Below are 461,411 nucleotides of genomic sequence, written 5' to 3' on the forward strand. Positions count from 1 at the left end.
CAGATCAGTAGCAGTGGCAGCCCTCCACAGAAGAACACCTTCAGGGCAGCCATGCCCTGGCCTGGCATCACAGCTCAGCCACCATGACACAGCCGCACCGCCAGAGTCATGGACACTGGCAGTTAGTGATTCTAGCATCTTTTCACATACTCATTGGCAGTTTGTATGTCTCATTTGGGAAAATGTCTATTCAGGTCCAACCCATTTTAAAATCTGATTAGTTTTTTGCTACTGGGTTGTATGAGTTCCTTAACCCTTACCAGATGAAGTTTTCATATATTTTCCCCCTTTCTACAGGTTGCCTTTTCATTTTGTTAATGATTTCTTTTGCTATTTAGAATCTTTTTAATTTTATCTTGTCCCACTCATTTCTTTTTGCATTTGTTGGTTGTGCTTTTGTTGGCACATCCAAAAATTCACTGGAAGACCAATTTCAATGAGCATTTTTCTTATGTTTCCTACTAGGAGTTTTACAGTTTCAGGTCTTATGGATAAATCTAATCCACCCACTGCAAGTTAATTTTTGTGAGTGGTGAAAGACAGGAGTCCAATTTCATTCTTTTGTATGTGAATATCCAGTTTTCCCAATATCACTTATTGAAGGGAATATCCTTTCCCCACTGAGTATTCTAGGCCCTCTGTGAGGGTTTATTTCTGAGCTGTCTACTCTGTTCCATTGACTTATGTGTCTGTTTTGATGAAAATACCATATTGAATAGCTTACTAGAGCTTTGTAGTATAGTTTGAAATCAGGTAGTATGATATTTCCAGCTTTGTTCTTCTCAGGATTGCTTTTATTAGATTAAGTATAAGAAATGCAAATGCTATTTGTGTTCAAGTCCAAGCATGTACAATTTGCCTCGGAACAGGACAACAAATGGAGAGAAGAGTTGTTGGAGTAATGAATAGCAGCTTTATTCAGAGAGCCAACAGACCAAGAAAATGGTGGACTCATGCCACAAAGAACCATCTTGCCTGAGTTAGAATTCAGTTTTCTTTTATAGCAAAAAAGGAGGGAGTAAAGTCAAACATTTCCTGGCCCGCATCAGCCTTCAGGGGAATGTGTTCATTTCTTCCTTCCTGCGTCATCACAGTGGGCCTGGTCAGGATGTTTCTTGTGAGTAAGACAAAGCTATTTTAGCTTAATGGTCATTAGATGGGAAGCACTAACCCAAAGATAGGCTATTACGTATAATTTAAGCTTATAGGCAACATTCCTTCAGTGATTAACTTGTAACAGAACACAAAGGTTCTTCCCCATAACTACAATTGCCCAGTGTCAACATCCATTCCATAAAATTGTGGGGAAAGAAACAAAGACCACTCTAGCTACTTACAGAGGCAACAAATATGCCTTAGAATATTTATGTCGGTCCTTTATCTACAACTGTTTGAACCCGATGAACCCCCTTAGCACTTTGTTGCCTAATTGGTAATTCAACTTGGGGTTTGAGTTCCAATTCCCAATATATATATACTAAATTCCTGTGTTATTTATTTGGACAAAATTAAACTGATTGACCCTACAATGAAATTACCATCTACTTCAGTTAAATAGGCAGACCTGTTGGAGGCAAACACATGAACAGAGGTTGGTATAGTGCCCCAAACTTTAACATAATTGGCAACTGCTAGGTCAGCTGTAAAGAATCTGCCAGCAATGCAGGAGACCTGGGTTCAATCACTGGGTTGGGAAGATCCCGTGGAGAAGGGAAAGGCTACCCACTCCAGTATTCTGGCCTGGAGAATTCCAGGGACTGTAGTCCATGGGGTCGCAAAGAGTCGGACACGACTGAGCAACTTTCACTTTCAGGTCTTTTAGAGCATTTGTAGATTCTCTCACCTGGGCAGACACCTGGAATGGCCTGCCATGCAATATTTCAAAGGGGCTTAACTTAAGCCTGCCTCTGGGAGCCACTGATCCATAGCAAGACAACTAGCAAGGCTTTATCCCAAGTTGTGAGTGTTCATTTTCTCAGTTTTTCCTGTTGATTGTGCTCTCTAGAATGAATATGGTTCTAATGTCTTAATCCAAATCAAAGAATAATTTCCTTAAGAAGGACTTTAACCAATTAAAAAGCACTAATTTTAAAAAATAACTAGAAGATATATAATGGCCAAAAGGCACATGAAAAAATTCTCAACAAGGCTAATCATTAGAGAAATATAAATCAATACTACAATGAAGTATCACCTCACACTGGTCAGAATGGCCATCATCAAAAAGTCTACAAACAATAAATGCTGGAGTAGGTGTGGAGGAGGAGGAATCCTACATTGTTGGTGAGAATATAAACTGGTACTGCCACTATGAAAACAGTATGGAAGTTCCTTAAAACACTAAAAACAGAGCTACCGTATGATCCAGCAATCCCACTCCTGGGCATTTATGTAGAGAAAACTAATTTTCATATATATGAAAATATACCTGTATCCCCAATGTCAATACAGCACTGTTTACAATAGATAAGATATGGAAGCAACATAAATGTCTTATGACAGATAAAATGGATAAAGATGCGATACATATATACAATGGAATATTACTCAGCTATAAAGAATGATAATGCCATTTGCAGCATCATGGATGGACCTAGAGATTATCATACTAAGTGAAGTAAACCAGGCAGAGAATAACAAATATAATATTGCTTATATGTGGAATCTAAAAAAATGATACATATGAACTTATTTCCAAAACAGAAAGAAACCCACAGACATAGAAAAAACTTATGGTTAACAAAGGGGAAAGAGAGAGAGGGATAAATTAGAGGAGTTTAGGATTAACATATACACATCACTATATATAAAATAGATAAACAAGGACCTATTATATAGCATAGATAACAAAACTCAATATTTTGTAATAAAATTATGAGACAAGAATATATATAACTATATATATAATCTAATATATATATACACAACTGAGTCTCTTTGTACACCTGAAACATATTATCAACTTCAATTAAAACTTTTTAATAAATACAAATAACTTAAAACTGCCAAACACAGAACCAATGGCCCACAAAACATTCTCCTTTCCTTCTGAAGGTTTTATGACACATGGTTATCATTAACCCGTCTTTTACTATTAAACTTAAATGGCCAATTGAGACAAGCAGTTCTGAGACCTTCCACCACTGATCACGATCGCATGATTGCCAGAGCAGCTGGAGCACCTGGCTCAGAGGGAGGGTTAAGTTTTGAAGCAATGTACCCTCCCCGTCTCATTCCCTTCCTTTTCTGATTTTCCCTGATGTAATAGCCCAAATGCTTGCATGTAAACTATTTCATCATCCATCCCTGCTTTTTCACAAAATAGCTCAAGAGTCATTCAAAAGCCACTGTAAAACCATAAATAGCAATTGACCATCTAAACATCAAAAGGCCTTTTTGCTTTGGCATCAAACAACAGAATTAAAATGCAATTAAAAAGAAACTTGGTTACTGCTAAGACATACAATTTAAGATAATTACTAAAATTATCACTGATATTTATCAAATGTATTTGAATTTTAGGTGTTGCATGTGATTTCCAGAATGTGTACATTAATAATGTTTTCATACACAACAAATCACTCACTTATTTGATGATGCTTTTCACGTAACTTAACATAACAAATTAGCCTAATTAATCTTCCCCTCTCTGAGATGGAGAATAATTTGAGGTGTTGCAAGGACCCTTTGGAAAACTTCAAAGTTAGCCACAGATCAAATGAACTCCATTTAGAATTTGATCTTTGGAAAGTTTGTCAAAAATACCAAAAGGTTTTAACACACAACAATAAGAGCTCAATAGCAAGTACAGATCACTTAGAGAAACTCACGATTACCAAGAGTGGTTCAATATTTGAAGACAATTTTGTCCTTTCAGAGAACCAAATGCAGGTTTTGTGCCATTTTACCTTTAAAATTCATTTGCTTAAGTTCAATCTTAGCGAATCCTGATTGTGCACCAAACTCAGTGTTCCTCCTCCACAAACATTTCCACAACTTTCCGTATCCATATTACTATGTCCCTCCCTTTATTTCCCATTCAGAAACATTCTAGGACACATCCCCTCCTTATATATTGAAATGTTTCCCTTATAATTCTTAATCTTAAAACCTTATTCTAGTAAAAACCAAGAAGCAAGTACTTGTAAAACTGTCATACTAGCGTTTCCCGATTGACAAGCTTATGCTTCATTCTTCCTCTCCGGAGAAGGCAAAGGTAGGCAAACTTAGTCCTGCCCAGCAGTTAATGTTCTAATGTTTTATCTTATTTGAAATGACCCAGATAGTCTATGAATTCTTTTCATTTAACTTAGTTCAGTTTCAAGTTATGAAAATCTGGATATTTTAGACAGACATTCCCAAAACAATTATTGGGATAAAGTTTACCTAAAATGCTTAAAGTTTTACCATATTATTTTTCTTGCTGACAAGCTTTGTAACAGGAATAAGTTCTTATTTAATTTCTAGGAAACCTAGGTACAGTAAATTATATTTAACGTTGAAAAGTCTAAAGGTATGTCTGTATTAATCAAACCAACAAGCTTAAGTTAACTCGAATACCAGTTATTAATTCAATACTTCCTAGAATGAATATTTCCTAGATCACATGAGCCTGAAATTCATTCCGGCCAGTTTTTTTTATATTTTAGTATTTTACATAAGCACTTAATTTCCTTTGAGACAATTAAATAGAACTCTTTTTTACCAATTAATTTTGGCAGTGCCACGCATCTGTAACACACACAAAAACACAAGGACCTCAGTTTCCATTTCAAAATTTTAGCCATGAATCATGTTCAGTTCAGTTCATTCTCTCAGTCGTGTCCCACTCTTTGCAACCCCATGGACTGCAGCATGCCAGGCCTCCCTATCCATCACCAACTCCCGGAGTTTACTCAAACTCATGTCCATTGAGTCGCTGATGCCATCCAACAATCTCATCCTCTGTTGTCCCCTTCTCCTCCCACGTTCAATCTTTCCCAGCATCAAGGTATTTTCAAATGAGTCAGTTCTTTGTATCAGGTCGCCTCAGTATTGGAGTTTAGTTCTCTTTAGTTCTTCTTTATTTTTCTGCCATAAGGGTGGTGTCATCTGCATATCTGAGGTTATTGTTATTTCTCCCAGCAGTCTTGATTCCAGCTTGTGCTTCATCCAGCCTGGCATTTCTCATGATGTACTCTATATATGAGTTAAATAAGCAGGGTGACAATATACAACCTTGACATACTCCTTTCCCAATTTGGAACCAGTCTCTTGTTCCATGTCCATTTCTCACTGTTGCTTCTTGACCTGCATACAGATTTCTCAAGAGGCAGGTAAGAGAGTCTGGTATTCCCATATCTTGAAGAATTTTCCAGTTTGTTGTGATCCACACAGTCAAAGGCTTTGGCCTTTGAATCATGTACAACAAGGTAAAACCCATCAGTTACAGAAGAGATCAGATTCAAATCGAGTTTCAAGCAGATGGGACAAATCAAGGTCACCTGTCTAGACTGCTAAACCTTTTTAACTAATATTCAAAAAGTCCCTTGGACTGCAAGGAGATCCAACCAGTCCATCCTAAAGAAGATCAGTCCCGGGTGTTCATTGGAAGGACTGATGTTGAAGCTGAAACTCCAATACTTTGGCCACCTCATGCGAAGAGCTGACTCATTTGAAAAGACCCTGATGCTGGGAAAGATTGAGGGCAGGAGAAGGGGATAACAGAAGATGAGATGGTTGGATGGCATCATCGACTCGATGGACATGGGTTTGGGTGGACTCCGGGAGTTGGTGATGGACAGGAAGGCCTGGCGTGCTGCGGTTCATGGGGTTGCAAAGAGTCGGACACAACTGAGCGACTGAACTGAACTGATGAAAAAGACACTTCTATTTCTATTTGCAGCTTTTGGTGATTTTAAAAACCAAGCAGAACCATTCTCTTCTTCCTGGGAATGTCCCACTGTTGGATAAGGACAGGTTTTGCTTTTGTTTTTTTTTCACGTTCCTTTCCTCTATTTGATACCAGTAAAAGTTTTAAATATCACAAAGCTAATTTGGCTGTAAATGGAGAAACAGTACCAAACAAAGTGAAATAAAAAAAAGACAAACAGAAAATCTTAAACCGTCAAGTTTGGTCTTGGTGGTTTACATACACCTGCGACACAGGAGACCATAACTGTTGTAATTAATGCAGCAAGGGTAGCAGTTCATGGTTCCCCGGGATCCCAAGATAACCCTGCCTAAACCCTTTATGGAGAGCTTCACAGGTACTGTGGCCACACGTTTTTCCAACAAAATGCCCTCCTCTCACCCACGAGTTCAGAGCTGTAATCACTTATTCAAAATATGTGTCCGAGAACTTTCCTTAGGGATAGTTGAAACCTTCCCTCTTTTTAGAGACAAATTCAAAACAAAACACAAATGGCACATACAAATGCTAGCACCGAAAAAACAAACCAGTCCACAAGTCAGGTAAAATCCAACGACTCTTTCCTCTCTCCAGCAGGGTACCCCACTCAAATAGGAAACAAATTGGGCTTATTCTAGGAAGCGGAAAAAAAGCCCGAAACAGGAAGTAAATTCCCCCGGCTGTATACACACCGGAGTGACTTACCCTACTGTATGAAGCCCGTCAGCTCCTTGCTCCAACCGCCAAGTGCTGGGACAGCCAGAGCCACTTTGAAGAACTGTGAAGGGAGGATCCTCAGGATGGGCCCCGGGAGTTGCTTGGGCCCCGCGGGTCGGCTAACCAAGACAGCAAGACTCCTGGCTGGCTGGGCCAAAACCCGTTACTGAGTCCAAGCTCATACAACTTGCCTCATGACAGGCCCATAAATGGAGAGACGGGTTTCAGAGTGGCGGGGGAAGAATAACAACTTTATTCAGAAAGCCAGCAAACCAAGAAGACAACAGACTTGTATCCCAAAGAACCAGCTTGCCTGGGTTAAAATTCAGGCTTCTTTTATACTACAGGGGAGGAGTAAAGTCAAACACTTCCTGGTTCCCATGAGCCTCCCTGCTCTCAGTCACAGGTGAACCTGGTCAGGATGTTACTTGTGAAACTAGCAAAGGTGTTTTAGCTTAATGCTTATTAGCTGGGAGGCAGTGTTCTCAAAGATGGGCCATCACTTATCACTTAATCTTATAGGCAACATCTCTTTGTAATAGAATACAATGTTCCCTATTACATTTGGGGTCTTTTGCAGTTTCATATGAATTTTAGGATTTTTTTTTCTACTTCTATAAAAAATGGCATTGGAATTTTGATAAGGATTGCATTAGATTTATAGATGGCTTTGGGCAATATGGACATTTTAAACAGTACTAAATCTTCTGACCCATAAACATGTATCTTTCCATTTATTTGTGTTTTCAATTTCTTTTATCAGTCTTACAGCTTGCAGTGTACAAATCTTTCACCTCTTTGGTTAAATTTATTTCTAAATGTTTTATTGTTTTCGATGCTCTTGTAAGTGGGATTGTTTTCTTTGTTTCTCTTTCAGATATTTCACTGTTAATGTACAGAACTCTTCTACATGATTTCTGTAGTTAATATTATATCCTGCAACTTTACTGAGTTTGTTTGTCAGTTCCTTGGTAGTGTCTTTAGCATGTTCTACCCTATCATACAGGATCATATCATCTGAAACACAGACAACTTTACTTCTTCCTTTCCAATGTGTATGCCTTTTATTTCCTTCTCTTTCCTGATTGCTCTGGCTAAGACTTCTGATACTATGTTGAATAGGAGTGGCTAGAGAGGGCATCCTTGTTCCTGATATTAAAGAAAAAGCTTTCAACCTTTCACCACTGAGTATGATGTTAGCTGTGAACTTGTTATGCACGCATGCTAAGTTGCTTCAGCTGTGTCTGACTCCATGGGACCGCGTGGACCACAGCCCACCAGGCTCCTTGGTCCACAGGGTTCTCCAGGCAAGAATACCGGAGTGGGTTGCCTTGCTGTCCTTCAGGGAACCTTCCTGAGCTCACGGATCGAACCCGTGGCTCTTAAGTCTCCTGCATTAGTAGGCAGGTTCTTTACTATTAGCTCCACCTGGGAAACTCGTGGACTTGTTATATATAGCCTTTATAATGTTGAGGTCACTATTAATGAGACCTTAATTTTACTGCCCAGAACAGGGAAATATGTTTCATATGCTATTCTGTTTTTCTCCAGTTTTTCATATATTGTTTAATGTTTAAGCCTCTAAACAGTTTCAAATTCATTGCAGTATATAGAATAAGTATAAATCTAAATTAATTTTCCCAATCTTGCTATCCAGTTACCATAATAATATTATAATGACTTGAGAAGAATTTGGAGTGAGTTTATATTGTATTATAGTCATAGAAGCAGGATTCTCATATCCACCTCTGTCAACCATATCCATCCAAGCCTTCCCTTCAGTCTCCCCAAAAATTTGCCGTGAGAAACAAAGAAGAAAGTATCTCTTTGATAGAACTGAACAAGTGCCTAATATTCCCAATGTATTCCTGTGATAAAACTGGGCTGGAACATGCAACCTGGACCTCCCAACTAAAGCCTGCAACAGGACTTCCCTGGTTGTCCAGTGGTTAAGAATCTGCCTGCCAATGCAGGGACATGGGTTCAATCCCTGGTCCAGGAAGATTCCACATGCCGCAGGGCAACTGGGCCCATACACTGCAACTACAGAAGCCCCTGTGCCATAGAGCCTGTGCTCCACAACAGGAGAAGCCCCCACAATGAGAAGCCCCCACACAGCAACGAGAGAGTAACCAAAACTAGAGAAAGCTGGAGAAAAGCAACAAAGACCCAGTGCAGACAAATAATGATAATAATAAAAACCTGAGATAATACCAGATGCAGGGTACAGCAGCGTAGTGATCGCCACCTTTGGATGGGTACACAGAGAAGAGAGAAGCATGGCAGGCCCTGAGTCCACTTAGCCAAGTGCATGGAAGATGCTTGACCCTGGAAACAGGGAGGCGGAGAGGTGAGCTGAGGGCAGAATTGCCCACCGGCAGCTGCATGACTTGTTCTGTCATACATTAATTTTATAGTAGATGAGCAACAGAATAGAATCCCCTGGGCAATGTGTCTTCTTTTAACTCAGTACTATAATGTTTTGGTTTTCATTACCTTCTAAAATGTTTCAACTGTGATCAATTTTATGTAAATATGTACACATTTATAAATTCATATTGAGTCCTTTAGTGCTCCAGGTGACTATCAAATTGTAAAGTTCTATTTTTTATTCTGTTATAACTTCCCTTGATAAAATGCATCAGTGATGCATAAACCCATGTATTATACTTAGGATGATTGTCTCCTTTATTTAAAATTCTCAACTGGGAATGTTACATATCTGTCCATTTATTCTTGTCCTCTTATTTTTCATGTTAAGATTTGTATTTTAAATGTTATGTGTCCTGAGTTAATTCTCAGTAATTCAATATTTGCACAAACAACAACAAATAATCTTTCATTATCATTGTGTATTTTAGCATTATGGCACACACATACAATAATAAATCTTCTATATTTATGTTATATATTTTTATATATATACACATTTAGGAAAACTTATTACCTCTGGCAAATTTTTATAGATTCTTTTGAATTCTTTTGCAATAAGTGACTCATAAAACCTACAAAATTAAAATGTTTGTTTCTTTATTTCCATTATTTATGATTTTTTTCCTTCTTAACTATCATTAGAATTTTTAAATGGTAATGAGGCTTTTTTGTGTCTAATAAGACTATCCCTAGTGCTAAATTAAGCAGTTCTTTTTATTTCTACACATCTTAACATATGCAATTTTTAAAACTAAATGGAAAGAACATGTGATTAAACATAAAAAATTCAAATATTCAAATGGTAAGTGGCAGGCTTTGATTCCTTTTAATGAATTAGAAAATAGTTATCTACCTATCTCTAAAGAATAACTATTTGAGATGGATCTCATAATCACCAACTTTGGGGGGCCATTCACTACTTTCTTTTTCCTTGAAGTCTTTCAGAACAACGCAGCCTATGAATGGGGTTAGAGGGCAGGGGAGGAAGGCAGGACATGGTGAGAAGGGGTTCTGAGACCAGAGTGGATTGTATCCAGCAGAAGAGAGAGTAGAGGAAGTCACCCTCCCAGCTCCTCACAGTACCTATGTTTTTTGTCTTTTTTCTTTTTTTTAAGTGTATAATTTGATAAATTGTTAAGAGTCGCTTTCTTTTAACTATATATATAACATTCTATTGTTGACTTTCCTGGTGGCCCAGTGGTTAACACTTTGCCTTCCAATGATCCAACATGCCTTGAAGCCAAAAACTAAAACATAAAACAGAAGCAATATTGTAACAAATTCAATGAAGACTTTTTTTTTTAACTTCTATTAGTGGCTTTTAAAATAGAAAAGAGGGTAATTAATGAGACTAGTTTCATGATCAACTGGTTAAGGAATGAAATCTGGCCTGTAGCATAAAACACACCTTATCCTTTTTAAAATTTTTTTAAAAACGTTTTTGGTCATTCCAACATTAGTTACCTACAGAAGGCACAAAATAGAGTGGACATCCAATCGATGGTGATTTCCCAGCAGTCATGCTCTCTGGCTCCTTTTGCAACAAGGATATGCACTAAACCAGACTGGACCAAACAGGGCACCTTACCCCTGGCCACAAGAAACCAGCACATAGCCTAAGCCATGGCAATCAAAACCCTTCTCCATGATATTTCAGAATGGAGCTGGAGGCAACACCATGTCCTGTCTGGGACAGAGCTCTGAGGACTTGTGTCTGGCAGCACCAACACCACATCCCCTGCCGCAGACAAGTAGTTTGGCAGAACAAAGCCACCACGCGCTGAGAGGTGGAATGGGGATGGCCGAGGTTGAGACTTGGTGGCACACGTGTTCTAGATTCTGTTCATCCCTGGGACCAGCTCAAGCCCAGCCTCCCAAGGTCAGAATATGCAAGCCAATGAAGTCTCGTTTGCTTAAGCAAACTTGTCACCTCTTCACTTATAGCCAAGGAGTCCTGAATTCTACAACCAAAAGTCAAGTTTCAGCAAAGCTGTTTCTTGAATTTGTCTTTCTTACTTCTCTAGAATCCCACAGGGATGTCTGTGACTAAAGAACAGTAATGGTGCTTCCTTAAAGACAGCTACACTTTCTTTCTCCTTTCTCATCGACTTTGCCAGGGAGCCGTGGTGAAATGCCTGGGATCATGAGTCAGAAAGTCCTGGTCAAATTGTTACCTCAAAATTGGGTTTGCTTCTTGGTATGTGTCGAGCCAAAAGATGTAACCAAGATGAAGAGGAGAAGAAGGAAGAATAACTTGAAGCAAGTAGGAGGAACACCAGGGATCTTTCCCAGAGCGGTGTCTCCCCAAAGGGAAAAACTGAGGAAATTTCAAGCTATATGTATGTATGCATTTATGAAGGGTTTGGGTGGTGTATGCATATTCATAAAGGGACTTGAGCAGAAGAGAATGCAGCATAGAATTGGGGGAAATGTTACCAGAGTCCAAGGTGAAGTTGATTGAAGTCAGGAGGGTCAGAAAAGGTCAACATTATCATCCTTTAAGTTCCAACAAGTTTGGGGTCTCAGCATGTCACTACCATTCTCCACTTGGATGGGGGGACCTTAGCTCATGGAGAACTCAGATACGTATCAGATTGATGTCATATCCCATGAGGAGGAACAGGTACTTGTTTTATCACCGAACTAATGTTTCTTGGACCATAAAGTAGGCTGAGTGCCAAAGAATTGATGCTTTTGAACTATGGTGCTGGAGAAGACTCTTAAGAGTCCGTTGGACAGCAAGGAGATCAAACCAGTCAATCCTAAAGGAAATCAACCCTGAATATTCATTGAAAGGACTGGTGCTGAGGCTAAAGCTCCAATCAATACTTTGGCTACCTGATACAAAGAACCAACTCATTGGAAAAGACCCTCATGCTGGGAAAGATTGAAGGCAAAAGGAGAAGGGGCTGGCAGAAGATGAGATGGTTAGATAGTATCACCAACTCAATGGACATGAATTTGAGCAAACTCTGGGGGATAGTGGAGAACAGAGGAGACTGGCATGCTGCAGTCCATGGGATCGCAAAGAGTCAAATACAACTTAGCAACTGAACAACTGTTTCTTGATTGCTTTTCATTTGTTTCTGCATTCCCTCACTTCCCTTAAGATCATTCATTACTGAGACCTGTTCAACGGCAGGCATGCAAGTGGCCCAGCTTAGATCACCTTTGGCCTCAGGCCAAAAATGGTTTCTCTTCTGTCAAAAAAGCTATGACTGATTCTCTTTCTCCAGGGACCCCCTACCCTATCTGTTTATAAAATCTCAGCTCGAGGATTTACTAGCTGAGAGATCAAAGCGCAGAGGTGACTCCTGGAGGAAACGGTCTGTTGGACCGTTATGGATTCTATAATGGGGAGTCTTTCTTTAGCTATCCTTTCTCTACCCTATTCCAGCTTATATTGTTGCTATAAATGATCCAAGAAATTTTAACCAGAGGCAGCAGCAGCCAAGAGATGACACAAGTTTGAGGGATATTAAGAATAGAAAACAAAGTTTCTTGGGATTGTTAGAGCTTCCAAGAAGAGAAATGTATTCCATTCTTTTTTAAGTTTTTCTTTTTTTTTTTTTAATCTTTGTCTGGACTAGGTCTTGTTGCTGCACTCAGGCTTTTTCTAGTTCCGTTGAGGGAGGTTTACCTCCTCGTGGTGTGGGGGCTTCTCACTGCAGTGCCTTCTCTTGTTGCAGAGCATGGGCTCTAGGCTCATAGGTTCAGTAGTTGTGGCTCACAGGCTTAATCACCCCACAGCCTGTAGTATCTTCCCGGACCAGGGATCTAACCCACATCCCCTGCGTCAGCAGGTAGATTCTAACCACTGTACACCAGGAAAGCCCTATGTATTCAAGTCTTTTCTAAAATTAACTCTTTTTTTTTTAATAGCTACCTTAATATTAGCCTAGGAGTTTTCAGACTATGAAAATTAATCCATGAGATACTGATGAACTGTGGAAGTGGAGGACACCCTCGCAAGTAGGATGCTCCTCTGGCTAAGGTTTACAGATAAGCAAGGATGTTGTACATTGATGACACTGCAGCTGCCTTATCAGTTAATGCATTATCTCACCATCCTGACAACCCCACGTGTTCCTTACACGTGACAGTTCTCCAAGGCTCCATCTAAAAGGAAATATTGCATAATCCCTGCTGCTTTCGAGGGTACCAAATCATTCTCATTAAGATTTATGAAGAAGGAGTCACTCCCCAGAAAGGGGACACCTTTGATCTAAAGCTACTCATCCAGAAAGGAAGTTCTTAAGGACCTGGGGATGACTTTGGTTTTGTTCCTTAGATGGTTATCAGAGAATGATGATAAAAACTTAAATCTTTTTATTGTGACCATTAGTAAGCACATAAGTCAACCCAAAATAACATGTAATATTGGGAAATACTTGGAAAGGGCGGTGGGGAACCAGACAGTTAATTCAACACATTATCTGACATTAACTGTACACATTAACTATACACACTTGAGGTACTTACATGAAAAACATACAAATAAGATTCCTTTAAAAAAAAAAATCTCCTCACAGTGTAGATGTCCTAATATAGTGACTGGGAACCTATGGACAATTTAATCACTTCCAAAATTAAAAAGAAGAATATCTTACCTTTTTTCCTCTTTCTCCTGCTCCTGCCCACATATGCCTTCTCCAAGCCTCTGGGAGACCTATGTGGGGTCCACATGTGTGCCCGGAAAGGGAGCAGGAGAGGAGCTCTTGATATTCTTGGAATCTGTTATGGCCACCAGCTCACGAACAGAAAGACTTCCTGAGTGACAGTACCTGGAACCCAGGCCTTAGGTCTTTGGAAGCCCAAGAGCAGTTAAAAGCAGAGATGAGGGGGACTTCCCTATTGGTCCAGTGGTTAAGATGCTGCGTTTTCACTGCAGGGAGAGTGGGTTTGATTCCTGGTTGGGGAACTAAGATTCCTCATGCTTCATGGTGTACCCCAAAATTATAAAACACAAAACAGAGATGAGGAAAGACCTTAGGTCTGAGTCCTAGTCCTTGGACTGGCAGGTCAAACAGTAAATTTCTTGGTAAAGCAAACTCTACAGTTTGAGGAACTCCTTTGTAGTCTCAGTGAAACTGTGAGTTGGATTTTCCCTCCATGTCCCCATACGAAGGATTCTGCTCCCAATTCCAATGTCAGGAGTTGGGGAGGAGGCAGGAAGGGCAGGTGTTCCCCAGGCCACCAAGCCCTTCTCCTACACCAGTTGGGTGTCCTACAACTCAACTCAATTCTGACACTCTCTACCTGGAAATAGACTCAGACTCCATGGGTTAAAGACTTAGGCCTATTTCAGACGTCAGTTGCAAACTCAGGTCATCACTTATGCTTCTGATCCAATGACCCCCCTTGTTGGGTTTGATTAATTTGCTAGAGGAGCTCACAGAACTTAGAGAAACATTTTACTTACTAGATTACTGTCTTATTATAAAAGGAAATAACTCAGGAATAGCAGATGTAAGAGATGTGTCTGGAAAGGTATGGGGAAACAGTGTGGAGCTTCATGCTCTCTCAGCGGCCCACTCTGCCCACATCACCATGTGTTCACCAACCCCATCACCTTTTGGGGTTTAATGGAAGCTTCATTACATAGGCACAATTAATTAAATCACAATTGATTAAATCATTGACCATTGATTTTTGGCCATTGGCCATTGATTCCACCTCCAATCCCACCTTTCTCTGGAAATCAGGGGGTGGGATGAAAATTCCAACACTTTCACCTTGGTTGGTTCCCCTGGCAACCAGCCCCCATCCTTAGGTAAGTTTCAAAAGTCACCTCATTAACATAAGACTCCTTTACAGTTCTCATTGTTTAGGAAATTCCAAGGTTTTTAGGAGCTCTGTGGCAGGAACAGGAAGACCAAATACATGTTTCATACTAGAAATCACATTATCACACACACTTAGAATAATTTCTTTCTGTTTCTTCTGCAAGTAGGGGTTTCATTTAGTTGGGCTTTGCTGGATCATTACCACCTTAAAGGTTTAATGTAGGTTCTGCACAGTTTGCAGTTAAACGGCAGATCAGATGAACCATCTCCCTCTCCCGAGGTATATATAGCCTGCTCCTCAGTGGAGTGAGGAGACGGAAGGTCCCAAATGGAGTCACTTGTGCTCAACTTGCATTACCAAGCCAAAACTTAATACCTGACTTAATTGCAGTTTCAACCCCTCTGGGAAAGTAACCTTTAACCCAGTCAACCTGGAAATCACCTGGTTAGCACTGATGAGGTCATCTACCTCTTCCCATCCCCTTAGGAAGGTGGCCTTGCCTAAATTAATGCATTCTTTACTAATAATTTCCTTATTCTATTTCTTCAAGCCTTTAAAACCCTTCCCTGGAACTAACCTGGTTGTCTGGTGGCTAAGACTGTCAATGTAGGAGGCTCAGTTTCGATCTCTGATCAAGGAACTAGATCCCACATACTGCAACTAAAGATTCCACATGCTTCAACTAAGACCCAGTGTGGCTAAATAAATAGTTTTTGTCAAAGGTGCCTAAATTAAAATTAAAAAAAACCCTTCCCTTTTCTACAACTTGGTGGAACACCTTTCAAGTTGACAGATGGACAGTGACAGTGAAAGTCGCTCAGTCGTGTTGGACTCTGCGATTTCATGGGCTGTGTAGTCCATGGAATTCTCCAGGCCAGAATACTGGAGTGGGTAGCCTTTCCCTTCTCCAGGGGATCTTCCCAACCCAGGGATCAAACTCAGGTCTCCCGCATTGCAGGCAGATTCTTTACCAGCTGAGCCAAAAGAGAAGCCCCATTTATGAGTCATTTAATAAAGCCAATCTGAGCTTTAGGTTGACTCAGTTGAATTTTCTGTTGTCTAACAGGTGGACCACACTGCCTACAGCACCACATGGACGTGACAATGTCAGAGTAACCACAAGTTGAAAGTCAGGTTGACCTAACTGTAAACATAATATTTTTCACCTGTCAAATAAGGATAATATGCATCACAAAGGACTTTTGTGAGAATTAAACATATAAAATGCTCCACAGAGTCTAGAATTGAGTACAGTTAAACGTACCCGGAAATTTTAGTTCTCTTTTCCTGACCAAGAAGGTTAGTTCTCCTTCTGATCGTGCTGATCTCCAAAGTCCCAAAAGTTTATTTGAGTGTCCATTTCCAGTGGCCTGTTTTCACCTCCTATGTTGGTTTGAAATGGGTGTTTAACTGGCCAATGATTAATTGTTTCCATAACAGCATTTCCCAGTCATCTGAGAGCTCTGATGAAAATTTCCTATAATAGTTAACTCTTATGATGGCAAACACTGTGTCTCTGATGTAAACTACATCTGTGGACTGGAATCAATGTTCTAGAAGGCTACCAGGCTTTAACGGTCAGACTTGACTTCGGTGGTGAAATTTGGATTTATGGTAAAATTCTAGATGTCAAAGGATAATTATTTGTCCCCTCTGCAGTTCATGTTCTTATTTAAATATGATCTTTAAATATTAAAATAGTTAATTTTTAATTAAAATATTAAATAATTTAAATAGATATTTAAATTTAATTAAAATATTATTTAAATTAATTAAATTGAATTGAATTGAAATAAATGAATATTAAATTAAATATTTAATATTTATTTAATATCTTTAAATATTAAAGATAATCAATAAAGATTTTTTAAATAAAAAGTAAAATAATTTTAATACTATTTTTTTTTTAAAAGAGAAATTTCCTAGAAGGAAGCAATGCCACAAGCTCATCATGTCAAAGAATATTTGATCTGAGTTTATAATTTTTACAGAGATTTCTTGTCCTCAATATAGTCTTTCAGGGCTCAAGGCCAGAGCCTCACTTTTGAAGATCTCGGTTTCTAACTGGTCTGTGCCACAGATTGCTCTAGACCCCTGACTGGAATCAAGTTTCTATGAGCACAAGCTTGTTGACACGTGTGAGTGTCTGTTGGGTGGAAACATTTAATAGGAATGTTCTAAGACAAATAATAGGACAGTAGAAAAAACAAAATAAAAAATTATATACAGATACATGAACTTTAAAAAAAAAAAAAATTAAATTAACTAATAAAGATAATCTGAATGGAGCTCCATTCTTTCCAGGCCCAAAGCAGTGGTCTCCAGAGAAATACAGGGATTTAAGGTCATTTTGAATCCTAAAATTAAATACAGTTCACTCTCTCCCTGGAATTTCAAAGAACAGATGAACTCATCAATATAACCAGGTACCAAAATGTACAAAAGAGTGAGTGAAAGAGTGAATGTGCTTCCATGGGTGTTTAATGACAAGGGCGTGATTTTGCCTATGAAATAAGAGATAATTAAATTCTATGCAAAGTATGAAATTCTTTATTCGAAATAAAGAATCATTTGAAATAGCACAATATTAAACGTCTTAGTAGAAAATCTCTCATCTCTCTGTGCAAAATTAAAATAATGGGTAACATCTTAAATTTAAAATTCTTTTGGAATCTCTTAATTTTAAAACTAGTGGCCCACAAGAATTGAAAACTGTGATTATGCTCTAACCATAGGGCACTGCCACTTTAGCTGGTTTCCAAAAATACCCACTCTCCCTTGTCAGTCAAAACTAGTAGAAACAATTGACATCACAAACTTGCAATCATAGGCCTCACAAGTCTGACTTGACAACCATGCTGCATGGCAGGCCTGGAACCACAGAACGATGCTTCCACAGGAAAAGGTCTTTAGATGATCAAATTCAACCTCATTTTACAGGGTACAATATTCCATTAAAGGGACCTACTATCTTCCTTGAACTAATGCTGAAAATTCTAGAACTGCCCCCACTGGAGAAGTAGTTACTTAATACTTCAGTGCTTTTGGTTAGTCGCTCAGTCATGTACGACTCTTTGTGACCCTTTGGACTGTATCCTGCTAGGCTCCTCCGTCCATGGAATTTTTCAGGCAAGAATACTGGAGTGAGTGTCCATTTACTCCTCCAAGGGATCTTCCCGACCCAGATCAAACCTACATCTCCTGTGTCTCCTGAATTGTAGGTGGATTCTTTACCCACTGAACCATTGGGGAAGCCCTAATACCTCAGGCCACATGTCTTAACAATCACATGGGAAAAATGACTAAAGAAAAATACCCTGCTGTGAGGATCATGGCAGGTGCTGGATCACAACAGACTGAGATGGCTCCATTTCTCCTCTTACTTTAAAGAAAACTGAGTGTGAAATGGAAGTTTTTGTATAATTGAAAAAGAGGAGACATTTATGTAAACTGTTACATGCTCCAGTTAAACCTTTGCAACCAGTGTAAAAACAAAAATCCAAATACTATTAAAAAGGTTAAAGCCTGAGACTAACAGGTAACTCAAATTTGAACCCAGTATGGCCACATGATATTAATAAATGGCATTTTACCAAAGTGTATACATAACTGCAGGCTTCTCAGGTGGTGTTAGTAGTAAAGAACCTGCCTGCCAATGCAGGAGACATAAGAGACTCGGGTTCAATCCCTGGGTTGGGAAGATCCCCCAGAGGAGGCCATGGCAACCCACTCTAGTATTCTTGCCTGGAGAATCCCATGGGCAGAGGAGCCTGGCAGGCCACAGTCCATAGGGTCACAGAGAGTCAGACACACTGAAGTGACTTAGCATGCGTGCACGCCTACGTACCTGTTCATTCCCTTGTCTTTACAAAAGCTTCATATATACGTGAGTAATACGACTATACTCATGTATAAGAAATTGGAGAGGTTTTCCTCTATTGCTCCTAGAATTAAAAATACAAACTTCTCAAAAATGTATCTCAATCTCAATTCAGAAATTCCAGATTATGGAATAGTAACAGTTTGCCCAGGCTTCCCTAGTGGCTCAGTGGTAAAGAATCCGCCTGCCAAAGTAGCCATTGCAGGAGATGCAGGTTCAATCCCTGGTTTGGGAAGATCCCTTGGAGGAGGAAATAGCAACCCATTCCAGTATTCTTGCCTGGGAAATCCCATGGACAGAGGAGCCTGGCGGGCTACAGTTCATGGGGTCACAATGAGTTGAACACAACTGAGTAACTAAACTACATAACAGGACAGCTTGCGCATAATTTGGTGTGTTAATCATTCAAGAACCAAACAATAGGAGACTAATAACATTTGCAACACAAATAGTCATGACCTGCATAGAAAAAACAATGATGAGATCTGCTTTTGAAGGGCTGAACTCTCTTAATCAGGGTTTTGATTGTAAACTGCAATGGACATGTATTGTGAGGAGAGCCACATACACAATTATAAAAACTACTTTTAATTTGAAAAAATCACTGAGAAAAAGCCATTATCATCCAAGATACTTGCTTCTGCTTTCTTACCCTTCCATTCATCATCCTTTTGATTTCCTTTTCTAGCAATAGCAGCTCTTACTTACACGGTGGTTATGATGTGCCAGGCACTGTTCTAAGCACTTTGCAAATATTATGTAGTTTATTGTTGCAACAACATTGTAAGCTGGGAATTATTACTACTCAGTGTAGAGATGAGGAAATGAAGGCACAGATTATGTAACTCTCCCAGGTCATACCACAAGTGTGTGGTAAGATTTGAACGATGGCAGTCTGGCTTCAGAGTCTTAACCACCAGCATGTGAGCAACAATGTCTCTTTTGTGCTAAAACGACTCCCTACAACTCCCTTTGACTAGTGGTATATTCATCCAGTAAAATATTATTCAGCTGTGAAAAGGAATGATGTACTGATATATGCTACAATATGAACCTTGAAAATCTTATGCTAAATGAAAGAAGCCCCACATAAAAGGTCACATATTATGTGATTCTAGTTACACAAAATGTCCAGAATAGGCAAATCCATAAAGACAGAAAGCAAATTAGTGGTTGCTAAGGACTGCAGTGGGGTTGTGGATGTTGGAGCAAGGAGGAAGAGAAATAAGTGTTTAATGGATATACAATGTTCTTTGGGGTGATGAAAATGATCTACCACTGGATACTAATGGTCATAATATAACATTATGATGTTCTAAATGTCCCTTTAAAATGGTTAAAATGGTGGATTTTGTTGTTTTGAAATTTTTATCACAATAAAAAAATCGGAAAAAAAAAAAAGAAAGAAAGCAATGATGGATAGAATTGCTGGTATCTTAGCACAAATCAAGACAATGTACCAAACTGTACTAATAGTCATTGCAATCTTCACTGTGACACATTGCGTTAAAAAATCAATAAATGAGTAATTTTAAAGCCAATCTTACTCAAAAATATCCTTAATGAAGCAGTAAATATGATTAACTTTACAAAATCTCAACCCTTGAGCATACATAGTTTTTCTATTCTGTCTGATAAAATGGAATGTACTAATAAAGGCACTTTTGTTTCATAATGAAGTATGGTTAAGTTAAGGAAAAGAACCAGTAAGATTTTGAGTTGTGAGATGAATTAGCCACTTTTCTCATAGAACATCGCTTTTACTTTAAAAGAAAAAAAAAACACTTGAAGGACAAACAATGGTTATTTAAACTTAGTTCAGTTCAGTTCAGTTCAGTTGCTCAGTCGTGTCCGACTCTTTGCAACCCCTTAGTTACTGTACAGATTTTTTTCAAAATTGAAAGAAGGCTATGATTTTATATACATATATAATGTAATCTATATGAAGTTTAATGCATTATACGTGATTTTTAGTGTCTATGGCTTTTATAGTGGTTGCTTTAGGTATTGCATTAGATATATAATTATAAATCTAATAATTCAAAATGTTCAAATTGGATTTAGAAAAAGCAGAGGAACCAGAGAGCAGATTACCAACATCCGGTGGATCACAGAAAAAGCAAGAGAATTCTAGAAAAACGTCTACTTCTGCTTCATTGACTACACTAAAGCCTTTGACTGTATAGAAAACAAACTGTGGAAAATTCTTAGAGATGGGATTACCAGACCGCCTTACCTGCCTCCTGAGAAATATATATGCAGGTCAAGAAGCAACAGTTAGATCCGGACATGGAACAACAGACTGGTTCCAAATCGGGAAAGGAGTACATCAAGGATGTATATTGTCACTCTGCTTATTTATATAATTTATATGCAGATTACATCAAGCGAAATGCCAGGCTGAATGAAGCACAAGCTGGAATCAAGTTTGCTGGGAGAAATATCAATAACCTCAGATAACACCTTCATGACAGAAAATGAAGAGGAACTAAAGAGGCTTTTTTATTAAAGTGAAAGAGGAGAGTGAAAAAGATGGCTTAAAACTCAACATTCTAAAAACGAAGATCATGGCAAATAGATGGGGAAACAATGGAAACAGTGACAGACTTTCTTTTCTTGGGCTCCAAAATCACTGCAGATGGTGACTGAAGCCATGAAATTAAAAGACACTTGCTCCTTGGAAGAAAAGCTATGACCAACCTAGACAGCATATTTAAAAGTAGACATCATTTTTCCGACAAAGGTCTGTATAGTCAAAGCTATGGTTTTTCCATTAGTCACATATGGTTGGACCATAAAGAAAGCTGAGTGCCCAAGAATTGATGCTTTTGAATTGTGGTGTTGGAGAAGACTCTTGTGAGTCATTTGGACTGCAAGGAGATCCAATCAGTCAATCCTAAAGGAAATCAGTCCTGAATATTCATTGGAAGGACTGATGCTGAAGCTGAAACTCCAATACTCTGGCCACCTGATGTGAAGAGCTGACTCATTAGAAAAGATTCTGATGCCGGGAGATTGAAGCCAGGAGGAGAAGGGGACAACAGAGGATGAGATGGTTGGATGGCATCACTGACTCAATGGACGTGAGTTTGAGCAAGCTCCGGGAGTTGGTGATGGACAGGGAAGCCCAGTGTGCTGCAGTTCATGGGGTTGCAAAGTCAGACATAACTGAGTGACTGAACTGAACTGAATTATAAATCAATAAGATGTAACATTATGTGTAAATTATTTATAAATATATATATAAAACATGTAATACAATTCAACAGAGAAAATAATGCCAAAAAATTAACTTCAACCTAAACCTTACACCTTTTACAAAAATTAACTCAAAATGTCTTATTGAGTTAAATATAAAACAAAAATACACAAAACATTTTTTAAATAGGAAAAAATATTCAGGATCTAGGAGTAGACAAAGATTTCTTAGATTTGACACTAAAACCACAATCCACTAAAAAAAAATGATCAACTGAACTTTATCAAAATTAAAAACTGCTCTGCAAAATATTATTTTAAGTGAATAAGAGAAGTGGCAGAGCGGGAAAATATGTTTCCAAACCACATATTTGACAATGAAATAGATAGATCTAGAATATATTAAAAGTTCTCAAAACACCGCTGCTGCTGCTAAGTCGCTTCAGTCGTGTCCGACTCTGTGCGACCACATAGACGGCAGCCCACCAGGCTCCACCATCCCTGGGATTCTTCAGGCAAGAATACTGGAGTGGGTTGCCATTTCCTTCTCCAGTGCATGAAAGGGAAAAGTGAAAGTGAAGTCGCTCAGTCGTGTCCGACTCTTAGCGACCCCATGGACTGTAGCCTACCAGGCTCCTCCATCCATGGGATTTTCCAGGCAAGAGTACTGGAGTGGGGTGCCATTGCCTTCTCCGATCAAAACACTGTAAGAGCAAAAATCTCATTCAGAGTGTGAGGGAAAGATGTGAAGAGATAGTCCACTGAAGATGCTGTAGAGACAGCAAATAAGCACATGAAAAGAGGTTCAGTATCATGAGTCACTAGGGACCTGCAGACTAAAACCACAATGAGCTATCACTTAACAGGAATGGCTAAAATAAAAGATAGTGACAAGGGAATTCCCTAGCAGTCTAGTAGTCAGGACGCCGCTGTCTCACTGCTGAGGGCCTGGGTTTGATTCCTGGCTGGGGAATTAAAATTCTACAAGCCTTAAGCGTGATTAAATAATAATAATAATAAAGAAAACAAGGAAGTAGCCAGTTTCAGTTGGAGGGGCAGAGGTCCCCAGGGAGAACGGAGCTGCCCTCTGCCCCTCTGTTCATCGGGACAGGACAACATGGCAATGGGGAGATTCTACATGGAAGATCATTCCCATTGGGCAATTTCTAGGGATTCACCTGTGAGGCCATGGCACTTGGCCCCCGAAGAGAAGGATCAGTCACTTGGAAAGCTATTCCCAGTTCTTGCTCTCCGGATTATAAACAATATTTTTCTCCCACAACAGCCTGAATTGCTTCTGCACTTTATCTACTTTCATTTTTCATTTTTTTTACTCCCTTCCTTTAAAAACAAAAACCCAAGGAACATCTCACCAATCAGACTTTTACCAAAATAATGATTTATAGTGTACCCAGCTATTTACAGAGAAGATCCATTTACAGAAGGAAGAAGTGGTTGTAATATATTGTAGGTGAATCCATGATGAAGAATCTTTCATTTCATTTGCTGGCTGTATTGCGGAGTTAATCTTCAAAGTGCATATTGCTAAAAGGGGGAAGAACAATTGATGACTTAATTTCTAAATTTAAAATTTTTCATTGAAATGCATCACAATGAAACAGTCTAATGTTTCAATGAAGTGTCCTCTGCAGTCTCCTGGCTTCCCTCCCAGCTGGCATCCTTTCCAGGCTTGGGCTGCAGGAAAATGCACAGGCATCTCCCACTTTATTCAGATGCTCAAACATCAGGGTGAGCACACACTTCAGACTCGGAAAAAAAGGTCATTTCAATTTAAGATTTAAACTGGAGGGAGAAGGAAATGGCAACCCAGTCCAGTATTCTTGCCTGGAGAATCCCAGGGACAGAGGAGCCTGGTGGGCTGCCGTCTATGGGGTCGCACAGAGTTAGACACGACTGAAGTGACTTAGCAGCAGCAGCAGCAGAGGTTCTGCTATCAGTGAATTAACTGTAGAAATGCCTTGTGACCCCATGGACTGTAACCCACCAAGCTCCTCTGCCCATGGAATTCTCCACGCAAGACTACTGGAGCAGGTTGCCATTTCCTTCTCCAGGGGAAATTTCCCACCCAGGGATCCAACATCTCCTGCATTGCAGGCAGATTCTTTACGATTTGAGCCACCAGGGAAGCCCCAGAAATGGCTAGACTAAGTTGATTCCCCACTCTTGGGCATGTGTTTAAATGACCCAGAGGCAAAACACTTGTGTTGTTATATTACGGTGGTTGTGTGTGTGTGTGTGTGTTTCCACTTAATGGCCCTAATAGTTCCTTTATTGGATTAACTTCCTTCTTTTTCCCCTCTTTGCTTTATCATTTTACTTCCAACTTTAGCTTGATAAATCAACCTTTATAATAGTGCTTACATCTTTCAGTTTCTAGAGGAATATCTTAGTAGTCTCACCCTTCAGCTAACCAGTCCTCTCCTCTCTAATCACTCCCCCAACCCCCAAGTACTTCGCTACTGGCCCCAGGGTTTCCACCAGGCTGACCTACTGGATCACTGGTTGATCTGTCCCTTTTAAGTCATAAGATAAGCTGGAAATATCTGTTTAAAAAAAAAAACACCTATTAATACATACATTTTAAGTACTATTCTAATGAGCTTGTGAAGGAAGAGATCCCCTGCCTTATGACTAGCTTTAAATATCTTCCTGAGGTTCAGGAAACATGACAGCTGTATATGAGAATAAAACTGTTTGCTTTCTGTTCATTATCATTGTCCATCTTTTGAATAACTTCACAAAAAATTTTAGTGTCTTTAACGAACAAGGGTCTTCAACAAATAAGTCTGTCCACTTAAAAAAAAATCATAACTTTAAAATAGAGCTGCCTGGTCCAGCTTCCCTCACTCCATCACTGGTGTCCCTGGTAAACATCCTTTATGCCAACACCCATCTCACAGTCTCTGTTTCCCCATGGTAATTTCATGAGTCTGTTGCCATTCTGGAGACCATCTGAGGCAAGGCTTTAAAATTTCTACTTGAAAACCTTGCCTTAGAGTTATCACACCTGAAGCCAGAATTAGTTGGAATCTTCTTTAATGCAAATGCCCCAAATGTGCCTAGCGCCCCCTTCCAACAAGCCTGAGCTCAGCCTTTAGAACAAAGACACATGGTTCATCTTTCCACTTAACCAGGTAGACTGAAATGTATAGGCAAAAATCAGCCGTGCCTTTCTGGAGAGTCACAGACTCCCACCCCAGAAAACTGCAGAACCATACACAATTCTGGGTACAGTTTCAAGGGGATAATAAACCTCTCCTCCAAAAGTTTTCATGGATTCCAATTTAACAATTGTTGATTTATAGTGAAGGTAACAAGAACTCATAGTCTCAAAGCCTTTTTCCCCAGCACAGGGAATAGAAAAAAATTTTTTAAGATATTAAAAAAGTCCTAATTTTTCTTTATATGATTCCATCAGTGGGTTTTGAATAACCAAATATCAGAGTCAACTTACATTTTCCAGAGTAGTGTTGACTGTCTTTGAACTTGGCTCTTTACGATACTTCTTCCTGGTACAGTAGATGCTGACGAGAGTGATGATCAGCATCAGGGCAAACACAGCAGCAGTGGAAGATGTGGCAATGACAATAGTGTCTCGTGTTGAGCCTCTCTTTTCACACCGTTCTCCCATGTACCACCAATCATCCCCCGACCGACACCTACACATTTGGAACATGACTAAGTTATGAGCTGATATTTAAATCTGAAAATCTTCACCATTGAAGGTGTGGGTCAACACTGAGGTCATTGACAGATGGAACCATTGGTCACCCACTTGGACTGAAAGGATTGGTTAGACTAGCCCAGGAAGCCAGGCAGGGCCAACAGCAAGGAGCAATGAAATTATTCCTAATCTGGGATTTAAAACAGCAGCTCCCAGCTGGGGAAGAAAGGCAGCACAGGTAGTGGAGAAAATTTAGTTCTCAGTGTCCCAGTCTGGAACATCCCAGCTGTGACTATGGCCAGGTTCTTTTCAGAATTTAGGTATCTCCATCTACGGAATGCAGACAGTCACATTGACCACAACTGACTGTTGTGAGGCCTTATCACTCATGAGGACTGTTTCAGGCAATTAAAAAAGAATGTGCGGGCTTCCCTGGTGGCTCAGTAGCAAAGAATCAACGTGCCAAAGCAGGAGACGCAGGTTCCATCCCTGATGGGGAGGATCCCACGTGCCTCAGAGCAACTAAAGCTGTAAGCCTGTGCTCTAGAGCCCAGGAACCACAAATACTGAAGCCCACGCATCCTAGAGCCCGTGCTCCCCAACAAGAGAAGCCACCACAGTGAGAAGCCCAAGCACCACAACTAGAGAGAAGCGTCCACTCTCTGCAATTACAGAAAAACCCACAAAGCAAGGAGAAGGAAATGGCAACCCACTCCAGTACTCTTGCCTGGAAAATCCCACAGACAGAGGAGCCTGATAAGCTACAGTCCATGGAGGTGCAAAGAGTTGGACATGACTGAGCAACTTCACTTCACTCACTTCACTCACTTCACTCACTTCATACTTTATCACTGGAGAAGGAAATGGCAACCCACTCCAGTATTCTTGCCTAGAGAATCCCATGGACAGAGGAGCCTGGCAGGCCACAGTCCATGGGGTTGCAGAAAGTCGGACACGACTGAAGTGACTAAGCATGCACGCATGCCACATAGCAACAAAGACCCAGCAGAGCCATAAATAAATAAAATTAAATATATATATAATGTACTCACTTTACATTAATAATTTCATTGTTCTACTGGCAACCCAAACTCCCAAATGGAGAGCAAACAATAAATACCCTATGAACAGTTTTGAGATGAGAATCAACGATTTCACTCATATGAAATATCACATGAATCGTACATTGTGGGAATGAAACAAATAGCTAACAAAAGGATGGGGAGTTGGCACCCTTACCTGCACTCAGCTTTGCCATTCTGGAGAATGCAGATCCCATCATTCTCACACCTGAAACTTGTGCAAAGGTCATTGACATCCAAGGTTGGAAGTGGGTCATCTTGTGTCGTATTAAGGTGGGATATGTCTAAGGAGGATGGGAGGAGAGCAGGGAGGGAAGTCAGTTGGGGGTTTAATGAGCGTTTGATCTTTAAGATCAAAATCAAACGTTCAGTTTGTAATATATTCAGGTAATCTTGAAGCACTGTCCAGTAACATTCACAGGCAGTGAAAAAAACACAGGTGGGTTGAGAGCTAGACACAAAGGGAAGCTGGGCCAGCCTGTGGGGCTACAACTGAACATGTGTTTGCCTGGGCCTGGGCTCACCTGAGCTCGAAGGGGAGCCTGTGTTCCCAACCCCAAGGGACCAACAAGGAAACGAAAGCTCAGAAAGCTCAGAAATGCAAAGAAATGCAAAGAGTGGCTTGCCCAAGATCACAGGTCTCTTGCTTGGCAGAGCAAGTAGATGGATATTCAGCACAAGATACCAGGTCCCCTGACAACCAAGAATCTGTTCTTTTTGGTGTTTTCCGGTCCAAACAGGGTCAAACAGACATGATGAACATGTGAATTTGTCTCTGCTACCTAAAATGTTTTCTCCCTCAATGAAAGTTATTTCTGAATAGTTTTTCCCCTGAAGTATCATCTAGATTTACTCTCACTGACACTGAAATCAAAATTTCATGGGTTTTAATCACACCACCTTTAGTCAGAAAAAATAACTGTGACTTACTGAGATGCAAGTGGGTCTTTAATAGCAAATGAGTTAAAATCCTATCACATAAAACATGGAAACCACGTTATTCCTGGAAAATATTATTGTTGGCTGCCATGACTAAGAAACTTTAGAAGACAAGAGATTAATGCTGTTACTGACAAGACATATGTGTGTGTGCACACATGTGTATACATATTTAAAAGAGACAACAAAGTCCATTTCCACTTTCATTTTATGTTTTGTGTGACATTTTTACTTCTAGAATCCAAGAATTAAATTCTAGGGTATAATGGATATACTTTAGCTTATTTCTAAAGAAATCTTTTGGACTAAAGCTTTCCACTGTTGTTCCATGCAGTGGTAATTAATTTGTCCTGGCACTATCCCTGTTTCCATCTAAATTATTTTTATATTGTTAATGATTCATACAAAAAAAAATCCCACTCATGCCCACTTCTTCCCACATCTCTATCTAATATATCTGAAAATAGAACCCAGAAGAACACAGTAAATAATCAATGACCACAATAAAAAAAAAAAATAGCTTAGAGAAAACTATTTTTATTGACATACCTTCCATTGTCAGTAGGATATAAACATCATCTCCTTTGATAAAATCTCTGCTTTTCAGCATTTCTTCGGTTATAAAGTTATGGAATCCACGGCCCCTACCTCTTTGAAACTGAGTTCCATTAGGGAAAATAACTTGTGCTCCCACTTTGGAAGGCTTGTCCCAAAAATAGGTTCCATTATCTGAAAAAGCAATTTATATTAATGGATTATGTTTAGCATCATCATAGCTTTTGGTGGCAGGAAAATGCAGGCAATGTGAAGCACAATTAAGATAGAGCTCAAAATAATTAAATGATGCTATTGACCTGTGTCGTAGTCCCTGGCAAATCACTGGAGTTTTTCATTTATATTGTCCTGATGGAAACGAGATGGCGCAGCAGGGAGGACCACACTCAGGGTTACTGAAAGTTTCCTGGGTAGGAGGCCTGGGCAGTAAAGTTCTACACTTTCACTGACTGACTAGTGTAGAAATTCAGCTACCCATTAGAACCATTCTGTAGTGGCCTTCTGAGTTACAGACAGCCCTTTAAACCAAGTTAAATCAATGCATTACTGAGAGAGTTATTAATTTTAGCATAGAACAATTCATCTTATTAACTGAATTATTCACCTAACATAGCAAAGTGCTTCAGGAGTAGAAGACAGTGAGAAGCACTGTTTCTGAAAAAACAGGTGATGACCCATCCAACCTTGAGCCATTTTCAACATCATTCAGGGAAAAATGTTTTGAAAAAAGGTAAAGAAATTGTGAACATCAAATTCCCACACCTCTTTGTGAATGCTATTTTTTTTTTCCTATCAGACTAGATTTTTCTCCCCCAGATCACTTAGGTCCATTCTTTTCATATACAGAATTCAGATTTGACAATAATATTGACCTTGTCATAATTCCATGTTTTACTTTGTTAGGTTCCAGAAGGCAAAGGATTACTACAATTAGAAATGTGATCACTGCTTTCTGGGCACTGCTTCTTTCAGTCTAGAAAGATGGGGAATGATGTCACCACTGGCAAGTCCCCCAGAACCCTTCAGTAAGAAGTTACAATCCATTCCCACACCCTTCCCAACACTAAGAACATCTACTTAACATCTTCCTTCTGATCAAAAACCACCCCCATTTCAAAAGCTGAGCTGTTTTTGACAATATCAGTGACAAGACAAGGACAGCATGGGTTAGGAGAACTCAGCATCTGAGACTCTGTCCCTGCCAGCCCCTTCCACAAGCTTCCCGCCTTGAACTGTAGAGACACTGTTAATAGAATTGTGGGGTTATTATTACTGTCCCGGTTTTACTGCTGTGGACACTGAGGTTTCAAGAGATTATCAGTGCAAATTCACAGTGCTAATGAGGAGCAAACCCTGGATTTGAACCTAGGCTCATCAGACTCTAAAGCCAACAACATACCTCGTCCCAGGTGCTGCTAGTGGTAAAAAAAAAAAAAAAGGACCCGCCTGCTAGTGCAGGAGACATAAGAGACAGGGCTTGATCTCTGGGTCGAGAAGATCCCCTAGAGGAGGAAATGGCAACCCATTCCAGTATCTTTGCCTGGAGAATCCCATGGACAGAGGAGCCTGGCAGGCTATAGTCCATAGGGTCACAAAGAGTTGGTCATGATTGAAGTGACTTAGCAAGCACACTCCTCATACAACCTTGAGAATTCAGGCATTGTCATCAAATTCCAAGAATACAGCCAATATCTTCTCAATTTGTTGGCATCTCTGCTGATATTCCTGACAGTCTCCTGCCTGGGAGACTGTGTCCAGAATTGCTGAAGCCCTTCCCCTACATTGAAGAAGGAAATGGCAACCCAATCCAGTATTCTTTCCTGGAGAATTCCATGGACAAAGAAGCCTGTCCATGGGGTCGCAAAGAGTCAGACATGACTGAGAGACTATCAGACTTCCCCTACATATCTTCTGATCCTAAGATTTGGGGCTCAAAAATTCCCTAGGTGCTTGGTTGTGCATTCTCCCATTCCCAAATCATCCATCACTCCTAGAGCAATGATCGTGTATTAACAATAAAGAAGATGAGCCACGAACCGATGGTCAGAAATGGGTCTGTCGTTAGACTCTGCTGGTTGGACATACGCTGTCGAATGTCAGGAGTTTGATCCAAGATTGTTATCGTGACTTGTTGCCAAGGACACGGCCACTCTAACTGGTCGTCATTGGCTCCAGAGATCAGGTGGAAATACATTCCTATTTTAGGCAAACTATACAGAGTCAAGTAAATCTGAAAGGCATATCCCTTAGAAGAATAAAATGGAGGGCTGAAGAAAGACCCATTAGGGCTGCCAATGAGCTGTGTGAAATTCCTTATATGCCAGACATGATGAGGGCACCGTGTTTCTGAGAGATTGATGTCGTCAATAGACAGGCCACCCAATGAGGTACCAGCGCCTCTGACCCCTTCAAACACCACTCGAAATTTATTGGTCACACTCAGTGTTACGTGGTAAAGTTGCCAGCTTCCAGAAGATATATCTGCAAAAGAGGTATTATTATTATTTCAAAGAGGATAAAGGACTATGTGGGTCACATACAAATTGACATTAGAGTCCTAATCTTCATGGCCAAAGGATCTTTCTAGAGCTGCTGCCTCCTGCAGGTGTGAGGTATTGCTTTCTTCTTCCAGCCTAGGTCCAGTTACTCCAAGGCACTTCTGTAGGGCTGGGTGGCTCTCTGGAATATTTGAATGCTTATCTAGCTCATTTTTATTCTTGGATAGATCACCATTTCCCAGACACAGGTGAGCAAACAATAGCATCTAACTCATGAGTACTCCATACCCAACTTATAAGTCACCTTCCCCTCAGCTGGTTAAACAGACAAGCAAGCCCAAGACTTTACATTTGTACCCCAGATTCCTGTGGTCCTCAGCCAAAGCCTCCTTTAATCTATGTAAACTTTGACTGGAATATTTCCTTCACATGCAAAATTCTCAATTAATTTTTGGCAGTATTAGACAGGAATTCATCAGACCCTAGAAGGCCCACAACCTACAACTGGCTCCTTAGATCGTTTACCAGGGACTCAGTGTTACAAGCTTCCCAGGTGGTGCAGTGGTAAAGAATCCACCTGTCAATGCAGGAGACACAGATTTGATCCCTGGGTTGGGAAGATCCCCTGGTGTGGGAAATGGCAACCCACTCCAGTATTCTTGCTTGGAGAATTCCATGGACAGAGGAGTCCGGTCTGGTGGGCTACACTCCATGGGGTTACAAAGAGTCGGACATGACTGAGCAATTGAGCACGCAAAGTCATAAGTATTTATCTGATACCTGGTACCATCTCCTTTCTTCCCAAATGCACATCCCCCTCCACTATTACTCCCTACCCTAGAGAACAGTGCACCATAGGACATCTTGTGTTATTTTCTTACATCATACACTCAAATAAGAAGCAGTACATTAAACAATTTCAGAAGCTCCCCCCACCCAGGGAAAGAATAGCTCAGGAATTCATGTCAAATAGTAGTTAACACAGTGCCTTAAAACTTAAATGTATTAGCACCTAATGAGAGACACGTTGCTCGAAAATCAGTTAGAAAGATCCAAATTACAGGAAACGCTGTTGTCCATGGAAAGACCCTGGATTGAATAAAAATCTTTCATGAAAGCTTCCCCTTGATTTTTATCAGTACTTTCAGCTTAAATTCTGGACTTCTAGGCAGGTTTCTTAAGTACATTTTGTGCTATTATCTATCAGTAATAACACCCACAGATTGCTAATGCAAAGGATTATATATGTATAGTCATGTATGCATTCAATAATTTTATTTATAACCTTTTACATATACATTAAATACATATTATATACATGTATAATGTATGGTGTATATATATATATTTATGTATAATATAAGATTAAGAACCTCAGCTTAAAGTGGTCTTGAAGGGAAATATCATCTATGATTCAGATTGTTTCTCCTTGTTAAACGGGGGGAAATGGCATGATATATGGCATAACGTGGATAAATTTTTATAATAGGTTTTAGTTAATTCATTCAAATCAAGAAGTCAATATGTGAAGCAAACAGTAATATAGTCACCAGCCTACAACCCCTCCCTCCCTCCTTCAGGGAACCTTCTAAACCAACTACATTAATAGGTGGTCAACGTGACCCAACTCCCAGACACATGATTGGAAGGAAGGGTGGCTACCCCATCGGTGTTGCCCTCTCTCCACTCCAAATTGCTCCAGAAGATACATTTAACCCAAGTCATAACAATTAGAATCCTGCATTGGAATTTTTTTTTTTTTAGGCTACATATTAGAGGAAGAGATCCTTCTCTAGTCTGGTGGCACATTTGTAATGTAACTGTAAAATATAAAAATGCAAGCTGGGAAGTGAAACAGCCAAAGCACCAGTTTTATGGACAAAGCCCCTCTGAGATAACAGGGAAGGTCCCCAGCCATGTTCAGAGACAGGTCCCATCCTACCTGCAGCCAGTTTCTCTCTTCTCCATCCTATAATTTAGTTATGTTGAACCAGTAACTCTTCCCGATTTGCCTAAGCTAGTTTCCATTCTATTTTATTACTTGCCAAGAACTGACTTTGCCAACACCAGAGACCAATCTACAGTTTCTTAAGTGAGTGTCACATATTCTATAGCACAGAAAGCACTTTCATTTCAGCTTCCTAACCACAGCATAAAACAAGGAGGATCAGGTTCTAGGTTCTAGGTTCTAGTTTCATAACCCCTACCTTGTTGTAAGTGGTTGCATTAAATAAAACGTTAAGATTGTCTCGCTCTGTTTGGGTTGGACTTGTACACACTGCTATATTTAAAATGGATAACCAACAAGGACCTACTGTACAGCACAGGGAACTCTGCTCAATGTTATGTGGCAGCCTGGATGGGAGGGGAGTTTGGGGAAGAATGCATGCATATGTATGACTGAGTCCCTTCGCTGTTCACCTGAAAGTATACTATTACAACATTGTTAATCAGCTATACCCCAACACAAGATAAAAATTGAAAAAATAAAAACGTTGCCTCACTTTGAATGCAAGAATAAAAATGTTGATACCGTACCTTTTATTTGTTCCACAAGGGTTAGAGTACTCCTCACATGAGCCGCAGAATACTCCCTGATATAGATGTTCAGCTGGTCATCTTCACTTCCACTGTTGTACAAAAAAAATTGCAAGCACTGAAATCCTCGTTTAGGGTAGAGTATTCTACTTTCCAGTATTGCTGTGGCCCCCTCGTTTACAGAGCTACTGTTGAAATGCATGAAGAAGCCAGAACCTGTTAAGAGGATAAGAGCAGAACTGAGAAAACAGGTACTGGATACAGGAATGTGTATCTTGTGGGCACTCTGTTTCCACTTAGCTCCCACTGTATGCAGGGCACTGTTTTGAGCAGTGAAACGCAGATCTTAGAGCAGGCAGACTATGAAAATAGCAACATTAGATCACTTTTTTCTTACTACAGTCATTAGTTTTCAGAAATGAAAAAAGAAGGGACTCCCCTGGGTCCAATGGTTGAGACTTCACCTTCCAATGCAGGAAGTGCAGGTCCAAACCCTGTTCAGGGAGTTAAGATCCCGCATGTCTCGGGCCAAAAAACTAAAACATAAAACAGAAGCAGTATTGTAACAAATTCAATAAAGACTTTAAAAATGGTCCACATCGGAAAAACCTTTAAAAAATGGAAAAAAGTGTTACCTGCTTAGTCTAGTCCCTCTCTTTCTCCATCCCTTCCTCTGTCCTACAGTAGTATCTATGGAGGGCCACTATCCACTATTCAAATCTACATTTAAAAAATATTTTTTATTGGAAATATGTGACATGTACCATTGTGTAAATTTAAGGCACACATGTTCATTTGACAGATTTATATATTGGCTTCTGATTGCCATCATAGTAATAATTTGGTAATTCTATTTGATACATAGCATCATTTTTTTGGTGCTGGAAATAGTGAAGTCTAGTCTCAGCAGATTTGATGATTATAATACAGTATCGTTGCCTATATTCATGATGCTGTACATTCCATCTCTAGGACTAATTTACTACTTGTTACAAGTTTGTGCCTTTAAACAATATCTGTCCTGTCCTCACCAACCCCCATTAAAGAAAAAGGAAAAGCACCTCCGTGCTCTTAGAGACCCCAAGCCTTGCCCAGACCATCTGAGCTGTCAAGCAACAGTCCTGGGTTCTGAAGTTTCATTTTAACTATTTGCTGCCAGAAATTAGCAAATAAATAAAAATGTGGTACCTATAGCTAAAAAATGATTATTTGATTCAAAACAAAATTTCAGTATAAAACGATACTCATCTGAGTAAAATTAAATACATTGTACTTTCTACCTTCATTTTAAGTATGTTTGTAACAGAAATGTGTAACCTCAACCAGCTGAAGTTCTGCAATGGATTAATTCTCAGTCTGGTGCTGTTCAGTGGAAGATCTCTTGGATTCTGAAAGCTTCAAGGAAACAAAACCCCACTGCTCCAGAGGTAAGAGTCCTTTCAGAGAGGGGGAGCCCCCCTGCAGTGGGTATGTACTATATAGGTAAAGGCTTCACAGAGCCCAGTGCTGACCCATGGGGAAAAAAGCAAACTCAGACAGTAAAAGCAAAGAAATTAACCATATCCTTATAACGTACAGAACCAATTCCTGAGTAGCACTAGTGGGCTATCATTAGTAATTCTAATAGAAATAAGAATTCAAATCCCAGTATTTCACAGCAAAGAAAAAGGCTACCTAGAGCCTGTTATACAGAGTGAAGCAAGTCAGAGAAAAGTAAATATTGTATATTAATGCATATCTATGAAATCTAGACAAATGGAACTGATGAACTTATTTGCAGGGCAGCAATGGGGACACAGACATAGAAAACAGACTTTGGACACAGCAGAGGATGAAGACGGTGGGACAAATTGGTCGAGTAGTATGGAGACATGTACACTACCATATATAAAATAGATAGCTAGTGGGAAGTTGCAAGTTGCAGTATAAAACAGAGAGCTCAGCCTGGTGCTCTGTGATGACCTAGAGGGGTGGGGGGTGGAAGGGGGGTTCAAGAGGGAGGGGACATATGTATACCTATAGCTGATTCATGTTGATGTATGGCAGAAACTAGCACAATATTGTAAAGCCATTATCCTCCAATTAAAACTAAATTTAAAAAGAAGAAAGGAAGAAAAAGGCTAGAAGCGCTGAGAATAAAACCCAGAAGGATCTCATTCCTGTTACCTCTGCACTGGCCCATGTTGGAGTGATCGCTCTCCGGCCCCTCAGAGACCTGGGAGAGCCGCTGCCAGTCAGCGCTGTCTGCTGAACTCTGAATCATCCCACACACATTGCCCAGCTCAAAATCGCACGACTCCATAAAGCTCAAGGAGGAGGCTACCAAAGCAACAGAAACAATTACTGACATGCAGATCTAACGCGATAAGCTAAGTAGTAAAAACAGCTCATCCAGAAGAACTGGGAATTCTAGGGTGATATTAAAGGGGACTCGTCGCTGAGTCAGGGTGATAGTGGCTTGAAGATCTCTTGATATCTGCAAAACCAAGACAATCGATCAGCTGTGAGTTCTGTATAAGCTGCCTCCCTGAGTCTTGTTTATCAGATTAGCTAACTGTGTTCGAAACCTGAATCTAGTGACTTCCCTGGTAGTCCAGTGGCTAAGACTCTGTGCTCTCAATGCAGAAGGCCCAGGTTCCATCCTTGGTCAAGGGACTAGATCTCACATGCCACAGCTGAGTTTGCATGCCACAACTAAGAGTTTGCATGCTGCAACTAAAGAGTTTTTTTGCATGCCACAACTAAAAAGATCATGCATGCTGTGATGAAGATCAAAGATTTCAAGTGCTACAACTAAGACCTGGAGCAGTCAAATAAATATTTTAAAAAGAAAGAAATCTGAGTCTACACTCCTCTAGCTATTCAGATTAATTAACCACAACTCAAATTATTTGAACCCATTTATATTATGATTGTACACTTCATTTGAACTGAAAAGAGTTTTGAATATAATTGGTCTATACATTTGAGTTAGCAACAGCTTCAGGAACTTGAAGGGGGCATGCTATGACAGGACTCAGTTGGTTTTTAAATCTGAAGCCCAGAACACATGAGAAGAAAAATGCTATTTCCATGTGGCCATTTGGGATCTGGGTGCTAATCTTTTTTGCTTTTTTTTCCTTTCTGAACATCAAACATCAACTATCAACCTATAATTAACTAACTATAATTTCAGAAAACCCAGCACAGCGTAGAATGTTTTCCTATAGAGCAGAGAGAAAGAGAAATCATGTCAAAGAATCTGTCACATACAACAGTTATACAGTTGATTCAACTTTAAGACATCAGAATCACTGAAATCCATTCGCTGGCCAATCACATCCATGAAATCCGGGACCCTTGTTACAATTGTAGGTTCTGATCCATTTCCGAATGCAGTTTTACTGTAGTGCATCACTGAGCTGTAATCATAGGGAACGTTCATGGAGTCTATTACTTGATCATCATAGAAGTCAAAATTTCTCTCTTTGCCTAAATGATAAACAAAAATTTTAATTACAAAATTTAGTTTATCTTACTCCAAAGACTATTAAGTTAGAAATAAAGACTATAATAAACATTGTGCAACCTTGGTTACAGCTGACACTTGATGGTATTTCAAGAGTGCTTCAAATATTCCTGTATTGGAATAGACTATTCAAACTTAGAATTATGATATCACCTGTCATGCTGAACTTGTCTAAGGTTTCATTGCAGCCCAAAGTTGGACTTGAACATTTGGCCTAAGGTTCTAAGAACTGCTAATGGAAAGCTATGGCTTTTCCAGTAGTCACAAATGGATGTGAGAATTGGACCATAAAGAAGGCTGAGAGCCGAAGAACTGATGCTTTAGAACTGTGGTGTTGGAGAAGACTCTTGAGAGTCCCTTGGACTGTAAGGAGATCAAACCAGTCAAAGGAAATCAAGACAGGGAAGCCTGGCGTGCTGCAGTCCATGGGGTCGAAAAGAGTCAGACATGACTTAGCAACTGAATAACAACAACAACGGATAGAAAGGGTCTAAAAGGTATTGTTGAAACACTCAGTGTCATTGACTGCAATGACGAGATGTAGGTATTCTCACTGGATAGAGATGAAAACAAGAGGACTTGGGAGGCGTGGTGGGATGGGATGGGGATGATAATGCAGGAAGGATTGACATCATCAGTGATTTCTCAGTTACTGGAATATGTGTAGATGTATGTAAATAAATACATTTAGAGAAGATTCCTGACCACTTAGCGTCACTACAAACGGGTCTGATCATCAACGCATAAAGATGCATTATCAAATCAAGGCAGAAGCTTTTAACAAAAATAAAACATTGGGAATCCTGAAGAACGAGGCCATGGGTTGAAGCTAAGCACTTCTCTTGCTCTAGAAATCTTTTAGACTCAGCTGTAGTGTCTTCCCCCAGACTCTGGGTGGGGGCAAAGGCAGGGGCAAGTAATGTGATGTTGGGATTGTGGTGTCAGGGGCCCTCAGCACAGAGCAGCCCTCACTGGCCTCATTTGATAGCCATGTCATCCCTCCCCTCTAACTTCTCTGCCTCCCCACCCCCCTCACTATACCCTATGGAGGCAAGACAGATGGGGAAACAAAATGTCACTGCGGAAAACATGAGTTCTAGATGGACATGGCTATTAAAACCTTTCTGGGGATTTCCCTGATGATCCAGTGGCTAAGACTCCATGCTCCCAATGCAAGAGGCTGAGGTTTGATCCCTGGTCTGGGAAATAGATCCCACACACTGCAACAAAGACCCCTTGTGACACAGCTAAGACCAAGAGCAGCCAAATAAACACATTTTTGGGGGAAAAAAATCTTTCTGACTTTGAGCCCTAAGTCACAAAAAGTTCCAGCTGTTCAACTACTGCAGTGTTTCCCAATATGGGCTCTGAAGGATTATACAACCAAATACTCCACACACACACACACACAAGAAAAAGACCATGATCAAGTCACTTTGGAAAACGCTCCTGCTGGAGTTTTGCAGTTCATGTTAGTCAAGCAAAGACTCTGAACGGTACAACGGTGTAAATAGCTAAGTTTAATTTCTTTTAATCTAGGATTTCCCAAATTAATTTGACCACAGATTCCTTTCTACAAAACACCTGTGAAAAAATTGTGGGCCAGTGCTCCATAAAATACTCTTTAGGAAACATTGGTTCCTAACATCACATCCAGCTCAAACTGGGGTTCTGGAAAACTATTTCCCAATGGCCTTCAGGCACTTCAACTCTTACTGAATTAGAGCCAAATGTGCTCAGCCATGTCCGACTCTTGGCGACCCCATGGACTATAGCTCACCAGGCTCCTCGTCCATGGGATTCTCCAGGCAAGAATACTAGAGTAGGTAGCCATTCCCTTCTCCAGGGGATCTTTCCGACCCAGGGATCAAATCTGTGTCTCTTGCATCTCCTGCATTGGCGGGCAGATTCTTTACTACTAGCGCCACTTGGGAAGCCCAGAGCCAAATGAAGTAAGATCAAAACATTAGAGTTTTCCCATTATTAATAGACAACACCAATGGCAGAAGAAAGCACATGTTTAGAAATTCAGTATTTAAGTTTAAAACAACGTAAGACAACAAGATAAACGTACCTGAAATAATTCTGTTCCAAATTATGCTGACATAGTCATTCCGATCGGACCGTGACTGTTCATGCCAGAACCCAAGGGCATGGAGAAACTCATGTTGAACGGTTGCTATTTTGTCACAGCCCTCTCCAATGGACAGTTGTTGCATCCCAGTAAGTGTCTTCCCCACTGAAGACCAGCAACTGACAGGGGAGTTTACAGTACAAGGAGGAGAGGCTTTTATATTGATGCAGGTTAAGGTCTTAGAGCAAAATCCCTAATGCCTAATCTACCTGGTTACCTAAGATCCTAGATCTTTCACTTGTGTCTAAATACCGTGCATTTCTCCCAAAACCCCAGTGAGGTGTGAAAAGCCTTCCAGACCAGATGATCTTTGGAGAATTTCGGCTGATACCAAATGTTAAGGAGTAAATCACCCTCCACTCAGTCTGGCATGATTTTTTCTGAATATCCCAAAATTTTTCAGATGGTCCTTGAATAAGGGTTTTATACAGGTAGAGCAACCACTCAGAATTGCTGACCTTGAGTCAAATAACTGTCATCTTCTTAAGCAAAGTAGTAAGAGTTCTCGACAGCAAGGAGATCAAACCAGTCAATCCTAAAGTAATCAACCCTGAATATTAATTGAAAGAACTGATGCTGAAACTGAAGTTCCAATACTTTGGCCACCTGATGCAAAGAGCTGACTCACTGGAAAAGACCCTAATGCTGGGAAAGATTGGAGACAGAAGGAGAAGAGGGCAACAGAGGATGAGATGGTTGGATAATATCACAGATTCAATGGACATAAACTTGGGCAAATTCTGGGAGATGGTGAGGGACAGGGAGGCCTAGTGTGCTGCAGTCCATGGGGTCACAAAGAGTCAGACGTGACTGAGAGACTGAACAACAACAACAAGAGTTCTTGGGTTAAAATAAATTTAAATACACATGCTCGCATGCGTTCAGATGGGTTTTACTTGAAGGCAGAAATAAGGAGCATATTGGAACTTCCCTGGTGATCTAGTGGCTAAGATTCCAAGCTTCCAATGTAAGGGGCCTGGATTCAATCCCTGGTCAGGGAACTAGATCCCACATGCCCCAACTAAGACCTCATGTAGCCAAATAAGTAAATATTAAAAAAAAAGAAAGAGGGGCTTCCTTGGTGCCTCAGTGGTGAAGAATCTGCGTGCCAATGCAGGAGACATGGGTTTGATCTCTAGTCTGGGAAGATCCCACATACCATGGAGCAACCAGGTGCGTGCACCACAGCTATTGAGCCTGTACTCTAGAGCCCATGTGCCATAACTACTGATGCCTGAGTGCCTTAGAGCCCGCGCTATGCAACAAGAGAAGTCACCGCAATGCGAAACCCACACACCAAAACTAGAGAGTAGCCCCCGCTCACCAGAACTAAAGAAAAGCCCATGCAGCAACAAAGACCCAACGCTGCTAAACTAAATAAATAAAAGAAATAAGGAGTACAGAAACTACAAACAGGCTGAAGGTCAGAGTCTTAGGGTGGATGGCATGTGACACCACCCTCCTTGTCTTTACAAGATTGAGACACTGCAGTCTGGTTTTATGGCTAGAGGGAAACTACATCCAGCAAATAGCAATGGAAGCCCCAGCCTCCCTCAAGGTTAGGGTCCAGGGCAATCTCTATGATGCAATGTCCCAGCCACAACAATTCTCCTCAGAACACTTAGAAGACAAACTCTTCAATTTACCCATTGCCCTTGAACACTGATATATAGTTGGGTTCTCCAGACCAAGGCTTGAAGTCAATGCATGATTTTAGGCGATAGCGTTCAAATGCCTTGAGGATAACCCCCCTGGCATTCATCTCTGAAGGAAGAAAACAAACAAAAATAAACTTATTAAAATTATCACCATTGAACAATTCACCATGGAAACAGGGCCTGCAATATATTGTTTATCATGAGTTAGTCCCTCTGTGAAAATTTAGCGTTTTATTTTTACAAAACTTAGTATACAGTATCAAGTAAGTATCACATTTAAGTATTTGGTTGTTCTTCAGATTATCTTATTTTGCCCCATGTATATTTCTCTGGAGCCAGTATAGTGCAGATAGCAAAAAAAAAAAAAAAAGGGCATTTCCTTAACACAGAGAACACATACACTCATTCACAGGCAATCAAAATGAACCATCACTGTCACATGCTTCATCTAAGAAGCTATAATATATATTTAAAGGCTCGCAGCAGTTTTTAATCTGAGGACCTTGAGATGAGAGGGACCATGAATATGTTGAGATAGTATTCAAAGAATTATGTCTATACCTCTATTCATATCTATCTCAGCAAAGTGCAATTTCTGGGGAGAGCATTCATAACATTCTCAAATGAGTTCAGGGTCTAAAATACGAATAAGAGCCATTGCTTCCAAGTTGACTGATGCTAACAGTTTAGATAGAATAGTGCTCAAAGGCAGGGGCAAGAAACCAACAACGGTATGCAGGAAAAGAAGCTCAGAGGGCAATCTGGGGGAAGGGGCCGTATCAGGTGCATATGAAGAGATGGTCACAAATCAGAGCAGGTACTGGTGAAGTGAAGGATGGTGGCAGCAGTGGGTGACTGTATGGCAGAGAAGATGGTGTGTCGACTGGTTCCAACCAGACACACCTAAGTTCTCTCCTATCCTCACTACTTACTTTTTTTCTAAATCAGAGTCAGACGTGACTGAGCAGCTAACTTTATGCTTCTTATACAATTAAAACAATGAACAACTGTTAAGTTAGAAATTTAACAATTATAAAAACAACCATTCAAAAATGAACATGCTGCTGCTACTGCTGCTGCTGCTGCTAAGTTGCTTCAGTCGTGTCCGACTCTTTGCGACCCCATAGACGGCAGCCCACCAGGCTCTGCCATCCCTGGGATTCTCCAGGCAAGAATACTGGAGTGGGTTGCCATTTCCTTCTCCAGTGCATGAAAGGGAAAAGTGAAAGTGAAGTCGCTCAGTCGTGTCCGACTCTTAGCGACCCCATGGACTGTAGCCTACCAGGCTCCTCCGTCCATGGGATTTTCCAGGCAAGAGTACTGGAGTGGGGTGCCATTGCCTTCTCCGAAAAATGAACATTGCAGGGGCAATTTCGTACATGCAAAATGTTCAGCAACACCTTGTCTGTCTAGTTCCGAAACACCTTCATCACCCCCAGAGGACACTTTGTACCCATTAAACCATTGCATTCTCTCTGTATGGATTTTCCTATTCTGTGAAAAGTGAAAAGTGTTAGTCGCTTAATCGTGCCCGACTCTTTGCAACGCCATGGACTGAGACCTACCAGGTTCCTCTGTCCGTGGAATTCTCCAGGCAAGAATACTGGAGTGGGTTGTCATTCCCTTCTCCAGGGGATCTTCCCAACCCAAGGACTGAACCCAGGTCTCCCGAATTGCAGGCAGATTCTTTACGGTCTGAACCACCAGGGAAGCCCCATTCCTATTTTAGTCCTTCCTATTTTTTTTAATTGGAGGACAATTGCTTTACAATATTGTGTTGGTTCCTGCCATTCAACAACGTGAATCAGCCATCAGCATACCTATGTCCCCTCCGTCTAGAGCCTCCTTCCCACCACCTCATCCCATCCCTCTAGGTCATCACACCACGAGACTGAGCCCCTTGTATTATATAACAACTTCCCACTAGCTTTCTATCCATTTATTTTTGATGCATAATCTTTGCCAATTTAATTCACCTTTGGAGTTTTGGTATTATCACAAGATCAGCTAAATGGGGAAATAAAATCAACTTTGAAGGAATATTGTAAGGCTAGCACAGAAAGAAGAGGTGAAGTTCCAAGCACAGCAGTCCCCACGGATCTGTGGTTTCACTTTCTGTGGCTTTGGTTACCTGCCATCAACCAAAGTCCAAAAATATTAAACGGAAAACTGCAGACATAAGAGTTCATGATCATGAAACTGCATGCCTCTCTGAGCAGCCTGAGGAAATCTTGTGCCCTGCCACTCCATTCCACCAGGGATTCCCCAATCTTGGATGTCCATCATCTGCTCTCAATATCCACTCATCGACCTCATCAAGGCTCAATGACCCAGCACCGCCCAAAGCAGATAGTCCTCCTTCTGATGTGTCATCAGAAGTTCAGTAGTAGCCTAATGATACATCACAACACCTACGTCATTCACCTCATTTCATTTCATGATGTAGGCATTTCATCATCTCGCATCATCATAAGAAGGATAACACAGTTCAGTGAAATATTTGGAGAGACCACATTCACGTAACTTTTATTATAGGTTATTATAATTGTTCTATTTTCTTATTAGTTACTCTCTCTTACTGTGCCTGATTTATCAGTTTAACTTTATCATACGTACATAGATTAGGAGAAAACATAGTATATATAGGGTTTGGTGCTACCCACAGTTTCAGTCATCCACTGGAAGTCTTGGAACATATGCCCCAAGGATAAGGGGGCACTACTGTAAAATGAGCATTTGTCAAATGTTTATTTTCTTCTACCTTCTTACATGTCCATTTCACAGACAATTTAAAGACATTATTCAGAATGCTTCAGTCTAGGTGAAGGTAAAGAACAGGACACACATAGGACCTAAAATCCATGAATCTCTAACAGGCACTCAGAATTCAACCATTTACAATATCACACCATTGATACATGCTCAGGGACTTCCCTCATGGTCCAGTGGTTGAGAATTCATCTTCCAATGCTGAGGATTTGGGTTCAGTCCCTGGTGGGGACTGAGATCTCACACGCCAAAGAGCAACTAAGCTCACACGCTGCAACTAAGACCCAATGTAGCTAAATAAATATTTTTAAAATAATAATAAACATTTTTTAAATAATAAGTTTTCTAAAAGTAGCTATGAAAAAATAATACATGCTTATTATAAATAAGTTAGAAATTATAAACAAAAAGAAAGAAATTATAAAATCTTACACAGAAATCACCAAGCATGTTTATCATACTTTTCTTATGAATACATACATGTGCAATACACATATTTTTATAAACAATAAAGTCACAGCCTGCATAATATTTTATAAACTAGTTTCTCACTAAATGCTCAGTCATAAAGTCATATCTGATTCTTTGCAAGCCCATGGACTGTAGCCCACCAGGCTCCTCTGTCATGGAATTTCTCAGGCAAGAATACTGGAGTGGGTAGCCATTTCCTTCTCCATTTCTCTAAATAATACATCTTAAATCTTGTTTCATCATGAAATACTATTTTTACCATTTTAATAGCCACCTTATATGACTGTAACATATAAGTAACTTCCTGTTATCAAATATTTAAATTGTTTCTAAATTTTCTGTATTGTAAATATCACATTTGGATCACTGTTTCATATCTAACACGTCCTTAAAATAAGGGATGATGACACCGACCACCCCATGACTGTTTTTGAATTGAAGGTCCAAGGAGCTTGCTTGTCTAGGCCTATTAGCAAAACTTAATGAGGATAGTGCCTATCCTGCAAATTGTTTGGAGATTCAAATAAGGGAATAAATGTGGAAGTTTTGTAAAAAGTATAGCTTTCTACCAAGATAAGACCCTTATTTACCCTGTAAATGGGCTTTAATTCACTTTGCATCACAGATTCAGAAAAGCTCCACCAGGGATCCTGCTGCCTAAATCCTAGGAGCTAAGTAAACAGTTGTTCAGGATTATTTTCCCCTTGTTAAGCCCCTTCCTGCTTCTGGACCTTGATCTTCATTTCTAGCCCCACCTTTAACCCTTTTCCTCCACTTCTTACTTGCCACCACTCACCTCAAATCTGGCACTCAGGCATGCAACTCACTCACGGGAAGCTACACATGGTTGCTTTGTTACCCCTTTCAGGTGAGTTGCCACCAACAGCCAGATGATACCCAAAGTTTAAGCTAAAAGACTAAAGCCCTGCTGGCAGAATTTCATATGGAAAACAGTATGGAGGTTTCTCAAAAAAACTAAAAATAGAACTGCCATATGACCACTCCTGTGTATATACCTGAAAAAAAAAAACACCACCATCTGAAAAGACACACACACCCCAAATGTTGATAGCAGCACTATTAACAATTGCCAGGATATGAAAGCAACCTAAGTGCCCATCAAGAGAAGAATGGAGGGACCTCCCTGGTGGTCCAGTAGCTAAGACTCCATGCTCCAAATGCAGGAGGCCCAGGTTCAATCCTTGGTCAGGGAACTAGATCCTACATGCTGCAGCTAAGAGTTGGCATCCCGTAACTAAAGATCCAGCATACTGCAGCTGAGACCCAGAAAGGCCAAATAAGTAAATAAATATTTCTTTTAAAAAAGGTCCTTAACTTTGTAAAATAAAAAAAAGAACACAGATAAATGAATTAAGAAGATTAAGTACATGATAGAGCACTACTCAGTCATGAAAACAAATTTTTGCCCTTTGCAGAAACATGAACGGACTTGGAGGCAATTACACAAGTGAAATAAGTCAGAGAGAGAAAGGTAAATACTGTAGATGTCACTTATATGTGGAATTTTAAAAGTACAACAAACTAGTTAATATAACAAAAAAGAAGCAGACTCACAGATATAGAGAACAAATTGGTGGTTACCAGTGGAGAGATAGAAGGGGGCTGGGGTAATATAAGGGTAGGGGATTAAGAGGTACAAACTATTAGGTATAAAATAAGCTACAAGGATATATTGTACAAATGAGGAATATAGCCAATATTTTATAATGAGCAAAAATGTAGTATAACCTGTAAAAATTTTAAATCACTATATTGTATACATGTAACTTATGTAATATTAAACATCAACTGCACTTCAATTAAAAAGCAAAAATTAAAAAAAAAAGAAACAGGTACATAAAGCTTATAAGGTTAGGATAGCTTTAGGTAAAATGTATGGCAAAAATAACCTAAGAGGTACAGTCAAATTAAAGCTCCCTGGGGACTTCCCTGGTGGTCCAGTGGCTAAGACTCCATGCTCCCAATGCAGGAGCTCGGGTTCAACCTTTGGTCAGGGAACTAGACCCTACATGCCACAACTAAGAATTTGCATGCCGCAACTTAAAAAAAGATCCTACACACCCCTATGAAGATAGAAGATGCCATGTGCTGAAACTAAGACCTGGTACAGCCAAATAAATAAATATTAAAAAAAAAAAAACAACTCACTGGTCTTTCATGGAACACAGGAGAATACAGTTTTATATATATAAAGTTTTAATCATACATATATATATGATTTTGAAACAAAGTATTTTTAAACTTTTAATCAAAAGATTAAAACCAAAAATAAATGTTTAAATAAGGAGAGGTTAGTAAAAGTACAAACTTTCAGCTATAAGATAAATAAGGCCCAAGGATTAAATGTAAAACATGGTGATATAGTTGATAGCACTGTATTGCATAATTGAAATTTGTTAAGAGAGTAGAACATAAATGTTCTCACACACACACACAAGAAAAATACGTGAGGTGATGGATGTGTTAGCTAACTCAATGGGGGAATCCTTTCACAATGTATACACATGTCAAATCACCACAATGTACACCAAGTATCTAACAATTTCATGTCAATTATACCTCAATAAAGCTGAAAAAAATTTTATATTTTAATAAAATGTTTCAGGTCCCCTCAATTCCGAGAGTCAATGGACATCATTCTCTCCTCATGTTACACAACTCTTTATAGCTTCTAATTCTATGAATTACTGTTGCTTTGGCTTTTTCTACCCTACTCTTGGTTTTTCATCTGTTTATGGACAATCTTGCCTTCTCAAAAATTTCTATCAGATCTTCCATCTATATCAATTCCAAAAAGTTGCTCTCCTAGGCTGAATTCCACTGTGTGCCATCTAACTCAATACAATCTTCCTGGGTCATCCAGAAAGATGCGTATGTGCAATATGCAAGATACCAGTGAAAAGCTCATCCATTTCCATGGCTTCAACCATCTTCCATACCCTTAGTAACTCCCTGTTAGATTTCTCTATCTTGAATAACCAGACCAGACACCAAGACATCATATGATGTCTCCACCACAGTGAACCTGAGGCATTTCAAATTCTGCATGCCAAAAAGCAATTTCCACCATACTTCTCTATCCCACCCTCTTCAAGACATATTCCCTATTCTTGTTAAAGTCATTGCCATCCACCCAGTCACCTAGGAACAAATCCTGGGCACCAGACCCTCTTTCCCTAGACCCACCTTCTTTTTGATCTCTCACAGTCAATCACCAAATCTAACTGCTTCCTAAGCCTGTCTTAGAATGATTCACTCTTGTCTATCATTGCTGAGAGCGTCTTGGTTTAGAAATGCTTTAATCCTTCTCTGAATTTCTTCAACAGTCTAACTGATCTCCCTACTCTTTTTCTGCCCCACTGATAATACATCTTCTGGACTGCAACCATAGTGATAATGATCTCATTTCTGCACTAAAACCTTTGGTGGTTCCACATGACCCTTGGTATACACACCAAGTTCTTTAACACAGGAAAGACTCAAGGCTGGATTCTGCCTACCCGTTCAACTTCATTATCACCCGCTTCTCAACCTAATTCTAACCCGTGGTTTTCTCCATTCCCCATGCCTTTGCACATAGTGATCTGTCTACTTAGAGCATCCCTCCCTTGCTGTCAGAGGCTGCACTAGCCCACACAGTGCCTTAGAAAGAAGCACCTTGCTGTACACCAGAAATTAACACAATATTATAAATCAAACATACTTTAATTAAGAAAGGAAGGAAGGAAGAATGGAAAGAAGGAAGGAAGAAATGGGCACCACATCTGAGCAGATGCTGCCAGTACTGTCTTGGTAGGTGGATGAATAGCACTTCATTCAAAGAGATGAATGCCTCTTGATGAATATGATGCAAACTTAATTTCAGTCCCACTTGCCCCCCTCCCCAAGCACCTATGTGTGGAGTACAACTTGCCCAAGCTTCACGGCAGCCCTACTGCACAGTGTCACTTGCTCCCTGTTGTATATGCCTTTATGTCTAGTTTGAGTTAAATGTCCTCCAATGGGCTCCCATAGCTCTTTGAACATATCATCAATCATAATATTTATTCCATTTGATTATAATTATCTCTACCAAAATGAGGCTTCCTAGGTTGCACTAATGAAAAAGAATCTGCCTGCCAATGCAAGAGACACAAAAGACACGAGTTCAATCTCTGGGTCAGAAAGATTCTCTGGAGTAGGAAAGAGCAACCCACTCCAGTATCTTGCCTCGAGAATTCCATGGACAGAGGAGCCTGTGGGCTACAGTGCATGGGGTTGCAAAGAGTTGGACATGACTGAGCATGCATACTGCAATATATGTTGTTAGTTGTTCAGTCATGTCCAACTCATTGTGACTCCATGGACTGTATAGCCCACCAGGCTCCTCTGTCCATGGGATTTTCCCAGCAAGAATACTGGAGTGGGTTGCCATTTCCTCCTCCAAGGGATCTTCTAGACCCAAGGATCCAACCCATGTCTCTGGCATCTCCTGTATTACAGGTAGATTCTTTACCTATAAGCCACTGGGGAAGCCCAAATAAATGATACTTAAGCGAAAATTTCCCAAATGGCAGTTCCTAAACTGATGCTGGTCAGTGATATCGTTTTTACTAATCCATGGGTAAAATGAGAATTTTGTTCAGTGTTTTCCATGGCAATAAATTTCTAATACAGAAAACTTGCCCTTTCTTTTGGATTAGATTCTTCCGACTTTTTAGTATTAAAACATTATTTATTTTATAAAAAGAGGATGATAAAAAGGAAGTGGGTTCTTGTTAAGTTCCTGACTTGGCAAAAAAAAAATGTTAGTAAAATAATGACAGTTCCTAGAGTTTTGTTTGTTTGGTGCTTGTTTTTCAGTCATATGTGAAATCTGAACATAGATGAAGCCTCTGCTTTAAAATAAAGACTAGCTTCCGAATCTTTATGTTCCAACTGTCCAATACAGAGTAGGCTTCTCCGTAAATCTTTGTTGAATTAATCCCTTTAATGGTCAAAGTGAAAGTCTCTCAGTCCTGTCCAACTCTTTGTGACCTCATGGACTCTACAGTCCATGGAATTCTCCAGGCCAGAATACTGGAGTGGGTAGCTGTTCCTTTGTCCAGGGGATCTTCCCAACCCAGGGATCAAACCAAGGTCTCCTTCATTGAAGGCAAGTTATTTACCAGCTGAGCCACAAGGGAAACCCTTTACTGGTCAAAACTCAACAAATATTTCATACAGAATCATTTAGGTTCTGTTCATTCTTCATTTTGCTTATTTTTTTTTTTTTTACATAAGTGTATTTAGGCAGGCTACAATTCCATGGGGTCACAAAGAGTCAGACACAACTGATAATGCACACAAACACACACACTTAGCCACACAAAGCAACAAACAAAGCCCTTAATGGCCATGTGAGTCTTCTCTTGGAAATACCGTCATCCTATTTTGTTAGGAACATACTTTATTTGTGGACACTCCAAATGTCATACTAACCCAAGCTATCATCTAGAACATATGGAATAGTATGAGGCCACCTATATCTTTCTCCAACGATGGCATTTCTTTCTTGTATCTGTCAAAAATAAGTGGGAAAGGATTCATTGAGGGTATCAGTCAAAAATTATGAAACAAGCAATAGTTAATCCAGAAATAAAGGAAGTTTTAAGCTTTCCCAAGCAACCTAAGGGCTTTCCTGTAGCTCAATGGTAAAGAATCTGCCTACCAATGCAGGAGACTCAGGTTCAATCCCTGAGTCGGGAAGATCTCCTGGAGAAGGGAATGGCTACCCACTCCAGCATTCTTGCCTGGAGAATTCCACAGACAGTGGAGGCTGGCGGGCTATAGTCATGAGATCACAAAAGAATCTAGACAGGACTTAGGGACTAAATAACAACAAAGCAACCTAAACAAATTGTCCATGTGTGTATGCATGTACACATGTGTGTGTACACCTACTTTTATCATATCATAACAAAGGTTTTAGGAGGAAATCACTAACTTCTCTTTTTTAATAAGGAGATTGGCAAGCATTAATATTTCCTTTAATCTTATTTCACTTCAATTATTCATATTTTTACATCTCCTTTTAAGTGTTAGTGTAAGTTTGTATGCCCCAAACATCAGAGTTTGGAGCAGAGAAAGATTTACTGCAGGGCCATACAAGGAGACGGCTGGCTCAGGCCCCTCAAAACCCTTAACTCCCTGAAGGGTTTTGGCAAAGCATGTGTAAAGGTCAGATGAGTGAGAGGGAGGCACAGGAAATGTGATCAGTTCATATACAATTCTCTGATTGCCTGATGGGAAATCATTAATTACTATCATTAACTTTGTTGATAAATTTGAAGAAGGAACTATGCAAAATCATGTAAATAATGATTGATGTAAAACTGGACTATAAATATGGTAGATTCATAACTACTTTCCTGTACTAAAGATTTAAAAACACATAAGAAGGAAGGGACAGCAAAAATTCAATCATCTTGATCTCGCAATATGAGAAAAAGTTCCACATGAGCTCTGCCAAAGTTTTCAAAAAACTTTAAAATATTGAAATTTTTGGAATAGAAAACATAATATTTCATTAATGTATTCATCCAGCCAATGAAATGAACACTGTTCAAGAGAAAAGAGATCCATTGGTAACAAAAGTACCAATGTCTCTACATTTCTCAGGCTCTAGTGGAGGAGACAAACAGCATGTAAGAAAAAAGTTTAAACAGGATCTATTTAATAGTAGCAGGGGAAATAAAAAGGGAGATGAGAACAAGAATAAAGGAATTGGGGGGAGTGCATTAGATAAAGTGGTCAGGACAGGACTCTTTGAAAGGATGACATTGAAGGTGAAATGAGAGTGATAAGAAAGAGCCAGATTTGAACCGGTCCTTGGACATCACCTGAAGAACTATGGACGGAGGTTCGTGACATTGTACAGGAGGCAGGCATCAAGACCATCCCCAAGAAAAAAAAATGCAAGAAGGCAAAATGGTGGTCTGAAGAGGCCTTACAAACAGCTATGAAAAGAAGAGAAGCAAAAGGCAAAGGAGAAAAAGAAAGATATATCCATTGAATGCAGAGTTCCAAAGAATAGCAAGGAGAGATAAGAAAGCCTTCCTCAGTGATCAAGGCAAAGAAATAGAGGAAAACAATAGAATGGGAAAGACTAGAGATCTCTTCAAGAAAATTAGAGATACCAAGGGAACATTTCATGCAAAGATGGGCTCGACAAAGGACAGAAATGGTATGGACCTAACAGAAGCAGAAGGTACTAAGAAGGAGTGAAAAGAATACACAGAAGAACTATACAAAAAAGATCTTCACAACACAGATAATCATGATGGTGTGATCACTCACCTAAAGTCAGACATCCTGGAAAGTGAAGTCCAGTGGGCCTTAGGAAGCATCATGACAAACAAAGCTAGTGGAGGTGATGGAATTCCAGTTGAGCTATTTCAAATCCTAAAAGATGAAGCTGTGAAAGTGCTGCACTCAATATGCCAGCAAATTTGGAAAACTCAGCAGTGGCCACAGGACTGGAAAAGGTCCGTTTTCATGCCAGTCCCAAAGAAAGGCAATGCCAAAGAATGCTCAAACTACTGCACAAAAGCACTCATCTCACAAGCTAACAAAGTAATGCTCAAAATTCTCCAAGCCAGGCTTCAACAGTACATGAACAAAGAACTTCCAGATGTTCAAGCTGGATTTAGAAAACACAGAGGAACCAGAGATCAAATTGCCACATCTACTGGATCATCGAAAAAGTGAGAAAGTTCCAGAAAAAACATCTATTTCTGCTTTATTGACTATGCCAAAGCCTTTGGCTGTGTGGATCACAACAAACTATGGAGAATTCTTCAAGAAATGGGAATACCAGACCACTTGACCTACCTCCTGAGAAATCTGTATGCAGGTCAAGAAGTATCCGTTAGAACTGGACATGTAACAACAGACTGGTTCCAAATAGGAAAAGGAGTATGTCAAGGCTGTCTGTTGTCATCCTGCTTATTTAACTTATATGCAGAGCACATCATGAGAAATGCTAGGCTGGATGAAGCACAAGCTGGAATCAAGATTGCTGGGAGAAATATCAATAACCTCAGATATGCAGATAACCCCACCCTATGGCAGAAAGAGAAGAAGAACTAAAGAGCCTCTTGATGAAAGTGAGAGAGGAGAGTGAAAAAGTTGGCTTAAAACTCAACATTAAGAAAACTAAGATCATGGCATCTGGTCCCATCACTTCATGGCAAATGGATGGGGAAACAATGGATGACTTTATTTTTGGGGGCTCCAAAATCACTACAGATGGTGACTGCAGCCATGAAATTAAAAGACGCTTGATCCTTGGAAGAAAAGCTTTGGCCAACCTAGATAGCATATTAAAAAGCAGAGACATTACTTTGCCAACAAAGGTCCATCTAGTCAAGGCTATGGTTTTTCCAGTAGTCATGTATGGATATGAGAGTTGGACTATAAAGAAAACTGAGCGCAGAAGAATTGATACTTTTGAACTGTGGTGTTGGAGAAGACTCTTGAGAGTCCCTTGAACTGCAAGGAGATCCAACCAGTCCATTCTAAAGGAAGTCAGTCCTGAATATTCATTGGAAGGACTGATGCTGAAGCTGATACTCCAATACTTTGGCCACCTGATGCGAAGAGCTGACTCATTTGAAAAGACCCTGATGCTGGGAAAGATTGAAGGCGGGAGGAGAAGGGGTTGACAGAGGATGAGGTGGTTGGATGGCATCACCGACTCAGTGGAGATGAGTTTGAGTAAACTCCGAGAGTTGATGTTGGACAGGGAGGCCTGGCGAGCTGTAGTCCATGGGGTCGCAAAAAGTTGGACATGACTGAGCAACTGAACTGAACTGAACTTGGAAAGATCATTCTAGACAAAGGAGACAGTCATTGTTCTACTCCGAGGTGAGAATATGCTTGGTATCTTTTGCATGTTTGAGGCCAGTGGCTTAATGAGATGAGATTAAAGAAGAGAGGAAATGGGAGGAGAGGTAGGCAGCAGCTAAATCATGCAAGGTCCTGGAGGCTGTGGGTCAATCTGGATATTATTCTAAATACAAGAGGAAGCCACTGAAGAGTTTCAAGGTGGGAAGTAAAAAAGTGGCATTGCTAATTTAAAAGATCACTTTGTGGAGGACAGGGGACAGGGACAGAGTGGAAACGATTCTAGGAGATCGGCATTTAAAGTAGACAAACAGAAGAAAAGTGGATTCTTAGGAGTATAGTTGCACTGGAGATAGAAATGTTGGAACTTACTGATGGAAAGGAAAGCAAGGTGAAGAAAAGGGAAGAAGCAAAGGTGATTCCTGGATTTTTTACTTATTATTCAGTGCAGTGGGGAGAGGGAGTGGTGATGACCTTACTAAGAGGGAAAACTGGAGAGGGACAGCTTGTGTGGGAAATCAGAGTTGAATTGAGGACCCATTATGTTTGAGGCATCTCGTAAATATTCCAGTGGAACTGATGGATTAGCATCAGGATAGAGCAGTTGGGAACTCAGGGAAAGGAATGAACCAGAGTTATGTATTTAGAGTCATCAGCATAGAGGTGACATTTAAAGCCCTGACACAGGATCAGATCAAGGAGGGAAGAGCAGACCAAAGACTAAACCTCAGACACTGTAGCTCCGTTTCTTGAGTTTAAGTTCACATGGGGTTGAGCGATGTTTAAACCTGATACCTGTGTTCATCTGTGTGCTATAATGGCGAGGTAAGAACCAGTACTCTTTATGAATATTTTAGGAGGATCTTTACATGGCAAAACTATTCTCAGCTGTCGGAGTAGAAAAAAAAATCTCTCTCCTTATGATAAAAAGCCAGATTCATTAAATTTACCAATTCAATTTAATTTTGCTTCAACTAGCTTTCATCAGTGAGGTTCTATTTAAAAACAAAAATATCATGTGTGCTTAGTTATTCAGTCATGTCCGACTCTTTGTGACCCCATGAACTATAGCCCACCAGGCTCCCCTGTCCATGGGATTTCCCAGGCAAGAACACTGCAGTGGGTTGCCATGCCCTCTTCCAGGGTGTCTTCCCAACCCAGGGACTGAACCCAGGTCTCCCACATTGCGGGCAGTTTCTTTACCATCTGAGCCACCGGGGAATCTCATGAATACTGGAGTGGGTAGCCTATTCCTTCTGTAGGGGATCTTCCTGACCCACGAATCGAACTGGGGTCTCCCGCATTGCAGACAGATTCTTTACCAGCTGAGCTACCAGGGAAGCATTGCAATAATGAAAATCAATTAGATCAGTAAGAGCAAAGCATGCAAGATGAGTGACAGTCTTCAACCACACAGAAATCTGAGTAATGAATGATGAAGATACAATTATGTGAATCCCTTAGCACATAATGTATTCATTGACTAAATGTGTCAACTGTGATCCTACATCCTTAGAGACAGTTGGGTTTAACAAAGCCCACACTGTCCCATCATTGTCAGGTACTTGATTTCAGCTTGCAGTGATTAATTGGAAGTTCTTCCTTGCATTGTTTCAACTCACCTCATCAAGTACGATGTCTCCCTCAAAAAGATCCAGTCCCAGATCTAAGAAGGAAGATAAAAATTTTTGTTAGCAAATTGGATTCAAAATCCCCACTTAATAAAGAATGTAAAATTAAAAATCCACAAACCTTCATTTATATCAAATATATCCCGGTCGAGTCCATTATCTACATCTTTAACAAAAATAACAAAAACACATTGAATGTTGTGTTTATGAAAGAAGAAAATCTTTATCAACTACTGATTAGAAATAAGCAAGTTTCTTTTGTCTCAGATAAGAGAGTACCATGCTCTGATTCAATATACATTGATTGATTGATTGATTGATTGAGAACCTCCCTTGAGTTAGGCTTGGGGCTATGGAGTTTTGCATATATATGCTCTTGTTGTATCCATGTCCCTTGAATGACAAATAACTTCTGGAATAAGAAATTGGTAACTCCATATAATATTAATTTGAAAGACTAGATTAGATGACTAGATAGGAAGCAGATGTTTACACGAGGTAAAATCAGTTCAATCAATCCATATATCTATATTCCTTGCTAATAGTGTACCTTGGAACTCTCAAGCAAAATTCCTAATCTATATTTGAATTATTCTTAAGTTGCAAAAGGTAGATAATATGGCCAAGTCTCTAAGTGTACAACTGAATAGGAAGAACATCAGGTCCATCTGATTTGGCACAAAGACAGCAAAAATAACAATAGTAGTTATTTATGGGATGCCAATGTGTCAGTCACTGTGTTTGGACTTTCTTTTTTTTTTTTTTGCTGAGTATGTGGAACCCCTGAGCAGAAACAATAAAATGTCCCTCAATAAATCAAAAGAAGCCAGTGCTTGATCAAAGTTCAATGCAAGTATGCACTGTGCTTAGTATTCAATGTGTCCTAAGTTCTTCTGTTCTGTTGTTCTATTATTCACATGGCCTTCTTTTACTATGTGTGCTGTGCCGTGCTCAGTCACATAGGGCAAAACTCAAAAGAGACTCACCAAAGATTTCTGGAGTTGGCTGGGAAACAAACACATAAAAAAAATGATATTATTATGATGTCTGTGACATAAATATTCTTATTGATTCCAATTTCCATCTAGCCATCTGTGGGATTTTGTTTTTCCCTTAATATTATGGATTAGTTTCTGGCATGTATTCAAGAGGACTAAATCAGAGTCTAAGATAACTTTTTGACCCGAGGGTCTTCTCATTTCACATAAAAAATGAAACAGTCTGTTGTATGAATTTGAAGGGGTGAAGCAAGAAGCCAAGTTTTCAGATTCAAAAGAAGGCAGAACATGAGTCCTGCCCTCCAGTAAGTGTTCACTTTGAACATGATTTTCTAAAGAATTCATGGAGCTTCATTTGAAAAATCTAATAACTTATTCTTGGCATTAAAATATTATAATTTATAATGATGCTTTAAAAGGAAAATTTTATTGAAGACCTCCTTAACCATGGTTTAATTTCACATTTCACTCAAGATTCTGTCTTCAAAGTCAATACCAAATACTTTAGAAAAAAATAATCTATGGCTATACTTTGCAAATAAAAAAAGAAACAAACTGATAATAGATTCTCTACAGGTGGCCAAATGAAGGACTCCTCAGTGGCTCAATGGTAAAGAATTCACCTACAAATGCAGGAGACACAGAAGACGTGGGTTTGATCCCTGGGTCGGGAAGATTCCTGGAGGAGGAAATGACAACCCACTCCAGTATTCTTGCCTGGAAAATCCCATAGACAGAGGAACGTGGTGGGCTATGGTCCATGGGGTCACAAAGAGTCAGGCACAACTGAAGCAAGTGGGCAGCAGCAGACCAAATGAAACCCAGACCACATACCCAGTGGAAAAAACTAAGCAAACCTGAGATTTCTTAATGAAGTCTAGTTTAAAAAGCTCATGGACTTGTAGTCAGTAGGTCTGGGTTTTATACCTGCTTCTACCAATTACCAGCAAGTCAGTTCACCTTCCTGGTACTCGGATACTCGGAATATCTGTACAATGTGGTCAGTGCTGGCTTTCTGGGTATTATGACAGTTATATGATGTAATGTGAAAGAATGTGGCAAACTATAATAAAATGTCATATAAATGTAAGGGACAATTTTATTTAAATATAGATTACCTGTGGGTACTAGAATCTCCATGCTAGAATCAATTGGGGTATCTAGCAAGCAGTGAGGATAAATTGGTTGGATGGTGACCACCCTTTTTTTTATTAATTACTGTCTTGATTGTCTCACACATTGGCCACACACAGGCACATCTTCACAGAGGAATGCCAACATACCTCCCGAAAAACATTATCAAGCCTTCATTCATAATTACAGTTTTAATGAGTCTTCCATGGTATCTCTTGTTCTCACTGCTATAGTTCTGTTCACAGAATATTAGCTCAACATAATAATTGTTATTTAAAAATCACAACTAAAGATTCTCCCCAGGCATTTGAAACTTCATTTAAAACCTCAATTATGGTTACCAGGGGATGTTGGAGGGAGAGATAAGTTGGGAGATTGGGATTGACATATACAAACCACTTACATAAAATAGGTAACTAATTAGGACCTACTGTATAGCACAGGGAACTCTACTCAATACTTTGTAAAGGCCTATATGGAAAAAGAATCTTAAAAAAAAAAAGAAAGAAGAAGAGTAGATTATATGTATATGTATAACTGATTAAACTTTGCTGCATGCCTGAAACTAACACAACATTGTAAATCAACTACACTCCAATAAAAATAATAAATAAAACCACAAGTTGGTTTGTGGTACCAACTACCTGTCACTGTAGAAAGATTAGTCTAACCTGATGAAGAAGAAGAGAGATTCCACACTACAAAACTTAAGTATTGGCTGTGCCCATGACATTCATTATCCACTGTCACGTCTCACATTCCTATGACAGCAATACATATCACATTCCTTAGTGAAAACGGAATGATTTTCAAATTTCCATCTTATCGTAAGAAAACTTGCTACACAACAATGAAACTGCAGAGAAAACATAATTTTATCTCCTGTCCCTGACTTTTCCTCTGGTGCATCTTCTTACTCCCAGTACTCCGCCTGCCCCTGCTCACCAAAAAAAAAAAAAATCAATTTCATTAACATTTTGAAATTTCTTAAAAAACAAAAAACAAACAGGTTGTCCTTTAGTAATCATTATCAACTATCCCCAATTTTTCTAATTTTTTTCCCTACATTGTTTCCTTACCAAGCCAGAGACCAAGAGGAGGGCAGCAGAGCACAGAGACCAAGGCAGATACCAAGAATTCATGCTGTCCCTTCCAGCTGAAAGCTGCAAACTATGAAATTCAGAGTAGCATTTACTTTTTAAAAGGCAAACATCATAACATATAGCCTTTGATCTTAATGATCCCTCTGGTAGGTCAGCCAACTGCAGTAGTAATACCTCCAATCAAAAAGTTAAAGTCCAATATCCTTAGCACAGCTCTGCAGAGCTCATTGGTTGTCATTTGTAGATTTTTCTTTCCCCTGTGTCAACATTTAATAGCCAAGCGCCTGACTGAGAACTGTTAACGAAATAAGTTCTCTAATGTGTAATACTGTGCCCCAAGATTATTAAGTGCCACTTGAGAACAATACTATCAAGTTAATTTCTAATCTCAATCTTTCAAATGCAAACATTTGTGAAGTTCTTTCTGCTCTTCTAGCCCTGAGCTGCCTTAATATACCTAGTTATGTCCATCACTGTTTGTTGTTCATTCATTTAATAAAAATGAATTGATTTATAACACAAAATCCATTAATGTCCTAGAAATTTGGCATACTTGATATTCACATTTAAAGTAGCAAAACAGCAACACCTGTCCCTCCTGAATATTCCCATCAAGCAAAGTCAAGAGAACACTGAAAAACCAGTGTTCTCAACCCATCTCTCAGTTCTGGCTCACTTTTTCTTCTTGGGGTTAATTTCTCTTTAGAGACAATCTACTCTCTCCTTTCCCAGAGTTTCACTCTCAACTTAAGTGTGATGTAGGATAATACTTTTGAAATGTGAATTTTTTTTCCCCCTCAGTATTTCCTTCACTCAAGACCCATCTTTGCTGCAATCTGCACTAATAAAAAAAAGATTGGAGGACTTCCCTGGTGGCTTAGTGGTAAAGAATCCACCTGCCAATGCAGGTGACATGGGTTCAATCCCTAGTCCAGGAAGATTCCATGTGCCACTGGGCAACTAAGCCCATGTGCCACAACTACTGAGTCCGAGGCCCTAGAGCCTGTGCTCTGCAACAAGAGAAGCTACCACACGAGAAGCCCTTGCATCACAACTAGAGAGAAGCCTCCCTCGCTGTAACTAGAGAAAAGCCTGTCAGCAATGAAGACCTAGCACAGCCATAAATAAATAAAGGATATGAAAAGACATGATGCACAGACAAAAGACTTACTTTGTGAAGGGAGGATTCTTTGTGAATACAAGCAAGTCAGCCCACCCTCTGAGAATAGGAGAAGAGTTAAAAGGGAAAGTTAAAGATGGGTCAGTTCAGTCGCTCAGTTGTATCCGACTCTTTGCGACCCCATGAACCGCAGCACGCCAGGCCTCTCTGTCCATCACCAACTCCCGGAGTCTACCCAAACCCATGTCCATCGAGTCAGTGATGCCATCCAAACATCTCATCCTCTGTCGTCCCCTTCTCCTCCCGCCCCCAGTCCGACCCAGCATTAGGGTCTTTTCCAATGAGTCAACCCTTCGCAAGAGGTGGCCAAAGTATTGGAGTTTCAGCTTCAACATCAGACCTTCCAATGAACACCCAGGATTGATCTCTTTTAGGATGGATTGATTGGATCTCCTTGCAGTCCAAGGGACTCTCAAGAGTCTTCTCCAACACCACAGTTCAAAAGCATCAATTCTTCGGAGCTCAGCTTTCTTCACCGTCCAACTCTCACATCCATACATGCCCACTGGAAAAACCATAGCCTTGACTAGACGGACTTTTGTTGGCAAAGTAATGTCTCTGCTTTTAAACATGCTATCTAGGTTGGTCATAACCTTCCTTCCAAGGAGTAAGCGTCTTTTAATTTCATGGCTGCAGTCACCATCAGCAGTGATTCTGGAGCCCAAAAAAATAAAGTCTGACACTGTTTCCACTGTTTCCCCATCTATTTCCCATGGAGTGATGGGACCAGATGCCATGATCTTAGTTTTCTGAACGTTGAGCTTTAAGCCAACTTTTTCACTCTCCTCCTTCACGTTCATCAAGAGGCTCTTTAGTTCTTCACTCTCTGCCATAAGGGTGGTGTCATCCGCATATCTGAGGTTATTGATATTTCTCCCAGCAATCTTGATTCCAGCTTGTGTTTCTTCCAGCCCAGCGTTTCTCATGATGTACTCTGCATAGAAGTTAAATAAGCAGGGTGACAATATACAGCCTTGACATACTCCTTTTCCTATTTGGAACCAGTCTGTTGTTCCATGTCCAGTTCTAACTGTTGCTTCCTGACCTGCATACAGGTTTTTCAAGAGACAGGTCAGATGGTCTGGTATTCCCATCTCTTTCAGAATTTTCCACAGTTTATTGTGATACACACAGTCAAAGGCTTTGGCATAATCAATAAAGCAGAAATAGATGTTTTTCTGGAACTCTCTTGTTTTTTCGATGATCCAGTGGATATTGGCAATTGGATCTCTGGTTCCTCTGCCTTTTCTAAAACCAGCTTGAACATCTGGAAGTTCACGGTTCACGTATTGCTGAAGCCTGGCTTGGAGAATTTTGAGCATTACTTTACTAGCATGTGAGATGAGTGCAATTGTGCGGTAGTTTGAGCATTCTTTGGCATTGCCTTTCTTTGGGATTGGAACGAAAACTGACCTTTTCCAGTCCTGTGGCCACTGCTGAGTTTTCCAAATTTGCTGGCATATCGAGTGCAGCACTTTCACAGCATCACCTTTGAGGATTTGAAATAGCTCAACTGGAATTCCATCACCACCACTAGCTTTGTTCGTAGTGATGCTTTCTAAGGCCCACTTGACTTCACATTCCAGAATGTCTGGCTCTAGGTGAGTGATCACACCATCGTGATTATCTGGGTCGTGAAGATCTTTTTTATACAGTTCTTCTGTGTATTCTTGCCACCTCTTCTTAATATCTTCTGCTTCTGTTAGGTCCATACCATTTTGAGCCCATCTTTGCATGAAATGTTCCTTTGGTATCTCTAATTTTCTTGAAGAGATCTCTAGTCTTTCCCAATCTGTTGTTTTCCTCTATTTCTTTGCACTGATCACTGAGGAAGGCTTTCTTATCTCTCCTTGCTATTCTTTGGAACTCTGCATTCAGATGGGAATATCTTTCCTTTTCTCCTTTGCTTTTCGCTTCTCTTCTCTTCCGAGCTATCTGTAAGGCCTCCTCCGACAGCCATCTTGCTTTTTTGCATTTCTTTTCCCTGTGGATTTTCTTGATCCCTGTCTCTTGTACAATGTCACGAACCTCTGTCCATAGTTCATCAGGCACTCTGTCTATCAGGTCTAGTCCCTTAAATCTATTTCTCACTTCCACTGTATACTCATAAGGGATTTGATCTAGGTCATACCTGAATGGTCTAGTGGTTTTCCCTACTTTCTTCAATTTAAGTCTGAATTTGGCAATAAGCAGTTCATGATCTGAGCCACAGTCTGCTCCTGGTCTTGTTTTTGCTGACTGTATAGAGCTTCTCCATCTTTGGCTGCAAAGAATATAATCAATCTGATTTCGGTGTTGACCATCTGGTGATGTCCACGTGTAGAGTCTTCTCTTGTGTTGTTGAAATAGGGTGTTTGCTATTACCAGTGCGTTCTCGTGGCAAAACTCTATTAGCCTTTGCCCTGCTTCATTCTGTACTCCAAGGCCAAACTTGCCTGTTATGCCAGGTGTTTCTTGACTTCCTACTTTTGCATTCCAGTCCCCTATAATGAAAAGGACATCTTTTTTGGGTATTAGTTCTAGAAGGTCTTGTAGCTCTTCATAGTAGGGATGATCAATTTCTCACTTGTTCCTGGGGAACATGCAGATAGTTTGTGGGATCCAAAATCAAACACACCTATTTCCTGGTAAGAGATCCAAGGAAACAACAATGTTCTACAAAAGAAGTCATGTCTTCAGTGTGTGTGTCTGTTTGTCTCAGTCGTGTCCGACTCTTTACAACCCCATGAACCATAGCCTGCCAGGCTCCTCTGTCCTTGGAATTCTCTAGGCAAGAATTCTGGGGGGGGTTGCTATTCCCTTTTCCAGGATATCTTCTCGACCCAAGGATAGAATTCGGGTCTCCTGCATTGTGGGCAGACTCCTTACTGTCTGAGCCACCAATGGAGGAGAAAAAATCCTCTGAGGCCAAGAGTGCCCAGAAGTAATAAAGAAAAGGACCAGGTCTGACGGGCCACGTGAATAGGAATGTCTCCACAGCAGACTGTACAGAATGACAGCCAGTCCAGACAGAGGGATGGAAGTTTCAGAGAATGCCTGTGATGATAGAGGACATCAGGAGCAGATGGGGCCTTGGCTGTTAAGTTTAGGCACAAGCCTAGGGGTAAAAGAAATGTTGAATTTGCTGCAATTAAATGTCTCCACCTGTGTGGATAGGGACCCAAAATGATAACTTTGGTTACAAAAAACTAAAGGTATTTATTACACGTGTCTGTTTTGTGAGCTGAGATGTGAAGCTGAGACTCCTGACTGCATTCCGTATGTGTCGGGACAAGCAGTTCACATTTGAAGTAGGGAACTGGAAGCAGGAAGAGAGGAGGCAGCATCCTAGGACTGATGGAGTCTGTTTTGAACCCTAATTATTAATACAACAAATGGACATAGCCTTGCTACAAATTTCACAGAGTCGTGGAGGCACAGCTGAAATCCAACTGTAATGTGTTTTGACGACAATTAATGGATAGCTTTTACATTTCCTTCTTTCTAGGGTTGTCAGTGGCACTCTTTAATGCAGAAATTATACTTGGCCTGGTCTAACACACCTCCAGTTTTATCCCGCCCCCTAGGAAAATTTTTCAAGCTCATCTCAGAACCTGAAGTCGGATCCCGGGAAAACATCTCTGTCTCTGGTTCTTGGTCCTCCCCTGGTCTTCCTTTCTCCCAGGTAGTATGGAAGGAACAGGGATTCATAAACAGAAAACCCAATGCTGGAGATTCTTGGCCTTATGAATTGTTCTGAAAGCATCTTAAACCATTGGGAAATCATATTTCTCTTAGGAATGTAGTTCTATGGATCCTCAGGGAATATGAGTTCATTCTAGACCTGAGAGTAGCAGACCATGAGTAAAGAACTTCCTAACAAGAAATATGCGAGACAGAATAAGAGACACAGATGCATAGAACAATTTTATGGACTCTGAGGGAGAAGGTGAGGGTGGGACGTTCTGGGAGAATAGCATTGAAACATGTATATTATCATATGTGAAACAGAACACCATTCCATGTTCGATGCATGAGACAAGGGCTCAGGGCCGGGGCAACGGGATGACCCAGAGGGATGGGATGGGGAGGGAGGTGGGTGGGGGGTCCAGGAAGGGGAACACATGTAAACCCATGGCTGATTCATGTCAATGTATGGCAAAAACTATTACAATATTGTAAAGTAATTAGCCCCCAACTAAAATAAATAAATTTATAAAAAAAGAAAAAAGAAAAAGAAATAGCAGAGACATTGCAACAAAGATCCAAAAGACTTTGTATCTTTCTTCTGGTAATACCGGTTTCCTTCACTTGATTCTCCTTCCAGAAAAAAAAAATATTTTTTTCAAAACAGACTCATAGATACAGAGAACAAACACCAGAGGAGACAGGGTAAGGGGAGTAAAGAAACAGATGAGAGAGATTAAGAGATACAAACTTCCACTTGCAAAATAAATGAGTCATTTGTATGAAGTGTGCAGTTCAGGGAATATAGTCAGTAACTATGTCATATCTTTGTCTGGTGACAGATGGTAACTAGACATGTAGTGGTGAACATTTCGAAATGTATAGAAATACTGAATCACTATGTTGTACAACAGGAACTAACATAGTGTTGCAGGTCACGTATGCTTCAAAAACAAACAAACACATTCATAGACAATGAGATCAGATTTTCAGTTCCTAGAGGCAGGAGTGGAGAAGGCAATGGCACCCCACTCCAGTACTCTTGCCTGGAAAATCCCATGGACAGAGGAGCCTGGTGGGCTGCAGTCCACGTGGTTGCTGAGTCGGGCACAACTGAGCGACTTCACTTTCACTTTTCCCTTTCATGCATTGGAGAAGGGAATGGCAACCCACTCCAGTGTTCTTGCCTGGAGAATCCCAGGGACGGGGGAGCCTGGTGGGCTGCCATCTATGGGGTCGCACAGAGTTGGACACGACTGAAGCGACTTAGCAGCAGCAGCAGCAGCAGAGGCAGGAGTGGGGGAGGGGAGGGAACTGGATGAATACAGTAACAAGGCACAGACTTCCAGTCATAAGATAATAAGATCCACTCACTTTCTGAGACGGTCCACATCCTGTCCATGGAATATGTATCTCCTTAGATAAACTTTCACTTAAAGAGAGATAATAAGTACTAGGGATATAATGTACAAATGGTAAATATAATTAACACTGCTGTATGTTATATATGAAAGTTAGTAAGAGTAAATTCTAAGAGTTCTCATCACAAGGAAACCACTTTTTTCCTACTTCTTTAATTTTGTATTTACATGAGATGATGGATGCTCAGTAAACTTAATGTGATCATCGTTTCATGTTGTAGGTAAGTCAAATGATTATATATGTCATCAAGTCATATTAAATTTACACAGTCCTGTATGTCAATTATATCTCAATAAAACTGGGTGAATAAAAGTTTTTTAAGTTATTTTATTAGTTTCCCAATATAAGACTTTTATGAAATTTTATAAGCACTTGTATAATGTATTGGGGAGGTACACAAATTTAAATTTAACTAAATGGATCTAGGAAAAAGTAAAAGAATGGGGAATGTGGTGATGCTAGAAGTCCCTGGGCAGCTAGGGGGACACAAATTCAATAGTGTCCCAGCCAAGTGAAGGGCAGAAAAGCTCCTAAGACATCTGCATCCCCATGTGTTGAGCAGACAAAATCACATTCTTCACATAGATCTTCTAAACCCCTCCCCAAAATTACCATCTCTTACCCCATTTTCCAAAATCGTGGTATGTTTCTGTATTATTCAGGATTTTCCAGAGAAGCAGAACCGATAGGATATATATATAGATAGAGAAATTTATTTTAAGGAATTGGCTCATGTCATTGCAGAGGCTTGCCAGTCCAAAATCTGCAGAGTGGGCCAGCATGTTGGAGACCTAGAGAAAAGTTGATGCTGCAGATTTAAAAAAAGAAAAAAAGTTCAAAGGCAGTCTGCAGGCAGAATTTCCTCTTCTTCTGGGGACCTCTGTCTCTCATTGCTTCAATCCTTCAATGGATTAGATGAGGCCCACCCACAGTAGGGACAAGTCATCTGCTACTCAAAGTCTACTAATTTAAATGTTAATATCACCTAAAATACTTTCACAGGGACATTTATATCTGTGCTTGACAAATAGCTAGACACTGTGGCCTAGCCAGGTTGACACATGAAATGAACCATCACAGTTTTGGTGCTCTTCTTTTATTTGCTGGACTCTTGATGATTACCTGTTTATGGGATGGCTACTGGTCACACTAGAGGTGACTACTGTTGCCACTTAATACAAGTGTCTTGACTGTCAGCTATAACCCTGGCTGAAGACAAAGATGTTATTTATTACAGTTCATGAGGAGCACCTAGGACAATACAGTCACATCTTTGATGCTAGAGAAATATCAAAGAACAAAGAGTAATATTTTAGATTTCAAGAAGCCAGTAGGCTGAGACCCCGAGGAACAATTCTATTCTTATACCAGATGATCCTACTTTAAATCTCTGTACTTGTTGTATACTAAGAGGCAGCCCACAAAGAAAGAGTGGGGGGTGGGGGTTGGAAATTTGCTGTGGCACAATGAAATAGACAGCTTCCTCCCACCACTACAAGAGGAGCACCAGGTAGCTTGTAAAGTTCTGCAACCCTAGTCTAGCTCAGTTGCCTTGGTGTCATTAAGAATTCACTCCAAGCTCGAACAGGTCCGCAGGAGGCATCCATTGACCCTGTGATGGAAATGGTCCCATCTGAGATGGCTCCTAAGCTAGTACCCGTACATCTACTTTCTGGGACTGTTCAAGAGGTTTAATGGCCTCAGGGACTTCCCTGGCAGTCCAATGGTTAAGAACTCCGCCTCCCAGGGAGAAGGGCAGGGGAAAGGATAATTAGGGAGCTTGAGATGGACATGTACACGCTGCTATATTTAAAGTAGATAACCAACAAGGACCGACATGTTCCCAACAGGGAACTCTGCTCAATGTTATGTGGCAACCTGGATGGGAAGGGAGTTTGGGGGAGAAGGGATACACATATATTATGACTGAGTTGCTCTGCTGTGAACCTAAGACTGTCAGCTATACTCCAATATTAAATAAAAAGCTAAAAAAAAAAAAAGTTTTAAAAAAACACTCAGCCTTCCAATGCAGGGGGCACAGATTCAGTCTCTGAATGGGAAAGTAAGATCTCACAAGTCACACAGTGCAGCCCAAAAAAAGAGTTATGTCCTCAAACTCCAATCCAGTTTACTACTCCTGATTCTCAAGCCTGCAAAGACTTGGAAGAAGGAATTAATCACTCCTTCTTTGTATTCTGGTTGCTCTTATGTATGACAGTCATTACCCAAAGTTATAATTATTATATATATTATATAGTTACTATTTATATATACTATATATAAACCAGTCTCACTGAAATTTGTAAGTGCCAGTGTTTGGCACTTAATAGGTGTTTGGTAAACACTTATTGGAAGAAATGAGAATGAACTCTTGAAAATCAGTATCTAGAAACTGTTTTTGTTATAGATCTACCCCAATGGCATTAGTCACGTAACGTGTTTTTCATGGGCACAGAGGCCAATAAAACCACATGCTTTTGTCCTGTATGTTTTTGTCCAATAAGAACTAACATTTCCCACTGGGAAGAAAAGTAAGGCTTTGTTGTGACCTATTGTTCTGGGTTGCCTGTGCACAGATCAAGTTTTCACAGTTTCCTTGGGCCAAATCAGACTTACGTGCAAAGTGACATAAGAGTCCTTCCCAGGGGTGGGGTTATGCGTGTCCAACACAAACAGGGTGTATAAAGCTATTCATCAATATGGCAGTATTCATGTGTAAACTCACTCTATTTATTTTCAAGGAAATTTCTGCCAAATATCCAATTACCATAGTTCATCAGTTGTTCTTTAAGTAAATATGGTTTTTTTTATGTAATAAGAAAAGCAGCTAGTTTAGTTCATGACTCAAAAAACACAGAAGTGTTTTTCCTCAAAACTGTGTATGTTGAGCTCATGGATCAGTGGCTATTTGGGTCAGCTAAGGTGACACTCTTAGGCCCTTAGATACAATCACTAAAGTGCAATTAATCTGATTTAACAATGAGCAGGTGACCCCTTCCATGTGCCCATGCATCATCCAGCTTGTTTTTCCCTGCACTGGCTTTTTGTTTCATTTTGTTTTACAGTGTCCTGCAAAGGTAAGCCACCCAGACATGTGCTAAAATGACAACTACTTTGCAAGGACTACATAAATGACACTATCTGCCAAGCGACAACAGAAACAGAGCAGGAGGTAAACAGGGTTCCACGCAGCCCGCAAGCCTGGACTGGTGCCATGGGGGAGGAACTGGACTCAGCTACATTGGGTCTAAGCATCAGTGGCACTGCTCAAGGCTTCACTCCCTCTGGAGGGAGAAAACTTGCTGGACAGAAGCAAAGAAAATTTGAGAGGTTAGTCCTCTTTCTTCCGTTTTCTGGGCTCCAGCTTTGAACGCGCAGTAACATTCAGCCTGAGCCACTTAAACCACAAAAACTGTGGCTGCTGCTGCTGCTGCTAAGTCGCTTCAGTCGTGTCCGACTCTGTGTGACCCCATAGACGACAGCCCACCAGGCTCCCCAGTCCCTGGGATTCTCCAGGCAAGAACACTGGAGTGGGTTGCCATTTCCTTCTCCAATGCATGAAAGGGAAAAGTGAAAGTGAAGTCGCTCAGTCGTGTCCGACTCTTAGCGACCCCATGGACTGTAGCCTACCAGGCTCCTCCGTCCATGGGATTTTCCAGGCAAGAGTACTGGAGTGGGGTGCCATTGCCTTCTCTGCCACAAAAACTACTGAGAAAGAAAAGCTTGATTGTATGATTCACTTCATTGTCATCAGCTGTGAATAGAAGAGATCCCTGAAGCACTCAGCCATATGTCTGGCTCCTGGTCCTTCTTGTCACGTGTGCAGTACTCTACAGCTGTCCACCAACGTTTTCTCTTTTTTTTTTTCATTAATTAATTTTTATTGGAGTGTAGTTGCTTTACAATGTTGTGTCGGCTTCTACTGCACAGCAAAATGAATAAGCCATATATCCCCTCTTTTGGACTTCCTTCCCGTTTAGGTCATTACAGTGCATTAAGCAGGGTTCTCTGTGCTATACAGTATGTTCACATCGGTTGTCCATTTTATACATTGGTGTCAATAGTGTATAATGTCAATCCCAATCTCCCAATTCCTCCCACCCTATCTCTTCCCCTTTGGTATCCATCCCTAACTTTTTCTCCTGAAACCCATTTTCATTCTGAAAAATGACTGAGGAAACCCTGAAGAAATTTTATTGTTCTGAGTAATCACACAACACTGACCTTATTAAAAATTAAAAACTGAGGAAAAATTTAAATGAGCATAATTTATTTTAAAATAACAATTTAAGGGGCTTCCCTGGTGGCTCAGTGGTAAAGAATCTGCCTGCCAAATCAGGCAACATGGGTTCGATGTCTGGTCCGGGAAGATCCCACATGCCATGGAGCAACTAAGCCTGTGTACCACAGCTACTGAACCTGGGCAATAGGGCCCCAGAGCCACAACTACTGAAGCCTGTGTGCCCCAACAAAAGGCACAGCAATGAGAAGCCTGCTCGCCGCAACCAGATAAAGTCCGTGCAGCAACAAAGACCAGCACAGCCAGAAATAAATAATTTTTAAAAATAACAGTTTAAAACCTAGTGTATATTAACACAAATAATATACTTTAATAAAAAATAAGTACATATTAAAAGACAAAAATTGGTGAGAAAAGTTGCATTGCTTTCTATTTCTTCAAATCTCTTAATGTATGGCTGAATAGAAGACAGCTGGATTCTCAGATGTGTTTCTGTGCTCAATTCCTTGCAATGTATTGGTATGATTAAAGTATTTGAAGAAAATCTGGCCTCAAATAGAAATGCTGTTGAAAAAAGGAGTGTTTTAATAGCTTTTTTGGATAATTTTGGCTGTTCTTCTCAAATACTACACCCAAATTAGACAAGCTGTAGTTTCTTAAACCACATCAATGAACTTTTCGTACTCTGTTGTATCAAAATCCATTGGTTTACCTTGCATTTTGAAAGGACTTCACTCAGGCATGATTTGTAACATCACTCATCTTTTAGAAAATCTAGACCTCCCAAACATGAACACATTTAGTTGTACCTTGTTAGATAAATCTCTCTGTTAACATCACTATCCAGCTCATCAGAAACATTTTAAATAACTGAGAAGGTGTCAAATCCATGATGGTATATACACATTTCCACAATTTTAACTTTCTCTTGAAAGCTCCATTTCTATCATTGACAATAAACACTGTTGGTTGGTTTCCTGGACCTTTTAGACTCATTCATCTGCCAAAAAATTTCTGTCAAATACTTAATAACTATAGTTTGTCTGTCAGTTATTCTTTAAGTAAATATGGTGTTTCAGGGAAAAAACAACTAGTTCAGCTCACACCCCAGCAATCAGACCAGTGCTTTTCCTCAAGATAAAGATGGTATTTTGGAATGCAGCAGAGGTTCTGTGTGAACTTTCCATTTTGTCACACATAATACTAAAAAGGTGTGCATTCAAGGGTCTAGGTCTAATAAAATTATTTTTATAGCTTCATCAGGACATTTTAAAGGGAGACCGTCTTGTTTTTTTTACTGCAAGCACCTGGCAGTAAAGAATACAATGACCACTGTGCCACTGCCTTTGCGTCAAGGTGCATTGTCAACATAATCGGGAAAAAAAGGTCAAAAGTTCAGGATTTTACAAAAATAGTTTGGCCTGTGGAGCCCTAAAAGGGTCTCAGGGACACTCAGGGGTCTGTGGATCACATTTTGAGAGCTGTTGCCTTATAGTGAGGGGAAAATAGAACCAGACTCAAAATGACTGGGGTTTAAGCCTTTAGCTAAGAACTTCACCTAATTATTAGCTACCTGAGCATGGGAAAGAAACTCTCTGAGTCTCAACATTTTTCATGTATGAAATGGAAATAATAAAACAAATGGGCATTTTCAGTATGTTTTTAAAATTATATTCATAAAGTTAGTGCCTGAAATCCCAGTGGGCGTTAGTGTTAAAGAACTCACCTGCCAATGCAGGAGATATAAGAGATGTGGGTTTGATCCCTGGGTTGGGAAGATCCCCTGGAAGAGGGCATGGAAACCCACTCTAGTATTCTTGGCTGCAGAATCCCATGGAAAGAGGAACGTGGTGGGCTACAGCCCACCGAGTCACAAAGAATCGGACATGACTGAAGCACGCATGCACGCAGTGCCTGGAATATAGATCAAACTAGGATATGAACCAGAGATTTATAAATTATGGCTGAATCCCTTGGCTGTTCACCTGAAATGATCACAGCAATGTCAATCAGCTATACCCCAATACAAATAAAAAGTTCAAAAAAATATATTCATGCATTTGTTCCAAAATATTTATACGGAGCCACAGTCAGACAATGTGCTAAATGATGGAGATGTAGAAACAAATGATATGAGCCTTACTCTGAAACAGTTTACAGGGACATTTAAATCAGCTGTAAGAACTCAATCTGATGAGTGTCATCAAAAAAAAAAGAAACAGGTATGCTCTAAGCACCAAGGTCAAGCAGTGAAATACTTGCTTGGAGTCTATATTTGGATTTAGAAAGTCAGTTTAAAAGGAGAGATGGGCTCCTGAGCCAATATGAGGGGAGAAGACTACCGACAGCCTGACTTTGACAAAGTTTACAGGTCACCAAAGTGCCCAGTGAGCTAAGAAGGAGAGCGGGAGCCCCATCATCCTGAACTACAAACTCTGCCCTCGGATGGGGAAGAGAGTCACAACAAAAGCGCCATGAGCACCTGACTTTCAGGCCCCCACCATGCCAGTGAGAAGCAGCAGCAGTTGATCCTCATACATATATCATGGGAACCTGCAGCCACAGACAAATAATGCTCAGCTGTTCTGTGACTGGGGCTTCCCAGGTCTCAGTGGTAAAGAATCCACCTGCCAATGCAAGAGGTGTGAATTTGATCCCTGCATCAGAAAGATCCCCTGGAGAAGGAAACAGCAACCCACTCCAGTACTCTTGCCTGGGAAATCCCATGGACAGAGAAGCCTGGAAGGCTACAGTCCATACGGTTGCAAAAGAGTCAGACATGACTTAGTGACGTAAACAACAACACCACTGTGGGTTCTGGATCCTCAAGTTTTGGACTTTGTGTGGCCAGAAGGGGGAAGGGTGTGCATGGAGGAAGCAAGATGTGATTCATTGCAGGTTTGGGTAAGAATAGAAGGGAAAGAAAAGCATTTGCTTCAATTGTCATAATTTAAGCCACTGGTCAGTGTTTCCATGGAGCTGGCTCCCCAGATGAGAGTTCTGAAGGGTTATGAATGGGCCTGGGACACAAAAGCATGACACCTCACAGATACAGCTGACTAAGTCATCATTGTTTTCAGACAAAGCAGGCAGGACATACAGGCTACTGTTTCATCTTCATCTGATAAAGGAGAGAGGATAGAGGTAATGAGCTATCGTGGAAATAAGTGTCATCTTACATGTGGGCTTAGGAAATTTACTACCAGCACTAGACATTTCAGGTCTGAGGACTAGGAGCCAAGAATAACCTGCATATCTCACCAACCGGCCCTCAAACCAGTCCTGTAGAGTGAAGTGACTTTAGAAACTTCTGAGAATAACTCTATCATAGATTATCTTTTGCACTTACATAGGTATTTTCCAGTATGAGTTTATGAACAAGGAAGAATTTGGAAAGAGAGATAAGTTCTCATTTGTACCTTTATATCATGGTATCCTTATGAAATGTATGGTTAAATGTTTGGATGGGTGGATAGGTGGGTTCGGGGTGGTTTGGTGTGAAATGTGAACTTGAGAGCTAAAGACAAAATACATTTTGGAAGAAATTAAAGTCTTCTAAGGAAGGGTACATCAGGAGAGCTGTCTGGGGGTCATTTGCCCAGAGAATGGAAAGCACAATTCCAAGTCATAGTCCTGGCCTTGATCTGGAGATTGGAAATCACTGTGAACATCTCAAATACTCCAGGGAACTTACTTTCTAACTGATATGGTATCAGAAGATTTAGGGAACTTAGAGATCAGAGGGGCCTTCCCAGGTAGCTTGGCTGGTAAAGAATCTGCCTGCAATGCAGGAGACTCCAGTTCGATTCCTGGGTCTGGAAGTTCCCCTGGTGAAGGTATAAGCTACCCACTCCAGAATTCTTGGGATTCCCTAATGGCTCAGACAGTAAAGAATCCGCCTGCAGTGTAGGAGACCTGGATTTGATCCCTGGGTTAGGAAGATCCCCTGGAGAATGGCATGGCCACCCCCTCCAGTATTCTTGCCTGGAGAATTCCCATGAATGGGGTTACAAAGAGTTGGACATTTCTGAGCAACTAAGAACAGCAGAGTACAGTGCAGAAATCAGAGACAGCCTCAGAATCTCTCAGGTTTTAGAGTTATTTGGTGTCTATAATCCTCCCACATAATAATTCATGACGGGAGGGTATCCCTCACTATCCACTGAGCTTAACTTGAGATCCATAGCCATCAATAGAATTCAGGGGTTCTAATTGAATTAAACAGAGAAAATAATTACATCTTAATATCATTCACTTCTAGTTAAAATGTAACATTTCCCTCCATCACAAAAATAGGCTACAAACCCTAGTGGTACCGGTAACTTTGTCATCAATAAAAATAACAAATATTTTCAAAGAGGTATGGGGCAGGAGTGAAGTGGATGTGGCTATAAAAGGGTGATACATGGTAATAATAATGTTTGCATTTCCCTTATATCAATGTCAATATTCTGGTTGTCATACTGTTCTTTAGTTTTGCAAGGCATTACCAGAGAGGACACTGGATAAAGAGTATGTGGAATATCTCTGTATTATTTCTTACATTTAATATGACTCTAGTTCTCCCAAAATAAAGTTTAATTTTAAAGACCAAAAAAACCACAATATTTTCATATCAGGTCAGTGTGTTGATATCTCAAAATATTCTTTATACTCATTGCTGATTTGAATTATGGTAGTTACAAGGACTGCAGCTAGATCTTGTCATTTAATACATTAATAAACATTTGTATTACTGTCACAAATGTATTTGCTTTGATAACTATATTTTAACATAATTGGTTTTCTTTGTAATTCTATGTATTTTATTTTGTGCATTTGAAAACTTTATTCTGAGAAGGGATCTGGCTTTATCAGACTAACAAAGGGGTTTGTGGCCCAAAAATGTTAGGATGGAAGCTGCTTCCTTCCACAGTGTCCCATCTTCCCAAGATGGACACTGCACTGAATTCTCTTGAAAGAATAGGCAGTTTTTTCATGACAGTTCCAGGAAGCAGCCCAAACCATCAAGTCAGAGGACTGTAAGCAAGCTGTTTTATCCATTAGGCACCATAGAAACAGGGCCTAGAGCCAATGAGCTTGAACAATGAGCTGTCCACATAAATGCCTGAGACAGATCTAGGGTGAAAAAATTTCCTCTCAGCTAACAACAAAGCTATAGATGTGAAATTAATAAGCGTCTAGTTAAATGTTGTACCAAATCTCCTGTGTCAAACTCATTTGTCATCTCATTTAATATTCATAACTATTTTTGCATTTGAAAAAAATTTACAGATCAGACTTTCTCACTTTGTAAAGACTCTCAAAAAAACATGATTATTAAGAAAGGCAATGGGGAGCAAGGGATAAATAGGGAGTTTGGGATTAACATACACACAGTACTATATTTAAAATAGATAACCAATAAGGACCTACTGAATAGCACAGCAAATGCTGCTCAATCTCAATATTCTTTAATAACCTAAATGGGAAAAGAATTTGAAAAGGAATGACTATATGTATAACTGAATCATTTTGCTGTATACCTGAAACTGATACAACATTGTAAATCAACTATAATCCAATATAAAATTAAAAAATTTTTTAAGGCAATAAAAAATTAAAGGTTACAAACAAATACATTCAGAAGCAGAGCTACACCCAATATTTTATGGGGAAACTATATTTGCACAATGTGGAATGTCAGTACTTTTTAGCATATTTTAGTATGTTTGAAGAAATGTAAAGTGGGGCCTCAATTAAGGGAGAAGGCACAGGCTTTCAGAAGTCTTAAAACTGCACTGACCTGAAGTTGTAGCTTGTTCTCTTGACTCCTAGAAAGTTCAGAGTTTATGCTCTGGAAGATTCCCAATCACAGCATCATTTTTCCCTCCCTCTCACCAGCTTCTCAATCCCCTCACCACGCTCCCTCAGCCCTCATTTACAGCCTCACTCTCCTTCCCCTAGCACTTCACTTCCTGAGTCTCAGTATTAACGTTCCTTTGGTGACGAAGGTGGGCTTGTCTGAAGGTCTTTGAGGAAACCAGATACAGCGTTTCTGGTATAGAGAGGAAAAGCCAAGTGAGAGGACATGGTAGAATTCTGACACTAGAGGACCAGGCACCCTCCCTTAGAGGTTTACAAATGTGGACAGAGGAAAATACAGTTAACATCCCACCCAAGCCAAATACAGATTTCTTTTCAATTGCACTCCAGGATAGATCACACACTAGGCCACAAAACAAACCTCAGTAAGATTGAAATCATATCAAATATCTTTAATAACCACAACAGTATGAGGCATCTGCCATAAAAAGTCCATCTGCCAATGCAGGAGACACGGGTTTGATCCCTGGTTTGGGAAGACGCCACATGCTTTGGGGCCACTAAGTCACTGCACCTCAACTGCTGAGTCTGTGTTCTAGAGCCCATGTGTCACAACTGCTGAAGGCCACACACCCTAGAGCCCATGTTCGAAAACAAGAGAAACCACCACAACGAGAGGCCCACACTCACTATAACTAAAGAGTGTCCCCTGCTCACCACAACTAGAGAAAGCCATGTGCAGCAACAAAGACCTAGCACAGCCATAAATAAATTAAAAAGAAAAATTAAAAAAAAATACCTATGGCATTTTTCACAGAACTAGAACAAATAATTCTGAAATTTATATGAAAACACAAAAGACCCCCAAATACCAAAAGCAATCTCAAGAAAGAACAAAGCTGGAGGTAGTATCATTCCTGATTTCAAACTGTACTACAATAATCAAAAGAGTATGGCACTATCACACAAACAGATATATAGATCAATGGGTAAGAATAGAGAGCCTAGAAATGAACCCATATATATATTGTCAATTAATCTATGGCAAAGGAGGCAAGAATATACAGTGGGGAAAAAGACAGCCTCTTCAATAAATGGTGTTGGGAAAACTAGACAACTATATGGAAAAGAAACAAACTGGACTACTTTCTCACACCATATACAAAAACAAATTCAAAACAGATTAAAAACTTAAATGTAAGACCCAAACCATAAAAATTCTAGAATAAAACATAGACAGTGTGCTCTTTGACACTGGCCTTATTTTTTGGATATGTTTCCTCAGACAAGGGAAACAAAAGCAAAAATAAACAAATGGGACCACATAAACTAAAAAGCTTTGCACAGCAAAGGGAACTATCAATGAAGCAAACAGGCAGCCTAATGAATGGGAGATGATAATTACAAAAGATATATCTGATAACAGGTTAATATTCAAAATAGACAAACAACTTACACAACTCAACATCAAAACAGACAACTCGATTGAAAAATGGGCAGAAGACCGACAGATGGCCAACAGGCACATGAAAAGATGCTCAGCATCACTAATCATCAGGGAAATACAAATCAAAACCACAGTGAGATATCACCTCACACCTGTCAGAATGGCAACTGTCAAAAAAACAAGAAATAACAAGTGTTCACAAGCATATGGAGAAAAAAGAACCCTAATACACTGTTGGTAGAAACATACATTGGTGCAGCCACTATGGAAAACAGTATGGAGATTCCTCAAAAATTAAAAATAGAATTACCACATGATCCAGCAACTCTATTCTTGGGTATTTTTTTGAAGAAAACTACTGCAACATAATATACAATAGTCAAGATATGGAAACAACTTGTGTCCATCAGTAGAGGAACAAATAAAGAAGATGTGGTATGATACTTACAATGAAGTATTACTCAGCCATAAAGAAGAACGAGATTTTGCCATCTGCCACAACATGGATGGACCTGGAGCGTATTATCCTAAGTGAACATACTTATATACAAAGTGAACATACAGAGAATGACAAATACTAAATGGTTTCGCTTATATGTGGAATCTAAAACACAAAACAAATGAGCAAACATAAAACCACCACAGACTCTATGACACTGAGAAAGAACATGTGTTTTCCAGAGGGGAGGAGTGTGGGAAATATGTGAAATATGGGAGGGAAATAGAGGTGTAAAATTCCAGCTCCATAATAAATGAGTCATGGGAATGAAATGTACAGAGTGGGGAATATAGTCAATAATACTGTAATAATTTTGTATAGTGACAGATGGTAACTCTAGCTTATGGTGATCATTTTGTCATATACAGAAAGATTGAGTTACTATGTTGTATACCTGGAACTAACATAGTCTTATAGATAAATTATACTTCAATAAAAAAAATATTTGTCAATATTTTTATATATTTTAAAAAATCCCTACTGAGAATAAATCTTTAAATTAGCTTCTATAAGGCCTTTCTCTTGGTTGTGAGAATGTCATAAAACTTTGATATCTGCTCATGACTAAATTGTCTGAAAGTTTTCTTTAACATTACTATTGTTTCTATTTGAAAGTAAAGGTGTTGGTCACCATGATCTTTCCAGGGTTAAAGATCTCTAATTCTGCTGGCTTCTGTACAGCTAAATTACTTTATAAGCAAATATTACTTGTATAGATTGTAGGCAAAGGAATTTTGCTTTAATCACATTTCCCACATAGTCTGTAACGCACCATACTGGTAAAGTAGTATTTTCAAAAAAGTAGAATTATGACTCTCATACAAACTTTAAATTTACACATACCAAAGGTTTTATTTAATTAGTTGACAACAACAACAACAAAAACAATGAGATGTAGGAATCAGTTTCAAGAAGAATTTAAAGGACACTCATATTTAGGCAATCAGGAGTATTGAAATACATGTGCTAATAGTTGCAAAACTGACTAACGTTATATAGGAAAATGAAGTGTCATAATGAGGTTATTTTTCTCTAGGGCAACAGTCATTGCACAGTACCTCTACTGGACAACAGCATTTGCATGTTTGCTGATAAAGGTCATTTGCATGACTACCAGTGTTCTGCAACTTCAATTTTGTCCTAGTCAACAGGGAACAATTGGAATCAGTGTTGGGACTTTCCTGGCAATCCAGTAGTTAAGGCTTTGACCTTCCAGTGCAGGAGCTACAGATTTGAGCCCTGACAGGGGATCCCACATACTGTGTGGTATGTCCAGAAAAAAAAAAAACAGACATTGTCCTCTTGGCAGTGCATAACACTCCACTGAAAGACAACCCAATAATCTCTTTAGCCAGTTTCTAGTTTTGGACAATTTTCCTGACAATAAGCCATTTTATTAACAATTGTGAAAGTAGTGTTAGTCGCTCAGTCATGTCCAACTCTTTGTGACCCCATGGACTATAGCCCACCAGGCTTCTCTGTCCATGGAATTCTACAGGCAAGAACACTGGAGTGGGTTGCTATTTCCACTCCAGGGGATCTTCCCAACCCAGGGATCAAACCCAGTCTCCTGCAATACAGGCAGATTCTTTACCATCTGAGCCACCAGAGTACATCAACAAATGTACTGTATCAAAAACAAAAGCATACAATAAATGAATAGTGAATAGGAACCATGCAAATTACAGTTGAACAACTGCTGGCTCCTCTATTTTCTTATTTCTGAACTTTTAGTAACAAAGTATCATAATAGTTTCTAAAATTCTTTATAAACTATACAATTTCAATCCAAATTCTTTCTTCTGAAGAGGGATAAACCTGGGGGAAAAAAAGATTCCAGAGCTCACCTGAAAAAATAAACATTTAAAATAATCAAGAAAATTTTGAGAAAATTGGGAGAAGGAGTGGGCATAAGTGTTTCTGTAGGAAGAAAAGTGGAGAGATTTGTCTTGCCTATTACAAGGTATTAGAAGTCATTTGGAATTTATAATAATAAAAACAGTAACAACCAGGAATAGATTGATTAATAAAATGACATAAAGCCCCAAACCAGAGCCAATGTAAAGATCTACTATATGCTAGAGCTGATATTTAAAAACAGTAGACAAATGATGGGTTATTATTAATGATGTTGAGAACACTAGATACATAGTTGTTTTTTAAAAATTTGAAGACTAAAAGTATCAGGCGGAATTAGCTGGATAGGGGTGGGGAAGAAGCTGGGACATTTTAGACAGAAGGCAGCCAGACCAAAGCCATCACAGTAAAGAAAGGAATATAGTGCAAGCAAGGATAAAACAGAGGCTCTAGATGGAAAGCCAAATACCCATCAGAAAATGATAAGAGCTGACTGAGGAAGAGCAGTCAGGAACCAGCCACATCGGCCCTGGGATGCCATGCTAAGCAGACTTGAACTTGATCCTAAAAGCAATGGGAAGACAAGGAAGTTTTCAAGCAGGAAGTTGTCATGATCAGATTTTCATTTTAGGTAGATTATTCTGCTGATTAAAGGATAGATTCAAGATTAACAGAGACCATTCAGGATATAGGTGCATAAAAAGAAGGCTGCAGAAATGCTTAGGAATATGAGCCAGATTCTAAAGAAGGAACAGATGAGATGAGCAAGAGATAGGTATTGTCAACACTGTCCTTGGCTTGAGAATCACATCTGGGTGGTGAGAGAGAGAAGAAAGGTAGGATGATAGTAACTTAAGGGAGGTTCTAACAGGTTCTAATAGAGATAAGAAGAGACTTGGCCTGTTGGCAGCAATGCCAGAGTCAGGAAAGACTGGGGGGAGAGAGTGGGGGTGGAGGAAGGCCACAAGGGAAGTCCTGGCAGAGGACTGTGGAGGAGCCATCTCCCCGTTTCTATAGAAAAGGAGACGGCAGATGCTGTGGACCACACAGTTTTACTATCAGCCCCCATGATCCCACCTTTATCAGTTTCTGAAAACTTTCTGAAAAGAAAACGTGCTTCTTGCAACTAGTAGATAAATAAGTCCTTGGAGAGCTAATGCACCATATAGAGATAGTAGACAACAAAAACCATACTAGAAACCTCAAACTTGCTAAGAAACTGGATCTTAATTATTCCCACAACCACAAAAAAAAAGAAAGAAAGAAAGAAAGAAATAGTATGGAACGTGATAGAGGTGTTAGCTAATCACACTGCAATATATAAAATCACATTGTATCAGGTCAACAAATTGTACACCTGAATCATACAAAATATCACATGCTAATTATGTATCATTTTTCTTTTTGGCCATCCAGATATGTACCATTTTTCTTTTTGGCCATGCAGGGTAGCTTGTGGAATCTTAGTTCCCCAACCAGGAATTGTACCTGGTTCCACAGCAGTGAAAGCCCCAAGTCTTAACCACAGGACCACCAGGAAATTCCCTATCCATCACTTTTAATCCACATATTGCTCTAGAAGGCTCATAACCATCCAGTCAACAGATTTCCATCCTATTTTATGCTGATGTTGTTCTCAGTGTCTGGAATAAGGCAGTGAACCAAACAGGTGAAATCCTGCCCTCATGGAGCTTATGTTCTCACGGAATAGAAGACAACTCTCAAATCTGTTACTTAAAACAGCACTTGTGGAAGTGATGTGTGCCCTGAAGGAATGCAATTCAAGCTAAGGAGATCCAGAGTAACTGAGGGCATTATTTACAGGAGGCAGTCAGCAGTTGGGGATGATAGCGGGCAGATCTCTCAACAGATGACATTTTCTGAGACCAGAAGGACAGAATTTAGTGAGTGGTAGGTATGAAGTTTCAGGCTTAGGGATCCTGCAAAATAATACCTTTTAAGAAAATGGATAAACAAAAGTAACCTGGGGACTTCCCTGGCAGTCCAGCGGTGAGGACTCTGCACTTTCACTGATGAGGGTGCCAGTTCAGTCCCTGGTGGGGGAACTAAGATCCTGTAAGTTTCACTGCACAGTCGAAAAAAACCAGTGGCCTCACCAGTTACTAGTTATACAAATAGTGGCATTTCCCAATAAAAACTTGGGCTGCAAATCAACTCTCTATTAATCCCAAATGGGACCTAAAATGCTATTTAATACTTATTTTTGATCCACCAAACAGGCTTAAATTTTGGAGAACTGAAGGATAAAATTACTATTATAATAATCCAATTTCTGTTAAGTTAGCATGGAAAATGCTTAGAGAAAGTAACACTTAGAAAAGCCTGAGACAAATAGCTGAGATGTCTAAAATATCTTAAAATCTCCTTGTAATTTAAATATTCATCAAACATGTGCTCTACACCCACAAGTGCTAAACACTGGCTTGAGCACCACGGGTCAAGATTTTGAGCCACAGCCCTGTCCTCTGAGATTCTGCTACTGAAAGGGATGGCAGACTGGAAACTACTAATAACTAGTTACGTTGCATGGCTACAAAAGAATGTGGCCAAGGTGCTTTGGGAATATAATACCCAGAGAAAGAAGATACCAAGAGCTTCTCAGAGAAAGCTCTGTATCTTTCCTTATGGGCTTCTCTGGTGGCTCAGACGGTAAAGAATCTGCCTTCAATGCAGGACACCTGGGTTTGATCCCTGGGTCAGGAAGATCCCCTGAAGAAGTGAATGGCTACCCACTCCAGTATTCTTGCCTGGAGTATCCCATGGACAGAGGAGCCTGGTGGGCTACGGTCCATGGGGTCACAGAGCCAGACATGACTAAGTGACTAGCACTTTCCTTATTACCTTACCAAAACTTATTCTTTTTATGTGCCCCAGCAGCTAGCAAACTACCTGGCAGACAAGAGGTACTCCACAAATATTTGCCAAATTGAACCAAACCAGGCGACACCTTGGTAAACTCTAATTCAGGTTCTTCCTCTGCCACACCCAGAGTTGTATTCCTGTCTTGCCCCAGCCCTCCCCCTACGCTATATTCCTTCGTCCCTTCATTCAATAAACACATATGTGACAGCTCTTAGTGCCAGGACCTGTTCTGACAGCCAGTGATATACCAGGGAATAAAACAAGCAAAAATCCCTGCCCTGGTTAGGGTTAACATCCCAAGACAGGAGACGTGACTAACATCTATAGCATCATACAAGATACTTAGATCTATGGAAAAATTAAACTGATCTGTTAGATAGGGTACAGTCAGAGAAGCAAGACCTCTAAAGGATACTCCCAGTGATGTGCAGGAGTTGATAAGTACTGGCCTGAGAAATGGAATTGTTAGCATCTCTCTCCCACCACTTCTCCATTTAGTGATGTCACACATGCATACATGTTAAGTCGCTTCAGTCGTGTCCAACTCTTTGCCACCCCATGGACTGTAGCCTGCCAGTTTTCTCTGTCCATGGGATTCTCCAAGGAAGAATATTGGAGTAGGTTGCCATGCCCTCTTCCAGAGGATCTTCTTGACCCAAGGAATGAACCTACATCTCTTAGGTCTCCTGCTTTGGCAGGAGAGATCTTTACCACTAGTGCCACCTGGGAATCCAAGTAATGTCACATGAGTAGTTTAAAATTGCCTTGGAGCAGCTAAAGCCCATGTGCCACAACTACTGAAGCCCGCATGTTCTAGGGCTGGCGAGCCACAACCACTGAGCCTGTGCGCTGCAACTGCTGAGCCCAAGAGCTGCAACAACTAAAGCCCAAGTGCCTAGAGCCTGGGCTCTACAACAGGAGAAGCTGCCAGAATGAGAAGTCCTTGCACCGCAACTAGAGAGTAGCTACCCTGTTTGCTGCAATGAGATGGCAAGTGCTATGAATCAGGACTTCTCTTTTTTGGAAAGCTAGTTGTTCAACATTTCCCAGAATAACACACAGACACACACATACACACATTTATTATGGAGATTTGACTTTATACAATGTGAGGGCTGGTTGAACAGTCTATATGGGGCTATTTCTTCTATGTCTGGGGCTGGTGCCTGAAGTCACCAGGGTAGGTAGCCAGGAAGGGGAGATGGATATGAAGTAATCCAAACAAAATGGAACCTGCACAGCTGAGCTAGAAACCAAGAGGATGGACTAGAACTCTCATAGCTCTCCCATCATCTTCTAAGCCTCAAACTTCAGTGATGGGGAGAGTAGGTTAGGGAGGTTTTACTGGAGAAGCTGGTGCCCTTCCTCATGGAGCTAAACACATCTCTGATCTCAGAGTCTCAGACACTAAAGGAGGATCCAGTTAGAGGTAGAGAGTTGTGGATTCAGCCACTTCCCCTTGCCAACCGGGTGAGTCAGCCAGGTGAGCCAGCCAGGTGAGGCAGCAGGTAAATGACACCAGATGTGACTACACCAGTAGACTTTGTAACTATGTCAGTCCTCTGAGTGTAAAAACAATATGGCTGTGCCTTCACTTCTATCTTCCAAATGTTGTGCAAAATGTTTCTTTGACCCGTATGACCTGGGAACTCTGTAGGAAAGAGAACCTGAGGAACGAAGTTCCAGCTCAGCTAAGTTGACAATATAAAACCACCATGATTAGGAAAGGGAATAAGGAGTATTGGTAGCAATTTTCAATAGGATTTTCATGGAAGTGAGACAGGAAGGGGGCAGGGCACAACCTTTAAAAGAATGACATAGCTGCTGAGGATACAACATAAACTGGTTAGAACTGATTAGGCCTAAGATGGCAGATGATTCTTCAACTTTCAATAGAACTTGATCCTCGTTATATGCTCATGGTAATATACCAGCATATGCTAAATGACACACCCACAGGTGCCATGAGTTCCAAGGTTGACCATAAAAGGCCAAAAAATGGGCAGTGACCCAATTCCTGGAAATCCTTGCCCCTTTACCAAAATAGTTGAAATAATCCTCCCTCTTATTAGCCCAAGAAGTTACCCAGCCCATAAAAACTAACCACCTCATAATTTAGGACCACTCTCACCTTCTGAGATGGATCACATTCTATCTATGGAATATGTATCTCTCTCAGTAAACCTGCTTTCACTTTACTGTGGCTCACTCTCGAATTCTTTCCTGTGCAAAGCCAAGGACTCTCTCTTTGAGGCCCTGTCCCAGGAACTTGCCTGAGATCCAGGACTTGACCATCCTCTCCCACTCCATTTTCCTGCAACATCTTTACAAAGGAGGAGGAAGAAGGTGGTCTTCTCTCCCTCCCCACTCTTCCTTTGATTATGAAAACGTAGCCCACGTAGTTCTCAGGGTAGAGCCCTCTGACTGCCCACTGGTATCCTTCACAAGCATTAATAAATCTACTTCTTACCTTTCACTTTGCCTCTTGCTTGAATTCCTTCTGCACTGAGACATAAAGAACCTAAGTTTCCTTAAGTCCTGAGATGAGTTGTGTGGTTTCACTTGGAAGATTGTGGGTCTGAGTCCCACCTGATGTCCCGTTTCACAAGGACTTACTAATAAAGTGAGATTTGAATAATAAATTGAAGGAAGTGAGGGAGTAAAACTTGGAGGATTTTTATGAGAAGGAAGTTGCAGGCAGAGGGGACAATAAATGAAAGACCCCAAGTTGGAGGCATACTTCACATGTTAAAAGAACTAAAGGGGTGACTTGTGACTGGAGTGGGTACATGAGAGAGAGAGTATCTACAGTGAAGTCAAAAGGGTAATGGCCAGGTGTGTGTGTGTGTGTGTGTCCTGGGGGGAGGGCATGTAGGATTTTGCCAAAAACTTGGCTTCTACTCTTGTGCAGGATAAGCATCCACTGGATGATTCTGAACAGGGGAATAACAACACCAAACAAGTCTCATCGGTTTCATTCTGGCTGCTATCTCAGGAACAGACTGAAAGGTCAGCAAATGCAGATGGTAAGGTTGCTGCAAAAATCCACAGGAAAGCTGATGACAGCCTGTAGATCAGGGAAGCAGCAAGGTGGATGATGCTAAGAGGCTGGATTCCTGAACATCTTTTGAAGGTAGAATCAATAGAAATGGGACTGGATATGGGACATGGGAGAAACAGAGTAATCAAAGATGAGTCCAGGTTTGAGGGCTGAGAAACTAGAATAGAGTTGCTATCAACAAAAAGTGGAAAAACTGAAGGACAACCAAGCTTGGATGGGAATGGGTAATCAGGGTTCAGTTTGAACAAATTAAGCTTGACTTTTTCTTTAAATCAAATTGAAGATGACAGATCTATGAACTGGAAGTTTAGAGGGCAAGTACAGGTTGAAGGCACTAGTGGTAAAGAATCCACCTGCCAATGCAGGAGATATAAGAGACATGGATTCGATCCCTGGGTCGGGAAAATACCCTGGAGGAGGACACGGCAACCCACTCCAGTATTCTTGCCTGGAAAATTCCATGGACAGAGGAGCATGGTGGGCTACAGTCCATGGGGTTGCAAAGAGTCAGACACGTATGAGTGTCTGAGCACAGCACCACAGAGGTTAAAGTTATAAAGTTAGGATTAACAGCAAAGAGTATTTAACACCATGAAATCGGATGAGACCACCAAGGTGCAAAATAAGCTGCAAGGACTAGACCCTGAGGTCCTGCCCACTAAAAGCTCAGGGACGCGAGGAGGAATAAGCAAAACAAACTAAGAGGGAGTAACCAGAGAGGGTCACAGAAGAACTGAGAGAACATGGTAGCCACCGAGCAAGAGACAAAAAGACGGAGGGGGGTGATTAATTAATATGCAGATGAGTCAAAAAGGATTAAAACTGAAGGTAGATCAATGGTTTAGCAAAATGGCATCTTTGGCCACCTTGTTATATAGTTTGGGGAGACTTGAAGCAATAACAACCACTCTGGAGTAAGTCAAGTAAGAATGAAATACAGAAGTTAGTGACGATGAGTATAGACAACTCTTTAGAGGTGTGAGAGGAAGAACAAAAATGGAACATGAGTGAGAGGCAGAATGGGGCCAAGAGTTTGGGTTTCCATTGTTTGAACCAGGAGAAATAATAGTGCATTGATAGCCACTTAAGAGTGAGCCAATAGAGAAATTGGGAAATTTTTATGATGGACAGAGAGCGGAATAATTGCTAGAGCAACATCCTTCAGTAGATGAGCAAGAATGACACCTAGTACACAAGCGGTGGGACTGCTCTCTGAGTAAGTGAACTTGGTCTCTGCAGCAGATCAAGCATGTGAGGTGAGTAGACTAGCACCAGAGGCAGGCGGGCAGGTGGGGGTGAGGAGGAGGTTGTGGAAGTTCTCTTATTGTTATTCTCTCTTATTATTATTAATCTCTCTTTCTATATGAATGGAGTAAAAGTATCAACTGAATAGATTTGTTTGGAGTATTAAAAGAAGCTAATACATATGAACACATAAGAGGGTGTGTGTGTGTGTGTGTGTGTGTATGCTTAGTCACTCAGTCATGTCTGACGCTTTGCAACCTCATGGACTGTAGCCCACCAAGCTCTTCTGTCCATGGAATTCTCCAGGCAAGAATATTGGAGTGGGTTGCCACTCCCTTCTGCAGGGGATCTTCCTGACCCAAGGATCGAACCCAGATCTCCCACATTGCAGGCAGACTCTTTACCATCTGAGCTACCAGGGAAGCCCATAAGAGAGTGTAATAAGTGTGAAATATTAAAATAGTACTACATATTAGTCTCAGTGATCTCATCTATTCTTGTGGTATTGAAACCACAACCTCCTATCCTTAACTTCAGATTTAAGATCCCTCTCCTACGGGACTCCCCTGGTGGCTCAGAGGTTAAAAGCGTCTGCCTGCAATGCAGGAGACCTGGGTTCGATCCCTGGGTTGGGAAGATCCCCTGGAGAAGGAAATGGCAACCCACTACAGTATTCTTGCCTAGAGAATCCCATGGACAGAGGAGCCTGGTAGGCTACAGTCCACGGGGTCACAAAGAGTCGGACACGATTGAATGACTTCACTCACTCACTCACTCACTCACTCCTGCAGGACAGTTCTCAAAATCAACAGGTCTAGAACTCAACTCACTTTGTTCCTCTCAGGGCAACTCCATCTCCTCCAAGCTCATCACAGCGAATGGCTCCTCCTTCTCCAGGGGGACATCAACCAGGATACCTGTTTTCTGAATCTCTTCCTTTCCCTCTGACTCATGCCTGAGCCATCTGGTAAGCAGATGGGGCAGGAGAAGGGGATTCCCTGGAGAAAGAGAAGTAGGCATGGCTTTCTTGACATAAGAGAAGCCATTTTGGCCTAAGCCATTTCGTGATCTAAGCCTGGCCACAATACTTGTTCTTGAACAGGTCTCAGTAATGATGACCTTAAACGAACAAAAGAACGAACTGTTATCAGGCAAGAGAAATAACAATAGCAAAGAAAATGAATCAGTTGTAAAGATTCCCAATTCTGTTTCAACAGTAAAGATTAGCCTGAAGAACTTTCTTGAGCTGTTTTGCAGAATTGAAACCCGCCTTGGGCCCTCAACCACCAGATCAAGTAGAACTTAAGGCATGATGATGCTGTCCTTTTGTGACCCTCCTGACTTCAATCAACTAAAGCTTGGAGTCTAGCAACTTGGCCCCAATACAAATACAAAAATGCATTTGTCATCCAATAGCAATTGTGTAATAAATCTACTGGCTGTAATGTCTGAACATTTATATATGCATAGTAGCTATGGGTTGTATTTTATGGTATTTGGATGATTTTTTAAAAAAAACAACACAAAATAAAACACCATTGAAATCTCACTAGAGCCAAACCAATATACACTGCATAATCTTTCAAAAGTTCAGCCTTCACCAGTTATTACCCTCCTCAAAGACCTTGCGTGTCCCTGGGGTAAAGAACAGACCGTTTGCTGGGCATATACCCAGAGAAAACCAGAATTCAAAAAGACACATGTACCCCAATGTTCACTGCAGCACTGTTTACAATAGCCAGGGCATGGAAGCAACCTAAATGTCCATCAACAGAGGAATGGATAAAGAAGATGTGGTACATATATACAATGGAATATTACTCAGCCATAAAAAAGAATGAAATAATGCCATTTGTAGCAACATGGATGGACCTATAGATTGTCTTACTGAGTAAAATAAGTCAAACATAGACAAATATCATATGATAATGCTTATATGCGGAATCTAAAAAAAGGGGATACAAATGAACATATTTACAAAAACAGAAATAGAGTTATAGATGTAGAAAACAAATTTATGGCTACCAGATGGGGGATAAATTGGGGGATTAGGATTGACATATACATTCATATATAAAATAACTAATAAGAACCTGCTATATAGTACAGAGAACTCTACTTCATACTCTGTAAAGGCTTATAGAGAAAAAGAATATTAAGAAAAAAAGTGACTATATATATATAACTGATTTACTTTGCTGTACACCTGAAACACAGCACTGTAAATCAACTATACTCCAATTTAACAATAAAAAAAAGAACAAAGCTTTTGAGCTTGGCTCCCAGGAGTCCTCATGCTCTGCCCATCAGTCTGTCTTATCTCCCACCACACCCTCCAGGAACTGCTCTATCCACATTGCTTCCCTCCTCCTCTCCTAAACACATCTTCCAGAGTCTATTCCTGGCACTCTGCCCCTCCTATTCTTATCTAGGTATGACTCACCTTCCAAAGTCCAAGTCAAGGTAGGTCTCCTCTTCCTTGACATCAACAAAGTGATCTCTCCCTCCTCTGAGATTCTACAGAAATTGTCATACTCATTGGAGATCTTTTTATGGGCATGTTGTCTTTTCCCACAAAGTTATCATATAAATTCCTTGAAGGCAGGGCGATATAGTACCCTTTGCCCTATATCCATAGTTTTGAGCCTAGTGTGAGTCTGAGGAAAGATGATTTTGCTAAAATGTAATTTCCATCTGTTAGATACATAAAAACTATGTTTTAAGAGGTATACTGACACTGAAGCTCTAATACTTTGACCACCTGAAGTGAAGAGGCGACTCGCTGGAAAAGACCCTGAAGCTGGGAAAGACTGAGGACAAAAAGAGAAGGGGGCAGCAGAAGATGAGATAGTATAGTATAGTATCACCTGCATAGTATCACCAACTCAGCAGATATGAGTTTGAGCAAATTCCGAGAGATAGTGAAGGACAGGGAAGCCTGGCGTATTGCAGTCCATGGGGTCGCAAAGAGTTGGACACGACTTAGTGATTGAACAACAACTAGTCTGTGTAAGGAACTGGAAATATGAGAGTTCAAACAGCATGCTTGCCCTCGGAAAATCTCCCTTCTAGCAATCACCTTCATGATAATCTTATTTTTCCTAAATAATCACAATCATACTAGAGGAACTGGTGTTCAAATCTTTAGAAGGACAAGCGGACATGTTGACAGTCTGAATGAAAACCGGGGGTGTGAACTCCAAGTTTTACGGACCCCTGGATCCAGCAGATTTGCTCTGCAGCATAGCGTAGCATACGTGTGCTGTCGTGTCCGATTCTTTGCAACCCCATGGACTGTAGCCCTCCAGGCTCCTCCTCTGCCCGTGGAATTTTCCAGGCAAGAAATACTGGAGTGGTCTACCATTTCCTTCTCCAGGATATCTTCCCAACCCAGGGATCAAACCCGCGTCTTTTGCATCTCTTGCATTGGCAGGCAGATTCTTTGCCACTTGCACCACCAAGGAAGCCCATGGCCCTGGAAAAAGGCTTGTGCTGAGAAAACTGAAATAGACATTCTCTTCCCCTCTTGTTGCCTTCTGCCTGTCTATACTGTGTGCCTCTGGGACCCTCTGCACCATGTGGAATAGTGCATGGGCCTCTACACTATGACCATCTACACTGTGCTGACTGCTGCTAAGTCCATCCCTGCCTTTTCCTGGACATTTTATCTCTGTTTCCCTTCAGTTCAGTTCACCAAACATATACTGAGCACCTACTGTATTCAAGGCATGGCTCCCTGCCTTACCGGTATGTGCTTTATGCTTTATATAATATAATGTAATATAATATATATGCTTTATATAATTTATATAATATATATTATATAGAATATATATAAATTTATATTACATAAATGTGTTTTTATAATCAAAGTAGAGTAAAATTTATTAAGAGGATTAGGTTCAAAAGTAAATACGTCAGGTAAAAACCATAGAAAATTACCCGTGGGAAGTGCTTAAACACTTTATAAACCCTACATTTAGGGGTACAGAGGAATGAGGCCCCCCTGAGGGAACAGCCAACTCTTGCTTGAAACACCTCAAGCTCACTGTGGGGCAGCTTGAGAGTGACACGTTAAGTGTGTACAAGATGAGAATTTGCTGTGTATGAGTGTGTACATGTGTGCCTTTTTTCGAGGAAAAGGAAAATCATAAAAATACGTGCAGTAAGCACTACAAATCACCGTCTTTCTCTTTTCCAGGTTCTGATGGCCCCAATACGGGACAATTCTCCACTTCCACCATATTCCAAGCAACTTGTCTTTCAAGGTTCTAACCGTAATGTAGTGGTTCTAGGCTGCCACCTCGTGGCTGTTACACGTATATGTTTTAACCAGCCTCTTGCGCTGCTCGTAATTTGATGCCATTCCTAACAGCTTCTGTATTTTCATCATCACTGACTCCACCTGGCGTTGAGGAACAGTGTGTTCCTTACATGACAGATGAAGAGTAAAAATATGTGCTTTCTTATGAAAATAAATTACAATCTTTTACATCTTTCGGGATAACAAGTGTCCCAAGAACTTATTAAATTATAATAAATTATAATAAAATCTTGGCAGGGTTGCACATTACAATCTAGACCTCATTATGGTTTTCTCCCAAATTACGTGTAATCTTTATTTTAAAACCCCAATATCCCACAAGCAACAACAAATTCCTTTCACGAGCATTTATTGAGTGCCTATTAGCCACCATGTGAAGGAGCCCCCAGCCTTGTAAGGAGGGAGACATGACAGACAACTGCTGTGTTGCAATCTTCTTACCCTGAGGATTTTTGTCCACTGGGGGCCTGGAAAGAGCACTCAAGTCCCCCCGCTGAAGGAGTCAGTGATGGCTTCACAGGAGAGTTTAGGCTGAGGTTTAAGTCAGAGGCCAAGGGGCCAAAGGCAGGAGGGTGAAGGGGAGGTTGAACATTTCAGGGGGAGGGGAGAGCAGCACCATCAGGTGGGAAAGCACACAAGCCACCATCCTGGGACTCGGATTCCCAGTTTCACTAGCCAAGGCAGCACTCCAGGATCTAGCTTTTAAAGAGACGTCTTTAAACATTCTTAGGAGAACCAACACCAAGCTGGATCCCGTGGGGCCCTCCAAGATACAAAAGTCTTTGTGTGTCCTGTTTGATTTTGTAGAGAAAACGCTTCAGCCTCTGAGACCGTCCCTGAGTTCCAAAGGGCAGATTCCAACAGTTACTAATTAGTGGAGTGAGGAAATGCAGAAACAAAGGAAAGGCAGTCAAGAAACTGTGTGTGTGTGTGTGTGTGTGTGCGCGCGCGCGCACTGTCATGTCCAACTCTGTGTGACCCTATGGACAGCCAAGCAAGTGGGCCTCATCCCAAACCAAACAAATCAAAATCTCAGGATGATTGGATAAGGGCATAGTTGTTTTTCCAGTTTCCCAGTGATTCTGTTGGTCAGACAGTGTTGAAAACCACTGGTCTAGTTGGGAAAGACTCTTATACAAATTAGCATAATGCTCTGATAACAAATCTCTATTGACGTAATAAATGCTGCTCGGGGAATAAGCAGAATATAAGCTTCATGAAGGCAGAGATCTTTGATTTGTGTATTGATATATATGCTTCCTTGGTGACTCAGATGGTAAAGAATCTGTCTGCAATGCAGGAGATCTGGGTTCGATCCCTGGATCAGGAAGATCCCCTGGAGAAGGAATGGCAACCCACTCCAGTATTCTCACTTGGAGAATTTCATGGACAGAGGAGCCTGGCAGGCTGCACTCCATGTAATCACAAAGAGTCGGACACAACTGAATGACTAACAACAACAAAGATCTCAAGCACTAGAAAATATGTAACATAGCAAATCAACTCATACTGCTGAACTATAACTTTTAAAATGAATAAGTAGAATTTCACCAAGATAAGGTATGGGAAATGTATTCAAAGCAGAAATACTAAGAGACATGTGAATAAGTGTAGAGTAAGTGGAAAGACTTTTGTATTGGAGATATTGTATGTGACATTGTACAGGAGACAAGGATCAAGACATCCCCATGGAAAAGAAATGCAAAAAAGCAAAATGGCTGTCTGAGGAGGCCTTACAAATAGCTGGGAAAAGAAGAGAAGTGAAAAGCAAAGGAGAAAAGGAAAGATATTGCCATTTGGAAAAGTTCCAAAGAATAGCAAGGAGAGATAAGAAAGCCTTCCTCAGCGATCAATGCAAAGAAATAGAGGAAAACCACAGAATGGGAAAGACTAGAGATCTCTTCAAGAAAATCAGAGATACCAAGAGAACATTTCATGCAAAGATGGGCTCGATAAAGGACAGAAATGGTATGAACCTAACAGAGGCAGAAGATATTAAGAAGAGGTGGCAAGAATACACAGAAGAACTGTACAAAACAGATCTACATGACCCAGATAATCATGATGGTATGATCACTCACCTAGAGCCAGACATCCTGGAATATGAAGTCAAGTGGGCCTTAGAAAGCATCACTATGAACAAAGCTAGTGGAGGTGATGGAATTCCAGTTGAGCTATTTCAAATCCTGAAAGATGATGCTGTGAAAGTGCTGCACTTGATATGCCAGCAAATTTGGAAAACTCAGCAGTGGCCACAGGACTGGAAAAGGTCGGTTTTCATTCCATTCCCAAAGAAAGGCAATGCCAAAGACTGTTCAAACTACCGCACAATTGCACTCATCTCACATGCTAATATGGAGAAGGCAATGGCAACACACTACAGTATCCTTGCCTGGAAAATCGACAGAGGAGCCTGGTAGGCTGCAGTCCATGGGGTCACTAAGAGTTGGACATGACTGAATGACTTCACTTTCACTTTTCACTTTCATGCATTGGAGAAGGAAATGGCAACCCACTCCAGTGTTCTTGCCTGGAGAATCCCAGGGACGGGGGAGCCTGGTGGGCTGCCGTCTATGGGATTGCACAGAGTCGGACACGACTGAGCCAACTTAGCAGCAGCAGCAGCAGCAGCAGCACACACTAGTAAAGTAATGCTCAAAATTCTCCAAGCCAGGCTTCAGCAATACGTGAACCGTGAACTTCTAGATGTTCAAGCTGGTTTTAGAAAAGGCAGAGGAATCAGAGATCAAATTGCCAATATCCGCTGGATCATCGAAAAAGCAAGAGAGTTCCAGAAAAACATCTATTTCTGCTTTATTGACTATGCCAAAGCCTTTGACTGTGTGGATCACAATAAACTGTGGAAAATTCTGAAAGAGATGGGAATACCAGACCATCTGACCTGCCTCTTGAGAAACCCGTATGCAGGTCCGGAAGCAACAGTTAGAACTGGACATGGAACAACAGACTGGTTCCAAATAGGAAAAGGAGTACGTCAAAGCTGTCTATTGTCACCCTGCTTATTTAACTTATATGCAGTTAAATCATGAGAAACGCTGGGCTGGAAGAAGCACAAGCTGGAATCAAGATTGCTGGGAGAAATATCAATAACCTCAGATATGCAGATGACACCACCCTTATGGCAGAAAGTGAAGAGGGACTAAAAAGCCTCTTGATGAAAGTGAGAGAGGAGAGTGAAAAAGTTGGCTTAAAGCTCAACATTCAGAAAACTAAGATCATGGCATCTGGTCCCATCACTTCATGAGAAATGGATGGGGAAACAGTGGAAACAATGGCTGACTTTATTTTGGGGGGCTCCAAAATCACTACAGATGATTTCAGGTGATTGCAGCCATGAAATTAAAAGACGCTTACTCCTTGGAAGGAAAGTTATAACCAACCTAGATAGCATATTAAAAAGCAGAGATATTACTTTGCCAACAAAGGTCCATCTAGTCAAGGCTATGGTTTTTCCAGTAGTCATGTATGGATGTGAGAGTTGGACTGTGAAGAAAACTGAGCACCGAAGAATGATGCTTTTAAACTGTGGTGTTGGAGAAGACTCTTGAGAGTCCCTTGGACTGCAAGGAGATCCAACCAGTGCATCCTAAAGGAGATCAGTCCTGGGTGTTCAGTGGAAGGACTGATGTTGAAGCTGAAACTCCAATACTTTGGCCACTTCATGCAAAGAATTGACTCATTGGAAAAGACCCTGATGCTGGGAAGGATTGGGGGCAGGAAGAGAATGGGACAACAGAGGATGAGATGGCTGGATGGCATCACCGACTTGATGGACATGAGTTTGGGTAAACTCCAGGAGTTGGTGATAGATAGGGAGGCATGACGTGCTGTGATTCACAGAGTCGCAAAGAGTCGGACACGACTGAGTGACTGAACTGAACTGAAGTGGAAAGAATTTCAGTTGACTAAAACTAGGGTGTAGATTACAAAATGGACACTAGTGGAAAACTGTATTGATCTCTAGGCTAAGGAAGTTGCTCTATCTATTGTGTGCAGAAATTGGTAAACAAGAGCAAAACACTACTAAGTTTGCAATTTTCAAAAATAACCCTTAGTTTCTAGGGTTATCAAAAATTTCTATTTATGTACCAGCATTCCTATAAAAAATATACCTGCATTCATTTTTATTGTGGACGAAAGATGATAAGGTTAATCATCTTGTGTTCAAAACTCAGTTAAGAGTTGGACAAAAGAAGCAATACTGGTAAGTTGCCTGTATTTTACTACAGAAACACAAGATACAAAGAAAGATTCGGTTAGAGATTTAACATTAGAAGATGGTAAGAATATATAACATTGTTAGGAGTAAATATCTCTTAGAGCAGATCATCAAATTATTAATAATAATTAGTAGTAGTAGTAGTAAGAATTCTGAATTGAATGTCTTTAACGGATTGGAAAGAAATTCTTTAAAGGAAAATTTTTCTTTGGAGGAAGACTCACGAATTAGTGGAGAAAAAATTCAAATTTCAACAAGTTTAAAGGAAGGTAGTGTGATCCCCAGGGCAGAGACTTTAAAAAGAAAATGGCGGTTCCTGGAAAGGGTATTCTATTAATAATAATGTAAACATAAACTGATCCCAATGAGGAAGGGAAGGTAGAAATACTTAAAATCAAACTACATGTTAGAGAGACACCAAAATTTTTTAATGGAATCATTCTTGTAACTGGGACGTGTGTGCATGTGTGCATGCTCAACTCTCCATGTCATGTTCAACTCTTTGAGATTCCACAGACTGTAGTCTGCCAGGCTCCTCTGTTCATGGGATTCTCCAGGCAAGAATACTGGAGTGTGTAGCCATTTTCTCCTCCAGGGGCTCTTCCCAACCCAGGGATCAAACCTGCATCTCCTGTGTCCCTTGCATTGGCAGGAGGGTTCTTTACCACTGAGCCATCTGGAAAGTCCAGGTTAGTAACTGCTTTCCTTCAAATGCCTTTATATACAGAATAAATAGCAGTGATGGCCTAAACCTGTCAAGGACCATTTCAAGGTTACTGCACAGGATATCTAGAACTCTTGAAAAATTCTGAAGATTTAAAAAAAAACTTTTTTGAGAGATATGTTTTTAAAAAGAGGGGAAAAAAAACAGAGATAGGTTTTATTTGGGGGAGAAGGTACAATTTATTCCAATGGTTCTTAAACTTTGGGTATATGAGAATTGGGCTTCCATGGTGGCTCAGACGGTAAAGAATCTGCCTGCAATGCAGGAGAACGGGGTTCGATACCTGCGGCTGACAGATTGTTGACCCCATTCGAAGAGTTCTGGACCAAAGGTCTGGGGCATGGCCTATGAATTTTTTTTCTAACAGATTCCCAAGTAATCCCTATGCCTCTAGTCAGGCACCTCACTCTTGAGACACTCTCCGGCTTAGTACATGTCTTGCTTTGGCTTCCACAAGAAGTAGATCCTGAGAAAAGGATTCAGTGTAAGTTGTGTAACTGGAGGTACTTGTGTAGGGAAAAGAGGCAATGAGTGTTCTGGGAGCTTTTAGCAAAACCTGACCAGTATGGGACCCCCAGGACTGCCTTGAACAAATAAGGTGAGAAGTGAACTCTCAGATGAATAGATCACACATATCTAGATGGGGAAGGGCACATATCTAGATGAGGGTAGGGGTGCCCTCTGTTGAAAAGACAGTAAGTATGAAGACTCTCTGGTGATAAAACTGGAGGGAAGGAGGCAGGGATCAAACTAAAAAAAACAACATAGCCCGAGGACATGATATAAACTGATTAGAATCAAATAAGTCCAAGATGGCAGAACAGTCATCTTCCACTAGACCTTGAGCCTCAGTAGATGCTCATCGTAATGTATCAGCAAGCTAAATGACACATCCACCAGTGCCATGACAGTTCTGAGACCAACCATCAAAGGCCAAAAAGTGGGAGGTGGCCTAATTCCTGGAAATCTCCAAAACAGCTGGAATAATTCTCCCACTTATTAGCCTATGAAATTAGCCCGTAAAAACTAACCATGCCGTATTTCAAGGTTGCTCTCACATTCTGAGATGGCCTACACTCTGTCTGTGGAGTGTTTGTCTCTAAATAAATCCACTTCTTATCTATCACTTTGCCTCTCATTGAATTCTTTCTGCAATGAGACATCCAGAAACTGAGCTTCATTAAGTCCTGAAACCGGATGTGTGATCTCAAAACACCATGGGTTCGAGTCCCAATCTGAGTCACATGGTTTCAGTGGGAATGTGTTTGGCAACCCTGAAGGAACGGAATCTATGACTACAATGCCCTGGTCTCTAGTAAGGAGAGTGGTATAGGTGCAGCTGGGAAGGTTAAGCAAGAAGGAAACCATGTAGGTTTGTAGGCCAACTTAAAAACTTATACTTTGTTTCCTTCTTGTGTGAGAACAATGGAAGTTATTGGATGATTTTAACCAAAAAGAGATGGGAATACAAGACCACCTGACCTGCCTCTTGAGAAACCTGTATGCAGGTCAGGAAGCAACAGTTAGAACTGGACATGGAACAACAGACTGGTTCCAAACAGGTAAAGGAGTACGTCAAGGCTGTCTATTGTCACCCTGCTCATTTAACTTATACGCAGAGTGCATCATGAGAAACGCTGGGCTGGAAGAAGCACAAGCTGGAATCAAGATTGCCGGGAGAAATATCAATAACCTCAGATATGCAGATGACACCACCCTTATGGCAGAAAGTGAAGAACTAAAGAGCCTCTTGATGAAAGTGAAGGAGACTGAAAAAGTTGGCTTAAAGCTCAACATTCAGAAAGCTAAGATCATGGCATTCGGTTCCATCACTTCATGGGAAATAGATGGGGAAACAGTGGAAACAGTGTCAGACTTTATTTTTTGGGGCTCCAAAATCACTGCTGATGGTGATTGCAGCCATGAAATAAAAAGACGCTTACTCCTTGGAAGGAAGGTTATGGCCAACCTAGATAGCATATTTAAAAGCAGAGACATCACTTTGCCAACAAAGGTCCGTCTAGTCAAAGCTATGGTTTTTCCAGTGGTCATGTATGGATGTGAGAGTTGGACGGTGAAGAAAGCTGAGCGCCGCAGAATTGATGCTTTTGAACTATGGTGTTGGAGAAGACTCGAGAGTCCCTTGGACTGCAAGGAGATCCAATCAGTCCATTCTAAAGGAGATAAGTCCTGGGTGTTCATTGGAAGGACTGATGCTGAAGCTGAAACTCCAATACTTTGGCCAGCTGATACGAAGAGCTGACTCATTTGAAAAGACCCTGATGCTGGGAAAGATTGAGGGCGGGAGGAGAAGGGGATGACAGAGGATGAGATGGTTGGATGGCATCACTGACTCAATGGACATGAGTTTGGGTAAATTCCGGGGGTTGGTGATGAACAGGGAGGCCTGGCGTGCTGCGGTTCATGGGGTCACAAAGAGTCGGACACGACTGAGCGACTGAACTGAACTGAACCAGAAAATGATGAGAAGTTCAAGGATATACACTAAGGGGAACAAAAGCAGATGCAGGAAGTCTGGTAGCACCCCTCAAGTAGGGGTGAAATCTTTGGGTAGTGGGATGACAGTGAATAGGAAGAAATGTAAAGACATTTGAGAGCTATTTTGCTGTTGCTGTTCAGTCACTAAATCATGTTTGACTCTTTTCGACCTGATGGACTACAGCACGCCAGGCTTTCCTGTCCTTCACTTTCTCCCAGAGTTTACTCAAACTCATGTCCATTGATTTGGTGATGCCATCCAACCATCTCATTCTTTGTCACTACATTCTCTTTTTCCCCTTAATCTTTTGATCAGGGTGATTTCCAGTGAGTCAGTCCTTTGCATCAGGTGACCAAAGTACTGGAGCTTCAGTATCAGTCCTTCCAGTGAGTATTCGGGGTTGATTTCCTTTAGGACTGACTGGTTTGATCTCCTTGCTATCCAAGGGACTCTCAAGAGAATTCATCAGCACCACAGTTCAGAAGCATCAATTCTTTGGTGCTCAGCTTCTTTATGGTCCAACTCTCACATCGGTACATGACTACTGGAAAAATCATAGCTTTGACTATACAGACCTTTGTTGGCAAAGTGATATCTCTGCTTTTTAGGAAATAAAACAGGATTTGATAAGACTTGGCTATGCAAGGTAAGGGAAGAGAAGTGCCAAGAACGACTCCTGGGCTTAAGAAGTTCCGGAAGCTACTATGATTCTGAGTTTTGGAACACAGAGAACTAGGAATGAGGAGAAGGTAAGTGTGATCTATCACAAATTAGAGATGCCTGGGAGACCATCAGAGATGCTGAGGAAATAGCTGGATACACAGGTCTGATACTCAGAGGAGAGGTGCAGATGAAAACTTGAGATTGGTTTACATGAAGATGGTACTTTAAACCTGTATGAATGTGACCACCAATGTAGATAAAGGATGAAAATCCTCGATTAGGGACAAAGAACACTATGAGAAAGAGGAAGGGTTAGGACTGAGCCCTGAAAAATTCTATTCAAATGCCTGGTCAAAGATGGTCAACCCACAAGGAGTGTAATCTAAGGAGAACCAGGAAAGTAGAGTGCCATATATATATATGCCTAGAAAAACAAGTATCTCAATACAATAAAATAAAACAAGTACTAACTAGCTATGAGACTTCCATCAAGGAAACAAGGGAGTTCTCAGCACTAAGGTTCTAGAGATATAAACCCTGACTTCCATCTTTTCTACTGAGGAAAATATTAGGAAGAGTGGCAGAAACAAAATTAGTAGAGGTTAAAGCTCAATATACATGAATAAGAGTAAACAGCTGCTTCAGATGAATTCACACCTTTAGGTCTAGATTAATAGCATCCCAGAATGATAAAGAGTGACAACTCCATGACAGTGGTGATAATGACAGCTGTTTGCTGAGCACCTTTCACATTACAACTTCATATTCAATCTGCAGGTTAACATGAAAAGAACATAAAGGATGCATATCTTCCATGGATCTACTTCTGCTGGGGATTGCCTGAACCCAACACACACCGTAGAATATTCATATCTGACCTCTTCTCTTCCTGCTGGTCACTGCAGTTTCTCTCTTCCTTCTTGACCTAGTGATTTTGAACTGGTCACACATTAACTGACCTGTAGTTTTACCTCAGGATTCTGATTTTGGGGCCCAGACTCAGATAACTCAAGACATACAGCCCAGGGGGACCCAGCCTTATCATGTTCTCAAGGTGGGTTGAGTATCAATCTCTTGATAATTATGACAATAATCTATTTACATTTTTTGATGTTATAAATAATCTTCAAGTAATGATAAGGGTTAAAGAAGAGCAGATATATATTTATGTATAACTGATTCACTTTGTGGAGAAGGCAATGGCACCCCACTCCAGTACTCTTGCCTGGAAAATCCCATGGACAGAGAAGCCTGGTAGGCTGCAGTCCATGGGGTCACTAAGAGTCGGACACGACTGAGCGACTTCACTTTCACTTTTCCCGTTCATGCACTGGAGAAGGAAATGGCAACCCACTCCAGTGTTCTTGCCTGGAGAATCCCAAGGACGGCAGAGCCTGGTGGGCTGCCGTCTATGGGGTCGCACAGAGTCGGACACGACTGAAGCGACTTAGCAGCAGCAGCAGCAGAATCACTTTGCTGTACAGCAGAAACCAACACTGAGAATCAACTATACTCCAATAAAAATTAATTTTAAAAAATAAAGATTAATTTAAAAAAGGCAAGACAAGAGACAAGTAAACCAAGAAGTCCCAGGTTTAGAATAAAAAGGACATGGTCTACAGTGGCTTCATGTGTACATTTCCATCTTTGGATTAAATGATGCAATGGCTCAAACCAACTCAAAATTTGTTATACAATTAACATGCCCTTTCCAGTATTATAATTTTCACAAACTTCAGATCTACTTGCCTCATTATTACCCTATTTTCCGACATCACATAATAAGCAACGGAGCCCGAAAACAGAATCTCCATTTCAATTTATTAACAGACATGTTTGTACTGAGGAACCTCATACTCACAGTATCATAGACCTCTATCTGGATCAACTCCTGATATTTGGTACAAGAAACACTTGTTTAGAACCAGAATGTCCTCTCCAATATCCATGGCCTAAACAAACAATGGAGGAAACAAAAACTTCTAACTTGACTGAAATAATCACACCTTTCGCCAGTGAAGACAATACAACATCTCACATATAGTCCCCCTTTAAGCAACCCTAAGAGAACTTATGTTCCAAGGACATGTCATGGAAAGTGTACTCTGGAAATTACCAATGAGAATCATGTTACTTTACAAAATTCTAGAACTGCTGGCTTGTAAGTAATTAGAAAATAGTAATTAGAGAATGCATTGTATATTCAGTAAGTCACACTGAACTAAAAATATTTCATATTTTAATGCATTTAATAGACCATGGAAACTTACATTACCATATGTAAAATAGATAGCCAACGGGAATTTGCTGTATGTTTCAGGAAACTCAAACAGGGTCTCTGTATCAACCTAGAGGGGTGGGATGGGGAGGGTGATGGGAGGGAGGTTCAAGAGCCAGGGGATGTATGTATACCCATGGCTGATTCATGTTGGGGTTTCACAGAAAACAACAAAATTCTGTAAAGTAATTATCCTTCAATTTAAAAATACATAAATAAATAAAGAGTTGTTAGCCTCGTGAACAAAATGCAAGAGCTGGAGACTAGGATATTTAGGCATATTTGCAAGTGGTTTAATAACCATACTCAAAGATTACTGTTTAGTAAATGGAGCCTGTCTAAAGCAGTCTTTAGTGGTTTGCTCCTGAGTTAGCCTTGGTCCTAAATAGTAAGGCCAAAGTCTTGCTTACAATATTAGCAAATGAATCTTGGAGTGATTAATATGAATGCCAAAATCAAAATTCAAAACATGTAAGTGGCAATAAGGGCAAAACAAAAAGGTAAAATCCAATAGATATAAATGGAAGGTCCTAAATTATAAAAAATATTTTATAGGTTATAATTGACATAGACTGCCATCAACGCTCATGCACACTTCAACAATTATGATAAAAATGTGGTTTCTAAAACAATGTACATAGTAGTACCAAATTATCCTGCAATGATCAGAAGAAATTTTAAAGCACTGTATTGTGATCAGGAAACCAGCAATTGAAAGCATTAACAAAATTAAACTGGGATAAGACAATGAAGATCCTAAAACCAGGCCATGAGAAATGATCAAAAAAAAAAAAAAAGAGGAAGTTTAAACTGAAATTTTAAAAATTCCTGATATTACAAGAATGTCTTATGTACTCAAAAACAGAGGTTATAACTTTTTTATTTTTGATCAGACTAAAGTACAGAATGATGAAACTATCTTTTTTTTTTTTTTATAAATTTATTTATTTTAGTTGGGGGCTAATTACTTTACAATATTGTAATAGTTTTTGCCATACATTGACATGAATCAGCCATGGGTTTACATGTGTTCCCCTTCCTGGACCCCCCACCCACCTCCCTCCCCATCCCATCCCTCTGGGTCATCCCATTGCCCCGGCCCTGAGCCCTTGTCTCACGCATCGAACATGGAATGGTGAAACTATCTTATGGAAGATAACTTCAATGGGATACCATCATGTCTTACAGTCTGAAAATATTCTGGAAAAGCTCAGCACCTTGGAAAGTACACCTCTCAGCTCCATGACACTAGAATCACAGACTTAATCACTTCTTGTTAAGCCATCATCTCTGCTCAGCTTAATCTCCTCCATAAACTGTTGGAGTTCTGCAGCTTGTCAACTTGAAGACACAGCTTGAAATTTCAAAAGGCAAGTCACAAATTATGTTTTTCTTCCCATTAAAAAACTTTAACTGCTATATTTAAAATGAATAACCAACAAGGACCTACTGTATAGCACATGGAACTCTGCTAAATGTTATGTGGCAGCCTGGATTGGGAGGGGAGTTTGGGGAAGAATGGCTACATGCATATGTATGGCATGGTTCCTTCACGATTCACCTAAAAATGTCATAACACTGTTAATCAGTTATACCACAACATAAAATAAAAAGTTAAAATAAATACTCTGTTTAAAAAAAAAGAATACACATTTTTTGGTTTATTTTGAAAAAAGTTAAAACTTACAGGAAATTTACAAGACTATTACAGTAAGTTCTCATATATCTTTCTTCTATTGTCTTTAGGTGTTAATGTGGTGGTTTAGTCAATAAGTCATGTCTGATTCTTGTGACCCCATGGACTGTAGCCTGCCAGGCTCCTCTGTTAGGTGTTAGTATTTTTCACATTTATCTATGTGTCTTTCCTTTTAGCCTAACCATTCAAGAGCAAATTGCAGCTATCATGACCTAATAGTTCTGATGTATCTTTTAGAACAAAGACAGTCTCTTACGTATCTACTTTACATACTGGTGAAGGGATAAACACAGAGACCAACGGAACAGAAGAGAGAACCCCCAAAAAGACCCACACAAGAACATTCAAGTGATTTTTGTTTTTTCCAAAAAAACGATGAAAAAGCAAACTCCATGCAGGAGGCAGTCTTTTCAACAAATGGTGCCGAAGCAACTGGACATCCATAAGCAAATAACAAATAAACAAAAAGGAACCTCAGCTTAAACCTCACACTTTACACAACAATTAATGGATTATAGGTTTAAAGGTGAAACAAAATTATAAAACTTTTGGAAGAAAACATAGGAAAAACTTGCTAGGACATAGGGCTAGTAAAGAGTTCTTATGTGTGTAGTATAATTCATAAAAGAAAAATCAATAAATTGTACTTCATCAAAATTTAAAGGGTCTTCCCTGGTGGCTCAGTGGTAAAGAATCCATCTACCAACCTGGAGACATGGGTTTGATCCCTGGGTCAGGAAGATCCCCTAGAGAAGGAAATGGCAACCCACTCCAGTCTTCTTGCCTAGCCTGCCCATGGGGGTGGCAAAGAGTCAAACACAACTTAGCAACTAAACGACAACAAAATGTAGAACTTTAAACCTTTTTAAGAAGAAAGAAAGAGAAGCCAAGACTGGGATAAAATATCTGCAAACCATATATGTGACAAAAGACTTGGACATAGACTATATAAAGAATTTTCTAAACTCAAACGCAGAGAAACAAATAATCCAGTTGGAAAATGGGCAAAAGATATGAACAGATGTTTCACTAAAGAGGACATACAGATGGCAAATAAACACATTAAAAGATGCAACATCATTAGCCATTAGGAAAATATGAATTAAAACCACAATGAGATATCATCATATACCTATTTGAATGGCTAAAATTAAAAAAAATATTCAAACTACCAAATGCTGGTGATGATGTGTAGAAACTGAATCCCTCATACATGGTTGGTAAAAAGGTATAGCTGAACAACTTGGCAATTTCTCATAAAACTATGTATACATATCCACAATACAACACCAAACTCAGGAAATGTTAAAATATCATATTACCTAATACATGGTCAATATACAAATTTCACCAGTTGTCCCAGTTACTATTCTTTATAAAGGCAATTTTTCCCATGGTGGATCCATCATGCATTCTTAACCATTTAGAAACAAGTGGTTATTATCATGTACACAGGGTACATTTTAAGTTGTATTTTATTTTGTTTTTAGATATTTTCATAACTATACCACAAAAATGAATAATAGGTAAATGTATTTGTAAAAGCTGAAATATTGAGCCTAAACTTTTCAACTTCTCAGGAGAAAAGAAATAAAAGTACATTAAAAAGGGCTGAAATAGAGTGCTTACCACATATCAAGCACTGTCTTAATCTTCACCATGACTCTCTGAGGCAGGGCACTGCTATTTCACAGATAGGAAACTGAGATTGTATTATACAGATTAAATGACTTACCCAAGATGACAGTTAATATATGATGGGACTTAGTTTCAAACCCAAGGTTTTCTCAGGAGTATAGGCTTCTAGGTCATTCATTCACTATTAGGCTGGCTTCTTCTGTTTAAAAGGATCATGAGAAAGATTTTCTGAAGCACACTTCAGGTTCTAAAGGTGAATCTTTTAGAGGAAGATGGCAGTTGCCTGGGAAGTTAACTGGGTTGTAAAGCAAGGCAAGGTCGGTCATTCATTAAAGAGGAAATAAAACTAGAAGAAATAATTATTGAGCACAGAAAGTCAATCAAGTTTTCCTTTAAACTAAATTATTATTAATTTCTTTAGTATTTGGGGGAAGGGGATGAATATCTTATCTTTTGGAGTAAAAACTACAAAAGGTAAATTAATGAGTAAATGATCAAAAATAGATTAGATCATAAAATTTATAAGAAATCACACTCAATGCAAGATGTACATATATTTATTTTTAAAAAATAGGCACAAATGGGGCATAATTACTTAGTGATATTAAAAATAAGGAAAAATATGAGGAATCAGGTAAGAAAATAGAATTGATTAAAAAAATGCAAAATTCAAACCTATACTGGTGCAAATGCACACCACAAGATTGGGGGGGTGGGTTCACTCAGATGTTCATCCCACCAAGTGAATTAACTTGGAAATCTTCAGGAAGTCTTTATTTTACCAAGAAGGAACAAGCTAAAAGCAAGCTAATTTTAAAAAGCATATTGATTAACATAACAATGTTCAAATGTTGTAAAAAGTATTACATTTTCAAGGCAAACATTATGCCAACACACAGAAGCAAAAAATGGATTTACTGCAAACTTAAATCTGACTAATGTTGTATAAAATACTTGCTTTTTTGCAGAATCCTGAAAGCAAATTTTTGAAGTAAATTTTTAAAAACCACCAGCTAGCACACAAAAATGTAGTTTCCGACAACAAACAAGTAGGTAGACAGAGGACTGATATACTTATGGATGAACAACCAACAGAAAGAAAGCCTTCTACTTTAAACACACAACTTTTTAAAAGAAATTGCATATGATGTTGCTTAAGGATGTTATCTTTGTAGGATGGTAGTTTTTTTTAAGGAATAAATTTATGTTAGGAAACAGTACAGTATCTTACTTATACTCTAGGTAAGCAATAAGCAATCGTAAGTAGAAAGTGCATCAGTTCTCCAACAGTACTTTCTATGAATATTTTTGTTAATAAAATCCAACTATGTAAGTATTCAGAAAACTAGTGTTTTCTTATATTCAAGATTATATACTATGACAAAAAATTTTTTTACACCATACTACATTCATTATGGGTTCATTAAATATGTAAGATTGATTTTTAAGGGAGTGTCTACATTTAAGAATGAACCACATTTTTGAAGGGTAAAAGTAGTATTACCATCTCAATTAGATGCAGAGAAGCATTTGACAAAATTCAATATCTATTAATGATAAAAACTCTCAACAAAGTGGGTATAGAGGGGACATACCTTAACAAAATCAAAGACATTTATCACAAACTCACAGCTAACATACTCAACAGTGAAAAGCTGAAAGCTTTTCCCCTACAATTAGGAACAAGACAAGGATGCCTACTCTTCTCACTTGTATTCAACACAGAATTGGAGAGAATTCTCTGGCAGTTCAGTGGTTAGGACTCTGTATTTTCACTGCTAAGGACACAGGTTCAATCCCTGGTCAGGGGCAAGCTGCACAATGCAGCCAAAAAGAAACAATATAGTGTTAGAAGTTCTAGCACAGCAATTAAGCAAGAAAGAGAAAAGGTATTCAAATTGTAAAGAAAGAAGTAAAACTGCCACAGTTTGCAGATGACATGATATTACTTGCAGAAAACCCTAAAAACTACCAAAAAACTGTTAGAAATACACAAAATCAGTAAACTTGAAGGATATAAAATATATAGAAATGTGATATTTCTATATATTAGTGACAAAGTTTCAGAAAGAGAAATTAAGAAAAATCCCATTTACAATTGTATAGAAAAGAACAAAGTACTTAGGAATAAAGTTAACCAAGAAGATAAAAAAGACTTGTACATTGAACACTGTATGACAAGACTTCCCCGGCAGTCCAATGGTTAAGACTCTGTGCTTCCACTGCAGGGGATGTGAGTTCAATCCCTAGTTGCGGAACTAAGATCCCTCATGTCATGTTATGCTTGTGCAGTATGCCACCCTCCCCAAAAAAGTGTAAGACATGATTAAAGAAATTAAAGAAGACAGAAACAGAAAGATATTCTGAGGTCATGGATTAGAAGAATATTGTTAAAGTGTCCAGACTACCTAAGGCAGTTTACAGATTCAGTGCAATTCTTATAAAAATTTCAGTGAATTTTTAACAGAATTAGAACAAATTCTAAAATTTGTATGGAACCACAAAGACCCTGAATAGCCAAAGCAATCTTGAGAAAGTAGAACAGAGCTGGAAGGATCATGATCCTTAATTTCAAACTATACTACAAAACCATAGTAATCAAGACAACATGGGATGAGTATAAAAAGACACATTAATCAATGGGAGTGAATAGAGTACAGAAACAAACCCATACATATATGGACAACTGATTTATGACAAAGAAGCCAAGAACATACAATGGGAGAAAGGTCAGTCTGTTCAATAAATGGTGTTGAAAAACTGGGCAGCCATATGCAAAAGAATGAAACTAGACCACTATCTTACACCATACACAAAAGTTAACACAAAATGGAGTTAAAGATTTGAAGATAAGACCTGAAACCATAAAATTCCTAAAAGAAAGAGGCAGTAACCTCCTTGGCATCTGTTTTAGCAATTTTTTTTTTTTTAGATCTGACTCCAACGGCAAAGGAAACAAGCAAAATAAATAATAATACGTCAAACTACAGGCTTCTTCACAGAAAAGGAAACTATCAACAAAATGATAAGGTAATCTATGGAATGAGAAAAGATATTAACAATTCATATATCTGATAAGAGGTTAATATCAAAAATATACAAATAACTTATACTACAACTCAACAACAACAAAGCAAGTACTTAAAAAATAGGTAGAGAATCTGAATAGATATTTCCAAAGAAAGATATACGGATGGCCAAGAGGTACATTAAAAGATGCTCAACATCACTATCAGGAAAATGAAAATAAAGTCATAATGAGGTATCATCTCAAAATTGTTAGACTGGCTATAATCAAAAAGACAAGAAATAACATGTGTTGGAGAGAACGTGGAGAAAAGGATATCCCTGTAGACTACTGGTAGTAATGTTAAATTGGTACAGCCACCATGGAAGACAGTATGGAGGTTCCTCAAAAAATAACACTGCCATATAATCCAGTTATTCCACTTCTGGGTATTTATCTGAAGAATATGAAAACAAACTAGAAAAGATATATGCACTCCTATATCCATGGCAGCTTTATTTATTTAAGCCAAGATATCCAAGTGTCCATCAAGAAGTAAACAGATAAAGAAGATGTGTTGCATATATGCAATGCATGTAAAGATTTGAAGTAAATGTTTACAATGTAATATTGTAGCAATGGAATACTGAAGCAAATCTAGCAATGAAATACTGGCCATAAAAGACATGACATCTAAGACACAGGTGGACTTTGAGGGTATTTTGTGAACTGAAACACAAATACCCTGTGATTCACTTATATGTGGAATCTAAAAAAAAAATCACGTGAAACAAAACATATACAAACTCATTGGCAGAAAACATACTGGTGCTCACCAGAAGACAAGGAAAATGGCAGGGAGGGTGAAATGGGTGAAGGGGATCAAGTCCATGGTGATAAATGATAATTAGACTTATGGTGGTGATTACTTTTGTAGCATATACAAATACCAATTTACAAAATGTTGTATATCTGGAACTTATATGGTGTCATATACCAATCTTACCTCAATAAATAAAAAAGAATGTACCATACTTCTTGCAGACGCCAACAAGTAGATCCTAAAATCTACATGGAAATGCAAAAGACCCGTAACAAACAAAACAGCTTTGACAAAGAACAAAGTTGGAGGACATTCTTATGGATTCCAATACTCACCATAAAGTTACAATTATCAAGACAGTGTAGTACTGGCAAAACGACAGATACAGATGAATAGAAAAGAACGCAGAGTCCTAAAATAAATCCTGTTACTATGGTCAATAGATTGTTATCAAAGGTGCCAAGGGAATTCTTTGGTGAAAAGGAAAGTCATGTACTGGCTATCTACATGCAAGAACTATACTTCACACCATACACAAATCAACCTTAAAGAGACTACAGACTTAAATGGAAGAGAAAAAACAATAAAACTTAAAAAGAAAACATTAAAAAATCCAACACCCTGGGTTAGGCAAAGATTTCTTATAAAGACAGCAAAGACACAGAACCATGAAAGCAAGAAAAAACTGATCAAATTGAACTCACCAAAATTCAAAATTTTGTACTTCACACCATTAAGAAAATGAAAAGAATGTGCTAATGCATCTTAACTTACAAAACAAAACATGTTCTCTATCAAAAGGGTGGTGCATGAACCCTTGGGAAAGAGAAATGGTTTCTGAACATGAACACCTCCAAGGGTCTGTAAGATCAAAAATATTTTCATAAAAATACTGACATTTTTAATTGCCTTAGTGTGTTATTGGCGGTGTTAGTGCCTTATATGAATCAAGGCAGTGACACCAAACATACTAGTTTTTACATCATGCATGCAAGTGCAGGGACTTCCCTGGTGGCTCAGACAGTAAAGAATCTGCCTGCAATGCAGCAGACCCAGGTTTGATCCCTAGGTATGGAAGATCCTCTGGAGAAGGGAATGGCTACTCACTCCAGTATTCTTGCCTGGAGATTCCAAGGACAGAGGTGCTTAATTGGCTGCAGTCCATGGGGTCACAAAGAGTCGGACATGACTGAGCAACTAACACCCAAGTGCAGAGTCTTTCATTAAGTAAGATATTAAAAGACATCTGTAAAGATGCCAAACAATGCCACTAGTCTCAATGAAACATTTCTTAAGTTATTTTCCACTAAAAATATTAATGTTAATGTAGTGAGCTTAATATTCTATCTGGAAACAGAAAACTGTTGGTATAAAGTAATACTAAATAAACATTCATGAACTTTTCAAAAACGTCAGAAAAACAATTTAAAACCTTAAAGGTTAGGGATTTCCTTGGCAGTCTAGTGGCCAAGACATGGCCTTTCAATGCAGGGGTTATGGGTTCAATGTCTGGTCAGGGAGCCTAAGATGCCTCCCAGCCAAAAAACCAAAACATAAAACAGGAGCAATACTGCAACAAATTCAGTCAAGACTTTAAAAATGGTCCACATCAAAAAAACTTACAAAAAAAAAAAAGGGCCGGGGGGGGGTCTTAAAGAGACAACCGAATAACCTAGGCAATCATATAAAAGCTATTCAAGTCATCTGCTAATACTACAAATATTGTTACTTTTTTCTTCTCAACAGGATGACAATCAGCTGATTATTCTTTATAAAGATTATTTTTAAAGATATTTTTTATTTAAAATTTCTTTTTCTGGATTATTTGTACTTCTTGGAGACAAAGATCAACCCTCAGAATGGGAGAAAATAACAGCAAATAAAACAACTGACAAAGGATTAATTTCCAAAATATATAAGCAGCTCATACAACTCAATACCAGAAAAACAAACAACCCAATCAAAAAGTGGGAAAAAGACCTAAACAGACATTTCTCCAAAGAAAACATACAGATGGTTAAAAAACACATGAAAAGATGCTCAACATTGCTCATTATTAGAGAAATGCAAATCAAAACTACAATGAGACACCACCTCACACTGGTCAGAATGGTCATCATCAAAAAGTCTACAAAGAATAAGTGCTGGAGAGGGTGTGGAGAAAAGGGAACACTCTTGCACTGTTGCTGAGAATGTAAACTGATACAGCCACTATAGAAAATGGTATGGAGATTCCCTAAAAAACTAGGAATAAAACCACCATATGACCCAGCAATCCCACTCCTAGGCATATACCCTGAGGAAACCAAAATTGAAAAAGACACATGTATCCCATTGTTCACTGCAGCACTATTTATAATAGCTAGAACATGGAAGCAACCTAGATGTCCATCAACAGATAAATGGATAAAGAAGTTGTGGTACATACACACAATGGGATATTACTCAGCCATAAAAAGGAATGTCTTGGAGTCAGTTCTAATGAGGTGGGTGAACCTAGAACCTATTACACAGAGTGAAGTAAGTCAGAAAGAGAAAGATAAATATCGTATTCTAACGCATATATACGGAATTTAGAAAAACAGTACTGAAGAATTTGCTTACAGGGCAGCAATGGAGAAACAGACATAGAGAATAGACTTGTGAACATGGGGAGAGGGGAGGAGAGGGTGAGATGTATGGAAAGAGTAACATGGAAACTTACATTACCATGTGTAAAATAGATAGCCAACAGGAATTTCTATATGGCTGAGGAAACTCAAACAGGGGCTCTGTATCGACCTAGAGGGGTAAGATGGGGAGGGAGATGGGAGGGAAGCTCAAAAGGGAGGGGATATATGTATACCTATGGCTGATTCATGTTGAGGTTTGACAGAAAACAACAAAATTCTGTAAAGCAATTATCCTTCAATAAAAAAAAAAAAATCTTTAAAAAATTGTAAAAAAAACACACAAAAAAATCCAGATTTTCTAAACAAAATTTTATAGAAATTGAAGAGACCTGCCAGATGTCAACGTAACTGTTAAATTTGTACTGAATACACAGTAATAGTAAAGACAACAGGCTCTATTTCAAGAACTCTGCATATTAACTCTTAATCTCCACAGTCCATAGGTGAGAGACTACACAATTTGTTCCAAACCACAGGAAGTGTATCAGCTTGCAGAACCATCAAAACCGGCTATCTAGTTCAAGAAGCTAGGCTTCACTACTGCCAGAAAATATATTCCTGACATATTTATTAAAATCTTGTTCCTACAAAATGCCCTTGAAAACAGTATGATAAAGGTCAGGTTCTTACCTGGTTTCAGTGGAAAACCATTTGGTTACACTCTTCACCTGTTTTTCCAGTTATTACAAAAGGAAGACCAGTCAGTTTTCAGGTTTTATCTAGACGTGGAACCACTAGGAGTCAACATACATGAAAAAAGAACCACTTGTAATTCACTTAATTTTCACACACAAATATTTAAAAGTAGCTTTAGAAGTAACTTTTTTGTTCTGGACAAAAGACAAGTTATTGTAGGCAGCTGTAGACTAAAAACTGATCTAGAAATTTCAAAACAATAATGAACAAAAGTAGCCAGATATAATCTTTACTGAGTGCTTCCACCTATGAGTATAAAAACAGGCAAAACAATTTGTGATATTAGTGGCGAGTTGGCACTCAAATAAGAGGACTTATGGGATTCTCTGTATCCTCTTTTAATCTCTTGATAAAACTCATTTCTATTTCCCATCTTTTTCAGAACTGCACTGCCTAATTAGAAAATTACATCGCATACTAAGTGGTATCACAGAATGAGTTTTTAATTCATATTTCTATTAGAAGTTTTATACTATATGTATTCACATGTATTCTGGGCCACACCTTTTCTACAAATATCACCACCTCCAGCGAGGGTTTATTCTTTGAGTAGCAGCCCTAAGGAGTTCCTATCAAGTTATGATTCACTGAAGACTGTAATACTAAGCATGCAACAGGTATATGACATTGTGTTTGGCAATACATTCTTATAACCCTGATACCTTATTTAACGGTAACTTTTCCACTTAAAAATGTCTGTTAACCAGTTAACTAGCTTTCTGCCTGGTTGCTATTAAATTGCAGGGCTTGAAAATCCTGCTGTGTGAACACTTAATAAAATAGCTTTATAAGTTGATTAACATTTGAAATAAAGATAAAATAGGTTTGTAAAGTTACTCCCAACATACAGTATCAGCATGTGGTAGCTTTCTCCTATCCATGTATTTAAATGTAAAATAATGGGTTATCTCCTATATGTCTTCCAGGGTGAGTTATGAGAGTTAAATGTTATCATGTTTGCCTCTAGACAAAATTTTAATTAGACACACAAGTAGGAGAAAACCATGTTTAATTGAAAAATAAAGCAATACATCTCAAATAAGACTCTGCTTAACAACATGAACTTTGAGGCCTGTTAACTGGTACTGTGAAATTTAGGTGTAAAGTATAAACAGTTACCTCCCTATTCCTAAACCACTGATCAAAGGATGGGAGGTTTTCAACAAATATTTCCATACTGAGGAGTTCCCAGATAACAGCAAGTAAAAGTTGGCATTTTCCTTATGAAAAAACTTTTATGAAAGACACACAAGACAATAAAGTGATATTTAACTAATCCACAAACTTCAAAACACAATTTCATCAAGACTATCTCTACAATTTTCCTTTAAAGAAGTTCTCAAATTTCAGAATGGTTTTGCTTGACATACTGGAAGTACTAAATTCTGAAAGAAAGTACTAAAGTTATTGCTTTAAACTGGAAAAATCTATGGTCAAAAGTCTTTTAAAAAAAGAGTTCATTAAACAGCTATTCTTATAATTACACTCATGTAACCGCAGAGAAACGTTCAAGCACATAGTAAACATCACTCTTTAGGATGACAGAAACAAGGCGTATGTTAAGATGTATGGCTTTTTTGGTGATTGCTATTACTACCCATAAATAAAGTCATTACTGTTTGACTGAAAAAGGTTTTTACAAAACTCCATTTCCAAAATTAACATTTTTATTAAATCAAGTTAAAAAAACATTCACTGTAGAAAAGTCAACAAGGGTTTTAACAAAACCAAAATATACCTTTTTATACAACATATGTATATATTAGCAGCAAACTACTTCTGAGATTTTATGTTATTTATTTTAAAGAAAGCATAAACAATTATATTAGTATGGAATGTCAGCTAATCCACTCTTCAGCTTTATTTTGTGATTTGGGCCTTCTAGTACAAGTTATTTTACGACTTTCATTAATGAATACTAAGAAGGAACTCAATTTTGACTAAAATGTAGTGAAACAGAGTGGCTGGTAGGATCCATCTCACTACTATAGTCCCACATTATCTTTAAGATAACAAATGAGCACCATATAAACATATAATTGTGTAGGTATGTAAACTCAATTTTTAAGGTGTCATAGTAGCCAAGTAGACAACTTAGCATTTGACAGTTACTTTAAAAATTTGGTTAACATACAAAATTTTAATCAACTCAGATAAACACATTACCCCCATATTACTTGTCCCTTTTAAAAATCTTAATAGAAATTCTGCATATAACCAGACAAACTGCATGCTTACATGTGTATATACACATACAAAAGTGCATGTATATATACATACACATCTTTAGCTTTGAACAAATTTCTAAATTGAGATGAAGTCAAATCTCTCATTTAAATATATAGAGAGAATGTAATATCACCAACTGCAAGTTTCTAATAAAAGTTTCATCATAGCTAACCAGCAATTCTGTTATTGAAAATTCTGAGGCCAAAGAGCTGTAATTCAGCTTACTGTACTTTAGGCTTACAAATTAGTCAGCCAAACAAACAAGATTTGACATTACCAACTGTCCACCAAAGAAATCAATTTTTTCTCTTGATATTTCCTTCTAACAGCAAAAAGGAAATATCTATACAATGAGCTTTTGCTTTTTAAAGAGTTAAAATTATTAAAGAAATCTCACTAGTCTTCAAAAATACTAAACATTATATAAATACAATTTTCTTACAGTTGAATTCTTCAGCTAGAATCTGTATTTAAAAAAGTTTCCTTTGGATTGTTTCATTTAGCACTTCAAGTCTCCATTTCCAACTCAAATAACTGGCTCAGTTTTGTTAGGTTTATATCAATCACATCCTTCAGAATTTGGTACTGTGTTACCTATGTACAATAATGTCAACGGGAGGAACTGCACCAAATTTCAAAAGCAAGGAAAAATTCAAAAATATGTAATGCAAAAAAGATAAGTACAATAGGAATGCTCTTTTCACCATTAATGAAATATAATCCTTTTAATGTTTATAAAGATAATGTCCTAAGCTTTATCTTTTAACTTAACAAAAGAATTAAGTTTTTACATGGCCCACCTTTATTTTTCAATTAAAAAACTAAAACAATAGACTGAATTACTTTTATTAATATACACATCAAGTTATTGAAATGATGACTTCATGTAGTTTTCTCCTTAAAAGATGGCACTTGCAGGTACAAAGATGCAGAGGTGACTACAGCCTTCAGATGTTTACATGAAAAGATTCTTCAACAGCAGTTTGATACTGGGTTTCCTCATCTAGCTGAAGATTCTAAAAATGTAACATTAACATGTCAGTAGGAAAAACATACTCAATTACTCAGTATTTTGCCCAATACATTACACATCTTGATACCCATTATATATACTTGAAACCGTTTATGTTACAACATAAACTTAAAATATAAGAACTAAAATTTAAAAATTCAGTTATAACTATTTATAAATAACTGATAAACAAAAGAGAGGATCAGCAGAGAATGAAATTTGAGAGTTACAATGCCTGATGCTAACTTGAATTAACAGCATCTTAATCATAATATAAAGATAACAACTAAAGTCCCCTCAATCTGATTATACTATTACTTCTTAACTTAAAAATCTCTATTTCCTTTCAATTATGGTCCATGGATTTGCTTTAAAATAGGCCTCCTCTTTTACCATCTTGAATAATTAAAATTAAATGTTCTTCTGTGGCAAGGTAAAACAATCTGACAATCCGATCAAAAGTGGTTCACAAAATATATTTTTGTTTTTCCAAACATAATTCTCCAGATGCAGTAACCTTTCTTACATTGAGAATTCAGAATAATCTATAATTACACCTTAAAAATGCTAAAATTATCAGACTACACCTGAATTCTACATATATTTGACTACTTTTAATACAGTATCACTAAAAAGCACAAATTACACAAAATGAAAATATATATCAAGAATGATATAATTTCAACACTGGAGGGGCAGAGGAAATGTAAATTCTGTTCCCGCCTATCTCAGAATTGCCCATGCCTGTGCTCACCTAAACAGAAAAACAAGTATGAACCATTTTTTGTCAGGTTGAATCTTAATGAGACTTTTAATTCACTGAAGATGAATAAAATGCAAATTCATAATTAATAAAATAAAAGTCGTTTAATTTTTTTTTTTTAACTATCAAGACACATTTGGGAAATAAAAATTAAATTCATGCTTTGCTCTGGAGATCCATTTTTATATAACTTCCCTCATGTACTCTGTTAAAGCAATGAACTAAGGCCAGAATCTACTATTCAGCCTGGCTTTACCCTGGGTCAGGAAGATCCCCTAGAGAAGGGACCCACTTCAGTATTCTTGCCTGGACAATTCCATGGACAGAGGAGTCTGGTGGGCTACAGTCCATGGGGTTGCAAAGAGTTGGACACAACTGAGTGACTAACACTCTCACTTTCATTACTTAATAAATAAGCTCCACATTTTTAAAAAGAATGTCTCTCACATGTAGATATAATTATGAGTTTAACAAGCTACTTATACTACACAAGAAATACATCCTCTGTCATACCAACTTTACTTTTCTAGCAGGTATAATTTTTCTTAAATCTAGATAATTTTCATATAAATCAGCATCTTGTTAATCCAGGAGTTTGCTCATCCTCTATTAATAATCTCTCGAGTATAAGAGGTGGACAATAAATTCACCACTTATACAAACCAAAGTTCATCTATGTTATTATAAAATCAACAGAACTTGCTCTACATCCAACATGATACAGTATTTCACCTCAAAACTCATGCAGACTGAAAGGTTAATGTGACTTCAATATTTAGAAAGTATTTTCTTAATATTGAAAAATTCACTTACCACAAATTCTCCATAATCAAACTGATGTCTTTGATTTAGATGACTAACAAAATTTCTAGTAACCTGGCTAGGATCTCCCCAAGGAAGAGACACACAAATAGGACACGTCTATAAGAAACAGAATATTTCAAATAAAAAATAATGAAAATAACTAAACATTATTATTGAAAGTATTAAAACAACACGTTACCAAAAAATTTTACACAAAGCATTTCTAAGGGCCAAATTTCATGACTAGATTATTTCTAGACCAAATTGCCTTAAATTATACTAATCTGACGCAACACAATAAACAGAGAGATATTATATATTCTATTACTTAAATCCAATTATTCTACTTTTTAACAAAAACACCACATCCAGCCTTAACCAACTGTAATGACAATTATCGTTAACCAGTATGTAATCTCTGTTCAAGGGACTCTCAAAGCAAGAACACTGAAGTAGTTTGCCATTCCCATCAGGGACCACATTTTGTCAGAACTCACTACCATGACCCATCTGTCTTGGATGGCCCTGCACTGCATGGCTCATAATTTCACTGAGTTACACAAGGCTGTGATCCATGTGATCATTTTGGTTAGCTTTCTGTGACTGTGGTTTAAGAAATGCAAAAAGGCAAAATAGCTATCTAAGGAGGCCTTACAAACAGCTGAGAAAAGGAGAGAAGTGAAAGGCAATGGAGAAACGGAAAGATATACCAACTGAATGCAGAGTTCCAAGAAACAGCAAAGAGACATAAGAAAGCTTTCTTAGGTGAACAATGCAAAGAAACAGAGGGAAACAACAGAATGGGAAAGACTAGAGATCTCTTCAAGAAAATCAGAGATACCAAGGGAACATTTCATACAAAGATGGGCACAATAAAGGACAGAAAAGGCAAGGGCCTAACAGAAGCAGAAGAGATTAAGAAGAGGTGGCAAGAATACTCAGAACTGTACAAAAGAGACCTTAATGATCTGGATAACCATTATGGAATGGTCATTCACCTAAAGCCAGACATCCTGGAGTGTGAAGTCAAGTGGGCCTTAGGAAGAATTACTATGAACAAAGCTAGTGGAGGTGACAGAACTCCAGCTGAGCTATTTCAAATCCTAAAAGATGATGCTGTTAAAAAGCACTGCATTTAATATGCTAGCAAATTTGGAAAACTCAGCAATAGTCACAGGACTGGAAAAGGTCAGTTTTCATTCCAGTCCCAAAGAAGGGCAATGCCAAAGAATGCTCAAACTACTGTACTACTGTGCTCATCTGACATGCTAGCAAGGTAATGCTCAAAATCCTTCAAGCTAGGCTTTATCAGCATATGAACCGAGAACTTGCAGATGTTCAAGCTGAATTAGAAAAGGCAGAGGAACCAGAGATCAAATTGTCAACATCTGCTGGATCACAGAAAAAGCAAGAGAATTCCAGAAAAGTATCTACTTCTGCTTCATTGATTACACTAAGCCTTTGACTTTGTGGATCACAACAAACTGGGAAATTCTTAAGAAGATGGGAATACCAGACCACCTTACCTGCCTCCTGAGAAACCTATATGCAGGTCAAGAAGCAAAAATTAGAACCAGACATGGAACAATGTACTGGTTCAAAATTGAGAAAGGAGTATATGTCAAGGCTGTATATTGTCACCCTGCTTATTTAATTTCTATGCAGAGTACATCATGCAAAATGCCAAGCTTGATGAATCACAAGCTAGAATCAAGACTGCCAGGAGACATATCAGCAACCTCAGATAAGCAGATGATACCACTCTAATGGCAGAAAGTGAAGAACTAAAGAGCCTCTTCTTGATAAAGGTGAAAGAGTAAAAAAGCTGGCTTAAAACTCAACATTCAAAAAACTAAGATTATGGTATCCAGTCCCAAAACTTGACGGCAAACAAATGGAAAAAATGCAAACAGTGGGAGGTTTTATTTTCTTGGGCTCCAAAATCACTGCAGATGGTGACTGTAGCCATAAAATTAAAAGACTCTTGCTCCTTGGAAGAAAAGCTATGACAAACCGTATTAAAAAGCAGAGACATCACTTTGCCAACAAAGGTCTCTATAGTCAAAGCTATGGTTTTTCCAACAGTCGTGTACAGATGTTCTCACATCTGTTGGGCCATAAAGAAGGCTGAGCACCGAAGAATTGATGCTTTTGAACTGTGGTATGGGAGAAGACTCTTGAGAGTTCCTTGCACTTCAAGGAGATCAAACCAGTCAATCCTAAAGGAAATCAATCCTGAATATTCTTTGGAAGGACTGATGCTGAAGCTGAAGCTGAAGCTCCAATACTTGGCCACCTGATGCAAAGAGCCAACTCATTGGAAAAGACCTTGATGCTGGGAAAGAATGAAGGGAAAAGGAGAAAGGGGCTGCAAAGGATGAGATGGTTAGACAGCATCGCCGACTCAAAAGGATGAGCAAACTCCAGGAGATAATGAAGGACAGGGAAGGCTGGCATGCTGCAGTACAAGGCAAAGAGTCGGACATAACTTAGTGACTGAACAACAGAATGTAATCTCATTAGAGCCACACAAAAACTGTGATATAATAATTATTATTAGTTCAACATCATTTATAAGATGAAAGGAAAGGAAGCTTTAAATTGTATCCTTAAGGTTTGAAAGTGAAAGTGAACGTTGCTTAGTTGTGCCTGACTCTTTGCAACCTCATGGTCGATACAGTTCATGGAATTCTCCACGCCAGAGTACTGGAGTGGGTAGCCTTTCCCTTCTCCAGGAGATCCTCCCAACTCAAGGATCGAACCCAGGTCTCCCACGTTGCAGGTGGATTCTTTTACCAACTGAGCCACAGGGGAAGCCCCTAAAGGTTTGAAGTACATCTTAAAAAGTGAATGAAGTAGACAGAAATGAAACAAAACAGAACTTTAGTAACCGGACTATAGACAAAGTTTGTGCTATACTGAATATAATGCAGCAACAAAAAAATCACTAATGCAATATAAAACAAATGAAATGAAATCTCTTAAATATGTGATATTTCCCTAGAGATGTCTTTTTGCACCCTCTCCTAATGAGGAAAGTAGATGGGGTATCTCCATGACAACACATGGGACTTCGAGGGCATACTGAGGCATACTCTTCCACAACTTTTTTCTAGTATAGTCACTAAAATTGCTTAGATGTATCCACAATCCTTATTTTATCTATATTTTCCTTCTAACGAAAATATTTACGTATCAAAATGGGAAGTAGTTCTTCCAGCTCAGTTTCTCCTGTTCCATCCACAGCTGAAACTGAAACTCATGTTGGAGTTGGAGACCCATGAACACAATGGTGGAATCCTGCACTCCCCTCTACCTCATTCCATCATCAGAAAGGTCCCACCACTTCCCATACATCCTCAAAAGGGCATCAAAAAGATATGAATGCATCAAAAAGAAAGTATGATTCTTTTCCTTCCTTGCTTAATGCACTCATGTACTACATTCTGTGTGTGCTTATGTGCTAAGTCACTTCAGTCATGTCTGACTGCGACCCTATGGACTGTACCCCACCAGGCTCCTCTGACCATGGGATTCTCTAGGCAAGAATACCGGAGTGGGTTGCCATCTCCTTCTCCAGGGGATCTTCCTGACCAAGGGATCAAACATGTCTCCTGCACCGGCAGGTGGGTTCTTTACCACTAGCGCCACCATTCTGCAAAGATACAATTTGCAAAGCTACCCCTCGGTAATGAGTCCTCAGTTCACCTTTCCTTACTTTGCTCTTTTCCAAGCTCTTCTCTACTTTACCCTCACAATAAGCCTCTCTCTTCTTATAAGTTAGTTACTGGGATTTTTTTTTAAGAATTTTTCTTTTTTTATGTGAACGATTTTTTAAAGTCTTTACTGAATTTACTACAGTGTGCTTCTGTTTTATGTTTTGGTTTCTTGGCCACAAGGTATGTGGGATTCTCAGAGATCCTGGACCAGGGATCGAACCCCTACCCCTTGCACTGGAAGGTGAGTCTTAACCACTGGACTGCCAGGGAAGTTCCTAGTTACTAGAATTTTATGTATCTCATTTTGCTTCATAGTTATCAGTCTTCTGATGACAAAATATACCTTACTGATAATTCCCCATCCAAATTTAAATTAACCACTGTCCCTTGTACACATGAAGGGAAATAAACAGAATAGCATACCTTAAACAGAAGACTGTCGTAAACAGACATACTCACCACAGGAACTATCTGAAATAGGTGATTACTGTTACAATGATCCAGTAAACGCTGTCTGGTAAAATTTGATTCTTGACACAAGGGACACTTAAAGGTAGGATGCCCAGAAGAACTATAAAACAATTTTAAATGAAGCATACTGAATTTGAAATTGTAATATAAGAATGATACACTCCTATTTTTTGATCAATTGCTGTTTTTCTTTCTTTAAAAGTTACAATTATTAAACTAATCAAAGATTCTCTCATTTTTTGAAAACTATGTTTTCAATAAATAATCTACAAGAGATATTCCCAAACAATTTCAGTTTACACTTCTCTTACTGTCTAGGAAACTTTTTCATGGTGCCTCTAAAATAGGCCTTAACAAAAAGAAAAACAAACCCAGCTGTCCCATTTATTAAGTATTTTTGAACAACTTAATTCAGTCATTAATGTAACCAATAGGTATCACTGTATATCCCTTGAAAATTTAAAATATCCCATGGTATCCCAGTATGGAAACACCATATCTAGGAAATTAAAATTTTTAAAAGACTTCCATAAATATGGTATATAACTTTAATTTATCCTAGTTTCTAAGAATATACACACAAAATTCACAGAAAAATGAAAATACCAATTATCAGAATGATCAACATTTCAAAATATTTTGAGGATCATACATCACTGGTTTTTAGTACCTCAATTTCAGCAAGGGACAGTTCAGTATTGACAACTCTGCATAAATCATGCATGGAAGAAACCTGGCCACAGCGACACACAGAAGCCAACCACTTCAGATTTAACGTGATCCGTAAAGCAACCGATTCCTTTCTAAACTGCTAACGTCCAGCACTATGTCTGACGACTTAATTGAATTTAAAAATTTTAATTTAAAAATTCATCATTGGAGAAATGTCTGTTTAGTTCTTTGGCCCATTTTTTGGTTGGGTCATTCATTTTTCTGGAATTGAGCTGCAGGAGTTGCTTGTATATTTTTGAGATTAATTCTTTGTCCGTTGCTTCATTTGCTATTATTTTCTCCCATTCTGAAGGCTGTCTTTTCACCTTGCTTATAGTTTCCTTCGTTGTGCAAAAGCTTTTAAGTTTAATTAGGTCCCGTTTATTTTTGTTTTTATTTCCATTACTCTGGGAGGTGGGTCATAGAGGATCCTGCTATGGTTTATGTCAGACAGTGTTTTGCCTATGTTTTCCTCTAGGAGTTTTATGGTTTCTGGCCTTACATTTAGATCTTTAATCCATTTTGAGTTTATTTTTGTGTATGGTGTTATTCTAGTTTCATTCTTGTACAAGTGGTTGACCAGTTTTCCCAGCACCACTTATTAAAGAAACTGTCTTTTCTCCATTGTATATTCTTGCCTCCTTTGTCAAAGATAAGGTGTCCATACATGTGCGGAATTATCTCTGGGCTTTCTATTTTGTTCCACTGATCTATATTTCTGTCTTTGTGGTAGTACCATACTGTCTTGATGGCTGTTCAGTTCAGTTGCTTAGTTGTGTCCGACTCTTTGCGACTCCATGAATCACAGCACACCAGGCCTCCCTGTCCATCACCAACTCCCGGAGTCTACCCAAACTCATGTCCATCGAGTCGGTGATGCCATCCAGCCATCTCATCCTCTTTCCTCCCCTTCTCCTCCTGCCCCCAATCCTTCCCAGCATCAAGATCTTTTCCAATGAGTCAACTCGTCGCATGAGGTGGCCAAAGTATTGGAGTTTCAGCTTCAACATCAGTCTTTCCAATGAACACCCAGGACTGATGTCCTTTAGGATGGACTGGTTGGATCTCCTTGCAGTCCAAGGGACTCTCAAGAGTCTTCTCCAACTCCACAGTTCAAAAGCATCAATTCCTCGGCACTCAGCTTTCTTCACAGTCCAACTTTCACATCCATACATGACTACTGGAAAAACCATAGCCTTTGACTAGACGGACCTTTGCTGGCAAAGTAATGTCTCTGCTTTTTAATATGCTATCTAGGAGGGATGGGATGGGGAGGGAGGTGGGAGGGGGGTCCAGGAAGGGGAACAAATGTAAACCCATGGCTGATTCATGTCAATGTATGGCAAAAACTACTACAATATTGTAAAGTAATTAGCCCCCAACTAAAATAAATAAATTTATTTTTAAAAAAATGCTATCTAGGTTGGTCATAACTTTCTTTCCAAGGAGTATGCGTCTTTTAATTTCATGGCTGCAATCACCATCTGCAGTGATACTGGAGCCCCAAAAAATAAAGTCTGACACTGTTTCCACTGTTTCCCCATCTATTTCCCATGAAGTGACACCACCCTTATGGCAGAAAGTGAAGAGGAACTAAAAAGCTTCTTGATGAAAGTGAAAGAGGAGAGTGAAAAAGTTCACTTAAAGCTCAACATTCAGAAAACTAAGATCATGGCATCTGGTCCCATCACTTGATGGCTGTAGCTTTGTAGTATAGTCTGAAGTTAGGCAGGTTGATTCCTCCAGTTCCATTCTTCTTTCTCAAGATTGCTTTGGCTATTCAAGGTTTTTTTTTATTTCCATACAAATTGTGAAATTATTTGTTCCAGTTCTCTGAAAAATATCGTTGGTAGCTTGATAGGGATTGCATTGAATCTATAGATTGCTTTGGGTAGTATACTCATTTTCACTATATTGATTCTTCCAATCCATGAACATGGTATATTTCTCCATCTATTTGTGTCATCTTTGATTTCCTTCATCAGTGTTTTATAGTTTTCTATATATAGGTCTTTTGTTTCCTTAGGTCGATTTATTCCTAAGTATTTTATTCTTTTCATTGCAATGGAGAATGGAATTGTTTCCTTAATTTCTCTGTTTTCTCATTGTTAGTGTATAGGAATGCAAGGGATTTCTGTGTGTTAATTTTATATCCTGCAACTTTACTATATTCATTGATTAGCTCTAGTAATTTTCTGGTGGAGTCTTTAGGGTTTTCTAAGTAGAAGATCATGTCATCTGCAAACAGTGAGAGTTTTACTTCTTTTCCAATCTGGATTCCTTTTATTTTTCTTCTCTGATTGCTGTGGCTAAAACTTCCAAAACTGTGTTGAATGGTAGTGGTGAGAGTGGGCATCCTTGTCTTGTTCCTGACTTTAGGGGAAATGCTTTCAAGACAAATGGATAAGAAAGCTGTGGTACATATACACAATGGAATATACTCAGCTATTAAAAAGAATGCATTTGAATCAGTTCTAATGAGGTGGATGAAACTGGAGCCTACTATACAGAACAAAGTAAGTCAGGAAGAAAAACATCAATACAGTGTATTAACATATACATATGGAATTTAGAAAGATGGTAACGATGACCCTATATGCGAGACAGCAAGAGACACAGATGTAAAGAGCACCTTTTTGGACTCTGTGGGAGAAGGCGAGGGTGGGATGATTTGAGAGAATAGCATTGAAACATGTATATTATCATATGTGAAATAGACCGTCAGTCCAGGTTTGATGCATGAGACAGGGTGCTCAGGGCTGGTGCACTGGGATGACCCTGAGGGATGGAATGAGGAGGGAGGTGGGAGACGGGGTTCAGGATGGGGGACACATGTACACCCATGGCTGATTCACATGAATGTATGGCAAAAATCACCACAATATTGTAAAGTAATTAGCCTCCAATTAAAATAAATAAATTTTTTAAAAAAATTAAAATAAAAATAAAAAATAAATAAATCAAAAAAAAAAAAATCCATCATTACAAAGTGATAGGTATTATTTACTAAAGTAATAGAAATTTCCAAAGCTTACCTTGTATTCTCTTGGTAAGTTTCTGTGTTATCAGATGCAGATGTTTCACTCCTGTTACTGAAGAATCATTGGCAGGGGGGTGGGGGAGGGAAGAGAAGTTAATACCTTAAGTAATAAAGCATGATATAGATCATTACCTGCTAATGAAGACAACTAGTCTGAATTTGTTTGAAAAGCCTGAACTTCAAATAGTTCTGAACTAAGATATAATTAAGGCATTAATTATTTTTAAATAAATTCTGGTAAGAAGACTGCTTATGATGTCCTTATCATATCCTCTAAAACTTAACTTAGACATAGTTACAAAAGTATAGAGAATACAGAATTCTGCAGAATTATCTTAAATCCACAGCATGAATATTTCCCCAGGTCCTTTAGACTTTCAAATTAAAAGACTCTCTACCTCTACCTGGACTAGTAAGTTTTTGAATGCTGGGGCAGGATCAAGAATCTGTGAACTTTCTGGCCTGTAACTAGGACATAGCTTAAGGTTGCAGCATCCAAAATGGAGTAGGTTAAGAAAATATTTGAATGTTCACTATGTTCATATTTTCCAAAAAGGAACTAGGCTTTCTGACATTTAACATACAGAATAACTTGATGTCCTCACTTGGACCCCATGCCAGTGTCGTGTGTCACTTGCAGTATTAGAGAAATCCTGAGAATGGTGGGCATGATATGGGGATTGTCACCTATGCATTACAGAATTTCATCAATGTAGTCAATTTTATAAAAGCAAGACCTTTCAACAGCAGAAACATTAAAGTGAGATAGGCAGTGGACCAAAAAACTATACCACACAAGAGCTTTGCTTACATATCAGTACCAGAGTTAAAGAGTTGTAAAGCTTAGAAAACTGATTATTCATTTTTCTTTTAACAGAATGACAAGCAATACTTTATCATCTACCTAACAGATGTTCTCCAATGACAATCATTTCCCTTCTGGGAAAATATTGGTGTTGTGTCTCCACACATATTCTCTGCAAGGAAGCTTCCCTGATTTCATACTCAGATAGAAGACTATTAACCATTATTTTGTATCTTTTTAGCAGTTATTAATCTGTTTCTGCAGGTAAAGTTGGAAACTAAAAACTGCTTTTAAAATAAATTTAAACTATAGAGATTACATTCATTAAAAGGATGTTATGACTTTACCAAAAAACAGTATGTCACTTGTTTTTTTAAAGTCTCATATCTATACTTGGTAACAGATTTTTAAACTGTTTTCAAATCTTCCAAATAAATATAACCATTTGGTTTTGAACATGCCCTTATAAAACATTATAAAAACTTCCACATGGTTTGTAAGAACAACGATAACATCGAAGATAAAAATTTCAACAAAAACTCTTCTGATATTTATTAAACGGGACTGAAAAATATACAAATCTCAACCTATGACATATTTCTTCCATTTGGATCTATTATTTTGTGTGTTGTAGGTATCTTTTTCAGCCATGATAGTCATCAAGACCAAGTATCAATAATTATTATTGACAAAAAATTACTGTCACTGTATTAAATCAAGATTTTAAGAAATTTTAGAAATCAGTCAGCAATATTATTTTCAATAAAAACAGTATTAAAACTTTAAGAATGAAAATATTTTATACCATTAAATAAAGCAATCTTATTTTTTAATTGGTAGAAAATTGCTTAAAAATTTTGTGTTGGTTTCTGCTGTGCAAACTTCTCTTTAAAGTAACTTTTTTATCTTAACTATTTGCATGTTTTATAAAATAAAGTATCAATCAGTACTATAAAATACATGCTTAATTTTAAAGTAAACACACATATACTGGGAGTATATTCCCAATTTTTTTCACTGGTAGGATACACAATCATAAAACTTCCAATTTAAAGCATTTTAATATCAAAGTTAATGCCCTTTTAAAATGCTTTTCCCCTCCACCTCCTCTTACACTTCTCTACTTTCCATTATTAGTTAGTTATCATCATCATTCTAGCCCTTCCTGACTATCCTGTATCATGCCTACACTACTACTGGTAGCCTACTCATATATTCTAGAAACGTATGAATGAGCTCAACAATAGAATATCTATTATTGGCAACCATATTATCAATTTTTAAAAAACAATCATTTTATCTGATACAGAAAAACCATTCAATAAAATTCAACCTCCATAAATGGAAACAAAAACAAAAAACCCTCTGATCACCCACAATGCTTTTAAAAATACAAATGCCTAAACTTTAGATAGCAGACTATCTGGGAATGGAGCCAGATATATACACTTTTATAACCGCATAAAAGATTCTAATTTGAGTAAGAACTAGTCAATGGAGAAATCTTAAAATTCAGGATGACAGAATCACAGAACAGATGAAGAATATCTATTCTAAAAAACTGTAGTAAACAACTATACTTAATAATAAAATTTTAGACACATTCCCACTAAATCAAGAATTTTTAAAAGGTACCTGTTATTTAATACTGATAGAGATCCTATTTAATGCAATAAATCAAGTATGAAATAAAGCAGTAAGAAACAAAATTGCACTGACAAACCAAATAAGTTTCTATGTAATAAATCCAAAAGAATACATAGGAAAATTATTTAGAACTATTAGAACTAGTCACCAAGGTTTCTAAACACAAAATTACATAAAAATCCTTAATATTCTTACTCACTAGTAATAACCATTTAGATTACAAAACAAGAAAAAAAAGATCTATTTGTACAGCAACAAAAACTAAAGGCTTTCCTAGCAACTAACACTTTCACTGTCACTACTACTAGGAAAAGATGTGTGTGTGTGTGTGTGTCTGTGTGTGTGTGTGTGCACTCAGTCGTGTCTGACTCTTTGCCACCCCTCAAGGACTGCAGCGCACCAAGCTCCTCTGTCCATGGGATTCTCCAGGAGAGAATACTGGAGTGGGCTGGCATTTCCTTCTCCAGGGGATATTCCCAACACAGGGATTGAACCCACATCTCTTGAGTCTCCTGCATTGGTAGGCAGGTTCTTTACCACTAGCACCACCTGGGAAGCCAGGAAAGGATATACTAGAACATATTCAATGTGTGCTCTAAATGGACTTCTTTTAGTGCATTTTTTTAATGGAGAGACAAATAGTTGGGAAACTGTGGGAAAAATAAGTATCATATGATGCCAATTCTCTCCAAATTAATATATGATTTCAGTAAATTCAAACAATGCTGCCAATTAAAATCTCTACAGGAATTTTTGGGAAGCTCAAAAGTCTGATCCTAAAATTCATGTGGAATACCAAAGAACTAAAAATAAGAGAAACAATTTAATACGTACAACAAGAAGGAGAACTTTCCCTAGCAGATCTGATATTAAAACCTATTGTTAAAGCCACAATAATTAATGTAACATGGTTCTTGAGGAAGAAATGAAGCAACACAACAGAATAGAGATGTATAGGACCAAAATGGTATCATAAATCAGTGGGAAAGAATGGACTCCTCAATGAATGGTATTAGGACAAATGGTTATCACCTGGGGAAAACTTTTCCTACCTCACATTATATATCCAAAACAAATGCACAGGATATAAACATCATGAATAAGACTAGGAAGCCCATTCTATTAATACTAGATAAAAAAAGACAGACAAGTAAACAAGAAAGACTTCAGAGTGATTAACACTTGGTCTAAGTTTTCTAAGAGAAGAAAAAGTCCACTAGCTGGCAAAGTGTATGGGTTAGAATGGTGGTGAAAGTGTGGAGGTGAGGGAATGATGATGATTATGATGATGATGATAATTAAAAACTAACATTTAGGGAATTTCCTGGAGGTCTAGTGGTTAGGGGGCTTCCCTGGTGGCTCAGCTGGTAAAGAATCTGTCTGCAATGTAGGAGACCTAGGTTCCATTCCTGGGTTGGGAAGATCCCCTGGGGAAGGGAAAGGATACCCACTCCAGTATTCTGGCCTGGAGAATTCCACGGACTAAGTCCATGGGATCGCAAAGAGTCGAACATGACTGAGCAACTTTCACAACTAGTGGTTAGGACTCTGGGACTTTCACTGCTGAGACTGCAGGTTCAATCCCTGGTCAAGGAACTAAGATTCCACAAGTTGCATGGTGTGACCAAAACAGAAAACAATAAAGAAAAAAAAAGCTTAACATTCATTGTTTTACTTGTATTAACCTATTTATTGACTCCCAATTCAATAAGGTGTTTAATAGTATCATCACTACTCCTTTCTCTTTCAAACAAATGAGAAAACTGAGGTACACTTTCTTGCCAAACTCATACAATTAGTAAAGAGCCTGGTACCCAGGCAGTCTGGCTTCAAGACTTCATGTTTATCAACTAAGTTATTCTGTTTCTCAAGAATGGAAAGGATATGGTGGGAATAATTCAACATAGCTAAGGCATATAATACAGTAATGAGTAACCAAGAAAGACAAAGGCTAAAAAAGAAAGGTGAGTGCAGATAAGAAAAGGATTTAGAATAAGGGATTTTGTCTTATTAAGCTAGCTGCTGAATTAGATCATGGAACCCCTTAAGAATTTTGATATTCTCTCTCCAGAAAAATGCACACACAGTACATACACACAAAATGGCAGTTTAGGTAGTTCCCAGAGCTGTTACTGGTCCATGGAATTCAGGATGAGAAACACTGCTATGGGGCCATGGGAAGTCATTGACAAGGTATAGAGGGAAGGTACAAAAACAAAGAGAAAAAGGTCAGTGCTACACTTCTGAAATACACTTTTACAATAGCATGCAGGACAGACTAAAGGAGGACTACCAACTAAAAGAATACTCCAACAGTTCAAGTGAGAGATGATGGAGATTTGATGGAGAAGTGACAACAGGGTAGAAGAATACAGATAAGGAATACTGCTGTTACCTATGACCAGCTGGATCTGGGGAGTAAGAGGGAAGAAGGCATGTCTCATGAGAAGAAAACTGAGTTATTTAACAAGCCATGACTGCCCAAATCATATACTTTGCTAAGAGACAGACATGATTGTTCAACAAAACAAAGACAATCCCTGCACTTAAGAATAATCTACTGAGTTAATAAAAAATTGTTGAGTTAATTCCAAAACAGCAGAAGTACAACTTAAAAAAAAAAACAGAAGGAATGAACTTAAGGGGATTAAAAAAAAATCACAAAATAGGAGTAACCAATTTCATCCAATGACACTGAGCCAAATAAAATGAGAAGACTAGTAACCTAAAAAACAAGTAATCAAAAAATTATTTAAAACCTTTACCAGAACAGTTTTAACTAAGGAGTTGAGAAGTAGCTTTATTATAGTATGAGTGCTTAAGAGTGGTTAAATTACTGAAAATTAGCAACATGTGAAATGAAATGCTACTAAAATCAAATCTTAAAGACTTTGCTTAACATATCATCTCCTGGGAGCCTTTCTATAATACTGCCAATACTGCCTTTCTTTACACAATTGTGTGTGCTTGCTGTTGAGTTTTTAAAAATTCAACATCTCATTGTTTACAGATACATGCATAGGTGGTAATACCATAAAGAAAACAAAAGAATGAATAACCCAAAAAAGAGGATAGTGGTTATCTCTGGGAGTATGGGGTTCAAATAGAGCATGGACATACAAGGAGACTCTAAGGGGCTGGAAAATGCTATCTAATTTTTGATTTGGGTTAGTGAATAACCAGGGATTTGCTTTGCGACTAATTTTTAAACCACACATGTGCATTCTGGCCATTCTTATGCATAAAATACATTTCATAAAAATGTTTAATATACATAAACCTGAGACAATAAGATATATATCAAACCAAAACTTAGCTTTAAAAGAATTGAGACTAAAATAGAACTAATAATAGTACCAAGTCTCACTTTTACATGACATATTTTTTATCAAAATAAAAATTTCAAACAACTCTATTCTTAGAGAGTAAAAAGATTCTAGTTTGTAAAGACATTACTGAAAAGGGATTTCCTCTAGTTTTCAAGTAGTTTCAGCTGCAAAAGAAAATACCTTCAATTCACAAACCTATTTTTTACTCAGACATGTAAATTTTCTTAAAATAATTTTTACATAAGCTTAAGTTGAGCACAATTTCCCAGATTCAATTTAACATGTGTCAAACTTATGAAGACAGGCAATTTAAAAACATAAACACACATAAATAAAACAAAAAATCCCTTATATAGCCTCCCCCAAATTTCCATTTTAACTATAAAAATAAATATTGCTTACCTGTTCCCTACTGAATCTTGAGAGATCTGAAAGTTTGGAATGATAGAAGGAACACCATATTCATCTTGATACTTCTTACAAGATTTGTAATGATGTCTCATGCGATAGAATTTAATCTGTAAATTATTGATTTAAAAAGCAATGTGACTTTCAAAAGAACAAACGTTATATGATTCCATTTATATAAGGCAGAAGAGAATTCAGAGAGATAATGTAGAACATAGATTACTAGATGGGGTGAGGAAGATGGCGGGGCGGGGGGAACAGCAAGTTACAAATTAATAGGTACAGATTTTCTGTTTGGGATGATGAAAAAAGTCTGGAAATAGTGATGACTGCTAGACAATGCAGTGAATGTACTTAATACCACTGTATTGTACACTTAAAAATGGTATGTTTTCTACCTTATCATTCATAATTCTGCACTCTAATTGTTCACTTGATGCCTCATTAAATTGTGTATATATGTGTGTACATATATATAACACATATATATCATATACATATCATCTTTTCTTAGCAAATGGAAATATATGTAGATGTTTATTATATAAAAAAATAAGGTTTACCATGATCTTTCACTTATTAAAAAAACACTAAGAAAAGGCTATTTTACATTATGTATTTTCACCATATTAAAAAATAAATTTAAAAAATCTTTAATGTATTGTGACTTTTAGTTTAAAGGGGAACTCATTAAGATTTGAGACACTGCCAACAAGAGGAAAAAAACAAGACAAAAACAGGTAAGTAACTATTCCATTTAAACAAGAGTTGTTTTTTTTTTAAGTAAATGATTTAATTCTAAAAATAAAAAGTAAGTTTCTGTCCATTAGATGCAGAGAAAATGGACATGAGTCCAACTGTCCATAAACTCACCCTATAAATTAATAAATAATTTTACACTTGAAAAAAATACTATTAAGAGACACAAAATAATATTAAAAGTATTAAGAAGTTGCCTCATGGCACTGGGCATATTTTTCTTTAACTACTGTAACCTGGCAGAGTTAGAAAATGCTTTAAAAAACCGAGTTCCCAAATTAACACTTGGAACATCTTCCAGTTTCTCTCTAAGGAGCAGAGCCAGAAATCTCAAGGATATTTTCCAACTTCACTTCATTGCCTTGTCAGTTAACACCTCCCTCAAAGAGATGGAAAATCAGGTATGCCTTGTGTGAATGCATAAAACATCAACTGGTTTTGCTCAATGACTTTATTAGCTGTTTGAGAAAGTGGCTGTGATAAATCTATAAATAAACCAATATACTCAAAGCCTAACTACCTCTTACCATTTCACTCCCTCTCTAAATGACAAAATAAAATCCAGATTGGAGAATTAATGTCGGTTATTTGCCAATACCTGATTTTTCCCATCTGTTCCTTAAAAAGGAGTTTTCTGCCAAATACTTTGTGATTTTTTTTAGATAAACACATAAATATCCAAGTAGAGTGGGCAGTCAGAGAGTTCCCCTTGACCAGATAATCCATTTGGCCCATTTCTACAGGCAAAATTACAATAATAATGCTACCAGAAAAACTACTTAAGAACTGAAAGTGTTCCAGAACGGGGTTTAAGGGAGTTAAATGCCAGTTTGTTCGTTTAGTTCATTTAGCAGGTAAATCAAGAGTGATTATTTTGAAAAAATGCCATGCTAAATATTATGGCAAATTCAAGCACGTATCTTTTGGTCTCTGTTCTCAGTAAGTTTATTATCTAGTAAGAGCTACAGCCACAGCTTTTCTGGCCTTTTTTACCCTATTCCCAACCTAAATAATTCCTCTTCAAAACAGTACACACCAAGACAATTCAAACAGAAATTTCAGAACAGAAGCTTGACTTTCAAAGAACCATGTCGCATTTACTCTACCTGTTTTGCACAGCATCTGCAGCTACCAGAAAATTTCCTCATGATAGTTTCAAGGTCTAAGGCCCGTTCAGGACATGCTCTCTCTCTTCTAGTCACATTTCCACGACAGAGGGGACAATGTATTCCGCTTTCTCTCATTGCAGTCAGGAAACACTTTCTACAGAAACTAAACCAAACATATGTGACACGTTACTACAGGAAAAAGTACTCTTTCCATTTTGATGATTAAACACAGCAGTTATGAATACGTAATAATGCTAAGGTATTTGTATGTGAATAAATCTAGAATTTTAAAAGCTATATATTAATTTCTCAGTGTAAGACACTAGTCTTATACTAGTCTTATACTGGACTAGATGGAAATATAAAAGAAACTACACCTAAGTCTTTTAACTTTTAACATAATACAGGAAAAATAGATATTATATAGCATTATCAGAGAGAGCATGGTACAAAAGAATGACTGGATCTTATCCTGTGTTGCTTAGCAGCTGTGTGATTTTTAGGCGACACAATTAACCACAATGGGCCTCCATTTCCTCCCCTAACAAAATAAGAGAATGGACCACACATGAGCTTTTGTCTCAAACTGATGTACTTCAAGATGTTGTTCTACATGATATGAATATGTCTCCTACAGAAACTTATTTCAGAAACTGAAGTATTCAAAGCTATTAAGGTTTCTCTGCTACAGAAACCAAATGTTGCCCCAACTTCTGTGGTCAGGATATATGAAAATTCCCACAATTTGCAATGGAACATGATTTGAGAAATACTTGCGAATCCATCCAGTTCTAAATATCTATAACCAACATTCTAATTGCAACCAAATTCACCAAAATCTTCTCCCCTAACCTAAACAAATACAAAAATTGAACCTCCTGCTTTTAGGAAAAACAGGTAAAAATCACAGCCATCTCTATCTGGGATCCAGAATCATTTAATCCAAACCCTTATAAATACAAATACAAATCTTTCACATCTATACTATATATCAATATACTATATCAAAAGTTGAAAGGTAAAAGTAGGATAACATATCACTCTGAGTTTCTCAACTATGTAGCATCAAACAAGTGACTTGTGTAGCATCAAACAAGTGACTGGTCTTTAAAATCAGTTTCCTCACACATACAATAATGTTACTATGTATTCTTGACAGGCTTGTTCAGAGGATTAAGACAGGTCATGTAGTAAAATACTTACAACAGTATTTTTGACAGTGAGGAAAGTGCTCAATAAATAGTTACCTTCTATTTAACATCACTAAGGTAGCATCAGAAGAGATCACAATACATTAAAACATTAAGGAGAGAAAAATTTATAAGTGCTCTGTATTTCTGAACTGCAACTTGCCAATAAGTAACAAAATCCTTACTGAAGGTGTTCCAAAGCTCTGAATGCCATTTTCAGCTTTAATAACTACAGTTACAAAAACCATCATCTTTAAGTTTAATTGTTTAAATTAAAAACTGAAATTTTGTTTACATTTTTTGTAAATTTTTAGTACAATATATTTTAGTTCTTTATTTTAATGTTAAAAAGAAAAAAGGAGAGGAGGAGTCAGACTAAAAAAAAAGCCAGTAAGACTAACTGGAACAATAGTCTAGATCATGATACGGTCTACATTAAGGGAGAGGTAGGAAGGAGGAATAGAGGACCACTATTTTAGAGACATAGTTATCAATGTCTATGATCCTGTATGAAGGCAATGTCCTAAGTTAAAAAATAAAATATAACTTTTTAACAATTACTTGTGGGAGAATGAGAAAGAAAAGCATCTCTGATTTAGAAGACTGAGTAAAAAGTAACTGTATTAACCAAGTTAAGAAACACTGGAAGAGAAGAGTGAGTAAAAGGTGACGGTATTAACCAAGTTGAGAAATACTGGAAAAGTTGGTTTGACAGAAAAGTACAAATTTAAAGCACCTACAAAAACCTCAAGGCACGATATCCAGTAAACAAGTAGAAAGATGGATATGAAAATTAGGGGGAATATATGGAGAGCAGACAAGGTGAGACAAACTAGGGGGAATATATGGAGAGCAGACAAGGTGAGACAAACAGTAAAGAAACAATCTAGAGAAATACAAACATTTAAAGGAAGGTTCAAAGAAACAGAAGAACTAAGACTAAATAATGTTATAGAAGCCCAGTCTAGTAAACTAACAAAGAAAAATAGTAATTAAAGAAATAAAGGTAAAGCCATCACCCAACTATTAAGCTTAAGAGTTCTCTTTAAATAAAAATTGAAACTGCCAGGCTTCCCTAATGGCTCAGTGCTAAAGAATCCACCTGCCAATGTGGATCCATCCCTGATCCAAGAAGATACCACCTGCCACAGAGCAACTAAGCCCACATTCTGGAGCCCAGGAGCCACAACTACTGATCCCATGTGCTGCAACTACGGAGTCAATGTGCAGCAACTACCAAAGAACAGGCATGGCTTCTCATGCTTCACAATAACAGAAGCCACAGCAATGAGAAGCCTGCACACTGCAACTAGAGAGTAGCTCCCACTCACCACGATTAGGAAAAAAACGCCTACGCAGCAACAAAGCCCCAGTACAGCCATCAATAGATATACATAAAAAATTATTTTTTTGAAAAATTGAAACTAAGTTCGTACCAACAAAATTCATTACAAAAAAGATAATCATGCATAAAATTGATGAGCATGAGTGAACAAAATGAAGCAGGTTATAATAACTATCAGCAGGAAAATTAGTCAATATGCTGGCTAACTTAGCAATTAACTACAAATAAAATATAAACACAGAATATTAAAAGATTTTTTGAAACCTGATGTACAAACAAAAGTTGTATTGGGGGAGTGGATAAAATAAAGCACAATTTCAAAGTACACTTACTCAATACCTAAAATGGTATCAATCTGATGAAACTATATACCCGCCAAAATGACCAAAATGAAAAAAGTGGAAAATACCAAGTGTTGAGGGTAATGTGAAACCAACCTAAATTTGCATTCGATGCTATAAAAGTATAAACTGATGTGAATATTTTGAAGATTAATACAACCATTTGGCAGAATCTAATATAGACCAGTGGGCTTCCCCTGTAGCTCAGCAGTAAAGAATCTGGCTGCCATGCAGAAGCCTCAGAAAGATTAGAGTTTAATCCCTACATCAGGAAGATCCCCTGGGGAAGGGGATGGCAACCTACTCCAGTATTCTTGCCTGGAGAATCCCATGGACAGAGGAGCCCAGTGGCAGTCCATGGGATCGCAAAGAGTCAGACATGACCGAAGCAACTTAGCACACACAATTACAGACCAGTAATTTCACCCCAAAGTATATACCCAACTGACTTGCATGTATGATCAGAAGAAATGTCGTAGGAAGTTCACTGCCACACTGTATGTAACAGCCAACAACACAAATGTCCATCAACAGAATAATGCATAAGCAATTACAGCATATCCACAAAATGGAAACTCTCTAATATACTGCAATGAGTATCAATTAAGATGAACAATGTTGAGCTTTGGAAGCCAGATGCGAAAGACTACAAACCGCATGATTCTACTCACATAAAGATCAAAGAGCAGGTAAGACTATGCTGTTAAAAGTCAAAACCATGGTGTCCTCAAGAAATGGGATATACAGCTCGGAGAAGTGAGGAGTTTCTAAAGTGCTGGTGATGGAGTTCTGGAGTTCTGTTGTTTGACATGGATGTTGAATACACAGATGTGCTCAGTATGGAAAAAATTCACTGAGCTGGACTTAAATTTTCTCAAATAGGAGTAAAAACAGTGGTATATATGTTTAAACTTATAAAAACAACCAAATTATCTTCTAACGGGACCTAAAATAAAACAAACCAAAAGCCCATCTGGGCTCTCTACTGTATACTCGACTGAGCATTTCTATCTTCCCAACCCAGGGATCGAACCCAGGTCTCTGCATTGCAAGCAGATGATTTACCACTGAGCCACCTGGGAACCAAATGGATACAAAAACAAAACCCCTATATAAGCTGTCTACAAGAGACCCACCCCAAACCTAGGGACACATACAAAGTGAAGGGCTGGAAAAAGATATTTCATGCAAATGGAGACCAAAAGAAAGTAGGATTAGCAATACTCATATCAGATAAAGTAGACTTTAAAATAAAGACCATGACAAGAGACAAAGAAGGACACTACATAATGATCAAGGGATCAATCCAGGAAGATAATATAATAATTATAAACATATGCACCCAACATAGGGAGCACCTCAATATGTAAGGCAAATGCTAACAAGTATGAAAGGGGAAATTAACTAGCATAGTAATAGTGGGGGACTTTAATACCCCACTCACACCAACGGATAGAACAACCAAACAGAAAATTAGCAAGGAAACACAAGCTCTAAATGATACAATGGACCAATTAGATCTAGTTGATATCTACAGGGCATTTCACCCAAAAACAATGGATTTCACCTTTCTCTCAAGTGAACACAGAACATTCTCCAGGAGAGATCACATCCTGGGCCACAAATCTAGCCATGGTAAATTTTAAAAATTGAAATGATTTCAAGCATCTTTCCCAATCACAATGCGGTAAGATTAGATATCAACTACAGAAAGGAAAAAAAAAATATATATATATATATAAAAAACACAAACATATGGAGGCTAAACAACACGCTCCTGAATAACCAACTGATCACAGAAGAAATCAAAAAGGAAATCAAAATATGCATAGAAACAAATGAAAATGAAAACACAACACCTATGGGATTCAGTAAAAGCAGTGCTAAGAGGGAGGTTCACAGCAATACAAGCTTACCTCAGGAAACAAGAGAAACATCAAATAAACAACCTAACTTCACACCTAAAGCAACTAGAAAAAGAAGAAAAGAAGAACCCCAAAGTTAACAGAAGGAAAGAAATCACAAAAATCAGAGCAGAAGTATATGCAAAAGAAACGAAGGAGACTATAGCAAAGATCAACAAAACTAAAGGCTCTTTGAGAAGATGAATAAAATAGACAAACCGTTAGCCAGACTCATCAAGAAAAAAAAGGAGAAGAATCAAATCAATAAAGTTAGAAATGAAAATGGAGAAATCACAACAGACAACACAGAAATACAAAAGATCATAAGAGACTACTATGAGCAATTATATGCCAAAAAATGGGCAACTTGGAAGAAATGGACAAATTCTTAGAAAAGTATAACCTTCCAAAACTGAGCCAGGAAGAAATAGAAAATCTGAACAGACCAATCACAAGTGCGATCAAAACTGTAATCAAAAATCTTCCAACAAACAAAAGCCCAGGACCAAATAGGATCACAGGTGAATTCTATTAAAAATTTAGAGAAGCGCCAACACCTATTCTAATCAAACTCTTCCAGAAAACTGCAGAGAAAGGCAAACTCTCAAATTCATTCTATGAGGCCACCATCATCACCCTGATACCAAAACCAGACAAAGATGCCACAAAAAAAGAAAACTACAGGCCATTATCACTGATGAACAAAGATGCAAAAATCCTCAACAAAATTCTAGCAAACAGAATCCAGCAACATATTAAAAAGATCATACATCATGATCAAGTGGGCCTTATTCCAGGGATGCAAGGATTCTTCAATATTCGCAAATCAATCATTGTGATACACCATATTAACAAACTGAAAAATAAAAACCATATGATTAACTCAATAGATGCAGAGAAAGCCTTTGACAAAATTCAATACCCATTTATGATAAAAACTCTCCAGAAGGCAGGCATAGAAGGAACATGGTGGTGGTCTAGTCACTAAGTCATGTCCAACTCTTGTGACCCCATGGACTGTAGCCCGCCAGGCTCCTCTGTCCATGGGATTCTCAAGGCAAGAATACTGGAGTGGGTTGCCATTTTCTCCTCCACGTGATCTTCCCAACCCAGGAATCAAACCCAGGTCTCCTGCACTGCAGGCAGATTCTTTAACAACTGTGCTATGAGGGAAGCCCCCACCTCAACATAATAAAAGCCATACACGACAAACCCAGAGCAAACATTATCCTCAATGGCAAAAAATTGAAAGCATTTCCTCTAAAATTAGGAATAAGACAAGGGTGCCCACTTTCACCACTACTATTCAACATAGTTTTGGAAGTCCTAGCCACAGCAATCTGAGAAGAAAGAGAAATAAAAGGAATCCAGATTGGAAAAGAAGCAGCAAAACTCTCAGTGTTTGCAGAGGACATGATCCTCTACAAAGAAAACCCTAAAGACTCCACCAGAAAATTACTAGAGCTAATCAATGAATATAGTAAAGTTGCAGGATATAAAATTAACACACAGAAATCCCTCGCATTCCTATACACTAACAATGAAAAAATAGAGAAATTAAGAAAACAAACCCATTCACCACTGCAATGAAAAGAATAAAATACTTAGGAATAAACCTACGTAAGGAAACAAAAGACCTATATATAGAAAACTATAAAACACTGATGAAAGAAATCAAAAATGACACAAATAGATGGAGAAATACACCATGATTGTGAATTGGAACAATCAATATACTGAAAGTAAGTATATTACCCAAAGCAATCTATAAATTCAATGCAATGCCTATCAAGCTACCAATGGTATTTTTCAGAGAACTGGAACAAATAATTTCACAATTTGTATGGAAACACAAAAAACCTTGAATAGCCAAAGCAATCTTGAGAAAGAAGAATGGAACAAGAAGAATCAACTTTCCTGACTTCAGACTATACTACAAAGCTACAGCCATCAAGACAGTAAGGTACTGGCACAAAGACAGAAATATAGATCAATGGAACAAAATAGAAAGCCCAGAGATAAATTTACACACCTATGGACACCTTATTACCTTTGACAAAGGAGGCATAAATATGCAATGGAGAAAAGACAATCTCTTTAACAAGTGGTGCTGGGAAAACTGGTCAACCACATGTAAAAGAATAAAACTAGAACACTTTCTAACACCGTACATAAAAATAAACTCAAAATGGATTAAAAATCTAAATATAAGACTAGAAACTATAAAACTTTAAGAGGAAAACATAGGCAGAACATTCTCTGACATAAATTGCAGCAAGATCCTCTATGACCAACCTCCCAGAGTAATGGAAATAAAAACAAAAATAAACAAATGGGACCTAATTAAACTTAAAAGCTTTTGCACAACAAAGGAAACTATAAGCAAGGTAAAAATGCAGCCTTCAGAATGGGAGAAAAGAATAGCAAATGAAACACCCAACAAAGAATTAATCTCCAAAGTATACAAGCAGCTCATGCAACTCAACACCAGAAAAACGAACCCCATCAAAAAGTGGGCCAAAGAATGAAACAGATATTTCTCCAAAGAAGACATACAGATGGCTAATCAACACATGAAAAGATGCTTAACATCAATCAGTATTAGAGAAATGCAAATGAAAACCAGAATGAGGTATCATCTCACAACGGTCAGAATGGCTGCCATCAAAAAGTCTATTGATTCTTGTCAATGTATGGCAAAAACTATTACAATATTGTAAAGTAATTAGCCCCCAAGTAAAATAAATAAATTTATAAAAAAAAAAAAAAAAAAAAAAAAAAAAAGTCTACAAACAATAAATGCTGGAGAGGGTGTGGAGAAAAGTGAACCCTCTTACACCATTGCTGGGAATGCAAACTGGTACAGACACCATGGAAAACAGTGTGGAGATTCCTCAAAAAACTGGACATAGAACTGCCATATAACCCAGCAATCCCACTGCTGGGCATACACACCAAGGAAATCAGAACTGAAAGACAAATGTACCCCAATGTTCACTGAGCACTGTTTACAACAGCTAAGACATGGAAGCAACCTAGATATCCATCGGCAGATGAATGGCTAAGGAAGTTGGGGTACATATACACAATGGAATATTCAGTTCAGTTCAGTCGCTCAGTCATGTCCGACTCTTTGCGACCCCATGAATTGCAGCACGCCAGGCCTCTCTGTCCATCACCAACTCCCGGAGTCTACCCAAACCCATGTCCATCAAGTCAGTGATGCCATCCAACCATCTCATCCTCTGTCGTCCCCTTCTCCTCCTGCCCCCAATCTGACCCAGCATCAAGGTCTTTTCCAATGAGTCAACTCTTCGCATGAGGTGGCCAAAGTACTGGAGTTTCAGCTTCAACATCAGACCTTCCAATGAACACCCAGGATTGATCTCTTTTAGGATGGATTGATTGGATCTCCTTGCAGTCCAAGAGACTCTCAAGAGCCTTCTCCAACACCACAGTTCAAAAGCATCAATTCTGCGGTGCTCAGCTTTCTTCACCGTCCAACTCTCACATCCATACATGACCACTGGAAAAACCATAGCCTTGACTAGACGGACTTGTGTTGGCAAAGTAATGTCTCTGCTTTTAAATATGCTATCTAGGTTGGCCATAACCTTCCTTCCAAGGAGTAAGCGTCTTTTAATTTCATGGCTGCAGTCACCATCTGCAGTGATTTTGGAGCCCAAAAAATAAAGTCTGACACTGTTTCCACTGTTTCCCCATCTATTTCCCATGAAGTGATGGGACCAGATGCCATGATCTTAGTTTTCTGAACGTTGAGCTTTAAGCCAACTTTTTCACTCTCCTCTTTCACTTTCATCAAGAGGCTCCTTAGTTCTTCTTCACTTTCTGCCATAAGGGTGGTGTCATCCGCATATCTGAGGTTACTGATATGTCTCCCGGCAATCTTGATTTCAGCTTGTGTTTCTTCCAGCAGAATATTACTCAGCTACAAAAAGGAATGCATTTGAATCATTTCTAATGAGGTAGATGAAACTGGAGCCTATTGTACGGCGTGAAGTAAGTCAGAAAGAGAAACACCAATACAGTATATTAACACATATATATGGAATTAAGAAAGATGGTAACGACGATCTTATACGCAAGGCAGCAAAAGAGACACAGATGTAAAGAACAGACTTTTGGACTTTGGGATAAGGCAAGGGTGGAATGATTTGAGAGCATATCACTGAAACATGTATATTGCCATATGTAAAAGAGATGACCAGGGCAAGTTCTATGCATGAAGCAGGGTACTCAAAGCTAGTGCTCTGGGGCAACCTAGAGGAATTGGGTGGAGAAGGAGGTGGGAGGGGGATTCAGAATATGGGGTCACATGTGCACCGGTGGCTGATTCATGTCAATATATGGCAAAAACATACCACAATATTGTAATGTAATTATCCTCAGTCATATCTGACTCTTTGCAACCCCACAGACGCAGCATGCCAGGCTTCCCTGTCTGTCATCATCAACCAGAGCTTGCTCAAACTCATGTCCATCGAGTCGGTGATGCCATCCAACCATCTCATTCTCCATTATCCCCTTCTCCTCCTGCCTTCAATTTTTCCCAGAATCAGGGTCTTCTCCAATGAGTCAGTTCTTCGCATCAGGTGGCCAAAGTATTAGAGTTTCAGCTTCAACATCAGTCCTTCCAATGAACACCCAGGATTGATCTCTTTTAGGATGGATTGATTGGATCTCCTTGCAGTCCAAGGGACTCTCAAGAGTCTTCTCCAACACTACAGTTCAAAAGCATCAATCTTTGGTCCTCAGCTTTCTTTATAGTCCAACTGTCACATCCACACATGACTACTGGAAAAACCACAGATTTGACTATACAGACCTTTGTCAGCTAAGCAATCTCTCTGCTTTTTAATATGCTGTGTAGGTTAGTCATAGCTTTTCTTCCAAGGAGCAAGCATCTTATTATTTCATGGCTGCAGTCACCATCTGCAGTGATTTTGGGGACCAAAAAAATAAAGTCTATCACTGTTTCCATTGTTTCCCCATCTATCTGCCATGAACTGATGGGACTAGATTTCATAATATTAGTTTTCTGAATGTTGAGTTTTAAGCCAACTCTTTTACTCTCCTCTTTCATTTTCAACAAGAGGCTCTTTGGTTTTTCTTCACTTTCTGCCATAAGGGTGGTGTCATCTGTGCATCCGAGGTTATTGATATTTCTCCCAGCAATCTTGATTCCAGCTTGTGCTTCATCCAGCCTGGCATTTCACATGATGTACTCTGCATATAAGTTAAATGAGCAGGATAACAATACACAGCCTTGATGTACCCCTTTCCCAATTTGGAACCAGTCTGTTGTTCCATGTCTGGTTCTAACTGTTGCTTCTTGACCTAAATATAGATTTCTCAGGAGGCAGGTCAGGTGGTCTGGTATTCCCATCTCTTGAAGAATTTTCCACAGTTTGTTGTGATCCACACAGTCAAAAGCTTTGGCATAGTTAATAAAGCAGATGTTTTTCTGGAACTCACTTGCTTATTTTATGATCCAACAGATGTTAGTAATTTGATCTCTGGTTCCTCTGCCTTTTCTAAATCCAGCTTGAACATCTAGAAGTTCCTGGTTCACATACTGTTGAAGCCTGGGTTGGAGATTTTTGAGCATTACTTTGCTAGCGTGTGAGATGAGTACAATTGTGTGTTAGTTTGAACATTCTTTGGCATTGCCTTTCTTTGGGACTGGAAGGAAAACTGACCTTTTCCAGTCCTATGGCCACTGCTGAGTTTTCCAAATTTGCTAGCCTACTGAGTGCAGCACTTTCACAGCATCATCTTTTAGGATTTGAAATAGCTCAACTGGAATTCCATCACCTCCACTAGCTTTGTTCATAGTGATGCTTCCTAAGGCCCACTTGACTTCCTGAGGCCCAGTGAAAACTGGTTCCATTTAAAAGGATGAAAAATTGGAGGTCTGTCAATTCTTCCCAACAATTGTCAGCTCTCATCTAAAGTTATGCTGGTGACTGCAAAAAAGTTCATTATTTCTTTTATCCAACTGAAATGACCTTTCTTATCATGCTATCTGAATTATACTGTCTGATATTAATATTTCTATACCAGCATTCTTTGGGCTGACACACAAATACACTCAGAAAAGTTAGCACTTTTACTCTCTGAAAGACTCAATTCTGGTAAAATTACACATGCATTCCTAGAAATTACCGCACTATGCAAAGTCATCCAGTAAAAATCAAAGACCTTATGGGAAAAATGAGACTGGGGCACAACTCAAATGTGAACATCCAAAAGAATACTCTATGTAAAGTTTTAATTTAGCCTGAAAAAAGTAAACACTACTCATTACAATAACCATGAAAGAGTATTTTAGCTTTATTTATGTTTCATATTCCCTAAGGGAAATGTTGTTAGCAAGTATGAATACAATTTTTATGTACACTATGTGGCCATTTGTGTAAAAAAAGGTAGGGGAAAGAATATATGTTCAGATTTGCTTGCTGTTGCTGCTGCTGCTAAGTCATTTCAGTCGTGTCCGACTCTGTGCGACCCCATAGATGGCAGCCCACCAGGCTCCGCGGTCCCTGGGATTTTCCAGGCAAGAGTACTGGAGTGGGGTGCCATTGCCTTCTCTGTCAGATTTGCTTATGTATACGTAAAACTTCTGAAAAGATACCAAAGAAATAGTGATATATACTGGGGAACTGTGGGGCAGAGGTGGATGCAACTAGTGACAACAGGAATAAGATTTGGGGGAGTTCTCTGCTGGCCTAGTGGTTAGGATTTCAAGCCTTCATTTCTGTGGCCTGGGTTCAATTCCTGGTCGAGGACCTGAGATCCTCCAAACCGTGTGGCTTGGCCCCCCCCAAAAAACAACCCTAAGTTAAATGTTAGTAACTAAGCACAACTATCCTTTAAATAGATATTAAAACTACTTCTTAAAGACTGGCAAAAATATATCTTAGAAAGCAAAACTGATTTACAAAGGTGCAAAAACAGTTTAATAGAGGAAAGATAGACTTTTTAATAAATGATGCTAGAGCAACTGGAAATCCATAGACCAAAACAATAAACTCCATTCAAATTGCCCCTTTATATAAAGTTAACTCAAAACAGATTACAGGCTTTAGTAAACTGGGTAATGGCCATCCAAAGATATGTTCACTTTCTAATTCCCAGGACAAGATAATATCACTTTATATTATAAGAGAGCTGATTACTGTTAAGGATTGGGGATGAAGAAATTAGCTGGGATTATCCAAGTGGGTCCCAAATGCTACAAGTCTTTGTAAAAGAGGAAGAGGGAGATCTGACACAAACACACAGAAGAAAGCCATACTAAGATGGAGGCCAAGACTGGAGTGATGTGGCCCCCAGCTTCTCAAGGCCCTGCCAACACCTTGATTTTGGCCCACTGAAATTGATTTCAAACTTGTATCCTACAGAACTGTGAAAAAATTCATTTCTGTTGTTTTTAAGTCACCATGTTTGTGGTAATTTGTCATAGGAGTCCTAGGAGACCAATTCACAGAGCAAAATGTAAAACATAAACCTTTTAGAAAAAGGTAGAAAATATTTAGAATACAGAGCTAGACAGAGTTCTTAGACATAATGTTGAAAACACATTTCACAAGAGGAAAAATTGATAAAGTGGACATTATAGAAATCCTAAATGTTTGCTGTGCAAAGACTGTTAAAAAGACGAAAAGACAATCCAAAGACTGGAAAAACAAAAACTGTAAATCGTGTATCTAACAAAGGAGTAGTGTCTAGAATATATAAAGAAGTCTCAAAGCTCAAAAGGAAAAGCAAATAATCCAATTAGAAACTGAAGAGACATGATGCTAATTTTACCTAAGAAGATACAGATACTAAACAAGCACATGAAAAGATGTTTAACATCATCATCCATTAGTAAAATGCAAATTAAAGTCATCAGATATCACTGCACACATTGAAATGGCTTAAATTTTTAAAAACTGACAACATGAAATGCTGGTCAGGATACAAAGACACTGGATCACTCATACATTGCTGGTGGAAATGTAAAATGGTACAGATACCGTAGGAAATAATCTGGTATTTTCTTAAAAGATAAAACATGCAACCACCATATGATCCACTAATTGCGTTCTTGGGCATTTATCCTAGAGGAATGAAAGCTTATGTTCACACAAAAATCTGTACATGAATATTTATAGCAGCTCTATTTGAAATAGTCAAAAACTGACTATTCCAGACTGCTTTCAGTGGATCAATGTTTAATCGAAATGCGGTACCTCCATACCATGTATGCATGCATATTCACCAATAAGAGGAACTAATGATAACACACAACAACCTGAATCTCTAGAGAATTATGCTGAGGGAAAAAAGAAATCCCAAAATGTTATATATTGTTTGATTCCATTTATTTAACATTACATAACATTCTCTCTTTGGTAACAGCTCTATTGAAATATGAGGATGAGATGGCTGGATATGGCATCACCAATGCAATGGACATGAACTTGGGCAAACTTCGGGAGATGGTGAAGGACAGGGAGGCCTGGAGTGCTGCAGTCCATGGGGTCACAGAGTCAGACACGACTGGGCGACTGAACAACAACTATTGAGATAAAACTCATATATCATAACCATTCAACCATTTAAAGCGTACATTTCAGTGGGTTTTTATTTTTTTATTGTATTTTACAGAGTTGCACAATATTTAAGATTCTTGAAATGACAAAATTATGGAGACAGAGACCATGAGAACATTAGTGCTTGCCAAGGGTGAAGGAGGGACAGAGTGGAATCAAGAGGAAAATGGGTGTGACAATACAAGAAATCTAGGAAAAATTTTTGTGGTGATGGAAATGTTCTTTATCTTTATCAATGAGATATCCTGGTTTTATTTACAAGACATTGCAATTAAGGGAAACTGGGTCAGGGTACACAATTTGTATATTATTTCTTACAACTACAGGTGAATCTACAATAATCTCAAAATAAATAACTTATCCATATATTATAATGCATATTCACCTAATAGTATGTATTAAGTACTTACTACATAACAGACCCTAGGGATACAGCAGGGAACAAAAGCGATGAAAATCCCTACCTTGATGGGACTTACAGCATAGGTGCTTGCACCAAGTTTGTGTATATACTACATCCAGAAACAGTTAACAAGTCATATGCTGCTAAGTCACTTCAGTCGTGTCCGACTCTGTGCGACCCCATAGACGGAAGCCCACCAGGCTCCCCCGTCCCTGGGATTCTCCAGGCAAGAACACTGGAGTGGGTTGCCATTTCCATCTCCAGTGTATGAAAGGGAAAAGTGAAAGTGAAGTCACTCAGTCGTGTCCGACCCTTAGCGACCCCATGGACTGCAGCCTACCAGGCTCCTCTGTCCATAGGATTTTCCAGACAAGAGTACTGGAGTGGGTTGCCATTTCCTTCTCCGTATGATACTGTGGTAAAAATTAGCAAAAGTAACTAATGAAAGTGAAAAATCCCCAAAGAATCAAATTATAAGAATTCAAATATACTAAAGAGATTTTACAAACAATAGAAAAGGAAAGCCCTCTAAGAAATACTAAGGTCAACTAAATAAGATAGGCAAATTAATAAAGATTCAAAACCATATATCTTAGTAGATTCCAAGTAAGTCTGAAAATGGACAATTTTCTTTAAAAGAGTCAACAAACAGGAAAAATAGAACAGCAGTATAACTTAGATAAAGAGAATCAAGTATCTCAAATCTGAATGTATAATAAGATACAATAATCTACCAAAACAAACAAAAGGCAGGAAAATAAAGTAAAATAAGTAATAAATTACAATGGATTAGGACGGCGGAGCCTGGTGGGCTGCCGTCTATGGGGTCGCACAGAGTCAGACACGACTGAAGCGACTTAGCAGCAGCAGCAGCAGCATTGCTGAATCAGTCATAGAAATGACCACAAATGTACCTAAAACACACTCTGAACAATAAAATTATAAGTTAGGATATAAATATTTAATATGGAAAAATGCATATAGCTTACTAGCAACTAAAGAAACAAATTTTAAAGTGACTTCTAGACACCATTATTAATTGTATTAAACTAACAAAATACTGGTTTACAAAAAAAGCTGGCAAGATACAGATATACTTTAACAGTATTGATGGCATTGTGTAAACTCAGTTTTGTAGAAAGCAACATGACATCTATACAAACAGCAGAAACTATTTTTTGAGCATTTAACATGTGCTAGGCAGGGTTCCAGAAACTTTACATAATCTTAAATTCTTAACAATAAATAAATGCTTTAAAAGTTCCTTTATTTTACAGATAAGGAAACCAAGACTTTAAAAAAATAAGTAAACTGGGCTTCCCTGGTGTTCCAATGGCTAAGACTGAGCTCCCAAGGCAGAGGCCTGGGTCAAGCCCTGGTCAGGGAACTAGATCCCACTTGCCACAACTAAGAGTTTGCATGCCACAACAAAAAGATTCCACATGTTGCAATGAAGACCCAGCACGGCCAAACAAATAAATATCTTTATAAATAAACCTGTAAGAGACTAAGGCAAGGTGTTTCTTCATTGAAAAACAAGGCCCTGAATGTTCCCTCACCCCAAAATACTCTATATATAAACACAGTACTCCACAAATTAACACCTACATATCACTTAAACCTCAGCAACAATTTCACTTCCTCAAGAAAAGTCTTTGACTACTGAGTCATCCACTCACCAACCCACCTAGATCTGCTCCCCTTCTTATACTTGCTCTGTCAACCTATGAGTTTGCAACTACACATTTATCTGAGTGTTTATTTGAACTAAAATGTGTCTCATCAATGTCAATTCTGAGGGCAGGGATCATATCTAACTGTACACCACTGTATGATCAGCACTGTAACACAGAGCTGGGCACTTAGTTGCTGCTCAGTTGATAAGTCACATCTGACTCTTTGTGACCCCATGGACTGCAGCAAGCCAGGCTCCTTTGTCCTCCACTATCTCCTAGAGTTTGCTCAAATTCATGTCCATTGAATCAGTGATACTATGTAACCATTTCATCCTCTGCCACCCACTTCTCCTTTTGCCTTCAATCTGCTGCTGCTGCTAAGCCGCTTCAGTCGTGTCCGACTCTGTGCGACCCCATAGACGGCAGCCCACCAGGCTCCGCCGTCCCTGGGATTCTCCAGGCAAGAACACTGGAGTGGGTTGCCATTTCCTTCTCCAGTGCATGAAAGGGAAAAGTGACACTGAAGTCGCTCAGTCGTGTCCGACTCTTAGCGACCCCATGGACTGTAGCCTACCAGGCTCCTCCGTCCGTGGGATTTTCCAGGCGAGAGTACTGGAGTGGGGTGCCATTGCCTTCTCCGTGCCTTCAATCTAGTAGGCACTGAATGCTAACCTACCTTAATCTAATCCAAAAATTCACTTAACCCAAAATATAATCCACAGTCCTCAAATCAAAACCATGAGCACCTTGCATGTACAAAACACTTCGATAGAGCTATAATCATTCTTGTGTGACACAGCTGACAAATTCCCTTGTATTTACCCTCTGACCCAGCAATTCCACGTGTGAGAATTATCTTACAGGAAAAACTCTCACATGTGAAATGGTATTCATACAAGTTTAATCACTGTGGCACTATCTGTAACAGCAAAAAGATTGGAAGCAACCCCTGTCCATCAGGTAAGAGATTAGATAAATAAATAATGATACATCAAACAATGGAATACTGCTGCTGCTGCTGCTACTGCTAAGTTGCTTCAGTTGGGTCCGACTCTGTGCGACCTCATAGAGGGCAGCCCACCAGGCTCCTCCATCCCTGGGATTCTCCAGGCAAGAATACTGGAGTAGGTTGCCATTTCCTTCTCTAATGCATGCATGCATGCTAAGTCGCTTCAGTCGTGTCTGACTCTGTGCAACCCTATGGACAGCAGCCCACCAGGCTCCTCTGTCCACAGGATCCTCTAGGCAAGAATACTGGAGTGGGTTGCCATTTCCTTCTTCAAATGGAATACTAGAACACTCAATATGTTCCAATGGGGTCAGGAATTTCTGTCTGGTTTGTTGAACCCCTAGAGCCCTAGAATATACAATAGTACTGTCAGCACATAATGGACACTCAGAGTTGGCTGAATGAATTAATGAAAACTCTACAATCAGAAAAAAAAGAGAAAGAAAGAATCTTCAGGCAGCAGTATTCCATTGTTTGATGTATCATTATTTATTTATCTAATCTCTTACCTGATGGACAGGGGTTGCTTCCAATCTTTATGTACTGATACAGAATAACCTCTGATACACTAAAACATGAAAATAGCAATGTACAAAAGAGTGCATACAGTATGCACTCTGGAAGAATATATAAGGTAACAGTGACTGTGGGAGACAGTCATATTATTTCCTTTTGTACCTTTAAAATTGTGAATTACAATATTTTACATTCACAATAATACTTTGGTATTAAACATATGGACCAAAACACTAGAAATAAGATTCCTTTTTGTTTACAAAAATAATCTAGCTTTTCATGTTAGATGCTATAGGTACTAAATTAAAAATATTTTTATATTTTGATGGGTTTTGAAAACTATAAAATACACATACAAGATTATTACTATCATTCACAAACATTACCTCATTTGGTCTTTGCAATAACGCTGAGAAACAGGCTGCTTCTACCCCTGTTTTTGGAGAAGAAAACAGGCTAAAAGGAGATAAATTGCTTGACCAAGTGATACAGCTAGTAAGCTGTGGGCTCCAAACACAAACCCACTCATACAATTATTCAGTACCAAATGCATTTACTAGGCTCAGATAAGTAAAAGTAGATCTGGGTTTACTGCCTTTTAAGAGCTTACAGTCTAACTGCAGAGAATGGCATCCAACAAATCAACTGATTCCAAAAATATTATGATTATAAACTGTGGTAAGTGGTACACAAAGAAAGTTATTCAGGTCTTTTATCTCCATTCTACTGTTTCTGCCTCTGTACCATCAAGCACATTTCTTCAGATACAAAACTGCTTATTCCTCATCTCTCTGTCACTAGACTATCTGAATTTGCTAGACAAAGTTTATTTCAAATCAAACTGGAAGGGAGATGGAAAAAAGGTGCAAGTCAAGATTACTAGAACTATTTTGATATATCAAAGGAGCCTGTATCTTTAGGATAGTGAAACAATTTAAAAGGTTATCTTTATACTTCTCCTAACTTTAAGCAAATGCCAGATGAATTTTCCTTATCCATTCTTCAAACAACAGGTTGATCAGACACTGGGAGAGAAAAGCAACTTTCCCATCTATCAAGCTCCTGCTTTACTATTAATTTAAAACTGTGTATCTTTTATCTTCCTAGTGTATAATCAAAATCATTTCCCAATATAACTGAAAACTTTTTCAAAAATCAGATATTTCAACTTAGTCTTCAAGACTAAATCAAATCAATCTTTTGTTATATAAATAGCATAGTTTTTTAAATTATACCACTTTATAAATATTTTTCAAAAACATTTAGATAAAGTCTTAAAAACTTTAAGAAAAAGATGGCTTAGAGCAGTATTTACTAAATCAGCAGAAACCATATGAGCCCAGCTTTCAGAATTATAATTAGTATGTAGGAAAGAAGAAATTTTAAAAATATGTATTTAGAGCATGAATGCCCAAACAGGATATTTATAAAGTTGCTCAAATTATAAAAAACATTAAGTGAAAATTCAGGGACTGGATAATCCAAGGCAGGTCAACAAAGAATCATAAACACATACAAAAATCATACAAATCTGTGCTTAATGAGAACTAGAAGCTGATCTATTTCAGCTCATTTTAAAAGATGCTTCCTGGGACTTCCCTGGTTATCCAGTGGTTGAGACTCTATGCTCCCAATTTAAGGGAGCACAGGTTGGATTCTTGGCCAGGGAACTGAGGTCCTGCATGCAGCCTGGCGCCGCAAAAATAAATAAATAAAAGATGCTTCCTTACATATATGCCCCAAAGCAAATCGATTAGACTTCCATTTTTAAGAGTCTGGCAAGGCATTAACTGGTCATTATATGTAATTTTCACTGTGATAGAGCTTAGATCTAACAGCATACAGAGTTATTTTCTTAACCATTCAAAACAGACAAAGGTTTGGTTCACTACTATGCAGCACAGGGAGCTCAGCTTGGTGCTCTGTGGTGACCTAAATGGGCGGGATAGGTGTGTGTGGAGACAGTTGGCGGGGGAGGGTAGGTTTCAAGAGGGAGAGAACATATGTATACATATAGTTGCTTTCCCTTTGTTGTACAGCAAAAATTAGCACAACACTCTAAGGCCACTATACCCCAATAAAAAAAAAAAAAAACACCTGGAAAAGGAAAGTAAAGTGAAGTCGCTCAGTCGTGTCCAACTCTTTGCGACCTCATGGACTGTAGCCTCCCAGGCTCCTCTGTCCATGGGATTTTCCAGGCAAGAGTACTGGAGTGGGTTGCCATTTCCTTCTCCAGGGGATCTTCCTGACTCAGGGATTGAACCCAGGTCTCCCGCATTGCAGGCAGATGCTTTACCCTTTAAGCCGCCAGAGAAACACCTGAATTCCTACACTAAAAAAAAAAAAAAGAAAATTCACTCAGAGTAAAAGCCAAAGTTCTTACAATGTTCTGTAAAGCCCTGCTCATGGTACTTAACACTTTCTAACAAACTGTATGACTTACTTATTTGTCATGCTGTCTATTGCCTACCTCCCCAACTAGAATGTAAGTTCAGCAAAGAGAAAAATTTTGTTTTGTTTCTGCCTGGTACATAGTAACTATTCAATAAAGATTTTTTGAATGAATGGGAAAAAAAGGGAGGTTTGGTTCAAACAGCCTTTGAAGATTACAAAGGATAAAAGCAAGAGAGATAAATACTTTACCACTATGCCAGTCTGTACCTTCTGAAACATACCTGCTCAACTTTAATACTGTTAATTCATCTTTACATGTTTTTCAAAACATCTGACCACTCTAAGGCATCTGACACTCCTGACTACCTTTCCCTTAAAATTCTTCTTGGTTGCTTGTCACACTCTATCCTGGTTTTCTTCCTATTCTGTCTTATCCTTCTCAGGCTGCACTTTTCTCCACTCCACATTTAAATATATGTTCTCCAGCACTTTGTTCCATCTCAATCTCTGCTATCTTTCAGTTTATACACCTCCCCAGTGGCTACATCCATACTCACAGCTTTAGTTCCATGTATTCCAGATCTTTGTACATACACTTAACTACTGGACAATCATCAAATCTTAACACATTCTCCTTAAAATGTCAGGAACCTTTTCTCTCCAGTCCCTCGACTGTTACCTTGGTTCAAGTTCTAATCATTTCTCTCTCTGACAGAGTAATGAATGATCTCTTCACTAATCTCACCAGTACCAAGCTAGATCAGGCTAGTAACTATAAGTATTCTAAAATTTAAATGTGACCATGCTGCTCCCCTGACAAAATTATTCAGTAGATCTTTCTGGCTTTCAGCAAGAAGCTCAAATTGGCTTACACAGTAAATTCCTGCCAACATCCCTACGCTCCATCTCACTACTCTCATCTCTGGCTCCAGCCAAACTTTGTAACCTGGAAACAGTCATCTGTGGTAACTCCTCCCTGTCTCTGCATGTGCTATACACCTAATCAGGGTATTCCCCAACAAACCTTGAATACCAATTCTGACCTAAACTATTACTTCATCCAGGAACTCTCTCCTCTACTCATAGGTTAATTTAGATACCTGCTTTCAAAGCTCACATAAATTTTCCTCCTCAATTTCTTCCATACCAATCACATTCAGATACAGATCTTCTCCATTAAACTGTTAACATTCTCCAGAAAAAGAGCACTTCGTATTCTCTGTACCTGACACCCAGAAGGCATCCAACAACAGCTGTTTGAAGGAATGTTACTCTTGCATTAGTCACTCAATCGTGTCTGACTCTTTTGAGACCCCACGGACTGTAGCTCGCCAGGGTCCTCTGTTCACGGAATTCTCCAGGCAAGAATACTGCAGTGGGTAGCCATTCCCTTTTCCAGGGGATCTCCCTGACCCAGGGATTGAATCCCGGTCTCCTGCATTGCACGCGGATTCTTTACCATCTCAGCTACCAGGGGATGAATGAGGATTAAACGGGAATCTATTTTTTTGGTAAAGTTATTCCAGTGATAATGAATCTGCTCCTTTACCAGAATGGGCAAATCCTTCACTGCTGTTGAAATGGCATAGGGGCCCAAAGCTCTCATCACCTCAGCTCTCACTACCCATGAACAAAAAATTCCTTTTGTAGCTAAATATAAATTTGTGTGAGGCTCAGGTTTATTCTCTGTGAAAGGGGAAGAGCAAATGACATTCTAAACTAGGTTATTTACAATAGAATTTTATTTCCCCACTAAACTCCTTCTAATAATACCCTGTTCTACCATTATCACTCTTAGCAAAGAAATGTTTTCTCCTTCCACCTTAATTTATTGTTCAGTCAGAACCTTAGAGCAACTGTGTATGTGTTTGATGGAGGACAGTGTGGGTAAAGGAGGGAGGTAATGGAGGAGGGTGAGTAGAACGTGTCCACTCCTCTTACCAAAATCTAGTCCCTATTTTATTTCTACATCCCAGCTCAAAGAAGATGACTTGAGAAAAACCCTCAACAAATCATCTCCACACTCATTTCCACAGCCTTGAGGTCAAGCCAAACAATAGTCTGATTTAACAAAATGTCTCACAAGGGAAGTGAACCAGAGCAAACTGCATGGAATTTTGAGGGGAACTAGAGCTTACCATGAGCTCCATGAGGTCAACGACCCACCCAATGGGTACTAGAAATGATTCTGTCCAAAAAAGACCTACTTCCTTACTTTGCCCTCCTTCCCTCGCTTTCTTTTATCCACTGCCAGCCCAAGCGCAGACAATGAATCAAGTTAAAATAAACACTTGTAGATTAAAAGCCAAAAGGCATACACTGTGCCCTAAACATCTCAAGATATTTAACTATCTGCATTTGTTGCAACAAATAATAAAGGAATAAAGACTGTCATTCATCTCCTATAAGCGGAAAAACTATAACTGGTCTAACTTCTATCAAGAAAAGTCACATATTCTTGGGCTCATACAAGCACTACAGAAGAGGAGTAAGGTAGACAACAGATTGGGAATCGGAGTGATAAGAGTGGGTATCAAGAAACAGCTGTAAGGAAATTTGAGACTAACCCCAAATTCAACAACCCATTCTTTACAAAATTATAGAACCCAGCGGAAAGAGAAATCGATTTAGAAAATGGTTCGACTCCTTTTAGCTATTTGCAGGCACACAGAACTTTCAAGACTGGGTGTATTTTTTTCAAAACGAGATTTCCAAGCCTCACCTGCCAGAAATTCTTTCTAAGTTTGGAATGGAGCCTGGGAATTGCTGTGTTTACTTAAAAAGTTCCCCCAGAGACCCCGATCAGCAGTCAGGTTTGTCATAAGTGCTATATACCTTTGTAAGAAGGGCTCCTTCTAATTCTTACTGACATCCCAGTAGCCTCTATTAATTATCGAAGTGCTTCCTTTAAATATGCCAAATTGAACAGCACCAGGCCACTTCAACCAACCAACCTCTCACTGTACTCCATCACCCTCCCTACGGTTGCAGCCTTCATTTCAGTTCATTCCTCACAAGGGCGGTCTTTCTCATTTCCATCGTTGAAGCAATCAAGTAATAAGCAGAATGGTAAAACAAAGGGAAACTATCACTTCAATACCCGGAAATCCTGTCAGTTCTAACATATGAGGGAAGCCAACCCATATTAGAGCATTCCAACCAGCACTGAATTTTGAACCGATTAAAACACTCTCAAGGGTGGTCTGTGAAGTGGGACTGAAAGGTTAAGTTAGATCAGAGCTCTAGATCTGGAAACGATGGGCGGCCAAAGTCCTGAAAGGAAAAAGGAGACCTGAGAGCCGGGGGTGGGGGGTGGGGCGGTCGCGGAGCGCTGCGAGCGGGCAACTCAGGCCGGTTTTGACACTCGACACCCCAGCCTTCACTCGGGTTGCTAGGAAACAAAAAGGCTCCACGTTCTCTGCAGTTCTTCCCGGGCCTTCACCAGAGGAGGGGCCTCGAGGAGCTAGGACGCCACGGGGACTGGCCTGGGCACTGCCCCGGGGGCGCGACGACGAGGGAGCCCCGGAGCCAGGGGGCTCGGGCTGAGGGGGCCGGGCGCAGCGAGCGGGCCGCGAGTTCGGAGGCAGGGCGGCCCGGCCTCCGACTGACCGGGAATGGGCCCTCAGCGCCGAGCTGAGGAGAGGGGAGGCCGCGGCGGGCTCGGCTCCCACCAGGCCGCGTCCCAGGGTCCGGGGCGGGGTGCGGGGCCTAAACCACCACCCGGCTCCGCGCGGGGGAGGAGGCGTCTACTCACACGTGCTGACAGGCCGCAGTCCGTACGGGCGTTTTGAGCACCTCCTGACAGACGGGGCAGTAGAAATCATCTTCGGTGTAGGACGTGGCCGCGGAGAGCTCCTCGGCCATGGTGGGGGTCGAAGGATGAAGGCGATGGCGGCGGCAGCGGCCAAAGTGGCGGTGGCGGCCAGGGGCCCGACTCCCTGCAGGAACCCGAAGGGGGCGGGGAATCACGTCAGGAAGCCGCTCGCGCCAGGAAGCAGGCGGGGCCCGGGGGCGGGGCCCTGGGGGCGGGGCCGAACGAGGAGACGCTACGGCCGCACGCGCCGGGCGAGGGTCGTGCCCCGGGGTGCTGCTCCCACAGGGGCAGGACGGGAAGGCGGCGCCTAGCGAGAGGCGGCAGCCGAGAGCCCGGCGATTGGCTTCACTGTCACTTCCGCTCGAGCCGGGAGCCTCCCCTCTCACCTGGGAAGGGCGTTCCTAGCCCTTCCCCCGCCCAGGGCCACTCCCTTACCTGGCTCCGCAGGGCTCCGCGACCCCGCCCTCAGCCCTCTGCTGCGCTTCTAGCCTCCCTTTCCCCCGGCTTTTCGGCTCCTTTCTCCCACCCGCTCCCCGAAACCCCACTCCAACCCGCGCGGCCGTCGGTCTCCGGGCGGCAACCTACCCAGCGCCGCGGCTCCCCGCCCCACACCGCCCCGACCCCGCCCTGTCCCCGCCTCACGCTCCGCCCCCCGCACTCCGCTGGAGTACTCTCACTTAGCCCCAGATACCCGAGGCTGGTGAACCCGCTTCTCCGGCGAGTGTTCGTGGAGAAGCCCGGCGCCGTAGTCTGGCTTCTTGTCCAGCCGTTGCCGCCTTCGCAGCCGAGGCCAGGAGGGGAGAGGCGTGCGGAATACGTGGTGCACATCGGCCCGAAACGGGGCCGGGCCTGAGGCTCATGGTGCACCGGGATCCCGCCGCCCTCTCCAGCTGCTCTCCCGGATCATCGCTCTGCCCGAGTGGGTGGCGAGCCTGGAGTGGAGGAGAGGCGGGAACGCGGCCTCCATAGCAACCGGCGCTTGTAGCCCGCAGCAGCTTGTGACATCACCAGCTGGGTGCTCACCTGTACCCCCTAGCCTCCCTCCAGCAAGGATCCCATCTCTCACAACTCCTATCAAATATATTGGGGTTTTCAGGAATTTTTCCATAAAAAAAAATAGCCTTGCCTAATAGTGTTAACGATTTGGTCCTTGTCAGAATGTTTTGATCTTGCCAAGATGTGTTCTGTAATAATCCGTTATAGGGTTTTAATCCTTTGGAGAAGAAAAATTAAAGATAAGCCTCCTTGAGAGGCTTTAGACCTCATCTTTAGACCTTAACACAGTGAGTTACAGTCACAAATACAGTTTTCCACCAACATCATTGTTTTGTTGTTTGATAGCTTCGAAGAAAAATGATGTAGAAGCATGGATCTAGGCATTTTACCGTTATCAACTAAATGTTTTTTTAATGAGCCCTTAATTCCCAGATATATCCACACAATTGATAAGTGTATTAGCTGAGGTCACAATTACATGAACAGAGCTAAAGAAATCTAGAACATCATAAAGCATCCTCAATTCACTTGAGGAAGAAAAAGTTTCATTACCATGCTTTGTTAAAGCTTTCCACTATGGACTAAATGAATCATAACTTGGAGCCATTGAAAGACTTAGTTAATTCAATTCTGTCATTTATTGACTGCATTGTTCTTGGCACTGTGTTAAATGTCATGCAGGTGTCATGAACTTTTTAAAAATATTTATTTATTTGTCCTGGGCCTTAGTTGTGGCACTTGAGGTCTTGGATCTTCATCTGGGCATGTTGTTGTTCAGTCGCCCAGTTGGGTCCAACCCTTCGCAGCCCCCTGGACTGCACGCAGCAAGCCAAGCCTCCCTGTGCCTCACCATCTCCTGGAATTTGCCCAAGTTCACGTCCATTGCATCGATGACACCATCCAGCCATCTCATCCTCTGATACCCTTGTCACCTTCTGCCTTCAGTCTTTCCCAGCATCAGGATCTTTTCCAATGAGTGAGGTGTTTGCATCAGATGACCAAAGTATTGGAGCTTCAGTTTCAGCATGAGTCCTTCCAATGAATATTCAGGGTTGACTGGTTTGATCTCCTTGCTGTCCAAGGAACTCTCAAGAGTCTTCTCCAACACTACAGTTTGAAACCATCAATTCTCAGCGCCCTGCCTTCTTTACGGTCCAGCTCTCAAAACCATAAATGACTACTGGAAGACCATAGCCATGACCATATGGACCTTTGTCAGCATGGTTATCAAGAGGTTCTTTAGTTCTTCACTTTCTGCTATTAGGGTGGTATCATCTGGGCATGGAGGATCTTTAGTTGCAGCATGTGGGATCTAGTTCCCTGGGGCTTCCCAGATGGTGCTAGTGGTAAAGAACCCGCCTCCCAGTGCAGGAGACATAAGAGACACGCGTTGGATCCCTGGCTCAGGAAGATCCCCTAGAGGAAGGCATGGCAACCCACTGATCAGGGATCAAACTTCGCCTCCTTGCAATGAGTCCAGGTGGTCCAGTCTTAGCCACTGGACCACGGGGGAAGTTATAGGTATCATGACCTTTGCTCCCAATTCATTTATACTGTTGGTTGTCTGTCAAAATAATAGAACAAAAAAATGATATTTGCCAAAGTATCAATATTAAATTTTTCATTAACGGTGACTATGATGCAGAATATGAATGATTGGATTTGTATGGACTTGAAATGGGTCTTAATGTACATTTTTAAATAGCAATTCCTAGAATAATGCTGAATTATTTGTCCAGTAAACAACAAATTCCCTCCACCACCAGTCTACAGTGTTAGGCATTATTTTCTTCCTTTCATCCATAGCAAAAACAGTAGAAGTGGGAGCAGACAGGCTAATTTTAGCTTCAGATTTCTTAGGAGGGGGAAAAGCATCTGATGGGAGGGATACCTAATAGCAATAGTCCCCAAGTGCTTTTTAAATTCTCTCATAAAATGGTTCTTGGGTTCCAAATTTCACATTTTTTATACTATATTCCCAATCATATTTTACTTATTTTGATCACTTTAGGAAGTAAAATGCATTTTCTACTTAGAATGTTTCCCTTTACTCATTGAGAATTGTTAATTAGAACATTAATTTTGTGACTTTTTATTTCATTCTTTCTCAGTAATGGCAACCTTCTTCAATGCGCTAATCCAAACACGTTTGTATTACTTTTCATATACTCTATGACTCAGGTAAGTCATTTGGCTTACATGTATGTGTACAGTTGGCCATATGTGGAAATCCATCAAAAATGTGGGTATAAGGAAAATGTAGTCACCCTCTGGGAGTTAAGCTTAGAAAAACAAAGCATAAATGCCAAAAGACATAACCTTCTGTCTTGGCAGCTTTTTATATGAAAAGCTACTTGATATTTTTTTGGCAATGTCACAGATTTACTCAAAATCCATTCAGCTGTGTAAATAAAATGTCCTCAGGTTTGGGGAGCAGTAGGGGAAAAACTCCAAATTTTAGACCAATTTATAAACTTAATCTGTTGAAATAATTTAAACATTTCCTCTAAGTTTAGGTTAAAACACTCAATCTCTTAATAGTCCATCTCTCTCAGTTGGCTATCTTCAAAATGACACCTGGGAGGATAAAAAGAAAGACAAAGGGTAGCTGACAGGAACTTGAGACACTACTCTGGAATCTTAGTCCTAAGATCTACAAAGTCTCCTTAAATTCTTGCTGGACTTTTCTACAGAGAGGATAATTTTGACTGCTCTCTGAGATGCAAGTCTTGGGCATTCTGTTGCTGGTAACCTGCTGGTGAGGGCTACTCTGGACTGTCTCAGCTGGGTCATGGCCCTGCTCTGTGCCCTGGTTGATTCCATCTCACCAATACTGTAGAACCTTCTAGATCTCTGCCACTGTCATCTGGTTTCTTGATCCTCAATGCAGCAGGTCTCTCATGTTCTCAAGACAACTATAGTCCAACGCATCTCTGGGGTCCCTCCCCTCTGTCTCTGGGAGGAAGACTCATTGTATGTCATTTGATTTGCCTGAAGTACTGATCTATAGGTTGGTTCTGCCCAGCCTATGAGGCAATGTGCTTTCAGCTCCCCAGCGCTCAGCTCTCCTCCCAACCTATCTAACACATCTTTCTTCTCTCTTTTCCAACTATAATTCTGTCAGTAAAAATTAATCAATCAATCTAAGAAAGAAATGGAAATTTTTATTCAAGCTAAATTTGAGAATTATAACCTGGGAACAGCTTCTCAGAAAGCTCTGAGATATACAATTGAATATTACTCAGCCATAAACAAAGAACGAAAATTGGGTCATTTGTACAGATGTGGATGGACCTAGAGTCTGTCACACAGTGAAGTAAGTCAGAAAAACAAATTTCGTATATTAATTCATATATGTGGAATCTAGAAAAATGGTAATGATGAACATCGTTCCAGGGCAGGAATTAAGATGCAGACACAGAGAACCAATGTGTGGACATGGTAGGGAAGGTAGAGGGAAGGTGGGATGAAATGGGAGATTAGATTTGACATAAATGCACTACCATGGGCTTCCCAGGTAGCTCAGTGGTAAAGAATCCACCTGCCAATGCAGTAGACACGTGTTGGATCCCTAGGTCCAGAAGATCCTCTGGAAGAGGAAATGGAAACCCACTCCAGTATTCTTGCCAGGAAGTATTCATGGACAGAGGAGCCTGCTGGGCTACAGTCTATAGGATCGCAAAGAGGCAGACGTGACTGAGCAACTGAGCACACACACAAATACACTGTGCTGTGCTGTGCTGAGTCACTCAGTCATGTCTGACTCTTTGCCACCCCATGGACTGCAGCCCGCCAGGTTCCTCTGTCCATGGGGATTCTCCAGGCAAGAATAATAGCATGGGTTGCCATGCCCCCTTCAGGGGATCTTCTCAACCCAGGGATCAAACCCAGCTCTCCTGCAACGCAGGCGGATTCTTTACTGTCTGACCTATCAGGGAAACCCATTAAGTACACTACCAGGTGTAGAATAGATAGCTAGTGGGAACTTGCCATATCACACAGGGAGCTCAGCTCAGTGCTCTGGGATCACCTAGCAGGTGGAATGGAGGGGCCGGAGGGAGGTTGGAGAGGGAGGGGATATCCATACACATATAGCTAATTCACTTTGTTATACAGCAGAAACTATTGCGACATTGTAAAGCAATTATACCTCAATAAAAATAAACAAATTAGTAAATAAAGAAAGCTCTGAGAACTGTTCCACCTGTTAGAAATTAAGGCACAGTTATGAAGTTTTCTGAGACAGAGGGCAGTACATCAAATGATGTGTTATTGACAGTTTGCATAACCCAGATCTAAGCATCCTCGTGGTGGGTCATGTGAGCCCTTACAAGATCAAGGAGGAATGTTATCTTTTAAGGAGTTGTCTTGATGATGCTAGGAGAATGTTGCTTTTTATGGTTGAACAAGTGTTTCCTACTAATGGGGGAGCTTTTGTTGATGCATGATGCAAATACACAATGCACAGTGGTAGGAGAGAGGAGGCCAAAGGGCAGAGAAAACTTTTTTATGTTTAAATTTCTGTCTTGCCAAAATATATGAATTATATTTCACAATCCCCTGGACTGGAAAGAAAGGACCTTTCCCCTTGCCATTTGTGGCTGATGGGCTGACTGGGGTGCTCCTTTATGTAAAGCTCTTCAGTCAAGTCTACTAGGCCAGGTAATTAACATACTACAGGGGGAAACAAATACATTTATAAAATTAATTTCTCTCTTGATAAAGCCTAGCTTTGTCTTATTACAAAATCTTCAAAGCTCGTTTTGTGGTAAAAGTAATTGCCTTAGAAGAGGTGAGTGGGGAAGCTGGGAGACGGAATAGGAGGGAGGTTTACTTTTCGCTGTCAACCTTTCAGTATCTGTTTAAATTGGTATCATGTGGAGTCATGATGTTCAGCTGGTTGGCACCAGTGCAGCTCTGCAAGTCCTTTCCAGCCTGGCCCATTCTGACTGGTCACTAGTCTGTCCTGAATGGCCATTTGATCCCGGTTGTTAAATATTTTCAATACTACTCCTGACAATGTACATAAATAACCTATTCACTGAACGCATATAATTTATTTAAGCTTTTTTTTTTTTTAAGTTAAGTTCTTTTCATTCCTGTTGAATTAATACTAATCAGCAGTAGCCACATGACTGGAAAAGGTTAGTTTTCATTCCAATCCCAAAGAAAGGTAATGCCAAAGAATGTTCAAACTACCACACAATTGCACTCATCTCACACACTAGCAAAGTAATGCTCAAAATTCTCCAAGCCAGTCTTCAACAGTACATGAACCATGAACTTCCAGATGTTCAAGCTGGATTTAGATAACACAGAGGAACCAGAGATCAAATTGCCAACATCTACTGGATCATCCCAAAAGCAAGAGACTTCCAGAAAAACATCTACTTCTGCTTTATTGACTACACCAAAGCCTTTTACTGTGTGGATCACAACAAACTGTGGAAAATTCTTCAAGAGATGGGAATACCAGACCACCTGACCTGCCTCCTGAGAAATCTGTATGCAGGTCAAGAAGCAGCAGTTAAAATTGGACATGGAACAACACACTGGTTCCAAATTGGGAAAGGAGTACATCAAGACTGTGTATTGTCACCCTGCTTATTTAGCTTATATGCAAAGTACATCACTCAAAATGCCAGGCTGGATGAAGCACAAGCTGGAAGCAAGATTTCCGGAGGAAACATCAATAACCTCAGATATACAGATGACACCAACATTATGGCAGAAAGCAAAGAAGAACTAAAAGGCTTCTTGATGAAAGTGAAAGAGGAGAGTGAAAAAGTTGGCTTAAAACTCAACATTCAGAAAATGAAGATCATGGCATCCGGTCCTATCACTTCATGGCAAATAGATGGGGAAACAATGGAAACAGTGACAGACTTTCTTTTTTTTGGCTCCAAAATCACTGCAGATGGTGACTGCAGCCACGAAATTAAAAGATCCTTGCTCCTTGGAAGAAAAGCTATGAGCAACCTAGACAGTATATTAAAAAGCAGAGACATTACTTTGCAGACAAAGGTCAGTTTATTCAAAGCTATGGTTTTTCCAGTAGTCATGTATGGATGTGAGAGTTGGACTATAAAGAAAGCTGAGTGCCAAAGAATTGATGCTTTTGAAGTGTGGTGTTGCAGAAGACTCTTGAGAGTCCCTTGGACTGAAAAGAGATCCAACCTGTTAAACCTAAAGGAAATCAGTCTTGAATATTCATTGGAAGGACTGATGCTGAAGCTGAAATTCCAATACTTTGGCCACCTGATGCAAAGAACTGACTCACTGGGAAAGACCCTGATGCTGGGAAAGATTGAAGGCAGGAGGAGAAAGGGCCGTCAGAGGATGAGATGGTTAGATGGCATCACCGACTCGACGGACATGAGTCTGAGCAAGCTTCAGGAGTTGATGATGGACAGGGAAGCCTGGCATGCTGCAGTCCATGGGGTCACAAAGAGTCGGACACAACTGAGCAACTGAACTGAACCGAACTGAATTAATACTTATTATTTCTTTTTCCCACTTCACTCCAACATTTTCGCACACATGTGCACTCGTGCGTGTGTGTGTGCGCGCGCGCGCACACACACACACACACACACACACACACACACACACACACACACAGACAGGAGGATGCCTCAGGCTGGGTTATCAGAGTCAGGGGTACTGGCAGCAGCAGTCCTGGAAGATGCTCCCTAGCATAAGTCCTCCGAATTTACCTTTTTATTCTACCACAGTTTGGGACAGTTGAATTTCAACTCCTTCATAAATGCCATTATAAATATGCATTTCCATTCTATTTACCTGAATTTAACTTCATATCAACAGCATTTCTACACACTATTATGTGCTTGTGTACTTAGTCGCCCAACTGTGTCTGACTCTTTGTGACCCCATGGACTGTAGCCCGCCAGACCCCTCTGTCCATAAGGATTGTCCAGGCAAGAATACTGGAGTGGATAGCCATTCTCTTCTCCAAGAGATCTTCCCAACCCAGGGACTGAACCCAGGTCTCTCACATTGCAGGCAGATTCTTTACCATCTGAGTCACCAGGGAAACCCATACACCTCAAGCCCCTTCATGAATATGCCTGTACCCTTAGCTTAAAACGTCCCCAGTTTAGCTGTTTAGAGGGACACTACTATGGGAAAGATCCCCTGTGTTCTCCCTACTTGATGCAAATAATAAACTCTTTCTTCTCCCCATCTTTGGCTTGGTTGTGTCTATTGGCTCAGTACCCACCAAGAGGTGAACTCAGTTTTCAGATGACATGAATGTACTTATCAGAGAGATCTCAATTTCATATTCTTGAAGTGTGACAGTCACAAGTTGGGACTATACACACAATCAATTGTAATGTGAAGGCTATAGAGCTGTCATTTTAAATAATAGTCCTATTAGTAGCCCCATTGGGCCTATATATATTGTGAAATAAAGCCTCCATGTTGCAACTGATTAACATAGAGGTATGTATAGTCCCAACTTGTGACTGTCACACTTTCAATAATATGGAATTGAGATCCTTATATTCTAGTCACTTTCCATTAAGTGCATTCATGTTATCTGAAAACTGAGTTCATCTCTTGGTGGGTATTGAGCCAAAAGACACAATCAAGCCAAAGATGGGGAGGAGAAAGAGTTTATTAGTGTCAGCAAGTAGGGAGAACACAGGGGATCTTTCCCATCCTAGCGGCCCTCTGGACAGCCAAACTGGGGAAGTTTTAAGCTAAGGGTACATACATATTCATGAAGGAGCTTGAGCAGAGGAGAGTTCAGCCTAGAATTCAGACAAAGGTTGACAGAGTCCAAGATTTAGTTAATTGAAGTCAGGAAGGTCAGCCTCACCTTTCCATCCTGCACTTGGTTGGGGGCCTTGATTATGGTCGCACTGAAAGATACATCTTTATGTGTACCCCGTGAGGAGGGACTAGGGCTCCACTTTATCACCGCACTTTTCTCTGTTCCTGCCTTCCTTTGTTCCCTTAAGATCGTTATTACTGAGACCTGTCCAAGGGCAATCATTGTGGCCAGACTCAGATCACAAAATATCTTAGGCCAAAATGGCTTCTCTTAAGTCAAGAAAGCCATTCCTGGTTCTCTTTCTCTGGGGACTCCCTTATTTATCTGCTTAGATTAACTTGGAAGGTATGTTAACAGGAACTAACAACCAGCCACCTCCTTCCTTCCCCAAGCAGAGGAAGCCAATCCATAGAGAGCAAACAGGCAGCAAAACAGACATTCTGAATGCAGCTCAATTTGTCCCACTGGATAAGCTGTGTTGTCCTCAGAGGCAGAGCAATAGAGTAAACCAGAAATGGCAATAAATGTCAATAAATCAACTCACATTCCAAATTTTCTTTGATGTTGTTTTACTAATGTTTGAGAAAAAGATACGAATTTGGAGAAAAAGATACCTGTCCCTGTCCTTCCTTCTCAACCACCTTCTCCCTTCCTCCTCTCTTTTTCTTTCATTTACTTCACACATTTATTGACATCTTCTGGGCATTGTTCTGTCTTGAGCTTACAGCCAGGACAAAGGCAACTATTACAAAAAGACCAGTTCCAGTATAAAGTTGAAGTCAAAAGCTTGACACCAGTTTTTAAAAGAAAACAAAGGCTAATTTTTAAGATATGGAAGAAACCTCCAGAACATAAATACTCTCTGTTCATAAAGTTAATGATTCCAGTCATTTTCCCTTCAATACATATACATTTGTACTTCCTCAAAAGGAGATCCTGGGAGTATGAAATGGCAACCCATTCCAGTATTCTTGCCTGGAAAATCCCATGGACAGAGGAGCCTGGCAGGCTACAATACAGTCCTTGGGGTTGCAAAGAGTAGGACATGACTGAGCACCTAAACACACACACTAAAGGATACAATCCAAAGCCCCTTCCAGCTATGCTTCTAGAGGCAATGTCGTAAGTCTACTCTTTTTTCCAGTGCAATATCTCTTACTTCTTCCTTTAGTTGAGTTTTAATCTAGTCCAGTTTTTTGTCTGTTTGGCTGGCTACATCCTGTGGCTTGTGGGATCTTAGTTCCCTGGCCAAGGATTGAACCCGTGTCCTTGGCAGTGAGAGTGCAGAGCCCCAACCACTGGACTGTCAGGGAATTCCCCTGGGTCAATTTTCATATCTCATCATCCTGCTGTCTTTTTTAAAAAACACGTTTTATTTATTTTTAAATTTTTGGCCACACTCTGCAGCATGTGGGATCTTAGGTCCCTGACCAGGGATCCAACTTGCACCCCCTGCACTGGAAAGTGGAGACTTAACCACTGGACCACCAAGGAAGTCCCCAACCTGAAGTCTTAGACAAAATCATAAATGTAGTCCCTATCCACCACCTCTTCAGTACCACAATGCAGAACAAAAACAACTACAATAAGAACTTCCATTTAGAACGTGGAGAGAGGAGAAGAAACCATAGACTGTGTAGTGTCTGCTGTTGTACAGAGTTAATGAAGCAAAGCAGGGAACCGCTGAGTCCTGTGAGCATCATTTGGTTGACTTGACAGCGGTGAGAATCCTATTGTCAATGAGGACCTCAGAGCAGACTATCCTGTATAAGGAGAAGGGAGGGGTCTATTTCATTTGCAATTACATTTTGTTAAAAGCATTGGATGTAAAAATGAGACTCTTCTTGATGAGGGGAAGGGATGGTTAGGGAGTTTGGGATCGACATGTGCACATTGCTCTATTTAAAATGGATAATCAACAAGGAACTACTGGATAGCACAGGGAACTCTGCTCAATGTTATCTGACATCCTGGATGGGAGGGAAGTTTGGGGAAGAATGGATACATGTCTATGTATAGCTGAGTCCCTTTGCTGTCCATCTGAAACTGTCACAACATTGTTAATTGACTATACTCCAATACAAAATAGTTAAGGGAATTCCCTGGTAGTTCAATGGCCTGGACTCTAAGCTCCCAATGCAGGGGGCCTGGGTTCAATCCCTGGTTGGGGAGCATGGATCCTGCATGCTGCAACTAACACTTTGTGCAGCGAAATAAATAATTTTTAAGTTAAAAAAATATATAACACCCTTCTTGAGATCCTAGGAATTAGGATATTCTGCCTGGTTGATTTTATTTATTTATTTTTAAAAATCAACTTTATTGAGGTATTATTTAAATACAATAAAATGCATCTACTTTGACCATCTTTGATGAATTTTCATAAACTCTGCCCCATTGATTTTAATGAACCACAGGCCCGTTATACAGATTAGGTTTCTGCTGGTGCTACAGTTCTGATAAAACTTTAGTCTTCTGTTTATCAGTTTCATTTTCAGGGAACTTCCTGAAAGTAAACATCAAAAAAATGTGTCAGGTCACAGGCTGCTAAATTAGAGACATGTCTGGGCTGGCCTCACAGATTTCCTATTTGTTAGCAGCAGCTCTGAGGATAACACATACGGGGCACTGTTTGACAAACTTTGTCTCAGAGTGAATGAAGAAACAGACTGGGCTGACAGAAAACTGTTCTCTATCTTCTAGAACTGGGCTCCTCAGCCTGTTAGAAACTGGGATGCAGAGCAGGAGATGAGCAGTGGGCAAACAATTGAAGCTTCATCTGCCATTCCCCATCGCTCTCCATTGCTCCCATTACTGCCTGAACCATCTCCACCCCCTACCATGAAAAAATTCTTTTATGAAACTGGTTCCTGATGCCAAAGGTTGGGGACTGCTGTTCTAGAACATCACCCTGACCCCACACTGAATTCCAGTCCAGTGTACTTTGCCATGCCCCTCCTCCCATCCTGTTTGTCAGGAGGGGAGCCAGCGTGGGGCCCTGTGGTGCAGCCCAGGGAGTCAGCTACCCCAAATCTGCCATTAATCCCTCCCCAGTGGCCAAGATCTCACACTTTCTCAGTCAATATTTTAGTCTAATACAGAGAAAGGAAAGTGAATCAGGGAACTTGACTTCTTCACTTCAGTCCAGCAAATGATTCCTTTCTTCTTCTTTTTTAAAAATTTTATTTATTTATTTGGCTGGCTCTAATCATTCTGGAGGCTTCCCTGGTGGCTCAGTGATAAAGAATCTGCAAGGCAGGAGATGCGGGTTCAACCCCTGGGTGGGGAAGATCCTCTGGAGGAGGAAATGGCAACCCACTTCAGTATTCTTGCTTGGGAAATTCCACGGACAGAGGACTCTGATGGGCTACAGTCCCTGGGATCGCAAAAGGGTTGGACACAACTCACTGAGTAAACAATCAGTCTGGGGTCCACCTGCTTGTATCCAACCTGAAGTTACCATCCTCCACACTGAATTGGGACAAGGAGGGTGGGTCTTAGTTGCTGAGAAGTGTATCAGGTTGCTCTGTACACCCTTCCCCATCGCTACGCCTTTCCTTTATTCCTGTACTCCCTCATTTTCTTGACAGGTGACTGTTTGAGCCTGCCCTTTGGGACTCAAAGAAAGTCAAAGAAGCTGAAGCCTTTTTCTTACAAATAAGAAATGAGGGGACATAGAAAGACTATTGTACCTGGGAGGGCCATAGGATCTAGCTCAGTTTCAACAGCGTATGTGTGTGCTCAGTCATGTCCGACTCTTTGCTACCCCATGGAGCCCACCAGGCTCCTCTGTCCATGGGATTTTCCAGGTCAGAATACTGAAGTGGGTTGCTATTTCCTTCTCTATGGGATCTTCCTGACCCAGGAATCCAGGAATCCAACCTGCCTCTCCTGCACTGGTAGGCAGATTCTTTACCACTGAGCCACCTGGGAAGCTCAGACCAGTTTCAACAGTACCCATAATGAAAACAAGAACTGCCTTCTCTTCCCAAGCATCCCATCAAAAATCTTATAAATAAGTGATGTTAACTTAGACTGGCGACTCAAATCAGCAAATATCTAAGAGAACATACAGCCGATGCAAATTGGGGAAAAAACAAGCAAACAAAGCTGTGTACCCTAAGTTTCACCTTAAGTCTGGAGAGAGATCTGTGGGTGGAAAAAATAGTAACAGGGAGGAGCATTGTTCAGTCTCTATATTTAAACCTTTTATTTTGGATCCTCAAGGGCTTCGCCGGTGACATGACAGTTCTTTCCTAAATTTCAGCAATGATTATAATTTCCCAAACTGGGTATCATAAAACTATATATTTGGTATATAAATTGGTATGTGGGTAAACCACATACCACATACCAATTTTGTTTGTTTGTTTACTGTGTAAAAAAAAATGTAACATAAAATTTTCCATTTTAACCATTTTTAACTGTGTGGTGCAGTAATGTTAACTCTATGTACCTTGTTATGCAGTAGGTCTCCAGAACTTTTTCATCTTGCAAAACTGAAATTCTATATCCATTGAACAACAACTCCTATTTTCCCCTTCCCTCTGCCCACTGACAACCACCATCCTATTTTCTGTTTCTAAGGGTTTGACTACTCTATAAATAAAATAATAATAAAAAAATCTTTATTAGAAATTTTTGGCTGCATTGTGCAGCTTGCAGGATCTTAGTTCCCCAATCAGGGTTCAAACTCATGCTCCCTGCAGGGGAAGGGAGGAGTCCTAACTACTGGACTACCAGAGAATTCCCCTAAAGTAGTTTTTGCTTTTGTTTTAATATTTATATATTTATACAGCTGTGTTGGGTCTTAGTTGTGGCGCGCGGGATCTTTGATCTTCACTGAGGCATGCAAACTCTTAGTTGTGGTATGTGGGAACTACTTCCCTGACCAGGGATTGAACCTGGCCCCATGTTGGGAGTGAGGAGCCTTAGCCACTGGACCATTAGGGAAGTCTCCACTAAGGTAATTTTAAAACCAAAACATCTCAAGACTGAATTTTCTGGAAAACACACTCTTGAAATACTGTCAAAGATAGTAAGGTTTCACAATAAGACTTTGATCTTCTTGCATGCATTATTAAGCATGTGTCAAGGGGACAAGGTGTAATACACTTAGAGGCATATAAAAATATAGTAGATATTAGATCTAATATTTCCTTTATTTTATCTGATTACCTGGGTTTTGTTTAGTTGCCTAGGTTAGCTGTACAGCAAATTAGTACACTGTATACTCTGGAGCAAGTTAAACTCAGCAACTGTAATATATAATGTACAGCTGTCCTTCAGAATTAGCAAGATATGAATGAAGGTGACATAATACTACTTGTCGTTTAGGAACTATATTTCTGGACTGAATGGCTGCTTTAGAACTCTCTCTAGAAGAAAAGCGGTGTAGTAGTTTGGCCCACTTGACAAATGTATCTCTAAAGAGAAGAGCTGCATCTGGCCTGAAGATCTTATTCATTAAGAACATCTTCTTATGCTTCTCAAACTGTAATTTGTTCACTAATTTATCATCAGATATTTGAAAAGTGTTAGTTTCTCTGTCATGTCTGACTCTACACAACGCCATCGACTGCAGCCCACCAGGCTACTCTGTCCATGGAATTCTTCAGGCAAGAATACTGGAGTGGATAGCCATTCCTTTCTTCAGGGGATCTTCCCAACTCATGGACTGAACCTGGGTCTCCTGCATTGCAGGCAGGTTCTTTACCATCTGAGCCACCAGGGAAGCCCCTCATCAGATATTTATCGAGTGCCTATAGATGCATCGCACTGTACTAAGTTCTGGGGAAACAGTAATGAGTAAATTCAGCATAAAGTTGCTCTTTTTATTATAATTTTGCCCCCTCCCCCTGCCACAAAGACTTTATTAGAGAAAAATATATATACTGAGGAGCTAACAAGAGTATTCTGATCATTTGTCAGCCACTCATTTTTCCACTCAACAAACAAGATATTGTGGTCTGATTTTGTGCTCCCTCAAATGCCTATGTTGAAACCCCTAAGCTCCAATGTAATGGTTTGGAGACAGGGTCTTTGGGAGGTAATGAGGGTAAGATGAGGTACCCTCGTGATGGGATTAGTACCCTTATAAGAAGAGACACCAGAATGCTCGATCACTTGCTCCCTCTCTATGCCATTCGAGAATAAAGTGGGAATGTGGCTGTCCGTAAGCCATGAAGAGAGCCCTCACCAGAAACTAAACTCTAAAGATCTTCGATGATGGAATTTCTGTCCCCAGAATTGTGAGAAAATAAATTTCTGCTTAAGTCACACAGTATATGGTGTTATGCTGTGACAGCCCTAGCAAATTAACACACGTTTTGAGCTGAAGGACTGATGTTGAGGCTCCAATACTTTGGATACTGATTCAAAGAACCGACACATTAGAAAAGACCCTGATGCTGGGAAAGATTGAAGGCAGGAGAAGGGAACGACAGAGAACGAGGTGGTTGGATGGCGTTACTGACTCAATGGACATGAGTTTGAGCAAGCTCTGGGAGATGGTGAAGGACAAGGAAGCCTGGTGTGCTGCAGTCCATGGGGTTGCAAAGAGTCGGACATGACTGAGCAACTGAACAACGACTACTGAGCTTATAGTAAGGCCCTGTGAATGTAACCCTCGCCCGTAAGGAACTCCAAATCTCATGAGTATCTGAAATATAAACAAAGGAATACAACATGGTAGCTGTAGCAATTGGAGGTGTGGTCTAGAGATAGTGTGGTCTAGTGATATAAAGGGTGGTGTGGTTGACTCTACTTGGATGGCTCAAAGAAGTCTTCTCAGAGAAATTATGAAATTTATTGTAAGTGGAGGTAAAGTGTCACTACCAGGTTGCTCTGGAATGTGTACATTATACCACTAACACCAGCACAATTTGCCAGTTCCTCCACAATCTTCTCTGCATGGGGCACCATCAGTTGAGAAATTTTGATTGATTTCAATCAAAATAGACTGATTCACAAAATATTTACTGAAAGCTTACATTATATCAGTCATTGCGTTAAGACAGAAAAATAAAACATCATTATAGAGTTCAAATGAATGTTTTTAATTACTATATTTGCACATGTTTTATATGTGGGCTTTATTAGTTATTTCTCTTGATTCTTAGTTCAGTTCAGTTCAGTCACTCAGTCGTGTCCGGCTCTTCGTGACTCCATGGACCACAGCACACCAGGCCTCCCCGTCCATATTTACATTATTGCGTACTTACTGTTATGGGCTTAATGTTTGTGGCCCCTGTGAAATGGAGTGTTTCCTGCCATATAGATAAACAAGGATGTCACAGCCATCAGCGATTCCAAATGTGAATTTCTGAGCCTAAGGGCATCCAGGAAAAATAGTGTCTGCTATCTGGCAGCCATCAACCACTCCCCACGGTTAGCACTGGCCCCAGATAGCTGAGATGCATATAAAAGGAATGATTTCAGTAAGACCAGACTTTTGAATCTTTCTATACACAGAAAAGTGCTAAATTCCTTAACTTGAAATATCTGCTGCTACTGCTAAATCACTTCAGTCGTGTCCGACTCTGCAACCCCATAGACGGCTGCCCACCAGGCTCCCCCATCCCTGGGATTCTCCAGGCAAGAACACTGGAGTGGGTTGCCATTTCCTTCTCCGATGCATGAAAGTCAAAAGGGAAAGTAAAGTCACTCAGTCATTTCCAACTCTTAGCGACCCCGTGGTCTGCAGCCTACCAGGCTCCTCCGTCCATGGGATTTTCCAGGCAAGAGTACTGGAGTGGGGTGCCATTGCCTTCTCCTTGAAATATCTGGTTTTCCTCAATTAACTGTAACCTTTTGATATTTAGACCACCTGCCCCTTGTTGCAAACTTCTATGTAACCTGACTCCCCACTGCCAACAGTTCTCTCAGGGTCATTTGAGGTGCTATCTCTGGGGCTTGAAGTCCTAAAAATTTCCACCAAATAAAACAACACTCAACTTCTAGGTTGTGACTATTTTTTTAGTCTGCACCCCCAAAATTCATGTTGCAGTCCTAACCCTGTATGTGATGGTACTTGAAGGTGAATCTTTGCAGGTAATGAGGTTTAGATGAGGTCATGAGCAGATTAGTACTCTTATGAGGAGAGGAAGAGACCAGAGCTCATTGTCTCTGCCATGTGAGGATACAGCAAGAAGGGGCCATCAACAAGCCAGAAAGACGGCCCTCACCCAGAACCGAATCTGCTGACACCTATGTTTGGACTTCCTAGCCTCCAGAACTGTAAGAAATAGATGTCTGTTATTTAAGCCACCCAGCCTATATGGTTTGTGGCTTCCCTGGTGGCTCAGATGGTAAGGAATCTGTCTGTAATGCAGGAGGCCTGGGTTCAATCCCTGGGTCGGGAAGATCCCTTGGAGAAGGAAATGGCAACCCACTCTGATATACTTGCCTGGAGAATTCCATGGACAGAGAAGCCTGATGGGCTACAGTCCATGGGGTCTCAAAGAGTCAGACACAATTGAAGTGACTTAGCGCGCGTGCGCGCACACACAGACACACACACACACACACACACACACACACACACACATATTCTTTTCCATTATGGTCTATTATAAGATATTGAATGTAGTTCCCTGTGCTATACAGTAGGACCTTGTTGTTTTTCTATTTTATATATAATCGTTTGTATCTGTTGATCCCAAACTCCAAATTTATCCTTCCCCCACCCAATCTCTCCTTTGGCATATTTAAGTGTGTTTTCTACATTTCTGAGTCTGTTTCTGCTTTCTAAATAAGTTCCTTTGTATCATGTTTTAGATTTCACATAAGTGATAATCATATGGTATAAGTGATATCACATGTAAGTGATACCATTTTTCCTTTTCTCTGATTTACTTCATTTAGTATGATAATCTCTTGGTCCATCCATGTTGTTGCAAATGGCATTCTTTCATTCTTTTTTTTTATTAGCCTATGGTATTTTCTTATAGTCAGCTAAGTTGACAAAGGCACTTATCTACTGAGGTATTCTTACTAACAAACTAACTTACACTTCTGCTTAGTTTCATAAAGACTTAGCCAGATTACAGGGTTTTAATGTTTTTATCACTCTTATTAACTTTATGTGATAAAAACATTATGTTTTTACATGTATTTATATTATCAATATGGAGAAGGCAATGGCACCCCACTCCAGTACTCTTGCCTGGAAAAGCCCATGGATGGAGGAGCCTGGTAGGCTGCAGTCCCTGGGGTCGCTAAAAGTCAGACACAACTGAGCGACTTCACTTTCACTTTTCACTTTCCTGCATTGGAGAAGGCAATGGCAACCCACTCCAGTGTTCTTGCCTGGAGAATCCCAGCAACGGGGGAGCCTGGTGGGCTGCCGTCTATGGGGTCACACAGAGTTGGACATGACTGAAGCGACTTAGCAGCAGCAGCAGAAGCATATTATCAATAACTATGATAGTATAGACAGCAGAAATATCTACCAAGTACGTAATCACCATGTGCCACTGTTTTGGATGTTGTCTTAAGATGCACATTAAGATGTTGGTAAGTTAGTGGTGTGTACCTGCACTCAAATAATTTATATTCTGGAGAAGGGACACACTAAAAAAAAGAAATGAAAATAAACATATACACCAATTTCAAATTCTAATAGCAGTTAAGAAGAAACTATTGAGGGAGGAAACAGAACAGGCTCTATCTTGAAAGCAGGACTCCATCTTGGGCCGGACTGTGGACTTTGAGCTATATGCCCAGTATCTATGGAAACGACATACCAACTGGAAAACCAGGCCCCTGGAAGGAAGAGCCCCAGGGCTCTCCATTGCCTAAAAGAATACCCTAATTATCTGTGTAACCAAATAGAATCATACATTCTATTATGCTTATTGGGGTATGACCATAGGCCTGTTGATAACTGTCTACTGTTAACTACCTAGGCTTAAGGCATATGAATCACAGGTTAACTTTGATTGTATCTTTCTTTTTCCTTTGTTCAGACTAGTTTCAGGGAAACTTATACACTTAGGGTATATAAGGTTTTCACAAAAACTGGTCGGGGTCCTTGGCTAAGAGGAGACTCTGCCTTGGGCCCGCTGGTGTAGTAAACTGCACTCCACTATCTGCATTGTCCTTCTTAGTGAGGTTGTTTCCCGGAACGCATGGCTACAACACTATAATAGGATAATAGACAAAGAGGGAAATGACTTTGGCTAGAATTATGAGGGAAATCCTTTATGAGAAGATGACAGTTGAGCTGGGAGTTTAATGACTAGAAGGCAGCCATGTCAAATCCTGGAAAGGGCTTTTCAAACAGAAGGAATAGGAAGTACCGAGGTACAGGAACCTCTAATCCTGGTTTGCTTAATTAACCTGAAGACCAGTGTAGCTGAAATGTAAGGATTAAGGAAGTGAGTATAGATGAAATTGGAGAAATAGGCAGGGGCCAGATCACAAGGGAATGGAAAGCCATTTAGATTTTATTCAAGTAACAGTGAGAAGCCCTTGGAGCATTTTAAGCTGTGGGGAGAGAAAGGGGCATGATTAGATTTATGTTTTTGAAGATTTCTCTGTCTGTTCTTTGGATAATGGTCCAACAATGTAAGTAGAGAGAGGCTTTAGATATTTACTATAGGGATCCAGGAAAGATATGATAGTTTAGACTAAAAATGTAATAATCATAGAGATGGTGAGAAATTGATAGGTTTGAATACATTTTGATGACTTGCTGATGAATCCATCAGAATTTCAGACTTTCTAATTCTGTACATCTGGGGAGGGCCAAGAAAAATGCTATTATACCAAGTAACCCAGGTGGTTCTGATGAATATACATTAGAAGTATACTGAGAAAATAGTGGTAAAGGACTGAGAATATACTTGATGTTTCTTTCAATGAACAAGAAAAATGATTCAAAAAAAGGAAATTATTGTCTTATGTTTGAGAAAATGAACAGGCTTTTCATTTGGTAACCTGATTACAAATTTTGAGGAAAGTTAATGAAAAACACTGCCATGGCAAAAATGAATATCACTTCATGTTTCTAAAAGGCCAGTCTCATTTTGACTTTCCATCCCTCTTTTTCACAGATATTTTTAAAATCTTTGCCCTGTAGACCTCAGCTTCTCTATCAACTTTTCTTGGCTAGTGCCTCCGTGGTTGGCATTAATATTATATCCCAAAATCCAGTTCTTTTCTACTTGAAATCACCCTTTTCCAATGTCTTGAAATTGTTGTTGTTGTTGTTCAGTTGCTAAGTCCTATCTGCCTCTTTGCAACTCTGTGGACTGCAGCGCACCAGCCTCTTATGTCCTTCACTGTGGTCTCCCAGAATTTGCTCAGATTCATGTCTGTTGAGTTGATGATGTTGTCTAACCATCTCAGCCTTTGCTGCCCCCTTCTCCTTTTGCCTTCAGTCTTGCCCAGCATCAGGGTCTTTTGACTCATGATGAGTTGACTCATCAAGTGGCCTAAGTATTGGAGCTTCAGCATCAGTCTTTCCAATGAATTTTCAGAGTTGATTTCCTTTAGGATTGACTGGTTTGATCTCCTTGCTGTCCAAGGGGGTGGCCATGACTTGCTGCAGCAAATGAGATGAGTGGAAATGACCTGTGTGATACAGTCTCCCGTCCCTTGTGGTGAGGGGTGTCTGGGGAGGCACGTGGTGATTTACAAGTACCGTGAGATCAAAGCAAGCTGGAATTCTGAGGCTGGAGAACTGCCAAGATTCAGTTCTTGCCAAGGTCAAGAACTGCCAAGATTCAGCTGCAAGGTCAGTAGAGCTTGGGTGAACACAGATTAGGGGTTCTTTGTAATCCAAGGATGGAAGCATGCCCTAATCTATCTTGACCAATCTCTATTTCAACTTCATTGTGCCTTTCTTTTTGACTGCATCAAGCAGGATCTTAGTTCCCTAACCAGGGATCAAATCTGTGTCCTCTGCAGTGGAAACAGAACCGTCAGAGAATTCCCCATTTTACCTTTTAAATGGCTGCTTTGGGACAATAATTAGCCCCAATCAAGACACATGCATGGCCTTCTCTGAAGCCTGCAGGATTAAAATATCAGATGATTTTCTAAACATAAGGTAAAAACTTAAGTATTTCTTAGGTTTAGGATCTCAGGCATAGGTGTGTCCCTTTGTCACAGTGAAAAGGGAAAAAAGAGGAATGAGTTTTCTTTTCTTTTCTGAGAACAAAAAAGATAAAGAGAACAGTGAGCAGACCTGGTCACTCCTAGTTTTTACTGTAACAGTTCCTAATCTGTAGTCTGTAACTAAGTTTGCTTTTCTCAAAATTAACCTGCTACTATGTAAATTACATCCTGCACCTATGCTCCCTAACTCTGCATGAGCTACATTCTGTGCCTATTATTAACTCTATGCTAATTACATCCTGTACCTGGTGCTTACCTTTACCACAGACCAGCCTTTGTAGTTTTCTTTCTTTTTCCATTTCAGAAAAAAGGCCATAGTACTATAAACCAGGACAAATGGACCCAATGACTGGGCTACCGGACAGCCAGGCCCAATTACCAGAATACCTGATGCTAGCTATGACTGTTTTGAAACAAAGCAAGAAGAATGCAAGACCTTTATTAGGCTGAGCCTTATAATTTACTCTAAGACTATGAGACTTAGGTTATATAAAGTCTCTCGGTTCCCCTAGCCGGGGGTTGGAGATGGGGGAGTGGGGGAGGGACTTGAGCACTAGCCTGCTGTTTTCCCCTCAGGCTGGCTGAGGATTGTAGTCATTCTATTTCCTCTAAACTGTCTCCATATTTTTTATTCAGCTTCAGTGTACAGAGAAAACCAATATTTTCGTGGTAACACTTCTGTTATATTTTACCTTATTTACTTCAATAACTATAACCTAAGTGATAAAGGTTAAGTCTTACCAAACCATTCTGGGTTCCCGATATCTTTAAGGATGTCACTCAGAACACAGTCAATCAGAGGTCATGCCCTTAAGACCTGTGCTCTGGCCTGTGCCTCTTGTGAATCCAAAAAACTTTCCTATATTTTAGCATATTCTGAACTGGAGCTACGGTCACCCAAAGCTTAGTATGTATTTAGCAGGGAGGAAGATACACAACATTCATCTTCATCTGGCTTTTTAAATTTTAGTGGAGCCCCTTGGAAGCAGAACCAGTAATAATTCCCATGGTGCTTAGCATTACCTTGACTTAGACCAGGATTTCTCAGCCTCACTACTACTGACATTTTGGGCAGGGAAATTCTTGTTGTGAGGGATTGTCCCGTGTATCGTGGAATGTTGAGTAGCATCCGTGGTCTTGACCCACATCCTGGGCAATAGCACATCCCTGTTATAATAACACCAAATGCCTTTAGACGTTGTCAAATGTTCCGAGAGGCACAATTGCCTCTGACCAAGAACTACTGGCCTAAACGAAGGTGTATTTCTGATAGATATTGCTGAATGATGACAATTTAAAAATACCAGGTTTAAAAGCATGAAAAGCGTATTAAATGTAAAACATTATCAAGATCCATATTTAAGAACAGACACAGTAGTGGGCTTTCCTGGTGGCTCAGTGGTAAAGAATCTGCTTGCCCATGCAGGAGACATAGGTTCAATCCCTGATCAAGGAAGATCCCACAAGCAGTGGAGCAACAAAACTCGTGTGCAACTATTAAGCTTGTGCTCTAAGAGAAGCCAACACAATGAGAAGAAGCCTGTGCACTGCAACCAGATAGACCTACGGACTGTAGCCCGCCAGGTTCTTTTGTCCATGAGATTTTCCAGACAAGAATACTGGAGTGGGCTGCCATTTCCTTCTCCAGAGAATATTCCCAACCCAGGTCTCCTGCACTGCAGGGAGATTCTTTACCAACTGAGCTATCAGAGAAGCCCATAGAGTAGCTTGGCTCCCAGTAACCAGAGAAAAGTCCTTGAAGCAGTGAAGTCCCAGCATAGCCAAAAAAAGAAAACACACACTGTAGATATTTTAATGAAAGCAATGGTCCTGCCATTCTTTATTTCTCACAATAATACATATTTACAGAAGAAAAAGAATTGTACGTTTTAAATTCTGATCATTATACAGATTTTTTGCAGTTGAATAAAAGGATGAATCTCTTAGTGACCTTTAAAAGTAACTTCAATGCTAATCGAAGGTACTAATTATATGTTAAACACATTTAATAACTCTTGTTAAGCTCACTTGAAAACACAAGACATTTAGCACCCAGTAAAAGTAATAAAGCAATATCATTTGAGCTAAGACCTTTTAAGAGATCAGACTTAGAAGTATCTTCATCATAGACTTGCAATCCACTTTCTCAACATACATTTTAGAAACTTGGGAGAAAAAACACGTTAAAGGAAAATCTCCATAGCTTTTTGTAGGATTTGAAGACTTTAGCCTTTTAATAATCATATGTGAATCAGTTTTTCCCTCAAAAGGCCTTGAAACATTCGCATCTTGAGATGCTATTAAAAAAAAAAAAAGGAACAAGATTTTTGTTATTAATCAAAAGCTTCAAATACTGGTTTTCATTTTTTAAAACAATGAATTATAAACTCTTTTTTTTTATAAAAGGTTAAAGGCACAGTGAAACAATGAATAAGAGTTGCACTTCACTATTTTAGAACTCAAAATAATGCAAAAGACAAAATAATTCCGGCGGCCAGCACCTCATTTGTCCTGTAGGGGGCAAACTTTGGAAGATAGTGAAGGACAGGGAAGCCTGGAGAGCTGCACTCCATGGGGTGGCAGTCAGACGTGATCCAGCGGCTGAATAAGGGGGTAAAATTATCATAAGCGGAACCGAGAGACAGGATGCAGAATTGTTGTACTGAGGTTTAACAGTGGCAGGTGACTTAAAGCTTTACTCAAAGTTTCTAAGTTTGGAAGTTTTTTCATGTTTTACAGATTTAAGGATACCTTTGTATTGCTCAGAATTAACCAAAATTTATTTTCTGGATAGTAAGTACTAATACTCAGAAATATATTCTTTTATTTTGGGGGGATGAGATTTTTCAATCTAATGATTATCTCTGGGAAGTCCCTCTCCTTTTGTCTTTGTTGCCTAATAGGTTTCACTTTATTGGATGACCCATCCAAACCGCAGGAAGAGAGGTCGTGAAACTTCATATCGGTTGTCAGTTGTTAGCAGCTGTGAAAAGCAAGCTTGAAGCCCGAATTTAAAACAAGAGGAAGTGACTTCCCTGGAGGTGGCTAACACTCTGTGCCCTCAATGTAGAGGGCCCAGGTTTGATCCTTCGTCAGGGAACTAGATCCCACATTCTGCAACTAAGAGTTCAAACGCTGCAACTAGACAGTCTATGTGCTGCAGCTAAGACCCAGTGCAGCCAAATAAGTTAAAAGAAAAAGAGTAAAAGGAAGGAAATAAGGCCTCTAGATTTCATCCAGGTTCATGCTTTTCTCATCACCTTGTTGTGGATGGCCGAACGGTAAACAAGGTTTTGAAGAAGTAATGGAAAATTTACTACAGAAAATTTAGGGGAACGTGACTATGACTACATTTATGCATAAGGAACAAAGAAGTTTATAAACAATTACAATTAAGAAACTAACTATAATCAAATAATGTTTTATCCTCAGGAGTTGAAATCACTAGTCTTTATAACTTCTTTGCTTGCTTTCAAGATGGAAATATTCCATATCCGGCTGCTAAGTTGCTTCAGTCGTGTCTGACTCTGTGCGACCCCATAGACGGCTCCGCCGTCCCTGGGATTCTCCAGGCAAGAATACTGGAGTGGGTTGCCATTTCTTTCTCCAGTGCGTGAAAGGGAAAAGTGAAAGTGAAGTCGCTCAGTCGTGTCCGACTCTTAGCAACCCCATGGACTGTAGCCTACCAGGCTCCTCCGTCCATGGGATTTTCCAGGCAAGAGTACTGGAGTGGGGTGCCATTGGACCTGTTGTTAAAGAGCCAAATATGAAAACTGGAACCATCAAAGAAGGAGTGGTGGCAAGCACTAAACATACAGTTACTTGAAGAACTAAAGACTAGATGGAGGGTAGAAGGGAGAGTGTATTGTAAATTACACCAGTATATTCTGAATTTTTTTTTTTTGGCTATGCCATGTGGCTTATGGGATTTTAGTTTCCCAAACAGGAATTGAACAAGGGTCCCTTGTGGAAGCACAGAATCCTAAGCACTGGACCACCAGGGAATTGCCTGAAAACATTGATATAGTACAACTTTATTTATTTTTTAGTACAACTTTAAAAAATAGGAGATTGGGGAGAACAAATGAAAAACATTTTTAATTGTTCCAGCTATCATAATGGTGGTGGTTTATTAGTACTATTATTCTGAGACGTTGCATTTGTTAGGCAGTTGAAGAAAACAAATAAATGTGGGATATTCCTATGTCCTTGAAAATCTGGACTCTCAGTACAGAAAAATAAGACACAACTGTAATAGAAAGGATTAGGCAAAAACCTTGCAGTACTTAATTTGATTTGGAAATATCAAAATAACTCATGAAGTGTTCTATCTTAGAGAAAAAAAGGTATTTCTTAGCTCTCTCCTAGAAACAATAACCAATCTAGCCACAACAAATCTGACAGTCCCAAATATGGTTTTGAAGCACTATTTCTCACTGAAAGGAACCAGGCTTCTTAAGAGAAATGGCCGATTCCAGATCTGGTGCAGAAAACATACAAGTTGAGCCTAGAATATCTTGTCACAGGAGACTACAAGGAAGCCATTAAAGACTGCTCGAGTAGTGTCAAAAGGACTCAGAGTCAACTTGATAAGGCTCCCAATGACCAAAGACAGGACAATTTGAGCTTTAATAGGGCAATACTCAAAATGGATTAAAGCCCATCAAGTATGTTTGAATCCATGAGTTCACTTCACTTAAAAAAGTGATGTACAGAAGATGATAGAAAACAAGTTTATTAGCTTGAAAATTGATAAATCAAGGGGAAGATTCAAGTATTTATTTTCCTTTTCCTCTATGAACTTGACTACTGGTTAACCAAACAGTAGACAGGGGGAACATCTCTTTATATATAAAAATGTTCCAACTAATCAATGAAAAAGAAATGACAGAAACTCTAACCCACAACAAATCAGTGGATCTAGGCATATCCATTTCAGCTGACATCACAAAAAGAGCAAACCAGACATTCTCTGCCCTCTGTTGAAAGAATACACCATGATCTATATAGTCTGGTCAAAAGGTTGAACCTGAGTCTGCTCAAACGTCTGGATCCATATATCATATCCACATGACAGAAGAACATGATGAATTGAGCCATGAGTATGCTATTAACAAAATACAGATTTTTGGATATGTATAAGACCAGGTTCTTCAACAGATAAATTTTAAGGGAAAGAAAGAAGGGGGAACCCATAGATTAAAAAGAGACAATAAGAGATATAGCTAACAAAGCAATTTTAAATGAGTAAGATTAAAAGCTAGTATAGAGATACAGACTTGGAGGATAAACTAAGAAATACAAGTAAGTACTGTTAAAATCAATGTAGTGGTTACTTCTGCAGGACTGGGGAAGAGAGTTGTTTTTGACAGGACACACAGAGGACATCCAAGGTGACTGGCAGAGTTCTAAAAGACTGTTTCCTTACAATAATGTAACAAGCTATACATCTTCTGTTTGGTTTCCAGTATTTGTTTATTTTATAATTTTTCTAAAAGATAAAACTAAAAAAAAAAAAATCAAAGCCCTTAGGATTTTCCACTAAAAATTATGGATAGGAATACTTCTACTATAAATCTTGGCTGATGGTTCTTAAGAAGTTCTTAAGAAGTTGCCTATATTACAGAAATATTTCTAAATAATAAGCTACAAATATTTGAAAAATATAACATTAAATTCTTATATGTGCATAGTTATAAAAAGTCAGAGCACTAAGTATACATTCCTAACATGAAATTACAGTATTGTTACAGTATTATGTTATAGATTTGGTTAAATGGTTGTTGTTGACTTCCAAAATTTTCCTTTCCTACTCCCATACAAGGTTATTGGTGTTATTCTATTAGTTGTTAGAACATGAGCAGTGGAACAGATCTCACATTTTCTTGAGTGTCCACACTTTGTTTCACTCTCCACAGAACAAAGATTAGTTATCTTGTCCAATCCTAAGAGGAGTTATCAGTATGTAGCATTACACACCACGTCATCTGATTTGCAAATAAAGATCCTTCACCTACATACTCAGCCTTATATTCTCTTTCATGTATTAATGGCAGATGGAGACTTTTTTGCTGTTAAGTGTCTAAGAAACTCAAGAATGTAAAACAGACCTAATTCATCAAAGTGAAAGCAGTTTTAAAATGCAATACAACAATAAACATGGACAAACATATAATGTGTTGTACACTTTTCTGCCCATCAGACATTGACAGCTTCCCTACGATTTCTCAAGCAGCATCTTAAAAAAAAAAAAAAGAAAGAATGGTGCAATTGTACGGTCTCCTTCTCTTTTCTTTTAATACAGTTATGCAGTGTTCGAGTGATTCACGTATTCCAGAAGTGACCGGTCTAAGACCCTTTGGATAAGAGCTTCCTCAATTATATTGAAATCCTACAATAAAGAAAAAGAATTGGAAACATACAGTCAGACCTGACAGTCTTCAGCAACTGGAGGATGAATGTTAAGACATTGCCTCATTTTGCCAAGTAAAGCCCTGAATTTAGTCACCAAGTTTCCACACACATGAAAAAAAACCCTCATAGAACCTAGGACTTTTGCTTTAGGGCTTGTGCATTTTCTATTTCATTTTTACTGTCTATCAATTAACTGCTGCTGCTGCTGCTAAGTCGCTTCAGTCGTGTCCAACTCTGTGCAACTCCATAGACGGCAGCCCACCAGGCTCCCCTGTCCCTGGGATTCTCCAGGCAAGAACACTGGAGTGGGTTGCCATTTCCTTCTCCAATGCATGAAAGTGAAAAGTGAAAGTGAAGTCACTCAGTCGTGTCCAACTCCCAGTGATCCCATGGACTGCAGCCCACCAGGCTCCTCCGTCCATGGGATTTTCCAGGCAAGAGTACTGGAGTGGGTTGCCATTGCCTTCTCCAATCAATTAATTAGCTATCATTATTAATAAAATAGTCTTGATCTGGAATTTAAAGTTTTTTATCTGATCTAACTATAATAGTTTTTAGTCAGTATTACAAATCCAGGTCAGAGTGTTATGCTCCACATAAACATTTAATATGGAGTGAAGTTAAGACAATCCCATAGGATTCACCATTCCCAGCAGTACTACTGAATATCTAGTTGTGAAGAAAAAAAAATGTTGGAAACAAAACGCTCTTTCTCCTTGCCTCCTTATGGTCAAAACTGAATTCAAAACTTTAGGTTAGCACATTCTGTAAATAAAACAAAAACTAAGAGCCCCATCTTCTGCAACCCATCTCTGCTTCACCAATAAACTAAGAAAATAAAATCTTTATTGGAAGTTCACTCTAAAACATAAAAGCAAATAAATAAAATCTACAATAAAGTCATAAAACAGAGCAGAGCACAATATTTGGACTTAATGCCAGGTTGTTGTTCAGTAAGTCACGTCCAGCTCTTTGCAACCCCATGGACAACAGCACGCCTGGCTTCCCTGTCCTTCACTATCTCCTGGAGTCTGCTCAAACTCATGTCCGTTGAGTTGGTGATGCCATCCAACCATTTCATCCTCTGTCGCCCTTTCTCCTCCTGCCTTCCATCTTTCCCAGCATCAGGGTCTTTTTCAATGCCAGGTTGTTCTGAGGCAATTTATTAACCTTTGGGCATCAGACACTTCATAGCTAAGTAAGGATAATCATACAGTATGCACTTTACAGAAGTTGCTACAAGGAATGAAATGAGACAACTTGCACAAAATACCTAGCATAGTACTGGGTAGTTGAGGAAACAAAAAATTCAAAAGAACACTGTTTTGACCTCACTTCCACATCCAAGAATGTGATTTTGAAGGGGTGGAGAGTATTCTCACCAAAGTGACCTCTTCCTGGCCAGCCCCGGGTCATACTGTGAATGATCTTGAAAAGAATGGACTGAACAATGAAGAGTCAGAACAGGTATGGAATCAACCTGGCTTTTAGAACATCTCATGGAGCTACGATAAAGAGGAACCCCTACGTGTTATGAAAAATGAGGACACGTGGCTCTCTTGAGGGCTTGTGTGCCTTAGTGGCCAGAAAAGACATTATCTGAGAGATGGAGGAGAGATTATGATGCCTCTGTGGTGTGGTCTGTTTATTCTTCAGGTGGTCCTAATATTTCCGTTTACTCTCTCCCCATCTCCAGTTTGCCTAACATCCATGCCCAAACTGAGTAAATCGCTTGACATGCATCATCTCATTTAATCCCCACGAGAGCGTTTGGAAACAGTATGTACTTGGCTTAGTCCTCACTTTAACAAATGAACAAACAGAGGCTCCAAAGTTAAATACCTTGCCTAAGGTCACAAGTTGTGACAGGACTGTTACTGAAACCCAGCTTCCTTGTGTTGAATCTGGATAATCATCCTGGACACATCAGAATGCATGGAGAAAATTTTCAAATTATAGTCTTCAACAATCATTAAATTCCATTTGAAATTGCATAAAAAAGAAAATAGTCAAAAATCATGTGAAAATTATATGCAAATTCAAATTTAACTCTTAACATTTCATGTATTTTGATAGACGTAAGAATAAAAGGTATCATTTCAGAATATGGCTATGAATGTCCCCATGATAAGCAGTCCTCTTTGCTGAAAGGGACTCATGGGATAATGCATCACTCTCATAGGGAAATGCATGGACCAAAGCAGAACAAAAGCTATGCTACCTTTAGCTTGTTTTATAATTGCTGATAATGGGAAATTGAGTCATAAGTATCAGAACTATTCATACTATATCGGATTTTTCTTTCATCTTAAAAAAAATTCTGACTATAATGAGAATGGCTATGAGTTGGCCATTATTGATGGGTAGCTGGTCAGTATACAGAGGTTCATTATACAATTCTGTCTACTTCTGTATATGTCTAAAATTTGTTCATAATAATTTAAGTTGAAAAATGTTAAATAAACATGAGTTTTGTATTTTATAAAATTTTAATTAAAAATAGAGCCCATGTGTCTCACGACATTGATAATGTTGTATCTGTTATTGGCCATTCAATGTATCATAAAATGAGTGCAAATTCTCTAAGCCATTTCATTACTGATATGATCTTCTCTCAGTTAATATGTTTTTAACTTCATAAAAATTATAACTATTTAGTGGGAGGCATTAAAGTAGAAATTAAAATAACTGGAAAGTGAAATCTGGGTCTTATACAAGGCTAATTATTTACATCACAAAGAAAATGATTTTGTCTAAAGCAGGTAACTACTCTTAGAGTAGTTATGTAAAATATATATATTTATAATATATATATTTATAAAACACTGTGTTTTTATGTTTCCTCCTTAATACTAATACTTAACATTGCAGCTATATATGCATTTTTCCTCTATAATCTTATAGTAAGACTTCTTATATTAAGAAAGGTAAGCTTAATCAGCATAAAAACATAATGTAGAAGTAAGAAAATATACTTACTAAGAAATCATCATAAAACAAAGTGTGACTGACTTGCAAATGTCTTATTAAGCTGCCATTGAAGCTGCTTCGATTCTCATTAGGTACTAAACGGCAAAGCGGACAGAACTGGAAATAAGATCAAGAGTTCACGAAAGATTTTAAATAATCATTAGTGTCAGAGATAAAAAATTAAATAACCATTCAACAAAGTTAATTTTAATTTTATGAATCTATTGGCCATACCTTGGTATTATGTTTTAGAATTATATAAATACTAAAGCAATGTAAACAAATAAAATTGCACTTATTTCTTCCTACACATTTCTTGTATATAAAGAGTATAACTATTTGTTTCATACTTACCACTTTATTATTCAAATAATATTACAGTCAGTAGGTGTGCCATAATTTAATTAGTTACCTACCTCTTGCAATACTAAAGTTTTCTTAGGTATGTGGATATTTTGTTATTATAAATTATATTATCTACATTGCTATTGTTATTACAAACTATATTATCTATAATTATATATGAAATTACATTTTTCAGGGGATTATTTTCTTAGGATAAATGACTATAAATGGAGATTAGGAGGTCACTTATGAACATTCATGGTTCATAATATACACTATATATGATACATGCTTATAGTTTTATATTACCACCAGCAATATAGGTTATAATACACCAGCATCAGATATTAGTATTTACACATATTTTCCTAAGTTAATAGCCATGAATGGCCATCTAAAAAACTTCCTTCTCATTTTGAAATATTTATAAGCTCAAAAGAAACTGCAAAATAATGCAAAGAGGTACCATGTCATCATCACCCAGCTTACCCAAAACGTTACTTCTTACATAACTATGGCATATTATCAAAACCAGGAAATTGGCAATTAACTAGACAACATCTGACTTAGATTTTACCAGTTTTTGCATGAACTCATTTTCTGGGGTGTTATATATTCTATGAAATTTTATCACACATATAGTCATATAACTAGCAACACAATCAAGAAACAGAATTGCTCTCACTACAAAAAACTTCCTTGTACTATCCCTTAACTTCTCTCCTGAACCCTGGCAACCCTGGATTTGTCCTCTAGATTGGCCTTTTTTTTTTTCTCTTTGCCTCACTGCCTGGCATGCAGGATCTTAGCTCTCTACCAGTATCCAGAGCGTGCCCCTTGCAGTAAGCAGAGTCTTAACCACTGGACCCCCAGGGAAGTCCCCCAAATGGCTACTATTCTTATCACCTACGCAGATACTTGCAATACAGCATAGCAAGTGCTGTAATCAAGATCTGAACAGACAGCTGTTCAAGACTGATAAGGGAATCATTACTTTTTTTCTGAGAAGTCAGGAAAGGATTCAGCCAAGTTGCATGCAGCTGATGTGAGTCTTGAAGAACAAGTCAGCCATAGCAGAGGAGGAGCACCACAGGCGGGGAAAGCAAAGTGGAAAAAGGCAGGAAACCCTCAAGGCACCCGGCCTGCTTAGGCAACGGGAAAATGCTCAGTGAAGCTGGAGACAGGGCATGTTGGGGGCAGCCGGGGGAGGAGAGTTTGGAACAGTAAGCTGGAACTAGTACTAATCAATATACACTCTCCTGAGCAGCTCATGTGATTTCTGTTGGCCCCATATCAAGAGTCAGAGGAACAGAGATGACTAAGCCTTGGTCCCATGATTAAGGAGCTTTGAGCCCAGTGGACGGGAAATCTACAGAAAACCTGGAATTTCAAGCAAAGTAGTTTTTGTTTTCAGTCTGATGTTAAAAGAGGATTAGTGGAGGCATCCGACTTCAGATGTATAGACAATTTAGTTGTGTTACTGAAGAGACTTTCAACAGAAAGACACTACAAAACAATGGGTGACAAGTCTATACTACTTCAAAAATTTCTTCTGTTTCTTGAATTGGGGAATTTGACATAAGGAAGGAAAGGGTAAGAATAGGAAAGGGAAAGAAATGGTAAAGTGAGAGACTGATCATGACCTAAGTACCTAAGTGTTCACCTACAGTCTCCCTAAGGTTGTTGTTGTTCAGTCGCTCAATTGTGTCTGACTCTTTTCGACCCCATGGACCGCAGCACTCCACGTTTCCTGTCCTTCACCATCAGCTGGAGCTTGCTCAAACTCATGTCCACTGAGTCGGTGATACCATCCAACCATCTCATCCCCTGTTGTCCCCTTCTCCTCCTGCCGTCAATCTTGCCCAGCATCAGAGTCTTTTCTAATGAGTCAGCTCTTCGCATCAGGTAATCGAAGTATTGGAGCTCCAGCTTCAGCATCAGTCCTTCCAATGAATATTCAGAACTGATTTTCTTTAGGATTGATTGGTTTGATCTCCTTGCAGTCCAAGGGACTCTCAAGAGTCTTATCCAACACCACAGTTCGAAAGCATCAATCCTTCGGTGCTCAGCCTTCTTTATGGACCAATTCTCACATCCATACATGACTACTGGAAAAACCATAGCTTTGATTGTACAGACCTTTGTTGGCAAAGTAATCTCTCTGCTTTTTAATATGCTGTCTAGATTTGTCATAGCTTGTCTTCCAAGGAGCAAACATCTCTTAATTTCATGGCTGCAGTCAACATCTGCAGTGATTTTGGAGCCCAAGAAAATAAAGTCTGTCACTGTTTCCATTGTTTCCTTGCCATGAAGTGATAGGACCGGATGCCATGATCTTCATTTTCCGAATGTTGAATTTTAAGCCAACTTTTTCACTCTCCTCTTTCACTTTCATCAAGAGGCTCTTTAGTTCCTCTTCGCTTTCTGCCATATCTGAGGTTATTGATATTTCTCCCGGCAATCTTGATTCCAGCCTGTGCTTCATCCAGCCCAGCATTTCACATGATGTACTCTTCATATAAGTTAAATAAGCAGAGTGACAATAGACAGCTTTGATGTACTCCTTTCCCAATTTGGAACCAATCTGTTGTTCCATGTCCGGTTCTAACTGTCGCTTCTTGACCTGCATACAGATTTCTCAGGAGGCAGGTTAGGTGGTCTGGTATTCTCATCTCTTTCAGAATTTTCCACAGTTTGTTGTGATCCACACAGTCCAAGGCTTTGGCATAGTCAATAAAGCAGAAGTAGATGCTTTTCTGGAACTCTCTTTCTTCTTCGATGATCCAATGAATGTTGGCAATTTGATCTCTGCTTCCTCTGCCTTTTCTAAATCCAGCTTGAACATCTGGAAGTTCACGGTGCATGTACTGTCGAAGCCTGGCTTGGAGAATTTTGAGCATTACTTTGCTAGCATGTGAGATGAGTACAATTGTGTGGTAGTTTGAGCATTCTTTGGCATTGCCTTTCTTTGGGATTGGAATTAAAACTGACCTTTTCCAGTCCTGTGGCCACTGCTGAGTTTTCCAAATTTGCTGACATACTGGGTGCAGCACTTTCACAGCATCATCTTTGAGGATTTCAAATAGCTCAACTGGAATTCCATCACCTCCACTAGCTTTGTTCATAGTGAGGCTTCCTAAGGCCCACTTGACTTGGCATTCCAGGATGTCTGGCTCTAGGTGAGTGATCATACCATTGTGGTTATCTGGGTCATGAAGTTCTTCTTTGTATAGTTCTTCTGTGTATTCTTGCCACCTCTTCTTAATATCTTCTGCTTCTGGTAGGTCCATAGCTTTTCTGTCCTTTATTGTGCCCATCTTTGCATGAAATGTTCCCTTTGTATCTCTAATTTTCTTGAAGAGATCTCTAGTCTTTCCCATTCTGTTATTTTCCTCTATTCTTTGCCTTGATCACCGAGGAAGGCTTTCTTATCTCTCCTTGCTATTCTTTGGAACTCTGCATTCATATGGGTATATCTTTCCTTTTCTCCCTTGCCTTTCACTTCTCTTCTTTTCTCTGCTATTTGTAAGTCCTCCTCAGACAACCATTTTACCTTTTTGCATTTCTCTTTCTTGGGGATGGTCTTGATCAATGCCTCCTGTACAATGTTACAAACTTCTGTCCATAGTTCTTCAGGCACTCTGTCTATCAGATCTAATCCCGTGAATCTATTGTCACTCCCACTGAATAATCATAGGGGATCTGATTTAGGTCATACCTGAATGGCCTAGTGGTTTTCCCTACTTTCTTCAATTTCAGCCTGAATTTAACAATAAGGTGTTCATGATCTGAGCCACAGTCAGCTTCTGGTCTTGTTTTTTTTTCACTGTATACAGCTTCTCCATCTTTGGCTGCAAAGAATACAATCAATCTAATTCTGGTATTGACCATCTGGTGATGTCCATGTGTAGAATCTTCTCTTGTGTTGTTGGAGAGTGTGTTTGCTATGACCAGTGTGTTCTCTTGGCAAAACTCTGTTAGCCTTTGCCCTGCTTCATTTTGTGCTTCAAGGCCAAATTTGCCTGTTACTCCAGGTATCTCTTGACTTCCTACTTTTGCATTCCAGTCTCCTATAATGAAAAAGATATCTTTTTGGGGGTGTTAGTTCTAGAAGGTCTTGTAGGTCTTCACAGAACCGTTCAACTTCAGCTTCTTCAGCATTACTGGTTGGGGCATAGACTTGGATTACTGTAATATTGAATGGTTTGCCTTGGAAACGAACAGAGATTATTCTGTTGTTTTTGAGCTGGCATCGAAGTACTGCATTTCAGACTCTTTTGTTGACTATCAGGGCTACTCCATTTCTTCTAAGGGATTGTTGCCCACAGTGGTAGATATAACAGTCATCTGAGTTAAATTTCACTGAGTTCAGGAGGCAACCAGAATTCAGTATATCGGGAATTCCCGTGCAGTCCAGTGGTTATGACTCGACACTTTCACTGCAGGGTCCGGGGTTTGTTCCCTGGTTGGAGAACTAAGATCCCGCAAGCTGTGCACGTGACCAAAACAAACCAAAAGACAAACCAAGGAAACTCAGTATGTGGTAGTCATTATTATGCCATCTTAATGTTTTCTTTCTTCTTCTTTTTTAAATATTTACTTATTTATTTGGCTGTGCTAGATCTTAGTTGTGGCATGTGGGACCTAGTTCACTGACTAGGGATTGAACGCAGGCCCCCTACATTGGGAGCTCAGAGTCTTAGCCACTGAACCACCAGGGAAGTCCCCCAATGCGTTCTTCAAGCTTCTTCTAGGAAGGTTCCCCAGGGACCAATAGGAAAACACCTCCTTAGCTCAGTTCCTCCAAGGGCAACTTAAACAGGAAAAGCCCATGACAATCTCCCCTGCTCCCCCAACACATATCAAGCTCCTAGCTAGCCATTCCAAGAATCAAGCCTCTGGATCATTAGGGTGAATAAAAAAAGACCTTTGACTGTGCTGTGGGGCTTTTCTCTTGAACTTGCTAGTAGAGCACTGGTGTTTATGCCCCAGAGCTAGACACTGGGCTTCAAACTGTAGCTCTGCTTACTTACCAGCTTAAGACTTATCTTGTAAGACTTAACCTCTCTGAGTCTGAGTCTACCATTGGTAAAATGGAAATAATAATCATATCTATCTCATAGTATTGTTGTAAGTGCTATCTATCAGTCATCTAATGAACTTACATTTCAACCTCATCCACCTTCCAAAAGGATTTTATGAAAAAAAAAAAACTTTAAAACTCAAATTAAAAAAACCCCTAACATATATATATGAAACACACACACACATATATATACATATACAACACAGAACTAAAATAAAATTCAAAATAATCTTCAAGGTATCATTTTACATCTGTTAATTTAAAAATAAATGTAACCCAATTTTGGCCAGGTTAAGGGGAAAGCAGTTTACTCATCAATTGCTGACACAAATAAAAACTGACTCAAACTTTTTAGAATATGTTTTGAGTGTTAATTAAAACTTGCACTCTTGGGCCCAAAAATATTAATCTATGGAATTTCCTCTTAAGAGAAAAATGATATACAAAGAACAGTTTAAACGCACAAGAACGTGAATTCAAATTCTAAAACTTGGCAGCAATCCAAATGTTCAAAACTAGTAAAATGGCCAAATAAATGATGATAATCCATCATCACCCTGCCTTACCTCTCAACTATACAAAAATGAAAATTATAAGAGCCACACTACAAGGCAGAACTAAAGTACCAGGTTGAAAAGAAAAAAGGCAGCATTCACAATAGATCAAGGAAATGATAAGCAATATGCATGTTTAATGTGTGAGCCTATTGATGAATATTCGACTCTGAAATAAAATAATGAATTGATTAATAAAGGTGAATGACTTTCTACTTTTCATGTCTAGTGTATTATTGCCATGATAACCCTATTTGCATTATTAAAAAATGTTTCTCACTGAGCACAGTTAGCATACTAACATTAAATCTTAACTACGCATTTTAGATCTGCTTAGTTGATTCTGCCCATGATTATCTGTAAGAGACAATGTTGTCTAATTTCGTAAAGGAAAGAGTAATTGCACACTGGTAATTCTTGTCGGTTTCAACTCGACACTTTCACATGGTGTTCATAGTCATAGAATCACTGTAACCTTGACATAAATTATCCTTTATGATATATCCAGAAATAGAAGCCCATAAATGGATTTTCTAATGTGTATCAAATTTAGACACTGCAGAAATATATAGTAACACAATTTCTCACCACAGGTCTCCTTTCTGATCTGTGATGAGTAATGCAATGATCCAGCAAACTGTCTTCATCCAATTCCTTCTGACAAAAAGGACATACACACCTGGAAATTGCATAGAACACAAATATTACTGAAATTATTGATAACTAGACAGTAGTCACTTAACTAGAGGTAAAAAACAGAATGCAGGTGGATCTAGTTTCTAGTGCTCATTCTTTCTATTTCATATTCATTTTCCTGATAATAATCTTGGTGCCTAAATTTTTTCTCATGAGCAATGCAAATGTGTAACCCCACAGGGGCGGGACAGAGACACAGTTATAGTGCACTCGAGGCACTTTCTTTTCTTTGGAAGGAAAGTACAATCTGACCGCTCCATTAACTGAGAAACAGAGGATCATACCACCCAGCTGTATCTACGTTACTTTTTCTGTCTCTTTTACTTCTTTTTCTAATTCAGGTAACATCTGAATTGGGTGTTACTTGTTCTCCAACCAGAATATCTGACGACACTGGCAAATATAACCACAGATGTCAACTCACAGTATCAGCATCCAGTGAAGAATGAAAAACAGCCCACAACTACCTTGTTATATCTTTATGCACATCTAGGAGTACCTGTCCTTCACATCTGTGTTATCCAGTGGAGTAGCTATTAGGTATGTGTCTACCAGGCACTTTAAATATCAGTGCAAACTGAGATACGCTAGAAATTTGAAATACACTCTGAAGTTTGCAGGCTTTATATATACATAAAAAGTAAAATGTCTCAATAATTTATATATTGATTACTTGTTCAAAGGAGAATATTTTGGCTATAACCAGTTGAATAAAATACATGAAAAATTAATTTTACTTGTTTTTACTTTTTGAGTATTGCTACTAGAGAATTTAAAATTACATGTGTTCTGCATTATATTTCCATTGAATAGCGCTGTCTTAAATTCTTAGGAACAATATGGAGGCTTGGAATTTTTCGGTCATTTTCCATTATAGATATAACTTCCTGTTCCCCAAGACATGTGTTCTGGATAGTTTCCTTGCATAAGAACTTAAAAAATTTCAACTATGTTGTAAGTTTTATAAAGCAAAGATTTCTATATTAAATGCAAATATTAATCTATCTTGTAAGACTGATTAATCAACAACCCTTCTCATTTTGGTTATTTTAACTCTTTGTTATTTAATTCTAACTAGGATAAATTAGTATTCATATACTTTAAAATTTTTGTATCGACTTTCCAATCAAACCACATGCTTGTTCAACTCATTTGTTAGCCTTCCTTCCTACTGGTCCCTGGGGCCAGTCTAACAGAATTCATACTCTTCTTAGGGCTAAAATACTCACAATTTATAGCAGTATGGAAAAAATCTAATCCTATAATAAAAGGTGGGGCTTCCTTGGTGGCTCTGATGGTAAAGCGTCTGCCTGCAATGCGGGAGACCTGGGTTCAATCCCTGGGCTGGGAAGATCCCCTGGAGAAGGAAATGGCAACCCACTCCAGTATTCTTGCTTGGAAAATTCATGCACTGAGGAGCCTGGTAGGCTATAGTCCATGGGGTTGCAAAGAGTCGGACACTACTGAACGACTTCACTTTCACTCTCACTTTGCAAAGTAATCTCTAGAAAAACATTTAGACTTCTGGCTTAGGAAATTTAAGCTATATTTGAGTAGTATTTCTTTTTCAAAAATTTTTTTGACTGCACTGCACAGCTTATAGGATTTTAGCTCCCCAGCCAGGGATCAAACCTGGGCCCTTGGCTGTGAAAGTGTAGAGTCCTAACCACTGGAGTACTAGGGCATTCCCCTTTTTTATCTTTAAAAAAATTTTTTTTATTGAAATAGAGTTGATTTACACTGTTGTGTTAGTTTCAGGCGTATAGCACAGTAATTCAGTTATATATACATGTATATACATTCTTTTTCAGATTCTTTTCCTTGATAGATTATTACAAAATATTAAGTATTTTGTCCCGTGTTATACATATAATTTCTTAAAATAAGCATAACTAACATTTACCTCAGGAGAATAAAAGAAATTATACTGAATACCTCTACTGGATAGCTGAATTCATAGGAAGACTTAATGGCTTCAAAGCCATTATCTCCATTCAGGAGTACACAAAGCGTTTCTCCATTTCTTCGGCAGAGGCAAATGCCAAGCTTTGTAATTCCTCTGCCATTCAGAATAGTTGTTGTTCAGTTGCTAAGCTGTGTCCAACTCTTTGCGACCCTCTGAACTGCAGCACGCCAGGCTCCCCCATCCTCTCTATCTCCCGGAGTTTTAATGACCTAGATTTGTTTCCTTCTATTTTTTTCTTTTTTAAGAAAAAATAGTTAATGATCAATATCTTCCATTGCACCCACTAGCTGTCTCCATCCTTTCTCCAGCCCCATATAAGATTACCCAGCAAACAGGTTGCAGGATTCAGAATGCCTGCCCCATGCATGTTCTTTCATGTTAGAATATATACTGAGATGTCACTTTGTCCCTTCTAAAGAGTAAGCAGGAACATGAGAGGGAACAAGCTGGGAGACTGAGTAGTTGTGATGGAAAACTAAAGACATAAGCATCATCTACTTCAGGACTCTTAGTCACAACACAGAGCCTAGCAGAAACTGAACAGTTCTGCTTTCTATTTTTGGATCTTCCTCCATATAAACTTGTCTGAGGAAGCTTCCCCAATCTCTCTAGTGTCCAGCTGGTTCTCCTCAAACAAAGTTTTTAAAGCAGAGAGAGCAAAATTCTTTTGTAATTACTGCTATTAATCATCGAAAACAAACAATTACCAATAAGAGGTATTATGATTAGGAGCCAAAACATAACCATATACATATTTTCATAATAAAAATGTTAAGCTTTCCAGCCCATTAAATTCTTTATAAGCATGTCAAATTTAGCATTAAACCAAAGTGTATAGAAACAAACCTTGTTGTTGTCTCTCCAAGCTCTTGCAGTGGTCCATACTTATCTATGTACTTCTGGCATGTTCTTATGTGTGCCCTCATTTCACTGAGGCAAACCTACATGAAAGCAGATCAAAATAAGCTCACTGTTGAAAAGAGTCTCACTTTAGTCAACGAAGTCTTTTGTGACTCAACTTCACTGCTTTCTTTATTTCAAATAAGGTCATAGTGTGGGGTCAGTTGATTAAAAGGATGCAGTCAAGGTAATAGTTCAATCAATTTAAGGCATTATCAAGAATAACACTAATTTAAAATTTCTTTATAGTTAGAAGATCCAGAAGCTTAGTTCTTGAATTTGGTTCTTTTAGAAAGCATATGTTTTTCAAAGTGAAAAGATATATATTAAATCAAATTTACTTTTTTTGGATACTATTACCTAAATTAGTGATGGAAAGAAGGAAGAAAGAAAGAGAGGAAAAAGAGCAAAAGGAAGGAAAGGGGGAAAAAAGTAAAAAGAGAAAGAAAGAAAAACAGAGAGAGATAAAAAGAATAAATAGATGGATTTTAGAGATGTCCAGAGTAAGTAAAAAGAAATCCTGTGCTTCAGGGAAAGATATAAATACCATGGCTTTATAATACATCCAGTAGCATTACATGAATTCACAATACACAGTATACTTAATGGCCCCATTAAGAGCAAATATAAAGGACAGCTCTTGCAGTCCATTTTTATGAAGGCAGAATAAAGAGCCCTTGTCCTTCCAGATATACATTCAGAGATCCTAACCATGAGGGATCTGTTGCTGCATAGCACATATTCTACTAAATGTGTCATTAGAAACTCTGATAAGATCTTGTGCTAAAGGAAGCTTTGTTAGACTTGTGGTAAGGTGGCCGACCCACCCTGCTTCATTTTGCCTAAGCTACGGAAGTTCAACCTCAAACATGAAATCTACCATCTCAAGGAAGCAGTCGTAACTGCTTCACAAAAGACAAAAATAAAAGCAAATGGAAACGTTAACAACAAATCCTTGCTTTATCCATCTAAAAAGATGTAAAAGCTAGGACAGATCTAGGCAGCTGTCTTAAAACAGACTGCTTTACAACATTTAACATCCAACTTTGCACGTCAGTGCTCTCTCCTCTCCCTGTGACTTTTGTTAAAAGTCTCTTTCTTCTTTATAGTCCTTGGTCAACATTCCTCATATAAATGTAGCAATCTGGGGACTGTATCCTGACAAGTGAATTGATAAATTCATAGGGTGTCTACCCCAGACACAAAACTGAAAGCGGTTGTCAGTGGCGGCAGAAGGAGTATAAGCCACGGCACTTGCATTAAAGGTGCTTATAATCTAATAGAGGAAAAACAAATGAACAAAAGATGTGAAGACAAGTAGATAGGAAACCGTTCAATATTGGGGACTGGGATACTAAAGCCAGGCTCATGGACTGGAGATCCGGCCAGGACTCACAGGAAGCAGAGTTGAGAATGCCTAACATTCCAGCAAGAAGAGACAGATACAAAGAATTCTCCCAAAAGAAAGATCAAAATACTTGTGAATAATCAGAAATGGGAAGTGAAAAGAAGGAAGCAGATTTTGACCCAGGATAATAGAGACTCTTGTTTCTGACAGGTACCAAATGTGGGAAAAAGAACTGGATAACAGAATAATATGCTGAGTTTGATTTTTTGCATGTTGAATTTTAAATGATGGCAAAATATCAAAATAAAAATAAGCAATAATGATTACTAAGAATGTGAAAAGCTATTGATTTTGAGCTATTGATTTGAGCATTCATTTCCATAGTGCTAAAATGAATCCTGTCCTGTGACATAGTGGTAAAGAATCTGCCTGCCAATGCAGGAGATGAAAGAGATGAGATTCAATCCCTGGGTCAGGAAGATTCCCTGGAGAAGGGAATGGCACCCCACTCCACTATTCTTGCCTGTAAAATCCCATGGACAGAGGAGCCTGGTGGGCTACCGTCGATGGGGTTTTAAGAACCCGACACGATTGAGCACACAGTGCTAAAAGCCACTTGTGGTTTGTCTTTAATCTTTACAACCACCCTGTGACACGAACATTATCTTTTCCCTCAATTTATAAAGACTCAAACAAAAACTCAGATTAATAATTTGCCCCAAATCACAAACAGTAAGTGAGAGAATTAGTGCTCAACCCTAAGATGTCTGACTCCAAAGACCATGCATAGATTCCATAGTCACACAGCCATGAACAGATTTAGGTCTTAGATAAATATTCAAAAAATACATTTGAGCATTTACTATGTTCCAGCCACTATTCAAAGGTCTTGATACACAACCCAGTAAAACAGACACAATCCTTACCCTCATGAAATCTGGTGGAGATAATGGATAATGGACATTAAATGTAAAAAAAGTCACAAAAGCATAATTACAAATGGTGATAAGTGCTATAAAGAGAAAGCACAGAGTGCTAAGGGAAAGTGTTTAAGAGATTATAATTTAGATGAACAATCAAGAAAGGGTCTCTAAGAAATTGAGATCTTCAGTACACGATCTCCCTTTTGGTCTCTAGACTGGTAATATCTAGATATATTCCTCTTAGCAGTTCACATGTAATGTATGTAAAACTTAAAACTTAACTCTGTAGATTCTTCTTCAAATTTGCTTCCCACATTAGTACTTTCACCTACTCATCTCAGAAACTTGGGAAGCATCTTTGACACCTCACTCTTATGCACCCCCACATCCAGTTACTTACCAATTTTCTTCAATCCCTCTCTTAAATACACCCTGAAACAACCTCTTATTCCATACCTAATGCTCTTACTCTAACCCAGCTTCCTAACGGCCACTAAAGGCTGTTAAACTATCCTAACGGCCACTAAACTGGCTCCACCAGTTCTGCTTTTGCTCCTTCCAAACCATTCTCCACGCACATGCCTGAGTGAGAGCTTAAAAATATAAACTTGATCAAAAGCTCACACTTTTTCTATGACTCCCTATGGCATTTAAGATAAAATCTAGAATCTTTGACACAACTTCTAAGACCTCACGTGATCTAACCAGACTAGTATAGTATCAACGGAGGAAAACGGTAACAGGGAGGCAGGGGTCAACAGAGATAAATACTGCAAAGCCCAGAACAGTAGAGATGGAATTACGCCACTGGGCTTGAAAATAAAGCTATTCACTCGGTGGGCTACGATAACATAATAGAGGCCACATAATTAGGGGTGAGGGGAGTAATGGGAAGGGAGGAAACAGAGGTGGTTGATGAAAGCATTTGTTTGAAAAATTAGGTGACGGTGGGCATCAGGTGACGGCTCTCCTGAAGCCCATACTTATGAAACTGGAGGAAAGGAAGAGGAGAGACTGAGACAATAAACTTTGAAATCCGAGCAGGATGAGGTCAAATGCAGAGGTGAAATGACTGGCCATCTAACAATTTTCTTGGCAGTCTAAGCTGGTAACTGTGAGCAAAGGCAGGGTGACATACCAGAGTGTCACATTCGGTACAATTCCGGAACTCGGCTTTCATTCTCTTAGCGACATCAGCTGCTGGGACTCCTTCGGAAGGGAGATAGGCCCGGCAGTAAGGACAGGTCCACTTATTGTTCTTTAGGCTGGTAGCGATGCAAGAACGGCAGAATCTACAGGACACAAACCAAGAACACGTCACTCTCCTTGAAAGGAATTCAGGAGCCACCACTGGGGGTGCATGTGTGTAAACTGTATTTTAATGACACCTCGGATACTAAGAGCAGTTCTGCCAAGTGAAAGCTCCATCTACACTATTATAATATAGATAACAGATGAGAACCTACTGAACAGCACTGGAACTCTACTCAGCGCTCTGTGGTGAGCTAAATGGGAAGGAAATCCAAAAAAGAGGGGATACATGCATACAGATAGCTGATTCACTTTGCTGTATAGCAGAAACTAACATAACATTGTCTGTCAACTATACGCTAATAAAAATTAATTATTAGAAAAAAAAAGAGAGCTCCATTTGCATCCTACACTTGCTGGAGAGTCTCTTTATCTTCCCTGTGGGTCACAGGTTCTCACCACATGTGCTAGACACACAAAAGGTGACAGGCAAGGTGGTGAAACAGCCTCTCTATAAACAGAATTCAAACGATAACTCAAATATCACTCAGCCACATTCTTCAAAAAAGAATGAAATAATGCCATTTACAGCAACATGGATAGATCTAGAGGTGATCATACCAAGTCAGACAGAGAAAGACAAATATCATATACCATTTATATGTGGAATCTAAAAAAAAAGGATACAGATAACTTATTTACCAAGCAGGCATACAAACATAGAAAAAAATTTATGGTTACCAAAGGGGAAAGGGAGAGGGAGGGACAAATTAGGAGTTTGGGATTAACAGATAAAAACTACTACACACAAAATAGATAAGCAACAAGGATCTATTGTATAGCACAGGGAATTATATTCAATATCTTATAATAACCTATTGATATAATAGAAAATAATCTGAAAAAGAATCTACATATCTGCACGTATCTATGTACAAATGAATCACTTTGCTTACACCTGCCATTTCCCTCTTCAAAAGTGAAAGTCACTCAGTTGTGTCCAACTCTTTGCTACCCCATGGACTATACAGTCCGTGGAATTCTCCAGGCCAGAATACTGGAGTGGGCAGCTGTTCCCTTCTCCAGGGGATCTTCCCAACCCAGGGATTGAACCCAGGTCTCCTTCATTGCAGGCAGATTCTTTACCAGCAGAGCCACAAGGGAAGCCCCCCTGAAACTAACACAACATTATAAATCAACTACACTTCAAAAAAAAAACAAACCTATAACTCAAAGGATATCTAACATACTCTTTCTTTTCTTTAATCTTATTTTATCTTAAAATTTGTGTGTCAGGGGAGGCGGGTAATATGTCTTTTTTCTGTGGGTTTTTGTGTGTTAGATAAGAAAATAACAAGTTGAGGAGGTAAAAATACCAGACACATTATAAGTGTTCATAATTTTAAACTCATCCTCAGATATAGAAAATTACCTAATGAAAATTACCACTATTAGGAATGTCCTCCATGTCAAGAAATACATTCTCTGGTTTTCTCAAAGATAATCTTGACAAAATATTAACATAATCAACAGAATTTACACAACATCTTGACCTATTTACGGGAACTGTTGAAGCTTAAGTACACACGAGTAAAAGTGAGCATTTCAATAGGTTGTACACATTAGCATGATTGATAGCTCTTAACTCAGCATGTAATATCTAATTGGGAATATGAATATATGGCAGACATTAAGCTCTTCAAGGTTTAAGTAAACTATCATAGGTACACAATTCAAGGAAATTTCACAAACAAAATTCGCAGACATATTAGCCATTGTGTGTGTGTGTGCTTAGTCGTGTCCGACTCTTTGCGACCCCATGGACTGTAGCCCACAAGTTCTTCTGTCCACGGGATTTCCCAGGCAAGGATGCTGGAGTTGGCTGCCATTTCCTTTTCCAGGAGATCTTCCTGATCCAGGGAGTGAACCTACGTCTCCTGTATTGGCAGGTGGATTCTGTGCCACCTGGGAAGTCCCATTATTAGTCATTGTGATTAGCCATTACTGATTCTTGAAAGTATTCTCTTCTCCCTCTGTGATAAAACCCTTACATACACACAGAGGATACTTATGTCTGCACTGTTCCTGAGGCATTTGCTTGATGCTTATGCCTGCCCAGCACCCATTTCCTCTTACTCTGCCACAGCATCCTGATTTTGCTCTGTAGGACCCACACCTCTTATATGAGACACAAACTGGTAGGACCTCAATCCAGTGCTCACAATCCCTTGCTGAAGGCAGAGCACCTGATGTCGACCAGACTAAGTAAGTAAACCCTCTCCCTGGGAGATGAATGCTAAACAGTGACATATGAACTGATTTAGCAATAACTTGATGGGACTGCCCTGCTCTTTATATACAACCCTGAATCTGCCTGGGTTCCTACACTTTTCTTCTTGGATGCTTTCTGTTACTAATGTTGCTTGGAAACTTTATGTTTTGATATAATTTCAAACAAAACTTTTAATGTTGTGCTGTGAGGCATACAGGATGTTAGTTCCCCAACCAGGTATTGAACCAGTGACCCCTGCATTGGGAATGTGGAGTCTTAACCACTGGACCACCAGGGAAGTCCTCATAATTTCAAATTTGATACAGTTTTTTACTTACAAAATTTATAACATAGCTTAACTCATTTAACCTTAACAACCCCCTAAGAAAGATCATTATTTCATTTACAGATGAGCAAACTGTGGTACATATTGGTTGTTCTGCAAAGTCACAGCTACAGAAAGTGCCTGAACTTGGTTCGTCTTAAGCTGGGTTTTCTTTTTCTTTTTTCTATTAAGTGGTAGTGTTCAGTGCTATAGAATTCTATTATTTTCTGCTGATCAATTATAATATGATGGTATTAAATGAATAATAGTTACATAATCACAACAGTAAAAGATGTTTAGGTATTTATCAGTTTTCACAACCAACAGTCAGACAAAAAAATAAAAGATAATTACAATTGGGAGCCATAAGGGAAACATGGTTAACCTAACAATATAAAATAATTGCATACAATTTGGGGGGTGAAGTAGAATGATGTGGTAAGTGGAAGTGCATACATGCACTGTTTTCACCCACTGAGCCAGTCTGTCTTTTGGTTGGTGCATTTAATCCATTTACATTTAACGTAATTACTGATATGTATGATCCTATTACCATTTTCTCGATTGTTTTGGGTTTATTTTTTGTAGGTATTTTCCTTGGTTTTCTGACTCAAAAATTCAGTAACCTATCTTTCCACAACCACAGCTGCCCTTGTTGGAAAGAGCAATACTTTCAGAATCAAAAGACCTAAGTCCTCTGCTGTCTTTTACTTCTGTCTGCCTCAGGTGATTAACTGTAAGTTCTATGGCACAATGTTCTTACGGTTCCTTGTGTCCCTAAGGATTGGTTCTCAAAGTGTAAGAGTACTTATTACAAACAATAGTCCAAATGCTCAACTCATAATTAACATTTCTAACTAACACTTAAGGTTCGGGCAGGAATTCTTTGTTTACATGATTTAGGAGCAAACAGGTAACACTGTGTTTCTTGTCAACTAAAAGTCACCCCCTCTTTGCTCACACTTATTTGAGTTTTGCACAAACAGAAGACAAACAGAAGATGAATATTGGTGTCAAGCTCCATGGTGGGCACTGGTCACAATACCTCACTTCACTCTCGCAGTAATGCTAAATGCTCCTCTTTCTCTCTACCCTGACTGATGGCAAACTGAGGTTCAGAGAGGTGTAACAACTTGCTGAGGTCACACAGCCGTGAAGACAGTAGTGAGTTGTTTTTTGGGGTTTTTTTGCTAGTACCTCACACCTTGTGGGATCTTAGTTCCCTGACCAGGGATAGAACCAGAGCCCCTGGCAGTGAAAACGCAGAGTCCTAACCACCAAACCACCAGGGAATTCCTAAGACAGTAATGTTTTTCATCCTCAAGCAGTTTTGGTTGGGAGAGGCTCAAAGTTTGCAGTCTTTTTAAAGACCCTTGGGCTTCCCAGGTGGCGCTGGTGGTAAAGAACCTGCCTGCCACTGTAGGAGACATAAGACATGTGGGTTCGATTCCTGGGTCGAGAAGATCCCCTGGAGAAGGAAATGGCAACTTACTCCAGTATTCTGGCCTGGAGAATCCCATGGACAGAGGAGCCTGGTGGGCTACAGACCAGTCAGACACAACTGAAGCGACTTAGCATGCATGACAAGTAGAAGCAGCAAAGCTATGAAGCTATGAGATCACTTATTGCTGTACCTGCATAAGCTGGGTGGGCTTTACCTAGAGTATATTTCTGCTGTTATTTTGTAAATATTTCATACATGTTTTTGTAACTATGATCAATAACCACAATAATAGAAATTCCTAGTAGATATTCATGAAAAGGAGCACATTTGAGGCATGTTTTAAACCAAGTCTCTCCCTATAACCCACTCAAGTCTGTACAGTGGTGTTACCTGTGGCACGAAACTCTCACATGAGCCTGATACACATGCTGTTGCATTATATGAGAATATTAGCAGCAAATCTGGTAGATGAGGCAATTAACTGTACTCCTTTTAATAGAAGTGTTTATCAAGTGGAGAAAACACATCAAGATCAAGGTGTTTTGGAACAGATTGAATTTACTGATTATGAGTACATAAAAACCACAACATTGTCACCAGGCAAAAGTGCTAGATGCTGCTGCAGCTCAAGTCTCACTTTCTGGGCTGCAGAAGCAAGACTGCAGAACTGCTGAGTTCAAAAGATCTGAGGGAAACATTCTCTCCTTACAGGTATAGCTATCAAATTCAAGTCATGAGTGCTGGAGTTTCTACCATCCCTACCCTGGTATCTTGGCATGAAAAGTATTCAAGTGACTGGGACTTCCCTGCTGGTCCAGTAGTTAAGAATCTGCCGACCAATGCAAAGGACACAGGTTCAACCCCTGCTTGGGGAACTAAGATCCCACATGCCACAGAGTAACAAAGCCCATATCACAGAGCCTGCGAATCACAACTAGTGTCCCTGCGGGCCACAAAAGATCCCACACGACACAATAAAGGTCCCTCATACTGCAGCAAAGACCCAACGCAGCCAAATACAGAAATATTTGTAAAAAGTATACAGTGATCAAACATTTTCTGAAGGGCCTAATCAGAAACCATAGAGGGCTATTCAGCTTTATGTAATATATACTACATAACAGGGAATACAGACAGAAAGTGTTAGTCGCTCAGTCATGTCCTACTCTTTGCAACCCCATGGACTTGCCAGGCTCCTCCATCCATGGGATTGTCCAGGCAAGAATACTGGAGTGGGCTGCCATTTCCTTCTCCAAGGGATCTTCCTGATCCAGGGATCAAACCTGGATCTTCCTCATTGCAGGCAGACTCTGCCATCTGAGCCACCAAGGAATAGAGACAAGATAATTCAAAACTAAAATGTCTCAGAAAGCAAAGTGTAGAACTGTATACACACCGTGTGAGCCTCCTGCAGGCTTGTAGATGTATAAGAATATCTGGGGTAAAGAAAATAAGAACATTTACTTACCCATTGCAAAGATGGCAACTGGAAAGGAAGGGTGTGTGGTAGAAGAAGGGTATTTTTTTTTTTTTGAAGAAGGATTTTCATTGTCAAATTTTAAGTGTGAACCACATCAACTTATTACCAACATTAACAAACAATTCTTTTAAAAAGTAAATCATCTGCAACCGCTTGGGATCAATGGTCTGGTAATGTCTGATAACACAAAACTTGCAGGCACCTGTTGACTCTGCAATACCAAGCCCAGGTATTCCCTCAAAAGAAATTTTTAAAAATGTCCATTTGTACAAGAATATTCAGAAGGAATGTTTTCATAATAGCCCCAAACTGGAAATAACCCAGACATATATCAACAAAAAAGTGAAGAAACAACCTGTGGCACAGTCATACGATGAAATACTACATAGCAATACAAAAAGAACAAGTTTCTGATATAAGCAATAATATGGATAAAATTCAAAGAAAATACTGTGTGAGGAAACCAGACACAAGTGACCATATTTCACTTTAGATGAAGTTCTTAAGCAGGCAAAACTGATCTATGATAGGAAAAAAAAAAGTTTCAACAATGACTGTCTACAAGGGTATATGGACAGGAATGGCTGCGAAGGGGCATGAGAGAACCATATGGGGGCAATGAGACTATTGTATATTTTAATAGGGGTTTGGGCCAAACATAGGTCTAAGGGCAAATGTTATACCTAGAATGGATGCATTTCACTATGTGTAATTTACTTTAAAAAATCCTATAAATAAATATTGAACTCTGGTTAATATTAATATAATGCATGCTCATATGAGAAGGGGTAGAGTGTGCTAATGTTTGTAACCCATTCTGAAATGCATTAAAAAATCAGATGGATTGATGGATAAGTATGTGATAGAGAGATAAGAGCAAATACGGCAAAATGAATAACTGAATACAGATAGTGGATCTATGGATATTCACTATACAATTCTTTCAACTTAGCTGTATGCTTGACATTTTTGATAATAAAATGTTAGGGGAAATTAATCATCTTACTATGATGATTTACTTCAATTACTTAAATTTACTTAAATTTTTTTTACTCCTGAGAATAGTTTAGTTGGAAAATTAAGACGGGAAATGTTCAGAGGATGAGAGGTCTGAATTATTTTTTGAATTTTTTTTTTAACAATGTGATTTGAAGAGAAAAATATTTTTTAAAGTACATTTTTAAGAGCACTGAAATTCAGAGTGAGGAAAAGATTAGCTTGCATTTATGATTATTCAAATAAATTTAAAGAGAGCGGGAACAATTGGAAAGATAATAAAAGGCTGAAGCGAGAAAATACAAACTGTAAAAAAAAAAAAAATTTGTATGGCTTTCAGCAAGAACAGTTATTCTATGGTTTATAATGAAGACTTTACAAAACCTGCACAAATCTCCCCAGAGCCAACCACATAAGCACTGACTCACTAACGAAATTTTTAATAACAGCTTATGATTGCCAGACAGTGTTTGACATGCCAGGGGTGAAACCATGGCAGTACCTGAGGTCCCTGCTCTCAGAATTCCAGGATGAAGAGAGAGGAAATAAGCAGGTAAACAAAAGGACGGGCAAAAGATGAACGCTCTGAGAAGAAAACAGTTGGCAATAAAAATAGAGTGGGTGGGGCAGAGGGAGCAGTGAGACGGGTGTTCCCTGGGATGACATTTGAAGACACCAGACTTCAGAAGACCCAGGAATAGTTTTCTAAACTGAACACAAAAGGTACAAAAAATAGGGACCATTTTGCTGAGATACAGAAAGCCAGTGTGGCTGAAATGCAGGGGGCCCAGGATCTACCTGTGTAGGATACAGATCATAAAGCCAGAGCTAAGAGTGATGGGCAGGCATTGGAGGGGTTTAAGTGGGAGTGATATGACCTGATTTACATTACAGAGATCACTGGGGTTCCTCTGTGAAGAATGGATTAGAGGTATGAGAGCCATAGCTCAGAGTCCAGTATTAAGTCCACCGTAAGAGTTGGTACAAGAGAGAGTGGTGGGGGCTTCCCTGGTGGCTCAGTGGTAAAAGAATCCACCTCCCTGATCCAGGAAGATCCCATATGCCACAGAGCAACTAAGCCCAAACTGCCACAACTACTGAGACCATGCTTTAGAGCCTGGGAGCTGCAACTATTGAGCCCGTGTGCCACAACTACTGAAGTCCGTGCGCCCTAGAGCCTGTGCTCCCCAACAAGAGAAGCCACTGCAATAAGAAGCCTGAGCACCGTAACTAGAAAGTAGCACCTGTTCATCACAACTAGAGAAAAGTCCACACAGCAACGAAGACTCCGGCAGAGCCAAAAATAAATAAACACAATTATTTTAAAAAAGAGAGAGGGTGGAGGCTCAGACCAGCCAAGTAGCAATTGACAGTGTTAGCAGACAGACAGATTTAGCATTGATTTGGAAAGCAGAGGCAAAGGGTTAAGGACTGACCAAATGACAATAAATATATGCCCTGTTACTAAGTGAAAGAAGTCAAATACAAATGTCTATTTACTGTGTGATTCCAGAACTCAGTGACAGAAAGCAGATGGTGTTACCTGGGGAGTGGATTGACTGCAAAGGATTCAAGGGGACTTTTTTTTTCTGACGTTTTTAGGTCTTTTCACTTAGTCTTTTTTTTTTTTTTTTTGTAATTGAAATATAGTTGATTTACAATGTTGTGTTAGCTTCAAGTGTACAGCAAAGTGATTCAGTCATACTCATATATTTATATATTAATATATATATTGTTTTTCAGATTCTTTTCCATTATATTACAAGATACTGAATATAGTTCCTTGTCATACAGTAGATCCTTGTGGTTTGTCTATTTTATATATAGCAGTGTGTACCTGTTCGAGGGAAGTTTTAAGGTAAAGGAACTAACCGTCCTAGATCTTGCTGGAGGTGGTGGTTATAGAATTGTATACAATTATGTACCGTATTACCTCAATAAAGCTGAAAAACAGAACCCCACAAAACAAAAAATGCCTCAGTAACAACACTGCATGAAAACCACAGAAATATATGCTGCACAGAACCATTCAGAGTCCTGTAAGCGTCCCTCCCACACAGCCCCAGGCACATAGTAGCTACTCAGTAAACGGTCAGCAGATTGAAACAACTGAATCGGTTATGAGGAATGGGCCAAAGGAGAATTTTCAGGGTGGGGCCAATGTTCTTGCTAATAACTAAGTGTTCTACCCCTTCTGGGAAAACCCATGGGGTAAAAATGAACACAAGCCCAAGGAGATAAGGAATTTCCATGTCTGTCCTCCTTCTCCCCTCCGTAAGACTGTATGATGAATCACAACAGACATGATCAGAATGAGGAGAATGTAGGTGAAAGCTGAGGATGGACGTCAACTGCATTTTTTTTAAAAGGCTAATGTTTTCAAAAATTCTAAATGAGTTGTCATTGCCTCTCTCTCTTTTTTTTTTTTTGCCACCCCTTGCGGCACATGTGATCTTAGACCAAGGATGGAACCTGTGCCCCCTGCAGTAGAAGCGTGGAGTTTTAACCACTGGACCGCCAGGGAAGTCCCAAGTTGTCATTGTTTTAAAATCAGATTTCACACATGAAATCAAAGTTCTGGCTTCTCTTGAAAAGCTAAGTCTCCTGCAGCTCTGGACTCAGTTCCCAAGTGGCCACATGGGTTGGTGCCCATTCCTGCAGGCGTCCACCCTCCTCTCTCTCACATCACTTGCCTCCCCTCTGTTGAGCTTGTAGCTCCTGATGACATCAATCAGGAACTAGATAATGACTGGAAGAACTTTAAAACCAGCTGGAAACTTAATTATCCCACCTCCATTGTGTATTTTATTAACCCCTTTGCTAATCTGTTTCTCTAATTAAGTGATTAGCAATAAAACTCAAACGACCGAAAAGTCGGCAAGGTATCGGAGGAAAATGGGAAAAGGGTTGCTGAGGACCTTAGGTAATTAAAGTTATGTCCACAATCTTAGGAGGGAAAACTGCACCCTTAGTAGAATTAAGGATGTGTTAAGGACTCCATGGGACCCAGGGCTAGACAGGCAGAATAAGGAGCCAGAGGTGATTCCCAAATGCAGTTCTGGAAGAAGCCCTTGGCAACATGTGGTTGGTCTAACATTTTCTTTATGTTCTCAGCACTGGGGTGCTTCACTGTGGGAAGGCCAATATGAAGCTGAATGAAAATCTTGGGTCCCTTGGGGAACATATAAATAGAATAAGGGGAGTTTCTATTGTTATTCAAAGGGAGGATGAAGACTTCCCTGGTGGCTCAGTGGAAAAGAATCTGCCTGCCAATGCAGATGTGGGTTGATCCCTAGATCAGGAAGATCCCAGGGAGGAGGAAATGGCAACCCACTCCAGTATTCTTGCCTGGGAAATCCCGTGGACAGAGGAGCCTGGCAGGCTACAGTCCATGGGGTCACAAAAGAGTCGGACATGACTTAGCAACTAAACAACAACTCCAATATAAGGCAATAAATACACACACAACCAGTCTCCCTTTTCCCACTGATGGATGGATCAGCCTGGACAGGCCCAAGTGCAGTTCTTCTCAGAGCACAAGCCCCCAGCCACTGTCCCTTGAAATTATCTTCAATGTTTTTATGTAGTCAATGAGGTTACTCCATCCTGGAAATCATTTGGCCTCCAAAAATTGACTCTGCCTTTGGAAAATTGAATCTACACTCCATTATGTGTTGATTTTTATATTTAACCCCCTAAGAAAAATTTTACTTCCTTTCATCTACAGTCTTAGAGGGGTGCCGCTCTATAACCCTCAAACACTGTCCTCAACTTGTTGCATCTTACTGTCAGTTAAATAGGGTTATCTGAGGCTGTACTTCTCAAACTCAAAAATGGATAAGAATCACATGGGCCTCTTGTGAAAATGCAGATTGAGATTCAGCAGACCTGAGTTGGGGGCTGAGATTCTGTAGTGCTGCTGGTCCTAGGACCAGTGTTATTCGCTCAGTCATGTCCAACTCCCCATGGGCCCACCAGGATCCTCTGCCCATGGAATTCTCCAGGCAAGAACACTGGAGTGAGCAGCCATTCCCTTCTCCAGGGGATCTTCCTGATCCAGGGATCAAAACCTAGGACCAGTAGTCACGTTCTATGGAGAATCTTGTGCAGCATAAAAACTCAACCTGCATCATTATTTAGGTTCTGTTTGTTGGAAAATGTGTAATTTAATAGATCACTAATATTTAACATGCCTATGACTACACTAATGTTGCTAGGTAAACACCAAGCAGTCCAACCATCAAATGAGGCAAATTTCAGGCCAGGTTAATCACATCTTTCTAAAATTCTCAGTAATATAGGCACAAATGAGTAACCTTGTAAAAGGAAGGGAGTTCAGTAACTATCATGGGACTCCTATCTATGACTCAAACTCCATAGCATCAGTTGGCTGGCACTATGAAGTGGTTGTCCAAAGTGGTGCTCAAAGAAGCATCCAAACTTTGTCTTAGAGTCACTCATTAATTCAAAATACTTAACAATTTGCTAAGCCGGGAACTTAAAGCAGTGGCAATGTAGAAAGTGGCATTCCTTTATTAGAACAACGGCTCTGAAGAGTTATGGGTCTAGATGGTATAAAAGACTCCAATCATCCTATTCTCCCCCCACCCTTACTTTTTTTTGGTCATGCTGCTCAGCATATGGGATCTTAGTTCCCCAACCAGGGATCAAACCCAAGCCTTTTGCATTGGAAGCACAGAGTCTGCACTGGGTTGCCAGAGCATTCCCAATTGTATTTTGAGTGATGCTTACCCAAGTACATTAGTAGGAGGAGGCATTCTATATGCATTTGTTTTAGCATCAGGGGCCTAGAAAGCTCATGTTTAAACTGCAAAGTTTCATCTTAAAATCAAATCACAGGTCAAGAAGCACATGAAAGGATGCTCAAGATTGCTAATCATCAAGGGAATACAGATCAAAATTACGATATCACCTCACATCTATCAGAATGGCATCTCCAAAAAGCACAAATGACAAATGTTGGTGAGGATGTGGAGAAAAAGGAAGCCTCATACACTGTTGGTGGGAATGTAGATTGGTGCAGGCACTGTGGAAAACAGTATGGAAGCTTCTCAAAAAATTAAAAATAGTTACCATATGATCTAGTAATTCCACTCTTGGGTATATATCTGAAAAAAATGAAAAAGCAAATTCAAAAAGATACATGCAACCCCAATGTTCATATCAGCATTATTTACAATAGTCAAGATACGGAAGCAAACTAAGTGTTCATCAACAGATGAATGGATGAAGAAGATGAATGAAATACTACTCAGTCATAAAAAGGAATGGAATTTTGCCATTTACAGCAACATGGGTGGACTTAGAGGTCATTATGCTAAGTGAAATAAGTCAGAGGAAGACAAATACTATATGATACAACTTACATGTGGAATCTAAAAAATACAACTAGAGAATAAAAAAGAAGCAGACTCAGATATAGAAAACAAACTAGTGGTTACTACTGGAGAGAGGGAAGGGGGAGGGGCAATTTAGGATTAGGGGATTAAGAGGTACAAACTATTAGATATAAAATAAGCTACAAAGATGTATAATACAACATGGGGAATATAGCCAATATTTTGTAATAACTATAAATGGAGTATAACCTTTAAAAATTATGAATGACTATATTGTACATCTGTAACACAGAATATTGTACAGCAACTACACTCCAATAAAAAAAATCAAATCACAGTCAAATATTACATCAGTGATAATTTGCAATCACATGGGAAACTTCCACGACCTCCCACCACTTCAATTCAACCACTTGCATCTGTGCCCATTTAATATTCTACATCCTCTTATACTGATGAACTGTCCATTCCCCTACCTAAGGCCAGCCCCCACACTGAAAATCATAGCTCTGCAATTCTCTCTTTTCTCCTGTGCATCAAAATTTCCCTCACCATTTGTTCATTTCCATCAGCAGACAAAACATTACATTCTTTTTTTTAAAAGAAGATGCTCTTGAGCCCACATCTTTTTCCAGTGATTGCCCCAATCTCTCTCTTCCCTTTGCCTCCCAACTCCATGAAAGGGCTTTTGATACTCCCCATCTCTCACTTGCTTCTCTGATCCCTTGTGAACCCACTCCAACCAGGCTTTGGAGCCCACATGCCACTTAAACTACTCTTCACAAGGCCACCCATAGCCTCCACATTTACTAAACCCAGTGGTCAATTCTCAGCCTTCATGCAATTGCCCTTTAAAGCAGCATGGATTACGTGGGTCCCTCTTCCCTGGAAAATACTTCTATTCTAAAATAATTTTTAGTAATTTTTAAAAAATATTTATTTATTTGGCTGCATGGAGTCATAGCTGCCCGCATGTGGGATCTTTGTCGTGGCGCATGGATTCTCTAGTTGGGGTGCACAGGCTCAGTAGTTGCCCTGGGCAGGCTTTTAGTTGCTCTGCGGCATGTGGGATCTTAGTTACCCGACCAGGGATCCAACGGGTGCCTCCTGCAGTGAAAGCGCCAAGTCTTAAACTCTGGATGATCAAGGAAGTCCAAAAGGTACAAACTTTGAGCTATAAAATAAGTAAGTCATAGGAGAGAATATAGAACATGGTGACTACAGTTAATGATACTGGATTGCTGAAAGATGCCCAGAGTAGATCTTAAAAGTTAATCATCATGAGAAAGACAAATTTTGTTAAGCATATATTCTGACAGATGTTAATTAGACTTTGGGTGGTGATCAATTTGCAGTATTTATAAAAATCAAATCATGTTATACACTTGAAACTAATGTTATATATCAATTATGCTGTGCTGCGTGCTATGCTTAGTCACTCAGTCATGTCTGACTCTTTGTGACCCCATTGACTGCAGCATGCCAGGCTCCTCTGTCCTCCACTATCTCCTGGATAGTTTGCTCTAATTCATGTCCACTGAGTCACTGATGCCATCCAACCATCTCATCCTGTCGCCCCCTTCTCCCCCTGCCCTCAATCTTTCCCAGTTAGGGTCTTTTCCAATGAGTCGGCTCTTCACATCAGGTGGCCAAAGTGTTGGAGCTTCAGTATTCAGCATCAGTCCTTCCAATGAATAGTCAGGACTGATTTCCTTTAGGATTGACTGGTTTGATCTCCTTGCAGTCCAAGGGAATCTCAAGAGTTTTCTCCAACACCACAGTTCAAAAGCATCTTGTATTTATTTACTTATTTGCCTGCGCCAGGTCTTGGTTGCAGCATACAAAATCTTATATTTACAGCATGCAAACTCTTAGCTGGGGTATTAGTTCTCCGACCAGGGATCGAATTTGGGTCCCTTGCATTGGGAGCTGGGAGTCTTAGCCACTGGACCACCAGGGAAGTCCCAGGACACTTCTGTTTAGATGTCTCCCTATGAGACTACTATACATTCAACAGGCTTAATCATGAGGTCATTAACTTCCTCCTAAGCTAAACTCTGGCCCCCTTCATCTATCTTCCACTTTTGTCTCCCTCTGTATCTACCATACCAAATTTCTCTGAATATTTCTTTTAAACGTTTAATCAGATTTCTTTTTAGTTTCACGTATACAGTTTCAACTCATCTACTCATTCTTTCCCTAGCTCACTGACAACAGAAGATAAGGCAGAGATAGGAAGTCTCAGCCTCCAAATCTATTTTTACAACTGATAGGTCAATACAAATGACGTCAGAACATTACAATGACAGAACATTTGGAAAATGGAATTTCTTAAAGTCCACCAAAGGAAGAAAGAACTAAGCTAAGAATAAGACTATCTGGGACATCTTGGAAACATCACAGATTTATCTTCTTGTGGCCCAGTTTGATTCCGAAAGAAATCCAGAGATGAGAAAATCCATAACTGGGTTTTTGCTTGCTTTATGGAGTGACTTTGATGGAAACAGAAACGTTTTGACACCTGAAACTAACACAACTAAATCAACTACACTCCAATTAAAAAAAACAACTATGTTTTGAGTATTACGGGCTACTTTTACATTTTTAATAATCCTAGAAATTTCATGACTCACCTCATTTTACAAACGAAGAAACTAAGATCCAAAAAGATTAAGCAGAGTGCTGAATACACAGCTGTTACTGGCAAGATAGAATTTCAAATTCTGCTTTCTATCAAGCTCACCATTTTACTGCATCACAGTACATACATACATATTCATTCAAGGTTTTGTTGCCATATTATATTTGCTCAACTTGAAACTGGTTTATAAACCGAAATTAGCATAAACAACCTAGTTTAAAAAGTTTGGAAATTAGCTTAAGTCTGGGATAATATAGCGGTTTCATTTCATTTCCTCATTTTCCAATTTAAGTTCAATGGAAGAGAGTAATTCATTTAGGAAGCACAAATGGCGTTAGGCGGACTCACCATCTCCAGAGCAGAAGGGACTCTAGTTAACACTGACAAAGTGGAAGAGGCCCAAGTAAATTTGCCAGAAGTAGGAATATGGAAATTGTGCCCACGGCCAGAACAATAGACATAGCTTTGTCAAAACAAAGAACAGTAAAGTGAGGGAAGACGATTTGTCCAGCCCTTGTGCTACTTCATGGCTTTTTTTTTTTTTCCAGTTGCTGGTTTCCTATTCACTCTAACAAAGAAAAAGATTAAACACAGAATTTAACATTTCACAAGTTTTTATTACACTTTAGCAGAAGCAAAACACTGCACATGCTAAGCTGCAGCTTTCAAAAATCCAAACTAGGGAAAGACATCAGATAACAATCGCCAAGAGCAATGCTGCCCAGTTCAGTCCTACAGAAGAAAATCGTCCAGACTTTATGCCCACGGTGTGTGTTCAGCGCAACGGAAAAGCTTTAACTCTGATATAGACTAGGGATCGAACCCGCGTCTCTTAGATTTTCTGCATTGGCAGGCAGGTTCTTTACCGCTGAGCCACCAGGGAAGCCCTATACAGACTAAATTTAAATGTAATTATCCTGAGGGTTATTACTGCTCTGAACTAATCAATATATTTCATACATGACACAATAACATCTTGGCTTCCCAATGTGGACGGCTAGGAAACTACATCAGGTATCAGACAGGAGGTAAATTAGCCTTTAATTTAAAGTACAAAGCTGAAACGACAGGCCCTGAAAATACAGCCACAAAATAATGCCCAGGGGCACTCTTTCTTTGAACATTGTGTGAGCTGCAGATTTTTCTCCCTGGCTCTCTGCTGGGCTTTTTGGAGTTGAAAACTGTTTCTCAGATGCTAGGCTATAGGTGTCAAGGACCACCCAAGTCCTTTTAAAGACGTTTTGTGCACTTGCATTCATAATTTATGACACTCCTTTTTTCCCTGGTAAGCCAAAAAAGCACTTACTGCCTCGGAGCTTCATCAAACTAGTCGGTGATCCAAAGAAGACATTAAGAGGGTTTTCACTCCGGCTGTATGAAATCTCCTGCCCCGTCCTCCCCTCCCCCCCCACCCCCGCCAATCTCACCCACACGCCCAGTCACATACCCAATGCATCCACCGAAGAAAGCTTTTTAAACGAACAGAACAACAAACTCACAGACCCAACCCCCAACTACTAGTTACTCGGGCACACGTTAAGGAGGTGCCAATTTTATACAGGGATTTTGTTTTTGAACTCTTCCTAGAAACGACCACAGCTGTGCGCTCCCAGAGCGTTTTCGTTACAAAGCGTGTATGTGGCTTTTAAGACAGTTATTTTTATCTCTACTTCCTACTGTGTGAGGGGGCGGTGCGCAACGCAGGTAGTCAGCAACCTCCGTCACTCGGGTGACTGGGCTTTAAAAGGCTGCATTCACAGGCTTGGGGGTAATATTCCAGCCCCAGACCCCACCCTGGCTGCTGGTTAAACTCTAACGGCCACAGAAAGTCACTTGGACGGTCCAATCTGATGGCTCTTTGAGGGCCCTGGGCATCTGTGTTGGGAAAGGGAAGTTGGGGTGGAAGGACACTTTGCACAGATCCTTGACTGCTCAACAGACCAGCCTCGGCAGGCGTTCTGGACCACACGTGCACAGAGCGAGCAAAACAAAACCAACTCGGACTCCGGGCGGAGAGGGAAGCGCCGCGCGGTTAACCGAGGGGAGCGGTCACTGCGCTCCGCCGAGCCCCCGCCTCGGGCCCCGGCGCGTGCCGCGCCTCCAGCCCTGCGCACCCTCCTCAGCTCGCCAGCTCTGGATCCGCATCCCGGGGGCTCCGCACCTGGGCTGCGGGAGGAGGCGGCTCTCGCGGGCGCTGCAGGGCCCGCTGGTTGGTGTTTCTCCCCTCCTGCAATCCTGTGTCACTTTCCGACTGGGCACTTCCCCAGTGGTTCGCCCTCGACGGGTCCAGGTCTCTCCCCGCATCAGTCTCCTCCAAGCGCTGTCTTCTCAATCCCCCATCCCCACGGCTCCCCAAGCATCACCACCACCGCCACCCCCCGACCCAGGGCGGGGTGGGCTCACAAACCCGGCTCCCCTGGCACTTACACGTGGCCACAGCGGGTCCGAACGGGGTGGTGCAACACCTCTAGGCACACGGAACAGTCGAAGGACGTGACGGGCAGCTCGGGGTCCCCCCGGCGCTCCAGGGCCCGCGGGGTGGCCGAGGCGGGAGCGGATTTCCCGCTATCGCTGCTCAGCACGGAGCCCATCCCTGCGCCTCCGGCCTCAGACGGTAGCCAAGAGCTCGGTGCCTGCCGCCGGCTTGTTTTGTAGTCCTGTGGTGGAGGAAGGAAGTCCCGGCCCAGCTGCGATCGCCGCCTCGCCGCGCGCCCAGCCCGCGCAGCCGGGGAGCAGCCTCGGTCGTGGCGCCCAGCCTGGGTCTAAGGCAGGCCGAGTGCGCGGCCGCGTCCTGAGTGAACCTCCCTCCGCTCGCTGCCGGAGTCTAGGCTGGGAGGCGGCGGCGGCGGGGCGCACGGTGCACGCCAGACGTCCCTGGGCCCTGGAGGATTGAAACCTGACACCTCAACTGCAGAGTTGAGGACCTGGGCTGGCTGTGAGCCTCACCAGCAATCGCACTCCTCCTCCTTCCGAACCACTAGAGCGGGTGAATGAAAGTGCGGGCGTGGTCTTGCCTGAACGCTATCGGAGAACACCCACTTGTAAGGTGATGGTCCTCTCGGTCTTGCAATGTGATGATTACTGCTGTAGCCACAGAGAGGATCTACGAGCGTCCCCTAAGAAAGTGCTAATCACTACTTCCGTCATCTAATCAACACTCCATAAATGGAGAGGTAGCAAGCAGTCGTGGGAAGAGTTCTTGGAGTTGAATTGAGTCCCAACTCTAGGACAGGGATTCCAGTGCTAAGTTCTAGGAGCGTCCCCCTCCCCCTCCAACCGTCCCTCCCCCCAACCTCCGCTGCTCGCTCCCCGCCCAATTTCCTCACCGTAGGATCTCCTGCTGTTGTTTGTACGCCCCTCTCCATCCTCTTTTGAATATTTGTGACCAAATATATCAGTTATTAATTCACGCATTTAATAAAACTTATTTAGTGCCCACTGCGTGACAGACTCCGTTCTGGTAATGGGGACACAGTTTCCAACAAGCAAACAAAAATCCCAGTTCTCACAGAACGTACTTAAAAAACATTTTGGGGGAAGATAATCATCGATTCGGGGATTCCTAGGTGGCGCAGTTGGTAAAGAATCCTCCTGCCAATGTAGGAGAGGCAAGAGATGCCCGGTTCCATCCCTGGGTCGGGAAGATCCCCTGGAATAGGAAATAGCAACCCACTCCAGTATTCTTGCCAGGAAAAATCCCATGGACAGAGAAGCCAGGTGAGCTACAGTGCATAGGGTTGCAAAGAGTCGGACACAACTGAGCAGGCACGCAACTGCAACAATTATAGATTCATGTTCTTATTAAAAGAGAATCCATAGTAATACATAGTATGCATATGCAAATACACACATACAATAATAAACAATAATCCTATACACTTCACCCAGTTTTGCCCATATTTTACTTTTAATGAGACGATATAAGGAATCAACAAGCAAATAAATAAATGAACTTGTTCATTTCAGATAATAAGAGCCAAGAGGAAGATAGAACTGGGAGTGAAGATTGGGTTAGTGAGCATAAGGTGGTCAGGGAAGACACTTTTTGGTTTCGGTGATATTTGAGTAGAGTCATCAATAATGAAAAGAAGTCAAACACTCCAAGATTTAGGGAGAAACTTGCTAAGCTCTGAGAATGGTGAACCAGGCAAGAACAACAACAACCAGCCCAGAAAGAAGGGTGTAGAGCTGGAGCATGGGGGCTAGGAGTGTAAATGGGATGAGATGAGATGGGAGACAGGCCTGATCATACTCAGTCTTTCAGGCCAGGACCGAGAATCTGGGTTTTATTCCAGGTGCCATGTTTGATATACTCTGACTGCTGTGTGGTTTGGAAAAGACAAAAGCAAAGTAAGAATGGAAGCAGAGAAACCAATTAGGAGGTTACTGAATGAGTCCAAGTGAGGATAATAATGGCAGAACCAGGGGCTTCTCTGGGTAGTGGTGAGAGATGGACAAGTTTGGAATATATTTTGACAGAAACCTAAAAGTGCTTGCTGAGAAAATGGGTACAGGAGTGAAGGAAAGATAACTATTGTTTTCTGTAAAAGAAAAAAACCCTCCTTTGATTCCCACATGTCCCTCAGCTCCTGTCCTATGTCTTGTTGACTGGATTCTCTACTTTTTATGTCTTCCTTTCTTAGTTACCTGCTAATGCAGTCCAATCTGGGTTCTGAACTGATCGCCACTCTACCTTCATCTGTCTGAAAACTACTTCATTACTAACATCACCAGTGGGTGGCCTGTATGTGGCTCATTTTAGTCCCTTTCTTGCTTCACCTCTCACTCATATTTGTCAGTGTTGACCTCTGCCTCCTTGGAGAAACATGTTTTGGCTTTCCTTCTCTCTTTCTGGCTGTTCTCTCTCAGTCTTCTTCTCTGGCCTCCCCTGCTCCATGGAAAACCTAAGTGTTAGAGATGGTAGGATTCTGTCTTGGGATCTTTCCCCTTCTGATCATTTATTCTCTACGTAAGAATCTCAAAAATCACACCCATTCTGCTACCATGTAGGTGGCAAAGTCTTTACCTTTACTCTAGGCACTCAAATGCCCAACTGCTTACGCGATATAATCAGCCCATTGCTTCAGACACCTTCAGCTCAACTTGGGCAGTAATGAACTCACCTCCAGCTGTTTATTCCTCTCTTAGTAAATGGCACCATAATCTACCTAGTAGCTCAGTCCAAATACCTGGGAGCCACCTTTGACTGCTTCCTCTTCTTCATTCACATTGAATCAATCCCAACCATGATTCTGCTTCCAGTAAATCTCTCAACAGTTCTTGAATTGTTTCATTTTTTTCTCTATTCCCATGGCCAGCCACCACTTACTTTAAATCATTGCATTCTCTTGTGTGACCTGATGCAGTAGTTCCTATATGCTCCGGGCTTCCCTGGTGGCTCAGACGGTAAAAAATCCACCTGCGATGCGAGAGACCTGGGTTTGATCCCTGGGTTGGGAAGATCCCCTGGAGAAGTGGATCCACCTGCATCCTCTATTGCCACTGTCCAATCTCTTATCCATATCTCAATTTAAGTGATCTTCTGGAAAGCAAGTATCTTACGTCACTCCATGCTCAAAAGACTTAAATGGCTCTCCATAATCCTTAGGATTACATTTCAAATCCTTAGCATGATCTTCAAAGCTCTCCATGATCTTACTCCTTCAATAACTATAATCAGTAGAATACCTCCACAGCAGGGAATAGAAATTCAACAGAAGGCCCCTTAATCAATAAAGGTATTTATTAGCTAATATATAAATTAGTCCAGAGAGAAGCAGTTCCAGAGCTGGCTCAGCAGTTGAAAGATGTCCTCAAGTTCTCGGCCCTTTGCCATCCCCAGAGTGTCAGTAGTGTCTTCCTCATGCTGCAAGACGGCAGGAAGTGCTCCAATAACCGCATCTACACACAACAATCTCTAAAAACAGAAAAGAAAGATAGAGTTTCCTTCTTCTAGCTCCTTCTCCTTTTAAGTGGGAGGAAAACATTTCCTAGGGGCCTTCTTCTATAGACTTCCCCTTATATGTTATTGGTCAAAACTGGGCCCCATTACCATTCTTAAACCAGTCACTAGCAGAGGACCATGAGGGTATTCTAACTGGCTTAAACTCATAATATACTCCATAGGGCTTGGCACTTCAGTTATCTGAGCAATAAAATTAGGGGATCCTTATCAGGAAAGAAGATTAAGAAATTGGGTAGGCCCACAATAGGGCCTCCCAAAATAACCATTTTGGTTCTCATCTCCTTTCACTCTCTCCCTTATTCTGTATGGTCCTAAATTTCTCTACTTCTTTCTATTCCTTGACTGGGATGGTCAGAAAGCTGTTTCTGATCTCAGGGACTTTATATATGACTTTTTGCTCTGTTTGAACACTTTCTACCAACACCCACTACTTTCAACTCCCTCTAACTCAAACCTCACGTCTTAGTTTGGTGCCTGTAATTCAATACTAATATCATAAGGTAGATATTATTTGTTCCCATTTTATAGGCTCCGAGAATTTAATTTAGCAAAGGGTACACAGCAAATATGCGGCAGATCAATATTTTAATCCTAGATCTTTTATTTGTGTTTTTCACTAAGGCACTTATGTAGAGATGAGAAACACTGAGAATCTTAGAAAAGAATAAGACAAACATTAGATAAATTAAGGCAGGAAACTGGGACCTGGGAGGATAGATGAAAATTAAACAGCTGGTATTACTTATAAGGCTCTTAATAAACATAAAATTGACAGTAATGATGATGATGGAATTAGGCAGAGAATAAATTTATAATCTAGACGCTAGGCCCTGAAAGGGATCAGAAGCATACATTAGTAGAAAAGAAATTTGAAAGCCCTATAATCAAAATCTCTGGTATCAAAAAGTCTGAGAATCTTTTAGTAAACCTAAATGAGAATACAATTGCCAGGAAAAATACATGCTTTACTTACCTATTTTTTTTGTAGGAGTGATGAAAAGAAATGAATTTACAATTTCAAGTGGTGTTGAAGATATGAGAAAGACATGTCTATACTCATTTTTTTTTTGGTAAAATTTTCGTTATAGATTTTATTTATTTGATACTGGAGTATAGGCAATTAGCAATGTTGTTGTGATAGTTTTAGGTGGACAGCAAAGGGACTCAACCATACATATACATGTATCCATTCTTCCCCAAACTCCTTTCCCATCCAGACTGCCACATAACACTGAACAGAGATCCCTGTGCTCTATGGTAGGTTCCTGTTGGTTATCCATTTCAAACACAGCAGTGTGTGACATGTATATATTCTTTGCAGTTTGTTGTTAGTACCAAAACTTAGAGGAAACATAAATGTCCATAATAGGAAAATATTTCCATAAAGTATGGTACATTTACTTAGCAAACAGATAAAACAACATTTAAAAATGTGGAGCTTGCTATTTTTAGGTCTGTTTGCAGTATTTAATTTAAAAAATGCATGTAGGTGAAATGACATGGATGTTTATTACAGTATTATTTGTAACAGCAAACTACAAGAAATACTTTGAACGTTCACCAATAAATGACTGAGTAAATACATTACAGTACATTTTACAATGGAATACTATGCAGTCATTGAAAAAGAACAACAGGACTTCCCTGGTGGTCCAGAAGTTAGGACTTGGTGCTTTCACTGTGATGACCAATCCGTGGTTGGGGAACGAAGATCCTACAAGTAGCATGGTGTGGCCAAAAAAGAAAAGAAAAAGAAAAGGAAAAGCACTTCTGTAACTCTCCTCACAGGAAGTCTCCAACATGTATTACTGTGTGAAAAAGACTTTGGGAGCACAATTATATGTACTGAATACTATCATTTATATATTTTAAATGTCTTTACGCATACACACACATACATATGTACACATATATGGACTGATATAAACATATTGATTTTTAAAAAATATACACAAGAAATGAATAAGTGTGGATGCCTTAAGTTCAGTTCAGTCGCTCAGTCGTGTCCGACTCTTTGCGACCCCATGAATCACAGCACGCCAGGCCTCCCTGTTCATCACCAACTCGCAGAGTTTACCCAAACCCATGTCCATCGAGTTGGTGATGCCATCCAACCATCTCATCCTCTGTCGTCCCCTTCTCCTCCTGCCCCCAATCCTTCCTAGCATTAGGGTCTTTTCCAATGAGTCAACTCTTCGCATGAGGTGGCCAAAGTATTGGAGTTTCAACTTCAACATCAGTCCTTCTAATGAACACCCAGGACTGATATCCTTTAGGATGGACTGGTTGGATCTTCTTCCAGTCCAAGGGACACTCAAGAGTCTTCTCCAACACCACAGTTCAAAAGCATCAATTCTTTGGCGCTCAGCTTTCTTCACGGTCCAACTCTCACATCCATACATGACCACTGGAAAAACCATAGCCTTGACTAGACGGACCTTTGTTGGCAAAGTAATGTCTCTGCTTTTTAATATGCTGTCTAGGTTGGCCATAACCTTCCTTCCAAGGAGTAAGCGTCTTTTAATTTCATGGCTGCAATCACCATCAGCAGTGATTTTGGAGCCCTAAAAAATAAAGTCAGCCACTGTTTCCACTGGTTCCCCATCTATTTGCCATGAAGTGATGGGACCGGATGCCATGATCTTAGTTTTCTGAATGTTGAGCTTTAAGCCAACTTTTTCACTCTCCTCTTTCACTTTCATCAAGAGGCTCTTTAGTCCCTCTTCACTTTCTGCCATAAGGGTGGTGTCATCTGCATATCTGAGGTTATTGATATTTCTCCTGGCAATCTTGATTCCAGCCTGTGCTTCTTCCAGCCCATCATTTCTCATGATGTACTCTGCATATAAGTTAAATAGGCAGGGTGACAACAGACAGCCTTAACACACTCCTTTTCCTATTTGGAACCAGTCTGTTGTCCCATGTCCAGTTCTAACTGTTGCTTCCTGACCTGCATACAGGTTTCTCAAGAGACAGGTCAGGTGGTCTGGTATTCCCATCTCTTTCAAAATTTTCCACAGTTTATTGTGATCCACACAGTCAAAGGCTCTGGCATAGTCAATAAAGCAGAAATAGATGCTTTTCTGGAACTCTCTTGCTTTTTCGCTGATTCAGCGGATGTTGGCAATTTGATCTCTGGTTCCTCTGCCTTTTCTAAAACCAGCTTGAACATCTGGAAGTTCACGGTTCACGTACTGCTGAAGCCTGGCTTGGAGAATTTTGAGCATTACTTTACTAGCGTGTGAGATGAGTGCAAGTAGTTGGAGCATTCTTTGGTATTGCCTTTCTTTGGGATTGGAATGAAAACTGACCTTTTCCCGTCCTGTGGCCACTGCTGAGTTTTCCAGATTTGCTGGCATATCAAGTGCAGCACTTTCACAGCATCATCTTTGAGGATTTGAAATAGCTCAACTGGAATTCCATCATCTCCACTAGCTTTGTTCCTAGTGATGCTTTCTAAGGCCCACTTGACTTCACATTCCAGGATGTCGAGCTCTAGGTGAGTGATCACACCATTGTGATTATCTCAGCAATTCAAATCCTTGAACCAACATGTGGACAAACGTGCACAAGAAGGCACAAACAGGAATGTTTCCTGAAGCATTGTCTATAATACCAAAAAATGCAGGCACAAAATTTCCATAGGGAATGATGGAATATATTATGGTACATACATACTGTGGAAGGCAATGCAGTAATAAGGAGACAAAGCAAAAATTTTTAGCCTATAGCTATGTATCAGGTATTAATCTAAGTGATTTGTGTATGTTACCTAATTTAATCTTCATAATAATACTACAACATAGTTGACTTATTTTATCATCCTGATGTTCTGCAGAAATAGAGGTGCAAATAGGCTAAAAACTTGCATCAGATCACACTGATGGCAAAAAGCAGAGTGTGGAGTCCAATCCAGGAAATCTGACTCTCAATACCCATGAACTTAACCACTATACCATACTGGCCTTCCATGGGATAACATGAAGGCATCTCTGAGACACTGTTAACTAAACAAGGATATTATTGGGACAAGGCATGGCCCTTAATACTTCTTATGGAGAAAAAGCATTATATATTTCTCACTGGGGGAAGGCAGTACAGGACATGTTCAAGGTCCTAGATTTTTGTCTTGCTAACTGAGTGATCTTGGCAAGTCACTTCTTTGGTTTTCATTTCCTCATCTGAAAAACACAGATAATGTTTACTTGTAGAACTGTCCTGAGAGGTGGAATGCAATGACACTGAAACTCTTGCTCATTGCCTGGAAGGTAGCGTAAATAAATGTTAGTTGTCCCTGGCTTCATTCACCCAGCAAACATCCAAGGAGAGCCTACCATGTGTCTAGCTCCTCAAGAGACACTGAGGACACAATCAGGAGCAAGACTCAGTGCAGTGGGAGCTATTGTTTTTGTCTGTCAAGCATCTCCTCACCTCGTTCAGTGACAGTACCACATCCTCTTCCTTTGGAGGAACTGACTTTTCATTATCTCACGTGACTTTGGTGGGGCCACCAGTCATGTGTCTACTTTTCAGCCCTGATTGCCCTCCCTTGGCCTGAGCAGGAGTTCCTGTGACTGGGATCTGCAGCTTCTCTGGTGTCTGTCCTTCCTAAATGTAGTGGACAAACCTCTCTTTTATCTTCTAGCCATGCAGTATCTTACCAATGCTTCCTTTTTCACTTGACTCATTTATTCAGAGTTGAGTTTTGTGGCTTGCAGCCAAACTCACTCACATATTCATCCTGTGTTCTGAAGGCATGTCACGGTCAAGTAGGTTAAGTTGGACAGAAAAAGAACATTACATTTATAATTCAATATAAGACCAATCTATTCAGAGAAAGAGCATTACTGGTGATAACTTAACCCAGGTGGAAAGTAATGAAGGGGAGGAGTAAGAAAGAGCATTCCAAATAGAGGGAATCTGAAATGAAAGAAAGATGGGCAGAACATTCTAGATAGACAATCTAGTGGGCACAGATAAGAAGCTGAGAAGTGGCATGTTCTGTCCTTTGTTGCTGCAATTTTAAGCACACAGCAGATGTTAAAGAGAGAAAAACCCAGAGACCTACGCAGAGGTGATATCATGAAAGCTGTATTTGACAGGTGAAAAAAATTTCCACTTGCTTCTGTGCCTTGGTGGAGCCAATTAAGAATTTAGGTAGAAGAGTGACATGGCCATACCATGACTTTGACAAGTCACTCTGTCCATGTCAAGGGTTCTCAAACTTTATGTATCATCAGAATCACCTGAGGAGTTTATTCAAATAGCCTCATTCCAAGACATTTCAAGTCAGGGAACCAGGAGTTAGTTATGGAAGCTGCGTTTTTAACAGTCCCCCCTTGGTTCGGATGCAGGGCTCGATGGACCATTCATTCCTTGTGCAATGTGGTTCCGCATAATGGGCAAGCAGCAGAACCTTCGGGTTACTGTGACAACAACAGGGGCGTCAGTTTCCAGGACAGAGTTACTTACATGAATCCCTAACATTATCTGTTCATCACCCTGATTGTGCCTCCTCAACACTGGATGAGAGTACACTGGTTAATACCCTGGCACCGAAACATACATATCTCTGTATTTACAAAGACAGTTTACAAATTCCTATCTATAAACCTATCAAAAGTAATAAAGATTCTTAGTGTTCAACAGAAATATGAGCATCTGACATGCGATCCAGAATGGTGTTAGCACACCTCCACAATCTGGTGTCATTTGATGATAAAATAGGCACTATTCCCTTTTTAAAGGGAGAAGAACATTATCAGAAATGAAGCTCTGCTGAATGAAAGACTTAGGAGTTCCCTCCAGGTAAGGAGCTGAATCTTTGGCTCCGGTTTCAGCATAATTGGTTTTTCACACCTGAATATTGTCCTCGGTTTTCCTGCTAAGCAGTCACATTGCTGTTTGTTGCTAGGTTTCCCAAGTAGCATGTTAGGGGCAGCTGTCCCCGTGCCATTCTAACCATCGTCACTTTCTGCAACCACAGACAGTCACATTACGGCCTATCCTCAAAACATGCTGTTTGACTCCAGGAATAACTCAGTGAAATATGTCTATAATTTTCAGTGGGCAGCACAACTGGCTAATGTTTGGAGCAAATCCACATTGAGGTTTTCTACCTCAGTGCACACGAAATCATGGTATGCCTAGAGTGGGAAAAAAAGAAAGCTGAGTGCCAAAGAATTGATGCTTTTGAACTGTGGTGTTGGAGAAGACTCCAACATGCCTAGAGAGGGTATCTGACCCTGTTCTCTCATTCTGCAGGTTAGTAAACCGATTTCCACTGAAGTGAAAGCAGTCACACTACATTTTTCAGCATTTCAAATGGACATATTTAAAGGAAAAATTAAGTCATTAAGTACCTGGAAAGCACTGGCCAACCTAATACAGGTGACATAATCTGTTTTGGGAGGCAAGATCACACATGATGAAGATAAGTGACAATCAGTTCAGTTCAGTCGCTCAGTCATGTCCGACTCTTTGTGACTCCATGAACTGCAGCACGCCAGGCCTCCCTATCCATCACCAACTCCCGGAGACCACCCAAACCCATGTCCATTGAGTCAATGATGCCATCCAACCATCTTATCCTCTGTCGTCCCCTTCTCCTCCTGCCCCCAATCTTTCCCAGCACCAGGGTCTTTTCAAATGAGTCAGTTCTTCACAACACTAAAGTATTGGAGTTTCAGCTTCAACATCAGTCCTTCCAATGAACACCCAGGACTGATCTCCTTTAGGGTGGACTGGTTGGATCTCCTTGCAGTCCAAGGGACTCTCAAGAGTCTTCTCCAACACCACAGTTCAAAAGCATCAATTCTTTGGCACTCAGCTTTCTTTTTTTTTTTTCGTTTATGAAACAGAGACTCCATTTAAGACTGTTCTCACAGAAAGCAGTAGAAGAGCAGTCACTTGGACGGGGAGGAGGCTAGTGGACCTGTGACTCGCAGGAACCTTCCTGCAGTGGCCACAGCTGGGGGACGGGTGGTGTCTACCCATTGGCTCTGTCTCCATCTTGGGTGTCTGCTCAAGGATCATCCTCTCGTGGTTCTGACCTCTCTGACCTTGGCCCTTAGGGGAACCTCTTGACTTGGCTGTTGTCATTCCAGATTCATGTATCCTGCCTCTTCCTTGAGAAACCTGAGAATTTCTCAGACTGGAAGCTTCAGATTCTCCAAGAGCAAATCAGTTAGTGCTTTGAATTCACATGTTAACAAACAGGTTATTTAGCATCACTCCAAAAGAGTAACACAAATTACCTCTAACAGGTGGGACTATGGATGGATGGTTGTTGTTTAGTGGCTAAGTCATGTCCAACTCTTTTGAGACCCCATGGACTATAGCCTGCCAGGCTCCTCTGTCCATGGGATTTCCCAGGCAAGAATAATGGAGTGGGTTGCCATTTCCTTCTCCATCAGCTTTCTTTATAGTCCAACTCTCACATCCATACATGACCACTGGAAAAACCATAGCCTTGACTAGATGGACCTTTGTTGGCAAAGTAATGTCTCTGCTTTTTAATATGCTGTCTAGGTTGGCCATAACCTTCCTTCCAAGGAGTAAGCGTCTTTTAATTTCATGGCTGCAATCACCATCAGCAGTGATTTTGGAGCCCCCCAAAATAAAGTCAGCCACTCTTTCCACTGTTTCCCCATCTATTTGCCATGAAGTGATGGGACCGGATGCCATGATCTTAGTTTTCTGAATGTTGAGCTTTAAGCCAACTTTTTCACTCTCCTCTTTCACTTTCATCAAGAGGCTCTTTAGTTCTTCTTCACTTTCTGCAATAAGGGGGGTGTCATCAGCATATCTGAGGTTATTGATATTTCTCCCGACAATCTTGATTCCAGCCTGTGCTTCCTCCAGCCCAGCGTTTCTCATGATGTACTCTGCATATAAGTTAAATAGGCAGGGTGACAATAGACAGCCTTGACATACTCCTTTTCCTATTTGGAACCAGTCTGTTGTTCCACATCCAGTTCTAACTGTTGCTTCCTGACATGCATACAGGTTTCTCAAGAGGCAGGTCAGGTGGTCTGGTATTACCATCTCTTTCAAAATTTTCCACAGTTTATTGTGATCCACACAGTCAAAGGCTCTGGCATAGTCAACAAAGCAGAGGTAGATGTTTTTCTGGAACTCTCTTGCTTTTTCGATGATCCAGTGGATGTTGGCAATTTGATCTCTGGTTCCTCTGCTTTTCTAAAACCAGCTTGAACATCTGGAAGTTCATGGTTCACGTACTGCTGAAGCCTGGCTTGGAGAATTTTGAGCATTACTTTACTAGCATGTGAGATGAGTGCAACTGTGTGGTAGTTTGAGCATTCTTTGGCATTGCCTTTCTTTGGGATTGGAATGAAAACTGACCTTTTCCAGTCCTGTGGCATAATGATTTAAATAGTAGTTTAAAACAAAATTAGAAACACTATTGAGAAAGTAGTCTATGATTAATTGCACACAAATACAAGATCTTTTTGTGATTTTGTGCAACACTAACCATCGTATAAATAGTTTACCGTTGAACATTCTTCTACTACCTATACAACTAGCCATCTTTATCACAGCACAATATCAATGCTTCAGGGTTTAATTTCAAAAATTGTCATTGCTTTCTGTGCTGCCGTTATAAGCAAATATTGGATTGGCCAAAAAGATTATTTGGTTTTTCCTTCAGATGTTACAGAAAACCCTAACAAACTTTTTGACCAACACAATACTATAGCTAAATTATGTCTTTTCGTCTGGGGAAGGTGAAAATATAGTTTGCTGTTATGTATGAGTATATATAAAGGTGCTCCCATTATGGAAGTCTTTAAGCTGGCAGATAATAAAAATAACAACAGATACTATTTTGATTGATTACTGTGAATCATGCACAATGTTTAATGCCAAGTATTGATAGATATGGGCTTTCCTGATAGCTCAGTTGGTAAAGAATCTGCCTGCAGTGCAGGAGACCTTGGTTCGATTCCTGGGTTGGGAAGATCTGCTGGAGAAGGGATAGGCTAACCATTCCAATATACTTGGGTTTTCTTTGTGGCTCAGCTGGTAAAGAATCTGCCTGCAAAGTGGGAGAACTGGGTTCAATCTCCGGGTTTGGAAGATCCCCTGGAGAAGGGAAAGGATACCCACTCGAGTATTTTGGCCTAGAGAATTCCATGGACTGTATAGTCCATGGGGTCTCAAAGAGTCGGACTTTCACTTTCATTGATACATTTAAGAATGTGTGTGTCAGTATTATAACAAAAAGTCATGAATATATTCATATACATTGCTGTTGTTTAGTCCTTGAGTTGTGTGTGACTCTTTTGCAACCCCATGGACTGCAGCTCACCAGGCTTCTCTGTCCACGGGATTCTCCAGGCAAGAATACTGGAATGGATTGCCATTTCCTTCTCCAGGGGATCTTCCGGACCCAGGGATTATACCAATGTCTGCTGTGTCTCCTGCATTGGCAGGAGGATTCTTTATCACTGGGCCACCAGGGAAGTCCATATTCCTATATATACACGTATATTTATACACACGTATGTGTATAGTTGAATGTTTACAATGACACATTTCTTTGGATCCCCTTTTACAAATTTAGACTAAGAGAGTAACTTGCCCAAAGTCGAACAATCCCCATGTGGCAGAGCCAGAATTTGGCACGACCTAGTTTAGCCTCCTAAATCTGTGTTTCTGGCCACTATACAAGTATATATGTCCACAGTACCATTTTCCCCCATTATACCATCAGATACATAGGTAGGACTGAGTCTGTTCTGTTTATGCTACTTATTTCCTCTAATGCGTTAAAAGGTTAGCACTCTGAGTTGCCAAATCCAGAAAGTAATACAGGATATGGCGAAAACAGGCAGACTTGATTTTTTGAAGGCATAACATAGGTTATTCAAAGTATTTTATAGTATTAAAGATATCCCTAGAATAAAGCAGATGTAAACTTTATTACTCCAGTTTTATTCAATACAAATGGAAAACTCAAGCATACAAATAGGCCTATAACACCATTTATTTCTAGGCTTTGTTGTTGTTTAGTCGCTAAGCCATGTCCGACTGTTTGTGATCCCATGGACTGCAGCTTGCTAGGCTCCTCTGTCCATGGAATTTCCCAGGCAAGAATACTGGAATGGGTTGCCACTCCCTTCTCCAGGGGATCTTCCTCACCCAGTGATGGAACCTGTGTCTCCTGGGTTGGCAGGCAGGTTCTTTACCACTGAGCCACCTAGAAAGCCCGTTCCTGGGTTATCCCGTCACAATTTGGAAGGTAAGTCAGTTGAAAAATATATACACACAAAAATTAAGGGAGAGGTTAAATTCCAGTGATGGCACCCACAGCAAGTACATGGATTTTATGCAGAAATTTCTGGGGAAATCAATGGTAAGAGTTCTTGCTCTGTGCCTCAAAAAATAGGCACTTTCTCCTTTTAAAACGTAGCATAGCAGTGAGGGTTGTGGTGTCATTTTTTGACAGTACACCCAGATCCATGTCAGTTGTGACATGCAAAAGAGCCATGGTGTCCTCAGGTGTTGAAGTAAACAACTACCGTCTATAAGAAAGAGCCAGAATAAATACGTTGCGTTCAGTGTTTGTGTTCCTCTTTCCCCTCCTCTGTTTGTTTTTGGTCTTATGACCTTTTGTACAAGCAACAAGAAAAGTGGGACAGTGTGGAGAGACACAGTCCACCTGGGAAGTAGGTGCATGCCCTTGGGCCAGGATGACAATGTGCTCTGAAGTAACTCTCCAGATGCCATACTAAATATACAGAGCTTTTTTCCAGCTGGTGCCTGACCAAGTTAGGTGAGGTGCTGGCTGGGTGGAGTCACTCTGTGTCCCTTTACGATGAGCGGTGGCTGTTGAAAGAAGAGATGCTGTGGATCAGTGGACACTGGAGTACGTTTATTAATTTTAAGACTGCAGCTGGGATTACTGACAGTGTAGCAGTTCTCCAACTTCAGTAGACGTCTACCAAAATAACGTCTTCACTGGGAAAGGAAAGTTTATTAAAAACACAAGATCCAAGATTTGTATAACAGATCATACAAAGAGAATGTTAAGTATGTGCCATATTATAAGTACGTGCCATAATTTTTTGTAGTGCAGGTACAGAATATACTGCTAATGAATTATATTGGCCTATTTACTTCTTTTCTTGGTCCCAATATAAAATTGGCTTCCCTTCCAATATATTAAACCAGTTACTATTAAAATGTCAACAAGGGTCTTGTAAGCAATTTTTTTTGTAGTAAGTAATTTTGTGATCAGAAACACATCAATCATATGATATCGCTTATATGTGGAATTTAAAAAAATGGTACAAATGAACCTTTTTATATAACAGAAGTAGAGTCACAGATGTAGAAAACAAACCTATGGTTACCAAGATGGGAAGGAGGAGGGAGGGATAAATTGGGAGACTGAGATCGACAAATACACACTACTATATATAAAATAGACAACTAATAAAGACCTACTGTCAGAGAACTCTACTCAACACTCTGTACTGACCTGTATGGGAATAGAATCTAAAAAAGAGTGGCTATATGTATAACTGGTTCACTGTGCTGTACAGCGGAAACTAACACAACATTGTAAATCAACTATACTCCAATAAAAATTAATTTTAAAAAGAAACACATCCGTATGGTTTGTTGATTTTTTAGATTAATTTTTAAATTTACATGTGAGTCTAATCAAAGATGATTCCACTCAAAAGAAACAACTCTAAGTTTGCCTTATATTTAACCTTTGTATTTACAATTGTTAACCATAATACATTAGCACACTCAAAAGATTTCATGGAAATACTGCTTTATTAGATTTGCTTCAGAGAATCATCTGGAACTCTATTGCCAAATGAGAATGAATAGCCAAAAGGTTGGTCAAAAACTGAAGTTACCAATAGTGATGGTAGAGTAGCAGTAATACAAACGGCAAGCAAACTTTAAATGGAAAATTTTTAGGTTAGGGCTTTCCTGGTGGCATAGCTCAGGTGGTAATGAATCTGCCTGCAATGAAGGAGACCCGGGTTCGATCCTAGCGTTGGGAAGATCCCCTGGAGAAGGGAATGGCAACCCACACCAGTATCCTTCCCTGGAGAATTCCATGGACAGAGGGCCCTGGCCAGCACAGTCCATGGGGTCGCAAAGAGTCAGACACACACACACAGTATAAAATTAACACTAATTATGAGATAACTCTATCCTCAACATAAAACTTATAGGAATCAGAACTAAACACAAACTGTAAACAGAAACACGGCGCCCCTGGCCTAACTCAGAAATAATGGCCTTCTCTGTGGAAGAGCAGTAGCTTCTTCCTAGCTTGTCTCTGTGTCAGAGTGAATAGAGAAAAGTCAGACTGCTCCATGTCAGCAGCTGCAAAGGCAAGAGAAGGATCAGTGTCTCCTTCATGCTCAGGCTCTGGAGAGTCCTCCTTCAGGAAACAGTGGAAAAATCAATGCCAGATGGCTCTCAAGGAGATACTGTTAATGGTTCTGCTATTGTCAACTCCCCCGTGGAAACGTTCCCACACAGCAGGGCAGAGCTGCAGACTTCATATCTCATCAACCACCGACCTCCAAGGTAGAGGTGTGGTCTCACCCACAGGTCCTATCAAAGACCTTTCTCCCAGTACCAGTGAGTTATGACTTGGCTTTCAGACAAGCAGCAGAAATCTCCTCCCTTTTCTACCTTTGATTTGTGTTGAAATAGTATTTTAATCAGTTACAGAAAATTCATAACATTAGCTACCACTTATAGGGCACTTACAAGTGACAGATTTTTATTTTCTTGGGCTCCAAAATCACTGTGGATGGTGACTGCAGCTATGAAATTTAAAGATGCTTGCTCCTTGGCAGGAAAACTGTAACAACATATTGAAAAGCAGAGACATCACTTTACTGACAAAGGCCCATATTGTCAAAGCTATGGTTTTTGTAGTAATCATGTACAGATGCAAGAGTTGGACCATAAAGGAGGCTGAGAACTGAAGAATTGATGCTTTTGAATTATGGTGCTGGAGAAGACCCTTGAGAGTCACTTGGACTGCAAGGAGACCAAATCAGTCAATCCTAAAGGAAATCAACCCTGAATATTTGGAAGGACTGATGCTGAAGCTGAAGCTCAATACTTTGGCCACCTGACACAAAGAGCCAACTCATTTGAAAAGACCCTGATGCTAGGAAAGACTGAGGGCAGGAGGAGAAGAGGGCAACAGGGGATGATATGGTTGGATGGCATCACCGGCTCAATGGACATGAGCTTCAGCAAACTCTGGGAGATAATGAAGGACAGGGAAGCCCAGCGCGCTGCAGTCCATGGGGTTGCAAAGAGTCGGACATGACTTAGAGACTGAATAACAACAAAAATAAGGCACTTATTATGTGCTGTGAAAGTGTGAAGTGCATTACACAGGTTAATTCATTTCACCCTTAACTCTTAAACCGGTATTATTACCTCCATTCAAAGTTAAATAACTGGCATACAGCCACGAAGCTTGTAAGTGGTAGAGCTGGAATGTAGCCATGGGTCTGGATAACAAAGAAGTTTCAGTTTTAATTACTGCTCTGTTTTCTATTCTAAAGTAAAGAATTTAAAAGAATGACTTCATAAGTAATCCCATAACCCTGATAAAACTGCTTTCATTTCCTTGTATTCCCTTTCATTATTCATAGGAATATTACTGGGAACTTCTTTTTCCGTTCATTGTTCCCTTTATCCTTTCAATTTAGCAAAAATAACCACTTTCCTAGAAATGACCTTGCACTCAACACCTCACTCCCTGCCACCTGCCTCTGTTTGTTAGTTCAGGATGGCTACCTGACCCAAGCTGGGCTGAGAAGTCTGTTTCATACACATTTCGAAATTCAGGCAGAGAGATTTCAAAATATAGATAAGGGAGGGAGGAGGGAGGGAGGGAAGGAAAAATGAATCAATTTATCTCTGCATTGGCACTAAGCTGTAAAATTCTGAAGCTACATGCCATTATGTTCTTCATCGTGGACTGCAAAATAGAGAGTCTTTAGTGATAAGAAAAAGGCAAAAGCACTGGAGAGAGATGGAGAATGAAGAAGACATTGGACTCTCTATAGTGCTTCAGGCTTTAATTTATTCCAGTGGGGACTCAGTCCTTGGATTCTGGGACATGTCCTGATTGTCCAGAAAGTTCTTTCTTTTGCATAAGATAGCTAAAGTTTGTCCTTGTCACTTGCAACCAAAAGAGTCTGCACTATTAACAATACTTTATAAAAAATAAATGCTTTTTTAATAATAAAAAATAAAAACAGTTTCCCAATAATCTGATAAGAACATTGATAGATCTGAAGGAGAGGCGGTGTGAGTGAAGGCTGGAGACGCCCCTGCTGTCAGCTGCAGGCAAAGGCAGTTTAACTCACACCTACCAGCAAGGAGGGCTTACTGGCTTCTGCAGCTACAAGCCCAGTGGAAACGTAGGCTTCTGGGCTGACCTAATTCAAGGCCATCAGCACTATTTCCTTTTATCTTGCCATTTTCATGCCCACCTCCCACTTAGGCAAGTGGTGAGATAACCACCTGTGAGTTCAAGCAAGCTTTCCTAATGTCCTTAATACATTTCACATTAATTCTTGCTATAACCCTTATGACCAGGGCAATATTATATGCTGAGGTGAGGCCCAAGTTCTTGAACTAGCACCTGGAAAGCAGGATGGTGATTCATCAAGGTTACTTTCCTGAAGAACATGATTGCATACCACCCAGCAATCCCATTCCTGGGTATATATCCAGAGAAAATCATGGTTCAAAACTATACTTGCACCCCAGTGTTCATTGCAGTACTCTTTACAATAGCCAGGAAATGGAAGCAACCTAAAAGTTCATTGACAGATGAATGGATAAAGAAGATGTGGGACATATATGTTGTTGTTGTTTAGTCACTAGGGTCGTATCTGACTCTTTTGGAACCTCCTGGACCATAGCCCACCAGGCTCCTCTGTCCATGGGATTTCCTAGCCAAGAATACTAGACTGGGATTTCATTTCTTTCTCCAGGGGATATTCCTGACTCAGGGTTCGAAACTACATCTTCTGCATTGGCAGATGGATTCTTTACCACTGAACCACCAAGGAAGCCTGTGGTACATATATACAATGGAATATTGCCGCTGCTGCTAAGTCGTGTCAGTCGTGTCCGACTCTTTGCGACCCCATAGACGGCAGCCCACCAGGCTCCCCCGTCCCTGGGATTCTCCAGGCAAGAGTACTGGAGTGGGTTGCCATTTCCTTCTCCAGGGCATGAAAGTGAAAAGTGAAAGTGGAGTCGCTCAGTCGTGTCCGACTCAGTGACCCCATGGACTGCAGCCCGCCAGGCTCCTCCGTTCATAGGATTTTCCAGGCAAGAGTACTGGAGTGGGGTGCCATTGCCTTCTCCAATGGAATATTACTCAGCCATAAAAAAGAATGAAATAATGCCATTTTCAGCAACATAGATGGACCTGGAGATTATCATACCAAGTGAAGTAAGTCAGACAGAGAAAAACAAATATCATATGTTATCACTATATGTGGAATTTAAAAAATGATACAAGTAAACTTATTTATAAGCTTGTATGGGTATAACTGAATCACTTTGCTTTACACCTGCAACTAACCATCACTGTTGATCAACTATACTCCAATATAAAATAAAAACCAAAAAGAAAGAACCTGGTTGCTACTGCAGGGCGGAATAGAGGATGATGGAGTTCACTCTAGACACTCTTTGGGCTTGCTAGCATCCTTGCTGAGAGACAATGGGTAGAGTGTGAACATCACTGAATGTGGAGCCAGGCTGTCTGAGATTTTTCAGGTTCTTGGCTTCCCTCTGAGTCTTCTTCTCGTCCCCAGCAGCCACTGGTGCTGTCATATTCTTTGCTTAAAGGAGGCAATGGAGTCTTTAGTCTGCACCGAGGAGTCTTTGTTCTCTGGTGTCTTTGATATGGCTGATGACTGCTCCTTGTGAGACTGCCTGTGGGGCTAGAGATGATCCAGAGATCGCCAAAAGTGGGTGAGCCCACCACTAAACTTATCTGGACTGCAGCTGCTTCTTGTGACAACTTAATATTTTTCTTGGCCTTGAATTGATCAGCAGTGGTACTGGGTGTGGAAGTGGTCAGCACATGGTAAGCACTATCCCAAGTGTATAAGAGGCAGCACAGTTAAGAGCACAGAATTCTCAAAATGAAAGGCCTAAGCTTAGACCCTAGCTTTGGCACTTAACAGCTGTGTGATCTTGGATAACTTGCTTAACCTCTCTGTGCTTCATTATGTTTCATCTGTAAAACAAGGTTAGTAATGGCACCTACCATGGAGGGTGGTGAGAATTGAGTTTATAACATGTGAAATGCTTTGAAGAGTGGCTGGTATGTAATAAGTTGCTTCTAAGTATTTCCTAATGTTATTATCATTATTTATTATCTTAGGTTGAATTTCCAGGAAATAGAGTCTGAGATAGGAATTTTGGTGCAGGAAGGTTTTTGATAGTACTCTTGGGATCAACCACTCTGAGTGAGATTAGGACTGGGCAGAGGAAGAAGCTGAACTGCGATACCATTGTAACAGAGCTTGTGGGGTGAGGTGGGCAGGGAGCTGCCCTACATTGAGGCCTTTGTACCATCGCTCATTCCACACCCCTGCCTCCCTGTGAGTAATGTTGGAGGTAGGCTCCCCCTGAGGACAGGTCTAATTCAGAGGTAGGACAATCTCTATGGTGGGACTTGGTCATGAGGTACTAACAGACAACACTTGGGGAGGTTGGTTGGGGAAGAGTACCTCGGTCATGGAGGGGAGTCTGAGTGGTACCCTGCGACATCCAGTACATACACCTTCATGCACAACCCCTTTTCATGAGATATATTCACTCAGGAGTCGTGCCAAGTTCAGCAATCTGGGCGTTGTCATCTTTATCAATTCTAGCTATAGCTCTCCAGGAGGCCTATGTCTGAATGATAAGTAACTCCAATACCCCAGTATAATCAGAGAAGAAGAAAACTGATTAAAGGGTTGGAAAATGAGAGGCTGGGCAACAACATACAGTTTCAAACACACATCATATCCTGTTGCACAGGAATGTTGGGCTCTCAATGCAATGCGGAGAGTTGAGGACTTGGTTAACCACACTGGCAGTCTGCACCCTTTCTCTTGCCCTGATTGAGCCCTAGTTCCATCCTCTGGGATGATCACTTTTATCCAATGTCCTCTTTGGCTGTATGTGGGGTGAGCATTAGCACAGAATCCTCTCCTAAGGGTTATATTTAATATTACACAACCAATTTCCTGATGGTAGGCTTTCCAGGTCATGGGGATTGCATAGTCATCACATGTTCAAAGTGAGGACATTTCCAAAAAGTCCTGAACAAACTTCCCTTATTGGCCTGAATTAGGTCATGTCCATTCTCAAAACAAGAATGGTTTCAATAACTTAGGTCTGAGATCCTGAAGTAATAATTGGGGAATGGGGTGACTTTATCAGGCTGGGGAATACCTCTATTGCTGTCATCAGTTTCTCAACCATTTGGCTGCTACTTGATGAGAAATGAAGTCACTGATGTTTGGGAGTGATCCATTCATTGCCCTATCAGTAGTTCAATTGGATCCACTGGTTGAGTAGGCAAGATATATAAAGCACTAATGAATTTTGAAAATTTTGCAAGTTAATCTCCTCCAATCAAACTCAAGAATCCCAAACTTTACTTTTAGCCTATGGAATTGCCTAAGGGGATGATCTATTCTAGCATATAATGGAGGTTAACAACTTAACAGGGGGTTGTGTCTGCAACAGAGACGAACAAGGAGCAAATTATTTGACCTTACTTGTATTGCTATTATAAGGGTGGCTCATTGTTGATTTACATTAGATGTTCTGGTTTTGAAATCATAACGTCAAGGGTTACCTAAAAAGGCAGTAATCAATTGTCTTATCTGCCTCCCCAATTAGGGATCTCATTCAACCTTAGACTTAGCATATGAGGTCTTAAACATGGTAGGAACATCATGAAAGTTTGTTAAATGCCAAGTGAAATTCCTTGTAACTAGTCATTTACAGTTACTCCATATTTACTGATAATTTCAAAATGAGCTCTGCTTGGAATGAAACTTTTACTTCTTTCATCTATCTGCATGCCTAGCATAAAATATAGGAATATAGGGAGTTCTTAAGAAATTGAACTATTGTTATTAATGTCAACATAACTTTATAAGCAAGCAAAGTCTTCCAAATTAGTTGAAAGTAGTTGAAAACAATTTGCTTAAGGTGTATAAATATGTCATTTATATTTATGTAGTGAAAACTATTCTTTATGGGAAAAAAATGAGCCACTTTTTCAAGGCTTTGTCCATGTGTAGAACACACAGAAATATAATAGCAAGCATCATTTACATGTCAGTGATTTTCTGCGCCACAGTCACTGAAGCAGGACTTCTACTTTCTTCCAGTTCGACCACAGCTATTTCTGGGAGTTATCATGAGGTACCCCACACATGCCTGCAAAAGAGTCCTTTCCCATTGGGCACTGTCATGGCTCTACAGTAACACCTTCATCAAATTCTATTACCCTTTCTCGGGTGCTGCTGCAGACCTTTGCAAGGGTGCCTTGATTCTCTGCCTGACACAGGGTTATTTGCCTGCTTCCCCTACAAATAAAAAAACTATTTTTATTTATGTATTCATTTGGCTGCTCTGGGTCTTAGTTGCAGCATGCAGTATCTTTAGCTGCGGCATGTGGGATCTAGTTACCTGACCAGAGATCGAACCCTGACCCCCTGAATCGGGAACATAGAGTCTTAGCCACTGGACCACCAGGGAAGTCCCTCCCCTACAATTTAGATAGGCACCACTGTCTCTATTGGTTATTACCACTGGTAGGAGTATTTTTCCATATTAATAAATAAAATTATATCAAGTATTGTTGAATTATATTATAATTTATTGGTATACATAAAAATTTATATAATTTACCATATATTTTAATATCATTTTATGCATTGTACCATAACTGATTAAGTTCAGTTCAGTTCAGTCACTCAGTCCTGTCAGACTCTTTGCGATCCCATGGACTGCAGCACGCCAAGCCTCTCTGTCCATCACCAACTCCTGGAGTTTACTCAAACTCATGTCCATTAAGTCAGTGATGCCATCCAACCATCTCATCCTCTGTCATCCCCTTCTCCTCCTGTCTTCAATTTTTCCAGTATCAGGGTCTTTTCAAATGAGTCAGCTCTTTGCATCAGGTGGCCAAAGTATTGGAGTTTCAGCTTCAACATCAGTCCTTCCAATAAACACCCAGGACTGATTTCCTTTAGGATTGACTGGTTGGATCTCCTTGCAGTCCAAGGGACTCTCAAGAGTCTTCTCCAACACCACAGTTCAAAAGCATCAATTCTTCTGTGCTCAGCTTTCTTTATAGTCCAGCTCTCACATCCATACATGACTACTGGAAAAACCATAGCCTTGACTAGACGGACCTTTGTTGGCAAAGTAATGTCTCTGCTTTTCAATATGCTGTCTAGGTTGGTCATAACTTTTCTTCCAAGTAAGCGTCTTTTAACTTCATGGCTGCAATCACCATCTGCAGTGATTTTGGAGCCCTAAAAAATAGTCTGCCACTGTTTCCACTGTTTCTGCATCTATTTGCCATGAAGTGATGGGACCAGATGCCATGATCTTTGTTTTCTAAATGTTGAGCTTTAAGCCAACTTTTTCACTCTCCTCTTTCACTTTCATCAAGAGGCTCTTTAGTTCTTCTTCACTTTCTGCCATAAGGGGGGTGTCATCTGCATATCCGAGGTTATTGATATTTCTCCCAGCAATCTTGATTCCAGCTTGTGCTTCCTCCAGCCCAGCATGTCTCATGATGTACTCTGCATATAAGTTAAATAAGCAGGGTGACAATAGACAGCCTTGACGCACTCCTTTTCCTATTTGGAACCAGTCTGCTGTTCCATGTCCAGTTCTAACTGTTGCTTCCTGACCTGCATACAGATTTCTCAAGAGGCAGGTCAGGTGGTCTGGTATTACCATCTCTTTCAGAATTTTCCACAGTTTGTTGTGATCCACACAGTCAAAGGCTTTGGCATAGTCAATGAAGCAAAAATAGATGTTTTTCTGGAACTCTCTTGCTTTTTCGATGATCCAGCGGATGTTGGCAATGGATCTCTGGTTCCTCTGCCTTTTCTAAAACCAGTTTGAACATCTGGAAGTTCACAGTTCACATATTGTTGAAGCCTGGCTTGGAGAATTTTGAGCAATACTTTACTAGCGTGTGATATAACTGATTAAACCAATCCCCAATTATTGGACTTTGGTTATTTTGTTTTTTATTATTACAAATAATGCTGTCATGAACATCCTTGTAGTCAAAACCTGCACATTTCTTTAATTTTTGTTTTAGGATCATAATAGCTAATTTGATATTTTGCCCTATGTGCTCAGCTGCTCAGTTGTGTCCTGCCCTTTGTGACCCCATGGACTGTAGCTCGCCAGGCTCCTCTGTCCATGGAATTTTCCAGGCAAGAATACTGGAGTGGGTTGCCGTTTTCTCCTCCAGGGGATCTTCCTGACCCAGGGATCGAACCCAAGTCTCCTGCACTGTCAGGTGGATTCTTTACCACTGAGCCACCTGGGAAGCCTGCTTCTCGAAAACAAGGAAATGATTTCATAAGTAGTTCAAGGACTGAAGAGTTTTCAGAACTTAGAAGAACTACTGATAAAAATAGAAAACTCTAACAATCATACCATGTATACCAGCTTAATTACCAGCTACAACAATTCAAGGAAGAGCTGTCCAGTGGCTTAGAGCAGCCTTCCTGGCTACGTTGGTTTTGTTTAGAAACTGCTCACCATCAAGTAAACAATGTGGTTTTGGAATAATTTTCAGACATTTTTATTGTTTTGCTTTAAATATGCAACTAAGTCATTTGAATCCAAAGAACAGTACTGCAAAATGAGAACTAAATGAACTCCTTTAATTTGACTGTTTTTTTTTAACCTGTTTAAGTAGTATAAGCACTTAAACAGGAGTAGTAGGGTTTACGTAAGAGCACATTCCAGAGAAATTAATAATGGGACCGCAAATGCGGGTGAGGAAAGGATCTACGGAAGTGCCTAAAGCAGAGCCGACTGTTTGATAAGCCAGGACCATAGGAAAACTTGTAGCTGAAAAATGGAAATTAGGAAGGAGACTGCAGTTCCTAACATTTACGTCAGTTCTGCTTTGTTTCTTCTGCTGGTTTCTTCACTGTCAGCCAGAATCTAAATCTGGTTTGCCAGGGGCAAATTCCAGGTCAATTCTCTACCTTTTATTCTAGTCTTCTCTCTTTTCTCAGAGACTGGTTCTCTTCATTATAATCCTTATTCACTGATAGTAGATTTCTCTATATCCAGGTAGATCACTCAGTCATGATGATTGTATTGAGTGACTCACAAATCAGCTGCTTGCCTGAAATAATAATAGCTATCATTTACATATGCCACCTTACTTTCATTATTTGATTTTGTCCTCCAGTAACTCTGTGTGCATGCGTGCTAAATTGCTTTAGTCATGTCGGACTCTGTGCAACCCTATGGACTGCAGCCCTCCAGGCTCCTTTGTCCACGAGATTCTCCAGGCAAGAATACTGGAGTGGTTGCCATGCCCTCCTTCAGGGAATCTTCCAGACCCAGGGATGGAACCCATGTCTCTTAGGTCTACCTGCACTGTCAGGTGGGTTCTTTACCACTAGGGCCACCTAGGAAGCCCTCTGATAACCCTAAATTGCAGTAATCTTCAAGGAATAGAAACTGGACTCAAGACTGCTTAAAGTAAGAACCTGCATTGGCTTATAGAAAAGCACACAGAATGTTGGCTTCCAGGCAACGTTTCATCCTGATTCTGACTCCATTTTCTTACAATTCTGTCCAATTCTATGTATCAACTGTGTTCTGAAGCTGATTCCCTGGTGGTGTGGAATGGGTTCCTTATGTGCTTTTGAGGGTTCCTGGTGTGCTTTTTGATGTATGCAGTGAGCAAAAGATTTCCTTGAGACTTCCCTGATGGTCCAGTGGTTAAGAATCTGCCTTCCATTGCAGGGGATGCAGGTTCAATCCCTGGTTTGGGAACTAAGATCCCACATGACTTGAGGTAACCAGAGAGTCTGTGCACCACAACTAGAGAAAGCCCACATGCCACAACAAAGACCCAGCGCAGCCAAAAATAAAAATGAATAAATCATTTTTTTTTAAAAAAGAGAGAGATTTCTTGTCCTTCCACTAGCAGAGAAATGAAAAACTTTCCCAGAATCCTCCACTAAGTCCTTTGTATTACAGTGGGCTGGTATAACTAAATATCATAGACTGAATGGCTTTAAAGAAATTTGTTTTCTCACAGTCTGGAGGCTGGAAGTCTAAGATCAGAGTGCTGCTATATTCAGGTTCTGGTGAGTACTTTCTTCCTGGCTTATAGACTGCTGTTTTTTCTCTGTGTCCTCACATGACAGAGACAGAGAGAAAGAGATTACAAGAGTGCTAGCTGTCTGGTGTTTCTACTAATAAAGGCATTAATTCCATCTTGAGGCCCCACCCTCATGATCTCATCTAACCCTACCTACCTTCCAAAGGCCCCATCTCCAAATACAAATATCATAGCACTCAGAGTTAGGGCTTCACCAAATGAATTTTGTGGGGACAAAATTCAGTCCACAGTGTCCTTCTTCGTATTTCCCTAGCCATTCTGGCCTAATAATTTGCATGAAGAATGAGATCTCATGATTGGCTTGGATGGATCAGTTGAAGTGAAAGGAATTTGGGGGAGTTGATCGCAAAGTCTGTGGTTGTGCATTGTGCTCAGTTGCTCGGTTGTGTCCAACTCTTTGCGACTCCATGGTCTGTAGCCTGCTAGGTTTTTCTATTCATCCGATTTCCCAGGCAAGAATACTGGAGTGCGTTGCCATTTCCTTCAAACCTGAGTCTCCTGCATTAGCAGGCGGGTTGTTTACCACTGAGCCACCTGGGAAGTCTAAGTCTATATTTAAGTAGGTACACTTCACAAATCAGAAGACTGAATCTGAGAGAAGTTAAGCCAAGGTCATGCATATAATGAGTGGGAGAGTCAAGACTTAAACTCAACTGACTCCAAAGCTCTTGTTTTTTGTACTATATGATGTTAGCATCACTTGTTTGCTTTTCTAGTTTGTAGCTTACCTGTCCCTTCTAGTTTTAGACTGTTTTCTCTCTGTCTTTTTTTTTTGTGACATGGACCAATTTTTAAGTCTTTATTGAATTGGTTACAATATTGTTTCTGTTGTATGCTTTAGATTTTTGGCCCCAAAGCATGTGGGATCTTAGCTCCCGGACCAGGGCTCGAACTCACACTCTCTGCATGAGAAGGTGAAGCCTTAACCACTGGACCACAGGGAAGTTCCTGATTGCTCTTTTGATAGCAGACACCTTGCGCTGGCCCTTGCAGCCTGTATGGACAATCCAGGACCCTGAGCTCCATGCTGAATCTCAGGTGTGGAAGACCAGGCCCTAAATTAAATAGTTTTGCATTACTCTCTGGACTTTGACTTAAGGCCTTTTTAAATAAAGTCCTTACTTTTTAAAGGTCATGTCCTCCTTACTTAACTTCTTTGGTGGAATGCTGCCCTTCTACTTCCTGAAATCTCCACTCCTTTCAAATCCAGCTGCTTGCAGAGCTCAGAGACCTTCCATCATTAGGTCTCCCTGCACTTGATCCCACTGTTCAACCTGACTGGAGGCCTCTGATCGGATTTTGTGACCCTCCTGGTGGAAAAAAATAGAAACTTTGAAGTTAGACACTATGATTTATAATAAGAAACATATATTTGGCCTTTTACCCCAGTGTCTCTGTTTCACAGAACTCCAAAACCTCTTGGAATTTCCTAAGTGATAAGAGCGCTGGGAGCATCTTTTGTTATAGAATTTGATCTTTTATCTTTGGTTCCTAAAATAGCTCCAGAGCCATAAAGGTGAAAGAAATGTCTTATTATTCATAACCTTTCAACCACACCTGAATGTATTACTTTTGGAGAGCCTCTCAAGATGGGGGCTGGTTGCCAGGGGAACCAGCCATGAATAGAGGGTTGGAACTTTGAGTCTCATTCCCGCGACATTTTGGAAGGGAAGAGGGGGTGGAGGTTGAATCAGTCACCAGTCGGCAATCATTTAATCAATTGTGGCTACGGAACAGTCTCCACAAAACCCCTAAACAATGGGATTCAGAAAGCCTCCAGGTTGGTCAACATGAGGGGTTGCTAAGAGTGACTCACTCAGAATGGGCATGGACACATGGGCCCCCTCTCACACACTTTGCCTTATGAATCTCTTCCATTTGGCTGTTTTTGAGTTGCATCCTTTTATTAATATAATAAACTGGTAATTTAGTAAGTGAACTGTTTTCCTGAGTTCTGTGAGCCACTCTGGCAAGTGAATCAAAGCTGAGGAGGGGGCTGAAGGAACCTCCAATTCATAGTTGGTCAGTCAGCAGCACAGGTGACAACTGGACTCTCCATTGGTGCATGAAGTATGTATGAAGGGGGTGGGGGTGGGGCAGTCTTGTGGGACTGGGCCCTGTTGAAATAAATTTCTAGGTCCAAGATAGAGCTGCTCCTGCCCCATCAGCAAACCAATACTTTAACTTTGGTGTACTGGTAAATTCTCCACTTGCTCAGAATTGCAGGATATCCAGCCAGCCACTCTCCACCTGCCAAGAATCTGTACCAACTTCATTAATCTAAATAAGGTCAGATATGCAATCTCAGCCAATCAATTTAAGCCAGATAGTTTTTCCTTATTCCCTGATTGACCTGTTAGCCTTCAGAGGAAATCCCCACGTTCTAAGCCAATCATGTGCTGTTTCCATGTTGCCTCTTCTAACATTCTATAAAACTCGCTCTGGCCCAAACATCTCTTGGGAGGACTGCTCTTCCACTTGTGAGGCGCTGTACTCTCATCCATGTATTATTTTCTCTTGAGTAAAGGATACACTAATTACTCAATTGTCATTTGACAATTTAACTTGTGGGATCCAATGCTACTTCCAGATAGACAGTGTCAGAATTGGGTAAAATTGTAGGACACCCAGTTGGTGTCCCAGAACTCACTGATGTGTAGAAAACCCACACATCTTGTGTCAGAAATGAAGTGTGTTGTCGTAGAGTATTGAGAACAGGGGAGACCCATACCGGGAGTGTGTATTTTCCTTTATAGATCCATATTTGAATTTAAGCTCTCTCTACTATTTTGTGGCTGAGGACTTAAAACAAGCTGCTAAAATTGTCTGAACTCAGTCTCCTCCTTAACGGACCATGGATACTAATAACTATTTGATAGGTTTATTCTAAGAGATCAGAGTCCGCATGTGCAAAATCCTGACAAGTAACAAGCACTTAATAAATGGGAAGTCCTTCAAGACTGGAAGGTCTACTTGCCTTATGCATTTCCTTTCATCTTCCCAACCTGAAGTTCTTACTGTTTCTCTAAACTCTCATAAAAATCACAGCTAACACAACTGGTTTGACTATTAACCAGGCCTATGTTGTGATAACTCTTCTGTTGCTGTCTTGGATCACTATTTAAAACGTATAACTATTTAACTTTCTGTTCAGATGATAAGTAACTTGCAGTTTCTGCTTAATATAGCACAGTGTCTTCCCCATGTATTTGGAAAGAATATTGAGTACAGAGCCTTCTCTTCTCCAAGCATAGTTAACACCACTTTAACGTGTTCAGTAAATAGCAGTCTTCTCAAGTAGGAGGTTGACAATAGAAATAGGACATAGGAAGACTATTTCCCCCCTGCATTTGGAAGGATTGCAAGCACTTCTGTGAATAAGGACATGGTCCCTAATTGCTATTCTTTTTTTTTAATAATTAAATTTATTTATTTTTAATTGAAGGATAATTGCTTTACAATATTGTGTTGGTTTCTGCCAAACATCAACATGAATCAGCCATAGGTATACCTATGTCCCCTCTCTCCTGAACCTCCCTCTGACCTCCCTCCACATTCCACCCCTCAAGGTTGTTACAGAGCCCCCGTTTGAGTTCCCTGAGTCATACAGCAAATTTCTATCGGCTCTTTATTTTATATATGGTAATACATGTTTCCATGTTACTTTCTCCATACAACCCTCCCTCTCCTTCCCATGCCTCCCCTGTCCATAAGTCTGTTCTCTATGTTTGTGTCTCCATTGCTGCCCTGCAAATAAGTTCATCAGTATCATCTTTCTAGATTCCATATATATGCGTTAGTACACAGTATTTGTTTTTCTTTTTCTGACTTACTACACTCTGAGTAATAGGCTTTAGGTTCATCCACCTCATTAGAACTAACTCAAATGAGTTCCTTTTTATAGCTGAGTAACATTTTATTGTATATATGTACCACAGTTTTTCTCCCATTTATCTGTTGATGGGACATCTAGGTTGCTTCCATGTTCTAGCTATTGTAAATAGTGCTGCAATGAACAATGGAATACATGTGTCTTTTTCAGTTTTGGTTTCTTCAGGGTATATGCCTAGGAGCGGGATTGCTGGGTCATATGGTGGTTTTATTCCTAGTTTTTAAGGAATCTCTATACTGCCTTCCATAGTGGCTGTATCAATTTACATTCCCACCAACAGTGCAAGAGGGTTCCCTTTTCTCCACACTCTCTCCAGCATTTATTGTTTGTAGATTTTTTTGATGGTGGCCATTCTGATCATGTGAGGTGATATCTCATTGAAGTTTCGATTTGCATTTCTCTAATAATGAGCAGTGTTGAGCATCTTTTCATGTATGGTTTATTAGATATCTGTATGTCTTCTTTGGAGAGAATTTACTGCTGTTCTGATATGGATGGGGCTGGTACTTTACGACTCTGAGATCCCCAGTAACTGCAAGGACAACCTATCTATGGTTCTCCTGCCCCAACTGGCCTGGCTCCCAGTTCCTATTTCAAGCCCCTCTTGCCCCAGTTTATAAAGATGGCGTCTGCCTTGGTTCCTAGTGCAAAAGTTGTTTTTCTGGTATTCCAAGCATCCCATACCAAGAGTGATCTAATTGTTCATCCTAAATAGGATCCTGCTGAGGATGCTATTTATACTTTCTGTCAAGACAACAGCATCACTCCGTACTGTCCAGGTCGCTTATCCCTACTTCTCCTGGTATTGGATCTTTGCCTTGCATTTTCTTGTTCTCTCCTTGAGGACCAAGAGCCTGTCCCTGTAACACAGGCAGGTTGGTAGTGGAGGCCGCCGGGAAGCAACAGATCTCCCAGACATGGATTGCGTTAAGCAGAGGACACTGTCCTTTGCCCTCTTGGCTGGACTTCTGTTGTCAGCTGAGTCAGACCCTCCCAACCTTCTTCCTAAGGGAGTGAGTTTGGCTGAGTCCCAAGATTAGTGCCCATTTTACTCTGCGAAACGAGCCATGCTTCCTGTGATTGGGCAACTGCTGCTGTTAATCTAATTATATGGTTAAAGTACAAACAGTCCTCAAGTAGGGGCACACAGACACAGGGAGCTTGGCACTGACAGGCCTCTGCCAATCTCACTTGTGCTGGCATCTACAGGACTCCCAGCCCCTCCTAAAGTAGGTCACTGGGTCAGAGTGCTTTGGGGAGTTCCAGTAGACCTCAGTGTCACCCTGGCTGTGGTTCCCAAGCTGCTTCCCTTCACCCCAGCTTTCCTCCTGGTGTGGGGGGGTCCTCTCTGTTTCTCTGCCAAGTCACAGACTTGGATTTCTCTGACTGCTAGTTTTAGGCACCACTTGACACTAAAATACTTCCTAAGACACTTCTATCACTGTAATTTCTCCTTTAATTAAAAGCACTTTCCTTGGATGGCCATGTTAAAAATGCACATTGACTTGAAGGGAAAGAATGCCAATTATGAAACACAGGATGTCACTGCTTTTGGGTTACTAGAATACTGATACTTCAAAAGACAGTTTTTAAGGTGGTGGTGGTGGTGGTGGTGGGGTCTCTAGACATCATTTGCCAAAGAGTTATCAGTATAATTTCATCTCCTTGAGGGATGGAAGGACAAGATTATAAAAGTCCAGTTAAAAAATCTTCCTTGAAGTAATGTCAGTCCTGTTTTACTTGTCTGTATCTCTCTTTGGTGATCTCTCCACTTCTGGAAATTCAGGTAAATTCAACTCAGCAAGTATTAATAAGGCCAACTCTGTGCATGGTATTATATTAGACACTGGTGATATCAAAAAGAATAAAAGAGTTCTGCCCTTTAAGAAACTCAAGAAAGAATAGCATATTCCATATTCCATGGAATTTATCTGCCCCAAAATTTTCAGCCCTACCTGCTGTTTTATTTCAAAATTGAATACACATAGATTGCGAGAAAAGCAAAACAATCACATTAAGATCACTCACCACCCAAGTATACCAACTGAAAAAGAACAAACTACACCTGCCTCTGTCAAGGAAAATTCCCTGGTATGCTGCAAGCGCATTCTAATTTCCAATGTCTTCTAGAGAATTTTTTTTTTTTTTTTGGTTGTTGAGTCTCTATGTACACAGTAAGCTTAAATACAACTAGATTCACATTTATAGTAAATCCCAGTGCATAATTCCCTCCCACTTCTTTCAGGAGCCAAAGAAAAGATCAAGAGAACAGGAAAGACTATCACAGCTGTTTTGGTAAAGCTGAAAAAGCTGCCACTTGCATGAAAGATGAAGTCATTCCACTTTTTTTCAAAAGGCTCATGAGTCTGGGTAAACACCAATGGGCGTATTTAGAAGAAACAGAAGCAGAAGACTTCTAATTATCAAATTTCTTAAAAATAAAATGGGCTGCCTTGACAGGTAGTGAGTTCTTGACTAGCTTTAAACACAGCCAAAGCTAGACAACCTCTAGAAAGTGTTGCTGTAAAGATGAAGATGTCTATATGTTTTCACAAGGCATCTATGGCCCAGACTCAAGAAAAGGAGGGACCCCTGAAAGATGCTGGGCCTGTTGAATGGCACTGAACATTTTAAAGACCTCCTTTTTTTGCTGGCCTCTAAAAATACCAAGTATGGAAAATTTATTGAATGAACCTTGTTCTCTTGGGGAGTGGAGGGAACTTGATAAGACATGACGCTATTTACATGATTACCTAGGTTTGGAAACTCCCAAGGAGGTGTTAACACTGGGATTGCAGATGAGGTTCACTGGCTGTGCTAACAGGAAAACTCACATCTGTTTGAGGAGTGACTCACGGCAGGCTGAAAGGCTGTTGCTTTAAAAAAGGAGACAGAATCTGGGACATTATTCAAGCATTTAGAACAAAGTTTAAACCCACGCTGGGACTGGTGCCTGGGTATTCATCAACTTTGCAAAGGAAAACAAAATAAAACTGAAAACAATCTGGGGAGATGAAGTAAGGAAAAGAGTCAAAGGTACATTTACATGTTTGTGATGTTGTGCTTTTAATAATGTTGTTGCTTGCAATGTGCCACTGGTGACAGCCTAGATACAATTTTTAAACCAACTGCACCGGACTGTATCATTAGTTTCAAACACTGTTTGCATACTGTATAGACTCTTAAGTATTTACTTGACTCATTTTCTGGAGAACTAACATTCTCAGACCCAGAACTCGAAATTATAGAGAAATACTTCTCATAATATGAGGTCCCTGAAATCGCCTGGAGAGTGGGTTCATCTATATAACAACTGTATTCATACATATCCTTTAAAAATCATAGTAGCTCATACTTCAAACTCATAATCTGTGCCAGGTATTGTTCTTTACATGTACCTATAACTCTCTTAAGGAAACCTGCTTTAGAGGTTAAAGGAAAGTGAAAGTAGCTCAGTCGTGTCCAATTCCTTGAAACCCCACGGACTATACAGTCCATGGAATTCTACAGGCCAGAATACTGGAGTGGGTAGCCATTCCCTTCTCCAGGGGATCTTCCCAATCCAGGGATCAAACCCAGGTCTCCCACATTGCAGGTGGATTCTTTACCATCTGAGCCACAAGCAAAGCCCTTAAAAGCAGACTTTTTTCTTATATAAGTCATCCTCGTGTCAGTATATGCATAGTAGCTCCCCAACCAGGGATGGAGCCCATGCCCCCTGAAGTGGGAGGGTGGAGTCTTAACCACCAGATCACCAGGGAAGTCCCAATCTCTTGTTTTGTATTTTTGTTGTGTCCTGTTTTATGTGCCTGTGTTTGTTTCTCACAGGATGTTTGTGCTTCACTTTATGTAAGCCTTCTCCCAGAAGCTTCAGAAAAGAGAATTTATCTATTCCAAGAGTCCCAAGACCCCCTGTACCAGAAGGGAGGTTAATTTTTAATAAGCATCCTCCTGATTCTTGTGGATATTAAAGTTTGAAAACCACTGCTGTTATCCTTCTTGAATTACCCAAAGTGCTAGCAGCCCCTCTTCGTTTTTTCCTCTTGGAGACCTGCCCCTCAGGACATGCCTCTTGTTCAGTTTCTCCTTTTTCTCCTGTCTTTGTCACTTCTACCCCATTGCAGGTAAAGCAGAAGAACTTGCAACATACTGAGAAAGCATATTTGGACTCATCTTCCTGTATTTACAAAACCCTGGTGGGACTTCTCTGGTGGTCCAGTGGCTAAGACTGTGCTCCCAATGCAGGGGACCTGGGTTGGATCTTTGGTCAGGGAAACAGATCCATGCATGCTAAGTCACTTCAGCGCTGTCCGACTCTTTGTGACCCTATGGACTATAACCTGCCAGGCTCCTCTGCCCATGGGATTTCCCAGGCAAGAATACTGGGGTGGGCTGCCATTTCCTTCTCCAGGGGATCTTCTGGACCCAGGCATGGAACCCACATGGCTTGTGTCTCCTGCATTAGCAGGCGGGTTCTTTACCACTATCACCACCTGGGAAGCCCAATTCGCTCCTGCATGCCACAAATAAGGATCCCGCATGCCGCAACTAACACCAGGCACAGCCAAACAAATTTAAAAAACGAAAAAAAGAACGTACATTAGGGAAAAGGTGGAATAAAGAACACACACCCTAGACAGAGGTGGTTGTTGTTATAAGGTTAAGAGTATAGTAAATGAAGTGGAATGTCTAAGTCACTATAGCACATTCACAGATGTCTTCAAGACTTGGACCTAGAGCTTTCCTTTTATTTCTCAGGGTTATCATCACTAGCAGTGACTCAACAAAAGGAAACACTGGAAGTCCTTTCATTTTTCAGATTTTCCTGCCTCTCATAAAGTGTGCTTATTTATCCATCTAATAATATATTATTACTTTTGAAAGATTAATGCATATGTAAAAAATATAAAAGGAAATACAGTGGAAAAAAATGACCCTCCCACAGTCATCCAACCAATGACACACCAGTGTGGCCACTTTATCCTCCAGAGATACTCCATGCATACCAAACCCACAAATATATACATACCCCCTGGTGGACACAAATAAAGCATACTGTATACACCATTGTATGTCTTGCTTTATTTACTAAACAAAACTTCTCAATGCTTATTGCAAATCACTACCTCATTCTTTTTAAAAGTATATCCACTATGTTAGAATATGATGTAGTTGTGATTCCCCTTCTTTCACTATGTGGGTCTTGCAAGGATACAGATGTGTCTTTGATGACCATAATCATTATTTTCAGGCTTTTCCCACTTTTTTCACTGCCTTCAAAGTATGCTCCAATATAAATGCAATGAAAATAACTGAGGATTATTTAACCCTTATTATTTGGATTCATCCTAGGCAGATCTTGTATGCATGCTAAGTTGCTTAAGTCACGTTCGACTCTTTGTGACCCTATGGACTGTAGCCCACCAGGCTCCTCTGTCCATGGGATTCACCAGGCAAGAATACTGGAGTGGGTTGCCATGCCCTCTGTTCTCCAACCAGGGACAGAACTCTCATCTCCTATGTTTCCTTCATTGGCAGGAGTATTCTTTACCACTAGCGCCACCTGGGAAGCCCCAGGTAGATCTCAGGTTCAGTCAATAATACTGCACAGCTCACAGGTAAAAGGAAGACTAAAGGGTACAGAGGAGGAGAAATTGCTAAATCACATCCCAGTATTTGCTAATGCAGTGTTGCTTTCAACTGCAGGCTGTGACCCGTGGGTAGATTGTGAAATCTTTTTAGTGGGGTTAAATATACAGCACACATTAGAAAGAAAGAAAAGTAGAAAAAATATGCAGCATATGAGAAAGGTAAGTATTGCTTTATGAAACATTTGTTTCAGTTTTACGTTTATAAGTTTGTGTCTATTGGTTTCTGATATGAAATATATCCCCACCTGTGCATGTGTGCTAAGCTCAGTCATGTCTGACTCTTTGAGACCCCATGGACTGTAGCCCACCAGGCTCCTCTATCCATGGGATTCTCCAGGCAAGAATACTGGAGTGGGTTGCCATGCCCTCCTCCAGGGGGTCTTTCCCACCCAGGGATTAAACCTGAGTCTCCTGCATTGGCAGGCAGATTCTTTACCACTGAGCCTCCTGGTAAGCCCCTCAGTCAGGTACTCAGGATCAAACTGCTCTACCATGTCTTGCTTTTGCTTACTCATTTAAATCCCAGGACTTCCTCCACATCTGTGGCTAAGACCTTTTCTTAAGCTTTCTGCAATCCAGGCCTGCTTAGGGAACTAATCTTGGGCCAGAGTGGGAGATGCCAGGGCCTACCCTTGGTAATTCCTCTGCAGCTCCACTACTGCTACATAAGGAGCTCTGCATTAAGTGTGAGAAGTCCCATTGGGGAGTGACTCAGTACCTAACTGGACTCAGATATTGTAATCTTGGACAAGCTACTTAACTTTTCTGTGTGTCTCCGGGTGCCATACATAATACGAGGAGACTGGACATTAATTTCAGATATCCCATCCTGCACCAATATTTGGGGTTTAATCTGGTGTGTTTGATCTTTACAGTAATCCTGAAACTTCTTCCTTCCAGCATTCTCCTCCTCTTCCTAATTTTTTGACTGACCTTCAAAGTGTTTTGGAGGGTCTGCTTTTCACCAAACATTGTATCAAAGGCTGGAGACAAGAAAGTGAAAATGATGGTGAATAATTTTTACATTCCTGTTCCCAGCAATCACCTGCTTGGATAAAACAGTGCTTCCTAAATCTGCTCTCAACCCAAGTGCACCTTGATCAGTTCAGTTCACTTCAGTCGCTCAGTCATGTCCAACTCTTTGCGACCCGATGGACTGCAGCATGACAGGCTTCCCTGTCCACCACCAACTCCCGGAGCTTACTCAAACTCATGTCTGTTGAGTCGGTGATGCCATCCAACCATCTCATCCTCTGTCGCCCCTTTCTCCTCCTGCCTTCAAACCTTCCCAGCATCGGGGTCTGTTCTAGTGAGTCATTTCTTCACATCAGGTGGCCAAAGTATTGGAGTTTCAGCTTCAGCATCAGTCCTTCCAATGAATATTCAGAACTGATTTCCTTCAGGATGGACTGGTTGGTTCTCCTTGTTGTCCAAGGGACTCTCAAGAGTCTTCTCCAACACCACAGTTCAAAAGCATCAATTCTTGGTGCTCATCTTTCTTTATAGTCCAACTCTCACATACATACATGACTACTGGAAAAACCATAGCTTTGACTAGACAGACCTTTGTTAGCAAAGTAATGTCTCTGCTTTTTAATATGCTGTCTAGGTTGGTTATACTTTTTCTTCCAAGGAGCAAGCATCTTTTAATTTCATGGCTGCAGTCACCATCTGCAGTGATTTTGGAGTCCCAAAAAATAAAAAAAAATTTTTTAATTTTTTTGAGCACCTTGATGAGGGCATTCTTTTACCTGAATGCTACACCATTACTACAGAAAACTTTTTTTTTCATTTCATGGAAACATCTACTCTGCTCAAACAAATAAATCCATGACTTACATTTACACTAGAAAACAGATCATGCCAGTGTCTTGTTTAGGAGGCTTCCCCACAAAACACTCCCCTTGTTCCCTCGGAGAAGAACCATAGTAAGAGTAAGTGCTGCCACCTGATAGCAACAGCAGACCGAGTGCCACATTCATGCTCCAAGTCCCAGCCAGCGGAATTCTGTTCCGGTTAAGACTCATCGTCTGAGCAGCAGATACACTGGTTTAAAAATGAGTTAAGGACTTCCTGGCTATCCAGTGGTTAAGATTCAGAGTTTCCACTGCAGGGCACACAGGTTCGATCCCTGGTCAGGGAACTAAGAACCCACACATCACAGGGCACAGCCCTCCCCAGAAAAGTTAAAATTGAATTAAAGGAAAGTGGTTACTGATGCTAATGCAACTTCTCCTTTAAAAGGGTATAACGTCCATGTGATGCCTAAATATCAAATATACTGAGAAGGTTGATACAAAAGTAAATGTCTCATAAACCTTCAACGACCTCCCAAGTGACATTAGTAGTAAATAACCTGTTGGCCAATGCAGGAGAAAAAAGAGATGTGGGCTCAATCCCTGAGTCGGGAAGATCCCCTGGAGGAGGGCAAGGCAACCCACTCCAGTATTCTTGCCCGGAGAATCCCCATGGACAGAGAAGCTTAGCTGGCTACAGTCCATGGGGTCGCAAAGAGTCAGACACTCTTTGCGACTGAAGCAATTAAGCATGCAAACCTTCAATTCTATAAGTTTTCTTAAAAACACACAAAAACAGAAACAAACAAAGAAGGGAATTCCCTGGTGGTCCAGTGGTTAGGACTCTGTGCTTTCACTGCTGAGGAAAGGCCCGAGTTCAATGCCTGGTTGGGGAACCAAGATCCCACAAGCCATGGGGCACAGCTAAAAAAGCCAGACCAAAACAAAAGAAAAAACCAACCAAGCAAAACATGCTGGCTTTTCATTAAGAACATTCAGACACACTTTTGGATTGCCTGCTGCATACATGGCCAGCACTGTAAAACTTTTCTTTCTTAAAATTCCTATTTGTTATATGACCTTTAAAAAAGTATACTTTCTTGATGATGGAATATAATAGTTGCATTGTACCTTGTACTGGTCAAGTCACATCTGGGACACTGTGTTCAACTCTAAGCACTCCACTGTTAGAGAAACACAGACGAGTGAAAGTATTCTCACTTTCACTTGTGAGGGAGAATACTCAGAAGTGAGGGAACTTAAATCATCAATAAATGGAATTGCTAAAGAGGGTATATATTTTGGGACAAGAGAAGTGTAGATTATAAGGGCGCATAATAGCTAGCCTTGTGGCTCAGACGGTAAGGAATCTGCCTGCAATGTGGGAGATCCAGGTTCGATCAGGAAGATCTCCTGGAGAAGGGAATGGCTATTCAGTCCAGTATTCTTGTCTGGAGAATCCCATGGACAGAGGAGCCTGGCAGGTCACAGTTTATAGGGTCACAAAAGTGGGACATGACTGAAGTAACTTAGCACACACGTAAGATATAGATTAGAATTTTGCTTTGGTATTTGATCATCAGGAGCAACCAAACAGAGGCTAGACTATCCCCTGGCTGGAATATTGTCGCTTTTAACTCTTTTTTGAATATGAGATTTTATGTTCCTTCTTGCCCTTCAGTCAGTGTGAAACACTGAATCTGATGAAGGAATTAGGCCACATCTTACAACTCTATGTTACATTCAAAAAGTTTACCTGGTACAGTTTGATACAGAATCTAGATTTCCTTTGGAAGTATGTTTCTCATAGCTCTAAACTCACTGCAAATGTGTGCTTGACATAATTCATATTCCTGGTGTGTATTTCCAAGTCGTACAAAATATCTCACATTATGACCTCAAGGACGTAATTGGAATAGATGTATAAAATGCAGTGCCAGAAATGTAACCTTTCAGGTTTTTAAAAATTGAAACTTCAAGGGCATTGTCTTGAAATAGATTGAGCTCAACTTGCCTGGCAATTTTCTAGAAGAAAACCTGTTATCAGTTTTCAAAGAACATCCCAGAAAGTGCTCTCTGACTTTCAGAAGTCGGATGAAAATCACACCCTGTAGGCGTCACATCCTGTGTGTGGGCAGAGTGCCTCTATGAAGCCTCAGTCATGGACGCACTGCTCTGAGCAAGCGTTGGGGGTGTGAGTGACCAGACAGAGTCAATGAGTATGTGTTGGGTGAGGAGTGGGTGGGGAGAGGGACACGATGGGAGGGTGGGGCTCCGCAGAAGCAGGGAAGAAGGACCAGCAATGCCACTGCAAGCAGTGCTTACAGCCTTCAGCAGAGCAGCTGAGATTATGCACAGATGTCTGCAAGGAGATTGCGAAAAGATTGAGTTGTCTTTTCTTTCTGGAAGGGCATTTAGATGGATGAAAGCAGAAATGCATATTCAGATTTTAATTCATTGGTGTTGAAGAATAGAGACACCTACAGATTATGAGGATGGTAAAAAAACTCTACTTTATATTTGAATATTGTATCTTTCAAAGTTCTTTCACATTTTATGGGGCCAAATGTAGCACTGTAGCAACTTTAAAATATTCTTGAAATTTTTGGACTCCCAAACCTGCATAATAGCAACCAAATTTAGTGTATCAAATGTCTGTGTAAGGCCAGTGAATTTAGTGGGTATCAGTGATGATCTCAGTATTTTATTTTCTTAGTGACTAATACGGAGACTGGGCTTTTCTCGTGGCTCAGAGATAAGGAATCTGCCTGCCAATGCAAGAGACACGGGTTTGATCCCTAAATCAGGAAGATCCCCTGGAGAACCCACTCCAGTATTCTTGCCTGGAGAATCCCATGGACAGAGGAGCCTGGCGGACTATAGTTCATGGGGTCACAGAAGAGTCAGACACGACTGAAAGACTAAACAACAATAACAACACAAAGACTATGTCTCCAACTTCATATTCTGGCCCACTGTGTAGTTTGGAAGTTAGTGCTATTTTTGTGGTGCAGAGTAATGTCCAGAAGGAAATTTGGACAGGATACTGACTTGATTGCTTGAAAGCATGAACAAATGGTCCAGGATGCATTTTATGTTTGTTCCAGTTTATTCTAAGAAACCTTACAGTCATATGGTTTTAAGACTTGTGCCAGTGATTCCTCAAACTAAAGCAGAAATGTTATGTATTATTTTTCAAACGAATATTCTTTATACTTTGTGGTTTTTCTCAGAAAACAAACTCTATTATTTCGCAAACATGATATTAAAGATTCTATTCAGATCCATGTATTTATCAAGTAGAAAGTCAAAACACAAGTTATGACATTATAAAGAGTCAAGGCAATAGGAGGGGTATGGAGCATATAATAGGTAAAAGAGTATGGAGTCAAAGTCTGACTGTGAGTTTAGATTCTAACTCTACCACCTACTACATGAGATTTCTTGGGTGAATCAATAAATTTCTCTGTGCCTTGTTATCTTCAGGTTGTGCACTGGACATAATAATGGGAGATACTTCCTAGAACTGAATTTTCAATGAATACACATTTAGAACCCTCTGAACAGGGCTGAGCCTTTGGTAAAATTCTCTGTAAGTGGCAGCTATCAGCATTCAAGGATTTCTACTTGAATTTTAAGAATTCAAGCCAAAGTTTCCTTAACTTTAACCATATGTTTTGAAGCAGATTGAAAGCATTTTAGATCTTTTTAGAAATTATGCTTAATTTCTATATTTCAGAATTTCAAATCAGTGGATAAATATAATAATGTTTAGACATGTACAGTGAAGTAATGTCATTTTAAAAAGTGAGAGATTTTAGGTATGTGTAAAAATGAGAGACTATAGGTATAGGTACATTAAGGGACTTGCCCAAGACATGAAAGACAAGGACTGTATCAGGGATTCTGCCTTCTGATAATCTTTGAAGCACTGCTTAAGCATGTAAACTATTATCTGCAAGCAAAAGTAAATATATACCCTGAGTCAACTGTGGATCACAGATACTATTAGCACTTTTGTACCTACTGGTGTGTTTATAAACGTGGCTTTAAACGCAAGGTGAGTTAAAGTCCAATGTGAGTTTGAGTTGAGTCATCTTAGCTTCTGCAAAATGTACTCAACTGCTTTTGCATGACAGCAACCTCAAGACGGTATCTATACATAGGCAAGGTAGAATGATTATCTGGGGAAAGCAAACCATGTAATTCAAACCAAATGACACCCTTTGGTCTGAACTTTCCAAATAACTGTGACTAAATTGGTTGTTCTTTGTTTTATTTTGTGTCATTTTGGAAACTGGGGAATTAGTAGGAAAAGTGGATGAGGGAAGAACTAAATTACCCAAACAGTGGTCTCAATTTTCTACCCAAGGACAGTCAGTGTTGACCCTTAAAATAGATAACAGAAAGTGCTGTGAAAGTGTTCTGCCTCAGAAAAGGAATCCTAGCTTCAGTCATTTCATTGTTATAGAATAACTTCTATTTAAATTTTGTTTTAAAACTATTGTCATTATTAAAGATGTTTATTTTAAGCTGCTATCAGCCAAAACCTATATTTGCAGTGTCACTACTGCCTGTCAGCAGAAAGAAAGGCTAGCACATTGATTTCTAAATGCATGTCTAGGAGGAGAAAAAGTGCTCAGACCTAAGATGTGAGAGGATTCAATTTTCCAATGGGCGTGACTTGGATTCAGTCTAAAATGTCAACCCAAGAATCACCAGGCAATATAAAACTCAGTTCTTATACATACATATGAAATAACTAGAGCAAAATCAATTACTTTTTGTCACCACTTAAGAATATTTGTTGTTTAGTCACTATGTCGTTACTGACTCTTTTGTGATCCACCAGGCTCTCTGTCCAAGGAATTTCCCAGGCAAGAATACTAGAGTGGGTTGCAGTTTCCTTCTGCAGGGGAACTTCCCCACGCCAAGGATCAAACTCAAGTCTCCTGCTTGGCAGGTGGATTCTTTACTACTGAGCCACTTGGGAAGCCCCACCTAAAAATAATAGAAGCCTTTTAAGAGTATTGAGAGACTTTGGAAGATGATGGAGGAATAGGTGGACGAGGAATACATCTCTCTCCACAGATACATCAGGAATACACCTTCAGACACAGAAGTGCATGCAGAACACCAGCTGAGAGCAGACAGGAGTGCCTGCCCAGCAGAAAAGAGTATGTAGACCCATACAAAACTCGGTAGGATGAAGGAACTAGGGGGGGAAACAGGAGCGTTAGTAGGACTGGACCTGCCCTTGGCAGCTGGGGGAACTGAAGCAGGGGTCCAATCCCCACATCCGGGCAATTGTCTGAGTCAGAGGAGAAACATTTAAGGCTGAGAGGGAAACAGCTGATCTGTGGCAGTCTAAATGGGATGAGAATCAGTCCTTGCTGCAGCCATACATACCCTAGATGGCACAATGGCTGGGAGCTGGAGTTTAGGGATTGTGGAGCAATCCCAGGGCAAGAGCTGCTGTTGACTGTGGAGAGACAGATAGAGAGGGGATGTGAGGGAGGAGATTGTGGTGGGAAATGCCTGTGGAGGAAAGCCAGGCAGCCATGGAAGCAAGGCGATACTGCTGAGTCATGCGGAGGGGGTGGAGCCATCACCATAGCCTCTCTCTCCCTACATGCCAGCATTGGCAGCTGAACAATAGAGACGCTGGCCCATCAAACGCCTGATGCACTAAACTACAGTGTAGGACCCCACCCAAGGTGCCCCTTTAAGTGCCTGACGCACCAATTCTACAGAACAGGACCCCAGTTCGGGGTGGGGAGGGGAGCAGGGGCACCTCATTGTGCCTGATGCACTGAGCTACAGAGAAGGATCTCAGACAACGGAGCCCTTTAAGTGCCTGAAAGGGCATAGCTATGGAGAAAGACTGGCCAAAGAGGCCTTCTGATCGCCAGCTACAAGAGGCTTGAAAAAAAACTCTGATAGGGCCATAACTCCTGCGGCGGAGGCAGTCCGTGTCCCTTCACACTTGGAGCCACCACGGTCCCTGAAAGACAAGCAGCTGCGCCACCTTCACACTCAACTCTCACTGGGGCAGAGCTGCCACAGGCAAACATTCTTGCATCAATGTGCGCAGGGTCCCTTCAGTAGTGTCTGACTCTGTGATCCTGGGGACTGTGGCCTGCCAGGCTTCTCTGTCAGGGAGGAGGGGATTCTCCAGGCAAGAATACTGGAGTGTATTGGCTTATACTGGTTGCCATACCCTTTTAGAGCACTATATTTCCTACTGCCCTAGCCGCCAACTCCCCTGAGTACCTGGTGCTGCCAGAACCCCTACAACCCAATCAGCTGCACCACCTCCACACCTGCCCTCTCAGGGGGAAACCCAAGTCCTCCAGAGCAACCTCAGGAGCAAACCCCAGTGGACGACCCATATCCAGAGGTGAAAATAAAACCATAATTGAAGCCCAGGGACCGTGTGACTAAGGAAGAAGACCCAAAATCCTCCCTTCCGCTGTACAAGCTGCAGATTAAATCCACAGGATCAACTAGGCAGACTCTGTGTCTGTGGAATATATAAAAGGTCATTGAGAGCTCTCACAAAAGAAAATGCACTAGTTCTAATAGCTGTGGACATTGGAGGCTAGAACACAGAGGAGTAGGAGCAGATTAGAATCTGAGCTGCCCTCACAGCAAGTCCAGAGATCAGCACAGTGTTAGAGGGCATCCTAGGGTGGTGAAGTGGACTGTGACTCCCAGCAAGGGAAAGGACTCTGACAGCAGTGATTCAAGAAAAGCATTTATTATGCTTATGTTTTGACTTGTTCTGTAGATTCTTTTGGATTTTTTTCCTTCTTTTTCCTCCCCACCTCCCATTGTAGTTGTCGATTTTATTGGCACTATGAAATCTAACTAAACTTTTGAGCTTTTTTTTTTCTCAGTCACAATTTTATTGTTGTTATAAACCTCCGCCTCTATATTGGGATTTTGCAGTTCTGGGGAGGTTTTTTATTTTTTCCCCTCTTTTTTTAATTTTTTAAACCTATTATTACTTTTTTCTACATTTATTCCTTTGTTTGCTTTTCCTACTGTTCTTTTCCCCTTGCAGTTAATCTTCAATGTATATAAATCTTCTTCATATGCCTCTATTTAACTTTGCATAGCTATTCTTTTTTCTTTTCTTTCTTTCCTCTCAACATATTTGTTACTTTTATTTTCATTGTTTTACTCCCCAATTGGCACCTTGCTTTAGTTTTGTTTTCTAGTTTGTGCTTTAGTTAGTTTTGTTCTTAACTGGTAAATATAACTTTTGATTTCCTTTGTTTGCTGGGTCAGTCTATTGTACTTTATTTTTGTTGGACTGTTTTGACTTTGTTCATGGGTGTATATATATATGTGTGTATATTCCATTATTTTAATTATTATTTGCCTGATTTTGTAACTGCCATTTGCCTGGGGTTCATCTTTGGTTTCTAGTTTTTGGATATTTGTTTTAATCTCACTTAATGCCATAACAAACCACTTGTGCAATCTTTGTTCCTGACCAGAGATCAAGCCCTGAGCCTTTGGAGTGGAAGCACTGACTCCAAGACCCTAAACTACCAGAAAACTAGCCCGAGGGGGTATCAAATAGTGAGAACTCACACAAAGGAAACCACTGTAATACAAGACCCAGCATCACCCAACCACCAATAGCACCCTGTGGGGGATGCCTCATCTAAACAACAAACAAAACAAAAATACAAACCCGATCATCAGCAGACAGGATTACCACTTCACTCAGCCTTGGCCATCACAGGAAAACAAACAAAAACTCAGCACAAATCTCACCCTACAAGAAGCTTACACAAACCACTGGACCAACCTTAGCGGGCAGAAACCAAAAGGAAGAAAGAATTCAACCGTGAAGCCTGGGAAAAGGAGACCTCACACATAATAAGTTAAAAAAAAAAAAAGAAAGAAAGAAAAAGCAGTGAAAATACTACACAAATGAAGGAACAAACTAGAAACACAGAAGTCCAAATAAATGAAGAGGAAATAGGCAAACTACCTGAAAAAGAATTCAGAATAATGATAATAAAGATGATCAAAAACCTTGAAAGCAAAATGGAAAACTGCAAGAATCAATTAACAAAGACCTAGAAGAATTAAAGAATAAACATGAAGAGACAAACAACAAATTACTGAAATTAAAAATACTCTAGAAGGAATCAATAGCAGAATATCTGAAGCAGAAGAATGAATCAGTGAGCTGGAAGAAAAAAAGATGGAAATAACTTCTGAAGAGCAGAATAAAGTAAAAAGAATGAAAAGAACTGAGGACAGTCTCAGAGACCTCTGGGACAATATCAAACACTCCAACATTTGAACAATAGGGGTCCCAGAAGAAGAAGAGAAAAAGAAAGTGTATGAGAAAATTTTTGAAGAGATTATAGTTGAAAATTTCCCCAACGTGGAAAAGGAAATAATCAATCAAGTCCAAGAGGCACAAATAGTCCCATACAGGATAAACCCAAGGAGAAACGTGCCAAGACACATATTAATCAAACTAACAAAGACTAACCACAAAGAAAGAATATTAAAAGCAGCAAGGGAGAAGCAACAAGTAACATACAAGGGAAACCCCATACACTTAAGAGCTGATCTTAACAGTCAGCAGAAACTCTGCAGGCCAGAAGGGAAAGGCAGGATATATTTAAAGTACTGAAAAGGAAAAATCTACAACCAAGATTACTGTATCCAGCAAGGATTTCATTCAGAATTGATGGAGAAATCAAAAGCTTTTCAGACAAGCAAAAGTTAAAAGAATTCAATACCACCAAACCAGCTTTACAACAAATATTAAATGGACTTATATAGTCAAGAAATACAAGAGAAGAAAAAAGATCTACAAAAGCAACTCCAAACAATTAAGAAAACAGCAATAGGAACATATATATCAACAATTACTTTAAATGTAAATGGATTAAATGCTCCAACCAAAAGACACAGACTGGCTGAATGGATACAAAAACATGACCCATATATATGCTGTCTACAAGAAACCCACTTTAGACCTCAAGACACATATAGACTGAAAGTGAGAGGATGGAAAAATATATTCCATGCAAAAAGGAAGCAAAAGAAAGCTGGAGTAGCAATCCTCATATCAGACAAAACAGACCTTAAAATAAAGATTACAAGAGATAAGGAAGGACACTACATAACGATCAAGGGATCAATCCAAGAGGAAGACATAACAATTGTAAGTATCTATGGACTCAACGTACAAGCAGCTCAATACATAACACAAACACTAACAGACATAGAAGGAGAAATTGACAGTAACATAATAATAGTAGGAGACTTTTAACACCCCACTCACAACAATGGACAGATCATCAAAACAGAAAATTAATAAGGAAACACAAGTACTAAATGATACATTAGATGAGATGGATCTCATTGATATCTCCAGGACATTCCATCCAAATGCAGAAGAATACACCTTCTTCTCAAGTGCACATGGAATAGTCTCCATGTGGATAGACCACATCTTGGGTCACAAATCAAACTTCAGTAAATTTAAGAAAACTGAAATTGTATCAAGCATCTTCTCTGACCACAATGCTATGAGACTAGACATCAATTACAAGAAAAAAACTGTAAGAAACACAAACACATGGAGATTAAACAGCACATTTCTAAATAACCAACAGGTTACTGAAGAAATCAAAAGGGAAATCAAAAATTTGTAGAAACAAATAACAATGAAAACATAACAACTCAAAACCTATGGGATGCAGCAAAAGCAGTCCTAAGAGGGAAGTTTATAGCACTACAATCCTACCTCAAGAAACAAGAAAAACATCAAACAGACAGCCTAACTTTACACCTAAAACAACTGGAAAAAGAACAAAAAAACCCCAAAATTAGTAGAAGGAAAGAAATCACAAAGATCCAAGCAGAAATAAATGGAAAAGAAAAGAAAGAAACAATAGTAAAGATTAATATAACTAAAAGCTGGTTCTTTGAGAAGATAAACAAAACTGACAAGCCTTTAGCCAGACTCATCAAGAAAAAAAGAGAAAAGAATCAAATCAACAAAATTAGAAATGGAAAAGGAGAAATACAAAGAATTATAAGAAACTATTTTGAACAACTATATGGAAATAAAATGGATAACCTAGAAGAAATGGACAGATTCTTAGAAAACTTCAATCTTCCAAGACTGAACCATGAAGAAATAGAAATTATGAGCAACCCAATTAAAAGCACTGAAATTGAAGCTGTGATCAAAAATCTCCCAAAAAACAAAAGCCCAGGACCAGATAGCTTCACAGAATTCTATCAAACATTTAGAGAAGAGCTAATGCCTATCCTTCTAAAGGTCTTTAAAAAAATTGCAGAGGAAGGAACACTTCCAAACTCAATCTATGAAAAAATCTATGATGGTGGCTATGAGGCCACCATCACCCTGATACCAAAAGCAGACAAAGACAACACAAAAAAAGAAAACTACAGGCCAATATCACTGATGAACATAAATGCAAAATCCTCAACAAAATTTTAGCAAACAGAATTCAGCAACACATCAAAAAGCTCATACAGCATGATCAAGTTGGGTTTATTCCAGGAATGCAAGGATTCTTCAATATACGCAAATCAATCAATGTAATACACAATATTAACAAACTGAAAGATAAAAACCATACGATAATCTCAGTAGATGCAAAAAAAGCCTTTGACAAAATTCAGCACCCATTTATGATTAAAACTCTTAAAAAAATGGGCATAGAAGGAACCTACCTCAACATAGTAAAGGCCATTTATGATAGGCCTACAGCAAAACATTATCCTCAATAATGAGAAACTGAAAGCATTCCCCCTAAGATCAGGAACAAGACAGGGGTGTCCACTTTTATCACTGTTATTCAACATAGTTCTGGAAGGCCTAGCTATAGCAATCAGAGAAGAAAAAGAAATAAAAGGCATCCAGATTAGAAAAGAAAAAGTAAAGCTCTCACTCTTTGCAGATGACATGATACTGTACATAGAAAACCCTAAAGATAGTATCAGAAAATGACTAGAGCTATTCAGTGAATTTAGCAAAGTTGCAGGAGACAAAATTAATACACAAAAATCACTTGCATTTCTACATGCTAACAATGAAAAATCAGAAAGAGCAATTAAGGAATCCATCCCACTCACCACTGCAACAAAAAGAATTAAATATCTAGGAATAAACTTACCTAAGGAAACAAAAGAACTGTACACAGAAAATTATAAGACACTGATGAAAGAAATCAAAGGCAATATAAACAGATGTAGAGATATTCCATGTTTCTGGTCAGGAAGAAGCGATAGTGTGAAAATGACTATACTACCAAACACAATCTACAGATTCAATGCAATTCCTATCAAATTACCAATGGCATATTTCACAGAACTAGAACAAAAAATTTCACAATCCATATGGAAACAGAAAAGACCCCGAACAGCCAAAGCAGTCTTGAGAAAGAAGAATGGAGGGGAAGCATCAACCTTCCTGACTTGAGATTATACTAAAAAGCTACTGTCATCAAGACAGTATAGTACTGGCACAAAAACAGAAATATAGACCAATGGAACCAGATAGAAAGCCCAGAAATAAACCCATGCAACTATGGGTACCTTAATTTTGACAAAGGAGGCAAGAATATACAATGGGACAAAGACAGCCTTTTCAATAAATGGTGCTGGGAAAACTGGACAGCTACATGTAAAAGAAAGAAATTAGAACACTTCCTAACACCACACACAAAGATAAACTCAAAATGGATTAAAGACCTAAATGTGAGACCAGAAACTATAAAACTCTTAGAGGAAAACATAGGCAGAACACTTGATGACATAAATCAAAGCAAGATCCTTTATGACCCACCTCCTAGAGTAACAGAAATAAAAACAAAAGTAAACAAGTGGGACCTGATTAAACTTAAAAGCCTTTGCATAGCAAAGGAAACTATAAGCAAGGTGAAAAGACAACTCTTGTAATGGGAGAAAATAATAGCAAATGAAGCAACTGACAAAGGATTAATTTCTAAAATATACAAGCAGCTCACATAACTCAATACCAGGAAAACAAACAACCCAATCAAAAAGTGGGAAAAAGACCTAAACAGACATTTCTCCAAAGAAGACATACAGATGGCTAACAAACACATGAAAAGATGTGCAACATTGCTCATTATTAGAGAAATGCAAATCAAAACCACAGTGAGATATCACCTTACACCGGTCAGAATGGCCATCATCAAAAAGTCTACAAAGAATAAATGCTGGAGAGGGTGTGGAGAAAAAGGAATGCTCTTGCACTGTTGGTGGCAATGTAAATTGATACAGCCACTATGGAAAATGGTATAGCGATTCCTTAAAAAACTAGGAATAAAACCACCATATGACCCAGCAATCCCACTCCTAGGCATATACCCTGAGGAAACCAAAATTGGAAAAGACACATGTATCCCATTGTTCACTGCAGCACTATTTATAATAGCTAGAACATGGAAGCAACCTAGATGTCCATCAACAGATAAACGGATAAAGAAGCTGTGGTACATATACACTATGGAATATTACTCAGTCATAAAAGGGAATGCATTTGAGTCAGTTCTGATGAGGTGGATGAACCTAGAACCTATTATATAGAGTGAAGTGAGTCAGAAAGAGAAAGATAAATATCATATTCTAACGTACATATACGGAATCTAGAAAAATGGTTCTGAAGAATTTATATACAGGGCAGCAATGGAGAAACATACATAGAGAATAAACTTATGGACATGGGGAGAGGGAGGAGAGGGTGAGAAGTATGGAAAGAGTAACATGGAAACTTACATTACCATGTGTAAAATACATAGCCAATGGGAATTTGCTGTATGGCTAAGGAAACTCAAACAGGGGCTCTGTATCAACCTAGAGGGGTTGGATGGGGAGGGAGATGGAGGGAGGTTCAAAAGGGAGGGGATATATGTATACCTATGGCTGATTCATGTTGAGGTTTGAAAGAAAACAACAAAATTCTGTAAAGCAATTATCCTTCAATAAAAAAATAAATAAATAAAAGAGTATTTGTTACCAAGGTTGTGAACTAAGCCATCAACCATCTTAACTGACATTGATAGAACACAACACCTCATAAATACAGATTTCTTCTCTCCAACTGTATCTTTTTAAAATTAAGTAATTAATTTATTTTTGCCTGTGCTGGGTCTTTGTTGCTGTGTGGGCTTTCTCTAGTTGGGGCAAGTGGGGATACCCTTCAATGTGGTATGTGGGCTTCACATTGCCATGGTTTCTCTTGTTGCAGAGCACAGGCTCTAGTGTGCACGGGCTGCAGTAGTTGCAGCTCCATGCTCTAGAGCACAGGCTCAGTAATTGTGGTGCATGGGCCTAGTTGCTCTGCAGCATGTGGGATCTTCCCAGATCAGGGATGGAACCCAGGTCTCCTGCATTGGCAGGTAGATTCTTTACCACTGAGTCACCAGGGAAGTCCCCCAATTGTACATTTTAAATTTTCAAATTTCCTTTAAAATTCATGTTGACTAATGGATATTGACTCAAAGATGTGGACTACTTTTAAAAAATCTAATGAAAAAAGCCCACAATCATGTAGAATATGTTATTTCACTACAACAGGATTAAATCAGGAATCATGAAACAGGCATCTTGGTGTAATAGGCTGCTACAACAAAATGCCACAGCCTGTATACTAAAAGTGCTGAAGGGGGAAAAAACAGTCTGGAAAAACTGTCCTACAAAAATGAGGGGAAATTGAAATATTCTTAGAAAACTAAAAACTGAGGGAGTTAATTGCCATTATACCTGTCATGCAAGAAGTCCTTCAAGTTGAAATGAAACTAAACAGTAAGTTAAAGCTGCATGAAGAAATAGAGACATTTAGTAGAGGAAAGCATATGAACAATCATAAAAACTAGCATTACTATAAATTAAAAAAAAACAAAACACAACATAGGTGGCTTAGGCAACATAAATTAATTGTTTCCCAGTTCTGGACGCTGGAAGTCTCAGATCAAGGCATTGAATTGGTTTCTCGTGAGTGCTTACTTTGTGGCTTGAAGACAGCCACTTTCATGTCACCATGTTTTCTCATGGTCTTTTCATTGTGAGTGCATGAGAGGAGAGAGAGAGAGAGAACGAACTCTGATGTTACCGTTTATAAGGACACTAATCCCCATTTGTTGTTCAGTCGCTAAGTTGTGTCTGACTCTCTGTGACCCCACAGACTGCAGCACACCAGGCTTCCCTGTCCTTCACTATCTCCCAGAGTTGGCTCAAACTCATGTCCATTGAGTCGGTGATGCCATCCAACCATCTCATCCTCTGCCATCTCCTTCTCCTCCTGCCTTCAATCTTTCCCAGCATCAGAGTCTTTTCCAGTGAGTTGGTTCTTAGCATCAGGTGGCCAAAGTACTGGAGCTTCAGCTTCAGCATCAGTCCTTTCAGTGAATACTCAGAGTTGATTTCCTATGATCTTATTTAAACTTAATTACTTCCTTAGAGACTCCAACTTCAAATACAGGCACGCTGGCGTGTAGGGTCTTCAACATATGAATTTTGGTGGGGCACAATCAGTTCATAACATGTGGAAAACTTCAAATATTTAGAAGTTAAACAAAAAACTTCTAAGTATCCATAGGTCAAATGAGGAATAACAAGGGAAATTGGAAAAATATTTCAAATTAATGACAACAAAAATACAAGATATCCATTTTATGATGGATGCAACCAAGGCAGTGCTCAGATAAAAATTTATAGCTTTAAATTCTTAATAAATTAAATAGAAGAAAGTTTTAAGATCAGTGATCAGAGATTCCACCTTAATAAACTTTAAAAATGAGCAAGGTAAACCTCTAAATGTAGAAGCCAGGAAATAAAGCTAAGAGCAGAAATCAACATAATAGAAAACATCAAACACTAGAGAAAATTAATAAATATAAGAGCTGATTTTTATATTATTTACAAATTATGCTATAAAGATTAGCACAATTAGTCAAACTTTAGAAAAACTAATCAAGGGGAAAAAACCCCCCACATACTACCAAGGAGTTAAAACCATAAATCCTAGAAATATTAAAATAATAATAAAAGATATTATTAAAACATTTCACTAGTCAATTTGATACATTACATAAAGTAGAAAACTTCCTAGAAAAATGTAACATATTAAAATTGGCAAAGATGAAACAAAATCTGAATAGCCCTGTATCTATTCGAGAAACTGATTTTTAAAGTTTTTTTTTGGCTGCATGGTGAGATCTTAGTTCCCTCCCCAGGGATCAAACTTGCATCCCCTGCATTGGAAGGGGAAGTCTTAATCACTGAACCACCAGGGAAGTCCCAGAAATTCATTTTTAAATCAGAAACATTCTGATGAAGAAAAACCTAGTTTCAATGCTAAATAATCCAATATTTTAGCTAGAAATAGCACCAACCTTGCATAAACTCTTTCAGAAATAGAGACAAGAAAAGTGCCAGCTATGTGACCAACATAGCTACAAACCAGAAAAATATATTAAATACAAATAATTTAAATTACAGACACTAGTATGGCTCATGAGCATAGACTCAAAAATTAATAAAATATTAGTAAATACATCATGATAAAGTAGGATTTTACCCTGGAATGCAAAGCTGATGAAACATTTGAAAATCAATCAGTATTCACCATAATAACTGAATAGAAAATAAAAGAAACATGCCATTTTAATAGATGCAGAAAAAGTGTTAGACAAATCTCAGTACTCACTCATGATTCAGTTAACACCTGAATCATGAGCAAAATCAATGGTGAAATGTTGAATGCTTTCCTTCTAAAGTTCAGGTCCAAGTAAAAGATACTCTTGAACAATTTTTTAAAAGTATAGTTGAGTTAAAATGTTGGGTTAGTTTCAGGTGTACAGCAAAGTGATTTAGTTATACACCTATATATATATATATTTTCAGATTACTTTCTGTTATAAGTTATTATAAGCTATTGAATATTACCTGTGCTATACAGTAGGTCCTTGTTGTTTAAGATACCCATGGTAATACTTTTATTCAACCTTGTAAATAGTCATTACAATAAAAAAGAAAAATAAATGCAAAGCATAAAAATAAAAAAGGGATAATCCTATGTATTTACAGATGATGTATAAAAATGCTGTGCCGTGCTATGCTTAGTCATTCAGTCATGTCCGACTCTTTGCGACCCCATGGACTGTAGCTCACCAGGCTCCTCTGTTCATGGGGATTCTCTACGTAAGAATACTGGAGTGGGTTGCCATGCCCTCCTCCAGGGGAATCTTCCCAACCCAGGGATCGAACTCAGATCTCCTGCATTGCAGGGGGATTCTTTACTGTCTGAGCCACCAGGGAGCTTTTAACCCCTTTCCAGGAAATCAGGCAGGATTTGTCCTTGAGCCTAAACTTTATTAATATGACCTCTGATCATGTAACCCAGCATATATTTCTGACTACAAATAAAAATATTAGAGTGAAGTCTAATAAAATGCTAGAATGATTATAAAATGCTAGAAATCAACTGCTAGAAATAATGAATTTAAGCAAGATCAAAAGGTACAAGGTCAATATACAAGTCAGTTATATTTTTATATGCTGGAATGGTAGCAAACAATTGGAAATAAAAAAAGATTCCATTTATAATATTACACAAAATGTTAAACACCTAGGAATAAATTTAACAAAATATATGCTACATTTCTTTTTTGAAAGTACAAAACATTGCTGAGAGAAATGAAAGGACTAAGTACATGGTGAAATATACTATGTTCATAGGTTAGAACATTCAATATTGCTATTATCTCAGTTCTCCCCAAATTGTATTATAGATGCAGCACAATCCCAATGATCATTTTAATGGGGTTATTTTTGTAGAAATTGATGAGATCATTCTAAAGTTTATTTTAGATGTGACCTAGAGTAGCCAGGTAATATTTGAAAAGTTGCTCATTCAAGAAATATTTATTGGTAGATGATATAAGATGATTTAAAATAATTTTAAAGCAAGAACAAATTTGGAGGACTTGACCTGATTTCAAGACCTACTGTAAAGCTATAGTGATCAAGACGGTGCAGTGCTGGCAGAAGGATAGACATAGATCACTGGAGCAGAATAAAAAATACAGAAATAGACCTTCAGCTATGGGGTAAATTTTCTAAAAAAGTGCCAAGGCAATTCAATGGGAGTGAAAGTTCTTTTAATAAATGATGCTATGATAACTTGTTATCTGTATAAAAAAATTAATGTCAACTGAGTCTCAAATCACTTACAAAACTAACTTGAAATGGATAATAAATCTAAGTCCTAAAGCTAAAAACTATAAAACTTCAAGGGGAAACAGAAAAAAAAATCTATGGCACCTTGAGGTTTTCTGAGGGGAGGCAAATTTTAAAAATTAAGGCATAAAATATTAATATAAGTATACAAATGTAAAATTTACAGATCACTGAACTTTTATCCTCCTGATGAAATGAAAGAGGAGAGTGAAAAAGTTGGCTTAAAGCTCAACATTCAGAAAACTAAGATCATGGTATCTGGTCCCATCACTTCATGGCAAATAGATGGGGAAACAGTGGGAACAGTGGCTGACTTTATTTTTCTGGGCTCCAAAATCACTGCAGATGGTGACTGCAGCCATGAAATTAAAAGACGCTTACTCCTTGGTAGGAAAGTTATGACCAACCTAGACAGCATATTAAAAAGCAGAGACATTACTTTGTCAACAAAGGTCCATTTAGTCAAGGCTATGGTTTTTCCTGTAGTCATGTATGGATGTGAAAGGGACTATAAAGAAAGCTGAGCACCAAAGAATTGATGCTTTTGAACTGTGGTGTTGGAGAAGACTCTTGAGAGTCCCTTGGACTGCAAGGAGATCTAACCAGTCCATCCTAAAGATCAGTCCTGGGTGTTCATTGGAAGGACTGATGTTGAAGCTGAAATTCCGATACTGTGGCCACCTGCTGCGAAGAGCTGACTCATTTGAAAAGACCCTGATGCTGGGAAAGATTGAGGGTGGGAGGAGAAAGGGACAACAGAGGATGAGATGGTTGGATGGCATCACCAACTCAATGGACATGGGTTTGGGTAAACTCAGGGAGTTGGTGATGGACAGGGAGGCCTGGCGTGCTGTGGTACATGGGGTTGCAAAGAGTTGGACACGACTGAGCGACTGAACTGAACTGAACTTTTATAAATGAATACATCTATGCAACCACTCCCAAGATCAAGGTCTAGAGTGTTACCAGTGCCACAGGAGTCTATTTCATGCTCTTTTCCAGTCAATATTCCTCCACCAAAGTTAACACTATCTTGGCATGCCACTATAGCTTAACTTGCTTGTTTTATTTTGCTACTTGGAATCATATAGTATATCTTTCCACATGTAGCACTGGCTTAGTCTCTTTGAACAGTATCCTATGAATATACCCTAATTTATCCACTCTATTGTCAATACACATTCTGAGTTTTTCTAGTTTCGAGCTATTGTCAATAAACTGCTACGAACTTTCTTGTACAAATCTTTTGGGGCATATATAGTATATGTGTTAAGTGTGTATTTGAGTGGAGTTGCTGGGTCCATAAAAGTATGTTTGGCTTTATTAGATAACTGAGATGTGACTTATTTGTATTTCTGAGAGGGTCCTAGTGTAGGTAAGGAAGCCAGTAATGGATTTATTTAGTTCCCAGGATTCCAGTGTAAAGAGCAGCTGAAGCCAATTGGACTGAATCATTTTAAACTTCCACCAGCAGAGTATGAGAATTTCAGCTGCTCCATATTTTTGCCAACACTAAGTATCAGCAGTGCCATAAATTTAGCCATTATGTTGGGGGATAAATGATGTGGAACACACTTACATATGCTTATTAGGCATCTGGATGTTTCCTTTCATGAAGTACTACTACACATCATTTGCCTATTTAAAAATTGCAGTTTGTCTTTTTCTTATTGATTTGTAGAAGTTATAAATATATTCTGGATACAGTTTTTATCATATATGTATCTTGCAAATATCATCTCTTATTCTGTGACTTACTTTTTCATTGTCTTAAGAGTATATTTGTTATATAGAAATTTAAATGTTAGTCAAGGCCAATTCAGCAATCTCTTTCATATGTATCTTGTGTTATGTTCAGAAAGTCTTTACATATTCTAAAGTCTTTGACATATTCTCCTATGTTATATTTTTAAAGTCTCTCTTTTTTTTTTTCCTTTCACATTTAAGTCTATGAGCATCTGGCATAGAATTTTGGTGTCTGTCTTTGAAATTTGTATTCTGTTCCACTGATCCATTTGTCTGCACTTGAATCAAATGCACATTGTTTTTGTACTTTATTTAGAAATGTTTTGGTATCTGATAGTGTAAATTCGGGCTTCCCGGTCTCAGTGGTAAAGAATCCGCCTGCCAAGCAGGAGACGCAGGTTTGGTCCCTGGGTTGGGAAGATCCCCAGGAGAAGGAAATGACAACTAAGGGAATCCCTTAGACAGAGGAGCCTGGTGGACTACAGCTCATGGGGTCACAAAAGAGCTGGACACGACTAGTGACTAAACAACAACAACAGTGTAAATCTCAGCTTTGTCCTTTTTCTTCAATGTTGAATTTGTTATTCTTATTTATTTACATTTTGACATAAATTTTAGATGTTTCACGAAATTCTCAATTTCCACAAAAGTTTCTTCAATATGGGAAGACTCATTATCTTTAAAACGCTGAGTCCTCAAGACTTCTCTGGTGGTCCACTGGTTGAGAATGCCACAGGTCGGATCTCTGGTCCAGGAGGATTCCACATGCCTCAGAGCAACTAATCCTGTGTGCCACAATTATTGAGCCCGAGTGCCCTAAAGCTCATTGCTGTTGTTCAGTCACTCAGTGTCCAAATCTTTGCAACCCCATGGACTGCAGCACACTAGGTTTCCCTGTCACTTACCATCGCCTGGAGCTTGCTCAAACTCATGTCCATTAAGTCGGTGATGCCATCCAACCATCTCATCCTCTGTCACCTCCTTATCCTCCTGCCTTCAATCTATCCCAGCATCAGGGGCTTTTTCAATGAGTCAGTTCTTCGCATCAGGGCTAAAGTATTGGAGCTTCAGCTTCAGCATCAGTCCCTCCAAAGGACACTCAGGGTTGATTTCCCTTTAGGATTGCTGGTTTGATCCCCTTGCTGTCCAAGGGACTCTCAAGAGTCTTCTCCAACATCACAATTCGAAAGCATCCAATCTTTGGCGCTCAGCTTTATGGTCCAACTCTCACATCCATACATAACTACTGGAAAAACCATAGCTTTGACTATATGGACCTTTGCCAGCAAAGTAATGTTTCTGCTTTTTAATATGCTGTCTAGATTGGTCATGGCTGTCCTTCCAAGGAGCAAGCATCTTTTAATTTCATGGTCACCATCTGGAGTGATTTTGGAGCCCATGAAAATAAAGCCTGTCACTTCTTCCATTGTTTCCCCATCTATTTGCCATAAGCTTGTACTCCAAAACAAGAGAAGCCACTGCAATGAGAAGCCTATATACCACAACAAAGAGCAGCCTCCCTCACTGCAACTAGAGAAAGGTCACACAGCAATGAACACTAAGTGCAGCCAAAAATAAAGACATAAAACTTTAAAAAGCCCCACTGAATCCTCAAATCCATGAACACGGCATACACCTTGATTTACTTGGGTCTTCTCTAATTTTTCTCAGTAATGTATTGCTGCTTTCTGAGTATAGATCTTACATATCTTTTATTAATTTTTTCCTTAGGTATTTGATGTCTTTCAATGTTGTTATAAGATTTATTGTTTTAACATTTTATTCTCTATTTTTTCTAGTGATTTTTAAAAATATGCTGATTTTATATGCACTGATGTTACTAAATTCACTTACTGATCCTAGTGGTTGATCCAGACTCTCAAAATGGCTATACCTTTGTAATGATCTCCATTCCTCTGTCTTCTACATTTCTTTCTGAAGAGTCTGTCTTCCCTACTCTGTTTCACAACTCTGGTGTAAGCTTACACAGGAGATATTAGTGAACTAGACTTATGTCTTGGTGGGCAAGAATCATTCAGAACCATGGAGAGCAGCCCACATGGTTCAGACTTTTCTTAGTCTTGCTTGATATGATTATGACAGGTCTTTGTGGGCTTTGCTCTAAACCCTAGAGTTTAGAGTATTGTCTAGTCTATATAAAGTAGTCAATAAGTATTCATTGAATGAAATGAATCCTCCATGGTGAAATCAAATTCATGTAGGACTATAAACATTTTCATAGCTCTTGATGTGCTGTGCTAAGTCACTTCAGTCACGTCCAACTCTTTGTGACCTTGTGGACTGTAGCTGGCCAGGCTCCTTTGTCCATGGGATTCTCCAGGCAAGAATACTGGAGTGGGCTGCCATGCCCTCTTTCAGGGCATCTTCCCAATCCAGGGATCAAACCTGCATCTCTTTTGTCTTCTGCATACTTCCCTGGTGGTTCAGATGGTAAATAATGAGAGATTTATTTTTCTTTCTGATCTATAAACCATGTATATCTTTTTCTTGTCTTATTATGTTATTTAGGACTCTAGTAAGATGCTGAATAAGACTAGTAATTGACATTCTTAAGTAAAAGAGTTCATTCATCAAGAGAATTTAGCAATACTAAATTTAATGTACTTAATGAGGAACCTCAAATTACATGAAGCAAAAATTGATAAGAGCTGAACTGAGAAATAAGACAAATCCCCAGATATTTCTATACTTCTCTGTCAATAATTAATAGTAGTACACCAAAAATCTTAGTCAAAATTTTAATCTAAACATATAGAGGGAAATCCTTCTATGAGGAGAGATATAAGGATATAAAGCTAGATATCAGAATGGTATTGTAGGGGAGTTCCCTAGGATTCCAGGCTTTCACTACCATGGCCTGGAGAGAGTTCAATCCCAGGTCAGGGATCTGAGGTCCTGCAAGGTTCAAGACATGGACAAGAAAAAAAAGAATAGTATTGTAGGTTGAATCGTCCCCCTCAAAAAATATATGTCGAATTCCTAATCCCTGTGACTATGAATGTGACCTTATTTGAAAACAGGGCATTTGGAGAAGTGATCAAGTTAAGTAAGATGAGATTCTACAGGATTAGAGTGGGCCCTAAACCCAAAGATTGGTGTCCTTCTAAGGACACAGAGAGAGATTTGAAGATACAGACACATAGGGAAGCAAGCCAAACGACAACAAGCAGACACTGGAGCTTCCACAAGCCAAGGAATGCCAAGATTTGTCAGTATCCACCACAAGGTGGAAGGGAAGAGGATTCTTCCCTAGAGCCTTCTAAGGAAGATAGTTTGATAGTTTGCTGATATTTTTATTTGGGGCTTCTAGAATCCAAAACGATGAGAAAAGAATTTTCTGTTGTTTTAAGCTCCTCAACTTGTCGCCATTTTGTTAGAGTAGCCCTACCTAAGAAACCAATGCCTCAGCAGCAAAGAATCCGCCTGCCAACGCAGGAGATGCAGGTTTGATCCCTGGCATTATATAATCCATCACTGTTTTTTCAATTGTGCAAAGAACATTTACCAAGAGAGACCATATTCTTAAGCCAACTCTCAATAAACTTAAAATAATCCAGTCATACCAAGTACCTTCTGATCACAGTGGAATTATAAATCAATAACAGAAACATATTTGAAAAATCCCAAATGTTTGAGAAATGAAAACAAGCTTCTAAACAATCCATAGGTACAAAAAGAAATAGCAAAGGGAATTTGGAAAGTATTTTGAACCAAACAAAAATGAAAAAACATACATATCAAGTTTTGTGGGATGCATTTAAAGTAGTGCTTATTAGCAATTTAACTTATTGTAGCATCTTTACAGGAGCATCTAAGGGATTCTGCTTTTGTCATCTCTGGCTGTTAAAATTTTCATGGGTTGAGATAATCTACTAATTCAGGAGTATGGATTAGAATGTATACCTTTAAAAACATTTTCTAATTGAATTATTCTTGTTCATTGCTACTGACTTTATGAATTTAGAATCCTTTATTGAGTACTTTTATTAATTCTCATGATTTTTTTCAGCAAATTTGTCTGGCCTTTCTGAGTACATAATAATCTCCTTTTCTTTTCCAATACTTAATTTTATATCATTAGCCCCAAATTTCAGAATTAGTATGAAATAGTAATAGCAATTATTAATAACAATGCCTTATTTATGATTTTCACCAGAGTGCTTCTGATGTTTATCAACTTCTCAAAGAGATCTGTAATTCTGAAAATTAAGAACCATTGTTTAGAATCCTGAGTTATTAGCATTCATACAATCTTTATTCTATAGGTGATGATTCTTGAGATCAGAAAGTTTAAATGACTAGTTCCAAGGTCTTAAAAGTAGGCAGTGGAAGAACCATGACTAGAATTCCCTTTCAATTATGGTTTTGTTATCAAACCTTGCAACACAAATTCTAATAGTTTTCCTCATCTCTGATTTTTTAAAAATTGAAAACATTGCGTTTGTATCTTTTTTGGTAACAAGTTTACTGAGATATAATTCACATACAATTCACACATTTAAATGATACAGTTCATGGCTTTTAGTTCATTCACCAAGCTATGCATCATCATCACAATCATTACTAGGATATCTTCATTACTCCAAAAGAAACCTGGCATCGCTTAGCCATAACCTTCCAACTCTTCCATTCCTCCTGTCTCCCTCATTACCTCCAGGCCTAGGCAAGCACTCATCTGTTTTCTGTCACTATGGATGTACCTACTCTTAATATTTTTATACAAATGGAATCATATGTGGTCCTTTGTGACTGGCTTCTTTCACCACCTGGCATGTTTTCATTGTTTATTCATGTTGTGGAATGTATCAGTACTTCATTTCTTGTTACCGCCAAATACTATTCTATTACACACCTATAAAATGAAAGTGAAGTTGCTCAGTCATGTCCGACTCTTTGCGACCCCATGAACTGTAAGCCTACCAGGCTCCTCCATCCATGGGATTTTCCAGGCAAGAACACTGGAGTGGGTCACCATTTCCTTCTCCAGGAGACTTTCCCAACCTAGGGATTGAACCTGGGTCTACAGCATTATAGGCAGACACTTTACCGTCTGAGCCACCAGGAAGTCCATTGCACGCCTATAGCACTTATTTATCAGTTGATGAATATTTGGATTGTTTCCACATTTGGCTATTATGAATCTACTGTTATGAACATTCAGAGCAAGTTTTTGTGTGGACACATGTTTTCATTTCTCTTAGGAGTGAAACTGCTGAATCATATGGTAACTCTATGTTAAACATAGAGTTAAACGTAGGAAAACAGCTTGCCTTCCAAACCAGCTGTACCACTTTACATGCCCACCAGTGGTACATGAAGCTTCAAATTTCTCTACATTCTTGTCACATTTGTCATTATCTTTTGGATTATAGCCATTTAGTGGGTGTGAAGTGCTATTTTATTATGGCTTTGATTATCATTTCCATGTTGGTTAATAATGGTGAACACCTTTTCATGTGCTTACTGCCTATTTGTATATCTTTTTTTTTTTGAGAACCATCTATATCCTTTGCTCATTTTTTAAAACTTTGAGAATACTTAAATGTATATTGGTCATTCAAATTTCCGCTTTTGTGAATTTCTGTCACTTGCATAGTATTGTGTTGCAGTCTGGCACTTATATAGTATCAATCGTATTATTGCCTTTTTCCTTATTAACTACAGGAGCTCTTTAGGGTAGATATGTATCTTTGTACATTTGTAGCTTGAATTTTCACTACTTTGTGATCTCCTGATAAAAGAAGACCTTAAATTTAATATTTTCTGTTCAACTATCAATCTCTTCTGTTATGGTTTACAGTTTTTGAATCTTGTTTAAGAAATATGTCCTTATATCCTTCATGAAAGGCAGGCAGTGCAGTGTAGTGTACTGGTTAAAAGGGAGACTCAGGATTTCCCTGGTAGTCCAGTGGCTAAGACTCCCACCTCCCAATACAGGGGCCCAGGTTTGATCCCTGGTCAGGAAACTAGATCCCACATGCTATAACTAAGACCTGGCACAGCCAAATAATTAATTAATTAAAAATAAATAAGTAAATAAAACAGGAACTCAAGATGCAGTTTACCAGAGTACAAATCATAGCTCTTCTACTTGATGGTACCATGGCCTGGGGAAATTTAGTTAACCTCTTTTGCCTGAGTTTCCTTATCTATAAAATGGAAACAATATTAGTAGTACTTACTTCACAGGGTTGTTATGAGGACTAAATTGGGATATGTAAAATGCTTAAAATTATACCAGCACGTAATAAACATCAAGTAGTGTTATTATTGTTTGCATCTTTATTTCACCTGACCTGATTAATGTTGTTGTGATGTAGAAAACTAATTGGACTTTTGTTCCATATAGATAACCAATTCTTGAAGCACTGTTTATTGAATAATCTGTCCTTTCTTCATTTTTTTGTTCATGTTTCAAGTTGGTCTGTCCCACACCTCTCCATTCTATTCCATTGGCCTATCTATCTCCTCCTGACTCTTAAAAACTTGAATATACCTTGCTTGCTGTTCAGGCAAACTCCTCTACCTTTTAATTCATCTTCAAAATTATCAATTATTCTTACACCTTTGCTCTTAAGTATGACTTTTAGGTTTACTTTGTCAAATTCCATAAAATCTCTGTGGGTATTTTGATTGGAACTGCACTGGATCTCTGGTTAAATTCTGGTGGAATTGATAGGTTTATGGTGCCTCTGTCACTACCAATGGGAGCATAACTGAAAGCTCCCCAAAATGTGTTTCCTCACATAATTGACTATCAGATAGGATTCTTGCACAATATATGTCTAGCTGACAAAACCCACATCAAACGATGATGTCTTAGCTATAAGAGAAGGTGAAAACATGAGTTCTGCCTCCTATTTTGGGGAGGGCAACTGAAGAGGAAATGGAGAGTTGCACAGATATGATAAAAGTGTGCTATATATTTAGCCCACTACAGAATTTCTAAAGAAGTAGTTTTGTTCTGTTTGAAATCTTAAAAATTTATTTTTCTTCTCCAGCTGCTTTTGTAAGGAAGCTAGAAAATTATTGAATAGAAACAGTGATAATGAAACAATTCTTGTCTCATTCTGATTTTAAAGGGAATGATTCTTACATTTAACTATTAAGTGTAGTATTATGAATTGTTGTTACATAACCTTTAACTGATTAAGAGTTTCCTTTTATTTAGCTATAATTGACATGTAATAGTATATTACTTCTAGGTGTATATGGTAATGATTCAGTATATATTGTGAAATGGTCACCACAAAAAGTCTAAAAAATGTCTATACATTTAAAAGTTGTTAAGAAAAATGTGAAAAGTTCTCATCACAGGAAGAAACAATTTTTGTAACTATGTTATGGTGATAGATGTTACCTAGACGTTGCACATTTTTGATTGGATAATTTTTTCTTTTTATTGAGTTATAGTAGTTCTTTACATATCCTAGTTTTTCCCCTTGTATCTCTACACATTGGGTATCCAAATCCCATTTTTAGCCATATTTACATTTATCATATTTTCACCAAATCATTTTAGATATGTGATTTGCAAAAAACTTCTCCCATACTGTCAGTTGTCTTTTCACTTTCTTAACAGTGTCCTTTGAAGCACAGTTTTTAAAAATTGGTTATATTCAGTTACTCTCTTTTTATAGTTGTTTCTTCTGCTTTGGCTGTTATATCTAAGTAACCAGTGCCTAATTCCAGGTTATGAAGATTCACACCTATGTTTTCTTCTATGGGTTTTATCATTTTAGATCTTACATTTAGGTCTTTGAGGTAATTTTTGTATATATGGTGTGAGGTGAGGGTCCAACTTCATTCTTTTGTATGTAGATAACCAGTTGACCCAGCACCATTTGTTGAAAAGACTATTTTATTTTCCTTTAATTGTCTTGGAGAAGCTCTATACAGTCAGCAAAAACAAGACCGGGAGCAGACTGTGGCTCAGATCATGAACTGCTTATTGCCAAATTCAGACTTAAATTGAAGAAAGTAGGGAAAACCACTAGTCCATTCAGGTATGACCTAGATCAAATCCCTTATGAGTATACAGTGGAAGTGACAAATAGATTTAAGGGACTAGACCTGATAGACAGAGTGCCTGATGAACTATGGACAGAGGTTTGTGACATTGTACGGGAGACAGGGATCAAGACAATCCCCGTGGAAAAGAAATGCAAAAAAGCAAAATGGCTGTCTGAGGAGGCCTTACAGATAGCTGGGAAGAGAAGAGAAGCGAAAAGCAAAGGAGAAAAGGAAAGATATTCCCATCTGAATGCAGAGTTCCAAAGAATAGCAAGGAGAGATAAGAAAGCCTTCCTCAGCAATCAGTGCAAACAAATAGAGGAAAACAACAGATTGGGAAAGACTAGAGACCTCTTCAAGAAAATTAGAGATACCAAAGGAACATTTCATGCAAAGATAGGCTCGATAAAGGACAGAAATGGTATGGACCTAACAGAAGCAGAAGATATTAAGAAGAGGTGGCAAGAATACACAGAAGAACTGTACAAAAAAGATCTTCACGACCCAGATAATCACGATGGTGTGATCACTCACCTAGAGCCAGACATCCTGGAATGTGAAGTCAAGTGGGCCTTAGAAAGCATCACTACGAACAAAGCTAGTGGAGGTGATGGAATTCCAGTTGAGCTATTTCAAATCCTCAAAGGTGATGCTGTGAAAGTGCTGCACTCGATATGCCAGCAAATTTGGAAAACTCAGCAGTGGCCACAGGACTGGAAGAGTTCAGTCTTCGTTCCAATCCCAAAGAAAGGCAATGCCAAAGAATGCTCAAACTACCACACAATTGTACCCATCTCACATGCTAGTAAAGTAATGCTCAAAATTCTCCAAGCCAGGCTTCAGCAATACGTGAACCGTGAACTTACAGATGTTCAAGCTTGTTTTAGAAAAGGCAGAGGAACCAGAGATCCAATTGCCAATATCCACTGGATCATCGAAAAAACAAGAGAGTTCCAGAAAAACATCTATTTCTGCTTTATTAACTATGCCAAAGTCTTTGACTGTGTGGATCACGATAAACTGTGGAAAATTCTGAAAGAGATGGGAATACCAGACCATCTGACCTGTCTTTTGAGAAACCTGTATGCAGATCAGGAAGCAACAGTTAGAACTGGACATGAAACAACAGACTGGTTCCAAATAGGAAAAGGAGTATGCCAAGGCTGTATATTGTCACCCTGCTTTTTTTTTTTTCTTTTTTTCTTGTCACCCTGCTTTTTTAACTTATATGCAGAGTACATCATGAGAAACGCTGGGCTGGAAGAAACACAAGCTGGAATCAAGATTGCCGGGAGAAATATCAATAACCTCAGATATGCGGATGACACCACCCTTATGGCAGAAAGTGAAGAAGAACTAAAGAGCCTCTTGATGAAGGTGAAAGAGGAGAATGAAAAAGTTGGCTTAAAGCTCAACGTTCAGAAAACTAAGATCATGGCATCTGGTCCTATCACTTCATGGCAAATAGATGGGGAAACACTGGAAACAGTGTCAGACTTTATTTTTTTGGGCTCCAGAATCACTGCTGATGGTGACTAGAGTCATGAAATTAAAAGACGCTTACTCATTGGAAGGAAGGTTATGGCCAACCTAGATGGCATATTTAAAAGCAGAGACATTACTTTACCAACAAAAGTCTGTCTAGTCAAGGCTATGGTTTTTCCAGTGGTCACGTATGGATGTGCGAGTTGGACAGTGAAGAAAGCTGAGCGCCGAAGAATTGATGCTTTTGAACTGTGGTGTTGGAGAAGACTCTTGAGAGTCCCTTGGACTGCAAGGAGATCCAATCAATCCATCCTAAAAGAGATCAATCCTGGGTGTTCATTGGAAGGTCTGATGTTGAAGCTGAAACTCCAATACTTTGGCCACCTCATGCGAAGGATTGACTCATTGGAAAAGACCCTAATGCTGGGTAGGATTGGGGGCGGGATGAGAAGGGGATGACAGAGGATGAGATGGTTGGATGGCATCACCGACTCGATGGACATGGGTTTGGGTAGACTCTGGGAGTTGGTGATGGACAGAGAGGCCTGGCATGCTGCAATTCATGGGGTCACAAAGAGTCGGACACAACTGAGCTACTGAACTGAACTGAACTGAATTGTCTTGGTACCCTTCAAGAAAATCAATTGCCCTTAAACATGAGGGCTTATCCTGGGACTCTCATTTCTATTCCATTGATCTATATGTCTATTCTTATGCCCATTATCACACAGTCTTGGTTACTGTAGCTTTGCAGTAAGTTTGTATTTAGCTGGTTTGAGTCCTTCAATTTTGTTTTTTAAAGATTATTTTGGCTATTCTGGCTCCCTTGAATTTTGACATACTTTACCATCAGCTTGCCAATTCCTACAAAGAGGTCAGTTGGTAATTTGATATGAATCTATAGAACAATTTGAGGAGTGTTGACATCTTAATACTAAGTCTTTTGATCCATGAACATGTCATTTCATGTGTTCAGGTCTTTAATATCTTTCAAACTGCAAATATTTTTTTTTAACATGAAAGTTAGCTAACAAGTATTCATACATGGCTTTTGGGGACTGCTTAGCAGCTGTAACTATTTCTTTTATTTTTATGTAAAATCATTTTAATGTGTTGAAATTAAAAGCGCTTACAAAGATGTATTAAAACAATATCTGTTGCATTAAATAATTTCTGAAATAAGGAAGGGCAAATAAGTAAAATCTTTTAGTTAATATATAAACTGGGGAAGTATAATGAAACATGTTTGAGACTGAAAGTCAGGAAACTGGGAAGCTTTTTCCAGCTCTGTGCTTAACTAAGCATATGACCTTGGGGAAATTATATCTCTAAGATTGTTTCTTCACATTTAAAATGATATTGTGATTTTTCCTAAATGGAAAGTCACGGGTCTATGCAACCAATCTACAACATAGCATGCAAATTATTTTTAGCCTAAATCTTGAGGATTAATGTTTATAGCATTGTTTGGAGTTGAGATTTTCAACATTCCCACCCACTGCTTCCCCCATCTATATTTTTCTTATCCAAATCCAGTTGTTTTCGGAAGTATTTACACTTGATTTAAAACCAAGTACTAATATTATTCCCTATCTTAGAAGCCTAAAGGAGAAAATATGTATAAAAGATTTTTACTTGCTGCAGATTAAATTAAAAGAGGATTTATATGGGGCTTAAATACCTATAATAAGTATAAAATAGAATTATGAGCAATATTGTGGCTATGATTCATCATTAAAATAACCAGGAAATGGATGCCATCTGTTTTAGTCAGAATTTTAATAATAAACCTATTTAAAACATCCAGTACAGTAAATAAGATAACAAGTGTGGGCCAATATGAGGATTATATATTTAAACCTTTCTCTTTTTAGTGTTTGAAAGTATCCTAGCATAAAAATCTTTAAGAAACTTTTTAAAAAAGTAAAGGATCTTTAATACTGTGTTAGTTTCAGGTATACAACATAGTGATTCAGGATTCTGCAGGATATATTTCTTTATAAGTTATTACAAAATATTGGGCATAACTCCTTATGTATACAGTAAATCCTTATTGCTTATCTGTTTTACATAGAGCAGTTTATATCTGTTAGTCCCATACTCCTAATATGTCCCTCCTTCTCCCCACTTTGATAGCCATAAGTTTGTTTTTTATGTCTGTCTGTTTTTGTTTTGTATATATATCCATTTTTTTTAGACTCCACATAAGCCTAGGAAACTTTTAATGCGCCACTTTTCTCAGCATCCTTGGACCTCCAGTTATCTTCCATGTGAGATCCATGCACTCAGGAATTGTTGTTTTAGTGGTTAATTAGAACCAGTTTTTTAACTGGCTTTTGAAGCCAATACTCAATAGCACCATCTACTGTTAACACAGTGAAATTTAATAACAGTGAAAACATCTTCACATTGGAATGAATACAAGAAATCATCTAGTCCCAATTTCATAGGCTCACAGATAAAGAATGTGAGGCTCCGAAAAGACACGTAATTTGTTAAAAGTCACAGATTTATTGCTAAAACTGTATTGCAAGCTATTGCAAGTTAAAATTTCTGTAGGTGCTTTCAAAGTAAGGAAACACGTGGAAAAGCAATTTATTCTAGTGATCAAGTCTCTAGGGTTAAGAACCGAGCTGGTTCTGCTCCAGTGTTATCTTGGGGCAAGTTAATTAACTTCTCTGTGCTTTAGGTGCTATATCTGGTAACTGGCTACACATGTGCTTCTCAGGGTTTGTATAAGAAGCAGAAGTAGCATTCAGTATACGTAAAGTGCCATGCTTGATGTATGGTGATCAACAATGGTGATATGACTTTTATGCACAAGTGGTGGAGCTACTTTTGAGTCTAGGCCTCTCTGATTTCAGTGTCCATGTTTTTGACCACAGCAGGTATCAGAAGAGACTGGCACTATTTTACATGAAAAATAATTCATGGGCATTTGATAACACAATATTTCAAAATATAAGCCTACTGGCATAGCATATGTTTTATGGGATTCTTTGATTTTGGGAGTCTAGGAAGTTGCGTCTCATCTTCAATACTTGGCAAAAAGATCCTTAGTTGTTTGTGTTATTATCATTTGGTCCAGCAAGCTTCCTCTCTTTTAGTGATAGATCTTATCCTCTTGGCCTTGAGGTTTCTGCAGAGAGTAAATGGTTCAGAGGACAAGTGATGTAAAAAGAGTCAATGTCCAGAGGAGTCAGAGAAATGAGAGACATGTGGTATCTTAGAATTCAGGCAAATACATCCTGCAGGGTACCTCATTCCTAATAAAGTGGGGAGGAGAAGCTTGCCCTGTCATTCCACTTTCATTCTCTTCATTTAGCAACAGAACTCTCAAGCCTATACTTTCTAGTCTCCTTTGGAGACACTAAAGCCAGTGATATGAGAGTGAAATTGCTGGATGCCATTTTTAAATTTGATCTGAAACCATTAGTCATTTACTTTTCCATTCTCCTCTCCCCATTCCTGTAGGCTGAAATGCAAACATGGCAGTGACTCAGCTTTAATCTATAGGGAAAGAAAATACCTTAGAAGATGAACATGTGAGGTAGTTTAGGATAGACTAGGAAATAGATTTTAACAGTGCAGTCACTCACTGGAAACTGTGTGCATGTGGTGTTAGATAGTAAAGTCAATGCAGAAGCTAAAAATCCATTTACGCTTAGACATAAAGAGGAATGACGTACTGACTTATGCTACGATATGGATGAGCCTTGAACATTATTCCAAATGAAAGAAATCAGACACCGAAGGCCATATATTGTATGATTCCATTTATGTGAAATGTCCAGAACAGGTAAATCCATAGAGACAGAAAGTAGATGAGTGATTGCCAGGGACTAGAGGGGTGCTCTAGGGACTTCTCTGGTAGCTCAGACCCTAAGCAGTCAGCCTGCAATGTGGGAGACTCAGGTTTCATCCCTGGGTTGGGAAGATCCCCTGTAGAAGGAAATGGCAACCCACTCCAGTATTCTCGCCTGGAAAAATCCCATGGCTGGAGGAGTCTGGAGGGCTACCGTCCGCAGAATCGCAAAGAGTCGCACACGACTGAGCGACTTCAACTTTAGAGGGGTGTTGGGGTACAGAGTGACTATTAGTGGGCAACAGGCATCTTCGGGAGGTGATGAAAGTGTTCCAGGATTACTAGTAATGATTGTGTAACTTTCTGAATACAGCAAAAACCACTGAACTGTACACTTCAAAGGAGTGAATTTTTATATATGAAGTCTATCTCCAAACATCCATTTAGAGTAAATTACACTTGAGAGTCCTTCTCCCAGAGTCTAAAACAGTTAGTTTACCTCCAATGTAAAAAACAAGTTGCCTTTTTAACTTCTGAGTTGAGAACTGAAGTAGTTGCTTGCAGTGAGGCGCCCTGTTACAAAAAATGTATCTTATAACTTGAGTCACCCGCAGTTACTTAAGATTCTCACATTATAAAGCGTAAGGGACATATCAAAGGTATTCAAAAGGAAATATGTATACTCCAGGGGATAAAAGACGACTTTCCAAGAGGTTCTCAGGCACAGATGGTTCTAAGGAAATGAATTTCCAGATCCTCAGCTTGCACGTGTTATCGTTTCTATCCCGATGTGTGGCTAAGTTGCCATATCATTAAGTCCTATTGCCCTTTCCTACCTCCCATTTTTCAATTTATAGGAGAAAGGCATACTCACCTGTCATGAATTCTTACCATGGTGGAAACTTCAGGGTGCCAAACAATCCGACAGTTTGAGACACTCTTGTTTGGGGAATGTGCTTGTCATGTCTGACTCTTTGCGACCCCACGGACTGTAGCCTGCCAGCAGCATCTGTCCAACCCATCTCCTGTGTCTCCTGCATTGCAGATGGATTCTTTACCCACTAAGCCATCAGGGAAGCCCCCTTGCTTGGAGAAGCCTTCTTTAAACCAAGGACCATAAAGCCACGATATGGCGTTGTATTTTTCCCTGTCTTGTATTTTTGACATACAATTCTGAGTAAGTTCAATTAGTTGAATGTTTTAGTAAAATTCCTTTCATTCACTTCTACACGTTTAGAAGAAATATCTATTAAAATGAAAGCTAGAAGAGAAGAAGCCAGTTCAGGTCTCCATTTGGTACATGATTATTGCTTTCCACACCCCCATCCCTAGGAAGTAATTTCTCCAGCAGAGTGTGAAAAGGAAGCGCCCGCGGATGACGGGGTCGGATGTTTGCAAGGGTCTCCCTGAGACCAACGAAAACGCAGGAGTTTCTCTTACACTCGGGTTAACTGCAGCGCTCACAACGGCACACATTTATGCCCGCTGGTTGAGTCCACCTTCGTAGCAGCCCTTTCTAAAAGCATGGCTGTGTTCAAACGGTACGTGGGCGGTTTAATCCGGCTCCAGAGAAACCTCCAAGAACTTGGCCGGCAGCTAGTTCTCTACAGTGAGCAGGTGCCCCTAGTCATTCCACCAGAAGCGTGGGAAGGGCGGGGCGAGCCGGCCGGAAGCTGCGAGAACAGCCACACAAGGTTTGTCCACTGTTTCCAGGGAGGACCAAGTCGGCGTGGAAGGCGAATGCGCGTCTCCCCCACTGTGACAGCACCGACCACGAGCGTCATCCTATCTACGCCCTCGTCACACCTCGCTCGTCTTCTAGGTACGCGCTGAAAGAACCAGGCCGAACGTCGCGTGCTTCCCCGCCTGGATCCGCCCACCACGCTCGTAGCCCCGCCCCAGGCCCGCCCAACAGGAGGTCCACCTATCGCACTTCCGGCATCAGTCGGCCGACCAGCCTCCTTCTCTCCTCCAGGCTCTCTTCTCCCGCCCCTATCGACTTTAGCACTGTCACGTGAGGGGTGAGCGCGGGGGCTGCCGGGATAAGTACGCCGGTGGGTCAGGGTTCGGCCTCAATATGGCGGTTCCAGTCCGGCAGTGACCAAGGCTTTGCCGTCGAGAGGACTAACTGGCGACTGCCGGCGTCTCCACCTATTAGGGTGGAATGCGAGGACGCCGGGGCGAGCGCTGAGGAGCGGCGGTGACGGGGAGGGGTCGGTGGCGGGTGCTCCGGGAGCCAAGTCGGCGGCGTCTGTTCGTTCTATTGGTCTCAAGGCTTCAGCGCCCGGCCCCGCCCGGCCGGGCCAGGCCGGCGGGCGGCGGCGGTAGCTGCTGCAGCCGCAGGATCAGCCTCCGAGAGTGGGCCGGAGGGCGGACGTCGCCGCTGCCTCTGCCGCGGTGATGGCCCAGTGTGTACAATCAGTTCAGGAGCTTATCCCGGATTCCTTCGTCCCCTGTGTGGCCGCGCTGTGTAGCGACGAAGCCGAGCGGCTTACTCGTCTCAATCACCTTAGCTTCGCGGAGTTGCTTAAGCCCTTCTCTCGCCTCACTTCCGAGGGTATGTGGTCTCTCCTTTGCACTGAGCTCCCGCAAAGCCGGGACCGGGAGAGGGAAGTCGGGGGCGGGCGGGGAAGAGAAGGGTGGTGTTTACATCTCGGAGACGGGAGAGTGGCGTCGGGCTGGGGCCCCGCGGTGTGTTTAGTGGCCGCAGGAGGAGCCTCCGTGAGAGAGATGGTCAAGACAGCAGCGTGGTTCTGACCTCCAGTTTTTCGGGCACTTCCCGGACAAACCAGACAGTTGGGTAATTAAAGAAAAATGTGAGCCGCAGAGAAGGGCATTGAGCCTGTTCTCAGGGACCGAAGGGAGGAATTAGGAAGTTGCAAGGCAGGTCAGGCTAAGAAGATGCTGGCTGTTAGACCAATGAGGTCCTAGTAAAGAAGACGACTCGTCTTCCCCTGGGAGTTAAACTGGGTTTGCAAAGTTGCCTTAGTGTTATATTCTTTAGCTGTGAGGCTTATCCCTTTCAAGACTTCGTTTACTTTACTTTTTTCTTTTGAAAACATTTCTCAAGGCGTCCAGAATTTTACTTTACCTCTCAAGCAAATGAAAGTATTATGAAAGTAGTGAAACTTGCAACAGCCTTTTTTTTGCCTGATGGATGAGGAAATAAGGACAAGTTGTAGTTATAATAATTTAATCGAATTAGTTGCAGTTATCTAGATTTATAGGGATGGAAAAGTCCTGAAATTTGTGTTTTTTTTCCAGATAAAAGTTTAATCAACAGGAGAAATATCTTTTATTGAAGAATTGTCTGTTTTCTCCAGCTTTAGATTCTTTATTAGGGAAAAGTAAGGGTAATAATAGTCTGCTGCTGCTAAGTCGCTTGACTCGTGTCCGACTCTGTGCGACCCCATAGACGGCAGCCCAGCAGGCTCCTTCGTCTCTGGGATTCTCCAGGCAAGAATATTGGAGTGGGTTGCCATTTCTTTCTCCAGTGCATTAAAGTGAAAAGTGAAAGTGAAGTCGCTCAGTCGTGTCTGACTCTTCGCGACCCCATGGCTAGTTTGGTTTAATCAATATCTTTACCTGTACTTTGCAAACAGAACATTGCAAAATATGGGTAAGATTTTTTGTTAAAGACTTTTAAAAGGTTCTATAATAAAGGTTGTCAAGACAACGACCATGATGTTTATTTGGTTATGATGACTGCTTCACACACACAAATGCTATGCCATAAGTTTTAATGTATTTACAGGCCACACGTGTATTCTTTGGGAAAATACCTCCATTATAAGTTCACTTTTGTACTTAAAGGAGACAAGGAGCTATCCAAAATAAACAGGTTGAGACCTCTTGAATTTCCTTCAGCCTGTACCCTAGCCATCCATCTCATCTCCTGCAGTATTTTTTACTAACTCAACGAAAACGACAAAGTGCTCTACATTCTTAAATTCTTAAAAAACAAAACAGGGGAGCAAGTTTGCCTATGGTTGGAGTGCTCTTTCCTGCTCTGTTAATAAAGAATAATAACACTAACTGATGTATATACTTAGTGTTTCTCTTTTAGTCTATCTTGAGTCCTATGAGAAAGGTACTGTTAACACCGTTTTAAATTTGAGGAGGACATCCAGGCATGGAGATACTAACTTGGTCAGTCTTAAGCAGGTGGGAAAGATTTAAAAACAGGCAGTGTGATTCAAGACAAGGTGTTCTTAGTCAAATCATCTTATCTCCTGGCAATACTTAGAATCACTTATTCACAGGCAGGAGCAGTGCCGTCCAGTAGTAACAATGTGACTCACATGCATAACTTGAATTTAAGACTTTGTAGGCACATTTTAAAAAGATAAAAAGAAATTGGTGAAAGTAGATTAAATAATATTTAATCCAATATTCCAAACTTGTCATCTCAACAGATAATAAGTATAAGAAAACTTAATGAGATATTTTGCGTTCTTTTTTTATTGCTAAGTCTTTGAAAGTTGGTGTGCATCTTACACATATCAACACATAAGTTTGGACTAGATATATTTGAAGTGCTCAGTAGGCATATGTGCCTGGTGTCTCCTATATTGAACAGTGCAGTGAATAGAGGCTGAAATCTTTACTCTTTTCCTTGTGTAGACTGCAAACGATTTAGGGATGGAGTATAATGAGATGGACTTGAATAGGTAGATGTTGGTGGAACAGAAGAGGATGAGCATTCCCTTTTGAGAACAGAGATGAGGTTAGAATGGTATGGACTAAGGTAGAAATGATAATTGAGTGGTTGAGGAACAGTGGGAAAACTCCCTTTTGAGTACAGGATAGTAAGGGAAAAGGCCTAGATAAAGAAGGATCTTGAATTCTGGGAAAGGAATTTTTGATTTCCTATCATGAATACGTGATAGTCAAAAGATTTCTTGAGCAAGGGCATGGAATTTGGGGAAAGTTGGGTGGTTTGTAAGCAACTGAGGTTTTCTTTTTTAATACAGTAAAGTTTTGTGTGTTGCGTAAAGATAAAAGATGCCATTATTTTTCAAAATATATTCTGTAGAACCCCAGTTATGTATGTTTCCTGAAAAAATTTTGTGGTCAAGTAAGTTTGCTTAATACAGCATGTATTTGAGAGAATTAGTGTCAACCCCGGAGAAGGCGATGGCACCCCACTCCAGTACTCTTGCCTGGAAAATCCCGTGGACAGAGAAGCCTGGTAGGCTACAGTCCATGGGGTCGCTAAGAGTCGGACACGACTGAGCGACTTCACTTTCACTTTTCCCTTTCATGCACTGGAGAAGGAAATGGCAACCCACTCCAGTGTTCTTGCCTGGAGAATCCCAGGGACTGCGGAGCCTGGTGGGCTGCCATCTATGGGGTTGCACAGAGTCGGACACGACTGAGGTGACTTAGCAGTAGCAGTAATAGCAGCAGTGTATTAAGAGCTCTGGGAACATATACCATCAAGAGACCTTTTAAAAGTGTAATCCAGTTTCCCAAATTTATTTGAACATGAAATTGAGTTTTCAGAAACAGTTGTCTTGAGCAGCCAGTAATCTGTGGGCAGCACATACTGGGGAATGTTGCTTCAAGGAGCTATATGTGGCAGTCTATAAAAGTAAGGCAGTGGTGGAGCCGAATTTCACCCTTAAATTGAGATGTTATATGCTATATAAAGTCACCTTTTATGACGTTATAATCTTAATAAAGCCTTAATATAATTATTTAATTTTGAAGCTTTTGGACTTTTTTTGTGCGTGATTTAAGAACTTTTGTCAATCTTTCTTAATTCTTGCCTTTCTCTTAAGTTGATTTTGTGCTACTCCAGTGTATTACTTATCAATTGTTATGTAATAAATTGCCCCGAAACTTAGCACCTTAAAACAAAAGCGTTTTTAAAAATGAATTTTATTTACTTATTTTTGGCTGTGATGGGTCTTGGTTGCTGTGCGGGCTTTTCTCTAGTTGTGGCAGGGGGCTACTGCTGTTACAGGCTTCAATAGTCGTGGCTTCTGGGCTCTAGGGCACACACTCCACAGTTGTGGCACACCAGCCCAGCTGCTCTGTGGCATGTGAGATCTTCCTGGATTAGGGATCGAACCCGTGTCTCCTGCACTGGCAGGCAGATTCTTTACCACTGAGCCACCAGGGAAGCCTCCAAAGCATCTTGTATCTCTCGGTTTCTCAGGGATCGCGGAGTGACTTGGACTGTTGTCTCTTGAGGTTGCCCTGGAGCTGTCAGCAGGGGCTGTGGTCATCTAGGGCTGGAGGATCCACTTGCAAGCTCACTCCTACAGTTGTTTCACTTCTTCACTGAGTGTTGGCCTGAGACCCCAGTTCTCTGTCATATGGGCCTCTCCAGAGGTTCCTTGAGTGTCCCTATAACCTAGCAGTAAGTTTCTCCTAGAGGGAGTGATCAGAGAGAGAACCCAAGATGGAAGCCATACTCTATAACCTTATCTCAGTAACCTTATCTCTTATAACCTTATCACAGTAGTTTTTGCTGTGTTCTAGTGGTCACACATGGGCTTCCCAGGTGGCTCTAGTAACATATCCACCTGCAATGCAGGAAACATGGATTCGATTCCTGGGTCAGGAAGATCCCCTGGAGAAGGAAATGGCAACCCACTCTAGTATTCTTGCCTGAAAAATCCCATGGACCGCAGAGCCTGGTGGGCTACAGTCCATGGGGTCCCAAAAGAGTCAGACATGACTTAGCAACTGAACAACAAGAACATTGGTCACACATACCCATTCTGGAATGTGGGAGAGCGTATACTGAGAAATATCAGGATCATCAGGTGCTATTTCAGAGGCCGGCTGCCACACATGGACTCACTTCTGGATTATTCATAAGATTACCCAATAGCTAATCACCCATTCCAAATACAGGACACAACTCTTAACTAACTTTTTTGTGTTAACACTTAATACCAGAGTCAATTTAAAATTTTGAGAGAGGTTTAATATACATAATGGTTGCTTATGTTATTTGACAATTATAGATCAAGGAACTGCTTGTATCCTAAAAATATCAGAAATGTATCATAGTATTTTGATGTTTTTTGGTTTCTCTGTTTCGTAGACCAGCTGAGAAGTTTAATTAGGGAGCTTGAGTATGTTTATTTAAATCATTTAGAAAACGAGCAATTACAATTGAATGCAGAGAAAGCAAGAAGCATCCAGCTCCCCACTACCTAGAGCCAGTGAATCTTGTCATATTTGCTTTCTATCTTTCCTTTAAGAAGAAATGGAGTTGAATTCACCTTTTTACGCTTCCTTAGTCCCATTTCTTTCCTTCTTTTGCCCTAACCCTAACCCTAATGGGACTTGTGTGTATACTTTCTGTACATATATTTAGTTTTACAAGTACACATATTCATGTCATATGTAGTATTTTTAAAAGCTTTTTGTCTTATATTTTTTAATTGAAAATTTAGATATCAGCTGAGAGAACACACTGGAAATTTAGGAAGACAGTTTTTAATGGATGTAACTTTATTTAAAACATAGGTGGACCTGAACTTAAAAGTTTATTATAAAGCATTTCCCATTAGGGGAAATTGTCATTTTTTAGTGGGTAGGTACGCAAAGTCAGTTTTCTAAGAATTTCCTTGTTTTGGTATATGATGATTCATGACATACTTGAAATAGAGGATGTTATATGTGCTGCCACCATCCTAATTACCTACTCGTGTGCCAGGCCTGTGCTGAGTGCTTTATACTTACTATGTCTTCTGACGATATCTCATCTAAATTCTTAAAATAACCCTGTGAAGTAAGTTATTTCCTTCATATGTTATAGGTGAAGAAAAAATGAAGCATGGAGAAGTTTAAAAGTTGTTTAGGATAACCCAGATAAAAGTAGTGGGTTAGTATTTCAAGAAAATCTGACTCCGGGATTTGGGTCCTTAATCTGTACAAAGGACTGCTTCTAGTGCTACCATGGAAGCTAATCATCTTGTCTGATTATAAGAAAAAAATATACTCACATTTCCTATTGTGCATCATAGGCCGTATCTTAACTACAGTTGCCTGAGAACCTGTTGCCTGGCCTTGAAGCTCTGAGCCCTGGTTATAAATCACCTAGACTGAAACAAGGCCTCTAGCAGGGAGGAGACCAGAGGTATTTATTAGGTTAGGAGAAGGAATATGGGCATTGATTTGTGTTTTCTTCCTTTTTACTAGACTTTGTTTTTTTAGAGAAGTATTAGATTCACAGCAGAATTGAGCGGAAAATACAGAGAGTTCTCATATACCTCCTGTTACGATATGTGTACAGCATCACCTACTATTGGCATCCCACACCAGAGTGGGCATTGATCTTTATGATAGTAGAACAGGGGCTGGGGATTCAGGCATCACTATCAGGGAACCAGAGGAACCCTGCCTGCAGCATTTAATGCCTTTTCTTCACTTTACTATTTTCAGTTTTGATACCATAGATCTCACACTGTCCTGAACCAGCCTTAGGGTAAAGTGAGAATCAGAGATTTGGTATGGATGGTGGTTGGGCTTCCCAGGTGGCTCAGGATCTGCCTGCCAGGAAGGAGATGGGGGTTTGATCTCTGGATTGGAAAGATCCCCTGGAGAAGGAAATAGCCACCCACTCCAGTATTCTTGCCTGGAAAATCCCATGGACAGAGGAGCCTGGCCGGCTACAGTCCAGGGGGTCACAAAGAGTCGGACACAACTTAGTGACTGAACCACCACCTCCGCATGGATGGTGGTTATGTGCTGCATGGTCAGTCGCTTCAGTCGTGTCCAACTATGACCCTATGGACTGTTGCCCGCCAGGCTCCTCTGTCTGTGGAGATTCTCCAGGCATGAATAGTGGAGTGGGTTGCCATGCCCTCCTCCAGGGGATCTTCTCAACCCAGGATTGAACCCCTATCTCTTATGTCTCCTGCATTGGCAGGAGTTCTTTACCTGCTAGTGGGTTCTTTACCACTAGCCACCTGAGAAGCCCTCCCTGGCAATTCCAAAGGTAAGAGGAAGGAAAAGACCTATGGTAGAGTAGCTGTGAGGAGTAGCATTACCAGAGAGGAAGGTTAGACTGTCTACCTAGCCCTTTGGTGTGTAATGGAATGTTGTTGTTCAGTTGCTAAGTCGTCTCCAACTCTCCCTGTGGACTGCAGCACACTATAAGTCAGTTGTATTTTGGAAGACTGTTACACTTGGAATTTCTGGTTTCCAAATTGAGCATCCTTTGTAAATCATTAACCCAGTTTTTTTTTTAATTGTTATTATAATCGTTGGCTTGTGATACTTTCTGTAGAATTAATTTCAAGTTCTTCTTTTTTCTTTTTTTAAGTTCATATGAGAGATCCCAATAATCAGCTTCACGTAATTAAAAACTTGAAGATAGCTGTAAGCAACATTACCACCCAACCACCTCAGCCTGGAGCCATTCGGAAACTCTTGAATGATGTGGTTTCTGGCAGTCAGCCTGCAGAAGGATTAGTAGCTAATGTGATAACAGCAGGAGATTATGACCTCAACCTCAGTGGTATGTAATAAGGTTTATTATTATTTTTTAAATGATATTTCTTTTGTTAGAAAAGGTAATTCTGTAACTTGGAAATCATCCAACACACACTTAAGTACTTGCTGAGTGCTCGAGCCTGGGAATGCAATGTGGAAGACAAGTCCTTGCTTTTTAGGAGATTACAATCAAGTAAGCAGGCAGCCATTCAAATAACTATGAAATACGTGATTTCACTTTTTCATAATGAAAAATTTTTTTGTAGTTCTACTTGTAAAGTTAATGCCTAGAACATGGGCATAACATTTCTTGAATGAAAGAACCAACAGGAGACAAAAAAAACTATTTTGTGACATTAGTACTACAATGATTATGTAAAAGCATTAAATTTATTGTGTGTTTTATCTTGCTTAGTGTTAAATGGAGGAAATGTTTACAGTATATAAATACTTATTCTAATCTGATGTGACTGGTAAATGTTTTCATAATAAAATTGGTAGGTGAAACTGTGTAATAATATGTAAAATGAGTTAGCAGTTTTTGGTGTGACTCTTTGCCAGTGTGGAAAAGACTTGATGGGGGGACACGGGATAGATTTTTAGAGGGGAAGGATTAGAAGTACATCATCTAGGAATTTTCTGGTGGTCCAGTGGTTAGGACTCCAAGCTTCCACTGCAGAAAGGCATGAGTTTGATCCTTGGGCAGGGAACTTAGCTCCCGCATGCTCCATACATCATCTAATTAGGATATTTTAGCTACCTAATAATCATCTTAGATCAGTATAACTTATAATCTATTATATTAATGCCTCCTAATTGCATAGTTAAAGATTCTCCCAAACATACAAAGAGAAATTAAGAGGTATGTTTTAGATCACGAAGTTACTTGGTTGCACTTGTTTAGTTAGAAATATTTGTAGATTTATTTTGTTTAAAAATTAATAATTTCTTCTTTCTGTGTCATTTTAATTCCAACAAGATAAGTTACCTTGATAAGATTAAGTTTAGAAAATTTTAGTAATCTTTACAAATCAAAGGAATCCATTTCAGGATATGTACTTTAAGCAGTTCCTGGCATAACTTGTTTTCATGAGGCAAGATTTGCGTTTTTTGGGAGAAAGTGATGGAATTTGAATTATTTCTCTCATCAGTGGAAAATTTGAAGTGTGAAAGGCACTGAATCTAATGCCAGAGTGTCCAGGTTTTTATATTACCATTGCCAGGGTTAGTTATAGTTAGTTGGATAATCTGAATCAGTTACTTATTCACAATCAATTCTGTTCTCTGAAGATGAGAGAATTTGACTATATTACTTCTTAAGGCCTATTCTAGAACTTTACTCCTGTGATTCTGTTTTATAGGGACTTTAACATTTTTATTACTCATGCAACAAATATTTATTGATGTCTTACTATATGCTTTGCACTGAGATAAGAGCTATATGTAACTTCATAAGCTGATCAATAATTAGGAGACATTCTAATTTATAGTATCTTAAAATACATTATAATAGAGATATAGCATATCTAATATGCCAGAGTGCTGAGGGGCACAGAGAGAGGAACTATCTTATTTTTTAAAATTATCTTTTTTTATACTGCAGATACCTCCCTGACCTCCAAAGCTCATATACCTTTTACTTTAAAAAAATTTATTAAAGTGATACATGCATAGAAAGCAAAAGTGTTAGTGAGTCAGTTGTGTCTGACTCTGTATGACCCCATAGACTGTAGCAAGCCAGGCTCCTCTGTCCGTGGAATTTTCCGGGCAAGAATACTGGAGTGGCTTGCCATTTCTTTCTCCAGGGGATCTTCACAACCCAGGGATTGAACTCATCACTTTTGTCTGCTGCATTGCAGGCGGAATCTTTACTGTCTGAGGCACCAGGGAAGCCCAATACAAACAGAGAGATAATGCTGAAAAGAGTTAAGAGAAACAAGCAACAGGAATCTGCTCTCTGTACCCCTGCCCCACCAACTTTTAGTGGTTTTCTCTGGTATTCATTTTGTGTTTCTAATTTTTTATATGGTGGTCTATGGCTTAATTAAAATTTTTATTTATTGATTTCTCATTATAATTGATGAAGATTTAGCTTAAGTACACCCCTTCTTCCATCTCCCTAATGTGGTTTTCTATAATTTTTGGTTAATACTCACTGTTGACAATACTTAGTATTCACTTCTTCACTGCTGAGCCGATTATTGGGCTTTCATGTTCGTTTTTATACAGCATTTTGTTTTTTTCAGGATTTAGTTAATCACCTTTTAAAAAACAACTTGCCCAGAGTTCTTCGTATTTTTTGCTAGTTTCTCAAACTTCCAGTAGCCTCTCAGTAAGATTTTCCCCTTGATAGGTTAATTTATGAGATAATCCATTTATTAAGATCTCCTTCCTAATGTCTTCTGTCTTTCTACTCCACACAATCTCAATAGGGAATGATAAGCATCCCTCAAGGGGGTGAAAATTTGGTAGTCTGGGGACAAAAAATATATACTACAGTGATTTGTGGCTCTCCAAAGGACCACAGTACATTAATGGATACATAGTATATCTGTGGTATTACTTAAAAGTATTCTGTGGGGAGAAGGAACAATTAGAAAAATATTTTACAAAGCTCACCAGGTGGGGTTGGGGGGTTGGAGGAGAGAGGGAATATAATGAAGTGGAAGTTTCAAACACTGTTCTACTCCGTCATGGTTTGGCTGCATTCCAAGACCTGCTCCACAACTGCCATCCCGCAGATTTCCTTCCCTTCTCTGTAGCCTCTCATTCATATCTTTAGGTATATTTCATTGATTTGGTAAAGGACATCTCCAGTATCTTCCTAAAAAAGATCTATGTTTTGCAAGGTAAAATTTTTGAGGAATGAATGTCTGAAACTCCTTAGGCAGACTTTAAAAAAGAATCTCAAGTAGTTAGGACAAGCTTCAGAAGAAAACGGTTTCTTTAGCTTCTTTCTCTGCTACTTAAGACACTTCCCTTTAGCTTTATTGTTATGTTGGTCTTGAAGACTGAGAATGTGAGATGCTGAAGTACTGAATTTATTTTAATAAAACTCTGTTAGAATAATACTCTGGAGATTTGAGAATGTAAGATGATGAAGTACTGAATTCATTTTAATAAAATTCTGTTAGAATAATACTCTTTGGAGATTTGAGTGATTTTATCCATTTTAACGGAGAAGGCAATGGCACCCCACTCCAGTACTCTTGCCTGGAAAATCCCATGGACGGAGGAGCCTGGTAGGCTGCAGTCCATGGGGTCGCTAAGAGTTGGACACGACTGAGCGACTTCACTTTCACTTTTCACTTTCATGCACTGGAGAAGGAAACGGCAACCCACTCCCGTGTTCTTGCCTGGAGAATCCCAGGGATGGCGGAGTCTGGTGGGCTGCCGTCTATGGGGTCGCACAGAGTTGGACACGACTGATGCGACTCAGCAGCAGCAGCAGCAGCAGCATCCATTTTAAGTAAGATTAATTCTTTGTCTAGAAATGCTCTAGTTTTACCATTAATGTGAGTCATACTTTTTACCCATTCTGTTTATGAAATACGTGTTAGATACTTAACCTCTTAAGCCTAGCTTCACAGTGCCATTTCTTCATCAGATTGGTCAATTAAAGCTAGTGTTCCTTGGTACAGTAATTGGAGAGACATAATGATGGAATTGAAAGAATCCTTATTATATATGGAATTTCCTCTGGTGGTCTCAGTTTTCCAGATTGTTCACAATCTACTCCTTGTCTATTACTTTTTTTTCCACTCAGCTACTACTTTTTTGTATTTGTTTCAGTTAACATGTCTGTTTAATTTTTCTAAAATGGAGATAACTTTTGTTATCTCTTATCTATTACCTATTGTATTTACTCTTGATTTACAGTATTATCTGCTAAACTCAGGCATTGACCTTGAAAAGTATAATTTGGACTGCACCTTGTTTTGGTAAGAAGGAAGAACATATTTTTCACCCTTTTTCAGTATGTAGTGTACTTTTTCTGATTGCCTTTGCGTTAACTACTATTACTCTGTAAGATACCATGAGACTTCAGTGAATAGTCATGTGTAAACGGTGTTTTAGGAGATTGTTTAAATATTCTTTAATGTCTTTCCAAAGATTTTTACTTAAAAGCATAAAGAACCCTATAAAAAAGTGGTTATTATTTAAAATGTGGGTAGTGCAAAATAGGAAATTATTGTTCTTATTTTTTTTTAGTATCTTGAAGTATTTTTCTGTTTTTCGTCCTGGGAATTGTTTATCCGTACCAGTTACTTTGAACTATAAGAAAGTCCAGGAATAATGAAATTCCCTAGGATGATGCAATAGTGAGCAAAATCACTGTTATATTATCCTTCAGTTTGAAATTTTGTATTGCCCACAGTTCTACATCTTCTTTCAGAAAGTTATGAAAGAAGTTTGGAGACAACATCTTTATAGTCATCATCTTTATCTTTTTTTTTTCTCCATTGAACACAGTTGAGACTTGGGGATTTTTAGTCCATATTGACAAAGAAAAAATTAACAGTGGAATACACAATTTTTCACAGTTACTAGACAAATCAGAACATGAGTGCAGTGACATATGGCAGTTTAGACGCATGCTATCTAGTAGAAATAAATGAGCCACTTATATTATTTTCAGTGTTCTGTAGCTACAATAAAGAATGTAAGAACAGGGAATTCCTTGGTGGTCCAGTGGTTAGGACTCTGTGCTTTCACTGTCAGGGGGCCCAAGTTCAATCCTTGGTCAGGGAACTAGATCTCACAAACCTTGTCGCTTTGCCAAGAAGGGGGGAGAAAAGAATGTAAGAAGAAATGAGTGAAATTAATTTTAATAATATATTTAATTTTAACCCAAATATCATTTCAAATGTAATCAATGGAAATTTTTTTTGTATTATCTTCAAATTTTTATGTGTATTTTCTTTTTTTAAAAAATTTTAATAAATTCTAAAAAAAATTGACATGAATCAGCCATCGATGTACATATGTTCCACATCCTGAACCCCCCTCCCACCTCCCTCCCCATCCCATCCCTCAGGGTCATCTTATACTTACAGCACACCTCAATTCAGACAAGCTACATTTCAAGTGCCCAAGAGCCACATGTGGCTAGTGGTTACTTACCTTATTGGACTTTGATGACAGTGGTGAAATTGATCATATATAGAAATCCCAGTCTTTGAGTCTTCAGATGACAGTATCTAGGACAGTTGTCTTCAAGCTCAGGAGTTGATGAGTGAGCAATATATTTCTAAAAACAAAAAGAAAATATATTATTTTCACCCAATTTAACAGTAAGGACTTAATTTAACAGGAAGGACTTCATATAATATTTTGAAATGCTAACCTAGACCATCCATTTTGTTAAAGGACATGTGACCATATTCTTTCATCTTTTATGATGTTTGTGTAACAGAATTTACTTGATACAGTTTGTAAGTGTCAGGCATGTGTGTGAAGGTAATTGGAAGCAATCAGGTGATGTAGAAATGAAAATTTGTTAACTTAATTATTGTGTTTGCTGTTTAGAAGTCTGAAGAATGAAAGTGCTTCACAGTGATGGAGCAAAATAAAATAACCTTTTTGTTTTCAGCAAAATTTTGAGCCATCACGTTTTTCCAAAATGTTGCACCTTGGCTGTGCAAGAAAAAACAGAAATAATGGTAAACTAGAAGTTGTTAGACATGTGTTTAAATCTGAAATCAGTATTTACACGGTGAATGTGTTCTAGGTTTGTGCATAATAGTTGATGGACATTCAAAAAACATTGCCTAATTGAGGCATATATCTTTGAAACTAGGAATAGATGGAATACAATTTGAGATTGCTTTATTAAAATGTATAAAAAGCTTGTTTTGGTTTTATTCTTAATTCTGTGAATAATTTATAAAATGAATTAGAAATACAATATCAAGTGTTGGTTAAATCCAGATAGTAAATGCAATGACTATTTTTCTTGATATACTGAGGGTTAAAAGGAATATAGTTTCAAAAAAGAATGATCTGTTTTTTAAAAAAAATCTATGGTGTGAGAAATTTAATTATTGGGCATAAGTAATCATGGCTTTCATTTCTTTAGAATACTTTGATTTTTGCTGATTTTTCTTTTAGAAAACACTTGATTAGAAATAGTCTTTTCAAGGATAGTTCTCAAGGGTGTTGTTAAAATACAGAGTTAGTATTTCTTAGCTCTTCATATTATTTAAGATTTGATTTGCAAAGTGCTCATAAATTTTATATAAAAGTTCTGGTTTTAGTTTTTTGTAGCTTTTGTAGTCTGAGATCTTCTGAATTAAACCATAGATTCTGATAATCACTGTTATAAGTGTCAAGTATTTTTGACTTGAGACTCTTATTGAATTAAATAATTATACATCTAACTATCATGTTTCTTTCCCTTACTTGAATATTTTCATTCGGAAAGATATTATTTTGCTACTACTGTTTATCAAAAGTTAAAGTCTTAAGTGCCAACATTATGTGGAATTTGTAATATTTCTTAGTGCTTTTTTGTTTAGTCTGAATGGTGGTTTTCTGGTACTTTGAACATTTGTGAATGATCAGAGAGGGAAAATATGTGATTTATGGGTGATGTTTATGTCTGGGTAGCCAGTCTTTTTCACTTGCAGGTTTGGGATCACTGATGATAGTATTTGGTTTCAATAGAAAGAAAACCAGAGTTGCTGTAGGTCTATCTCACTGCCTGCAGCCCTTGTTAGATATGTATTTGAACACTAATAACTTTGGCTTCCCAGGTGGCACTTTAGTAAGGAATCCACCTGCCAGTGCAGGAGATGGAAGAGATGGGTTCAATTCCTGGATCCGGAAGATCCCCTGGAGTAGAAAATGGCAACTCACTTCAGTATTCTTGCCTGGGAAATTCCGTGGACAGAGGAGCCTGGTGGGCTACAGTCCATGGGGTCACAAAGAGTTGGACACGACTAAGCATGCACACACAACTCTGTTTGCCAAGTTACTGGCACTAAGAAGGGAACACAGAATAAATGAGGAGAGAGAGAGGGCTGCCTTTTGTATGAGTGGAGGGTAGAACATTACATTTTTTTTTCCCCACTTCTTGGCTTCCTTCTTTACCTTTCTTCCCGGGGGAAGCGTACATTCTACATAGAGAAACTAACTGGTAGGATATCATGGTTGCTGTTTCAGTTCCAAGCAAAGAACATGTAGAGAGGGAAAGGCATATGAGCAAAAGACTGATTTCATCCCAAAATATGTACAAGAGAATTTTTAAGGGATGAGAAGTGTCACTAAATGTTAGTCTTTTGTTAACATTAAAAAAAAAAAAACACCTTTTTTCCCCTACGTTCTGCAAAAATGTCGCTTGAAAAAGCACAAAGATAAAGATGCCCTAATCTTCCTGGCATGTGAGAAAAATGGAGGAGGACTTCTTAATTAGCCTTCCAAGGAAACATGTGGCTGAAGTAAAAAGTTACCTCATCAACCTGAATGTGATCGACTTGAAGGATAAAACCCACTTCTGCCATATATATTTAGAAAATTTTCCTTTGTTCCTATATTCTTTGTTGAGTACCCAGTGTTTTCTTGTACCAGTATTTAGAAAGTATTATTTCAGTTTAAGCGCTCCTACATGTGTATGTGTGCTTTTTTTCTTTCTGATTCATTTTTTTGTTAGGTTTTGTTATCTGGAACTTACGTTGCAGAGTCAAAACTATAAAAGAAGGTATATTCACAGAGGCCTAGCTTCTGTTCAGGCCCTTCCCCTTTCTCATCTCTTCTTTCTCTTACACATGGTGGCATTTGTTAGATTCACCCTGTCATTTCTCTTTGACAGAGTAAACTAATACATGTGTGACTCTCTTTCTTTTTCCCTTTCTTTCACAAAATTGCATACTTTTCTGCTGTTGTCCTGGGGGCACTTCATAGTAATCATGTGGAGATTTCCCCCTTTCTCTTAAAACTCCATAGCACATCCAGTGTGTGTACCATAGTTTACTTAACCAGTCCCCTCCTGGTAGACACATGCATTTTCTAGTCTTTTATTTCAGGAAATGTTGCAATGAATAGCTATTTTGGAAGACCTAGTTTGTTTATTCAGAACTCCCCAACCCACTGTGAAACAGATCCCTTGTCATATATCTACAACTTACCTGTTACTTGTTAAATATAAGCATTGTTGAAGCAACAAAGAAAACAGAAAAATAAAGTTGATAAGGTCATTTCCTCCATCTGTGGCCATTTCTTCTTATCTAACCAAATTTTTCATTATTTATTTATATTTTATTTTCTCTTCATTGATACTTAGTGAAAATAAAAACTAATTTTCAAGATAGAGACTCATTTTGGGGAAAGATACATTTACTGGTTAGTAAGAAAATTGGTTTACTGTTGTAACAGACTAGTCTGTGTCATTCTCCAATTATGCCACTTTTCGTATAGCAGTCAGTTCAGTCGCTCAGTCGTGTCGGACTCTTTGCGACCCCATGAATCGCAGCACGTCAGGCCTCCCTGTCCATCACCAACTCCCGGAGTTTACCCAAACCCATGTCCATCGAGTCGGTGATGCCATCCAACCATCTCATCCTCTGTCATCCCGTTCTCCTCCTGCCCCCAATCCTTCCCAGCATTAGGGTCTTTTCCAATGAGACAACTCTTCGCATGAGGTGGCCAAAGTATTGGAGTTTCAGCTTCAACATCAGTCCTTCCAAGGAACACCCAGGACTGATCTCCTTTAGGATGGACTGGTTGGATCTCCTTGCAGTCCAAGGGACTCTCAAGAGTCTTCTCCAACACCACAGTTATATATATATATATATATATATATATATATATATATATATAGTACTATTTCTGGGAATGTTTTTCCCCTTCTGTAGCAGGAAAACATGAAATTTTTGTAGTACTAATTCTCCTAAACAATATGTGGGTTATTCTCATAATCCGTTTGTTGGAATTAAAGTTTTTTTGTATATATGATACCGGGTTGGATATGCTACTTGGTTAAGATGAATAGCTTTATTATTTCAACCTTCCCAGTTTAATGTAGTATTACAGTGTAAACAGAAAGTATACTTGCTATGCTTTCAGTGATTCTAAGAATAAAACAAACAGTACGTAAGATTTTATAGTCAGCTTAAGTAACTAGGAATAGAGTGTCCTTTTAGTAAAACTGATTTAGATAATCCGCTTAAACCTAATGAAATGACCAAGTTTAACAAAATTCAAGTTTTTAACAAGTTAGAATAGTTGTAATGTAAAATGCTTAGCATGGAGCGAGAGAGATTTGACATTTTAAGAATCACATCACATACATGTATACAAAAAGTAAAAATACACATCTTTGTATTTGATTGTGAGGTAAGCATGTTTTGAAATTCCATTTGAAGAGGTTTAGCTGCTATCGTACTCAAGTAATCAAATTATGAAGTAAGGTTTGTCATCCTCACCACTACTGACATTTTGAGTGAGATAATTCTTTGCTAGGGTTGGAGTGGGGTGTGTGTGGGGTATTACCCTGTTTTCCTCAGTGTAGGATGTTCTCATTATTCCATCGTTCCTGACCTGTTTCCCTAGATGCCAGTAGCACCCCTCCTTGTCCCTATTTGTGACAACTCACAGTATCTCCAGACATTGTCAGATGTTTCCTGGGGGGTCACAATTGCTCTTGGTTGAGGACCACTGTTCAGAAATAATGCTATTTATGAGAAAGAGCTACTTAAAACAGCGTGACTAGTGGAAGGGAAAACTTTAGTTCTAAAATTTGGTTGTTCACATAGGTAATATTGAAAGCATTAATAAACTGTGGTATCATTGTGTAGGTTTGGGAATAGGTCAGTTTTATTTTTGCAAGTACATGTACTGCCATGTATGAATGTATTTGTGTGTATGGCTTATGTATGTATATCAATATATGTATATAATTAAAGCTCATGTAAAAAAATGCTTGTTTATTGCTAGAAATGATGTTTTATGCCTTTTAGGAATATGAACTTGAAATGTAGTCTGTTGTAAACTGATTCTACTGAACAGTTTTAACTTTTTCTTTATTAATTTTAGCTACTACTCCATGGTTTGAGTCTTACAGAGAGACCTTTCTTCAGTCGATGCCAGCATCAGATCATGAATTTCTGAACCACTATTTAGCATGTATCCTTTGACTTTTATGTTCTCTTAAAATATTTGGAAGTTACTAATCTCAAAAAGAGTTACATAAATGCAAAATTGTTGAGAGGATGGAAAAATTATTTTTTATTGATATGCCTCAGGTTTTCTTGTTGTCCTTGTTAAATGGCATCCTAGATTCAAGACTGGTAGAGCTAAGTTTTGATTAAAAAATAAGAATAGTAAGAGCCTGCTTATTTTTTGTCATCCAGCTTGCATATTTCATGCTTAATATGTTTTTAAGCTATTTTAGAAAGAAAAAATGTAAACTGTCAGTGTTAACTGCTTTTGTTGATTGTCTCAAAATTCCCTGGTGGTTCAGACAGTAAAGAATCTGCCTGCAATGCAGGAGACCCAGGTTTGATCCCTGGATCAGGAAAATCCCCTGGAGAAGGGAATGGCTACCCACTCCAGTATTCTTGCCTGGAGAATTCTGTGGACAGAGGAGCCTGGCGAGCTACAGTCTATGGGATCTCAAAAGAGTCGGACACAACTGAGCAACTAACCCTTTTACTTTCAAAATTAACTGCTTATGCAAAAGCTCAGATTTAGAAACAGCTTTCCATCCTTTAGTAACATGTTTTATAGCTCTTAACCTCCTTTCACAGTTATGACTTTCATTTTTTTTAACGTGGTTACAGAGAAAAGTTGAGAAGGGACAGAGTATGAAATTGCACCGAGATGGAATGGAGAGGATCAAGACTCAGCAGAAGTTTTCATTATGTTGATAGTTGGACAGTTCTCATATTGTCCATTTTTATTTTCATGGATTTCCTTATTGTAAATATGTGATCTAAACAACTGTCAGCAAGATATTTTTAGTACTTAGAACCTTGAATTACTTAGAAATGTCGAAGAAATTATTTTATGCTTGCAGGAAAACCTGTAAAAATCAGATTTTATTTGTTTTAGCTCGTAAAATACCTCCCTAAATTTTATTTTTAAAGAATAATAATAATTATTGGACTTCCTAGATGGCACAGTGGTAAAGAATCCGCCTGCCAGTTCAGGAGATACAAGAGACACGGGTTCGATCTTTGAGTCGGAAAGATTACCCTGGAGAAGGAAATGGCATCCCACTCCAGTATTCTTGCCTGGGAAGTCTCATGGACAGAGGAACCTGGCTGGCTGCAGTCCATTGGGTTGCAAAGAATTGGACATGACTGAGTATGCACACATGCATGCAGTTTATTTTAATAGGATAATAGTTACTATTAAGTGATAAGTGATAATTACCTTAATGTGGTTTACAAGGTATGTTGGTGGCATCCTCTGGTGAAGCTGAACCTGTGGAACAGTTTTCAAAATTATCACAAGAACAGCATCGAATTCAGCACAATAATGACTATTCCTACCCCAAGTGGTTTATACCAAATACACTTAAATATTATGTACTTTTACATGATGTAAGTGCAGGAGATGAACAGAGGTAAGCTTTATTTTTTTAAATTTTAAAATATTTGGACATGGGTTAAGTTTTTGATATATTTTTCATCTAAGAAAGTAAAAATTTATTAATAAATTAGCTAGATCTTTTATTTGAAGTTATATTCAGCAGCTACGTCATTTTACTTCATATGCTTATCCAAACTTTTCCTTCAATGTATTTGTCTATTAATCTTTGTTCACAAGTGCTTGCCATTTTATATCTATAGATCTTAGCTGTTATTTCTTACTTTGTATACTATTATTGCTCATTTTTTTCTCTTGTCCCTTTCCCAGTTTTCCTGTAACTTTTCATTTCCTGGTTTGTAGGCACTTCTTTTTTCACTCTTCACTCTCATCACTTTATATTTTTAAACTTGATGTTCTTCACAGTCTCAAAAAAACATCCAAACACTTCTTTCTTATGTCCCCTTTAATATTCGTTGTTAGTGATTTGCCATAGTCCTTTTATGTTTGGGATAAGAGAATAGCTTATCTTTAAAGATGAGTTTTTAGAAAAATAAGATAATATTAAAACAGTTTTACCTTTTTGGCTTTTTCTGGCCGGTGGGGATGGGGGAGAAGATGGGACACTCAATACTTTTTTGTTGAGAGGGAAACTTAAATGTCCAAAAAAAGTTAAAAATAAACGCATTAAGACTTTTTGCTGCTTTGCAGTTTATTTTGATTTTTGGTTCAAGATATGGATCAAAATTAATCTTTCGTTTCAAACTGTTATTCTGTTATGTCAATGATGTTTAGAATATGAAGTTAAATAATTGTTTTTTGTCCTTGTTCTGAGCACAAGCCATCATTTTAAAATAAAGTTTTCTCGATAAAACCAAAGAATTGTTCTGAAGATTACTAACCTTTATAATTTTTTTTGACATCATAAATAATCTGTAGCCTCTTGGATAAAGTGTATTATATAAATAGGAATGATTTGAACTGGCTCTTATTAGTTTCAATCGTTTGGATATCTTCCATATTAAATGGTTATGATGTGGGTATTTAAGTGGTAATTAAAATATTAGATCAGTGGTCCTTATGCTTAACAGTGTCATTGGTAAAGCAAGTAGATGTTTAGTTTATTGTACGTGAGTAAATATACATGCACATATACTTTATGTGTTTATACAAATTTATAACTGGTTTACTTAACCAGCCTTAATTTTACAGTATGTAATAGGATTTAATTATTCATTAGGTTTGCTATTTGTATAGTATCAGTATCTGCATTCGAATGGGATATATCCACATGTTTTTTGTCACCAGATAGCTGATGAGTTTAGGGATAAAAACTAATTAGGTTAGCCGTATGTACCAAAATTTCATTTCCGTTAGAATGTACTATTTAATTCTTAGGCTGACTTATTTGAATTACCTTATCTCTTACCAAGTAGCAAGTCTAGTTAACTAAAAGTAAGGAAATCAAATGCTTTTTGTTGCATCTGAGATTAGCTCATGGGTCCAGCTAATATAAACTTAGCAAAAAAGTTGGATTTTTATATAATAAGTATTTTGACTGCTTTTCTTTTTTTTTTTCCTCTTCTAAACTAGGTTTTCTTTGGAGACTGCTTAGGGAAGGGTAAACTGTAGCAGTTAAAGGTGATTTTTTTGGGAGGGATGCTATAATTATCTATTTTAGCACTTATATTTTTTGGTCAATATCTGCTATCTAAGGCAGAATTTCCCAAAGTTGTATTTCCTGAAGGCTAGTCCACATAGTTGAGTTTCTGATTTATGAGTTTGAAGCCATTCTTTGGAAATTCACTGTACAGAGTAGCAAATGGAAGACTCTGAGGTGATCTGCTGCAAAGAAACTGGTTGGCTTGATTACTGTAGTTCCCCAAACTAGTTTGACCACTGAAACTTTCTTTTTTAATAACATGAGTATTTTTGCAAAATTTATTCCATGAGACATACTTTGATAACTGTACTTTAAGGTGATAACCAAGCTAGCTAAACTTCAGTTAGAATCATGAACTTTGTTTTACTTTTTAAAATTGTGCTACTTCTAATGTCTTTTTGGGAAACTATTTTTTTTCATGGTTTTTGTATTATTTTAATATCTATTATTGCCTAAGATCCTCTCCTCGTTGGCTACAAACTTTTCCATTTTTTATTTTAGAGCTGAGTCAATTTATGAAGAAATGAAACAGAAATATGGAACTCAGGGTTGCTATCTACTTAAAATTAATTCTCGAACATCTAATCGAGCATCAGATGAACAGATACCAGATCCTTGGAGTCAGTATCTCCAGAAAAATAGTATTCAAAACCAGGTATATGTAAAAAACAATGAAGCAAACCACAAAAGCTGTATTTCAGTTTTATGACTAATGGCATCACTGTAGAATTACTAACAGTTATTTTATGGAATCTGGCTAGTTTTGATTCATCAGTATGTGAACTCTTAATGTTTCAAAAGCTGTTTTTAACTGCAGTAATCCCTTCTGTGTATACCTTTCAGGTATAAATATCAGTGTTAATTGTTTTCTTGAAAGATGAAAAGTGGAGACTTCCCTGACAGTCCAGAGGTTAAGACTCTGCGCCTCCACTGAGGGGGGAACTAAGATCCCACAAGGCACATGGTGTGGCAAAAAAAAAAAGATGAAAAGTGAATTATACATTAAGAATTGAATTAGATTGCCTAAACACGAAGATAATAGAATTTTTGGCTTGCACATTAAGTTCATTATGAATGCTTACAGTCAATTCTTTATTATCCACATGTTCTGGGGGTTGCCTTCCTTCATTTTCAACATGCTGTTCTTATGGCCACCTTTTGGAGCTCATACTTTTTAGGTGGGTGGGCTTTTTTCCCTAACTTTCCTTTGATTTCCTTTTCTTTTGAATTTCCAGGAAGTTTTGTTTCTTCCTAATCTGCTCTTCTAATGTTGATTTCTAGACTAATGTTAATTGCTCTCTGTTGGCTGGTGTGTGGTGGGTGTAAAGTTTCACTTTCTGTCCAACTTTTAAGATAGAATTTTATGCCACTTGGTACTAGTCAAATGCCAAGTTCTATGCTTAGTTCAGATAATCAAGAGTTGACTGTTTTTTGTTTAGAAGGAAGATTTCCGAAGTAAATGGAAAATGTATTTGTATTTTGTATAATTAAGCTACATTATGTACTTTATGTGATACTGTTTTAAGAAATATGAATTAGAAAGTATGTACATTTTGATGTTCTAATAGAAATATTGTTTAATAATCTGTTTATTTGCCTTTTTTGTCTTATATATGAAATTTTAAATCCAATTTTACTCACTTTAATATTGAGATGATTGTTGACCTTATTTAAGATAATGCTGGGGAAAAATGTCTGAGAGAAAAAGAACCAGTTGGAGGTAGAAGAGCTTTAAATGGTGTTTCAGGGCCATACTCAGAATAGGAATAGTATTGAAATACTCAGTTTAGAATCTAACCGTCTAAGGTTGGGAAGGGGAACATAATAAGTCAGATTGTGCAGTTGGAGAACTTTTAATAGAAGACAGAGCTATAGATACTATACAGCTTAGAATCCTAGAACTCCAGGATTGGAGGATAGTCTAAAGGTTGTCAGATCCAGTCGTCGTTCTGATGCTTTTATTTCCTTTAAATCTATGAGTGACCTCATCTATTGAAAGTACTGTCTCTTTATGTGACCTGCTCCATGTTTAAGCAGCTTGAGGATCAACCAAAATTTTTCTTCCTTTGCTTGTACTCAATCCTATAGGGACCATGTCAGTTTTTCATTAAGATGACTTTCAGAATATAGAACATAACTCTCATGTCTTTTAAAATATTTTTATAGGCTAAATATACCATTTTTTCAACTCTTTCTTAAATGTTATTTTTAGACAATTTCTTGTCCTGATCACCTTCCCCTTATTAAGTTCTAGGTTATATATTTTTCTCAAAGTCTGGCACTCAGAATAATACCTCATATTAGTGGGCTCATGGAGTAGTCTGGACATTTTTGAAGTTTTTTGGTGGCTGAAACCAATACCCTTTGTACAAGTAAACATTGCATTGGATATTTTTCCAAAACTTTTGTGTATTCAAAATGCACTCCAGCCTATTAGTACTGTGTCCATGACCCAGGGGATTCCATACCTTCCTTTTTTACCCCTGCTGACTCCAATAGTCCATCTGTCTTGCCATTATTCCTTACATAGTTGCATATATGGATTCATATAGGCATGTGCATATCACATATAAACAGATAAGCTGAGATAGAAGTAACTTGAATTTAGAAGAATTAAGGTAGTTTGCATGTGGAACAATATAAGGATATAGTAGGTGTGTATTTAAGTGATAGAATATGATACATGGAAGAAGTTAAGAGTTTGGAGTATTAGAAATTTTTTGCTGTAGCAAAAAAAATGAGGTTTACTATAGTTGATAAATTCGGTGACATCTTAAACATGATTAAGTATAACTGTTAACATTTTTTATATTTTATTTTGATAGGAATCATATGAAGATGGTCCTTGTACTATAACTTCAAATAAGAATTCTGATAGTAACTTGCTTTCATTGGATGGATTAGATAACGAAGTCAAAGGTCTTGATATACTTTCTCTTAAGATTGTCTTTTGATTGAAAATAGCACTCTTGTTAAAGCATGCTAACCTTTATATGTAAAAGATGGAGAAATTTTCATAGTGAAAAGAGATAATGGACAGATTAGCTTTTCCTTTGAAGATTTTATTGAGTTATTTGAGTTTGATGTTTTTTGACATTTAAAAATTTGTTTTATAAGAGTAATAAGTCAAACTTCATAAAAATTTTTTTGGTAGAAAGCAAGGGACGGTATGATATGTAGCATTAATTATTCCCTCATTCACGTGATTTTGAGAGTTTTATTTTTGTATTTTAAATTACAGCTTAGATAGTGATAGCTTTAAAATTTTTTTGTTATAATTTTTCTCATTGGTTAGTTGTGCTATTTAAAAATAATTTTTGTATTTTAACACTATTTTTCTTCATTTATTTACATGAATTAAAAATTTTCTATTACATGTAATAGGTATTAACGCAAGTCCTGATTTTAGGGGGGAAACTTGAATGCTTCTAAGACATACAGTAAGAGAAAGGGTTCCAGCACTGTTTCTTTTCTTTAGCAGTATGGTAGTAATGCTGCAATTTTCTGTTGCTTTCTGAGAGTAAAACAAAGATCTGTTTTTCAGTAGATGGCTTACCAAATAACTTTAGAGCTCACCCACTTCAATTGGACCCCTCCAGTGACTCTTCTAATAGCATTGATGGCCCAGATCATGTAAAATCCGCTTCATCATTACACGAAACAAAGAAAGCAAATGCTGGAATTATTCATGGTGCATGTTTAACCCTTACTGATCATGATAGAATTCGACAGTTTATACAAGAGTTCACATTTCGGGGCCTTTTGCCACATATAGAGAAAACGATTCGGCAATTAAATGATCAGGTAAGATTTAATTATTTGCATTAGTATTTTTTAAAATTTCGGTAAATAGTAAACTTGAGAATATAATAGTATAAGTTAAAGAGTTCATATTTTTATTTTAAAAATAGACAAATATTAGAATTTATTAACTTATTATCAGTGATGAAATTCTAGTAAATCCTAGAAAAGGCTTATTTATTTTTACTAGGGATTTTGTCGGGATTTTGGATAATTTTCTTTAAATCATTGTTATTAAAGTGCACATTTGCTCACTCTTAAAACTTTTTAGTTATTTAGTATTTTTTCTTTTCTATGTAAATAACACTAAACTCATGTTTCTCAACATATTTCATTTGTTTTCTTAGCTAATATCAAGAAAAGGTTTGAGTCGATCTCTATTTTCTGCAACTAAAAAATGGTTTAGCGGCAGTAAAGTTCCAGAAAAGAGCATTAATGAGCTAAAAAATACATCTGGATTGCTGTGAGTAAAATATTAATGATTTTTAGTTTTCCTGGATTTAACTCTGATTAGTGTTTAACTAATGATGTTCTGCAAAAAATGACTATGTCTCTAGTTTCTTAGTTTCATTTTGGTCAAAACTCTGGTAGATAAGAATTCTGCTGCTGCTAAGTCGCTTCAATCGTGTCTGACTCTGTGCGACCCCACAGAAGGCAGCCCAGCAGGCTCCCCCGTCCCTGGGATTCTCCAGGCAAGAATACTGGAGTGGGTTGCCATTTCCTTCTCCAATGCATGAAAGTGAAAAGTGAAATTGAAGTCGCTCAGTCGTGTCTGACTCCTAGTGACCCCATGGACTGCAGCCTACCAGGCTCCTCTGTCCATGAGATTTTCCAGGCAAGAGTACTAGAGTGGGGTGCCATTGCCTTCTCCAGTAGATAAGAATAGTGACCATAAATAAGTTATATTAAATTAAAAAAAAAAACTCTTAAGTAATTGGGTATCTAAAAATAAACAAGATCACAGGGAGGTCACATTATTTTGGGCCTGTTTTCCTTAAAAAGATAAGAGTTGGATTAGGTATTCATTGACAACTCTTCTTTATTAAAGTACCGAAGCCTAGTAATTCTAAGACAGCATGTATTTGGAAATTTTGTCCAAAATCTGGTTTTAAGGGAAAATAAAATTCATTTTAGATTTTTTTGACTGTATATAAAGGTGAGTCACCTGGATAGAATTGATCATTTGCTTCCTAATTTGACCATGGAGAACATACTTGCCTTCTGCTAAGAAGTTCTCAATATAGGGACATAAATTATATAGATACAGATGTAACAGTCTGTTTCCAAATATCTTTGAGCAATTCTGCCTCCTTGGAGGTAGAATTTTTGTAAGATAGGATCAGGTTTTCATATGTTTTGGACAGTTGGGCATCTTTTTAGACATTTTGTAATATTTAATGGCTTACAGGTCACAGATTCTGAATTCCTTTCTTATTTTGCATCTATAGGTATCCACCAGAAGCGCCAGAACTTCAGATCAGGAAAATGGCTGACCTGTGCTTTTTGGTGCAGCACTATGATTTGGCGTACAGTTGCTATCATACTGCAAAGAAAGATTTTCTTAATGATCAAGCAATGCTTTATGCAGCTGGTGCCTTGGTTGGTATTCTGTAGTACTGTAATTTCTTGTTCCTGCTACCATGAATGACTTAGAAATTTTTCTTTATGAAATGGCAAGCAGAATTTTCCCTAGGGATAAAGTTGTACTCAAAGAGCTCATAATGCTTTATAGATTTTGAATTAATTGAAGATAACTTGATGGATTTCTGTTAAATTAGTATCTTCAAACATGGTCATACATGAGGGTTGGTTTCTTACATTTGATTAGTACTTTCTATGTAATTTGAATTACAGTTTGTACTGTATTCCCAGTATAAGAACTTCTCTTTTTTAGAGGATTCTTTTTTATCTCTTGAAAAATGTTTTAAAATTGTTAGAAATGTTTTTTCTGACCTAAGACTGTTTATTGGTTAAGAACATGTACTTTGGTGTGTGACAAACTTTCATCTTAGGCAAGTTACTGAATATCTCTAAGCCTTAGTTTTCTCATCTGTAAAATGTGAATCCTAAATATGGTTAGATAAGGTACAAGGTTTGTAAAGTGCCTGGCACACTACCTTGTATTTAGGCTGTCAGTAAGCATTGGCAATGTTGGTTTTGTAATTGATATAAAACCTAGGTGTTTCAGAAAGAATTTTCTATGTTGCCCTATAAACTTCTAATGTATTTGAAAAGTTGTCATAAATATGTTTGTAAGGTGCTTTCTGTGCTTAGAAAAGAGTAAACTAGCATTGTTACTTTCTACATAATCTTATTTATTTAAACAACAGGACCTGTGACTTAAAGGGAAACCTATCTGGGATTCATTTAGGGTGATTTATCCTACATAAGGACAGATTGCCCTACATGTAACAGCTACATACAGAAAAGTTATAAAATTGTTCTTAGTTTTAAATGATCAATGAAAAACATTAAAATTTTCCAATTGGATAAGGTATGCAAGGATTTTTATGTTCTTTTTTTATTAGAACAAAATGAGTTGCTGGAATATAAAAATAAAGAGCTGGAAGAGCATGCCACTAATGGAGAAAAGGGAAAGGGATATTTTCAGAGAACCAGTATTTTTCCCCATCTCATCTCCATTCGATGTTGAACAAAGCATACCATTGGCCATTTGGTTTAAAAAAAAAGCAGTGTGCTTGTGCACATACACCATGTACTTTATGTTCAGTTAAATGATGGGGAAGGGGAAAAGGAAAGAACAGAGAAACTGTACTGTAGTAGTCAGGATGTCGTGGAACCAAATTGCAGATTTGTAACTGAGAATGTCGTCTTGGTCTGGAGGAACAGAATTCTGGGGTTAAGTAGCAGGTTCCCTTTTTAGTAGAAACCTCTTGTCTGCCACTGGAACACATCAGTTGTATCTTCAGCCTTCATTTCCAACTGTGCAGGTGTGTCTGTTTCATTAATTGGCATCCAGACAAATGGGAAACTGGCCTGCCTCGTTGACAAAGCCTGTCATTCACAGTAGGCTTCCATTAGTTTACTAAGTGGTGTGTGCCTCTTGATCTTAAACTGTGCCACAGAACCCTTCTGCCCTGCCCCCTTCAAATTAATAGGATCATCATTCTCAGTCTTGACTCCTCCCTTGGGCTTTTCATTGCCCATGGCATGTGCAGGAGTCTCCTCAGCTGTTGCTTCAAAAAAGAGGTACCAGGTCCACACCAAAGGGGCATACGAGCAAGTGGCAGAAGGAGGCGGAGGCAGAGGGCACACATCGTGTGCTCCCTTTCCCACTCTGCGTGCCTGTGTAGTCTTTTTAAAAATATTAAGCTATAAACAACAGTGTGAAGAAGAAAAATACATAAGAACTCTACTTCATTGATAATTATCATGTAATAACTGCCATCTATTTTGCATTTATTTTAATACTGTATATATAAAAATAAGGTAGTAATTTTAAAAAGTAAAGCTAAAATAGCAAAAAGTCACCTAACTTTTAAAAAACCTTCAGGAACTGAAAATGTTGATGAATAAAAGTATTTGAAAAAGTATATGAATTGTTCTTGGTTAGACAGCTTCTGGTCTATGGTTAACTAACAGAAGCTAATAGAAAATCACAAACACTTAAATGTTATTTCATCAATACTTTATAACGTAAGTTCATAATTACAAAATTATGCATAATGTATCTGCAAATTGAAAGTTTGGAAAAATCTTATGGCAGAAAATTTGTATGATTTTTATGGTATTTAAGGCTTTTCATTTCTGTCTACAATCTCATTAATACTGCATTTAAACCTTTAGATGGAGACATATTAGTGGCATATTGGGCATATTAGTAGAGGCATATGAAGGAAAAATAATTGAACACTGGAAAGTAAAAGCATAGCTACTATAACATATGTACACCTAAAAATCATTGTAGTCTGTAATTACCCTAAAAATAATAAGCCTTAGAGAAAAATTGGTCTGGTAGAGTCCTCATAAAAGCTATGTATCTTTGTAACCAGAGCATAAGGTGATGTGTGAGGCAACTTAGCATGGTGGAGGTTATCCCAAGAAATAAAAAAGTACGCAAAACCAGTTTGTGAACCCTGGGGTGGGGAAAAGAACTCGTACCCAGTGGAATTGCTGTGAAGGTAAGCATGGAAAGAAGTGCAGCCTGCCTTGAGCAAGAGCTGTGCAAAGCTGGGAGTATACATCTCTAGAGAGACGCCCCCTACCCCTCAGTCACACACACATACAGAGTAGGCATTCATTTTTTATTTTCTTAAAGCACAGATTAAAAAAGCTCCTGCTTGGGCAACAGCTAAGTTCAGAGCTTTTTCCTTTCCTGCCGAAGGTTATAATTCTATATTTGCTATTTTTGATCCCCTTGCCTAAGAAAAACTTTTTGAATGAATAAAAATTCTGTTCGTACTAATACCACTTTCCTCTTTACCATTCACATAGTAGATAATTGATCACAGACTATACTGCCTGCTTTTTTTGATGAAAACTAAGATTCTTAATTATTTTAACTATAAAGTTAAAAGGTACATCACGGCAAAACGAATAAAAAAATTCTTGGAGAAATTTTGTAGTTTAATTTGTCATAACTAGCTGAAGGTTAAGTAGGTCACTCCAGTTCTTGATGAAAGTCTTTGTAAAATATGTTAACCTGTTACTGTATGTTGTAAGAAATGATTTAATGGTTGATTATTGAAGATCATGCAGTTACTTGGGGTGATCATTCTGAATGTTCTCACTGTATTCTTAGAAATTGCTAGCTTGTATGTATATTGATTTGTAATTTCTTGTAGAATTAAATTAGAAAATGACTTGGAATTCGAAGCCTATTTTTCTTACAAGATTTTTTCCTTAGTACACTTCTGTTGATGTGTGTATGTATGTATGTGTGTGTGTGTGTTTGTATATATGTGCAGTATATATAGTGCATATGTAGCAAATATAATGTATTTTTATATAGTATTATACAATACATATGGGGCTTCCCTGGTGGCTCAAATGGTTAAGAATCTGCCTGCAATGCAGAAGACATGGGTTCAAGGTTAGGAAGATCCCCTAGAGAAGGTAAAGGCTACACAGTCCAGTATTCCTGCCTCAAGAATTCCATGGACAGAGAAGTCTGGTGGGCTGAAGTCCATGGGATCTAAAGAGTCAGGCATGACTGAGTGACTAACATTTCCACTTGCATGCTATATATGTAATGTATTTTAGTTTTTGAAACCTATGTATATTCATTATATTTATTAATTAAAATATAAGCTAGTTAAGAAAACATGATGTTTCAGAGCCATAGAAAATTTTGTCACATGGAGATCACATATTTTCATTCAGTTTCTTCAATAAATTTTTGCGCTGAATGCTGAGGAGACAGATGTTCTGAAACAGGTAGGGTTCATACTGTCATGGAACTTAAATAGTCTGTCAGGCTAAAGGCTTTAGTCATATCCCAATTTTTACATAAATTATTTTTGTGTTTTTTCCTCTATTTTAAAAACTGTTGCAGAAAAGTGTTTATTCATCCTAAAAGTAGGTTGGCATTAGGAAATTTCTGCCCAATTTATGGAAGTTTCATTTATTTCTAGTTTAATTTTTATTAAAAGTTGGTCTATATGAGACTACAAGTATGAATGTAATACAGTATTTTACTAAGAGTCCAAAGCCTTGATTTTTCTCTTCATTTCTTTCTCTTTTTTGGCTGCACAGTGAGGCATGCTGGATCCCAGTTCCACACTAGGGATGGAACCCATGCCTCCTGCATTGGGAGCACGGAGTCTTTAACCACTGGACTGCCAGGGAAGCCCCTCATCTTCATTTCTAAATCCTTTAGCACCATTGTATATTATTTGAATTATTAACAATGGAATGGGTCTTTGAAGTGAGAAGTCCTAAAAAGTTGACAGATTGGTTTCAGAAATGGCTTTTGTGCCTTTTGATAAAGAAGATGAACCACAGAGTTTGTAAGAGGTGAAAGGTTGTGAGCTCTGTTTTCAAATATCGAAACCAGTTAATTGGAATCGGATGCACTTTGTTTCTCTCTCTGTGGCTCTATCCTATCATTGGTCTGTTCTCTACTCTCTAAGGAATAGGCAATAATGAGGAGGTGGCAGCAGAAACCTTACTTGATAGCTGCAGACCATGACCAAAAGTGTTTACTAGGTCTTCTTGAAAAAAACTCATTTAAATAATGAATGCCAGACTTTGGAATGTGATTGGAGAACTTTAAAACTGAAAGCATATAAACGTAATTATTTCCAAGTCTGCATTAGGCTATCAAATTTATATATGTGGCTACATAAAAAAACTCAGTGAACTGCATTCCAATTTTTAGACTATGAATGCTAAACTGACTACAAGAATTTTCTCGTTTTGAAATACTATAATGTCTTTTTCTCTAGGAAATGGCAGCTGTGTCAGCTTTTCTTCAGCCAGGAGCACCCAGGCCATACCCTGCACATTATATGGATACAGCAATTCAGACATACAGGGATATCTGCAAGTAGGTGACTAGAATATTTATGTTCTATCTCTTTAGAGATAAACTTGACATTTATATTGTTATTAGATATAAGTGGTTCTTGGTTTTTTTATGTTTTAAACTTAAGCACCCAAATCAAGTTAATACATAGATGAGATGATCATTTAAAACTAGTGTTTTACTACATTTTCCTTTCCTGGAAGGATTTGTAAGGAATTAGTTATATGTAATGTTGAACTTACTTGTTTCATTGAGGGCGATTTGTGTTTTGAGAACATTTCTCACTTTAACTACTATTAGGCCAGGAGTTAGCTAGTTTGAACTTTCTTTGTTAGGCAAATACAGAGAGGTAGATAATGGTCTCGGGAAGAAAATGAGAAATATTTTGTACATGTAGTGAGTTATGTTGAAACTCCATGGAAGTTAGAACTCACTACCTGTAAAGGAGACTATGAAAGTTGGTCCAGAGATGGTTTCATGGTATGTTTGAGGAATAGACCTTGAAAGAAAGGTGGTTGGGATTTGAGAACCATAAAGATATTTCAGGAATTTTGGTTGGCAGGAACAGTATTTTGGATATAACATTACTGTAGAAAAGGAAGAGAGCCCGGGCTAGATTAGAGGGTTTTGTGTATATGGAAAGGTGTTTTGAGAGAAGTCAGTGTGGGAGAGCATTAACTCTCATTTATTACTATTTTTAAGCTGTAGTTAAGATTTATGTTTAATAAATGGGGAGTTACTGAATATTTGAGTAGAGCTTTGACATGGTTATTTTTCAGAAAGATTAATGGTAGCCTTTTCTATGTAGAATGGGAAAATTAAAAGACAGGAACACAAAGGCAGTTTTGTCTGCTGTAGTGTTGAGGTAGTAGTAGTAGTAGTCATAATAGTGTGTTTAGAATACAGCACGAGTAATAAAGATTAACACTGATTTAGCACTCAGCATTTACCACTGTGCCAAAGTAATTTATATGCTCATTTAATCTTTACAACAAATGTATGAAATGGTGGATACTATTATTACTGCATTCTATAGGCAAGGAGATTGAAACAAAAGAGTTTAACTTGCTGGAATAGGTGAATTTAACTCAGATGACCATTATATCTATTACTGTGGGCAAGAAGCCCTTCAAAGAAATGGAGTAGCCATTATAGTCAACAAAAGAGTCTGAAATTCAGTATTTGGATGCAGTCTCAAAAGCGACAGAATGATCTCTGTTCGTTTCCAAGGCAAACCATTCAATATCACAGTAATCCAAATCTATGCCCTAACCAGTAATGCTGAAGAAGCTGAAGTTGAACGTTTCTATGAAGACCTATAAGACTTTCTAGAACTAACACCCAAAAAAGATGTCCTTTTCATTATAGGGGACTGGAATGCAAAAGTAGGACGTCAAGAAACACCTGGAGTAACAGGCAAATTTGGCCTTGGAATACAAAATGAAGCAGGGCAAAGGCTAATAGAGTTTTGCCAAGAGAACGCACTGGTCATAGCAAACACCCTTTTCCAACACACAAGAGAAGACTCTACACATGGACATCACAAGATGGTCAACACCGAAATCAGATTGATTATATTCTTTGCAGCCAAAGATGGAGAAGCTCTGTACAGTCAACACAAACAAGACCGGGAGCTGACTATGGCTCAGATCATGAACTCTTTATTGCCAAATTCAGAGTTAAATTGAAGAAAGTAGGGAAAACCACTAGACTATTCGAGGATGACCTAAATCAAATCCCTTACAATTATACAGTGGAAGTGACAAATAGATTCAAAGGATTAGATCTGATAGACAGAGTGCCTGAAGAACTATGGATGGAGGTTCGAGACATTATACAGGAGACAGGGATCAAGACCATCTCCAAGAAAAAGAAATGCAAAAAAGCAAAATGATTGTCTGAGGAGGCCTTACAAATAGCTGTGAAAAGAAGAGAAGTGAAAAACAGAGGAGAAAAGGAAAGATATACCCATTTGAATGCAGAGTTCCAAAGAATAGCAAGGAGAGATAAGAAAGCCTTCCTCAGTGATCAGTGCAAAGGAACAGAGGAAAACAGTAAAGTGGGAAAGACTAGAGATTTCTTCAAAAAAATTAGAAATACCAAGGGAACATTTCATGCAAAGATGAGCTCAATAAAGGACAGAAATGGTATGCACCTAACAGAAGCAGAAGATATTAAGAAGAGGAGCCAAGAATATACAGAAGAACTGTACAAAAATCTTTACGACCCAGATAATCACAGTGGTGGCGTGCTGTGGTTCATGGGGTCGCAAAGAGTCGGACACGACTGAGCAACTGAACTGAACTGATGATCACTCACCTAGAGCCAGACATCCTGGAATGCAAAGTCAAGTGGGCCTTAGGAAGCATCACTATGAACAAAGCTAGTGGAGGTAATGAAATTCCAGTTGAGCTATTTCAAATCCTAAAACATGATGCTGTGAAAGTGCTGTATTCAATATGCCAGCAAATTTGGAAAACTCAACAGTGGCCACAGGACAGGAAAAGGTCAGTTTTCTTGGCAGTGCCAAAGAATGCTCAAACTACTGCACAGTTGCACTCATCTCACATGCTAGTAAAGTATTGCACAAAATTCTCCAAGCCAGGCTTCAACAGTATTTGAACCATGAACTTCCAGATGTTCAAGCTGATTTTAGAAAAGTCAGAGGAACCAGAGATCGAATTGCCGACATCCGTTGGATTATTGAAAAAGCAAAAAGCAAGAGAGTTCCAGAAAAACGTCTATATCTGCTTTACTGACTACACCAAAGCCTTTGACTGTGTGGATCACCACAAACTGGAAAGTTCTGAAAGAGATGGGAATACCAGACCACCTGACCTGCCTCTTGAGAAATCTGTATGCAGGTCAGGAAGCAGCAGTTAGAACTGGACATGGAACAACAGACTGATTCCAAATAGGAAAAGGAGTACATCAAGGCTGTATATTGTCACCCTACCTATTTAACTTATATATGCAGAGTACATTGTGAGAAATGCTGGGCTGGATGAAGCGCAAGCTGGAATCAAGGTTGCCGGGAAAAATATCAGTAACCTCAGATATGCAGATGACACCACCCTTATGGCAGAAAGCGAAAAAGAACTTAAGAGCCTTTTGATGAAAGTGAAAGAGAAGAGTAAAAAAGTTGGCTTAAAGCTCAACATTTAGAAAACTAAGATCATGGCATCCGGTCCCATCACTTCATGGCAAATAGATGGGGAAACAGTGGAAACAGTGGCTGACTTTATTTTTATGAGCTCCAAAATCACTGCAGATGGTGATTGCAGCCATGAAATTAAAAGACACTTACTCCTTGGAAGAAAAGTTATGACCAACCTAGACAGCATATTAAAAAGCAGAGACATTACTTTGCCAACAAAGGTCCATCTAGTCAAGGCTATTGTTTTTCCAGTAGTCCTGTATAGATGTGAGAGTTGGACTATAAAGAAAGTTGAGCACCAAAGAATTGATGCTTTTGAACTGTGGTGTTGGAGAAGACTCTTGAGAGTCCCTTGGACTGCAACGAGATCCAATCAGTCCATCCTAAAGGAAATCAGTCCTGAATATTCATTGGAAGGACTGATGCTGAAGCTGAAACTCCAGTACTTTGGCCACCTGATGTGAAGAACTGACTCATTTGAAAACACCCTGATGCTGGGAAGGATTGAAGGCGGGAGGAGAAGGTGACGATAGAAGATGATATGGTTGGATGGCATCACTGACTCAATGGACATAAGTTTGAATAAGCTCTGGGAGTTGGTGATGTACAGGGAGGCCTGGCGTGCTGCAGTCCATGGGGTCACAAAGAGTTGGAGACGACTGAGCAACTGAACTGAACTGAAGGGCGTGCAGTTAATAAATCGTTAAGCCAGTATCAAATCCTGCCCTTTGTATAATTGTTTGAGAATATATTGGAAGTTTCTGGCAGAAGAAACAGCCTTCTGTCAAAGAGGAACCTTTGGAGAATTCTGAAAAAGAGTTTCAGAAGGTAGAAGCACTATGAGAGGGAGGCAGTAAGGAACCCAGAAGTCCTTTAAAGTCTTTTCTCCACAAAGGGCTAAAGTTCTCATAAAGTCCCGTAAAGTCCTTTCTCTGAAAAGATTTTCCTTGTGTTCATAAAGCCCAGAGCTTTTGGAGAGGTTCACGTGGAATGATGCAAGACAAAAGTGAAACTATCCATTGACCCAGTTAGCTATATGGCAGTCTGGTTTTGTCCTCATGTTCACAACAGATTGTATGCTTTTTCTGAATACATTCTTAACTGTCATGCATTTACCGTATAATCTTCCTTCTAAGTTACCATGATTGGTAAGGTTTATCATAAATGTAATAGATATTTGGTGATAAATTAGAAACACTGCATTAGTTATACATAAAAATTTTTAAGAATCTCCCCGATCAGAGAAATATTAAAATATAAATAAATTTTCTTAAAATACAGGAAATAACACTATACTTTAGCAGTGCCCTTAGAATGCCATGCCCCTCTTTTTAACTGATGCAGTCCTGTTTATCCAGATAGATTTCTCATGAAGCTTTCCCTTCCCTCCTTTATCTCTCATATCATAATAAAAGTCAGTTGTACTCTATTCATTATCTGTTTTATGTCATTTCTGCTTTTAGATAGGGATTGTGTTTTAGAAAAGCTTGACTCTATAGCACTTCCACTGCTTGACACAATGAGTTAAAATGTTGCTTAAAGAAACAATAAAGTCCTAGGCTTGTGGTAGCCTTGTGACTTCATAACTGACCATATGGGGGACTATATGAAGACAAAAGTAAAACAATTGCATTAAGATTTATAAAGTTTACTAAAGATTCTTTAAGAACTGAGCATATTTGAGCATGTTGTAGTACATGTAAGCTGTTGTTGTTTAGTTGCTAAATCATGTCCGACTCTTTGTGACCCCGTGGACTGTAGCCCATCAGCCATCTCTGTCCATGGGATTTCCCAAGAAAGAATACTTGAGTGGGTTGCCATTTCCTTCTCCAGGGAGTCTTCCCAGCCCAGGGATTGAACCCATGTCTCCTATGTCTTCTGTATTGGCAGATGGATTTTTTACCACTGAGCCACTTGGGAAGCTCAAAACATTCTCAGATAGTCATAAATACCAACCCTCTAAGAAAAATCATGGTTTGTAGAAAGTTTATGGCAGATCACTACAGTAATTTTGGAAGCAATGAATTGTATTTTAAAAGTATAACTGTTCAGAATGGCCTTCAAGTTAGTGATCTTTGGTTGTAATTTTAAGGTCAAGTGGTATTTTCATATAAGAATTAGAAAGTAAAATGAGAAGAACTTTGCTGCTTCAGTTGACCCTTGAACAAAATGGGTTTGAACTCTGCAGGTCCAACTTATACATGAATTTTTGCACAAAATATGTACTACAGTACTACACAATCCTAGGTTGGTTGAATCCATGGATATGTAACTGTGGGTACTGAGGGCTAACCGCATATTTTTGACTACACTGAGCGGTCAGCAACCCCACCCCTTGAGTTGTTCTAGAGTCAACTCTATTTCTGAACCAAAGGATTCCATCTTGAAATTTCTCAGTTTTCATTTATTTTTATTCAAGAATAAATAATCCAGTTCTAGATTTTTGATGGTAGAAGTCCATGAGAAAAATCAACTGATTTCATATTTTCAAAAAGAAGATTTTGGTCAAGAACAGCTAGACAGCACTAGCTCCTGGATATCTCCAGGTGAAACATCTCAATAGTACTACCAGAGAGAAAATGTCTCATTATTCCTAAAAGTAGTCAGTAAAATGAAATATACATAACCAGCGTTTACAGTAAGGAAAGAGAAGAAATCTGGGTGAAATGTTTACCTTCGTTTATGTCTGAAAGCAGATTTTGTTTACTAACTGCTGGTTCCAGTTATGTTCTAGCATTTTTCATACAGGAAATGTGACTTTGTATTGTGGTTTTTTTTCTTTAAACATGTGTTTATTTATTTGACTGTGCCAGGTTTTGCTTGTGGCACATGGCATCTTTAGTTGAGACATGTGAGGTCTAGTTCCCTGACCAAGGATCAAGCCTGGGCCCCCTGCATTGGGAGTGCAGTATCTTAGCCACTGGACCACCAGGGAAGTCTCCTTATATTGTATTCTTACTGCAAAATTATACAATGATAAAAAGTTTTGATGAGTTAAGAGAATTCTTTGAAGTTGTTTTATTTAACCGTTTTTGGTAAGTGGAAAGCAAGAATATGGATTTCTTTTAGGATTGGAAATTTTTGTTGAACTCATGGTTACTGTGATGTACTAAAATATTATTGTAGTGCTAATTATGTTTTTCTTGACTTTTTTTCTTTAGGAATATGGTATTGGCTGAAAGATGTGTATTGCTTAGTGCTGAAATCTTAAAAAGCCAAGGCAAATATTCAGAGGCTGCAGCTCTCCTAATACGGTTGACCAGTGAGGTACTAAAACTGTATAGTACTTGTTTTAATTAGTATTGTTTCATATTTTTTTAAAAGTATTTTCTTTTTTCTTGAGAAGGTATGCAGAACGAAATTAAAGGGGGGGTCTCTTTTTTGGAATTTATAACCAGGCTACTTTAATGTGTAGAATTAATTTTAAATGCAGTGTTTTGTAAACAGGATTTATTTTATTTACACATTTTAAGTCTACATGATTATTAACTACAACCATGCATTGTATGTCTTCTGTGAATTAGGTTTTGACTTATGGATAACAGTATTTAAAGCAACATGCATATACATCATTCCTGATGTAAAATCGATACTTAAAAATATTCAGGAATTTTTACTTTTGTTTTCATTCATATGAACTTGTTAAATCATCCTAAGCATTTTAAAGATTCTATATTATGAATATTTCGAAAGCAGGAAAAACTGGCTCATAGCTGCTATTTAAGGTTTCCAACAGACATTAAGTTGCATTGACTATAGGCTTGTAAAGAATGGCAGTAATATGATTAAAGACATGTTTTTTTTAGATGAGTGCTCAAGAACAGAAAAAACAAACACCTTTGTTTGCCCCTTAAATATTAACTTACCCTAGGGTTTAATCCTTGGACCATTGTACCTTTTTACTTTTGTGTAATCTATTTACAGTTAACGATTTTCACTCTCAAATCTCTCCATCCCTGGAGCTGTAGATTTGAATGGCCTGGAGCTTTAGATTTGAATGACCAACTGCCTTTTAGACTCACCTACTTGAGTGTTTCCAATGCACCTTTGAGTCCATATATCAATAACTAAACTTAATACTTTGTAAATCATGATCTTAAATTATAGCTAACCAGCTCCTAATTTGCTCAAGGCAGAAAATATTTGAGATGCTCCTATAGTCTTCTATACTGTTGGTGACACAGTTAGAGGATTTTTTAACTTCTTAAATGTGTCCTTTTTATAACCTTCAAATATTTCACTTATCTTTCTTTTTTTAAAATCCCTCCTGTTACTATCCTGGTTCATGTCCTTAATGTCCTTCTGGACTTCGTCCCATTTCATCTTTTCTTCACCTCAATTCATTGGTTCCGATATCAGTCAGATCTTTCATATAGAACCCAGGTTGTCTTCAATGTGTCTGTCCTGCCCTCTTATATGCTGTGAGACGTGACATATCATATATTGAAAATTTATGTTTAAGCTGTTAGCTTCTTGAGGATAGGAAACTGTTGCTTTCACCTTTGTTTTTCCCTAGTGCCTAGCACTGGGCTTGACACATGGTATATGATTTACAGAGCTGAACCGTTCATTCTGAAAAGGTTTCTTCAGGATACAACTAAGTAGGCTAAAGGATAATATTAAAAATATTTTATAATTGATACTGTGTGGACATTGACCAATACGAACAGTTGTCAGACATTAAACTATTGATAGAGCTGAGTATAGGCTCTTGAGTGTGTTGATGTTGTCTTTTGATAAATAATCTTAACTTAGGTTTGAATATGTTGGCCATGTTTTTCAGCCTAGGAATTACCAGTGACTGTAAAAGGAGATTATGGTTTAGAAGCTTGGAATAAAATTTCTTTTATTAGAGCAGATTCTTGTGTCTCATTGTAACATTATTTTCTTTCACTATTCTTTCTTCCTAACTTTTTTTTTTTTAACCCTTTTTCAAACCTGGATGATTTATTTTGTCATGAAATTCTAGAAAATTTATCATTGTCTTTTACTGCTTTGGGGTGAAAGATAGGGGTGAATGTGTGTATTTCCCTGGAAGTTGTGATTTTTAGTGGCCTTTTCTACTGTGCTTTTCAGATATTTCTTTGAAGTAACTTGAAAGTAGAGACTGCTAGGCATAATGTGTTTAAGATTATTAAATTTTAGCTAATAATTTATATTTATTGTAATTTTGTTTACTGGAAAAGCTGTATAAAATAACAAATGCGGTTATCCTGAGGGTAGAGAACTGAGTCCCATAGACTTGACACTCAGGAATTGTTTTTCCTAGTTTTTGTTAATATCATTATAGTACTTGACAGCTGTGAGGCCTGGATGAAAAGAGTTGAGCTTTGAGTTTGTTGTTTGCACTGTAAGTTTATGGGCAAGTGTATCTTATTCTTGTGTTGTGCCCTCGGATTTTCAGCATGGCAGAGCAAATGCAGCTTAATGATAAAACATGTCACGTTTATCAGCACATAGGTAGTATGTCTAAATTTGGTGCTTTAAAGCATGATGCTCTCCCCCTACTTGTGTCTGTATTTCTGTCTAGTCATATAATGCCTTTTGTGTGTTAACTCCATTTAAATACAAATAAATCAGCTTAAGTTTCTCTAGCTTGGGAGGAACTGTTCTCTTCCTGTGGTAAGTTGGTCAGCTGTTAGCACCTTTCCTATTAATTTCACAGTTATGCAAAGGAAAAAAAATCTTAGTACCATGCCATCCTTGAGATCTGATTCAGTGAAGTTTGTACAACTGTTGTCTTTATCAGCTGTGTTTTTATGAAAGTTTTTACTGAAGCCTCTACTCCAAGTAATTTTATAACTGTTTGTGGGCAATTCACAGACTGGAGCTCTTGCTGAAGTGGCAGCATGGGGTTTTTCTTTTCTCAGTTCCTTATAGAGCATGCGTGATGGCCTTGCCATAGCATGGTTGTGAACTGCCACTGAAGTAAAATTGTATACTTCAAGTGTCCAAAGCCTCTGCTTTCTTGATAAAACTATCCCTCTGTGACATTCTGACATTTTTCTTCCATCAACACTGATGACAGTTACCATTCTTTTCAGGGCCATTTTTTGGTTTCAAAGCAATGTCTTCCTACTTTAGGTGTCTCTGTAAGACAGGAACTAAACAAAGAACAAAGCTGCAGTGTTTATCTCTACAAATCGACTCTCAAAAAGCAGCTTTACTGAACGCGGGAGGCACATTTTGCTTCAGCTAAGTTAATATATACTGTGGACTTCCAGGTCTTTCTTGCATTGAACAATCCAGTTAAAGTGGAGACGGTGGAGGGTTTACTGTCCTGGTTCTCAATTGATGTACATTAGAATTGTTTATACACCACCAAAATTATCTAGTGTAGATTCCTTATTTTAATCAGAATGTCCAGGGTTGCTGCCCACCAAGTTTTGCAGGATAATGAAGCTTTGTAGAAAATTAAAGATGTTTTTATGCTCTGTGTGTGCATGTGTGTGTGCATGTGTGGATGTGTGTGCATTGCTGGGAATAAACTTGAGAAGTTTATTGGACTTAAACTGACTCCATTGAGAAACCTAAATTCCAAAATAGAGGGAATCTACCTGTTCTAGATGTTAATGATAAAGTAATAGAATAGCATGAGAATTTAAATGCTACATATGATTGGCTGTCATTGTGTCATATTAGTGGGAAATGTTAGATTATTCACTGAATGGTGTTGTGACACCTGATTAGCTGATTCCTATCTTATTCATTGCATAATATAATTATAGCTTGATTAAGTTATAATATGAAAAAATGAAACAACCTTGAAGAAAATATGGAGCTTCCCAGGTGGCACAGTGGTAAAGAATCTGCCTGCCACTGTAAAAAATGCAAGAGACATGGGTTTGTTCCCTGGGTCAGGAAGATCCCCTGGAATAGGAAATGGCAACCATTCTTTGCCTGGAAAATTCCATGAACAGAGGAGCCTGGCGGGCTGCAGTCCATAGGGTCACAAAGAATCGGATATGACTGAGTGACTGAACATACACATGCACACACACAGAAGAAAATATGGAAGAGCATTTTTTTTTAAATTTAGAAATGATAACATTCTTTCTTAGTTTGGTGCAATATTTTGAAGCCATGAAAGTGAAGATAGTATGTTTGACTACTAAAGAATAGACTCTTTTATAGAAAAACTGGGAAATAACTATTTACAAATGTATGACAAAGGCTTAATATTGATTAAGTGTACAAAGGGCTCTTACAAACTAGATAATCACAAAAACCCATTTACAAATGGGCATAACAGGCAGTTTGCAGAAAAAGTACAAAGGCCCTTAAACATATGGTAGATGAACAGCCTTGCTATTAAAGAAGTCTAAGTTGAGGAACTAAATATTATTTTTCTTTTATGAAAAAGGTAAAAAATCTTTAAAACTTATTTTTCAGCTGAGTAGAATAGAAAGTAAACTCTTACTCTCTGGGAGTTTTTACTGGTATGACCTTTTTTATACCGATATACATATATATTGATTGGAATTTGAAATATATGCATAGCTTTCATTAACTCAGCACTTCTATTTCCAAAACTTGTCTAATAAAAATATTTGTATAGTTATTAAAAATATTTTTAAAAGATGTTTATGGAAGAGTTTTTTTGTAGTAGTAAAAGTTTGTGACAATATTAAATCAAGTGGAGACTATATTAATAAATTATACATTTATATAATGGAATACAATGTGGCTTTAAAAGAAATGAGAGATGTAGATGTTTTGGAAAGATGTTGATGATACTAAGGTAAAAAACGAGATAATTCTCTGTGTAATACCATTTCTGTATAAGAAAGTATGAGTATCAAAACTGTGGCATTTAACATATAAGTACATACATCTGTTTAGAGAGAATGAGAGAAATGACACAGGCCAGCAGCATTTTAGTAATGGTAGTTATCCCTGAGTCAGTCAGATGAGGCATGAAGTGAGGAAGAAAGATACTTCCTTTTTATCTTCAAACATTTATTCTTAAAGGAAAAAGAGGCTATATTTAAAAATTTTTTAGGAAGAAAGCATTTTCCTAAAAAAGAAAAGTAAGCACCCTACCTTCCCCAAGTAATTCTGATGCCTTGGTTAACAACTTCTCGTTAACTGTACATTCCTAATTTTCCTACTCACTAGCTTTTGGATCTAATTAACTAAGAAAATCATCTGATGATTTAGTTTTTGTTATGAGGGGGTCTGAAATAGGTAATAATTTCTACCATTTACTGAATGCTTTTCCTCAGATGTTTCCGCTCTAATATAATTTTATAATTGCTATGGAGATAGTTGCAGTGATCAATAGTCTTATGAACACTTTTTGATGTGACTATAATTTGTTGAAATTATTGCATTTAAAGTCAATGTTTTCTGTTTTCAACTTTCCCTGGGGAAATAATGGCAGCAGAACACATGGAAGGGCATGGTAAGTTCAGCTTGAGAATAGCTGAAAAGCTAGAGAAAGTTTGGTGAAAATGTTGTTGATGCTTGATCAGCAACCTTCAGTACTTTCTCAGTTATTTGTCAAGTGATGATGGCTCTGTCAGTTGAAAGATTGTCCTTATGGGTGAGGCTATAAATGTACAATGTGGTTTTTGTAGACTCTGTTGGTTGTAAGTCACTTGTAGTGGAAACTAATTTGAGTTGTACCGTTTACTAATACACTAATAGTAGGTGATAATCTTTGAAGGGGAAACCTTCTGGATGTTTTAATGAAAAGCAGTTATTTTGGCTGTTTTAAGCTAGAGCAAAACTGAGAATTCCTTTTAAGTATAGTAAACCTTTATAGAGGATGAAGTAACAGATTTGATTATTTAATCTACACACATTCTGTTTTAGCTTTCCTCTTTTATTGGATGAATAGAAATAGGCTATTGTATGTCACAGATAAGTTTCCAGAAGAAATTAGATATGAATCTGTTTTTTTGCACTCTGTTTTAAGTCAGTGTACCTGTATTAAATTCTCAGTTTATAATTTTTTTTTTGCCATTTGAAAAGGGATTGCTGGAGAAGGAAATGGCAACCCACTCCAGTGTTCTTGCCTGGAGAATCCCAGGGACGGCGGAGCCTGGTGGGCTGCTGTCTATGGGGTCGCACAGAGTCGGACACGACTGAAGCGACTTAGCAGTAGCAGCTGATTTTTTAAACCATGTAAATAAATAACTGTGATTATTGAAACCGTTAAAAAAAAAAAAGACTACTTCTACTGTGACAAGGCAAGTTAATGTATTAGAAGGAAAAATCTTACATCAAAATATATTGAATCATTTTCCTTCTCCCCTTATCACCCATCAAGGGTGTCATAGAAAGAATTATAGCCCCCACGAAAATCCCACGGCCTAATTTCCAGGACTATGAATACAATGAAATATCACATCCATGAATACATTATTTTAAGTGACAGAAGGAACTTTGCAGACAGTATGAGCTTACTTTACAATAGAGAGATTGTCCTGGATTATTTGAATGGGTTCAGTGTAATCACAGGACATCTTAAAAGCAGTAGTAGAAATTTGAGAAGGACGTGAGAAACCACTGCTGGCTTGAAGGTGGGAGGAGCCACATGAGAAGAAATGCAAGTGCCTTTCAGGAGCAGAGCGGCCCCTGGCGGACAGACAGCAAGGAAACGGGGGCTCATGCCTACAGCTGCGAGTCACTGGTTTCTTCCAACGATAAATGAGCTTGGAAGAAAAGCCTAAGCCTCAGAACCACAGATCTGGCCAGTGCTCTGATTTTAGCTGCTGGAGACCCTGAGCTGTTCTCCAGTCGCTAGGCCGTGTCCGACTCTTTGCCACCCCGTGGACAGCAGCACGCCGGGCTCCTCTGTCCTACTCTGTCTCCCAGAATTTGCTCAGATTCGTGTTGATAGAGTCGATGATGCTCTCTAAGCTCATCCTCTGCTGCTGCCTTCTCCTCCTGCCTTCCATCTTTCCCATTATCAGAGTCTTTTCCAATGAATCGGCTCTTTGCACCAGATGGCCAAAGTATTGGAGTAAGTAGTATAACCTGACTTCTGACCTATGGAAACTAAGAGAGAATAAATTTGTATTGTTTCAAAAAAAAAAAAAAAAAGAAAAGGGATTGCATTTCTTCACAGATTTATTACATGGTGCATATCACAACCAGACTTTTGGCTTTATGTAAAGTGAAAGAAAGTATTTCATGGTAGAGGCTTTTTTGACCTTTTTTTTAAATTTGTGCTTATTGGTAGAAAGAATCATCATGACTGGATTGTCTCTTGATCTCTGCCCTCAGATACTACTAAGTTAAATATTGAATATGCTCTATATTATTTTAAGAAAGAAAATGTTTTTTCACTAATTAACTCTGTAATTTTGTGAAATTAACCTTCTTTTTCTTTAAACATTCATTAGGATTCTGATCTTCGAAGTGCACTTCTTTTGGAACAGGCGGCACATTGCTTTATAAACATGAAGAGTCCCATGGTTAGAAAATATGCGTTTCATATGATATTGGCAGGCCACCGGTTCAGTAAAGCAGGGCAGGTGAGTGCGGTTGCTTTAAAAAGAAGATAATTTCTTATTTATTTTTATTTTTATTTGTTGTAACTTGTTTATTTTATAAATATGTTATTTGTCAATTTTTTTATTTTAAATTCTTAAGATAAACTAAATTTTGTTCTGAGGTAATGTGTTACATTGGTAAGGACATGAGATTTGGATTTAAACAAATCTGAGTTTAAATCTTGACCTTGTGCTCACAACTTGACTTTTTAAAGTTATGTCTTTGAACCTTTTTTTTTTAATTTATAAAATTTGTGATTTTGCCCAAATTTCTGTGAGGCTAAATGATATATGTGAAGGCCAGATATACTATACTTAAGTAACTTTAATTCTTCTTAAAGGTGATTGAACCTTCCCTACTTCAACTCTGGTCTTCTGTTGTCGCTTAGAGTATCCCTTAATGGTATTTGCTAAATATTTAATGGGTAGAAGTCATCTATCTCTTCTCCCTGGGAGCAGCTGGGTTGGAAGAGATCTTTATTAATTTGGAGCGATTCTCTGGCCCCCGATAGTCCTTTTAAACATTAGCTGGAGGGAGCTTTCTTGAGCCGAGAATGGTAATAGCACCTGAGATATGGTCATTTGAGTCTACGTGTGCTCAGTTGTGTCTGACTCTCTGCAACCCCATGGACTGCATGACTCTGACCCCTGCCAGGCTTCTCTGTCCATGGTGGTTTATTATAAGTATACCTATAATGTGGGCTGAGTAATCATCTGTATATTCCAAGCAGTCTGCTAGGAGCTGAGCTTACACTTTGTAAAACTAACATGGTCTTGTCTTTTAAGGAATTTTTTAATCTAGTCAGGGAGTATGAGGATTTTTTTGAACTTAACTAATATGAATTTTTATGAGCATTCCTTTTTCAAAGTCTGTGATAACCAAAACATGCCAGTATTAATTCAAAGGTGCAAAGAAGGAAAGGTATTCAAAATTACTCTCAACTTCATGGAAGAATGTCATGATTTTTAAAAATCAACTTTTCAAGATTGAGTTCCTCTACTTTTGGAAAATGGGAAGTTAGAAAATACGTGAACTTGCTTTATATTAAATACAAAATTGTAAAAATAGTTGTGAAATTAAAAGTCTTTATAATAATTTTATGTACTTTATGATTAGAATTTCTCAGGTTCTGAAGTGAGGAAAAAAATTAAAAAACTCTAATTTTTCATAGCCCATTTTCCATAGTTAGTACAAATGCATCTGAAACATACTATCCCATTGTTTATCTTTGCTTAAAAGTGTTCTATTAAAGAAATCTACAAAATGTGTTAAGCAGAAGAAAAATTATATACCCCACTAGGAATGGTTCTGTGTCATTTACTAAAAATAAGTCATAATTTTTCCACATCTTTGTCCACTTTTGTGAATGGTTCCATTTGTGGTTATGATGTCATTGGATCTTGTATTTACCTTCTAAAGGTACAGGACATATTGCCTCTAGGAAGTGCATAGCAGGTTAAAAATGCTACATCCTGGTAGGTTGAGATACATTTGCTTTCTGGCCTAATAATCATCTTTAACTGTAGTTATCTTGAGGAGTTAATGATTCCAGAGTAGCTGGTTTGCTATTTTGTGACTTATATACCTTGAACCCAGGGGATTGCTTTCTCAAATAGTAGAAATCTGAAATATGCAGACCTGTTAGAAAAGCAAATATATATCCCATTGAAGTTGGTCAAGAAGAGTATCTTCCTTGGAAGATAAGGTGCTCATTGTGCACATAATTCTGACTCAGGCCAAGTTGTTTCTGAGAAGCTTCAAAACTTTTCATGACATTTTCATTAAAAACAGATGTGGCTATTGACAGAGATGAGTGCGGAGCATAGAGGAGATTATATGTATATAGTGATGTCATTTTTCAGTCCTCTGTGATTGCAAGTTCATGCTGAATTGCTTATGTTGTCCCCAGAAATTGTGTATAGTTCAGTTTTTTTCCATTAAGAATATTAACAAGTAAAAGGTATGTAGAAAGAGCCAACATTATAATCAGTATTAAAAAAAATTAAAGTGCTGAAGAAAGTGTTTCTGTTTATGCCCAGTATGCCCTGGACGATCTTTCTTACTTTAAAAGGCAGACTTTAAATCCCTGTTACCTCTTAAATCTCTTTAGATGCTTTTCCAAGAGATCCTAAAAAATGCACTTGAACTTGACACTTTTAGACACACTTTATTGTTTCTCTCTATCTCTCAGTTTTTACAATTCAGTATTTGTGTTAATTTTTTAAATGCAATATGGAGATTGGGGTTTTTGTTTTGTTTTGTTTTTAAGAAACATCACTTAAAAATTATTTTGAAATGATCTCAAACCTATAAAACAGTTTCAAGTACAGTTCAGAAACTTTTGTTTACCTGAGCCATTTGGGAATTAAGTTGTCTACCTGGTGCCCCAGTACCCTCCCAATACTTTACGATATGTTTCCTCTTTCTTAGAAACAAAATTCTTTTCTCCTGTACAACAGTAAAACAACAATGCCAATCGAGAACTTAGCACTTAATAGAGTATTACTGTCTAATCCTCAGACCCTATTCAAGTTTTGATAGTTGTATAGTGAAGGATCCTGTGAGAAGGGTACTTTGACTTTTATGATGTTGACACTTCCGATGACTATAGGCCAGCTATTTTGTAGATATGTGCCTCCATTTAGGCTTGTTGGATGTTTCCTCGTCCTGAGGTTCAAATCGGGTATATTTGTAGGAGTATCACAAAGGAGAGACTGTGTTCTCACTGCATGCTATCAAGTGGCAGATGATTTGCCTTTATTACCTCTTGATCAAGAAAACATTTCCTAAGAAAAATTGACCAATTCTGGTTGAAGATGATACACATTTTGTTAATCTACCCTGGAAGTGGGGTCGGTATAAGAATTTACTCTGAAGCAAAAGGTTTAGTGGAGAGAAACCTTTTTCTTGGTGAAAAAGTGAAAAGAAGTTAGTCGCTCAGTCAGGTCCGACTTTTTGTGATCCCGTGGACGTAGCCCTCCAGGCTCCTCTGTCCATGGGATTCTTCAGGCAAGAATACTGGAGTACAGTGTAGCCATTTCCTTCTCTAGGGGATCGTCCCGACCCAGGGATTGAACCCAGATCTCCTGCGTTGCAGGCAGGGTCTTGAGCTGCCAGGAATACCAAATCCCATTTTTAGAATGGAGGTTGTCTGAGTTCAGAGGGTGGCATTGATATGTAATTAAAACCTAACACCTACTCATGGATGTGGCAGGATGCTGCCTTAGGCAGAAGAAAAGAATGCCAAACTCTGTCACTATCAAAGACCAACAAATACATGTACACACATATATCTTCATACTCATATATGTAGAATTAGAACACACTTTACTGTTCAGTCCAGGGCAGTGGTATAGAGAGCTGACTAACCAAATTTAAACTTCACAAGATAGCTCTCAGCTACAAGCTAACAGCAAGTCTTTTACTGATCTATGACTCCACGTGCTGCTGCTCTGGAAATTCCCAGATGGTTTTTCACAAAGTCAGTATTATCCCTGACTCCTCAGACTTCTTACCCTTGGACAGAGCAGCTGCTTGTCTGCTTTAGGACCTCTTGGTTTTTAGTGATCATTGCAAAGTTTAGTTTCATTTTCTTCATCATCCCAGTCTCTGTTAGAAGAACTCATTACTAGTTACTTGATTTTGTGTGTATGTGTGTGTGTGTGTTCAGTGCCAGAGAAATTTGGATTGTAATACTTTGCTTTATATATTTTCTTACAGAAAAAACATGCTTTACGCTGCTATTGTCAAGCCATGCAAGTTTACAAAGGAAAAGGCTGGTCTCTTGCAGAGGATCATATTAACTTCACCATTGGGCGACAGTCCTACACTCTCAGGCAACTGGACAATGCTGTGTCTGCTTTCAGGCATATTTTAATCAATGAAAGTAAACAATCTGCTGCTCAACAAGGGGCCTTCCTCAGAGAATATCTTTATGTTTACAAGGTGAATACTTATTTTCAGGAGTGGATATTAAAATTATATTTGTCATTATTTTCAGCAAAACTCATTTTCAGTGCTATCTAGTAAGAGTCTTATAAGTGGTTTTATTAGACTACATATAATTATCTTTCATAATAAAGTACAGCAGACTAGGCTTTTTGGTCATAAATCTGAGTTACATTGCACTTCTACAGTTCTCATAAAAGAGAATTTTAATATTATAGTAAACATTTGATTTGTGGCTGTATTTGGAATCTTAAAAAATACCACGAGCTTTCGGGACTGTTTTCTTCATTATGTATTTTTGAATTATAACTGGTTTTACAGCATTTGGGTTATCGTCCTCTTCTTTGGAAAAGTACATTCCTCTTTGTTTCCTATGAAAGATGAGATATGGATCTGTGAGAGGTAGACATTACTTTGATGTAATACAGAAAAATTAATAGGAAGAAAAAATATTTCACTGAGACAGGAGGATAGCAAATTTAAAGCATTATTTTGTGGACAAAATGGAAAGTTGTAATTTTTTCCTCAAGGTCCATGAATAGTAAATATTTTATCTGTCCTGCAGAATATAATTACCCTTTTTTACTTTATTAATTTGAAATCATAGGGGTAAGAATTTTGGCAGATAGAATGCTATAATGAGTCCAGGAAGTAAAATACATATAAAAATAATATTTGGAGCTTCAGCATCCAGAGAGAACTAACTTGCTGAGTAACCTTAAAGAGATTCTCTTTGACCAAAATAAATATATCTAAAGGTCTTCCTCGTAAAATTGTATGACTCATATATTAAGTAAAACTAGTGATTCTTAATATTCTTTCTTAACATGCCTTTAATACCTTGTGTATTAAAAATGAGGACGGCTAAGAGTTTTCTCAAAAATTCTTTTCATCTTTTGTATTTCTCTTAGAATGTAAGTCAGCTCTCACCAGATGGCCCTTTACCGCAGCTTCCTTTACCATATATTAACAGTTCAGCAACCCGGGTTTTCTTTGGCCATGACAGACGACCAGCAGATGGTTAGTAAAGTTTAATTTGGCTTTGTTACCTAGTGACTTTTTCTTTGAAGTTATTTCATCTTTTTCCACTAAAAAATAATGTGTAATTGTTAAAGAATATTTGAAAGTAAACAACTTTACCATATCATCTGTCATCCTGCCACTTGAACCTACTACCTTGGTGCTTTCCCTTCCAGCTTTAAAAACTGAAAACAGTAACAACAAAATAGCTGTACGTATAATGACTTTTCTCACTTAATATAAAGAAATTCTCATAAAGATTACATAATATTGATAAACATTTTTAATGGTTGTAAGGAATTCTATTCAGTGCATATAAAGTATTTTAATATTTGCTATATGGTGTCCATCTTTTTTGATTATATGAAATCTAAGTTGTAATGGACATCTTTGTGGATGAATCTTGTCTTAACATTTTATTATGGAAAATTTCAAATGTACACAGATGCAACGAACAGTTGCCAATATAATTGCTATTCTTGTTGTGAGACTTTTTTAAAATACAGGATTATTTCCTTAGCATTGAGCTTTAGAATGGCAATACTGGGCCAAAAGTTTAAATATATTAAAGGTCTTTATGCATGTTAAACTAAACTTTGTAATTCTAAGCCTTTTTAATTGGAGCTTATTATGTTTCTTTTTGAGAGCTAATTTAGTATTTTATTTAAAATATTTATCAGGGTACTTGTAGCAGCATTGTTTTTAGTAGCAAAAAAAAAAATGAAACAGAATGAATTGATAGATTTTGGTACCTTCATGTATTGGTTTCGTAATGTAGGACATGAGTGAATGAATTCTATATATTTCAATGTGGATAATACCCACAACATAAAGTTGAGTGAAAAAAGTTGCAGAAGGAAGGATCAAATGTTATTCCATTTATATAAACTTCAAACATATAAGCTAGTTCTATGAGTTATTTATATATACACTCATATTTGATAAAGTAAAAACAAAAATTATGAATGTGCATGCTATACTTCAACTTTGGAATAGCTCTGGGAAGAATTGGTACCAGTGGAAGAGATGAAGGAGAGAGAATTGGAGAAGGTGAGATAGAGGAAATCAGCTCCATCTGTAACATTTATTGTGTTTTTTTAATAAAATTTGGTTTCTTATAACAAAGTTGACATTTCTTAAATTTTGATACACAAGTATTTGTTATAATATTTTCCATATTTTGTCTGTATGTTTGAAGTATTTCATATAAAATTGTGGACACTAAGAAAATATATTCTGTCAGAGTCAGAAGGAAAAGAGCATTAGTATTACAAGTTGAGTTCCAATTAGGCTAAAATTAATAAGAGAATATTTTTCTCTCAGATAAAATTGAAAATAGGCAAGAATGGTATATATGTTTATTTGGATACCTTAGATTTTTATTTAAAATATATTTCATTTGTGGGCAGGTGTTAATAAATATGTGTATTTAATAGTGACACTTTTCTTTCTTTTTGTTTTAAGGTGAAAAGCAAGCAGCTACTCATGTAAGTCTTGATCAAGAATATGACTCTGAATCCTCTCAGCAGTGGCGAGAACTTGAGGAACAAGTGGTGTCTGTGGTCAACAGAGGAGTCCTTCCATCCAGCTTCCATCCCACACAATATTGTTTGAACAGTTATTCAGATAACTCAAGGTTTCCCCTTGCAGTTGTGGAAGGTGATACACTTGAATTTTTATTCATGGTTTTTTACTTGTTTGTTTTGCTTACAGCATATTCAAGGTAATTTTTTGCATGCCAGATATGACTGGAGGCTGAGGATACAAAAGTAAATTGAGTACTTTACCTAGTGAGTTGCATTTATAAAACCAAGCATTGGGGACTTTAATACAGGAATATTCAATGTGCTTTTGGAATGTAGAAGAGAGAATAAGAGTACAGAAAAATTATGGGGGAAATCTTCTAAGGAAGGTAATTTTAAAACTGTATCCTAAATAAATACACATTTACAAAGTGATAAAGGACAGTCTAGGCAGAAATGCAGAGCTTTGAAAGCAGGGTATATTCAGAGAATTGAAGCATACGGTGATGTGTGGGGTTTATTAAAATTACTAATTTAGGCCTTTCTTTTACAGAACCAATAACAGTGGAAGTGGCTTTTAGAAACCCTTTGAAAGTTCCACTTTTGTTGACTGATTTGTCATTGCTCTGGAAGTTTCAACCTAAATATGTCAGTGGAAAGGATAATGAAGAAATTAAAGAACTAGTAAGTTGTTAAAAGGTATTTGTAATAAGCATGTTTCAGTAATAGTCTAACAGATGCTGTAATAACATTTCAGCAGTTTCTGTTTAGGGAGCTGAACTTACTCTTTTTTTATGCTTATTTTCCCTCATTACAAAATGTATGATAATATGCTTATTGTTGAAAATTAAGAGTATAGAATTTTTCCTTGTGATGAGAACACTTAGGATTTTCTCTCAACAACTTTCTTATATAACATGCAGCCACTCCAGTACTCTTGCCTGGAAAATCCCATGGACGCAGGAGCCTGGTGGGCTGCAGTCCATGGGGTCGCTAAGAGTCAGACACGACTGAGCAGCTTCACTTGCACTTTTCACTTTCCTGCATTGAAGAAGGAAATGGCAACCCACTCCAGTGTTCTTGCCTGGAGCATCCCGGGGCCGGGGGAGCCTGGTGGGCTGCCGTCTATGGGGTCGCACAGAGTTGGACACGACTGAAGCGACTTAGCAGCAGCAGCAGCAGCAGCAGCATTAATTATATTTATTATGCTTTACATTGTTTCTTATATGTTATAACTGGAAGTGTATACCTTTTGATTGCTTTTATCCAGTTGCCCCCTCCCCACCTCCTGCCTCTGATAACCACACATCAGTCTCTTTTTCCATGAGGTTGTTCATTTGTTCTGTATTTTTGAAGTATAGGTGACTTAAAACACTACATTAGTACCTGATATACAACCCAGTGATTCGCTATTTCTGTCAAAAGGATCACCATAAGTCTAGGTGTCATGTGTCACCATTCAAAGATGTTAGAGTTATTGACTATATTCCCCACTTTGTACACTTCTTTTGACTCATTTACTTTGTAAGTGGAAGTTTGTACTCTTAAATCTCATTCACCTATTGCTTTCTTCCCCCCAGCACCTCCCCTCTGGCAACTATCTGTTTCTTCCCTGTATCTGTAACTGTTTCTGTTTTGTTATGTTGTTCACTTGGTATATTGCTTAGCACATAGTAAAAGCCTAATAAATGCTAACTATAGCTATTGTCATTGTTGCTAAGTATTGATATGTAGCAGTGTTAATAATCTGATACTTTATTCATTGGAATGTGTATTTTACATAATTTGCTTTTCAGGTAAAAGGTGAACCTGAAATGATTGGAATGGAAGTTATTTCAGAATTCTTAATTAATAGTGAAGAATCTAAAGTGGTAATTACTTTATTACTTTTCTGTCACGCCTTTCTAAAAGTAAGATGACAACAGATTTTAAAAGCCTGTTTATTCAGTTTGTTTTCCAGTTTTCTTAAAAATTAAAATTTATCATCTTAGGAAACTGGAATTACACAGAAGGAAATAGATTGGGAAAGTAGGTTTGCAGTGGTTTTTAGTTTGTTAATTTCCTAAGAAGCCTGGTGAAAAAAGGTTTTGCTTGCTTCTTGGGTTGAGTGTTGTAATTTCATATGATATTTGGTTGGCCAGAATATCTTGGTTTTTATTAAAAGTTGTAATGCCTATATACTGAGTTTAGAAAGTTTCTTTTGAAGAAAATGCTTTCCAGTAGGAGAAATCAATTGAGAATTAAAGTAAATACAGGTCTGAGCTTTTATTTCTGTAACATTACAGAATTTAGGTGTTGCACTATTTAAGATATTGTGAAAACAGATAATAAGAGTGACTTAAATATCTCCACAGGCAAGGCTAAAGCTCTTTCCCCATCACATAGGGGAGCTGCATATTCTGGGAGTTGTGTATAATCTTGGCACCATTCAGGGCTCCGTGACAGTAGATGGCATTGGTGCTCTTCCTGGATGTCACACAGGTAAAGCTATAGCATTGCTGAACAGTTAGAAGCTAATAAGTAAATCTCCTTAGAATAAATTGAAAAATGAGATATTTTAAAATTAGGTTTAAAATACCTTTAATAAAGACATTTAATCAGATGAAAGAATGAATAATTTGGATTGTTAACTCTGCCATCGCTTAAAAAAAACAACTTTATTCCCTTCTGATGTATTTTTGATAATTCTATGGTTCTACCCTATGTATTTTTCTTTTTTGTTACTGATCCACATTTAGTAAATTCTAAATTAATGTATTCTAACCATTGGTTGAGATGTCTACTGCCAGTATAAAGGTTGACTTAGGATATTCTTTTTTTTGAATATTTATAAAAACATAAAGTGAACTAAGGACCAGTGTTTTCACATCATTGAATGTGAAATGACATAAAATTCTGTCATCTGTTGTGTAAAAAGAGAAAGATTTAGAGTTAAGCTGGTATTTTTGGTGCCCCAGAATTGATAAGTTTTACAAATTTTTGAAGAGTAAAACTACCAGATATATGTTTAACACAGCTTGCCTTTTTTTTTTTCCTTTAATTTCAGGAAACCATTCTCATATTATTTTGTAATATGTTGCTTTTTGAGTTTAAGTTGACAAGACTAGAGAGAGAGTTTACTATAAAATTCCTTTCTTCTGTCTCTTCATTTTAATAGTTGTCTATTTTTAACAAATTAATAGTCAGCAGACTTGAATTTAGCATTTATAAAAGCTGATTATTAATATTGAGAAATCTTTTGGGACCACTTGGAAAATTTGTTGGTTCTTTTAAAGTTCAGTTTGAAATTTCTCCTTGCTTGCGTATCTAGGGTAATTTAGTAAAACATTTTTATGGAATGTATACCGAAATTGAATGAATCTATAAGAATTCAAAAATTATAAAACAAAAAATCGCCACTAAAAGTATAGTATTCTGCATTTTAGTACTACATGTATAATTCTTGGTTGACAAACACCAGAGAAAATTCTTTTACAAATAATATTTCCAATTTTTAAATAAGTAAGTTAACTGAGTGTTAAAAACTTTTTGAAACGTCTTTCCTTTCCCACTAAACTATGATTTTAATTTTGTACCACAAAGTTATGATTGTCAATAAATTATAGCTAATTACTTCATTCAAGGTACCAAATATATGCATTAATAAATAATTTATAAATTTTTTATGATGTTAGTGGGAGAAGACCCTGAATTAACTATTAAAATAAATGGTACCTTATAGTAGAATTTGAATGAGGTTTTAGTGTAAAATACTAGTAGGGATCTGGGTCAAATGAGGTAATGGCAATGCTACCTTATGCATCTGGTCTGGGCATATCACAGTGATCTTCAGCATATTAAAGGCTCTAAGTATTCCTGCTCAGAGGGAAATGGCAACCCACTCCAGTACGCTTGCCTGGAAAATCCCATGGATGGAGGAGCCTGGTACGCTACAGTCCATGGGGTCACAAAGAGTTGGACACGACTGAGCGATAGATTCTAAGTATTCCTGCAGGAAATGCAGTTGTCTGCCTTCACTATTTTCACACCTATGTGCAGTGTGGAAGCTTTTGGGGAAAAGCTCATATGCATATTAAATGAGTTTAATTTTGAGAAAGCTATGTATATTATAATTTTCTTTGTGTGGTCTATTGAGAAGGTACAGTTAAGTCTGTTGAGAAAGTAGTTATTTATAATCTAGAAATAATTCAAATTAGTATATATATTTGAATATGAGTAGCTATTCTGTCAGATAGATCTTTTTGGTTAATTATACGTTTCAGAAACTTCCCATTTGATGATGTGCAGTCCTTCTGCAAAGTAAGTAAATCCTAAGAAAATGAGAAATTAAGCAGCATGCAATAGTAGATGTGGTTAAACATGCACATAAAATACACTTAGTTCTTTGCTTAACCATGTTAATTGGTAATTGTCTAGAGTTCTTCTAGAAATCATCTGAAACATACAGTACTTATATATTCAGGCTAACTTGATGTCAGTTAACCTATCAAATTATTTTAGGGCATTGATTGTTTTTTATTTCAGGAAAACATTCCTTGAGTATGTCAGTCCGAGGGAGACAGGATTTAGAAATTCAAGGTCCTCGACTTAACAACACAAAAGAAGAGAAAACGTCTATTAAATATGGTCCTGATCGACGTCTAGATCCCATAATCACTGAGGAAATGCCACTATTGGAGGTATTTCACTTTTAAAAATTTCATGGGCTTAATAATTTATCTCTAAGGTGAGGATGATATTTTGGATAGATTAATTTTAGACTTTGAGATTGTTGATATATTGAAGTGCAATTTTAAACTCTTGGCAAGGAGTTGCGGCGGGAAGCTCAGGGTTCTTCTCGAGTTGCGACGGTGAAAAAAAATAAATTCTTGGTAAGCTAATGTTAAATAGATATAATTCACAAAGACAAGATAATCATGCAAATTGGCATTAAGTCACAGCCAGGTTATAAGATATAATCCTCAAAATATTAATAGAAGTTGGGAAAAAGCTTCTAAAAGAACACTTTGTTATTAAAATCAGTGGCTCTTTCTGGGTAAGATATAAAAATAACACAGGAGTTAATTTTTATAAAATATTTAAGCAATATAGATAGATGTATGAATAAAAGCAACATTCACTTCACTTTCTTTGTGTCCCACACTGTCATGCCTTCATGCAGTCTTTTAGCTGCAAAAGATAGAAAGTGATGCTAGGTAGTATTAACGCCCCCCTCCACCTATTATTTAGTTCAAAGGATTTTGAAATAACCTCGTGGAAACTATAAAGCATCATAGAATAGTAAGCTCAAGGAAGAATAAGGACTCAGCAGCTCTGGGAAATTTGTAAAACCTTTAGAAAGCATTACTTTATAAATAACTTTTTATTTTATATTGGATTATAGCCAATTAACAATGTTGTGATAGTTTCATGTGGTCAGTAAAGGGACTCAGCCATACACATACATGTATCCGTTCTCTTCCAAATCCCCCCCCCAACAGCCTACTACATAACATTGAGCAGAGTTCCACGTGCTATATAGTAGGACCTTGTTGGTTATCCGTTTTAAATATAGCAGTGTGTACATGTCCATCCCAAACTCCTATTTTGATACAACTTTATTAGTCTGACAACTTCTGGGTCTTTGTGCCACTTCATTACAAATATCAAGTGTCTAGGAGAGAACTGTGACCCACCTTGAATCAGATGTCTACCTGAGAGGCAGGCCACTGGCACGGCCATGAAGTGTAAGTGTGAACCTTGTAAGGAAGTTCTTCCTTCTACATCTTCAGATTTCCCTGAAAGGGGAGTTAGAAGCTTAGTCATTCACCTTCACAAAGCGCCAGTGATACCAAACTGATGTTTCTCTTTTCAGACCTTTCCTTGTATATGTGTATATATTTTTAGTAGTCATACTGCACATTTTATTCTGTGACTTGCTTTTTGCCTTTATCAACAAAATCTGGCTTTTGTTTTCATTCAGTAAAAATTCTTTCACAGCTGCATAAGATATGTCTTTATTTAGATACGTTATACTGTATTTTAGTCATTTATGTATTGATGGGTATGGTTCTGGCTTTTCATCATTACTGACAGTTCTGCAGTAAACATTATGTATATATTTTGTCCATGCTCTAGTTTAGGCTATAGACTTTTAGAAATGAAATTGTTGGATCAATTGTGCAATGTACCACAGAATTACCTTTAGCAAGCCTCTCAGAATTGACACTTTTCCTTCAGAATGAGAGTGCCGCTGCCTCGTGTCAGTGCCATACTGGATACTATCATGTTTTTATTTTTTATCTTTTTTTTTTAAACTTTTGTAAATCAGACTGGTGAAAAATGGCATTTCTTTGATAACTGATAAGGTTGGTTAGTCTTCATTTTTTTTGTCCATGGGATTTTTTTCTTCTGTAAGTCCACATGATGCCTTTTAATTGGGTGTTACTTCCTTTTTCTCATTGGATGATTTTATGGGTACTAATCCGATACTTATAGTGGTGGGATAGGTAACATGCTCATGAAAGTGGTGATATCTGTTTGTGTTGAGCAAAAGATATTGTTGAGCTGCGTGTTTTCTACCCAGATTTTACACTTGCTTAATTATGTTGCAGACTTCCAGGTGGCTCAGTGGTAAAGAGTCCACCTCCCAAGTATGAGAACATGGGTTCGATCCCTGGGTTGGGAAGATCCCCTGGAGAACGAAATGGCAAGCCACTCCAGTATTCTTGCCTGGAGAATCCCATGGACAGAGGAGCCCGACGGGCTGCAGTCCATGGGGTTCAGAAGAGTCAGACATGACTTAGTGACTAAACAGCAACAACAATTACGTTGCATTTAAAGAGCTGTATGGGGAATTCCCTGGTGGCTCAGTGGTGAGGAATCCACCTGTCAATGCAGGAGACACAATAATAATAATAATAAATAAAGAGTTGTGTAGGGCAAGTAGAAGACTTACAGACTGATGTCAGTGCTCATTTCTGGTTAATAAATACTTGCACATAGTTTATCTTTCATATGGCGGTTTTCATCATTTAAGATTTTTAACTTAGTTAAGAGAACTTCTATTATATTTGGATGAGTAATAGTATACCTTAATATTAGTAAAAAATTCATAGAATATTCCCATTCCTAATACTGTATGTCAGAAATACTTCGTAGAGTTTGAAGTATTTAAGGGAGTAGTGAAAAAAGTAATCAGTCTACAACATCTGATGAAATAGTCTCTTAATCAAAACAAGAGTGAGCATGAAAATTACTGAAGCTTAGAAAAGATAAAATTAAAGTATCATGTGTTAACTGTCACGTGTGTGGCATACTGAAAGCATACAGCTGTGATCTGTATCTACTGCTTAGAAATATTTTGTTTTTTTAAGTTCTGTTGGAGAAAAAACGGTGTCATTGCAAAACTTCTTCTTCCCTTATTAATTTTTTTTACATTTCATTAGAAAAAAGTTTTACATAGAAAAGTAGAAAGAAGAGCAGGCCCTTCAGGTTCTCACTATAGGCAGTATGTTGTGTATATGACATTTATTCAACCAGACTTGCCTATCATGTCAGATCACTTGATGTTACATATGAAATCTCAGTGACTAGCCTTATGTGTATCATTTTTACTTACTATGTTTATACCTATCACACATCTTGAGGATTAATTAGTGGAAGTGAAAGTCTTGGTTCTCGGTCTTATTTTCCATTAAAATTTGCAGCTGTCTAAAACATCAACTTTTTATGAGGACTTTTAGCAGAAATGCATTTGAAGTAAAGGCTAGATATACTCTTTCTCCTTAGAGTCAACATAGTATATTTAGTAAAACCTTATTCTGAAGATATATACACAGTATCCTACATATGGTTTATCACTGGTCCTATTCCATCACCCTTCCCCTTCTACCAGTGCTGTTGCCTTACCCACGGTATCTGGGTGTGTGTTTTAGTGCATCTTTACAGTACTCTTATTTCACTGGTTATTCATGCAGTTGTTTTTGATATAACAACTCAAAATTGATATTCCTTCACAAATTTTAGCTTATTTGACTAAGCTATTTCATACTGGCTAATTAGTATGTTATCTGTGTTTTCAGTATAATGTTATGCTTAATTTTTTCCTAACTTCTTAACCTGTGTTTTGGATTTCTGCATTAATCCCTTATTTTCTCATGTCCATTTTTGAAGCTTCTCATTTCCCCTGATTTTATCTGATTCCTTAAGAATTTGGCCATAATCAAGTCTTATTCAAACTTAGATTGAAAGACACAGGTATTTCCCCTGGACTTTGGTAACTCCTTTGGGACAGCCAGCTGTAACTTTACTCCTCATACTCTTACCTTCATATTCCTCCTTTCTTTGATTCTGTCAGAGTACTTGTGACATTTATGCTTGTGGATCTTTTAAATGCAAATGACTTACTGGAAGATTTTGTTAGTCCATATTTCCAGCTCTTTAGTACAGGTCCACAGTCCCTATCTGAAATCCTGAGGCCAGGCATGTGTTGAAAGTCATTTTTTTTTTTAATTTTTAGAAACCATGCATATACATGTGTGTTTTTATCTTCCACATTTTGTGACCCCTGTTGGGTTTGTGGCAGCACCGGTTGTCAAGCACATTAATGTAGCTTGAATGAACCACATGAATATTGCACTAAATGGGAAAGGCTTTAAAGAGCCTCCGTTAGTCAGATCAGGTTTCTTTCACACATTGGATTATGGAAACCCTAAGGATATTCAGAGATACCAGGTTTAAAAATTATGGATATGGAATCATGCTTCTATATGTTCTCCTCTTTTCAGACCTACTGTGTATCACTTCATTTTAATGATGTATAAATAAATAGATGAGCTACTTTTTAAGTTGACAGTGTTAAGGGCTCTTCAGCTGATAACTGTTCATGTAATCATGTTAAATTACTTATAGCTTGTCTTAACCATAATCTACACAGTTGTGAAAATTTTGCCGGCGGCCCTCTAGTTGTTGATGCTGTACCTTTAATATGTAGCTAAGAAATCTGCTACTGAGTAACATTGGTCTCTGTCTTACCCTCTTTTTAAAAATGGAGTTCTTAATAACCACATACACAGGGAGATATCAAAGAGAATGAATAAAATACTTGTAACCCTGTAGTAAAGAAATAACAGCACCTTAAAGTGTTCTTCAGTAGAGGTTCAGAATTTTTAACAGACAATATAATAATATTTTTTCCCTCCAATGCAGGTGTTCTTTATACATTTTCCTACAGGGCTCCTCTGTGGAGAAATCCGAAAAGCCTATGTAGAATTTGTCAATGTCAGCAAATGTCCTCTTACTGGATTGAAGGTTGTTTCTAAACGACCAGAATTCTTTACCTTTGGTGGTAACACAGCTGTTCTAACACCGCTGAGTCCCTCGGCTTCCGAGAACTGTAGTGCTTACAAGACTGTTGTGACAGATTCTACCTCTGTGTGTACAGCACTTGTATCATCAGCTTCTTCTGTGGACTTTGGCATCGGCATAGGAAGTCAGCCAGAGGTGATTCCTGTTCCCCTTCCTGACACTGTTCTTCTACCTGGAGCTTCAGTTCAGCTACCAATGTGGTTACGTGGGCCAGATGAAGAAGGTGTCCATGAAATTAACTTTTTGTTTTACTATGAAAGCGTTAAAAAGCAGCCTAAAATACGGTGAGTATTATAAAATTTTTTAGATTTAACCTCTGCATTGAGGATACGTATGTATGAAAAAAGTGAAAGTGTTAGTTGCTCAGTGGTATCCGACTCTTTGCTACCCCATGGACTGTATGTAGTCCACCAGGCTCCTTTGTCCATGAAATTCTCCAAGCGTGAATACTGGAGTGGGTAGCCATTCCCTTCTCCAGGGGATCTTCCTCACCCAGGGATCTAACCTGGGTCTCTTACATTACAGGCAGATTCTTTATCATCTGAGCCACCAGGAAAGTATATACTCATTGAAATAGACATTTTATTATTTGTTAACCATATGTCATTGTTTACTAAGAAATTACCCTTAACCAAATTATGCATGAAGTTTTTATCTGAGGTTGTCCCTAATCTGAGTAGCCAAAAGTGGAAAAAAATTAAGCTACATTAATTTTTTTCATGCTTCTTTCTGTAAATTTCATGGTTTTTTGATACAGCTAAGTACTATGGTCAGAGTTACCACATCATAATGACATTCACAGGTACAATGAATTAAGAGTGTCATTTGTATATGAAGACAGGTGGCCTACAGTCATCCTTTTTAAAGAAAATTATTTTAACTTTTCCTTTACTCTAGTGCCCTCCTTTGCCTACCCAAATTTATGTGTTTGCAGAGCAAGTAATTTGGGTGGTGTTATGGGTATCTCTGAAAAAATCAAAACACGAGGAGCTTTAGCCTTTATATTTGCACAACAAAGTATTTCATGCTAATCCCATTGTCATTTTTACAGAATTAATGTGGAATAATTGTGCTACTTTTTAAAATTTATTGGACTATTTAAAATATCGTAAAAGGCTTACTATGAGAAAAAAAAATACAATATTTGTAAGGAAAAGTATGTTGTAGGTCCTCAGTAAATGTTAATTCCTCTTAAGAAGGTGAGTCCTCTGGCCAAAGCAATTCATTAAGGCTTTGTGGAATGTAGTAGTGGTGAAATGAGCTTCCAAAGAAAGTAAAGATTTCAGAATTTGAATGTCAAAGGGTATAGGCAAAAGAGTAGTGGGTATTCCAGGAAGTAGCTGTATATATGGATGAAAATGGACAAGTTAGGAGATACAAACTGAATACAGTTAGTTTGGCTACAGTGTAAAATGTATAAAATGGAAGTTTTCTTCCAAACTGGGAGTAAAGAACTAAAGTTAGGCTCACTAGATAAAACTCTTACATTATTGTATTTGTCTTTGTTATTTTACGAGTATAAATGGTCCTGAGAGTTGAATAGGTTTTAAAAGCTTTATTTGGAATTAAAGAATCATAACGCTGGGAGAGGTTCTTAGATTAAATTTGTAATTTTTACTTCTTTAGTCACAGAATATTAAGACATACTGCAGTCATTTGTACCAGCCGATCTTTGAATGTGCGAGCCACTGTCTGCCGAAGTAATTCTCTTGAAGATGAGGAGGGCAGAGGAGGCAATATGCTAGTCTTTGTGGATGTGGAAAATACCAATACTGTAAGTTGGTTTAAAAATAAACTTTGTTTTTAATAACGAATTTTTTTCCTTCACAAGACAGCATAAGCTAGGAATTTAGAAAGTGTTCATTTTGAATAGAATATAAAAATATCCTACTTCTCAATTTGCTTTTGTGGTTTTATCCTTTAGTGCTTCAAATAAAAGAATCTAGTGGTATTAATATGCTGCATAGTCATATGGTATATAGCCATACATACCATTAATTCAACCCAAAAGAGATCTTATAAAATGCTTTCTAGTCTCACCATTGAGAACGTCTTTTGATATAATTAAATTTACAAAGTTCTATTAGGATTTCACATTCAGTATTTTTTTTTTTTTTTATAAATTTATTTATTTTAGTTGGGGGCCAATCACTTCACAACATTGCAATAGTTTTTGCCATACATTGACATGAATCAGCCATGGGTTTACATGTGTTCCCCCTCCTGGACCCCCCACCCACCTCCCTCCCCATCCCATCCTTCTGGATCATCCCATTGCCCCGGCCCTGAGCCCTTGTCTCATGCATCGAACATGGAATGGTGTTCTGTTTCACATATGATAATATACATGTTTCAATGCTATTCTCCCAGAACGTCCCACCCTCGCCTTCTCCCTCAGAGTCCATAAAATTGTTCCATGCATCTGTGTCTCTTATTCTGTCTCGCATATAGGGTTATCGTTACCATCTTTCAAATTCCATATATATGCATTAGTATACTGTATTGTTGTTTTTCTTTCTGGCTTACTTCACTCTGTATAATGGGCTCCAGTTTCATCCATCTCAGTAGAACCGATTCAAATGTATTTTTTTTAATGGCTGAGTAATATTCCATTGTGTATATGTACCACAGCTTCCTTATCCATTCGTCTGCTGATGGACATCTAGGTTGCTTCCATGTCCTGGCTATTGTAAACAGTGCTGCGATGAACATTGGGGTACACGCGTCTCTTTCAATTCTGGTTTCCTCGGTGTATATGCCCAGCAGTGGGATTGCTGGGTCATATGGCAGTTCTATTCCCAGTTTTTTAAGGAATCTCCACACTGTTCTCCATAGTGGCTGTACTAGTTTGCATTCCCACCAACAGTGTAAGAGGGTTCCCTTTTCTCCACACCCTCTCCAGCATTTATTGCTTGTAGACTTTTGGATAGCAGCCATTCTGACTGGTGTGAAATGATACCTCATTGTGGTTTTGATTTGCATTTCTCTAATAATGAGTGATGTTGAGCATCTTTTCATGTGTTTGTTAGCCATCTGTATGTCTTCTTTGGAGAAATGTCTGTTTAGTTCTTTGGCCCATTTTTTGATTGGGTCGTTTATTTCACATTCAGTATTAACTTGATAACCCCTTACTTACACATTTCCAACAGTACCATTTCCTTTATATAAAGCATTTCAAACATTTTATTTACCATTCCTGTTCATGTACTCTAAATATCAAAATAAAAATGCTTGAAGGAAGGAAATGTGATCTTATTAAAATAGAATCTTAGCTTCAGATTGATTCAGTTTAGATACCTATTTGAATTGTTATTAATTCTGTAATATCCTTTTTCTTTCAACTCCATAAATTTGTAAGGTCACTTGGTTTGGTGATCTTCCTAAAAATCAGTATTTGTAATAGGAAGAACGTCTGGATAATTTCAAATTAGCTCTTACTAAGGAGAATAAAAAAAATTGCATGCAGTTTAAATGAATGAAGTTGACTGTATTTTGGGGTTCTGTTCTTTGTTGCTTTTTTTTGCCGTAATAAGAGTGTGATAGAAAGATGAGAAAAAATGAAAGTGCTATGGTTTTGATTAAAAATTGACAAGAAATAATTTTTGATAAATAACTCACTATGATAGATTCTAATAACTGAATGCCTTTCAATATTTAAAAATTTGCCACCAGAAGTATATTATGATTAAATCTGTTTCGTAGATAGGGAATGACTTACTTGTTTTAAGAATGTTTGTGGAGGATTTTAAATAATTGCCATACCTGAAATATATAGTGTTAATTTATTTCGGAATAAAAACTGCATCTTATGTTAACTGATAGTGACTTTGATAGAGTGTCCTTCTCAGTAGAATATACTAAGTTAGTGCTTCTAAATCCTGAATGGCTCTCTTACTTCTTTTTGATAGAGTGAAGCAGGTGTGAAGGAATTCCATATAGTGCAAGTATCAAGTAGTAGTAAACACTGGAAGTTGCAGAAGTCTGTAAATCTCTCTGAAAACAAAGGTTTGTGCTTTTTCCCTCTTCAGAATAAATTCTGGTATCTTTATTAGTTGACTTTTCTTCAGAATAGTACCAGAATATAATAAGATTATTGGTGCCTTTCTTATAATTAACTTTTTTAAGCATTAAATTGTGCATTCATTACACTGCATGATTTTTAATGAAACTACCCATCTTAATCGATTATTTCCCATCTTTTTATTCCACATCTTTTCTATTTGTATATTCTTTTTTAAAAAAATTTAGTTGTGGGACTTCCCTGGTGGTCTAGTGGTTAAGACTTCACCTTCCAATGCAGGGGGTACAGGTTCGATCCCTGATTGGGGAGCTGAGATCCCACATGCCTTGTGGCTAAAAAGCTAAAACATAAAACTGAAGCAGTACTGTAACAAAGTCAATAGTGACTTTTAAAAATGATCTACCAAAAAAAATAAAAATTCAACTGTAAAATTAGTGCTTGAATACATGATCACAGTCAAAATTTCAAATAGTACAGAAGCATATAGACTAGTTTCTCTTTGTTTCCTTTACTGTTGGTAAGATGGTTTTTCTGTGTATAATCATACTTTATGTTGATTGGCTTTTCTGTGTATTTCCAAACCCATCTAACACTTAAAAGAACATGCACACTTGTGATACGTATTGTCTAATTGTTTTCCAAAATATTTCTATCATTTTATCATCTTGCCAGTAATATGAGAGTGCTTAGTGCTTGTCAGAATAGATTGAAGCTGGCAAAATGATACTTACTCTTTCTAGAAAGAATTGTACAACGTATTTTCAAAGATTAAAAAAATGTTTTAAACCCTTACCTAGCCTCACAGTAATTCTTATTTTTGGAATTTATACAAAGAAATTAATTCAAAAATATAAGAAGATCCATATATTCAGACCAGTTTATTGCAGGGTTATGTTTAATAGGGAAAAATTGAATGTATCTTTAATGTGAATTAAGCTACAACTCATTTTGTCATTAAAATATATGAGCTTTTTTTTTTTTTATAAATTTATTTATTTTAGTTGGGGGCTAATTACTTTACAATATTGTAATAGTTTTTGCCATACATTGACATGAATCAGCCATGGGTTTACATGTGTTCCCCTTCCTGGACCCCCCACCTCCCTCCCTCCCCATCCCATCCCTCTGTGTCTGTAATATAGTGGGAAAATGCATCATAGCAAAGTATGTGCATATAATAATATTGATATAAATTATCCACATGAAAAATACTGATATAAATTATCCACATGAAAAAATACTGATAGGAAATGAAATGACAGAGTGGTGGCATTGGTACTCCTTGGCTCCTAAATTCTAATTTTTCAAAATTTCTGTTTATCTGTATGAATATGAATTTCAGAAAAATTTAATCTTACCCTTTTAAAGAACTGAATGAGATTTGCTTCATTGAGAGAAAAGCAAAGATGTTTTTCAGTCAGTCAGTTCAGTTGCTCAGTCATGTCCAACTCTTTGCAACCCCATGGACTACAGCATGCTAGGCTTCCCTGTCCGTCACCAACTCCCAGAGCTTGCTCAAACTCCTGTCCATCGAGTAGGTGATGCCATCCAACCATCTCATCCTCTGTCGTCCTTTTCTCCTCCTGCCTTCAATCTTTCCCAGCATCAGGGTCTTTTCTGGTGAGTCAGTTCTTCGCATCAGGTGGCCAAAGTATTGGAGTTTCAGCTTCAACATCAGTCCTTCCAATGAATATGCAGGACTGATTTCCTTTAGGATAGACTGGTTGGATCTCCTTGCAGTCCAAGGGACTCTCAAGAGTCTTCTCTAGCACCACAGTTCAAAAGCATCAATTCTTCGGCACTCAGCTTTCTTTATAGTCCAACTCTCACATACATACATGACTACTGGAAAAACCATAGCTTTGACTATATGAACCTTTGTTGGTAAAGTAATGTCTCTGCTTTTTATTATGCTGTCTAGGTTGGTCATAGGCTTTATTCCAAGGAGCAAGCGTGTTTTAATTTCATGGCTGTAGTCACCATCTGCAGTGATTTTGGAGCCCAAGAAAATAAAGTCGCTCACTGTTTCTGTTGTTTCTCCATCTATTTGCCATGAAGTGATAAGACCAGATGCCATTAAACATTATTTCTAATGATGAAGTGTTTTCCAGTTTGACTATAGAAGTCTGCGTAATGAACTAGGTTTTACCATGTTACAAACAGAGAAAGATCTTTGAAATTTTCTCTTTTCTTTTCCTAGACGCCAAACTTGCCAGTAGGGAGAAGGGAAAGTTTTGTTTCAAGGCAACACAATGTAAGAAAGAAGAAGGTAAATTCATTTTAGTGTCACACTTTCTTAAATGATCATTTTCTATTTCATGCCACTGATATGAGTAGTTTGTTCTCCATTTTTTAGTTGTTACGGAGGCCTCAGAAAAATATACCTTTGCAGATATCATCTTTGGAAATGAACAGGTATGCAAGTAAACCTAATAGCGTTTGATATTTAAAGTTATTGTTCTCGAGTATCTTGACTGTTTTGGCAAAACCATTACTCTAGTAATCTCTAAATTCTTTGGTGGATGAACATGTCAGCTTTGTTTGTTGAGTTTTGCGACTTGTTGTCATGCCCCAAAGCAAATAAAAATGCTATATGTAGTATGCCATTTTAATTAGTAATTTAAAATTAGTTTTCTTTTAGATTGTAAGATACTCAGTAGATAAATTTAGCCCTTGGCATTAAAAAAAGGAACAGGATTATATGAAAGAACCTATCTATTTGGAAAAGTGGTCACAGTGGAACATACAGATGATGATCCCCTGGATTTGGAATTATCAAATGGTTCTGAGACCTAAATAATATGCTATTTGTAATTTGTTTTTGGTAATGAGATAACTGAAAATTTTTTGTAATTTTTGTAATGAGCGAACTATGTGAACAGTGGTTTACCAGGAAAAAGTTCATGTCTGAGGGGGAAAATCTTATGTATTTATTAATATTTAATAATTAACTTGGAACCTTAACATCTACTTAACAGAATTCATAATGCAGGAAATTAAGTGTCGAGATTCTACAGTAAAACACAGTATTCCATTAACTAGGGGAAATTCTGTAGTTCTGAGTCTGTTTAAAAATCTTTTCTCTTACTCTCTCCCTTCAAGTGTAAAAGCCAAGTTAATGCCAATAACTTCATTTGAGTTGTGTTTCATTGGGTATCACCTAGTCTTCCAAGTATTTGATTGGGAAATACTTATTATTTTTAATAGTAAAAAAAATTTTTAAATAGGAAAAATAATTAAAAAATTTTTCTTTTTAACAATTTTTTTTTTAAACTGAAGAATAGTTTACAATATTTTGTTAGTTTCAAGTGTACAGCAAAGTGATTCAGTTATACATACATATTTATATATATGTTGTTCTTCAGATTCTCAACAATTAACTTCCTGTTTTCTTTGAATACCCATTTGTCTTCCCTGGATGCTTGGAAGGTCCAAGTTAATGTCATGGCAGTCTAGATTTAAGATTCAGGGTAATTTGTACCAAATATTTTAGGTGTTCAAGCATTAGGGTGGCCTTCTTATATTCAGCCAAATTGATAAGAAATACGTAAGTTGTAGAAATACAAATTTTGGCAGGGTATATCTAATTGAAAACACATATAGACAAGTGATTTTCTTTTAACAGATAATAAGTTCAGCAAGCCCATGTGCAGACTTCTTCTATAGGAGTTTATCCTCTGAATTGAAGAAACCACAAGCTCAGTCTTCGGTGCATACAGAAAAACAGTCAGTAGAGGATGTTATGAGATTAATCCAGAAGTGCAATGAGGTGGATTTGAATATTGTGGTGTTGTGGAAGGTATGTGTTGTTAAATTATTTCAGCAAGCCTCATTTATACTTGATTCTTAAACTGAACAGTAAATGTAAGCTACTGTGTATATTTTTTCTGCTTAAATTTTCCAGTTTGAGTTTGAAAGCTGTTCTATAACTTTTTGTTAATAGTTCCAGGTGACTTTTTTTTTTTTTTTTACCTAAAGGAAAAAAAATTCATTCAAATTAAATGACTTTGTTCTGTTATTTATTACTTATAAGAGGTACTGAGAATATTATAAAACATGATAAGCTCCATGAAAGCAAAGTGCTATTATTAAACTCTTTATTGTGGGCATTTTCAGACTCTGTAAAAGGAAAAATAACACTACATACCTCTAGGTACCCATTACTCAGGCTCCAACAGCCACTAATTTGCTGCTGTTCATTTTCCACCTGTATTCTATTAGCTTCTTTATTTTTACCTTCCTTTATTTTTTATGCTGTATTCTGTATTTTTAATGACATAATATTTCATCTATAAAAGCATTTTGTAAACTTTTTCTAGCAGATGAGGACTTTCTTGTTTAATATAACTCTGCCATATGATTCTCACCCTAATTAATAGAAATTCTTTATAATTACCTAATTGTTGGTCTCTGAAATTTTCCAGATTGTTTGAAAATATCATTTTAATTAAAAAAAAAATCAGATTCAAATGCCATCTACAAATACACATGGCAGACTAGAATGAGGTAATTTAGGCACTGGTCTCCCCTAAAGTTTCCTGAGGGTTCCATCCCTGGGTTGGGAAGTTCCCCTGGAGGAGGGCATGGCAACCCATTTCAGTATTCTCGCCTAGAGAATCCCTATGGACAGAGGAGCCTGGCGGGCTACAGTCCTTAGGGTTGCAAAGAGGCGGGCATGAAGTGACTTAGCACGCACACAAAGTTAACTTGAACTATAATACAGAGATTTATTTTTCACAGTATACCCTTTTGTATCTTAAGTATGTGTCTTTAGAAATGATTCTACACTGAAATTTAGGATTTTGCCTAGGGATATTCACCTGAACTGTGTGAAGAGGTTTTATTTTGTATCATCTAATACAGAGGCCTGACATTGGGACATGTTCATGGTAGATGATTGGAACGTGCATTTTAAATTGATGCAGATGTTCCAGCATGTTCTTTTTACTAAGCTGTACGTTTTTAAATAAACTTTCTTGAAACCAAGCTGGCCTTACACGAGTTCCAGTAAAAGTGCTTGAGCAAATTGACTTGTTGATTATAGAAGGTGAAGATGCTTAATGCCAAAAGGATAAATTACACCTTGTTATCTTGAAATCAAATGTCCTTGAAGCTTTGAGTCAAGAAAATTCTATTTTTAGCCTCAGTAGCATTGCCCCTTTATGTAAACCAACCATCCATTAAATGTATAATAGACTTTATGCATTTGTAGCTGTCACTCCACAGATTCCTGCCATGTATTGTAATATATCCAAGTAATAACAATATATTACAATGTAATTGTAATATATCCGAGATAGGATCTTGAGTAATGTATGCTGTCTTCTATACTTACTGTTGAGCCCACAGTAACCTTGGTTGGAGGGATGAGTTATCGTTTTAAAAATCACCCTGAATGAAAATCAACTACTATAATTGCTAATCACATGAAGAGAAGATAACTACCCAAGATTGTGATGCTCCTTAGTTAGGAAATGGAAGTTTGAATAGATTAAAGGATGGGATATTGTCTGGTAGTGGCTAGTATCTATGGTAAGTTTATGATTCAGCTCATTTGAGAAAGTGACTAGTAGATTTTCCTTAGTGAGGGCTCTGGATAATGCACAAAGGATCCTCTTGACTGAAAGAAAACTTGACAATTCATTTAAGTTGTGGAGTGGATGCTTAGGGAACATAGCACTCTAATAAAATATGATTCAGAAGAAAACTAAGACCTTGGACAACATTTTTGTTAAAAAAAAAAAAATTAGTTGTAAGGGGGTACAATGAAAGTGTGAAAGTGTTACTCACTCAGTCGTGTCCAACTGTGCAACCCCATGGACTGTACCCCTCCAGGCTCCTCTGCCCATGGAATTTTCCAGGCAAGAATATTGGAGTGGGTTGCCACACCCTTCTCCAGGGGATCTTCCTAACCCAGGGATTGAACCCGGGTCTCCTGCATGGCAGGCAGATTCTTTACCATCTGAGCCACCAGGGAAAGCCCAAGGGGGTGTAATACAGCTTCTAATTATTCTTAACCAAAAATAAAGGTTTGTTTTGAAAAACAAAGACTTTGTGCAGGAGAGACTGCATTATAGGGTTATGCATGACTTTTTTTTTGATCCCATGAGACCACTGAAAGAGATGTATGTCCTGTGGCAGGACTTTATCAGCTGTCATCCTCTCGATTAAAGGTCACTTCATCAAGTATTTATTTAACTCCTCCTGCATTTCTCAGTTGTGCGTGGATGGATGCTAAGCAGGCCCTGGGCCTGCCTGGGCCTTAGTGCAGCACTTCTCCAAGTGTGATCAATGGATGGCAAATCGCCTCACGTGTTAAGTATAGAAATTGGAAAGAAACATTTTGGGAATGTTTACAGCATTTGACTAAGGAATTTTGAATCTGTTGAGTCTAATAGTTAAAAAACACTGGGCTTGTCAAAAAAAAAAGAATTGAACCATCTGTATTTGCGTAATGTGACATTAAGGGTATCAGAGCCATTTAGAGATTTTATTTTCTCCAGGATAGAAGAAGATCAAGAAGAATTACATGCTGGAATAAGTTTTAATATAGATTAAATCAGGCCATTGTATAAGAAGAAAAAAAGCCCTTTTTTTTTTTTCTTTAAGCTTACATACTTAAATTTAAGATCTCCAAGGACATGGCATTTCCACTTATAGGATTTACAGTTGTACTCATTGATCTTGCTCTACTGTGATAACTCTGGTGCATAGAAGCACAACTATAAGAAAAAGCCTTTTGCCCGTGTACTGTCAGTCCAGTAAAGATAAAACCCTGTGTAATGGTATAGCACTGTTCTTTTTAGGCTAGCTTCTTAAGCACTCTAGAGAAAATTGGGAAAGGTTTCAAAATTTGTTTCTCAAATATCCAGGCCAACTGTTTTATATTGAGGCAGAGCAGATTTTGACAGATACTTTATTGTTTGAATGAAGAAATAAAAGTTAGAAATGCTGACACAGTCATGAGTATTGGTATTTGATAGATATTAGCTGTAATACCTCAACTTGCCAGCAGATTTTGCCTTGGTTACTTCTGAGGCTACTGCCAAGCAGGGGTAACATTTTTGTGTTTTGTTCTTCTTAGGCTTACGTAGTCGAAGACAGTAAGCAGCTTATTTTGGAAGGTCAGCACCATGTTGTTCTTCGCACTATAGGAAAAGAAGCTTTTTCATATCCTCAGAAACAGGTAATGATGCTTTGGGGCCTTACTGTGAACTTGTGGGGGTTTTTGTTTGGTGTTTTGTGTTTTTGAAGGTGTCTGATTTCTGCAAGCTTCTATGTTGAGATTTGAGTTGGGGGTTGTCGGCAGAAAGCTGATTAAAATTAAAAATGAACATAAATTGATTTTGAAGTTCACTAGCGCTTAATAAGAGCATTAAGATGCATTTGTGATCCTGGAGTTTCCTAAGATATACTCTTTATTGAATCTAGAACTCATAAAAAGAATTGACTTGCATGAGAGGAAGGAACCATGTCCTCGTCTTACCTTGCTTATTGTTCAGCAGGCCCACACCATTGCAAAACTCCACAGGGCTGGTCATATAGTGTAAAGGAGGGCTCTGGAGTTGCGCAGCAGCTAGTAGTACTGTTTGTTTTTTTATTTCTCCTAAAATACTGTTTCATCTTATGATAAGTTCTCATCATATATATAAATAAAATTTAAGCATATTTAGTCCTATGATTCAGTGACCTTGTATTGTGTTCATAAATAATTGATTCTAATTGTCATGCTTTTCTCTCCATTATTTTTGACAACTTGTAGTTTGAAATAATTTTGAAACTTAAAGAGAAAAGCTTATAAAGCTTTTCTTAGACCTTTCACTCAGGTTCACCACTGGTTAACATTTTGGCTTATTTGCTTATCTGTTAATGTAGGTATTAATTTTTTTCTTCATCATTCTTGAATAATCCCTTCCAAGTAAGTTGCAGACATCTTGCCTATCCGCCCCTAAATACTTGACTGAGTATTCCTAAAGACAAAGACAATCTCCATAATCACAAAAACCATTATTAATTCAGGAAGTTTAACATTGATGCAGTGTTCATATATACAGTCTAAATTCAGATGTCATCAATGGCCTTAATTATAAGACGTGGTTTGCTTTTTCCCTTTCAGAATTCAGTTCAGGATCGTGCATTGTGTTCACTTGTCTCTTCAGGCTCTTAATCTGGAACATTTTCTGAACATTTATTTTTCAGTTATCATGTAGGCATTTTTGAAGAGCCTTGGCCAATTATTTTCATGTAAAATACTTTGAATATTTCTTATGATCAAATTAAAGCTACACATTTTTGACTGAAATACTTCCTAAGTGATGTTATATCTCTGTCAGTGTATTACATCAGAAGGCACATGAGGGTCTCCCTTGATGGTCCAGCAGTTAAGATTTTGCCTTTCAATGCAAGGGGTCAGTTCGATCTCTGGTTGGGGAGCTAAGATCCCACACGCCTCAGGGCCAAAAAACCAAAACATAAAATAAAAGCAATATTGTAACAGATTCAATAGAGACTTTAAAAATGGTCCACATCAAAAAATCTTTAAAAGACAGAAAAAGGCACGTGATATTAATTCGCCCCATTATAGCTGATGGATCATTTGATTAAGATATTACCTGCCATGTTTCGCCACAGTATTACTATTTTTTCTTTTTATTTATAAGAAGAAGTAATTGTGGGGAGATAATTTGGGACTATGTAAATGTCTGATTTTGCATCAGTTAGGTATACTAGCTTTACATTCCAGTGGTAATAATATAATTTGAATTGATTTTTACTTTAGTGATGACTAATGGTAATTTTCTGTTAGGTTTAATGAAGATATAACCCCAAATCTGTTTCTTACTTTAAGAAAGTTGTTTTTCTCAAACTGATTTGATTAATTAAAAATCTCATTTTACTTATAAATTGTCATATTTTGATAATTTGGAACATCTGAAACAAGGCAAGATTTTCATTTATAAAATGAAACAAAGTGTTCTCTATAAAATTTCAGTTCAGTTCAGTCGCTCAGTCATGTCTGACTCTTTGCGACCCCATGAACCGTAGCACACCAGGCCTCCCTGTCCATCACTAACTCCCGGAGTCCACCCAAACCCATGTCCATCGAGTCGGTGATGCCATCAAACCATCTCATCCTCTGTCGTCCCCTTCTCCTCCTGCCCTCAATCTTTCCCAGCATCAGGGTCTTTTCAAATGAGTCACCTCTTTGCATCAGGTGGCCAAAGTATTGGAGTTTCAGCTTCAACATCAGTCCTTCCAATGAACGCCCAGGACTGATCTCCTTTAGGATGGACTGATTGGATCTCCTTGCAGTCCCAGGGACTCGCAAGAGTCTTCTCCAACACCACAGTTCAAAAGCATCAATTCTTCAGCGCTCAGCTTTCTTTAGACTCCAACTCTCACATCCATACACGACCACTGGAAAAACCATAGCCTTGACTAGACGGACCTTTGTTGGCAAAGTAATGTCTCTGCTTTTCAATATGCTGTCTAGGTTGGTCATAACTTTCCTTCCAAGGAGTAAGCCTCTTTTAATTTCATTGCTGCAATCACCATCTGCAGTGATTTTGGAGCCCAGAAAAATAAAGTCAGCCACTGTTTCCACTGTTTCCCCATCTATTTCCCATGAAGTGATGGGACCGGATGGCATGATCTTCATTTTCTGAATGTTGCGCTTTAAGCCAACTTTTCATTCTCCTCTTTCACTTTCATCAAGAGGCTCTTTAGTTCTTCAGTTTCTGCCATAAGGGTGGTGTCATCTGCATACCTGAGGTTATTGATATTTCTGCCAGCAATCTTGATTTCAGCTTTTGCTTCTTCCAGCCCAGCATTTCTCATGATGTACTCTGCATATAAGTTAAATAAGCAGGGTGACAATATACAGCCTTGACATACTCCTTTTCCTATTTGGAACCAGTCTGTTGTTCCATGTCTAGTTCTAACTGTTGCTTCCTGACCTGCATACAGGTTTCTCAAGAGACAGATCAGATGGTCTGGTATTCCCGTCTCTTTCAGAATTTTCCACAGTTTTTTGTGATCCACACAGTCAAAGACTTTGGCATAGTCAATAAAGCAGAAGTAGATGTTTTTCTGGAACTCTCTTGCTTTTTCGATGATCCAGCAGATGTTGACAATTTGATCTCTGGTTCCTCTGCCTTTTCTAAAACCAGCTTGAACATCTGGAAGTTCACAGTTCACGTATTGCTGAAGCCTGGCTTGGAGAATTTTAAGTGTTACTTTACTAGTGTGTGCAATGAGTGCTATTTTGCGGTAGTTTGAGCATTCTTTGGCATTGCCTTTCTTTGGGATTGGAATGAAAACTGACCTTTTCCAGTCTTGTGGCCATTGCTGAGTTTTCCATATTTGCTGGCATATTGAGTGCAGCACTTTCACAGTGTCATCTTCCAGAATTTGAAATAGCTCAACTGGAATTCCATCACTTCCACTAGTTTTGTTCGTAGTGATGCTTCCCAAGGCGCACTTGACTTCACATTCTAGGATGTCTGGCTCTAGGTGAGTGATCACACCATCGTGATTATCTGGGTTGTGAAGGTCTTTTTTGTCCAGTTCTTCTGTGTATTCTTGCCACCTCTTCTTAATATCTTCTGCTTCTGGTAGGTCCCTACCACTTCTGTCCTTTATTGAGCCCATCTTTGCATGAAATGTTCCCTTGGTATCTCTAATTTTCTTGAAGAGATCTCTAGTCTTTCCCATTCTATTGTTTTCCTCTATTTGCGTTGATCGCTGAGGAAGTCTTTCTTATCTCTCCTTGCTATTCTTTGGAAGTCTGCTATAAAATTTACTCATGTTATATTCCCATTTTACAAAAATACTGTCTGGGGCATATCCTTTTTATTTCTCTGTATTTCACCTTTGAAATATTTTACATGATTAGCTGAGTAGGGAGATGTGGCATGTTCATCATATTAAGGATAATATATACGGAGCTCAGAGACTTTAAGATTGATGACTTAGTGCAATTTACTTGCATAACTTGATAAACTTTATCTTACTTATAAAACAGGGAGTATTTTATATCTTGCCTCTCTTGTGATGGAACTCTCTGTCTTGGGGTACAACTGTCTGTCACCTTTATTGGAAAAAACTACTGTACAAATTGTTCAGCACTCATTGTGAAAATTGTTGCTGCTTTTAAGCTGAGAGAGACGGAAGCTTTTGTCAGTATTCCCTCAGTAAATTAGCTTCAGGTTTTTGGTATCCTTTTATGGCTGTTGTTCATATGTTTGGCTCCTGGTAGGTGGTATGTAGAGATGTAGTCAATATAGTTTAGAAGTCTCAAATAACTTGTTTATCTTAGATGATTATACTATATTAAACAATAGGATAGTTTTTGAACTTTTTATTAAAGTTTAACAAAAATACAGAAGAGTAACTTTCACAAATTAAAGAACACTCCAGTATAACACTCCAGATTAAGAAAGGGAACATGATGTGCACTTCAGAAGTTCGGCTCCTTCTGGCTTCCAGGCACAAGTTTTTCCTCCTCCAGAGTAAACCTCTACAGCCACTTTCCTCTCTCTCATAAGGGGAAAACAAATTTGAATATTGCTTTTGCAGCTGTATAAATCAAGGGTCAGTAAACTTTTTCTGAGAAAAGCCAGATAATAAGCATTTCTGACTTTGCCGGCCAGAAGGTCTTTGTCAGAATTACTCATCTCTGTTGTTTAGAGTCCAAAAGCAGCCGTAGCCAGTATGTAAACAAATGGATGTGGCTCTGTTTCCATAAAACTCTTTACAAAAACCAGAGGCAAGCTGGCTTTGGCCCATGGGATGTGGTTCGCCAGTCCTGGGTGTAGATCACATTCCAACTAGGCTACCAGGAAGTTAAAAAATCAAAATTTTCTGATGGTAAAGGAAATGGAGAAAAAATTAATCAAGGAAGAGGACTTCCATGGTGGTCCAGTGGTTGGGAGTCTGCCTATCAATGCAGAGGACATGGGTTTGATCCTTGGTTTGGGAAGAGACCACATGCCTGGGGACAACTGGGTGGGTCAGCCACAACTACTGAAGCCCATGGACCTAGAGCCTGTGCTCTGCAGCAAGAGAACCCACTACAGTGAGAAGCCTGTGCACTGCAACTAGAGAGTAGCCCCCACTCACTCTGATTAGAGAAAGCACACCCACAGCAAGGAAGACCCAGTGCAGCCATAAATAAATAAGGAGAATATTTTTAAAAACTCATGAAGCAGATGATATACAATTGAATGTCTATTGCCTAAATACTAAGCAGTTTTATTAGATGAGAACGACAGCAACTTTTGAAATTATTATTATTGTGAACCCTTTTTTACATATGAGGAAATGAAGTCTTGAAGTATTAAATAACTTACCCAGGATCATAGAACTATTATGTGAGGTTGTTGTATATCAAGTTAACACCAGCACATACTAGAGAATGAATAAATGATTATAGATCCTAATTTTTTATCCTAGGTTGTATTGCACATGATTCCTACTGTTAGTTTGTTAGTTTTTACAGCAGAAAAAGTATTGTACACGCTTTACTTTATTTCCACTGGTTTTAGCTTCTTTTGTTTATATCTGTTACACCTTATTTTAAGAAGGCAGTGTTTTCATTGTCATATTTTTTCTTTTCTCAGGAGCCACCAGAAATGGAACTATTAAAATTTTTCAGGCCAGAAAGCACTACAGTTTCCTCAAGACCATCAGCAGAGCAGCTTTCTAATCTTATTAAAACGAGTCTTCACTATCCAGAATCATTTAATCATCCCTTTCATCAAAAAAGGTTTGAGATGTATTTTTGTTAAAATTTTTCTGCAATATACACACCTGTATGTGCATGCACACACATCCACACATTTATTAATAGCATTAACACAAATATTGAAGAAGAAATCTAGAATAATATTGAGTCTATTGCCATTAAGTAATTTACCCTTTACTATGGTTACTATATGTTGCTGCTGTAATTAAAAGATGGATATTTCCTCAGCCAATTAGTTGTCAAAACTTTTCTTTTGATGAACATATTTATCAAGCCAAAAACAAGGAAAAAATAGTATATCATTTTGTTTTTGTTTTAGATACAGAAATTAAACATGACTATGGTATAGATTCATCAAACAGTTTAAATTTAGACAGCATCATTGACTTAAGGTTTACCAAGTGTTAAACTTTTGGGGGAATGATGTGTTTATAATTTTGATAAATAGCTTGATTACATAAATTTGAGGTTCTAAAATAAAAAGTCCTAAGTCAGGTGATACTTCAAAAAGGAGCTGGTTTGCAGATATAAAACAAGATGGAGAGAAGTCTGTTAGAGCCAGTCTGTAAATTAGAATTGAAGGTGTAAGTTTTGGTGAAGTCACCGTGGATAGGGGTAGGGAAGAGGTGGGATAGAACAAAAGAGAATGGTGACCCGTAGAACAGTGGTATTGGAGAGATGAGCTAAGGAAAAAGGAGTCCATCAAGAAGACTGGTTGAGAAGTAGCAGTCAAAGAATTAGGAAGACAAGACTAGTGAGTAGAAAGTGGGATCACAGAGGTAGAGTGAGAGCAGTTCAAGGAGAGGAAAGTGGTCACCAGTTTTAACTACTACAGAAAAGTCGTTTCATTGGTTCTGACGATAAAGAAATCGTTCCTGATTTTGAGAAGACTATTAACTGTATGGGGAGTGGAAGCATGACACCGTAGGTTTTGAGGAGAGATGGGGGCAGGAAGGAAGGAAGGATACTGGTGTAGACCACCAGCCTTTCAGGAAGCCTGGCTGTGAACAGGGATCAGGGAATATCCTTCAGTGTTACTGTTTACTTACTTAGAAGATATGAATGTATTTATGGTCTTGAAGGAAATGATGGGACACAAGAAGGGCAACAAAACCCTTAATAGATGAAAAGGTAACACTGAAAAGTGGCAGGATTAGCTTTGGACAGAAAGATGAAAGTAGGGAGAAATTTTAACAAGTTTGCACATGCCTCCCTTTTAGAGAGTTTGTAGGAGCAAGATTAAGTACTCTAGGAAATAAGAGGAGAAAAGATAGAGAATTTTTAAAAGTGAAATTTGAGGATAACTACTGAGAGGAATGAGAAGCTGGCTAAGAACACACAGAGTGCTGGGCAAAACAAAGACCTTCACAGAGACTTAGGAGCATCAGAAATATCTAAAAAGTAACTTGAATGGTGCTAACCAATTTTAAACCTTTTTATTGTGAAATATAAAAAAGTGAAGTTGCTCAGTCGTGTCCAACTCTTTGTGACTGCATGGGCTGTAGCCCACCAGGCTCCTCCGTCCATGGGATTTTCCAGGAAAGAATACTGGAGTGGGTTGCCATCGCCTTCTGCAGGGGATCTTCCTGACCTAGGGATCGAACCCAGGTCTCCTGCATTTTAGGCAGACACTTTACCATCTGAGCCACCAGGGAAGTATAACACATAGAAAAATTCTCAAAACTGAAAATGGATGGCCAGAGGGATTTTTTTTCACAAAACTAATACCCAAAAAATCATCTCTAGGGAAGAAATTTAAAAGTTGCTAGCAATCTCAGAAGCCCCCTGTGTACTTGCCGTCCATCCCCAGTATTGGCAGTCATTTCTTTGCTCCTCTTTCTTTATAATTTTCCAACCAAGTTTACATCTCCATATTTTGGTTTTTGTGGGGTTTTTGAACTTTATTGTATAAGTGGTATTATACAGAGTTTATTCTTTTTATGCCCAGTTTCTTTCAAACTAGTTTTACTAATTTGTACATCCCACTAGTAGTATGTGGGAGTTCTTTCTGGTGATACCTTCACCAACACTTTCTGTTGTCAGACTTTTAAAAATTTTAGCCATTTGAGTTATTTTTAAATACTTTTGGTCTTAAATCTTTGTCTAGGTCTTAATTGCTCGGTACTCAGTCTGTGTGCCTTTGACTGACAGAGGCATGCTGGGATCACTTGGAGAAATTAAAAAAAAATACAGATGCTTTGATCCTACTCCCAGAGATTCCCATTTGATTGGCTGAGGGTGGGGGCAGGACATCCAGAGTTCCTGAAGTTCTCCAGGTGATTCTAATGTTCAGCCAAAGCTGAGGAAAGAAATGTTTTGTCCTTACTGAACCTGCCTTGACTTCACATGCTTCCATAGACAGTTTTGATTCCATAATATTTCATTTTACCTTACGGTTCTACTTTGTCCCTGTTTATCAAACCCTGTCCTGCTTCATGTATTTCCTGGACATCTTAGATTCCATGGTGCTGCTTAGTGGTTAAAACCTGGGCCGTGTGTTAGAGGCTGGAACATGTAGGACTTCTCCATGTGATTTTGTTAGGGTTGAAAAGCATCATAGAATCTTGGCATTGCAGGGAAGTATGTAAAACAGGACAGATTTGGTCAAACTAAAGCAGAACAGTGAGCTAAAATAAAGCACCAGAGAATTCAAACTGTGCGTGCAAGTATGTGAAAACAAGGAAGGGTCAAGGAGGATGAGATATGGCAGTTGCTTCCATCTTGGCTGCACATTAGAATCACCTGAAGAAATTTTTAAATCCTGATGTTTAGGCCAGTTAAATCAGAACCTCTGGGAGTAGGACCCAGGTGTTTGTATATTTTAAATAAATCCTCAGATTGCCACAATAATGCTTGGTAAGACACTACTCCAGAACTCAGTAGCTTACAGGACATTTATTCCTATGCTCATGGGTCTGCATAGCATCGACAGTTTTGCTGATTCTCCTTCAGGCTGTGGGTTGGTTGGATTCACGTCTGTACACATGTATTTTGGGGATCAGTCCAAATGGGCAGCAACTAGCTATTCTTCTCATGGCATATCTCTGGAGTACAGAAAGTGAGCCACGTTGCAGTAGCGCATTTAAAGCTTCTGTTTGCATTAGTCATTATTACTCCATTGGCCAAATAGCCTCTCCTTCACAGTCAACAAAGATGATCCCCCATCACATAGCTGGAAGGTGAGGGGAGTGAATAATTGTTAAACAATAATCACCATTACCACAGTAATCAGGATTGAGAATCGGTGAAGTAGAGGGTCAAATGATTGGACATTCCCGTGAAACTAAAGATCAGAAGCATAATTGAATGAAGAGAGCTGGCGATTGTGGTCAGAGAGTGGAAAAGCTGAGGAGTATTTCAGAGGTAGTTATTTTAGGTGACTAAAAAAAAATTCACAGTTAAGTCCTGAAAGATAGATGACTGAGTTTTGAATATTCCTGGTGGTTATGGAGGTGATAGATCAAGGGTTTGAGAAGGAGCTGAATAAATTGTCTACCTAAATAGTGAAGTTCTCCGAAAAGATGACATAATTCAGGATTGAAAAGAAGAAAGCAGACTCATGCAGAAGCTTTTAATAAATGAAACCGGTAAGATGATGTGGAAGAGAAGCCCTATGCAGTGCTTTCTGTCTAGGTGGCAGGCCTCTGCTTGACCCACATAGTAGGTGAATCAAGGGTGGGGTGGGGTGAAGCAGATGCTTCCCTTGTCTTTACCTCAGATATTTCAAAATACTTATCCCTTCCCCTGCCCCAAGGAATCTCTGTTGCACTGAGTTACGTTCTTAGTTTGTCAATTTGAGGGTAAAGAAAAATAATAAAAACCTTGGAGTAGTTTATGACAAAAGTGGAGGTGTTCTTATAGGAGAGAGAGGAGGAAGAACTCAACAAGTGGTATTAACTACATTAACAAGACATTCTGGCCTGAGATGCAGAAGATACTGGGAGATAAACAGCATCTGTTATGGCGAGGCCTGGAGAGGCAGCTGTGTCCTCAGCCAGATTTCAGTTAAAGTGAGATGTGGACACATAAAGAGAAGAGACTGAGGATCTGGAGGAGTGTTCTTAATGCCATGGGAAGTGGGGGAGGGGCAGGACAGGAGACGACTTGGTCACGGCAGTGGGACACAGGGCAGCAGAGGAATGAGAATATGAGAAACAACAAAGCGTCATACTGGAGTTAGCTGCCATAGCTCCTCACAATAAGAAGTCATGTTAAATAGTGTTTGCGAAGCTTTTGAACTTGTGCTAGGCATTATTGTCAGCACTAAGCATATTTGATCTTACCCAGCCACCACAAGAAACTCAAGAGATGGGAAAAAGCAAGAGAGTTCCAGAAAATCCAGAAAAACATCTATTTCTGCTTTATTGACTATGCCAAAGCCTTTGACTGTGTGGATCACAATAACCTGTGGAAAATTATTAAAGAGATGGGAATACCAGACCATGTGACCTGTCTCTTGAGAAACCTGTATGCAGGTCAGGAAGCAACAGTTAGACTGGTTCCAAATAGGCAAAGGAGTATGTCAAGGCTGTATATTGTCACCCTGCTTATTTAACTTATATGCAGAGTACATCATGAGAAACGCTGGGCTGGAAGAAACACAAGCTGAAATCAAGATTGCCAGGAGAAATATCAATAACCTCAGATATGTAGATGACACCACCCTTATGGCAGAAAGCAAAGAAGAACTAAAGAGCCTCTTGATGAAAGTGAAAGAGGAGAGTGAAAAAGTTGGCTTAAAGCTCAACATTCAGAAAACTAAGATCATGGCATCTGGTCCCATCACTTCATGGCAGATAGATGGGGAAACAGTGTCAGACTTTATTTTTTGGGGCTCCAAAATCACTGCAGATGGTGATTGCAGCAATGAAATTAAAAGAGGCTTACTCCTTGGAAGGAAAGTTATGACCAACCTAGACAGCATATTGAAAAGCAGAGACATTACTTTGCCAACAAAGGTCCGTCTAGTCAAGGCTATGGTTTTTCCAGTGGTCATGTATGGATGTGAGAGTTGGACGGTGAAGAAAGCTGAGCGCTGAAGAATTGGTGCTTTTGAACTGTGGTGTTGGAGAAGACTCTTGAGAGTCCCTTGGACTGCAAGGAGATCCAGCCAGTCCATCCTAAAGGAGATCAGTCCTGGGTGTTCATTGGAAGGACTGATGTTGAAGCTGAAACTCCAGTACTTTGGCTACCTCATGCGAAGAGCTGACTCATTGGAAAAGACCCTAATGCTGGGAAGGATTGAGGGCAGGAGGAGAAGGGAACGACAGAGGATGAGATGGCTGGATGGCATCACCGACTCGATGGACCTGGGTTTGGGTAGACTCCGGGAGTTGGTGATGGATAGGGAGACCTGCTGCGATTCATGGGGTTGCAAAGAGTCAGACACGACTGAGCGACTGAACTGAACTGAAAGTTATTATTCCTAGGTTACAGTTGAGGAAACTGAGAAACAGAATTGTTGAGCTGACATGTGAATCCTAGCAATCTGACTCTAGAACTCATGCCTTTAATAATACCAGATTTTAGTGGTGGGGGAATGGTTGTTAGCGGTTTGGTCTGTAGGCACTGTTTTTGGCTCATCAGATGAGCGTTTTAGAAAGGCTGTTGTGTGAAGCAGTGATTTTTGAAAGGTGGTCCCAGAGCAGCAGCAGTTGGGAACTTATTAGAAACGCAGATTCTTGGGTCCCACCCAGCCCTTCTGAATGAGAAACGCTGGGGATGGGGCCCAGCAGTCTCTTGTATCAAGCCCTCTGGTGACTGTGGTGCACTTTGTAGTGGGAGAGTCACATGTCAGGTATGAGAAACACCCAGTTGAAGATTGGTTAACGTCAGAACACTAATTCAGAAGTGATTAGTAAACCAAGAGATGCAGTGACTTGAACTTGTAAGGAATGTGAATTTTGAGTGAAGTCACCAGCCTCCAGAGCTGTGTGGGAGACAGAATTGATAGGAATTTGTGATGAATAGTAGAAAGTTGGGAATGGGGGGCTAATGAGGCAGTAGCCCCCATTCCCACTTTAAAAAAAAAAAAAACACTTGGGATGATGCCCAAGCTTTGCTGGGGAGATGAGGGTGCTATTCACTGAGATAGTGATGGAGGAAGAAGAGGAATGAAGATAATGACTTTGGGGTTAGGAAGCATCCAAATGTTCTCATTTCTTCTTTCACTGGATGCATTTAGATAGAGCATGGAGGTTTTGAGGCTCAAATGGTAACACTACTAGAGTTCCTGAGGTTTTGCTTTGGGTTACAAGTTACGTGACTTGAATTTAACTTAATGAGGGGCTATAGACTGGACCCCTGTTCGTTAGTCTTGGTTGTCCTCCATTCCTGTGAAAAGTTTGTGGGGAAGGTAATGGTGTAGCGCCAGTATAATCTAAGGATGAGTTTTTGAAATTATCGTAGTTTTTGTCTAGGGAAATCTGTTATTTGCAGTGTGGTTTAGGAAGTGTTTCTTAGTAAGGGGATATAAAATTTCTGAGAGCATAAAATATATTATCTGAGCAGAATTTTAATATTGTGTAACCTCATAAGATTTTTTTTTTGTTACTATCTCTTTACTATTGTTCTTTATGTTAATAGAGTAAAATATTTTAAATAATAGTATGTAACCAGGCTTCATTTGTACAGAGATTAGGATTAGGTCCTCTTCTCTCACTCCCTGTCCTTTCTACTGTGCTTTAGTGATTTACTAATTATAAAGTGAGATCAGAAACTAGGTTAACTGAGCAAATATGTCTACTTGAAGGGGCTTTTCTCATAACTTGCTATACAGAAAGAATTCTCATAATCTCCCAAACATGATGGCTTCTGTGCAGATTTGATAGGATAGCAAATGTCAGTCTAGGCCAAGTTCTCAAAGTTAAGTAATTTTTGAGAAACACAAAGAACCGCATTAGTTGTTGGCATTTTCATGATTTTTTTCCCTCCATTGGTCTTTCTTAGTTGCAGTTGTTTCCTTCTGTTTTTCATTTTGGGAAATAACCACCTAGAAACATTCTGGTTATTTTTAAAGATTAGCTTTAATAAAAGGAAATAAAAATGGTTTTGTGAATGTATGTATTCTAATATTTAGTATTCAAGCATTGTATTAATATGTTTTACTTCTTATTTATGCAAATCAGTTGGCTTGAGTGATTTTAGAACTCAATTTTTTTCCTTACTTGAATATGATTGTTTTTGAGGATCTTATGCTGTTAGGTAATTGTAAGTTTTATTTTCAAGAAAGTGTGCTTGTTTTCAATACCCCACTAATCTTTTTTGATTTTTTTTCCACAGCCTTTGTTTAGTACCTGTGACCCTTTTACTTTCCAATTGTTCCAAGGCCGACGTTGATGTAATAGTTGATCTTCGGCATAAAACAACAAGGTAAAGATTTATTTAGGGCAGATTTATTTTGTAGTTAAAGATTGAGTGGAAAGTAGTTTAATATTGTGAAATTATGCAAATAATTATCTGATATAGACAGAGTTTACTCAGGCATACCCTTTTTTGTTTGGTATTAAGAAGTGTTAGCAAAGGGACTTGCCGACTCTGCACTCCCAAGGCAGGCATCCCAGGTTTGATCCCTGGTTAGGGAACTAGATCTCACATGCCACAACTAAGATTGAAGATCCTGTGTGCTACAACTAAGACCTGGCACAGCCAAATAAAAAAAAGAAGTGTTAGAGAAGAGTTACAGAGATTGCCTTAGCATCTCAGTAGTTGCAAATGAAAACTGGTTTCCAAAAGCAGCAATTCTGACCAGGGACAACAATTTTTATAAAAGCTTGTTGGTGATAAAGAACTCTAAACTTGAAAATCAGTAAGTTCATGCTGCTGCTGCTGCTAAGTCACTTCAGTCATGTCCAACTCTGTGCAACCCCATAGACGGCAGCCCACCAGGCTCCCCCATCCCTGGGATTCTCCAGGCAAGAACACTGGAGTGGGCTGCCATTTCCTTCCCCAATGCAGGAAAGTGAAAAGTGAAAGTGAAGTCGCTCAGTCGCGTCTGACTCTTAGCGACCCCATGGACTGAAGCCTACCAGGCTCTTCTGTCCATGGGATTTTCCAGGCAAGAGTACTGGAGTGTGTTGCCATTGCCTTCCCCAAGTTCATGATAGAAGTTTTTTTTTTGTCTTGTTTTCTGATTTATAAAATAATGCTTAACAGCAAAAAAAAAAAAAAAAAATGCAGGTCTATATGGGCACCCTTAAGAGCTAGATGCTTTTCAGAATTCAGAAAATTTGGGATCTTTAGAAAAACAGTGTGAAGCATATGTTGATTATTAATTACAGTATAACACTGCAAACAGGATCTGGGTCAGCTCTCTGAAATCCGAACACATTTTGTGTATGGTTTTGTGTATCATAAATTAATTAACTAATGTCTTATTGGTAGACACTGGGTTGCTTTCCATGTTTCAATATTATAAACAGTCTAATATTATAACAACATTCTTATAAATACATTTATTTTTATGTATGGAGAACCAGGTGGTTAAAAGCTCAGGTTTGAAATCAGGTTCCATATTTACTGGCTGCTGTTGTGAGTGTTAAATGAGATAATTCATTCTTAGCATTAAGTCTAGAACATAGTAACTTAATAAATGTGAACTATTATAAAATTAGTAATATTATTACTATTGATGTTATTATTAATAAGCAGTTGGCATCATAAATAATTTGTAGAATTAGAGTTGCTGGATGAAAGGGATGTGTTATTGGGGCTTTGGGAAAAAATTCCTGAAGAAAAAAACCTCCAACTTACCCTTTTCCTCCTCCCTTAGCCCAGAAGCTTTGGAAATCCATGGATCATTTACATGGCTGGGACAAACACAATATAAACTTCAGCTTAAAAGCCAGGAGATTCACAGTTTGCAGCTGAAAGCATGCTTTGTCCACACAGGTGTTTATAACCTTGGAACTCCTAGGGTATTTGCCAAGTTATCGGACCAAGTCACAGTGTTTGAAACAAGTCAGCAGAGCTCCATGCCTGCCCTGATCATCATCAATAATGTGTGACAACTTATAGATTTGTACTGAAATCCATAGGAATCAGTTTTATTTTACTGAATGGGTTTTACAGCAGTATTTGAAATGCCTAACTTGTTCGGGAGGTTGATATCGGATCACTGCAGAATACTTTTGGATTGTCTATTTCTTGATGATGCAAAGCACGTTGGACTGAGAATACTTAAATTCTTTTTTTGTATTTCTTTAAACCCTGGTAATAATTTACACGCTCATAATACAGAATTTCAGCATATCCATGCACCTTATTAAGCCCCATCTTAAAACCAGTGTCTAAGTCTGCTGTTACAACTTACTGATGGTATATGAACATTAGGAGATGATTTGAAGGAAGGAGAGAGAGGCCTTGTTGGCAATACTCCTGTTAAGCCATTAGTCTATAAATTCCAGCTTTACTGTGAAGTTCTATAGAGTGTTAAATACACGTTTTCTTGTCTTCACACGATTCTCTAAAATCAGTTTTGAACTTTGGTTATGAGTCTTCATACTTCAGTATCTGGTTGTTCCTATGGCTTATACATAACTTTGTAAAAAGAAAAAAAATTTTTCTGATGCTTTGAATATAGTTTTGGAAGGAGTTTGACTTTTCCCCCTGTCTCATTCATCTCAGCATAGAGTGCACTATTTCACAATATGAGATTTTTGTCATTTAAATTATCATATTCTTTATTATGTAACTTTAACAATTGAGTTGATCTGTTTAAAATATAAATCTACTCAAGTTAATTAAAAATAAGCTTTTCAAAAATGTATTATATTTATAACAAATGTACTGTAAATAGAATAAAGACATGCTATTCACTGTATAGATTTATTAGATGCCTTTTAAAAAAAAATTCTGAGAACTTAATATATTCTTTATTCAAAATCAGTGCCAACCATATTATTATAGCAGGTAGCAGATCAGTTCCCTGAGAAGGCATTACCTTTGTTTCCAAAAGTGAAAAACAGTCTTTGTTCCTACAGTCCTTGGTGGCTGTGTTATAAATGAGCAAATGAATTTTGTCTTTTAAATGTGTAATGTCTGATACCCAGTTACAACTCTGATAATCCTTTCATATCTTGGGAGAAAGGAAGATCAATGCTTATTGACACTGTTGTAAATAACCACAGTGCAGACTCTGATGCTGGTTACGGAGGACTAGGTAATTTAGCTCTCCTGATGAAGAAAAGCAAAACGTCGGAACGAAATCAAAGAAGATGTTTTACTACTGAAAACAAAGCGTTGTCAATATAGTTCGTTATTAGAAGACCGGAATCCAGGAGAAGAAGTCTATAGAGATGAGACTCGGGTCTACTTTGCCTTGGGAGGTTTGCCCACATAGGAAGGAGCAGCTGAGAAGCGGAGCCTACAGTTGACTTACTTTGAGACAAGAAATATAGGTCAGGAAAGTGAAGGAAGGAGAGAAAAAGGATAGAAAGTAGGCCCCCAAAAGATAAGAAACCTATTGGATTCTGTAAGAAAGTCTTATGTATTTATTTGGAGTCTGAGAAAGGGGAGAGGATAGGGCAGAAGGTGTATAGGATTTGAGAATTTTCCAAGATGCACAACAAGTTACAGATTCAAGTAGTTCAGTAAGTCCCAGACAACATAAATAAAAAGGAACCTGTATCCAGATGCATTGTAGTAAAACTGCTGGAATTTAAAGACAAGAGGAGAACCTGTCCTGAGTACAGAAGACAAAACTTACATGAGCAAATGGTAGCAGTAATTCAACTGATAACAGACTTCTGAACAAAAATAATGAAAGCCAGAAGATAGTTCCTTTCAGTTCTTTGCAGATACCCTACTAACTGCTAAGCCTGAATTCTAAAAGACAAGGATACCTGGCAAAAAGGGAAGTGAAACAAAGATATTTTCAGACAAAACCAGAGAGTTTACTTCCTAGTGACTGAGGATAATGGTGTCTGTGTGTGTGTGTGTGTGTGTGTGTGTACGTGTACATACATGTGTACCCATGTGCACACATGCTCCATCATGTCTGACTCTTTGCAGCCCCATGGACTGTATTTCACCAGGTGCCTCTGTCCATGGGTTAGGGTTAGGGTTAAGGCAAGAATACTGAAGTGGGTTGCTATTTCCTCCTCCAGGGAATCTTCCCAACCCAGCAGTCGAACCTGTGCCTTTTGCGACTCCTGCATTGGCAGGCAGATTTTTAACCACCGAGCCACCTAGGAAACCCTATGGTGTCTGCCTAAATGTAAATCTTTGCACTCATTCTCCAAATGAAGTATACAAATCAACAACAGCAAGTGAAACCATGCCTACCTTGTGCTTTTAGCATAACTAGATAGAATACTAACTTCAGACTATTTGCACATAATCTGAAAATTTAGCCTTAAATTCCAGCTGCCTATCTTGAGAATCTATGGCAAGTCTTTGTAGAACGGATGAATGTGGGGAAGACAGGAATCTGGAAAGACACTGCGGAAGGGAGGTAAGAGAACTGGGCTTAAGGGTGAGCCAAAATCACTCAACAAAGAGTAGGTCATCCTGACTGTTAAAAGTACGAGACATCTGGTAGACCAGAGCTCTTGTGACAGGCAAGGCACTTGAAACTTTGCAGTGGGGCATTGTAGAAGCAGAGGGTGGGATATAGGGTCTGTTCATCACATAGCTAAGGAAGTGCCTCCTAGGAATTAGAGTGTTGAGTATTTTGAGGCTTGTGCCACTCAAATCAAGTGAAATTGTTCCATTCAAGATTTGGACCCTTTGGCCTGAGTTCCAGAAGACTCCATTAAAACAACCTAGAGGGCTGTGATAGGATGGGAGGTGGGAGGAGGTTCAAGAAGGCAGGGACATATATATACCTATGGCTGATCTGTGTTGATGTATGGCAAAAATCAACACAATGTTGTAAGGCAATTACCCTTCAATTAAAAAGTAAAATGCAAAATATTCAAAAAATGCAAATGCCTGTAGGTCCCCCGATGGCACACCCTCATCAGTCTTTAAAACGTAAGATTTTTCAGGCAGCCTATAAGAGGGCAGTGAGACTTGGAGTGGGACACTGAACAGTGTCTAGAAGGGACGATGTGTGGCGAGCTGGTGGGAGGAGCAGAAATTGGGGAGAGGAAGAGGAAGGGATAGGATGCTGAAGGAAAGAAAGCTTGATCTATTTCATGATTTTGCTTAGGGTCCGTCCTATTTGGTGTTTCTCACCTCAGGATAAAAGTTAGGGTGTCCTGTGTCATCTCTCCTTGCCTTGCCTCCCCATGTTTTTGTTTTGAGTTTTAAGCTGTGATTGACATCAACTTTCCTAAAACTTGTTAGCAGTTCTGCTCAGTTCCTTACCTACTTGAATGAATTACTCTGTACTTGATGGCAGGAAAGGACACATCTGATAATTGGATGTTTGTGAAAGGCAAAAAGCAAGTGTTCATTTTCACATGTGAGTGAATAGTTCATTAGTTAACTGAATATTCTACCAGGATGTAGTGTATAAAACCATCTGAAATCTTTTTAAGACTTAGCAATCTTGCTTAGAAAGTCAGCTCTCAAAATAACTTTTTGAGACTTCCTTGGTGGTCCAGTGGTAAGGAATTTGCCTGCCAATGCAGGGGACTTGGGTTCAATCCCTGATCCAGGAACATTCAACATGCTGCAGGGCAACTAAGCCCATGAGCCGTAACTACTGAGCCCACTCCCTCTAGAATCCATGCTCCACAACAGGAGAATCCCAGGCACCACAACTGGAGAGTAGCCCCTGCTCGCAGCAATGACAATCAAGCACAGCCAAAAACCAACTTAAAAAAAAAAACTAAAATATAACTTTTTGAGCTAGAGAAGAGGCATTTGACTGCAAGAGGCAAACAATAGGGAATTTTAACGCAAAGCGCAGAGGAAGAGGAGGGTGCTTGGAAGGGAGCTTTCATCCTTGAAGGAGAAGGGCTATGGGTGAGCCAGGGTGGCTGTACTGGGGCAAGTGGACCCAACCCTGCTGCCACCAGACAGACTGTCCCAGTCTGTGTTCCAGCAGCCCTCTGGGGGAGCTGCACAGAAGTGAGGACAGATCAATAACCCCATTTTCCTAGTTCAGAAAGATTGAGGCTCCTGAGAGCAAAGCTGCTGATCCATGCTGTCATCTCATGCGGGCATCTCGTCTACCCTGCTACACTTTCTGCCTGAATTCTAGGTGCAGGTGTGTGGCAAGGTGGAGAGGAAAGTCACCTCTGGGGACATGTATTTCCTTCTTGGAAGTTAAGGGCCATGATCTGCAGAAAAAAGCAAATTTGAGCGTGAGAGGGAGATGTAGTGAGTAGGTGAGAAACCACACACCTCAGATGGGACTGGAACGCACAGTTTTCCAACTGGCAGAAACACCCAATTCAGATGTGATGATGGGTGACAAGATTCAGCTAACCTTCAGATTGGATGGAATCAGGTGGTAGAATCAAGTGATGACTTAGTGCGTGGAACAAGGACTGAATTTTAGCTCTGGGCCAAGAATGCCAGTGCAATGAGAATAGGTTACTGGCCCAGCTAGATTCCTAAACCCCAGTGTGGAGGAGCTTTACAATATTTTTAGCCAAGACACATAGCTTGAACTCTACTTACATCTCCTTTATGTTGGTTTCCAGTGCTAATGTCTGCTGGGAGAGCTGATATTTGAAAGGCTTTTGGTAGCCACTTCTGGATTTGTGGACTGACCAATTTTTCAAAGGCTGAATAACCATCCCCGGGTTAGATACTTGAAGTGTTTTTTTAACTACTCCTAGGTGGTTAAAACCATTTAACATACATATATGTCACACTGTCTTCGGTAAAATATTTTAAAGTAAATTATACTCAATACAACATTTGATTCCCAAGGCACAATGTTCAAGACAGAATTTCGTTTTAGATTGATAAGAAGTGTAATAAGACTTAAGTCTTAAATTTAAGCACAATATTATAAACTTGAATCTCCCAAATTGTCTTCCACTGAATAGGATGTTAATAGGTATTAGTTGAAAAAGTAGGGAAATATGAAATTAAACTAAAAAGTTATCTTTATTGCTCATGTGTTTTTATGGGGAGTTTCCCAAACATATTGATAGGGACCAGGCCTTACTAACCAAAGCATTTTTCAGAACGAATGATATGCTCATAGTCTGCTGTTGCTGCTGCCAAGTCGCTTCAGTCGTACTAGAGATTGGCAAACTTTTTCTGCAAAGTGACAGATGGTAGTTTAGGTTTTGCGGGTCATATGATCTGTTGCAGCTACTCAGTTCTTCCCATTGTAGTGCAAAAGCAGTCCAACGCAAAATGTAAATGAATGATTGTGACTATTTTTGTAAATACCTATTTCTGTAAATAAAGTTATATTAGCTTTGACACTGAGGGATACTGTCAGCGTATCTTGGGAACCTGGACAAGGCTAGAAGAGAAAGGAGAGAGGACCACCTTGTTGTTCTTGTTGAGTCGCTCAGTCATGTCCGACTCTCGCGACCCCATGGACTGTAACCCACCAGGTTCCTCTGTCTGTTGGATTTTCCAGGCAAGCATACTGCAGTGGGTTGTCATTTCCTTCTCCAAAGACTACCTTAGGAAGCCATGTTCCTCTGTCCATGGGATTTCCCAGACAAGAGTACCGGAGCGTGTTGCTATGCCCTCCCCCAGGGGATCTTCCAGGTGGACCCAGGGATTGAACCCGAGTCTCTTGCCATTTCTGCATTTCGGACAGATTCTTTACTGCTGAGTCACCAGGAAAGTCCTTTTCCTTGGGCACGTTTGCCGTTCAGTTCAGTTGCTCAGTTGTGTCCGAATCTTTGCGACCCCACTGCAACCCCATGAACTGCAGCACGCCAGGCCTCCCTGTCCATCACCAACTCCCAGAGTCCACCCAAACCCATGTCCATCGAGTTGATGATGCCATCCAACCATCTCATCCTCTGTTGTCCCCCTCTCCTCCTGCGCTCAATCTTTCCCAGCATCAGGGTCTTTTCAAATGAGTTAGCCCTTCGCATCAGGTGGCCAAAGTATTGGAGTTTCAGCTTCAACATCAGTCCTTCCAATGAACACTCAGGATGATTTTCTTTAGGATGGACTGGTTGAATCTCCTTACAGTCCATGGGACCCTCAAGAGTCTTCTCCAACACCACAGTTCAAAAGCATCAATTCTGCGCTCAGCTTTCTTTATAGTCCAACTCTCACATCCATACATAAGTACTGGAAAAAACCATAGCCTTGACTAGATGGACCTTTGTTGGCAAAGTAATGTCTCTGCTTTTTAATACGCTGTCTAGGTTGGTCATAACTTTCCTTCCAAGGAGTAAGCGTCTTTGAATTTCATAGCCGCAATCACCATCTGCAGTGATTTTGGAGCCCAGAAAAATAAAGTCAGCCACTGTTATCACTGTTTCCCCATCTATCTGCCATGAAGTGATGGGACCAGATGCCATGAGCTTAGTTTTCTGAATGTTAAGCTTTAAGCCAACTTTTTCACTCTCCTCTTTCACTTTCATCAAGAGGCTCTTTAGTTCTTCTTCACTTTTTGCCATAAGGGTGGTGTCATCTGCATATCTGAGGTTATTGATATTTCTCCTGGCAATCTTGATTCCAGCTTGTGCTTCCTCCAGCCCAGCGTTTCTCATGATGTACTCTGCATATAAGATAAATAAGCAGGGTGACAATATACAGCCTTGATGTACTCAAAACATAGCAAGTGGATCCTGAAACCAACTATTCACTAGAGGGCAGCAGACATTCAATTTTGCCTCAGTGCCTTCCTTACTACTTGCCTTTAAAATGTTGGTATTAGCATTTTATGAGATAGCACTTGGTAGAGTTGGGTATCACATCAAACATTTTTTCCTTCTACTGTAGAGAATTAGACAAGTTAATGGTAATTCACCAACCTAAAGTTATGATATTAACTCAGAAAATACTTCCTAGTTAAAGCTGATGCTGACTTTTTAGTCTATTTCAGAGAATCAACATAGATGGATTTTCTTGAAACAGTATTTTAAGACACTGTAAAGTTTTATTGATCAAAAGTCATTTAATTTGTCATTGCACAATCTAAAATGAAGGCTAAAATGGAACATTGTTAATGAAACCTCTGATAAAATACGTGGGTGAGACTTCTTCCATCCTTGTTTATTAGCTGTGGACAATCCTCTTAATGTCTTTGTTTCCTTATAACACAGGATTGATTCTTTTACAATATATTTAAGTGAGATAATGAGTTTTTAAAGTTCTTAGAGCTTGGTTGGTATCCAGTGCATGCTGGCTAAGTCAAATCATGCGTTTGTGAGCTACTGGAAAATTCCTCCCAGCAGGATATGACATTACAGGGCAGGATGACTTAAATCAGAACTCCTAGGCAATATGGAGAACAAGAAAACTTATAAGCTTGATTCAGTCATTTAGGCAGCTTTTTATTTTATTTTTATTTTTAAAAGTATTTGTTTGGTTGTGGCAGGTCTTAGGTTGAGGCATGCAGGATCTTTAGTTGTGGCATGTGGGATCTAGTTCCCTGACCAGGAATTGAACCTTGGGCCCCCTGCGTGAGGAGTTCGGAGTCTTAGCCACTGGACCACCAGGGAAGTCCCTGGGCAGCTTTTTAAAAGTATCTCACTGTTACCCAAAAGTCATAATCTGGGGCAAGAAAAAGTTAGCATGCACAATCTTTCAAACTTTGAAATAGAAGTTACAGAATTTTAAACTAAAACTTTGATTTCAAAATCAATACCAAGATTGAGATATCAAGTATAATACTTAAATACTTTAGATACTTAAAGGGAAGTTGTAATATTTTCTAAGCAAAAATGGAAGGGACTATGATTTGGGGCATATGAGTTTACTTGTGGATAACGAACCACAATCTCTGCAAACAAGACTACCTTGGAAGAACTAGTACCAATGACTCCTAAGTCTACATGGGTTGGAAACCAAGGCATTGCTCCTTCAAACAGGAGACCTTGGGAAAGTAAAAGTAACAACTACCCACATTAGTGTTCTCATTCATACAGTGTGACAACAATAGTTCCCCTCTCACTGGGTCATTGTGGTGATCAAATGACAAAATTTCATAAACTTATTAGTTCACTGGTAGTGAACACTCAATAATCTGTTATTTTTAAACATGATTTACTTAAATCCCATTTGAGAATACCCATTGGAAGTTCCTCTAATAGATGCCATTTCAAATGACTGTATGAACCATAAACCCATAATCAATTCTATCTATAGCAGCCACTGCACTATTTTAAGTTTCCAATTTTGTTCATGATTGTAAGCTTTATTTTGATTACAAGCTTGGGCCTCATGCTCATCGACTTGGGCCTCATGAAATCTTTTTGCTCCCTTCATATCATCCTTTCCTTAATACTAAGAACAGTGTAGGACATATGCTAGAAATTCCTGTTGAGTTGAACCGAAGACTTGGTTAAATTACCTTGTGTCTATTACAAGTAGAATGCACTGTTTGATTAGCAGTGCCAGTGGGCAACAGTTCTTCAATGGCTTTATTTAACATATGTATAACGCCTTTTTAAACAATGTTTGTTTGTTTTTGGCTGTGCTGGGGCTTTTCTCTAGTTGTGGCAAGTGAGGGCTATTCCCCAGTTGTGGTGTGCAGGCTCCTCATTGCAATAGCTTCTCTTGTTGCAGAGCATGGGCTCTATGGTGCATGGGCTACAGTAGCTGCGGTACGTGGGCTCAGGAGCTGTGGCTCCCAGGCTCTAGAACACAAGCTCAGTAGTTGAGGTGCACAGGCTTAGTTGCTCCATGGCACATGGGGTCTTCCCAGATCAGGAATCAAACCTATGTCTCTTACACTGACAGGCGGATTCTTTACCACTGAGCCACCAGGGAAGCCCTTTACAATGCTTTATAGATGAGAAATATTCATAATGCTAGCACTTCGTTTGATTAAAATGAACTTTTAAAACTGAATTCACATACTTGGATTCATATGAATTCATTTTCCCATTAAGAAAATGGAAGAAAATCATAACTAGTCTTTTATCCATGACAAAAGTTTAAGAATTGTAGGAAAGTGGAAACATTGAGTTTGCTTCTGTATTTGCCTGTTTTGCTAACATTTTCACTAAAAATGACTTCAAGTATAGGAGTTGAATGGATCATTCATTCAACAGATATGAATGTGGTTTTGCCTTGGCCCTGTTTTAGGTGCTAGAAACCCCATCCTAGGCATTGGCTGCAGTAATAACTAATACTTTAACTTTTAAAGTTAACTTTTAACTTTTGGGGACTTCCCTGGTTAAGTGGCTAAGACTCCATGCTCCCAATGCAGGGCCCCAGGCAGGGTTCAATCCCCGGTGGGAGAACTGGATCCCACATGCAGCAACTAAGACCTGGTGCAGCCAAATAGATGTCAGTCAGTTCAGTCACTCAGTCGTGCCCGACTCTTTGCGACCCCATGAACTGCAGCACGCCAGGCTTCCCTGTCCATCACCAACTCCCAGAGCTTGCTCAAACTCATGTCCATCGAGTTGGTGATGCCATCCAACCATCTCATCCTCTGTCGTCCCCTTCTCCTGCCTTCAATCTTTCCCAGGCTCTTTTCCAATGAGTTAATTCTTTGCATCAGGTGGCCAAAGTATTGAATTTCAGCTTCAACATCAGTCCTTCCAATGAATACTCAGGACTGATTTCCTTTGGAATTGACTGGTTTGATCTCCTTGCAGTGCAAGGGACCCCCAAGAGTCTTCTCCAACACCATAGTTCAAAAGCATCAATTCTTCCGCGTTCAGCTTTCTTTATGGTCCAACTCTCACATCCATACATGACTACTGGAAAAACCATAGCTTTCACTAGACAGACAGCAAGATAATGTCTCTGCTTTTTAATATGCTGTCTAAGTTGGTCATAGCTTTTCTTCCAAGGAGCAAGCGTCTTTTAATTTCATGGCTGCAGTCATCATCTGCAAGTGATTTTGGAGCCCAAGAAAATAAAGTCTGTCACTGTTTCCATTGGTTCCCCATCTATTTGCCATGAAGTGATGGGACTGGATGCCATGATCTTCGTTTTTTGAATGTTGAGTTTTAATCCAGCATTTTCACTCTCCTTTTTCACTTTCATCAAGAGGGCCTTTAGTTCTTCTTCACTTTCTGCCGTAAGGGTGGTGTCCATCTGCATATCTGAGGTTATTGATATTTCTCTGGGCAATCTTGATTCCAGCTTGTGCTTCATCCAGCCTGGTACTTCGCATGATGTACTCTGCATAGAACTTAAATAAGCAGGGTGATGGTATACAGCCTTGATGTACTCCTGTCTCAATTTGGAACCAGCCAAATAGATAGATACATAATTTTTAAAAAAAAATACATTGATTTTTTTACCTTAAATGTGGCACTCTTCAGACAATGACTATATGAGTAGTACATTTGTGAAGAATCAAAATTTCATCTTTGAATGTTACAGGAAAATATTTTGCTATGTGAATGTACTAAACCAAACAATGAAATCTTTTGTTTACATTTTTCAAGTCACAACACTTACATTTTTTGCTTACTTTATTTACATACTGTAAATGCATTCCTTTTGGTGTATACTTTTGAGTTTTGACAAATATGTATAGTCACGTGACTGCCATCGTGAGTCACTTACAGAAGAGCTGATTACCCGTCCACATTCCCTCATGCTGCCCCTGTAGTTTCCTAGGGCTGCTGTAATAAAGACCACAAACTGGCTGAATCGCACAACAGAAATTAATTTCACATTGGTTCTGGAGGCCAGAGTCCAAGATCAAAGTTGGCAGAGCTGGTTCCTTCTGAGAGCTGTGAGCCCTGTTCCACCGCTCTCCCATCTCTTTGGTTGGTTTGCTGGCAGTCATTGGTGTGTGGAATCACCATCCTATCTCTGCCTTTGTCTTCTCCTGGGGTTCTCTCTGTGTGGATGTCTGTGTCCCAATTTCTCTCTCTTTTTTTATAAAGACACCAGTTGTTTTGAAGGAAGGGCCCACCCTACTCCAGTACGACTTCATCTTAGCTTGTTACATCTGCAGTGACCCCATTTCCAAATAAGGTCACATTTTGAGGTACTGGGGAATTAGGACTTTATATGAATTGGCTTGGCGTGGGGACAAAATTCAACTCATAACAGTAGCCAGCCACTACCCCAGCTGTCATCCCTGGCAGCCACTGACCTGTTTTCAGGTCCATAATTGTTCGTTTTTCAGAATGTCATGTAAGTAGAATTACACAGTAGAGATTCTTGTCTCTGGCTTCTTTGATTTAGCATACTGCATTAGAGATTCATACACATTGTTGCCTGTATCAGTAGCTTATATCCCTTTTTACTGCTGAAGAGTATTCCATTCAATGGATGTACCAAGTTTGCTTATCTGTTCACTAGCTGCAGGATATTTGAGTTAATACCATTTTTTGGAGATCATAAATAAACTTGCTATTAACATTCAGATTCATGTTTTTATATGACCGTAGTTTTGATTTTTTTTTTCTGGTAAATTCCTAAGAGTGGAATTACTGTGTCACATATATGTAGGTAGTGTATGTTTAACTGGATAAGAAACTCCCAAATTTTTTCTAAGGTGACTCTACCTGTTGCATTCTCACCAACAATAAGTGAGAATTCTTGTTTCTCTGCATTCTTGCCAGCAATTAGTATTTATTTTCAAAACATTTTAGCCATTATAACAGATACGTTAATTCTTAGTGTTTCTTTCTTTTTTTTTTTCTTTTTGGCCACACCGCATGGCTTGTAGGATCTTAGTTCCCTGACTAGGGATTGAACCCATGCCCCTTGCAATGGAAGTGAGGAGTCTTAATCACTGGACCACCAGGGAATTCCCCTCTTAGTTGTCTTAATTAGCATTTCTCTAATAGATATTACTTAAAAAATTTTTGTTAATATGGTGGGTACCTACTGTTCATACTGTAATTGTTATGCTATGTAATCCTGTCCTTTCTTGATATTTGAGGACTCTGTATCTTTTTTCTTAGAAAGAAAACCACTTTATTTTCATTACAGGTTTTAAACCTTGTTGTAATATATTAATTAGCATGTGACTTAATGGGCTTTCCCTGATGGCTCAGCAGAGAAGGAATCTGCCTGCAATGCAGGAGAGACAGGAGATGTGGGTTTGATCCCTGGGTTGGAAAGACCCCCCTGGAGGAGGAAAATGGCAACCCACTCCAGTATTCTTGCCTGAAAAATCCCATGGACAGAGGAGCCTGGTGGGCTACAATCCATGGGGTCACAAAGAGTTGGACGTGACTGAGCAACTAAGCAAGCAAGCAAAAACACTGCAAGTATTACTGCCTATTAAGAAAATTAGCTTACAAACATGCTTTCTAAAATGTGAATAGATTGTAACCTTCAATCCCACAAGAGTTGATGATTGTGGCTGCTATTTAAATATGGATTTTGAAAAATGCATGATTTCTAGACTCTATTTCTGGAAGGTTACAGAAGAACCCAATCATAGTGGTTGCCTCTGGACTGGAAAGTCGATAACAGTAGGACAAGAGTGGAAAGGAAACTTGTTTTTCACTCTATTTATGTTTCAAACTAGGCAAATATCTTTCTTTTAAAAATTGAAATAACTACAAACAAATAACTTAAAAGCTAATTTCCAGCTTTTAATTAAGCAGCTCTGAGTAGGGAATCATGAATTTATAAATTTAACAACAAAAATGTTAAATTTTTAGGTTTCCTTAGGAATTTGTTGTTACGAATGTCATGATAGAATGTAGATTATCTCCTGAAGGAATGCATAGCATCAATATTTACCAGTTTTTGCTGGTAATTACTACAGTTTTCACATTGACTAGACTCATAATAGTCTAGTTTTTCTTTGTCTCTAAATGATGCTCTTGGATCCATTCCCCTTGATGACAAAGAACTGCTATGTTCCCACAGAGATTCTCACGAATTATTTTACATCACTCATGGGGCAAAACACGTCTTGTTTCCTCACATGATGCTCAGTTTCATTCTCTGAAGAACCAGTGACCCAAATTCTGTGTGTAACAGAAACTTGAAGGTTTGTGGCATTGGAGGACTTTGATCTTGAAGCCAGCCCAACAGCAAATGGAAACCAGTCTTCCAAGTCGAAGTCCTTCAATGACCCTTATCCTTAGGCATCATTTCCAACTGACCTACTTCCCACAGTTTCCATCTTATCATTTGGCTTCCAGACCTCACTGTCTCCCATTTGGACTGCCTCCAGACCTGCAATCTTCTGTCTTGTGCAGCTTGGAAAGAGCAAGACTCTGTAGGAGTGAAACAGAAAGACTTCTGTTCTTCACCCCCCACCCACCCCAATTACACACCCTCTAACCCACCCAGGCATATTGATTGAAATGTCAGTAACTCTTTCAACATCCTCCTGTCACTCTAAATCTTAAGAACAGCCTCAATTCCATCATTAAATTTTCAAAACACTTCAACAGCCAGCATTCTGAATGTCATAATGTTAAAGTTCTAGTTTTCTGCTGGGAAGGCTTAAATTGGGCAGGGGGGAGTGTGGCTAACTTCTCCCTTTTTCTAATGTACCCTTCTCTCCTTCTGTCTTGATATGCCTGGCTGCCTCCAAATCTCCCAGAATTTGTCCTCTCTCCCTGAGGCAGTGGGAATCTGGCATTGACATCCTCTGGGCACTTTGGTCTTGGTAGCTGTTTAAATCTCATTCTCAACATCTCGTCCTTGTGATTCTGTATCTTGTGCTCTTGTTATGTAGAGGGGTTTGGTTCATTAAGTGTTTGTTTTTTATCTGATGGGTGTATCTTTGGTTACATATTCTGTCTGCTCTGTGTCAACATTACTCTGATAATTTCTCTCATTCTTCCTTTTTCCTTGTAGTATTACATATATGTGTGTATGTATATATTTATATATTGTTGTGAAAGTCACTCAGTAGTGTCCACCTCTGCAACCCCATGGACTATAGAGTCCATGGAATTCTCCAGGCCAGAATACTGGAGTGGGTAGCTGTTCCCTTCTCCAGGGGATCTTCCCAACCTGGGGATCATACCCAGGTCTCCCACATTGCAGGCAGATTCTTTACCAGCTGAGCCACCAGGGAAGCCCATATATATATAGTGGTGGTGGTTTAGTCACTCAGTCATGTCCAGCTCTTTTGTGACCCCATGGACTGTAGCTGGTCCATGGGATTTCCCAGGCAAGAATACTGGAGTGGGCATTTCCTTTTCCAGGGGATCTTCCAGACCCAGGGATCGAACCCAAGTCTCTGCATTGTGGGCAGATTCCTTACCTACTGAGCCACCAGCGAAGCCCAAATATATATTTATAGTACATATTCTAGTACAGTTTCTAAACCCTTCTTTAAAAGAAATGAGTTCTTTGATCTCTTGTTCCTATTTGCAAGAGGTCCTTGGAGAGAGGGTTGTATGTAGTTGATAATGTTGTAATCCCAGTAATTTTTCTTATGATTGAAGGTTTTTTAGATGCATATACATCTATAATTTTAGCCTTTGCTACTTTTTAGCCAACTAAGATTAATAGCTGTAGAAACTGCTGCTGGATATTTTGCCTCCACTCTGCCTCACTGCAAGATTTTTTTTTCTCACAGAAATGGCTTGTCAGTGTAATTTCTTGTTCAGCCCTCCCTTCACTGCTTTTCTTCAGATTCAGACTCAAACAGGAGAGACTGTCACCTTGACTTTTTATGACAGAACACACTTCTGGCTTTCCTCAGACACATCTGGTGCTGCTTTTTTGACAACTTTTAAAGCTCCTTTTCCTTTCTTTAACCACCAACAGGTAGCCCGAGTTGTTTTTTTAATTATTTATGTTGGCTGTGCTGGATCTTCATTGCTGTACTGAGGCTTTCTCGAGTTGCGGCGAGTGGGGGCTACTCTCTAGTTGTGGTGCTCAGGCTTCTTATTGCGGTGGCTTCTCTTGTTGCAGAGTATGAGCTCTAGGCGCCCGGGCTTCAGTAGTTGCGGCATCCGGGCTCTGGAGCAATGGTTCAGAAGTTGTGGAGCATGGGCTTGGTTGCTCTGAGGCATTGGGATTTTCCTGGACCAGGGATCGAACCCGTGTCCCCTAAATTGGTGGATTCTTATCCAATGCACCACCAGGGAAGTCCCTAGTTGTTTCTTAAAGAGTGAGCTGCTTGGGGCAGAGTGAAGTTTCCATTAAAAGGGGGGGTTTGATTCTACTCCTAATTTTTATTTCCACACTTGGGGGTTAATAAGCTCAGGGTATCATAGGGAAAGTGACCTTCCTCCTGAATTTCTAGGGTGCCAAATTAAGCATTTAAAAATTAACAGTGTGCAAGGACTAGATGAATTAATAAAAAGGACAACAGAGAAATAGTTTTATAATAGAAAAAAATATTCCAGAGAAATGAGGTAAAATGAATTTTTAAAATATTCTGATATAATAAATGCTATTCTTTAGAAAGTTATTCTTTTATTATGAAAACCAGAATCATAGGCTCAAGGAAAGTTAATTAAAATCTACGGAATGTCTGTTAATCTGAAATGAATTGCAGTTTGGGGAGATCCAAATTTGTTAAGTTTAATATATTAAAAATTGGGACTATTTGCCTAGCAGTTAAATTTTTTATGTTGCATGTTTCGTATTGAATCAATCAGAAAATGGGTAACTGAAAATCAGATGTGATTTGTGATATAAATGATTATTGCTAATGCCATAATTAATCTAATATTATTAATGTAACATAATAATTCCTTTACTTTTGTATATAGGTACTTGGAAGGGGCAACTTTACACAAACACTCATCTGCCTATTTACAATTATTTTAAAATGTAAATTTAGGTCTACCATACAGGAATTTGGAATTGGGTACTTTTCACAAACATGCTTTTATTTGTCAGTTATAATTCATTTAAAATGTAAGCCTAGGGACTTTCCTGCCAGTCCAGTGGTTAAGACTTCTCCTTCCAAGGTAGGGGGTGTGGGTTCAATCCCTGGTTGGGAAGCTAAGATTCCACATGCCAAAACATAGAACAGAAACAATATTGTAACAAATTCAATAAAGACTTTAAAAATGGTGCACTTAAAAAAAGAAAAAAAACTTAAAAATGTAAACTTAGATCCACCATTCGAACATGTTGATCAATCTCAGATTTGTATCTTCAGCCAAAATTTCTCTCTGAGCCTTAGCCCGGGACATTTGACCTCAGCGTATTCTGAGCTCCCCTCCCCTCCCCAACCTGATGCCCCTATCAACTTCCTTGTCTCAAGGGGGCATTACCATCAGCCACACCCAAGCCATGACACACAGGCTTGTTCCCAACCTCATCCTCTGCCTCATTCTCCACATCCGATGAACTGCCACGTCCTCTTGCTACTGTCTCCTCCACATGAATTTGTCTTCTTTCTCCTTTTGCCCTGATACTTCCAGAACTTCAGACTGCTGTGATGGCTAGTCTGGTTTACTACAAAAATGATCTCAGGGGTCTAACCCTTGTGCGACCTCACCTCCAATCCAGTTGCCACGCTACAGTCAGAGTTTCCATCTAAGCATTGACATATATACACTACCGTGTGTAAAATAGATAGTGGGAAGCTGTGTAGCACAGGGAGCTCAGCTTGGTGCTCTGTGTTCACCTAAATGGGGTAGGGGAGGGAGACTCCAGAAGGAGGAGACATATATATACATGTAGCTGATTCACTGTGTTGTACTCAGAAACTAATACAACATTGTAATTATACTCCAGTTTAAAAAAAAAAAAAGATTTTAACCAGAAGAAACTAATAGAAAAATTATCCAAAGAGAGTTCTATCATCGATCAGAATTTTGCCAAGTCCTGATCAAAGTTGTTGTGATCTAAAGCTTGATTATCATAGACTCTCAGAAGTTGTTAAGAAGCAAAAAGCAATTAGTCTTAACCCAAGGGAAAAAAAAATAAGAATAAAATGCAAAGCTGTTCAAGTTATTTCCCCATTGGCCCCTCTTTTCCCCCTAAAGAAAGTCTAAACTCCCAGCAAGCTCTTCATCCTGAATTTTATTTTAGACTCATCTCCCACTCGCCTCAACCCTGCACTCTGAGCTCAGCTTTCAGCAGGACCATGGGCTTCTCCAGTGCTTTGTGGTTTCTCTCACGCCTGAGTCTTTATGTAAACTGACCCTCTACCTGGAATGTCCGCTCTCACACATGTCTTCAGGACAAGCCTAGCTGTCCTTCAGGATTCCAGCTAGATCTCTTCCCTGAAGTGCCCCTGAAGCTCCCCTGAAGCCTAGAAGTCACCCCCGTAGCTCACAGGGCACTGCCTACTGTATTGTGTTATACAAGCTATGGGTGGGGATTGATTGCTGATTATCTCATGATACCCGTTCTCTCCTCCTTTCACTTAATAGAGCCACATCTTTAGCTGCCACATGAAAGTGAAAATGAAGTCATGTCCGACTCTTTGCGACCCCATGGACTGCAGCCTACCAGGCTTCTCCATCCATGGGATTTTCCAGGCAAGAGTACTGGAGTGGGTTTCCATTTCCTGCTCCAGGAGATCTTCCCAACCCAGGGATCATACCTGGGTCTCCTGCATTGCAGGTGGATTCTTCACTGATTTAACCACCAGGGAGGCCCTATGAGATTAAGAAGGAAGATTATCTCCTAAGGCAGGCTGCTTAATGCAGATGCATCAGACACACTGGAAGCGAGGGAGGAGGCCTATCTGGGCGGAGAAAAATTTTGTTAAATTTTTCTTGTCTTGCCATAAAATACGAATTTTATTTCATCATTTGTAAGATACTTTTTTTAATGATCTATAAAGCCAACCTGCCTGCACTTCACTGCAGAGGGTGTCATTAGCTAGGTTTTCCCCAGACCTATCTTCTAAGACTGTTCACTACTCAAACATCCTGGAAAGGGTGGTCTGCTACGAAGGGCCAGAGGAAGGCTTAGCTCACAAGACAAGCAGAAAAGCAGGAGCCCCATGGAGAACTGTCTTCCAACAGAAAGCAGTATTCTGTCCCTTGAGGCTACTTGAGTATTAACAACTTTCCAAAGTAATGTTAAGACTGGAGAAACACTTTTACACCTCAGCATGTAATCTGAGGGCTTCCCTGGTGCCTCAGTTGGTAAAGAATCTTCCTGCAGTACAGGACACTTGAGTTTGAAGCCTGGTTTGGGAAGATGCCCTGGAGTAGGAAATGACAACCCACTCCAGTATTCTTGCCTGAGAAATTCCATGGACAGAGGAGCCTGGTGGGCTACAATCCATGGAGTCACAAAGAGTTGGACATGACTGAGGGACTAACACTTTGGCTTTGGGAAGTGGTTAAGATCCTGCCCTTTTGATGCAGAGAGTGTGGCTTCAACCCCTGGTTGGGGAAATAAGAGCCCATGTGCCTTGCGGCATGGCCAAAAAATGAAATTGTTGGAATTGCTAGCCAAGAATCAAGGAATTTGGATAGCCTTAGGACCATGTCTGTACCCTCTACTGTTTGTCGTGGTCTGGGCGCGGGTTAGAAAAGAATTTCCAGACATGAGACAGAATGAGAGGGAAATAGTTTATTAGAGTGGGAGACGCTGTTAGCACAGCGGGCCAGCTCAAGGGAGAAGTGACAATGAACAGAGGTCCTTAGTCCACTTTTATGCCCAGAGTACAAGGAGTGGGATAGGGGTCTTGCAGGTCATTTGCTGATTGGATGAAGCACGTATACCGGGTAGGGGGAAGAGTAAGGCAAATACCTTCTCTCTATGGGGTAGGAGGGGAGACAGGTTATACTGCACAGGAGGACCTGAAATCCGTTAATAGTTACAGCGTGGGGGAGGGAAGGGTGATAAGGGTCTGGTTTTTCTGTTCCTGCATTCCAAGACCCTCGTTGGTTTTATCTGCTCTGATGTTGGGAAAAATTGAGGGCAGGAGGAGAAGTGGGTGATAGAGGATGAGATGGTTGGATGGCATCACTGACTCAATGGACATGAGTTTGAGCAAACTCTGGGAGATAGTGGAGGACAGAGGAGCCTGGCGTGCTGCAGTCTGTGGGGTTAGAAAGAGTCAGACACGACTTGGAGACTGTACAACAACAAAAGAAAGTGGAAAACCCAACAGATGTAGCAGAAGTATTCTAAGGCAATTAGCTAGGACTGGCAGAAGCTACAAAGGATAGTCATTATGCAAATACAAGACCATGCCAGTTTTCCTTGCAGAGATAACCTCAGAACTGCTTTTACACCAAAAGGAAAGGAAGATAAATGCATGTTTTCTTTCAGCACAATTCACCCATTCAGATCAAGTTGTCACCATTAAACAAGCTAATAGATTTTGCTTAACAGTTGAGACTGGCAGATGGTTTCTGATGTAAATGAAGTTCTCACATTCTGGTTTGGTCGCCTTTTGGCATCTCTCTTAGCAACTTTGAAGGTTTTCTCCTCAGTTTTAGGGCCAAGGACATAAAATAAGCAAGGAAAATAATCTTTTAAAAATGTAGTAGTCCATTTCATGTCAGTTTTGCACCTCATGAGCTGTAACATGTATTTGCAGAGACAAAGAGTATCTGTTTTACTTTTGCCTCTTAATCCAGGTGGTGATAAATGGCTTTTTCTACTTTCTTCTCACAATCTTCTCTTCCTAGAACCCATCCAGGTTAGTGTTACTTTACCTAAGGCACTTTATAGGAAAGGTTCAAGGACCTGATATGCTTACGGTGTATGCAGGGCCTGCACCCAAGTACTACATTTTGGACTCTTTTGTTGACTATGATGGCTATTCCATTTCTTCTAAGGGATTCTTGCCCACAGTAGTAGATATAATGGGCATCTGAGTTAAATTCACCCATTCTAGTCCATTTCATTTTGCTGATTCCTAAAATGTCGATGTTCACTATTGCCATTTCCTGTTTGACCACTTTCAATTTGCCTTGATACATGGACCTCCCATTCCAGGTTGCTATGCAATATTGCTCTTACAGCATTGAACCTTGCTTCCATCACCAGTCCCATCCACAACTGGGTGTTGTTTTTGCTTTGGCTCCGTTTCTTCATTCTTTCTGGAGTTATTTCTCCACTCTTCTCCAGTAGCATATTGGGCACCTACCGACCTGGGGAGTTCATCTTTCAGTGTCCTATTTTTTTGGCTTTTCACACTGTTCGTGGGGTTCTCAAGGCAAGAATACTGAAGTGGTTTGCCATTGCCTTCTCCAGTGGACCACGTTTTGTCAAAGTAATGCTCAAAATTCTTCAAGCCAAGCTTCAGTAGTATGTGAACCATGAACTTCCAGATTTTCAAGCTGGATTTAGAAAAGGCAGAGGAACCAGAGATCAAATTGCCAACATCTGTTGGATTATTGAAAAAGTGAGAGTGTTCCAGAAAAACATCTACTTCTGCTTTATTGACTATGCCAAAGCCTTTGACTGTGTGGATCACAACAAACTGTGGAAAATTCTGGAAGAGATGGGAATACCAGACCACCTGACCTGCCTTCTGAGAAATCTGTATGCAGATCAGGAAGCAACCGTTAGAACCGGACATGGAACAACAGACTGGTTCCAAATTTTTGCAGGGAAAACAATTCCACAACTAGCAAGAGGCAAAAAAAAAAAAAATGCTTTCCAAGAGTTTGTTGAATCCCAAAGCACAGATGTTTATGCTACAGGAATAAACAAACTTATTTCTCATTGGCAAAAATGTGTTGATTGCAATGGTTTCTATTTTGATTAATAAAGATGTGTTTGAGCCCAGTGGTTACAATGGTTTAAAATTCTCTGTCAAAAACCACAATTACATTTGCACCAACCTAATATATGAATTGAATTGTAAGTACCTAGTCTTTTAGTTTGCTTATCCATTCACCTGTAGATGAATATTTAGGTCATATCCAGATTTTGGCTATCATAATTAACTTTAGCTAACAGCTATGAACATTTGTGTATAAGTCATTCAATGGACATATATTTTCATTTCTTTTGGTAAAATGCCAAGGAATAAAGTGTCTGGATTACAGAAAGGTGTACATTTAACCACCTCAGAAACCACCAAACTGTTTTCTAAAGTGGCTGTATCACTTTATATTGCCACCAACAGTCCAGGTCATTCACAGCCTCCTCAACACTTGAGATGTTGTTCTTTTACATTTAGTCATTCTAGTAGATTTGAGGTAGTAACTCATAGGGGATTTAAGTTGTATTTCCCCCATAAATAATGTAGACTGTCTTTTCATGTAACTTTTGGTCATTAATTTAGAAGAGCTTATTGTTGAACAAAATTTCTTAGACAAATTTGATCATGATTTTGCCTACATTTATTAATTTTCTAGGGTCAAGGGAACCAGTAAAGTTCAAAGGGGAGAAAGACAGAGGCAATGAAAATCAAAGTATTAACTAGCTGGGAGAAAGAATGATTACATAAGTAGCTAATGTTTTTCAGAGTAGGAAATATTATAGTTTCATTTCATATCACGACTCTATCAGTGATTACAAAAAAGTCTGTGAGGGCTGGGTCCCAGATGCCAGGTGTGCTGTCTACCCAACAGGAAAGAACAACCGTCTGCAAGCAGATGATGCAGATATATCTATGGTGCTCATCACTGGAATAACAAAATTTCTTCCCCCAGCTGAGGTGCTCATTAGTCCCCTCAACCTGAAAGGATGACATGGGGTCAGGTGGAGAGCAGAAGCGGAGGGCCCGGGAATGCAGCTGAACTTTAAACAGGCCATTGCCTGTCATGATGCTTTTCAGGATCCATGCAGAACACACAGTTCTTTTACTTTCCAATCTGGAGACTATTTTTCCCCCATGATATTGTTGCAGAAAGGGGGAACCCCTTCCAGGGTCCAAGAGTGGGCTCTTTTCTAACTCAGAAATGTATTGTCTGAGAAGACACACATGCTGACAAAGCAAGAGACTTTATTGGGAAGGGGCGCCTGGGCAGAGAGCCAGGGGGAGGGAGCCCAGGAGGACTGCTCTGCCTTGCAGCTTTAGTCTCGGGTTTTATGGTAGTTGTCTCTGATCAGTCTTTCTGACTCAGGGTCCTTCCTGGTGATGCATATCGCTCAACTAAGATTGATTCCAGTGAGAGGAGTCTGGGAGGTTGGTAGGACATACAGACTGACATATCTTCTCTCCTTTAGACTGCTCCTGAATTCTTCCGGTTGGTGGTAACTTGTTAATTCCACATTCCTTACCAGGACCTCCTGTTTTGGACAGCTCATGCAAGTGGCTACTATTGGTCCTGGCCAGGGCAGGTGGTTTCAAGTCAGTGGTTCCCCTAACAATACTATTAAAGAGCATATGGGACAATATAACTGTTCTAAGTAATAAAGTGAGGAGAGTTAAGTTTCTGTGGACTGTGTGAGAAAGGGAATCTCTGAAAAGAAAATGGTGTTGGAAGAATGAGGGCAGTTGAATAACATGATGAGGTTGTGAAAAACAATTTAAGATCGGGCTTCATCTAATGTTTAGGATTTGGAATTGCTGTCTCTTGAATACCTCTGTTGACCTCAAATGTCAGTAAATTCTGTTATATGCATGAATGCCCCATTTTGACTCTGTATGAGCGTGTGAGTCTATGTGTATGTTAACCAAGGACAAGAAGTTGGATCTGACAGCTAGGCTGGCACACAGGAGGTGACAGATCTCTGAGTTTCATGAATCCTCTGGGAGCACAAAGCCAGAATTGCTCAGGGAAACATAAACTCTGGGGAATTTGCAGAAATCCTTGTTATTGTTGTTTATTCGCTCAGTCGTGTCCAACTCTTTGTGACCCCATGGACTGCAGCACGCCAGGCTTCCCTGTCCTTCATTGTCTCCTGGAGTTGCTCAAACTCATGTCCATTGAGTTGGTGATGCCATCCAACCATCGTCCTCTGTTGCCCCCTTCTCCTACCTTCAAGCTTTCCCAGCATCAGGGCCTTTTCCAATGGTTTGGCTCTTCGCATCAGGTAGCCAAATTACTACAGCTTCAGCATCAGTCCTTCCGATGAGTATTCAGGATTGATTGCCTTTAGGATGGACTGGTTGGATCTCCTTGCAGTCCAAGGGACTCTCAAGAGTCTTCTCCAACACCACAGTTTGAAAGCATTCGTTCTTCAGGGCTCAGCCTTCTTTATGGTCCAACTCTCACATCCATACATGATGACTGGAAAAAATCCATAGCTTGACTATATGGACCTTTGTCAGCAAAGTAATGTCTGCTTTTTAATATGCTGTGTAGGTTTGTCATAGCTTTTATTCCAAGGAAACCCTTGGAGACCACTAAAAGTTCTAATCTGTTGTACATTAGACCTCTCACAAGTGTGGGCAAGTAGATTCACCTTATTTAGCTTGAATTTTCAAAAACAGAATGACATTTACAAGAATTCAGCCAACAAGAAGCTGTCACAACTCAGTCAATGAAAAGTCACTAAACTTTGAACTCTCAATGCTTCCAAGTTTGTTTACTAACCCTCCCAGCTTCCTTCCCCCTCTTTAAAACAGTCTCTCTCTCCTTGCTGCAGGGAACTTGCATGTGGCTCGCCATGGTTGCAGACCCTGAATTATGATTCTTTGTCGATCCTGAATAACACTTTTTTTTTTTTTTGCTAGAGAAATAATAGGTTGTCTATTTGTTTTAGGTGAACAAGTGTTGCAAGTAATGGACTATTTACCTCTACAGTTAGTGTTAGTCGCTCAGTCATGTCTGACTCTTTGTGACCCATGAACTGTAGCCTGCCAGGCTCCTCTCTCCGTGGGATTTCCCGGGCAAGAATACTGGAGTGGGTTGCTATTCCCTTCTCCAGGGGACCTTCCTGACACAGGGACCAAACCCAGGTCTCTTGCATTGTGGGTGGATCCTTTACTGTCTGAACCACTATGGAAGCAACTCTACAGCAACCTCTACAGTAAAGAGACCTAATATAAAAAGATGATAAGTTGGTGTAGCTGAGGGTGGGAAATGATGATGTGGGAAACAGGAAAATATTTTTAGAGTCAAGAAGAGGACTGCAGACTAGGATGGAAAATGACCATTTTCCTAGACCAGGGCTCTGAGTCTTCATGATATGGACTTGGAAGTTGATTTCAGAAACAGCTGCATTTCAGGAAGATGAAAATTAAGGCCTCTCCCACACTTTGGGGACCTGAGGTTGATAGATGCCCATCCAGTGTTCTTCATCTTATAGAACTGACCCCAAAAATTGCATGAGCATTTGACATCACCCTCCAAAGCAGAAAAATTTAAAAAAACACAAAACTTTCATTTAGAGAGTATGCTGGGCCTTTGATGAATTTAAGAATGCTCATTACTAGATGCTTTGCTTATTGATATACTCCCAAGGCAGGAAAAAGCACACAGAACAAGCATGCAGATGAAAAAGTATATGGATTCATACTGTGAATCAGTGTTTGTCCTCATGAGCATTGTGCATGCGTGTGTGTGTGTGTGTGTGTGTGTGTGTGTGTGAAAGAGATCTATTTACTATTGATAGTGACCTGTTGGAAGGTCTGGAAGGACTGAAAGTCACATCTGTGTCTGACACTGGCATAGAGACCACAAAGGGGACCAGACTTGAAGCAACCAAGCCCTCAACTGATGGTTCTATGGGGCTGAAAGTTGCAAAGTATACCTTGGCTTGTGCTGCCTGTCCGCACGGGAAGACTTCAGTCCAATGCGAAAATATATGGACCATGACTTAACCATATTTATATCCATGAGATGGAGAATGTTGTATGAAATCCATTTGCCAAACCTCAAATGGTCCATGAGGCAGTTTAAAATGCCCAGGAACTGTACAAACAGGCTTCCTTGGGTCATACTTTGAACAAGTGGAATAAGTGAAGTAGGCACTTTTTGTGGCCTTGCTGATGTTTCCCCACCGATATTGACCCATGAATGCTACAATTTTTTCAGTAGACCAATGGTTTAAAGCATGTACAGTGGAGAGGAGTGGAAATTTTAGAGTCTCCAGTAGGACCAGGCTGTTATTTGGTGCAAACCAGAGTTTCTTCTTTTTACAAACCAACAGTTGCTGAATTTTCAATCTTGTTTTTCCTTTTCTGAGGTCAGTTGTTGCACTTTTCTAACAAGTTTTCCTAAATTATCATTTAGGGAAGCATCTGTTAGGACAATGCCAGAGACTTGGCTGCTATTGGTTTCTTTAAGGGCAGCATTTAAAAAATCTATTTATTTATTTCACTGTTCAGGGTCTTAGTTATGGCACACAGGATCTTGGATATTCATTGCAGCATGCGGGTTCTAGTTCCCTGACCAGGGATGGAACCCAGGCCTCCTACATTGGGAGTGCAGAGTCTTAGCCACTGGACCACAGGAAAGTCTCAAAGGTGGCATTTTTTTTGGGAAACATCAGCAAGGTGATTTCCCTTAGCTTCCAGAGAGTCAAGTTTAGAATGCCCTGAAATCTTAATAATAGCTAAAACAGCAGGTCAAACTGTTACATCCAATAATTCCTGAAATAGGGGTTGTTTAAAATTCTATTTCCACTGGGAGAAAGGAAGTCACATTACTTCTTTACTTTATATTCCAAAATCATAAGCTATTTCAAAAACCTATTCACTACCAGTTATAAACATTGGCAGTTTTGCCCTTGCCCTCACATAAAAGCATATAATTCAGCATGTTGGGTTGAAGTAGCCATTGCTAAAGATACTGCCTCAACAATATCAAAAGGAGTAGCAATAGCATACCCAGTGCATCATTGGCCATTGTCACTTTTAAGTAAGAACCACCAGTAAACCGTAAGAAGTCAGCATTACCCAGTGGAATTTCCTGCAGATCTTTGCAAGGAGTCAGATGACAGGTCAGTGTTAAGCATTCATGAGGGACTTGGTCAGTGACAGAGGGGAGAAAAGTAGCCAGGTTAAGGTTATGACAGTGGAAAGAAGTCATAGAAGAAGCATTTAACAAGGGACTTCATAGGAGGTGAGGCATCCGACTGAATAATACTGTATGTGATGAGAATTCAGGAGGGCTTCTACTGCATGAGGTACAAAAGTGGTTAAAGAGGATCCCACAGTGATTTTTCTGGTGCTTTAACCAAAAAGGCAGTGGCTATAATGGCTCTAAGACAAGGTGGGTATTACCCACATGGCCCAGGGTCCAGTTGCCAGCTATAATACCCTATGGGTCATTGGTGGCCCCATGTTTGGGGGTGAGTACCCCAAGGGCTTCCCTGGTGGCTCAGATGGTAAAAAATCCACCAGCATTGCAGGAGACCTGGGTTTGATCCCTGGGTTGGGGAGATCCGCTGGAGGAGGACATGGCAACCCACTCCAGTATTCTTACCTGGAGAATCCCCATGGACAGAGAAGCCTGGTGGGCTACAGTCCATGGGGTTGCAAAGAGTCAGACATGACTGAGTGACTAAGCACTACTACTACACCCCAAAAGCATTGCCTTCCTTTTCATATACAAAAAGGAAAAAGGGAATCAATAATTGGATGTCCAAGGGTGGATTCATCAAACTCTCCTTTAAGGCCTTGAACTTTCCATGGTTCTTCCCATGAACTTGGGTCTGGGGTTGTTACTGTTGAGTAAAACACAGTGGTTTGACCACAGAGAGACATTTAGAATTGATCTTCAGCAATAATCCACTTGCCTGAGAAAATGTCACAGTTGCTTCTTAGTTTTGGGAAACTCAGGACACCACGAAGCCTAACTAGATCCAGGTGTCGTCCTTGTCCTGATGGCAGATTCCCTAGATATTGAACCTGGGTTTGGGCAAACTGTAATTTTCCTTGGCAATCTTATGTCACTTTAAGGCTAAATGCTTTAGCAAGTGGGTTCTGGCTTCTTGTGAGGAGGCCCGAGAAAAAGAGCAAAGAAATAAGTCATCCACTATTGACTGCAACCAAGTAGAACCTCTAGGGAACTTTATATCAAACAGATTAGCTTTTAGGATTTGCAAAAAAATAAGGATCCTCAGTAAAACCCTGAAGCATTGCTGTCCAAGTGAACTGTTTTCCTCCCCAGCTGAAGGCAGTGAGATATTAACGAGCTTCATCAACTGAAATACTAAAAACTACACAGCATAAATCAACTACAGTAGTGGGGATGGATGTTAGTCATGTGTGAGAATTAGGGACATCTGGGTGTCGTTAACAAGGTTGTTTATTGCTGGGAGGTCCTAGATAAACTGCCACCCTCACCCCTTAGGTTTTCTCACCAGTAATTATAAAGACTGATACAAGGGATCATGAGGTCTTAAGTCTTGTAATCTTCTATGCCTTGAAGGGCTTCTTTACTTACAGAATATTGATTCATTCTGGGAAGAGATTTCAAGAGATCTATTGAATCTTGATGAAGGTTGTGCTGTGAAATTTTCTAATATCATTTGCTGATTTTCCTCATAAAGACAGTGGTAGCTGATTCAATAGGGACAAATGATAGGTATTTTCAGATTTGTGCTAAGACTGTTAGAGATGGAACAAATAAAATGCATCACGGTTGGGTTGGCTGCTTTGATCACTTATTTCCAAGTTCTAAAATTATTTTCCCGTTTTTGGGAGAAAGGAATCCCAGCAAAATCCTTCTGTAAGAAGTCTTGCCCTACCAAATAGGGTGGAGGAACTAAGGAGAAAGGGATGTGTATCTCTCAAAGAGCCTAAGCAGGGACTTCCCTGACCGTCCAGTGGTTAAGACTCTGCACTTCCAATGCAGTTGATGTGGGTTTGATCCCTGGTCTGGGAACTCATTGGAAGGACTAATGCTGAAGCTGTAGCTCCAGTACTTTGGCCACCTGATGCATTGAGCTGATTCGTTAAAAAAGACCCTGATGCTGGGAAAGACTGAAGGCAGGAGAAGGGGACAACAGAGGATGAGATGGTTGGATGGCCTCGCTGATTCAATGGACATGAGGTTGATCACGCTCCAGGAAGTAGTCAAGGACAGGGAAGCTTGGCATGCTGCAGTCCATGGGGTTGCAAAGAGCTGGATACGATTGAGTGACTGAACAACAACTGGGAACTAAGATCCCACATGTTGCCTGGCACCGCTGGGGTTGAGGGTGTGGGGGAAGGGCCTAAACAAAAGGGAATAGGTTTGGAACCTCTCGAAGTTCATTAGCGATCCCCATAATTTGAACAGGGGCTGCTTCATAGTCGTGGGGTTGAAGAATAAGAACGTGGCTCCAGTGTCAGTTAGGACCAGAAGAGATTCATCCCCAGTATGGAGAGATGTCTCTCCAAGCCAACTTCAAGAGAGGAATAGGAAGAACCTCTGCAGTTCCTTCGGGTCTTGTTACTGAGAATTGCGAGGATGCTGAAAAGGCTGATTAGAGAGCTAGGTGTCTGAAGTGTTTTGATTTTTTTTTAAATTTTATTTATTTATTAATTTTGCTGTGCCAGGTCTCTCTCTCTCTTCTTTAAGACTTATTTATTTTTGGCTGCTCTGGGTCTTCGTTGCTGTGTGAGGGCTTTCTCTAGTCGAGTGGGGGCTACTCTTCATTGTGGTGCTTGAGCTTCTTACTGCAGTGCCTTCTCTTGTGGAGCACAGGCCCTTAGGCACTCGGGCTTCAGTAGTTGTGGTGCTGGGGCTTCGTTGCTCCGAAGTGTGTGGCCTCTTCCTGGACTGGGGAGTGAACCTATGTCTCTTGCCTTGGCAGGCAGCTTCTTAACCACTGGACCACCAGGGAAGTCCCACATTTTGGTTTTTAACAATCTCTTGTCCATTGACCTAGTTCTTTGTGATAATAGCAGAAGCCAGGAGGGTTTTGGTTTTGCTTGGGGACCTTCATTTGCTGCAGTTGAAGATTAAGAATTTTGGCTATATCCCCCTTTTTTTCGGTAACTCATCTAGAGTGTGAGAGAGCTGGTTTGCCAGATCAACCACATTTAGAGTGAGGATAGTTTCCCATACCATCCTGGTCCTTTTTACTAGAAGGGAAATATCCCAGTTCAGCACATTAATAAACATAAAGTTAAAACTACTTGGGTAGAATCAACATTTGAAGGAAGACTCAAATTTTCTTTAAAAATAATCTGAAGTTGATTGTAATAGTCATGAACAGGTTCATCAGATTTTTGTATACAAGCCTGAATTTTGCTTCAATCAGCAGGCTTTAGAAAAGCCCTGGGAATTGCTCAGTGAAGTCAACTAACTATTGCTCAAGCCTGATCATATGTTAGCCGACTGTCTCCCAGTTGTAATTCTAAAGACCTTTCAGGATTTTTCCAGTTAGCTATTTTCATCCAGTACTGGGCCTGGCCTTCGCTGACATGCATATGAACTATCCAATAGAAGTCAGAGAAACCATGTTGATACATTTGAATGGCTATCTTAAATCCCTCAGTAACTCTAGAGAATCTTCAGTTACTTTGGGTAAATCTTTGACTATGGTTCACAGTTCAGCTTTAGTCCAGGGAATAGAAAAAATTAAGAGTTTAGCCTCTGGATCCTTGGAAGGCTGAATTTTAAAAGAACAGATTCTGATAAATTCAGAGGAAAAGGGAGTATGGAGAGTTTCAGAAGAAAAGGGAAATTTGACAAGAAAAGTAGTGTTGGGGGCAGGTGGGGGGGTGTAGAGGAGGTATAGGTGACATAGAAGGGAAGGGAAAAGATGGTGCCAGAGGCAGAGTCTGAGACACAGAAGCTGGGGAGGAAGAGCCTGTGGCTTGAGAAGCCATTTTATCTTTCTTTAATCATTTGTTTGCCTTAATTAATCTTAAAATCTTATTTTTCAGAGAGGCAATTTTAGGTTCCTAATAACATTTAGAAGCCTCAGAATACCAATCAAATAGGCTTTGCATTTAGTTTTGGAAATTTTAGAGTTAAGTAAGTTTGGGAACATCAAAAGTTCCCCATTATGGCCACTGACATTCGAAATTGCCTTTAGTTTGTTGTTGTTGCAGTTCAGTCACCAAGTCGTGTCCAACTCTTTGCGACCCCATGGACTGCAGCACACCAGGCCTCCCTGTCCATCACCAACTCCCAGAGTTTACTTAAACTCATGTCCATTGAGTTTGAGTCCATTGAATCCAATGAGTCAGTTTTTCAAATCAGGTGCCCAAAGTATTGGAGCTTCAGCTTCAACATCAGCCCTTCCAATGAATATTCAGGACAGATTTCCTTTAGGATGGACTGGTTGTATCTCCTTGTAGTCCAAGAGACTCTCAAGAGTCTTCTCCAGCACCACAGTTCAAAAGCATCCATTCTTTGGTGCTCAGCTTTCTTTACAGTCCAACTCTCACATCCATACAAGAGTACAGGAAAAACCATAGCCTTGACTAGACAGACCTTTGTTGGCAAAGTAATGTCTCTGCTTATTAATATGCTGTCTAGGTTGGTCATAACTTTTCTTCCAAGGAGTAAGTGTCTTTTATTTTCATGACTGTAGTCACCATCTGCAGTGATTTTGGAGCCCAAGAAAATAAAGTCAGCCACTGTTTCCACTGTTTCCCCATCTGTTTGCCATGAAGTGATGGGACCAGATGCCATGATCTTAGTTTTCTGAATGTCGAGCTTCAGTTTCAGCATCAGTCCTTCCAATACTCAAGATTGATTTTCTTTAGGATTGACTGGTTTGATCTCCTTGCAGTCTAAGAGACTCTCAAGAGTCTTCTCCAGTACCACAATTGGAAAATATCAATTCTTCAGCACTCAGCCTTCTTTATAGTCCAACTCTCACATCTGTACATGATTACTGGAAAAACCACAGCTTTGACTATATGGCTCTTTGTCGGCAAAGTGATTATGGCCATTGATGTTCCAAATTGCCTTTAGTTAAGTCGGTGCATTTTGGGGCTTCCCTAATGGCTCTGTGGTAAATCATCTGCTTGCAGTGCAGGAGACCTGGGTTCGATCCCTGGGTTGGGAAGATACCCTGGAGAAGGGAATGGCTACCCACTCCAGTATTCTTGCTTGGAGAGTTCCATGGACCGAGGAGCCTGGCAGGCTACAGTCCACAGGGTCACAAAGAGTCAAACACGACTGAGCTATTAACACTTTCACTTTCAAATCGGTCCATTTAGTTAGAAATGCACATAAAGAACGATGGAGGTTTTCAAACATAAAATTAGCTGAGGTCCCTGGAGAGACTATGAAATGTGAACATGAAAACATTTAGATAACTGGGATCCCGTTTCTCAGAGGTTTTACTCTAGAGTAAGAGAAATATTTTCAAGTAGCCTTAGCCATTCAAATAACTACAACGGCCTAATACTAGCCAGTTCTAAAGAACAACCTGATTCCAGAGGAGCCAGACTAAAAGCTTAACAGTACAATTCCAATAGAACAGCCCCTGTTTCTTTTTTAAAATTTTACAAACTATTTTACTTTCATTTAATACACTACCACTTATATAGGTATTTCACCATCTCTCAAAGCAATCACTAGATCCATACAATAATGTGAAGAAGTGGCCCCATGATTCATTTGCATTCCCTCTAGACCTCTATACATATATAAATTTAATCAGAACCCATATTGCAAAACGCCTGCTCTTCAGCCACAACATGTAGTTCTTGCAAGTACCATTCCAACATATGAACACCTGTGGAATTACAAACGAAAACATGAAAAGAAGCAAAAAGTGGATGCTCAGCACCACTGGAAAACAGTATCTCATGATGCATGAATCTTATGCATTCATGCTTTCTGAGAAATTTTGACTAGCTCCCTTTCCTCTCATCTCACTGCTCCTTCCCTAGTCCCTCCTACATTCCAAATCAGGGTCTCTGACCTTAGCAGCAGAAAACCCAGAAACCTTCATAGCATGTGGACACAGTCATTTTTTAGAGCAGCCCCTACTTAGAATGGAATTGGGCTGAAACAGAACCGACACAGCTCCAATGAAACATTCTCTGTACCCAAGCTCATGGACTGAACTAGCCATTTCCAGGGCAGTCTAATTTTAAAATCATTCCCAAGTGCCAAACGAGTCCTTGTGTACAGAACAAGGCCTTAACCAGAAAGGATGAAACTTTAAATAGATCATAGATCCTGAATAACACCTGGAGAACTTCAAAATGCAAAGAAGGCAGAAGCTGGGATCCAGGAGAAAGACTTACCCTGAAACCCCAGAGTTGGCAAGAAAAGCAGTGAGGAGCAGCAGGTTCAATGGGTGGGAACTGTGTTTATTAGCTCAGGAGCCTTGTTTTAGGCCACCACAAGGCTGACCTAAAACAAATAGATGACCAGTTATTTCTCCAGCAAAAAATGGATTTATTTGAGCTCCACAAAGAATTGCAATTTGGGGTCTGTAATCATGGCGGACCCTGTGCAAGTCTACTACAGCAAAGAGGACAACACTTTCAAAGAGGGGAAAAGGAAGTTGGGAGGGCCACAGTAAGCAAAAAGTCCATCGGAGGAATTCAGGGTTTGAAATATAGTGGCTTTTCATTGGCTGAGTGGTGAGAGTCTCTTATCAGCTGATGCTGAAGCTAAAGCTCTAGTAATTTGGCCACTTGATGCCAAGAGCCAACTCATTGAAAAATATCCCAATGCTGGGAAAGACTGAAGGCAGGAGGATAAGGGAGTGGCAGAGGATGAGATGGTTAGGTAGCATCACTGACTCAACGGACATGAATTTGAACAAACTCCAGGAGACAGTGGAGGACAGGGGAATTGGCTTGCTGCAGTCTATGGAGTCACAAGAAATTCAACACGACTTAGCAACTGAACAGCTTACCAGCTGAGCTCTTGCCAGGCCAGAGGAGCAAGTCTTTCTTCTCCTGTTGGGCTCTGTTTTCATTGTAGGGCAAGACAGCACCCTATTCTGACTTCCCAAGTCTCTAATAATTGAGATTCCTCCTTATTAATTTTTTACACTCAACGTCCAAAAATCTCTGAAAATGAAACGCATTCGGTAGCAAAACTATCCTGATCTACTTGACTGCACAACCATGTCAGAACAGATGAAATACCGTGCAGGCTTCTTACCACTTCGGGTGGAAAGCAGTGTACATCGTGGCAGAAGTTTTCATGCTTGATCATGAGATGTTGCTACAGATCCTGCTGGGAGTACTCTGTGTTTGTTGGGTCTTCACCGTATTCCTTTTCAAAATCTGAAACATTCTGAAGCCTGAAACACAACTGTTCTCAAAGAAGAGATTGTGGATTTGTATTTGCAGACAATTCTTTGCCTTGACATCTGCAAATATCAACATTTATCACTACTTTAGGAATTGAATCTTTATCTCAATTATACCAAGAAGTCTTTGCTTTTCTCCAATATCCTTTTCAAAATTCTGGTTACCTACTTCTATACCTACTCAAGGAATGGCTGCTCAAGGTTACAGTCTTCTCGTGTCTGTGCTACCTCTTTGTTCTAAGTCTAATTATTATCATTATTTTTTTTGTGTGTGGGGAAGAGTCATTTCTGTTGGGGGCCTATGTTATGAATGTTGCTGTTGTTTAGTCACCAAGTCCTGTCTTTAGTCGCCAAGACACCATGGATTATAATCCATCAGGCTCCTCTGTCCATGGGATTTCTGAGGCAAGATACTAGAGTGAGTTGCCTTTTCCTTCTCCAGGGGATCTTCCAGACCCAGGGATCGAACCCCAGTCTCCTGGATTGGCAGGCGGATTCTTTACCACAGGTCCTGGGTGTGTCCCTGAAACGCCATTAACCCATTCTGCTAGAGTAGGATCTCAGGAGAGATCATACTTCACGTTCACTATGGTGAACATGTTCACTATGATGCCAGTTTCCCAAACAGGGCTTCTATTAAAAATGTAAATATTGACAATTGTAAGGAAGGAGGATCTAGAGTCCTGGCTTGAAATAGAGTGTTAGTTCTTCAGATAAAACATCGCATCACTGGTGACTTTGTTTAGTACTGGAATTCACTAAAAGCATATTTCTAATTAAATCCTTGCCAAGCTGAAGCCATGCTGGTTAACTCCACCTACTCTATTTGGTATATTAGTTTAGTTGCTTTTATTAGACAACTTGCTCAGTTTTAGCAGGATATTAAATTATTTTCTGTAATTAAACGGTCATGCAATATTGATAAAAATACTGTTAGCGCTCTAACTTTTTCTCTGTTTTGAAATAATTTTAGAATGGAAACTTTGATCCAGATATTTACCCACTAAAGATTATTGGTCTATGATGTGACAGGCCTTGCCACTGGGAGTCACAAAAGTGAATGAGACACTGTGTCTGCTTTTAAGATACTCATATGCTGATCAGAGCAAGAAATGTTCAAAACTCATCTGATTGATTTTAAAACTGGAGTATGTTGTATAAGATACAAAAACCTATGGGGCAGGGAAGGTGGTACTTGCCTTTGACCATTGGATGTGCCCCATACAGAGCTCTGTTTTAGAGTTTCACTCAGAATCAAAATCAGTGTCTTGCTTATATTCACATTTAAACTTCTAAGTTAGCAGACAGTGTGGAGATCACAAAACATCACTCAAGATTTCAGTTTAGCTCTGCTACTAACTTTTTGACTTATAGGATCCCCATCAGAGTCATCTGGGCAGGCTTATTAAAAAGGCATATCCTAGATAATACTGCATTGTATAATTGAAATTTGCTATGAGAGTAGAACTGAAGTATTTTCACCACACACACACACACACATAAATATCAACATTCTTCAGCAGGTGAAGACCTAAGCAAGTGCTGAGACCTTGGGGATGCATAGTGGCATGAGAAGTGGATTGTGTCTTCACGAAGCTGAACATAGTCAATGGTGGATGCAGTAGAGGGTGCCAAGGGCCTCACTGTGTTTGTATGGGGAGAAGGGGTCCATGTTTAGATTGAGGATTTAGGAAAGACTCCCAAAAGCGAAGTAGGAGATAGAAGGAAGGACAGTTTAGGCAGAAGGGATAACAATATAAAGGCAAAGAAGTGTCAGCTACCACGTTATCCTTATTTCTGGAGACCATGAGTCATTTGATATGGGGCTGGTGCAAAAAGTGCCTTTTTGAAGTGTGTTGGCAGATAGGGCCCAGGGTCGGAAGACATCAGATCATGAGGGACCTTTATCTTTCAGATGGAAGATTGTTTAATGATTTACACAAGGAGAAAATGTGGGCAGATATGTTAGGAAGATGATCACCTCAGCTCTAGTGTTGGGGGTGGGGACGCATTGAGAAGGGGCGATGTTCTCTCACCCATGAGACTCTGAGCATCTCTCTTTAGTTCTGTTTTCACCGCATTCTGATTGCCAACATCTTGACAGAAAAAGTGAGAATTCACTATCGATGTCAGAGAAAAGCAAACCAAACCAAAGAAAACAAAACAAACAGAAAAAATAAAAAATATATCCTTCCAGCCCCCAGCAGTGCTAATATTTAATACACAGCAATTAAATTTCTGATGAAAATCATTGCTACAAAAATCAATCTGAGTCTGAAAGTTGGTGACTCCGTTCTCCTTCTATGAGAAGGTTTTATTTCTTTTCACTAAAGTTTAAAGAGGACTGAGGGGGTTGTAGGATTCATTCAGGAGCAATTTGCTACAGGAATCTGTTAGTGGGATGGGCAGGGAAGCGCCATCATTTGATCCCAAAAAAAGCCTGTCATTTGACTCTGTTTACAATGGGCAGTGTGCATCAGAGGGCGGTGTAGCCAGGTGCTATGACCTACTTTGTGGCTGAAGTCTTCCACTGTTCCTGGGAGGGAGGTTATTTTTGTTTCTGCTCATCTCTCATACACACGTATGCTCCCTGAACACACACCAAGAGTTGTAGGGCAAAATGGGCTTCAAGGTTATTTCGTTTACGCCTCTTCAACCTGATACTTCTTTTTCTCCCAAGTGAATTCCATGCAGCATATAGAGTTTTTAACCTTTTACTCATCTTTTCCTTACCGTCATCTTTTTTTTCTCTCTCTTTTTAAGAGAATATTCCAAGGCTTAAGTGGCTGGCTATGAATTCCCAGCTTTTGTGCTTCTGGATATAAAGCTTGTTTTATCTTCCTGAAAAACTACCCTAAATTCTTCTTTCTCACTTAGTATATTCCAACTTAAAAAATGATAATTTTTAGAAGTAGCAGTAACATTTCCTTAGGAAAATGACTGGGAGCATATCTTCATGGTACCCTTAGAGGAGGCTGGCGATGGAAGAAACACATGTAGTGTCTATGTCTTTTAATATCTAGGGATTTGTTGGCTTCTAGTATCTTTGGATTCGCCTGGCTTTAATTTTATCCAGCTCATTTATAAAGATATTGCCATGCTTGTTCAAAAGGAATCCTTCTCACATATTAGACAGTCATTGTGTGGAAGTTTATTCAGACTACTTTCATGGTTTTTTATTAGTTTATTTATTTGGCTGCGCTAGGTCTTCATTGCTGCATGAGGGCTTTCTCTAGTTGCATCAAGGAGGGGCTTCCCTCTAGCTGTGGTGTGCAGGCTTCGCCTCGTGGGGGCTTCTCTTCTTGTGACGCACAGGCGTTAAGCACCTGGTCTTCAGTAGTTAGGACGCACGTGCTTAGTTGCCCAGCAGCATGCGGAATCTTCCCAGACCACGGGTGGAATCTGTGTCCCCTGCGTTGGCAGGTGGATTCTTAACCCCTGGAGCACCGGGGAAGTCCCAGACTACTCTTATGTTTTGATTTGATGAGACAGGTCTGTGAGTTCATCTACAATCAGGAGGCTTAGTTAACCTTCTGTCTACAATGGTGCCTGGTATTTGTGAGCTTGGGAAAATCTTTTCCTTCCCATCAGAATTTGTAGTTCATGGCAGTAAACCTTACCCAGGAATTTCAATAACAAAACACCAAAATAACAGTACAGACCATAAGAAGTAAAGAATATAAGCTTTAGAATAAGACTCATCTGTGTTCAAATCCTAACTTCACTATTAAAAAGCTACATAATGTCAGGGAAGTGACCCTTGTGTTTTTCATCTGGAAAATGGTGTAATATTTTCCGCAAGTGGTTGTTTTGAGTTATTAATGAAATAAATGCCAAGGAAGGCAGCTAATATAGCATCTGCTAATGACATGGTTTCACGTTATGAAACTTGTTATTATTCTCTTTTCTCTTTATCTCACCCTTTGTATTCTTCCCAATATCTTTCTAGTGTGGAAATGGAGTCTATCCAACATTTACAATGTTGATTCTATTTTGATATGTTGACTAATATTAATATTTCCTTTCAAATATCTAGTTCTTCCTTTCTGGTCTTGATCTATTATTTTGATTTTTTTCCAATGGTTTCACTGTCTAGGTATAGTGTGTGTGTGTGTGTGCGCGTGCACACGTGCAATGGTTTCACTGTCTGGATATAGTGTGTGTGTGTGTGTGTGTGCACACATGCAATGGTTTCACTGTCTGGACATAGTATGTGTGTGTGTGTGCACATGTGCAGTGGTTTCACTGGATGTAGTATGTGTGTGTGTGTGTGTGTGCGCACGTGCAATGGTTTCACTGTCTGGATATAGTGTGTGTGTATGTGTGTGTGTGTGTGTGTGTGCACGCGCACACACGTGCAATGGTTTCACTGTCTGGATATAGTGTGTGTGTGTGCGCACACGTGCAATGGTTTCACTGTCTGGATATAGTGTGTGTGTGTGTGCACGTGGCATGCGTGCACACACGCACACGAGCGTGCTCAGTTGTGTCTGACTCTTTGTGACCCCATGGACTGTAGCTTGCCAGGCTCCTCTGATACTAGAGTGGGTTGCCATTTCCTCCTTCAGGGGATCTTTCTCACTCAAGGATCGAACCCTTATCTCTTGCACCTCCTGCACTGGCAGGTGGATTCTTTACCACTGAGTCACCTGGGAAGCCTTTTAAAGGGCAACTACCATGTAAACATTTCCTGGCATCTGAATACTGCAGCCCAGTCAGTGGGACCTAAATGTCCCCACCCTTCATGAGACCAGTCTCTGAATCATTACACACATAAAAGAAACGCGGACTGGACTCCATGCAGGTCTGTACCAAACATTTCTTGAGAATTTGGAAACTGGGTTTATACTGCATTTTCATATAATTGAATTTAACTTTCATACAATTGTATTTAAATACTACTACAAGTATTTAACTCTTGCTCCCCACAGTTCCAGCCTCCACATAGGCTCTCATATCCACTCCCTCTGCCATCTTTCTATTTTACACGCTGTTCTTTGCCACCATACTAGCTCTCTTCTTGACTCCCAGCCCCCAATTTGTCAAGTTCTTCCTATTCTCTCTGTTTCCCAAGTTTCTTCTCCATGGGCATCTCCATGCTCTTTCTCATGTGGAAAAATTTAGCTACTCTTACATTCTACACTGGAGAAGGCAATGGCACCCCACTACAGTACTGTTGCCTGGAAAATCCCATGGACGGAGGAGCCTGGTAGGCTGCAGTCCATGGGGTCGCTAAGAGTCGGACACGACTGAGCGACTTCACTTTCACTTTTCACTTTCATGCATTGGAGAAGGAAATGGCAACCCACTCCAGTGTCCTTGCCTGGAGAATCCCAGGGACAGGGTAGCCTGGTGGGCTGCCGTCTATGGGGTCGCACAGAGTCAGACACGACTGAAGCAACTTAGCAGCAGCAGCAGCAGATTCTACACTTCTCTTTTCTAAGTTGTTCACCCATTAATTCTAACAAAAGCAAATACTTAAAAGGAATTATTTTTAAGGGACTTTCCTGGTGGTCTAGTGGTTAAGAATCCACCTTACAATGCAGGAGACATGGGTTCAATTCCTGGTTGGAGAACTTAGATCCCACGAGCAACTAAGCCCATGCACTGCAACTAGAGAAAGCCCGTGTGCCACAAAAAAAGACCCAGTGTAGCCAAAATAAAATAAATTATTTTTAAAATTGAGGTATGATTGGCATACAAAAAGCTGTACCTACTTAATATTAATATATACATCTCGATGAGTTTGCAGGTAAATGTAAACCTGTGAAACCATGACCATAAACAATGCCGTAAACAAAGCCATCACCTCTAAAAATTTCCTCCCCTCCTTCTTTAAGAAATTCTTGTTACAAGTATGTCAGTGGGATTTACCTAAAACCGTAGCCTTACTACGTCAACATGACTTAGTAGTTCATCCCTGAGAACTTGTTCAAAACAGATACAGTTGCAAACCAATAAATAACTTCAGTGTTTGCTTCAGGAAATTCCCACAAACCAAGTCATTAGAGATAATAAGTTGTTTACCTGGGCAAAATCTTGTTTATTAACCACAGGTTACTTTTTCAAGACCCTTGCTTTGCTGTGTTGACCAACCTAGATATAAATAAGTAAATAATAAAGTAATTTTAACATATTATATGTAAAAACAAACCCTGTATTTAATGTACAATATAAATAAATTTCCCTGCCTTGAAGACCCAACTTCAACTCATCTTGAGCTCAGACCCCAGAGCTGAATTAATTATATCTCACTTTGAGTTCCCTCTTAGAAATGCTGCTAAGATTGTCAAGGTTGTCTTCTCTCTTTGGGAGAAACTTCTAATAAATTTAGCTTTGTTTTATTAAAAGGTGGTATTTTGAAGAGATGAACAGAGCAAATAAATATTTTCTAATTTACCTTATGTTCTTGGTAACGACGTGTTTAAAAGACACACAGAAAGAACTGCCTGTATTTATAATTTGCTTTTTTTCCAGAGAATCCTTTATTTTATTTATTTATATTTTAAATTGAAGTATAGTCAATTTACAAGGTTGTGCCAATCTCTGCTATACAGCAAACTGTACACATATATATACCTTCTTTTTCAAATATTCTTTTCTATTATGGTTTATCCTAGGAGATTATATATAGTTCCCTGTGCTATACAGTAGGACCATAGTGTTTATCTATTGTAAATGTAATTGTTTGCATCTACCAACCCCAATTTCCTAGTCTATCTCTTCCCCACTTCTTCCCCCCTCCTCCTTGGAAACCACAAGTCTAATTTCTGTGTCTATGAGTTTGTTTCTGAAGAATCCTACTTTTAATTAGAAGAAATACTTAAATCAAGCTCATGAAATAGCTTTATTTCTGAAAGTGAAAGTGTTAGTCCCTCAATTGTGTCCTGCTCTTTGTGATCCCATGGGTTGTAGCTCGCCAGGCTTCTCTGTCCACAGAATTCTCCAGGCAAGAAGACTGGAGTGGGTTGCCATCTCCTACTGCAGGGGATCTTCCTGACCCAGGAATTGAACCCAGGTCTCCCGCACTACAGGCAGATTCTTTACCATCTGAGCCATCAGGGCTCATATCTTTATTTCTGGGATGTGCTTAACTTCTAGTGGACAGGACTACAGCTGGCCTTAGGCAAAATTGTGAAGTAAGTTAAAATGAATTTCAGTATAATAAATTTGCTTTGTCTCCTATTCCTTACTGAATCTTTGACAAACCTACCTGTGTTAACCCAGATTCTCCTGCTGTCCTGGGACCTGTACTCAGTTCAGTCAACCTGTTCCCCAAGTTCTCCCCTATCCCCTCCCCACTTCCTCTCAGCCACATGTACCCCTCCCACCATCACCCTGAGACAGGCTGGGCCCTGGGACCTTTTGCTGTAGTGCTGCAATGCTTGCACCTGGACGCACCTCTCCTGAAACAACAAAATACAAAGAAACTATGCGGGACTAAAAATAATTGTGTGCGTTCTCACTCAGGGCAAATTCTGGACAAAAGATGCAAAGAGACCAAAAGACCCAATTGTTACTTCTGAAGCTCCCGGAGCAAAAGCAAGTTACTGAGCAAGCTCCCTTGCACACAGCACCACCTAAGGGCAAACCACCCAGCCACCCCTCTAGCTCGACTCCTCAACACATCCCTATCCCCACCCCATATAAGGAACAAGCTTGTCCCCACCTTGGGGAGTGAGCAAGCAAGGGAACCTGTTGTTTGTTATCACTCCCCCCTACTGCAGCAGGGACCCCAATACAGCCTTGCCTGAATTTATTCTCTGGCCTCTGATCAATTTCTATTGATTAAGGAGGTCAAGAATCCCATTAACAATTTTCTCACTCCTTGGTATGTTCTTGATTTTTAACAGGTTTATAGCCCTAGGAATCAGAGAGGAATTCCCATCTCTGAGCTCATGTCCAGGACCAAGGGCCCCTGAAAGCCTGCATTGCTAACAATATGTTCAGAATTTAGCTTTATCCATTTTGGGCTGAGTGTTGAAGAATTGATGCTTTTGAACTGTGGTGTTGTAGAAGACTCTTGAGGGTCCCTTGGACTGCAAGGCAATCAAACCAGTCAATCCTAAAGGAAATCGGTCTTGAATATTCAATGGAAGAACTGACACTGAAGCTGAAGCTCCAATACTTTGGCCACCTGATGCAAAGAGCTGACTCATTAGAAAAGACCCTGATGCTGGGAAAGATTGAAGGCAGGAGGAGAAAGGGACAACAGAGGGTGAGATGGTTGGATGGCATCACTGACTCAATGGACATGAGTTTGAGCAAGCTCTGGGAGATGGTGAAGGACAGGGAAGCCTGGCGTGCTGCAGTCCATGGGGTCACAAAGAGTCCGACATGACTGACTGAACAACAACAACATTTTGGGGTGTGAGCAGGTGGGAAGAGAGGGCATGAGGATGAAGGGGAGGAAGGGGAGGGAAGAGGTACAGAGAACCAAGAAGGTAGATAAGATTGGCATCTCCTGGCATGTGACCCTGGCAGTCTCAGAAAATAACATACATTAGCATGTTGAAGCTTGGAGTTTCGACATTCCAGTGAGCCTTCTTATTTAATCTGTGATGCCCAGAAAGTTGCTTAAAGTTCTATAATGACAGGCAGAACTCAAAAGACAATTTATCTGTGACCACTCAACATCTAAAGAGGGGAATTAACTGGGAAAAAAAGTAGGTAATCCGCTGGCCCTGATAAATAAGATTTTAGTCCCCAAAAGAGGAGGCTCATATTACTCTTCTAGGGAGAATGGAATGACACAAAGGAAAGTCTCAGGCTTCAGGACTTTTTGTAATAAAGGACTTCCCTGTTGATTCAGCAGCTAAGACTCTGCTCTCCCAATGCAGGGGCCCTGGGTTTGATCCCTGGTCAGGGAAATGACCCCGCACACTGCAACTAAGACTTGTGCAGCCAAATAAATAAATCAACAGAAATAAATATATAAAAAAGACTTTCTGTGATAAATAATTATTGAGTGACTGCTGTGTACCAGGTACCAACAATGGAATATATTTTATTCTTTCTTTTCTCAATCCTGAACATTGTTAGGGATCGTTATATTTTTTTAAGAAACTTGCCAACTGTTTTTAACTGCCTGTCAATTTTAATTGTTAGGTGTGAAATTAACAGTGGTGTGCATAAGAAAGAATTTAAATCTAACATGCTGACTCCATCTTCTCCTCTCTTGTGCCACTTAATTATAAAACATCATAAAGTAATTACTGTGGCTTCTAATAATGAACTTCATTTGTAATGGAGAAATTTCTTAATGATTTTTATGTTGCAGTCAATCTTGCTGATGATTTTGGAGGTTGATAAGTGTTGAAAATGACTTGGGAAGTAGCACTGACTTAATCTAGATAAAAATATGCTTCTCCTTGCCTGTGCTCACAGTATTTATGCTGTATTTGCAAAATTGAACTATGGTAAGAAATGCTCTATAATATGTCTTAATTGCAAGAGAACAGACTGTTTATTCTTCTCAATCATTTACTGAGAGAGTTTTTGTTGTGTCAGCAAGTGTTGTGAGACTGATAAGAAGTGCTTCAATCATATGACACGAATTCGTGTAAAAAGGGACTATTAGAGTCCATCTTTTTTTATTACACAGATTACTTGGTTATGAGGAAGTAAAGTAGTGAGGAAATATGGCTAAGAATGCAGACCAGAATATACTAATTTGAGGACATGTTTGTGAGGCTCTATAGGGGAAATAAGGGGAACAGATGACTAAGAGGACCAAAAAACAGAAGAAATCATGCAAATTGGGAAAATTCTCTGTGTTAAAGGAAATAAGTGAAGAAGAGGCAGAGGAGACTGCTACCCAAGGGCAATAAGACAATGTGTCCTAATGGGGGTTTGCATGGAATGAGGGGTTGGTCTGAGAAGTAGAGAGAGTCACCAAAATCATTAGGAGAGTGAAGGGACAGCCAGGGCGATTGAGATGTTGGGGGAGCCTCCTTGGGGGCACCAGGAAGCTGCTCTTGCTGGACGAGAGGAAGAGCCCACTGGGACACAGGGCTTCTCGTGACGAAGCTCCCCAGCAGTGAGCAGACCTAAGCTCTCAGCTACACAGCTTCTGTAGTCACAGTCGTTGTCGATGCCAGCTTGAATTCTCATGCTCCACCAGCTTTGTCTCCCTTGTAAATATCCCTTCCCATTTCTGTGCTCAGATATACCCAAGACCATGGCTCAATTGCCTCCCAAAGAGTGGCGGATAATCTGTAATTATTCCTTGAGCTGCAGATGGCTTTGATAGAGGGTGTGGAGTCCAAACCTTGGAGGGGGAAGGGGTGAAGAGATTTTGGTGTGATGTGGGGGGGGGGGGAAATGTCAATAAACTCCCAAGCTTTTAGGTCACCAGGTAATCTGCAGAACATTAATCCTCACCCTAGCCCTGAGCCTCAAATTTTTGCTGATTTATATCCCTGGGGAGACAAAGAGAGCCAGGGTGAGGAGTGAGGGGGCTCCTGGAGGAAGTAGAGGAGGTGTTACAGATACTGATGATTTGAAAAGGAAGAAGGGCCCCGGCTGGAATGTGACTCTTTTTCTTAAAAAGCTTGTTGTTTTTTTTTTAATGTGGACCATTTTTAACGTCTTTAATTGAATTTATTACAATATTGCTTCTGTTATATGTACATGTGTATTTGTTTGTTTTGGGGGGGGAGGTCTGAGAGGCATGTGGGATCTTAGCCCCCTGACCAGGGATCAAACCCGCACCTCCTACATTGGAAGGCAGAGTCTTAACCACTGGACCACCAGGGAACCCTAGGATGTGACTCTGATGCCAACTGGTTGAAGGTTGGGAATGGACTAGGGTCAGAAATGTTTGGGAAAATTCTGTACCTGGCATGAAACTGTTCTTTAGAGAAGTGATCGTATGCTTTGACAGGAACTTTTCATTTGGCCAAGTGTCTCCTCTGTCAAACTGTCTGCAGCCAAGTTCCATTTTAGGAGCAAATCTTGTGCAGTTTCAAGGGAAATTGAAGATAGGGAAAAGACAGACTTAGAATAATCTAGCTATGAAGTGACTGGGGCTTGGGTTGGAGACCCAGCAGATGACGTGATAACAGCTTATCTGAACATGGAGGATATATGACATGAGAAATAGAAATCGTTCCTGGTGACTTCCAGATGCTGGTCCATGGCTCAGCTGGATCATAGAACAATACAGATTCCTGGGCTTCAGACCAGAATTTCTGATTTGGAAGGTCTGTGAGGGTTCTTGGGGGTGATTCTGAGGAAGATTGAAGGTCAGTCGGTCAGTTCAGTCGCTCAGTCATGTTCGACTCTTTGTGACCCCATGAACTGCAGCACGCCAGGCCTCCCTGTCCATCACCAACTCCTGGAGCTTGCTCAAACTCATGTCCCTCAAGTCAGTGATGCCATCCAACCATCTCATCCTTTGTCATCCCCTTTGAAGGTAGGAGCCATTTACCACCGGTTCAGAGGTCTCATCCTTGGCTTCTGATTAGAATCACCTGGTGAACCTGAAACAGGTGCTGCTGTTCACACCCCACCCTGTACCGTTTACATGAGTCTTCAGGAGGACCTCACACATACTAGTAAAAAGAAATCTCCCAGGTGATTCTAATGTGCAACCAAGCTTGAGAATCATGGCTGCTGTAGCCCATAACGTGGTTGTTAGACTTCAGACTTGATGTTCTTAGAGCTTAGAGAAGTAGCAGGGAGAAGTACCTCCCACAAAATTCTCCCCACCCTCCCGCCACTGACAAAAATCACGTGGCAGATGATAATCTAGGGTAAAATATTCGGCATTTGTTACTTTCATTTTTAGGAAGCACATAAAACTGATTGGGGGAAAAATGGTTGAATACCTAATTCAAAATACCAAGATAGTGATATGTAGTGTCAAATTTAGATGCTTACTCAGAATTTCAGTATTTTCCTCTTCCCCCACCCCTTTTGGTGAATATTATTTAAAGCAAAATGCAGAGAAATAATTTTCACTAATCTTTTAATAATTTCCAGAGTCTTCAGAGCTATAAACTGGATGATTTGGTGATGGCGTAGGGAGCTGGTGACTCAGGGGGTGTGCCAACTCATGAAATATAATTATTCCTCCTCTTGCTTCCTAGTAGATCTGGAAAAAACCAAAAACTCAAAACCTGACACAGCAAATAATTGAGCCTTTCAGAATGATGTGAAATAATTATCCCAATTACCAGTGTGCTGAGTTGAAGCAGATCTTTTTATATTCCTGTCTGACCTCAAATCTAGAGTTTTTTCACCCATTTCCCTGATCAGAGGTGGAGACACTCAACTTTCCAGGAAGACGGAGAATCTCAGCCTGGCTCAGACCCAGCCACACAGACCAGAGTATTTTGAGTCCTCAGACCCTCCTTTCTTCCTGGCACATTCATGGCTCATCATGAACTGAAGAAGTGGAAAGCTCACAGGAAGACTGAGAAAGAACCACACAGGAGCCCAATCTTTGCCTCCATTGTCTCCGAAAAGGTGCGTCCATCCTTGTTTCAAGGCTAGCAGGTAGAAAGAGGGACTGGGCAAGCCTTCGATACACTTCCTTCCTCTCTATAGAAATGACTAATTTTTTACTGTCTGAGCCACCAGGGAAGCCTGATAGATACAAGAGCAGGAAGAAGATAAGCACCTTCTACCCCAACTGCAGGGCTTCGCAGGTGGCGCCAGTGGTAAAGAATCCACCTGCCAATGCAGGAGACATAAGAGACACAGGTTCTATCCCTGGGTCAGGAAGATCCCCTGGAGAAGGGAATGACAACCCACTCCAGTATTCTTGCCTGGAGAATCCCATGGACAGAGGAGCTTGGCAGATTACAGTCCATAGGGTCGCACAGAGTCGGACACAACTGAAGTGACTTAGCATGCCCGCTCCCCAACTGCGTACAGATATTCTTCTGAGTAAAAGGTGTCATTTTCTGCAAATGAATCCCCTTAAATTTAAATAATGAAAAGATAAGCCTAAAATCTCTTCAGTGTTTTCCTGGAATCTCAAAAAGCTAATGCAATAAGTGAAAATGTGTATAGAGAATATACAATATAAAGTCTTAATGAAAATTTAACCTATTAAACGTAAGAGGGATTTCCCTGGTGGTCTACTGGTTAAGACTTCACCTTTCAGTGGAGGGAGTACAGGTTGACCCCTGCTTGGAGAGCTAAGATCCCATATGCCTCGGAACCAAAAAACTGAAACAAGACAGAAGCAATTTTAAAAAGTTTCTTATAATGGGGGGAAGGCAACCTGAAAATAGAGTGCTATGAAGGATCAGCACCATTTCAAATTAAGACATGGACCCCGCATTATAGACAGAGCCTGAGGGCCACATGGAAATCACAACTTGCAGTTTCAAACTGTGTCCCAGTGGTCTTTATTTTTTTGACAATGATCTTTTAGTTTGTGATCAGTAGATTCTCCATTTCATTTCACTCGTCACTGAGATAAGCCATCATAAAGTAATTTGGATCTTAATCTTTCACACCGAGGAATAGGCCATTTTGCTAATTCCATAATCGTATCAACAAACGAGTGTCTAATCAATTTGTTAGAAAATTTTGAATCTCACTTGATATTTGGCTGTCTTTGCTTGCCAAATGAATTGTAGTAAATGACCTAATTTAAGTAAGTGAATTTGAAAACAATCTCAGATCAAATAGGTTTGTGACTGAGAGGTAGAATTATTAGGTTACCCTGTTCCCAGTACCCGAGAAATCCCATTTTCGGGCTTATGTGCTGTGCTGTCGCTTCAGTCGTGTCCAACTCTGTGATACTATGGACCATAGCCTGTCAGGCTCCTCTGTCCATGGAATTCTCCAGGCAAGAATGCTGGAGTGGGTTGCCATTTCCTTCTCCAGGGGATCTTCCTGACCCTGGGATCGAACCCACATCTCTTATGTCTTCTGCATTGAAAGGCGAGTGCTTCACCACTAGTGCCACCTGGGAAGCCCCATTTGGGGGCTTGGAGCTCTATTAATAAATGTCACTTTCTAACGAGACCTTCGTTGGTCCTCAGTCAGCTCCCAAAATTAGCTAGATGAAGCAAGTTGAGAATAATACAGCAGTGTAAATTTGAAGGCCAATGCTATGTTTGATAAGTAAACATGGGACTGGATGCTCGGTTCCTATTTTTAAAGACTGGGAAGTTAGACACGTCCATCCTGGCAGCTCCGGCCCTACATGCCTGCCCTATCTGCTTCTGATCACATCTGATTGTCCCTGTAAATAATGAAACGCAGGGGCCTGTCTATTTGGGACAGCCTGTGGTAATGAACATGGCCCTAGTACATGCTGCCTTCAGATCTCCTCCACTGAAGAACCTGAGCCTACTTATAAACAAAAAAGATAACAAAAAGGGTAAAAAGAATTTATTGGAATACAGTTGCTGTACAATGTTGTGTTAGTTTTTGCTGCACAGCAAAGTAAATCACTATATGTTTATTTATTTGTTGTTTGTTGTTCAGTTGTTCAGTTGTGTCCATCTCTGCAACCCCATGGATTGCAGCACATCAGCCTTCCCTGTCCTTCACCATCTCCCAGAATTTGCTCAAATTCATGTCCATTGAGTCGATGATGCCACCCAACCATCTCATCCTCTGTTGTCTCCTTCTCTTCCTGCCCTCAATCTTTCCCACCCTCAGGGTCTTTCCCAAAGTGTTGCTTCTTCACATCCAGTGGCCAAAGCATTGGAGCTTCAGCTTCAGCGTCAGTCCTTCCAATGAATATTCAGGGTTGATTTTCTTTAGGATTGACTGGTTTGATCTCCTTGCAGTCCAAGGGACTCTCCAGAGTTTTCTCCAGTGCCACAGTTCAAAAGCATCAATTCTTTGTCACTCAGCCTTCTTTATGGTCCAGTTCTCACATCCATACATGACTACTGGAAAAACCATAGATTTGACTATATGGAACTTTGTCAGCAAAGTAATGTCTCTGCTTTTTAATACACTGTCTGGGTTTGTCATGGGCTTCCCAGGTGACTCCAGTCATAAAGAACCCGCCTGCCAAGCAAGAGACATAAGAGTCTCAGGTTTGATCCCTAGGGAGATCCCTCCAGGGGGTCAGATCCTCCCTCCAGGGGAGATCCCCTGGAGGAGGGCATGGCAACCCGCTCCAGTATTCTTGCCTGGAGAATCCCATGGACAGAGGAGTCTGGCAGACTACACTCCATAGGGTTGCAAAGAATTAGAAACAACTGAAGCAACTTAGCACATAGGTTTGTCATAGCTTTTCTTTCAAGGAGCAAGTGTCTTTTAATTTCATGGCTACAGTCACCTTCCTCAGTGATTTTGGAGCTCAAGAAAATAAAGTCTTTCACTGTTTCCATTGTTTCCCCATCTATTTGCCATGAAGTGATGGGACCGGATACCAAGATCTTAGTGTTTTGAATGTCGAGTTTTAAGCCAGCTTTTTCACTCTCCTCTTTCACCTTCATCAAGAGGCATAATATTCAGAATGGCAAATGAATTCATTCATTCTTTAAAATTGTGTATTTCTTCTTCTATGTCTCCTATGCATCTACCATGTGTTTCACTGGCCTCCTGTGGTGTCATCAGGGAAGACGGCAAACAAATTCCTTGCCTCCACGAGTCTTACATTCTAGTTGAAGAAGCAGAAAGGAAGCAGACAGACATATCTTTCAGGTAAATATGTATTTTAAAGAAAAATAAAGCAGAGCAAGGTTGCTGGAGAGGAGGCTATTTGAAATGGTGTTCTCAGCTACGGTGTCTTTGGGGAGTGGACACATGTAGGTGTGGGGAGAGTCGAGCAAAAATCTTGGGAACTGTGCTCTGAACAACAAGAGCACTAAAAGGTGGACTGGACTTTGGTGTTTTCAAGAAATGCAGTCAGACTGGAGCAGAGGGGCAAGAGGAATAACATTAGGGACTGACTCTGGATATGTATCTTTGTGTTCAGTCGCTCAGTCGTATCTGACTCTTTGTGACCCATGGACTGCAGCATGCCTGGGGTTGGAATGAAAACTGATCATCTAGAGTCCTGTAGCCATTGCTGAGTTTTCCCAGTGTGTTGGCATATTGAGTGCAGCACTTTAACAGCATCACCTTTTAGGATTTGAAATAGCTCAGCTGGAATTCCATCACCTCCACTAGTTTTGTTCTAGTAATGCTTCCTAAGGCCCACTTGATTTCATATTCCAGGATGTCTACACTACTCCAAAAAAAATGTTCTAAGTCTGACCCCAGTGTGCCTGATTCCAGGAAAATGGCCACTCCTGTAGACAACTGCTCTGGGGTACTAGAGAAAACCCCTGAAATGCACATATTAATGAAGATGGCTATTATAGTTCACGTGTGCATTGCCTCAGATGGATTTTTAAACATTACCATGATTCTAAGATTCATTTATTTGGTCCCAAATATCAGTTGATTACAAGTGTTCTTTTCTTTTTTTAAAAGGGTATTTATCTATTTGGCTGTTCCAGGTCTTTGTTGCACCATGCAGGTTATTTCAGTTGCGGCATATGAGATCTAGTTCCCTGAACAGGGGTTGAACCCAGGCCCCCTGCATTGGGAATGCAGAGTTTTACCCACTGGATCATCAGGGAGGTTCTCAAGTGTTCCTTTCTAAGTTCAGAATGCACCTTCCAACAATTGCAGTGCTTATGCGTGTGGGTGTGCTAAGTCACTGCAGTCGTGTCCGACTCTTTGCAACCCCATGAACTGTAGCCCTCCAGGCTCCTCTGTCCATGGATTCTCCAGGCAAGAATACTGGAGTGGGTTGCCCTGCCCTCTTTCAGGGGATCTTCCCGACCCAGGGATTGAACCCACACCTCTTATGTCTCCTGCACTGGCAGGCAGGTTCTTTACCACTAGCGCTAATTTTCCAGAATGACCTTCAAAGTCCTATTTGGCATGTCTGTACTTGATGGTATTAATAATAGTACATAGCCAGGATGATAGCATTATTTCTATGAGGAAGTCAATTCTGGGTTCCACTCAGTGGGGTCAGTTCACACCCTCCTCTCTCCTGTTCTGCATTCAGCTCATTCTGATTCTGCTGCTTTGTAGCCTCAGAAGCAGCATCCAGCAGTGAGGTTTCCAGGGTTCTTGTGGTATCAGAGGGAGCCCTGAGCCATCAAACAGGGCTCTGATAATCAAAGTGGCAGTAGGGAATCACACATGAACTTCCCCAGAACCATTAGGAAGGGGCAGTGATCGCACATGTCCTCAGCTGTGCAAGAAAAAGGGAAATACTGTAAGTCCCCTACAAATGAACAAGTTCTGTTCTGAAAGTGCATTCGTTAAGTCCAACAAAGTTAGCTTAGGTACCCAATGAACACAATCGGCTATATACTGCTGCTTTTATGCATCTTTCCAGACCTCCTGGGCTTGAAATACAGATACTCTGCTACTAATACTCTATTCAGTATTGCACAGTAAAGTACACAAAAGCACAAGCATTTGTAGAGAATGCACGCACCTGACAATGTACACCAGACACGGGAACTAACTTATGTGACATCTGAGCACACATTCACATCTTTGGAAGTTCGCAACTTGAAGGTTCATATGTAGGGAACTTACTATAAAGGTGATGGGGAAGCAAGCAGCAGAGAAGGGGCGAGAATCACTGATGATCGCAGCACTGTAGGGAGAAGTCCTCCAGTTAGTACCTCTCCGTGGCCAACACTAGGGAGCACCATTATAGCTGAAGGCGTGCCCCCTCACTGGGAATTCAATGCCCCTGGAGTTGTACAAGTGGAGGCTCTGCAGGAAATCGGAGGAAGGGAACTCTTGATGAGACACCTATGTCCAGGTGAGAGATGTTTATATATCAGGCATTTTTAAGTCATAAAAGATCTTACAAACTTTTATTAATATTTTATAACATTATCTAGGTGTTAAAAAAGTATACATTTAATAACCAGGAGAAACAGTAGGATTATATGGCTTCATACTTTTTCATAGACCAGGTTTTATGAACTTAAGTGATATTTTCTCTCCAGAAGTGCATTTTGGATGCAACCTTCTGGTTGCATTGAGGATGAATGCAGAGAAAGGTAAGTTTGGATACAGAAAGGATAATTAGGAAGTGATTGAAACAATGCAGGTAAAAGATGTTCAGAGCCTGATCTTGGGCAGGAAAATTGACAATGCTTAGGTTGTAAAATTGAACAGACTTGAGAAATCTGACACGAAGTCAAGGAAGAAGAACAGCAAAGGGTGCTCACTGGCTCTTGGCTGAATAAGCAGATGACAGCGAATGCTGATGAAGGAACAGTCGCGGGGGAAAGATGGTGAGTTCACTTCTAGACATGTTGAGTTAGATGCATCCAGGAAATATGTGTATGGGAAGATGCAGCAAGCTTGGAGCTCAGTGAAGAGTCTAGAGTTGGAGACAATGATCCAGGTATCGCATGCAGGTGACAGCTAACCCAGGAGAATGCAAGGAACTTGCACTACGAGTTTATAAGGACAGGATGTCCAGGAGAGAATCTTGAGGCTCAGCAACATTTAATTGTCAGAGAGAGGAGAGGTACTGGCAAGAGTTTACACTCTGAAAAATCAAAGGGTGTGTCTTTAATTGGGTTTACAAAGACCCAAACCAGTCTATCTGCTCCCCAACTACTTAAGATGGCTCAATGATGACTGCTGAGACTACTTACAATGAACAGGGAAGCCTGGTGTTCTGCAGTCCATGGGGTCACAAAGAGTCGGATGTGACTTTCGAGGAACAACCACAACAAAACATAATTAACATACATTAAGTTATGTTAACATAATTAACATAATTATGTTAATATAAATATATGTTAACATAAATATGTTAACATAATTAACATAATTATGTTAACATAATTAACATAAAATAAGTTGCTTCATCATCCTTTAAACTATTACTGAAATATTTCCTTATGTAATAGTGTGCAAAGAATTTAGCACAAAACAGGATTAAATAGTCTTTGGTGATCTTTTAGAAGAGACTTTTAAAAGTTATGAATATGTGCATTGACTTGAAAATTCTTGTTGCAGAAACAATAGACTTATTTCTGTCAATTTCATATTGTTTTAATTACTCCTGATAACAGTGTTAAAATTTCCATATTTTTGACATTGTCAATAATGAATCTGTCATCATTTTCTAATTGGAAAATATATCTTAGTTTTTTAGGAAGCAATTAGTTGGAAGCAAATATGAAAAATATTAACAATGACTGTGTGATGATGGAAATATATTAAGTTTAAAATTATGTAAATTTTTTAAAATTAAGTATTTAAAAAAAACTCTGTTTTCCAGCTGTAGATTTCAGTGAGAACATCTGATTGTAAAATTCTTTCTATATATTTTGTGTGTGCCAGGATTTAAGATCTGACATCCATGATTTATTATGTAAGTCATTTTTATGTCAAAGGCTACACTCATAAATAGAAAAATCATTCCACAATTTTATTTTCTAGTTTTCTATTTTTGACCATAATAAAAAATTATTAGTATTTCATTCATGACTAAAGACCTAGGCTCAGTTTTGTTTTAACATGTGTGATTCTAAGAGATTTCAACAGAGCTATGGTTTTTCAAGTTCTGATTTCTCTTGCTTTAGTAGTCATTGAGACCACCATTACAGGAACCACTGGCTTGTGGGCAGCGGAAAATCATCTTGTAACCAATCACTGCATGCCTGTACTCCCAGACTAACTGGAGGCTGGATGGTGAGGGGTCCACAGTAAGAATGTTTCAGGTTCTTCTCAAGGCAGCCTCTAGAGGGCAGAAAATCACAAGCCTGTTAGCAATTCTGTACAGATATTCAGGATTCTACATCCTTTCTTTAATAATATTCTGCTTTTCAATTTCATTTCATTTCAAATTGCTGTTTTCATGATTTATTTTTACCAAATTTCAAAGTTAAAAAAGAATATTCTTATTCCCCAGAAACAACTAATACTACCCTACCCAACAACCGAACATCACCAATTCTTTATATATCTTTCCAGAGGCAGTGGGGGGTGTGTGTGTGTGTGTGTGTGTGTGTGTGTGTGTGTGTGTGTGTGTGTGTGTGTGTGTGTATCACCCTGCCTTTTCCTTTGAAGTGAAAGTGTTAATCACTCAGTCGTGTCTGCCTCTTTGCAACCCCATGGACTGTAGGCTCCTCTGTCCATGGAATTCTCCAGGCAAGAATACGGGAGTGGGTTGCCATTTCCTCCTCTAGGGGATCTCCCCAACTCAGGAATTGAACCCAGGTCTTTTGCATTGGCATGTGGATTCTTTACCATCTGAACCATCAGGGAAGCCCCATCTTCTCCCTTATTTTTATACAAACATTAACCTCCATATACGTTATTCTGTATCTTGCCTTTTCCACTTAATATTGCTTTGGATAAAATTCAGTGTAAGGACAGAAAACTTTCTTGTTTATGACTGCAAATTCTAGCTACAGGGTGCATAATTTTCTAATTAATACTTCAGTGAAGGGCACTTAATTGTTTCTGCAGTGCTACTGAACCTTAGACATGTAAATTTCACTAGCAATAGCAATAGCTCCACCTGAGTCATGTCTTATAGTGTTCTGGAGGCTGTTCTTAATTTTGCTGGGGAAGGAGGGGAAAATGATACTGAATTTGATTTTTAAAACATCTCCTTCAAACTTTAAATTCCCTCTATAAACAAAGTCTTTCCCAAGAAAGCCTCTCCATTCCCCTCCCAGCCCCCCTACCCACCCCCCACCAAGACACTGCTTTCTCTATAGGAAAGAAGAGTGCTGATAATTGTTCTTCTCTTGTTGGCCTCTTCCAGGTCATTTCATCTCCTCCCCAAACACCTATTCTTGAATCTCAAGTCACTGGGCTTTTCAACCACGTCTCTTCATTGTTGGTATTCTCCACCAACCCCCAGATCACATTCCTTCATTTCTCTCTATTTTTTTTAAGTTCCTGAATGACTATTATTCTCTTCAACTCTATTTCTGTTCCAGTGATTGGCTATTTTAATATCTACACAGGTGAAAATTTCACATTCTGCTCTGGCTGAACTGGATTTCTAAGGACAAGTAAAGATCTAGGCAAACAAGGTGAGAAAGGGCTAAAATTAAGGTTTTGTGACTAGGAAAGCGCGGTGTGAAATTCAAGTTAAATTGGGACAAGATCTTGGCCAAATATAACTTTCTTTCTTTCTTATTTCTTTCCTTCTTTTCTTTCTATGGAAGATTATTGACGTGTGTGTGCGCACGCGCCCATAAGTCGCTTCAGTCATGTCTGACTCTTTCGAGATCCTATGGACAGTAGCCCACCAGGCTCCTCTGTTGATGGGATTCTCCAGGCAAGAATGCTGGAGTAGGTTGCCATTTCCTCCTCCAGGGGATCTTCCTGATGCAGGGATCGAACCGACATCTCTTATGTCTCCTGCATTGGTAGGCAGGTTCTTTACCACTAGAACTACCTGGGAAGCCCATGATTGACATACATTATCCTGAATATTAGATTGGAGTATACAACATAATGATTTGATGTTTGTATACATTGCAAAACAACAATTTTATTTAATTTAGACTCTATTGGGTAGATGATGAAAGTCTCAAATATTTTCATTGTAGGAGTAACAGGCTAAAATTTGTGTTTATGAAGATAACTCTGATTGTAATGTAGAAGATCGATTGAAGAGAATTGTTGTCATGGATTCTACCCAGCTAAAGAGGTGTATTCCTTGGTGGCACATTATTATTTAGATGATATATTTGTTCATCGTGCCACATCCTGAATTTTGGAGGTCACAGTAAACATATCCTGATTGGCACTGTCACCCCTTACCTGGGCTGGAGTTGTGCTCACTGGTGAAATATCTTCAGGTCATCCAAGATAAATTAGGTATGTGGGATACCATAGCCCTGTGGGCCCCCTCCCTAAAGCAGAGTAGAACTAGGGGGAATTTTACTTTAATTTCTCTGAAGATGGATGGGAGTAGAAACTGTAATGCAGTGGATAAGTGTGTAGTTTTGAAGCCAGGAAGCCTGGGTTCAAATCTGAGATATGTCTTCCAGTTGGCTATGTGATCTTGACTTCCCTGGTGGCTCAGTGGTAAAGAATCCACCTGCCAATGCAGGAGATGTGGGTTCCATCCCTGGGTGGGGGAGATACCCTGGAGAAGGAAATGGCAACTCACTCCAGTATTCTTGCCTGAAAAATCCCATGGACAGAGGAGCCTGACGGGCTACAGTCCATGCAGACATGACTGAGTGCGTGCACACATACGCACGCGCGCGCGCACACACACACACACAGGTCACCTGACAGACCAGATTCAAGCTTCTAGAAGAAATAACAGTAAGAGAAAAAATGATTACAGCCAATCTCAACATATATTTTCTTCTTCATCAGCATGGAGTTGGCATCACGACAGTAGATAAAATCACACTGATTTTTATAAAGAGAGAAATAAGTATTAAAGCTTGGGAGAAAATAAGTAAGCACGAGTTGTGCCAGCCTAAAGGCTAGCATTTATCTCCAGCAAATACTGGGGCATCCATGCCCAGAGATTTCTAGAAGCCCTGCCTCCTTGCCCTCTTGCTTCAGTTCCTGATGCCCTATCTCCCACAGTGGCTATGCCCTCTATCATCCTGGAGGTCTGACCTCTCACTTGCCTATGCACATGCTCTTCGTGACCTAGCAACTTCAACTATCAAGTCTGAGCCTAGCTGGTGACCAGTTGTCAGCATTATTATTATTCTTGGTACAATATCAGAATGGATCTAGTGGGAAATTTTCCTCAAAAGAGATAACACACTGGCTATTTTCTTTTGTCTCCAGTTTAAGCTCGTTTAGGGGCAGGAACACGTATTTGCTGTTTAAGCGTTTTATTTTGGTAAATGTGCATTTGCTCACATAATACAGATCTGGAAATGAGTCTGGAAATAACTTCTAAAGCTCTCTGATCTCTAACCTTTTTATTTCCATGGAGGACTATTGTTAAACCAACCAGCACATAAGCTCATGGACCCTATTTTTACCAACTCTGATGTCTTATTAAAAGCAAGAGCATGATATTTTAAGCCTCAGTCAGAAGAAGTTCCTTGGGAAAATAATTTTTAGGTTGTTACCCTGTTTTTTGGAGGAGGTCATCGAGAGGACATGACCATTGGTTGAACTACAGGCTGTACCTGAGTGATCAGAGGCTCCTCACCCCTGCCCCTGACCTTGAAATCAATGTTCTGCCCACTGTTCCCACAGGGGCAACTGTTCCGAGGACATAGTCATGAAGAAGGAAGATGTCGTTGAGACCATGTGGATGGTATACATCATAGAACCCCATGAAAACTTCTACATAAACTTGTAAGATTCTGGTGGGCAGGTGTAGAGATCTACTTGTCTTACAGTGTCCAAGACAAGCCGCATCAGTAAGTTCCCTTGCTTATTGAACCTGCCACCTGCCAGTCTGGATGGTCTACATCTTCCTTCTATCTCTCCTTGCCTTCTGTGCACTGGGGCCAGTTTGCAAACCAGTACTGGGCAGGTGCAGGAAACAATGATTTAGGCTTCTTGTGCTTCAGGCTCTTGGCAAGCTTAGAAATTCTCAATCTCATTACTGTGAAAGAGTGAAGGAGAAAGCTGATTGCAAATCTAAGTATTTGGTGCATTTTGTGTGTGAAGTACCGATAGTATTATATATTATTCAGGAGCACTATTGGAGTGCTTTGGAGGTTAATAGAGAAAGAGACTTCCAAAATGATTCTATGTCTGAGCTTTTCTTATGAGGGTCACATGTCTATCATAATAACTCGTTCACTCTGCTACAACCTAATAAGGGTGCATTGTTTAGTTATTAAGAGCATTAACGAGGAACAACAGGATGCTGAGCGTGTGCTCTCCTCCCATGCTTGATGTGCTAAGGGAGCATGACATCCAGGCTTACATGTCTGTAGTGGGGACCTCTCAATCAAGTGTCAGAATTCAGGGATATTTCAAGATTCAGTGGGCTTCCCCAGTGGTTCTCAGTGGTAAAGAATCTCCCTGCAGTACAGGAGCAACGGGAGATGTAGGTTCGATCCCTGGGTCGGGAAGATCTCCTGGAAAAGGGCATGGCATCCCACTCCAGTATTCTTTTTTTTTTTTTTCTTAAGTTTTAGATTCGAACCATAGCTTTAATGTATCCTTGTTTATTGATCACTATTGGCCTGATTTAAAATACAGTGGTATCAGGAGTCAGGCAACAGTAGAGATAATTTGAGAGCCTAAAAAGAGGTTTGGCCCATGGATTTTATTTTATTTATTTATTTTTTTTTTCATTTTCCCTGTATATAATTTTATTTCACAAAATTTGATTTTATTATATTGTACCTATTGTTTTTGGTTTTTTTTTAATAAATTTATTTATTTTAGTTGGGGGCTAATTACTTTACAATATTGTAGTAGTTTTTGCCATACATTGACATGAATCAGCCATGGGTTTACATGTGTTCCCCTTCCTGGACCCCCCACCCACCTCCCTCCCCATCCCATCCCTCTGGGTCATCCCATTGCCCCGGCCCTGAGCCTTTGTCTCATGCATCGAACATGGAATGGTGTTCTGTTTCACATATGATAATATACATGTTTCAATGCTATTCTCCCAGAACGTCCCACCCTCACCTTCTCCCTCAGAGTCCATAAAATTGTTCTATGCATCTGTGTCTCTTATTCTGTCTCGCATATAGGGTTATCGTTACCATCTTTCAAATTCCATATATATGCATTAGTATACTGTATTGTTGTTTTTCCTTCTGGCTTACTTCACTCTGTATAATGGGCTCCAGTTTCATCCATCTCAATAGAACCGATTCAAATGTATTTTTTTAATGGCTGAGTAATATTCCATTGTGTATATGTACCACAGCTTCCTTATCCATTCGTCTGCTGATGGACATCTAGGTTGCTTCCATGTCCTGGCTATTGTAAACAGTGCTGCGATGAACACTGGGGTCTTGCCTGGAGAATCCTCATGGACAAAGGAGCCTGGTGGGCTATAGTCCATAGAGTTACAAGGAGTCAGACATGCCTGGATCGACTTAGCAGGCACACATGCCCAAGATTTAGTATATTAATAGCTCAGAGAAAAGGTTCAACATGAGATGTACTAAAATGGATAGATGCTGCTTCAACTCCTCTAAGTTTTTTGGAAATTCACTTTACTAATTGTATTTCTTGGAACTGAATAGATCTCTTCTGGTAGCACATTAATGTTCAGTATTATTGTGGATGGGTGATGACTTGAGGCACCTCCAGTGAATCGCTCTCCACAGCAAAGAGCTCAAGGATATGAGTTCTGGAGACAGCTCAGCTTCTGACATCCCCTCTGGCATTCATTTGAGTGAAGCCGTTTTCCCTCCTCTGATGCCCGAGAGCCTAGGTTTACCAGGTCTCTCTATTTCCCCTTCTTTCCCAGCAGTAACCCCTCTCTGACCCTGTTTACGGCAAGGCAGCCCGAAGGGTCAGTTCAGGTGCAGAGCTATTCATTATGTTACTGTGAGGAAATTCCAGGGTATGAACTAGGTGGTTGAGGTAAATTACAGGCAGAGTATCTCATTACTCAGTTTAACAACTGTTCTGAGCACAAAGCATTCTTTCAGGCATTCTCTGTCATCATTCTCATTACTAGTCCCAAAGTCAATTTCTAGACTATTTTTTGTATTACTTAGTTCTGAGTTCTCTCTGAGACCCCAAGATTCCTGGGGACTTGGGACCTTTTCAATTCTGGGTCCCAAGTCTGCCCCTTCAGCCTCTTAGTTGACTGGTGGGTAAGAGAGCTGTGAGTTTGGACTTCCCTAGTGGCCCAGTGGCTAAGATTCTGAGCTCCCAATGCAGGGGGTCTGGGTTCAATCCCTGGTCAGAGAACTAGATCCCACATGCAGCAACTAAGACTAAGCAGTCAACTAAATTAAAAAAGAGAGAGTGAGAGCTGTGACTTAACAGAATGGAAAGAACCCGCCTGGCAAGTAGGAGACGCAGGTTTGATCCCTGGGTCCAGAAGATCCAGAGAGGGAAATGGCAACCCCCTCCAGTATTCTTGCCTGGAGAATTCCATGGACAGACGAGCCTGGCGGGCTACAGTCCATGGGGTCACCAAAGCGTCGAACATGACTTAGCGACCAAACAACAATAACAACAATTGGTAAGTTAGTCATACTTTTGATGAAACATTTTCTGACTCAATTTCTCTCTTTCTTTGTATCTGATATTAATCTGATCCCCTTTGACTCTCATCCTGAAGAGTTAAATGAGCATTGAAATTGGAACCCAGAAGATTTGGGTGTGAGTCCTAGGTTTGCCAGTTACTGGCAGTTGTGCCTGGGAAATTTCTTTAAGTCTCTTAGCCACAGTTGTCTCATTGACAACACGGAGAGACTATTGTCTTTCTTATTTTACAAGGTTGTTGTGAAGATCATAATGAAGGCCACAGACATGTTTAGTTTCATATTTCACCATTGGAGACTGTGATTCCATGAAAACATTCTAAATGTGATAAAGATTTGGCTAAGAAATGAAACATGGCTGAAAGGCATGTGAATTGACTATGATCCATCATGCCTAAATCTGAGTGAGTTAGAATTAGTGAGGTCAGAAAAACAGTATTTTTATAAGAGTACCACAGGATTTCCAGATAAAACACAGATTGCACAGCACGTGGGACATCTTTATACTAAAAAGTTACTCATTATTTAGCTGTAACTCAATTTAACTTGGGCTTCCCTGATAGCTCAGTTGGTAAAGAATCTGCCTGCAACATAGGAAACCCCAGTTCAATTCCTGGGTCAGGAAGATCCGTTGGAGAAGAGTTTAGGCTACCCACTCCAGTATTCTTGGGCTTCCCTTGTGGCTCAGCTGGTAAAGAATCCGCCTGGGAGTCTTGTATTTTACTTGCTCAAGCTGGTGATCCTACACGGGTGATCCTCACGAGCGAGCTGCTTTTGAAACTACTGACCTGGATCCTGAGTAGGGCCTGATTGAGAGCTGGGGAAATGGGGTGACTGACTCCGTGGCAGGACTTCAGATGCTCTGGTGAGAAGATCATGGTGTCTTCCTATGAGAATAGAAAGTCCTGCCTCACCACCTGCAGGTGTGACATTTTCCTCTTAGAACTGTATACACTGAAAATGTAAATAACCAAGGGAAAGATAGAGAAACATCAGGCAAGTATCCATTATTTACATTGGACTGTAGTCAGACAACCTAGAAATAAGTTAAAAAAATTTTTTTTATTGGAGTGCAATTGCTTTACAGTATTGTGTTATTTTCTGCTGTAAGACACAGTGGATCAGCTATATATATACATATACCCCCTCTTCCTTGGATTTCCTTCCCATTTAGGTCACCACAGAGCACTGAGTTCCCTGAGCTGTAGAGCAGGTTCTCATTAGTTAGCTGTTTTATACATAGTGTCAATAGTGTATATGTGTCAGTCCCAATCTCCCCATCCATGCCATCCTCCTTTTCCCTCCTTTGTGTCTATATGTTTGTTTTCTGTGTCTGTTTCTCTAAAAAATAAATTTTTGAGAGTAAGTAAAGAATACGAAGTCTTCCCTGGTGGCTCAGGCGGTAAAGAATCTGCCTGCAATGCAGGACATCCAGGTTTGATCCCCGGCAGGAAGATCTCCTGGAGAAGGGAATGGCAACCCACCTCAGTATTCTTGCCTGGGAAATCCCATGGACAGAGGAGCCTGATGGGCTACAGTCTGTGGAATCGCCAAGAGTCAGACAGGACTGCGCCATTAACACTTTGACACTCTGAAAGAATATGAGGCCCTGAATCTCTATAGAAAGGGGAGAATGGTGGCCTGACTTTTAATCCCAGAGTCAGGATATGGGAAAGACTAAAGACTCACGTGGCCTGCTCCCCAGGCTTGCCCTGGATCTGACTGTGTGTCTGTCTGGTTTTTAGGCTGCCCCAAGCAGCTGGCAGGATGTTAGTTCACTGACAGGGATCAAGCCTGTGCCCCTGCAGTGGGAGCTCAGAGTCTTAACCACTGGACCACCAGGAGAGTCCCCTGCCCTGGATCCGACTTGTTCTGTTACAGTGAAGCTCAGTCTGGCAGGTGACGTTTTTGACCTCTCTCTGTTCAGGTGGAAGAGAAGTGGCAGGAACGGGCTTGGAGGAATGGTATCTTAAGCACTGTAGTACCAGTGGGAAGTAAATGACACCCCACTCCAGTATTCTTCCCTGGGAAATCCCATGGACAGAGGAACCTGGCAGGCTACAGTCCATGGGGTCGCAAAGAGTTGAACACCACTGAGCAACTGTGTAACAACAAAAATAACAAACGAGTGGGAAGATTCTCACAGAAGACAGACACAAAAACAGCCTAGGTTTTCTTGTTGCTCTAGTTCAGAGCTGTCCAACAAAGCTTTCTGCAATGACAGAAATGTTCTGCACTGCCCGTTACTATAGCCACAAGCCACAGGTTGCTACCGATCATCAGAAATGTCACTATGTCACTAAAGAACAGGATTTCAAACTTTATTTCATTACCATTAAAATATTCACAGGTGGCTAGTGGCTACCATATTGGATGTGTGGTTTATGGGCCAATATCAGTCTCCACAAGAGTCACTTGCTGGCTGACAGCTTGTGGGCTGTTGTAGTCACACTTGGTTTGCACAGTTAGAAAAACAAACTAACCTGATTTTAGTTGCTCACATTTAATAATTGGAATATTTCCAATGAAAATTTGAATTTCTAGCTTCTTTGGAAAATGTCTGGTAACATTAAACCAACAGTCCTTCAAGGTACCATCAACTTGAGTTTATCAGCGGTTGTTTTGCTTTTGATTTGTTTTACACCCCACCTGCTTTCCTCATTTATTTTATCTGCCTGGCTGCCATGGGCATCGATTTGGGGATCCCTGTTTGAGAAGCAACATTTTGGTTTCATCTTTATGAAAACAAATGGATTAAAAACTCCTAACTTGGAGGTGCTTTTTACAAATATCAATTAGAAGCTGCCTATCTCACACTGACTAAACAAAGGGACCTACGTACAGGAAAGGAGTAGCTTCAAGCTCTGTCAGAGCAGGATAGCAAGATGGATGATTCATGTTCCATGTGGACAGTTTTGGGACAGTCCTTGTGCCTCTCAGAAACTCACCACCTATAACATGAAGCCAACAATGGTAGTTACCTCTTGGTGTTGTTACGAGGTTGTTCTACAGTGAGGTATATAAAGAACTTTATAGCCATGCTCAATAATAAGCTTAAAATTTAGAAAGTAACATTTTCATTTAAGTCATAGCTGTTATATTTATTTATTTATTTGTTTGTTTGTTTTATAGCTTTTATATTTAGATAACATTAATTTTGAAAGAAACTGGTGAGAACTAAGTGCCTGGAAAAAACTTTCTTCATTAATAAAGGAAGAAATAAAGTGCTGCAACCACATGGAGGAAATTTTTAGGGAAGTTTCTTTTCATATGTTTCCTGGGTTAAACTCACTGTCATAATCTAATACACCCTACAAAAAAATAACTGCATTTTGAGCCTGTCAAGATGAAATTAGCTCATGAACACACTTTTCCTTGCTTAGTGGCATTGCTAATTTTGGAATTTTAAAGAAACAAAAAGTAGAAAATGAAATAAAATTCAGATGGAATTCAACATCATCAAAAGCCCTTAAACATGGGGTAGTAAATAAAAATGTGAGAACAACAAAGCAAATTACAAGGGAAGAAGTAAAAACAGTCTTACTGAAAGATACTATGTGAGAAAATCAAAATGAAAGACTATGTATCAATAGAAGAGAAAAAAACAGTGGCAACCACAAACTGTTGCAGAAACCCAATGGTAAATAAGAAAAGGACTTTATGTTATAGACTGTCTACATCACCAGGAGAAGGGAAGGCAGGCAAAAACTTGTCAAGCTTGAAAGATGGCAAGAGTCTAAACTTGAGTGACTATAATCCTTTTAGGATATTTGGTAATTAAAAGATGTTTAGGAAACAAACATTTGAGCATAAACTAAATGCAGGGAAATGGGAGCAACCAGTCAGGGCTCTGCTCTCAAACAATTATCATCAAGCTGAGAGAGATAGGAGTGAATAGAGGATAATATGTAAAAGATAGATGATGACTGGTGAATTCAGATAGCATTGCCTAATCTTCACTTTTTAATCATCCCATTTCTTTCATTTATGAATGGGGTTTGAAAGATGAATAGGTAAGTAAGAGTTTACCAGGTGGACAAGGGGAGAAAGTGATTCCAAGCATAGTGGCCAGCATGTTCAAAGGCTCAGAGATGTAAAATAGTGAATACAAGATGGAGAATGTTTTATCCTCCAGAGTATGGTACACAGAGAAGATTGGTGGGATGGCTTATACTAGGAGCAGAAATGTGTGTAAGAATTTTGGGATTTTGGAAAGGAGAGGGTAACATGAGGGGAAAACTAAGCACGATGTTGAAATTGTATGGTATGTGATATATTTCTCCTCTATGCTACCCCTACCCAGCTGGGTAATTCTAGTAGTCTCAAGGGATGCTTGATATTTGGGAATTATTTGTGGGTACCAGTCTTGGGAAAGAGCCAAGATCATGAGAACAGGGGCAAGAGGACAGACATAAAGAACCACCAAGACCACGGCTGATGTTATGTCATTTTTGTACAAATTTTACAAAGAAACCTCTTTGGGACTGGGTGGTGGCTTTGGGCCAAAAAGAGGCATTTGCAGCCCCACAGCAAGGGCACAGCTTTGAGGGCAAAGTGCTAATTTATTGCAGCTCCCACTTACCCCCATGGCTGCACCTTCTTCTGCAGTGCACAGCCTGAGCAACCCGATGTGGCAAACCCTCAGTGGTGAGAAAGTATGCACCGAGGAGGGTTTGTGACTGTGAGAGGTCATGGAAGTGGCATTTAGGCCAGCATCATTTATCCCTAAAGGATTCAGAGATTATATCTCATGTGCCTGTGTACAGTGTGTTCAGGGAACTCTGAGCAGATCAGTATTTTTGGAAACTATATTTCTAAAGGAGTGTGTTTGTTTCCTAGGGCTGCTGTGACATATTACCACAACCTGGATGGTTTAAAATAGCAAAAATGAATTCTGTCACTGTTACAGAGGCCAGAAATCCAGAAGTCTGAAATCAAGGTTATCAGCAGGGTTGGTTCCTCCTGTGGCTCTAGACAGGGTTTTCATCCTGTGTCTCTCTCCTGGCTCTGGTGGCCGTGGGCAATCCTTGGCTTATAGACATCATTGAATCTCTGCCTCTGTGTTCACATCATCTCTTCCTCTTTTATGAGCACGCTTATCACTGAATTTAGGGTGGCTCAGTGGTAAAGAACCTGCCTGCAATGCAGGAGATGTGGGTTCCATCCCTGGGTTGGGAAGATCCCCTGGAGAAGGAAATGGCAATCCACTCTGGTATTCTCACCTGGAAAGTCCCGTGGATAAAGGAGCCTGGTGGGCTACACTCCATGGGGTCACAAAGAGTTGGATACAAGTGAATGAACGAGCACAGCAACAGCAGCACACATTACATTTGCAAAGACCTTGTAGCAAATTAGGTCACAACCACAAGTCCTGGGTGGACATATCTTTTGGGGGCCACCATTCAATCCACTACAAGAGGAGTCATGGTATCCATTGGGCCAACAAGCAAGCAGGAGCCTCCTGTCTGATACTGTGTGATCAACGTATGGTATTGGCTTATGGTTCACTGATGCTGAACTGTTTGTCACTTACTTGGTGTTTATTTCAGCCTAAGCAGTCTTTCTTCATGTTATACTGTATGGTTTGGTCTTATCTTGACAAGGCAATTGCTTTAATCAGAAAAACGCAGTTTGGGGCTTCCCTAGTGGCTCAGTGGTAAAGAATCCATTTGCCAATGAAGGAGAAATGGGTTTGATCCCTGATCTGGGAAGATCCCACATGCTGTGGAGCAACTAAGCCTGTGTGCCACAACTATTGAGCTTGTGCTCCAGAGCCCAGGCGCCGCAACTGCTGAGCCCATGAGCCACAACAACTCAAGCCTGAACACCGTAGACCCCATGCTCTGCAACAAGTGGAGCCACCGCAATGAGAAGCCCTTACATCACAACTAGAGAGGAGCCCCTGCTCACTGCAACTAGAGAAAAGCCAGGCAGCAACGAAGACCCAGCACAGCCAAAAATAAATAAGTAAAATTATGATTTTAAGAAAAACACTGTTTTCATTGATGCATTTCTTATTGCTGAAAGATGAAAAGTCCCTGAGTTGTCACTTGGTAATCTTAGAGTTTGAGCCTAAATTTTCCATTTGCCTAGAATTTGTTTAAAATTGTTCCTATCCTAGAGATATCATTTCCCCACTTGTAACTCTTTGTGGATTGATTTCCACTGAACTATTAAAACCTTCCCACAATCGAGGAGTTCTCTTTGGGCCTCTGGGGTTGCAGAATAACATATGGTATCTGATGCATCTTGAATGAGAAAGGTTACAGAAGGATGGACATTTATGGCTGCAGAATGTTCATAGTCACATACCCCAAGGCCCATGGGTTTTAAAATTAGAATAAAGAAAAGGAAAAGGCTCTTTTTCTTTCTTTTCTTAATTGGAGGAAACAAATGTTGTATTGGTTTCTGCCGTACAACAAGGCAAATCCGTCATAATTATACATATCTCACCTCCCTCTTGAGTCTCCCTCCCCTCTCTCCGTCCCACTCCTCAAGGTCATCACAGAGGACCAGGCTGCCTCCCTGTGCTATACATTAACTTCTCACCTTCTACCTACTGTACACATGCTAGTGTATATATGTCAGTGCTGCTTTCTTCATTTGTCCCACTATGTCAAGTCTGTTCTCGATATCTGCATCTCTATTAAGAAAAGGCTATTTTTTTCTGAAATGGGGTTAATTACAAAATAAAATAAATTGCTGTCTCATAGAATTAAAGAATATTGGAGGCAAATGATGCTTGTAGATTAATCTAGCTCACACATTTGACAGAGAAACTGATGCAAGAGAGATGGGCTTGCTGAACATTACACCGCTAGCAAGTGAAAGAGAACTCATTTGCTTTTACTGCTTACATTTGCAACAGTTGTGAGAATTAAATGGATGAGGTAGATGTCCTGATGAAATGAAAACTGGCTTGAAACAAGCATTTCTATTTCACAAGGATACATCTAAAATAACCCACCTGGTCTCATGTTTCTTCAGTCACTTAATTCCAAAACCTGAGGATACCCTCTCTCCCACATTACGTCACCATTTTGCATCTTTCTAATTAAATGCATCAGTTAAATTAATGAATGCTTTGCCTTTTTGACAACATTATTTTCTTCCCTTCTGCCAGTATCTCCCACTATTATCTGCTGAACTCCTTTTTTGGTCCAACCTTCCTTCAGCACTTTGTTTTCTCCCAAATCTATCTAATCTTTACTATGGAAAAAGTGGGAAAGTCAGAGACAAGGGTAGGGCAGAAACAAGGAGGAAAGCTGGAAAGGAATAAAGGGAAGGAGAGAGAAACTAGATTCTTCCTAACTTTCTACTTCACAGCGTATTAAAAAGCAGAGACATTACTTGGCCAACAAAGGTCCTTCTATTCAAAGCTGTGGTTTTTCCAGTAGTCATGTATGAATGTGAGAGTTGGACTGCAAAGAAAGCTGAGCACCAAAAAACTGATGCTTTAGAATTGTGGTATTGGAGAAGACTCTTGAGAGTCCCTTGGACACCAAGGAGATCAAATCAGTCAGTCCTAAAGGAAATCAATCCTGAATATTCATTGGAAGGACTGATGCTGAAACTGAAGCTCCAATATTTTGTCCACCTAATGCAAAGAGCTGACTCATTGGAAAAGACCTTGATGCTGGGAAAGATTGAGGGAAGGAGAAGGAGGCAACAGGGGATGAGATGGTTGGATGGCATCATTGACTCAATAGACATGCATTTGAGCAAGCTCTGGGAGACGGTAAAGGACAGGGAAGCCTAGTGTGCTGCAATGCATGGGGTTACAAAGAGTTGGGCATGACTGAGCAACTAAACAACAATTTTCTGCTTCTGTTTTCAGATGTCAGTATTCTTACAGTTTTATAAATTAAAAAAATAGAAACTAAATATCCACCAACAAGAAAGTTGTTAACTAAGTGGTTCACAAATTTTGGCCTGTATTAGAATCTCTTCTGAACACTCTTAAAAATATGGATATTTGAGCCAAACACTAGACCTTCTGAATCTAAATATGTATAAGTTTGGACAGTGGAAGCAGGACAATCACCAAACCTCATAGGTGATCCTAATGTAAATTGCAATTTGTTAATTAATACATTAAATTACTTCATGATATAATCATACAAAGGAATATTATGCAGCCACCAAAAAGGACAGTGTAGGTCCGTAGGAACTGACACTAATATACGTCCATAATGTGTGAGTGAAAAGGTCAGGTTAAAGAATAATAGATTTAAGATGATTTCATTTATTTTTGTAATATATATCATATGTATAATACATGCAACATATAGTATAATAGGTGATATTGTGGTGGCTCAGTCGTAAAAAATCCGCCTACAATGCAGGAGATGTGGGTTCAATCCCTGGGCTGGGAAGATCCCCTGGAGAAGGAAATGGCAACCCACTCCAGTATTCTTGCCTGGGAAATCCCATGGACAGAGACCCTGGCAGGCTACAGTCCGGGGGGTCACAAAAGAGTCAGTCACGACTTAGTGATTAAAACAAGAAGCATAACATAAAAAAAGACAGATGGAGTTCTACAGTGGTATGAAGAGACTTTTGCTCTTTGTTCAATATATCTCTGTTTTCACATTTTTATAATGAGTCTATTATGAACCATGTATAATTGGGGGAAAATATTAAAATAAGTAACTGCCTAGAAGCCCTTGTCCTTGAACGACAATGCCAGGGAAGGTTCTTCAGAGGATTAAGTTAGTTAATACCATTTAAATAATTTACTACTGTGAAAAGTGTTTTATTCATCTCTTTCCTGAGCTTACTCTTTACAAATGTTCTAAATTACAGATAGCACATGTTTAACTTGTCCTGTAAATTAATCTTTTCAACTAGAACAGGGAAGAATACAAAATTTCCCTCCCACCTTATTCATTGTGGTGAAAGTGAAAACTCTTAATGACGTCAGTTGATCAGCTTCTATGAGTGAAGAAGCAATAAAATGATCATCTTTCAAGGCAGACACATTGGGTCACAGGCACTACTGAAATATTTTACCATGTAGTAAGTCCATGGGGTCACAAAGAGTCAGACAGGACTGAGCGACTAAACTGACCTGAACACTATAGTATCTTGGAATATAAGTGACTATTTAAAAAAAAATTTTTTTTGAATTGGAGGATAATTGTTTGACAAGGTAGGGTTGGTTTCTGCCAGGTGACTATTTTATTAACGAGGGAGAAACAGATTCTGTTTTCCTCTTGTTGTTGTTTAGTCACCAGGTTGTGTCTGACTCTTTGCTACTCCATGGCCCTGTCCAGGCTCCTCTGTCCGTGGAATCTCCCAGGCAAGAATACTGCAGTGGGTTGCCATTTCCTTCTCCAGGGGATCTTCCGGACCCAGGGGTGGAACCCATCTCTCCTGCCTTGCAGGCAGATTCTTTACCACTGAGCCACCAGGGAAGATCCTCTGTTTTCCTAGGTGAAATTAAATGTCTAAAAATTTTTAAAAAATAAATCGATTGACTGTTTCTCGTAGTCAGAGGTATAGTTAATCATTCTGGGTCCCTCCCTGAGTAAAAAGTTTTAGGATAAATCTTCCTTCATATTTTTATTTGCAAGGCATTGGGCTGGCCGAAATGTTCATTCAGTTGTAAGATGCTGTGGGGACCTGAACGAAGTTTTTGGCCAACCCAGTAAATAGTTTCCCAGACACTCTGTGATCACTTTTACCAAGAGAGAAGTACAGACAAGTAGTGCTTATTTATGTTTTTCTGTGCTGTTTCCTCCTGCCTTTTATCCACCTCCCTTACACACACCTTGGCCGCATGAGTAAGTGTCTGTTCAAGGTGGATGTTCATAAATGAGTGACTCTAGTGGTTTAGGCATGTCACGTGGTTAGTATTTCTCAAGAAGTCTGTAAGTGCCTCTTATTGAATTAGTACAGTTCTCAGAGTTAACTTTATGGTACTGCTATTCTTTCTGCTTTGATCTGTTTAAGCACTTTCAGCTCAGAGATATAAAGCCAAAATCAGACTTGAGTGTATTGGTATTGGTTATTAATATTTTCTATAAAATATTAAAGTCACTTATAGGAATATGGAAATATGGAGGTTTCCTAGAAGTTATCTAAGATTCCTGTAGTAAATGTTTTATGTATATGATACCTATAACAGTATAATAGATATAGTATGTATGTATATATACATATTAAACAGATTTATATACCATATGTATATATATTTATTCCCTCTGTGCATAGTGTTACATTTTTCTTTCAGAGAGCATGAAACTTAATAAAATCTAATATTGATTGAGCATTTACTATGTTCTAGGTATGTTATCTTATTTAACCATCATAACTACCTGTCTAAATAAAATTTTCAAGAAGCTAAAAACATGATTATCATTTCAAAATAGTATGAACACATGCTAAAATATTTATTAACTCATTAGTGAGAGAATCAGCAAGATAAAAAGCTGTTCAAGAAGTAGGTTTTTATAGGCATTTAAGAGGACATGCCTTAGTGACTAAATATCAACAAGAGAGAAATATTAATATAAGATTGATCAGTAGGGCAATTAAAAAAATTACTTTTGGGGCTATCTTTTCTACCCAACAGAAATTGCTTGTGGTTCCACTGTAGCTACCTTCAAGTTAGCACTTATCTGCAAAGAGTCTAAGATCTTAATTCATGTACTCATACCAAAATTTCTGTACAAATGTCAAACAAAGGAAAGTTACACTAGATAATAAAATAACCCATGAGTGGGCTGATTAAACAGTGTCCCCGTATGGCACTGAAAACACACGCTGGGACTTCCGTAGTGGTAATGCAGAGGACGTGGGTTCAATCCCTGGTCTGGGAACTAAGATCCCACATGCTGAGGGACAACTAAACCATGTTCCTTTGTTGCCTTTTAGGTCATATCTTTTAACACACCCTGTCGTGTAAGTGGGGGCCTCCCTGGTGTGACCCAGTGGTAAAGAATCCACCTGCTAATGCAGAAGATGTGGGTTTGATCCCTGAGTCAAGAAGACCACCTGGAGAAGGAAATGACAACCCACTCCAGTATTCTTGCAAAGGAAATCCCATGGACAGAGGAGTCTGGCCAGCTATAGTCCATGGGGTTGCAAAAGAGTTGGACACGACTTAGCAACTAAAACAACAACAAAACTGTGTAAGTAATTTTATTATCCTCATTAATTTCGTAGAGATAAATCAGATTCAAATAAGCAAAATCACATATATTTTATAAGGCAATGAAACGATCTGAGTTAGAGCAGATCTATTCTACTCTACATTCCCATCTATAAATAGAAAATAGCTATTATTACCATATATAAATAGAGAATAACTAAATCCACAGAGTTTCATATTTATTACCTAGCTTTTGTCTTACTTGACTGGTTTGGCATTGTTGTATCTGTGATTTTTAAATGACAGGCTATGTCAAATTCTTGTGATGGGTTAACAGAATATTAATATAGAGTTTTATCTGTAAAGATTTAACTTTGTATGCCTATTGTAAATTAATTACTAATCACATGACTCTTTCCTCTTTGCCAAAACCCTGAGCCACTTAGCCCAGTTGATTATTGTATGTATTGTCAACAAATGAGGTCAATATGGGTTGCTTGACTCTAATATAAAAAACTCTTCAGTAACCATTGTCTGCATTCCTAAACCAATTGGTTAATTCACAAATATGTTATAAGTGGTGAGGAGAGAGCAAAAACCTACATATTATGTCTTCTAAAACTGCAATCCATCATCACTCTTAGAAAATTAAGTCCAAATACTTGATTTTATCAGATTTTATACATTTGGGACAAGGCATGTAAAAAAAATGCAGGCCTTTTTTGATATGAAAAAGCTCTTTTACGCCCCTTTATAAGATATCTTGGTTTTGCTCACCCAGTTCTATTTTTTCTATGTATCTTGAAGTCCTCTAAGTTCTACAGATTATTAATTAATTGTAAAATTATTATTAATGTTTTGTATTTGATGTTCTGATTTATCATTTACTGCAAAACTTGTAGGGCTAGTTTTTCACATTCAGTTTTTGTTGTTGTCATTAATGTCATCATTTTTGTTGAAAATAGAGATAACAAAGAAGGATTAAAGTCCCAGGGTCTGGATACATGATTTATTATGACAGAAAAGTTTTGGTAGTTAGTTATCTTGAGTCGTGAACCACTGACTCTCAACTCCCAGAATAATATTTAAACCTCTTAACCCCACTGCTACGCAAAAAAAAAAACAAAGTGTGTTAGTCACTCAGTTGTGTCTGACTCTTTGTGACCCCATGGACTGTAGCCCAGCAGGCTCCTCTGTCTGTGGAATTCTCTAGGCAAGAATACTGGAGTGGGGTGGTCATTCTCTTCTCCAGGGGAATCTTCCCGACCCAGGGATCAAACTCAGGTCTCCTGCATTGCAGGTGGATTTTTTATAGTCTGAGCCACCAGGGAAGCCCAATATGCAAAAAAGCCAGTGCAAATTAGCTGCTCAGAGCTTTACAGATTTCTCCATATGGATTCTTAGACATTTATGGAATATACCTGAGTCAAGTCTGTCCTTGAATACATTTATTTGGCTCTCATCTGATTCTATTTATATCACACAGCTTCCCCAGGTGTTTTCAGAGCTCCAGCTATATGGCTCCCTCTTCTCTCAAACTGGTGTGATCTCTGACCTTAAATGTGATACCGATGAAGACTTTATAGGGGCTTATGGTTTTCAAAGTCTTGCCCTATATCTGGTTTAGGATGAAATTTGTTTTTAATATCTGTCCAACTGTAACTCTTTTTTACTCTTATCCTAAAGCAGCTGGATTAGATGGTAAAGCATCTGCCTACAATACAGGAGACCCAGGTTTGATTCCTGGGTCAGGAAGATCCTATGGAGAAGGAAATGGCAATCCACTCCAGTACTCTTACCTGAAAAATCCCATGGATGGAGGAGTGTTATAGGCTGTCTATGGGGCCACAAAGAGTAAGATACGACTGAGCGACTTCACTTTCTTTCTTTCTTTCTTTAAAGCAGCTGAAACAGCAAACAGAATTCCTGTTCCTTTAATCTCTCCCACCCACTCTATTCACGTAACATAAACACAAGGTTTTTCTGAAGGATTGGGGTAACACAAAACGGTGTGTACAGATCCTGTTCTTCAATTCTGGTTCATCCTGGTCTTCTTTCTCCTTGGGCTCAGCCACCCAGCATTTTCTGGGCCCCTGTATTTTTCCTCAAAGTTTTCACTTCTCTCTATTGTCTACCTATTCTTGGATTCCCTTGCCCTCTCCAAATGATTCTTATTGTGTTATGAAAACAATTTTTTTCTTTTGTTTTTAATTCTTTGTCTTTCTTTTTTGCCTTGCTGATACCATTTTCTTCAGCCAGGATAACCTACCAACAGTTTTCTCCCTGAATTCTGCTACCAGCTAGTTTTAAAATAATTATATATGTGTGTGTATATATATATATATATGTATACATACACATATATATAAACACATATAATTACAAAAATATATAATTATAAAATTACAAAATTATAATTACAAAATTATAATTTAAAAAATTCAACAATAAATATAAAATTATAAATAAAATGAGTTTATATATAAAAATAATAAATAAAAATAAAATAAAGATAAAAAATACATAAAAATGAAAATAAAAAGAATGCAGAGAAAGTATGATTTTCTTTTTAAAAAATTTTTTAATTGAAGGATAATTGCTTTACAGAATTTTGTGATTTTTCTGTCATAAATCAACAAGAATCAGCCATAGGTACACCCATAAATAAAAAATACATATAAATGAAAATAAAAAGAATGCAGAGAAAGTATGATTTTTCTTTTATCTTTTACTTCAAAGCCTCCTATTTTTTAAAAAAATTTTTATTTATTTATTTTTATGTTTGGCTGAGCTGGCTCTTTGTAGCTGTTTGTAGGATTTCTCTAGTTGTGGTGTGAGGATTTCTCATTGCAGTGGCTTCTCCTGTTGCAGAGTACAGTTTCTAGGGTGCGCAGGCTCAGTAGTTGTGGCAAATGGGCTTAGTTGCTCCTTGGCATGTGGGATCTTCCCAGACCAGGGATCAAACCTGTTCTCCTGCACTGGCAGGTGCATTCTTAACCACTGGACCACCAAGGAAGTCCAAAGACTCTTATTTTTATACGACTCTCCTTCCCAAAGGCCCCTCATGCCAGACTTTTGGGTGCTTAAGTATGTGTATAACTCTACTTTCCAGAAAACAGAGCTCTGTGTATCTCCCATTTTCCCCTCCAGATCTACTCTGTACTTTTCGTTCCCTCATTAGAGCTCTGTGATGTATTCATCCTCAGACTTCCTCACCTCTGGCTTCAGGCTGAAAGATCTAAGTGGGAGAAGAGAGAGATGGGGCCTTGGCCTGGCTTCCTAAGGTCCCGTGGTGGCTCTCTCCAACCACCCTCTCCTTCCAGTTCACATAACTGGGCCTTTCCTTCCCCTCTTCAGGCCTATTTTGTGGTTACCCCCATCCAGAATGTATAAGCAGTTTCCTTTGAAAACTCCTTAGATAGATATTCAGTTTGAGTGTTGCCTGCTAGAATCCTAAAGATGTAAATGGGAGCACCAAATGCACGAGTTTTAGGAGCTTTGATGTCAGGCTGTACTGACTCATACGAAATTGACCTTAGGCCTTTACAAGCACAATTTTCAATTGCATTGATATAATTTATCTACCCAATCCATTATTGTTGGCAGTTAGGTTATTTCCAGTCTTCCTATGCTTATAACGTTGCTGCAAACATGTATCCTTGTGTTCATTTCTTTGCACATATGTACAAGTAGGATTGGAGGATACTTTTTAAAATTAGTAATTGCTGTACCAAAAACTATATGCATTTAAGTCATTAATATAATGCTGACATTTGCCCCTGTAGAGGTTTGTACTAGTTTATACTGCCACTTGCTAATACAGTTGATTCTTTCTCAAATCAGTAAGTGGAATATGGAATCTCATTGCCATTTTAATTTAAAAATTTGCATTTTTAAAATTTTGAGTAAAAGACAGCAACTTTCTGGTTATTTAAAACTTTGTTTTTTTTCCCGTGAGAACTTCCTTTCCTTATATCTCTTATTGATATGTAAGTACTTTTTTTAATATACTAATTAACACTTTGTCTCTTTTCTGTGTGTCTAATATTTATTTTCAGATTGTCCTTGATTTTTAAAAATTCTTTATTTCATTGATTTATTTTTGGCTGTGCCAGGTCTTTGTTACTACTGTGAGCAAGGGCTACTCTCTAGTTGTGTGCAGGCTTCTCCTTGCAGTGGCTTCTCTTGTTGCGGCTCGTGGGCTTCAGTAGTTGCGGCACATGAGCTCAGTAGTTGCAGCTCCAGGGCTCCACAGCACACAGGCTCAGTAGTTGTGGTGCACAGGCTCAGTTGCTCCAAGGCATGTGGAATCTTCTCAGACTGGGGATCAAACCTGTGTCTCCTGCGAATTCTTTACCACTGAGCCACCAGGAAAGCCCTGTCCTTCATTTTCATCTTTGCTTAAGGGACATTGAAATTTTGTTTAGTAACATTTCTTAATCATTTCTTTTAATGTCTTAGTTAGAAAGACCTTGTTCATTCTATAACAAAAGACTCACTTTTCTTTCTTCCAGTATTTTTACCATTTCACTTTTTATATTTTTGTGTCTAAAACTTTAAATTCTCTGGGTATAAAATTAGTGCATGATATTTTCTTTCCCTGGTGACTTCTGAAAATTATTGAAGAAGTCAGTGTCCCTGTGGAGAAGCCTGGAGTCATTCTTTGAGCCCTTATATCTTTCTCTATTTATATTCCAGATGTGTGTATGAACATTCTTTTTAATTAAAAAAAAATCTATACTGATCTTATTCACGGTATAATCTTTTATGATATAATCTTTCACACTCCTGTTTTCTTTTTCCCCCTCCTGTTTTTCTTGTGTTTTATGCCGGCCCCTTCTTGATTAATCCTCTTTTGTCTGGAGTTACTCCCAGTCTGTGGAAGCCATGGCAACCCATTCCAGTAGTCTTTCCTGGAGAATCCCATGGACAGAGGAGCCTGGTGGGTTGCCAAGAGCAGGACATGACTGAAGTGACTTAGCAGGCACACACACACTCCCAGCCTAGTAGGGGTGAGGGTCAAGGAGTGCACCTGAGGAGGATCTACATGATCAGGTGTTCCCTACAAAAACTTTCAGGAGGCATTTTGCCCTGTGGCATGATTCTAACCCAGGTTAGGAGATGTTGCACTGCTTTTTCATGAATTTCCATATAATCTAAGTTCCCAATATGCTTACATGTGACTTAGTGTTCACCACTCTCCAGATTGCCTTTGACTTTGACTGTGTGGATCACTACAAACTGTGGAAAATTCTTCAAGAGATGGGAATACCAGACCACCTTACTTGCCTCCTGAGAAATCTGTATGCAGGTCAGGAAGCAACAGTTAGAACTGGACATGAAACAACAGACTGGTTCCAAATCGGAAAAGGAGTACATCAAGGTTGTATATTGTCACCCTGCTTATTTAACTTATATGTAGACTATATCATGCGAAATGCTGGGCTGGATGAAGCACAAGCTGGAATCAAGATTGCCAGGAGAAATATCAATATCCTCAGATATGTAGATGACACCACCATTATGGCAGAAAGTGAAGAAGAACTAAAGAGCCTCTTGATGAAAGTGAAAGAGGAGAGTGAAAAGGTTGGCTTAAAGCTCAACATTCAGAAAACTAAGATCATGGCATCCAGTCCCATCACTTCATGGCAAACACATGGGGAAACAATGGAAACAGTGTCAGACTTTATTTTCTTGGGCTCCAAAATCACTGCAGATGGTGACTGCAGCCATGAATTAAAAGACGCTTGGTCCTTGGAAGAAAAACTATGACCAACGTAGACAGCATATTAAAAAGCAGAGACATTACTTTGCCAACAAATGTCCATCTAGTCAAAGCTATGGTTTTTCCAGTAGTCATGTATGGATGTGAGAGTTGGGCTATATAGAAAGCTGAACGCCAAAGAATTGATGCTTTTGAACTGTGGTGTTGGAGAAGACTCTTGAGAGTCCCTTGGACTGCAAGGTGATCAAACCAGTCAATCCTAAAGGAAATCAGTCCTGAATATTCATTGGAAGGACTGATGCTAAAGCTGAAGCTCCAATACTTTGGCCACCTGATGCAAAGAACTGACTCATTGGAAAAGACCCTGATGCTGGGAAAGATTGAGGGCAGAAGAAGAAGGGGATGACAGAGGATGAGATGGTTGGATGGCATCACCTACTTGATGGATATGAGTTTGAGTAGGCTCCGGGAGTTGGTGATGGACAGGGAAGCCTGGTGTGCTGCAATCTGTGGGGTCGCAAAGAGTCAGACACGACTGAGCGACTGAACTGAACTGAACTCTTCAGATTATAAAATATTGGCAGCTCAGGACGACAAGTCATCCAAGGTTTTGTCTCCACAGGCCACACCGACAGCCTGCTCCTTAGAGAAATGGTGTGGCTGTACTGTGCTGTTGAATACTTCCCGTGCCATGTTGTGAGGAGAGGTCAGAGAAGCTGTCTTGGCGTCCTGGCACCACCTCGCCTTCCACGGATGCGGTGTTGGTTTTGCCTCTCAGGGCTCCAAGCCTCAGAGAACTCTGAGCTCTGACACCTCTGTCTCAAACGTTCTGAGCAGGAAGCCTTTGCCAGCATTCTCTCTGATGGAGGATCGTCTTCCCAGACTTTCTTCCTATAGGCTTGTTCAGAGTTTTAGGTGTTTTCCAGCATCAGTGAAGATTTTTCTTGTACTCCTTGTTATTTTTGGTTGATTTCAGGCAGGAGAGGTGGCAGACTGTTTTCATTTTATTGGTTTACATTGGAAACTTCTTTCTGCCAGCCTGGCCTTTAATAACAAGCTTTCTTTCTGCTACATGTATAATATTTTTATTGCTTCAGCCCCTTTTCTCTGTGGCAGTAGAGAAGGGTTGACCAGAATTTTTTTCTTAAAGATAGGAAAAAAGTCAAGGCCATCTCATTTTAATGAAATTTAAATTTCATGGTATTAATATTTCCTCTCCACATATTCCACAGTTCTTGAGACTTGCCATACATGATAAAGGCTCCTAGGGGATTTTAATGTTGTTTTAAATAGGATTGAGTCAGGAATTCAGTGAGAGTGTTTAAAATTAAATGTCTTTATTAACCACCATGAAATTCATATTGATAAAATTCTTCTACCATTTACAATTTAAAGATATATGAGGTGTGGGGATGCCTGGATGTGAAATGTGGAAAGGTACATTTCAGTCATTTCATGTCATACTATCAGTTTCACAGTTCTGCATATTATTGTGGTAATGTGGGATTTGGGGTTAAGCCAAAATAGGGAGTTTTTCTTTCCATTGAAATAAGTTATTCTAAAAAAAACTTATATCAGGACCAGAACCTAAATCAACAATAACTCAGTAATAATGGCCGGTTGTTGTGAATATCCATGTGAACAAAAACCTTACAGATGGTGACTTCCCTGGCAGTCCAATGGTTAAGACTTTGCCTTCCAATACAGGGGGTGCAGGTTTGATACCTGGTCAAGGAACTAAGATCCCACATGCCTCATGGCTAAAAAACCAAAACATAAAACAGAAGCTATATGGCAACAAATTCAGTAAAGACTTTTAAAATGGGTCCACATCAAAAATATCTTAAGAAAAAACAACCAACTCTATGGATGCTTATCATTTGACTAGGGAAGATCTTACAGTAAAGGACTCTGAACTCACTTAGGTTCTCTCCTTGGTACTTTGTCTCTTTTAGCCCACTGGAAAGTCTGGAGAGACTATGAGCAATCATTCTCTATCCTCTAGCCTCATAAAGAGGTTGATGTGTTCAAAGATGTCCAGTCTTGCTGGGGATGTGTCTGTGCTCTGGGTAATGAGCAAAGGGGTATTATGTTTAGTGCAAGCAATAATGCTTCCACCTAGGAAGGCAAAGTGTTGTTTACAAGTGCTAACCTTCTCCATCTCAGACACCTGAGCTGACTAGCTGGGAAATGCTTCCTCTTCGCCTTACATCTTCCTGAAGGAGCGACTCCACTTATTTAAAGATAGATCAATCATCTTTCTCACCCTCACAATAACCATATCTTTCCTGTCTTGTCAGATGAACAATACAAGAAACATAATTGGCAATGATTATGAATATTGTTGTGCTTCCCACGTGACGCTAGTGGTAAAGAACCCATCTACCAATGCAGGAGACAGAAGAGATGTGGGTTCAATCCCTGGGTCAGGAAGATCCCATGGAGGAGGGCAATGCAACCCACTCCAGTATTCTTGCCTGGAGAATCCCATGGACAGAGGAGCCTGGCGGGCTGCAGTCCATGGGATTGCAAATAGTTGGACATGACTGAAGCAACTTAGCACGCATGCATGCATGCATGCACACATGAATATTGTTACATTACATCTTGAGAGTTGTCTCTTGATTTGGAGGCCTGCTTATTTCTGTGTGTCCTGTCTTAAAGCATCTATTTTGGGAGAAGTGACTGTAACTCTCTAACCTGGTCGTTCTCTAAAATTCATCGTCTCATTTAAGGAGAATCCATATCTTTATCTTATTGAATTTCCCACCCTTTCCATTTTCAAGCCTTCTATTTGATCTCCATTCGGGGGTAAGCAAATTAACTTTGAAAAACATCTGATTTTCAACATGAATTAAACTTATTTTTATTTATTTGGCTGTGCCGCTTCTTAGCTGTAGCCCGTGGGATCTTTAACTTTCGTTGGAGCATGTGGGATCTAGTTCCCTGATCAGGGATCCCCTGCATTAGAAGTTCAAAGTCTCAGCCATGGGACCACCACGGAAGTCCCTAAACTGATTTTTAAATTGGTCCCTTATTTTAAGAGATTGGCTTTTTAAAAAATGTTTTTTAAGTGCAGATTCAGGATTGCAGACAAGTTGAGAGGGAGATTCAGAGATTTATCCATGTACTCTCAGCTTCCACTTATTCGTATCCCCCAAACCCCTCCCATCATCAACATCCTTCACCAGAAGTGGTGCATTTGCTACAATCAATGAACCTCCAATGACACACCATTATCACCCAAACTCTATCGTTTATATTAGGGTTTACTCTTGGTGTTGTACAGTCTATTAGTTTGAACAAATGCATAATGACATGTGGGCTTCCCAGATGACACTAGTGGTAAAGAACCCACTTGCCAATGCAGGAGACATAAAGAGACGTGGGTTCACTTCCTGGGTCGGGAAGATCCCCTGGAGAAGGGCATGGCAACCTAGTCTAGTATCTTGCCTGAAGAATCCCATGGACAGAGGAGACTGGCGGGCTACAGTCCTTAGGGTTGCAAAGAGTGGGACACGACTGAAGTAACTTAGCATGCGCGCATAGTAACATGTGTTCATCGTTACTGGAAAAGGAAATGGCAACCCAGTCCAGTATTCTTGTCTGGGAAATCCCATGGACAGAGGATTTGAGTGGGCTACAGTCCACAGGGTTCCAAGGAGTTGGACATGACTGGGCAAGTCTGCACGCACATACTCTCTCGTCACTGCAGTAAAATAGTATTTTTCACTGCCCTAAAAACCGTCAGTGCTCTGCCTGTTCATTCCTCCGCCTCTCTTCAACCCTGGCAAGCACTGGGCTTTTCACTGTCTTCATAGTTTGGAATCATACAGTATGTAGCCTTTTCAGATTGACCTCTTTCATCTAGTAATATGCACTTCAGTTTCTTCCACACCTTTTCATGGTTTGATAACTCACTTCCTTTTAGCCTAGAATAATATTCCATTTTCTGTATGGATCACAGCTTATGTATCCATTCACCTACTGAAGGATATCTTGGTTGCCTCTAAGTTTTGACAGTTACAAATATAAAGCTGCTGTAAATAGCTGTGTGCTGATTTTTGTGTTGACATAAGTTTTCAGCTTTGGGTAAATATCGAGGAGTATGATTGCTGGGTCATATGGTTAAAGTGTGTTTAGTTTTGCAAGAAACTGCCCAACTGTCTTCCAAAGTGGCTGTACCATTTTGCATTCTCACCAACAGTGAATTTGAGTTCTGGTTGTTCCATATCTTCATCAGCATTTGGCATTGTCAGTGTTCTGGGTTTTGGACATTCTTATAGGTTTGTAGTAGTATCTTGTTGCTTTTTTTCAATTTGCATTTCCTAATGATACATGATGTGGAGCATCTTTGCATATCCTTATTTGCTATCTATAATCTTCTTTGGAGAGATATCCGTTAAGGTCTTTGCCCTATTTTTAATTGAGCTGTTTGTTTTCTTAATATTGAGTTTTAAGAGTCCCTTGAATGTTCTGTTTTGTTTTCCTGGCTGCACTCTCTCTTTGTTGCAGCTCACGGGCTTAGCTGCCCTGAGGCATGTGGGATCTTAGTTCCCTGACTAGGGATCGAACCTGTGTCCTCTGCACTGGAAATTGGATTCTTAGTCACTGGACTACCAGGAAAAGTCCCAAGTGTTCCTTGTGTATTTTGTATAACAGTCATTATACATCTGATAGATGTATTTTTGGCAAACATTTCCTCACAGACTGTGGCTTGTTTTCTCATCCTCTTGACATTGTCTTTTGCAGAGAAGATTTTTTTTTAAAGTTTAGTTTATTATGTCTTTTATGGATCATAATTTTGGTGTTGTATCTAAAAAGTCATCACCAAATTCAAGGGATTCTAGTTTTTCTCATATGTTGTCTTCTAAGAGTTTCAGTTTTGCATGTTACATTTAGGTCTCTGGTCCATTTTAAGTTAATTTTTATGAAGGATATAAACTTAATTTTTTTTCATGTGGATGTCTAGTTATTCTAGTATCATTTGTTGAAAAGACTATATTTGCTTTATTTTATTGCTTTGCTGCTTTGTCAAACATCAGTTGATTAAATTTATGTGAGCCTACTTGTCTGTTCTTTGGCAATTTCAAACTATTTTGATTATCACAGCTTTATAATAAGTCTTGAAGTTGGGTAGTATCAGTTCTCCAACTTTGTTCTCCTTCCATATTGTGTTGGCGATTCTGGGTCTTCTGCCTTTTCATTTAAGAGTCAGTTTGTTGATATCTACAAAACAACTTGCTGGGATTTTAATTGTTACACTGAGCCTGGATATCAGTTTGGGAATAACTGACATCTTAATGATATTGAGTTTTCCAATCTATGAAGAAGAAATATCTCTCCATTTAGCTTTTATATTTCATTCATCAGTGTTTTGTAGTTTTCCTCATATAGACCCTGTACATTGTTTGTTAAATTTTATATCTAAGTATTTAAATTTTTGAGATGCTAATGTAAATGGTATTATGTATTTAATTGCAAATCCCGCTTGTTCATTGTTGATCTACAGGAAAGTAATTGATTTTAAAAAAGAATTTATTTTTATTTTTGGTTGTGTGGATCTTTGTTGCTGTGCATGGACTTTCTCTAGTTGCGGTGAGTGAGGGTTATTCTTTGCTGTGGTGCACGGGCTTTTCATTGTGGTGGCTTCTCCTGTAGCAGAGCACAGGCTCTTGGCACATGGGCTTCAGTAGTTGTAGCACACGGGCTCAGTAGTTGTGGCTCACGGGTTTTAGTTGCTCCATGGCAAGTGGAATCTTCCAGGAGCAGGGATCTAACCTGTGTCCTTTTCATTGGCGGGCAGATTTACCACCAGGGAAGTCCAGTAATTGGCTTTTTTATATGAACCCTGCGGAGAAGGCAATGGCAACCCACTCCAGTACTCTTGCCTGGAAAATCCCATGGATGGAGGAGCCTGGTAGGCGGGTCGCGAAGAGTCAGACACGACTGAGCGACTTCACTTTCACTTTTCACTTTCATGCATTGGAGAAGGAAATGGCAACCCACTCCAGTGTTCTTGCCTGGAGAATCCCAGGGACGGCGGAGCCTGGTGGGCTGCCATCTCTGGGGTTGCTCAGAGTCGGACACAACTGAAGCGACTTAGCAGCAGCAGCAGCAGCATATGAACCCTGTGTCCCACAAACTTGTTCTAATTGCTGATTAGTTTCAAATTTTTGTTTTGTTTGCTTTTTGTAGATTCTTTTGGAATTTTTTACATTGGTCATGTCATCTGTAAAAGACTTTTGTATTTCTTCCTTCCCAATCTGTGTATCATTTAATTCTTTTTTTTTTTTTTTTTTGCCTTGTTGCATTAGTTAGAACTTCCAGGATGATGCCGAAAATGGGTGATAAGAGGGAACACCCTTGCCTTCTTCCTGATCTTAGTGGGAAAGCTTTGAGTTTCTCACCATTAAATATGATGTTGGATGTAGGGTTTTGGGTTTTTTTTTTTGTAGCTAGCCTTTATCAAGTTAAGGAAGTTTTCCTCTATTCTTAGTTTACTGAGAGGTTTTTCTTTTTTTTTTAATTTTTATCATTAGTGGGTGTTAGTGCTGGATTTTGTCAAATGTTTTTCTGTATATATTGCTATAATCTGTAATTTTTATTTTTTATCCTGTTGATGTGATGGATTACATTAGTTTTAAATATAGAACTAGTTTTGTATACCTGGGATAAATCCATCTTGGTCCTAGCACATGATTCTTTATAGACATTGTTGGATTTGATTTGGTAATACTTTGTTGAGGATTTTTGCATCTATGGACATGAAAGATATTGGTCTGTAATTTTCTTGTCTTGTAATGTCTTTGGTTTTTGTGTTAGTATAATGCTGGCCACATTGTATGGATTAAGAAGTATTTCCTCTGCTTCTACCTCTTGGAAGAAAATGTACAAAATTGGTGCAATTTCTCCCTTGAAAGTTTGGTATAATTCACCAGTGAACCTATCTGGGCCTCATACTTTTTGTTTTGGAAGGTTATTCATTATTGATTTAATTTCTTTAATAGATATAAGCTTATTCGGATGCTCTATTTCTTCTTGTGTGCGTTTTGGTTGCTGCTGCTGCTGCTGCTGCTAAGTCGCTTCAGTCCTGTCCAACTCTGTGCGACCCCATAGACAGCAGCCCACCAGACTCCCCTGTCCCTGGGATTCTCCAGGCAAGAACACTGGAGTGGGTTGCCATTTCCTTCTCCAATGTATGAAAGTGAAAAGTGAGAGTAAAGTCGCTCCGTCGTGTCCGACTCTTAGCGACCCCATGGACTGTAGCCTACCAGGCTCCTCTGTCCATGGGATTTTCCAGGCAAGAGTACTGGAGTAGGGTGCCATTGCCTTCTCCGTTTGGTAGCTAGTATCTTTCAAAAAATACATCACTCCACTCTCTTCTTGATTTCTGAGCAGAAATCAAACATGATTCTTATCTTTGTTCATCTATAGGTAAGGTATTTTTTCCCTCTGGCTCTTTTAAGAATTTTTTTCTTTGATTTTTTGCAGTTTGAAAATGATATCTGTAGGTGTAGTTTCCTTTGGCATTTATCTTGCTTGGTGTTCTCTGAGGTTCCTGGATCTCTGGTTTGATGTCTGGCATTAATTTGGGAGAAATTCTCAGACATTACTGTTTCAAATATTTCTTCTTCTTTTCCTGGTTTTCTCATTATGTGTATATTGTCCCACAGTCTTTGGATATTCTGTTTTGTTTTCTCTTTTTTTCAGTCTTAGTTTTCTTCACTTTTCAGTTTGGAGGAGAAGGGTTTCTACTGATATATTTTCAAGACTATAGATTCTTTCCTAAGCTGTGTCCATTGTAGTAAAGGCCCATGAGAGACTTTCTTCATTTTTCTGAAAGTATTTTTTGTTGCTAGCATTTCCTTTTGCTTACTTCTTAGGATTTGCATTGCCTATTTGTTCTTGCATGTTGTCTACTTTATTCATTAGAGCCCGTAGCATATTAATTATAGTTGTTTAAAATTCCCTCTCTGATCATTCCAATATCCTGCCATGCCTGGTGCTGATGCTTGCTCTGTCTCTTCTAGTTACATTTTTTTTTTTACCTTTAATATGCCTAGTGATTTTTTCTTGACAGTTGGACATGATGTATTACATAAAAGGAACTACTATAAACAGGTCTGTAATAATGCAGTGGTGCAGGGGAAGGGAGAGTGTTCTGTAGCCCTGTGGTTAGGTCTCAGTCTTTTAGAGAGTCCATGCCTCTGGGCTGTGAACGTCACAAGTGTTTCTCAGCTTTTTTGCTCCCCCTTAGGTGGGACCAGATGACTGGAACTGACTGGAGTCGGACAGTTACCTTCCCCAGGACAGTTAGGCTCTGATAGTGCCTCACTCAGTCAAACTCTGCTTAGCTAGTCTCTCCTGGAATCATGAGGAGATTTTTCGCTGATATTTATTATGGGAACATGTTTGAGCTCCTGGAGACAACAGCCACAAAAGTGTGGGGTCCTCTATGACTGGGTCCTCTAGAGGTTTTAACCCTCAGGTTTGTTCATACTGAGCCTGTGTTTGTGTGTGTGTGTGTGTGTGTGTGTGTGTGTGTGTGTGCGCACGCGTGTGTGAGCTAGTCGCTCAGTCCTGTCTGACTCTTAGTGACCCCATGGATTGTAGCCCACTGTCAGGGTCCTCTGTCCATGGAATTCTCCAGGCAAGAATCCTGGAGTTAGTAGCCTTTCCCTTCTCCAGAAGATCTTCCTGACCCAGGGATTGAACCCAGGTCTCCTGCACCGCAGGCAGATTTCTTTACCATCTGAGCCACCAGGGAAGTCCACAGAGCTGCTAGCAATTTCTTACTAATAGCTACCATTCAGGTTTTCCTACACCAGCACTGATTCCCTAGGTGGTTTCTGCTTAGCACTTTCTGCCCCTAGAAGTCCTAAGTCCCTGTATTTGCTTGTTTCTCCAAACTTGGGGATAGCAGCTTGTCGTGTATCCTCATTTCTCTTAAGATTCCAAGAAGAGTTGTTGATTTTTTTTCAGTGTGTTCATTGTTTTGCTCGTAGATGGGACAGAAGAGTGATTTCTAAGCTCCTTAAGTCTAGTCTCCATTTTTTTTTCTTTCATGTTAGTTTTATGCATTTCCTTTGCAGTTTATTCATAAGTATTGTGTGTGTATGTGTGTTAGTTGCTCAGTCATGTTTGACTCTTTGCAACCTCATGGACTGTAGCCCGCCAGGCTCCTCTGTCCATGAATTTCTCCAGGCAAGAATACTGAAGTGGGTTGCCAGTTCCTTTTCCAGGGGATCTTCCTGACCCAGGGATCAAACCCAGGTCTCCTGCATTACAGGTGGATTCTTTACCACCTGAGCCACCAGGGAAGTCCATTTATAAATATTACTTACATGCATTTGCTGCTGTTCTTGAGTTCTTTTTGTTGTTGTGTATTTATTATATAATTTCAAAGGTTAATGTTTGTGCCAGGTAATTTGATTCAATTTTATCTATTTTTGTAATATAATCAGGTGTTTTATAGCTTCCATTTGCTATTCATCTTTATATCTTTATTTATTTATTTGGCTGTGCCACACAGCTTGAGAAATCTTCGTTCCTCTACCAGGGATTGAGCCAGGGCCCTGGTAGTGAGAGCACCGAGTCCTAACCACTGGACCACTAGGGAATTCCCTGTCTCTACATTTTAAAAGCGTGTGTTATACATACGCTATATACATATGTAAACAATGCATTTAGACATAGAATAATCTAATATCATCCTGTTACTAAGGCTTTCTCTATGCTCTGAGCGCCATCATATGTTAGCCCTATGAGGTACCAGTGGAATATACTGCTACTAAACATAAACAGTGAGGAATGTTCTAGCCATCTTGAGATGAATAATTCTATCGTATATGTTGTTTTCTCTGCTCTGCCTTCTCCAGGGATTTATTTTGAGTTCTGGTAAATAATTCTGACACAAATTTACTTCCAAAGTTATGGGACCATAGTACTCTACCTACTAAAAAGGAAAAGGGTGAAGGACTAGGCACTAGGTTAGAAACATAAATTTTCAGGCAACTTGTGATGATTTAAGGAAACGCTTCAGGAAGCAGAGGATAAAGATAATTAGGAGATTGGTATAAATCTTTTGACATTTTGAAGGACATCCTAAACAAGGAAAGCTGAGATGACTGGGCAATTGCTTAAGTATAATGTTTAAAATCCTTCTCCATAGGAACTATGGGACTCTGTATAATCAAGCCCAGTTAGAGCTCTAATTTTTAGGGATGTATCCCCATGCTGAACTATGTGTGTGTGTATGTATATTTGAGTGGCTGTTTATTTTTTTCAACTGTATTTATTTAATTTTTAAAGTTTATTTTTAATTGGAGGATAATTGTTTTACAATATTGTGTCGGTTTCTGCTGCACAATGTGAATCAACCATGGGTATACATATATATGCTCTCCCTCTTGAGCCTCCCTCCTCCTCACCAATGTCACCCCTCTAAGTCACCACAAAGCCCCGAGCTGGGCTCCCTGTGCTACCCAGCAGCTCCCCTCTAGCTACCCATTTTACACGTGGTAGTGTATATATGTTAATGCTCGTCTCCCCATTTGTCCCGCCCTCTCCTTCCCTTGCCATGTCCAAAGTCTGTTCTCTAAGTCTGTATCGCTATTCTAGCCCTGCAAATGGGTTTATCAGTACCATTTTTCCAGATTCCATATATATGCTTTAACATATGACATTTGCTTTTCTCCTTCTGACTTACTTCCTGAGTGGCTCTTTATTAATCTCTATTAGATCTAATATGTTTTCCAGTTAACGCTTTTTATGGCAATCATAAACCTATAAATAATAATAATTTTTCTTATCACATTCTTTCTATTTTCAGCACCTAATTTTATTATCCAAGAGCATTGGCTAATTCTTTCCAATCCAAATCTTTTTGTGACTTGAATGAGTATGATTCTACATTAATCATACTGATGCAATTTGCTTGCAATAGCTCTTTACAAAATAGAACATATCTTCATCCTTATTTTATGAAGAGTTTCAACATAGAAATTTTCATTGTATCAAATGCTTTTCAAGCCTCAAGAGACATTGTACGTCAATAAATTTTTGAAAAATTGTTCAATCCCACTAGCCCTCAGGAAAAGTGCAAATTAAAACCAAAATGAGACACTCATCACATTCTACCTGAAATGCTAATGTTAATAGGGTTGAATATACTAAGTGTTGGTGAGGTGAGCAACTTGAACTCAAATGCTGCTGATGAGATTTTGAACTGGTGTAATCATCTTGGGAAATTTTCTGCCATTGTCTATGAAATCTGATCATTCACATATCATAAAATCTAGAATTTTGACTACTAGGTATATAACCAAAGTGAAATACATAGTATGTATATATGTTAATATATTTTTATTCATAATTGAGTCAAACTGAAAAGCCATGTCCTTTAACAAGTAATAGCCTTCCCTGGTAGCTCAGATGGTAAAGAATCTGCCTGCAATGCAGTACACCCAGGTTTTATCCTAGGTCAGGAAGATCCCCTGGAGAAGGAAATGGCAACCCACTCCTGGAGAATTCCATGGACAGAGAAGCCTGGCAGGCTACAGTCCATGAGGTCACAAAGAGTTGGACACAACTAAGTGACTAACACACAAGGTAGGTAAATAAATTGTGCTATATTTATACATTCACCTATTGAAAAAAGACACTGTATTTTTTTCTCTAACCTTTCAATAATTTGCTTAATGTTGCCAGGTTGTTACATTTCGGAGGCATTCCTTATTGGTCATGGAAAGTTGGTATTATTCATACTTTTTAGGATGAATATATTTTGGTTTCTTTCTTTTAGTTAGCTCTGATGTATCTGAAGTTCTTACTTTTTCACATGTCTTGTTACAATAACTTACATCAAGCTTGTGAATATGAACTCGGGGATTTCAGCATGCCAGGACCTCAGTATTCCAAAATTCCCTTTCCAGACACAGAGGCACTGAAATCCTTTATTGAATTTACCTGAGACCTATTTCTCACTTCAACATTTACCCAGTTAAGCTCTGAAACCAGTATTTTTCCCAGAATGGTTTAGTCACAGACGGAGAAAATCCTGTGAGGCACATGTTAAACATGAAAATAAATGGATAGAAAATGGCCTATCACTGTCCTTCATTAAAAGCTATTCTGTATCATAATTTCATTCCTTAAAAAGCTTTTGTCTGCCACAGCTATTAAGATTCTTGATATGATAGAAGAACACTTTGATAGCATACATCTTTCACCTATTTATTTTATCCTCTGCTTTTCTGAGTCATTCACCTATAAAGATGGCTCTTTTGATAAAAACCCTCTGGAAGAGACAAGGTGAACTAACTTGTACTCCTTGTTACGATAAACTGAAAAGAATATACATAACTGTGTAAAAGTTAAGACTGTGTTAATTAATTCATTCACTAATTATCTACCGCCTTGCTTTTGTACTGAGTCCTGGGAAATAACTATAAATCATCAAAATAGAATTGTGTTCAGGAAATGACTACTTAAAAAAATGAAATGACTGATGGTAGGCTCTTTTGACTCTAACGAGCAGATTCTTTTAACTGCATCAAGCAATAGGCATTGTTTTTTCCTTCTTTATATTATGAAGTGAAGTGAAAGTCGCTCAGTTGTGTCTGACTCTCTGTGACCCCATGGACTAGACAGTCCATGGAATTCTCCAGGCCAGAATACTGGAGTGGGCAGCTGTTCCCTTCTCCAGGGGATCTTCCCAACCAAGGTATCGAACCCAGGTCTCCTGCATTGCAGGCAGATTCTTTACCTGCTGAGCTATCAGGGAAGCCTTTATATTACGGATATGCATATTAACAAGAAAGGTCTTTCTCAGAGTTACCCAGGACTAACTACTGTTCAGAATTCTAGGCTCCCCTAGGAATGTGGATATTTGTTTTGTCTGTTCGGTAGCCAAGTTTATGGTTCTTCTCTCTAGGGCTAGGTTGCCCAGCTGGTGTACATAGCACCCGAGGTGCCTGTATATCTGGCTTACACATGTGCCAGGACTCTGATTTTCCTCAGCTTTCAGAGGAAGCCTCAAGCAGGTCCAGAGACAGCCTCTGTATTTACCCTGGAAGAAGCCAGAATAGTGTCCTCTCCACATAAGATACAGGGCACTGCCTGATATGTGACTTGCCTACTTTTTCAATCTCCTATCTTTGCTTTTTGTTGTCTGTCGTCTGTCTCTACCCTCCAAATTTTCCAAACAGATTCTAATTCCATTGCCATTGGTAGGCTTCTTTTTCAGGGGGCAAATCAGTGCCTGCTCAGATTCCCTTTAAGGCTAAACTAGCCATCTGTGGACTAAACCTAGCATT

The 461,411-nt window shown here is 39.3% G+C and overlaps 4 protein-coding genes, 2 non-coding genes and 1 pseudogene across 46 annotated transcripts; 2 read left to right on the forward strand and 5 right to left on the reverse strand.

Moving 5' to 3' along the window:
- Window positions 1-23,284: 23,284 nt before the first annotated feature.
- MEP1B (meprin A subunit beta) lies at window positions 23,285-59,058 on the reverse strand. Of its 6 annotated transcripts, none has more exons than XM_081562587.1 (15): window positions 57,471-59,058; window positions 55,246-55,264; window positions 54,381-54,425; window positions 54,251-54,294; window positions 49,224-49,302; window positions 40,491-40,608; window positions 38,785-38,963; window positions 36,455-36,673; window positions 35,369-35,521; window positions 33,203-33,418; window positions 30,204-30,647; window positions 28,161-28,340; window positions 26,830-26,956; window positions 25,381-25,585; window positions 23,285-23,450 (listed from the first exon to the last, which is right to left on the reverse strand). In XM_081562587.1, the coding sequence occupies exons 1-15, from the start codon at window positions 57,531-57,533 to the stop codon at window positions 23,436-23,438; spliced, it is 2,106 nt and encodes a 701-aa protein (XP_081418713.1). In that variant the 5' UTR covers window positions 57,534-59,058; the 3' UTR covers window positions 23,285-23,435. The 6 variants fall into 6 exon arrangements, with proteins under 6 accessions (XP_081418713.1, XP_081418714.1, XP_081418716.1 ...); XM_081562588.1 differs by lacking the exon at window positions 57,471-59,058 and adding an exon at window positions 56,185-56,238; XM_081562590.1 differs by lacking the exons at window positions 55,246-55,264; window positions 57,471-59,058 and adding an exon at window positions 56,092-56,251.
- Window positions 59,059-111,052: 51,994 nt separating this feature from the next.
- On the reverse strand, window positions 111,053-155,000 carry RNF138 (ring finger protein 138). 3 transcript variants are annotated; one of them, XM_081562595.1, is made up of 8 exons: window positions 154,771-155,000; window positions 154,020-154,203; window positions 130,864-131,029; window positions 128,993-129,108; window positions 122,805-122,861; window positions 119,047-119,158; window positions 114,878-114,985; window positions 111,053-113,305 (listed from the first exon to the last, which is right to left on the reverse strand). In XM_081562595.1, the coding sequence occupies exons 1-8, from the start codon at window positions 154,937-154,939 to the stop codon at window positions 113,237-113,239; spliced, it is 981 nt and encodes a 326-aa protein (XP_081418721.1). In that variant the 5' UTR covers window positions 154,940-155,000; the 3' UTR covers window positions 111,053-113,236. The 3 variants fall into 3 exon arrangements, with proteins under 3 accessions (XP_081418721.1, XP_081418722.1, XP_081418723.1); XM_081562596.1 differs by lacking the exon at window positions 114,878-114,985; XM_081562597.1 differs by lacking the exons at window positions 128,993-129,108; window positions 130,864-131,029.
- Window positions 155,001-176,806: 21,806 nt separating this feature from the next.
- Window positions 176,807-285,963, reverse strand: RNF125 (ring finger protein 125). Of its 6 annotated transcripts, none has more exons than XR_014074821.1 (7): window positions 214,395-214,951; window positions 197,337-197,490; window positions 193,874-193,968; window positions 190,954-191,044; window positions 184,390-184,497; window positions 183,253-183,370; window positions 179,015-181,387 (listed from the first exon to the last, which is right to left on the reverse strand). XR_014074821.1 is itself a non-coding variant. In XM_081562633.1 (7 exons), exons 1-7 carry the CDS (start codon window positions 284,972-284,974, stop codon window positions 181,301-181,303), a joined length of 630 nt encoding a protein of 209 aa, XP_081418759.1. In that variant the 5' UTR covers window positions 284,975-285,963; the 3' UTR covers window positions 179,015-181,300. The 6 variants fall into 6 exon arrangements, 5 of the variants coding, with proteins under 5 accessions (XP_081418758.1, XP_081418760.1, XP_081418759.1 ...); XM_081562633.1 differs by lacking the exon at window positions 214,395-214,951 and adding an exon at window positions 284,955-285,963 and having other exon boundaries at window positions 183,253-183,327; XM_081562630.1 differs by having other exon boundaries at window positions 183,253-183,327.
- TRAPPC8 (trafficking protein particle complex subunit 8) lies at window positions 285,417-373,104 on the forward strand. 29 transcript variants are annotated; one of them, XM_081562604.1, is made up of 30 exons: window positions 285,417-285,621; window positions 285,794-285,902; window positions 293,370-293,564; window positions 303,572-303,661; window positions 304,931-305,105; window positions 307,233-307,386; window positions 309,557-309,650; window positions 310,279-310,535; window positions 310,880-310,995; window positions 311,981-312,131; window positions 316,940-317,040; window positions 323,338-323,443; window positions 330,529-330,660; window positions 334,400-334,624; window positions 335,539-335,647; window positions 337,112-337,306; window positions 337,724-337,854; window positions 338,967-339,041; window positions 339,525-339,651; window positions 341,695-341,849; window positions 346,360-346,802; window positions 348,145-348,292; window positions 350,427-350,523; window positions 352,740-352,808; window positions 352,896-352,954; window positions 354,165-354,338; window positions 357,624-357,725; window positions 363,160-363,305; window positions 370,566-370,655; window positions 372,055-373,104. In XM_081562604.1, the coding sequence occupies exons 2-30, from the start codon at window positions 285,821-285,823 to the stop codon at window positions 372,287-372,289; spliced, it is 4,233 nt and encodes a 1,410-aa protein (XP_081418730.1). In that variant the 5' UTR covers window positions 285,417-285,621; window positions 285,794-285,820; the 3' UTR covers window positions 372,290-373,104. The 29 variants fall into 29 exon arrangements, with proteins under 29 accessions (XP_081418730.1, XP_081418746.1, XP_081418750.1 ...); XM_081562612.1 differs by lacking the exon at window positions 285,417-285,621 and adding an exon at window positions 297,419-297,480 and having other exon boundaries at window positions 285,860-286,101; XM_081562611.1 differs by lacking the exon at window positions 285,417-285,621 and adding an exon at window positions 297,419-297,480 and having other exon boundaries at window positions 285,894-286,101; window positions 310,276-310,535.
- On the forward strand, window positions 298,218-298,291 carry TRNAE-UUC (transfer RNA glutamic acid (anticodon UUC)). Its single transcript has one exon. It is a non-coding gene; the product is annotated as a tRNA-Glu (tRNA).
- On the reverse strand, window positions 313,413-313,700 carry LOC145534634 (small ubiquitin-related modifier 2 pseudogene; annotated as a pseudogene).
- TRNAF-AAA (transfer RNA phenylalanine (anticodon AAA)) lies at window positions 364,867-364,939 on the reverse strand. Its single transcript has one exon. It is a non-coding gene; the product is annotated as a tRNA-Phe (tRNA).
- Window positions 373,105-461,411: the final 88,307 nt, after the last annotated feature.

Source organism: Giraffa tippelskirchi, chromosome 14, assembly GCF_054371585.1.
Source record: "Giraffa tippelskirchi isolate mGirTip1 chromosome 14, T2T-mGirTip1v1.2.pri, whole genome shotgun sequence".
NCBI lineage: Eukaryota > Metazoa > Chordata > Mammalia > Artiodactyla > Giraffidae > Giraffa > Giraffa tippelskirchi.

What these genes read in the sequence shown, in the direction of transcription:
- RNF125 (XM_081562630.1), bottom strand. Translation starts at nt 214,558, where the DNA reads ATGGGCTCCGTGCTGAGCAGCGATAGCGGGAAATCCGCTCCCGCCTCG. An exon ending in GATCAGAAAGGAGACCTGTG is followed by an intron (nt 184,498 to 190,953) that starts GTGAGAAATTGT and finishes TCTTATTTCCAG; the next exon opens with TTCTGTCCGCTTTGCCGTTT. An exon ending in AACTTGTGACCTTAGGCAAG is followed by an intron (nt 181,388 to 183,252) that starts GTATTTAACTTT and finishes TCTTTATTGTAG; the next exon opens with GATTTCAATATAATTGAGGA.
- TRAPPC8 (XM_081562598.1), top strand. Translation starts at nt 285,605, where the DNA reads ATGGCTGTGTTCAAACGGTACGTGGGCGGTTTAATCCGGCTCCAGAGA. An exon ending in ATGAAGAAATTAAAGAACTA is followed by an intron (nt 337,855 to 338,966) that starts GTAAGTTGTTAA and finishes TTTGCTTTTCAG; the next exon opens with GTAAAAGGTGAACCTGAAAT. An exon ending in TCATCTTTGGAAATGAACAG is followed by an intron (nt 352,955 to 354,164) that starts GTATGCAAGTAA and finishes TTCTTTTAACAG; the next exon opens with ATAATAAGTTCAGCAAGCCC.
- MEP1B (XM_081562587.1), bottom strand. Translation starts at nt 57,533, where the DNA reads ATGAATTCTTGGTATCTGCCTTGGTCTCTGTGCTCTGCTGCCCTCCTC. An exon ending in TGTTCTAGATGATAGCTTGG is followed by an intron (nt 40,609 to 49,223) that starts GTTAGTATGACA and finishes TTCTTCCTTCAG; the next exon opens with AGATGAATGCCAGGGGGGTT. An exon ending in CCTTGTGGAACAAATAAAAG is followed by an intron (nt 30,648 to 33,202) that starts GTACGGTATCAA and finishes CCTCTTTTGCAG; the next exon opens with ATATATCTTCTGGAAGCTGG.
- RNF138 (XM_081562595.1), bottom strand. Translation starts at nt 154,939, where the DNA reads ATGAGCCTCAGGCCCGGCCCCGTTTCGGGCCGATGTGCACCACGTATT. An exon ending in CAAGATTCAGTAGGGAACAG is followed by an intron (nt 122,862 to 128,992) that starts GTAAGCAATATT and finishes ATGATTCTTCAG; the next exon opens with TAACAGGAGTGAAACATCTG. An exon ending in TATTTCAGATAGTTCCTGTG is followed by an intron (nt 114,986 to 119,046) that starts GTGAGTATGTCT and finishes TGTTTCTTATAG; the next exon opens with ACGTGTCCTATTTGTGTGTC.